The 568840-nt window shown below is 46.2% G+C and overlaps 15 protein-coding genes and 2 long non-coding RNA genes across 47 annotated transcripts; 4 read left to right on the top strand and 13 right to left on the bottom strand.

Annotated features, from left to right (window-relative positions):
- Nucleotides 1-12421: 12421 nt before the first annotated feature.
- Nucleotides 12422-48121, bottom strand: UBOX5 (U-box domain containing 5). 2 transcript variants are annotated; one of them, XM_082744557.1, is made up of 5 exons: nucleotides 48024-48121; nucleotides 20669-20763; nucleotides 17770-18970; nucleotides 15695-15856; nucleotides 12422-13185 (listed from the first exon to the last, which is right to left on the bottom strand). In XM_082744557.1, the coding sequence occupies exons 2-5, from the start codon at nucleotides 20720-20722 to the stop codon at nucleotides 12977-12979; spliced, it is 1626 nt and encodes a 541-aa protein (XP_082600683.1). In that variant the 5' UTR covers nucleotides 20723-20763; nucleotides 48024-48121; the 3' UTR covers nucleotides 12422-12976. The 2 variants fall into 2 exon arrangements, with proteins under 2 accessions (XP_082600683.1, XP_082600684.1); XM_082744558.1 differs by having other exon boundaries at nucleotides 12422-13180.
- FASTKD5 (FAST kinase domains 5) lies at nucleotides 36914-48112 on the bottom strand. Its single transcript, XM_082744551.1, has 2 exons — nucleotides 48024-48112; nucleotides 36914-39639 (listed from the first exon to the last, which is right to left on the bottom strand). The coding sequence occupies exon 2, from the start codon at nucleotides 39600-39602 to the stop codon at nucleotides 37158-37160; it is 2445 nt and encodes an 814-aa protein (XP_082600677.1). The 5' UTR covers nucleotides 39603-39639; nucleotides 48024-48112; the 3' UTR covers nucleotides 36914-37157.
- Nucleotides 48122-49943: 1822 nt separating the features above from the next.
- LZTS3 (leucine zipper tumor suppressor family member 3) lies at nucleotides 49944-55588 on the bottom strand. The gene is given in 6 exon segments (XM_082744556.1): nucleotides 49944-52459; nucleotides 52796-53659; nucleotides 53950-54426; nucleotides 54972-55013; nucleotides 55015-55159; nucleotides 55428-55588. Coding segments are annotated over 5 exon segments (2136 nt in total). The 5' UTR covers nucleotides 55069-55159; nucleotides 55428-55588; the 3' UTR covers nucleotides 49944-51760.
- An 18014-nt stretch (nucleotides 55589-73602) lies between these two features.
- DDRGK1 (DDRGK domain containing 1) lies at nucleotides 73603-84370 on the bottom strand. The gene is made up of 9 exons (XM_082744548.1): nucleotides 84191-84370; nucleotides 82796-83002; nucleotides 81212-81324; nucleotides 80887-80988; nucleotides 77786-77908; nucleotides 77480-77518; nucleotides 74844-74900; nucleotides 74282-74330; nucleotides 73603-73903 (listed from the first exon to the last, which is right to left on the bottom strand). Exons 1-9 carry the CDS (start codon nucleotides 84279-84281, stop codon nucleotides 73737-73739), a joined length of 948 nt encoding a protein of 315 aa, XP_082600674.1. The 5' UTR covers nucleotides 84282-84370; the 3' UTR covers nucleotides 73603-73736.
- Nucleotides 84371-86978: 2608 nt separating this feature from the next.
- On the top strand, nucleotides 86979-97548 carry ITPA (inosine triphosphatase). Of its 2 annotated transcripts, none has more exons than XM_082744549.1 (8): nucleotides 86979-87566; nucleotides 89561-89618; nucleotides 89715-89779; nucleotides 90401-90474; nucleotides 91549-91580; nucleotides 92233-92348; nucleotides 95841-95917; nucleotides 97074-97548. In XM_082744549.1, the coding sequence occupies exons 1-8, from the start codon at nucleotides 87501-87503 to the stop codon at nucleotides 97213-97215; spliced, it is 630 nt and encodes a 209-aa protein (XP_082600675.1). In that variant the 5' UTR covers nucleotides 86979-87500; the 3' UTR covers nucleotides 97216-97548. The 2 variants fall into 2 exon arrangements, with proteins under 2 accessions (XP_082600675.1, XP_082600676.1); XM_082744550.1 differs by having other exon boundaries at nucleotides 92233-92392.
- A 2674-nt stretch (nucleotides 97549-100222) lies between these two features.
- Nucleotides 100223-111240, bottom strand: SLC4A11 (solute carrier family 4 member 11). Of its 12 annotated transcripts, none has more exons than XM_082744546.1 (20): nucleotides 110996-111202; nucleotides 109112-109159; nucleotides 106692-106844; nucleotides 106507-106556; nucleotides 106013-106244; nucleotides 105856-105937; nucleotides 105557-105680; nucleotides 103987-104202; nucleotides 103809-103902; nucleotides 103557-103682; nucleotides 103359-103472; nucleotides 103137-103269; nucleotides 102766-102839; nucleotides 102107-102431; nucleotides 101922-102028; nucleotides 101666-101834; nucleotides 101398-101571; nucleotides 101057-101252; nucleotides 100805-100974; nucleotides 100223-100673 (listed from the first exon to the last, which is right to left on the bottom strand). In XM_082744546.1, exons 2-20 carry the CDS (start codon nucleotides 109140-109142, stop codon nucleotides 100610-100612), a joined length of 2634 nt encoding a protein of 877 aa, XP_082600672.1. In that variant the 5' UTR covers nucleotides 109143-109159; nucleotides 110996-111202; the 3' UTR covers nucleotides 100223-100609. The 12 variants fall into 12 exon arrangements, with proteins under 12 accessions (XP_082600672.1, XP_082600673.1, XP_082600667.1 ...); XM_082744547.1 differs by having other exon boundaries at nucleotides 102107-102368; nucleotides 110738-111052; XM_082744541.1 differs by having other exon boundaries at nucleotides 102107-102368; nucleotides 110996-111037.
- A 5830-nt stretch (nucleotides 111241-117070) lies between these two features.
- On the bottom strand, nucleotides 117071-245629 carry DNAAF9 (dynein axonemal assembly factor 9). Of its 2 annotated transcripts, none has more exons than XM_082744534.1 (37): nucleotides 245180-245629; nucleotides 223714-223793; nucleotides 219564-219683; nucleotides 215951-216075; nucleotides 215054-215150; nucleotides 213587-213693; nucleotides 208867-208944; nucleotides 202529-202627; nucleotides 199000-199055; nucleotides 195425-195560; nucleotides 192744-192825; nucleotides 191733-191769; nucleotides 186922-187009; nucleotides 185653-185729; nucleotides 183868-183912; nucleotides 183448-183493; nucleotides 180767-180878; nucleotides 180073-180143; nucleotides 179102-179152; nucleotides 178464-178551; nucleotides 167327-167430; nucleotides 163360-163506; nucleotides 162219-162307; nucleotides 161698-161799; nucleotides 161314-161431; nucleotides 159335-159423; nucleotides 157817-157975; nucleotides 152195-152320; nucleotides 140400-140437; nucleotides 132557-132692; nucleotides 130127-130213; nucleotides 126039-126145; nucleotides 125648-125722; nucleotides 123757-123962; nucleotides 122575-122640; nucleotides 121371-121464; nucleotides 117071-120569 (listed from the first exon to the last, which is right to left on the bottom strand). In XM_082744534.1, exons 1-37 carry the CDS (start codon nucleotides 245260-245262, stop codon nucleotides 120457-120459), a joined length of 3534 nt encoding a protein of 1177 aa, XP_082600660.1. In that variant the 5' UTR covers nucleotides 245263-245629; the 3' UTR covers nucleotides 117071-120456. The 2 variants fall into 2 exon arrangements, with proteins under 2 accessions (XP_082600660.1, XP_082600661.1); XM_082744535.1 differs by having other exon boundaries at nucleotides 186922-187006; nucleotides 245180-245374.
- Nucleotides 245630-280951: 35322 nt separating this feature from the next.
- On the bottom strand, nucleotides 280952-290112 carry LOC309871483. The gene is made up of 4 exons (XR_014315308.1): nucleotides 289977-290112; nucleotides 289035-289241; nucleotides 288305-288387; nucleotides 280952-281183 (listed from the first exon to the last, which is right to left on the bottom strand). It is a non-coding gene; the product is annotated as an uncharacterized lncRNA (long non-coding RNA).
- Nucleotides 290113-290166: 54 nt separating this feature from the next.
- Nucleotides 290167-438811, top strand: ATRN (attractin). Of its 3 annotated transcripts, none has more exons than XM_082744531.1 (29): nucleotides 290167-290680; nucleotides 326882-326965; nucleotides 331112-331225; nucleotides 337191-337319; nucleotides 342332-342537; nucleotides 343613-343781; nucleotides 355907-355997; nucleotides 356919-357162; nucleotides 357909-358092; nucleotides 359105-359259; nucleotides 362024-362108; nucleotides 368875-369095; nucleotides 371289-371410; nucleotides 372238-372376; nucleotides 374213-374403; nucleotides 374681-374900; nucleotides 376108-376293; nucleotides 377591-377824; nucleotides 383067-383204; nucleotides 385413-385506; nucleotides 387625-387677; nucleotides 389930-390024; nucleotides 392355-392433; nucleotides 393093-393250; nucleotides 410269-410330; nucleotides 422230-422308; nucleotides 426273-426380; nucleotides 431695-431809; nucleotides 434333-438811. In XM_082744531.1, the coding sequence occupies exons 1-29, from the start codon at nucleotides 290298-290300 to the stop codon at nucleotides 434455-434457; spliced, it is 4263 nt and encodes a 1420-aa protein (XP_082600657.1). In that variant the 5' UTR covers nucleotides 290167-290297; the 3' UTR covers nucleotides 434458-438811. The 3 variants fall into 3 exon arrangements, with proteins under 3 accessions (XP_082600657.1, XP_082600659.1, XP_082600658.1); XM_082744533.1 differs by having other exon boundaries at nucleotides 290179-290680; nucleotides 431695-431813; XM_082744532.1 differs by lacking the exons at nucleotides 422230-422308; nucleotides 426273-426380; nucleotides 431695-431809; nucleotides 434333-438811 and adding an exon at nucleotides 410809-411667 and having other exon boundaries at nucleotides 290179-290680.
- Nucleotides 438812-446965: 8154 nt separating this feature from the next.
- GFRA4 (GDNF family receptor alpha 4) lies at nucleotides 446966-451582 on the bottom strand. Its single transcript, XM_082744530.1, is given in 6 exon segments — nucleotides 446966-447765; nucleotides 447938-448029; nucleotides 448653-448851; nucleotides 448853-448991; nucleotides 449146-449491; nucleotides 451342-451582. Coding segments are annotated over 6 exon segments (1026 nt in total). The 5' UTR covers nucleotides 451511-451582; the 3' UTR covers nucleotides 446966-447684.
- Nucleotides 451583-454709: 3127 nt separating this feature from the next.
- Nucleotides 454710-469289, bottom strand: ADAM33 (ADAM metallopeptidase domain 33). Of its 6 annotated transcripts, none has more exons than XM_082744525.1 (21): nucleotides 468418-469281; nucleotides 466326-466405; nucleotides 464025-464101; nucleotides 462231-462309; nucleotides 461942-462018; nucleotides 461674-461857; nucleotides 461377-461442; nucleotides 461223-461294; nucleotides 460791-460957; nucleotides 460620-460704; nucleotides 460342-460484; nucleotides 459645-459822; nucleotides 459425-459514; nucleotides 459013-459208; nucleotides 458785-458893; nucleotides 458494-458692; nucleotides 458328-458405; nucleotides 458128-458236; nucleotides 457901-458048; nucleotides 456535-456626; nucleotides 454710-456440 (listed from the first exon to the last, which is right to left on the bottom strand). In XM_082744525.1, the coding sequence occupies exons 1-21, from the start codon at nucleotides 468857-468859 to the stop codon at nucleotides 456220-456222; spliced, it is 2892 nt and encodes a 963-aa protein (XP_082600651.1). In that variant the 5' UTR covers nucleotides 468860-469281; the 3' UTR covers nucleotides 454710-456219. The 6 variants fall into 6 exon arrangements, with proteins under 6 accessions (XP_082600651.1, XP_082600650.1, XP_082600649.1 ...); XM_082744524.1 differs by having other exon boundaries at nucleotides 461668-461857; nucleotides 462231-462306; nucleotides 468418-469279; XM_082744523.1 differs by having other exon boundaries at nucleotides 461668-461857; nucleotides 468418-469278.
- LOC309871481 lies at nucleotides 468616-478894 on the top strand. Its single transcript, XR_014315307.1, has 3 exons — nucleotides 468616-468719; nucleotides 477295-477437; nucleotides 478813-478894. It is a non-coding gene; the product is annotated as an uncharacterized lncRNA (long non-coding RNA).
- On the bottom strand, nucleotides 474870-497055 carry SIGLEC1 (sialic acid binding Ig like lectin 1). 6 transcript variants are annotated; one of them, XM_082744517.1, is made up of 22 exons: nucleotides 496827-497055; nucleotides 491653-491727; nucleotides 491051-491410; nucleotides 490475-490771; nucleotides 489112-489378; nucleotides 488541-488795; nucleotides 486510-486809; nucleotides 485593-485850; nucleotides 484549-484869; nucleotides 484029-484283; nucleotides 483539-483841; nucleotides 482669-482929; nucleotides 482217-482528; nucleotides 481491-481742; nucleotides 480931-481200; nucleotides 480586-480837; nucleotides 479979-480281; nucleotides 478880-479140; nucleotides 477885-478187; nucleotides 477518-477620; nucleotides 477061-477130; nucleotides 474870-476357 (listed from the first exon to the last, which is right to left on the bottom strand). In XM_082744517.1, the coding sequence occupies exons 2-22, from the start codon at nucleotides 491699-491701 to the stop codon at nucleotides 476250-476252; spliced, it is 5160 nt and encodes a 1719-aa protein (XP_082600643.1). In that variant the 5' UTR covers nucleotides 491702-491727; nucleotides 496827-497055; the 3' UTR covers nucleotides 474870-476249. The 6 variants fall into 6 exon arrangements, with proteins under 6 accessions (XP_082600643.1, XP_082600644.1, XP_082600646.1 ...); XM_082744518.1 differs by lacking the exon at nucleotides 496827-497055 and adding an exon at nucleotides 491959-492067; XM_082744520.1 differs by lacking the exon at nucleotides 479979-480281 and having other exon boundaries at nucleotides 496827-497050.
- Nucleotides 497056-511614: 14559 nt separating this feature from the next.
- On the top strand, nucleotides 511615-530796 carry HSPA12B (heat shock protein family A (Hsp70) member 12B). Its single transcript, XM_082744511.1, has 13 exons — nucleotides 511615-511742; nucleotides 517571-517629; nucleotides 519410-519507; nucleotides 520494-520618; nucleotides 523900-524086; nucleotides 524419-524523; nucleotides 524817-524933; nucleotides 526722-526896; nucleotides 527811-527897; nucleotides 528340-528444; nucleotides 528557-528815; nucleotides 529319-529422; nucleotides 530021-530796. Exons 2-13 carry the CDS (start codon nucleotides 517587-517589, stop codon nucleotides 530659-530661), a joined length of 2046 nt encoding a protein of 681 aa, XP_082600637.1. The 5' UTR covers nucleotides 511615-511742; nucleotides 517571-517586; the 3' UTR covers nucleotides 530662-530796.
- Nucleotides 530797-532004: 1208 nt separating this feature from the next.
- Nucleotides 532005-545218, bottom strand: ADISSP (adipose secreted signaling protein). 4 transcript variants are annotated; one of them, XM_082744512.1, is made up of 6 exons: nucleotides 545067-545218; nucleotides 538130-538246; nucleotides 536631-536773; nucleotides 533872-534010; nucleotides 532878-533000; nucleotides 532005-532656 (listed from the first exon to the last, which is right to left on the bottom strand). In XM_082744512.1, exons 2-6 carry the CDS (start codon nucleotides 538146-538148, stop codon nucleotides 532556-532558), a joined length of 525 nt encoding a protein of 174 aa, XP_082600638.1. In that variant the 5' UTR covers nucleotides 538149-538246; nucleotides 545067-545218; the 3' UTR covers nucleotides 532005-532555. The 4 variants fall into 4 exon arrangements, with proteins under 4 accessions (XP_082600638.1, XP_082600639.1, XP_082600641.1 ...); XM_082744513.1 differs by lacking the exon at nucleotides 545067-545218 and adding an exon at nucleotides 544638-544715; XM_082744515.1 differs by lacking the exons at nucleotides 538130-538246; nucleotides 545067-545218 and adding exons at nucleotides 537048-537214; nucleotides 537709-537746.
- A 7554-nt stretch (nucleotides 545219-552772) lies between these two features.
- On the bottom strand, nucleotides 552773-558737 carry SPEF1 (sperm flagellar 1). 2 transcript variants are annotated; one of them, XM_082744502.1, is made up of 8 exons: nucleotides 556291-558737; nucleotides 554963-555074; nucleotides 554467-554623; nucleotides 554246-554285; nucleotides 554051-554111; nucleotides 553719-553845; nucleotides 553500-553603; nucleotides 552773-553242 (listed from the first exon to the last, which is right to left on the bottom strand). In XM_082744502.1, the coding sequence occupies exons 1-8, from the start codon at nucleotides 556397-556399 to the stop codon at nucleotides 552918-552920; spliced, it is 1035 nt and encodes a 344-aa protein (XP_082600628.1). In that variant the 5' UTR covers nucleotides 556400-558737; the 3' UTR covers nucleotides 552773-552917. The 2 variants fall into 2 exon arrangements, with proteins under 2 accessions (XP_082600628.1, XP_082600629.1); XM_082744503.1 differs by having other exon boundaries at nucleotides 552773-553603; nucleotides 556291-558729.
- A 135-nt stretch (nucleotides 558738-558872) lies between these two features.
- CENPB (centromere protein B) lies at nucleotides 558873-561759 on the bottom strand. The gene has a single exon (XM_082744493.1). The coding sequence runs from the start codon at nucleotides 561512-561514 to the stop codon at nucleotides 559694-559696; it is 1821 nt and encodes a 606-aa protein (XP_082600619.1). The 5' UTR covers nucleotides 561515-561759; the 3' UTR covers nucleotides 558873-559693.
- Nucleotides 561760-568840: the final 7081 nt, after the last annotated feature.

Raw genomic sequence — 568840 nt, 5'->3', positions numbered from 1 at the left:
GATGCCCAGACATTTTTACGTCATCCATCCTCAACCCCCCAAGATTATGCTTCTCCCAGCCAGGACTGCAGGGTGTCTTCTCTTAGCACCTTTTATTCGATTTTTCCAAGAATCAACCTTGGCTTTTATTGAATCTCTGATTTGTTTCATTAATTTATGCTGTTATCTTCATTAATTTCATTTTTATCTTCTGTCTTTGAGTTAATTCTGTACTTCTTTTCTGACTGTATTGAGTGCTTGGCTCATACATTTTCAATCTTTCTCCTTTTTATTTTGTAAACGTTTTATCTATTCAAGTAGTCTCTACACCCAATGTGGGACGCAAAATCACAACCCTGAGATCAAGGGTCACAAGCTTCACCAACTGAGCCAGCCAGGCACCCTCCTCCTCCTCCTCCTCCTCCTCCTCCTCCTTCTTCTTTTTTATTTATTTGACAGAGAGAGATCACAAGTAGGCAGAGAGGTGGGCACAGAGAGATGGGGAAGCAGACTCCCTGCTGAGCAGAGAACCCGATTCGGAGCTCGATCCCAGAACCCTGGCATCATGACCTGAGCCAAAGGTAGAGGCTTAACCCACCGAGCCACCCAGGCGCCCCCTTCTTCTTTTTAGACAATATATTTTAAGGTTGTAAAACTTCCTTTGTTAAATGAATTTTTATTTGTAACCCCCTTATTGTCATTGGGTTCTATACATTTCGTGATGTCGTCACTGATTTGTCCTTTTGCTTTCTAGTTATTTCCAAGTGTGCCACGTTTTTGTTTTGTTTTGTTGTTGTTTTCATTTTCCATAAGTATGGCAAATGCGTTATTTTATCATTGATTTTTACTGTTTCTGTAGTCAGATAATGTAGCCTGTGTTCCATTGATTATCTGGAATGTGTGGAGACTCGACGCGTTGTGGAGACTTGACGCGTTGTGGCAAAGCGGACGGTCCTGATGGACTATCTTAAGCGTCTGGTAATGTTACACAAATCCGTGAAAAGTAATTGTATTGATGCAGCCGTCGGGTGAGCAAGATTGTGATGCCAGTGGCTCCTAGCTTCTCTGCCTTCCCAGACGCGTGTGTGCCTAGCTGTCCTCCCAAGGACAGGTCCACCGACACCTCTCTGCAATCCTGGCTTGCCCACCTCTCCCGCGTTGAGGATATGCTGTTCGGTGCACACAGGTTTCCGGCTGCTGTGTGTTCTCGATGGATTATTTCTGTTATCCTTAAACACAGTCTCCTTATCCTTATTGGTATTTTTGCTTTAAATTCTATTTGCCTCACATTACTGTTGCGACATTCTCCTTTTTTTCCCTCTCCTTTCCCATCCCACTTCTGTGCTTTAGTGATGTCTGCTGAAACAGTACATGGCAGGATTTGATTTACTGAGTGTTCCTGTGTTTTTTTTTTTTTTTTTTCACAAGGGGGGCTTAATCTGTTGACATCCGTGGTGATTGCTCAGGCTCATTTGCGCACCTTTCGCTTCTGTTTTCTATTTATTATGACATCTGCTCGCTTCTTTTCCTTTCTTTCTTGTCTTCTAAAAGATTGGCTAACCTTTTTTTTTTTTTAAGATCTTGTGCTTGGAGGAGCACCTGGATGGCTCAGTGGGTTAAGCCTCTGCCTTCAGCTCAGGTCATGATCTCAGGGTCCTGGAATCAAGCCCCATTCAGGCTCTCTGCTCTGCAGGGAGCCTGCTCCTCCCCACTCTCTGCTTGTCTCTCTGCCTACTTGTGATCTTTCTGTCAAATAAATAAAAATCTTTAAAAAGTAAAAAATAAAGATCTTATGTTTAAGTAATCTCTACACCCGGGTGTAATCTCTACACCCTGGGTGGCTCAGTCGGTTGGGCATCTGACTTTCGGATGGCTCAGGCTGTGATCTCAGGGTTGCAGGATTGAAAAGAAAAATCTCTATGTCCAAAATGGGTAGGGGTTGAACTCACAATCCCGAGATCAAGAGTTGCAGGCCAGGGGCACCCTAATAGATTGGCTACCTTAATTTATTTTTTTTTAAGTAGGCTCCACACCCAGTATGGAGCCCAATGCAGGGCTTGAACTCATGACCCTGAGACCAAGACCTAAGCTGAGATCAAAAGTTGGATGCTTGACTGACTGGGCCACCCAAGTGCCCCAGATTGGTTATCTTTAAATTTTATTTCTATTCTTTTAGTAGCTGACCTAAACAATGCCTGAGGCTGTCCATCTCCCTCTTGTCCTCCCGAGCAAGATGAATTCCCCAGAATGTTTAACCAGGAATTCCTTCATTCTCATCATCCTTTACATTGTTGTCAATATGTTAGGGTCACCTTGATTTTAAGACTCCTCATTACTCATTATTTTTAAAAATGATATTGATGGAAACTCCACTCACCATTCCTCTAAGAGGAATCTCTGCTAGAGATTCTGTACCTCCCTCCCACAGTGAAGAGAAGAAAAAGACTGTTTCCCAGATGGAGAGGGGCATAGGCAGCTTGGGGCTGTGCTGATATACTCCCTGGGGGCAGATTATATTTGGAGCTGGTCTCCTGGAGATGTGTCCGGATTCAATTCTGAAAAATCCCCTCATTTTCCTAGACCTAACTGTCTTCTGCACCAAACGGCACATGGAATGATCTAGAATTAGCTAACATTTACTGCATACTCATAGTGAGTTCTCAGCTCATACACTATAAACCTTATGTCTTGAGCTATGACAAGACAGCCATCACCATTTTGTTGGTGAGGAAACTGAGGCACCCAGGGGTTAAGCAACTGTCCTGAAGAGCCACAGCAGGCAAGGAGAGGGGACAGGATCCCAACTAGTCCCAAGCTTCCAGAGCAGCCCCAAGAGGGCTCACCACCTGCCAGCTTCCGAGGCTCTGTTGGGTTCACCCAGCTTCCGATCTGCCGTTTCGATGAGAAGAGAGGACTCCAGGAGCTCCCACCATCGTGTCCTCAACTTGTTCATCTGGTGCCACCCTAACTTGCTGCAAAATAATCTGAGAAGGTCGAGATGGGCGAGGGTAAGTGTGGAAGAAACGAGACTAGCCGTGAGGTGAGTGCTGATTCAGTGCTGAGGGGCACACAGAGTTGATTATACTAACCCAGATTTCTGTGTCAGTGTGAACGTTTCATAGTAAAAAGCTGGTCTGTTTTTTGCTTTTGTTTTAGTTTTTTTAAGTCTCAGCCCCACCTTTTGTGGGGCCTGCGGTAAAATATGATCAAATACTTAGAAGTTTTTAGGCCAAGCTAACAAAACGTTAAATGAAATATGTTCTATCCTCTTACCTTCACAAATACGTGCTCAACATGACAAGCCCAGAGGCGCCTGGGTGGCTCAGTGGGTTAAAGCCTCTGCCTTCGGCTCAGGTAATGATCCCAGGGTCCTGGGATTGAGCCCCACATCGGGCTCTCTGCTCCGCGGGGAGCCTGCTTTCTCCTCTCTCTCTCTGCCTGCCTCTCTGCCTACTTGTGATCTGTCAAATAAATAAATAAAATCTTAAAAAAAAATGACAAGCCTGGGTTCATATCGGGAATCTGGGGCTTTTCGGAGTTCTACAGTGGAGCCTGGCAGCGGGGGGTGGGGGGTGAGGGTCTGTAGGGAGCTGGCCTCTCCCTGCAGCCTCGTTCAGTCCCACATCCCAAGGGACACGCATGCAAGTGGGTGCCCCAAGCTGCAGGCTTGGGATCTGTCCGTGCACCTCACACTCGGCCTCCCCCTTCCCCCATGCAGGTACGTGTGCACACTTCAGGTGGTCTCACCTGGGCACAGACCCAGACAAGAGGCCCCCTCCCACCCTAGAAACGGTCATGGGAATGTTAGGCAGAGTGTTCCAGGCCACAGCCAGCAGGGTCCCCGTTAGGGGTGGCATAGTCCCTGGTCTCACCCAGAGGAGACCTCTTAGGCATTACTGGCCCTTGAAGCCCTCAACACCTAAAATCCAGAGCCAGCAGACCAGAATGTGCCAGAACCTTGCTCTCAGGAGACACAGAACTCCAAGGGCTCAGCTGCTTCATCCCAACATGCCACAGAACATGGGGGTCCAAACCAGAATGTGAATGTCAGTTTCACTATCTTCTGGCCCTTTCTAGACAATCCTACATTCCCCTTATGTTCTTGAATGTCTGTTGCCAGCCCTCTACTCCTGGTTCTGTGTTCTGTAACAAGGTTGGGAAAATTTGAACCAAAGGAATTTACTGGAAGGCTATTAATAGCTCATAATTTAGGGGCACCTGGGTGGCTCAGTCAGTTAAGCGTCTGCCTTCAGCTCAGGTTGTGATCCTGGGGTCTTGGGTTCGAGTCCCATGTCAGGCTCCCTGCTCAGTGAGGAGTCTGCTTCTCCCTCTTCTCTCCGTGTTCTCTGTTGCTATCTCTGTCTCTCTCAGCTAAATAAATAAAATCTTAAAGAAGAAATAAAGAGTTCATAATTTAGGGGAAAAGCTAGAGACCAGGGCAGGAGAAGAAGGCAGGCAAAAATGCTGTGTCAGCTGGAGTCTAGGCTCGACCTGATCCCACAGGGGCTCTGAGTGCGAGTGACACCAGAGTTGCCCTGGTGTCCTCAACTTGGGCAAGGGGGTTGGTTTCTGTTCTACCTCTGGGCATGAGGTGTTGGTCAAGGCGGTTGGCGGGGAGGAGATGGCCTAGGCATTTTCTTGGTGAGGTGGCTCCCGTTGGCTGAGGGCCAGCCTTGGGAGACGGGTCCACTGTAGGCATATTCATGGCATCTGGGCAACGAATGGGCCTTGCGGCAACGACACCCCCTGTAGGATGATCGCCTTCAGCTTTCTTCCTCCGCTCAGGGTCACGCTCCAGGGAGGCGTGTCTATTTGGGGTAGTTGGTCTCCTATGCCCACCCCCTTAGGGATCTCCGGAAAGCTCCCTTGACCTGTATCTGATGGAGAAAGAAACTGAAGCTTGAGAGAAGTCCAGGGTGATATTATGAAGAGTCAGTGGGTGCTATAGTGTTAACCCCCTCAAAACTCCACTGAGGTATTTTTCTGAAATCAGAACCAGAGTCCAGTCTTTAATGCCCACATCACCATCCTCAGCACAACAGACCTCTCCCACCTCCAAGTGGACTTGTATCCCAAAGAATGCTTGAGTCACATGTTTCCCTAGCTCTCTGAACCTTCAGACAGTGTTCTTTTCTTCAGTGGGTCTCCGGGCCCTGAGGGGGCTCTTGAGGAAATGCCTGAGCTAGTGGCCAGCCCCGGTGCGCACATGCGCAGGTCACAATGTGAGGGCTCAGCAGAGGAACATCTTTGGGCCTTCCCCTCCCCCTCTGTGCTGAGGACGACTCCGGCTTTGCCTTCCTGGCTTCCCTCCACCCCCACCCCCAGCTCTCTCCATAGCAGCTGTCTCGGATCTTGCCCTTGTTCCCATTACTACCACCGTGCAACAAACCTCTCCAAAAGGCGGCGACACGGAACCACCACCATCTTATGATCCTAGATTCTGAAGGTCAGGAGTCCAAACAGGGCACAGCAAGGACAGTTTTCTCTGCTGCACAGTGATCGGGGCCTCTGCTGGAAAGTGTGAACAGCTAGGGGCTAGAATCATCTGGAGAATTCTACACTCACTTGCGTGGGCACCTGGACAGGGATGACCCACAGGCCGAGCTCAGCTGGGACTGCCATCTGGAGCACCTATTGCCCTGTGGCCTCTCTGTGTGGCTTTTCACAGCTTGGTGGCTTCGGGATAGCTGGACCTCTTGGACATTCCAGCTCCTGGAATGCTTCAGGAGTGGTCTAGCGAACAAGGGCTTTAAGAGTGTTCCAGAAGTGAGGCATCTGGCCCTCTCAGTTGGAAAGCCATACAACTCTTGATCTCAGAGTTGTGAGTTTGAGCTCTACCCTGGGAGTAGAGATCACTTAAATATAAATAAACATTTTAAAAAAGAAGTAAAAATAAAATAGTCATAGTGACATGAAGTCAGGAGGAAAGGACATAGACTAAGGTTTGAGATTGATTTTTCCAAGGAGTCTGGGAAAGGAGGAGATGGATCAGCTGCAGAGAGGTGGCGTGGGAGGTACACGGAGGAAGTGGGGCTGTTTAGGAAGTGTTACTGAGTAACAGCCTGGGGTGAAATGGCATTTGGGTTGCTGGATCTGTTTCTTTTGCCCCGGAGCGCCTGGCCCTAAGACTGAACTGCAGTGGTCACAGCTTTGCAGGTGTTAAGCAGACCCAGCACGGCCAGATCCAGCCAGCCACACCCAGCCTGCCCCCAGAAACCTTCAGGGTGGAGGCGCCTACTGTCATTTCCGTCATCTCATTACCTAGGGTCAATGTACAAGGCCATCTCATGCATAAACGCGTGCCCCAGCATCTCATTTCCCCTGGTGTTCATGCTCCCTTGCCCCTCCTTGTTCCCAGGGGCCAGATCCCCCCAAGCCTGATCTCATCCTTTGGGTAGGAGGGAGAGGAAGGCAGGAGAGAGGGGTTCTCTCTGGAGGCTCCTGGTTCCTGAGACGGGCTAATTACAGGCTTCCTAATTAATGAGCCATGGGGTTGCATTTCATCAGCTGAGTCACAGTTGATGTCTGGGCCCTGGACCCAAGGGGAGGGTATCAGGAACCATGGGAGGGGAGGCCAGCCTGTCTCTGCCTCCCCCAACCCTGATTCTCTACCCACCTCTTCTTCCTTCCTTCCTTCCTTCCTTCCTTCCTTCCTTCCTTCCTTCCTTTCTTTCCTTTCTTTCTTTTAAGAAATCTCTACACCCAACATGTGGCTCGAACCCACAACCCCAAGATCAAGAGTCAGATGCTCCCCCTGCCCCACCCCCGACTGAGGCAGCAGGGCGGGGGGTGCCCTACCCACTCTCTTTTCAAACCCAGTTCTCTCCACTGGTTTAGAGGCTATCAGACTGCCCACCTTCCTCCCTACTCCTGTCTTCTTCCCAGTGTTGACCTGCCTGCGACAGTCCCCCGGTCTGTCTGCCCTTCATGCCTTCCCACCCCACCAGGACCACGCAGGGCTCACTGGGTTACTGTTTCCCACTCTTCCAGTTTCTCTTTCTGACAGCGTCTCGCTAAGCCACACGCATCACACATCTGGGGTTGCCCTCTGCAGGGCGGCAAGCCCAGTGCAGGGGTGGGGTGGGTGAGTGGGAAGGACAGTCCTCCGCTGCAGTGACCACAACCTGCCACAGACCATTCTGGGGCCGCTCTGCACCTGCTCCTTCCCTGTCTGGCTCCTTGCTCCTTCCCACATCCTCCCCCTTAGCAGCCACATATGACGGGTACTTTTCCACTCACATTTCAACCAGATCTCTCCATTTACGTGAAGTGAACTGTGCTGAGTCTTTGTTGGGGGTGTGGGGGGGGGAACAGCTTTTATTTTTGTGCTTAGAGGTGTAATATTCTTTAGTGTTCGAAAGCTGTGCTGTAGCTTGGTCGTGAGTTGTTATTCCATAATTAGACTTTTTGGGGAGCCTCTGGTTCTAGTTTGCATGGTAGACTTGGGCCGGAGCAGAAAGGCTCCTGTAGGTCGAGGAGTTGCTTGGCCCCACCAGACCAGTGCTAGCGGTGGTGCCTCTGTGCCCTGCCTGGGGTGCCAGTTCACTGGAGGCATCCTTAGAGGCCGTGTGGTGACGACATCCAGGCCACCCCTATAGAGGGGACTTGAGTCTGCTCTTTGGCAGCGCCTGCCACCAGTAGAGCATCCCAGGGGTTAGGAGTGGCCTTGGAGTCAGTCAGTTGAGCTCTCCATGGACCTGAGCCTCAGTTTCCTCCTTCAGGAGTTAAGGATTGGGGGTGTGGTGCTGGCTCAGTCTGCAGAGTATGTGATCCTAGTTCTCAGGGTCGCGAGTTCAAGGACCCCCTCCACCCCCTGCCTTGGCTGGAGAGCTTACTTTAAAAAAAAAGGAGCTGCAAAGATTAAATGAGGTCATACAAATAAATCACTCAGCAGAATGCCCCCTGCCCCCCACACCAGAGTGTACTCAGTACTAGAAACTTTAAAAGAATTTTTTTGAGGGGGATCCTGCGTGGCTCAGTGGGTTAAGCCTCTGCCTTCGGCTCGGGTCATGATCTCAGGGTCCTGTGATCAAGCCCCGCATGGAGTTCTCTGCTCAGCAGGGAGCCTGCTTCCCCCTCTCTCTCTGCCTGTCTCTCTGCCTACTTGTGATCTCTCTCTGTGAAATAAATAAGTAAAATCTTTAAAAAAAAAAAAAAAAAACTTTTGAGGGAGGCCTAGGTGGCTCAGTGGGTTAAGCATCTGCCTTCGGCTCAGGTCATGGTTCCAGGGTCCTGGGATCCAGTCCTGCATCAGGCTCTCTGCTCAGCAGGGAGCCTGTTTCTCTCTCTGCCACTCTGCTTGCTTGTGCTCTGACAAATAAATAATAAGATTTTTTTTTAAATGTGTATGTAAATGCCTCTTCAAAAGCCATTAAAAAAACTTTTGAATTCAAAGTTTGTGGGTGTTTTTTCTTTTTCTTAAACACACATAGGTGGCCTTCAGAGTCTCCATAACTTCCTTGATGAGAACATTCGCAGGATCACGTGCGTGTAAACCACTTGTTCCTTGGCCCGCCGCAAGGGGGCGACACGGCTCCGTAGGCCCCGCGGGAGACCAGCGCGGGCGGCTCAGGTTGCGGGCCGCTTCCGGTGGCGCCAGAACTGTTCTCCGAGTTTTGCCGGACAATCTTTGGGCTAGAATCCTAGGGGCGGGATGGCGGGGTCAGAGGGTCCACGAACATGTGATTTTGCTAGAAACTGTCACTTGCCCTCCGCTGAGCTCGGACTCCTCGCATTGCCACCCGCGGGGCGCCGCAGCACCTGCTGGCCCACAGCCCCAGCGGGGGCGGCAGGAATTCGAGATGAGTGCCGACCTGCGACCTGCGAGCCAAGAGATGGTGATTCACGGTTGCTTTATCATATTGTGAGCAAGGCTGAGCATCTTTTGACATGTTTAAGAGACCGCGTGCACTTCTTTATGAATCTTTATTTTTAGAAGTTCTATGCGAACCATTGTAATACGCTTTACAAATATATCTTCCCAGCTTGTAATTTACATTCTCACTTTGCTAATGGTAGCTTTCTTTTTCGATGCACAAGGTTGTTTAGTTTTTTAATTTCAGTGTAGTCAGATTTGTTAGTCTTCTCCCTCACTGTATCTAGATTTTGAAAGAGGAGGGCCTTCCTCACTCCTGGGCTCCCAGGCATCCCCTCATTTAACAGTTTCTTCCAGTTCTCGGATGGTTTCCTTCTTCTGGCAGCTCCAGCACCACTTCGGGAAAGATCCATCTTTCCCTGTTGGTCTGCTGGACTTTTAATTGTTTGATTGGTCTGTGTAGTCAAGGGTTAGTTCTCCCCACCCAACCCAAACTGTTCTTCATTTTCAGGGTTTTCCTGGTTATTCTGGCTTGTTTTCCCAAATGATTTTGATAATAAGAATAGTGTCTAAGACAAGGGCAAATGTCCATAAAAAAAAAAAAAAATACGGTAAGGAAGGGGCGCCTGGGTGGCTCAGTGGGTTAAAGCCTCTGCCTTTGGCTCAGGTCATGATCCCAGGGTCCTGGGATGGAGCCCTGCATCAGGCTCTCTGCTCAGCAGGGAACCTGCTTCCCTTCCTTTCTCTGCCTGCCTCTCTGCCTACTTGTGATCTCTGTCAAATAAATAAATAAAATTTAAAAAAAGAATGCGGTAAGGGAAAGAGTAAGCAACAGACCCACACAGCATGTATACACATTTTCCCCCTTATAGGAAGATATTGTAAGGAGGTTTAAGAAACCCAGAATGTTCGTGTGGTCCTGTCTCAATAATATAGTTGTGGGTAGCATTGTCGTGCTATTGGCGCAAACCTTGGAGAAAACTTGCCGAAGGCCTCCAGTCTGCCTCTTCTTCCTTCATACCCTGCCACTCTGGAGATCTTGGCACCGGTCTAGACTGTGGCACTTCTTTGTAAGAGAGGGAGTGTGTTACTGCGGGGTGGGGCCCCGGGCTGTGGCCTCCACAGGTGGCCAGACAGGGCATCTTTGGCTGATTCCCAACCCAGCCAGCCCCCTTCAGCCTAGAACTGGAAGGAAAGATCTGCCGGAGCAAGCGGGCCAGAGGCCAGGTGGGCCAGCACAGGCTGCAGAGGGGCTGGGGGGCAGCTGGGAGAGGGCAGGGGGCGGAGGGGGGCACCTGCAAGGGAGGGGACAGCACCGAGGCACCCCGCCCGCAGCCCTCACAATGGCATTGGGCCCAGTATCACAACCCCACAGGCAGGAGGCAAGCAGCCAAACAGCGCCTGGAAGCCCAGCAGGCAGCAGCTTCCTCCAGGGGCAGGTCTCTTTGTCTGCAGACCTACTTACAGCAACCCCTGAGGCAGAAGGCTGGTTTCCTGGGGGATGGAAAAGCTCCTGGTGGCGGAGCGGCCTCAGACTGGAGACCCACAGGCCACCGTGCAGCTGGGAGCTCGGGGCCCCAGGTGCTGCAGGGAGCTGCGGCCCAGCTGCCAGGAGATGGAGTTCTCCTTGAGTACCGAACAGATGCTCATCTTCTTCCTAGCTGTCTGGTTCTTCTACTTCTTCTTCCTTCAAGACTTGTTCTGAGCAGGCTTCCCTCCCACTGTCCCGGGGCTGGCGGGCCAGAGCCCCGAGCGAGCTGGCCCAGTCCCTGAACAGAGGCACAGAGCGGCCAAGGACCGAAGCCTTCCTTAGATCCGCAGGGAGGATGGCCAGGACGTCAGGTGGCCCTGCTCCTCGGAGATGCAGATTCGGGGCCCAGCCTCTTGCTCGTGGACGGCTCCACACCCCACACAGGCTTGGTGTCGAGTACATGACAGGGGAAAGCGGAAGACGTGCCTCCGTGCGACCTGTGGCCGGTAGACAGAGCAGCGGGCCACATCAAGGCTTGATGCTCCAGAGTCTTCCCAGAGTCAGTGGGGCCCAACTCCGTGCTCCCTGTGGAGCTGTTCTGTGCCTGGCCCGGGGCGCTGCTGAGAAATAAACTGCCCTCTGAGCCTCGCTGGCAGCAAGAGAACTATTATTCCCATTTTCTAGGGGAGAGAATCAGCCCAGCAGCGCTTAGTGCTATTTCGGGCAAGGGCGGAAAAGACCACATCCTTTGGGGGGACTCTTCAGAATAAGATAAAGGGGCACCTGGCTGGCTCAGTCAGTAGAGCATGTGACTCCTGATCTTGGGGTTGTGAGTTCAACCCCCACATTGGGTGTAGAGCTTAAAAAACAGTAAGATAAAAAGGGATGCATGTCCAAGGATGTGCGTGTGGCTCCACCTGGGCACAGGACAGCAATTGTCCTCCCCAGTGGCTCCCCAAGCCTGGTTTCCCACCAGGGCCATCTGGAAATAAAAGCTGGTTTGAAATGCAGATCACCAGGCCCCTCCACAGGTGGGGAGGCAGCTCGGCCCTAACCTGGGCATGCCTGCTGCAGGAACCACGTTGGGGGTGGGGGGGAGCAGCGGCCTCTGGCCCCCTGGGGTGAAGCAGACAGGATGCCCCCCTGCCAGGGGGATTCCTGAGTGGTGAACCGGCTCCAGAGGGCTGAGTGGGCTGCTACCCTGCCTGAGGCCACCGCTGGCTAAGGACGTGAATGGCCCCACCCCTAGCACAGCTTCTGCTACAAATGCTGGGTGGGGCTTTTCTTACAATACAAGGAGGCAAAGAGGGTAAGACAAGAATCTGGAATAGCTTAGACCTTTAATGTCAAAGAGCACCCAGGAGCCTCGCTAGCTAAGAGGAAAGCCCACCCGCGCAGACCTTGAAGTCTCAGGTGAGGCTGTGTGAAGGGAACGGCCGCAAGACGGCAGAGGGAAGGAATTTCTTCTGGGGACACGCAAATCCCCTAGGAATCTCTAGCCCCTACCCCAGATCTCTAAATTCCTGGCTCTGGACTTGAGTCCAAGAATCAGAATTTTTAATTAGCTGCCAGTGTAAGACTATAGCTCTGCCTCCTTCCCTGTCTCCGCCCTGGGACAGAAGCGGCAGCAGGCCTGTGGGGGGGGCGGGCAGAGAGCAGGCAGCTGGGATTTCGGGGCAGCTTGAGGCCCCTTAGCCTGCCCACGGACTCACAGGGGAGTGGGGAAGTGCCTGGTGCACTTTCACACAGATGTTCTTGCAGGGACTAGAACCTTCCACGCAGTCAACAGTTGTAAGAGTACAGATTACCCTCGGACTCCACAAACTAAACTCTGCATGAAAAGAACGCAGCTTACTTGTTCAAGTACTTCTCCTGACAAGGGCCCTGTGTGGCAAAGCTCCGTCGGCCTCAGAGGGCAGAACTGCCAGCTGGGCTGAATGCAGCTCAGTGGGTGCCCAGCCTCCCCACTCGCTCCCACACCCATGTGCAAACCCTCACACGTCAGATGCATCTGGAAACGTGACTTCTCATCCCTTCAGGCTACGGACCTGAATTGCAGCCTGACTGGGTTGCCATGACGGCTTGAGGCTGCCCTGTGACAGCCTCACTTTGTGTGGGTGCCGGTGGGGGACAGACGTATGACAATAGATAGGCACTTTGTCAGGAGGAAGCCCACAGTGGACAGACGTCAACCATCACTTTATTAAGGCTCGGAGTGGTCTGCCAGTCGGGGGCTGAGTCATTCACTGAGACCCCCGCCACCGAGCACTCCCGGGTGACACCGAAAGCAGAGGCTATCTTCGAGATCCTGAGCCACGGTCTGTTGTGCTCCACTCACACCCACCCTGCAGGGCCGGGGTGTGTGTGCGGGCAATGTGGGGGGCCCCGGCTGACTCTCACAGCCCCTGGGCTCTGGCGGGGGTGGGGGGGGTGACAGGGAGGCTCAGGAAGGCAGGGATAGGTCCCCCATCCCTCCCAGCCCAAACTATGGCTTTGTTATCCTATTGCCACTTGAGCAGGAGAAGAGTGCCCCCTCCTTCCCTGCACTCTGGCCCTGGCCTGGGTGCTACACTGTGGAAGGAGACAAAGGGAAAGCCCCTGGGGAAGAAAGGGCCCCTCTGTGCTTAGGACCTGGCCAGACCTCAGGGATTCTTGACCCCATTCCCTCAGTGACTCCCCTTGGTGGGTCTTCTCAGGCTGAGGCTGATCACTCAGAAGTGGACCCGCAGCACGTCCTGGCTGGCAAACGGTTGCTGGCAGGCTGTGCAGGCCATGGGCAGGGAGCGCTGCTTCTCACCCAGGCATGGCCGGCATAGGAGGTGGCCACAGGGAAGCTGGTACACTGGCTCCTTTTTGAAGTAGGGAGAAAACACTCTTTTGCAGGAGGCGCACTCGGGGCCTGGGACGCTCCCAGGCTGCTCTGGTAAATTAGGGAGGAAAAGAGGCCAAGGTTAGGGAAAGGCGCCCCCTGCCCCCTGGGTCAGGCTCCATCCCAATGGCCAGGCAGATGCCTGGAGTGGGACAAGAAGCTTCCTCACCCTCCACCCCTGCCGCAGCATAGGCTTTATCCCTCCCGCGGCCACTTCGAACTGATCTGGGAGGACAGGGTCTTGGGGAGCCTGGGAACCTGGGAGGCCTCCCCTCAATGATTAAATCTTGGTGCTCCAATAAGTGCTCAAGAAAGAACTGGCTTCTGAGGGCAGGCAGGTCACACCGAGCCCTCCCTCCCGGTCTCTGAGCAGGATTTACTTTCCACTGGGACAGGCTGCCAAGGTCAGAGTGGGGCACAGCTCATCTTGACAACAAAACTAAGAGGCAAGAGGCCGCAAGACAAGTAAAAAGCAGAAAGGGGTCAGGTACAGCAAGGCCACCCAGGTCCCGGGAGGAAGGGGGGAACCAGAGGGGTAGGGCTGAGGTCTGTCTGCAGCGGAACTGCCCGCTGGGCCTGGCATCTGCTTCTCTTCAGCCTGGCAGTTCCCCTCTGAGCTGCCAATCCCCTTCCTGCGCTGCAGGCGCTCTCTTTCCCAGCTTCCCTCAGGAGGGTGCCTCAGTCCACACCCCTCTAGAGAAGGCCAGGGGGGCCTCTTGGGGGAAGAAAAGGGACTAGCCATGCAGAGAAATTGATAGGAAGTACAAAGAATGGCTGGTCCAGAACCAAACCAAACCAAGAGAATAGCTGGTCCACAAAAGAAAGACAAGACCCAGAGGTGTGATGTATGAGACTGGCTTCAGGCGAGACTGCAGTGGGGGGCAGGCTGGGGCACACAGGACTTCACAGGCAGCAGGATGATTCCAGACTCAACTGGTTGCCCTGAGAGACGTCTAAGAAGTACAGTGCCACAAGCTGGCTGACAGCACACGAAGACCCCTCTGCCCCCTGGGAGCAACAGGCAAGGGTGGCTGCCAGGGAGCCGCAGGGCTGCTGCAGGGCGTGGGGGGGCACAGCACAGGCGCCGGGGCCAGGGGGCAGCAGAGAACAGGGCTCTGAGGCTCACCCGGAGGAGTACCAACAAGACTTGAGGATGAATGAGTATCAAGAATGTTGAAGGAAACCAATGATGATGTCCGTATTACAGACCTGACCAAAGGGCAGAAGAATCTGCTCTTTTTTTTTTTTAAGATTTTATTTATTTGACAGAGAGAGATCACAAGCAGGCAGAGAGGCAGGCAGAGAGAGAGGAGGAAGTAGGCTCCCTGCCGAGCAGAGAATCTGACGCGGGGCTGGATCCCAGGACCTGAGATCACGACCTGAGCTGAAGGCAGAGGCCTTAACCCACTGAGCCACCCAGGCACCCCGAGGCTGCTCTTTATCAGCACTGGGGTTATGGCAGGTGCAGGGAGAGCTCTGGAGGGTGTTTGCAGTTCTGAGTTAGAATTTCACCCAAGAAATATCCATGAGTTTCTCATGGGGAGGGGCCAGGCAGCTGTCAGGGAGGCTGGGGTTTGAGCTCCAAGGAGAAGGGGCTACAGGTGAGCAAGGGCAGTCACCGGCCGATGGGCTCATGCTGTGATGACAGAGAGGACAGAGAAGAGGGTCCAGGACCAAAGTCTGGAAGAGGAGGAAGAACCAGCAGTGGAAACTTCAAAGGGATGGTGGAAAAGGGAGAAAAAGAGTGTACCATCTGAAGGCCAAGAGAGAAGGAGTTTTGGGAAGGCGGGGCTGGCTGGCCACATTAGACACTGCTGAGAGGGTGAGCGACCACTGGGTCTGAAGTTCATGGAAACCACTCGTCACCTGGACAAGAAGGTTCTGGGGCCCAGCCAGGATGGAAACATAATCAGAGAGATAAGAGGGGTGGGGATGAGAAGCAGAAGAGGTAAGATGGCCCAGGATCCAGACAAGAGAATGGCCCAGCTCTGGATGGGCAACAGGAACTGAGCGTCCACCTTATCATGAGCTTCTTCAGCCTTCATCCCATAAAAACTGTCCCAGCATTCCAGCAGATTCTCTCACTTTATATCCTAGCTGAATCTATCTAATGTGGTCCCAGATTCAGGGTAGGCAAAAACTGGCTCAGTAAGCCGCCCAAGTTCTTTGCCGAAACACCAGGGAAAATGTTGACAGGAAGGGACGAAGAGGACAGTCCCAAACTCCCCCCACAGTTACATGAAATAATCCACCCAGGTATCAGATGGGAGACAGACTAGATATGAAAACTAAACAAAGAAGGACAAACGTGAAACACCACAGAGCTGCCAAGCCCTAAGACCATAGAATTACTAAGACTTAACCAAAGAAAGCCTTTCTTGTGAAGAGTTACACTTCACAGGAACCCCTCAACTCCCCCTGGAAAAGGAAGGAGACCAGAGTCTCCGTGAGCCCAGGTGCCAGGGTTGAGGAGGCCAGGCATGGCGGTTGGCAGAGACCCAGAGGCAAGGCCCAGCCTCCCGTCCCAGGGCTCCCAGGAGATAGATGGGGCCTTGGTTACCCGAGCAGGAGCCTGGCCTCCAGGAGGTGCTGCTTTCTCTTGTGCCCAGGTGCTGGAGCTGCCCCCTGGTCAGCCGAGCTGTGAAGGAGGGCATGGAGCCAAGGGTCGACGTCAAGGCAACTTCCAAGCTTTGTGACAGCTTCTGCTCATGGGACACTGGACCTGACAAGAGATGCACAGACCACAATATCCAAAGAGAGGTTCAGCAAAAGAGAAGAGCAACCATAAGTCCGTGAAGGACTGACTACTCAAACGGCACTTCCAGCTTCAAATGGACACAAATGTGAAGCACTTCCCCTCTTCCCCCAGCAATGTCCGCTAGTGGACTGTGATGACCGAATACCAGCAGGTAAAGCCCCACCCAGCTTTCCATGGTTCCTGGGCTCTGCTCTAGCTTTCCTCTTCCCAGACAAACTGCAGGCCAAGCCCGGGCCACCTGGTGGCTCCCCTGTGGAACTGCACCCTACTTTCTGTAGGTCTTGCAGGCCAAGGAAATGACAGGGCAAAGGCCCAGCTTTGTGCCCCTGCTCCCTGTCCACTCCTTCACCAGCAGCCTTTCCTCGTCTCCTCCCTTCTGAGGCCCCCGCCACTCCGCAGGGTCATTGGCTTGCACCTCTGGGCACTCGTGTTCTCTCCCTCCTGCTGAGTAAAGCAAAGTGGTCATTACCAAGCGGAATAACAGAGACCTCACTCTGCCCACACCCTCTCGGTGTGGTCCACAGAAAGCCCACCAGTGGGTTGAGGGTGAAGACACCGGGGGAGGGGCACAGCTGTCCAAGAAAGAACCCAGAGACCCACCTGGTAGCAGGGTTCACAACACCACCCTACAGCAGGGAGTAGAAGACTGTCTACAGTTTGTAGGACTTGCTTGGGGCCCTAAAGCATGGGTTTGCACTGTCCTATGTCACCAACAAATCTGTCAAGGCCAACACCACCAGAGACCTCAGAGACATCAGGGTCTAAGGATCTTTCCTTGTCTTACCCTGCTGTACCTCAAATTCTTCCAGGAGTTTCTGAGAGTCATGTTAACTAAAACTTATACTCAAAACCAGATATAACCTTTTAAGCATGCTATTTACCTAGTGTTTTTATAATAGAGGAAATTAGAAGAACGATAAAATCTAAACAGACTAATTTTCATAAGGAAAAAGAAAGTGTCAAAGAGCTACTACCTTAAAAAGCAGGTGGCATGGACAGTCACGGGCCAACTCTACCAGATATACATAAGAGTAAATGATCCTGATACTATTATAGTGTTCTAAAGTTTAGTAAAGGAAAATTTCTTAATTCTTCATATGGAGCAAATAAATCTTTTATAACAAAACACAACCAAAGTTGGCATGTGCCCATGCATACATACACACATACACGAGAGTCCAAATTATCCAAAATAAAAAACACTAGCAAACAGATCCAAGCTGAACATGAAAAGAAGCATGACCAAATGGAGTCTCTTCCAGGAATGTAATACTGGCTCAATATTCAGAAGCCTATTAATGTATTTTTTCACATTAAAAGAGCTCAGGATGAAAAATCGTAGCATTCTCTCCATTGACACTGAAAAGGCAGTAGACAAAATTCTACCACAAATCTTCAGTTACAAACATTGAATAAAAACAAACAAATAAACAAAAAAACCACCACTGAACAAAACTGGAACCAGTGGTGTGGGAGAGTGTCTGAAATGGTTCCCAATGAGACCCGCCTCCAGATACTCCTGCCTTGGGTACCCCGGTACCCCCTCCACTGCAGTGTGGGCTGGCCTTTATGACTCGTCTCTAACAGAATATAGCAAACATGATAGGATGTCGACTGGGTTATACAAGACTGTGACTTCCATCTTGTTTGCACACACTATGACCGTGGCTGCGGAAGACCCTGAAGCAGGTGTCCCTGCCAAACCACGCCCGGACTCCTGACCAGAGAAGCTATGAGGTCACACATGCGCGGTGCTTTACGTCAGTATGTGTGGGGCGAATTTAAGGTGGCAAAGCAGAAAGCACAGGGTGACGGTGCCAAGCGTCACCTGGGAAGCACGGGGATGACCATGGACATGGATGTAGAATGCGGAGTACCTGTGGAGCAGTCCATGTGTGTCAGGCCCAGCTCACTGGCAGCTTTCATTTTCTTAGCAGTGTGCTCTGAGGTAGTGGGTGAGACCAGAAGGCTTGTGGTAGAAAAACAGGAAGTGTTGATACCGAGGCTCCCGTCTGGGGTGCGTTCGGCCTGCTCCATCCTCCTCTTCCGAGAGGGCAGAGCAATGGAAGACGGTGTCACCGCCAATGCAGTCTGTGCTCTCCCGAGCAGATGGCAGCCAGGGATGGAGTGCTGGAGCAGAAAATGGTCGATCCGGGCCTTCAGGGAGGGATGAGGCAGGGGCTGAGAATGTGGGGTAAAGGCTACCCCTGTGAAAGGGTCGCTGGGCACGCGGCCCCACACGGCTTCGCTGCGATTACATTTCTCCAGCGTGCTCTGGTCAATGACCTTGCCTGAGGGCAGCAGCATGGGGCAAGGCATGATCTCCAGGGTGATGGGATCCAGGAACTCCTCGGGCACATCCCGGATCACCTCAGCGAGCTCCTGCAGGCTAGAGGGGGCCTGCTGGCCCTCAGACAGGCCTCCAGGATCACAGTCACTCTCCATGGGCAAGGCTGGGGCCTGCAGAGCCAGGTCCTGAGGGAGACTCTCAGAGGCCAGCAGCATGATGCTGTCTATCACCTCCTGAGAGCAGGTTTTGGCCGGCTGGCCCCACACTTCTAATCGTCTAATGCAAGGGATACCGCTGCCTGTCACGTGGGTGATACAGATCTTGAGATGGGCCACGTGGCTAAGAGAAAGGCCCCCTTTATTCCAGAGCTCCTGTGTCACGACAGCAGGAGAGGGGAGTGTGGCTTCCATTGGGCCAAAAGGTGGCCTGGCCTTGAAGCCCCTGTGGCTAAACACCACTTGGCTCTGGTTTTTCAGTAAGACTTTGCCTACCAAGGTGAATGCCTCCTTGTCTGGGATGGATGGCTCGGCCAGGCCCGGGGTCCGGCACTCGGGGGCATTCCAGGATGCTCTGCCGGACGAGGCAGATGTGTACATTTCCAGGCCTGTGACATTCTGGCCTCCCCCCACCGCGAGGTCTATGTTAATCCTACAGATTTCCACACTGAAGGGAAAGGAAACTGTCACATAGACTGGTGGCTTAATGAAATATTCTGTCCTAAAACCACGACTTCTCTTTGTGAGGTCTTCAGAGATGAGATTTTCTACTTCGTAACCATCAGCTGATATCTAGAGTTAATGACAAACATGAAATGCATTCATTTGATGCAATCCAAACAAAGACAACTAGTTTTCAAGAACTTACCACTTCTAAGAAAATTATTTAAAGAAAATATTAAGTTCCTCATTTAAAATGGCCTCTATTACACCAAATTCTCCTGTTTTTTGGGGGGTGGAGGAGGAGGCATTCAAAGTCAGGTCAAAGGCCAAGGGCAATTTGTTCCCAAGTACAGCCCATCCTTAAAAAATACGAACAACTGGAATGCCTGGGTGGCTTAGTCGTTAAGCCTCTGCCTTTGGGTTGGGTCATGAACCCACTGGCCTGGGATCAAGACCTGCATTGGGCTCCCTGCTCTGTGGGAAGCCTGCTTCTTCCTCTCCTACTTCCCCTGCTTGTGTTCCCTCTCTGTCTCTGTCAAATAAATAGGAGGAATCTTAAAAAAACAAACAAACAAAAAAAACCCCCCAAGCAACAGAACTGTTCAACCCAACCAAAAATCCCTTCAAAATAAAAGAGCAGATAAACTAGTGGGGTTTTTTTTTTCTTTTTAATTTAAGAGGATGAAACCATAGTGTCTTATGGGAAAACAAAGATATTCATTAAAGTTCTTAATTTTGTATTTGGACTCTACCAATTATAACAGTTTCCCTAGCAAGACACAATAAACAATCTTCTGGTACATCTGTGATTGTTGGAACTTGGTTAAAAAAATGTGTGTTCAGAAATAAGGACCACAATACTGTGGGAAATCCAGAAAAGTGAATATGCTATGGGGGTGGGAGTATGGGTAACTTTCTCCCATCTTAAATTTCTAGTATTTGTTATAACTGGTAAAGATTTTAAGATACAGATACCCCACCCCCAACCCTGGGCATCTGAAAGTTCACATCACACCACTTTGCTTTTATAAAGACCTACATTAATACCTGTTTTTGCTAACCAAAAGAAATCCAAAATTCAGAGACTTTTTGCTTTTACAAAAAAAAAGTCATTATTATACTAACATAGGTCTTTTGTAAAATCAAAGTGGCCTAAAGTGAACTTCTGGAAAGCAGGGGATACTCTTCATCTTATGCCATTTCAGCTTATGAAAGGTTTCATAGGAATGTTCTTTTCAGATAGCAGAGAAGGGCGGGGGCGGGGGTGGGGGGGACCTGTATCTCTGTTGGAAGAAATCAGTTTCACAGTCTGGGAACCTGAAATAGTACGCTGTGTGCAGAAGGTCCAAATTAAGGGAGGGTTCAAATTTCCCCTTGCAGTATCCTTACACCTTGTTCTGGGCTGTGGAAAGATACTGCCTTTGTACAAAAGGGGAAGCAGCTTAATTCAGGTAATAAAGAAGGAATCCAAATAACAAATACAAGCCATTATTTCTCGTGTGAGAATTAACTGGGAAGAACGGCAGGGGAGAGACAGTAGCTCTCTACCTTCACTAGGACTTTGAGCAGGATTAAAATTTATCATCAGAGGGAGGAGCACAATGAACATGACCCTCCAGAAAAATGACCCACAGCTCACCTTCTAACAGTGTTGTATGACTCTAGAGGGGCAGCCTGACCCATGCTTACCTAAGTATCACCTGGTGGGATCTGAAACAGAGAAGGTTGCCACGACGCCTAAATCAAGTCCACGTATACAAGGTAGGAGTGGGGAAAAACAAGAAAAGCAGCCCATCTTATACTTATGTGCATACTTGTTTTGTTTACCTTGTTGCAATAAATTCTTGGTCTGAACTGTGGGAGGCAAAGATTGATGACCATCTTTGTGGCTGAAAGGGTAGCTTCCAAGCATCAGAAACAACCTTCAATAAAAAACAAAACTTGGTATTAGACAAGTTAAAGTTCAATTCTAAACTTTAAGGAGTTGATTCCTAAAGGAAGAGAACCAAAAAGGGTAACAAGGACTTCCACGCACACAATCATGGTCTCATCACATCATACATATGATGCTAGGGAAGAATGAGTCACCGAAAAATTGCAGAGGAGCCTTTTTTTCTTTTTTTTTTTTTTAGGTTTTATTTATCTAAGTAATCTCTACCCCAGGGTTCGAACTCACAACCCCGAGATCAAGAGTCCCACGCTCCACCGACTGAGCCGGCCAGGGTACCCCAGAGAGGAGCCATCTCTTGCAGCCTGTGCAGCTTGGCCAAGACTGACAGCTGGACCCTGTGGAGGCAAGGGACTGTCAGCTCTGCAAGGGGCTCCCCACAGGAAAGAGAGGGTCAAAAGTGGCAGAGCAAAGAGAACAGAACTACTCAGCCAGAGGGTTCCAAACGGAACAGGTCACAGAAAATAGTCATAGTGGTAGGCATCTTTGTCATTTAACACCTGTTACTGTACTTTTATCTTCTTATTAAAATGAAAACAATTAGAAGAGTCTGAAACACCACCACTGAGAAACAGAAAATCTTAGACTTGGAAAGCACCTTAAAAGCACATCTCACCCGGAGCACCTGGGTGGCTCAATGGGTTAAGCCTCTGCCTTCGGCTCAGGTCCTGATCCCAGGGTCCTGGGATCGAGCCCCGCACTGGGCTCTCTGCTCAGCAGGGAGCCTGCTTCCCCTTCTCTCTACCTGCCTCTCTGCCTGCTTGTGATCTCTCTCTCTCTCTGTGTAGCAATCTTAAAAAAAAAAAAAAGTGGCAAAAAAGAAAAAAAAGGACATCTAACCCAAACAGCAATTTAATGACTAATGTCCAGGATAGGGGAGAATGGATGAAGGTGGTCAAAAAGTACTAACATGTTAGTTACAAGTTACAGGTTCTGAGGAGGAAATGTATAGCATGGTGACTATAGTTAACAACACTTCACTGTGTATTTGAAGGCGGCTGAGAGGAGACCTTAAAAGTTCTCATCAAAAGAACAAAAGTTAGGGCGCCTGGGTGGCTCAGTGGGTTAAGCCTCTGCCTTCAGCTCAGGTCATGATCTCGGGGTCTGGGATCGAGGCCCGTATCAGGCTCTCTGCTCAGTGGGGAGCCTGTTTCCCCCTCTCTCTCTGCCTGCCTCTTGGCCTACCTGTGACCTCTCTCTCTCTCTCAAATAAATAAATAAAATCTTAAAAAAAAAAAAAAAAAGAACAAAAGCTGTAACTTTTACCTGCATGAGGTAATGATTGTTAACTAAACTTACTATTGTATTTTGTATTATACACAAATACTGAAATCATTATGTGGTACATCTTTTTTTTTTTTTTTTTTTAAGATTTATTTATTTGACAGAGAGAAATCACAAGTAGACAGAGAGGCAGCCAGAGAGAGAGAGAGAGGGAAGCAAGCTCCCTGCCGAGCAGAGAGCTCGATGTGGGACCCGATCCCAGGACCCTGAGATCATGACCTGAGCAGAAGGCAGCGGCTTAATCCACTGAGCCACCCAGGCGCCCCCATTATGTGGTACATCTTAAACTTATTCAATGTAATATGTCAATAGCTCAATGAAACTGGAAGAAAAACAAAGATCAATGTCCAATAGCCTTTGGTACTCTTTGTGCAGAAGGAGGGAAGCCACTAGAAATAGCCCTTCTAGCGGCAGGCCTTGCCAATGGCTCTGAACTCCCTGGATGAGGCCAGCCAGGCATTCTATGTTTTTCTATCTGGCAGACAAGACAACAAAAACTGTTAGCCCAACAGGGACAGGGCCATCATCTGGGGTCTGTATTACCATGAACAGCACGTGCCTTTGACTCAGGTCATGATCTCAGGGTCCTAATATCAAGCCTCACTCCGGGTTCCCTGCTCAGCGGGAAATCTACATCTCCCTCTCTGTGATCTCTCTCACTCCCACTTTCTCTCAGATAAAACTAGAATCTGGCATGGAATCAACATGTTTATCAACATGGAATCAACTTGTTTACAGAATTCTTATTTTTCCCCAGGGAGGACTATGTTAACAATGTCTCCAGCTTCTGACACCTGTCTTGTTCTCCACAACTCAAAAATGAGTGTATGTGGAACTACGCCTGCAAATATTCTCAGAGTCCCTAAATGTGCCCCCACTTGGCCAGGAAACCAGAGTGCATTCAGAGTAGCACTGCCCTCAACTCTCCTGCCCTATTAGAGCAGTGGCTTCTTGTTAAGTTTTTCGGTTTTGTTTTCAATGTACAATTAATTCACTGACTTTAATTGAATATAGAAGTAGTAAAATGAATATAAAGCCCTGACCAAGGAAAGAAAACACTTCTGGAAAAGCCAGCCCAAAGGGCCAAAGGAAAAGATGATAGTGACACAGAAGGTGACATAACACATGTGCAAGTGCAGGGCTGGGCGGGCCCTGAGCAGATGGTGAGGTTAGCCACCGCTGTAGGTCATCCTCCTCCCAGCTTTGTCCTGATGGGACAGGGCTTTGCTAAGAACAAGCAAAGAGACAGAAACTGCATTATTACATCAAAATTCGGGGAGGTGGTTGAGATGAGCCCCTCGTCTATAATCACCACCACCCCACTGTCCACTTCTTAAGCCTTTTCTCTCTCCGACTTTCAGAGACAAAAACAAACCCAGAGAAACACTGTCAGCTCCCTGAAGTGTTGACCTGATTTTCCCAATGGGAGACAATGATTTCACTAACCTTTACCTTTCTTTTTTTTTTTTTTTTTTTAAAGATTTTATTTATTTATTTGACAGACAGAGATCACAAGTAGGCAGAGAGGCAGGCAGAGAGAGAGAGAGAGGGAAGCAGGCTCCCTGCTGAGCAGAGAGCCCGACGCGGGACTCGATCCCAGGACCCCGAGATCATGACCTGAGCCGAAGGCAGTGGCTTAACCCACTGAGCCACCCAGGCGCCCCTAACCTTTACCTTTCTTTCTATCTCCTTGTTATCTTCTTGGGACGCTTCATACTGTGGGCTTCTAATTTTCATTTATTCTACATATCATGAAATTCATTTCTCTGAGAACTTAAATGCCAGGACCAGAACAAGCCGGGCAGGGGGTGCTCTGGAAGCCATGACGAAGGGCTTATCTGTGAGTATGAAGGCAAATGGAAAAGTCTTCAAAACTATCCAAGGACCCAACTCAGTCGTAAATGGCACTGTGAAAGGAAGTTGCCGAGAAGTGACTACCCTCGGGACTACCCTGCCCTTTGCCTTTAACACTGGCTCAGCTATCACCCGATACTTGCTCCCGTGGTCGGACTGGAGAGGTGACCAGAATGAGGGCAAATAGGGCCTCCAAACCTCATAACTTAAAAAATCCCACTTCAGACACCTGAGAGGGGAGACTCTGACTGTCCCTACAATCTGTAGGACAATTTACAAGGTTTTTTCTGCACTGGGTCTCAGCCAACACAAACAACTCCTAGTGAGTCATGAGACAAGGATCCTCTAGTAGCAAAATACAATTCTGGCTAGAAAGGCACATACATAAAATGGCTTAGAGGACGCCCTCAGTTCTAACCTTACTAACTGGTTAGCCCTCAAGTGGATACTAATGTCCTTAGTTTGCAGATGAAAACACTGTGGCTTAAAGAGAGGTGAAGCCCAGCTTCTAAACCTTCCAAACCACGCTGGTTACTATCTACTTGGACATCATTTCCTAGAAGGATTTACCAGGAACTTTTTTTTTTTAATATTTTATTTATTTGACACAGAGAGAGAGACAGCGAGAGAAGGAACACAGGCAGGGAGAGTGGGAGAGGGAGAAGCAGGCCTCCCACTAAATAGGGAGCCTGATGCAGGGCCCAATCCCAGGACCCCGGGATCACGACCCAAGCCAAAGGCAGACACTTAACCACTGAGCCACCCAGGTGCCCCAGGAACTTTTTTTTTTTTTTTAAGATTTATTTATTTGAGAGAGAGAGAGTGTGTATGTATGCATGCAAGCAGAGGGACAGGCAGAGGGAGAGAATCTTCAAGCACACTCCCCACTGAGGGTGGACCACCCCTCCACCCTGAAGCATGGAGCCCGACATGGGGCTCAATCCAATGACCCATTAAGTCATGACTGGAGCCAAAAGCCAGAGTCGGATGCTTAACTGAACGATGCTTAACCCAAGAGCCCCTTACCAGGAACTTATATGGATACTTTGCAACTTTGGGGTTTTTTTTTTTTTTTCCCTCTTACTTAAGTCAGGCTTTCATACCATTAATTTCTTAAAAAATCAATTCTCCCAAAACCTAAATTAATGTGGCTATCCTCTACAATGTAGAAATTTGGAAACCTTGACCTTGACAGCCCCTTCCATGTACTGGATCAAGCCTCAACTTGTTTTTCTAGGAAAATCTTTAGACAAGCTAGCTCTCTATTCAAGCATCTTACCTCATGAGGCTTCTCAAACTAAGAGGCTGTTAATGCCATTAGCCAAATATTAAAGTGTATGGACCTACAGCTGACCATAGTTTACTTGTTCTCCACAGAACTTATCAAAATCTAATTTGAGAGAATATTTACAGAGACTGTTCAGTCCATCCACAGCAAATTCTCTGTAATGCTAGCCTAAGCAGCACCTCTCGTTTCCTGCCTGGCTCCCCCGTAGCTGGGGCATTCATATCCCACACCACCATCAGACAGACTGCTTAGCAGTGTGGACCCATAGCTGGAGCAAAAATAAATGTAATTTGCTGATAAAAATTTGGTGGCTTGTCTGTGAAAATTCACAGGACACCACATTAGCACAACACATCAACCAGGAATCATAACTATGGTCTCTATAATGTGCCCCCTCCCCAGCACCACCTCAGCGCAGTGTATGGGACCTTCCTCACGTCCATACACAACCATCACCACACTCCTCAACCCGCCACCAAAAGCCTGACCAACTATTCACTCCTGTGTGGCCCATGAGCAAGGAATTTCATAAGAAACACCTCTATGAAGCTGACTGCTGTTTTATTAGGTTGTCAAGATGATCCTTCTTTACTCTGCGTGGTATCCTCTCTTTGAGACCCATGAGAAAATTCTCTCTGGTGTCAGTACTAGGAAAAGTTGTTTTTTCCTATCAACTCAATATTTTATGATACAAACATGAAATATATATAATTGATCATGATCCTTTCTCTATTTTGGCTGCTGGAAAGCTCAGAATAAATCTGTGGCCCATCCCTCTAGATTTCCTTGCCTGAATCCTTCAGTTATTTTTAGGTCATCATGTATATATACTTTGAAAGTGAACTTAAAATCATTATGAAACAAGACAGAGTACAATTAAGAGAGTAAAATTAATAGAGTAAACCTGCCCCTATTCCCTGCCCCACCGTTCATGTTCTCTCAAATAAATAAAATCTTTTAAAAATCTTAAGTCAATTTTTGTCTTAGTATAATTTTGACTTTTTTTTTCTTTTTAAAAGATTTTATTTATTTGACAGAGAGACAGAGCTGGACAGCACAAGCAGAGGGAATGGCAGAGAGAGAGGGAGAAGCAGGCTCTGCACTGAGCAGGAAGCCTGACACAGGCCTCGATCCTAGGACTCTGGGATCAGCACCAGGGCGGAGGCAAATACTTAACCATCTGAGCCACCCAGGCACCCCTTGAATTTTTTTCTTAAGGGGTCCTCCATGTTTCTTGTTAAGGTGCCTATTTAGTAATAGAATTCTTTTATCTCATTAATTATTCTAACCAGTTCTGCTATATAGAGGAAACTTTTTCACTTGGATATCTATTATAAGTTCAGCTATCTTATTAAAACAATTGATTTTAACAGATTTTCAGTTTATTTCAGTTTATGTCAATAATAATGACAACCCCTTTCTCAAAACAGTGACCCTTTTGTCTCCCACCTTCATTAGTAAGAACTTCCAGAATTACATGAAATAATAACAGAGCTACCAGGCTTGTTTTGTCCCATTAGAAAATCCTTCTAGTGTATCAGCTTTGAAATAATGCTGATTGAAATATTCTTTTTATGTTAATAAAGCATTCTAATTTCCAGAGTTTTCTGAAAATCAGGGATAAGCTTTCAATTCTGATTTCCTCTATATACTGAGTTTTATTATTTTTATTATCTGACAGACTAATGAGAGATAGCACATTTTTCTAATTTTAAACCATCCTTTCATTCCTAGGATAGGCTCTATTTGGTTGCAGCAGATTGTTCTTTAAATGTTTTTCAAATTCTACTGAATTTGATTGCTCATATCTAATTTTAGATGAGATATCATTGCACATTCATATAACATTTATAAGCCCTGTGCTAGACACTGGAATACAGAGATAAAAGTGAAATGGTCAGGTGATGAAACTATTCTGTATGATACTGTAATGGCAGATACATGACATTAGGCATTTATCAAAATCCAGAGAACCACAGAACACAGTGACCCTTAATTTTCATGAAGTTTAGTTAATAATAATGTACAGATATTGGCTCACCAAATATAACAAATGTAACACACTAATGCAAGACGTTAGTAATAGAAGAAACAGTATACAAACAAGAGGAGGTACACAGGAACTCTACATATTATCTGCTGAACATTTTGTAAACCTAAAACCACTCTAAAAAAATAAATCCTATTTTTTTTTCATTTTAAATCTTTTTTTATAAAAAAGATTTTACTTAGGGGCGCCTGTGGCTCAGTGGGTTGAAGCCTCTGCCTTCAGCTCAGGTCATGATTCCAGGATCCTGGGATCGAGCCCCACATCGGGCTCTCTGCTCAGCAGGGAGCCTGCTTCCCTTCCTCTTTCTCTGCCTGCCTCTCTGCCTACTTGTGATCTCTGTCAAATAAATAAGTCAAATCTTTAAAAAAATAAATAAATAAAAGATTTGACTTATTTATTTGAGAGCGAGAAAGAGCACAACCATGGGGTGGGCCAGAGAGGGAAAAGCAGACTCTGCTCTGAGCAGGGAGCCCGATGTGGGGCTCGATCCCAGGACCTCAACACCACGACCTGAGCCAAAGGCAGTTGCTTAACCAACTGAGCTATCCAGGCATCCCTTAAATCCTTTTTCTTTTTTTTTAACCTTTTTTTTAAAGTAATCTCCATACCCAATGTGGGGCTCTAACTCACAACCCCAAGATCAAAAGTCACATGCTCTACCGACTAAGCCAGCCAGGCACCCCTAAAAACCTATTAATAAGAAGAAGAATGGTGGGGAAAGCAATGGAAACAACTTAAACAACTGGAAATCCAACTGGAACAAATGACTGTGCATGGAAGAAGAGTGGCAAAGCCTTCTGAAAACATCTTACAAAAGATAGTATCTGTTTCTTTGGCTAATCGTGATGTCCAAACTGCAGGATTCTACAGGAGGTTGGCTGCCATCGAGGTCTTCATGTGATCTTATCACCTCTCTAGTTCCAACACCCCTGATCTTTTAAGGTCAAGTGCCTCCTGCCTTGATGCTTAATCCAGAAAAAAAGAATGGCTCAGCTCCACATATGAAAATCTGAACAGCTTCACCCAGGAAGACTCTCCTCAGCCCTGCCTGGGAAACTGCCATGTTACCTGAACTCTTGCAAATACTTAAAGTATTTACTTATACATTTACTCCGTTAAATACTTACAAATGAGAGTCTCCTTTCCCAACGTTGGCATATAAGAACAAGAGAGACTGGGTCTGAGTATAAATTGAGGGCCACAGATCACGCCTCAATTGCTCTGCAGTTCAGAAAAGTAGCCTGGAGCCAGATAATGGAGGCATTCTAAGACAGCAAGATAATACAGGTTTATAAGCAGGTAACAAGTCAATTGTCTTTTTTTTTTTTTTAAGATTTTATTTATTTGACAGAGAGAGATCACAAGTAGGCAGAGGCAGGCAGAGAGAGAGGAAGGGAAGCAGGCTCCCCGCTGCAGAGAGCCCAACGTGGGGCTCGATCCCAGGACCCTGGGATCATGACCTGAGCCGAAAGCAGAGGCTTTAACCCACTGAGCCACTCAGGCGCCCCCAAGTCAATTTTCATTACAGAATTTTTTTTTTCCTTTCTTAAAGTATTTCAGATAAAAAGGTAAAGAATATAGGGGCGCCTGGGTGGCTCAGTGGGTTGAAGCCTCTGCCTTCGGCTCAGGTCACGATCCCAGGATCATGATCCCAAGGTCCTGGGATCGAGCCCCACATTGGGCTCTCTGCTCAGCAAGGAGCCTGCTTCCCCTTCTCTCTCTCTGCCTGCTTCTCTGCCTACCTGTGATCTCTGTCTGTCAAATAAATAAAATCTTAAAAAACAAAACAAAAAAAAGGTAAAGAATATAGTAAACACTCTTAATACCCACCATGTAGCTTTAGCAGATATAAACATTTTGCCATGCTGCTTCTCATTTCAGTGTTAAGAACAAAATTGAAAAGATACAAATAAAACCCAAAACTAATCCTATTTCTTTTCCTTTTTCACCAAGAGGCAAACTCTATCCGAAGTTGGTCTCTTATTTGAATCAGTATTGGTACAGGTGTATCTATAAACAGTATGCAGTGGTCTTACGTATTTTTAATGTACCTTAATGATATTATATTCTATGCACATCCATCTCACAACTGGCTTTTCCATTCAGCATTATTATTCTAAGGCTTTCCATGTTGAAATGTGGATATCTAGTTTATTCATTTTAACTTCTTCATAGTATTCAATTGCAGGACTAAAATAGTGTATTTTTCAATTGCCCTCGTATGTTGTTTGTAATTTTTTTACTGTGAAAAAAATGCTGTAATAAATATTCTCTATAAGTTTTCTTGTGGAAAGAAGAAAAAAAAAAAGAAAATATGGATGAAATGGTCCTGTCCTCGTCTTGAGGCACAATGGACTTCCTTCCAACAGTGACTACAGAATATAAAAGTTTGAAACAGAGCTTTCTGCAAATGACATTCAGAGTAGGGAAGGACAGCCTAGGTGAATGTTTTCAATCTGTAGTTTTGAAATCAAGTTATGGGTTGAAAAAAAGAAACATTAATTGAAAAAGAAGATAAAATGTCAAAATGCACATAATATGGACATTATTTCATGAAACTTTTTTTTAAGGATTTTATTCTAAGTAATCTATACACCCAACATGGGGCTTGAACTCACAACCCCAAGACTGAATTGCATGCTCCACTGACTGAACCAGCCAGGCACCTCTATTGTATGAAACTTTTGTTTGCTATACACAAATACATATAACAAGTTATATTCTAGGTCCAATATAAAATTTCTTATTTTGGCTCTTGGTGAAAAAAAAATGCAAAAACACTGACCAAAGGTATTTGGTCCCCAAAAATTCAGGGAAGAATTCACAGGAGTAATGTTTGAAAGGGAGACAATGAAGATGACATCATGGACAGCTCTGAAATGGGACAGAAACTTCCTAATAATGGTATGATGGACAGTATGTACTTGACTATGGGAGTAAGGAGGCAAGAACAGGAATAAGGAAGACACTAGGGATGCGGACCAGTAACAGTCAAGGCATAGAAATGGGACAGTGAGGCTGGTTTAGGAAATGCTGAATATACCACTTAGCTTCTTAGAACAGGATGACGCAGGGCTGGAAACAGATACAGATGGGGAGGGCCCTGGATGTTACGCCAAGGAGCTTAAGACTACCTGTGGTCTGAGGTAGTGTTTTTCTCCAAAATTGCAGATCAAGAATCAAGAACTCACATTACTGAGGCATAATCAGAGTGAGTCTGTTTGTTTTTTTAAATTAAGAACAGAGTCAGAGTGCACCATACATGAAGATGGGCAGTGTTTCATGAAACTTTTGAAATATATAATTGAAACTATATTTCTTCCTTCCTTCCTTCCTTTTTCTTTTCTTTTTTTTTCTTTTCTATCTATTATCTATCTATTATTCTGAGTTAAGTAATCTCTACGCCTGACATGGGGTTCAAACTCACAGCCCCAAAATCAAGAATCTCATGCTCCACCAACTGAGCCAGCATCATCAGTCTGGGTTTTGGTATAAAAGGCATTTCTTACAAAGGACTATGATTTTAAAAAAAAAAAGTTTGAAAGCTACTGGTCAGAAGGAAGTCATAGAAGTCTTCTAACCAGACAAAGAAATGACACTAATGAAAAACCTGCCATTAAGCTCCTAGATGACAAATCAATTCTGAACCACTTAGAGGCAATTCACCCTTCAAGGGGTTCCTGCTATCTTTTTTTGTACATGAGGGGCTATCTTTGCAAATGGCTTCCTGAAGGCATCAAAGTACAACTAATAAGAAATACACTAGCAATCTCAATTTCTCCCTGGGCTTTTTCTTCCTTTAATTTTTTTCTTTTTGAGGGAGAGGTATCCTTAAAGAGGAGGAAGGAGGAAAATGAACTACGTATAACATATTACTGTCTCACAAAAATTTCAAAGCTACCTTCAAGGAAGTAATTAAAAAAAAAAAAGGTGAGTTTTTTTTTGTTTTGTTTTATTCTGTTTTAAGTAAACTACACCCAGTGTGGGGCTCAAACTCATGACCCTGAGATCAAGAGTCGCATTCTTCAACAACCCAGCCAGCAAGGTGCCCTAAAAAAACCTTTTGCTTCTAAAGATTTTAATTAAACTTTTTATTTTAGGATCACAGCAGATTCACATGCAGTGTAAGACACAATACAGAGATCTCATGGACCCTTTAAGCAGTCTCCCCCAATGATAACACCCTGCACAGCTACTGTATAGTGTGTCACTGGCAGGAAGCTGGTAACAATACACTCCATGATTTTATTCAATTTCCCCAGTTTACATGTATTCATGCACACGTGTCTGTGGATTTGGTTCTATGTAATGTTATCACATGTATAGATTCATGTAATTAATCACTACCACAGCCAAAATGGAGAACAGTTCCATCACAAGAATCCCTGGTACTGCCCTCTAAGAAGCCTTTTATTTTAAAGATTTTAAAGTAATCTCTACACCCAATGTGGGGTTCAAACTTACAACCCCAATATTAAGAGTCACATACTCTACCCACTGACCCAGCCAAATCCAACTACTCTATTACCACAGAAGTCTTCAAGTTCTTTACCTAGATATAAGGCAAAAACTAGGCCCAGGGTCAACTCAAGGGTCCAGTGTATCTCACTACCCACACTGGAAGAAACACTTGAGTGACATGTTTATTCTTGGTGTACCTGCCACTTAAATGATAAATATGACTAGGTACAAAAACTGCAGAAGTATGTATGTGTATATACAGATAGATGGATAGATAGGCACAAAATATCAAAAGTATTATGATCACACACCTGTCAAAAATTTGTATTGGGGCACCTGTGTGGCTCAGTGGGTTAAAGCCTCTGCCTTCAGCTTAGGTCATGATCACAGGGTCCTGGGATCAAGTTCCACATTGGGCTCCCTGTTCAGCAGGGAGCCTGCTTCCCCCTCTCCCTCTCTGCCTGCCTCTCTGCCTACTTGTGATCTCTCTCTGCCAAATAAATAAATAAAATCTTAAAAAAAATTTTTTTTATATCTAAGGGGGTGGCATACCTAAGTACGCTCAGTCGGTTGGGCATCTGACTCTTGATTTCAGCTCAGGTCATGATCTCAGGGTCCTGGGATCAAGCCCCACGTGAGGCTCTATGCTCAGCTGGGAGTCTCCTTGAGACTCTCTCTCCCTCTCCCATTGCCCCTATCCCCCTTGCCCACACTCTCAAATAAACATAATAAACAAATCTTTTAAAAAAATCTTTATCTAGGAATATGTACACATGTTAAGTTTGGGAAGTAATGGTGGCTATGCAGAAACTCAAAATATGCAACATCAGAGTGGTGGGCTACCCGTTTTCCCCTTTTGTATGTTAAAAGTACATGTAAGTAGTTAAACAATTGGACTGGGTTCCTGGGGTTGCAGGATGACACCAGAGAGGACTGAAGGTGAGTAAGAGTATTTCTGGCAGCTGACAGTTCCTATAGGACTGGATGGCCAGATGGAGACAGACTTTTCTCCTCTGCTTCCCAGTATTCAGGCTGAATAAGGGAATGCAAGGGAAGGGCTGAGAAGGGATCCAGGAGTTGGGTGATTGACCACATGGTCAATCTAGGACCGACGGTTTTTCCAGAATGTGGAACTTTCTGTGTTAATACCAGAAAAGTTACAGGCAAACTGGGACAAGTTGGTCATCCTATCTGGAAGGTTTCTATCTGCACTTCCTTGGAGCTTGAAGCAGCTAAGTAAACCTTTTAGTGGTTAAGGACTCAGAACATGGGGGTAGGGAAGTACAGAGAGATGATGCAGAAGAGAATAAGGTGACCATGACACTTTCTGAACACCTGAGCATCCATCTTCCTTTGGCCTAAAAAGAAGATGCCATAGCTGAGTTACACAACCTGATCTTTGAGTCACACGAAAATGTAATGGAAAGTAATTCTGGCAGATACACATATTTTAAAGACTAGGCTCAAACAGGTTACAGGAGAAAAAAGGGAAGAAAGATTACCTGTCAAATAAGAGAAAAGCATTTAACCTCAAAGAGTGGGTGGAATACCAACGCACTGAGCAATTTTATAAATTGGGCACTTCAGCTTTTAAAGAAGTACAATACTTCTTATAATTTCTAAATTGAGTTACTTGTCCATCCATGAAAAAAATGTGACTTGTATTCATTTTTCTCAGAGCTGGTTAAAATGAAAGACAGCTGTCCAAGCACATCCCACACAGTGATCCACCAGTGAGAGGTGCACAGAAGACCAGGACACAGGGGTGCACCCAGAAAAAGCTTGCAGTCCTATATGCTTGGAGCAACCTTCAATGGCTTAATATGCGCAAGGCACTCTGCTAGGCACAGGCAGACACAACTTCTACTTTTAAGAAACTCACAGGCTCAAATCAAGGCACAGATGGGTCTCTTATGAACAAAGCATTCTAATACCATTTACTTATCACCTTAATAGCAGGGTCTGCAAAATTCTACCGGAACCCAAGCGAAGCAGCCATGTTCTTCATGTATAAACCCAACTACTGGACCTTACTGCATCTGATCTTGCCTCTCTCCTGAATGCTCTACTTATCTCTGACTACTAGACCCTTTCCTCAACATGTTAAGTCTCTTCTGCCCTAAACAGCCCACTCAAAAAATCTTGCCTTGCTACTGAATTTTTCTTATGTTGCCAATTTAGCAAATAAAAATAAAAACTGCACACTTAGATCTGAAAATCAGATAAACAATGGATTTTCTTCTTCTAGTGCAAGAATGTCCTGTGTACTATTTGTGACATATGCTAAAAAATTATTTATTGCACATCCAGCAAACTAAGAACAGAAAGGAACTTCCTTGACATGATAAAGGGTATTCATGAGAAACCCACAGCTAATATATTCAATGGTGAAAGACTGAAAGAATTCCCCCATACGATCGGGAACAAGAGAAGGATGCCTACTTTTACCACTTCTATTCAATTTCATATAAGAAGCTCTAGCCACAGCAAGTAGGCAAGAAAAAGGTCTCCAAAGTGGAAAGAAGGAGCAAAACTACCTTTATCTATAGATTATACGATCATATATACAGAAACTAGTACAGAATCAACACACACACACACACAAACCGTTACAGCCAATAAAAGAACTAGGCAAAAATGCAGGATAAAGCATCCATTTCTAAGCATTAGCAATGAGCAATTCATAAAAACGTTAAAATAAAAATTCCAGGGGCGCCTGGGTGGCTCAGTGGGTTGAGCCTCTGCCTTCGGCTCGGTCATGATCCCAGGATCCTGGGATAGAGCCCCACATCGGGCTCTCTGCTCAGCGGGGAGCCTGCTTCTCCCTCTCCCTCTGCCTGCCTCTCTGCCTGCTTGTGATCTCTTTCTCTGTCAAATAAATAAATAAAATCTTAAAAAAAAAAAAGATAAAAATTCCATTTATAATGGCATTAAAAAGAATAAAAATATTTAGGAATAAATGTGACTGGGGAGATGCAAGACGTATACACCAAAAACTACAAAGTATTGCTAAAAGTGAAAAAGATCTAAATAAATAAAGACATCTCCTATTCATGGTTTAAAGACTTGGTATTATTAAGACTGAAAGATGCTAGGGGTGCCTGGCTGTCTCCGTCGGTAAAGCATGTGACTCTTGATCTCAGGGTCATGAGTTCAAGCCCCACACTGGGCATGAAGCCCTTTTTTAAAAAAGAGAGAGAGAGAGAGAAGAAGAAAAGTAAGATGCTTAGCATCATTAGTCACTAGGGAAATACAAATCAAAACCACAATGAGATACCACTTCATACTCACTAAGATAGCTATTATTATGTAGCTCGCCCTGCTTGTGTTCTCTCTCTAATAAATAAATAAAATTTAAAAAATAATAAAAATAAAATCCTTATTCCCTAATCAACTGATCAGCTTCTCTTCTAAACATCTCTGAAACTCAGACCTTCCATTCCCATTCTGGCCCTCATCAGCTCTCACCTGGACTCTTGCACACATTTGTGAGATATTCTCCTTAATAGATTTCATACAGGGGCGCCTGGGTGGCTCAGTGGGTTAAAGCATGACCCTGGTCATGATCCCAGGGTCCTGGGATCGAGCCCCACATTGGGCTCTCTGCTCAACAGGGAGCCTGCTTCCTCCTCCTCTCTCTCTCTGCCTGCTTCTCTGCCTACTTGTGATCTCTATCTGTCAAATAAATAAATAAAATCTTAAAAAAAAAGACAACCAGATCTCATGTATCCCGACCCCCCCAATCTAGTTCTATCCTTTTTAACCTAACAGTCTAAACTCCTTTAGAGGCACTCCAGCCCCTATAGACTTGGGCTCTTTAGCAAGACCCTAAGTTGTGACCCAGATCCACTCTCTCTATCCCCACCCTCTGCCTTTCCACGCCAACTCTCCAGCAGTGCCCAACCACTCTAAATTCCCAGACCATACTCACTAAACATTATCATCTCTGTGCCACAACTCATTCTAGGCACTGTAGAGAAATTAGTTAAGTAGACAAAAAGGGCTATCTTAACTCAAAGGGCTTTCTTCCAACAGGGAAACCAGTAAGTAAACAGAATAATTTCTGATACTGCTGACTGCAGTGAGGAAAATGAAGCTGAAGATGACAGAGCATGATCAAAAGCCAACAGGGGTACTGTTTTGGCATGGGCAGGGAAGTGGACTTTGAGAGGAAACCTGAATATTGGTGGAAGGGATTCTTTTTAAAATTCTCAGACCCCAAATGTTTACAAAGGTTATTTGTATTAAGTAGCTTACATACATACAGGATCCATATACACAGAATCTATATATGCAATATCTTTAGCTTGTGGCTCTAATACGACAAACCCGAAGCCCACTAGACTTCCTAACATAATGCATTTCCTTCTTGTCTGAGCTACTTAACACAAAAAACATTCTACCTCATCATCAGATAGGGGAATCGCTGGCCCGAGAGGCATTCACTTAATTCTACTCCTCTCAGTCCAACTTTAGGGAGAAAATATTTGGAGGGAAGGGTAGGTCGACGGCTTATACAAGAGAAGTAGAAATGCAGAAGAGGTGGGGCTAGAAGAAGACATTAAGCTCACTAATTCTGAAATGGCTCTTGTAAATACAAAGAACAGTAACGAAGGACAATGAACAAAATCTAAATGAGAATGAGATTTTAATATTATTTATTTATTTATTATTAGATTTTATTCATTTATTTGACAGAGAGAGGTCACAAGTAGGCAGAGAGGCAGGCAGAGAAAGAGGGGGAAGCAGGCTCCCCGCTGAGCAGAGCCCAATGTGGGGCTCGATCCCAGGACCCTGAGATCATGACCTGACCCTAACACAGAGGTTCAACCCACTGAGCCACCCAGACGCCCCTGAGATTTTAATTTTAAAGGGAGAAGAAAACATGCATGGGAGAAAAAAAAACCTGAAATGTAAATGAAGTTGTAAACAATTCTCATTTTATTTTTTTTTAATTAGGCTCCACATCTAACGTGGGGCTTGAACCCTGAGATCAAGAGTCACATCCTCCACCAACTGAGCCAGTTACATGTCCACGAGTCTTACTTTAAAACAAAGTATATGAAAATCATTTAAAAAAAACTGGCTTTGACAATGTCTTGACTACACTTTTATCTTAAAAATTCAAAATCATCATGAGGTGAGGCCAGTCAAGAGAGTAAGAAAAATATGACAGGATTACTTGGAAACAGGGCACAGTAAGAGGTTTATTAGTCATATGCAAAAATTAGCAACAACTTGTCCAGCTGGGCCAGGTTACAATTAGTTCACAGTGATACTAACTTCATTCTGCCATAGACAAGAGCACAGCTACGTCTCCTCAACAGAGGATTTTATTACCAAACCCATATTCTGGCTTTTCGAATGGTCTCCCAACCTTATACAGTGTGCCTCCACAGCATCTGTGAGTAAGAACGTCCCTGAAAGCCCTTCAGAGAGCAGAGGAGAACACCTTCTCGTGGAGGAACATCAGCTTTTCTAAGCGAGTTCGTTTCAGGAGCGGGAGCCACTCCCAGTGGAATAACTCGACCACGCGGTACCCGAGCCGCTTCAACTGCCGCCTCTTCATATTGTGCAGCCCGAGCAGATCCCTGGAACCGTAGCAGTACTGGTTCTTGTTTGTCAACTGAATAGCCAGCTTCACTTGTGGGGCCTGCAGGCAGGCTGGGGGATGAGGGCCCGCCATCTCCCTGACCCCCAACCTGCCTGCCACACCGCCAGGGGAGCTCCCCAAATGTATGGCTGCCTTCGCTAATATCCCTGCCTGCTGCTCAGTCTTTGACTCAGTTTCTCTCTGGAAATGTACTCTTGATTTCCCTTTTAGTAGCTGAGTCATCAAATCATCTGTAAGGCTGACTCCCACATGCTTCAGCCTCAATTTGGCTTTATCTTCAAGTGGTACGGCTTCTTCGTTAAATGGTAATGGCTTCATGTTAATGTCAAGCTGGACCTCTAAGTCAGAAGACCGGGTATGAGGCAAAATCATATGGTGTTTGACGTACTGGGGCCCGCCCAACAGGTTTTCCAGTAAAAAGAGAGCCTCTCGGAATTCAGGCTTTGAGCACATATCCCTCCTTGCTAAATTCCACAGCATTTCCGACCCCTCTTGCTGAAGGTGAGCAGTAAGACGATTGCCTCTGTAATCTAGACACTCAACACCGACTGTACCATCAAGAGTATACAACTCCTTAGTGAGTTCGAACTTAGTTCTCTCCTGAGCTAACCTGATGAACTCTGGACTCAAAGCAAAGTTGATGAGCTCTAATGGAAAGTACTCAGAAAAGGCCAGGCCCAGCAGGCAGGTGAGCAGGTGTTCTGGGTATCGACTGAACTCAGGCATCTTTCTGTGAATCTCACTTATCAGACTAGAATAAAACTCTTCTGTATTGGGTGGCTTATAATTCAGAGTTCCAAATGACCACAGAATCTTGGCTATGTCTTTACTTCGACAGAATGCCACCCGAGGAGGCAAAGAAGCAGCCACAGCATTCATTAGCCCTTCATCCAGGATGCGTAAGGCTGAGCAAGCAAGAGTCAGGTGCATGACACCCTGAACTCCTAGAAAAGGAATTCGCTGAGGAGCGATCTGGCCAAATTGCTTCATGAAATTTACGTGATCCACATGAGTGAAACGGAACATTTTAAGAATATTCACTAGGGCATAATTACTCAGATGCTGCATGTCAGCACAGGCCAAGTCTCCAAGTTTCCTCATGACATATTCAGAGAGACCACTGCTTGATTTGAAGAACCCCAAACAGATTGTACCAATCTCCTCTAAATTGATCGAGTCTATATACTTGAGAATCAACGATTCTAGTTTTTGCATGAGGTCTTGGGGTACCTGGCGACTTTCACCTATAATATAAATTAGGTGAATCAGCTGGGACAAGGATAGATCTTTCCAATGCAAATTAAGGTAACTAAAAAAGATTTTCAAAAACCGAGGTACTTTGCGGCCCAAGTGCCGCCAGAGGTCAGCCACCAAGAGAAGCTGATCTAGACTCATCTCCCACACCTTCCTGCAAAATCTGATTTCATACACATCCAGCACTGAATGGGAGCAAGGGATTCCTAAACTGACAAAGGCTTTCAAAATCTTGATCAGATCTGGGACATCAAAGAGCTGTATGTTTTTCACACTCAGCTGGCAGAGCAAACCAAAGCTGGGACTGGACAGGACAGCAGGGTACCGCTCTGCAGGCAAAGAGCTCAGCTTACACAGATAATCAGCAATGACTTGAGGCTGGAGATTATCTTGATAAACTGTGATTTTGTGCAAAATTAATTCACCTTCTGAAACGGAAAGGGGCTGACAAGTCTCCGATCTGTTATAGCTGTGGAGCTGGTACTCTGGTCTTAGCTGTAGGAAACCTCGGGGGTCTTCAAAGGAATCAAACACTTCTACATTGTCTTCAACAAGGCCTGTGGACCCAGGGGAGCCCGGCTTCAACGTGCTGGCCTGTGAGGCAGAGACCCCGCTGGATTCCGAACCTGGAAGGGCACTGCTGGTTGTCAGGAGCCTCCGAGAAGAGGAAGCGCTAGGAATGTTCCCAGCTTTTTTGGCAGGCTCGCAGAGGCCGCTGTGTTCTGGAGCCTCCTGTCCCCTCTGCCGGGCGCTGCTTCCCACATTCCAGTATGTCACACTCTGGGTGGCACTGCAGGCAAAAGGACTGCAAAACGCTCGATATCCTAAAGGTTTTAATAACTTGAGGGTGGCTGCCGTTCTGGGGTCAGTACAGATCGTTCTGGCAGTCAGAACACAGTCCTCACAGGTTTGTCCAGGCAATTTCTTTACATGGTGCTGGATTAGAGCTGGACGCGGAGGCGTTCCACAGAAACTGCCTGGAAATCTTCGGCATATCGCAAGAGCCATGGGTCACAAATGACTGGGCCAGAATTGGTGCCAGATACTGAAAAAAGGGTAGATGAAGAATAAGTGGCTTCCACCTATCACAATACAAAAACGCACACATTTTAAGAAAGGGATTAAGCTACCCTGCTGTCCACTTGAATAAGTTCCATGCTAGTGAATGCCCAAACCACAAGCCAGCACACATCAAGGATAAACTCCTTCTCCTGGATACCAAGGCATAAGGGGCCCACTTGGAGAATAAGAACATTGGTAAAAGCTGCTGTGCTGACTCTGAAAGTAAAAAGTGGGATTTGGTATAAAGTTTAATTATGCCCACCATAACCCTCCTTGTCCCTAAGGTATGAAGACTTGATTATGGGATTGTGTTCTCATGCTGCTCCTACACCTGTTACAAGATGCTTATTCTCCTCCCCAGGAGGCTTACCAGATACTGAATCACTATCACAGAGAAGTCAGGCAATTGATACATATATTCAAAAAACTCCTTTTGGCAGGAGAAGGCAGAAGGCTGATGCCCCCTGCTCACTGTCACTTCACGGGTAGGAAGCAAAAAGCATCTCAGAGTTGGGCTGTAGATTCAGGGCACACCAGTTCACAGGCCTGCCCCACTGAAACACAAGGGAGCAGCACAGCTCTCCTCTGGAGGTGGCTATTAGCAATGTTGTCAGTGGTCAGGCATGGATTACCCTGTCTCTGAGCGGCGCAGTCCCCACTGTCCCCTGAGGTAGGAGCCATGAGGGGCTATAAAACGGATTCTGCGAAGCTCCTATTTTCGCTAAAGGCTTTTAGCTTTCCCTTCACTGGAGAAATGCCAAAGCCTGACAAGCAAAACCCAGTGAGCCCTGAACTGCCAAGATGTGGACCAGGTAGGGTTGTTGCGGCACATGAGCAAGTTCTGAGGGTGTCAGGGTGACTTTCTGAAATTCCTGCCCAGCTCTCCTGTCAGCCCTTCCCTCCAGAGCCCACAGCAGGAGAACCATGTGGCCACAGGGCATGCCCCATGGCTTTGTTCGGGCAGTCCAGCTAAGCAGGCTTCTCTGGATGGTAGGAATGTATGCTCTGATTTCTTTGTGAACCACAGCAGAATTTATCACACTAAATCCTTAGATACTTAGTTCTTTACCGTGGCCTGTGGACCATTCTCTCTACTATGTTTCAATCTCTGGGTCCAGATATTACAGACCAGGGGTCGGCAAACTATGGTCCACAGGTCCAAATCTACCCCTCTACATATTCTTTGGTAAAGTCTTATCTGAGCATAGCCAGGCCACATATTACGTATTGTTTATGCCTGCTTTCTCACTACAAGAGCAGAATTGAGCAACTGTAGCAGAAAATGTATGGCCTGCCTGCAAAGCATAAAATATTTAGTACATGGCCCTTTACAGAAAAAGTTTGCTATCTACCATTAGTTTATTCCTATGAATGCAGATGGCCAACTTTTTAAAAATTAGAAAATATTAGAAAAGTAGTACTGAAATAACTTTTCCTTTAATAGTTAGAGATAACTAAAGATTTATGCCTCAAAACAGTCACTACAAATCTCAACCAGTACTGCACTACAGGCATGGTAGGAACAAAACAGCAAGTAATAGAACTCTCTAGTTGACAGAATAGGGCTTTTTTTTTTTTTTTAAGATTTTTAATTTATTTTGCAGGGGGAGGGAGAGAGGAAGAAGGGAGAGAAGGGTTTAAAAGATTAAAAATTAAAGGTCTAATTAATTAATTAATTAATTAGAATTTTAACTGATTAAAACTAAGGTTTAAAAGATTTAAAAAATTAAAAGATTTTTAATTTGGGGCGCCTGGGTGGCTCTGTGGGTTAAAGCCTCTGCCTTCGGCTCAGGTCATGATCCCAGGGTCCTGGGATCAAGCCCCGCATCAGGCTCTCTGCTCCGTGGAGAGCCTGCTTCCTCCTCTCTCTCCGCCTGCCCCACAGCCTACTTGTCATCTCTGTCAAATAAATAAATAAAATCTTTAAAAAATATAAAAATAAAAGATTTTTAATTTATTTGGGGGGGAGAAGGGCAGGGGGAGAGGGAGACAAAGAGAATGTGAGCAGGGGAAAGGGCAGAGGGAGAGGGAGAGGTAGAGTATCTCAAGCAGAGTCTTCACTTAGTGCAGCGCCCCACCTCACAACCCTGAGATCATGACTTGAGCTGAAACCAAGAGTCCAACACTCAACTGACTGAGTCACCAGGGTGTCCTGACAGAACAGGGCTTTTAAGAAGACCTGCTTTACAACCTGGAATCCACATTTGGCTCAACATAATTTGCAACTAAAGCCATAAACAGTCAAATCTGTAGTCCTTCCTCTCATCTTGAGAACTAGTTTGAAATAACAACAACAAAAGACAAAACATTTTTTTTTTTTTACAAAATAACTGTGCCCCCCAAAAAACTGAGATGCCTGGTTGGCTCAGTTGGTAATGTGTGACTCCTGATCTCAGGGGTTTTAAGTTCAAGCCCCACACTGGGTGTAGATTACTTAAAAATTAAAAATCTTAAAACAGGGGCTTCTGGGTGGCTCAGTGGGTTAAAGCCTCTGCCTTCAGCTCAGGTCATGATCCCAGGATGCTGGAATCGAGCCCCACGTCAGGCTCTCTGCGGAGAGTCTGCTTCCCTTCCTCTCTCTCTGCCTGCCTCTCTGCCTACTTGTGATCTCTGTCTGTCAAATAAATAAATAAAATCTTAAAAAAAAAATCTTAAAACAAAACAAAACCTGAATACAATTCAAATGTCCACCCAGAAGTAGAGGGCTGATTTACAGGGGAAGTGTGTGGTAAGGATCAACATGAGAAAAAGCACATTCAAATATTCAGTGGAACAAACTGAACACGAATGAGTGCCAGCACCTAAAATATTTATATAAAAGGAAAGTAACTATATAGCGTTTTATAACCATATAACTTTTCCCCCTTTTTATTGGCATTGAAACTCTTAATACAAAAGAGTATATGAATTTAACAAATGCCTTTATAAATAATTTTAAAAGCACACTAAATAACTTAAATTACTTCAATAAATACTACCTAAGAGTACTTAATGAAATTATTGTGCATGGTCCTTACATGAACAAAAGAACCATTTCCTCGAACATCAATGTTTGAGTGCTATCAATTCTGTATTTCGAATTGATTCTGTACTTTGAATTAACGTGGCTCTTCTTGATTTGCAAAATATACAGACTAAGTCCCAAGATGGAAAAAACAACAGCCACAATCATTTTAGGGCTTCCTCTATGCCAAGCGTAGTATATGTTTTTTATTTATTTTTGTTGTTTTGTTTTTTACTTTTTTTTTTTTAAACAGATTTTATTTACTTATTTGAGAGAGACAGGGCAGGAGTGGTGAGGGGTGGTGGGAGGGAGAAGCAGACTCCCTGCTGAGCAGGGAGGCCTACACAGGCTTGATCCCAGGACTCTGGGATGATCACCTGAGCTGAAGGCAGACGCTTAATCAACTGAGCCACCCAGGAGGCCCCAGTATACACACTTTTTAAATTTGCATTAGTTCCAATCCTTACAACCTCTCTGTATGGTAGGTCTTATTATCTCTATATTGTGGACGAGGAAAGGGACACTTCACAAGATTAAGAAATAGCTAAGGGATGGAGTGGGGTTTGACATCAAAGATCATCTGATTCCAAAATTCACATTGTGGGTGTATTCTAGAAGAGAGGAGGAGTCAGATTCCATATAAAGAGGAGAGGAGGATCCTGAACAATCACAGGGTTTCCAGACGTAGGGGAGCTCGAGCGTTAGAACTGGGTGAACTCAAAAGCCCCTCACCTCTAATACGGGCAAACCTCGGAGGTAATGTTGTTTGGTTCCAGATCACTACAATAAAGTGAGTGTTGTGATAAAGTGAGTCAAAGGAATTTCCTGATTTCCCAGTGCACACAGTTATGCTTACACCATACCGCGGTCTGTCAAATGTGCAATATTATGTCTAAAAAACAGCAGACATATCTTAATTATAAAATACTACTAAAAAATGCTAACCATCACCTGAGCTTTCAGCAAGTCATAACCACAGATCACAAATCACCATAACAAATAAAAAATAATGAACATCTGAAATATTGCAAGAATTACCAAAATGTGACATGGAGATAGGAAGTGAGGAAATGCTGTTGGAAAAATGATACCAAGAGACTTGTTCGACCTTCATAAACCTTCAACTTGTCATACACCTTCAACTTGTAAAAAACGCTCTCTCTGTGAAATGCAATAAAGTGCAAAATGAGCTATGCCTGTGGTCTAGGATCCGTGCTATCACTATGGTTTGTTTATACCACTTATGAAAAGAACATAGAGAAGACCTCAAAGACCAAAATCTACAGAGAGGAATGGATTTACAAGATATCCCCTCATCTGAGGGAAGAAAAAGTAACACAACTGAAAACCTGAAAGTCAGCAGGAGAGATAAGGGATCCCGAATCTTAACATAGAGAGAAACAAAAGGAAACCCCAGGATAATGATGAAGATCCCAAAACTAGAACTGTGAGCAGACATAAAGCTCCTGCCAGAGGAAGTAAATATTACCAAGGAGAGGAGACTTATACTTCTGAGGAATAATCTGGGGATGGACAAGCAACTGGTAGACAGAAAACCAAGCCAGTAACAATAGTGACAAAAATTAACTCTGGGAAAACAAAAAAGTTGTGTAAGACAGAAAATTTTATATTATGCTTCCTACTCAGCTATGAATATTTACATAATCTTATTGATATAAACCCTGAAGATCAGCTTAACCAAAAACTATAAGCAAACTATATATGGAAGATACAAGGAGGGGAAGAAGAACAGGGACTGGGTAGTGAAGCCCAGAGCCACAAAGTCCATAATAAAGAAGCCGAAGATTTTATAGATATAGATACTTCCTAGAAATCAAGAAACAGCAACACATTATTTAGAAATATACTGATAAATGTCAAAAGAAACAGAGTAGAAAGTACCTCCACAGAACAAAAAAGGAGGGGGAAAGAAGGAATTAATATTTAGTGTTGTAAGTTCCATCAAACTATTGGACTGTGTAAACCATGTCCAATTTTGACAAAAATTAAATTTGTCAAATGCATGTACTAACAGGAAATTAAGGTATTTTTTCAAGAAGACAATCAGTGTTCGAAGAAAGTAACCTACGGTCCAAGGAAAATGCTGAAAGCTTTTCTAGTCCAAGCAATTCCTACTGTCTACAAAACTTCTTTAAGGATGCCCAGTAACAGAAATGATGACAAAATAAAGAATCATAGAAGCATGCAAAGCCAACAGCAAATGGCAAATAGGAGGTACTTACCTTTTCACCATGCAACTTTTAGCATAACTGTATAGACACTGTATTTACATATACAGGTCTGAAATATAATCACTTTAGAAGTCTGGTCTTGAGTACTGTGGAAGGAAAGGAAAGAAACGAAGGGAAGATACAGAACCAATAAAGCAGAACAGTAAGGAGAAAAGGCACTACAAAGGAGAGGTTCTCCTCTGCCCAAAGGAGAAGAGAAAACACAGCTGAGTGAGTTAGTTCCTCTTTCCTTAAAAACTCTCATAGAATCGGTAAGAAAGATGGAAAGGGAATACTGTGAGATTCCCCAATCAGTACCTACTGATGCCTTCTCTAGAGGTTCAAAGCCATGTGACATCAGCACAAAGCTCCTTTCTTACTTTAAATGTATAAATTTAACTATATGTACAACCTCCTCATCTCCTTTTTTTTTTTTTTAAGATTTTATTTATTTATTTGACAGAGATCACAAGTAGGCAGAGAGAAAGGAAGGGAAGCAGGCTCCCTGCTGAGCAGAGAACACGATGCGGGGCTTGATACCAGGACCCTGGGATCACGACCTGAGCCGAAAGCAAAGGCTTTAACCCACTGAACCATCCAGGCACCCCCTCCTCATCTCCTCTTTAGGGGTCCTAACAAACCAGAATAAAGCCTCAGAGACCCCTGGCACTGCCCAACCACCCTGAGCAATGGAATTTCATAGGAGTGAAGACTCTTTCTTACCTTTCTACCTTCCAGGTACACGTCTGAGCAAAGCCAAATAGCTTCATTTAAACTATAATCCTGAAGTTAGAGGAAGGGAGCCAGTCGGAGGAAGACAGCCATGCTAACTGTAGATTAAGTCTATGACACTCTTAGCGTATTCAATTCACCAGTTACAGGATCTCCTCTCTGAATTCTGATTTCTGTCCTTTTGCTACAAAGGTTTAACCCCTTATGTCCTCATAAAATTGCCACAAATAAATGGATACTTCAAATTCTAATCTTGTCTTAACAGAAAATTTGTTGAGTAACCGAGAATTAAAACTAAAAACTAAATTTCTCCAGGTGTTGAGAGCCTACCAAGCTTTAATGCCCCTGGTGAGGGCTTAGAGACTGACCTAAGGACCCTTAGCTGTTAATGCAAATGCTAACTGGGCTAAACTCTTCTGTGCTTCAGTTTCCACATAGGAGCAGAGACAAGACTAAAGTCTTGTACTATTACTACGAAGGTCAAACACTAGTGCTAAAGTGTTTAGGTCAAGATAAGTATCACCTAGAGTTAAGCCAAACCAAAACCAAGTCTAACAGCCCATCCCCTCCACTTCGTTCCAGCTTCCACTTTCTTTTCTTTTTTTTAAGAGAGGGAGAGAGAGAGAAGCTTAGGCAGGCTCCACACCCAGCACAAAGCTCCACTGAGGCTGGATCTCACAACCCTGAGATCAGGACCTGAGCAGATAGCAAGAGTTAGACACTTAACTGACTATGCCACCTAGGTACCCTCTAGTTTCCATTCTTATTGGAGAAAACAGCATGACACAATTAACTGTGAAAAAAAATTTTTCCCCCAGCTTATATAGCCCTCTCCTCTCCTTCTCTAAGTCTCTGCTATTCCTCTATCAGAATGGCAAAAAGCGCCTGGGTAGAAACAGTCTGACAAGACCCCACAGATGATTCTGTTAGAGCCACTGCTCTTAAAGGATTCACAATGCTTTATCTAGAAAATCTCTGGGTTTAAAAACAGAGAGCAGGCACCCATATCCTCTCAGACAGTGACAGTGGAGCTACCAAATCTTTGCAAGTAAAGAGAAATATCTGCATCCAAAGTCACGTCAACTGGCCAACTCAACACAGTACTTGGTTTTAATCTATTCTAGGTTTGCAAGGCTGAGCAGTACAGGTTTTCAGACAGCTGAAGGGGAAACTTCAGAATTCTCTAATATAAAAGTTGACTTATTTGCATAAGTCAAGGACCCTTATGCAAATGATGGGGTCATCTGGCTCTTGCAAATGATGAATGACAAGCCCCTGCTGGGAATCAGAAAAGTAACCCAATGAACGGCGAAGAAAATCATACAGTCAAATAAATTAGGCCTGCCCACTGCCAAAGGCCTCACTTTCTCCGCTGTAACACTGAGTCTTCAGATTTTTATTTTGGTTACTAGACAGTAGTGAACTCATCCCAGAGCTTGCTTGAGGCCATTCAGAGCAGTGAGTTGTAGAATCCAGTTCTGGAGAAGCCACTGTTCTTACTATCCACAAAATGTGAGCAAAGTGCAGAAAACGGGAATTAACATGCCAGCTGCAACAAATGACTAGAGCAGGGAACACCAGACACATTTAGGAACACCTAAAGCACTTGGCTACCAACTCCATAGGATGAAGCACTACTCAAGGTTTACAGTGAGGGAGCAATGAAGCCTGGTCTGACTGAGTGGATGAGTAACTGGTATAAAGAGGGCCCAAGGCTCCCTGAGTCAGGACAGAAGAGCTGTGTCATGATTTGCACTTAAAGAGAAAGGGCAATTATTTTTATCTCTGGAGAGAAAAGGGAGGAAGACATCAATAATACCCTTAGTTAGGTCTGGGCAACCAGAAACCGTCTGTTAAAAATGGGGAACAGGTATACATCGTATTGATATTTACTCAAGACTCAAGTTGACCCAGTGCTAAGCAAAATACTGTAGGATTTTGCGGCTCAAATTGTGGCCTGCGGAGCAGCGGCATCAGCCTCACCTGGAAGCTGGTCAAGAATGCATAACCTCAGACCCTACCACAGACCTACATCCTCAGATCTCCAGATCCCCAAGTGATTAGCACGCACGTGAAAGTGTGATAAGGAGTGCGGCAAAGCAGCTCGCAGCATTCCGCCAACAGCCCTGCGAGGCAGCCAGTTGTTATCTCCGTCTCCCAGAGGAAAAAGTCAAGGTTCACACGAACCGTCTGCCCAAGGTCACAGAACTCTGAAGTGGCGGGGTCGCCGAGATGCTGCCTAAAGCGGGCCTGCGAAAGGAGTCCGCAGCCGGGCCCAGAAGCGCGGAGTCCGGCCTCGACGTGCCCGGCCCTGCGCCGCCCAGGACGGGAGAGGCGGGCCAAGAGCCAGGTGGGTAAGGAGAGGCCGCCACGACCTCCTCCCCGGCCGCCGCCACTCACCTGAGCCTGGCGAACGCGGGCGCCGCAACACCAGACCCCGGATCCCCGCGCCACCACGACTACTCCAGCAACACCCGTACCTCAGAGCCTCACTTCCGGCCAACTGCCCGCTACTTCCGTCTTCTGCGCTAGTGACGGATGCCGCCGAGGCTCAAAAGACTCTGTCAGCGTTTTCCAAGGACGTTTTCCAGTGGAGGACCTTGCTAAGAGGACGCGGAAGTCTAGAACCTGCGGAGGGGGGAACAGCGCCGTGGATGGACCGCTCTGGAAGTCGCTAAATAGGTTAGACACTGGTTCGAATCCCAGACCGCCACTCAGGCTTTTATTGCCTTGGAGAAGTGACATTAACTATCTAAGCCTAGTTTCTCAACCCTATAGTGAGGATAATCATGCATCTATAATAGAGATGCATCTGTGAAGTGCTCTCAGGAGAAGAGTTAGTGATGGATAGCCGAGCCTGTTAGGAGAAATGCATGTGAGGAGTTGGAGCTGGAGGAAGCCTTTGCTATGGCTGCTGAGCTAGGGTCATCATTAATCTCCCTGAGTAGGCTATCAGCAACTAAGCAAGGGAGAGCTCCTCCAGGAGGGCTTTGTCCCAGACTGCTGTTCTGGGGGAAACTTGAGCACTGCCAGTTGGAGTTTGTCATACCTTGTCAGTGCCTTGGTTGCGGGTCCACCTACCCTAAGAGCTGCGAGGGAGACTTGAGAACTGACGCTCCTTCCAGGGCACCATCTTGTCAGGGAGACAAAAACCAATGCAGGGAGGACACTTCAAGGAGGGGCAAAGCTGGCATCCCAATTCCTGAGCTCTGCAGAGGGCAGTTTGTCTGAAAATCTCACTTGGGCCAGACCAGAGCAGACATTCCTAGTGGCTGATTATGACTCTCTTTGTGAGAAGAACCCAGAAGAAGCAGAGAGCTCATCCCCAGGATATGAACCGTATTGCTCCTAGGCAGCCATGACAATCCTTTTCTTTGCCAAATACTCAATTTCCCAGTCTTCCCCAAAATAAGAAGAGGATGCAACTCAGTTCTGGCCAACAACATTTAAGGAGAAATGGACGAGTAGGATTCTGGGAAAGCTTTTACCTTCATGATAAAGTAGTGTGACCTCCGTCTTTTGTGGAGCTGTGGCAGCCACCTTGTGGCACTGAGGGAACTACATGCTAAGGATGGGAGAGTAGAATGAAGTCTTATGTCCTTGAAGAACCAATACTTATGATGGGATGCTTGTGACCAGAATTGTCAGGTGAGAAAAAATAAACCACTATTTAGGATCTTGTAAATCCGGTTGTTACTTGTAGCGGGGTGCATTGCACTGCATTGCATTCTTGAGTTGGGGAGGGGGGCTTTGTGAAGATGACAGAGGCACTTACATAAAGGACAGCGCTTACGCACAAAGGACAATTCCCTGCTCACAGCATTCTTGGGCCCATTCTACCTTTGGGGCTTCACCACTAATAACAACCTTGTTCTCAACCTTTGTGTTTTTGTCTTCTGCCCTCAAATATTGGCCAATCACTGTAAGGTGGCTCAGGATACCACATCTAGCTGTCTTGCCTTCCAGCCAGCAGCCTGTTGTCCAGATGCTGAGTTAGAACGACCTTGAAACCCTTCAGGGTGACAATCTGAGCTGAAGAGAAAGCCCCATTGGGTAGAAACTTGGATCCACTCCTCCTGGGCAACATGGAAGAACTTGGGCTTTGGGCCAACCTTCTCGCATGGCCCAATGAGCACCTCCAGCCTCATACCTCTCCGGGAAATGTTTACTCCAGCTTTGACCCCCACACCCCCTTCACCTAGGCTTCACCTCCCCAACCTACAAAGACACAAGCAGGCCAAAGAATGCCACTCAAGAGGCTTTCTCCATTTTATTTCTTTGGGAAAAGAAAACGAAGTCTTTCCATCACATATGGTAGAGATATATATTTATATATATTTATATAGAATTTCTTTTGTGTTTGGAAGTCCCAAAGCTGAGTCTGTTCATATTTTTTTCTATATATTTTTTTCTTACTAATGCCTTCTCTTCCCCCTGCCCCTCTGGCCCAGGCCCAGGTTCTGGGGCAGGTACAGTGAGGGGTGAGTGGAATGGGCAGTGATTGCCAGATGCCCCCCCCCCAGCTCAGAGATCTGGTGAGGGTCACCTGGAAGGGGCTGTGCAGAGGGATAGAGGCCACACAGAGGGGCACTCTTGTTTTTGTGGGGGACGCACAGCTCATTAAACAGTCACCAGTCATGGGAGGAGGCTGGTCAGGGGTTGGGGAACTTGCTCACAGTAGTTGCCAGCTCTCTCCACCCTGCCCTCCAAACCGAGTCTTGGGGAGGAAGAGAGTGAAAAGAGAGAAATACAAGGGCTGAGGGCCAAGCCTCCTCTAATTTTTATTGCTGGTGAATTAGAAATTTGCCTTTCCCTTCCTTTCTTAGGGAGATAGACTCAGGATGCTAGGAGGAGGAGGGACATGACAGTGCTGTCCCAACCCCCACTGATGGCCATGCCAGGCCTACCTTGGGCAAACACTGGGCTACCTTGAGATCCTGGGAACTCAGGGGTCAGTGTTCTTCTCAGGTAGCCTTGTCCTTCAAGGGCAAGCACAACCATCCTCCCTCGCCACCCCCCCCCCCAAACAAAGGCCTCTGGCTCAGGCTTGGGCCCATTGGAGCTTGGAAGTGGGCAGTGCACCAAAAAATCAAGCAGAATTTTCTACTGGAAGAAAAGGTGAGGTTGGGGGAAGAGGTGGCCTAGGACAATGATGTTCTTAGCATGAAAGCAGAGGGAGGCTGGGGGGAATCGAGTGGGAAAAGACACAGGGAGACATCACAGACACTCATATGACCTCAGAAACCAGGTGAGGGGAGTGCCTGAGAGGCAGGTAGCACTTAATAGCTGTAGTTAGAGCCGGACAGTGGCCCTGGGTGTGGGGTAAGCCAAGCAGATGGGGCTATCACCCTGTGGGGTCCTGGCCAGAAGGGTAGGGTAGAGCTAAGAAGCCTCCAGGTGACCCTTCCCAAGAACAGGAGAGCAGATCTTCCCTGGGCACTGAGTCTTCACCCCCAGCCTTCCCTACGGCCGGCCCCTGATATGTACATAGGGACATATACTCAGGACCAGGCCAGGCACCAAGGCCTGAGCCCAAGAGACCTTGGGGGGGAGGGGCTGGGCAGGTAGCCCTCTCAACCACATACAGGCTATCTGCTCCCACTTGTCCTGTCAATCTGCCCAGGGAGGGATAATAGGACAGGAAGGACAGAGGCCAGGAGCCCAAGGTCTGTCAGCTTTGGCAGACCCCATGAAGACCTCCTCAGGCTACATGACCTCTGAGGTGACCACACAGAGCATCACCAGACACCGGGATGGCCAACGGTAGCCACCCAGACCTACCCAAGGGCTGAGGCACCTCATGGTGCTACAGGCCTGCCGCCTCCCATCTCCCAAAAAACAGCGCCAAGATGGGGAGCACGGGGCTCCCCTGCTGCCTGGGCCCCTCAATTTCCATACATGCCTCCCTCTCTCCCCTCCTTGGGAGGAGGGTCCAAAGGGGCTGCCCAGAGGGCCAGTGGTAGAGCCCCAAGGGCACCCCTTGGGGGGAGGGGAGGGACCTGGTCACAGCTGCTTTGAGAACCTCTTTGGTCTGGGGACATGGGAGACATAGGGAAGAGACATGGCAGGGAGGGGACACTGAGGACTCTGGCCTTTGACAGGGCACTTGTCAAAAGGCCACATGCCCAGGTAGGGGATCAGATTTCCGTGGACTCAATGCGTTCGAGGCGGGAGGGTGTCCAGGCTTTCTTCTCCTCGCCGTGTTGTGGGGTGGGTGTGCTGGCCCCCCCGGCTGACCCACGCTCCCGCAACCGCCGCTCCAGCTGCTGGTTGCGCTGGTACATCTCCACGTAACTCAGCTGCAGTTGCTTCTGGTACTCGATGACCTTCTCCTTCTCCTCCAGCCACACGCGGCGCTCCTCCGCGAAGCTGGCGCCCTGGCGCTCCCGGGCTCGCCGCTCCGCCGCCAGCTCGGCCTGCAACCGCCCCACCTCCCGCCGCAGGGCCCGCGTCCCGCTCTCCCCGCCAGCATCCACCTCCCCGTCCAAGGAAACCAACGAGGCGGCGGCGGCCACCCCGGCCTGCCGGCGCATCTTGGCCTCGTCGCTTTCGCACGTGGCCAGGGCATCCTGGGGCTCGGCAGGGTCCACCGGGGTCAGGGCGGGCTTGAGGCACGCCGCGGGCAGCTCCGCCTCACTCAGCTCCAGGCTGGCCTGCTTGCTGCCGAAGGAGTCCCTCAGGCTGAGCAGCTGTTCCTCCTTCTCTCGCAGCGAGGCCCGGCCCTCCCGCAGTTGCGAGCGCAGCCCCACGATCTCACTCAGCTTCTGGGACACGTCCGCCTGCGAGTCCTTCAGCTGCTGCTTCAGGAGGGAGATCTCCCCTGCCTTCTGGCACACCTGGGTAGGGGCAGGGACGAAGAGGACCAGGGTCAAGGCAGAGCCCCACAGGAGGGCACCCCAACTCCTGCATCCAGCCCCAGGCCCAGCATCCCCAGAGGCCAGGTTAACTCGTGGGTCACAAGGAAGGACCCAGAGGGCCCTCCTTGGACTCAGGACACATGTGGCTAATCTCACACAAACCCCTGGGCCACTCTGGTCCTCACAGACCCTCCTCATCTGTTCTGTCCCCCTCCCCTTCACTCCCCTTGTGACATTGGCCACAGCTCTGGGTTTCTCCAGAGTGACAGAAGGAGGGAGACTCAGAAAGAGAAAGCCCAAGCCCCCTGCCCGCACCTCCCACTTAGTTTCCTCCATCCGGGGCAGGAAGTCAGCCTGCTCCTTCTGGCAGGCGGCCACCTTGTCCTCAAGCTCTTCCCGCTGCCGCATCAGCCGGGCTGCCTCCTCCTGCAGCTGCTTCTTGTCCTGCTGCAGCCGCAGCACCTGCAGCTGGAGGCCCTGCTGGGCGCGCTGGGCGCGGCGGGCCACCTGCTGCAACTTCCCACTGCAACCCTGCCGCAGCTCAGCCAGCTCGCGCTCCCATGCCTTCTGCCGTTCCTCCAGCACCTGAGCCACCGCTGCCTCACTCTGCTCCAGGCTCCGCCGCAGGGCTGCCACCTCCTGTTCCTTTTCCCACAGCCGCTCCTCGAGCTCCTGGATCAGAGCACTGGGCGAAGGTGGTGAGCACGCCGCGAACGGCAGGCCTCCACCTCCGCCCTCCCCCGAGCCCAGGTGGCCTGGCCGCCCCATGGAGGAGGATGACCCACTCTTGCTGGAGGCCCGCCCACTGTCAGAGGTTCCTAGGTCCTGGTAGCCCGAGCCACCCCCGCCGCTGCCGCTGCTGCCGCTGCCGTAGGTGGCAGTGCCAATGCGGTTGATGTGGCTGGTGGAGGCACTGAGGGGCGCCAGGTGCTGGCTGTAGCTGGAGCTGTAGGTGGGCAGGCTTGTGAGTGAGTTCCGGCCGGAGTCGGAGAGGCCGCCCCCACCCCCGCCCGCTGGGGTCATGGTCCGAGACTTGTCCAGTCCACCCTTGAGACCACCAGGACCCTGTCGTCCCTCGGGAGTACCATTAGTCTGCGGGGGACACAGGTTCTGCATGGAGTGGAAGTTCTTGGGTACAACAGGCTTGAAGGCCGAAGGCCTAACTAGCGGCTCTGAGCACTGAGTAAAAAGCAAGCAAGGGGGAGCGGGTATCAGAATGTGGCCTTAACCCAGGCCCCACCTCTTCCCTATAGCTGAGAGAAGTTCAGCCTCACCCCCAATTAATCTCCATCTTGGAAGTCCCTCCCAGGTGGGTCTCCACCTCATGGCCAAGTCTCTACCCTGGAACCACCAGCTAGACTTGGCCCTCAGGACCCCACCCCGTGGCTCCCCAGCCCAACCTCCAGGGTCCACACTTTACCCTCCTCTCTGGAGGAGCCACCCCGCAGAGAAAGGCCCTAGGGACTGACCTGGTCTAGCTTGCCAGAGGTGGCCAAGAGCTTAGGTGGATGGCTGGGCTCACGATACTGTGGTGGGGCCTTGTCACTGCTGCCGCTGCTGCTACTGCCACCACTGCTGCCTACCACGTTGCCGCAGACATCAGTGTGGTCGCTGCCCCGCAGCTCGCCATTGAGGTAGAGGGAGTTGGCGAGAGCCTTGTCTTCTGAGGGGTAACGGCCTGGCCTCTCCCTGCCGGCCCCGCCACCGCTGCTGCGGGGGCCGGGGAAGCTGCCCTGGCTGCCCCCACCCCCCGTGCGGGTGCCCACGCTCTTCATGGCAAACTCCTGGGCGTGAGCCACCCCACTGCCCACACTGCCCATGGCCAGCCGAGGGTCTGGGGGTCCGAGCTCAGAGGGCCGAGGGGCAAAGGCCAGGAGAGGATCCCGCCCTGGGTCAGCGCGCACAGGCAGTGTCTCCAGCTTCGCCATGACTAAGCCAGGAGGGCACTGTGGGCACAGGGGGGAAGGCAAAGATAGGTCAGCCCCACCCCCACCACCCCAGACGAGTCAGCCCAAGCAGCACTTGCACCCAGCCCTTCAGTGTCCCTTCCTTATAATGGACACAAGAGTTCCCAGACACCCAGGATGGAGGAATGGGGCTGGGGTAAGAGTGACAGCCTGTAATAGGTTCCCTGTTGCCCACCTAATTGTGCCCAGACCCCAGGGCACCATGCACATACCCTCCCAGCTTTGCTCAGCTCAGCATTCCACCCCTCAGCTCCTGCCTCAACCCCACCTCCTCCATGAGCCCCAACTCTTCACTGCAACCCCCAAAACTTAGGCACTCTTTACCCTGGGTTTGAATCCCTATAATCCAACCTTATGGGCTGGAGAGACAGGGTTGGAAGGGTACAACAATACTTGAATTCAATAGGGAACCTCAGAAATTAAGGGAAGGAGAGAACCCACCCCTAACCAAATCTTCTGAGTAGGGGTCTTTCCCAGCCCCCTAACCTAGGGTGTTGCAGTCAAGGGCAGAAGTGGTGGCTCACTACCAGCGCAGGCTCCTCTCCTTGCCTTTCCAAGGGGGTGGGGGGCCGATGGGTCCTCAAGCCTGGGACCCTCCGAGGCCCGGTCTGCAGGGGCCATGTGCCTCACTCTCGCAGTCGGGGCTCGGCCCGAACCGGCTGGGCGACTTTGGACGGGCCGACTGAGCCATCCCGGACTGCAGTTTTCTCCTCTGCGAAATGGGAGGAATGAAGGACCTACCTCATGCAGCTGCCGAGCGCCAGGCGCCCCGAGGCGACAGGCGCGGGAGGGACGGGAGTCTTGTCGGGGGAGGGGGGTGGGTACCGCCGCGCGCCCCTGGGTCGCATGTGGGCGCCACCTCGGGCACGCCCCGCCCCCCACGGACGGCTGGGGACCGTGGCTGTAGCGCGTAGCGAGGGGACCTTCTGGAGGTCTTCCCAACTCTGCCGCACGAGGGGCCCCTTCCCCACGGTCAGTACCTCTGCAGAAGCCCGGGGGCTGGCTGAGGCTGGGGCAGAGGACGCTGTGTCACCAGCTGCGGCCGCTGGCAGTGCCTCCCTCTTGGTCCCGGTTTCCCACCGGTGGGCGGGGCGAGGGGCGGGGCTTCCGTCCCCAGCTGCGCCCGCAGGGGATTCCGCGCCTCCCATCCGCTCTAAGAATTCACTGCCACCGGGAAGACTTCCTGGGTTACCCCCTTTCCCCGTTCCCTTTGGACCTTGAACCGTGAAGTCCTCTGAACCCTTCCATGAGCGCGCTCCCCCCATCGCCCAAGGCCAGCCCACGAGAGCAGGGGGAGCAGCGCAGGCTTGCAGACAGGGCCTCGGGTTACCTGTGCTCATAGAGGCCCCACTTCCTGGTTCCTTTGTCTCAAATCCACACCGGGGAACACCTGCCCTAGAGATCTGCATAATCTGGCGGGGCCAAGGCACCAGGCAGTGCCAGTCGTGGAGGCAGGCCCTCGAACCGAATCCACTTTCCCCTAAGGAGCCCTCCTTCTCTACCAAGGTGAAGGGGTCTGGGCGGCACTCCATGGCCCTCCAGTGCCCCTCAGACTATCTTCTACCCAGGTGCCCATTCTGGTGCTGCATCCTTCCCATTAGACCCCAGACGCGGGGAACCTGACAAAACTCTTGTCCTTCAGGAGTCTTTTGGCCACCACACCTGGAATTACAGCCCTAAGTGGTTGGAAAGTTCACCACCAAGCCACGCCCCACTGCCTTTGTAAAATTCCATTCTCTCAGCATCTGTCCCCCCAGGGGTGGAGAACAGCACTCTACAACCTTCCTCCCGTGAGCCAGTCTATCCCCACATACACAGCTGAGTCCAGGCTGAGGCAAGAGAGGAACCTAGCGCAGAATTTTAGCGCAGTGTCACCAAGTGCAAGACCCTGAGAGTGAGTGCCTCTCAGGCCCCCCTCTAGACCCTGCTCTGCCTCTGTTCCCCACACACTCCAGCCCAGTTACCCCTCAATCCCTAAGTCCCCTTCCTACCCTTAAGCATGACCCCTTTCTCAGCATCCTTGGGTGCAATGTAGGGAAGAACTGAGGACTGTGAAGATGAAGGCTGAGTGGCCTAAGGCTTGAAACCAGTGCCAAGGCCTGGGCCAGGTCTGGGAGGAAGAACTGAAAAAACTTCACAGAGATGGGGTTCGGGGTGGGGGCAAGGAAGGAATCCAAGCTGGAGCACCAGGGTGGGTGTGACACCCTTAACAAAACAGGGGGAGATGTTTGGAGGAAACAGGTACTTTGGGAAAGACCATACAGAGATCTCTCTCTCTCACAGTGGGTGGAAAGAGACTGCGGTGATCAGCATTCGAGGGTGGTATGGGCGGGGCCCCACATGGAGGGAAGGTGGCAGGGCCCCAGAAGCCTGGGAGGCAGCGTGGATGCAAGAAGGAGGCCAGAAGAAGGCAGGCCTTGGAGAACAAGCTGGGGGGCTTCCAGAATGTTGGAGCAGCTTCCAGTGTGAGAAAGGGGCCAGGTAAAGTCGGGATTGGAGAGTGTATCCTGGATCTGGCAGGTGGAAACCTCACTGTAAGAAATGACTTCAGAAAAGGGGTGCATGGCCAAGCCAGGCTACAAGGGTGGTTGGGTCTGGAGGGAAAGGTGGGAGAGTTCCCTAGTGAAGGAGGAGGCCAGAGAAGGCAGTAACTTAAGGTCTTTGGGATCCAAAGGCGCTTTTTCTAATTTTAAATTAAGCATTCTAGAAACCTGAGTATGTTGCTATGCCAAAGGAAGGTGCCAACAGTGAGATGAGCTAGGCAAGAGGGCTCTGCCAGATGCCTGGATGTGATCCGAAGTGATCACGTTGATCACAAGAGTGACAGGGGACAGTGTTTGGGAGGGTGCTTTCCGAGATGTAGGGTGCAGTACAAACATGCGGTACTACCTTCTCTGATCCACAAAAGGAGGATCTGACCACAGGTTGAAGCTGGTCATAGGCTACTCTGTGCCACTGTTGCCCTGGGATGTGTGTGGTCCTCAGACAAGCTCAATGCCCAGAGTCCTAGATGGAAATGAGGTGTTCCCAAGAATGTCTCCTGGGACCGGCTCCTGCTCTACCTTGGGAGTCCTTGACTGTCAACCCACAGCAGCTCTCCCTGGAGCCTCATTCCCCAAAGATTGTCTTGCCATAATTCTAACCTGTCATGATCAATCCTGTGCAAGCGTTCCCTGCCCCTTGTTTCTTCGAGTCTGGGCCACTGCAGCTTCTTTTCTCAAAACCCCACCAGGGAGTTGGCAAGAGAAAGAGGGGCATTTGTTCCCTGATAGGCAGAAACTGAGCCCGGGGCCAGGGGGCGGATTTGAGCTTCATATATGGGCTGGGGTCCTGAACTGGCCCAGGGGGCTAAGCATGGTCCACACAGGCAGACTCAAAGCATCAGCCCAACACCTGAGATGACAGCCTGTTGCCCAACTCTGCCACTATCTCTGCACCATCAGCCTTCAGTGCCTGGGACATTATGCAGAGTACTGATGGTCATAAAGTGGTCAAATGAATTGTACCCGGGCTCTACATGGGCAGGTCCCTCCAACCCACAGTGACCACTCAACCCCTCCTTCCCTGTGTCCCTCCCACAGCTAAGAACACTCCACCCTTCTCTTGTGGTCTCAGAAGCCCTATACTAGTCCATTCACTCCCTAAAGCTTTCAGAGCCCCTCTTGCCAGCACCCTTACTGGAGGGTCCTCACTGGCCTTTCCCCCCCTGCACTCCCTCCCACACACAGCTGCTAGGGGACTCTTTCTAAAGGCAAAGCTGATCTTGTCCCTGCTTTGCCCAGATTCTTCCATGAGCAGCACCAAGAACAGTCGACACGAGTTCTGGAGGCATCAGCTCAAGTGCAAATCCCAGCTGAACTGATTAGGGGTGAATGCATGCAGGTTACTTCACCTCGGGTTCTCACACCTACCTTACAGGGATTTTAAGAGATAAATGTATTGTGGGTAAAAGGTCTGACATTCCTCTCAGTCTCCAGAACAAGAGCAGAGCTTGCAGTGGGCCTCCAAGGCATCTTCCGCTGCCCATCCTGTTTCTCCTGACCTGAGCTCCTCTCCGCTAAACACAAAATCTCTTCCCAGCTCTCTATGCCCACCTTGCATCCTTCAAGGACCAATCCAAATGCTGCCTCCCAGGAGAGCATCCCTGATAGCCCCTGGAGAGCAGGGGCCTGGGAGCACTTGGGTCAGGCTACTCCAGGGAGATTTCACTCTGAGGCTTCCCCAGGGGTTGGCCTGGAGGTGCCCTGGGGGCACAGATGGCAGAGTCCTGGGGGGGTTCTCTGGGCCCGGACCTTGAGGAGATGCAGAGAGAATGCTGTGGGAATGCTCGTTATGAGCAATGCAAAGAGGCAGTGAATCTAGACAGGAAAATCAGGAAGGGCTTCCCGGAAGAAGGGCTGAGGGAGAAAGGGGACTGAGGGCACTAGAGGGCTTTTGGGGTGCAGAGGTCTTCAGAACTTCTTGGTTGGGATGTGTGAGAGGAGATCCACCTTCTCTTGGTGTCAACGGGGGAAGGGAGCCATCTCCTAGATCCTGGCTCTGGTGAAGCTGGTGTTTAAGGACTGAGGGGGCTGACAGCGCCCCCCCTACCCCAGCACACACACGCGCGCACACACGAGCTTTCGCGCTGGGGAGTGGGGGTGTTCGCCATTCACCAGCAGTCCACGGCCCGCAGCGCCAGTAGATAGAGACCCTAGCCACAAGCTGTCCTGAGGAGGTGCCCAAGGGTCTCTGTGGTGCAGGAAATACCTCTCGCATCTTCCCTAGCTCCCTACCAGCGCGTGTGGCCCCGGGGGGCGGGGCGCAGAGGGAAGAGGTGACATAATCCGGGCCGCACCCCCTCCGGCCGCCACCTCCCCCCAGGCCTGGTGAAGCATCCATGACATCATCGGCCTTATCTCCACTCCCCTCCCCCGCCCCGGGACCCCAGCAGCGGGACGCACCCCCTCCCCAGCTCCGGGTCCGGCAGGACGAGCATCGCAGTGCAGCGGGCACGGCGACAGGTCGGAGCCGGGAGGGGTGCCGCGGTGGGCCGGCCTCACTTACTCGCTGCCTCAGGGTCCAGCGCGGGGTCCTCGGAGCGGGCACCACCGGCCCGGCTCGCTGGCGCAGCCCGAAGCCCGCCCGGCGGGGCGCGCGGCGCGGGCCCGGCTCGGCTCCGCGCCCCTCCCGCTCCCCGCCCGGGCCCCGCCCACCCGCGGCTGCGGCAAACGCGGGCCCGCCCTCCGGCCACGCCCCCCAGGGCCGCCAATCCCCAGGCTGGGGCGGGACGCAGCGCCTTAACCCTTTTGGAGCTGCGTCGGGGTTCGCGCGTGGGACCCCTCTATCTCACCCTCTCCAGGGCTGCGTAAGTCGGTCCGAGGCCCTCTGCTCGTTGCCTGTTACCCACCCCCAAACCCCTTGGGTTCAGCCCCCAGGCTCTGATCTCTAATAAATCCAGTGGGACAGCGCCCTCCGCCACTTCTTTGGCAATTGGGAGGAGCCTCTCCGGTTTGGGGAAGGGGCTCTCGCTGTGGACCCCGACCCCCATTCCTCTCCCGCTCCTGCTCTTCCGGACGCGGCCTCCCAGCGGACGCCGTGAGACTGCAAGTCTGCAAGGTGGGGGCGGGGCGAGCCCTCCCGGGGGATCCGACACCGCGGAGGGAAGACCCGCTTGGGCGCGGAGACCGCAGGCCGGCGTGTAAGGGGCTTTGAAGGGCCGTGACTCTGTCCGGCAGCAAACGGAGCCTGTTTGAAACTTGCTGCTGCGGAGGCAGTAGAAGAAGGGCAGCAAGGAAAAAGATACACATTACAATCCAGCAAGGTGTGAGTGCTTTCACCCAGTGCCCCACACCTGGCATGAGACCTGGCCCCGACGCCCACGCTGCATCCGGAGGCCAGTGGGAGTTAGATGAGGACTTAGTCCCTACCCGGAGTATCAGTTTCGCACGCGCCTGCTTCGTTCTGTACCGGGAGCGATCATTCAGCCCCGGCTGGCCCGGGAGGGCTGCCGGGAGGAAGCCGGCCGGGACTGGAGGTCTTAGCTTCGAATTCGACGAATATGGCGGGGAAGCAAACCAAGCGTAGGGTTCAGCATTAGTGAAAGCCTGGAGGCACAAACGGTCTGTCCGAAAAACTGCAGCGCCTCCACTCTAGGGGATTTAACCCGTAGTATATTCGTTGTTATTTGGTCATTGCTGATTTGTTTGGTTATCAGTCATCCCATTTTATAGTATATATTTCTTGCTATTACCTGTTTTCTGGATTTTTCCATATTTGCTTTTGTTTTCTATAGTGGTCTGCAAGATAGAAAGCCTGTGTTTAATTCTCCTGGTGGTTGCCTTTGAGTTTATCAAGTAAAAATACAGTTTTTTCACAAATCATTATAGTCAATGACAAATCATTCCTTTTTATATTCCTCTTTATGTAATGACAAATTTAATGTGCTTTTCCATCTCGAGGCCTGCTGCCCTCATACCTACTTATATCTGTCCCTTTAATCCAGGATGATAGACCCAGTTTTGTTTACACTTCTTTTTCAAGCCACAAAATCCTGTTTTTCATCATTGTCTTTGGCTTTTGCCAACTCTTTAATTGGTATCAATGTCACTGCCAGTTTTTATGCTCTAATTTTCCTATTCCTCAGTCAGACCCATCTCTCATTTTATTGGTGATTTCAGGGAAGACTCCTGAATGTATTTTTCCTATGCCTTTTCCCTAGGTAAAATGCCTTTCTACTGTCTTTACACACTAATATACCTTATGGCTTGACTGTTATAGAATATTTGCATCTCCAAGACTCTCTTGTCCTTATCCCATTGTCTTTTGGGTCGTAAAATGGTAGCAAGTACACCCAAAACTAACATAAAGTTAATATGTCAATTTTATCTCCAAACAAGGTACCAAAGCTGGTCAGTTCTGTGTTAAGTGAGCAATTTGCCCAGTGCTTCTTAGGATTTTTCTTTATCCTTAAAAGTTAAATATTTACCAGCAGAAGTCTATTAATTTTCCAGAAAAGAAGTGGTTTTTTCAGCTTAGAAAAGTTTTCTTCTAATACGTTCCTGTCCATTCTTTGAACAGGGTTGCTTTGGGCTTTTTTTTTTTCTCTCCTAAAATTATCACATTAGATTACCACTGTCAAATAAATCTCTTCATCCTTTTTCTCTGCATTCTGAAAGAGTTTTTCTTCACAAGCAAGGAGCCCACTGAACAGAGAGCCAGACAGGAGGCTCAATCCCAGGATCCCAGGATCATGACCCAAGCTGCCCAAGCCAGACACTCAACTGACTGAGCCACGCAGGTGTCCCCAATTCTGCTTGTTATATCTTCCTTTTTTCTTACCCAATTTCCAACCCACCTCTGTCTTTTTTTTTTTATTATTAAAAAAATTTTTTTTAAAGATTTTATTTATTTAGTCAGAGAGAGAGAGCGAGAGTGAGCACAGGCAGACAGAGTGGCAGGCAGAGTCAGAGGGAGAAGCAGGCTCCCCGCAGAGTAAGGAGCCCGATGTGGGACTCGATCCCAGGACGCCGGGATCATGACCTGAGCCGAAGGCAGCTGCTTAACCAACTGAGCCACCCAGGCGTCCCCCCACCTCTGTCTTGATCTCAGTTAATCTCTTTTTAGTTTTCTGTTCCTATTTTATAGAGAATGTGGTTTTGCATTTTAAGAAGAACAACAGGTTAATAAGGGAGCATCCTAGCTGATTCTGTTCTAATGTATATGAAAGTCTTGATAAAGTGGACCACTTTCGGGGAAATACAATTACAAAAATAAGAAGGATGTTGAAAACATTATCTAAGAAATGTGTCCAAAAAAGGCTCTGGGCTCAGATGGTTTAATGGAAGGATTGTCTCAAACTCTCAGTGAATCCTTACCCTGTAAATTTGTATTACAGCCCAGAAAAGTTAGAAAGCTATTTCATTTTATGAGACTATAATTCTCCTTATACCAATTCCTAATAAAGATAGCATAAAAGGGAAAACAGCAAACCAATTATACTTATCAATTCTGGGGGAGAAATTGCTAAAGACAACTCAAGGAAATAAAGTTAAGTATGACTGTATATGAAATTAGTGCATGAGTTTGTTAAGTGAGAAAAAGAAAAAACCAAACAGTTGTCATAATGTATACCAAAAAGTCATTCAAAAATCAGTGCCCAAAAAGAACCCTCCTGATTAACCAGAAACAGTTGAAGTTAAGATTCGCTATTTTGTGTCTTGACATCTGGTAAAATCAGGAGTGCCTCAAATAGCTGAACTGAACATTGCCTTTGTCAAATAATCCTCCTTATCAAATCAACCAGGTGCCGTTTCTGCTTATCTCTGAGAGCAGGTCTCAGTTCTTTGCCAGCCTGTGGAATCATTCAAACAAACCAATCACATTCCCTGCAGAAACAACAGGCACACCTCAGCCTCTTACTGCTACAAAGCTTGTCTGTCCTCTGGCTCTTCACTGCATTGGTGAGTGTGACACCTGGATGTCCCCATGTGGCTTGTGGGGTCCTCCTCCTTCCCTGAGCCATGAGGATAGGGGACTGACAACCCCTGTCGGTCCCACCTATCCAGTGTCAGGGGCTGTATTTAGCCCCCGTAACCCTAGGGTGGGAACTCCTTCCTCACCAATGGTAAAGAGGAGGCGATTAAAACAAAAGTCTATTATTACAATAAAGCTGGGAGGGGGAGAGTGTATAAGACTGACAAAACTTAAAAACTGATGATACTGCATGCTGGTGAGGCTGTAGGGAAACAGGAACTCACGGTGTTTTTGAGAGTATAAATTGGTACAACCTTTTGGGAGGACAGTTCGGTCATAGATATATAAAAATGTGCAAAGTGCATATCCTCAGACTTAGCAATTCCATTATGGGAAGAAATGCTGTCACAAATAATATGATAGATGTACAAAGAGAAGTCACTGACATACTGACTGTAATAGAAACATTTAAACGTAAGTACTATTAATGGAAGAATGAGTAAATGAATCACAATGCATCCAGTGCAATGTAACAATCGTGATGTAAAAGAATGGCATAGTTGTCTATTTGTTGACATAAATGACTATAGTAAGTGAAAATAAAGCAAGGAGCAGAATCATATGTATGCATGCTCTAACTCTTCTATTATTCTATTTATTTATTTATTAAATATTTCTTTATTTCCGGGAGCCTGGGTGGCTCAGTAGGTTAAGCATCTGACTCTTGATTTCACCTCAGGTCATGATCTCAGGATGGTGAGATCAAGCCCAGAGCTGGGCTCCGCACTCAGAAAGGAGTCAGCTTGCCCTTCTCCCTCTGCTCCTCCCCTCCCCCGCCCCTGCTTGTTCTGTCTCTCTATCTCTCAAATAAACACAATCTTTAAAAATATATTTATTTATTTAAGTAATCTCTATGCCCAATGTGGGGCTCAAACTCACAACCCCAAGATCAAGACTCACATAATCTTCCAACTGAGCCAGCCAGGCTCCCCATCTTATTTTAGTAAGAATGTATATGTACCTGCATAGAAAAGTGGAAAAAATGCACATCCAACTATTAGTAGTGACTACTTTGAGATGGTGGGATTACAGGAAGGAGGGCAGAAGAGAAGATTCTAGGCACTTCTGTAATGTTTGCATTTTTTTTTTTTTTTTACAACAAGCATGTATTACTTTTGTAAAAAAAAAAAATTGAAAAGATAATGCAATTTGCTTGGAAAAGTAAACAGGTGAAGAAGCTCTGAAAATTTGGAAATAGCAGGCTATTAATATATTAAATATCTGCTCAAAAAACCCTGCTCCAATAGGGGTTTGCAGTCTAGTGGGAAGAGACAGAAAGTAATATATAGTGGATTAGAAAGTGCCAACTACTAAGGAGAAATTGAGATTGCTGGGGGAATCCCAATTCGGAATAAGATGGAAGGCCTCCCTGCAGAAGTGGCATTCAAATTAAAGACTTGGAAGCGAGGGAGCAAGCCAAGTGTAAATCTGGAGGTTTGTAAAATGCAGTCATTTTCTGTATAATAAAATGAACTCTCTTTTCAGTGTTTTCTTGTTTTTATGCACCAACTAAAGCTTTCAAATAGAAAAAGCTACTTAAACCTAATTATAATTAGTTTTACAAGATCAATAACTACGTGAAGAATTAACAGTGTTCAAGGTTTACCCTTTTGAATGGCACTTGCCCTATACTATAGTTCTACCCAATCTATAAAGAGATCATTCTAAATCATAGGAAAAGATGAAATGCTCCCTAATTCATTTTATAAAGGTAGAATAGTCTTTTTTTTTTTTAAGATTTATTTATTTATTTGACAGAGAGAGAGAGAACACAAGTAGGCAGAGAGGCAGGCAGAGGGGTAAGAGGAAGAGGCTCTCGGCTGAGCAAAGAGCCCAAAGTGGGGCTCAATCCCAGGACTCTGAGATCATGACCTGAGCCAAAGGCAGACGCTCAAACAACTGAGCCACCCAAGCGACCCAAAGGTAGAATAATCTTAATACCAAAATATGAAAAATAATATAAAAGAAGAAAAATTGTGATTGATTAATCATCTGTCTTCCCCACTAACTTGTAGCATCTATATAGACAAGATACTTTAAAATTTCATATCTTGGGGCGCCTGGGTAGCTCAGCCTGACTCTTGATTTCGGCTCAGGCCATGATCTCGGAGTTGTGGGATGGAGCCCCAAGTCTGGCTCCACACTCAGCAGGGAGTCTACTGAAATTCTCTCCCTCTCCCTCTTCTCCCATCTCTCCACATGCTCTCCCTCTCAAATAAATAAAATCTATTTTAAAGATTTACTTATAATCTTTTTTAAAGATTATTTTTTAAAAATCTTTTAAAAAAGATTTTATGTGTTTATTTGAGAGAGAGAGAGAGAGCAAGAAAGAGAGGACAAGCACGGGGAATGGCAGGAGAAGCAGACTCCCCGCTGAGCAGGGAACCCACGGTGGGGCTGGAGCCCACTGCAGGGCTCGATCCCAGGACCCCGAGACCATAAGTGTAACCAACTGAGCTACCCAGGCACCCCTCAAATAAACAAAAAAATCTTTAAAAAAATTCCATATCCCCATCTTAATACTCTGGTAAATAGGGGGTTAAAGCCCTGCCTTTGGCTCAGGTCCTGATCTCAGGGTCCTGGGACTGAGCCCCGAGTTGGGCTCTCTGCTGGGCGGGAAGCCTGCTTCCCCCTTTCTCTCTCTCTGCCTGCCTCTCTGCCTACTTGTGATCTCTGTCAAATAAATAAATAAAATCTTAAAAATATATATTCTGGTAAATAGAATTAATGAACCCCCAAATATATCCAAGTCCTAATCCCCTGAACCTGTAAACATGTTAGGTTACATGGCAAAGGAGAATTAAGCTTGTAGACAGAATTAAGGTTTCTAATCAGCTAACCTTAAAATAGGGAGATTAGGGGTGATCAGTCAGTACAGCATGCAATCTTGATCTCCAGTTGTAAATTTGAGCCCCATGGTGGGTGTAGAAATTACTTAAAAATAAAAATCTTTATTAAAAAAGAGATTAGCCTGGATTATCCAGAGGGCCCAGTGTAGTCATAAGGATCCTTACAAGTGGATGAGGAAGGCAGAAGTCGGGGCGGGGGGCATATGACTAAGGAAGAATGGTTAGTGATACAGGGTAGCTGGCTTTACATATGGAGGAAAAGGACCACAGGCCAAGGGATGTGACTTGAAGATGGAGTAGAGCCTCCAGAAAGAAACAACTCTATGTTGATCTCAGCCTGGTAAGACCCATATCGGAATTGTACAGAACTAAAGATAGGAAATTGTGTTGTTCTATGTCGCTAAGTTTGTGGTAATTTGTTACAGCAGTACTAGAAACCTAATGCAAATGGGTAACAGACACTCGAATTCATTTGTTGAATGGTGAATGAAACTGCAAAAACCCTTGGGTCTACAGACAATTGGGTAAAAGGGAAATCATTCACAGAATACAAATGGCCAACCAGCCATGGAAAACATCTCTAGGCCTGCTGATATTGAAGAGATGCAAATGAAAACCTACCATTTAACAGACAACCTGATCTTTTGGGGTCCTACCCACCAAGTTATCCAGAAGTGAATGTGGGGCTTCTCTAGGATGACTAGGCAGTGACCTCCAAATGCCAAATGGGGGGCAGTGGGAGGGCAGACATGGCACTTTAATCCATGCTTAAGTTTGGGTGTTTGTACTAAAGCTTTTTAGAGCTGTGCTTGTTTTTTTTTTTGTTTGTTTGTTTGTTTGTTTTTAAGATTTTATTTATTTATTTGACAGAGATCATAAGTAGGCAGAGAGGCAAGCAGAGAGAGAAGAAGGGAAACAGGCTCCCTGCCAAGCAAAGAGCCCGATATGGGGCTCAATCCCAGGACTCTGGGATCATGACCTGAGCTGAAGGCAGAGGCTTTAACCCACTGAGCCACCCAGGTGCCCCAGAGCTGTGCTTGTTTTATGAGGAAATAAAAACCTCTAGAATTGGGCCAAAAATTCCTGGGCATGACTAGTAAAGGCCTTGGGGGTTATCCAGACCCATATAAAACTATAACTGAAACATTTATGATCCAAGTATGCTGGAGTGTTTTACATGGGGTTTTATAAGCTGATGAGCTGATGCTTGCACATACCCCCACAGGACCCTTGAGAAATAAAGGTTAAAGGGAAAAATACTAAAAACTTACTAGACTGTATACTCCTTTTAAACACTCTTCTTTACTAATTGCATGTTTTTCCCAATAGAAGATAGTTTTTGCTTTTCTGTTCTCAAGGATCCCTAAAATTTGTTTTTACGTAACTAATGCTTTGTTTATATAATACGAATGATAAAACTTATTTGTATCTATACGGTGTAAACCCCATCGCAAGATATTTAGAAATAAAGCATAAACAAATACAAGCCACCATCCTACCACCCACCTCTTATGTGAGTTTTATAAACTCACATCTATTTGTGAAGCATGTTGTTCTTCTTAAAGTCCTAAGCAGAATAATAAGGATTATTGCATCATGGAATTATGGTTATACCCAAATCTTTAATCAGTCTTACAGAAACATTCAGACTCCAAAAATATTGCCAGATTTAATTTTTGTAAAAGCTGGGATAAATCTGTCTAGCAGAAAGCCTTCTTTGTTAACTTTTTACATTGCAGATGATAATCACTCCAAACTAAATGAGATAGCTAGGTGAGATTTTTATTACCTGCCTTTGGGCGCTAAACTTCCCATGTGTCCTTATCATTTATTAACTTCTCTCTTGAGTTATCATAGTTAAGTGGTGATGGATTCTATGCTCAATAACTTCTCATCTATTCATATTTGTTATAACAGTCTATTTTTATATGAGGCAACAGGCACAAACTACAGGGTACATAAAGACAGCTGCCAAAGTAGTCATCAAGCCCGTGTCCACCCAGCTGTGCTATTCTATAAACCATAGGGTTTAGCTCAACTCCAAAGTGGCCAGACTAACCTCGTTGATGAGGAACAAAGAGAAATCAAGTAACTTAAGTATTAAATTTCAGGGACTCGGTGACAATACAGTTGGAGCATTACTAGTTTTAGTTCTTGTATTATTATTACTATAAAGGATGTGTTTTTATACCACTATGTTAGCAATGTAAGTCAAGAAAAGTTAAAATGACTAAAACCAGCCAGTAAATCTAACCTGTTATATGTAAAAGATCATATATAAACAAATTTAATGTTACCGTATTGATACCCGTTAGGTTCTAAGGTTGCCTTATGCATTTTGCTCTAGAGAGTAATCCGATAATGTATAATAAGCCAAAAATTATGTATGGTATCAGGATAAACCAAGTAAAACTATTTTTCAGTGTCACTACTGTAGTCTAAGTTGTTTTTGGTACAACCCTATGTCATATATTATACATGTTATATACGATACACAGCTCTGCATCCAGATACTGATCTTGTCCTCAATGTAAAAGGAACAGGCTTCTAGAATGCTGCTTTTTCAGACTGTAGGCTGAGTTCTGTGAGTGGGTAATGAAATCAATGTAGTCACCATCAGCTCTGGCACAGATCAGAGAAGCAAGTATCAACATGCATTAACCACACTAACAAAACGCTAGGACACCTTAGCTTTAATGATCTCTATGCATGGGCATACAAACGTGGACTAAGTCCATGCTTGTAAGTCCAAATAAAAAATGGATTTTTAAAAAGATTTTATTTATTTATTTGACAGAGAGAGAGAGAAGACACACACACAGCGAGAGAAGGAACACAAGCAGGGGGAGTGGGAGAGGGAGAACAGGCTTCCTGAAGAGCAGGGAGCCCCATGGGGGACTTGATCCCAGGACCCAGGGATCATGACCTGAGCCAAAGGCAGATGCTTACCAAAGAGCCATGCAGATAAATCCAAAATTGATTTCTTAATAAGAGATAATGTCAAGTAAGTTTGGAAAACACAGCCTCAGTGAATAATCTCCACTGGGGCTAGGGCTTGGGACAGCTGATGTCTGGGGCCAGCACTTGTGAAGACTTGCAGTGGTACCCTCTGATGACGGTACAAAGGGGCTGATGGAGTAATGAGGATTCGTGGGATATGAAGATTGCAAAGAAGGATTAAGAAATGAGTTCCTCCAGGTGCCTGGGTGTCTCAGGCAGTTAAGGATCTGCCTTCGGCTCTGGACATGATCCCAGGTTGCCAGATTGAGTACTCCATCCAGCTGCCTTGCCCCCTGCCCCTTCCCCTGCTTGTGCGCACTCTATCTCTAATGAATAAAATCTTTTTTTTTTTTAAAGATTTATTTATTTATTTGACAGAGAGAGATTACAAGTAGGCAGAGAGGCAGGCAGAGAGAGAGAGAGGGAAGCAGGCTCCCCGCCAAGCAGAGAGCCTGATGCAGGACTCGATCCCAGGACCCTGAGATCATGACCCGAGCCAAAGGCAGCGGCTTAACCCACTGAGCCACCCAGGCGCCCCTCTAATGAATAAAATCTTTAAAAAATAATGAGCTACTCATTCAGAACACTACTTAAAACACCACCCCCCCCCCCCACTTCACTGAATATCACCCATATTTCTGGGCTCAGCAATCCCTGCCCTTCCCAACCAGGCCCCAACCTCCCTTTTCACCTACTCTCTCCTTTGCCCCAGGCTTTCCTGTTCCTCTAGCCAACACTGCACATCCCCTCAGTGAATCATAAGCCTTTACATTCTCGCACCTATCCTCCCCTCAGTCCAGAAGGCCTTACACAGATCAGTGTTTGGCCACACACCTGCTGGCTGGTCGCCCTATCAGATTAGCACCACTGCCCTGGGTGGATTGGGTGGATTGGGTCTTGTTTTGGCCACTGCACTTCCCTGGGGTGCTTAGCATCCTGCCTTGCACCCAGTAGGCTCTCCATAGATTATAAATGGTTAGTTTTGCTTTTTTATTTTATTTATTTATTTTTAAAGACTTTATTTATTTATTTGACAGAGAGAGATCACAAGTAGGCAGAGAGGCAGGCAGAGAGAGAGAGAGAGGAGGAAGCAGGCCCCCCACTGAGCAGAGAGCCCGATGCGGGACTCGATCCCAGGACCCTGAGATCATGACCTGAGCCGAAGGCAGCGGCTTAACCCACTGAGCCACCCAGGTGCCCCAGTTTTGCTTTTTTAAACACACTTTGGATGTGTTAAATAACTTGTGTTACAAAAATCCAACGTGTATCCCACATCCTATCCCACGGTGCCACTGTGTAGCCTGGGGGGGGGTCACTCAATTGCCAGATGAATGGGGAGACTACTGGAGGCTTCAAAGGGCCCAGCTTTTTTAGCCCCTTTTCTGAAGCTTACCTTGAGCCAAGATCATGGGATCATCTAGAGCTCATTGTGTTTATTTATTTACTTTAAAGTGATTTATTTATTTTATTTTTAAAATATTTAATTTTATTTCAGAGAGAGAGAGAGAGATCACAAGCAAAGTAGAAGGAGAGGGAGAAGCAGACTCCCAGCTGAGCAGGGAGCGGTACATAAGGCTTGATCCCAGGACGTGGGGATCATGACCTGAGCTGAAGGCAGACACTCAACCAACTGAACCACCCAGGTGCCCCAGTTTTATTTATTTTAGAGAGAGAGCGCACGCACGCATGAGTGGGAGGGCCAGAAGGAGAGGGAGAAAGAATACCAAGCAGACCCCGCACTGAGCACAGAGGAGCCCAACACTGGGCTTGATCCCACAACCCCGAGCTCACAACCTGAGCTGAAATTAAGGTCAGACACTCAACCGAATGCACCACCCAGGTGCCCCTATTTATTTTTTAAAAATGTTTTATTTTTAAGCCCTTCAAATGATCTTCTCCATGAGGGGGAATGAAGAAAAGGACTACCCATTTTGTAGAAGGTGGAGATGCTGACAACAGGGAAGACTCCATCAACAGGCTTATTAGAAGGATGAACTAAAGCATCTACTGTGATTATTTTTGTAATTTTGTCAATTATTAAATGACTACTTTCAAATTGAAAAAATCTTTTTATTTTCAAGTAATTTCTATACCCAACATGGAGCTTGAAGTCACAACCCTGAGATCAAGAGCCACAAGCTTCACCAACTGAGCCAGCCAGGGCCCCTTGTGTGTGTTTATTTATTTTTAAAGATTTTATTTGAGATAGAAATAGAGCGAGAGCACAAGCTGGGGGTGAGGGGACAGAGGGAGAGGGAGAAGCAGGCTTCCCGCTGAGCAGGGAGCCTGATGCAGGGCTGGATCCTAGGACCATGAGATCATGACCTAAGTCAAAGGCAGATGTTTAACTGACTGAACCACCCAGGCACCCCCCTCCATGTTTAACTTTAAACTTTTTGTTATGAGAAACGTTCAGTATAAAAATAAAGGAGTGGGGCACCAGGGTAGCTTAGTTGGTGATGTACCGACTAAGGGGAAAAGGGGCTACACAACTAAAGGCCTCAGGGTCACAGTCAAGGTCAAGTCCAGGGTCCCTGATTCATTTTTCATATATATGTTCTCAGCCCCCTGAGATTACCCTGGGCTCCAGAAGAAGTGAAAACTGTGCCCTCAGGAAGAAAAATAAAATCAGAGCTAGTGAATAAGCAAATGTAAATCCATGGCACTGAGATGTTTATGATCAGTTTCAGTACTACACACACAGATCAGTAATGTCATTGTTCTACTACTAGTAGATGTGTCTAGTCTACTGTTTGAGATGTTAAAGCATTTATTTTTTAATTAATTAATTAATTAATTTGACAGACAGAGATCACAAGTAGGCAGAGAGGCAGGCAGAGAGAGAGAGAGGAGGAAGCAGGCTCTCTGCTGAGCAGAAAGCCCGATGTGGGGCTCCATCCCAGGACGCTGGAATCATGACCTGAGCCGAAGGCAGAGGCTTTAACCCACTGAGCCACCCAGGTGCCCCGAGATGTTAAAGCATTTAAAGTATACATTAAAGTATATATTAAATTTGGGAACCTGAAATGTGGAGAATATTGAAGTAATAATTGTTTAAATGCTTGAAAAATTACAAGTGGCTAAACCTGAAAGTTTTCATTTATTGTAAAAGAGGTTCTACATACTGAGAAAAATGTTAATCACCATTTCAAGAACAGCTCGTCTGATAAATTTCTTAGATTAGTGGGTTGATCGCTAAAAAATTCAAAGGGTCATAGATTTTCTCCTTCACTCTAAGCCCTTGGGACATGAGGGGTTTTAGAAGGCTTCCAGGACACAAGAAAGGGACGTGCCTCTTCTTCCCTCCAGGCCTGTGAATGGAGGGTGCAATGTCCTGACGGAATATGGAGCTGGAGCTGCTACAGTCCTCCTGCAGCCTGGATGGCCTTGGCCAAGAGTGGAGGGGAAGGGCAGAGGAGACTTGGAGCCCCTGTCTTGCTCTGGGAGAAGCCCTTTCCAGTGGGAATTTTCATTACTTCTAACTTGATGGCCTGTCTCTCCACCCCACCCCCACCACCTTCTCAACCTAGGCACATGCTGAAATCTCCCACTGATGCCGCTGGGGTCCCACCCCCGGAGAGTCTGATGGCACTGGTTCAGGATGCAGCCTGGCGTGAGACTGCTGACAACTCCCCAGGGGCTTCTAATGAGCAACCAGGGCTGAGAACCATCACTCAAACTGTACGCTTTCTTTTCCCTTTACAATTTTATGTTCCTTTCTCATATTGTCAATACCTCTCTCTGTTTCTTCCCTCTCCTACTGGACTGTGGGCTCCCAGATGGCGTTCCAAACACTGCACGTGGTCCTTTTTAGCTCCAGGTGACTCCAAGTGCCTATAGCTGACAGAAGCAGCAGTCACGCCTCACTTGGAATTTAGGCACTATAGTTATTATTTATGGCACCAAGTGAGTCAAAGTCATCCTTGATGACACTCAGGAAGGCTCTACCCTACAGCCTAATGTCCTGTCTCCATCACCATCACCACAGACCGGTTCCTCCAGGGTAGGAGCAAAAAGCTGTCTCTTCTACCAGCAGAGGAAGTAGGTGGTTTATGTTTAGGGGCAACTCTGCATAAAAAATACACTTAAACCCATGCCTCACCCTCGGCACAGCCGGATGCTCATCCCATGAGCAGCCCACAGCAACTAGAGTGACTGACCCTACAGGAGAGACACCTCTTCCATCTCACACCCACTCCTGAGCATATGGTCCTTACATCCACCAGTGGGTGGAATCACCCACACCGTCTAAACTTTCTGGCCAGGATAGAGAGCTAAATTCATGGGATGGACCGTAGGAAGCACATCTCTCCACTTCACAACTCTACCCAGCTCAAACAGGTTCCTCCCTTCCTTCCATCTGCCTAGCCTCTGACCCTCCCTGACCACCCTTCCCGCCCTCTGAAAGGCTGATGTTGCTTAGGATTCTATCCTTGGCACTTCCCTCTTCTCTTTAAGGGCTCTCAGCACTCTGTAGGGATCCTCAAACCATCCACATAACCAATAATGAGACCTCCCTCCCCAGTTAGGGGAGATGTTGCCCTAAGGTTGCTTAATTTTGCTCTGGGAAGTGGGGGAGGGAGAAAAAGACCTCATCTTTGTAGGGTACAAAGGAATACAGTAATTGCTCAATATTCTTTTTCAATGAATGAACGCATGGTAAGGATGAAACTTTCATCTGCCCCCACAGGGCTCCTCCCATCCACCCCACAGATATGTTCTGAGGACTAGACTTCACTTGCTCATCTGGACTCCCAGGCCAGGCCTTCTGTCACACCAAGCCACACGAAGCTCAGCAGTGCTCACAGGCCTTTAATCTGTAACTGCCTGGCCACATTCCATCTCTCCCCCAGGGTGGAGGGGAGGGATTAAGCTGTACGCCCGGGTAGGCTGTGCAAGCTGCCAGTCCAAAAGGGAAGGGCTGGGTCAGGCTGGGGACTGGACAGGGGGCTCCCGGCCCCAGGCAATGAGGGAGTTGCTGGCCTGGGCAAGCTCAGTGATGGACACCCGGCCCCGCTGTCGGATGAAGTTAGCCACGGCAGCCAGTTCCTCAGGGGTTATGTAGATGAACTTGCCCCGGTCGTCAATCACACCTGTGGGGACAGGAGGGTTGTGGGGCTGAACCTTCTAGGGTCTCCTCCCCACCACTGCATGAGAATGCCCACCCACCTACCCCTTCACAAGTGGCTCAGAGCCCTCCCAGCCTGCCCACCTGCCTGGGCTCCTCTGGCTGCACCCAGTCCTGACTATGCAAGTCAAATCCAAATCCAGCTTTCTTGCCTGTCCCAGTCACCCAGAGCTGCTCCCAGGCCTGGGCACCTCCCTCGGCTCAGCGGCCCTCCTGCACACCACTTCCCCACCTGGGGCCGAGACAGGGATCATCCGGCCTCCACAAAAAAGCCCTGCAGGCCCTCTGTGGCTAGACACACCCCAAGGCCAGGGCCTATGGTGACTGACTGTCATCCTCTCACCTGTCAGAGTCCCCTCAGCCAGCAGGTCCTGGATGCGGTTTATGGTATCCTATGAGAAGAACAAGTCTCAGAGTAGAGATGGGCACTGCCATCCCAAAAGACAGCTGCACTCTCCCTCCCACCACAATCAAATCTCCTCCTCTCCTTCTCTCGGCCACCCCCAATGTGACTCTCTGCTTCTCGTCTGGAGGGGTTCAAGGGAGATAGGGCCGTGGTCCCAGGGCACTGTAAGACCTCCGAGAGAGGCTTTCTTCAAGGCAGGAGAGGAGTGGTGGAGACATTTGGCGACGAAGGCTGGCACAGCCTGTTTGCAAGAGAGTTGTCAAGGTAACTGGGTTTGGGCTGCCTCGCTTACAGGGGTTGCTGGAGTGATGGGGTTTGGGCTCTTTTCTTTTTCCTCTGTCTAGTAGGAAGGCAAGATTCCTGGGGTGCCAAAAAATTCCTACAGTCTACTCTTGCTTGAGGGCATTAAGACTCCTATCTTTAAGGATAGGTCCCCCTCTGACAGCCATATAGACCCTTTGGCCACATTCCACGGAGCAGGCCACCTTCAAGGGCTTACCTGAGTCCGCAGGCCCACCTGGGAAGCCAAGTCTTCCAAGAGGACGACCTTGGACTGCTGCAAGGAGGGGGAAGGGAGAAAGCCTCTCAGCACCGGAGCCCTCTGAGGTTGGCACACTGGCCTGTTCTGCTCTGGGTGGCTGGCTAAGCAGGCTCCATGCTCCCATGGGAGAGCTTTGTTTCTCTCACACACTACTCACATGCTCTCCCAGCTGCCTGTACAAACACACACACACACTCATCGACTCTCATGCCCATGCTTACTGGAAGGGATCTGCTCAAACCAACACCTGCCCCACGAGTCACATCCTGGCCTGGGGACTACCCTGAGACAGACACCCATGGAGAGTCAAGCACAACTGCTACCTTTCTCCCCTGTATCCAGCTGTATCACTTTAACATTGTGAACAGGCCGGAAGGGGAAGCACCACAGAGATGAAGGGAGAGGCTGACAAATGCCAAGAGCTTATTAAAAAACTGTCGCTAGGACCTGCGTTTGCTGAAGACCTGCCAGGACCAGGAGCTGAGAAGGTGTGGGGGGTGCAGAGGTGAAGAAGACATAGCTCCTGCCCTTGAGCTCATAGCCGGCAAGACGACAGGCGAGAACGTGGACAAGAAGAGAGCAGATGGGAAGCCCTGATGAGCCAGGGTCTTGGTAGGAGCAGTACAGCTCATTCTTGTCTCACCTCTGTTCACTGCCCCCTTGGCCTGAGACCCCCACCACCCTGACGTGCCACACTGCTCCCCATCCTCTCTTCACTCTGCTGAGGCACTGTGTCCACCCTTAAAATTACTGTCACTAAATCTGCTCAGAGCTTTCCACGCATGGCCGTGCTCCATGTGCCTCCCTCACACCCTCAGTAGAAACTTCGGTTCCTGACGGAGGGCAGGGGTGTGACCGAGGGTCCACCGCTGGGTCCTACGCAGGCATCTGCCCTGCCTCCCCCATCCCCTCCCCAGACAGATAGCATGTGACTTGAGAGAAGGCGGTCTTCTGTGTGTCCAGGAATCTTCCATAGCAAATGAGCGGGGGGAGGAGTGACACAGTGACGCCTCCTCAGCTGCAGATGGCATGTGACTGTTCAAAATGCCAAAATGAATGTGCAAGCCGGGAGGCAAGTGAGTGGTGGCTGGGCCAGGGGGTGGCAAGCACAAGGTGACCTGGCCAGCTGGCCTCTACCTACAAAGCAGGGAGTAGGCCCTGGGTTCTCAGTGACAGCTCAGAATGTGACCACAGAGTCACCCCAGGGGTCCCTGAAGACCTGGCCTGAGAGAATCCTGGGGCCCAAAGTACATTTAGAAAAACAAACCAACCCACTTAGCCCTGCTCAAAAGGGAGAGAGGATCGGCAAGAGGAAGTTAGGCCTACGCTGCACATAAACTACACCTAGCACGAAAACATGCCTCCGGGTCTGAAATGCTAGCATTCAAGGGCCTGTTCCCCTGGAAGCCTGGAAGAAGGCAGGTGGGCTCAGTTTGGAAGTTGTCCTTCTCCCTGAGACAGCAGCTGTAGGAGGATCAGCCTGCGCAGGCTGGAAAGACCTCTGCGGTCCAGGAGAGTCTGGAGAACCCCCCAGAAAACGGCCTCTCTAGAGAGCCTCTGAAAGCAAGGGCCGGAATTGCCCCCGAGGCCTCTACTTGAGTCTCTGCAGAGGTGAGGGGGAGCTGAAACTGGTGGATGAGGGCTTCCTGGAGGATAGACTCAAGATCTGTCACTGCCCACTGGGTCGGTGGGGATGGTGAGTTCCAAACAGCAGCAGGAAAGTGTGAGAGATGTCCTGGCAGCCCTCGGGGGTTCCATCAGAGAGGAAAGAGCTCTCTCCCCACTAGGAATACCAGGCCCCCAGGCCATGAGTCCAGCCCCTTACTGCTGGGAGGAGTTTGAACCCTGCTCCCTTTGGAAGAAGTTGGGGTGGGGAGGATTATGCAAGGCCTGGCTCTTTGGCACCCCCTAGTAGCACCCCCTCCACCGCCTCCACTCCCTCTGCACTCCTTCCCTCAGCCGCCTCTGCACCTCTGAGTTGCACTTGAAAACCTCTCCCCTCGGAGCATCCTTCGTGGGAGAGAAGTTGCTTAGCAGCAAAGCAGAGCAGGACATGCTTATGCAACTCCAAGCAGCATCCAGCCCGGCTCCAGACGGACGGGGACACACATGCTGTCCCGCCCTAGATTCCAAAGGAAACATCATCCTGTTTCCCTGCAGACCCGAGTTCCTGGTCAGAAACACGTGGCCGGGGATGCTTGTTTCAACTCAACAGAGCTCAGTGTGACAGAACTGACAGAAAACACATGTGAAGAAACTTGAAAACACAGTGACTCACTGAGCGTGGGGTCTGAGGAGCAGGGAGACTGTCAAACCCTAAATGTGAGGAAGTGATTGAAGGCTCAGGCCTCCCACACAGACCAGGTCCCTCTCCACTGTCAAAGCAGAAGGGGCTCTTCTGGCCAGGACTGGGCAGCACTGACTCCCAGGGGTCCCCTGCCCACCCCTGCATGGGCTCAAGTTAGCCACCAACAGCCCCAGCTTGGGTCCACTCCTTCTACAGAGAGCACACGTGAAACGCACACACATGCACACACAACACACAAGCGTGAGGCAGGGAGCGGACGCCCAGGCTCCGTTCCGTGGCTTCTTACCTTAATGTAGTTGATGAACTCAGTCAGGAAGCTGTGGGACTAGAGGAACAGAGAAATCGGGGTGAGTGTCCCCCTTGCAGGGGCTACAGGGGTCTATGCCACCCGCTTGCCATCTGTGTGAGCAAAGCTTCCCACAGTAAGGGGTTCGGAGGCACCCCCTCTTCCAAACCTGAGCCTGCTGGGCCTAATGCCTACCCACCTTTCAGGGCATGACAAGGGCAGCAGGCAAGGAATGATGGGGTGTCTGGGAGTGGGTGGCAGGCTTGGTGGGCACAGAGATGGGCCTTCCAGGGGCTGCAGGCCTACCTGTTCCTCAGTCATGGTCTCGCCCACACCTTCCTCCTCCACCACGAAGGCTTCCTTCAGTTTCAGGTACTCCTCATGCTCCCGCTGGGCCTGCTCCTCCCGTGCCTTCCTCTCTTCCTCCTCCTGTGGACAAGAGGTAGGTATGTTGGGGCAGGTGCCCACCCCATCCCTGTTCTGGGCTCTGCTGCCCCCACAGGGCACCAGCACATACAGTCTGGCCCTTTCTCGGGGACAGAGTTCCTGTAAGACACTGCTCCCTCAACCCAAGGCTGAGCTACAGGCTGAGGCCCTTCTTCTTATCAGTTCCATCACCTCCCAGAAAAGTGCTGCTCAGCCCCCTCTCCTTTAAAATGCTGCCAATGATCCCCTCCTTGTCATGTCCACACTTCGTGTACAAACACCCAGGCTCCATTTCCTCATCATCCATTCACTCAATTCCATCATACTCAACTCCACCAAAACAAGTGCTATGGTCTTACCCATGCCCTTCATCCCACCCAATCCAAAGGGACAACATCAGTCTCATAACCCTGTCCTCTCAGTGGTGCTGGAGAGAGCTGACCATTTCGTCTTCCCTCGCTTGACTGGCAGATCCCACCTCTATTGGGCTTCCTCTTGCTCCTTGGGTCACTCTTCTCACCTCCTCCATTGCTCAGCCCTGTCCCTCCTCCCTCCTTCCCCTCCTCAGGCCACCTCGCCATGCCCACAGCATCAACAACCATGTCCTTGCCAGCGACTGCCACCGCTGTACCCTGCCCCAAATCTCTCCTCCCATATGACGCACTCACTGGGCCATCTCACAGGTACCTCAAGTTGAGTACATCCCAGAAAGACCCTGTGATCTACTCCCCACACGTCCAGTCCCTGGCTCAGTGCGTCACAGAGCCATCTGGCCAGCTGGTCAGAAATAAAGTTCTATCTACCGTTTCTGTCTTCAACTTCCGGAAAACTTCTCAGTCTGACCATGCCACTTCACCACCACCACCGCCCAGTGCCGTAGCGTCCCTCCAAGTCAGCCTATTTTCCAGAGCTCTCAAAAAGATTTTTTTTAAACATGTAGCTAAAGCTAGGACAGAGAATACACAAAATAAGCCTGGAGCATCTTGCAGTGCCAAAAAGGAAGCAAGTACTCAGAAAACAAAACAATGAGGTTACGTCAAAGGTACACAGGGCCAACTGCAAGAGCTCCTGCTGACCTAAGTGACAAGGTAAATGAGATGGTATCAGACCATAACGCAACACACAAAACATATCCAAGTCCATGTAGGTATAAACAACTAAATATATACACAGCAAAGAAAAGGTAAATCTTCCATATAGAAAAATCCCCAATACTTTGCATACTTTGCTCTAGAGAAGGTGGAGAATAACTTCCCACCCCTTAAGTGTGGGCTGTGCACAGTGACTTGTTTCCAAAGAACTACAGGAAGGAGGGCGTAACATCACAGCAGACAAATCTGGCAAAGAAAACCTGAGCCAAGCAATCCAGGTTAACATCAGTTGTGACACGCCAAGTTGACAGCAGGTATCCTTCATATGCGGCGTTGAGAACGGCCCTTCATCTCTGATCTTCTTCCCCAAAATCCATAACCCGGTCCAACCATGAGATAAAAAAATGAGTCCAGCAAACTGAGGAATATTCTATAAAGTATTTGCCCAATACCCCTCAAAACTATCAAGATCACTAAAAGCATGGAAAAATCTGAGAAAATGTCACAACCAGAGGAGCCTAGGGAGACATGATAAGTCAGTGTAATGTGGCATCCTAGAAGTGACCATTTAAAAGGATAGTGGAGGGGTGCCTGGGTGGCTCAGGGGGTTAAGCCTCTGACTTTGGCTTGGGTCACGGTCCCAGGGTCCTGGGATCAAGCCCCATGTCGGACTCTCTGCTCAGCAGGGAGCCTGCTTCCTCCTCTCTCTCTGCCTGCCTCTCTGCCTACTTGTCAACTCTGTATGTCAAATAAATAAATAAAATCTTTATAAAAAGAAAAAAAAATAAAAAAATAAAAGGATAGTGGAGGAAATTAATGAAATCCGAATAATGAATAATGTGTGGGGTTTAGTTAAAACAATATATTGGTACTGGCCGTGGGAAATATACCACAATAAGGTAAGGTGCAGGGGAGGAGAACCCCAGGACATTTAAGGTCCATCAGACAGGGTCATTATTCAGAAAGGTAAAAGTGCAACCTCCACTAACGCCTCCTCTCTCCTGTGCTCCGGCCCGCTTACTACAGTAGCCAAAGCCAGGCTTCCTGCCAGCAAGGGTCCCTGGACAGCAGGGCCAGGGAGAGGCCAAAGGCACCAGCGAGGTCTCCCTAACTGGGGCAGTCCTGGCTTTCATTCTGTATACACATTGCACTTTTGTGATGTTCCCTTTCTTGGGCACCAGTTCTCAGAAAGGAAGCATCTGGCAAACAAATGCTCACTAACCACCTCTACCATAGTGGTTTGCATTCTCTGAGCATCTATCTCCTCCAGGCCAGGCCCTCCACAGGACCTGACTCAGGCAGGATCCATCAGCTCTTACAATGACCTTTAACAACTTCAAGCGCTTTAGGATTCAGACCCTACTCCCTCTCTGACTTTTCTCCTTCTTGCTTAGCTTGTTTTAGCCACTCCAACCACCGCAATTTTCTTTAAATGCTTCAGACATGTTCAATAAATCACATGCACAAAAATCCCCATCACCGGCTCTGCTTTTCAGCAGCAGTTTTGTACAGGTTGTGTTTAGAGTCTGGGGACCAAATAAACCACGGCCTGTTCCTAAACGCAGTCCATGGGCCGTCTCCTAGGTTAGAAGTGTGAGGAGCTGCATAAGAAGCAAGGTGCCGGGGCACCTGGGTGGCTCAGTGGGTTAAGCCTCTGCCTTCGGCTCAGGTCATGATCTTGAGGTCCTGAGATCAGGCTCTCTGCTCAGCGGGGAGCCTGCCTACCCGCCCCCCCGCCTGCCTCTTTGCCTACTTGTGATCTCTGTCAAATAAATAAATAAAATCTTAAAAAAAAAAAGAAGAAGCAAGGTGCCTGCAGGTGTCAGATGTCAGGACTGCAGGTGGGGGGTGGGGTGGGGTGGGGTGGGGGGTGGTGTCTGTCTGTCTCACCTTTTGTTCCTCCTCCAGACGAAGCCGCTCCTCCTCTTTCTTCCACTCTGCCTCACGCTGGGACTCGAGGCGTTTCCGTTCCTCACGTTCAGCCTCCTCTGCCTGGAGAGAGGCCTTCATAGGGAGCACATCCCTACCCCCAACCAGACCTTGCCTACCTCACAAACAGGCCAGGGTGGCAAGGTGTGGGCCGGACCATGGACCCAAGCTGTAAGAGACAGTCAGGCAAGCAGCATGCAAAAAGCCTGAGGGGCCTGACATAGGGGACAAGGAAGGCAGGACCTTTCCACACTTCCCAGAGCTGCACCCCAACCCTCCTGCTTGCCTCACGCTGGGCTTTTCGAGCCTGTTTCTCCTCTAGCTTCCGTAGTTTCTTGGCTCCAATTTTCCCGGACAGGTGACTTTCCACCGGCTTCTCGATACCTTCTTCCTCCTGGCCTGAGTATGGTCAAAGAAAGACAGTTCAGGTCCTGTAGAGAGCTGATGAAGATGGATCCATCCTACCCCTTGTCCCTTTCTACATGGCAGCAAATCCTGTTCCTCTCACCTGCAGATGTCACTAGCCTAGCTCTGCCCTCCACAAACATCTACCAGGAACACAGAAATTAATGCTCTGAGTGTGTGTATGTGACAATGTGTGAGCCGAGTGTGTGTGTGTGTTGAGGGTAGAGGGTAAGGTAGGGGAAAGGTGAGGGAATCATGGGGCAAGGGAACAGATAGCAACTTTAGCCAGTGCATCACCATGAAAAGGGAGATGTCAGGTTCCAATATCCGAGCATCTGAAAATCACAGGCAGGGATGTTTGGGCTTGCGGACTTCTCTCGTTTGTCTCTGAGCCAAACCTCAGGGAAGGATGGCCTCATGGGGAAATGTATCCCTGTCTCGTATCTAAAATTGTCCTCACTCTGTTTAGGAACTGCTAAGGGTTCTGGGCTCAGCCCCTGGCCAAAAAGACAGCTCCAACCCCAAGACTACCTAAAGTTAGGGCCAGCTAAAAGTTAAAGATTTGTTGGGGCACCTGGGAGGCCCCTAAATCTTGATTTTGGCTCAGGTCATGATCTCAAGCCCTGCCTCTGGCTCTGCACTCAGTGTGGCATCTGTTTGAGATTCCCCTGTACTTTTCCCCTCTCTATCTGCTCCTCCCCCTGCTTGTGCTACAAGCATGCATATGTATGTGCATGTGTGCACTCTCTCTCTCAAATAAATGAAATTTAAAAACCAAAACCTGTTGATGCCCAAGCAGCAGAGATGTCTGATCCTAAGTCTGAGACAAGAGGAGTGGCACCACAGACTGCCTCTTTTTTGAGCTAACGGGCTAATTCCCAAAAGTACCAGGGCAAAAGTCCCAAGTGCCCCTTCTTCAGGCTCAAGCCAGGTTTGACCACTGCAGATGAGATATTTTTTCCCAAAATCTGAGGGCCTCTGTCGGTCTCCCAGGGATATGGAAGCTCCATCAAAAAAATGTCTCCAACCCTAAACCCTTCTAGGATTACAGGTGACCTCACCTCAGGAACTGCAGAGGCTCTTAGCTGGGTACTCTGGTCCTAGAGTGAGGTTCTCAGAAAATGACTGTGCCCATACCAGTAAGGTGCTGGGATATAAGAAGTGGGCTGAGGAACTATCTAGGTCAATCTAAAGACCCCTGTCCTCTTGCTTAGACACTGAAAGCCAAAATGAAGGAAGAGGGGGCTAGCCCAATGGAATAGGGATCAGGGTCCAGAATTGCTGGTCAGGGTCCAGAACCAGGACCAAAGGATGGGTCCCATGACTCCTCTCCCCCAACCCTATCCTTTGGCTCCCAGACATGTCTCCTACACTATAGCTTCACATCCCATTCTTCCACCCAGCTTTGGAGGTCCCTTCATGCCCTAAACCAGCCCCTTTCTCCTCTAGGCTGGGCCCTTCTCACCTGGGATGATGGCTTCCTCCTCATTCTCATCCACCTCTGCCCAGGTGACACGCTGGGCTCGGCGCTGGGCCTGCAGGCGGCTGCCCAAATCCCTCCGGCGCCGGGGCCTGCCCCCAGTTCTCTGCTCCTCAGGCTCCAGGGGCCGAGGCTGGGCCACTGAGCCTGCTACTACCGGCAGCTCCTCATTGTGCAATGGCTCCTGGCCGGCTGTAGGGAAGAGAGAAACCACACAACTGTCTAGCAGTCCAACCCACCTGATGGCAGGGGACCAGCACCCTGGAAGCCTCACCCTCCACTCAACTTCCTCCAGTTTATGGCAGCCTAAAGCACAAAGCCCCAGTTTCTCAGATCATAAGGGCCTTTATAACCCAGACCCACACCTTGGTCCTTTGCAGCAGGATCACCTGTTTCCTCCTGCCTTTGTCAATACCTTTCCAGCCAGCTGGCCAGAAGACTACCACCCTGGAGGAGGAGATGAAGGCCAACTTCCTCCAGGAAGCTCACCCTGACTTCTCCAGACTACATCTGAATGCCTACTGCAAGACTGCATTTATTTCTTGCCTGCCTAACACCACCTGCCATAGTTTTATAAGGCATGCCACCCGGGAGCACACCTGGGGAATGAGGCTTCCCTTCCAGGAAGATTTCCCGGCTATCTGCCTTACTTCAGCTCTCTCCACCTGCCCGACCCCTGCCCTTGGAGCATATAAGTGCTCTCCAATAGCCTGTGGGCCCAGAGAGGAGGAGAGACATATACACAAACCCACATACTGACAAGAAATGGGGGATGGAAGATGATATGCACATCTGTTCTGTACCCTAGCAGATGACCTGAGCTCCTGGTCGGGGTGCAGGAGAGAGAAGGGTGCACAGGTGCTCTCTTTGAGGCGTAAAGAGAGAGATTCAGGGAGTTACAGCTCGTAGGTAGGCACAGTATACTCAAGGGCCCCCTTCTTGGCACCTGCTCTGGAGCCAACCTGGGTGGGACGGAACAACCCTGCGGTCTCTCCTAGGGGCGCACAGGGGAGAGACCCAATGACGGATGGGGGAGCATGTTCACCAGGGGACCGGGCCCCTTTGAGTCTAGAGTGCCGGGGGGCGAGGACAGGGATAGAGTGAGACTATCTTTGAGACTGGGGGGGAAGGTGTAGAGGAGCTGCCATTCCGTCCGCGAGTAGAGTTGCTGCACTGCGGTTCACCGCCGCGTCCGCGACGCGCAGGTATGCGCAGGCGTGCAACGGGCCTGCAACAGGACAAGAGCGACCGGCGCGGAGCACTCGTCAGTCCAGCCGGGCAGCCCAGCGCATGCGCAGGAACCGCGGTGCGACGGCCTACAAAGGCTCAGGAGGCCAGAGAACGCGGCCCCACCGGCCCTGGAGCGGCGGCTTCTCCTACCTGCTGTCGTCCGGCCCCGGCTGTGAGTCAGGAAAAAGATAAGGCCGACAAGCAGAGCCGCCGCCACCAGGTACACCACGGGGGCCACCATGACAGCAGCTTCCAGGCGGAACCGGCGCGTCCACCCGGAGGCCCCGGATCTCCCGGGCCCCGCCCAACGGCTGTATGGCCCCACCCGTTTCAAACTCTAAACTCCGCCCACCAGCCGGGGCCCCGCCCAGGCCGCACACTCCCTAGAGACGCCTCAATTTTTCACTGTAAAAGGAATTTGGGGGGCATATGAATACTCATAACTGGAAATGGTCTCAAACGATTTTGTGCTGTGCCACATTTATATGTGTTTTAAAAGCATTAAGCAATATCGCAAAGCGTTTATAGAAACATACATATGTAGAAAAAGTACAAAAAAATGCTAAGGAATGATACCAATTTCAAGATAGATGTTGGGAGGAGGGAAAACGATGGATGAGATTTGGGGCAGAGCTTTGCCTATATCTGTGACATATGATTTCGTAAAAAAAAGAGAGGGGAGGAGAAGAGAACAAATCTTATATTTAAATGAGTTGTGATATTATTTTTGTACCCACACCTGCAACTTTATACCCATTTTAGTACAAAATTAGCTTTATTAGACTACTACGAGAATTTGTGACCCAGTTTTCCATAGTGAGCACTCAAAATTTAAGTACCCGTGGAATTTAATTTCCCTTTAATTCTTAAGAATTATTTAGAAAGGGTCTCCTGGGTAGCTCAGTTGGCTAAGCATTTGCCTGCAGCTGGGGTCATGATCACAGGGTCCTGCCCGGTTCCCTGCTCAGTGGGGAGCCTGCTTCTCCCTCTCCCTCAGCCGCTCCCCTTGTCCATGCTCTCAAATAAATAAATAAATAAATAAAATCTTAAAAAAAGAATTATTTAGAAACTAGGTAGTAATTATACCTCAATAAAATTGCGGAAAAAACCTGGGGACAGTATGTAAACTCAAGATTTTTGAAAAAGTAAAAATCTACTGGGGATTTGCTGTAACAGTAGTATGAAGCTCTTTGTGTGTGTGATAATACAAAGATCCAAGGAACAATGGTATGAAGTGTAAGATTTGAAAAAAGATGGCACCATGTGAACATTTTAACATTTGTTAAGCTGGAATAGTGGAACTTCTGCATCTATTTTATTATTTCCTGTAACTCTGGAATATGTCATAATTTACATTTTTAAATTTTAAGCAAGCAAATAGGCCAGAATAGGTGAAATAAAAATAGCAAATGTTGAAAATTATTAAAGTTGGGTAATGGGTATGTTTCCTCATTCTACTGCTCTTTTCTATTTTTTGTAAAGTTTGACATTTTTGTTTAAGTTTGAAATTTCCCATAATAAAATTTTTATTATAAAACTAAAAATTAGGGGCACCAGGTGGCTCAGTTGGTTAAGCATCTGCCTTTGGCTCAGGTCATGATCCTAGGGTCCTGGCACAGAGCTCCACATTGGGCTCCCTGCTCCGTGGGGAATATACTTCTCCTTCTCCCTCTGCTGCTCCCCTCCACTGCGCCCCCTTCTTGTGCACACATGCGTGCACACTGTCTCTCAAATAAATAAAATCTTAAAAAACCTAAAAATTTTGGGGCACTTGGCTGGCTTAGTTGGAAGGGCATGTGACTCAAACTCACCATCTCAGGGTCGTGGCTTTGAGCCCCACAATGGGTATAGTGATTTCTAAAAAGCAAACTTTAAAAAAAAAAAACTAAAAAGTAAGACTTTATACATTTTTGTGTGTAATTTGCACATGCACAGAAAGTTTCTGGGAAGTCAAAACAACAAACTGTCAATAGAAATAACTCTTCCTTGCTGCCTCAAACAGATAACCATTTTTACAGTTTTCATTTAGAGTTCTCAGGTTCTCAAAGTCCTGGACCCCAAGCATATTATTTAAGGTTTGTGGAGGGGGAGGAAGATGGCTGGGAGAACAACAGTGAAACAGCTGCTGCCCTGGTCCAGAGGAACCAAACAGGGCTGGGTTCAGACAGTTGTAGTGGGGATGGAGAGAAGGGACTGATCGGGGAACTCTTTTAGAGGTAGAATTCAGGATCCAAAGATCTGGCTAAGGGAGTGGGCATGGAGAAGGCATGATAGATGTGAGAGGCTGTAGGGATGAGGGAATGGAATTGAAATACTGAAGTCCCAAGCTTGGGAAATGTTGAGAAGAAGCTTTAGGCTATGCCAAATTTAAATTCAAAGGCAAGTAGTTGGATCTGAAAACAAAAAATAAGCTCAAATTTACAGAGAGCAGATCTGTAGTTGGGTTAGGGGAGAGTGGGTGAAGGGGGCTGAAAGGTATAAACTTCCTTATAAAATAATCCTGGAGATGTACAGCATGGTAAGTAATATGCTGACTACAGTTAACAATACCGTACTGCATATTTGAAAGTTGCTGAGAGTAAAGTCTAAAGGTTCTCCTCACAAGAAAAAAGAAAAAAAAAAAAAAAAAAAATATATATATATATATATATATATATATATATATATATATATTTAACTATGGAAGGTGATCCATGTTAACCAGACTCACTGAGGTGAATGTTCCCAAATGTATACAAATATCAAATCATTAGTTGTACACCTGAAACTAACATACTGTGACATGTTAATTATGCCTTAATTTAAAACAAGTCCTTTTTTAAATCCACAGTCAAGGTCATCAGAGCTGGCTGGCAAGGAAGAGAGGGTGGGTCTGGAGGTGAGGTGAGGCGAGGCGAGGTTTGCTGCCCTTGCCCAGAAGAAAAGCGCTCTCAGAGGCAGATTTGGAGGCGCTCACGGAGACGATGAACCGTCCCGAGCACAGGACTGCACCTCATTACCGTGCAGGTTCTTTGCCTCCCTCCGTGCCCCCTTCCCGCAGAGGAGAGAAAGCAGGGGTGGGGCCGAGGGCTGCAACGGTCCCTTCTCCTCTTCGAAGAGAGCGCCCCTTAGCCGGGGTCGGGGGGGGGGGGGGCTGATCTCAACGCAGTCGACTGCCAGTCCCGGGAAGACCCAGCAATTCTGGCCGCAGACGGGCCTCGCCATTTCCCTCCCTTGTAGCGCCCCGCGCCCCAGGCCGCTCGTCCGGAAAAGGGGCGCTCTGTTCTCCAGGATTTGAGCAAGGAAGCCGGACGCCCGGGACAGCCTCTTCTCCCGAAGGCAGCGAGACTGCGGGTAACACGAGAGGCGTTCGGTGGGAGCCCCGGCCCGAGTGTGCGCCGCCGGCCTCCGCGCCAGCCGGAAGTGCCTCCCCCTCGAAGCAAAGGACTTCCTTTGGGTCTGCAGGGTAGTCGGAGTCAGCATGGCGGTCTCCTTGGCCGGGAAAAAAATCGTGTTTGTCACGGGGAACGCCAAGAAGCTGGAGGAGGTGCTGGGAGGGCGCGGGAGCCCGGCCAGTGGGCGGCCGGGGGGTAGCGCGTGGTAGGGCCCGCGGGGGATCGGGCGGAGAAGCGGCCTCCGGGCCGAGGGGGCTGGAGAGGCCGACCCGGGCGTGTGGATTGGGTTGGGCCGCGCTGAGTGAAACGACCGTGTGTGCGGAATGGGGCTGGCCGGTAGTTGGCCTTAATAGAATTCGGGCGTTGACAGAACCAGGCTCGCGAGCTCGGGAGCTGCGGGAGCCAAAGGAGTGCGGGATCCTTAGTACCTCATCTATTGGGTTACACCCCAAACCGGGACTCTTGACCCCGCTGCCGACCTAGGAGGGGCAGGGGCCAGGCAGAGCGTGGGGCAGGCAAGCAAACAGCCCTCCACGCCCCACGGGGAAATGGGGATGATTTGGAAGGTCGGTTTCACACAACGCAATGGGGAGGAGAAGTGAAGAAGACATTAGATCCAAAGTTCCTGCCTCTGGGAATTTGTGGCTAGTTGTGAGAGTTCTGCAGGTGGATGGATAGCCTTTGGCTGCAAATAATAGAGACACACAGGGAGCTCATGTCAACCACCAGGAGGCTTTTCTGGGAATACAATGTTACGATATCTCACAAGACTTTCGAGGAGTCTCCCGAGGGCCTGTCTTGTCCTCGTAGTTCTCCGTGGATGCTCATCCCTTTCCTAGTAAACGTTTTTCTGCTTATTTCGCTCCTGGTGGAGGGAGCAGTGAGCCTTCTGACATACATTAGCTCTCATTAGCCTTGGGTCAAAGGTTTGCCCCCTGCTCAGTTAGCCATGGCCAAGGAGGTGGGTCATGGTACAGAATCAGGGTGACATCCACTAGATATGTTGAGGCTTAGAGGTGGGACCCAGTCATTAGGGGACGACTCTTCATTGTCCACAGCATAGGGAATGATGCACTTCTGTGCTAGTTAGTACAGGGTATCCTCAAGAGCAAGAGCCCTGTGCTGATAAAAAGTTTGGGATCCTAAGGCCAGGCCAGTCAAACAGACAAGTAGTGCCACCCTGGGGGATAGTGGGTGCCAGCTCCCAAGCCCATCTCTGTCTCTGGTTGAGAATGTGACTGCCTACGTTTTAAGAAGAGGCTAGAATGGCGAGAGGAGGCGCACTGGAGAAGATGGACTTGAAGTTGGCTTAGGACAGGGTGTCTTTTTTTAATGTTTTTTTCCCCTTTTCTTTTCTCCCCCACCCCCAGAACAGGGTGTCTTAACTCTTCATCCCATAGCACTCCCCTGGCAGGCTGATGAGGCCTATGGACCATTTTTCAAGAAAAGATTTTTAAATGTACAAAGTAAAATACATAGGATCACAAAGGAAATTGATTCTGTCAAAGTTTAATTCTCAGTATCAATATTTGTGATCTGTGATTAGCATACATTCTTTAATGCATTAAATAATTCAGTCTACCTGTGTGTGTAGATACCATAATTTTCAAATAGGATTGTAAATATTTTGAGATCTCTGCTACAGCTCTAATGGGATATGACAACATCTGTGATTTTAATAGGTTTAGAGGTCATAGGAACTGCTGATGCTGTTTTGATTTTCTATATTTACAATTGAAAGAGATGCTAAATTTTAGCTAGGGGTTAGTGAAAATAAAGGCATCGCCCCCACTCCCATCCTGGTTCACAGGCCTCTTGAATTCTGGGTAACCCCTGATGGAGGATTGCCAGAATAGGAGGTTCCATAGAGTTTTAGGGAGCAAGGAGAAGGGAAGAGGGCATTCTGGGTGGGGGGGATAGCATCAACAGAGAGACCTGAAGTAGGAGGGGTAGGAGACTGAGGGGATAGGGGAGCTGACCTGCTGGGAGTGGGACCCTGAAGTCTGGAGTGAGGCTCATGGGCCTGACTTACTAAGCTTTAGGGGGCTGGCAGAAGAGTTACCCGAAGAGAAAGGTGGGTGACAGCTTCTGTAGTAACCGGGAGTTTTTAACAAATGGTGATAAATATTCTTTGATTTTGAAACAGGTCATTCAGATTCTGGGCGATAAGTCTCCATGCACTTTGGTGGCACAGAAAATTGACCGTATGTCTGTTTCATTTTATTTTTTGAAAGATGGCTTGATTTTCCCTGTCTCCCTGTGACCTGTCTCTCTTTTTATGTATCTGTTTCTCCAATAAGTGCCGGAGTACCAGGGAGAGCCTGATGAGATTTCCATACAGAAGTGTCAGGAGGCAGCTCGCCAGGTGCTTGCCCCCCACGTGTCCCAAACTTGCTTCTCTGGTCCTGGGGGCTCCTGGGGGCTGTGCCTGCTGGGCTGAGGGAGAGAATAATAGGGTGGGCACAGCTGGTCATAACTTAAAGGACTTACCCAGGCCTAGCTAGACTGGGTAAGTTCATGTTAGTCCAGGAATACTACCTTTCTTTCTCAGCCTTTACTGCATAAACCAATACACACATAGGCACGCACACGCATACACATATGCACACACTTGTCTCCGATTTTCAAATGCCTACATTACATTGCCTGCTTTCTCCCCCCAAATATCTCCCCCTGCACTCACACATCTCTGTGGAATTGGAAAAGAACACTTTCTGGAGAGTCAGGCTGTCTGAGTGCGAATCGCACGTCTCTGGTTGCTGTGCCTGGAGTAAGCTTTACAACCTGCCAAATTTTTGGTATTCCTATCTCTCAAATGAAGATAAGAGATTAGCCAGGGGCTGTTTCCTATAGCTGTTAACTGCTGCAGCTGTAGATCTCAACTAGCTGAGGGCCTGGCTTCAGCCTGGGTGGCCTGGGAATTGGGGTTAGGGACAGGGTCTACTCCTGGTCACAGGTCTCGGGGCTTTGATTCCTTGTCTTGCAGGTACAGGGGCCTGTACTGGTGGAGGACACCTGTCTGTGCTTCAATGCCCTCGGGGGCCTCCCTGGCCCCTACATGTGAGTGCTCCCCCACCCCTTTGCGGGGCCCTGGCCACAGAATCACCTGAAATTCAAAATGATTGGTTACCTGATATTGTGGGTCATTCACTATCTTGGTGTCAATCCCAATATTTCACATTGTCCTGAGGAAGGATTAGGGATGGGGGAGAGGCATACCTTTCTTTCTTTTGTGAAGGGTGAGAATGTGGTTGTGTAAGAGGAGATGGGCCAGCGGAACCCCACCTGCTGGAGAGGTACATTCGTGGCAGATCAATTTCAGGAAAAAAGAAATAAGGAAGGTGAGATCTGAAAATGGATTTCCTTAAAACTATTCAGTGCCCTGGACACCCTCAGATGGCCTTTGTGTAGCTCCAGGGTACATGTACCCCACTTTGAATGCTCCTTGGAGGGGCTGGAGGGCATATGGACAGAGCTGCTTCTGCTGGGTGTCGAATCTGTTTTTCTTGAACTTCTGGATTGCCAATATGTTTCCTAAGGCACCAGCACCCGTATATGTTGCTCCATATCCTCACCAGCACTGAATATTAGGACTTTAATGTTTTGCAATGTAGGGAATGTGAAGTGTTACCACATTTGGATTGAATTTGCATTTTCCTTTTTTTTTTTTCTAAGTTTTTTTTTTTTTTTTTTTTATGTATTTGAGAAAGCTAGAGCACAAGCGGTGGAGTAGGGGGTAGGCAAAGGGAGAGGGAGAAGCAGACTTTCTGCCGAGCAAGAAGTGATGTGGGGCTTGATCCCAGGACCCTGAGACCATGACCTGAGCGGAAGGTAGCTGCTTAACTGATTGAGCCACCCAGGCACCCCTGAATTTGCATTTTTCTAATTACCAATGAGGTTGAGGCCTTCGTAGGTTTTATTGATGCTTCTGTGCGCTGCCTGTTTACCTCCATCCTTCCTATTGGATTAGTCTTTTTCATTTTGAGTCAAGACATTATTTATCATGCCCCCTGCCTGTCCTGGGGCTCTAATCCTGTGGGTGGGGTAAGAAGGGTGGGAAGGGCACAGCCCAGAGAAGATGTTAGGAAGATCCTTCTGTACCTGGTGTCTGACTCATCTTCATTTCTCTTGCAGAAAATGGTTTCTGGAGAAGTTAAAGCCTGAAGGTATTAATCTGTTTTATCTCTTAATCTGTTGGGAATTGAAAATCTGGAGGTGGTCAGGGGAAGGGTTCCAGCTAAGTAATCAGGAGTCTCCCCACCATGGAGCCCTTGTTCACCTCAATTTTTTCCAGTCTGGACCCTGTGGCTTGGACTTTCCCTGCACACCCGGCTCCAGGGAGTGCTAAGATGCGGGAAGAGTGGATGGGAAGGGTGGAAGGGACTGTGAGATTGAGAGACACGGGGGCTGCCATTGATTCCGGCTGAGAGGTTTGGCCCACCTGACTCCTGGCCTGTTCCTGCCTCAGCCAGGGCCTGGCCTGGAGGCTTGGGGGACCGGCTGCCTCTCTTGCGGCGCTGGCAGTGCATACCCTATCACAGTTGTGGGCCAGAATGTCCCCTCCTTAGGTCCTTCTATAAACACTTCCAATTATGGAGCATCTCAGACATGTACAGTAGTAGAATAAAATAACGAGCTCCATGTCCCCATCATCCAATTTCCAGGGTATTAACCTGGATAAGGTATAAACCTATGTGATGACATGTATAAGCTCCCCCAAATCTGGTGGCTCCCCCTCCAGGGCCTCAGGGCTGGGGAGTGAGGCTGGGAACTGAGCTGCGCAGAGATCACTGCACTCCCCCTTCCCTCCCACCACAGGTCTCTACCAGCTCCTGGCTGGTTTCGATGACAAGTCTGCCTATGCACTCTGCACTTTCGCACTCAGCACTGGGGACCCCAGCCAGCCAGTTCGCCTGTTCAGGGGCAGAACCTCGGTGCGTATTCACGCTACTTTCCCCGTGGGCCGCCAGAGGGCGCTGTAGCTCGAGCCAATGGCCCAGAGTCTAAGGCAGGAGGGTGGTGGGAAGGGCTCATGGCCAGTTAAGTTCCCACAGCTTTGCCCAGACATGCCTCTGGGTCTCACAACTAGGAGTGCTGTCAATCCTGAAATCTCTTTGACCTTTGAGGCTCGTGTTTTAGGGATACACAGGGGCTCATGGCCTTTGAGGCCTGCACGGAGTCCTCTCCTAAGAAGCAGAATGCGGAGGTGACGTGGACAGCCCAGATTTCTTCCAGCTCTGTCCCTTTCCAAGTGCTGAGGCTATGGCTTCCCTTGAACATCTCACATCCTTTCCAACTTCACATGTTCCTGTAAAATCTTACTTTTCCCAAGCTGCCCTTCAGCACAGCCACGCCAGCCTATCAGACCCTTGGGTTTAGCTGCTTCTTAAAGGGTACAGACCACCCTCGGAGCTGACCTGCTCCCCCACCAGCGCAGCCATTCCCTTCTTGTGTCGGGACGGTGCCTTCTGGCCCATCACTCCTCTGCCAATGCCTTCTGCTCGTGATAAAATCCAGAGTAGCCCACAGAGCCCTTCCCCAGAGGCTCCTTTGGGGGATGCCCACAGACATTTTGTGATGCCCTGCCTTGTTAATTTTTTTTAAATAGTGGTTTTAAAAAACCATAAAAATTGCCATCTCCACCGTTTTTAGGTATTTGGTACAGTGGTATTAACTCTGTGCATTGCTGTGCCATAGATCTTGAACTTCTCATCCTGCAAAATTGAAACTATACCCATTGAACAAACCCCCCCCTTCCCCCTCCCCACCAACCCCCCTGGCAAGTGCTGTTCCACTCTTGTTTCTAAGAGTTTGGCAACTTCAGACCCGTTATGTAAGTGGAATCCTGCATACAGTGTTTATCTTTTTGTGGCTGGCTTATTTCGTAGCATAATGCCCTCCAAGGATCATTTGTGTGGTGGCGAGTGACAGAATTCCCCCTTTATTTATTTAACATATAATGTATTATTTGCCCCAGGGGTACAGGTCTGAATTGTCAGGCTTACACATTCACAGCACTCACCATAGCACATACTCTCCCCCATGTCCATCACCTAGCTACCCTATCCCTCCCCTCCCACACCCCCCAACAACCCTCAGTTTCTTTTGTGAGATTAAGAGTCTCCTATGATTTGTCTCCCTCGAACCCATCTTGTTTCATTTTTCCTCCCCTACCCCCCCCAACCCCCCCCACCCTGCCTCTCAAATTCTTCATATCAGAGAGAACTCCTCCTTTTTACTATGGCTGAATAATATCCATTGTAGGTATTTGCACATTTGTTTTGTCCATTTATCTGTCGATGGGCACTTAAGATTTCTTCCACGTTTGGCTGCTATGAATAATGTTGCTACAAACACAGATGTTCCAATATCTGTTGAGATCTTGTGTTTGGTTCTTTGGGATATTTATGCAGAACCAGGATGGCTGGATTGTAATTGCCAGGTTACTTTTTTTTTTTTTTTTAAGATTTTATTTATTTATTTGACAGACAGAGATCACAAGTAGGCAGAGAGGCAGGCAGAGAGAGAGAGAGAGGAGGAAGCAGGCTCCCTGCCGAGCAGAGAGCCCGATGCGGGACTTGATCCCAGGACCCCGAGATCATGACCTGAGCCGAAGGCAGCGGCTTAACCCACTGAGCCACCCAGGCGCCCCCAGGTTACATTTTTAAAAATTAATTCTAGTTGTCTGCCCCTGTTACAGAAGTGTTCTCTAAAAAATCAGAATTGTGAACAAGCATAATCCCTGCTGATGGGGCACAGTCACTGGGGTGACCCATGATTGGGGTCCCCGCTATTCCCCATCGTTTCCCCCACTTCAAGCACCTTGTTGCTTGCCAGCCTCTATGTTAACCTGAGGTGGCTTTGTTTCTTCTTGTTTCGCTCTCACTCAAACTTTCCAGACCCAGTCATGTTGTCCTTTCAACAACGCATATGCCGAGCCCATCCCCATCTTGGGTCCCAACACCAGCTGTGTCCCCCACCTGGAATGTTTGTGCCCATCACTTTACATGGCCACATTGTCTGCTCCCTGAGCTCCCCATCTAGGCCCCTCCATCCTGTTATCCTTGAGCCCAGCTCCCTGTTTGTTCCTTCTAAGGCACTTTGCATTTTGTAATCATTCATTTGTTTACTGGTGTAAAGCCTGTTTTGCTTAAGACATCCATTTGAGGAGGGCAAGGCTGGGTCTGCTATGGCTCCAGGGCTGAAAACACTACCGGCCCCACTGTAAATGTTCAAAAACCATTTGTGCAAGGTTCACAGTGGCTCAGGAATGGGTCTTGGTCCTGTAGCTCCCCACCAGCACTGATGGAATCTGCCTTCGGTCTGAAAAACTTAGCCATTATGTGGCTAATCTCCATTTTCTACCATTTTCCTCATATTTTTTTTATTTCTCAAGAGATTTTATTATTTATTTGAGAGAGAGCAGCTGCACAGGAGCAGAGGGAGAGGGAAAAGCAGACTCCCTGTTGAGACATGGGGCTCAAGCTGCAACCCTAGGATCATGACCTGAGCTGAAGGCAGAAGCTTAACCAGCTGAGCCACCCAGGCCCCACTCCCTTGTATTTTTTAATTTACTAATTTTTAATCCTCATGGCAACATGACATGGTGCTGAATTAAATCGATTCTCTTTGTAACATTTTTCTATTGGAATTTGCCTATTGTAGTCAAGAGTAACTGAGCTCATTTATGTATTGAACAATGTGCAAAGTAATTTCTGTTTCTTCATTCAATTGATAGAGCCTCCTTTGTAGTTTGAGAAATGCAGCAATTTATTTCACTTAACATAATAAAAATGAGTAGCAGTCCTAGGGCTTGTCTGCCTAGTCCAGGATCTCATACCTTCCTATTCAGAGAAAATGTTTTCTGTCAGTTTTTCCATTGACTCTCTTCAGTGAGGTCACAGTTTGTCAGAGCTGTAGAGAGAGGGAGAGTGGCCCCAAAGGTATCAGTGGGCTGATAAGGTTTGTGGTTCCTGTGTGTGTGTGTGAAGGGAGAGTGGTCCTATATGTATTTATGGGATTCATAATACAAATTATGTATTCAGCAAACATTGGCAGGTACCACAGACTTCTCGAAGCCATATTTTTTTTTAATAAGTACTTTAAAAAAAAAAAGATTTTATTTATTTGACAGAGAGAGAGATCATAAGTAGGCAGAGAGGCAGGCAGAGAGAGAGGGGGAAACAGGCTCCCTGCTGAGCAGAGAGCCCAACACGGGGTCAATCCCAGGACCCTGAGACCATGACCTGAGCTGAAGGCAGAGGCTTAACCCACTGAGCCACCGAGGTGCCCTAAAGCCAATTATTTTGAATAAATGGGATTTAACCAAATACATAAACTAGTTAGACTCAAACTGGCTACCCTTCCCTTGCTAGGGCATCTCCTCTGTGCCCAGTGATACACCTATCCCCTCTTTTCCCTGGCAGGGCCAGATCGTGGCGCCCCGAGGCTGCCGAGACTTTGGCTGGGATCCCTGCTTTCAGCCTGATGGATATGAGCAGACGTAAGGAGCCTTATTTCCTTCCGGGGATGTAGGGTTGGAATGGCCACAGTCCGGGTTGGGCCTGCACCGTGCCCCAGTGCAGGCATGCAGACATGGGCGGGCCGGCTCTCAGCTGCTGCTCCAGCTGAAGGCAGTTCTGCTGGGGTGGACGCGAGGAATCTGAGTGGGCCGATCTCCAGGGTAGGAGGCAGCCAGGCGGCGCCGGGAGTTCTGGGCCCTCGGGCTGTAGCTCCCCGCAGAGCAGCTGTGTGACTTGAGTGCCTTTCCCCTCTACCCTTGGCTTGTCCTATATGAAGCTGACAGTTTGGTGGGATCATCTGACTTCCCCATGGAATTTGGAAAAATGTTAATATTTCCAGCCTTTGGGGTGGCATGAAACCCCCACAGCGCCAAGTGTTCTCATCAATTGCCCCTGACCCCTCATGCCCCCCACCATTTGCAGTGGACATGTTTACTGTTATTGGAATCAAGTGTGCTAGGCTAGAGGGGCCCTTAAAGGAGGGTGGCCTGAAGCCTCCCAGTAGCCAGAAAGGGCTGAGGATGATATGAAACAGCACCATCCAAGAATGCAAGATAGAGAAATGATCTTTCTCCACTGTTCAAGCCAACTTGTGGCTATCCAGTATGACTTCGGGACTGAAAATAGTCTTAGTTGATGACAGTTAATTTCCATGTACATGGCCACTTGCGGCTAGTGGCCACAGCATGGACAGCATGGATCTGCAACACCCAGGTGGGGTGTGGGTCCTCACTGGAGCCCTAACACGGAGGAGAGGCCACTAGCCAGCTGTCCCATGCCACCCCCACAGTACAAGAGAGGAGACTCTCGAGTTTGCTCTGTCAGGCCTCACTGCTTCCTGTCAACAGATGACAAAGCTGATCAAACACGCAGCTCATCCCCCTGTCTCCGGCTTCCCCTAGCGACTTTTGGACACACTCGGGCAAGTCTGACATCCTTCCACATTCGTTAATATGGGTTTCTATTTCCAGGGGAATTTAAAACTCTCCGGTTTTTTTAAAAATTAACTCTGGCTGCTGGGAGCTGGTGGCCCCATCACCCTTTCCTGGCGACTCCTTGATCTCTGGGCTCCAGGATGGGTGAGGGATGCGTACCCCCAAATCTGGGCTCCTCTGAGCTGCTGTTGTCACCCCTTAGGTATGCAGAGATGCCCAAAGCTGAGAAGAACACCATCTCCCATCGCTTCCGGGCCTTGCTTGAGCTGCAGAAATACCTCGGCAGCCTCGATGCCCCAGTAGTTGGTGATGATCGCCCTGGCCGGGGAACTGGGGAAGGCTAGCCTGCCGCCTCCAAGCCATCAGACAGGCAGCCCTCCAAGTACTGCCTTCTTGGTCTCTACTTTCTAGAGGGGGGTTAGACAGCCTCGCCAGCCCTGTTTGGAGGAGCAGCTGGCTCTGCTTGGAGGAACTTGGGGCCCTTGGGGATTCAGTGGTCCCTCCTACAGCCTCCTGGCCTGGGATCCTGAAAGGACTTGGATGTTAAAACTGGCCATGGTGGGTCCGAGGGCTTGGGCAGAAACAAATCGCCCTCGACATTTTTGAAGTGGCAGAAATAAAAATACTGGAAGGCACTTGCCCCCAGAATAAACTGGATATATCCGCTTTGAAACCTACCCCGGGCAGTTGTCTGTCCCCTAAATCTCTTTTGGCAGGAGCAGGAGACCTCGAAGCTCGGGGGGCGAGGGTGGGACGAGGGTAGCAGCTATAGGTGTTCATGTGACCGTGCTCACTGGAGTATCGCATCTTTCCTCTCGTTCTTCAAGTCTCAGCTTGTGAGCTGACCTTGTCCATGCCAGACCCATGCTGCCTACCACCCAGGGAGGGAGGCCACCCCCCAGCTGCCCTCCATGGTGTTTGCCAGGTTGGGGGGTGGGCAGTGCAGATGTTGAGTGCTTCAGCTGTATTTCAGTGTAACATCAGAGCAACTAAAGTGTTGAGGTGGGGTTTTGTTTTTGGGTTTTTCTTTTTTTTTTTTGAGAGACAGAATGAGTGGCAGGGAAAGATAGAGGGAGAGAAAGAATCTCAAGCAGGTGCCACACCCAATTCTGTGCTGGGTGTGGGGTTTGATCTCAGAACCCTGAGATCATGACCTGAGCCGAAAACAAGAGTTGGACGTCTAACCGACTGAGATTACAGGTGCCTCTAAAATGTTGGTTTTTTTTTTTTTTTTAAGATTTTATTTATTTATTTGACAGAGATCACAAGTAGGCAGAGAGGGAGGAAGGGAAGCAGGCTCTCTGCTGAGCAGGGAACCTGATGCAGGGCTCGATCCCAGGACCCCGGGAACCATGACCTGAGCCGAAGGCAGAGGCTTTAACCCACTGAGCCACCCAGGCGCTCCCCTAAAATGTTGGTTCTTAATGATGCCAGGTCCGTTTTTATGGCAGGGACAGGGCATGGAGTCTCCATTTGAGTTGAGAGGACACAGCATGGTTCAGCCTGGGACCTCCAGGCCCCACGCAGGAAGTCTGCCTCAGCTGCCCCAGGTCCTCACAGGCCCTAGGGAAGCCAGTCCTGGGAGGGACTTGAGGGCCCTGGGGCAGCTCCCTTTCCTTTCCCGCAGGTGTTTCTTTGGTAAGGAGGAGGGGCCCACCCCAAGGAAATTCGGAAAAGCCTGTTGTGTGCAATGGGAGTCGAGGGAGCGTAATGCTGGGGATTCACTCCCAGGCTTATTTCTGGACTGGTAGGCAGGTCTGGAGAATGTCCCTTCCTTTGCTGTTCCTCAGTCCTGGCAGCATGGCCCAGGGCCTGCATTTAACTGTTGTTTCCTCCCCTAAGGTGCATCAGTGTGTGGGGGCGTGGACAAAACATTGTTTCTGTGCTCCCCACTTGCCTGCGAGGCTTGGCTGGGTTGTTGCCCCAGGAAGGGACAGCAGCCCAGCCTCCTCTGAATTGTTGTCTCCTTGGTGCAGAGTACTGTCTGGCTGGGGCTCAGATGTGCAATGCTAGGGGCTTGTCTGCTCCCCGCCTGGTGATTCTGGATACGGCCCTACCTGGAGGGAACACGCAGGCCACTGGGGAGGGGACCCCAAAGGACCGCATGCCACCTGGATGGGGTGGGTGCATAGAGCTTCAGACTGCACAGCCCAGTTTGGATGATGGCCCAGGCCCACAGGACACCATCCCCCTTTGTTAACCTTTAGCTAGCCATCCCTCCAAACAATGAATGAGCTCGTACCCACGCAGGTTGCCCGGGAGCAGAGTCGCACAGCTGGTGGAGGAGGGGTTTTGGTTGTGCCCCGGTCTCTGCTCCCCGATCCATGCCCTGGTGTACATACCTCTTCTACCCAGCTGGTGGGCCGGCCGGCCTGTGTTGCCGGTTCCAAGGAGGGCGATGCCAGCTCCCCTTGGGGCTGCTTTTCCCAGATGACCAAGGGCATTGAGCATGTCCTGTGACTGTTGGGCCACTCCCCCACCCCAGGTTTGCCTCTTCTATTGGAGTTGGGAGTCATCAACTTTGTGGTGTTGCTGGTTAGCAGGAATCCTTCGCATATCTAGAGAGGAGGCCTTTTCAGTTGAGGTAGGTCTTCTCTCACCTGCTCCCTTGGTCTGTGGTTTACTCAGCAAGCCAAAGTGCTGTAAGGGAGGTCATGGGATGTCTGGGGGCCAGAGGCTCTACTACTGCTGGGGCTCCCAGGTAACACGCAGGGGGTGCTTCCGAGTCCCAGATCTGGATTCCCCACTGCGTGCCATGGGGCCTCTGTCCAGGTACCAAGTGACCAAGCCAGGAACACAGACCCTTCTCCCCTCCACCAGACCAATCCCCACATCGTGCCGTCGGGGTCTTCCACTGCTCTTCATGCCCACTATCAGTGTCTTGGTGCGGCATGCAGCCCCTGCCCCACCCCCCACCCCCACATACAGAATCAGTACCCACCCCCAGAGGGCATCCCTCACAACGGCAGCTCTGACCTCCATGAGCCTGGTTTTCAGTCTGCTGGGCTGCTCTGCAGCTGCCTCTGGGAGCCCAGGCCCAGGGCCACAAGGCCCACCCATCTCTCTTCCACCACTGTGGCTCACTACTGGCCCCAAGCCTTCTCCTCCAGGCCCTTGCATATGCCATGCCCTTGACAACACCTCCCCTGCAGTTGCCTGGCAACACAGCAGCGCCAGGGCCTCCTGGATCTTCCACAGGCCCCTGTTGGGCCAGCATCCGCTGTGTGGGGTTGGAGGTGACAGCCTGTGGCCCTCAGCAAACACGGGTCCCTTTTCCTTTCCCCTCCCCTTTACATCAAACTTTTTATTCTCCAGTGGCCCTGAGGCTGCAGCAGGGCGGGACAGCTGAGATGGAAGCTAGAAACAGGAGCTTTATTCTCTAGTGTGCATATAGCAAGTTCCTTACAAATCAAGGAAATGGTTTCTCTTTCAGACATCTGACTCTTTTATCAAAAGAAAATCCGTCCTGCTTAGTCCTACTCTGGACAGAAGTTGCCCTGAGCAGTGTCACTGACCCAAGCAAAAGGCTAATGGGGACAGGTATGGGCCCCCACCGTGGAACAACCCCCCCCCATGCCTAATGTCCTAGGCCTGATGGGACAGCAGGAAGGGGATGCAGCACAGAACCACGCCCCAAAAGACCCCATCCCTCTCCCCACGGGGCTGCAGACTCAGTCTGGAAAGAGCCAGAGGGACAGGGAAAGGGATATGGCGTGGGCCTGCTGGTCAGGGCCTCAGTCAGTGCTCGGCATCCATGGCATCCAGATACTTGGCTTCAATGATTCGGGGCAGCAGGTTGTAGCTGGGCAGGGGGATAAGAGACCTCAAGGTGAGCACTGGGTCAGAGAGCAAAAGTGGGGGGGCATCTGCCCCTGCCCCTCCCCAGGGGTAGACTGGGTGCCACCCCCAGCCCTCGGACCCGGCAGCCCTTACCGGATGGGGATCATGACAATCATGATGAGGGGGAAGATCATCTTCATGTAGGGCAGGTTGCTCATGCCGAAGGCACAGAGCAGCAGCAGCTGCAGGACCTGCAGGCCGGTGAAGTAGTGGATCTTCCTCTGGGGCACCCTCCGGATGTAGTGGGTGGGTGGGTACGAGGTCTGTGGGCGGCAGAGACCTGCTGTGGGCAGGCCTGGAGCCCGTATGCCCACCCTGCCCCTTGCCCTTGGGGCTGAGGCTCACCTGGTCCTTGAGCAGCAGGGCCACGCGCTCGAAGAGTTGGTTGCCATCGATGGAGGTAAGCGCGATGTAGAGGAAGAGGCCGTAAAGCACGGGCTTGGGGATCCACTGCAGCGGGAAGGGAAGCAGCAGGAGGGAGAAGCCCACCAGGATGCTGGCGCCCAGGGTGGTCAGCCGTGTCTCCTTCACGTTCACAATTCTGCACAGCCACAGGGTACCGGGTCACCTCTGGGCCCTAGTCCCCGGAGCCGCATCCCTCCCCAGGTCCCCATGGCTCAGGGTTACCCCCATTTCAGGGCCCATATGACAAGCCTCAGGTCTTAAGGGACCCGGCCCCCACTCACGTCTCATAAATGTGCCCGTTCTCCACACGCTCCTCCACCAAAGCCAGGGCCCGCACATGCAGTGGGGAGTGGGGGTAGGCGGCGTGGATCCAGGGCAGCCCGAACAATGACAGCCCGCTGTTGATGATGGCGATGAGCAGGAGGTCCCAGTGGTAGGCAGTGCCCTTCACCAGCCTGCAGCAGAGGGTGGGGGCACATGTGGCTGGATCTCTGTGACCCCAGGGAGGCTGGGGCACATGCTCAGCCCTCCCAGCCCCACCCCACAAACCTGTTCTCCGGGGCATTGGCTAAGGCAGCCACCAAGTTCTGCTCGATGAAGAAGAGCAAGGAGAGCAGGAAGCCCAGGCCCATGGCACTGGCGATGGCCCCCAGGGACAGGGAGTGCATCTCAGCCGCCTCAAAGACTCTCTTGTTAGGGTTGTAGCGGAACTGGCTCACTGCAGCAGATACAGGCCCCTGCTCAAGCCTGTGGCACCCAGGGACCAACCTCACCCCACTGCACCCCCTGCCAGACCCCAACTCACTTTTGATTTCCCGGAAGCCGTAGGAGCAGATGAGGGAGAAGGTGAGCACCGAGATGGGCAAGGCACAGTCTGACAGGATCTCCCGCATGTAGGGGTGTAGGTAGGGGCTGGGGACATGGGTGGGGAGTGTGAGTGCGGCCTGGGAGCTGGCGCCTTCTTTCCCTCACCCGCAGGGCCCCCCTCACCTCTTCTTGAACTGGTAGAGGGTGTAGCTCAGCCACAGCGTGCCCAGCATAATAAGGAGGCTGAGCACCGCGGTCTCCCGGCCCGGGGGGTCAGCCTGGTGGCTCCCGGGTGTCGGCTGTAGTGGGCTGGCCGGGAGGCTGCTGTTGAGAGCTGTGTGGAGGCTGGTGTTGAGGTCGGTGCTGAGACCCAGCAGGCTCACCAGGGAAGTGCTCTCTGTGTTGTAGGTCCCAAAGTCATGGTGGTAGTAGTACTTCTGAAAGACTGTGGATACAGGCCAGCAGGCTTCAGCGGTCTGAGCTCTGGAAGATGAGGCCCAGCTCTCTTCTGGATATGGGGGAGAAAGAGCTTCTGGGGGGATGGGGAAAGGGAGGGGCTGCCTTTCTCTGTCAGACAGGAGGACCCCACTGACTTGCTTGTCCCCCACCATCTCTGACACTGCCTCACACCTGGCCCTGTGCCTCTGATCCCGCCTGAGGCAGCCCTGTCGCCCTCCAGCACATGGCACTGTGGCTTCCTGCTGGTCACAGCTCCTGAGAGCGCCCTGGACCGGGGAAGGAGCCTTAGCTTGCATGCTGCTTGGTGGTCCTGGCCACAGCTCACAGTCCCCCAGCTCAACTCAGTTTCCCCTGCAGCAGGTGGCCACCGACTGGACACTCACTTTTGGCCATGCCCTTGACAGCGTCCAGCATGAATGTGATGGAAATGAACAGGGCAATGATCTCTTCTGTTGACCTGCCGGGGTGATGTAGGGGGAGGGGGATGTCATGCCTCATCAGATGGTGATGAAGTGTCAGGGCACCGGGGTGGGGATGGGGAGGCTTCCCTGAGCCTCTGCACAGTCTCGGACCTCTTCCTGCCACGAAGACCAGGGTCCCACACTTCTGTCTCAGGGCAGTGATGTGGAGGGGGCACCCCATCCACTCTAGGGTTATAGGGCCTCAGAGGCTGGCGTGGAGACTGCCCCAGGTCCCCAGCCTTGGTCTCCCCTCCTGGCTGAGGGTCCCAGAAGCTCGGGAAAGACCCTGTCACCTCTTGAAGAGACGCATGATGAGACTGAGGTTGAAGAGGGCATAAAGTGCGAGAAAGAAACTGTTCCACAGGCCCGTCCACGCATAGAAGGTGCTGAAGTCCAGATTGTAGTCGTCACAGATACCACAAATTACTGCAGGCAGCAGGACGAGGGGGGTGGTCAGAGCTGGGCAGGGGCTGGGGACCTTGGGAGCCACCTCCCCACCGCCAGTGCAAAGGCACCTTGGATGTAGAGGGCCAAGGGCGCAGTGGTCAAGAGCACCACCAGTGGCTGTCCAGAGAAGAGGGCATATAGGAGGCCTCCGATGCCCTGCCCTGCCATGGTCTTCTGCACATCTGAGGAAGTGGGGGACGTCAGGGGGGTGGGTCACTGCAGCCCTGGGCCTCCCGCCCCACCCCCACCCCACCTCCTCCCCTCACCGATAGCCCCGTTTGTGTTCTCATCGTTGAGGGACCCAAAAGCGATGGTGGGCAGGAGGCAGGCAAAGTAGAGGAACAGCGTGGTGGTGATGTATTTGCCCACAGCCTTGTTTTTCCCAATAATGCCTAGGGATGGGACCGGACAGGAAATTTGCTGGGATGCAGGACAGGCCCATGTGTTGTCCTGGGACCAAAGCCACAGGCTGAGCTGTGGCGGGGGGGTGGTGGTGGGGGAACCGTAGGGCCACGTACCGTCTGTGAAGTCCAGCGGGTACACGGGGAACCTGCGGGCAATGTCCTCCCGGATGCCCTTCCCCACAGGGAGAAAATCTTTGCGCTTCAGGGGCTGGGGAAGGGGACAGATGTCTGTCAGCTCTGGCCTGTGGCCCTTGCCCCACCAACCCCGCCCAGGTCTGCATCCCTGCTGTACCTTGGGGGGTCTGTGTATGTGGATGGAGGTCATGCTGTAGCCCTTGGCGCTGAGGGCTGGGCACTGGCTCACCATAGTGAGCAGCTGTCTCTGACGCACCAGCGCCTCCTTGAATTCCTCCTCTGTGCGTGTCTTCAGGAGCTCCTGGCGGAAGGTGATGTCCAAGAACATGGTGGCGAACGTGCGCGCCACCTCTGTGGCAGTCTTGGTACTTTTCTGGGGGCGGGAGACGGGAAGTCACACCTGCGGTTCCTGGCAAATGGAGGGGTCCCCGCCCCACCCTTGTCATCACTGATAGTCCTGAGCCTGTCGCAGGTGCCCCCAATGTGACTAGCAGCACGTTTTGTCCCCCAAAGTTCAGGCGTTAGTGGAATCAACCAGGATTCCTGCCTGGTCAGCAGATCACCAGAACCAGTGTCAAGTCTCCCAATTTCCTTCATAAACTCATGAGTTCTTAAAATCTGAGGTACTGATGCAGGAACACAGACCTGCATCATCACAGATAATGAGATCACAGTGACAGAGACAAGCCCTTACCCAGTTCCACTTTACTGGTATTATTCCCATCATCTGCTGGTTTATTTGATTTCCTGAGGGGCTCCAGGCCTCTCAAGCCTTCTCCCTGTTGCCTGACCAAAGCCAACTCATGTCCAGCCTCCCCCATGACAACCTGTCCTCTGGGAGCAGCATCTATCCCTTCATGCTGCCCAGGGCAGTCCCCCAGGCCTGTCCTGCCCACGCTTTGCTTTCCTGTTTGCTCCAGAACAGGCTCACTCTCCGGAGGAGGAGCCGGGTGTTGGGCTGGCTGGCCTGTCACAAGGCATGAGTCCAGCCACTTGACCCTCAGGATACAGCCCCTTCTTCCTCTCTGACCACCTCACCAGCTGTCACTCCCTCTGCCCCATGTGCTGCCCATGTTCCCTCTCCCCAGCACTGTAACCTCCCAGGGAGGGACATTCCCCTCAGCACCAGTTTGCCTAAGAGCAAGCCCATAGAGGAGGGCCATGCCAAGCTTTGAGTCTATCAGAGGCAGGGGCAGAATCATCAAGAAGCTAAAGGAAATTTAAGCATGAAGGCCCTTCTCAGGCCTGGCAAGGGGCCTTCCCCATTTTCCATTTATGATTTTGAAATCCGTTTCCTTCAGAAAAGACTCCCCAAACCATACTAGCTTCAGCCTCCCACACAAGTAGGATGTACCCCTGACCATGCAGAAGTGGGGATCCATGGCCAGCAAATCATAGAGCTGGCCAACTGGGAGAAAGATAGGTGTTGGGGCAGGCTGATGAAAAGCCCCCACATTTGAATAAAGCTAATTTTAACAAGTATCTTTCAGTCAAGAAGGAAATACAGCCTTATGGGTAACCTCAGGGGGAATTAGGGCTGGATGAGGACCTAGCAGGATGCTTCAGAGAGACTCAGTGGGGCAGACAGGAAGGACAGCATGAGCACGAGGCCCTCAAGGGCCCAGACTGTGGGGTCCCCCAGCACGCGGAGGAGTTGCCCCTGGAGAGAGGGCCAAGTAGTCTGGGACCTTCATTCACGAAACAGCCACCTCCAGAACCCTACTCACCGTCTTGGGAGGGGCCAGCACCAGGATAACGAACCGCACCTCACAGGAATTCTCCCCCCAGTTCTGAGGGCGAACCAGACGGCTGATGCACACGTGTCGCCTCAGCAGGGCCTTGGAGGTGCAGCTGCCAGGGGCGGGGAGGGCACACGGTTGCCACCCTGGGAGCTGGGCTTCCCCCCACACTCCACCCCTGACTTTGACCCCCAGCAACCTCTGACAGGAGTGCTCCCACCCTTTGTCCCAAAACTGGGTGAGCCCGCTTATTGCCAGGGAAGCCACCCTGCAGGCCTCCAACTCACATGATGCAGATCCAGGACTGCTGGTATTGCACCCCCGTGACCGTGGCAGTGACCCCCTGGATGGTATCAGACAGCAGGTGGGCTGAGGGCAGAGCGGACAGGGTCAGAGGGCCCACCTCCCTGAGCCCCTGGACCCCACCAGGGAGACGGGCCCCACCTTTCCCCTCCGTGGGGGCCCCGGCATCAGTGAAGAGCATGGCCATGAACAGGTCCAAGTTGCAGTCAGGCTCCGTGTTTTGGGGGTCGTGGGCTAAGCGGCACAGCATGGCCCGCAGCACGTCATCCAGCGAGGTAGCCGTCTCGTTCAGGATGATGCTGGCCCGGGCCAGGAAGCCGTCCAGGTCCCGGTGCGCCCGGATCTCCTCCTCAAAGTTCTTCAGCTTCAGGTACTGCGGGGACCGCGTGCACAGAGCCGCACAGAGCCACAGCAGCCGGTAAGGGAGATGCGCTCTGGCGACCTGGGCGCCTCCTCCGCGGCGGCCCCGCCCCCAGGACGGACACTCGCGCTCTGAGAGGGAAGGCCCCGCCCCCCAGACCCACCATAGCCAAGTGTGAGAGGTCTGTCCGCTGTGACAGGGAAGCAGGCACCTCCACCCCCCTAATGGGTGGCCCGGGACCACACGTCCTCTGTCCTGCCAGCGGGCCACTCACCTTGCGTGAGGTGTGAAGGAGCCCGCAGCCGCCAGGCGAGTCATTCTCGGCTAGGGAAAAGCGGGAGGGCTCAGTGGGCTGCCCCACCGCGTCAGGACTCTCTCCATGGAGTGCAGCTGTATCTGCCCAGCACCCAGGCCCCTGCCCGTCCCCCCCCCAGCCTGTCCCTGCTACAACCCCCATACCAGCCTGGGTGGGCTGCACCTCGAGGTTGACGTTGACAAAAAAACGGATGCTCTCGCCAGACACAATGGAGGAGTTGACCGTGTCGAAGGCCTCATCCCCCAGGCTCTCCTCACGGGTTTCAGAGGCATCATCCATGTCACACTTGAGGTAGCCTGGAGACCCAACCACCACCGAGAGAGAACCCCCCAAGAGGGCCCAGCCGTCAGTGCTACACACCAGAGGGAGGGACTCCAGGCCCAAGGAGCAGGGGCCCCCAGGCTGTCCCAGTCCGCACACTCTCAGCGAGTGGTGAGGGCGGCCTCTTGTAGGCCAGGAAGGAAGCCTCAGGCCCAGGTGGGCCGAATTGCTCATCCCGGCCTAGCCCCAATTAGAGAATGGACGCCAGCCGGCAACCCCCACCCAACAGCTTTCTCCAACATTCTTCAGCTGCAGGAACCAGGGCCCTGCACCGTTCTGACCCATGTGTATCCTTTTAGCTACAGAAAAACATGGTCATTCCACAGCTCTGGGCCCGGAAGGTGGTGCAGTGATGCAGTTAAGACTGGCCTCTGCCCTCCCCGAACCCCCAAATTACGGGACCCAGATCTGCCGGACTCCCTAGATGGGACCCAAGGGAAACTACTGCAGTGTCCAGCCGTCTCCCCACCGTACTGGTACAAAGTTTTAGAGGGCTTTCTTTCAGGGAGGGCATGCAGGCCAAAGCATCAAGGCTGAGAGACTTGGTCCAGACAGCAGATAAGGCCCAGAAAGTAGGGGAGCCAGAGACACAGGGACTAAGGGAGGGACCCCAGGAGACACCCAGTGGCGGGCAGGAGGAGTGCTCTGGCACCTTGGGACTCCCTGCCAGAGGGGAGCCTTTTCCTGGGTGGGCCATACTTCCAACAATGGCTCACAGCCCTGGTGCCCCTCCTCTAGAGGAAGCCTTCCTGGTGACACGCAAATGTTCCACCCTTGCTTGAGCTCCTCATGACCTCTGGGATGGCAGTTTGGCCCAGGCCTGCTACCCCTGTCAAGACCCCCCAGTCCTTCAGGCCCAGGGCCACTCCCGACCTCTGATCTGTCACTCCTCAGGCCAGGTGACCAACACCCCAGACATGCCAGTGCCTGCCCTCCGAGCAGAGGGCTTCCCTCCCTAGAGGGCCTTCCTCAAGGCTCCACAGAAGCTTCCTCTTCCGGCCAGCCCTCCCAGGGCCCTGCTGGCACCCCTTCCTGACTGTCCTGTGGGTCCCTAGGGTTCACCACCTGTGAATGCTCCCAGGAAAGGGGGTCTTAGAGCCCAGACCCCACCAAGGTCTGACAAACACCTGTGAAGGGACGGGGAAGGGTCAGCAGCACGTCCACACCTGCCAGGCAGTGACTCACCCTGACTCACTTCCACTCCAGCCCGCCGGTTTCCTCTGCACATCCCAGGCCCCGTCCCCCCGTGGCCTGTACTTAGCCTGGCCCCTTTTGGGCAGGAGGGCCTGGGTTTGCACTGTACTCAGAGTTCCGAGCTAAAAGATATCCTTCCCTTTTTTGCCAAGGAGCTCATGTCCACAAGAAACCCCCTTCTCCTCAGCCCCCACCTGCCCTAGCATCCCTTCCATCACACTCACCAGCACCCTTTATTCCTGGGCACTGCCCTTCACACTGTCCCTTTCTCCCCTACTCTGGGCTCGACCTAGGACCTGCCCAGCTGACATGACCAGGTCCCTGCAATGCTCCTAGGAGGCCATGTCCCCACGTCCATCCTATAAGCCCAACCACACACCTAATCCACCTGCCAGCAGCCTGGCCCCCACAGTCACCAGGCCCTAAGGACCCTGAGTCAGACGCTATCACCACTGTCCAAGCACCATCCCACTGAACACCCCTCGGATGGTCAGGCCAGCACCCCCATCTGGGTACAGGAGTCCCCTGAGACACAGAGATGGGGAGAGCTGGTCTGGAACAAGCAGGAGAGCTGAAGTGAGGAAAGGTTCGGTTCCATGGATTTAGAGGGACAATAGCAGCCCCTCCCTCACAAAGCTGGGCAGGGACTGAGGGACGAGGGCATATATGGCATGGCCTAAAGTCTGGCCCAGTAACCACAGCATTCTAACAGCGAACCAAGGGAGGTCACCAGATGGTCCTCAGAGCCCAGGAGAGGGAACTGCCTTCCCTCCCAGGACCACCGGAGTGACCTCTCAGTGTCGGAGGCGATTGTCAACTGTACCGTACCTAACCGTACCACCACCTCCTGGAGGGGAAGATCTAAAGGCTTCCCAGCAACAGCAGAGGCCACAGGTGGGGGCTCAATGCCATGAGTACCCTGCTGGAGGGACCAGGTCTCCTAGAGACCAAGCTCCTTGAGTCAATGCCATGAGTACCCTGCTGGAGGGACCAGGTCCCCTAGAGACCAAGGAGCTCTCTCTGTACATCCCCCCACAGAGGCACTCACCTACATCCTCAAGGTATCCATTCTGCGACATGATGGAAGAGGATTGCTCTGCAAGGGAAACCCAGGAATTGTTACCAGCTCCACGGACCAGCCGTGGACAGTCTCTCCTGTGCCCAGCCGCTCCCCACCCTACATCAACCCTGCCCATGCCTTCTTACCCTTCCCAGGTACCCAACACAGGCCAACCTGGGGTGCGGGGTGGGGGGAGCAGGGGCTTGCACTAGGCAGGGGCCCCCTAAGGAACCAGAGGAAGCCCAGCCCGGTACTCTTCAGCCAGTCTCCTAGGGTCTCCCCAAGTGGGAAAGGGCCAAGTAGGGTGGTGGGGAGCCATTCCCAGCCCCGTTTCCCCCAGGAGTTATTAACAGTACCCGGCACGGGTTTGTAGACGGTGTTATTCAGCACCGGCTGCGAGAGCTGGAGGGTGGGGGCCTGTCCTTCCACCCTCCACGTAGTGGCCGGCCTCCCTGTCTCGCTGTTTCGATGCCAAGCCCAGGACCTGGGCGGGGGACCTCTTGCCTCCACATACTTCCTCTCACTCTCACGTTGGTCCCAGGGGCCATCAACACCCATCACACGTGCAGTTGCCCCCAACCGCACGCGCCCGGGGTCACAGGGGGCCGACTTGGCAACGGCCTCCTCCCCTTAGTGCCACCCGCGTCCCGGGCCTCCTGGGAGGCGGAGCCGTTGGTCCTCCAGGGAGAAGGCGGGGCGGGGTGGGGGCGGGGAGCGCCGGGCACGCTCACCACGCCGGGGCCCCGGATGGTCGCAACTGTTTGTGGCGCTTGGTGCGAGGAAGGAAGCTAGAGGCGGGGCGCGTGCACGAGAGGAAAGCGCCTCCAGACTCCGAGACCCTGGGGGTCTGGGGGCAGGATGCGGAGGAACGCGCAGGACAGGAGCCCGGGCTGCATCTAGAAGGGAGGGGCGGGGGCGGTAAAGCCAGCATCTGAGGGATGGGCAGAGGACGAGGGCGACGAGGGTCTGGAAGAGTGCGGGTAGTGCACACCTTATTCTCATCCCGGACGCCCCACGTGCGTGTAAATAATGGTCGTACAAAGCCCTGGCTTGCCCTCAGGCGTCAGGGCCTTGAGGTAAAAACTGCAGCGGCCTCGCAGGGGACAGTCGGTGGCCCCGGGATCCCTAAGAGTGGGCAGGTTTCTCCGCAGCGCCGGGGGCGAGAAGGTGTCCGGGCAGAACGTAACGAGAGACGGCAGCGTACCGGCTGGAAAGGGTCCAGCTCGGGGTGCTAAGGACCCCATGGCTCTATCCCAATCACTTCCACGCCCCACCCCTTCACTGGCTACCGCACTGGTTCAAAGACTAAGAATTTCAAGTCGGCGATAGAGCATCGAATCAAGCACTCAATGTCCACGAGGCCTCCCTCCACCACTCGTGTACTCCCCGCCCCGTCTCCCCGTCCCTCTCGGCCGAACTTACACCTGACCCCAGGCCTAGGAAGCTTCCACGACCCCCTCGCCCACCGTGGCCCAGGGCCTCTGCAGGCCCAGGGCAGGCGCGTTCTCCCTGGTGCTCCGACGGCTCCGCGACCCCGCCGAACACCCGTTCGCCGCGGAGAACGGACGGCCCTCCCGCCGCCTCCCTGCCGCGCCTGCAGGCTCAGGTACCCACCGCATGGCTGGATATGGAACATGCGCCGGGCGGCCGCGGCCATGGCCCCGGCGATCGGCCGCCGGACGGCTGCACACACGCGCGCACGCTCGGGGTCCTCACCCCTGATCTCCGGGACCCCGAACTTGGTGATTCGGGCGGGCCAGCGGCTGGAGCCGGCGACACACCCCCGCGCCGCGCCTGGGTCCTAATGCCGCTCGATGCCCCGCCCCAGTGCCGCCCCGGGCGGGGTCCCGTTCGCCAGCCCGGCGCCCTCACCCGCGCTCCTGTCGGTCCCAAGCAGGCTGCTCCCGGGAGCCCAGGGCGACTCCTCCAGAACGTGTAGATCGGGCTCCTACGAGCCCGCGTGCCCGCCCAGGCGTCGCCGGATTAGGGGCTGGGTGGGGCCGGGAAGTTTCTGGGAAGAAGCTCGACGGGCCCAGGGACCCACGAAAATTGTGTCTCTGCGGCGGGTCGCGGGAGGACTCCTCCGGCGTCAGCTTTATGCGTGCTGCCGGCCCCCCGCCCCCGGCTCGGCAGGGGACCTCGGCCTGGCCCAGCCCGCCAGCTGCCCCGCCCCCTCCATTCATCCCAGTAGCTCGAGTGGTAAACCCTCCTTCTCCTCCTCCAGGAAGCGCGCCCCGACTAACTAGATGGGCCGGCAGGCTTCCCTGGGCTACGCCCTAGTTCGCCTAGCCAGCGACGCTCCTGGCTTGGCGGCGTCGGGTTTGCTCGCTGCGCGCCTCGAAGTTTTTTCTTCTGGCCTCCGCGCGCCCCGGCATTCTCTTGGGTCAAGGTCTTGGCTCGCGGCTTCTTTCCTTCCCAAAGTGGCCCCGCCGTCCGGTTTTCCTTCCCGACCGGCCGGCGGGGACGGGGTGGGGGGTTGGGGCGCCCGACTCGGGGACGTGCATTCGCCAGCGCCTGGTCTTCTGCGAATCTAGAGAGCGCGCGCGCGTTTGTAAGGGAGGCGGTGCTGCGGGCAGGCTGCTGGCTCCCGCTGCGACGGGTCAGGCAAATCCAGCCAGTGCGATGATACCCTGGCCTGACCTTGGGTGTCTTCTCGGGAAACGATTCCATGGCCCTTGAGCCCCAGTTGGACTCAGGAACTCTCCCCACCAGTGTTAACCCCCATCCCTCTACACACTGTCTGATGGCCGGAGGACTAGCAGCGACTCCCCGCCCTCCTCCCGAACCTCCTGCTGGGAGGGAGTCGTCGGCCACTGTCCCCTAGGCTTGGTACGGGCCAACAGGCTGGGCAAGCAGAGGGTGAGCCCACCTCCGCGTAGAGGTTGCCTTGCAGCCCCCAAGGGCTCCTGGTGCTTTGAGGAAGCCCTATGCACAGAGCGAGTGAGCCCAGCTACCCAGCTGTGAGTCCCTCGGCAGACAAATGGCCTGGGAGTCGGGAGGGCTCGGAGCACGCGGCTTCTTACTACCAGAGGGGATGCCGCAGAAGATATCTGCCGGGTTCTGCTCCCCTAGTTGCCCTGGAGGGAGCTGAGGAACCCCACAGTCCTCCCCCCAGCCCCCAACATGAGAAGGCGTTTCCTTTGGTCCTCCTACCCACCACCTGCCTTACAGGGGCCCCAGGTGTCTCTGCTTGTGCGCCATTGGGTCCATACATGGGCAGGCAGGGATCCAGACGTAGGTGCATGCCTTTCGTCTCATTCCCTTACTGGGCTGTGTAAGTCCCTTACAAGGCACTTAATGGCTTTCCAAAGGAGTTTCAACTCAGTTTCCCCTGTAAGCCTTTTAGGATTAGGGATTGTAGAATCTGGAGTGAGAAGTAACTCTATAGTATCTCACTCAAAAACACAGACTAGGGGACGCCTGGCTGGCTCAGCAGGTGGAGCATGGGACTCTTGATCTTGGGGTTGTAAGTTCCAGCCCCACATTGGGTGTAGAGATTACTAAAAATAGAAATCTTAAAAAACAACAACAACACTAAACTAAAAACACAAAAACAAGATCATTCCCCAGAACTCCCTTCCTCCTCCAGGAACCATGCAGTTCCTCAGCTGTGCTTTACAGAGCACGTCTCCAGAATTCTCTCTGCTCTGCTGTCTCCACACCCTCTGCTTACTTCTCTTTAGCCCCCTCATATGTCTTTTATCCCCGCTCCTGCAGGGAAACTGCCTCGGCTCTCTTGCCAGGCTCTCCCTCCTCCCGCAGCAGGGCCCAGCACCATCCTCCTCCTCCTCTGACCGAGCTCTCAGAGCTGTCCGCATGGGAGAGCTTCCCCTGGACCAGCCACAGCCAATGGTCAGATTTCATGACTCCTGTCACTGAGCTCCTGCCTTCAACACGCCACAACCCCTCCCCACCAGCCTAATAGGCTAATAGGCAATTTTCAGCAAATCCAGGCAAAACAGAGCTTCCTAGTCTGCCATTCCCCCCTCCCCCACCACTGCTCTGGACCTGGGAGTAGCCCCAGTGCATCCCCATAGGATCCATGAGCAAATTTTGTTGGGTTTACCCTCAGAACAGAGCACAGTTCTGCCCCCTTTCCCCTCCAGCCTGGTCCACCATCTGACTTACCTTCTGACTTGCCCCCGCCCCTATTCATTCTCCACCAACAATGCTTTTTGTGGCGTTTGGGAAAACTAACAAAAACAGCAAAGCAGTCTCCCTGCTGTCCTTACCACTGCTCACTTTGTCCTTCGGCTCTCAGTGGGGGGCCTTTGCTGCTCCCACCACCCACAGTAGTTGCTGTTTCCTTCCCTCACGGACCCCGTGGCCCTCACTGCAGCATAGCCTTCTTCATTCTGTTTGCTACCTGGGCCCCATCTCCCCGGCCAGACTGGGAGCTCCTGGAGAGCAAGGCTGTGTGTGTGTCTTTCCCCAGCACAGCCCCCAGTGTAGCAGGTGCTCGATAAACCTGTGATATGTGGAATGCACAACTGATGGCTCCACCTGTGGTTCCCAGAGGCTTTCAAGCCAGGGAAGCCCTCGATCCTCCACTGCCACTCTGGTTTTCCAGCTGCAATTAATGGGGGTCCAGCCAGAGACCCGATTCCCTCGGCTCCCTTCCTCTCACCTCAAACTCCTCCGGTGGGGCACCAAATCCTTTTATTTCTACTTCTGGTCGGCCCCATCCCTCTGCCTTCCCCTTGCTTGGACCCTTGGCAAGCATGGCTTCCCACACCTTGCAGCCCTCAAGCTTCCCTTGAGTCAGCTGAGGTTTTACAAGCCTCTTGAGGCTCCTGCTGCCTTGACCAGCCTTCCCAGCCCCTCTGGGAGGAGAGAAGCATCAGTGCTGCTGGTGGGCTGGGGGAGGGAACATGGCCTCCACTGACTCTCCTCTCCTCGGGGACATCTCCAAGCCCCATAGATGGGTTTTGGGGTAGGTAGAAGACTTTATGGTGCCCAACTGACACAGCATTAAGCCCTCTCCCAGTTGCTGTCTATCCATACTGAAAGATCCAGACTCCTAGGAGGGTAGGCAGGAGGGCAGGAAGCCCTACGGAGGGCCAACAAGGACCTGCTCCTCTTAGAAGAGCATCTCTCTGTGCCACCCCCTGCCCCCATCATCTCAGTCACAGTCTAGAGGTTGAAATGGAGTCTTTTTAGTTAGAAAATTCCATGAAGTTTTGATTATCAAATCATCTTTCCTCTTCCTGTTGTCCTTATTTTGCTATTATTTGTACATTCATCCGGGCATGAAACTTCTGAGTAAATATGTAAAGTTTCTTGAAAATTTGAAGCCATGTGAGGAAAAAAAATGAAACTTCTCTACTGGTACAGTAAACACAGTAGTAGTAACTGTAGGATAAAATGGACATATATTCGCATTTGATTAGAAGGTTTTAAGAACAGATTTATAGTCATTTATTAGTTTGACATAAAAGTGTATTGACCCTGATACAATTTTATTTTAAAAACCAGATTATTTTGGCTGGTCACTTGAGTAATTCAGAAACCTGGGAAAAATGGGAGTAATTTGTGGATAAATTTATTTTTCTCTAAATTTTTGGATAATGAAACAAAATGTTTTTGGAATTCTTTCACAACGTTGGGTTTTTTTCCACTTTGGTTTTTTTCCACTTCTACCTGGAGGTCACCCCCTCGCTCTTGTCTAATTAGTCATTTTGACTTGTCAATTGTTCCTTCAAAATCACTCTCCAGTTAGTCCTCTTCTCATCCCCAGCAATGTGGAGCAGCGGTCCACCCCCACATTACAGTCTATAAGATCTTTCCTATTTAGGGGAGGAAAAAAAAGATCCTCAAAACAGGCTGCCATGGAACAATGGTGTCCCTGAGCATGCTGAGGCACTAGAGAGCCAAATAATGGTGGTCTTTTCTCAGTCTGCAAGGGGAAATGGTCCTACTACATGGAATGTTTCGTATCAAATCGTTTTCCCCCTTAGTTAAAAATCACTACCACCACAACAGAACAACATTGTGTTATCACTTGTACTAGAAGAGACTTAGCAGAAAGCAAAACTAAAAAAAATCAAGTATATATTTGATTTTAACAGAAAAGCTCAGAAACAGTCTGCCATGCTGGTCTAGGGGAGCAAGTCCCCCCTTTTTTGGGGGACTGAGATTCTCCAGTGGGCCTAATTTTGGGGAGGCCCTTGGAAATGCACAGTGACCCTTGGCCAGGCCAGTCAGAATATTCCTGACCATTGTGACTGGGTCAGGGATGGCAATGTGACCTCAGACTTCGGTGCTGCCTTTGGAGAAGGAGGCTGGGTCTCCCCTTTGGGGTGTTAGGGCTGCTGGTAGCACAAAGGAAGTTCAGTGCCAGGGGAGAGGGAGGTCCCCAAGTATGGAGAGAGGGCTCGGATGACATCTGAGTACCTAGGTCCAGCTTGAGGCTGGCACCACCTTAGACTCTTTGTACAGCAACCAAGCCATTCCTTTTCTATCATGCGCTGGCAGCGGGGCAGATTCTCCTGTTTCCTTTGGGCTTGACTGTTTCCTAGATTGTATGATGGAAATGAACACATGACTATTTCTCCATGCTCCTGAGAGTGCTAGGATACTCAGCAGCTCTACCTGACCCCCTCTGCTCTGAGTCACTTCCCACCGATCAGCCAGGATCCCTCCATTCTGAGGCTCCTGCTCTGTCAAGCATGCCCTCAGCTTTCAGTAGTCCAGTGGCCCTACTGTGGGCTCCAGGTGGGGACAGGCCCCCTGCCCAGCCCCAGGCTTCCTGGCCTCGAAGTCCTCCTGGCTGTCAAGGATCATCCCCTCCAGGAGCCCTTCCACATATACCGTCTCTCCCATCTCCCCAACAACTGTGAGGCTAATCCCCAAATCCTGGTGGTCTTCCAGGAATTCAAGGCACAGGAGCTCCCTCAAGGTTCAAATCTGGTCCTGCAGGACTAGGAGGCGGGAGACTCTGGAGAAAAGGGTTGTGAGAAAGGGGATGCTTCTGCCACCTCCTCCCCCAATTCTCTGGGCCCCACACATGCAGTTTTGCCTTGGTTTGTACATGACTAATTGAGCACACAGAACCTCCAAACCGAAGATCACCTTTCCCACCATCTGAGGGAGGCTGCCTCCTCCCCTTTGAGCCAGCTCTCCATCTTCCCAGTGGGCACTTCCCTTGTCCAGAGGCCCCTGCCTTGAGAGCGGGACAGAAAGCACCATCTCTGTGGAAGCACGGCGCCTTGGCAATCAGCCCTTGCCCTGCATTGCCAGCGGGCCCCAGCCAGGCTCCCCTGCAATATGGGGAAAGGGGCGCTGGTGACCATTCTGCTATAGCTGCGGGCCTTTGGACGACCTCTCCCTTGGAGTGAATGGCTCCTAGGCGCCTGGGCAGGGCAGCACCAGGGGGGCGTCTTGGAGGGACATTGAGCCAGGGCAGTGGCTCTGACCCCCCAGGCCCTTCATTTTCAGTCGTTCCCATTTGTAAAGTGGGAACAGGGGCCCCATCATGGAGCTCTGGCTGGCCCAACCAGCTTGTCAACCACCGTGGAGTCAGGGTGAGGGGCTGCGAATGGACCAGTGCCCCGCCATCCAGGATGAGCACAAGGGCAGCAATGGATGCAGCTTCTCCCAGGGCCCCATGGGGGGCAGGCTGGCTTTTCTCTGGGGTCCCGGGGGGACCCCAGTAGCCACAAGCAGGCTTCCTCAAACCCCTCTTCAGGTTCTGGGAGTCCTGAGAGCACCTATCCGCACGCTGGGTGGTCTCATGAACCTTACACTCTGTGGGCCTTCTGGGGTCTGGGGAGGGGAATGTGCACGCCCCAAGGGTCTCTTCCCAGCTGCCCAGCAAAGCACTACCAACAGGAGGCTGAGGCTGAAGGAAGGGCCCAAGGCCCTGAGGGTGGGCCTTCCCAAGCCACATACATATTCTGCCCTCCCCCACACAGCTGAGTCCACAAGAACATGTAACTGCCCCAGGTCTTGCTTGTTCAGTGAGAGTTTATTGGTCCTTAGCATAACATCTCAGTTACCAAGGTAAATTCACATACACGACTGCAGGTAAAAACATGTAAAATAATATAAAAATAAATTGAAGGCTACTTTTATATATTTACTGAATTAAGTAGTGTAATAAATACTATAATAAGCAAAAAGCTTCAATCACACAATTCAGTTTCACTGAAGTTACAGTAGTGTTTGTAAATATGAGTTTTAAAATTTAAGTTACAAATATTAAAGCACTGAAAAACTAGTATAAAAGTGAATTTTGGCACGTAAGTGAGCTCTTCTGTCATTAGTATTTGACAACCTGGGACAAGGAAGCCTTTTCTCACCTACTTTTTGAGGTACAACTATCCAACTATGTCAGCAACACGCTGCAATACTTAATAGTTTACAATCTTTGAGTTAACTTTTCCCTTTTGAGAAGCCCAAAGAGCAACCCAGAGCTTATTACTGTGCAAAAATTCTCCAAAATCCTAATAGAATTTAGGAGGGAACTTCTTGCGACCCACAGGGCCCAGTGTCCTGGCCTCAGGTCAGAGAGCCCCCAGGGCTGGGATGGGACTAACTGGACTCCGTGCCAGCAGCCCCCTCCTAGGGTGATCCCTTTTCTCCAATTTCTGCCTCCTCCTCCCAATTAAAAAAAAAAAAGAAAATCCCACATCAAAACGTAAAATAACCCATAACTTCAGCGACTTCAACATTATCACACTCACTCTGGGTGATATAAAACTGAAGCTGCTAACAGGAAAGTTGGCAAAAAGCACGTAAGCCCCTGGAGGACTTCTGCCTGTCCCTAAGGAACCTACTACACCTGATATCTCTGCTGGGTCCCTGGTATCCACTCTGAAGGTCAAAATCTGCAACACAGTGTCATGGCCCTTCCTCTGAAGACAACCTAAGACCCTGTCTCTCCACCTGGAGCTCCCAGAGGAATCCAGTGGATATTAAACTTCACAGTCAGAACCCAGAGGCGCCTGGCAGGTTCCAGAAGGGGCAGTGCAGGGGGAGGAGTGTCCTCCCTGCCTCAGTCCTCAAAGAGCTCATACAGCTAGTGTGCCTCTTTACCGGGGGCACAGCAAGTGCGCCCCAAGGAATGCCCTTTCGCCAATGTGCCCCTTCACACCCCCGAGCAGGCTGAGGAGCGTCAACGGAGGCCTCAGCCAGTTCTGCCTTTTTGGCTTTGGAACTTCTTAACGTTTTGACTTTTTTCAATCACAGTTTCATATTCAAGTTGAGGTAATCACAGTTTTCCCTCTAACAGTAGAGGAATTGGGACAGTGGGGCAAGTTGGTGAGAGAGCATTTCTGTGGACCACGGTCAGAAACCAAGACCACCACGTAGTACAGCCCCACGCAGTGGGAAGACCCGCTTTTATACACGGGCTCTGAACCCTCTTTAAAAACTCATTTGTGCAGCAGCCAGGAAATGGCTCAAGCTTCTCAATCTAGAGCTTTCAATTAAAAGTTCACAGCAACCCACCTGGAGTAAATGGCCTATGGTTCCCCCCCACCCACCCACCCACCCCACTTCTCCCTTTTCTAAGGCTGCTCAAGTTTGAGTTTTTAAAAAGAGCTCAGTAGAGCTAAAAGAAGCTACAGTAACTCATTGCTTATTTCATCAATTGCACTTAAGATCTATGTTATTGATTCTGAAGCAGAGGCAGGCCCATTGTGGACCCCAGCCTCTGGCCAAACAGAAGTGAGGTGCTCCCAAACATGGGCTCCACACCTGGGCCCTTGTCATCACCAGCTTTGGGAGCTGGGACTGGAGCACATGGGCCTTTTCAGAAGGCTTTCTTCATGCAAGATTTCTTATTTAGTGGTATTTGGAGTTTTGTTCATTTGGCTTCAAATGCAGATTATTTTTTTCTAATATAAGTACATTTTACTGACAAGCTCTTAACACCTGCTTTGCTACTTGCATGGAGGCCTCTGAGTGACCAGGCACACACACCACATGTGCTCCATCCTTTCTCAGTCTCTCCTCTGTGCCAGGGGCTGTTCTCAAAAACCCCTCTACATTACTGGAAACTTTGCTGGTTTTGTCTATGTGCTTCTTCCTAAGGCATGCAAAAAAAAAAAAAAAAAAAAAAAAAAGTGAAATTCAGAAAGCATTTACAGTCTAGGCAGCTGAGGCGCTGAAGTCCTAACAGACATCATCCAAATATCAGTGCCTGTGACCTCCCCCTCCCCCATAATTCGAATTCTGGAAGTCAGGTACGGGATGCATTTGTAATTCTCCTCTGTTTTACAGTCCAGCTGAAAACAAAGACCCTGAAAGGAATTTTAAATTGGATATTGGAATTCTTTGAAATTCCCAGTTGACAGGAGCCAAACAAGTCCAGGGCCAGCAACAATGCTTGGGGACATAAGTTTCCTGAAGTTTGTGGCTGCAAACCAAGGCTTCCCTGGCAAGGCTCAAGGGAGGGCTGGGTGCTGGAGAGTGAGCCCCATTCCGGGATGCCCCACAAGTGATGACAGCCCTGGGCCCAAGACTAAACAGTTGCAGGTGTTCCCCTCAAAAGCAAGGGAAGGCATCACAGGGAGGCTGAAGCAGCAGGTTTGCTTTTGCCCCAGAATGAGGCAAACCACAGTGAGGCGACAAGGGGAGCTCAAAATCAACCTCCAAGGAGACCGCTTGTATCAATTCAAAAGCCACATGCTTCTGGAAAGCAACATGCCTTTCCCTTCAGTTTAGCCTATAAGGGACATCCCCTCATCTTAGCCCAAGCTGCTGGCCCTGTGGGTGGGGCTGGAGCAGGGCTTGGGTTGCTCCCCCTCAGGACTGGGCCCAAGGCCAGCAGGGCCTGCTCCTTCAATGCAAGGGGACTAAGCAGGAAGACAGGCACTGTCCACTGGGGACAGGGCTCTCCTGGGGCAATGTCTGGGGCAATGTCTGAGGCCAGTGCCTGTGGTGGCTTGGTCCCCGGGGCATGGCCACTGTTGAGGCAGCCAGGGTTCCTTCTGCATCCCAACAGCTCCCCTGTATAACAAATGCTTCTCCCCACCATCACAGTGCCTCAGCAGCCCAAAGGAGATACTGTTACCAGAGACCCAGAGGCTCTGGGCCGGAGACCAGAGACCAGAGGCTCCGGGCTGCCAGCCGCACAAACAGGGCAGTCCCTATTTGCTCATTGTTCATGAGGACCCCCCACCCCCATCCCCATCAGTGATGCAGGTGATGCTCTTCAGCGCTGTATAGAGAATAAAGACAACATGCACTCAAACCAGTACATAAAGGCCAAGAAGAACAAAGACAGCCCCTTTAGGGAGGGGCCTGGGAGAGCTGAGGTTCGGTTATCCCATATCTAAACGTCCCCCTCCAGGGTGGACGTTTTCCAGGACATATGGCCCAGCCTTCCCCTAGGGCTTCTGTTCAAAGAGATCGTGATACTCCTGCTGGTCCAGCTCTTGGTTATACTTCTCAATTTCCCGGTTGGCTTCTTCCACGTAGTCATTCATGAACTGGTCCATGACTGGCATCTCATTAAGGAAGAGAGCCCTGAGCTGGGGGGACAAGGGAGCCTGCCCAGGCCCAGAGGGATCTGTGGGCAGCTGAGGTGGGGGACACCGAAGGACTGAATGCCCAGCCCACACAAAGCCAACCTGCCGGGCTCTTTCCTATATACTGGCCGCACCCCAACTACAGAGAAGAGGCCAGGGTTGGCACAGGTTCCTTCATGAGGTCCTAGAGCTGAGCCCTCCAGCTTTCAAGAGCATAGACTTCTGTCTACCTTCCCCCAGATTAACTATTGCAATCACGTATAGTCTTTCCAACTTGTAGATTATGATCTCGATGACCAGAGAACGTAGGATGTTATGGCAGCTACACTGAAACTACAATGCACAGGGGCGCCTGGGTGGCCCAGTCGATTAAGCAGTTGCCTTCGGTTTGGGTCATGGTCTGAGGGTCCTGGGATAGATCCCTACATGGTGCTCCCTGCTCAGCAGGGAGTCTGCTTCTCCCTTTGTCCCTCACCCCGCTCTCATGCTCTCTCTCATTCTTTCTCTCTCTCAAATAAAATCTTAAAAAAAAAAAAAAAAGTAAAGAAAAAGAAACTACAACCCACAGGTGCTTCAGTGATCACTGAATGAAGGCAAAATTAACCTTAATGACGTTCAACGGCCCAAATGAAAAGTCTGCCTCTGTGGCTTGCTGTGCGCTCTTAGAACCCAGTATGCTCTAGGGGGTGGGCTGCAATGGCTCTAGCAGACACCCTCTTTACGTTCAGGCTTCCACACACACTCAACCTGGCCACCACAGATTCTAAGGATACGTGGATGAAAATCAGTCTTGTCACCAAAGAAGTTGACAAACTGGGTGCCATTGTAAAAGTAGCCTGCGGGCAGGGGGTCCAGATGGCGCTTCACCTGCAAGAAAATTCCTGTTAAAATTACCTGACCACTTCCTATCATTTACTCATTCATGAAAAACAGACAAGCCTATGCCTTAGCAAGACAGCACACACTGCCCCATGGAAGGCTAGATACACAAGGGAATATTCTCCCCGCAGCAGTTCTCAAGTAGTGACTGATGGAGGTTCTCGAGCTCTCATCTCAGGGAGGAACTCTGGGAGCTTCTCTGGGATTAAGCTCCACACATCTTCAGTGGTACTGGTTTAATAACACACCCTTTGTTAGCCGTCTCCCTTCTTTCTCTCCCTTACTCTCTCAATTCTCTGTTAGTGTCTCCTAGAATCACTTCCAAAATAAGTGATCTGCACTCAAATCCATGTTCAAGGTCTGCTCCTGAGGGAACACATACTACCATGACTGCCTTCTGAGGTACCCACAGTCTCCTCCCCAGGAGCACCGAGGGTTGCCCAGGACAGGAGCTGGATATGAAGGGACCTCCTCAAGTCCAAAGCAGGGGCTCCTGGGTCCCAGAGTCTCTCCTACCTGCTCATTACTGGGAGAAGTGGCACAGTCTGTGCTGGGGTCTGGACTCTGTGTCCCTTGTAGCCTTTGCCCCCAAGGCCCTCAGGAAAAGGTGCCAGTGGGGGCTGGGACTGGGGAAGAGGCTAGTAGTCAGCCTGAAGGCTGAGAGGCTCAGCAGAGAGCCTCTCGTGCTGGTCCTAGGAGTCTACCACCTGCTTATCAGCAGTTTCTGGATCTAGACAGTTTTTCCTGGGCTCTGTTGCTTTATCTGTGGTTTATCTAGCAAGGAAGGGTGGGAGGAGAAAGGACTTCTGTGGCTGCTTCAACAGTGTGTCAAAACAGGGCTCCACGTCACCCCTTCCTCCTACAGGCACTGCTTCTCCTCTATCTCATGCTCAGGTCATACCAGAGGTCATTCTACCCTCCTCCTCTCTTAGGCTACAAGGCTGGATGGTCTGAGGTTCCTCCTTACCCAGCTTTCCTTTGTGGCTTAAGAGACGGAAGATCCCCAGCCTGATCTACAAATAGCCCCCTCACTCGGGGACTTCTAAAGGATGGAGCTGTGCCAGCCCAGGATAGCCCTGGGGCTCTTAGGGGACTCACGTGGATGTTCCTGATCTCCTGCTGGGTCAGCATTCCCCTGGTCTTCAGGGCTTTCCTCTGAGGCTTCTGTGCAGAGATGGAGGAAGGGAGGGGTCAGATCCCGACAGAGCTGAGGGAGTACCTGGGCGGGGAGGGCTCAGGGTTCTGGGGGGTGACATGACTAAGATCCCAGCAGCAGGGAAAGCAAGCATAGGCAGCGTCGTGGTCTGAACACACATCCTGTCTGCCCCTCAGGGAGACCACTGACCACCACTTTACCCTGTGTGCCAGGGGAAACAAGCAGCAGAGGGAACACCAGCACTTCTGCAATAGCATGTTCCTGTATCTGCAGAGCCTCGACTCTAAGCCCCACCAGGGCCACGTATGCAGACAAAGGGACAACATGAGGTCCCCTAGTCAACCATTTAGGGGTTTATCCAGTTTATCTGGGAAAGATAGAGCCTACACACAGCCATCCCTCAGTATAAAAGACAGGTTCCAACTAAGGACCCAGGGCCCAGCCAATTCTGTTTCCAGAGTTCTAAGTCAAGCTAAACCCGTGAGGCTGTGCTAAGAGGCCTAGCACCCACAGCTTGTGTCATATGAGAGGATTTTACTCCAGTCTGGCTTTTACTTTTCTTTGCAGTATTGGGCTAAAGATGCTTATATGCCTCTATTGGCCAGCATCATCTTCCCTTGCGCCTGTTTCCAGCGCCCGGGCTCACTGTTATCAGTGCTTAAAGTCTTGGTTTACAAATAGCTGTAAGCGTATCTTTGTTGTTTCTCTTTTCTAGAGAGAGAACCCAAGTACAGAAGGATCCTGGGTTCAGAACACAGGACAGCCCCTGAATTAGGTTCAGCTAAGAAAAGACATTTTGAGTTTAGACTGCCAGGCTGACCCAGGATCCATGTGGAACCACCAGGTTTCAACCAGGTCCCAGTTAAGCCACCTAGTAACTGCAATTTGCCTTGGCGAAAGAATTAGAAATGGCTGTAAGCCCAGGTCTGCCTCGAGGTTACCCTCAAGGTTCCTCCCTTGAAGAGGTTCCTCCCACTTGCAGAGCATCCCTGAAAGTGCCAGCTGAGCCTGTGAAGCGTAGACCAGGAGAGGGCTCCTGGAGGGGTCTCTACCCGCAGGCCAGGAGCAGCTCTGAGCTTTGCTGGTCATATCTGTGCCAGAGGTGTCTGGGCTTTGAAAACCACCTGCTTAGCTGACTGCCGCAGCCAGTCCTTGACGCTTTCTTCCTTCAGGGAGCAGCCGATGAACACGAGGTAACACTCCTGCTGCCCGTTGCTGTCTTGAGGTGTGCTTCGGGAATCAGGTGGTGGTGAGGGTCCCTCCAAAACCGGGACAATGCTCAAGGAATTGGCCAGAGTGTTGTGGCAGACCTCCATGGCCCTCTCAGAGTCTGCAGGGAGAACACATGTAGTCCCTGAGTCACCGCTACACTAAGCCTGTAACGTGCAGATAGCTGGGGACAGATTCCTGTGACATATGCAGGAGGGAAAACTGCCATGATTCATGGCAAGTTAAAAAGGATGAACTAAGAGAGGGAGGAGCAATGTAAGTTTCTGGCTTGGCTGATTTGGTAATCAGGTGGACATCACTAACCCAGAAGGGGACTATAAGAGGAGAGCCCCTTCGGTCTCAGCAGAAGCCTGAGAGGCCAAGGGTAAAGGGAGTGTCAACATACAAGTGGTACAGGAGGGTCACATAATAGGAACAGGAAAGCTAGGACTGTTTTTTTTTGTTGTTGTTGTTGTTTTTTAGGTCCCCCTAAAAAGCAGGATGGGAAAGGGATCCAAAACAAAGAGAGCTTAACTGAGTAAGGTTAACTGAGAGGTCTAAATAAAAACGAAAACAAAGTGAGAGGGAAGGGGATGGCATGACGACCTTTGAAGCAAGGAGGAGGATGTCTGTTGGAGCCTGAGGGAAGAAGGCTGGAGTAAGGGGCCAAAGTTTCAGATTCAGTAACATAAATAAAGCCAAAGACATGGGTTAAGGACCTTGAGAGATCTTTACACAGGTGACATGGTCCCATGCTTACAACTCTCAGTGGCTCCCTATGGCAGACACTGATGGTTGCCTGTCCACCACCTGCTCTTTCTCTAGTATCAGTTCCCCAGAAAGCATGGCAGCTCAATCCTGGGCAATGAGAGAAGTCTGCTGAGGAAGAGGCAGGGGATGCCTCAGTAAAAGGCATCTGTATTGATAAAGCCACCCCCAAGAAAAGCCTCTCTATCAGCTGGATGTTGTGTTTGGAGGTGACACCAGATCTGCAGCACTACCTGGCAATGAGGGCTGGGAACCCGAAGACAAGCTGACATACCAAGAATGGAAGAACACACATTACCTGTGTCCTTGGTGGCAATGCTATGCTGCCTGACCTCCTGACTTCTTATGATGTAGCTAACACCAGCTAGTTGAGTTGGTGTTTTCTGTTAAAAAAGCTAAAATGCCTTAACAGACATATTCCCACTGGGCCTCAGCCACCGTGAACCCTTTCTGCTGCCTGCAATATGCCTTGTTTGCTTTGGTTCCAAAGCACGTGCAGTGCCTTTTCCCTTGAATATTCTCCCCTTCCTCAATGTTGAGTTGACTAATTCCTTGTTTTGAGGCCTTCCTTGACCTCCAGCCTGGGGTGAACAGACTTCAAGTCATGAGGGTTCCAGAGGTCTAAGGCTGATAAATAGGGAGAAGGAAAGTGGAAGGCTTGAAGACTTTGGCAGAAATGGATCTGGAGCTGGAGAGCTCATCACTGGGGGAGCTCCTGGTGATAGGTCTAGGAGGCCATGGATGGCTTGAAAGGGGTAGATTGAGAGTCTCTGGAATAAGAAGTCAAGGAGCTGTGCAGAGAGGCCCTGGGCAGGCCATCCAGGGGTAAGATAGGACACATCCTGCACTGTGGAGCAGGACCTGCAGAAAGGTGGGGGGACTAGAAGAGCCACTGGTGTTAAGCCCAGATGGGAGGGTTTTTGAGAGAGCCTGAGAGGTATCTGTGGTCTGCAGAGCACCAGTAGAAGCTATGAATCCACATCATGAGAATCTGAGCATTCTATAGTGCAGGACTCTTAAATCCAACTCCCCAGTTACCTGAAAACTTCACTTTGCCCAGGATGTGGTAGATGTTTCCAGAGAAGGGACTTGGCTTGATGGAAGATTGAATTGCTGGTGGAAGAAGAGGACAAAGCTGTCACCAACCTGGGGGCAGAGGCCAAGTTTGGGGCACACAGCTAGGAGGGTTAGGGAATGGGAAGGATCCCTACTCCATGGACCAGGGATTATATGCTATTCCTCCACCAGACCCTCCCAGTGGTTCTGCCACTGTTTCCAGGGGTAGGGCACTCCTGGACCCTCAAATCCCTCTGCCTGTTTTCAGACCCCAAGAGCAAGAAGAAAAAACAGCACACATGAACTAAAATGGTGCTGGGAAACAGGGACAACTCTGACATACTCTTTTATCAGGGTCCCAACCAAAGTTTACCTTTACATTTGGCGACAAAGCGAGTCTTCTCCAAGGGACGACCAAACCATACGCAGATCTGAACCATTAGTGGAAAGACTGATCCAGAATCAAATTTACCTTCATACCTTAAAAAGTTTAAGAAGTTGTAAGTACAAGTAATTGGGGCTTGGAATGTTATTATATACCACTCAGGGATGAACTACATATCATTCATCCTATAATATTTGAGTTCTTACTTATGTGACATTTTGCATATACAACATTTATTTTAAATATGTGTATGTCTCTTTCACCTTGACTGAGAAGCATGGTTGCCCCATTAGAGCAGGGAGGTCTGTAGACTAGCAGTTCCGTGAAACCAAAGACCCCATCTATGTTTGAAGCCTACTAGTGTGCCACCTGAGATTGGGGGTTCCTCCTGACACCCCTGGAGCTCTTCCTCAGAGCCTCAACTATATCCCACTTTTGAGGTCAGCTTAATAGACCATACATTTGGATGTGCACACTTTCCAAAAGGAACTAAAGAGCTGGAGCATCTCTTCTCTATTTTTTCAGTTTTGAACTCAGAAGATATAATGCCAAGCACAGGCTCATTAAGAAGATTCCATGTTGGGGTGCCTGGGGGGCTCAGTGGGTTAAGCCTCTGCCTTTGGCTCAGGTCATGATCCCAGGGTCCTGGGATCAAGTCCTGCATTGGGCTCTCTGCTCAGCAGGGAGCCTGCTTCCTCCTCTCTCTCTGCCTCCCTCTCTGCCTACTTGTGATCTCTGTCTGTCAAATAAATAGATAAGATCTTAAAAAAGAAAGAAAGAAAGTGGTCTGTGACTTAGGTGGGGAAAAAATTTTAAAAAAAAGAAAGAAGAAGATCCCATGTTCAGGGGCGCGGGGCTGGCTCAATTGGTGGAACATGTGACTCTTGATCTTGGGGTTGTGAGCTCAAGCCCCACGCTGGGTGTAGAGATTGCTTAAAAAAAATTTTTTTTTTAAAAACACATGCCATATTCAGAGTATCTAAAAAATTAAAGTTTTTATTATGGAAAATTTCAAACACATGTGAAGATAGACAGTGCAATGAACCCCCATCACCCAGCTGCCAAAATTATGGAATTGTCATTCCTTCTCTTGAATTATTTCCTTGAGATGAAACCCCATGACAGAATCAATCCAGGAAAGGATATAACCATCTCAGGGGTAATAGTTTACACCACTCCCAGCAGCAGAAGAGTGTTTCAGTTTCACAACAATTTCCCCCAACAATGGTTCTTACAGATATTTTTGGTTAAGTGTAATAGATGCCAAGCCAAACAACAGTGAGGCATCATTTTACATTTCTGAATATTATTAAAGTGGAATTCTGTTACCATGGCTGCCATTTATACTTGCTTTTAAGTGAATTGTGCCGGGCGCCTGGGTGCCTCTGTCAGTTAAGTGTCCAACTCATGATTTCAGCTCAGGTCATGATCTCAGGGTCATGGGATCAAGCCCTGCCCAGGCTCCGTGCTCAGCATGGAGTCTGCCTTAGATTCCCTCTCCCTCTCTCTGTCCCCCCAACTGTCATATACTCTAAAATAAATAAATAAAATCTTCAAAAAAAGTGAACTGTCCACATCTATATGGACTGCGTAAAGCTTCTCAAATATTATATTAACCCTTTGCCACATATGATGCACACATTTTCTTCCAGTCTATTATATTTTATTAATTTCCTTTGCTTTAAAATAGCTCTACAGATTTGAATTTTATATCACATGTATTGTTGAAAGTATCTTACTCATTATGCTTTATTTTTATTTTTTTTTAAGATTTTATTAATTTTATTTGACAGACAGATCACAAGTAGGCAGAGAGGCAGGCAGAGAGAGAGAGACAGAGAGGAGGAAGCAGGCTCCCCGCTGAGCAGAGAGCCCGATGCGGGACTCGATCCCAGGACCCTGAGATCATGACCTGAGCCGAAGGCAGCGGCTTAACCCACTGAGCCACCCAGGCACCCCTCATTATGCTTTCTTTAAAGTAAGGTGCTGGTATAACATTTTTGCAGTACTGATAAATTCTTCCTGCCCTCTCCCAAGATATGGAAGACCACTGGCCACTCTGGCTTCTTTGTTTAGAGCCTGAATCCTTAGGGAAATTGGGAGGGGCCAAGAAAAGAGTGAAGGTTTCCTGCTAGACTAGAAACAAGCCTTCTACCAGAGGAAAAGGGGGTGGGGTGGGGTAGAGGAGCACAGAGAGGGTTGTGGGAGGGGAATGGTTGAGAATATGCAGAGCACAGAGCAAGCACATCTAGAGCTAAACCCTATTCACTCTGAGTGGGCCCTGACTCAGTGAGGAAGGGGGGAAAATATATAGGGATGAGTAGGAGTCTGATGGCTGCCATCTTGTTAAAAGATGAAAATATCTGATTCCTAGGAAGGAACTCAGAAGGGAGAGGAGCCAAAGGGTGATTGTAAGGCCCCTCCAACTCCGATTCTCTACAAGAGCTGATCTTCCTGGTAAAGAGAAGGCTTCAGACTTTAGATTCACAGAGTCTTCTAATGAACACTTTATACCTGGCTCTCTCTAGGATCATTCTGCCTCCAGGATCTGTGCCCTGAGCTAAGTTCATGTGCACAGTGACCAGAATGAGTCACCATGGACTACAGAATGGGTGCTTCCCTAGGCACTAGGTGGAGACAGCAGGAATCTCCGCACCAGGCCCAGAGGTAGCCCCAGTCACGGGAGAGGAAGGTTTAACCCAGAAGCTCTACCATTTCTTTTTAGCTAAGATATAACTTTCTCGTTCAGGCGTAAGGGATGATCCACTCACCTATGGTTTAAGCAAGTATGATCTAACTCAGAGGTTCCTTCTAGAATATGCCTAAAAATCTTCAGTTTCACATATTGGACTTGTTTGTTTTATCAGCATAGTACAAATCAGTTCTTTGCTGGTATAAAATACTGGTGACATAAGGAGTGGTGTGGAGGACATAGAAAGGTGTCTGGGGAAATGAATGAGTAAGGAAAACAAAGATAATCCAAATCAACAGGAGAATACTTCTGGCCAAGCTTTGGTAATTGTCTTCCCTTGAACCTCGGAAACAGTTATCCATTCTATACAGGAACACGCGCAGCACGGCAGCTGAGCATACAGGCTCTGGAGCCACATGAGCTGGGTTAGATATGCAGCTCTTTCACTTATTAGCCGTATGAATTTGAAACAACATTTAACTCCTTGCTGCCTCACTTACATTATCCTTAAAAAGGAGGGAAATAATGGAGTCTACCTTGCAGGCTTGGGTTGAGGATTAATGAGGTAACACAAAACAGGTAGAGCTCTTCAGGTAGCACTGTCCAATAGAACTTTCTGTAATGATGGAAATGTTCTGGATCTGCACTGTCCAATGTGGTAGCTGCTGGCCACAGGTAACTAATGAGCACTTGGAGTGTAGCTTGTATGACTGAGAGACCAATTTTACTTAGTTTTTATTAATTTACATTTTATTAAATAGCCAAATACGGCTGGTGGCTACTGTCCTGGAGAGCTTAGAACAATGTGAAGCACAAAGTGGGTGCTCAAGTGATGCTGGCACTAATACGACTACAGTGCCCTTGGCACTGTCTTTCCTCCTCCACTCCCTTTTGGAGGAGAGGTTCACATGTTGTGAGGCTGCCAGGAGAGAATAAACATCCCCTGGGCCACAACAGCAGGGAACCTACCTTTCAGGTGGGACCCCCCCCCACCCAGAGGACTGACTGTATTCTCAGGAGCAACTCTCATCTGGGAAGGCTGTAACTACTTGGATCCATGCCAGCCACCTCACCCTCAATAGAGGCTAGAAGAAACAAAGAACATGGTGTGCTTGGTGCCTACAGGGCCACTCCCTAAGTCTCAACATCCAGCAAGGCTCCCAAGTTGGAGCCCAAGATGTATGGAGCACTGGGCTCCTAGCAAGACCAGCAGCTGCTGGGACATGGCAGGCCATCCAGCTGCCACTGTCACCCTTGCAGAACACCTGAAATTTCTTTTTTCTTCCTCCCTTCCTTCTCTCCTTTCTTTCTTCCTTTTTCTGTAAATGAATACATCATTGCATTTACAAAGAAATCTTAGCTACTTTTCAATGATGATACTTGCCAGCCAGGGTACATTAAGTATCGTGACCGTAGCATCTGAGGACTCGAAAAACTATTTTCTGAGAGAATCAGCTCAATGTCTTCATTCCTTTGAAAGCATACAGAAAAACCCAGGTTAATTAGGATGATCAATCTTAACCTGCCCAGTTTGCTTCCTACCCACCCCCACAGATGCACAAGCACATATGCATTTCTTTTTTCTGTTACTGCACACCTAAATCCTTCAGTATGCCTCCCTCTCCTAAGAACAAGGACATTCTCTTTTAGAACAATACTATTATTATACCCAAGGAACTTAATACTGTGGACCAGCAGTGCCGGTATCATCTAGAAGCTCATCAGAAACACAAAATCCCTGGCCCCACTCCACCTGCCGAATCAGAAGATCCCTAAGAGATCTATAGCACATTAGAGTTGGAGGAGTACTGATCTAATCCATTTTCAAGTTTTCCCTGTTTTGCCAGAGAGGGGACCCAGGATCCAATCAAGCACTGCTTACTGAGTTTATAATCTTTATTTTCCTTTAATGTAGAGTAATTCTTCCAAAATTTTTTTTACAGAGTTGACATTTTTAAAGAGTACATGCCAGCTGTCCTGTGTCCTACTACAATGTGGATCTGTCTGGTTGTTTCCTTATGATTAGATTCAGTTAGACATTATTGGTAAGATTAATACCCAGGTGATGTGTCCTTTCCCAGGTATCATACGAAGGAGGCACATGATGTCAGTTTGTCCACTTACTGGTCTAAGTTTAATCATTTGGTCGATGTCATGTCTACTAGATCTCTCTACTGTGAAGGTACTTTCCCCTCATCATAAGCAATAAGTAGGCCATGGAGTGATACTTTGTGACCAGTTAATGTCCTTTTCATTAACAATCTGTCACCTAGCTCTTAGTATCCACTGATGATTCTTGCCTAAATCAATTATTATATTATACTAACAGTTATAAAATAACTAGTTCAATAAATCCTTATTTATTAGTGTAAAGAGAGCTTTACTGTCCTGCCCCTCCTCATTTTTTTAGTATCACCATGGACTCATTTTTATTCCATGTGTTATATATAATTTGTTGTTACATTTGTTTTTCTCTTATGCTCAAGTTGTCCCAAATTTGTCTAGTGGGAGCTTTTGAGCTGGCTCTGGTATCCTTTTGACCAATCTCTACTAATCTTTGAGTACCCCCTCCTTGCTTTTTTAGCACAAAATGTACTAGGCTCACCTGTACTTTCCCTGCCCTAGACCTGCAATCAGCCAATTCTCCAAGGAGTCCTGATACCTTGTACTGGGGACGGGTATGTAGAAACCAGGATCTAGAGGTGAGAGTGTTTATTCTACTGTGGTATTAGTATTTCTGGTCCCTTTCCATGGGAAGAGCTAGGAAATAAACATTTTCTTGAAATAATAAATTTATGCTGACACCCACAATTCAAATCCACCATTCACAGGGTTTTTCTTCAATTTTCCCACTTCTTATTGATCATCTTTTTTATCTAACAATGATGTTGTTTGAATCAGGGCTCTGACAGAGGATTATGTTTAAAAGTTACTTAAATTAACTGCTGTGTGTGTGGTTGTTATTACTTTGATATAGAGATGGTTCACTTTTTTGTTTTATTTAGTTTTATCCCTCTTTGTTAATTTCTGAATATGTAAAATATTTACATTGCTCAAAGTGAAAATTATATAAAAAGCATATACATTTTGGTATATCTTTGTAGAGCAAATAAATGTGCTGTATGACCAGAAGTTTTCTCTTCATACAGGTCCATACACACAAAGTCATCAATTCTCTATTTTCTAGTTTAAAATTTGGACCCAAGTCCATGAAGTAAAAAAGTCATTTCTCTATGTTCTCTATGCCATTTCTTTCACATCTTAACACAGGAATATTGATAGAGTCTTGACTTCATCCTTTAATGCATGAAAATGTGATGCATCTACAGAAAATATCTTGAGGCACCTGGCTGGCTCTGTTGGTAGAGCATGCAACTCTTGATCTCAGGGTTGTTAAGTCTGAGCCCCATCTTGGGTGCAGAGGATACTTAAAAATAAAATCTTGGGGCAGCTGGGTGGCTCAGTCAGTTAAGCCTCTAACTCTTGATTTCAGATCAGGTTATGGTCTCATGGTCATGAGATAGCCCTATGTCAGGCTCCACAGTCAGCATGGAGTTGGCTTGGGATTCTCTCTCTCCCTCTGCTCGTGCTCTCTCTCTCTCAATAAGTAAAATCTTTTAAAAAATCTTAAACAAAACAAACATCTCAAAACATACAAGATACTGACACATGGGGTCCTCTTGCTGATTTTTACAGACCATCAAAAGCACATTTTTATAAATGTGCAAGAGAAAGATCCTGTGGGCCACAGTCAGAGTGCTGCATCTGAGGAAGTGGCTGGTCCTACTGGGTGAAGTAAACTTGGTAAGGTTACCTGGTAACAATCCCATTTTCTGCAAGAATGAAAGCTGCAATAGGATTGGCAGCCCTGATGAGACTCTGCAGCTGGACAAGGAGAGGGTGCCTCTGCTCCGTGGTGTGACTGGTGAACACGATGTTACTCACCAGGCCTGGGGAATAAAACCAAGAATCGTTCAGCCTTCAGAGTCCTGATCGGGGCTGAAAGCCCACACAGTGTGAGCCTTTGCTCCCTCCCTAGTCATCCCTTCCAGGAGCCCTCTTATGTTACCAGGATACCTCTGACCCCCAACACCTCCTCCCGAGCTGTCTGTCACTGCCACTCCTTGGAGTGAATGGCCTCAGGCCTGTAGCTGCCTCCCTTCTTAACCTCCTCTACTTTCTCAATTCTGCTCTCCAGGTAAAAGCTCTCCTTGGAGCTTCTTCATCAAAGCGCCCTTTCCACATCCCTTGTCCTTAACCTCTTCTGGAACTTGTGCCAGACAGCGTCACCAGTTTAGACCACAGACACTTACCAAGCACTAACCGTATGTCAGGCACTCACCATTAGATTCTCAAAGAGTGAGTGCACAGGCAAGGAGTCACTCACACGGACCTACAAGTCTAAGATAAGTGATAACACAGATATTCACATAGTCATACAGTAAGGAAGAGTAGTGCAGGCAATGAGGGGTTGTGGAGTAGGTAACAATCCCTCCCAAGCTTTCATGAAAATATATAAGGAAAATCTATGCTACAGAGAATTTGGAAATCAGGGAAGTTTTCACATCCTACCACACCAGAATAAATACAATACCTCCTCCATACTCATTCCTGTTTTGAGATAGTTACGATCAGAGCGTATACACCATTTCCACCATAAGATCACTTGCATTTTTGTTATTCAACCATTTTTATTCACTTATTAATACTGTAAAAATTTCAAACATATGCAAAAACTTTAAAAGTAGTACAATAACCTCCCATGTGCCCATCACCCTTAAAGAATTAACAACACTTGGCTAACTGCATTTCTTCCATATCATATGCCAGCCTTTTTCCCTTTCCCCTGGGTGATTTTGAAGTCAATAACAGACATCCTATTATTTCATCCAAAAATATGTCAGCATCTATCTCCATAAGATATGGATCCTTAAAAAAAGAATAATTAACAATAAATTCTTCAATATAAGAAATATAGTCTATGTTCTCTGTCTCACGAATGTTTTCTCAAATATTTCAAACTAGGAACCAAAATCCACACAATTTTTCTTTGATGTATCTCATAATTCTCTTTCAATCTGCAGTGTCTCCTCATTTCTTTGTAATTTATTTGCTGAAAAGCTGTACCCTGTAAATTTCTGTCAGTCTGGATTTTGTTAACTGTAACCCCGTGATTTCACTTTAACATACCAGCAGCTAGATCTCTTTTACAGATTCAATCTGTTTATTTATTTTTATTTTTTTTTTAAGATTTTATTTATTTGAGAGAGAGACAGTGAGAGAGAGCTTGAGTGAGGAGAAGGTCAGAGGGAGAAGCAGACTCCCCATGGAGCCGGGAGCCCAATGTGGGACTCGATCCCGGAACTCCGGGATCATGACCTGAGCCAAAGGCAGTTGTCCAACCAACTGAGCCACCCAGGCGTCCCTCAATCTTTTTAAATATAAACTATTTTTTAAAAAATCTCTTGTGCTTGGGGTGCCTGGGTGGCTCAATTGGTTAAGTGTCTGCCTTCAGCTCAGGTCATGATCCCAAGGTCCTGGGATCAAGCTCTGCATCGGGTTGCCTGCTCAGTGAGGAGCCTGCTTCTCCCTCTCCTGCTCCTCCGGCTTGTGCTCTTTCTCTCTCCCTCTCTCTGTCAAATACATACATAAAATCTTAAAAAAAAAAGATTAAAAAATTTGTTCTTTTTCTAATTTTTAAAGAAAATATGTATTTATTTATCTTAGAGAGTGTGAGTGAGTGAGCACAGGAGGTGGGGCAGAGGGAAGGAGAATTTTTTTTAAAAAGATTTAGTTATTCATTGAAGAGAGAGGGTGCATGCACAAGAGAAAGAGAGTAGCTGGAGAAGCAGAGGGAGAGAGAATCCTGAAGCAGATTCCTTGTTGAGTGTAGAGCCCAGTGGGTGGCTCAATCCCAGGACAGTGAGATCCTGACCTGAACTGAAACCTACAGTTGGCTGCTTAACCAAATGAGTAACCCAGAGAGAGAGAGAGAGAGAGAGAGTGTGTGTGTGTGTCTTAAGGAGACTCTGGGCTGAGTGCAGAGCCTGAAGCTGGGCTGGATCTCATTACCCTGAAATCAGGACCTGAGCCAAAATCAAGAATCAGTCACTTAACTGATTCAGCCATCCAGGCACCCCCTCGCCACCCCCGACCCTTATAGCTGTTTGGTAGATCTAAATCACTATTTCTTATAATATCACTTTTAGACAATGCCTATTGGCTTTTCTATATGACAGATGGGGAAACTGGCATATTTTGAAGTGTTCTTCCTACTTCGCCATCACATTCTGGTTGGTCAAGAGTAAGTAATTTTAGTCTCTCCCGTGTATATCTTTAAAACTAACTGTATACTAAGAGTATAACTTACTCTTTATAACTTGATTTTACAGCTCTAAACTTTATTAATGTCTCACTTTGGAAGATGTAGAGAATCTCCTGCTGCCTCCCAATTCTTTGTTAAATAGAACCTCATTTATAGGTTTTTAAGATTTTCAACATTTATATTCTATTTTATAACAGAATTCTTGTGGGTGTTATCATTTCTATATCTAAGATTAAAATATTTTTAGTAGTAGAGGCTAGCTTTTATAAATGATCAGTTCATAGGTGATTCTTTCTTTTTTTTTTTCCTAAGATTTTTTTTTTTATTTATGTATTTGACAGAGATCACAAGGAGGCAGAGAGAGAAGGAAGCAGGCTCCCCACTGAGCAGAGAGCCCGATGTGCGGTTCGATCCAAGGACTCTGGGATCATGACCAGAGCCGAAGGCAGAGGCTTTAACCCACTGAGCCACCCAGGCGCCCCATAGGTGATTATTTCTGAATCATAGAGAGACTTCAGCTGTCCTAAGTAACCTTGTAATTGTAGGATCCTGAATAATGAATATTTAGTATAGAGGACTCTGTATGAATACTATTTAATTCAGCTGAGTGTTTAGTTTGAAAAAAAAATCAGCTGTATTTAGTTTTCTTTTTTTTTTTTTAAGATTTTATTTATTTATTTGAGAGAGAGACAGTGAGAGAGAGCATGAGAAGTGAGAAGGTCAGAGGGAGAAGCAGACCCCCCATGGAGTTGGGAGCCTGATGCGGGACTTGATCCTGGGACTCAGGGACCGTGACATGAGCCAAAGGCAGTTGCTTAACCAACTGAGCCACCCAGGCACCCCAGCTGTATTTAGTTTTTGAGGGCAAAACACAAACAATGCAAAGAAGGATTCATAGGGGAAATAAATCCCTCCCTCCTCAGCCACCTACTTTCCCTCCCTGGAGGCAATTGCCATTATCAGATTCTCAGATCTTCTTCAAGGATAAGTTGTGCATCCACAAGTCAAAGTGTGTATATGGTTCTGAACCTTGGTTTTTTTTTTTTTTTTTTTTTTTTTTTTTTTTTTTGACTTAAGCTCTTTAACTTTTTAATTTTGGTAAAGCTTTCTTTTTCATTAAAATCTTCTCTATTACCTTACCATCTCAATCCTTCCCTCATGCAATCCTGTTCTCTCCCCTTCTCTAAATTATAAAAGCTCCAAAGAATAACACAGGTGGTATTTAAAATACAGGACTCACAGTCTTATTTACCTTCTTCATATATATAAAAGGATAACATAATGTAAAAACTAAAGCATGGGTTTTAGAGCCAGGCAGACCATTAGTTTAAATGTGGGGCTCTACTAATTACTAATGAATGATATCAGGGGCAATTGCTCATCCTTCTCTCTGAGCCAAATTTCTTCCTCTGTTAGATGGGAACAGTAACACAAACCTACAGGTTATCACTAAATATTTATCACAGGGCCTACAGATAGTAAGAGCTCATTAAATACAACTTATGGCCACTGCCATTACCATCACCTCATTGTCAGTGGAGCAACAGCCTAAGAATGAGACCTTTACATGGACATTGAGGGGCCTGGACTGAGCCATTTCTCAGACAGACAAGGGTGGCTGTGGCATCAGCAGGAAGCTAGGTCATGTGACTCCACCAGTAAAGGCTGCCTAGTTCATGGTTTAGATGAATGGCCATCACTAGATGGAAGGCAACTTTCAGAATCCTTGGCTCCTGCCTCTAGTCTGAGGCAGAAGTAAATGATACTTCCTTCCTTTCACCACTTATACTAATGGAAAAAAATGTTCCAAAAATGCTAAAAAGACTGAATCTAACCTCGCAAATTGTCTGGATGCATTCAATTCATGACCAGGGAGCAGGGATTAGGAGCTTCATGTTAATGGTCACATGTTACTATGGGAAAAGGATACATACGAAGGTTACACCATGTGACTGGGACCACAGACACTAGGACTTGCAACTCACCTGCTGAGCACAGAACCTCCTTCCTAAGTGTTTTTGGACAGTTTGGGGATGTATCAGTTCCTTGGTTCTGAGATATAGGTCCTATTCTCAGGTGTCTGTTAGTGCTCAGCTAGTAAGGTGACCTGAGGCCTCTGCACAGAGCTTGAGAGACCTCTCAGGATTCAAGGGTGAGTTTCCTCAACAGCCTTCCTTGACATCCAAGGGGTGAGTGCAGCTCTGCCTCCTCCTGTCACTCAGTGAAAGGCTGCCCAGTACCCCAGATGTGGGCTGTGGAGGCACCCAAGTTCTCCTCTAGGCCTGGTCAGGGCTAAACAGCTCCTGGACACATGATCCATTATCAGTTCTTGCTACCGTTGTCTAGTTCAGACTACCAGTATCCTTGCTAGGTCCCTGCTTAGTCTGTGCATTTCCAGGCTTCTCTTAATTATAATTCATGTCCTATAGCTGCACTTGGGCCGGACTGGGGCCTCTGGAAACACAGTGAGGCAAGGTCAGGAGGTCAGGCCCAGAATGTGGCAAAGCAGAGTTCTAGAAGGCTCAGCACATTCCAGAGGTGGCAAACATGGGAGCTGGATCCTGCAAGAGTTCCATGAGATTTCCAGGAGTAGAAGACAAGAACGGCTGTGATGGATCTCGCAGTGAGGAGTCAGCGAAAGCTGAATGAAGACCTATAATAAAGGCCCTAGGACTCTGTTTAGTATCTTCTTGGGCAAAAGAAACTGGAGAATCAGACTAGTGCAAAAGTGGCAACCTAAGTGCTGTGTGCCAGGGTCACAAGCATAGATCTGGCCTATTCAGGAAAAGGCTGGGTTCTGGATCTCTGATGGACACCTTGCCCAAAGTCCTGTCTGCCTCATGAATATCATGTAAATAAACCCTGCGGGGGTTGGGATACTAGGTCATGAATTGGACACAGAAAAGGGGCTTTGGTTTATAGGGAAACAAGCAAAAGGATTATCCTCAGCATTCCTTAGGCCAGCTATGCAAACTACCACCTGCCAAGAGGAAATGCCAGCTGGGAGGCAGGTATAGCAGTAATCTGGAGCACAGGGTGAAGAGGCCACTGTGGGTGGTTTCATCTTGCTTGGACCAGGAGCTTCCTTATGCTCTGTGTCAAAGAATGGATACCCACATTTGGCCACAGTCCTACCAGTCTGGGATGTGAGTGAGTGGAGAGCTGGCCTGCCCATTCCCCCGACTGGGGAAACAACCTCTAAAGTCTGACTGTCCCAGTCTGGGCTAAAGGCTTTCAGAAGCCCAGGAGAAAGCAAAGTTTGTTTTATCTACCTATAGATACCAAAGGCAGGACATGGTAGTAAAAAGTCTTTGTTCTTCTCTCCAATCAGCATTATACTGAGTCTTGTTTGCTGTTTAAACTCTTGAGATTATTTCTTAATCCTTGGATTTCTGTAACACACATCATCTTGGGGCTGTGATATAGTCCTTTTCTCATTGTAAAACAATCCTTTGTGTAAAAGCAATGAATCAGGGAGCTTGACCCATGAACAGGAGCAAAGGGAGGCAATATGCTCCCTCGGGACATGAAGTGTTTGTCTACTGGTGGCAGATCCCATTGCCAGGCTAGCCACCAAATCTCTGAGGATAAAAGAAATACTTGCCTTTTATTTCCTCCCTCCCCGGATAGCCCATGCCCGTGGTGAGCCAGGTCAGACCAGTTCATAGGGTCCTTTGGGCCAAGATGCAAGAGGAAGATAATTACTAAGATACTGTTACTCTATAAGTCCTTTGGAGTTCAGAAAAACATTATCTCTGGCTCCAAGGTCATCTGCCCACATCTGATCACATCCTTATCTGTACATATGCACAGAATCTGACACAAGTTGCCTTTGAACACTAAGTAAGGAAGTAGTGTTAATGAAATCTGTTTGCCAAGTGCCAGAGAGAATCCAGTCTGTCTTGGCCTAAATGGGCTTTCCTCCTGTAATACTGGCCCAGGTTCATGGACAATGAAGAGAGAGCACCTCCCAAGGCTCTCAGCCAGGGGAGTCTGACCAGCTATGCTTTGTGTGCAAAAAAACAAAGGAGCACGGAGGTAGAAAGTGCCAAGGAGCCAAGGTGCATTAGGATGGCAATAATCATGTGGTGGACAGGGGGTGACTATAACCCATACCCTTGGCTTTGACCATGACTTGCAAACATATATTCAAGGACCAGAGAGTGATCCTAGATGTTCCACATTTCACAGACCCAACCTCCATAAAATCTTCATCTACCTGGACTGGATACTGTGAGTGGACCCAGCCACCTCTATCCCACTCTGCTTCTGAGGTACAGTGCCTGGAAAGCAACAAAGGCCTCTAAAAGTTAGACTTGAGACTCCCTGGTGTGTCAGTCCAACACACACATTCCTCCCTCCAGTTACCTGGCCCCTGCCCTGCACAGCACCCAGTTCAGCTGTTTCCCAAGACAATAGCTCTGGTATACTCAGTTGTCTCCGCTCCCTGCGGACTGGCAATGGGATCAGCAGGGTAAAACTGTGCTGGGGACACCAAGTTATTTTCTTCTGTCTGATTTCTTCTTGCTGGGCTGGCTCAGGAAGCTCAGACCCCAGGTCTTCTGACAACAATGAGCATTTTATCATCACTGCAGGAAATTCAGAATTTATTCTGGGTCTCTAGGCACCATAGTTAATATGACTAAAAAGTGCTGCTTCCAGGGTTACCAGAACGGAGGACAATGCAAGGTCAAATGTAACCTACTGGATGGGTGGAATTTTCTAAATGCTACCAAGGAGGTGTGGAAAATTCCAGTGCATATAGGAGGGTATTAAAGGAGAAGGTCCTACTGGACTATACTGTGCACTGATGGGAGAGAAATGCATCAAAATCTTGTTGATCCAAAGGCTAGGAATACCTAGTACCTTTTCAATCCACTGATATTAAGATGGACTTAAGCTCCGCTCAGGAAAGCTATTGTCATGACAGCTTAACATCTTAAGAGAGAAACTCAGGAAGAAATCTGCCTATCAAATATGATAAAAGAAAAAGATGTCAGGGTGCCTGGGTGGCTCAGGTCATGATCCCAGGATCAAGCCCCACATCAGGCTCCCTGATCCATGGGGAGTCTGCTTCTCCCTCTCCCCTCTGTGTTCCCTCTCCCTTTCCCCCTAGTTGTGTTTCCCCTCATTCTCTTTCTGTCAAATAAATAAATAAAATCTTAAAAAAAAAGAAAGAAAGAAAGAAAGAAAAAGACATCAAAGATTTCCCCGGATGAATTTTGTTTGTTTCAGACTTTTGAATGGGAGGAAGGAGTATGAAGAAAAGTCTGTTGCATCTAAACAGAATTTGAAAGGCATGCAGAAGTAGGAAGTAAAACATACTGCTTACCTTGTGAACACTGGTCAAGACATTTAGGAAAGAGAAATCTAGAGGGAAAAAAAAGAAAGAAATATTTAAAAACCATTAATGTCAGAATTGTTATTTATTATTTTCCACAAAAATGTATCCAAGCTGACTTATTCAAAGGGACAAGTGGTAGGCAGTACTAAGCATCAAGAATTGGTTTTCAGAGACGCCTGGGTGGCTCAGTCGGTTAAGTGGCTCCCTTCTGCTCAGGTTATGATCCCAGCGTCCTGAGATCGAGTCCCAGACTGGGCTCCTTGCTCGGCAGGGAGCCTGCTTCTCCCTCTGCCTCCGCTGCCACTCTGCCTGCCTGTGCTCGCTTGCTCTCTCTCTCTCTCTCTCTGGCAAATAAATAAATACCAAAAAAAAAAAAAAAAAAAAAAAAAGAATTGGTTTTCGGGGTGCCTGGTATCTCAGATGGTTAAGTGTCTGCCTTTGGCTCAGCTCATAATCCCAGGATCCTAGAATTGATCCTAGAATTGGGCTCCTAGCTCAGCGAGGAGTCTGCTTCTCCTTCTCTCCCTGCCTCTCCCCCTGCTGTGTTCTCTCTCTAATAAATAAATAAAATCTTTATTAAAAAAATCATTTTTCATAGATTTGAACCAAAGCTCTCTAAGCCAGGACCTCACAGAAGTAGCCTTATGTGGCCAACTCTTGATGTAATGTTGAAGATGGGATACAGGCCTAAACTCTATAGGAAACAGAAAAGAAAGTTTTTTTTTTTTTTTTTTTTTTAAGAGACACTGTCCTGACTATAAAGGGGAAGTTTCAAGGGAAAATGAGAAATATTATATTCCCTTAACTCTGCCAAAGGTCTTCGGTACTAAAGTTACCATGCCTCTCTTTATGTGCATGCTAGATTCCCAGTTCCCCTTCCACCTCACTCTGAGCTCTAATGGTGAAAGGATAGCAGGAAACTAATTGGATCACAGATGAAGCAGGTGAGAGTGACTGATTCAAAGTGTGAGTTAATTAACTAAGAAAAACTTTTCAGAGAAAAACTCACACTCTCCAGTGCTTTTAAACTCCTGAAGCATCATAGTACCCTTCTCAGGAAAGACAGCTAATATGAATGAGAATAAATGCCTTTTACCAAGTTCTTCCTCTGGGCGGGGTACTGTGCGAGCGGTTTTCATGCTCGGTCTTGTTCTGTCCTCATGTCTACTCCATGCCTCAGATACTTACAAGCTGCGAAGAGTGGGTGGGTTTATGATAGCTAAGCAGTCTAAGCACTTTGCCCAAGGCCTCACACGAAGCTAAGAAGTGGGAGGGCTTACATAAGGACCCAGGTCTGTTTAGCACCACAGAGCTCCCATGTTTTCTTTCTCTACAAATGAGATGCTTGCTGAAGCCACACTTCTGAATTGTTGCTGGTCTAGGTGCAGATAGTATTGATGTTCAAATCACCACGGGGGAATTTCTCTCCTGCAATCTCCTTTGTGGTAGCAAGTTTTCATCCTTCTATTTGCTTTCTGAAAATACCATCTGGAACCAAATTTGGTGGGTAAGTGAGCTGGATGAATACCACTTTGGACTGCTGATGTAGTTGTCTTGCCTGAGTCCCTCATACTTTCTGAGGAATTCGACAGAGAAATCCCCATGTGCTCTGAGCAAGATCAAGAGCCCTGGAACAAGTAAGAGACATGTATTCTACACTGGAGTCTCCCAAGAACAGAACTCAAGGACTTCACTGCACTCAGTCTGACTGGCCTGACACATAGCAAATACATTCTTAGAAAGTGCTTGTCCCCATCAGTGCCTGTGACTTAAGAGTATATGCCCTTAAAGGCCCCTCTCAGCATCCTGCATGCTTCCTCACAGCAGTACTCAGCAATTCACACTACAGATGTCTTCAACAAGACAAGCAACGTTCTCTCTCAAGGCCTCTTATCCAATCACAGGCTGGAAGCTTACGCTTCAAACCTCTGACTGCTACACAGAACTGCGCATATTGATGACTCTCTACAAATGGAATGCAATTTCTCATATTTTGGCATCTTTGGCATCTCTGTCCTTCAAATTCATGTTGGCTTTCTTTCCTAATCCAACTAGGAGTTATCATTACTTCTTTATAATTCTTATAATATTGCATCAAATCTTTTGTTATGGCACTTCTTACCTCAATCATGATTAACTGGACACATGTCACTAGTGTTGCATTTGGAAAACTACTTAACTTTTCTGAGCATCAGCTCCTCATGGTAAAACATGGTAGTGATGCCTACCTTAAAGGGGTATATTGAGGATTAAGAGGGGTAAGTATCACAGTGCAAGACAAATAGCCCCAAATAAGTGTTGGCTCTTTGCTTTTCCTCTCTACATATAATCCTCCTTACTAAACTGTAGTTTTGTTTTGTTTTGTTTTTTTTAATTGTAGTATTTTTGAAGAATGCCTGGCACGGGACTCTTAAACAGAGAAGACAAGTTCATTAAAATATATATACAATGTATATACAGGTTATTGACCAGCTCTTCAACAGAAATGACCGTGATTGTAAGTCTCACATAGTATGATATCCTCCATTACGTAGTGCACCAACCAATTACCTGATTTATATAAAATTCTAGTAAATACTACTCCAATCTGCCCCCAAAACATAGGCCCCACAATTCCTACATGCATATCTATAAAACTGTAGCTACCACATGAGCATAGATCTGGGATGACTAGTTCTTTGGGGCCCCCTCAATTATCAGAATGGTCCCTGGCACACAGCAGACCCAACAGATACTCACTGAATGAAATCCACTAGAATAAAGACACCAGACCAATCTCACAAAGACCCACCCCGAATCCAAACTGAGCCCACCCTTAAATTAAAGAAGCCACACAAACCCCCACCTCACAGAATGGAAAAAGACATCCTACTGTGCTCCTACCTGTTTTTGTTTCTGTTTTAACCATGGTCTGGAAGCAATGATGTAAATTTTATTTTTGCTAAGGTAGACACTTTACAAAAAAACCCCCAAAAACTGAATTAAGTTTTAGAGTCTCAAAAAATCTTTTCCTGTTATAAAAGGAATATAAAGCCCACAGCTAACACCATACTTAATGGTTAAAAACTAGATGCTTTCCTTTTCAGATGAGGCACAAGACAGTATGTCTGCTCTTGCTACTTCTACTCATTATATTGGAGGTTCTAGTCAGGGGAATGAGGCCAAAAAACAAATAAAAGGCATCCAGATTGGAAAGAAAAAAGTAACACTATCTCTGTGTACTCATGACACGCTTTTGTATATAGAATATCCTAAACAGTACACACAAAACACTAACAGAACTAATATGTTCAGCCAAGAACATACGATATAAAATCAATATACAAAAATCAATTGCATGTCCATACACTAGCAATGAACGATCCAAAAATGGTATTTAGAAAACAATTCCATTTACAATAACATCACGAAGAACAAAATAGTTAGGAATAAATTAAACAAAGGAACCATAAGACTTGTACACTGAAAACTATAAAACATTGCTGAAAGAAATTTAAGACCTAAATAAATGGAAAGATGGATTGTAAGACAGTATTTTTAAGACGGCAATACTTCTCAGATCTATAAATTCACTGCAATCCCTACCAAAATCTCAGTTGTCTTTTCTTGCAAATTCACAAGCTGATCCTTAAATTTACATGGAAATGCAAGGAACTCAGAACAGTCAAAACGATCTTGAAAAAGAACAAAGTTGAAGGACTCTCACTTCTCAATTTCACAACTTACCACAAAGCTACAATAATCAGAACAACATGGTACTGGCATAAAGACAGACATGTCTATCAGTGGAATATAACTGAGAGCCCAGAAAAATAAGCCTTCACATTTATAGTCAGTTGGTTTTTGACAAGAGTGCCAAGACAATTCAACGGAAAAGTCTTTTCAAGAAATGGTGCTGGGACAGCTGGATATCGTCAACATGTTGAAATAATGAAGCTGAACCCCTACTTCATGCTGCATGTAAAAATTATTTCAAGATGGAAGATAGGTCGAAATCCAAGAGTTAAAACTATAAAACGCTTAGAAGAAAACACTGGGATAAATCTTTGTGACCTTGGATTCAGCAATGCTTTCTTAGATATAACACCATAAGCACAAGCAATGAAAGAAAAAATAAACTGGACTTCATTAAAATAGAAAACTTTTGTGATCTAGAGGATACCATCTAGAAAGTAAAAAGATAATCCATGGGAGAGAATTTTTGCAAATCAAATTACCTTATGAAGGACTTCGATTCAGAATATATGAAGCACTCTTGTAACTCAAAAAGAAACAACCCAAAGTGCATGGCTGGTTCAGTTGTTACATGCTGTTCAGAGCATGTAACAATTGATCTTGGGGTCATGAGTTCAAGCCCCATGTTGGGTATAGAGATTACTTAAAAAAAAAAAAAAAAAAAAAAGACAGCCCGATTTGAAAATGGGCAAATGATTTAATAGACTTTTCTACCATAAAAAAAAAAGTAGCCAATAAGCAATGAAAAGATGCTAAGTATCATTAGTATTAGGGAAATGCAAAGTAAAACCATAAGGAGCTACCACTCTACACAATACAGACAGAAAACAACAAGTATTGGTGAGGATGTGGAGAAACTGGAACCCTCATACACTGTGGTGGGAAAGTAAATGCTGTAGTGGGTTTAGATAACAGTTCCTAAAGGTTCAATGTACAATTACCATTATGACCCAGCAATTCTACTCCTAGGTAAATATCCAAGAGAATAAAAACATGACCACATGAAATCTCTCTTTTTTAAAGATTTTATTTATTTATTTGACAGAGAGAGATCATAAGTAGGCAGAGAGGCAGGGAGAGAGAGAGGAAAGGAAGCAGGCTTCCTGCCAAGCAGAGAGCCCTGGGATCATAACCTGAGCCGAAAGTAGAGGCTTTAACCCACTGAGCCACCCAGGCGCCCTGACCACATGAAATCTTGTACACAAATGCTTCTAGCAGCATTATTTGTAGTAGCCCCAAAATGAATAAATAAGATGTGGTATATTCATACAATGGAATATTATTTGGCTATTAAAAGGAATGAAGTTACTCACACATGCTAAAACATGGACCTTGAGGGGCACCTGGTTGGCTCAGTGGGTTAAGCATCTGCCTTCTGCTCAGGTCATGATCCCAGGGTCCTGGGATCGAGCCCTGCATCAGGCTCTCTGCTCAGCAGGGAGTCTGGTTCCTCCCCTCTCTCTGCCTGTCTTTCTGCCTACTTGTGATCTCTGTCAAATAAATAAATAAAATCTTAAAAAAAAAAAAAAACCATGAACCGTGAAAACATTTTGCTAAGTAAAAGAAGCCAGATACAAAGGGCTGCATGTTACATGATTACATTTATATGAAATGTCCGGAATAAGCAAATCCACAGAAAGTAGACTCACAGTTGCCAGGGGTAGGGTGGAGAAAGAAATGGGGACTGACTAAATGGTATATGTTTTCTTTGTTTTTCAGACAGAGAGAGCATGAGTGGAGATGGGGGAGGCACAGAGGGAGAGAGAGAGAATCTTAAGCAGGCTCCACACTCAGCATGGAGATGGATGTGGGGCAAGTTGTGGGGCTTGAGCTCATGACCCTGAGATCAAGAGCTGGCTGCTTAACCAACTGAGCCCCTGAACTGTATAGTTCACAAGAGTAAATTTTATGATATGTGAATTATACTTCAATAAAATTGTTTATATATATATATATATATATATATATATATATATATATTTTTTTTTTTTTTTTTTTTTTTTTAAACAAGCAGCACACATGCATACTACAAAAATCTCAAATGGTTTCCTCACTATCCAGAACTTGTCTCCAAGGAAGTGGCCATCTCCCAGAAGGAACCACTATTAGCAGTCTGGTATGTGTCCTCTTAGTTTCTATACAGATACAAATAAACATTTTAAAAATACATACTGTTTTGGCAATTTACTTTTCTCACCTCACAAAATATTGTGGATGTTATGTGTTAGTACATAGACATCTACTTCATTTTTAAAAAAATGCTTGCATAGTATTCCATTATATGACTATCTCCAAATTTAACCAGTCTAAGTCTTACTAATGAACATTTGGATTATTTCCAGTTCAATATAATAAACAGTTGTTTTTTTTGTTTTTTTTTGTTTTTAGATTTTACTTATTTATTTATTTAAGAGAGAGGTAAAGGGAGGAGCAGAGGGAGAGGGACCAGCAGACTCCATGCTGAGTGTGAAGTCTGATGCGTTCGATCTCACAACCCTGGAGATCATGACCTAAGCCAAAATCAAAAGTTGCACACTTAACCAACTGAGATACCCAGGCATGCCTAAACAGTGTTTTTTTTTTTTAAATAAAGATTAAAAAAAAATTTTTTATAAGACTATTTATTTGACAGACAGAGATCACAAGTAGGCAGAGAGGCAGGCAGCGGTGTGGGGTGGGCCAGAGTCCCCACTGAGCAGAGGCTTGATCCCAGAACCCTGTGATCATGACCTGAGCCGAGGGCAAGGGCTTATTAACCCACTGAGCCACCCAGGTGCCCCAATATTTTAATTTTTTTAAGTAACCTTTATACCCAATGTGGGCTTGAACTCGCAACCCCAAGATCAGGAGTCACATGCTCTACTAAGCCAGCCAGGTGCCCTGGTATTATAAATGGTGTTGTTTTGAACATTGCATAGCATATCTGTCATATTTCAGCCTGTTCAGGACTTCTAAACAACTTTCCTAGGCTTGAACTTAGGAAGTCCATCTCTTTTGTAAATAGCACAAAACTACTTTTCCAGTCTTTCTTGCAGTCTGGTGCATGCATGCGACCTATGTTCTACCAACCAGATTACTGTAAGACTCCCACTGGCAGTGAGCAAGGTGAGTGAGAGGATGTATGGTAAGCAGACCCCATTTTCTGGGGAAGGAAGCCCTGAGAGGATTGAGCATTGCTCCTGGCTGCCTAGCCAATACAGCCTGGCCACCCCGGAGACCTGGCAAGCTATAATGTCCTTATAGTAAATCCCTTTCCATAAAAACATACCAGAATAGACTCTACTGTTTAGAATGAAGAATTCTGTCTGAAACAAACTCCCCTACACATATATATCTTTTGAACATTTGTACAAATACAACTCTACAAAATTCTAGCAATGGAAGGAATGGCCAAATTTGTTCTTAAATACATTATATCACTTTATATTTCTATCAATACTATACGAATGTACCAATTTCCCTACACTGTTGCTATGTAATAAACCAGCCCAAAACTAAATTGGCTTGAAATAACAATGATGTATTTATTCCTCATAATTCTGTGGATTAGATGGGCAGTTGTTTTGGCTTGGGGTAGCTCAGCTGGGGAGATGGATGGCTAGGCCCATCTCTCCACGTGATCTCTCACCCTCTATCAACCTAGCCCAGGCTTCTTCATATGGTGGTCTCAGCTCTCAGAGGCAAGAGAGTGCAAGCCCCAATGTGTAAATTCTTTAAAAGCCTCTGCTTATTACTTGGTTCTTGATGTCCCAATGAGCAAAGCAAGTCACGTGCCCAAACCCAAATTCAAAGTGTAAGTAGATTCAACTCTTCAACTGTTGATGGAAAGGGCTGTGGCCATATTTTAAATTTTCCACAGCTGGCCATGTAAAAAATTTTGCTTTTTTAAAAAAATTTATGGGCTTTAACACTGGCCATTTAATTTAATTTTTTTTAACGGAATGGGTTTAACTTTATTTAATATCTTTCCATCCTTGATCATGGGTGCCACAATTCTCTTACTCTATTTCACGTGGACCTCTTGCACATGGAATATAATAGCCCATAGCCCATGTGCAGGGACTAATCATTAGTTTTCCAACAGAGCATTAGTAAAACCCCTATAGTAAATTACTTTCTGGAAGGAGTTCAAAGGTAAATTTGGAAATACCTCAATGATTTCTAAAAAGTGAATAAATCAGTAACTCTGAGTTACTGACTTAATACTTTTGATCTCTCAGTATGAAAAAAAATGAAGAAATTAGTATACTCATAGTTCTAACACCCATGATTTTGTTACTTATATTTTTATAATCCACAGCCCTAATTCATACAACATAGCCTTATTTCTATACTTAAATAGATTATATGCTCATCTTCAGTACTTTTATATACTTCTCACTTATTTATTTAAATTCTCTTAAGGACTTTCAATTCGTCAAATGTTGGCACACCCATTATTCAACGATATTTCATAAGCATTAAACAGAAATGGTTTCTGCACCCACAAAATCTAAGTCTGTATTCTACACTCCCTCTCTTTCCTCTAATGATCTTCATTTCTTTGTCTATTTTTCTTTTTCAAAGGCTTTTATTTATTTATTTATTTGAGAGAGAGAGAGAGAGAGAGATCATAAGTAGGCAGAGCAGCAGGCAGAGAGACAGGAGAAGCAGGCTCCCTGCTGAGCAGAAAGCCCAATGCGGAGCTCCATCCCAGGACCCTGAGATCATGACCTAAGCTGAAGGCAGATGCTTAACCCATTGAGCCACCCAGGCGCCCCTATTTTTCTCTTCATTTTGTTATTTTCTCAAGCTTGAGGTTCTCTGACAGACTTAAATTTTTACAGGGTCTATTCTACTTCTCAGTACTTTGATTGAGATTTTCAATGGTATAATGGTTTTATTATTGTCTGTTTTCTTTCTAGGGCTCTAGCAGTTCATTTTCCATCTGCTTCTGCTAGCTAAACTCTTTAGTCCCCCTGATCTTTTCTATTTAACAGCTTTATTGAGGTATAACTTACATATATCATAAAATTCACTCATTTTTAAGTGTATATAGTTCAATGATTTTAAAAATAAATTTACAGAATTGTGCAACTATCACCATAATTCAATTTTAGAATATTACATCATTCCAAGATCCCCCTTCCCCAGACCATTTATTTTCTTTGAACTGTTCCCACCTACCCTGTTAACTCTTCTCCTTAATTTTTTCTTTTTTTTTTTTTTTGTCTAGGCTAATTCTTCTAAAGTATAACCTCCATCTGTTGTTTGCTTATTACTATCTTTTCCAACTCTTTTTAAGTGGTAGTATCTAGTCACACATTATACCTCCTTCTGCTTTAGTTCATCTTTATTTTTTATTATTATTTTTTTAAGATTTTATTTATTTATTTGACAGAAAGAGAGAGAGAGAGTGCACAAGCAGGGGGAGTGGTGGAGGGAGAGCTGGGGAAGCAGGCTCCATACTGAGCAGGGAGCCCGACATGGGGATTGATCCTAGCACTCCAGGATCATGACCAGAGCTGAAGGCAACTGAGCCACCCAGGGGCCCCTGTTTTGTTTTGTTTTGTTTTGTTTTTTTTGAAAGATTTTATTTTTAAGTAATCGCTATACCCAGTATGGGGCTCGAACTCACAACCATGAGATCAAGAGTTGTATGCTCCTCCGACTGAGCCAGCCAGGTGCCCCTTTAGTTCATCTTTAAATAAAAGCTTGAGGAGAAGAAACAGGACTGGTAGGAAGGGTGACATGTAAGAGTCAATGTGGCAATCCAAAGTACGGGGTGATGCTCAGCATTCACTACAATAACCTAACCTCAGACAGAAGGAAAACAGAGCACCTTGGCTTTTTACAGGAAAGCAGAACCTAAGTCACAGCTAAAGAGATGAGAGATAGTAAAGATGTTTCTTGGTATCAGTCGAGGTGGTAAGGGAAGTAACCTCTAATGTAATTTTTAAAAATGATTTTATTTATTTATTTAATTGACAGAGTGACAGTGAGAAAGGGAACACAAGCAGGGGGAGTGGAAGAGGGAGAAGCAAACCTCCCACCGAGCAGGGAGCCCGATGTGAGACTCGATCCTAGGACCCAGGGATCATGACTGATCAAGGACTGAGGCACCAAGGCGCCCCTCTAATGTAATTTATATGAGAAATCTAAAGATATCAACTTGGGACTCAAACAGGAAAAGAGCTCTTTCAGATGAAGGTTTAAGGGTGCATCAATCAGTTCCCAGGGGATACCAGTAATATGAACTAGCCAGAAAGACCACATGACTACAGACCCAGGATATACTCCACTGGGCTACTAGACAAATAGCTCTGTGAAGGGACAAGGTAGTGCTGAACCTGTCCCTAGTAAGGAGTGCTCTGAGGATGAAACAGATACTTCTAGATACCACTGGGGCAGTGTAAACTGTGAAACCCACTCAGAAAGCAATTTTAAAATGTGAATAAAGAGTTATAAAACTGATCATTGAATTAACTATCTCTTTGAAGAAAATTTTCTAAGGAAATTACCTGAAATTAAAGAAATTTATATGGGTAAAGATGTTCTCACAGCATTATTTGTAACAGTGAAAAGTTGGAGGCAACCTATGTGACTAAAAGCAGGGAAACCGCTAAGATAAGCATGTCCATCCACACACAAAATGACTATATAATTAATCAAAATGCAATTACCACTGTGATATTGGAACATAAATACATTAACTTATATAATATGTAATTACATAATTTGTTATATGTTAATCTAAGAAGAAGAATATAAAATTGTATGTATTCCATAACTGTAAAAAGACACAGATAAAAAAACAAGGAATTCACAAAAATGATAATAGTTATATTGAATTAGTGAGATTATGGGTAAATTATTACCGAATTTTCTTTCTTTCCTTTTTAATTTCTTTTTCTTTTTTTTTTTTTTTTAGAGAGAGAGAGCACATGCATGTGGGTGTGGTGAGGAACTGAGGGAGAGAATCTTTTAAGCAGACTCCTCACTGAATGCAGAGCCCAAGCAGGGCTGGATCTCATGACCTTATTAAGATCATGACCTGAGCTGAAACCAAGGGGCAGACACTCAACCAACTTTGTCACCCAGGCACCCCAATTATTACCCAATTTTTTTTTTTAATTTTTAAAAAGACATTTATTTATTTATTTAAATATTTTTTTTATTTGACAGACAGAGATCACAGGTAGGAAGAGAGGCAGGCAGAGAGAGAGAGAAAGGGAAGCAGGCTCTCTGCTGAGCAGAGAGCCCAATGCAGGGCTCGATCCCAGGACCCTGGGATCATGACCTGAGCTGAAGGCAGAGGCTTTAACCCACTGAGCCACCCAGGTGCCCCTATTATCCAATTTTCATTGATGCTATTATATTACTTCCAAAGTTTAAAAAAAACAAAGTTCACCTATTAGTAGTGAGTATGAATGTCATTAACCGAGGTAAGACAGCTTTAAGATTGCTTAATCATAGGGGTTCCTGGGTGGCTCAGTCAGCTGAGTGGCCAACTCCTGATTTCAACTCAGGTCATGATCTCATGGGTTGTGGGATCAAGGCCTGCATTGGGCTCCCTGCTCAGCGGAGAGTCTGCTAGAGATTCTCTCTCTCCTTCTGCCCCTCCCCCTGCTAAGACACACATACTCTCTCTCTCAGATAAATAAATATGAGGGGGAAAAAAAAGGCTTAACCATAGGAAAAATTATCTATGAGATACTCTAAGTACTCTGGAAAAAAAGCTCTTCCCCTATAGTAAAGAGGAAAAGAAAAGGCTGTCATGGGCCTTCTTTCTTTCTGGGAGAAGCTGTTTCAAGTCCCACTGCCCTAGATGGACAACTTTTCAGTACACAAAGAAAAGTGGTGAGCGGCTCCGGTCTATAGGTGTCTTCTGAGAACCTAGTATTAATCAAGCAACAACTGAGCATTCATTATATATAAGGTAGACTAATGCATTCCAAAAGACAAACGCACATAAAGATGTGTCTCCTTCCGGTGGGTGGAAGAAAATCGCTTTCTGTGCATTTAAAGGCACCACATCCTGTGGGCTGCAGATGATCTGAAGTACATACCTGTGCTCCATGTAGCAGCTCAGGGGATCCACGCACACCGTGATGGCACCAATGGTGAAGGAGGACTTGACCTTTGAGTCTGGATGGGTCTGCAGGGCCTGGACGACATCAATAACATCTGTGTAGCTGGGGAGAAAAGAGAAAGATTAGCTTACTGACTGGGGTCGAAGAACGCTGAGGGGCTGAGTAAGCAAGGGTGGAAGGAAAACCACAAGGAGGAGCCTTCACTGGGTTCCTTGGGGTCACCCCGCTTTATAATTTAGAGCCCCTCCCTGCATTCCACAATGTTTCTGCATTCCCAAACCTCCTAACTATGTAAGAGTGAGTGGAAGAATCTCCCACCACTTCTAGGAGTAAAAGGGAAGGAAGCCTGCAAATGACCCTGGCGCTCTTAAGGGTGGGACTTGGTGTCCTTAAACCTGTTTTCCAATCATGTTAGGAGCTCCTGGGTAGTCTATCTCCTTTAATAGCTTCTTTCTCTCCTTCTGGAGAAATATGGAGAATCAGCTACCCCTGTAGGTCAGCGGACACATGTCAAACCCCACCCACATTCGTATGTCCTGCCTGCAACTCTCTTCAAACTGCAGACTTTCAGAGCCAATAAATATTTTCAGTTAGAACTTAGCATGTTCATGATTCAGTTTCCCATGCCTGCTCCTCCCAAGGCCTTGTTCTTCTCAGCAGAGGGGACTCCATTCTTTTAGCTCCATTCTTTTGTTTGGAGTCATCACTGACTCCATTTTTTCTCAATTTTCAAAATATAACTAGAGTGAGATTGCTGCTCACATTCTCCCACTACTACTGGATCCAAACTGTTATCATCTCTTGCATAGATTACCCCACAGCCTCCTCACGGGCCTCCCTGCTTCTGTCTCTGTCCCTGCCCAACCTGTTTTCAACAGAGAAGCCAGAAAGACTGTGCTAATCCCACCGTGCTAAGCCACTGAGTGAGTGGCTTCCATCCCACTCAGCGTCAAAGGTTGTTTTTTGTTGTTGTTTTTAATTTATTTGACAGAGAGAAAGAGAGAGCACAAGTAGGCAGAGACGCAGGCAGAGAGAGGGGGAAGCAGGCTCCCTGCTAAAGCAGAGAGCCCAATATGGGACCTGATCCTAGGACCCTGAGATCATGACCTGAGCCGAAGGCAGAGGCTTAACCCACTGAGCCACCCAGGCACCCGTGTCAAAGCTTTTAAAGCCCTTACCACAACCCCCCAAACTGTCTGTGATCTGACTCCCACACCACTAGGAGTTTCTTCTCCTCCTATTCCTTCCCTTACCTGAATCTACTCACTGTGACCTCCTGGCTCTTCCCTGAACATGCCAGGCACATCACACTGGCACTCTCTGTCCCCTCTCCTTGATACTCTTTTCCTCAAAATGTCTGCCGGGCTTGCTCCCTTCAGTTCTCTGCTCAAATGGCATCCTGAGAGAGGTATCCTCTGACTTCCTACAGCCTATATGACATAGCAACCCTCGTTCTGCACAACCTTCCCCTGCCCTAATTCTTCCCCATGGCACTGAACATTAGCTACATATACTGTTATTTTCTCATTTGTTTACAGTCTGTCTTTAAGTAGTAACGTAAAGTGGTTGATGAATGGTGTAATCTGTGATGCCTAAGCAGGACAGATGAATGAACTGGATGTTCAGTCTTGGGTAGACTCTTGGCCACTCCAAGGAGCCTCCATTCTTTACCTTGTAGAGAACATTTTCCCAACTGAACTAGCCTATCGCCAAAAGGTCAGTTCCTACGGAGGGAAGGCAAATCTGAAGGCAGCCTTATTGATCATATGGGCCTGCGCCCTTGGGAAACCAGGGATGGTGGCTAGGGGAATAGGTACAGCCTGCCTGAGCCACTTCCCGAGTTCCTACAAATGACTCATCTGCAAAACAGCACTTGGCTTTATCCCAAACTACAATATTCACCAGCCCCATAACGTCTGCCTCTGTCCTGACCAACTAGCAGTGTTTCAATCAAGAACAGGGTGTAACCAATTCTAGAGCTCCCCCATGAGGGCCTGACAGCCAGAGAGCTGTTAGAGTGAGCCCTCTCCTCCTGGTTTCTCCATCTGCCTGGGCATGTGTGTATATTGGCACATAGGGTTCTTTCTCCTGGTTCTGCAATGTCTGGTTAGGCGTGGATGCAGAAGAGTCCCCCACACTGCTGGGCCTTATGCACACCCGAAAGCAGGACTGACTGAAGCTTAGATACTGCCCCAATCTTTTTGTGGTCACGTTTACCAGATTTAACTCTTCTGGGTAAGTCCCCCAGCCTTGCTCCTAAGTATTAGTTTTCTCCCTCTTCTAAAAATAAATTTTAGGGGGCCCCTGGGTGGCTCAGTGGGTTAAAGCCTCTGCCTTCGGCTCAGGTCATGATCCCAGGGTCCTGGGATCGAGCCCCGAAGCTCTGGTGCTTCCTCTGTAGTAAGGGCTGCTTCCCCTCCGTTTGGAGGCTCTGGCCAGGATGATTACCAGGCAAGGGCTGGGGAGGGAGGGAGGGTCCAGCAGCCTCTCCGTCCCAGCAAGCACAGCGAGTGATACCAAGAACCTCTTCTCTTGCCACAGCAGTTCCCGGTTGTGGTGCCCAGATGCATCACTTAGGTACAGTGGTCTCACCAAGGACTTTGGGGCCTATTTTCATTCCAACCTTTTTCTGTTGCATGGAATGCTTTGAAAACCTGGGAATTCCCTAGCCACTGTCTCTAAAGGATAACCTGTGGTATTGAAATCACCAAAATCTATAGGATTGGTAAATCTTTCGGTTCTCTTCTGCCCTGAGAAATGAATCTCTGGACTCATACCAAACATGGAAAATAAAAAGCTTCCAAAATTAATTAATTAATTTATTTATTTATTTATTTATTTTAAGATTTTATTCATTTATTTGACAGACAGAGATCACAAGTAGGTAGAGAGGCAGGCAGAGAGAGAGAAGGAAGCAGGCCCCCTGCAGAGCAGAGAGCCCGATGTGAGGCTCGATCCCAGAACCCTCGGATCATGACCCAAGCCAAAGGCAGGGGCTTTAACCCACTTACCCACCCAGGCACCCCTAGTTCTCTCTTTATTAAAAATAAAAGCAAAACAAAAAAACAAAATAAAACCCCAGTAGGACTTTAACTTACTTTCTTCCTAAACAACAGATACCCTATTCAAGTGTCTTTTGGCCCGTTTTATGTTCACAATTTAAGCCTACAATTGAGCAAGTGTTTTAGATTAATTCAATTTTTATTTTGAGACAGACTTTATTTTTAAATATTTTAAATAATTTAAAGAATGACTTTACAGTATTCTGGAGTATGAAGAAATACAATCCCTTAAATTCCTTAAAGTTAGTATTTTAAAATTCAAATTTCCTCAGTTTTGTGTGTGTGTAAGTTCCAGACAATTCTGTCACAATTCTGTGTAGGTTCCTATATCCACCACCACAGTCAAGACACTGAATAGTTCCAACACCACCAGGATCCCTTGTGCTGCCTCTTTTACAACCATGCCCACCTTCCTCCCGCTTCACACTCCCATCCCTAACTCTGAGCAACCACCACTCACTCTGTCCTCTACTTCTAAAATTTTATCATTTCAAAATATATTGATTTTAAAAACAGCAACTCCCCTGGCTATCAAAGGTCAACACCACTGCCTCACGGCTGTAGTAAAGCCAAATGGAACCAGGCCACTCTAGGAGCAAAAGAAAACCCTGCCTTATACCACCACATTCCCCCAAGAATCCTATAAATGAAGATAAAAGCCACATTTAGAAAATACAATTCTCAATTTGAGAAGCCTCTGGAGTTTCCCTTTACTGGCAACCTCTCAATACTGGGCTCAAAGGTCCAGCCCCAAAGGAGATGGTCATGCAAAAAGGAGGCTGCCAAGAGCTCCCTGCCGAGCCACAAGAGAATGGGCCCTGTTTGTAATAGTGTCTTAGTGAGAGCCATAGCACTCAGCTGATATTTCCACTTGAGTCCTTCAGGAAGTCTGAGGTCCCTAGCATCCCAGGACTATGACTAGGCAAATGCTGGGTAAGAGCACCCGAGTAGGCTAGCTATACATGCTCACTGCCATCCAGAGCAGCTGGGCCAGCTGACACTTTTGCAGACGAGTATTGCCAGAGACAAGGGGTCAATGATGCTCTCTCAAGTGATGGAAGATTGCAATGCTATACAATGACTATACAATTGACACTGACTTCAGGTCCACACCCACGATGACCCTCAACTTTGGCAGGGGCTGATCCATTCCTTTGATCATTAGAAGCAATGGAAAACCAGAAGAAAACAAGTGGTTCTGCGGTGCCTGGGTGGCTCAGTCCATTGAGCATCTGACTTGATTTCAGGGTTGTGAGTTCAAGCCCTGCTTTGTGCTGGTCATGGAGCCCACTTAAAAATACACACACACACACACACACACACACACACACACACACACGTGGTTTCAAGCCTAGACTCTTGCTCTGCGTCTTCCATGACCTTAGCCTATAAGCTGGACAAAAGGTTTGATGGAAGGGAAGCCCAGGGCAAGTGTGAGAATAAGGCCTGAAGGAGAGGAAAGATGGCCTGGTAGGGTACACAGTCCTGCCCACCTCTGGCCTTAGGACCACCCGCCTGGCGTTTCTCTACTTCTTAATATCTACCCAGGAGACTCAATAGGGCTTTGGATCCAGGCCTACTCTTTACTGGAAACAATTAGCCAATTGCACATAGTAATTATTATGAGCACAGAAAATACAGCATAGCATAAAAGCACTTTGTGAGAACTGCTGAAAGCTTCTGTATTATCAGCCATCATGAAGACCACAGTCTGTGTTTTCCTGACCTGGCATGATCTCTTCTGGGTCTGAAGGGTAGTGGGCCTGCACAAGTCACCTCCTTGGAAGGCCTTAGAACACGTCAAGGCAAGCTCCTTGCAGCCAGGGTCCCTGAAGCAGTAGTACTCACTCTGTCAAATCTGTCCTCACCAGGGAGCTCCCTGCCCAGCTGGACTATTTATGCATCCCACTGAGGGTCCCAGGAAACCTTCCTGGACCAGCCATTCTGGGCATGGTGGGGCTCAAGACTGTAGAGTGTGGGGGTTGTCTCTGCAACTCCACATGAGGAAGGACTGAAATATACGACAAAGGAAGAGGCTTAGGGATTGGTATTGTTATAAGAATTATCAGGGAATCTTGCCCAGAAATCTCTTCCCTAATTCTCTACCTTTTGGGGATACCATGATACTGAAACCAAACCTAATTTTTAATTTTATTTAATTTAATGTTTTAGAGAGAGGGAGAGGGTTGAGGGAGAGGGAGAGAGAATCTCAAGCAGGTTCCATGCCCAGTGTGGAGCCTGATGCGGGACTCGATCTCACAAACCCTGAGATGAAATCAAGGGTTGCACGCTTAACTGAATGAACCACCCAGGTGCTCTGACACCAAACTGAAAACTAATGTGTAAGCTAATTGCAGCCATTCTGGGCCACTAGACAGCAACCAGAGGCCTTGTTTAAGGCCTCTCTGGGTAGAGCAGACTCTGCTCACGAACATGTGGAGGTCGTTCTGTGCCCCAGGCTAGCCACATAAAAAACAACAGAAATGGTAAGGTCAACACCATACCCCACTGTTCCCAGAAGACTTCTAGTACTCACCCTTGCAACACCACCAACAGTCGGGTCTTCTTACGGGTGTAGGCTGACTGGCGGGCAGAGCGGTTCTGCTGAGCCTCTAGGACGCTGGAAAGGTATCTTTGGAAGTGGGCAGCATGAAAACACTCAGAACTATCCATGATTTGGCGGTATACCATCCACCTGGAAATGGCAAGCATAATCTCAGTGTGGGGGTTAACTGATAGCCTGGCACCAGAGACTCAGCCTGTGGATCCACGTGTGACCAGTACTCCCACAGACATTTTGCCTGGTAACCCTGCACAGGAGAAAGCAACCCTGGCATCACAGAAGCAGGTGGAGAGCACTGGGTGGGGAGCTCCATGTCCTGAAACCACCATCACTGGAACTTCTGATAGGAAATGCCTTGCCATAAGGAAAAAGGTCAGGTTAGCATATGAGCATCAGTCAGACTTAGGAGTTGAGAAAGACTCCTTCTGAACACGCAGTCATTTCCTGAACGACCATCCAATAAAATGGTTTCAGTCTGGTACTCTTGCAAGGAAGTGAGCAGGGTAAAGAATTCAGACTATTTCCACAAGAAAAGCAATGGATATGAGGGAGGAACTGGCTAGCCATTTGGTACTTAAAAGAGGCCCAATATTTCCCTATCATGTCTCTAAAACTTATCCAACCCCCCATATCTCCCTGAACTCCCAAACTTCTAGGCAAGTTTCACCTTCTCCATTGCTTTACGGCCTCCTGCGGGATGCCTTACTTTGATGTACTGACTAGATACTAACTGTCTGTTCAGTTAGCCAGGGTTCTTTAGTAATCTGTTGGCCACAGAATGTGATGGATGAACGATTTCCCCAGTTTCCCCTAAGCCGACATGTCCCAGCTGTACTGGAACTGATGCAGTCCCCTGGTGGTCAGGGTTGGATCACACCCACCAGCTCCCAAGTTCTAACTCCCCTGGGTCCTGAATGGCCCTGCTGAACAGGGCATACTTCCAGGCCTTTGCCTGTGCTGGTTCTGCTGCTACACTACTCGTCCCAAGATTTCCAAAGGTTCACTCCTCATTTTCTCAGGCCTCTGCTCAAATGTCCCCTTCTCAGTGAGGTCTTCCTTGAGCACCCAATTTAAAGCTGTACTCCCTCCCCCAACTTAGCACTCTTCTACACCCTTCTCTACTTTGTTTTCTCCATAGCACTTTTCATAGCTAATATACTACCTTCCTTAACTGCTTAATCGTATTTCCAAACTAGAATGTAAGCTCCACAAGGGCAGAGACTTTCTAGCTCATTTCGAGTTGTTCATTTGTTTTTGTTCTAGAACTAGTTGTTCTAGTTCATTCACTTTCTAGTTGTTCATTTGTCACCCACACTTGGAACAGTGCCTGGCATATAGGAAGTGCTCAGTACAAACGTGTTAAATGGATGGATTATTACTGTGCTGATACCAATCACACCAAAGGCCAATACACGTTGAAGGTTTCCCAGTGCCTAGGGGGCCCAGGCACAGAATCCCTTTCCCCAAAGCAAAGGCAGCAGCTATACTAACCTGCCATATTCCTTATGCAGAGTGACCAGAAAAGCACAGAGCTCGCTAGCATGACAGCCTGGGAGGCCAGTTACAATGCTGACAATTACCTATATGAAAGAAAAGTCACATGAGTTCATCATTCAGCTGGGAGAGTGTGTTGTGTAAAAGGTTACGAGAACTGGGGTGCCTGGGTGGCTCAGTGGGTTAAGCCTCTGCCTTCTGCTCAGGTCATGATCTCAGGGTCCTGGGATCAAGCCCCACATCAGGCTCTTTGCTCAGCAGGGAGCCTGCTTCTCCCTCTCTCTCTGCCTACTTGTCATCTCTCTCTCTGTCGAATAAATAAAATCCTAAAAAAAAAAAAAAAAAAGGTTATGGGAACTGATTTCTGGAGCCAGGTTCTTTAGGTCTGAACCTCAGCACCAGCACTCATCTAGCTATGTGACCTTGGGCTCATAACAGAACCTATCTTGCAGAGTGGGTATGATGATTAACTGAGTTAATTTATATGAGTGTTAATATTTAAGTGCTTAGAACAGTCTGTGGCACATAGCAAATACCATATAAAATGTGGTGTTACTAATACAATTTTCATGGAGCAGGTTTGACTAGATCAGTTAAAATACAACAGAAAACACTGGGCAGAAAGGAAGTCTCAGACAAAATGTCACAGGCTAAACTGGTGTGGTAAGTAAGTAAGCTCAGTGAAGGAGAGGAGTGGCATGGGGTATTTCCGCCTGGCTGCCCAATCTGTCCAAGCTGCATGGACTGAGCTAAGGAAACAAACGGGGTGTAGGAAGCATTCCTGAGTCTTGACCAGAAGAGGAGCTGGACTGCCCTAGCCTTAGCATACAATCAAATGAAAACAGGGCCCTCCGCACGTATGAATTCCAAAACAACTTGAAGAAAGCCCCTGACAGAGCAGGAGTAAGCAGGGGAGGAAAGGAACCAGGTAATCGCTGAATGGTTATTGATTTAAATGACATAGCGAGTGTTTTCTGTCATAACATACAAGACTCACCGGAACGGGCCTGGTCACAGATAACTCAGACTAAAGCTCAGCTTGGTGGCACTCATTACTTGAGCCGGTCACATCAACAGAGAGAGGGAGCCCTCTTCTCTTCTGGGAACCAGGAGTTCTTCCTCTCCTCTGTCCAGACCCCTACTCTGTATCCCTTTCTGCTCCTGCAGGCAGTACTTCATGCAACTTTTTCATTATCCTCCTCCTCCTCTCCTTGGTTCCTATTCCTCAGCGCCCAGGCTCCTGCCTCTCAAATCACAGCACACGTGCTCATAGACAGATACCTCCTTACTTTAAGGCCAGTCCTATAGCACCCTTTTAATAAGATACAGCAGGCAGTCATTTTCATTTTTAAACTCTTGCCTAAGGGAAAATCAAGGCTCCTAATTGCTTGGTGCTCTTATTATCTTTTGCAACTGAGCATCTTCTAGGTTTGCATATAAATAATGCCCTCTCTGAGCATATTATGACATCTGGTTCTGAAGAAATGGTGGGAGGTATCAAGAAGAGGGGCATGTGAGATGGGAGCGGATTAAAATCTACTCTTGGGAAGACGATGTTTATAAAGTATCACCTTACCCTGGTAATGCCAGCAAGGCCCAAGTAACAAGTCCCTTCCTCTTATGAAGCTCAGTGTGTCACCAGCTGCCAGGTAAGTCCTTATTACAAACAGAAAGAGCTGATGGCACAGAGCACACTGAGCAAGAATTTGAAAGACACAGAGAAGCCAGGGGAGGCACAGCAAGGGGCGAGAGCTTTATGGCTGCTCCGGGCTTGGCTGGGGTCACTGTAGATGCCTATACACTCTCACGGTGCAGAGCAGGTTTCATGTGTATTATACTATCGGCATCCTAGGAGGTGGAGAGTCTTAGGAAGGGACTCTGCTTGAGCTCTTTTCGTTAACTGACAGAAGATTGAAGGGCAGCCTATTGGAATTATCTTCCTGTGACTTCCCAGCATACTTGCTGAGTTGCTGTACCTTGTCATTTTCTACTCGGTGAATGGGGTTGATTTCGGCTTGCTGCAGCAGGACAGGGAGATGGGTCCTCATCACAGGTTCCCGACTAATGCTGCTGATGGCGAAATGCTGAAGAAACCTAGAAAAATAAAGACAATGTTATTATGCTACATCACTAGCCTTGTCTAAATCTGCTCCTTCACATAGGAAACTTTAATTGCTAAAAAAGAAACTCAGAGAGATTCACTCTAGAGAATAAAATTGTTTATGGTATCACTACCACCTTATACACTGATCCCTAAGAAGCTACAAAGAAAAAGGAGCTTAGAAAGAACCAACATGGAGGTTCCTGACATTTCAAAAGCCAGAACATTGAACATTTACATACAGCAAACTGGAGCTCACCAGTCTAGCTCTGGAAGTTTGGCTGGAAGGACCTTTAGAGGACTCTGTTTCTCCCCAACAGAATGGCCTAGGACACTGAAGAGCTTCTGGGCACTGGAGTGTCTGGAATATCAAAAGTTCACAGATTAGAACTCCATCTCCCTACAGCACACATACTTTACATAACTTGTTCTGATGCTTTCAAGCCAGAGTCCCGTGACACAGTCAACACTTCCAAAACAAGCATCTCACTGACTTGAACACAATGTGGCATTACTGTGTGAGGACGGGTGTGCCCACAGAGGAAGGTTCACCTGAAACCCTTGGTAATATTATGGGTTTCTGATTCTTGTGGATTTCATCTCTCTTCACTTCTCTTTCCCCAAGGGCACTGGCTACCTGTAAGTGGCAGCGCTGGAATGACTGTGCTGGCCCTTTCGGCAGCCAAGCCCCCTGTGTTACGTAATGTAAGTCGCCCTGCAGAGACAGCAGACACACACAGCTTAGGGAAACAAGCATAAACGCTGAAGGCAGCCACTTACAATCTCTTTTGTTCCACAGATAATCCATCTTCCTGGATCACTTTTAAAGACAGCCCTGAGTTAGCCTGCTGTTGCCAGGGGGAGAAGACCTAAACAAAACAGAATTTGAGCAAAGAACACTTTAAACCCAACAACAGGATATGGAATCCACATGGGGATTTGATGGTTGTTGAAAATCGAGACTGACAGTACAGAGAAAAACCATCATAACAAACAAGTTTGTTTCAAAAATAGAGGCCTGTAGCAATTTTGTTCTGTATTTTTCAAAACTAGAATTTCTTTCTGGGTTCCTCTCCCAGGGATTCTGCTCCTTCAGAGGCCAGGAAGCACGGAAGAAGGCGTCAGGTAACACTGTTCTGGCAGCAGGGTCCTGTTCTTCCTTGAGGACAGGACCAGAAGAAGGAGTGATTCACCCTTGCCTAGAGGCAGAGGGATGGCTGAAGAGAATCGAAAAGGTTCTCTCTCGGGGACACACAAAGGGCATGGGTGGACCAGCAGGCAGTAAGAGGGAGACATGGACTAGCCTGAGATGCCACTCTGCGACCAGACCAGCTCTTCTCTCTTCTGTGTTTGGTCAGTCTCCCCTGAGAGAGGGACACGGTTTCTTCACAGGCTGTGGCAATCACACCTTTCTGAACATTGTCACCAGTCAAGAGGCTGGCCATGTGTTTGACTTTGGTTATTGCCTGGTCTCTAAGTGGGTTGTATAATTCTTGGTAAGCTCCCTCCTCACGCAATCTGTACCGAGTGCCTATAACATGGAGCCTGCCAGGTGGGACTTCACAAGGGAAGGGCCTGTGAACCATGGGAAGGGAGAGACTAAGGTAGAGTAGAGCTCTGATCCTTTAGGTAGGGTCAGATAATTCAATAAAGTAGCTAAAAGAAAAATGAGTTTAATTAGACCTAAAGGGACAAAGAAGATTTGTCTTAGCAGCTAAAAAGCCTTTCGTTCAGTTCCTTTAGGTTCTCCTCTCAATGGCAAAAGCACCACTCCAGGACCCAAGAGGATCAGAAGCAGCCCCCTCCACCAGGCCTCTCTCACCTTGCTGTTAGCCCTGAGATGTGGCCTTACCATCTAAGCTCCTAACGAAAAAAAAAAAAAAAAGTAGTATTTGTTTTGCTGACCAATGATTGGTGTTACCTCTGAGTAAAATGCTTGGTATATCTTTGATTTGGGGAACAGGGCAATCATCAGAAAATTGCTTGATCCATGGAAATGAACTGGGAGATAAGGAAGCAACGAGCTTTTGAAGTCTATCAGAAGGGCAGCAACAACACTCGTGGAGTCCTAAAGAGAACAAGGATGGAGCATCGGTGAAAAAAGCATCTGCATGACACTACCCCTCCCAATACTGTCTGGACACAAATGACAAATTTCCCTGCAATTGTTTTCACATTATGTGGTATACTGGGGTCCAATGATAGATGTGCTTTCCAATACCCAGTTGAGGGAGATAAAGGAAGTATAAGGGTCTTTTCCTCTAAACTGAAAATGTCATCTCAAACTTCTTTCTGGTATCAATCCCTAATCAGATATATGATTTTTTTAAAAAGTTTAATTATTTATTTTGGGGGGGGGAAGTGGGAGAGGGAGATGGAATCTCAAGCCAACTCCCCACCAAGCACAGAGACCAATGTGGGGCTCGATTTCACAACCCTGAGATCAAAACCTTAGCTGATATCAAGAGTTGGATGCCCAAATGACTCACCACCCAGGCGCCCCGATATGCAATTCTTTAAAAAAGTTACCTCTATACTCAACGTGGGGCTTGAACCCGAATTCAGAGTCATAACATCCTAAACCGAGCCAGCTAGGCTAACCATGATTTGTAAATATTTTCTCCCATTTTGTGGGTTGTTTTCACTTTCTTTCTTTTTTTTTTTCACTTTCTTGATACTGTATTTTGATGCACAGAAGTTTTCAATTTTGATGAAGTCCAATTTATATATTTCTTTTGTTGTCTGTGTTGTTGGTGTCATAATCCAAGAAATCACTGCCTACTCCAAGGTCATGAGGATTTTACTTCTATGTTTTTTTTTAAATTATTATTAACATATAATATATTGTTTCAGGGGTACAGGACTATGATTCATCAGTCTTACACAATATACAGCGCTCAGCACAACACATACCCTCCCCAATGTCCAACACCCAGCCACCTCATCCCCTCTAGCAACCCTCAGTTTGTTTCCTGCGATTAAGAGTCTCTTATGTCTCCCTCTATGATTTTGCCTTGTTTCATTTTTTCCTTTCTTCCGCTATATGATCCTCCACTTTGTTTTTTTAAATACCACATATCAGTAAGATTATGTAATTGTCTTTCTCTGACTTATTTCGCTTAGTTTCATACCCTCTAGTTCCATCCACATCACTGCAAATGGCTCCTATGTTTTCTTCTAAGTGTTTAACAGTGTTGGTTCTTAGACTTAATTTTTTTGTATACGGCATAAAGTCAGGATCTAACTTCATTCTTTGCATGTGGATGTCTAATTTTCCCAGCACCATTTGTTGAAAATACCTTTGAATGGTCTTGGCACCCTGTTAAAAATCATTTAGCTACATATGTGAAAGTTTATTTCTGAGCTACTTTATTTCTTTGGTCTATTTATCTGACTCTATGCCAATACCACCCTGTTGCTTAATTACTATAGCTTTGTAGTAAGTTTTGAAATCAGGAAATGTGAGTTCTCCACCTCTGTTCTTTTTTAAGATTATTTTGGCTACTTGGGGATACCCTGAGATTCCATATGAATTTCAGGATGGGTTTCTAGTTCTGTAAAAAATGCCATTGAATTTTGATAGGAATTGCACTGAATCTGTAGACTGCTTTGGTAAAATTGTGGTCTTAACAATGTTAAGTCTTCCTATCCATGAACATAGAGTATTGTTTCATTTATCTAGAACTTCTTTAATTTTTAGAGCTTCAAATTATAAATTAGTCTGATAAATTTTATGCTATACCCAAACAAGGAATACTATTCATGGATGAATCTAAAAACCATTATACTGGTTTTTACCTGGGGACTCAGTCAGTTAAGCGGCTGCCTTCAGCTCGGGTAATGATCCCAGGGTCCTGGGATCAAGCCCCACATCTGGCTCCCTGATGAGAGGAGAGCCTGCTTCTCCCTCTCCCTCTGCCTGCCTCTCTGCCTACTTGTGCTCCCTCTTTGTCAAAGAAAATGAAAATAAAATCTTTAAAAAAATAAAAAACAGGGACGCCTGGGTGGCTCAGTCGGTTGAGCCACTGCCTTCGGCTCAGGTCATGATCCCAGTGTCCTGGGATCGAGTCCCACATTGGGCTCCTTGCTCAGTGGGGAGCCTGCTTCTCTCTCTGCCTCTGCCTGCTTGTGCTCGCTCTTTCTCTCTCTGTCTCTGACAAATAAATAAATAAAATATTTTTAAAAAATAATAATAAAAATATAAAAAGTAAAAATGATTATACTGAGTGAAAAATGTCAAACTTAGAAGGATATAGAAGGTATGATATCCATTTATGCAACATTTTATTTTATTTAAAGATTTATTTATCTGAGAGAGAGTATGCTCCCAAGCAGGGGGAGGGGCAGACAGGGAGAGAGAAAAATCTGTAAGCAGACTCCCCACTGACTATGGAGCCTAGTAAGGGACTTCATCCCAGGACCCTAAGATTATAAGCTGACCCCAAATCAAGAATCAGATGCTTAACAGACTGAGCCACCCCAGGCAACCCCGTTTATATAACATTTTAGAACGGCATATTGATTTACAGTGACAGGAAGCCAGAAGTGGAGGGGAAGAGGAACTGCAAAAGGGCATTAGAAAACTTCAAGGGTGATGAAAGCTGTCTGTACCTTAACTCTGACAGTGGTTTCATGAGTATATACATCGGTATACATCTGTCAAAACTTTAAATGGTTAGTTAATTGTACTTACATTGTATTTAAAGTATATGTCAATAAATTAAATTATTAGCAAAAATATTTAAAATCCTTAAGTGGTCAAATCTGACAGACTTTTCCTTTGGAATTTCTTGTGTCATTACTAAGCTTACGAAGTCTTCCTGTCCCTGGAAGTTTTAATACTTATTCATTTTTATACTCTTCTTTCTTCTTGTGAAATTTTAAAATATTTAGTCTATCAGAAGTTTATTTTGATTTTTGATATGAGGTAAGAATCCATTCTGCCCTGCTCCAAGTTAGCTAAGTTATTGTCCCAGCACTTGAATGATTCACCTTTTCTTCTCTCATCAAAGTTTTCATCTAATAATGCCATCCATTCAATCTTGTTGGCCTGCTTGCACTTTTGAACACCCTTTAACACAACAAATTCTATGTGGAAGAAAGATATAATTTTCTCTGAATTGTTCACAGAACTTATTTTCTGAGCCATCTGACCATACCACCTCACCTAGTCTGTCTTGACTCCCATACAGGCTGGTTTTGAGGCTGAAACCAAACACAATAGAGGGCCTGCTCTCCACTCTGGTGTCATACTGAGAGATGAGCTGTACCTTGGCCAGGAGGAGAACAGCCTAGGGAGAACTCATAGTTGCCTACTTCCTTGCAAGGGGAGGGCAAAATGTTAAACAAACTGGTGAAGTTAAAGGGTGGCTCTGGGGGTAGAACTTTCACAAAGGTAGAGGGGAAGTCTGAGTTTGTCCAGGAATAGGGCTGAGCCCTCATGGGGAAAGTGAGTCATTTCTCTTCTCTCTGGATCACTTAAAATTCTTTCTCATACTAATGGGTGAGTTGAGCCCCATCAACTCAAAAACAGCTTCTTTCCAGTTCTTAAGTGAGTGAGCCTTTGTGTTCCTGGGCAGGAGAGGGCCATTTAAGGCCTTCTTCAGCCTACTTTCTGGTTCTCTTCGGGATAAGTTAAGTGGGCATGGGTGGCTGTTGGCTCTCCTGACCCAGAACTCTTTTCTAGCTAAGCCCTTTATGGTGCAGTGAGATTAACAAATGGACAGGCCTCTCCATGAACTCCCTGCCTGCCTGCCTCAAGGGCAATGCTGGTTCCTGACATCCTGACCCATGGTGGTGGAGCAGGAACAGGGAGTTATTTGGTTTTCGTCTCAGAAGTATTGAGTATCCTTCTGAACATCAAAGCCATGGACTAATAAAACACCTACCCCATCATAGAATGAAATGGAATTCATATGATCCTTGGAAAGGACGATACTCCCATGATGACGGTGAGAAAACAGAAGACCCGTAGAGAAGAAGTGCACCTTCCCTGGAAGGAAAAGAGAGCAGGTCAGAGCTGGAGGGCTGGATCCTGGGGGCCAGATCCCAATGTCCTTGCATGTATCAGGACACACCACACTGGTAACTAGAGACTAGTATCTGTAATGCTTTAGTTACTCAATTTTTATCCTGAGTCTTGTGTTCTGGGGAAGCCAATGCACACTCCTGGAGCTTCAGAGAGAAATGAAGCATCACAGACTTTCCATAAAATTAGAAAAAACAAGTGAATAAGTTATCTGCTGCTGGGAGAGAGGCAAAATTCACATTCACTTGTCGGCATCTTGCAGGGAAACACACTGAAAAAGACTCTGGGTATGTCTCCTCCACCACTGAGTTTACAGACTCTCCTTTCTCCTATTTTGGCCGAAGCTGATTTGGCTCTAAAGAGACCACATCACTCACTGAAAGTCCAGCAAAGAGCACCAGGGTCTCAGGTAAAGGACTGGTGAAGGGATCTAAAGGTCTCTGTGCCCAGCAAAAGAACATCTGAGTTAGTTAACAGGGGATACTATAGGCAGTAAAGGCCTGCTACTCTAGAGCTGTTCCCTCTCCCTCTGCCTGTTGCTCTGCCTACTTGTGCTGTGTATCTCTCTATCAAATAAGTAAATAAAATCTTAAAAAAAAAAAAAAAGAAGAAGATGGGTGGGATGTGGACAATGGATGTGGCTTTCTCAGTTCAAGGATTCAGGTCCAAAGACAGCTGCTGTTTCTAGGTGGCCAAGGTCATACAGAATAGCTCATTATGGGCCCTAGGGGGCAGACCAAAGAAGAACAGGCAGCTAAAATGACAAGTGTTAAGACAGGGCTTGCTTTGGAGACTTAAATGAAGCACCCAGAGTACCCATAAGACTCCTGCTCTCTGGAGTTGGTCCAAGCTGTGTGCTTTCTTTTCTTCTAACAGTCTTTCTTTCTTTGTTTTCATATCTGTAGAAGAAAGAAATTACTTCCTGGAGTTCAAGGCACAAGCTTGGGAATACTGTCATCAATATCTAACTGCTAAAGCAGAGGACAGAAGACAAAGAAGAGGGACTGATTCCTCGAGCTGTAGCTCTAGGAAGGTAGCCCCAAAGCTCTGGAGATTGTAAGGACAAGAAAAGCAAAGGCCAAGGTGAGGAACTTCGGGGACCTCAAGCTGAAGTCTTCCTGAGGAAGTGGGATTTCAGAAAGCAGAGAGGCCTAGTGAGTAGGTATGCTTGTGTGTGCATGTTAATGGGGCATGGGAAGAAGTGGGGGAGATGGAGGCAGTTTTTAGGCACAAGATGAAAGTCTGGAGCCTATCAATAGAAGAACTAGATGACCAGTCAGAGGGAAACAATGCTAACCACAGCACCTGGGGCAGCAGCCGCCCACTCCAAGGCATCGAGTGTAAGCCTCACAGCCTCTATCAAGTACAGTATGACCTCCTTTGCACATAGCCTTGCCCTATGGCCCTCTTGAGTAGAGGCAACCCATGACCCAGCCTCATCCTGCATCAAAGCCAAGGTTCCTCATGGCTGTTCCCAGACTATTACCTTCCATGCTGGCACAATACTTTCATTCCCTCAGAGACACAGCTATTTCTTCTCTTCACTGTTCACCTAAATGCCCTCCAAGTCATGCCACAACACTTCAAACAGCTTCTGAATGTGCTCAGTCTTTTCTTCCATAGCCAAGAAGGTCCGTCTCTTCTGAGAGATCGGGGAATGGCCCACGCCCCATTCTGGGCTCACTATTCCTCAATCCCAATGCCACAGCAGTAAAACAGCACCCAGAACATCTCTGAAATCTTCAGCTCCAGAACCTACTCTTGGACTACAGCATCCCATCAGCCTTTTAGTCATCTTACTCCCTGATCTCATCCACTGACGTCACTGAGCCTTTGAAGCCTCAGTCCCCTAGTTTCCCCTGATTGCTCAGAAACTGCTCAGATCTGCCCTGGATGTTTACTAGTTAACACCAACTGCACCAAGCACGTCATATACCTTACAGTTTTCTGCCTTCCTAACAATCTAAAGAGGCTATCTTCTTAAAGGGCTGATGGGGAGACACACCTCAGACAGGTTTCTCCCAAAGTCACAGGACTACTACTTCAGCAGAGCCGGGTACAGATTAGAAGTCCGTAGGGGACCAAGGCATTGCGGCATCTGACGTCCTTCAATTCTCACCCGGCTTCCTCCCCTCTACCCTCTCCAAATGGCTCATCTGACGACTTGTGCTCTCTGCTTCTTAGCCTTATGAGGCCCACAGTGTGGGGCTGTTTTAGCTCCTCCTCCAGCTCCCCCAGGGCCCAGCCAAGATTTTTAGCCCTCTCCTCATACTACGACCTCATCAATTCCGGCCACAAGATAACTCTATCTACTGTTTGCAGAAAAAACAGGGATCAACAGGTACTAGGAGGTAAGAATTGCTCTCCTACTGCTTACTATCTGTACCTTTCCAGGTCTGGGCTCACCCTCCACCTGTGTAGCTCTAACATGAAGCTTCTCAGAAGCAAGTCTAGTACCACTCAAAGGCTTCCTGGACAACATCTTCCAACGCTTCCAGAAAAAGAGCACAGATGAGAGAGATTATCTCTAGCATTTCCTCTCTCTATACTCTGAAGCCTCGAAACAAAATGGGAAAGAGGAAGACAGAAATTCACAAGGCAGTGCTGGAAAAGCACTCATATGGGGCCTGGCCTAGGGCAGGAACTCAGTAAATGGAAGCTGATTTTAGTACTGGCACAGAACAGCTACCTTGGGTCACAGCTACCCCTCACCCTGGCTCTGGAAGCAGTAACTTTCATTATCCTCAGAGCATACATGAAATAACTGAAGTGACTCAATGGGTGGTCCAATGCCTGTTATCTGGTCTCTCAGATCCTAATCCACTTGAAGTGATGACACTTCCAGTATCTGCTCTGGATTCATAACTGTCAGACTTCGGTCTGAAGGGATATGCTTTTGCAGGGGTTTCTCAGTGACCACAGTAACCAACTCCTGAGGAGATCTCCTTGTCTTTTTTTTTTTTTTAAGATTTTATTTATTTACCTGAGAGAGAGAAAGTGAGTGAGAGAGACCACAGTGGGAGGGAGAAGCTGACTCCCCATTGAGCAGGGAGCCTGACATGGGGCTTGGCCCCCTGTCTTATCCTTGGTGTCCTTACTGAAAGGCCACTGTCATTCCTTCTCCATTCTGTGAGTCCAAAAACCTAAGGTAAGAGGAAGTTCTCCCTGACTACTCAAGCAGCAGGGGACCAAGGGATGGTTCTGTCTTTGATTGACCTCTGCATCGCCAGTGACCTCTGCATCACCAGGAGTCCAAAAGAAGGATGAGCCCTCAGGGCAAACCAAGACACCAAATGTCAATGAAGAATTTGGCTTTCCTTCCTTCAGACACCTGGCTACACAAATAAAACTCCTCCAATGGTCCAGCCTGTATGAAGACGGAGTATTTATTTATCTCTGCTGGGGAGATAAGATGCAATGGCTGATAAGAGACTCAATCTCACAAAACAAACTGAGGGTTGCTGGGGAGGGAGTAGGTAGAGGATGGTGGTATTATGGACATTGGGGAGAGTATGTGCTATGGTGAGTGCTATGAAGTATGTAAACCTGGCAATTCACAGACCTATATCCCTCGGGCTAATAATACATTATACCATAATTTTAAAAAAAAGATGCAATGGCTGAATAATTTCCATTCTATGTGACAGCGTGTGAAATGTACACATATTGTTTAAAGAGAAACAATAACAACACAATTTCGGTGCCTGTACACTCGCCACTCAGCTAAAAAATCAAGCATTACTAGTACCATTAGCCTCCCAAATGCCCTTTCTCAGTGGCCATCTTTCTTCTACCCAAAGGAAACCAACATCCTAAATTCTGTACAGTTTTATCATACTTTAATGTATCTATAAACCATATATTATTTGGTTTCATCTGTTTTGTTTTCATATAAATATAATCTTAGTACATGTGTCCTTCTGTGACTTGCTTACTACTCTCGACATCCGTTCCTGAGTCACCCATGTTGTAGGTAATATGCAGCTGCATAATTCTTTCATATGCAGTGCTGCAGAGGACCTTTTCTTCTCAAGAGTCCCCAACTAGCTTCCTGTGGACACCAGGGAAAACACAAGAGGGTTTAGAATGAAGTCAGCAGATAGCAGATGACTGCTGCCTAGGCCTTCCCATCCTGAAAAGGCAGGACTTATTTTGGTTACCAAAGTCCTCAGGATGTGTCCACTGCCCTAGGTGTCAAGGGACCAGTGCCCCTGTTTCTCAATGCTGAACAATCTCTGCCCAATGGAAAAAAACCACTCTGCAATCTGTAAATCACTACAGGGACAATGAAGGAGCTGCCTGAGTGCCAACCATTCATGGAGGCCTGTAGGAAATAGTAAATATACAGTCAACTGATATTCAACAAAGGTGCACAGACAGATCAAAGAAAGAGGAGAGCCTTTTCAACAAACGGTACTAGAAAAACTGGATATTCCTATGTAAGACAATGAATATCAGACCATACCTTGAATAAGACTTTCTGCCTATTCCCATTGGCCAGAGTAGAAAACCTCACACTTCACAGGGATGTTAGATAGAATATTCAGAAGGATTCTGCCTCAGAAGTGGGGTAAAATTCACCCTAAATTAAATGCTGTTCTGTCTCCTGGCTAACAAAGCTTAAAAGCAAGGCCAGATGTGGAGCACGTGGGTGGCTCAGTGGGTTAAAGCCTCTGCCTTCGGCTCAGGTCATGATCCAGGGTCCTGGAATCCTGGGATCAAGCCCCACATCGGGCTCTCTGTTCAGCGGGGAGCCTGCTTCCCCTTCTCTCTCTCTGCCTACCTCTCTGCCTACTTGTGATCTCTGTCTGTCAAATAAATAAATAAAATTGATTTTTTAATTGATTTTATTTATTTATTTGACAGACAGAGATCACAAGTAGGCAGAGAGGCAGGCAGAGAGAGAGAAGGGGAAGCAGGCTCCCCGCTGAACAGAGAGCCCGATGCGGACCTCGATCCCTGGACCCAGGGATCATGACCTAAGCCGAAGGCAAAGGCCTTAACCTACTGAGCCACCCAGCTGCCCCAATAAATAAAATCTTTAAAAAAGAAAAAAAAAAAAAAAAAAGCAAGTCCAGATGATAGGACTAGAAGAAAAACATATTAGAACAATTATTATAACTGTATCCCGTATGTTCAAGAAGCTAGAAGACTGAAACATGTTAACTCGAGACATAAAAGACGTAAAAAATACCTAAATCAAACTTCCATAGATGAAAAATACAATGTCTGAGAAGAAAAATACACTGAATGAGATGAATGACATTAGACAGTTGTGGAAGTTTAGCTAAGCTACTCCAGGGTTTTGCTGCCCCCACACACATTTTTTTTGGCCAAGTGACCTGGTGGGGGGGCTGCTTAAAATGACACTGACCCCTCAAACAAGCCCTGTGTAGCAGCCTGCAAACTCACAAGAAAATATAAGTTTCTGACATGACTTCCCCAACAGCCCTTGTGATCAAGTCTCCACTGTCTTGTGCATTCCTTAGAGAAAACCCCTGTGGAGCTTACCAAAACCCTGCTCTTTTGGTTTGAATTGACCTACCTGGTCTCAACCTGGGAAACCCAAAGCACTCTACCCACAAACTCTAATAAAGGCATGTGCCCCAGGTCCTACCACTCTCTCTGTCTGCATTCTGTTTTGACCTTCCTGTGTGCCCTGAAGGCATGAGGCATGCCATCGCCCTGTACTTCCTCCAGGACTTGTGAGAAATAAAATTCCCTATTTCAATTTCTTTTGTGGTCTTTTGTTGAACTTGGCTCTCCATTCAGTACCCTGCGCTCCACTTCACAAATGTTAATTTAACATTAACAAACTCATAACAACAATGCAGAAGAGGTTAGTAAATCAGAATATATACAAGTAGAAACTATGCAAAATGAAACATGATGAGAAAAAGGACTGAAAATAATTGTACAGAGCAACAGGGGGCTGTGGGACAATTTCAGGAAGCAAAGTGGAGGCCCAGAATAGGAGGGGAAAAACTTAAAAAAGAGGCCAAAAATACTAATATGAGGAAAACTAAATCTATCCATTGAAGAAGCAAAATGAATTCTAAGCACAAAGAACATGAAAAAAGACATACCAACTCACAGAAAAATAAAACTGCTTAACATCTGTGATAGAAAGAAAATCGGGGTCCCTGGGTGGCTCAGTTGGTTAAGCATCTCTCTCTCTCTCTCTTTTTTAAAATATTTTACTTATCTATTTGTCAGAGAGAGAGAGGACAGGCAGCGGGAGCGTCAGGGAGAGGGAGAAGTGGGAGCCCAATGCTGGACTCAATTCCAGGATCCTGGGATTATGACCTTAGCCAAAGGCAGACGTTTAACTGACTGAGCCACCCAGGTGTCTCTTGAGTGTCCAACTCTTAATTTTGGCTCAGGTCATGAGATCAAGCCTTGTGTTGGGGCTCTCCACTTAGTGGAGTCTGAGAGTGCCTCTCCTTCTCCCTCTGCTCTCCCCAAACTCATGCATGGACATACACTCTCTCTTTCTCTGAAATAAATTTTTAAAAATCTTAAAAAAAGAAAAAAAGAAAAAAAAAGAAAATCTCAAAAGTAGCTGGAGTAAAAAAAAGACAACTTCTATAGAAGGAACAAAGGTAAGGATGGCAGTGGATTTCTGCTCAGGAATGGTGCAAGTGAGAAGACAGTGGAGTAGAGCAAGATCCTTCCGGAAAGAAGGAAACTGTTGGGGTGCCTGACTGGCTCAGTCAGTGACTCTTTACGCTGGGGTCATGAGTTTAAGCCCTACGATGGGATTGAGCTTACTGAAAAAAAGAAACAAACTATGACCTAGAATCTTTACCAAGTGAAAGTATCAAAACTCGACGAGTGGGACTTCTGAAATGGCTGTGAAGATTCTGGCAGATGCTCTCCCCAGAAAACAGCGATGAAACTGGTCTAATTGTTAAGACAACTACTTAAGGACTCTAGTAATGGCCCAAATTTATATAATAAAACTGAGAAGGATTTATTTGAGAAAAATCTATTGAAGCTTGATGAGATCGGTGGAAATGTGGTGTTTCAGCCAGGGGCTATTCACTTGACCTCCCCTCCAGTTCCATGGTATACAAAAATCTTACAAGGGAGAGGGGCTGACTTTGTTTGAGACAAAGCATAGAAAATTCTATAGGCATGGATGTCAAAAAAGACAGCAATCAAAGTGGCAAACATTCAGGGAATGCCAACATACTGACTAGCCAGAGATGACAGCAGTGGTTGGTTCGGCTAGCCAGAAGGCAACAGGGAAGTCAGGAGACTGAGACAACAGATGTCAATTACTATACAGCAAGAAGGCTGTGTTTTAAGGCATCCTCCTGGGGCCATGTGCACCAGGAGACAGGTACAGGAACATGACAGGACTGTCTGCAATAGCAAGAAAATTATGAACCTCAAATGTCCATCAACAGTCCAAAGAATAAATAGCACATTTTCATATAAAGGAATCCCACTGAGCAATGAAAGTGAATGAACTTCATGGCTATCCACAACAATCTGGATGAATCTTAGGAAAAGAATAGTGAGTAAAAAGAACAAGACCCAGAATACACAGAGTAAGATTCTATTTGTGCTATTCAAAACCAAGGCATTGTTTACGGATATAGGCATATGTGGTAAACCTATAAACCGGGCTCCTGAGGGTTAGCAGGTGGGCAGCCTGCCTGACCAAGGACCGCAGGGTGGGGAAGACGAGACACGTGAAGGACATAAAAGAACAGGAAGCTGTATAGCAAGAAGTCCTGTGATAGGAGAAGTCATTAACTGGGGAAGAAAAAGGTTTCAGTGGAAGCATTTCAAAGTAAAGGAGGTACTAGTATTATCTACATATAGTGGAAGGGCCAACCCTGGACTGAGAATCAGAAGACCCGGACTACCCTCCAGACCTACTGTGAACTTGCACTATAATCTCAGGTAAGTTTTCACCTATGAGGCTCAGGAGAGGAAGCTCAATTAAGATGACGCAGGCTGAAGAGCTTTTGTCAATGCCTTCAGGGAATAGGAATGGATGAGTTTCAAGCTCATCACAGTCTCAAGTAGAGACAGATTTACCAGGACACTAATGACACTTAAGCTTCAGACCCCCTCACCTGCCCAAGCTCCCTTCTAAGGCCGTCAGAAGAATCCTAACCGTTTTCTGTTATTTCTCCTTGAAAGAGCCTTAAGTGGTATAAACTTTAAGCCCCACTTGACCTGGGCTCCAAAGTGGCAAAAAGCTTAATAGACAGCTAGAGGAGATTCCTGTTTAAATTCACTATTCCTGGGCACCTGGGTGGCTCAGTGGGTTAAGCCGCTGCCTTCGGCTCAGGTCATGATCTCAGGGTCCTGGGATCGAGTCCCGCATCGGGCTCTCTGCTCAGCAGGGAGCCTGCTTCCTCCTCTCTCTCTCTGCCTGCCTCTCTGCCTACTTGTAACCTCTCTCTGTCAAATAAATAAATAAAAATCTTAAAAAAATAAAAAATAAAAAATAAATTCACTATTCCTATTTAATTTTCCTGCCTCAGAAAACCACCCCCTAATTCAAACTACATTTCCTTCAGAAACTAAGAGTGTGCTCTCAAAAGAGTGTGATGAATAAGGCTCCAGAAATCCCTGGCTGTGCCCTTTGTGTACAGACCTCAGGATATATTGAATCTTCCTGGATAACTCAATACAGCACAAGATTACTTTTCTAAGAAGGCCCTTTGCTAGGAAGGTGCAAACTAATTTTGGCAAATATCCTTGCTAAATATTGTAACTGGCTCAACTATGACAGAACCACCTCTGTGTTGCCTCTACAACCTGTTGTTTTTTTTTTTAAGATTTTATTTATTTATTTGACAGAGATCACAAGTAGGCAGAAAGGCAGGCAGAGAGAGAGAGAGAGAGAGAGGAGGAAGCAGGCTCCCCACCAAGCAGAGTGCCTGACACGGGGCCCGATCCCAGGACCCTGAGACCATGACCTGAGCTGAAGGCAGAGGCTTAACCCATTGAGCCACCCAGGCACCCTACAACCTGCTTTGGAAACACTATGCAATCTTGCCCCAAGGCTAGTAGCACTGTCACATACTCCCTGCCTTCAATAGGTGTTCCGGACTCTGGTCTTCTGTACCGGGATCTGGAGAGGCACAAATGTAGGCAGGGCTGGAGCACAGGCACAATAACGAACGCGATTACTTACTACCCGGCATTCTGTGGAGCCCCAAATCTCCTTGTGCTTTGTCTCTTCCATGAATGGAGGAGAAGCTGAACCACTGATCTGAGACCAGGGAGAAGAATCTGCCACCAGACAGACTACTTCCAAGAAGAACATATTATCCAGAAGGGGGAATTTGCTCAGTAGAGGCTGAGAAATTTGTGGAGTAAGTCACAACTCTTCCTCCGTTAAGACCGCTATATCAACAAGGGTAAGAATAGGACTCCTAAGAAAATGTTATTTTGAGGAAACCAAAAAGGAACATGGAATCCACGTGAAAGCAAGGTTTCTGAAAATCTTAGGTCAGCAGAAATACTGCCAGCTTGGACTGAAAGGGACAGGGAGAACATGAAATCAAAGGAGAGTAGCATTTGGACCCCCAAATGCTATTGGCAAGATGCAGGCTGATAAAAGTCACCTACAAAGTGCTACCTTTGTGAAAAAGGAAGGATGACCAAGGTGTAGCCACAAGCTTAGAGGAGAAAACTAAGAGTTTAGAGGATGAAACTAAGAGCCCAGGTGGCAGAGATAAGAGCCATGGTGGACTATTCCCAGGCCTTAAAACCTAACCCAGATCCTGGGGTGTACCCAGCCAGATTTCAAAGCTACCTGAGGCAGATGACTCTTTTTTATTTCCATTACTCCCCACCTTTCTGAAGCTGAATGTCTGTAACTGTTATCCTATGCCAGGGCCACCTTGGGTGTTGGGAGGGCAGAGCAGATATCTTCTCTCATTAGTTTCACAGGGCCACAGATGGAAAAGACATGTGTTCAGGAGTTGTATTTAATGGATTAAAAGCCAGAGCCTTATCTGTATCTGATTTAGATGATCTTGATGATGAGATTTTGGGTTTTTGAGCTAGTGAGATTTAGGACTTTGAACTGTTATATAATAAGGTGGGGCCCTTGAGAAGGGGTGACTGTATTTTGCATGTGGGAGGAACATGAATGGGAAGCCAGAGTATAGTCTGTGGTAGGCAGAAATTTAAGATGGCTCTCATGACCTTCATCTTCTGACGTTACTTCTGTGTTCATGTAATGTTATACTGCAAAAGGGACATTATTTGAGTGAGCTTCCTCTAATCACAAACAGCTCTTTACAAGCAGAGTTTTCTCTGGCTGGTATAGAAAAGAATTTAGATCCGAAGGATAAGAAAGATTCAACAACACAGGGGAGGTTTTCATTGCTGAGATGGCGAAGGGCTGTCACAGGGCATAGACCTCTGGGAGAAAGAGTTAAGCATGGTCCTGGCAGACATCTAGCAACAAGATGGGGATCTCAGTCCTACAATCCTAAAGAACTGAATTCTGCTGATAATCCTAAATGAGCTTGGGAGTGAATTCTTCCCCAGAATCTCCAGATATGAGCCTAGTCTGACTGGTGCCTTAACTTCAGAGAATTTAACATAAATACAGCCAAGTCTACTTGGACTTCTGACCTACAGAACTATGAAATAGTAACTGTGTGTTTTAAGCTACTAAATTTGTGGTAACTTTTTATATAGCAACAGAAAATGAATCCAGACTTGTTTAGGTCCACAAATTCTATCTCTGGACACAATACCACTCTAGCCTATTCTGAGAATAATCCTCAGGGAGCAAGAAGAGGACCAGACTGTGGTTCTGGAGCCATCCCTTCCTAGCACAAGTTTCCTCATCTCTAAAATGGGTGGATAAAAGGAGAAATGCTGTTTAAGGAAATACTTCTACACCAGCAAGTCTTTTCAAGTATCAGATGTATTGCTAATCACAACGCCAATGCCAATACCTGTAAAGAGGGACCCAGACACAGTCAAGAATAGAAAAGTAATAGCTGGCTCACCTTCCTCTGGCCAAGAATGTGGATTGCTGGAATAAAGATATGCTCCTTCTCCTCCTGTTAGAAAAGTACCCAGGAAACTGGCATCCCCCTTTAAAAACAATCACAAAGAGCAGACGATTTGTAGCATAAACTTTACAGAATCAAAAGTACTGCACGTTTGTCTGTCTACAAAAGCTGCTTAGTCAGCCTCACAGAAACCCAACTTTTTACATGCCTTTGGCATGTTATTGGCATTTTCAACTTGTACAGTCCTCTCTGAGTCCAGGCATCAAAGCCTGCTACTCTTGTTCATGCTCCAGTGGATTTCTAACAACTGGAGACAGCTCACCTTGCCTAAAACCTTGACCTCTAAGTTCTATATGTCTAGGCCAATCTGAGACCTGCTTCTAATAGTACTGGGAGATTTAAAAAAACACACCAAAGGCCAAATGGCAGAAAGAATCCCTCTAACTGTGTACCCCATTAAAGGGTTATTTCTAAAGCTTTGTTGGGAGGGGAAGGATGCAAATAGGAACTGAGACAAAGAGGAACATATTCTTTAGGTTAGCCCTAAAATGAAATATTCTAGGTTATCTTCATAAACTGTTTATATTTCATTTTGATACAATGTTAACATTGAGGATAAGAAGGCTGCTTACCTTCACTGCTTGCTGGGTTTTCTCAGACAATTTTACTTCATTATCTTCTACCTGTATGCAAAAGAAGTGCAAGTTTTCAGTTTCCTACTTCAAGGGCAAAACTCTCCTAGGTCTCCCCATGTTCAATATTTCTAGGACACTGACTGGGCAGTCCCTCCACCAAATCCAGTGCTCTCAGGCCCTGATGGCTGGCAGAGCTGGGCTGCCTACTTGCCATCAAGGCTCAGAGACCAAGGCCATGGTGGACTCTCCCTCTCCCTGGGATCTGAGGTCCAGCTAACGGAGCCTACAAGATGTGGAAATGATGTATTAGTCTCCACTTGTATTTCACTTCAGAAAAAAACAACTATTTGTAAGGATAAAGGGAAGAGAACATAGTAAAATATTTTGAACATGTTCTCATTTATATGTATTCATGTTACAATAGAGGGTGGTTCTTGTTCATCCTTATTTACATCAGAATTGATTTTCTAAAACAGGTACTTAGTCCATTACTAGACTCACTGCTCTCATACTTTCTGTGTCCCAAGGCACCAGAGTTTTAGACCAACTCCCACTGAAGATGGGACCCTTCTACACGGAGAGACTGCTGTTAAAAACTCAGCAGCAACCATTCTGACCAGAGAATCTACTCCTTACTATCTCTGTGACTTTGGACAGGCTGGTCAATTTCTGAGCCTTAGTACCTTCATCCGTAAAATGAAGGTTTAATTTCTTCTTTTCATAATTTAATAGGGACTCAAATCACTTAGTTCATTTCTTCTGGCACTTTCCCAAGATTAGGACAGAGTTAAAGAAACCAGATTCATTTGTATAAAGAAAAAGAGCTGAGATAAAAACTTCCATTTCTGAAAAGTAGCTAGCTTAGGCTCTGACATCCCACCAGGGACCCAATGAAGAGGCTCTTCCTCAAATGTTCTCTCCAATTTCTCCACATTTAAATCCACTTCCACCAGATGCATGACACTAACCAGCCAGGAGCAGAATCGGGGTATGGCCGCTGTCAGGACTATGAAGCTGGTTTCTGTGGTAACAGTGCCATCTGCAGGAAGACCACAGACATGCCAGTTACTGCCCACTACCTGAGCCCACCTTGTAGACCCCCAAACTAACACCCCTCCCCTTCTCAGGCTCCTCTTATTAGTATACAGTAAGTATAGTATGGTATAGTACACAGTAACTAATAATACAATATTAGTATACAAAATCTTGGGCTCTCAGAAATTGAAAACTTCCTCATCTGGGAACAGGGAGATTAATGAGGGGAGGGAGAAAGGTTTCCCCATGTGATTAACTATTATTTTTTTTCAACAAAGAGAAACACACACTTAAATGTAGAGTCCTGGGAATTAGTTTTCTTTTCATCTGTATTTCTAATTTTTATCAAGGTAGTGCAAAGGTTAAAAAAAAGATCGAATTATTATTTCAAATTGCTTCTTCCTGACTACCAGTAAGGCTGTACATATTCTCATAAGTGTGTGTGTGAAGATAATGTTATAATTAATAACATGTTATATATAATTATAATATACAATAATATAGACTTATTATATATTGTGATTTATACATACACAAGAACTATGACACTACATCTAGTAACTTATTTTGCTGAAACAAACAAAAACAACTCAAGTTTTGCTTTCTAAAGACCTTATAAACACTTACCCTTTTCTTTAACCAAGATCTGAGATGTCAAGAAGGATTCTGAGAAGACCACAGACCCTAAGCACCCCCTTCCTCCCAGTAAGTCAGGAATGTCATACACAGTCATACAAGCCTGTATCAAATGAGAAAACAGAGTCAGGCCAGTTGTCACTCTTAAACTTTCAGGGAGAGACCATTAAGAAACAGATCACAAAATACTGCTCTAAGGCACATTTTGACAGAATACTCCAGAGGGTTTTGTTGTTGTTGTTGTTTTTTTTAAGGAAAACTCAAGTTCTTCTGAACTACATCTCAGGACCGGGAGAGGACTTCAGCATCACCCATGCTCCCCTGCAACTGCTTCTGCATCAGAGACACATTTGGGCCATAGGAGTATTTCTATGTTTCTATAAATTCCCTCAAATTCCTTATCTTTCCTAAGATAACAGCTGTCCTTCTTAATTGTGATGAGGTCCTGGCCTCTCAAGAGTTAGAGATGTTTCTTTCAGGCTCTTGTACACTCATATACTCCTCGCATCCTGGCATATCCACATGCCTGCCAATTCCTTCTCTGGTTTGGGCTCAAGTTCTGAACAAGTCTGGGAAGGTGGGCATTCATTCATTACACATGTCTTCATGGATATTTCTGGATACATGTCAATACCTACAAATGCTTCTTACAGTACCAAGAAAATGAAAAGAAAACTACTTAAGCTTTTATGGCAAGACAAATAAAAATAGAGGCTTTAATAGGCTGGAAAAAAAAACAACAACACAGCGAGATCTCTTGAATGGCTGATAAACAAGAACTAAAGAAAACATAACAATTTCAGGGGGAATCTAGCAGAAGAAATGCAGAAAATGGTATGAGCCAGAGCCAGGGTCTGGAATGACAGAAGATCTGGTGAGGGACACGGGATAAGTAGCACAATGAGCACTCTCAGGTCCTGTCTCCTCCTGGCCTGATGTTGCTGAATGACCATGTGCAGAGTTCCTGAAACAGAGCCCATTTTCAATACACTGTGATCCTAGCCTGGGATCCCTATTCCAGGTTCAGGGCAGAGATAAAAGATGTGGGGTTCTTGAAGAGATTGCTAGATTCCCAAATACAAAAGGGAGGCAGAAGAGTTGAGGGAAAAAACTGCTAAAGCCAAAGTGGTTAGTTTTTCATGTTGTTATGAAAAAAGGATGTATAAAAGTGATAGGTAGGCTTTTATATTTTAGTTAACTTTCTGATTAGGCCTGACAACTGGGAGTTTTTGTTTTTGTTTCAAAATCTTAATCTGCTTCAAAGAATTTTGAACATGCGAAGACACGAAGCATTCTCCGGCTGCATGGTCTCTCTTAATTGATGGTGGGAACCCCACTTTTGTTTCCAGATCAAAGAGGAAGACAATCCAGTGAGTTATACTCAATACCTTACTTTTATACTTGCCTTCTAATATTGAGGAAGAGGAGAAAGAAAACCGAAAGGCAGAACTTCATTTCTATTTGAAAAGGAGGACAAGATTTATACAGAAAACAATTTTCTCTCTCTTCTTTCCTATTTCATTAGTGGCTGCTGAAAGTGTACTTAACACAATAGTATGATTCCACTGGGATCCTGATCACCTTCTACTGTGCAAAGGACCTTCCAGAGCACTGCAGAGGAGTCTAAATAGAGATATCAGGGCTTACGGTTTGGCAAGGAGATAAAGTACTAACACCTAATATCAGGAAGCATCTCCTAGCATCCTGATGATGTCACCATGAAGTCTCTTAGTTCTAAATGAGCATCAACACAAAATGCTGATGATACAGGGAGCAGACACTTTATAAAAGGAGAACTTACAACCTTAAGAAGTTACTCTTGTTGTACTACTCTGTAGATGAGATGACACTACTGCTTTCCCACTGGTGATAGTGGCAGGCATGCATTTGCACTGAGTCATCCAGACCTGCACACCAAGTTCCTGGTGACCCAAAGCTCACTGGAATTAAGGCTCAGGCAGTAGCCACAGAAGAGACTCAAGGTGTAATCCGTGCCCATGTATTCTGCAACCAGAATCTTGGCTGGATAACTACCATACTTTCATGCATTGCTTGCCAATCTTCTGCACATTAGAATGCACTGAGCTAAATGGAGAACTTGGCTTGTGACCAGGAGCAACTGGTCTAGAAATTCGGCTCCCCCAGGCCATGCCAGCCAGCTCACCTGGGGACCAATATTTATCTCCAAACCATGCCCCTGTCCCATCAGGGTGTCCCCAGAAAATGGGCTGGAAAGTTCTGCTCTGACTACCCACTTCACTGAAAACTTAGGCCCCCAGTTTTTTGTTTCTTTTATTTTCACAGACTGTCCAACTAAGGCCCTGGAACACAGAGAATCCACTGAAAACTCATCGGTCTGTGTTGAGACAGGTTTATCCTCAGCTCACATTTCCACATGAGGTCAGAGCAGTCTCAGTTAGTTGGAGGAAGCCTTCCTAACCTTAGGCAGAAGTGTCTCTCTCAGCCCCCAGATAAGACTCTGGGGTATGATGTGGACCTTGTACAGCCACCCGCTCACAGGCTTACTATGGCTACAGCTGGAATGCTCCTGAGAAAAGACCAGTTTCCTCAGGGACAAATTGCCCAAGACTCCCACCTACTCCTGTCTCACCCTTGCAGATGTCTCTATTTAAGCCACTCCCTGACAGCTGACTTGTAACAGCTCTGCTTACCGTCTTTACAAAGTATAAGCTATCTTCACTGTCCAGAGGCACAATCCTAGAAGAGGAAGAAACAGGAGAAACATATATCACAATTACAATGTTCTTTTCTCAACTTGGCAACAACCCACAGACCCAGATTTCTTTCAGGGCTTTTCAAAGCACTGGGTGACATGTAGGCAGAATTAGTATACAGGTCACTGGAAGGAATTAGGTCCACCACCTACTCCCATGCCTCGGTCTTTCAAAGGGAAGCACTCAGAGTACAGCGTCTCAGCTGAGTATAGCAAGTCCCAGGCCCAATCCTGGCACGATGTCATTGCCAGAACTCTAAAAAGACCACCCACATCAGCAGTTACAAGATAGCCTCTCTTCACTTCTTGTTCCTAAAAACATGCTCCAAAAGAGCATGCATCACAAACATACACTTACCTTCCCTGATTATTCACAGCATGGATGTGAAAAGCCATCTTGGAGCTATAGACCCAAAACAAAATAAAAAGTCAGTCTGCTCTTGCTAACCACTGTTGGCCACCACCCACCCCCCCAGACACCTGCTGCTGCAGTGCACATGTGCTGGGCCTTCATGGCACATTTGCCAAGTGTGGGGCCAGCGTTTGACTCCAGTCACAGCTCTGCCTCTGTGCAGATTCTCAGGGCCGGCTTGACTCTTGGATAGAGCAGGAGAGAACCATGTGCTGGAACTGTTGCCTACTGCAGACAGGGAAGACCCTCTACTGGCCCATAGCCTCCTGCCCCACACTTGTAACATATTGTCCTGATCCTCCTCTTCTTTACTACCTTTGGGTCAAGGTGCCATCCCTGCTCCAAGCTCAAGCAGAGACACCAAGTCCTGTGTTCCTCTCAGGAGATGATTTGCTAATCTGATGTAGTGTAAGGTACTCAGTCAAGTGACCTTGTGGAGAGAAGGGAGTGGGGCTCCAGATGGAACCCCCATTACCTGGATTTCTTTTCTTGTTCCTTCCTCCAGCTAGAGAAGTATGCCCAGGACTAAAAGGCTTTGCCTGCCCTGGTAGAAAGGTAGCCTGCCCTGGAAGGCTGAGTGGCCTACTCAGAGCTCCAAGGAAAGGAAGAAGGGAACGACTATGCCAGCCATGTCGACGGTGACACAGAAGCCCTCCCCCCACCCCCCAATGCGATAGCAGCTAACATCTACATGCTTAGACACTCTGCATGGTGGGAAGACAAGGAAACAGATGTACGGAGAGCTCCTTGTCTTACCCAAAGTCACACAACTAGAAAGCAAAAGTTTCCTCAAACTCAGGTCTGCCAGGAATAGATAATCCAGGCCAGCACAAGGTCTTAAGGAAACAAACTTCTATCCTTCTCATCTTATGGCCAGAGCTATAAGATCCAGAAGACCCAGAAGAAAGAGGCCTGAAGCCTTGCACCAGAAAGATCTGGCTCTTCCCTCTACTCCTGGAGCTGCAGCAATAAAATTCTTGTTAGATCAACTTTTTAAATGTTCTTTCTTATTACCCAGGGTTGTAGATGTAAGAAAAAGTGGGACATGGAGCTGAGGCACCACAGGGCACAACCCATAAGTATTCTAAGAAAATTCCCCAATGTCTCTGGTGTCTTTTGCCTCTTTTGCCAAAAAGTGCACCAAGTGGTCCTCATACAGGATGGGTGGAGGGTTAGATGGACTGGGTTCATGAAAGTTTGGCTATGGACACAGACCACACAGAGAACCCTGTGATGTGCCAGGAGATGTATAATGGCTGGACTGCTATAGCAAGCCTGAATCCCAGAGCTTCTAGCTCCTGAGACAAAGCCAGGCTCAGGATATCTATTCCCTGAGAGGCATCAGAGGCCCAAGGCCAGGGTCTCCTAAGCAGGAACTGTGTCTATATGCCCAGGGACCCTGACCCTAACAAACTTCACCCCTCATGTCCCTGCTTCACCTTTCTAATCTCTAAACCTGGGTCCTTCAGGTCTCTGATGCTTCTGCCATTGATCTGCCTCCCATTCTGGCATCAGGAAATGTGTCTGACTCTTTTTCATACAGTTCCTCCATCTTTGGCTCCCTGGCCTCTCAAAGCCCTGATCATGAATGTTTGCCTTTCAGATATCTTCATATTTTACTGGAACATTTCTCAGAGGAAAGACAGAATATCAAATACAAGACAGAAAAGGGTCTTTATTTAATAAAGCATTAAAAATAACTCCTTATAGAAAATAGCAGCCATTGCTTACCGTAGGGCTGCCTTAAACTGCATCAACTCAAAGAAATCTAACCCAGATCCCAGGGTCTGCTCCGCTACCTCCTTTGCCTATAAAAGCAATGACAAAACAGAGACAATTAGCTTTCATAGCAAGAAAGAGTACACATCACTGATAGGAAGTACCCTTCTAACATTTGGCCAGGAGAACATTGTGCCCCTCCCCTCTACATGATTGCTTTGTATATATCAATAGATCAAAGTGAAAATATTGTGTTAAGGGAAACAGGTGCCTGCTTTCTTTGGGTTGGGTTCACAGGAAACACTTCATTCAGGCAGGTGGGCACTGGAACCTGATCTACCGGGAACTGTAATCAGCCAGGATGATGCCATTGTGAGGTCTGGAAAAGGGTTTCCTCCTCCCCTCTCCCTTGGCCCTGGGGGAAAGACTACTGCCCTTGGAGTTTCTGCCAGATGCTAAGAACATTTAAATACCTAGATTTACAAAAGATCACTTAAAAAGAAAAAGTGTGAGAACTGATACTGCATAAGCCTTCAGCGAAAGGGCTGAGAAATTCCAAGTTGCCAGGGATCCAGTTCAAGTGAGGAGGGAAGATGGCAGGGAGCTGGTGACTACGGCTACAGTCTCTGTGATATCTACATCATACACAACCTTTCCAATATCAAATGGCTTCCTTCAGGAAAGGTCCTATTGGCATTGGGAGGCATCAAGCCGACTCTTCGCATCTCCTTACTGGGTCAGATATAGGAATCCAACTCAGCAGGGCAGGTTAACCGCAAAACAGCAAGGAAGAGAACGGTCAGAGAATGAGAACACATGTGCTTGTCTAGGAAAGGCAAATCAGATTTTCTAATTTTTGTGTTTTTTTTTTTTAAACACTGAAATCTCACTATGTAGCTCAAGACAAACTTAGCTAACTCTATTAAATTCACAGTAGAAAAATCTATATTTTTATTTTTTAACTTTTAAAGAGCTAGTTAAAAAAAAAAAAAAAAGGCTAGAAAGTAAAACAGTAGGCTACAGAATGACTTTTCTTTAACACGACCAGATATCTACAAAGAAGTGCTGATTAGCGGTCGGTCATTCCTAGGACAAGGGCAGTTCAGTCACAGGCAGCAGAAGCTCAGCGCTCTCCAGGCACCTTTGTCTGGCGCCAGCTCCACTGAGGCCCAGGCTCTCACAAAACTGACTACTACCAGGTGTCCAAAGACAAAACACATGGATAGGAAGGCTTACACTGAAATTACTACTAAGGAAAGAGAAACATGGTATTAAAATTACCTTTGTTAGACTGGAAGTTTTAGCATAACATGCAATGCCAGCCAAAACAGCCTCTATAACAGCAGCATACACCTGGGACAAGAGCCTACTTTAGAACAAAAAATATGGGTTAACTACAGCATCACAAGGTTTCAACAAAAGCTGCATGCACATAAATGACATTCCCTAAGTAACTGATTTTTAATAAGAATGAGAAAAGTGCAAAAACAGAACTCATTGATTTCTAAGCCTTTTATAAAGACTTACTTATTATGTCGAGAGAAAGTGTGTGCGTGCATGGGGAGCATGGCGAGGGGCAAAGGGAGAGAGACAGAATTTCAAGCCGACTCCCTGCTGAGCACAGAGCCTGACTCAGAGCTTGATCCTAGGACCCTGAGATGATGATGTGAGCTGAAACCAAGAGTTAGATGCTTAACCAACTGAGCCACCCAGGCACCCCTGATTTCTAAACCTTTTAAAAGTCATGTGCCCCACATGATTTATACTTTGCTCTTTTTTTTTTTAAGTTTTGTAGAGGTTTTTTTTTTTTTTTTTAATTATTCATTTTAGAGAGAGAGCAGGCAAGTGCAGAGGGAAAGAATCTCAAGGAGACTCCATGCTGAGCACAGAGCCCAGTTTGTGACTTTATCTCATGACCCTGAAATCATAACCTGAGCTGAAACCAAGAATGAGCTTCTTAACTAACTGTGCAACCCGGGTGTCCCTATACTTTGCTCTTATTAAACCATGATAAGAAAAGCCAACTCTGCTAAGAAGACCAACCCTTCCTGTTTGTGATCCAACTTAAGAGAACTCAGTGGGCTCCCTAGCCCATCTGTCAGGAGTCTGAATCCCTTCAGTATCTTGGTACAGATTTTCTGCTTTTTCGGGACCAACCACACCATACATTTATGTCATCTCCTCCCAGGCCTACGAACTGCTACTGGAACTTCAGGAGCAAAAGAGATTACCTCAGAGGAGAAGATGAGCTCCACTTAAATTTAAATTACCAGCTGCACACCATTTTTCAAGTAGCTTACCTGATCCAGAGAATAGAGTGTGCTCCTGAGGGCAAACATTCCCTTCCTAAAGCTCCCTGCTCTTCACTCACCAATCCTGCCCTTTTTCTTGGACTTCTCACTTCCCAAATTGATTTTAAGAAGGTTTCTTCCTTCTCAGCATTTTGGGCCAGATAAATTTTTTTTTTTTTTTTTTTAAGATTTTATTTATTTATTTGACAGAGAGAGATCAGAAGCAGGCAGAGAGGCAGGCAGAGAGAGAGAGAAAGAAGCAGGCTCCCGGCCGAGCAGAGAGCCCGATGCGGGGCTCGATCCCAGGACCCTGGGATCATGACTTGAGCCGAAGGCAGCGGCTTAACCCACTGAGCCACCCAGGCGCCCCTGGCCAGATAAATTTTTTGTCATGGTGTCTGTACTGTGCACTATAGGAAGTTCAGCAACACCCCTGGCCTCTATCCATTAGACGCCAGTAGTACCCCCAGTTGGGATAACAAAAATGTCTCCAGACACTGTCAAAGGTCGCTAGGGGTGGGGCTGGAGGAAGAGGAGCAGTAGAACTGCCCTTGGTTGAGAATCACTACCTTATGGGAGAGAGATTTAGGATCTTATCAGGATAATTATAGAGAGAAGGGGCTGGTTCATCCACAAGGCCCTAAAAGGCAGGGAAGATGCCTGGCAAGAAGATGATAAAGACTTGCCAAAGACTATGTCAATGTTTATGCCTGAGAATCTTTTAACAAGGAAGGTGACCAGAGTTAGAAAGCAGGAAGGAACCCAGAAATGATCTGGTCTAACTCTCATCATACAGAAGAAGCCAGGAGGGCTTCAGGAGGTGGAGTAAACTGTTCAAGGCACAGAAAATGAATGGCAGACTTGAATTCCGGTCTGCTGTCAGCCTGGTGCTTTTCTATTGTACCATGTCACATAGCCAATTCCTTTAATTTCCTCCTTGGCACCCACACCACATCTCTACATTTTAGGTAAGAGATTTGAGTTGGGTAGAAGAAAAAAAAAAAAAAGAAAAAGCATACGTAACAAAATGACAGCTCCGAAGATCAACATATCCTAAAGACTGTTGGCCAGGCCACAACAGAGGAGTATGTCTTGGTAGGAAGGGGCTTGGCAGGGGCACTGACAATGAGCATGGCCACTTCCAGGTAAGATCAGAATCTTCCACACCTTGGCACAAACACCTAAGACATATAAAGATGCCCTTCCTCCTTTCCCCACCCAGCTTGACTCACTCAGTACCAAAATGTTTTGGCCCCCTCACTGGTTGGCTTTCTCCTATACAACCTATACAAACCCCAGACAACAGCTGAATGCAAAGCCACGTGGCTATGGGCTTATAAAATGGCCTGAATGGGAGGCCTGAGACTCTTGCCTGGATGGCACTGCCACTGCCTTCACTAGGACTCCATAAGGCCCAAGTTCTACCAGCTCTGTGTTTCACCAAGTCTCCACATGTACTCTCAAGCACTGGTCAATACTAGTCCATGAAGCAGGGCACCAATGAATTTGGTTAGGAGCAATGTTTAGGTGTCCAGAATAAAGATCCAGTGGCTAAGCACAGCTGGCACATAAGTACCAGCAGGTACAGAGGTGCCTGTGTGGCTCAGTCAGTTAAGCATCTGACTCTTAATTTTGGCTCTGGTCATGATCTCAGGGTCATGAGATCGAGCCCCACACTGGGCTCCATGCTGGGTGTGGCTTCTGCTTAAGGTTCTCTATCTCCGGGGCACCTGGGTGGCTCAGTGGGTTAAAGCTTCTGCCTTCGGCTCAGGTCATGATCCCAGGGTCCTTGGATCAAGCCCCGCATGGGGCTCTCTGCTCAGCCGGGAGCCGGCTTCCTCCTCTCTCTCTGCCTGCCTCTCTGCCTACTTGCGATCTCTGTCAAATAAATAAATAAAATCTTGGTCAAATAAATAAATAAAATCTTTTAAAAAAAGAAAAAAGATTCTCTATCTCCCTCTCCCTCTGTCTCTTCCACATACACTCTTGCTCTCTTAAAAAAAAAAAAAAAAAAAGGTAGTACCAGCATGTACAAAGTGAGAATGTGGCTGACATGTTGCTAAAGGGCAGAAAACCCACACACTAAAAAACCGTATACACATTAATTACAGCTATACAAAACCTAAATGTGTAATTTTTAAAAACCCAGTAAGATACACAGTTAAGATACTAATGGGTAGAGCCAAAGAGAAGGAATTATGGCTGATCTTGTTTTTCCTCTTTTTCTTTTCTATTTCCCAATTTTTCTGTAGTATGATTATATTCCTTACATTGTATTTTTTTTCAGATACAGCTACATAGTTCCTACTCCAGAGATTCTGATTCAGTAATTCTGGGAACTACTATAGCCTGGGGATCATATGATTTATAAAAAGATGCTTAGATGATTCTTCGTGGTCTGTCACTATTGGCCTTTGGGAAGCACTTGTCTAGACCCCAGTAGTTTATACTAGAATATTTAATTAGGTAATAACAGAATTCTATTATGTTCATATTCTGATGGAAAATTCCTTTTTGGAATTCAGTAGTTCCAGCACTGTTATGGATTGAATTGAGCCCTTCTAAAACTCATAATGAAAGTCTAATCTTCAATGTAACTGTATTCGGAGATAGGACCTTTAAGAAGGTCACTGAAGCTAAACGAGGTCCTGAGTAGGGACCTAATCCAGTAGGACTGGTATCCTTACAAGAAGAGGAAGAGACACCAGAGATTTCTGTTTCTCCCCAGAGCTCAGAGGAAAGGCCAGATAAGGACACAATAAGAAGGTGGTGGTCTGCAACTCAAGGAACGAGACCAATCCTGCTGGTACCTGGAACTTGGACTTCAAGCCTCCAGAATTGTGAGAAAATAAATTTCTGCTGTTTAAGCAACCCAATCTGTGATATTTTGTTATGGTAGCCCAAACAGATTAACACAAACATTATTGAGTTTCTTTCTTTCTTTTTTAAAAATTAACATATAATGTATTATTGCTCCAAGGTACAGGTCTGTGAATCATCAGTCTTACATAATTCACAGTGCTCACCATAGCACAAACCCTCACCAATGTCCATAACCCAGCTACCCTATCCCTATCCCCCACCCCTAGCAACCCTCAGTTTGTTTTGTGAGATTAAGAGTAATAAGTTTATTTTTTATCTTTGGTTTCCTGTTATATGTAGGGGGAGCAAAGTCAACACTGGACCTTTTTAAAGTTGCACAGCTTTGGGGCGCCTGGTGGCTCAGTGGGTTAAAGCCTCTGACTTCAGCTTAGGTCATGATTGCAGGGTCCTGGGATCAAGCCCCAAGTTGGGCGCTCTCCTCAGCGGGGAGCCTGCTTCCCCCTCTCTCTCTGCCTACTTGTGATCTCTGTCTGTCAAATAAATAAAAATTTAAAAATAAATAAAAATAAATAAAGTTGCACAGCCTGAGTTCAGATCCCAGCACTATTCCCTAAGTCTAAGAGTCAAATCCAGAGGAAACACTGCTCAGACCAGAAGTGGTTTCAACATAGATTCTCACAATGTGTTTTAGGATGTTTTATTTCGGGGATTAAAAAATGTACTATGTAGAAGACATAGTAAGAAGAATCACACCATTGAAATGGGTTTGCAGAGGAAGTCTCTGAGTTCTGGAGAGAGGAGCACATGGCAAAGCTGGCAGGACTCCAAGCTGAGAGACAGGGCTAGGGAAACCACAGCTCTGCTCACCACTTCACCCAAATGTCCTATCCACTGCTGATCTCAAAGGAGTTAGAGCGACAGCCACAACTTCTGAGTAACTCAACTTTAAGAAAATATAAAATAGAAATGAAGACTTACATTTGTTCAGTTTTCTTGGGCAGCTTATTCTCATCACCTGTAACAAAGGACCATGAATTAAGTGTGACAAGATCATGTGTCCTGCAAACACTTCACAAGGAGGCTAGAATTTCTTAATTCAAAGGAGACATCAAGAACTACATTTTTTTTTTCTTTTGGGTTAAACACAGTACAATCACAACAGCTTTTCCCAGAATCCTCCTAGATCTTCACCCTTGACACTGATTTTGACCACCCACTCAGCATCACCTATGAACATCAGAGAAGACCTGGGGAATCTTAGGCTCTGGAATGTTTTCACCTTTATTTTTAATTTTTTAAAATTATGAGGTATAATTAAGTAGGCTCAGTTCTGACTCTTTTATCATCTCCTTAATTAGCTGACCTTTAATTATCATGCTTCTTTCAGAGTTTTCCAGCTTACACAGCAACACCCAGGTAAAAACCTGGTTTCTGCTGTAGTCTGTTCTGTGGAGCACTGCTGAGATCCTCATTTATTCTAGAGGTTCTTCTCTAGGTCTCTTTGGATATCTGCAACTTCTGGTTACCCTAGCAAGAAGGGAAGCTCCAGTGCACCTGATCTTTCTGGAGGGCCCCGCAGCATGGAACACTTCCTCCCTTCTACCTTCTAGAAGGGTAGAAGGTACTCTTCTACCACGGCCCTTCTTCACCAGAACAGCAGGCACCTGACTGACTCTGACTCTCACTGTAGCCTGTATCTCCTGCTATCCAACTGGGACTCACTTATCCTTGCCTTCCCTCTAACACTGAGCACATGGTCTCACACATGGTTAGACATGTTGAGCTGATGATTATTCCTCCAGAGATACATTCTTTGTGAAATGTGTTAGGTGTATCAACTCTCCACTGCACTGAGAGAGGGAGTTGGAGGCCTACTAAGTGGATATCATAAACTTCTGAGGAAAGCAGTTAATGATGACTCCATTTCTAATTCATGGGAGATATTATTCATTAGGAAAGCTGATGAGATGAGAACTTACAGGAACTTACCCAAGTAAGGAACGTAAGTAGCTCCAAAAAAGTACGTTCTTGAACAAGCAAGGGGTCCCTTTGGTGAGACACACTGTACTACCTGCATGTCAGAAAAAAAAGTAAAAAAAAAAAAAGAGTAGGGACTTAGGTATGTACTGCTGAAAAATAAAAATTATATCGTTCATGGAAATCAATTTTATCTCACCAACAGCTGATTTATTATTTTTTAAAGGCACAGAGGCAAAGATCACCTTTAATTATTATTTTTCCAAAAGTATTTTGTATTGTGTATTCTTTGTTAAGATTTTATTTATTTGAGAGAGAAAGTGAGAGAGAGAGAGACAGAGCACAAGCAGGGGAGGGGCAGGCAGAGGGAGAGGGAGAAGCAGGTTCCCAGTGGAGCCACCTAGGTGCCTCTTGTGTTGTGTTTTTAACCTTGGCGGTATTGTGAGATTGCTACTGGGTCAGCTCATGATGCTAATGAATTCACAACTTAGAAGGGAAAGAGAAAATGTGCTTGGGTTTTGACTGTCATTAATAGTCCAGAACTTTCACAGTGAGGACTTTGGCTGACATGACAGGGAAATGTATGGAAGCAGCTATAAATTCAGGAAAGGAGGGTGTGCCCCCATGTCCCCACTTCTATTTGTATTTCATCTCTGTACATAAGCCTTGGGAAGAGATTTAAAAATTCTTATTCTTCGGGGTGCCTAGGTGGCTCAGTTAGTTAAGCAGCTGCCTTCAGCTCAGGTCATGAACATAGGGTCCTGGGATTGAGCCCCGCATCGGGCTCCCTGCTCAGTGGGGAGCCTGCTTCTCCCTCTCCCTCTGCTTCTCTCCCCTGGCTTGTGCTCTCTCACTTGCACGCTCTCTTTCTCTCAAATAAGTAAATAGATAAATAAAATCCTTTAAAAAAATTCCTATTCTTCTTCCCTGTTTAGTTATTTATACAAAGATAGATACAGATGTCCTTTTCTTTTGAAAATCCAGCATCTCCTCAGGGTTCTCAGGCTATTAGTTATAAAAAACAAAATTGCTACCAAAAGAACTAAAGCAAAAGAAATTAGTGCAATATATTAAAAAAATAGCTAAATGTGACACAAATATTCATTCTACTCCAATCTTTGAGGAAGTCACAAGAGAATGCATGGCATTTTTCTGTAATATTGTGAACACTGTGAATCCAAGTTAAAGATGTATAATAAGGATTGTTTGGCCTACTCTATAATTCACCATAGTGCATATGATCAATATTGCCACAACCCTAAATAAAAACGCATGTGCATATTTCTATTTGTTGGTTAACTGGCATATTTCCTCAATAGAACATGTTTCTTGGATTTCCAAATTCCCCCCAATTGAAAGTTTCTTTTAAAGTGCCATTTGTATAAAGAAGATGTGGTATATATATACAATGGAAAACTATGCAGCCATCAAAAGAAATGAAATCTTGCCATCTGCAACAATATGGATGAAACTAGAGGGTATTATGTTGAGTGAAATAAGTCAATTAGAGAAAGACAATTATCATATGATCTCTCTGATATGAGGAATTTGAGAAGCAGGGCAGGGGGTTGTGAGGGTAGGGAAGGAAAAAGTGAAACAAGGCTTTTTATGTCTGTGCCTATTGGCATTTCTGGGTTGTCAGCTTCTCCAATATCCAGTCTGGGATATATAAGCAAAAAGGAACCCCAGAAAACTCACTGCCATTTTGTCCCTTTGGTTCTAAGCTCCTCAGCCAGCCTGACTTCTTCTACCTTCCAGAGTCTTTCCATTTTTATTTTATATAAATGTCCAGTGTTTTTAGTTGTACTCAGTAGAAGGATTTGGAAAAAAAAATATCTCTACTCCCTCTTCCCAGAAGCAGAACTCAGCTAAATTTCCTTTAGTTTTAACATATATAGTGAACATGTAAGATTACACTAAGAACCCTATGTCATTTGGCATTTCCTGTGTATTCCCAGGATCCTCTGGGGGGTTAAAACGAGGTCTGTGCTCTGCCATTAAAGGGCAGTAAGATCCTAACAGCATATCCATCCACTCAAGTAGCCCTATATTCCTGACCATCTTAGAGGCAGAAAAATTTAGTCCATGAGAAAGTCAATCCAGAGTGACTTAGCCTCATGTTCTCCAATCAAAACTAAAAAATAGTACCTACCTCACTAGCTTTCCTGAATGTCAGTAACATTTTGAAAATACTTAAGCTTCCACAGCCTTTTACAAGCACTAGAGTCTCATATTTCAGTCTAATGTTTCCTTTAAAAGAATGTAGCAGACAATTTACCACCAAATGAACAAGTCTTCTCCCTGGCACCCTCAATAAAAGAACAGTGATCCTCAAAGTTTATGTCCTGAAATGTAACAGTGAAGACATATCAAACCTAGTAGGCTTGGAATAAGTCTATTTGTAAGTTAATTTAAAAGTCTTATTCTAATGACAACATTACTATGACAATTTAAAGAGTTTGGTTTGATAAAGTATTTTTTTAAGCTTTTTCCTTCAAATATTTAAAAATTAACGAGGATGTTTTCAAATCACACCTAGTACTTATGCAAAAATACAGTGAGTTTACAATCACTTCTTTCACTCCAAAACAACTTCGAGCTTAAATCAATACACGAACTGGAACGGTTCCTCTTATCCTTCCCTCCTCCCTATTTATAAAACCAATTAAGCACCAGGTAGTCAAGCTACTCACCATGTGTTTGGCAAAGCTCCCATTGGGACCAGTGTTGCGTACCAGATGCCCTTCAGAAGGGAAGTTAAAGTTGCCAGCATTCAGATTTTCTCGTGTGGAGTGATTGCCAAAGAGAACGAATGGCTGCCTATTAGGGCTGGAGTGGCAAACCAAAAATGTGGTTAGAAAAGAGAGTCCTAGCTAGGGCAACTTCCCAGTAAGTGGGTTCTTAGGGTTTTCAGAGTGGGTTTTCAATCCTGCTTGGAGTTTTCAGTCTTGTAGTCTGAGGAAAGAGGTCAGTACAATCCCCCTAATACTCGCTTGCTGGGAAGTGATGCCAAATGTCTCCAACTCCTCCTACTGACCCACAGGGATCATTTAGGGACATAACTAAATTCAAGCCAGGTTTGTATTTTCAGCTTGTTCTAATTCTTAAGGACAAAGTTCCACAGGTCTGTCCATGACGCAGAGATGGAGCAAGGTTCCAGTTTCATGCAACAGCAATTTAATAGAAACAGAAATTTTAAAGGATGACACCAATTGTGATGCTCAGACTATAGGCAGACAACAGAGGCATTAACTATTCTGGAGCAGCTTTTAGGATGGGAGGAGAGTAGGGTTGCAAATATCTCACTGCCACACTTACCTGCCCTGCATGCATCCCCTTCTTCTTTCTCCTCTCTTGGTTAGACTTGTCTGTTTATTTTAGTTTTTTGCTGTCACTTTCTGCTCACTTCTCAGTCCACTTCAGTTGACCCCTCAGTCAGTTTACTCCAATTACTCTTGCAAAAGTCACCATGTGACTTTCACATAGCAAAGAGCAAATCCAAGGATAGGCTTCAGCCTGCCCTTCCTTGGTCTCTCAGAAGCACCTGACACCCTCTCCCTGAAAGAGCTGTTGCATCTCAGTTTCCCTTGTCAGCCATTCTCTTCCTCTATCTGCCTCTGAATATTCCCAGGGTTTTACTTTCAGCTGTCTGTCTCTCCTTTCCTCTTTCATCATCTATCCCCCGTTCCCCTTCAAGTTTTGCAATAAATAAATGGCATCATCATCCACCCCGGGACTGAGCCAGAACTGAGAAGCCTCCTTAGGCCTCCTTGAGTTCTCCTTCCCCTTACCTTCTAAATCCAACCAACCACCATGTTTCACTCCTATTTGTCCCATTTCCCTCAACCCACATGGTCACAGGCCTCATCCCTGATGCCATCATTTCTTCCCCAAACAACTGCACTGCCCCCTCACAGTGACTGTGCTTCCACTCTTGTTCTCCTATAATCTATTCTCCACAGTTCAGAGGGGACAACTTTCATACATGGAAAGCTTTTTAATGCCTTTATTTCATTTTCTAGGGAAGGACTGGAATCTTTCACATGGCCAAAGAAGACTTGTATGGTCTGGCCTGGCCAACTTCTTTGGCTCCATGGAAGGTCACTCTCCCCCAACTCTTATATTCCACCAAACCCATCTTCTTTTATGTTCCTTACACTCTCATCTCAAGGTGCTTTTCTCCTTTTTAAAAAAGGGCTCACTGATCACCTTTTAAAAAAAAAAAAAAGATTTGTAAGTAATCCCTATACCCAGTGTGGGGCTCGAACACAAAACCCTGAGATCAAGAATTGCACATTTCACTGATTGAGCCACCCAGGTGCTCATCTTACTACCTTTACTCATCATTCAGATCTCCCCTCAGAGAAGACCATGTTCTCCAGCTGTAGTCTTCACAATGCCAAGTTCTCTTTTCCTTCATGGCATCAATCAGAGTTTGTAATTATGTTATTTTGTGAGGTTGCTTGATTAATGTCTTATTTCTCTACCACACTACACACTCCATAACGGCAGACACCGTGACTGCTCGGTTTTTAAAAAAAGTTTTTTTAAGTAATCTCTATGTCCAACATGGCATTTAAACTGTGACCCAGAGATCAAGAATCAAATACTCTACTGACTGAGCCAGCTAGGCACCTCCATGACTGGTTTACTTTTTAATCATTTATTTCTTGCTTAGTATGTCGTATGTTCTCAACAAATAGTACCTAAAGGATATTTTTAAGATAGTTTCAGTTATGGACTGAATGTTTATATCCCCACAAAATTCATATGTTAAAATTCTAACCCCCAAAGTAATGGTATTAGGAGGTAGGGCCTTTGCGGGAGGTGATTAAGTCATTAGGGTAGATCACACATGAATGAGATTATAAAAAAGGCTCTTATAAAAGAGCCTCCTGAGAGATCCCTTGTCCTTTCTGCTATATAAGGTCATAGTGAAATGACTGCTTTCTAAGAGGAAGTGGGCCCTTATTAGACATTGGATGGGATAGTGTGATCTTGGGACTTACCAGTCTCCAGAACTTAGGGAAATAAATGTTTTTTTGTTTATAAGCAATCTAGTTTACGGTATTTTTGTCATGGCAGCTAAAATAGATTAAGATGGTTTCCTTTATTCCCTACACTTTCCTTAAATTGCCCTTAGTGTGTATCATGTGGAAAATTCTTTATATTTCTTGTATTATCCTTAAAAATATCTCCTTAAGTTTCAGGAAAATAGGGGCTCTTAAAAGTAAACATGACTCTGATTCTTCTTCTGAAGCTTAATTCGAGGTAAATGACTCTTTAGGCAGAAAAAGATGACCCTAAGTCCCAACCATGGCAATCTGTCTCACTTCAGATTGGACTGGATTTAGGGAAGAAAAGAGAGGAAAGATCTACTCTCATCTATCCATCAGAGGAACCATAACCAGCAGGGGCCCTGTCGATTACCACAATAAGAGAGATGCTAAAGGAAATACCTCAAGAAAACAAATGTAGCAACCCTAATGCTCCTTGTCTTTCTGGGGCTGGACATTTATGCCCAAACCTTTTTACTCCCCATAACATGCTATGGATCCCTGCCTACTAGCCCTTGGACATTCTGCTTCCTAGCTTCCCTGGGGGTAGGGATGGAATATAAAATTCCTTTCTTTAGATTTCAGTAAGTTACAATGTTTAAAAAGCTAGTTTACTATAAACCTGTATTTTAAAAATTTATTTTTTAAAAAGATTTTATTTATTATTTGAGACAGAGCAAGAGAGAGACAGCATGAGCGGGGCAGAAGGAGAAGCAGGCTCTCCACTGGGCAGGGAGCCTGATGTGGAACTTGATTCCAGGACTCCGGGATCATGACCTGAGTAGACGGCAGCCGCTTAACTGACTGAGCCACTCAGGTGCCCCTAAAACTGTATTTAAAAAAATATACGGATGGGGGCGCCTGGGTGGCTCGGGTCATGATCTTAGGGCCCTGAGACTGATTCCACACTGGGCCCCACATGGGCTCCCTGCTTAGTGAGAACTGCTTTTCCCTCTCTCCCTCTGCCTCTATCCCCCTCTTGGGCACTCTCTCTCTCAAATAAGTATTTCAAAATAAATATATATGTATATAAATAGAAAAGCAGTAAACGGACAATTTTGCAAGGTATGAATTTCTTACCCTGTGATGACTAAAGTCAATTTGTATTTTCCTGACTCTACCTTAGGGACTTAGATGCTCCCTCACAACCACCCTCCTGGTCAATCCCATTTTCTCTATTACCATTCACCTTTCTTCCCCAAGAAACTTACCTGTTTTCAGTTATATGGCTGGAGATCATTCCATGACTGAAATAACTTCTGAATGGCTAAAAAAGAAGCCAATATTGTCTATCTTAAGATCATAATTTTATAAAACAATCACAAAACCCCCTCATATATGTACATATGAATGTAGGTATTGTGTGTGTGTATTTGAGAGAGATGTTTACAGATTATTGTAAAAACATGGAATGACAAATGTAGTAGAAAGCAACATGAGTTTTTAGGGCAGGTAGCAAACAAAAAAACAGCAAAAGAAATAAAGAGGCTGCAAAAGAAAATGGAAGGTAAAGAAAATCACCACCTATGGTCCAAGTTACTAATCATGTAGGAATTTTCCCTTCTATTAAAAATTTGTTTTTCTACATTTCTAATAAAGGAATATATTTTAATTCTAACACACCAGTTTATTTTTATTTTTTTTATTAAAGATTTTATTTATTTATTTGAGAGAGCGAGAGCATGCAAAAGCAGGGGTAGGGGCAAAGTGAGAGAGAAGGAGACTTGCCACTGAGCAGGGAATCCAATGCAGGGCTTGAACCCAGGACCCAACATATTAATTTAAAATCAGCATTGAGGGGCGCCTGTGGCTAAATGGGTTAGATGGCTGCCTTAGGCTCAGGTCACAATCCCAGAGGCTTGGGATTAAGCCCCACGTGGGGCTCCCTGCTCAATGGAGAGCCTATTTTTCCTTCTCTCTTTGCCTGCTGCTCTACTTATGCTCTCTCTCTCTGTGTCAAATAAATAAATAAAATCTTTAAAAATAAGTGAAAAATAAAATCTCCTTTGAGAAAGAATCCACAGAACTTAGAAGTACACTGAAAGAAGTTTCCCAGGAAACCACAGAAGTATTTTTCAGCCTTGGTGTGTATAGTACTAGGCTAAACACTAATCTAAACTTGATATGCAGGGTCTGTGCTAAAAAGGTTCAAAAATTCCTTACTACCCACCAAAAGGCAATTTTAATCTACTTAAATAACATCTATTGTTCTTCCCACACACTGATTATGTAAGTAATATATGCTTATTTAAGAATTTAATAAAAACCACCTACAATCTCCAATAACTGTTAACATTTTGGTATATTCTCTTCCTATGATACATCCATAGTATATGGTTGTACCAAAGCCTACTAGTTTTCTATTCTTGGAAATTGTATTGCTACTAACTCTTATATCATGAATAATACTGTAATAAACAACTTTTCATAAATTTTATTTGCAGCTCTGATTATTTCCTTAAAGCAGATCTGGAAATGAAATTTTAGGGTAAATAGGCAGAACTATATTGCCAAACTGTTTTTTGAAGAACATCTGGGATGCCTGGGTGGCTCAGACGGTTAGGCATCTACCTTCAGCTCAGGTCATGATCCCAGGGTCCTGGGATTACGCCCTGCACTGGGCTCCCTGCTCAGCAGGAAGCCTGCTTCTCCCTCTCTCACTCCCCCTGCTTCTTTTCTCTCTCTTGTTCTCTCTCTAATAAATAAGTAAAATCTTTAAAAAAAAGAAAAGAAAAGAAAAATGGTATTTCATTGCTGTTTTATTATATGGTCCTTTGATTTCTAATGAAGGAGAGTATTTCAGATATAGTCAATGGCCATCTGGATTTCCCTTTGGTAATTAGCTGTTTACTTACATCCTCTGGATGTTCAATTGGAGTTTGGGGTTCACAGATCTCACTGATCTGTAAAAGCTCTTTCTATATATGTTAAAATAGCTAAATTTTACTGAGGGTTTACCATGCGAACTGTGATAAACACTTAAATGCATTATCTCAAGTAGCCCTAATAACCTATAAGGTTTATTCAATCACTCACCTGTCCAGTTAGTTAATAATACTGTACTAATACTAAAATGGGGGGAAAAATGAAAATAAAATATAAAGTTCAAACATGAAAACCTGTTCAACCTTACTCACAATTTCAAAAATTCCATTTCTTATCTATAAGACTGTGAAAAATTCGAAAGTGTGACAATACATCCTATTGGTGAGGCGGTGGTCAAACAGGCACTCTCATATATAGCTGGTGGGAATGCAAATTGGTCAACCCTCGTGAAGAGAAATTTGGCAATAGCTAACACAACTAAATATGCACTTACCTTTTGACAATCACATTATGAGGTATATAAACCTCCAACAATTTAAAAACAAGAAAAAAGAATCCAGAAAACTGAAAAGGACATCAGTGAGATGCGGAACTACTTCAAGTGGCCTAATACAGAGATAATTAGAGTCTCTGAGAAAAAAGGTGGACAGAAAAATACCTGGACAAATAATGGCCAAAAACTTTCTAAACTTGATGAAAACTGTAAATCCACAGATCCAAGAAGCTCAACAAAAGCCCAGCACAAGAAATTTGAGGAAACAACTCAAAACTAGTAATAAAAGAGAAAATCTTAAAAGAAGCTAGAGGGAAAAAAAAAAGACCAGTTATATACAGAGGAACAAAGATAAAGAATAAAAATTAAGATGAATATTAAAGATAAAGAGGAGAACATCACAAACAATGCAAGGGAGAAGATAGTGGAACAGCATCTTCCAGGTACTAAAAGGAAAAACACTGTCAACCAAGAATTCCATGCATGGAAAAAATGTCTTTCAAAAATGAAGGTGAAATCAAGATATTTTTTCAGACATATGAAAGTTGGAAGAACTCATCATCTGAAGATTTGCACCGTGAAAAATATTAATGGACACTCTTTACGGAAAAGGAAATCATACTGATGGAAATCTGGATCTACACAAAGGAATGAAGAACATCGAGAACAGTAACTACATACACAAATACATGAAATTTTAAAAAATTACTTAAATCTTTTAAAAAAGTATTAAAAAGGATTAAAACAAGATTAAAAAGAGAATTAAAAAAAGAGAACTGACTGCTTAAACAAAAATAATAGCAATGTATTAGTGAGGTTTATAAAATGTAAAAGTGAATGCACGACAACAAAGATCAACACCAACTCCAAAGGCTGAGGACTGGCAGTGCAAGCCCAAGGCAGAATCAAGTGTAAGCTCAAGACCACTCCTCTGATCCTCCCTGTGACTAACTCTGGGGACCGGCCTATGCCCTGGTTCTTGATTTAGATACCTTAGTTTACTCATAGAGTGGGTTTTACACTGAATCTAGTAATTTCACCATTGTTTGCCTGGAAAGAAAACTTACCTAGGGGTTCAACTGAGGAAAGGAGTGCTACTCACACGTGGAGAATTACTTTTAGGCCTAGTAACTAGCAACTAGCACCCAACAGAATTCCTTTCCGACAGAGGTACCACCAGACTCTAAAATGAGCATTCTTCTCATATAGAAGCTGGCACAGAAAAACAACTTCTTTATAGAGGTTGGTAGGTTGGTATGGAGGCTAAAAACTTCTTTACAGCACACAACAAAGCTTAAGGCAATAATAACCCAAACATATAAGGATTGGTACTGTTGAATTTTGAAAAAAATTAACAAAACTAAAACAGAAAAAATAAATAAGTTAATCAGTTTTTTCTCTTTGGCCCTTTCTTTACATACCTCACCCGCCTGAGATTCAGAAAGTTCCAGCAGGAAAGGAATTTCTGTATCAAAATTAGCAAAGAAGCTAGTCCACTGATGTTCAAAAGCCACCAAATCCTAGGAAGAAAATGAAAAGGATAATGCATTTGGTCACATTCAGAGGTACTTTAGAAAACCAGAATCATGAAACAGCATCAGCTATCAAAATACTGAATCACTTAAGTATATTTTAAAAGTTAATAGCAAACTACAGATACATGTTATCACATAGATAAACCTCAAAAACAACCAAAAGAGGCCAGATATAAATGACCACCTGGTGTATGCTTCATTTATATGAAATACCCAGAAAATGCACATCTATAAAGACAGAAAGTAGATTAGTGGTTTGAATGAGGCCAGGTAGAAACAGAGACTGATTACAAGTTAACACAAGGGAATTTGAGGGGTTGATGAAAATGTTTTAAAATTCGATTGTGGTGATGGCTGTACAACTCTAAATTTCACTAAAAATTCCTGAATTATACACTTTAAAATGGGTAAATTTTATGGTGTATAAATTATATTCTAAAAAAGTTATTTAAAAATAAGACAACAATGTGCACCCAGTGCCTTACTTCAGCAATCTTTATTAGAGAGAGGGACTTATTTATGAGGCACCTAAAAGATAGTATATCCAGTGACAAAAGGTGGTCACACCAGTGCAGCTTTGTTTAAGGACAAGTCAGATGACCTTAGTTAGAAGTTGGGTGGTGCCCTGGGTGGCCCATAGCCCTCTTATCCCTCACACCCTGCTCTAGTGGTGGTGGTGGTGGAGGGGGGGAATTGCAAAACTCTGTGCCTTTCCTAGTTGACTCTCGGTGCAACCTACCTACCTCCCCCATCCCAGCTGCTTTTCAGCCTCTCTCATTCCTGCTCCCAATTACCACATATTGTTTTGTGCTTCTGGCTTTCCTTTAAAACATCGTTAGTTAACCAGAATACATGAGTTAACCAAAACACACCAGTTGCTTAAGATACTCATAGATGCTCACTGGAGCATCTTTACTCATTCTGTTTTTACAGAGGTATCTTACACACACACACACACACACACACACACAAATAAGTGCATACTTATAACTGGTAACCTACGGTTATCTGGGTTAGACTGCTCTGTCATACCACCTCTGTCCCGTGGCCCAGTAAACTAGACCTTCTGAGTTTGGGCTCCTGACCTGCTGCTATTGGGTCCAATTGGTGGCCCTGATCCAGGATCCAAGAGAGTCTGTGCATTTTGGGGAATATATTAAAAAAGATGGGGCATTCTGTTTCAAAAAATTCCCTGAGGACTTGTCAGTACTAATTACAGAATAAGGTAGAATGAATCATTAAATACCGCTTTCAGTTCCATGCTATGAGTGAAATGAAAGATATGACGAACTCTCATACTTAAAATAGCATTATATCTGACATGTCCATATAAATACACACACACATGCAGATTCTTAAAACGTCCTAACAGCCTTGCATTTCTCTATGCCCACTTTATACATAAGGAGACTGAGGTACTGAAAAGTAAAGTGACCTGCCTGAGGATGGAATACTAAAGAGCAGAAGTGGAAATGTATCTAGGTAAGAGATACCCAGATCCTGTGTTTTTTCCACCAGACACACTATTCTCCACCTTTTCCCTAATACAAATGGTGCACTTGTGGAAACAGATACTGTGTATATAGGCAGAACTGGTCAGTTGCATCTGATGATGAAGAAAGGAAAGTTTATCTGCATAGACTCTTTGAGACCAAATCTAGAACACAGGCCCAGAGAGATATCAAGGTCAGATAAGCAGTAAAGGTCTGAAAATCCCAAGAACCATGACAGTGTGCCTTGGTTCTTGGCTGGTAGAGAAGGATACTGAACTTTAGACAGAATTTTTGGCCATAGGCTGACATCCAGCTTGCTAGTGGCTCGAAGTCCATATCATGGCACCACCAGTAAGTTGACCTGGCTTAAGGACTAGGCAAGGGGAAAGCACTCATGTCTGAAGAGTTCCTCACAATGTTCAAAAAGAGAGGATTCTGGGGCTTTCTGTGTATTTCAGGGGCTTTCAGACAGGTTCCTTCTCTGTGGCTAGAATGCTCATACCCCCTCCTCCTCTGTCTGGAAAAATCTCTGATCACCACACATGACTCCTTTGGGAAGCAATCCTGAGCAATTCCAGGCAGTTATTTTCCTTACTCTCTATGTTCCGCTGTGATAAGAGCAGTTACTAAAGAATACCACTATTATTGGTCTAAAAGCCCATTAAACAGTATGAGTGGGGGCCAGGTCTACCTATTTCTGTGTTTTAGCATAAGCACAGTATCCAAGAAATAGTAGGATCAAGTTATTATTTGCTTAATAAACCAAGAAGCAGGTGCGTGTGGGTAGCTCAGTCGGTTGAGCATCTGACTCTTAATCTCGGCTTAGGTCATGATTTCAGGATTGTGAGATCAAGCCCTGTGTCAGGCTCTGTGCTGAGCATGGAGCCTGCTCAAAGAGCTGTCAGCAGTGATTGGCCAGTGGGAATTAAAAGCCTAGATGCTGGGCACCTGGGTGGCTCAGTTGGTTAAGCGACTGCCTTCAGCTCAGGTCATGATCCTGGAGTCCAGGGATTGAGTCCCATGTTGGGCTCCCAGCTCCATGGGGAGTCTGCTTCTCCCTCTGACTTTCTCCCCTCTAATGCTCTACCACTTCTCTCTCTCTCTTAAATAATTTTTTTTAAAAAATCTTAAAAAAAAAAAAAGCCTAGATATCAATTCTGGCTTAAGATTACACGTCTTGACAAAGGGGAAATAGACGTGAGCAGAAAAAGTATTTGGATGGTGGACAGAAAAGAGGGTTTTATTTTTTATCTTTTTAGATTTTATTTATTTAGTTGACAAAAAGAGAGAGGGCACAAGTAGGGGGAGGAGCAGGCAGAGGGAGAGAGAAAAGCAGGCTCCCCACTGAGCAAGTAGCCTGATGCAGGACTTGATCTCAGGATTCCAGAATCATGACCTGAGCCAAAGGCAGCAGCTCAACCAACTGAGGCACCCAAGTGACCCAAAAAGAGGGTTTTAGAGAAGTTTGGAGGCTATGAAACAGCTCAGAGAAGGGAGAAGAAAATAAGGTAGATTTTTAAAAAGTGATATGGGTACAAACTGCTCCTTTTTCAGTAATTTTTCTAGAGACACAAAGACTAGAACTGCATTTTAAATACTTCTGGCTGTTGGATTTGAATTTTATTAATATTTGTAGACTCACCACAAGAGATCCCTGCACAAATTTATGGTTATACATGTGTATAGTATTTTTACCCCATGTGGGGTTCAATGAGCTATTTGGAGATCTACTTCATCAGCTTGGAGAGTTCTTGGACTTTATCAATTCAGATTTCCTGTTGCATTTTCTCTCTACTTTCCTTCTGTACTTCAACTACACTATGTAAGATCATTTGACATTGTTTGGCAGATACTGGACGCTTAGTCTTTTTTTCTTGGTCTTCCAGTTTAGAAACTTCCTTTGACCTATCTTAAAGTTCACAGAACTTTACTTCATTTGTATCTAACCTGTTATTAAGACAGTCTAATGAATTCTTCATTTCAGGTATAGTATTTTTCATTTCTAACATTTCCATTTGGTTCTTTTTTCAGTTTTCAGGTCTCTGCTGAAATTCTTTAGCATTTTTAATAGTAACTTGAAATTTTCCATTAGTTAATTCCATGATTTGGACTTAATTCTCTTGCCTGTTTCTTTTGTTTTTGGTTTTTTTTTTTAAGACTTTATTTTAAAGTAATCTCTGCGCTCAATGTGGGGCTTGAAGGGGCTTGAACTTACAACCCTGAGATCAAGAACCGCATGCTCTACCAACTATGCCAGCAAGGTGCCTCTCTACTGGCTGTTTCTTAACAATGAAATTTTCTTACTTTATACCTTCTAATTTTTTTATCATATGCCAGACATTTTGTTATTAAAGTTTTCACTGAGAAACTGAAGTACGTAATATTTACCTCTAGAAAAGTATACCCTTTCTTTTATCAGGACATTAAAGTAGGGATCTAGGTAATTTTGATCTATAATTGATCTGGGTCTGGGTCTTACCACATTCGTGCATTTATTAATCACTAAATTAAAATATTTTGAGGGTAGGATCTGAATTTCAGTTGATTTTGCTCGTGGGAAGTCAGAAAGCCAGGAAGGGCCTGGTCTACAGCCCACAGTGATTACCACTATTGCTTCTTCAGCTGTAAGATGTCATTGTTGGCTGAGGTGCAATTAAAAATGTCCTCCCAAGTGGTCCCTCTCAACTGACTCCAGAGATGTGTGCAATGTTCTTAAAAACACAGTGTCATGTTTGGCCTCCATGTGTGACGTATAGCATCCTCATATTCCAAGGACTGCATGCAAGTGCGGTATGGGTCTCAGACACTTGCAGAAACTCCTAAACTACTTATTTCTTGTCCTTCATTGTGATTAAATTTTCTTTTTAACTCTCTTTTTAAAGATCTTATTTATTTATTTGACAGAGAGGGAGAGGAGCACAAGCAATGAGGAGCAGCAGAGGGAGGGGGAGAAGCTGGTTCTTCAATAAGCAGGGAGCCCAATGTGGGGCTCAATCCGAGGACCTTGGGATCATGACCTAAGCTGAAGGCAGATGCTTAACCTACTGAGCCATTCAGGCATCCATGTGGTTAAATTTTCTTTATCATTTTTGCATTCTTATACTATAAATTTTTGCATGTTCACTTTTTTCATAATTAGACTAGCCATGGATGAATGATGATGATGATAATTAGGTCTTTTCAAAGTACAAAAAGTTCAGGTTTTATTTTTCTTTTATACTCCTATTTAATTAGAAATGTTTAAACAGAATGGATGCTCAATTTTATCAAATGCCTTTTAGGCATCTATGGAATGGTCACAAATGGTTTCAAGGAGAAAAATTAGTACAGTGATTACATTAATAGATTTCTTGGTACTAAACTAAATATTGGGACGCTTGGGTGGTTCAGTTGGTTGAGCAGCTGCCTTCAGCTCAGGTCATGATCCCAGTATCGGGAATCAAGTCCCACATGGGGCTCCTTGCTTGGCAGAGAGCCTGCTTCTCCCTCTGCCTGTCTACCTGCCACTGTGTCTGCCTGTGCTCACTCTCACTCCTCTCTCTCTGACAAATAAATAAATAAAATCTAAAATAAATAAATAAATAAGCTAAATATTGCACCCTTATTAACTCCACTTTGTCAGAGAATATTCTAACATGATACCACATTCTACTTGCTAATATTTTACTTAAAATACAGGCATTAAAGGGATGCCTGGGTGGCTCAGTCAATTAAGCATTGGCCTTCAGCTCAGATCATGATCCCAGGGTGCTGGCATCGAGCCCCACATTGGGCTCCCTGCTCAGTGGGAGTCTGCTTCTCCCTCTCTCGCTGCCCCTCTTCCCCTCTGCTGGTGCACTGTTTCTCACTTCCACTCTCTCAAATAAATAAGTAAATAAATATATAAATGATCTTTGGAAAAAAATACAGGTATTAACACTGACAAGTAAGACTAGTCTGCAATTTCCGTTTTTGTTACTTTTGTTGGGTTTTAGTATCATAACTAACTTCATTAAAAGGCTACACACTGTTCTTTTTCCATGCATACCTAGCTATGGTCACTGAGAGACACCACTGAGCTGCTTAATCACAGTACCTGTTCCGGTAGCCTCAGTTTTATCTGTTGCTCCTCACTGGAAATTGCTCCCCCCAACTTAATGCTTTCTTCCAAATTCAGACATTAAAGGTTGATCCTCTAATCCAGGAGTCAGCAAGTTCTGGCTTGTGGGCAGGCCACATATCTTTGTAAATAAAGCTTCCTTGGAACACAGACACACCCATGCATTTAAGCATTGTCCACCGTTGCTCTCCGGCTACAATGGCACCACGGAGTAGTTCTAACACAGTTCTAACAGAGGAGGGCACACAAAGCCTACGCTTGCTGACCTTTGCTCTAATTCTGTGATTGTTTTAAGCCAAACCCCATCTTTTTAATCATTTCATCTCAGGGAAAGAGTGCAAGAAGACACCATCTGTGTTGTTTTTTTGAAGCCCAGCCCAACCAAATGTTTTTAGGTGAAAATGTCAACCCTAGGAGGCAGCCTGGGTCTTGCCTCAGGTAAGGTTTCCTCAGAGTGAAAGAGGCACTATCACTTTTCCTCCTTCCACTTCCCCCTCCTCAGGAGTTCAAGATAACAATCGGGGAAGAAGTGTTCAAACAAAAACATATCTTGCATTTTTTCAAGTTAAATAGCGTTAGTAGATAACTGAGCTGGCTCTAACGTATACATTAAATACAATTTGGCTTCTTACTTCTGAAAGCAAACTCTCCAGAGACATAGGATCCATCTTGCTGTAGACATTCCATAGACTCAAACTCACATCCTGCAACTGCAACATAAGGGTAAAAACATTGAAATAAATGAGTCAATATCACTACGATAATCAGAAGTATCATAAATGACTATCTTGGTGAAAACTCAATGATTAGAATAATAAATCAAAATCTTATCAATTATATTAGAACCAATACATTTTAATAAATGCTGTCCCATTCAAGGAAACTATCTTTACAGAAACTTTGGTACATATTTTGAATATCCTTCTGAGGTCTCTACTCAATGCTCTTTGAATTATGTTTTTTCAATCTAACTGGTGGGAACAGGAACTGTTCTCAACCCTTAGCATGTATCAGGCACTGTTCCTGATTACTTTTCAGATTTTTTTTAAACTCTGCCCTTGGTAGTTACCTGACACATGAATGCACTGACACTTCTGCTGAATACTTAGGATGGGGGAGAGCAGGGGAATCTTGGCAGATCGTCAAGGTTCTCTCTGGGCACTTTCCTTTTTAGTACTCTGGCAGCCCTGCTCTCAACAGACTCCACTGCATCTTCTCCACTTAGAAAATACACTGGGATCCACCTGGGTATCCCTCCACCCCATGCTGTGGGCCTGGAAATTTTCTCAAAGTAGTAAGCTAGAGTAATCATAAGGCTGACCTTGGCTATTTCTCTCAGGGAATCACTATTTTTCATTGTCTGACGTCTACTGTCTTGAAAACCATTGCTTCACATATTTTGTTTTTTGTTTGTTCTTTTGGTTTGGCTACGTTGAGTTGTGGTGGGAAGGAGAGAAACCTGGTTCCTATTGTCTTATGTAGGTGACTTATTTTTTCTTCCTGGAAGCTTTTTGTGATCTTTCATCCTTACTGTTCGAAAAAGGCATAGGTAGACTTAAGGCTTTTTCCTTTCCTTTTATACTTGCTAAGTCATTTAATTTAAAAGTTTTTATTCTTTTTAATCACTCAAAATGTTTCTTTTTAAAAAATTTTCTCCCTTCTGATATTTCTGCTCTGTATTTCTGTAACTCTCACTTGCTGGCTATCAGACTTCTTGGATCAGTTCACTATGTCTTTTAACTTTTTTTCCTCATATTTTCTATCTCCTTGATTTTTTAATTTTATATTTTTAGAGAATTTCCTAACTTTACTTCCCAACCCCTCTATTAGTTTAATCAATTATAATTTCCCAGAGCTCTTATTTTCTTTATGTTAATTTATCACCACATAATGCTTGTTCTATAGTCATCCAATCTTCCTTGTCTGGGCTTCCTAATGAAAATTTTGTGCCTTAAGTTTTGCTCTATATCTTAATTACCTTTGGGTCTTATTCAATCCATCTTTTTTTTTTTTTAATCTTGATCTTTTCCTTTCAAGTTACAGGCATTTAATCAAATGTCTAGTGATCTTTGGTTGCTTGTTTTTATTTCCAAATATTGGAAGCTTTATGCTCTCAGCAAAGCTTGTCAACTACTAGAAATTATTTTAGGGAGAGCAGAAAGGCAGGAGGCAGTTATTCAGGATCTCTACTCCCTTATATTTAAAATTCCAGGGACGCCAGGGTGGCTCAGTTGGTTGGACGACTGCTTTGGGCTCAGGTCATGGTCCCGGAGTCCCGGGATCGAGTCCCGCATCGGGCTCCCAGCTCCACGGGGAGTCTGCTTCTCCCTCTGACCTTCTCCTCGCTCATGCTCTCTCTCACTTCCTCTCTCAAATAAATAAATAAAATCTTTAATAAAATAAAATAAAATTCCAAAAGACTGAGTTAATATATTTGGCTCCTTCCTCTGTATTCTGAAACAGCTTTTCAAGTATCAACTGATTTAATTTTTTGAAGGAATCTGATTTCTAATTTTATTATTTTTTTTATAATTTTTTTTTTTTTAATTTGACAGACAGAGATCACAAGCAGGCAGAGAGAGGAGGAAGCAGGCTCCCCACAGAGCAGAGAGCCCCATGCAGGGCTCGATCCCAGGACCCTGGGATCATGACCTGAGCCGAAGGCAGAGGCTTTAACCCAGAGCACCCAGGTGCCCCTGATTTCTAATTTTAAACATAAACCTTAATTTTACTAATAATTTTGAGACATAATATTTCCTTACGACATCTCCCTTTTTAATTTTGTGTGCTCTGCCTACCATATCTCATTTCTCTCTTTACAAACTCCATTCTTAAAAGGTATAAAAGAGACATTTCCTCATTTTTTATTCTATTTTTCTTAGAGAAAATCTTTTTAAAAAGCATAATGATCTATCTCTGCATCAAATATGCTATGGTCTCTTTCTTAAATCTTATTGAATATTTTCATAAGTCTTATTCCACCTTTCATTATAAAGAGCTTATGTTTGCACATAAAAAGGTAAATGAATGGTTACTCTCATTATTCAGAAGTTTGCATATAGAATCCTCTCCTTGAGAAGCTAGTTGATGTAAATTTACTAGGTGACAATTCCAGAAACTGGAGAGTTAAGGAGGAGGAAGCTGGAGGCAGGGTAAGCTCTATCAGAGGACCTTCCTTGTGCTGCTTCTCAGAAAGAATTCTCTATATGTGTAATTCAGTTTGGCTCAACCTAAATGCCAGGTAAAAGCTTATGTGGGTCTGGTTTCCTTTCTTGTGTTGGTACCGAGTACATCCAGGACAAAGCAGACTCTGGGTTAACGACTTTCTTCTGGGTATAGAAATACAATAAAACAGAATTTTTAAAATTTAAGTTTTAAGTGTCTGTAGTTCTTCTCTTGGCCTTCAAAAGACTCAAGAGTCTTTCTGGCTCAGAGTTATCAGGTCTCTGGTGTGTGACTCAGAGTGGAGTACTATTCCATACCCTAAAGGCTGGTAAGGAAGGGAACCAGGGTCTGGGGAGAATGAGAGGGAAACAAAAGGAAAGTATTTGAGAGAATGACAATTAGCAGCTACAAAGAAAAGCAGGATCTAGTGAAAGGGATCTTGAGAGAAGGCTTATAGTTCTCACTGTGTGAATTGTTAAGTTTCCTCCCCACTGCCCACTCGACCCCATTGAACACCACCCTACAGGAAAGATCTGTATTATCCTGTCAAGTTTTTTGGGAGGGATTTTGTTGGGCTACCTGGGTAGGTCAGTCAGTAGAACCTGAGATTCTAGACCCCAGGGTGATGAGTTCAAGGCCTATGCTAAGCATGGAGCCTACTCAAAGAAGGGAAAGGAATGTTGTTCCTTTTGGATGTGTCTGTACAGTGTAATGCACCTTAAGGCATGAGTCCGAAAGGCTGCCTCATTTGGTCTGTATGAACCCTGCAGCCCCCTTGTGTATTGCTTCCCCCCCCCCAAAGTAGCGCCCACACCCAGCACAGAGTCTAGTGTGGAGCCCAATGTGGGGCCTGAACTCAAGACCCTAAGATCAAGACCTGAGCTAAGATCAAGAGCCAAATGCTTAACTAAGCCACCCAGGTGCCCCAAGTCCCCTACTCTTCTAAATTAGAGAGCACTGAGGCATCTGGGTGGCTCAGTTTGCTGAATGTCTGATTCTTGGTTTTGGCTCAGGTTATGATCTCGTGGGTGGTGAGATGGAACCCTGTGTCAGACTCTGCATTCAGGAGGGAGTCTCCTCCTCTCCCCTCCCCCACTCGTGCTCACCCACACTCTCTCTCTTAAATAAATAAATCTTAAATAAATAAATAAATAAATAAGAGAGTATTACTTCCTAGCAGGGGCAGCTCTCACAGCCTTTTAAAGTTCTGTTACTTACAGTCAATGTGAGAATACTACAGTTTTGGAGCAGGAACAGTGGAGTCCAAGTGGTGTGCTTCTTTTCAACCCCACATCCCATGTTCCTTCCACATTACAGGGCTTACCAGGCAAGAATCCATTTACTTCCAAGGGACACTGCTACTTCTCGGAAGGAGGGGCAGTAATTAGCCCTGGGCAATCCTTCCTATTCTATGCCTAATAGTATGTTTCCATTTTGAGCATGTCGACGCTCATTCTCTGTACTGGGAGCAGGTCATCTCATTGGGAGATGCCTACGGTGATACTGCTAACCTACCAGGCCATCCTCCTTAATATGTACCCTCCTTAATATGTAAGTGAGAGGGTGACCCCCCTCTCCCAGACTCATTCATTAATTCACTCAACAAATATTTATGGGTCATCTCCTAGACAGAAGGAATACTGAGATAAAAGATACTGTTTGGAATGCAAAAGATAACCTTCTTATTCCTCTAGTATGCTGTACTTATACAAAATTCTGCACTGTGCTTTTCATTGCTCTTGAATAGTTCTCAAATTATATGAATTTCTGAGATACAAACAACAACAATGAAAAGGCTGTTTTTTGTTTTCAAGGAGCTTCCTATCCAGAGACCAGGGGTGGGCAGGAACACGAGTAGGGGTGTGTGAAAAATGTATAACATAGGACAAAGAAAGCTACAAGAGGAATCAGCTTAAGTAGACTGGAAGAACAATGGACTCAGAAGGGGGAAAAGAGAGAAAGGAAGACAGAGAGAAACTCCTAGAAGAAAGGACAAAGGAGTTTAGTTTAGGGACTAGCTTTGCATAGCATCTATTTTCCATTTCAAGTTTTTTAACTTGTTCCATGCTCTTGAGAGATCACTGCTAGCTTTTCAGTGTTATAATGATGCCCACTCACATTGTGGGGGCCCTTAATAAAAACAGCAGGTGGCAGACAAAAGCCAGGCATACTGCCTTTCATACATACCTCGTATTTCATGGTAAAAAATCCATCCCCTCCAATGCCCTCAAGTGCAAAGGCCTGTACAATTGGCCATTTCTCTACTACAAACATATCAAATATCTGCAAGTGACCTAGAGGAATCAAATAAAACAACATGTATCAAATACTATCCTGGATATAATAGTCTAAACCTGATCTAATGTGGTTAGACAGGCATCACCTCTCTCAAATTCACCCCAGCCACATTTAGCAAAATAAAAGTGAAACAGATAAAATGGTTAGATATTAAAACTAGAAATACAAAATGAGGGACGCCTGGGTGGCTCAGTTGGTTAAGCAGCTGCCTTCGGCTCAGGTCATGATCCCGGCGTCCTGGGATCGAGTCCCGCATCGGGCTCCTTGCTCGGCGGGGAGCCTGCTTCTCCCTCTGCCTCTGCCTGCCATTCTGTCTGCCTGTGCTCGCTCTCTCCCCCTCTCTCTCTCTGATAAATAAATAAAATCTTTAAAAAAAAAAAAAAAAAAAGAAATACAAAATGAAAGTCCAAGAAAATTCAAACCATAACAAGTTACAGAAATTCAGATTTCTCTATAGCATATTTTCACATTCTGGTTTCCTAAGTGAGAAGTTAAGTTAGTAAATAAATAGTGGCCTATTACATCTGACTTGTATCATTTAGTGGATATAATTATTAACAGACTCAAACTTGGCTCTCCCCCCTTAAGAAACACAGCCAATCAACTTCCTCAAGGGAAAATTACCAAATCAAAAACTTTTCTTTCTGTGCTTGCTTCAGCAGCACATATACTAAAATTAGAACAAAAATTTTTCTTTCTTATAGCAATAGCTCTAATGCACAAAGTTTTTAAAAAATAAGATATAGCACTGCTAAACTTGTTGATTATTTTCCTTTATTTTTACACATTTTTTAAAAAAAGATTTTATTTATTTATTTGAGAGAGAGAGAGAGAGAACATGAGAGGTGAGAGGTTAGTGGGAGAAGGAGACTTCCTGCTGAGCAGGGAGCCTGATGTGGGACTCGATCCTAGAACTCCAGGATCAGGACCTGAGCTGAAGGCACTTACTTTACCAACTGAGCCAGCCAGGCACCCCTACACATCATTTTTGAGCCTTACTGTCAGCATATTTTTAACAGCTGCCTGAATTACTATTTCTTATACCAGGAGCCTCCACAGCTATACTCTCCGTACAATTAAGTGGCACAGCTAGAAGGCAACTGTGGTAAATACCTTTATCAATTTTTCTATCTGACTAGATGGCCTGCTGTGTTGTCATAGAAATTTCAGTTATGAGTACCAGCTTGCACAGAAAAATCCCCAAATTTCATTGTGCTTGATTCTCTGCCTTTAATGAAAATAGATCAATGGGTTTCCCAGCTGAATGCCTCCAATGGAAGGAGGGAGCAGTAGAAATGCTGGGATTCACACATCATCCAAGCAAGGTTCTAATATGGCTTGCTGTCAGACACTGACCTTGGGAGCTGTAAGGAATGCCAATTCTACTACAATCTCGAACCATGTCCACAAAGCTGGCAATTTTAAATTCTTCTGCAGCTTCCTCATCTTCATACTGAAGAGGGAAATTGAGGGGAAAAATAGGTTCTGAGGAGACATCATACAAAATCCCCTATTTTCTTGATATTTTATCAATCAGAGTTATCTCAAATGACATTATTATAGAGGACTGCACCCAAGAGGGTGTTTCCAAAGCCCAAGTTTTGTGTTTCCTGGTCAGACACCTGAATGCAAGAGCTGAAATTTGCCTCAAAAATTCCCCAGAAGCTCACATGTTGTTCAAGGGGCAACTGTATATATATATATAATTTTACTTTATTTTTCTTATTTGATCATAAGTCTGTTGTGTTATGTTAGTGATCATTTAGGATTGAGAGTAAATACCCTGAACTTAAAAAAAAGAAAAGAAGGGTTTTTGACCCATATTAGGTCACCATTTCCATGAAATCCTAAATCTCAAGTCCTGATTTGATTTCCAGCCAAACCCTTGAAAAGAACCCAAAAGGAAACAAATACCAAATATAGAAATGTTACAAAAGCTTATCAAACTCTCCTGAGGCAGTCCATGGCACCAGTCCCCTAAGAGAATGGGTACAGACTGGTGATAAACAAGCAGGACAGGAAGCTACGACTAGGTCCCAATTGAAGAGTCCCTTTTGTCTGTCAGGCATATAATTTAACTATAAGGTAGCCTCATAATGAATTATGAAAATTTCCACTAAAACAAGTAACTTTTTTGTGTGATGACATCCTACAATTTGATCTTTTTAAGGGACCTCCTATTCTAGATCTATACTTTTCTGAAAGAGTATCCTCGGAATGTCTCTGAGTGCCTATTCTATCTTCCCTTCTTACCTCATTTTCCGTCATACAGTGGAAATGCAGATTTCTCCAATGTGCCACATAGGGTAAGAGATAGCGATAGTTGACAGGATTACAGTACAGATGGACACTATCTGATTTAATCAATATAATTACATCTGTAAGAAAAACAAAATTAAATCACAACACTGTCAAAGTCATCTCCTTTACACATTTACTGTTCACATCATTAATAATACCATTAAAACTATTTCAGAGACAATGTAAGAAAACTCCAAACTGAAAAGTTCTTTATAACTAGGCAACGTGACTCAAAGTGACTGTGTAACTCGTGTGGGCAGCAAGGACTTTCTAGTTCCTGTGCAATGCTCTCATCACTGTGGCCCTCTGGTTAGGACAATGAAGGCACAGAATAAGTCAAAAGAACAGCTTTCAGGATGTTCTGCTTTTGTAAAGTTCAACACCATCAAATCTGTGGTACCAGACTTGGGTGTGTACTTTGCTACAGAGATAAATACCAAATGAAAACTCCATAGCCTAAAGCCACTGAGGCAAGAAATAGCATGGAATACCACTGGTAACATTCTTCTGTAGGCATGTCTAAAGTTCTTGGCTGTTGACTCAATGTAATCATGGGCCTGAGGACATCACTATTCAGCTGTGGGAAGGGTTACTGTGTATGAGGGTGAACTCTTTCCTCCCAGGAAAGGCTGGGAGGAAGGAAGTAGAGGCAAGAGGACAGGCTTCTATAAATAGATCAGCAGCTCACAGACTCCAGAAAAAAACATGGATGTTGGTGGGTCAAATAAATAAAACAATCCCAAGTGTGCAAATAAACTTAGGTAAGTTAACAACAGTCCTGGCATGGGGCAGGAATACTAAAGCAGTTTGAGGATTGAGAAAGAAAGCAGTCATACTTCCAGAAAAAGAGCAGAGATCCACTGCCTAGCTTCTGAGAAAGCAGAGCCACCACAGGCAACTAACAAGAGAGTGCTAGGGAAGTTGCTAGAGGATGGCTGGAAGTGAGAGGAGCAAGGGGGCATCTGAAACAGCAGGTTTAGGGCAATGCCAACACAGTAATACAAAGTGACAGCCTATACTCTACAAAAACCTAGGCCCAATGAATACCGACAGCAGCTGACCACGCCTCTTGAAATAAAGCTCCATGATGCTGACCTTCAGTTTTTCAAAAATCACTCTGTGCCCCACACCTGGTCAGAACCAGGTGTTCTAGGGAACATGGTATAGGGCAGCCTATTCATTGATGACTCTCAGTTAATCACTAGAATCAAAAGGTGGCAAAGGATGGGACAGAGATCACCTCTCATCCTGCTGGTTTTCTTCATAAAGGCCTTCTAAGGGCCTTGCCCCGAATCACCTGTAGATTGCCTTCTGAGGAGTTAGAGTTTAAAGTCACATGGAGAGGCTGAGGGGGCTTCCTGTGTAGACTGTACTTTACGCTAATGTGTAATACTCCACAAAGAATTAGGGTTCAGTAAAAGAAATAATGCAACAACTACTGTTCTACTCTCAGAATCTCATAGGACTCTGATGTCATTGCTCTGAACAAAATTAACAGTAAAAGATAAAAGTGTAAGAAAACTGGATGAATATGCAAATTATTTTAAAAGTGTTTTTAAAAAATAAATTCTTCATGTTGGCCTCTTTTCCTCTCCTATAGAGATCAAAATGTAGATGCATAAATCCAGTGATCACAGTTTGCCAACTACTTGAATTTAAAAATATGAATTTACTAACTCATTTTTAATTCATTAATGATATATTAAATCAGTCAAAGAAAATGCTCATTTTATAAGTACCCATTGTGCCAGATGGCAGGATAAAGACAATTATAAGCATAAGCGAAAAAGGCACACCTTTGAGGATTTAAACTATTTCCTTAATTTCAGGACTACAATATCCTTAGCAACTTTGGCTGCAGTGAAATGTGTGGCTGGTATGAGCATCTGTCTTTTTATAATTCTAAATGGCTGCCAAGATGAATTCTTTTTTTTTTTTTTAAAGTAGGCTTCATGCCCAGCATGGAGACCAATGCAGGGCTCCAGCTTACAACTCTGAGATCAAACCTCGAGCTTAGATCAACAGTCTGACCCTTAACTGACTAAGGCACCCAAGCACCCCAAGATGAATTCTTTCTAAACCAGTAGGTGCTGTACAGCATAAAGAAGCATAAAATATATATATATATATATATATATATATATATATATATATATATACATTTTATTTATTTACTTGAGAGATAGAGCACAAACAAGCAGGGGGAATGGGAGAGGGAGGAGGAGGCTCCCTGCTGAGCAGGGAGGCCAATGCAGGACTTAATTCCCGGATGCTGGGGTCATGACCTGAGCCAAAGACTGATACTTAACTGACTCAGAGGCCCTGCATAAAGAAGCATTTTTAATAAAAACCAAAACCTGAAAGTAAATTTGAAATTGAAAGAAATGTAATGAAAGTTCTAACTGCAACCTACTCCTTCTGCATTTCCTAATAAAAAGAAAATCTTTAATCAATCTACAAGGATAACACTATTAAGGATTTTACCACAGAAGAATTTTCACATCCCAGCAGACCAGGGCTCCTTAAACTTAGAACTACTGGTAGTTTAGAAGACCAGCTCATTTTTTGTTGTGGGGGGCTGTCTGGATGCACTGTAGATGTCTAGTAGCCACTATGCCCAGTTGTGACAATCAAAAATGTCTTCAGATATTGCCAAATGCCCCTCAGGGAATAAAACTGCCCCCACTTTAAAACCATTGCACTACATCCACTGCAAGATGACTTCAATATCAGTATTCAATATCGGATGTTAGCCTTTATGCACTCCCTAGCTGCTTCACAAGAGCTGCCTGTCTCTTGTCCAGTTTGATTTGTCTATTCCTGTGTCTCCTGATCCATCTGGCAGACAAGTCATGATGCTCAGTAAGCGATATCAGAGACAGCTCCTGGGCATCAGCCCACAATAGCATCAACACAGGGAGAGTGTCTCAGAGCTAAAGAAAGGGGAATGTAAACAGAAAGCCTCCATTGTAATCGTGGGCATCGTCATGAATTAAAGTCACACAGAAAACAATTCCCAAAGACAGAACTGGACAAAGAGCCTTTGTTCCTAAGCTGAAGATCCACATGAAATCTTCCTTGTAGGAGTAGCCTGCAGGCTCATCCGTGACCCACAACTGAATGCGCTTTCACAGGACAACAGCACATAATCTGAACCTCCCAGCACGTAAAGGCAGTGGGCAATTCAGAGGAAACCTAGAACCTTGCCAAGAAGATATAAAGCCAAACTGATATGCACATTTCCCTCTAAAGCTGATTTAGCCAGTAAACATATTCTGAAAACTACTTGTCATTAGTCTTTTTTTTTTTTTAAGATTTTATTTATTTATTTGACAGAGAGAAATCACAAGTAGACGGAGAGGCAGGCAGAGAGAGAGAGAGGGAAGCAGGCTCCCCGCTGAGCAGAGAGCCCGATGCGGGACTCGATCCCAGGACCCTGAGATCATGACCCGAGCCGAAGGCAGAGGCTTAACCCACTGAGCCACCCAGGCGCCCCTGTCATTAGTCTTATATCAACCAGTAGGTTACTAACAGAAGCATACTACTTAATACTATATATACTTACCATCTAGAACTTCTTCAGAAAATCCCGTTTTCTCAAAATCACATGTATTCTGATTGTACAAACCAAAGAGAAGGTAATTTGCCAGCTCTCTGCAGCCTTCATTGTACCTGCTATCGATTCCTGCAAAGCAAAGAAGGCTCTGATCAGCTGTACTATGGGACACAAATGAGCCCCCATAAATTGCCCCTGCTCAGCAAAATCCACAGGGTTAGGCTAAAGGCAGAAGCTCACATCAATTTTGTGCCAGTAATCAAATTAGCAACTCTGTGAAAGAAGCATCAAGTACTCTTCCTTGGTTTTCAAGATCCATCTAGTTTAGACAATTAAATAGTACACATTATTGAAGCTATTAATTTCCAAAAAGCAAATTTTTCACTATAGAAAGAAGCAGAAAATATGGTCTGGGTCCTGCCACAGCTGGTTAAAGATTTTGGGATACTTTTCAGTTAGAATAGGAATACAGGATTAAAAATATTCACTTCTCAAAGAGAGATTTATCCAAACTTCAGGAATCAAATAAAGGCAATTTAAGGTAGTTTGAAAGAACTCAAAGTGAATAAGAGTACAAGTGAATGGAACTACACACACCCATCATTTCACAAATATTTATTAAGCTCAAGGACCATCATTGTGCTGGATGCTGGATTGTGTGATAAACATGCCTGCAAATGGCCCCCATAAAGTTTACAGTCTAGTGGAGCTGGGTCAGAGACAAAAAAAATTTAAACAATACACCTTCACTACTGCCTTTCAGTGGCATGGGCATTGGTACTACCTGGTTGCTGAGTATCTCCGAGCATGTCACGGGCAGATAGACAGTGGTAGCTGTCTACATGAGGCTGAGGAAGGAGTTGGAGCAGAAAGCACACCAAGAATAGAAATATGGCTAGAGCCTGGGAAAGAGGGCTGGCAATGGTCACTCAGACAAGTGAAAAAAAGTAATGGTCATTTAGACCAGAGGGGCCTAGGGATTACCTGTGACAGAGGACTTCTAATATAAAAGAACTCCCTTCTGAGCTGAGATCAAAGTAGCACAGCCCTGTTCTATCCCATTAAACACTTCAGTGAAGGGAGGGGTGAAAAAGAATCAAAAGCCAGAATGGACTGGCCTATCTAAGACCCAAAGTTTAAAGGGCTAGAGAGTTAAAAATAAACAGACTAGGCAGACCTAGCTTCAGCACGTCCACTTCTAAGGGTTCTGGCCACATAAACTGCTGACATGAAAAAGACTGACCAGGTCAAATTAAAGGCAAAAGAAACTCTATGTAGGCACGATGCTTTAGCTGACAAAGTTGTTTCTCATAAGGGTATTACAGGTTAACAATATACATGTATATTGGAATTAAACAAGTAAACTGGATGATGGGTGCCAAGTTCCCTAGTGGTGAAGTAGAAGTTTACAGATAAGCAAAAGGGGGAAATTAGAATAATCTATGTAGTAAGTGGGTAGGCTGGAGACATTAATCTGAATTCATGTATAGCTTAATATAGATACAGATGGTTACATAACAATTACAGGTAATGTACACACAAACTGTCAGCTGTCCGCTGCCCCCGAGTCTAGAAGCATTTGACATTCCAGTAGTAACAAGAGTGTATCCAATGCCCAGATCCTGGTTTCTTTTCTTTCTTTCTTTCTTTCTTTTTTTTAAGATTTGTTTATTTGACAGAGAGGGAGCGAGAGAAAGAAAGAGAGAGGGAGAGATTACAAATAGGCAGAGAGGCAGGCAGAGAGAGAGGGGGAAGCAGGCTCCCCTCCAAGCAGAGAGCCTGATATGGGGCTCAATCCCAGGACCCTGGAATCATGACCTAAACTGAAGGCAGAGGCTCAACCCACTGAGCCACCCAGACACCCCCAGATCCTAGTTTCTAATACCATTCTCCGGTTAAAGGAACCCCAGCACTCCTTGGCAAAATGGCTGATTCTAGGACTGGAGCAGGAAATATATAAAATAAGCCTAGGGGCGCCTGGGTGGCTCAGTGGGCTAAAGCCTCTGCCTTCAGCTCAGGTCATGATCCCAGGTTCTGGGAGTGAGCCCCTCATGGGGCTCTCTGCTCAGCAAAGAGTCTGCTTCCCTTTCTCCCTCTCTCTGCCTGCCTCTCTGCCTACTTGTGATCTCTGTCTGTCAAATAAATAAATAAAATCTTAAAATAAAATAAAATAAGCCTAGAGTATCTTATAGTGCCAGAAAGTACAGAAGTGCTAACTAAACAAGTGCTAAACTTTGATTGCAGTAGGTGGAGGGGGGAACATATGTCAAAGGGAGGGACACAGAAGCCAACTGAAATGACAGCATAAGTACAGTAATGAACAGGTGCTTTTATTCATAGGTAAATTCATGGCAAAGACAGCCTCCACTCTTCTGAGGGTTATAGCTAGAGAGATAATCCAATGAATGGATTCTTTAAATCCAGTTTAAACATTTGAAACCTTTGGTGGGAATTCCAGGTCCACCATAGCTGTGGTTTTGTTTGGTTCTGTTTTTAGGTAAAATACAACTTTATTTAACAAAAAAAAATGTAATTTCTACCATAAATCCATATTTCCTTCTAAAAGCAGAAAACTTGATCACATTTTCCCAAGTAAGCTCAGTAAAGTTATTGTTCAGTTTTTTAAATTTGAAACTTCGGCAATTTTTAAGGTTCTGCCCTTTATTTTCTCCCCTAACTACCATTTAAATTTCAAAGAGGGCTTCTGCAGGAGTGTGTGAGTGTGAGTGTGTGTGTGTGTTGAGTGTATATGGTCAAGATGCATTCTTCTCTGCTGGCATCAGCTGCTATTCATTTTAATTTTTATTTTAATCCAATTAATATATAGTGTATGAGTTTCAGAGGTAGAGTTCAGTGATTCATCAATCATTTATATAATACCCAGTGTTCATTATATCACATGCCCTCCTTAATGTCCATCATCTAGCATCCCTCAGTTTGTTTCCTATGATTAAGAGTCTCTTATGGTTTGTCTCCCTCTCTGATTTCATATCATTTTATATTTCCCTCACTTTCCCTATGATCCTGTTTTGTTTCTTAGATTCCACATATGAGTGAGATACGATAATTGTCTTTCTCTGATTGACTTATTTCACTTAGCATAATACCCTTTGGTTCTATCTGCATCGCTTCAAATGGCAAGATTTCATTTTTTAGGATGGCTGAGTTGTATTCCATTGGATATATATACCACATCTTCTTTATCCACTGTCGATGGACATCTGGGCTCTTTCCATAGTTTGGTTATTACACCATAACTGGGTTATTCTGGAGACCCACCAACCTCTGAGCTGAGTAGTGGAATCAGGATTCAAACCCAAAACCTGTCTAGCTCCAGAGCATATGTTAAAAACTCTGCACACTGCCTCTCACAAGCTTAAATGCAAGTGCTGTTAAGTGAAAACACAAAATCATGCATGGAATATGTGAGGAAAGACAAGTAAGAACCTAGCAGTGTTTTGTTTCTGGGAAGGAACTTGGGTGGTTGATGGACAAACCACCAGACTTAACAATTCCACTTCCATAACTCAATACTATGGGTATAAATGAAAATGAGATAAAGAACATCAATCTGAAATGACGTTCAGAAAAATCTCCAAGATACATTGTCAAATGAAAATTTAAAAATTAGGTTAATGACAGTATGAATAAAATGTTCCTATTTGTGTTAAAAAAAAGAAGATTCAATTGGCAATGCTATCTCTGGGGAGTGGAAACTGGTACCTGGGATGGTTAGGAAGCTCTGTTCATTATCATCTGCATACTGTCTTAATTTTTAAATTATATGATGCATTTTCATAATAAAAAAATTTAAAGAACAAATAAAGGCCCAGTTCTGCCACTCGCTGGTCCTGAGCAAGTCTGTTTCATGTTCTAGAGTTTCAGTCTCCCGCTCTGTAAAAAAGAGACAATGCTGTTCCCTTGCAAGGCTGCTGTGAGAAGAAATAAGGTAACATGTACAAAGTACCTACCCTGTGGTACTGCCTCCTGCCTCCTTATCCCACTGATAGGACACCTGACCTCATAGAAACAGCAACAGATTTCAAGAGAAAAAGAGCTGGGAGAAGGACGCTAACTCAAGCTTATCTCACAATGATACTATTATTAATATCTTCCTTGAACAGAAGCCAAGTTGCCCCACCTTGTTAAAAGCACTGACCTAGGATGCAGAGGATCCCATCAGGTTGAGACTTGCTGCTCTGGGTCAAGATGCTCTGAACCTTGCGGAGCCGGCTGCAGCTGCAACAAGAACAGAAATCAGCTCCTGAGTGTCAGTACATGAAGGCATGAGGATGAGGAATGATATTAGGGATGGAAAGTGGTCCTTGCCTGGTCTTGATATCAGAATATAAAATGAACTGGGAAGTACTCCCTTCTCTTCTATTATCTGGAAGAGATTATGCAGAATTTACCTGAAGCCTAAATCTGAACTGCTGATTATGAACTGGACAGTCTGTGGCTCAGTGGCTCAGTACAGAATGGAACCAAAGGCCCTCTCATGGTCAATGCTAGACAGGACTGGGACTCAGCAGCTGATCAGAAGTCTCTCCGGTGACTTCTCATTTTTGAGGATTATCAAAGAAGAGTTTCCACACTTATTTGCCCTAACTGTGATCTCCATCAGTTTGCCAAAAGCAAAAGTGAAAAATTAAAACCAAAAAATTGGTTTAAGGACCTAAGTGAAGTTCTGACTCATGATCACAACTACCCCCAGTTAGAGTATCAGCAAAGGGTATTTGTTCCCATTTCTGGGCAGGTTTATTCCTGTGGCCTTAGTGAATAGTCCCTCCTCCCAAAAAAGAATAAGGAAAGGCACTCCCAAACATTAATATCACTTCTAAGGATTCCATGCTCTTCATACCAACCCTTCCTCCTTCCCAGCAGTCCCAGAAAAAAGATGCTCAATTTCCTACTTAAGACTGATACTTCTGCTAGATCTCTTCCTGTCACCTCCACTATTCCCTCCCTAACACTCCTGTATTTAATTTTTTCCCTACAGTCAACATATACCCAGCCTTACCACAACAGTATTAACTAAGATCCTCCACAAACCGACTACACGAACTGTTCCATTTATGACAATCAGACTTCATCCCCATCCCTTGCTTGTAGTTGCTCAATTACACTGCCCTATACTCAACCAAACAACAGTGCTCAGCCAAACAACATTATTTCTCTCCCCTGAAATCTTCCCCCCAACCCTCACAGACTCTTTCTGATGTTTCCACTCCCCCAAATATCCATTTCATGACTTACCACTGTCTTCCCTTACAATGTTCATATATACCACCTAACATCAAAACCAGAAGACAGTATTCCCAGAAAAGAAAGCTGTAAACCAATATCCATCATGAATATAGCTCTAAAAACCTTAATAAAATATTAGTAAATAAAATTCAACAACACAGAAGAATAATTATACACCATGACCAAGAGGGGTTTACCCCAGTGATACAAGGCTGGTTCATTATTGGTAAATCAGTCAATGTAATCCATCATATTAATAGGCTCAAGAAGAAAATGACACAACCATATAATTGATGCAGAAAAATCATTCGATAAAATTCAACACTTGGTCACAATAAAAACACTCAGAAAACTAGGAATTAAGATATTTAACAGTGAAAGACTGAATGCTTTTGCCCTAAAAGGAGGAACAAGAAAAAAATGTCTGCTCTCATCACTCCTATTCAACATGATAACGGAAGTTCTAGCTAGTGCAATAAGGCAAGAAAAGGAAATAAAAGACATACATACTGAAAAGGAGGAAATAAAACCATCCTTATCTGTAGATGACACAACGAGCTATATAGAGAATCTCATGAGATCTACTAAAAAAATCCTAGAACTAGTAAGTGAGTTCAACAATGTTGCAAGGTCAACACATATAAATCAACTCTTTTTCCATATCAAAGCAATGAACACATGGAAACCAAATTAAAAACACAATGCCATTTAAATACAAATTTAACAAAACATACAGGATTTACATGCTAAAACTGTAAAACACTGATAAAGGAAATCAATGAAGGGGCACTGGGGTAGCTCAGACTCTTGATTTCGACTCCAGTCATGATCTCAGAGTGGTGAGATCAAGCCCCACATCAAACTCCATGCTCATTGTGCTGCAGCTTCTCTCCCTTTCCCTCCCCTCTGCCCCTCTCTCCCTGCTCAAATGTGCTCTTTCTCTCTCTCTAAATAAGTAAATAAAATCTTTTAAAAAAAAGGAAATCAAAGAAGATCTAAGTAAATGGAGAGACACTGTGTCCATGGATTGGAAGACTCAAGATAGTATGGATGTCAATTCTTCCTAAATTGATGTAAAGGTTTAACACAGTCCCTTCAAAATTCCAGCAAGATTTTCTATAGATATAGATAAGATTAACCCAAAGCTTACATGGAAAGGCAAAGGAACTAGAATAGTTAAACATTTTTGGAAGAAGAAAAAATAGGGAGAGGAATCACTCTCATGTCAAGACTTATTATACAGCTAAAAGTACTCAAGACTGAGTGGTACTGATCAAGAGACAGACACACATATCAATGGAACAAAACAACTGCCAGAAATAGACCTACACAAATACAGCTGATTAATTTCTTTCTTTCTTTTTTCTTTTTTTTTAAAGATTTTATTTATTTGACAGAGCTCACAAGTAGACAGAGGCAGGCAGAGAGAGAGGAGGAAGCAGGCTCCCTTCGAAGCAGAGAGCCCGATGTGGGGCTCGATCCCACGACCCTGGGATCATGACCCGAGCTGAAGGCAGAGGCCTAACCCACTGAGCCACCCAGGCGCCCCACAGCTGATTAATTTCTGATAAGGGTTCAAAAGCAATACAATGGAAGGTCAGCCTTTTCAATAAATGGTGTTGGAGCAAATGGTATCCACAGACAAAAACATGAACCTCAACCTAAATTTCGTTTTTATACAAAAATGAACTCAGGATAGATCACAAATTTAAAATTTTAAATATGAAAATAAAAAAGCTGTAGTTTTTGTTTTTTAAGATTTTATTTATTTATTTGACACAGAGAGAAAGATTACAAGTAGGCAGATGGGCAGGCAGAGGGAGAGGGAGAAGGAGGCTCCCTGCCGAGCAGAGAGCCGGATGATGCGGGGCTCGATTCCAGGACTCTGGGATCATGACCTGAGCTGAAGACAGATGCTCAACTGACTGAGCCACCCAGGTGTCCCAAAACTATAAAATCTTTAGAAGATAACAAAAGAAAATCTTCAGAACTTAACATTTAATGAAATTCTTAGACTTGGTACCAATAGTATAATCCATGAAAGAAAAAAAATCAATAAACTGGCTTTCATCAAAATTGTAAGCTTTTGCTTTGTTCACAGAATGAGAAGACAAGCTACAGACTGGGAGAACATATTTATATTACATATCTGACAAAGTAGAATATATAAAGAACCCTTAAAACAACAGTAAAAAAATTAAAATCCAATTAGAAAATGGGTAAAAGACATAAAGAAACATTTCTTCAAAGAGGATATAGAGATGGCAGATAAATACCTGAAAACATGTTCTACATCATTATCCATGGAAAATGCAAATTAAAACCACAATGAGATACCACTATACATCCATTAGAAAAGCTAAGGTAACAAACAAGGTGACAATACCAAAATGCTAGGGAGGATTCAGAGAAACTGGATCATTCATATATTTCTAAAGGAAATTAAAGAAGACACCAATAATGGAAATACATCCATGTTCATGTACTGGAAGCCTTCATATTATTAAACTGTCAATACTATAGGAAGTGATCTCCAGATTCAGCATAATCCCTATCAAAATACCAATGATTTTTTTTTTTGTAGAAATAGAAATATCCATTCTAAAATTCATAAGAAATCTCAAGGGACCCAGAATTCTCAAAACCATATTGAAAACGAAGGACAAAGCTGAAAGACACACTTCTTGATTACAACAGTAACTACAAAGCTATGGTAATCAAAACAGGGTGGTACTGGCACAAAGACAGACATTTTGACCAGTGGAATGGAATGGAGAGCTCAAAATAAACTCTTTTTGTGACTGGCTTATTTCACTCACTATAATATTCTCACAGTCAAATGATTTTTCATAAGGGCACCAAAACCATGCACTCAGAAAGGACAGTTGCTTTTTAAAATATTTTATTTATTTATTTGAAGAGAAAGAGAGCGAGAAAAGAGCACACAAGCAGGGGGAGGGGCAGGCAGAGGGAGAGGGAGAAGCAGGCTCCCCAATGAACAGAGAGAGCCCAACGTGGGGCTTGATTTCAGGACCCTGGTATCATGACCTGAGCTGAAGGCAGACACTTAACCAACTGCGCCACCCAGGCACCTGAGAGGACAATTTTTCAACAGATGGCTTTGGGAACACTGTATATCCAGATAAGGAAGAATAAACTTGGATCCTTAACTTTACAACCATATATAAAATTAAACTCAAAAGAGAAAAAAAACCTAAATGTAAATCTGAAAGCAAAAAGCTTTTAGAAGACATATGGGAAAAGTTTCATGAAATGGATTTGGCAATGATATATTGCTAGACACCAAAAGCACAGGTAACAGAATAAAAAATACACAACTTAGACTTTATCAAAATTAAAAACTTACATTCACAGAAGGACACGATCAACAAAGTGAAAAGGCAAACCAAAGAATGGAAGGAGATATTTGTAAATCATGTATCTGGTAAGAGACTAATATCCAGAATATATAAAGCACTCTTATAATTCCACCATACACACACACACCAAAAAAACCATTCAAAATAGGCAAAATATTAGAATACATATTTCTTTAAAGAAGATATATGAATGGGCAATAAGCGCATGAAAAGACATTTAACATCACTAATCATGAGGGAAATGCAAATCAAAACAACAAAGAAATACTAATCCCACACAAATTAGGATCGCTACTATTAAGAAAAGAGAAAAAAAAAAAGCAAGGATCGGGAGAAATAGGAATCTTTGAGCACTGCTGATGAGAATGTAAAACTGTAGCTGCTGTGGAAAACCGTATGGCAGTTCCTCAAAAAATTAAAAATAGAGGGATAAAGGGAGGGAAAACTTTTAAAATAGAATTATTTTTTTAATCCAGAACTTCTACTTCTGGGTATATATATATTAAAAAAAAAAAAAAACCTGAAAACAAGGATTTGAAGAGACATTTGTATACCCATGCTCACAGCAGCATTATTTGCTGTAGTCTAAAGGTAGAAACAAGTATCACTGACATGAATAAACAAAGAGTGGAATAAACATACAGTGGAAGATCATTCCATTTTTTTAAAGATTTTATTTATTTATTTGACAGAGATCACAAGTAGGCAGAGAGAGAGAGGAAGGGAAGCAGCCTCCTTGCTGAGCAGAGAGCCCCGATATGGGGCTTGATCCCAGGACCCTGGGATCATGACCTGAGCTGAAGGCAGAGGCTCTAAACCACTGAGCCACCCAGGCACCCCAAGATTATTCAATCTTAAAAGAAAGGAGATTCTGAAGCATGCTAAAAAAGATGGATGAACCTTGAAGACATTATAGTAAGTGAAAAATAAGCCATTAGCCAAAAGACAAATATCATATGATTCCATTTTTAGGAGATACCTACAATATTCAAATTTATAGAGACAGAAACTACAGTAGTGGTATTGGGCTGGGGGAAAGAAGTGGGGTTACTGTTTAATAGGTACAGAGTTTTGGGTGCCTGGGTGGCTCAGTGGTTAAAGCCTCTGCCTTCGGCTTAGGTCATGATCCCAGGGTCCTGGGATCGAGCCTCACATTGGGCTCTCTGCTCAGCAGGGAGCCTGCCTCCTCCTCTCTCTCTCTGCCTGCCTCTCTGCCTACTTGTGATCTGTCTGTCAAATAAATAAAAATCTTAAAAAAAAATAGGTACAGAGTTTTATAGGATGAAAACAGTTCTGTGGGTGAATAGTGGGATTATAGCATGACAGTATGAATGTATGTAAAAAATATATATATTTTAAAAATGGTTAAGATGGTAAATTTTGTTACAGGTATTTCACTACAAATAAAAATTTAGGTTAAAAAACTCAATGCCATGTTAAACAAAAAGAACAAAGAGGGAGAACTCTTCTAATGTGAGAGAGTAAATAATAAAATTAATGTAAAAACCTTAATTTGATTTAAAAAAAAAAAGGAAATATCCACAAGACATCTGGAAAAATCTGAGTATGAACTGGGTATTTGACATTAGTAGGGGAATTACTGTTAATTTTCTTAAGTGAGATGTTATTGTATTTATACCTAGAACGTTCTTTCTTTTTTAAAACAGATACAAGAGGAAGTACTTAGCAATGTCATGCTATCTGTAACTCACTTGGAAAGGGTTTAACAGAAAACCAGAATGAGGAAAAGAAAAGAAAGACAACACAAACGGCAAAACTGTTAAAAATTAAAAATTACTGACTCTAAGTGGTGGGTTATCAAGTATTCACCATACTACTCTCACCTTTTCTGTATTGTTTGAACATTTTATTTATTTTTTATTTTTTATAAACATATATTTTTATCCCCAGGGGTACAGGTCTGTGAATCGCCAGGTTTACACACTTCACAGCACTCACCATAGCTGAACATTTTCTTAATAAAAATCTGGGGTTGGGGTGCCTGGGTGGCTCAGTGGTTTGGGCCACTGCCTTCAGATCGGGTCATGATCTCAGGGTCCTGGGATCGAGCCCCGCATCGGGCTCTCTGCTCCGCAGGAAGCCTGCTTCCCTCTCTCTCTCTCTCTCTCTCTGCCTGCCTCTCTGCCTACTTGTGATCTCTGTCTGTCAAATAAATAAATAAAATCTTTAAAAAAAAAAAATCTGGGGTTGAAGGTAAGGGTGGAGCAATTTAGCGTTTTAGAAGTGGCAGAACAGAAATTGCAAGAAGATCAAGATTAAAGTAAGAAACCTTTCCCTGGGAAATGGTTATCTGCCCCTCTCCTCTCATGTTTACTACAAGATCAATCTTGCAATCGTTCTCTGCACTAGAAATATTTTATCGAGTTGGTCCTTTGGCTCATTTCCTAACCCATATGAACAGCAGACAGACTGACTGCCAAGGTCACCAAGAGCTCTTTGGTTTTCAAACTAACAACCAGCCAGTGACAAAAAGCATGACTATGTCATGTGACCAGGAAACAAACAGCTCCCTCAACTGCTGCTGTGGAAAGCCAAGACAATACTGAGAATAGGAGTGAAAAGCATTTCTTTTCCACAAGTATCTTTGCCAAATAAAGTGGAAGCGGATAAAATATAGAAAGACCTTCCTTTTCCCAGAGTAAAACATTATCTTAATTAGTATCTCATTTTCCAGTCAAATTAATAAAGGTAAATTCAGTTCTTTCCTTAAACATTTTCCTGCTTCCCAAATTTAATTCTTAACCAGAACATAACCTATTGTCACTGAACCATTAAACTTGTCACTTATTGAAATACTTACCTATTTAAAAAAAACAAAACCCACTAAGTATAGGGAAAACCACAATCACAGGTATTCCCAGCACCCAGAATCAGCCTCTATTAACATTTTGGCATACTTGCTTTTATTTTTTTTTATTATTTTTTTAAGATTTTATTTATTTATTTGACAGAGAGAGAGATCACAAGTAGGCAGAGAGGCAGGCAGAGAGAGAGAGAGGAGGAAGCAGGCTCCCTGCTGAGCAGAGAGCCCGATGCGGGACTCGATCCCAGGACCCTGAGATCATGACCTGAGCCGAAGGCAGCGGCTTAACCCACTGAGCCACCCAGGCGCCCTATACTTGCTTTTATTTACCTTGGTGCCACATGTAAAATATTATACTTTCTTTGATGAAAAAAATGGGATATTAAAATTGTCATTGTTCCTAACCCCCAGAGATCACCACTGAGTTTGCTGTATATCCACCAGTCTCTCTCTCTTTTTTTTTTAATAGAAACTTTCAAACATACACCATAACCAGCAAGGGCACTGCCCTCTATCTTCCAGGTTTACCTGGGCATGGCTAGCACATCCTAGGTAGACAGATGGCCTGAGTCACCATGGCTTTACAAAGTTCCTCTTTCAGAATACCTGTCGTCCAAGCAGACCCACTAATGTGGTTTATGTCAAATATGCCGCTTGTATACTATACTTTATTTCTGACTCTACTTGGGTTCAGATTCAGAATCTACATGTGATACATAATAAAGTGAAGAAGCCAAGACCTAAACAGAAGCAGTTTACCCAAAATCCTAAGGTTGAGCCAGGATTAGCAGCATCAAAATGTAAACTACCAGATACCTTAACTCTGAACTTTTCCTTTCTGCTACACCTCACTGATGTCCTGACAATAAAGTTTGCCACAGACACAGTATTTCCAAATCCTAAAAAGTCAGTCATCTCTATTTTTCCCCTCTTTGGTTTTATAGTAGTTAATTCACTCCTGACTGCTTTTATAAGTTATGATATACACAGCCAGGTATATTTCTTGTTTATATTTCATTATCCTGGTTCCCTGGAAATGAAGGACAAAAAACCTGAAAATTTTATTTTTACGAGTTTTTTTGTGTGTGACTTTGTTAACTTTTTTATTTTCAAAATTAAGTAAATATTGAATATATTGTCCTGTACACTTTATGTTTTGATTGTTCCACAAAGTGAATCCTCATACTAATCTGATTCACCCTATCATAGAAAACTCCTGTGAACAAACTGGTGTGAATCTCTCTGTAATGTTTAGTTTGGGTGAGTTTTCTGGGGGGTTGGATTATATTTACATAAAATCATAATCATGAGATAAATAAGTGCTCTGCAACATGTTTTCACTGAACGTTGTACCTTAAGACCTTTCCAAGTTAGTTCTTAGAACTCAACTGCATTTTTTAAAAGTGCCATACTGTATTCTTTTGTTTTTATTTAACCAGCCACTCTGAGTGAACATTCAGGATATTATTTTTGTAATAGCAAATAATGCTTCAAAGAATAACTATATCCATCTTTGGCACTGTAAAAATTTCTGCAAGGGAGGAACCTAAAAAGTAGCACTGCCCAGTTAAGAAGTACCTGCATTTTAAATTTTGATAAATGTTGCCTAATTGTTTTCTTAAGACAGTCACCTACAGTATACCAGAGTACCTGTTTCCCCACAACTTTTTAAACTATGTGTTATCACTCTTCACCTAATTCTCATTATCATACTTTTACATTTCTCCCTAATCACTAGGGAGACTGTCAAATGTTTATTGATCATCTATATTTCCTTTTCTGTGAATGCGTATTCTTGTTCTTGACTCATTTTCTATTTAGTCATAGAAGGGGGTGTTCTGAATAATTTACATATTCCATATTTTAAAAGCCATATGCTGCAAATATTTTCTTGAAACTGCTAGACTTTGTTTATGGTATCTTTTTCATGCAGGAGATGTCAAGTTTTATTTAACTAAATCTGCCTAACTCTATCTTTAGGCTTAGGAGTTTTAGGTCTTCCTTTTGTGTCTTTCCCACTCAGTATTATAAAAAAAAAAAAAAAAATGCCAATTATTTAATTGTGTGTGTGTCTGTGTGTGTGTTTTCAACATTTAGCTCTTTGCTCCTCTGGAACTTGCTTTTTTATTTTTGTGAAGCAGGAATATAACTATTATTTTATCAGAGAGAAAGCATGAGCTGGGGGAGGGGTAGAGACAGCAGGAGAAGCCGACTCCTTGCTGAGCAGGAAGCCTGAAGCTACTTGATTCCAGACCCAGAGATCATGACTTAAGCAGAACGCAGATACTTAACTGACTGGGCCACCCAGGTGACCTAATATAACTGTATTTTTCCTCCAAAATATAAATGTCCCAAACCACAATCCTTTTCATCCTCTGATGTAGAAAGCCACTTTTAACATATACTAAATTATTATATAAAGTGGGATCCATATATTTGATCCTTATTTGATCTAGTCTCTCAGAAATAGTATACTTAAAAAACAACCAAAATTACTTGAACTTTACAATAAATGGGTTATTTTTATATCTTAAAGGGCAAGTTCCAGTTCTATCACTGTTTCAAAGATCATGGTTTTTACTGAACATTTTCTTTTCTTTTTTTTTTTTTTTAAGATTTTATTTATTCATTAGAGAGGGACAGAGCACATGAGTGGAAGGAAGAGGCAAAGGAAAAGGGAGAAGCAGACTCCCCACTGAACAGGGATACCAACGTGGGCTCGACCTCATGACCTGAGCCAAAGGCAGACACTTAAACTACTGGAGCCACTCAGGCACCCCTGAACATTTTGTCTTTCTTTCTTTGATCTTAATTTATTTGTCAGAGAGAGAGTGCGCACGAGAAAGCACCAGCAGGGGGGGTGGCAGGCAGAGGGAGGAGCAGGCTCCCTGACAAGCAAGGAGGTTTATGAGGGACTTGGTCACAGGATCCTGGGATCATGATTAGAGCAGACGCTTAACCAACCGAGCCACCAGGGTTCTTGAACATTTTCTTTTTTCTTTTCTTTTTTTTTTTTTCATTTTAAGTTTTAATATATATATCCAATACATATGAAATATACAATATATATATATGCATCTTTTAAATTGATTTCAATCAAATAAAACTTCCCATTGAATTTCCATAGTGAATTAGTATAGAACATTTTCTTTTTAAGAAGAATTATAAAATCAGTTTGTCAAGTACAGACAAATTCCCGTTGAGAATTTGTATTATGGTCATACTGAATCTGGACAGTACTGAGCTTCCCACTCAGGAACATGATGCATCGCTCCTTCGTTCCTCTCCTGTTTATGTCCTTCTGTCAAGTTTTATATTTTTATTTATGTAAGTTTTACATATTTCTTTTTTTTTTAAGATTTTATTTATTTATTTGACAGAGAGAGATCACAAGTAGACAGAGAGGCAGGCAGAGAGAGAGAGGAGGAAGCAGGTTCCCCACTGAGCAGAGAGCCTGATGCGGGGCTCGATCCCAGGACCCTGAAATCATGACCTGAGCCGAAGGCAGCGGCTTAACCCACTGAGCCACCCAGGCGCCCCTACATATTTCTTATTAGATTGATTCCTAGGTATTTTACAGTTTTTGTTCCCGTTTTGAATGTCATCTTGAAACCATTATCTATTTTAAACAATTTGATAAACTCAGTTCTAAGACTTTTATCTATTATCATAGTTTTCCAAGTAGTAAAACATAGTGGTTTTATGTCTTCAACATTTACAACTTTTTTTTTATTAACATTTACAACTTTTATTCCAACGTATTAATTCATCACGTTTTTACTGAGGACCTACCATGTGTCAGGCACTGGTTACTCAAGAGCTGGGGGGAGGACTTAGCAATCAGTAAAAGGGCAAAAACCATTGCAATGAAAATAGAAGAATTTACATGTCATTTATTTTTTCATTTACATTTCTTTCTTACACAAAGCTTGAACTCACAACCCTGAGGTCAAGACCTGAGCTGAGGGGCGCCTAGGTAGCTCAGTAGGTTAAAGCCTCTGCCTTTGGCTCAGGTCATGATCCCAGCGTCCTGGGATCAGGATTAAGCCCCATCAGGCTCTCTGCTCAGCAGGGAGCCTGCTTCCTCCTCTCTGCCTGTCTCTCCGCCTACTTGTAATCTCTATCTGTCCAATAAATTAAAAAAAAAAAACCTGAGGCAGATGTTTAACCGACTGAGCCACTTAGGAGCCTCTAGGACTTACATTCTAATTGGGAAACGAGTGAGGGAGAAATAAAAATAAATAGGAAAAATACATTTATCATATGGTGATAAATGGCTTGAGAGTCCTAAGAGGAAGGTGGGCTGCCCTTTTAAAGAAAGGTAGAGGAAAGGTTTTGCCCTGAAGGATGCCAGAGAGCAAGCTGCACAGTAATTGCAAAGGTCCAGAAGCAGCAATGTTTACAGCAAGTGAGGAAGACAGCAATAATAGGAGATAAAGGGGGGGGGTCGTGGAAGCTGGATTAGAGTCTTGTCAAAGCTCATGATTTGAGATTTTTCTTGGAGTGTTTTGAAAATAAGGATGACTCATATGAGATGAGTTATATCATAAGATCACTTTATTTACTATACTGGAAACAGACCAAAGGGGGACAAGAGTAGAACCTCAGAGACCAATTAAGAGCCTACTGCAAGAAGCAGATGATCATTTCTTTTGCTTATTATCTTTTTTATTAAGTAGGGGCTTGAACTTATAACCCTGAATCAAGACCTGAGCTTAGATCAAGAGTCAAAAGCTTAACCAACTGAGGCACCCTGGCACCCCTCTTTTGTTTATCTTATTATATTAGCTGAAACCTTATTATGTTACTTGATTCAAATCAAGAACGAATATTAATTTTTTAAATAGTAGATTGGGGGCATCTACTAGTGTGTTAATTTCATTGGTACATTTTATTCATTTTTACTTAGTTAGTTAGTTATCAGAGAGACAGAGTGTGCACTCACAAGCACCGGAAGCAGTAGGCAGAGGGAGAAGGAAGCTGCCTGCTGAGCAAGGAGCCTGATGTGGGACTTGATCTCAGGACCCCTGGATCATGATCTGAGCCAAAGGCAGACATTTAACTGACATAGCCACCCAGGTACCCCTCATTGATAGATTTCCTGATGATAAACAACTTTTGCATTTCTGGGACAAATTCTACTTATTTATAAAGTTGTTTTCACCATACTTCTAGTTTCAATATACTATTGTTTTATTTAGAATTTTTGCACTTGTAGGGGCACCTGGGTGGCTCAGTGGGTTAAAGCCTCTGCTTTCAGCTCAGGTCACGATCCCACGGTCCTGGAATCAAGCCCCACATCGGGCTCTCTGCTCAGCAGGGAGCCTGCTTCCTCCTCTCTCTCCCTGCCTGCCTCTCTGACTACTTGTAATCTCTGTCAAATAAATAAATAAAATCTTAAAAAAAAAAAAAAAGAATTTTTGCACTTGTAGTTTTCCTTGTCAAGTACAGGGATTATGCCAACCTCAGAAGAAAGCAAGTGGCAAGTTTTCTGAGGTATGTACTTAACTCAGCATGCTTTCCACTTCTACCTCCCCTGATAACAAACACTGTGCTCCTTCTTTGCCACAGTTTCCAATTTTGACTTACCCAGGAACAAGCCATGCTAAGGGGAGTCCTTACCAGGGATTTCCTCATTTTAGACCTGGAAGAAATGGCCTCAAGGATCATAGTAATACACACAGAAAGAATGTGTATTTCGGGCTATATGGATAGAGGCAACTATTATGATAGAAGAGTTCTGGTTCCAGTTCTGGAGGCCCTAGTTTCTACACCTCTTCCTGTAGGAAGGCTATCTCCCTATTATTCCTTCCAGTCACCTAAGGCAATATATTCTTCTTACTTAAAACCTTTGAGTTGGGTTTCTGTCATTTGCAATAGAAAGCCTTCTTAATAGAAAATCAATTCCAGGAAACATATCTATAACTTACTTTAAAAAGCTGTAAAAAGGAAATATCACAATATAGGATGGATTCATTGATAGAGGAATGGATATATAAGGCAAATATAGCAAATATATTAAAAGTGTATAATCTAAAAAAAATAAATAAATAAAATAAAAAAGTGTATAATCTACGTATGGATACACATGAATGCCACTGAATAATTCTTTCAACTTTCCCGTACTTATGAGCACTTTCATAATAAAATGCTGGGGGGAAAGTCAACTGTATGAATAATACAAACAAGCCTCATAAACATTAATTTAGACTTCAGGTAATAATTAAAAGGAGCTACTGTAGGACTACTAGGGTTTAATAAACTTGGCCCTGAGTTAAAGTGGCAATTATTTACACCCCTTAGTGGGTGTCTGGCCACTCAGTCAGGGGAGTATGTGACTCTTGATCTCAGGTTTGTGAGTTCAAGCCCCACATTGGGTATAGAGATTACCTGCAAATAAAATCTTAAAAATAAAAAGACCAAAAAAAAAAAAAAAAAACAACCCACTAGAAAAAACCTAGAGACTTGGAAGAAAGGCAAAAGGGCAAGATGTGTAGCAAGGCAGTAAATGTCATTGCCCACCAATGTCTTTGCTGGGGCAACAACTTGCAACGGAAAAAGCAATCCCAATGTTAGAACATAGCTAACTACTGACTGTAACTGACTTAAACTGAAAGGACACATACATACACACACAAGATATGAATGAGAAATCACTAGCATCATTAAATACTTGATGACTTTCATTTTCTCCCAGCACTTTCTTTTTTTTTTTTTCCCCCTCCCAGCACTTTCATGTTTCTTGTAGCTCACCGGACCTATCAGTAATCTTAAGCAATATAACTTTCATTCCACAGGCAATCAGTTACCTAATCCATATCCATTCTCCCCTTCTTTTTCATTCACAGTACCCCAATTTTACTTGGGGCAGTAATGGCCCAGTTCCTCTGCTTCTAGAGCTGATCAATGAGACATGCAGGAGCCATCATGTGGAAGCTTCTGGAGAAACTCTCTGAAGCAAAGAGCCGACTTAACTAGGAGAACCGTCTCTTCTCCTTCCCCTTGCCTGACAGACATTATACCTGGAGTTCTTCCAGCCATTTTGTGACCATGAAGCCATGGAATCCACTTGCTAAGAGCACAAAAATAAGCAGAAGAGGCCCCGTTTCCTCCCTGATGACCTTACACCAGGACTAGACTGCTCTCCTTAGATGGACATCTTTTGCAAGAAAAAATAAACCCTTACATTAAGTCATTATTGTTAAGGATCTTTTACCAGCTGCCAAATGTAGCTATTAACCAATAGGCCACCTAACCTAAAATGGGTAAAACTGGTACCCAACTGCAGTTCAAGTCTACACATATTTCATTAACTGGAGTTAATAAGACACTCCACAAACTAAATTCAAGGACTTCAGAAAATGCTACCTATCACAAATGGAAATTGTTATCTGGAAGTCTATTTACAATACCCTGTGTAACATCTTACTTTCCATTTTCTTCCTTTTCTCTGGCTTTCTCTGAGCATTTCCTCACACAATCTGCTCTTTGTAAAGTCAGTTTCACAAGTCTTCATTCAGAAAGCATCCACAATTACTTTCCCTCACTTCTTTGACTATTAAGTGCATGCCAAATATAAATGCAATGTGGGATCCTTGATTGGATCTTAGAGTAGAAAAAAAGATGTTAGTGGGAAACTGTGGAAATACAAATAAATAGTCCAGAGTGCTAAAAGCCAAGTAAACAAAAGTTTACTTAATAAATTAAAGCACTACACCATTATTAATTTCTTAGTTTTAATAAATGTGCGTGGTTATATGTAAGATGTTAACATTAGAGTAAGCTAGATGAAGGCTACATAGAACACTCAACTTGGACGCCTGGGTGGCTCGGTGGGTTAAGCCACTGCCTTTGGCTCAGGTCATGATCTCAGGGTCCTGGGATCAAGTCCCGCGTCGGGCTCTCTGCTCAGCAGGGAGCCTGCTTCCTCCTCTCTCTCTGCCTGCCTCTCTGCCTACTTGTGATCTCTCTCTGTCAAATGAATAAATAAAAAAAACTCTTAAAAAAAAAAAACACTCAACAGCATATTAGCAATTCATCTATAAATCTAAAATTGTTTATTTCAAAATAAGAAGTTGAAAACAAAAACAAAAAGCATGCCAAATGAGCTGACTTTTCCTCAAACCAGGGCTCAAAATCACAGATAAAAGTTTTAAACACCCATAATGCAAAACCTTTTCCTTTTCCTAAACTTTCAGGGCAAAACAATAATTTAAGCTGTGTAATTCTCGAGTGGATCTGCATCTCATTCACTCCCTTCTCTAAAAATCAGAATATCACAGAAAAGCCCAGGAGCTTCATATGAAACATTTTTAAGATACTGTATATATAAATGCCACCATATTCAATAAATAAGAGTTCTCAGTACACAGTCATCTCAGACACAAGTGAAAAGGCAGATACTGAGACCTCTACTTCTGGGTCAGAAATAAGACTGTAAAAGCCTAACTAAGCAAACCCTCTTTGCTTCTACAGGCACCACACCAAGCTTCCCTGGCCAGTATCTAAGCAAGTATACTGGAGGTAAAACTTTGTATTTTCATATATACAATACTTTGCATTCTGAGTTTTCTTAAGGCAGAGACCATCTATACAACAGTAATTATTATTTCTGTAGATCTGTAAAGCCAAAAGAGTGCCATAGGTATTGGCCACTGGCCATTAAGTATCACCTGAAGAGATAACTTGCCTCTGTGAGGCTCTAATGAAGTGTTCCTGTAGATCATCATTGTCATGAACCACTTCTCACCAACTAGCTCACATTTTATTTTTCATTCTCTGAACACTTATGAAATTTAACATAGCCCACAGCTTCCCCTGTAGCTATTCTCTATTAATTCAATAAATAATGAGTGCAAGCAATATTTCATAATAGCTTACAACAGCAGTTCATATTTAGTGAATGCTGTCTATGTGCCAGACACTGATCTAAGTACCAGGGCAAGCAATGTGGGAAATGGCAATAAAAAATGGTCCCAGGCCTTTGGTAATTTCCAGGGATAACAAAGAAAGCCCTTTCTTACTAGTCCCTTATCAAGGAAGAAACTCCACCTGTACATGGTATAGAAGATCCCCAGCACAGGAACCCCTTAGTCAGACTGTTTTGCTAGAGCACATCCTTCAGTGGCTTCTTAATAAAGGGTGCACGTAAGGTCAAACTTGGAGAACTAGCATGTGTGAAATGTCTTTAACATCCCTCAAACCTGCTATGGCTGGATATTGAATTCTGGGAAAGAATCCATTTCCTTCAGAAGGCACTGTTTCTCCATTATCTTCTAGTTTCCAGTCTTGCTGCAATTCTATGATTCCTGACTCTATCTGATTTGTAGCTATTCTTTTGACTCTATAGCACTCAAAAATTTTATGACCTCCTACCTCGGCATGGATATTTTTAAACTAGTTGTGCTGGACTACTGAAATGTCCTTTTGATCTGGAAACTCATGTCCTCTGGTTTTGAGAAAAATCAATCAATCAACCATAATTAGTTTGTTTATTTAACTTCTTGCTTTATTTTATTTTGGGTGAAATCTTCATGCCATCAAACAATAACCACCTGCTAGCCCTTCTTGTTACAAATAGTACAAATCTCTGGGTCATTCAATTCTCCACATTCCTTAAAGATTTTTAGCTTCTCGATCACTATCCCTTTTGCTATTATTACTTCTATCTTCATTCATGATAATTTCAGTAAGCACTAAGACAGGCAATCCTCCCACTATCCTTACCTCTCAGTTCCTTTATTCCTGTTTTCCAATGATGTCCTCTACCCTACTTGAGCCACTCCCTTCCACAATATCCACCTCCAAACAGCTCAATAAAGCTGAAGGAAAAGCATACAACCATGCTAACTGGGTCTCACCTTAAATTTATGACAACAAAGAGCAAATGGGTACTTATAGCTGCCTGGCAATCCTAAAACATTTCTTTATTCAACTAATTTTCCCCAACTCTCTTGGATGGATTTTACACCTTCTTTCTTCTCAAACTTCTAACACCTTCTCTACTCTTCATTTTTAGCTGAAGATCTGCCTTCCTATTTAATGGCAAATACAGAAGTAAACAAAAGAGAATTTTCACTTTCCCCCACCACCAAGCTACCAATACACCAGCATTTGGGTCTATATACCCACCACAGATGAACTGTCCATGCACCTATATAGTCTGAGGCCAATATATCCATTTATGTCCTAGATTCAATTCCCTCTCAAACTGCTCAAGGACTTCACCCCTGCAATAGTCCCTTCCTTTCTTTTAATAATCAATTTTCCTCTCTGTACTCCATCATTCCCATCAACTTTGTTTTAGGAAGGCTATAATGTCTGTCCACCTAAAAACAAAAGAACTCTAACACTTCCAACCAGACCCCTGTTTCCCTGCTTTCTCTGATAGCCATAGCTGCATTATTCTCCTCTCTCTCATAGCTACAGCCTTATTGCTCTGCTCTTCAGTCCTTGAAACAACATCATTATGACTATCTATACTCACTGTCTTCAATTCTCCTCCTCCATTTTCTCTTGAACCCATTGCACCAAACCTGTTCTTGTCAAGGCCACCAATAACCTCTATGTTACCAAATCTAATAGACTATTCATATTCCTCATCAGCTCACCAATGGTACTTATTATTTGGCTTCCCATGACTGTCCTGGATTCTTCTCCCATTTCAGAAGTAGGAAGCTACTTTTCATTAGAATTTGGAACCACTGTTACACTGTCTTTCCTAGACGGGATATCCCAGGGTTTGCATGTTAGTCTTCTCTATCTAATTTGTTCTCAGGATCTCTACCCAGTCTCAAAGATCTAAATAAAAATGTGGGAGACATCAGCATAGCATTTCCAGTTCCAGTCTTTCTCCTGAACTCCAGATTAATATATCCAACTGCTTATCCAAGATCTCCATTTGGATATCTATTAGGCAACTCAAAATGAATAAGGCCAAATCTGAACTCCCTTTGCTCTAATTCCAGTGTTCCTGGTATCAGTAAATGGCAAATTCATTCTTCCAACAGTCAAATTCAAAATCAACTATACCTTCTTACATTATTATTACTTCAGCCCTATTTCTTCCTCAGTAGTTATTTCTCAACTCTGTATTATGATTTGCACTGTTCGTGTCTCTTTCCATTTATAAAGGAACTCTTTGAGGGCAATGGCCTACTTTATTTGTCTCACAACACCTAGCCCAGTGTATGTTGGATTATTTGTATAAAGAGGAGTAAAATGGCGGGCGCCTGGGTGGCTCAGTGGGTTAAGCCTCTGCCCTCCACTCAGGTCATGATCCCAGGGTCCTGGGATCGAGCCCCACATCAGGCTCTCTGCTCAGCAGGGAGCCTGCCTCCCTTCCTCTGAAGTAGGAAAACATAAGGGGTTGGTACTCTTTAGGGATGTCAAGGAGAAAGGCTCTAGAGGAGAACTACTGTAGGGGAGATTTAGTAGTCAAGATAGTTACCTGGTAATAATTCCAAAATCTCAGTGCCTTGAAACAATGAAGGTTTACTAATTGCTCTACATGTCAAACATAAGTCACCTTGAAGTTTGCTCTGAGTCCCAGACTGATGGACTTGCCACCACCTGAAGCACTAACAGACACCACAGTAGAGGGAAAGATAGTGGCAAATCATAGACTGGAAGCTTTTACCATGAAGGAATACACATCATTCCTGAACACACTGATGGACCAAAAGCAACCCATAATGCCATACCCAGCTTCAAGGGGGCAAGTATAATTGTACCACATGTCCAGGAGGCAAAAACCAAAAATAGCTGATGGGAAGCAGTAATGACTACCACATCCTGAAAAAGCAGCTTCTAGTTCTAAACAACAGCATTTTAACTCCTGATCTCTATTCCCCATCTGTGAAAATGAACTTCACTGCTAGAAGGGAAACACACACTTACAAAGTGCTATCTATGGGTCTTCAGGAATGCAACTTCACCAGTTACGCCTGCCTCTTTCATCACTCAGAGTCAGAGTGCTGCAAAGAATTCAAATATGGGTGACAGGAAAGTGCTGAGTCCATAACTGCCATTCAATGTCAAAAGTCAGGGGAAGGCTTGAATGGGTAAGAAAAGCATGTTTGGTTATGCAGAAGTAGGGTAAAGAAGGAGAACCTTGACTCAATTTCTTTTACCAAAGGTAAAACAGGCCTTGAGGTTCCATGCACTATCCCTTGTCTGAAGACCAACAAGTTTCACTCAACCACTTGTTTTAAGATTCAGAGTTTATGATTAATAAAGTTATCCATCATTAATCTAACAACAAAACACTATTTTAAAAATATGCTGTGCACTGCCATGTTCCTAGAAATAAGGATAGCAGCAGTTATTGCAGAGATGGAGTTCACTGGGAAGCTTTTTTCTCCTAAAAGTTTCAAAAACTCAAGATTCCTAAGCTCAAAATGATCTGGGATGAACCCCAAGTCTATACAGAGCTTAGATTTAAAGGATGGCTGCTCCAAATTCTAAATATCCTGTGCAAGGGTGCCTGGCTAGCTCAGACTGTTGAGCATGCAATTTTTGATATTAGGGTCCTGAGTAGGAGCCTACTTTAAAAGAAAAAAAAAAAAAAAAGGAAAGGAAAGAAAAGAAAAAAGAAGTACCCTGTGCAGTTTCTATTCTGTACAAAGTTCAAATACTTTCTAACAGTGAAAGTGGCTGCCAGAAATGTTAGGACAGATTGGAGAAGGTTACCATAAGGAGCTAAACATTTAGAACACAAGGAATTCCCCCTGAAGAGCAGAGCAGGAATTCAAACAATGTCACCTGCCAAATCAGAAGCAAATTAAGACTCCCAAATGCAACCAAGGGTATCTAGCTCTATCTCTCCCAACCTTTATTCATTCAACAAACAGGGGTGGGGGAAGGAATGTCAGGAAGTAAGCAAGGGACAGGATTTTAAGATTTAGTTCTCCTCTCCATGAATTTGTTCTCGTTAAAACAAAATAAAAACAAAACAAAAGAAAACAAAACAAAAAAACCAGACTGGCTAGCAAAAAATTAAAAATACAATTCCTTTAGTACCATAACAAGGATACAAGAAGAACCATTTTTCACATATAAATTAACAACCTCCTTTCAAGGGAAAAACATATTTATTTTGCTAAGCTACTAAAATAGAGAAAAAGCAAAACAAAACAAAAAAACCCTCTTCTGGTTTCATGACAGTTTAGCAGATCCCAAAGCCCATTTCTCTCTCTTCTTTCTTCTCTCTCAACGATCTCTGCCGCAAATGCTCCCTCATTCCAACCTCCACACTCTGCTGGCGGCCTCGTAACAGCTCCATCGCAAACAATGCCCAGACTATCAAGGTCAGCCCCAAAGGCACCGGGAGCAGAAATCGGAAACGGGTCTTCCTAGGGGGTAGAGACCCTCCCCATTATCACCCTCCCCATCCTTAGGCACCCAGGGGCTCTGTCTCTAGCCTCAGGGGCTTAGGGTCCGCCAATTCCTCACGGGCTTGGGGTCCGCCAATTGGGGGGGGGGGGGGTACTGGGCCTCTTTTTCCTATTCACCCAGTTAGTTTTCTCTCCTGCGCCTCCCCCAACCTGAGCTCCCTATTGTGGAATGAGGGAGCGTCGCGATGCAGGCTGGGGCACGGGGAGGTGGGGGAAGCCGCAATAGGGAAGATGCTGTCAGCGTGTATGTATGTAGGGGCGGGGGGGGGCACTCTTTAGGGATGCTGCTGTCAAGGAGAAAGGCTCTAGAGGAGAACTACTGTAGGGCAGATTTAGGTAAGCCGTTTCTGGGGAAACCCATTCAAGGGTTCTACCCAAGAGAGCTACTGTGTACGTTGCGGAGTGGGGGGGGGGGGTCTCCACAGACAGCCGTTTCTGGGGGAAATATTCTAAGAGGAAGGTAAGTGAGTTACACATAGAGAAACCACTGCAGAGGTTCTCCACAGGGGAACCTTTCCTGGGGGAAACCTACAGGAACGGGGATGTCATAGCAGGGGGTCTCCACCGAGGAGCCGCTGTGAGACTGTCTACAGGGGAGCCATTGTGGGAGCCGCTACAAAGGGCGCATTTCCTGGGAAAACGTCCCCAGGCAGCCGTTTAGGGAAAACCGTCTGCAAGGAAGCCATGTCGGACCACGCCCTGCGGCGGGAGGCGTCGCCGGACCCCCACAGCCCGCAACCCCCGGCCCGGCCGCTCCTCTGTGGCCTCGGCCCCGCGTACCTGACTGAGGGCGACCCGCGGCCAGGGCCGCCGGGGGACCGCGCGCGGGGCAGCCCCAGCCGGTGCGGGGGGTACACGTCCATGGCGGCGAGCGGCGGAGAAAGACGCTGCCGCTGCGAGGGTCGCTCAGGCCCGCCGGCTTGCTCCAGGCCCGCTGCGGCCGGGCGGGGCGGCGGGGCGTGCCGGGTGGGCGGGGGGCGCGGCGCGCGGGGGCACGTCGGGGGTGGGGGCGGGGCCGGACGCGCGCAAGGATCGCCGAGGGGGGCGTCGGCACGCGTTGGGATGGGAGTGGGCGCACCGCCGCAGGGCCGCGCCCTCCTTAAGCTGCGAGGCAGCCCAGCAGGACGTTGGGAGCGCGGGTCACCAGGATGGGGGCTTCCACGCCGCGGCTCTGCACTGTCCTCAGGCCCCGCATCATGGAGTGGGGATCTCTGCTGCGCCCCCAGCCACGCACGCGGACGCGCCCGGGGGCGGGGCCTGGGTTTGCCCCGCCCGGCTCTGCCGGCTTCGGCCTCCAGCAAAGGCTTCCGCTGCGGCACCCAGGTCCCGGAGCATCGCAGGAACTTGAGCACCTCCCACGTTCCGGGCTGGCTTCCCTAGGTCTCCCAGACGAGTGCCTCGCTGCTCTTTCTTCACCCACTGCTAATCAACTGCGCATCCTCCCTTCAAACATCCAGCTGATTGCTAGCCGACCTCAGGATAGCGGTACGCGCACACCCAAGCGCAGGGAATGGGCGTCAGGGGCCCATAGGTTCCCAGAGGATCCTTGCCCTTTACCGTTCAGATCCTGGCTGGACCTGTTTCATACTCCAGGGTCTTGTACAAGAAACCCAATCCCACCGAGACTGTGTAAAACGGGGGAAATCCTTAATTGTTAGGGTTATCAGGAGTTTCACTTACGCAGGACGCGTTTTTTGTCTTGTATCCCGTACTTTGTCAGGATGCCTTACATGCCTGTACTGATCTTTTTGCAATCCATTACAAAAATTTTGGAGTTCTTTTTCCGCCGAGGCAATGTGAGCTTAAATCATTTAAATGGCCACAGCTGAAATATCCTACCTCCGCAACTAAAAAGATCTGAATAATCCCTGTGTTCTTCCATAGGTTTAGCTGAGGGAAGACCAAAAGAAAGGACTAAAAATTAAAAGTACTTATTATTCATATTCCACAAAAGGACTTTTCTTGGCTCAAGTTACAAGCAGTGAACAAGTAACCACCATTGTTTAGAGATAACTTCGCATCAAAACACAGGCTCTGAAAATCAGCCAATCAGCGACAGCTTCACTCCAGTGGCTCTGCTTCTGAAAATCAGCCAGTCAACAACAGCTTCACTCCAGTAACTGCGCTTCTGAAAAGTTAGTAAATCAATGACAGCCCCCAAGGTTCTGAAAGTCAGCCAATCATTGACAGCTCCAGGCTTTTAGACAACAGCCAATCCGCAAGTGCCTCGCTCCGATGACGGGGCTTTCGAAGTTAGCCGGGTCTTCAGCTGCCTTGGTGACCACACTAACAGAGCTGGAAGTCGGTCGATAGGGACGTGGGTTCTCCCGTTTCTGAAATACCTTCAATCTCCCAACGCAAGACTTCCCAAAACATTATATATAAGATCAGCTCTGGTTTTGTTGAGGGTGGCTGTGGACTGCGACTTACAAATACAGCTCTTCTTTGCAGGCAGAGAAGTTCATCTTTTTTCTGCATCAGATATTGAGTTCAAAAAAATTTTTTTAATCCAAAGTTTGAAATCCTTTTAAGACTCAACTCCCAGCTACCATTAGTTATGAATTTGGACTTGTGACAACTCAGTCTCAGCCTGAAAATTTATAAATACAACCTCTTCCAGTCTTGCTATGATTGCTATTACCACTTTCTTTACTTTTCTTTTTGAAGATTTTATTTTTTAAAAATAATTTATTTGACAGACCGAGATCACAAGTAGGAGGAGAGGCAGGCACAGAGAGAGAGAGGGAAGCAGGCTCCCCCGCTGAGCAGAGAGCCCCATGCAGGCAGGGCTCAATCCCAGGACCTTGAGATCATGACCTGAGCCAAAGGCAGAGGCTTAACCCACTGAGCCACCCAGGTGCCCCTTGAAGGTTTTATTTTTAACTAATCTCCACACCCAACATGGGCCTGAACCCACAAACTGTAGATTAAGAGTCGCATGTGCCACTGACTGAGCCAGCCAGGTGCCTCCAGTTATTTATTTATTTATTTATTTATTTTGCAAATCTATAGGTATGTTCACAAAATTGTGTAGTCACAACAAACGACTTTAGAACATTTTCATCACCCCAACAAGAAAACCTACACCTTTTATGAAAGCAGCCATTCCCGTATTTCTCTCCAATGGTCCCAGACGTAGGCAACTCTTAATCTTTCTCTCTCTCTATGGATTTGCCCATTGTCAACATTTCCTGTAAGCTGAGTCATACAGAATATGGTCCTTTATGACTTGTTTTACTTAGCATAATGTTTGCAAGGTTCATCCATGTTGTAGCATGTATAAGAATTTTTTTAAAGATTTTATTTATTTATTTGACAGACAGAGATCACAAGTAGGCAGAGAGGCAGGCAGAGAGAGAGGAAAGGAAGCAGGCTCCCTGTTGAGCAGAGGAGCTCCAATAAGATGTACAAATGGCTAATAGATGAAAAGATGCTTAACATCATTAGCTATCATGGAAATGCAGACCAAAACCACAATGAGATATGACTTCACACCCACTAAGATGGTTATAATCAATCATAAAGATGGATAATAAGTTTTGGCAAGGATTTAAAGAAATAGGAACTCAGATATATTGCAGGTGAGAATGTAAATGGTGCACTGCTTTAAAAAATAGTTTGGGGGATCCTCAACAGGTTAAAGAATTACCATATGACCCAGTAATTTCATGCCTAGATAATATACCCAACAGAACTTTAAACATATGTCCACATTAGATCCTGTACACTCATGCTTATAGCAACATTAGCTATAAAATAGTAAAAATGTGGAAAAAACCCAAATGTACATCAACTGATAGGTGGATAAGAAAGGTGATTTATCCATGCAATAGAATGTTATTTGACTATAAAAATTCTTATACATGGGGGCACCTGGGTGGCTCAGTGGGTTAAAGCCTCTGCCTTTGGCTCAGGTCATGATCCCAGAATTCTGGGATCAAGCCCCCCGTCGGGGGGGCTTATTTATCCATCTTTTTGATTGATTATAACCATCTTAGTGGGTGTGAAGTCATATCTCATTGTGGTTTTGGTCTGCATTTCCATGATAGCTAATGATGTTAAGCATCTTTTCATCTATTAGCCATTTGTACATCTTATTGGAGAAATGTCTGTTCAGATCTGTTGCCCATTTTTTTCGAAGATTTTATTTATTTACTTGAGAGAGAGCACGAGTTGGGGGGCAGAAGCAGAGGGAGAAGCAGACTCCCCATTGAAAAGGGAGCCCCATGCAGGGCTAGATTTCAGGACTCTGGGATCATGTCCTCAGCCAAAGGCAGATGCTTAACCGAATGAGCTGCCCAGGTGCCCCCCTTTAGCCCATTTTTTATTTGGTTATTTCCCTTTTTCATTAAGTTGTAATGGTTTATATATTTTAGATTAAAGTCCCTTATCAGCTATATGATTTGAAAAATTTTTCTCCCATTCTGTGTATTGTCTTTACACATTCCTGACAGTGTCCTTTGAAGCACAGAATTTTTAATTTTGATGATACCCAATTTATATATTTCTTTCTTTCTTTTTTAAGTAGGCTCCATGCCCAATGTGGAATCCAGTGTGGGGCCTGAATCCCCATGACCCTGAGATCAAGACTTGAGCCGAGGAGCACTGGGTGGCTCAGTCAGTTAAGTGTCTGCCTTCAGCTCAGGTCATGATACCAGTGTCCTGGGATCGAGTTCTGTATCATGCTTCCTGCTCAGCAGAGTGTCTGCTTCTTCCTCTGCCTATCCCCCACACTTGTGCATGTGCTCACTCTCTCTCAAAAATAAATAAATAAAGTCTTACAAAAATAAAATCTTAGGGGTTCCTGGGTGGTGCAGTCAATTGAGCGTCCAACTACTGGTTTTGGTTCACGTCATGATCTCGGGGTCATAGGACTGAGCCCCAGGTAGGCCTCTGTACTCAGCTTGGAGTCTGCTTGAGATTCTCTCTTTCCCCTTTCCTCTGCCCCTCCCACTTGTGTGCACTCTCTCTCGTAAATAAATCTTTAAAATAAAATCAAATAAAATGTTAAGAAAAGAAAATGGTATAAAGTCAGATATAAACTAGCATATTCTAACAGCTAAGCATAAAAGATGTGATTCCTTCTGCCTGCCTCTCTGCCTACTTGTGATCTCTGTCTGTCAAATAAATAAATAAAATCCTTAAAAAAAATGTGATTCCTTTAACTTGTATCAAAGAAAGTGACAAAATAACATTTTAAAGTTTTAATTTACATTCCAATTAGTTAACATACAGTGTAATTCAGGTGTCCAATACAGCAATTCAACACTTCCATATAACAATTTTTTGACTACGAGAAATCCAGATGAACAAGATAAAATAATCATAGCAGAACTTCTTATGGCTTCCCACACTGTATACTGTCATCAGTTTCTTTCAGCTCAAATGACTATTTGAATGTACTGCTACCAGAAGTATTTTCTAATTCCAAACTATAAGCAAAATTTCAAATGCCAGGACAAAATCTACCACAATAGTTAAAAATGCAATAATTCCTTTTACTGCTGTAGTGATTATCAAAACTCTAAATGCTGCCCTCTGCCTGCCTCTTTGCCTACTTGTGATCTCCCTCTCTGTCAAATAAATAAATAAAATCTTTTTTTTTAAGATTTTTAAAAAATTTATTTGACAGACAGAGATCACAAGTAGGCAGAGTGGCAGGCAGAGAGAGAGGAGGAAGCAGGCTCCCTGCTGAGCGGAGAGCCCGATGCGGGGCTCGATCCCAGGACCCTGGGATCATGAAGGCAGAGCCAAAGGCAGAGGCTTTAACCCACTGAGCCACCCAGGTGCTTCACAAATAAATAAAATCTTTAAAAAAAAAAAAAAAACTCTAAATGCTTCATCTTTTCGCAGCATCATCACGAGTGCAAGTAATGACAATACAGGAAATTTTTCCCTTTGTGCAATACTCTTCTTGTGAAAAGGTTCACTTATAAGGCTCTTTTGAGTAAAATCTCTTCCAGATGAGACCTCAGAAACAAGAGCAAATTTTTGTAAACTCTCTGAGTTAGGAGTTAATAAGGAAAATTGTACTGCTTTTGGTGGAGATAATACAAATACAAATGTTGGTAGGTGTTTACATGAAGTGCAGACATTGTTTATTCAAAGTTGAAAGGAAAGCGTGGGGGTGCCAGGGTGGCTCAGTCATCAAGCATCTGCCTTCAGCTGAGTTCGTGATCCCAGGGTCCTGGGATCAAACCCTGCTGGGAAGGGAAGCCTGCTTTTCCCTCCCCCACTTCCCCTGCTTGTGTTCCCTCTCTTGCTGTCTCTGTCAAATAAATAAATCTTGAAAAAAAAAAAGAAGAAGGTAAAGCATGAACAAGTCTATGGGAGCTGTTGGCTGTCTTGCTCATATTGTACGTGAGGCCGCTCTAACGCCAGCTCTTATCCTTCCATTGCTTTGATGTAATTGTCATGAAATTGTTCTCTTCTGCCAGCGTTTATACAGTTCAAATTGAACAATTAATGCATTTTTGTGATTTTGCTGGCACTGAATGTTCTTTGTGTCTCTTGTTGGCTCTCTTTAATAAATGGAGTTGAGAGAATCCTCAATTTGTTTAAAGCACCGGAATCTTACTTTAATTCTTTTTTTAAAAAGCCCCCCAAATTCTTATCCACTTTAGGAATAATCCATTAAGGGAAACCAATTTATTTCTTGTTCATGGTACACAATATCTCCTTGGCAACAGAATCATGCAAACTGAAAGAAAAGTGTCATTGCAGCACCCCATTGCTTAAGGGAACTGTTGAATGTATTAAAGGAATGATTGATGAAGGAAAATGTATCCCTTTAAATATCAAGGCTGGGCTTAAGGAAAGGAAGAGAAATTCTGAATTGAAGTGGATAATTCTTTTTTTTAAATTAACATATAATGTATTATTAGCCCCAGGGGTACAGGTCTGTGAATTGCCAGGTTTACACTTCACAGCACTCACCATAGCACATACCTTCCCCAATGTTGAAGTGGATAATTCTTAAAGTACTTGTCATGGCTGCCTTTTGAAATGAATTTCATCTCATAGGGAATTTGATTCTTTTATAGGAATATTGCTAAATACTCCTATCTGACAGCATGGGAACAAGTAGAATCATCATGTGTCATATTGAAGAAGAAAGGAGCAAAAATTAATGACAATGTTGTTTTTTGTCAGTGGACAGTGTTTTAAAAAGTTATTGACTGGCGGGGTGCCTGGGTGGCTCAGCGGGTTAAAATCTCTGCCTTCAGCTCAGGTCACGATCTCAGGTCCTGAGATTGAGCCCCAAATCGGGTTCTCTGCTCAGCGGAAAGCCTGCTTCCTCCTCCCTCTCTCTCTCTCTGCCTGACTCTCTGCCTACTTGTGATCTCTGTCTGTCAAATGAATAAATAAAATCTTAAAAAAAAAGTTATTAACTGGGGCCCCTGGGTGGCTTAGTTAGTTAAGTGCTGGGCTCTTGGTTTTGGCTCAGGTTGTGATCTCAGGGTTGTGAGACTGAGACCTACATCTGGCTCTATGCACAACATGAAGTCTGCTTAAGACTCTCTCTCCCTCGGCCCCACCCCCCGCCCTCTCTGTCTTGAAATAAATAAGTAATAAGTAAATCTTTTTTAAAAAATTTACTGGGTAAAAGATGCAACATAATACTGAAGATTGGAAAAGCAAGTCATGCCGTGAAAGATGGTATCTGCTTCAACAAACCAAACTTGAAAAGCAATTTTCAAGGTCGTTAACTTTATCCTAGTACCTGTTCAGTGTACTGGCCCATAATGCTAATGTTGAGCAAGTTTTCTTATTAATGAATGGTCAATAGACAAAAGAACTAAAGAAGTTAGATGTGGCCATTGTAGAAGCTATGATACAAAGAAAATGAATATAGATTGCATCTGTAAGGAATTTCGCAAATTCCACAAAACAAGGAACTATTTTTTTTAATGATTTTTGTTTATTTATTTGACAGAGAGATCACAAGTAGGCAGAACGGCAGGCAGAAAGAGAAGGGGAAACAGGCTCCCTGCTGAGCAGAGAGCCCAACGTGGGGCTCGATCCCAGGACCCTGAGATCATGACCTGAGCTGAAGGCAGAGGCTTAACCCACTGAGCCACCCAGGCACCCTAAAACAAGGAACTATTAAAAAGAACCAAAAGGTCAGAAAAATACAATTAAAGGAAGAAGTATATAAGTTACTTACAATTTATTTCCTTTAAATAACAAGTACCTTTTAGTATATATCCTATGCAATAGTTTTCTTTTATATCAATATACATAGGTATAAACGATTAGCTGGCAACCCTCCTCATGGATGATCTGAGGTATTATATGTAATCCATTTAATTAGGGTCTTTTGAAAGGTTTATCCCCAATAATCTTTTTTTTTTTAAGATTTTATTTATTTACTTGACAGAGACCACAAGTAGGCAGAGAGGCAGGCAGAGGCAGCGGCGGGGGGGCGGCGGGGAGCAGGCTCCCTGCTGAGCAGAGAGCCCAATGCGGGCCTCAATCCCAGGATCACAACCAGAGCCGAAGGCAGAGGCTTTAACCTACTGAGCCACCCAGGTGCCCCAATAATCTTTTTTTCAATGGAGGTACAATTTCTTTAGAATAAAATGGGTAAGAGAATGTATAGTTCAGTTTTGACGAAGTATATAGTTGTAGGATCATTGCTTCCCGGTCAGGACTCAGAACGTTTCTATGACTATAGGAAGTTTCCTGGGGCCCCTTAGCAGTCAAATTCCCCACCCTGACCCCAGGCAACCATTGATTAGATCCTAATAGCCATAGATTAGTTTTGTCTTTTTTGAGATTTACGTAAACAGAATCAGCATCATGAGTTGACATTGATTTAACTTGTTGTATGTATTGGTGGACTATTCCTTTTTATTGATGGGTGGTATTCCATAGTTTGAACATAACAATTTATCCATTTACTAGTTGATTGACATTTGAGTTGTTTCCAGTTTGGAGAAATTACGTATAAACTCCTATAAACCTGTTAATTCTTCATGTGACCATATGTTTTAATTTTGCATGGGTAAATACTTGGGAGTGGAATTGCTGCATCTCAAGGTATGTGTATATTTATTTATCCTTTTTTTTTTAATTTGTCAGAGAGAGAGAGAGTGCAAGAACAGTCAGGGGAAGCACCAAGTAGAGGGAGAAGCAGGCTCCCCGCTGGGCCAGGAGCCCAGTGCGGGACTGATTCCAGGACCCCGTATTTATATATCTTTATAAAAAGCCATTGGAAAAAGAAAAAAAAAAGCCATTGGAATGCCTGGGTAGCCCAGGCGGTTAAGCATCTGTCTTCCTTGGGCTCCAGTCATGATTTCAGGGTCCTGAGATCAAGTCCCACATCAGGCTCCTTCCTCAGTGGGGAGTCTGCTCCTCCCTCTGTCTGTTGCTCCTCCTGCTTGTGCTCTTTCTCTGACAAATAAATCAATAATATCTTGAAAAAATAAATAAAAAACCAACAGTTTTCCAAGGTGGTTGTGCCATTTTACACTTGTAGTTGCTCCACATCCTCACTAACACTTACCAGAATCGATCTTTAATTTTAGCCATTCTCCTGGGTATGCAGTGGTTCCCACTGCGGTTTTAATTTCCATTTTTCCCTAGTAATTAATGATGTGGGGTACCTTTTCATGTTCTATTTACTAGCCGAGTTTCTTCAGCTGTGAAGTGACTTTCAAGTATTTTGTCCATTTTAAAAAATTGGGTTGTTTGTATTTTATTGCTGAGTTAAAGGAATTTTGTATATATTTTGGATATGTATCATTTCTTGGATATACGCATGAGGAAAAGACACTCTCTGGTGCTCCAGTGGTTAAGATTAAGATGCAATGGGAACATTTTCTCCCAGTTGGGGGTTGCATTTTCATTTTCTGAAGGGTGTCTTTTGTGGAGGAGAATGTTTTAATTTTCATGAAACTTAATTTTTTTCCCATTTATTTAAGAGGTAAATGTGGCTGGCTATGGTGTCTGGGAGTAGGGGAACAGCATGAGTTAACGAAGGCCTGGACCAGCTACGAGACCCTACCTGGATAAGGATTCCCCTTCCCTCAATACCTCAAATACTTCAGAATCCTGAAGATGCAAAGTAATGAAAGTTTGAACATATTAGATTTTGAATTTCTTTTAGCAAGGCTATTTCATAACTGCCTATGGCGGTCTGGAAGGCTACTGAGAAGCGACCTTTGTGCAGGGGGCCAGAGGATGAATGATAATAAAGAGCTATTATTTGAGAACAAAGTGGTCTAAGCACCTTTCATGAAAACTTTGTTGGTGAGCAACCTCCAAGATGGCCTCCAGTGATCCTCAGCTCCTTTATTCATACCTCGGTATGTAGTCTTCTCCAACACTGAATCATTTCTGGCCTGTGAGCACCAGAGTTTGGCAAAAGTCACACTGTATGACTTCCAAAGCTCAGTCATTAAGGATATATGCACTTGTCTAGAAAGAGGCAGCTGCCATTCTGTGAGGACACTCAAGAAGCTCTATTAAGAGGAACCTAGGTGGCTCAGTCAGTTAAGTGTCTGCCTTCTGCTCAGGTCACGAACTCAAGGTCCTGGGATTGAGCCCCAGGTCAGGAGGTCAGGCTCCTTGCTCAGCAAGGGGAGTCTACTTCTCCCTCTCCCTCTGCCCCCCTGCTTGTGCTCTCTCTCTCTCTCAAATAAATAAAATCTTAAAAAAAAATAAGCTATGTTAAGAGACCTACATGATGAGAAACTGAGGTCTCTTATCAAAACCCAACATCAACTTGCCAGTCACGTGACTGTGTTATCCTGGAAGCACATCTTTCAGCCCATGAAACCTTCAGATGACTACAGCCTCAGTTGACATCCTAACTGCAGCAGCTCAGAGACCCAGTGGTAGGAAACAATCTGCTCCTGAATTTCTTTTCTTTTTTTTTTTTTTTAAAGATTATGTATTTATTTATTTATTTGACAGAGAGAGATGACAAGCAGGCAGAGAGGCAGGCAGAGAGAGGGGAGGAAGCAGGCTCCCTGATGAGCAGAGAGCCCGATGCGGGGCTCGATCCCAGGACCCTGGGATCATGACCTGAGCCAAAGGCAGCGGCTTAACCCACTGAGCCACCCAGGCGCCCCTGCTCCTGAATTTCTGACCCACAAAAACTGCTTCAGGTAATAAAAGGGGTTTTGTTGTGGTGGTTATTATAAGTCACTGCAGTTAAAACAAAACAAAACAAAAAACAAGTCATTGCAGTTGGGGGTAATTTTTAATGCAGCAATAGATAACTAATATATCTCACTATAATTTTAAAAGATAGGAATTAGGGATATTTCCTATATACAAATAACAAAACTGAGCTTCAGAAAGATTAAGTGGCTTGCCCAAATAAGTACCAGAACAGGTTTTTCTCTTGACAAATAATTTAAATTTTTTCACAATTTCCATGGAGAAACAATAAAGAAAAACATCATAGCTCAGATAGCTCCCAAATCTCCTCAGCCCTCCTTGAACGTGTTTTTATTTTATTTTAAAAAAGATTTTATTTATTTATTTTTTTAAAGATTTTATTTATTTATTTGACAGACAGAGATCACAAGTAGGCAGAGAGGCAGGCAGAGAGAAAGGGAAGCAGGCTCCCTGCTGAGAAGAGAGCCCGATGCGGGGCTTAATCCCAGGACCCTGGGATCATGACCTGAGCTGAAGGCAGAGGCTTTAACCCACTGAGCCACCCAGACGCCCCTTAAAAGGTTTTATTTATTTGAGAGAGAGAGAGCATGGGGTGGGAGAGAGGGCCAGAGGGAGAGGGAGAAAGAATCTCAAGCAGACTCTGCACTGAGCACGGAGCCCTTACAGGCTCACAACCCTGAGACCATGACCTGAGCCAAAAAGAAGAGTCAGATGTTCAAACCGACTGAGCTACCCAGGTCCCTAAACCTCTTTTATTCTTCCCCAGTGTTTCCATCGTAATTTCTCACAAACCCTCAGGCCTGATCAACTTCATATCCCGTCATTTGGCAGTGTTCACTAAGCAAAGCAAATGCTGGCTACATTAGAACTGAGTTTTGATTCTAGCTCTGTCATTCCCCATTGCCCCTTTCCTAATCATTGCGTTCTAGAATCATTTTCTAGGAAGAGAATAAGGGAAGAGAATTAGAGGCAGAGAAAACAATGAATGCAAAGAAGTGAGGGTTTGACAGAAACCCGCTGCTTCTGAGGGAGCAGATGGACAGTGGTTCGATGTGGGTAGAGATAAGACTTCCTGGAAAAGGAGGTGGTGGGTGAGGCAGGAAAGAAGCTGGTAGTCAGTGTGGAGAAGCCTATAAGCCAGGCCAACAATTTTGGATTTTTCTACAGGAAAAGACTTTAGGTGGATGAAAGACATGTTTTTTTTCCTGAAGTTTTCAAAAGACCCTTTGGTGGTTTAGCAGACACTGTTGGTGCTCCTTGGCATGTACCACTTCCCTGCTTGTTGGCCCACCTTCCATATCAGCAGGCTGTTATAAATACCCTGAGTTCTTGCTCCCTACGTAGGATGACTCCAAGGCACATACTCCACAGTGTTTCTGAAGGCTCCTCAGTAGGACTGAACTTCTGTTGCCCACAGTGATTACTTGCTTGAGAATGGGCACTTCATTGGCTGCTTTCCTTGCCTGGAATCTCTTCCCCACTCTCCAGCTGGGTTTTCCTGGTATTATCTCCCAAAATAGGTACTTGTGCTCAAATTCTTATCTCAGGATTTCCTTCTGAGCAAGAGGAAAAGGAGGACTACAAAATGAAACAGATGTATTAGGAGGTAATATAGCCCACGTTTATTCAAATGCTCATGACAATGTTAATTTCTCCCAAATTACTCTATGAGCTAAATGCAATGTCCAACAAAATCCTAACAGGATATTTTTAATGGAACTTAACTGATCTCTACGGTCATTAACAACAAAGCTGGTTATGGAAGAGAAGAATGAGGAGAGGGACCTTGCCCTACCAACTAGTTGGATTTGTTATAAAGCTATTAGTAAAGATTTACTCTAAAGCTATCGTAATGGCACACAGAGGGGCAAACAGATCTAAACATATATTAGACCTTGCTGTGTAATAAACAGGGTATGACAAAGCATGGGGAAATCGGTGGACTATTCAATAAACAGTGCTGAATAACTGACTACCATTTGCAAAGAATTAAATCTTGATTTGACATAATTACAAAATAAACTGCAGATAATTTAAATATGAAAAACTGATACTTCAAATTATTAGAGAATATATAATTCAGGGAAAGGGAAGGACTTCTTGAAAAGGCAAAAAATGGAAATCTACAGATTTGATCAAATCAAAACTTAAAACATATGTACAAAAACACATGGTCACCATCCATGCTATAACATGGGTGTAACCTGAAAGGATTATACTAAGTGAAAGATGCCAGTTGCAAAACATTGCACATTGTAGGATTCCATTATTTTAAAATATTTATTTTTATTTTATTTTATTTATTTGAGAGAGAGAGAGAGAGAGAATGAGAGAGAAAGCATGAGCGGGGAGAGGTAGAAGCACACTTTCTGCCAAGCACGGAGCCCGATGCAGGGCCTGATCCCAGGATCCACCCCGACCCAAGGTGAAGGCAGATGCCCCATTGACTGAGCCACCCAGGCACCCCAAAATATTTATTTATTTATTTGAAAGCGAGAGAGAGAAAGAGCATAACTAGGATGGGGAGGGGCAGAGGGAGAGAGAGACAAGCAGACTCCCTCTTGAGAGGGAGTCCCATGCAGGGCTGAACCCCATGCAGCCCAGAACCCGAAGATCATCACCTGAGCTGAAAGCAAGACTCAGACACTTAACTGACTGAGCCACCCAGGCGCCTCTGTATTCCATTTTTATGAAAGTTTCAAAGTAAGCAAATCTATAGAGACAGAAGGGAGATTAGTAGTTGCCAGGGGCTGGGAGGAGAGGCAGAATGAACAGTGACTGCTAATAACTACAGGATTTCTTTTAGAGATGATAAACATCCTCTAAAATTAGACTGTGGTGATGGCTGCACCACTCTGTGACTCCAAAACCCAATGAATTGTACACTTTAAATGGGTGAATTCTATGGTATGTGAATTATTTCTCAATATAGCTTTTTTTTTTAAAGGCAAGACACACATTGGGAGGAGATATTTGCAATGAATATCACTGACAGATTGTATCAAAGAATTCTGTAAAGCAATAAAAATGACAAACCACCCAATATAAAAATGCACAAAGAGGTGGCAATTCAAAGATGCAGAAACTCAATAAACATACATAAATTTGCTCAACATCATTAGGAATGAGGGAAAAGAAAATTAAAATAATGAGATACTATCACACCCATTAATTTGGAAAATAATATTTTTGGGGGGGAGGGAGCAATATTTAAAAGCTTGACATTATTTTGTGTTGCCAGAATATGGAAAAATGGAAACTCTTACACACTTTTGGCGGGAGTATAAAATGATATAACCACCTTGGACAGCAACTTAATAATATTTACTAAAGTAGAAGATGTTTGCATGTCTTTATAAGCCAGCAACCCTACTTCTAAAGAACTCTTTTTTTTAGGTGTGGTGGTTTTGTTTTGTTTTGTTTTGTTTTTTATTTCTACACCCAATGTGGGGCTTGAACCCACAACCCCAAGATCAAGAATCACATGCTCTTCTGACTGAGCCAGCCAGGCACCCCTTAAGAAACTCATACGGGAACTAAGTCCAAAGATGTTTATAGCACATTGTTTGTAATAGTAAAATTTGGGACAGGGGATTTAATATCCATCAATAGGGGATCAAATGTGGAATATTCATTTACTGTTATTCAATTAAATGAATATGAATAAGTCTCAGAAATACAGAGTTCAATGAGCCACAAAAGAATATTTGCAATATGACACCTGTATTAGAATTTTCTTTTCTTTTTTTTTTTTAAGATTTTATTTATTTGTCAGAGACAGAGGGAGAGAGAGCGAGCAAGCACAGGCAGACAGAGAGGCAGGCAGAGGCAGAGGGAGAAGCAGGCTCCCTGCCGAGCAAGGAGCCCGATGTGGGACTCGATCCCAGGACCCTGGGATCATGACCTGAGCCGAAGGCAGCTGCTTAACCAACTGAGCCACCCAGGCGTCCCCGTATTAGAATTTTCTAGAGAAACCATACATACAAATGTATACTCATATATATGTATGTATATACATACACACACACACATAAATGAACTATTATGAGGAATTGGTTCATGCAGTTAATAGAGGCTAAGAATTCTCATGATCTGCTGTCTGCAAGTTGGAGACCCAGGAAACTTGGTGGCATAGTTCCAGCCTGAGTCTGAGGCCTGAGAATCGGGAGCGTTGATAGCTTAAAAATTCCAATCTCAGAGCAGAAGACTGATGTCCTAGCTCATTCAGCCAGGTAGAGTGAATTCTTCCTCCATCTTTTGTTCTGTTTGCACTCTCAATGGATTAGATGATGCCCACCCACATTGGGGAGGGCAATTTTCTTCCCTCTGTCTTCTGATTAAAATGTTAATCTAGTCTAGAAACATTCTCACGGACAAACCTAAAATTATTATGTAACCAAGTATCTGGGCAACCTGTAATCCAGTCTAGCTGAGACATAAAATTATCACAATGCCACTGAGGTAAATTAAAATAAACATACATGTGAAATGATACTTTGTATATTGCAGCAAAAGTATAAAAACATGACAGTTGCAGGGTGCCTGGCTGGCTCATTTGGGAAAGCATGCAACTCTTGATCACCTGGCCGTGAGTTCAGGGCCTACCTTGGGTACTGAGTCTACTGTAGACAAATAAGTCCTAATATTAAAACAAACAAACAAACAAAAAACATGATAGTTGCTGTTACTGAGACAGGGGAAGGCAAACTTGGTGTATACATCATCTACAGTGTTGTAGTTCTTTGAAAGAAGATTTGATTGAAATAGGACAAAATATCAGCATTTGTCCATTTAGGTGAGTGGTACCAGGTATTTATTATACAAACGTTTGTTTTCATCATACACTTCACTATGAAAATATAAACTCCCCCACAGAAAATAGACAAATGAGGGGCACCTGGGTGGCTCAGTGGGTTAAGTCTCTGCCTTCAGCTCAGGTCATGATCTCAGGGCCCCGAATCAGGCTATCTGCTCAGCAGGGAGCCTGCTTTCCTCTCTCTCTTTCTCTCTGCCTGCCTCTCTGCCTACTTGTGATCCCTTTCTGTTAAATAAATAAAATCTTAAAAAAAAAAAAGAAAGAAAATGGACAAATGATATATACAGGAAATTTACAAAGGAAGAAATACAAATGGCCAAAAAGAAAAAAAAAAAGATGAAAATATGTTCAGCCCGACCAGAAATCCAGGAAAGGAAAATTAAAACAACTATAAGATTGATTTTTGCTTATAAAATTAACTTATCCTAAAAAAAATAATAGCTAGTATAGAGAAATGAACTTTCTGATACCTGCTGAATAGAGTACAAATGGGCACAGTCTTGCTGGAGGGGGCTTTGGCAAAATATATATAACAGGTTTTCAAATCCATTTTTAGGGGCGCCTGGGTGGCTCAGTGGGTTAAGCCACTGCCTTCGGCTCAGGTCATGATCTCAGGGTCCTGGGATCGAGTCCCGCATCGGGCTCTCTTCTCAGCAGGGAGCCTGCTTCCCTGTCTCTCTCTCTGCCTGCCTCTCCATCTACTTGTGATTTCTCTCTGTCAAATAAATAAATAAAATTAAAAAAAAAACAAATCCATTTTTAATTTAGCTTGAATGTTAGACTGATTAGGGTTATACTATGTTGTGAGTAAGTGTACCCTTTAAAAATTAACCCTGTAAAAGTTAAAACCACTAAAACAGTAGTTTAACCTGGGTAGAAGATTGTATCTTCCTATATCTCATGGCAATCTGAGAAACCAGGGCCCCTTCTAACTTATGGTTCTGCCGGCCTGCATTTCCCAGGTCACCTCACAGCGCCTAATGGCTGTTCCTGTACCAGCCATCGAATATGCATTCAATCCAGCAGAGTAGGGGAAGGACAAAGAGGAAGGAGCAAAGGGTGACAATGGCTTTCTCCTCAGGAAGCTTCCGAATGATAGTTTGCCTTCCTGTGGTGTCCAGAACCTCATTAAAGGGCCATACCTCGTTAGAAGGGAGTCTGAGAAATTTAATTTTTATTCTGGATCAGCAAGATTATCTTGTCCGTTTCTCTTTTCGGTAAAGGAAGAGGGAAAATGGAAAGAAGTAGCAGTATTTGCTCTGTGGATACGAAGAAAACATTGTAATTTTATTTTCATATGGTCTCTCACGTACGCTTTGTTAGATGATGTTGGCATCCCTGCCAGATCCCATAACCTAGCTAGCACACCGAATCCTAGTTGGAGTTAGTTTTGATCTCGGATCATAGCTGCACCTTTCTTCAGAGAATTGCCTTTGGCCTAGAGTTGCCACCTCACAAAGAAATGCCTGGGAGCTTATACCCACCCCAGGGAAGAGGGAGACAACCAAGATTTACTGACACAGGGGTAAAAAAGCCTAGCTCTTGCCTCAAGGAGGATAACTCCGTGATAGGATTCTCACTTCAGAGCTCTCCTGTGGAATTAGGCTGAAACCAGGCTTGAGCTGAAATCCCATTCTTTACTCTCTCCCTGATACACATTTTTCACTCCTGATCTTCTTCCTTCCCTTCTTTCTTTCTTTTTTTTTTTTTTTTTTATCCTTGTCTTACCTCCTTCCTGACATGTTTCTCCTGAGAACACTTTCTCAGTAAATTAGGTACACAAGAATCCCCACCTTAAGCTCTGCTTTTAGGGGAACTTGACCCAAGACAAGTCTCATCTACTGGGTAATCGGAAAAAAATGAAGTTTGCCCTGTTGAGCAAACTTAATCTAATATAATTATTTGTACAGTTCTTTTAGGTTATGCCTAGTTCCTAGAATAGAATGGATTGTTATTCCTAGTCCTTTATTCCTTCCCCGACATACTTATTCATTCCTTCCCCGTGGACTTTGCACTTGGCTATGAGACTTATGTTGGTCAACCGATGTTATTAGATATGAGAAAACAGGCTTTAGAGATTTTATTTGAGAGAAAGTGGAGACAGAGAGAGTGCTAGCAGGGGTAGGGGTATAGAGAGAGGGAGAGAATGTCAGGCACATTCTGTGCTAAGCATGGATCCTGAGGCGGGGCTCAGTCTCACAACTCTGAGATCATGACCTGAGCCAAAAACCAAGAGTTGAACCCTTAATCGATGAGAATAGAGGCTTTATTTTATTTTTGTAAGACTGACTGATTGATTCGTTGATTGATTTGAAAGAGAGACAGAACACAAGCACGGGGAACAAGAGAGGGAGAAGCAGGCTTCCCACTGAGCAGGGAGCCCAAAGTGGGGCTCTATCTCAGGACCCTGGGATCATGACCTCAGCTGAGGTCAGACACTTAACTGACTGAGTCACCCAGGTGCCCTCTTTATACAGAATCCTAAACAGACTCTGAGCCAAGTGTGGAGTCCTGACATGGGGCTTCATCCCATGACCCTGAGATCATGACCTGAGCAGAAACCAAGGGTCAGACACTTAGGCAATTGTGCCACTCAGGTGCTCTGAGAAAATGGGCTTTAAATGTGAGCATGGTTTGGCTTGGCCTTTTGCGATCGTGTCTTCTGTCATGAAAAGAGCATATCATAGTAACTGCTGGTCCCAGAACGAGGAGACTTGTGGAACCGACTTGAACTGTACCCATGGCCTGGAGCCAAGTCCAGTTGATCCTAATTGAAACCAGTAGAGCTGCAACTGAACCTCAAACCTACAAATCTAAGATTGTTGTAAAAAGTCAATATATTTTGAGATTGTTTATTGTAGAGCAGAAGCATGACTAAAATAATCTTTTTAGGGATGAATGTTCGGATTCTTAAATTTTTACTTCCATCTTGTTCTCAAAGAAGATATCTGGATGACCAGGGGGAGGTGGACTTCTCTCCTACCTGCTGACATCCATAGCTGATAAAACCCATTTTGTTTCTCAGTTTGAGCTGGGTCTGGTGACTTAGTGTCTTGTTGACTTTTGCTTCCCCTTTGGATACTTCTGAGTCCCTGTCCTACCTCCTCTGCCCCTCTCCTTAGTGATCTTCTAGCCAGCAGCTCTTGTTGCCCCATGCAGACCCTCACCCCTCAAGCCCCCCATCCCCAGCTCTTAGCTAGCACTTGCTAGCTAATTCATGGGAATTACAAGAGCCCAGTAAAAACTGTATCCCTGCTTGGCCCCTCTGCCCATTTCTCTGAACCAGGTTCAAGCAAGTTCAAGCATCACTCTTCTACATGGCTTTCTCCTAGAACCCCAGTGTGGAATGGAGTGATTCCTCCTGCTTTGGGGGCCTCACTGAATTCTCAAACTGTCTCTTCCTCCAGACTGAAGTCTAGAATGAGAGACTAAGGCTCATGCATTCCACATTCTCTCTCTGTGGCCCTCTTCTTCTCCATAATACCTTCAGGCCAAGGGGTAGGTTTTGAAAGCATACTATGGAAGTAATGCTCCAATCTGGTAGTTCTTGATATGTCAAATGAAAGCTACGGAAATTTAGAAAATTATTTCCCTTTTGACAGTGCCTTCCTTTGAAGTCCATTGATTTGCAGCAAAACTCCCCTGGGTATGTCCAAAGATGAAAAAAAAAATCTTCTTTGCTTATTTCCTGCAATAAATCAAATCCTCACCACCACGCCAATCCAATGGAAGAATTGTGGTAGACTTGGCCAATTTTCTGCCCAGATCCCCCTTCAAGGAAGGACTTGCTGCCCAGCTGCAGACAGCATGGTCAGCAGCCAGCCATAGCTCCTTCAGGGTCTGCCTCGACCATAGACAGTTGATCCTTCCAAGGTCAGGCCCTTCCTAAGGCAGCCTACCTAGACTAGAGACTGAGTCCGATGGAGGGTACACAGGCCTGGCCTTTTTGGTTCAATGTGGGACACTCTGTAGGGAAAGGTAATTGAAAAGATATGATCACCAGTTGGCCCATGAACTGGACCTTGGCAAGGCTCCTCCCTCCTTCCCTAGTCCTTGGAATAGGTTCCACTTGCCTTTCGGGCTCCCAGAGATTATTCTAAGGGCATAGCCTTGAGATAGTGATGTGGTGTTGAGAATGCATGCATGGTACATGTGACTGAACCCACTTAAGTCCTCAGTATAAACTTAGAAAATTTGGTGAGCAGGTGTGGGGATCTATTTGTCTTGCTGCTGCTCAAGACAAACCTTGTAAGTTCCCTTTGCTTATTAAAACTGCCCCCTGTCAACTTGGAGTGGCCTGCCTCTTTCTGTGGTCTCTCTCTGCCCTCTGCATTTGGGGAACAGTTTCAGATTACAGCTGGGATGCTCCCAAGGTCATAAATCAACACACTCTACTGGGCAGTACTCATTCAGAAGTTCCCTACTGGTCTGGCTGAGGCTTCATTAGGCCTGCACCACAGTTTGACTTCTTCCTTTTCCCAGTCTGGCTTCTCTCCCCCTTTTTGTTTTTTTTAAAGACTTTATTTATTTTTTTGAGGGAGAGTGAGAGAGAACATGCACAGAGGGAGAAGAAGACTCCCCACTGAGCAGGGAGCCTGATCCGGGACTCAATCCCAGGACCCTGAGATCATGACCTGAGCCAAAGGCAGATGCTTAACTGACTAAGCCACCTAGGGACCCTTCTGTCTCCTTCTTTCCTATAATAAATACGCTGCACCCCAAATTCCATCTTAGAATCTAATTCCAACTTATGATATGGACACTTTGGGCTGCTCATAAAGATCCTGATACATACAAGGGAGTATTCTTTAGTCTCAAAAAGGAAATTCTGACACCTGTTACAGCATGATTGGATGTTGAGGACCTTATGTCAAGTGAAATAAGCCAGCCACAAAAAAACAAATACTGTATGATTCTACTTATATGGGGGACCCCAAGCAGTCATAGAGAAAGAAGGTCAAGTGATGGTTGCTAGGGTCAGGGGAGAGGGGGATATGGTGAGATACTGTTTAATAGGTATAGAGTTTTAGTTGGGTAAGATAAGAACCATTGTTGAGATGGCTTTTGTGATGGTTGTACAACAATGTGAGTGTAGTTAAGGCCACTGGACTACACACTTATAACTTGTAAATTTTATGTTATGTATATTTTATCACAACAAAAAACTGGCTTTAAAAAGTCAACTGTAAATCAAAGCACTACACACCAAAGGCAAGTTTATGAAATGTAAGAATGGCTAAATGTCAGGAAATCTTGGTGAGATGCTGAAAGTCTAAAGGACTTTCAGTCTAAAGGCCTTAATCTAAAGTCTTTAGGACTGGTTCTGTAAGAAAGTGCCCTCAAGGTGTATTTCAGCAGCTTTAGCCCAAAATGACTTTGGCACTGGAACACTTAACAAAAACATAAGAAATGGGGCAGAGATCATGCTTACTCTTTTCATACGACAGAGGCCTGGATGGTGACATTTCCAGGCGGAAAACTGAGGATGCTGAGGGACTGTACCAGTCTTCCCTGGTCCCTTTCAGAATACGGGGAGACTGTGGTAGAAGGGAACTGAAAGTTTCAAAGTGTTGATTGTGTCCATTAAATAAGCCATCATGTTTAAAATCACTATGACAGCATAATGCACAGGGCCCTGATTTTCCTAAAAATAAATCGGTGTTGGGGGCAACTGGGTGGCTCAATAAATTAAGCATCTGACTTTTGGTTTTGGCTCAGGTCATGATCTCAAGGTCGTGGGAATGAGCCCCATGTCAGTCTCTGCGTTCAGCGCAGAGTCTGCTTGTCCCTCTTCCTCCCCCTCTGCCACTCTCCTGTCCCCTCTCCCTCCCCATTTGCTCTCCTCCCCACTCATGGGCTCTCTCTCTCTCTCTCAAATAAAATAAATAAAATCTTAAAATAATAGATCTGGGTTCACATTTGTGGTAGAACTATTAAGTGACCTGTGTCTATCTCCATCCATGACATCTGTCAGTCAAGTTGGTAATGATGCTACGTGTAAGCCACTGGTCAAGATGGTGACCACCAAATCTCTCCATGGTAAAGGTACTTTTTCCTCTTTGCAATTACTAAGTATTCTTTGGGTAATACTTTTATTTATTTTTTTAAAGATTGTATTTATTTATTTGACAGACAGAGATCACAAGTAGGCAGAGAAGGCAGAGAGAGAGGAAGGGGAGCAGGCTCCCCGCTGAGCAGAGAGCCGGATACAGAGCTCGATCCCAGGACCCTGAGATCATGACCTGAGCCAAAGGCAGAGGCTTTATGGGTAATACTTTTAGATCTTTTGATTATCCTTTTTCTCAACCCCTTTCACTGCAATGGTTTTATCTTCCATTAATGAGTCCTGTCTGAATGGGAATTCTATTACTAGAGTGTATTTATAAAATGATCTTTGCATTTCTATCATTCCTTCTACATTGGTTAGTTGGCATTCTTCTATGAAGAACTTTCCTTTCTACATTTTCCCCCTAAAATGTTTTGTGTTAACATCAAGATAAATGAATAGATTTATTTTCGTTTAATACATTATAACCCATCTGGTGCATTATTCATTTGAGGCTGGTGTTGCTCCAAGTTTGACAAAAAATGTAGATTCCAAAGTACCTTCTCCATCTTCTGGGGGTGGAGTCTGGGATTATGCATTTATAACTGGCTCCCCCTAGTGCTACTTGTGCCCACTCAAGTTTGAAAAGTTGAGGTGAAGCCCTTCCAAAAGACCATCTGAGCAGTTTATTTTAACAGTGGCCTCACACCCACAAGGCAATGCACTTAAAACTTGAAAAGATTACTCTTCTGAGGGATGCCTGGGTGGCTCAGTTGGTTGGACGACTGCCTTCGGCTTAGGTCATGATCCCGGAATCGCAGGATCAAATCCCACATCAGGCTCCCAGCTCCATGGGGAGTCTGCTTCTCCCTCTGACCTTCTCCTCGCTCATGCTCTCTCTCACTGTCTCTCTCTCTCAAATAAATAAATAAAATCTTAAAAAAAAAAAAAAAAGACAGTGCTTCTCTTAAAAAAAAAAAAAAAAAAAAAAAAAGATTACTCTTCTGAGCCAAAAAGGCCAAACTACCAGCAAACCAAAGTCTGCCTTCCATGAATGGGAGGAACAAGTAAGAAGTGGGTGGAGAGGTTAGGAGACAAGATACCTAATTCTTGCAATGTTACAGTAGTTTTTCTGAATAATAGGAACCATTTGTTTCCATCCACAAAGGTGGGGAGCTTTTTGATATTTGAAACCGAATACTGATATAATCAGGAAAAGGCCTACATCATGCTGGCAAACAGAATATTTGAATACACACTGTTATTCCTGCTGAGAACACCCAACAAAACCCAGAAAAGATATGAAATAGGGAAAGTAGTAAGTCTACAGAAGCATCAGGTAGCTGAAAAACCAAAAGGCCAGGTGTTTCAAGAAAGTCTTGGAAGACAGAACAGAAAGAAATGTGTGGTCAAAAACAGGGGAATTGTGCTGAAGCATTTTTGCCTGCTTCCTTTCCAAGCCTCACTAAAATAACAGTAAATTAGGGGAAAGAAAGAAAGAAAGAAAGAAAGAAAGAAAGAAAGAAAGAAAGAAAGAAAAGAGCACAAACCCTACAGAGATAAAAAGAACAGGCGGCAAGACCAGGCTAGTGATGTCAATAATACATTAAATGTTCTTACCTGAAGTAGGGGAGAAAGAGAAATTGAATCTACACATGGGGGAGAGGCAAAGTTATGATTGACTGCTTCCCAGTACTTTGGAAAACACCTTCACAAATCCTGTTTAATCGAAGTAGAACCTCCTGTCCTGGGGGATGTAATTCATTACCACAATGTATCTAATGGATCCACAGCAAGAAGGAAGGGTCAGTTTTATGGTCCTATATAGTTACAATTTAACTTTAGAAACCAGTGGGTTCTGTGGTGTTATAGGCTGTTGCATGGGTAAACACTGAATTTTAATGCCCTGTTGAAAGTTAACTAGCCTTGAATCATACCTAGCAAATTGTCTTTGGAATTCCTTTCATTAACCTTATGTATGTTTGTACACACACACACACACACACACACACACACACACACTCTTCTGTTTTTCAAGCATTGGCAAACCACTTAAAAAAAAATTTTTTTTTTAACCTGCTGGTTCCTTCCTTAAGGAGTTAAATAAAATTTTGATATATGTTCACAATCTCTTGGTTTCAGAACGTTGCTGTTTCAGCATTGCTTTCAGTTTTCTCTGTTGTGCCAGGTAGATGGAAGGGAACCAACAAGAGGAAAACCAATTTGTACTTCAGTACCCCCAGAAAGGCTCAGAGACTAGAAACAGTACATAGCTCTGATGTCACAAGTGAGGGCTTGAGCTGGAACAGGAAGACATTGCTGAAAATCTTGGTCTTTCTCTCTCAGGCCAGAAAACTAGAATTTGCTGTTTGGAAAGGTTGGACCTCAAAGCTCTCACTTTAGGGAGATCAGGTACAGCAGAAAATGAAGCTGTTGGAGTGGACACCGGGGAATGGAGTGTAGTCTGCATGATGAATGGAGAGCCTGGCATTATCCCCCCACTTTGAGCCAGATAGATTCCACCACTCTCCATTCTTTCCCTTCCACTCACATAAAAGCTCCTTGCCAGCAGGCAGAAGATAAGAAGTGCCTTGGTTAGAGAAATTGACCAGTCCAGAGAAAAATACTTTGAGAAATTGGCATTTTGCAGGGATTCTTCCAAAGAAATATCTAGGTCTCCCCTAGTTTATGAAGCCACAATCAATAAACACCTACAAATGCAAGGCTCCAGTTCTTGTGCATATGAACAGAGGGCCAAAGGTCACCTAACATGGAAAGCTGTTAACGGGGAAATCAGAGACTTGAACAAACAGAAAAAAAAGGAACTCGAGGAAACAAAATGACAAGGAGCAGGAAAGAATTTGTAACAATCTACTATAATTAATATTCCCAGAGAGATTAGAGAAGATCTTATATCCATGAAACAAGATTAGGATGCTATATTTTTTTTCTAAAATCTTATTTATTTGACAGAGATAGACACAGCGAGTGAGGGAACAGAAGCAGGGGGAGTGGGACAGAGAGAAGGAGACCTCTCGTTGAGCATGGAGCCCAATGCGGGGCTCCATGCGGGGCTTGATCCCAGCGCCCTGGGATCATGACTTGAGCTGAAGGCAGATGCCTAACGACTGAGCCACCCAGGCGCCCCAGGATGCTATATATAAAAAAAGGAACATTTAACGAGCATAAAAAAAAGATTTTAGACATTAAAAGCTTATAGCAGAAACTTTTTTTAAAGACTGAAAGTTTAAAAGATGACATTGAAAAAAATCTCCCTTGGAGGTACCAAAAAGGAAAAGAAAAAAAAACCCAAAGAGATTAAACAGAAGAAAAATAATGTGATGATTAGAAGAATAGTTCAGGAAGTCCAATTCTTCTCTTCCCTTTGGATCAAAGTCCAGATAGGAAAATCGATCATAAGCAATGTAGTTCAATAGAAGAACATTAATTTAGGGTGCGTGGGTGGCTCAGTTGGTTAAGCAACTACCTTTGGCTCAGGTCATGATTCTGGAGTCCCAGGATCAAGCCCTGTATGGGGCTCCCTGCTCAGCAGGGAGTCTGCTTCTCCCTCTGACCCTCCCCGCTCTCATGCTCTCTCTCTCTCAAATAAATAAATAATCTTTTTTAAAAAAGAACATTAATTTAGAGAAATCAACACAATAGTGACAAAAGAGTCACAAGACCCAAATGAGATGCCCGGAGATGAGCTGCAGCATGAAGCTGCCATCATCCCCAGGACTGGAAGAGAGGTATGAAGTGATGTTACTAGAGGTGATGTTATTCCAGTAGCTGGAGTCTACCAGCAGGAAATGAAATCATGGCAGACGTAACCCAGCAGGAGATTCAACCCTTGCTAGAGACACCACCCAAAGCAGATAGAAACAGGGAGAAATACCCTGGTCTCCATTCTTTCTACCTTCCAGTTTCCTGCCACACCCTCCCATAGCTCAAAGGATGTAAGCATAGGAGGAGCAGGCAGGAAAGGGGTATGTGAGTCAATAAACACTTGCCCAGCACACCCTTGAAACACCAGCTAAATTCAGACTGAGGAAGAAAGACAGAGACAGTGTGATAGGGATAGAGACAGAGAGATAAGACAAAAACAGAAAGGCAGAAACAGAGAGATAGAGACAGAGACAGGAGAAGGACAGACACACTGAAAGACATACAGAGACAGAGATACAGAGAGAGAGAGATGAGATGAGAAAATCCGGGAGAGAAAATTGCCAAGAGGATAATCCAATTTCCCAGAATCAAAGGTCACAAAGTTCTAGTGGGAAAGATCTCACCAGGAACTAAGCACAACGAATAAATTTTAAAGTATAAATAGAGACAATTAACATGAACTCATGTTTTACATATATATATATGTATTATACACACACACACAAATTAGACGCATACACAGATAGAAAGATAGATATAGAGATAAATTTAGAAACAAATGTGTATCTACCCAAGTCAGTTATTCATACATATATTTCCCAACTGTCTGCTGAGAGCTCCTGGGAGCAGTGACACCCCAGGAGAAAGAAGGACTCTCAGTGCCCAGATCTTGGCTTCCTTCTTTTCTTTTTTTTTTTTTTTTTCAAAATTATTTGTCAGACAGAGCACATGAGCAGGCGGAGCAGCAGGCAAAGGGAGAAGGAGGCTTCCTGCTGAGTAAGGAGCCCAATATGGGGTTCGCTCCCAGTGCTCTGGGATGGTGACCTAAGCTGAAGGCAGATGCTTAATGGTTGAGCCACCCAGGTGTCCCACAGATCTTGGTTTCTAATACCATTCACCAGTAACAACCTGGGCTCTTTGGAGAAATGACTAAATTGAAGGCTCAGAAATGACTAAATTTAAGGCTCAAGATGTGCCCAGTGCATTTTGTAGTATTAGAAATTAAGGAAGTATTCAAAAACTATAAAAACAACAATAAAGGATGGGACATGTCAAAGGGATGGCAGAGCCAACTTGGAGGAGTTCCCAATGGCCAAAGCTGGAAAAAACCTGGGAAACAAAATAAATAAAGTGGTACTGAATTATAACTTAAAGTATAAAATAAATATACATGACTCCATACTTCTATAAATAAGATGGCTGAATAAATAAACAAATGGGGAGGAAGGGACAAATCTTCATAGAAGAATTTCAAATAATATAAGTAGACATGCTCCCTCTTTTGCAGAAGGTAGAGTTTAATTCCTTTCCATGTTCCCTTCGACTTTGTGACTCGCTTCCAAATAACAAAATATGGAAAGAAGAAAAACAGTAACTTTACAATAGAGAAACCTTATAAATAATACCTTGATCAAAGGATCGAGGCTAACATCATCAGTAATAGGTTGTGCTGATATTATGTAGTCCCCTGATGTCATGTGATCAGAAGGACACTTCCCCTCTGTGCTATTCTTTCCCCAAATAGAAAATATCAGGCAAACCCAAATTGAGGCGCAATTCTATAAAATACCTAGCTAGTATTCTCCATAAAGATAAGGGTCATGAAAACAAAGAAACACTGAGAAAAGCTGAATACGAAAGGCTAGGTCATACATACCATGCAAGAGCTAACCAAAAGAAAGCTAGTATAGTTGTAGGCATATCGGGCAAAACAGACTTGAAGGCAAACAGCATTCTAGAGACTTTTTATAATGGTCAAATGTTAAATTTACTGGGAAAATATAATTCTGAATTTCTAGGTACCTAATGTGGTCCTCAATATGAAAAGCTAAATAGGTAGAACTAGAAGGAAAAATAGAAATGTCCACAATCATAACGAGCCATTTTTAAAAAAGATTTTATTTATTTACTTGTGAGAGAGACAGGGAGAGAGAACATGAGAGAGGAGAAGGTCAGAGGGAGAAGCAGACTGCCTGTGGAGCTGGGAGTCCAATGCGGTACTCCAGGATCATGACCCAATGGGCATCCAATCCTGGTACTCCAGGATCATGACCTGAGCCAAAGGCAGTCACTTAACCAACTGAGACACTCAGGGACCCCCGCAATGTGGGGTTTGAACCCACAACCCTGAGATCAAGAGTCATGTGCTCCACTGACTAAGTCAGCCAAGTACCCCACAGATTTTTTTTTTTAAAGATTTTATTTATTTATTTGACAGACAGAGATCACAAGTAGGCAGAGAGGCAGGCAGAGAGAGACGGGGAAGCAGGCTACCTGCTGAGAAGAGAGCCCGATGCAGGACTGGATCCAAGGACCCGGGGATCATGACCTGAGCTGAAGGCAGAGTAGTTTTAACCCACTGAGCCACCCAGGAGCTCACCCCACAGATTATTTTAAAGTAAAAAATATGAGAGAATTAAAACACACACATACATATAAATATATATAAACATCATTTGGGGAGAAAAAGGTTTTCATAAACAAGACACAAGAGCCAGAGTTGATAGCTACTGTATGCTTATCAAGTTTGCCTTTTCCTTCATTCTCCCATGACAAAAATCTTCCAATTCATGTAGAGCACATTCTGAATAGTTTGACATGACTTATATAGTCATTAGATACAGGAATCGATATATAATATATATTGGCCAGAGTTCCCATAACAGGTTAATAGGCTCTCCTGCGATTCCTTTGCCTAAACCATCATACAGTCTTTCTCTCTTCCTTTGGAACCAACCAGTGTAAGAATATGGGCTATGTTTCCAACAAGGCAAAGGGAGCTTCAAAAGGAAAGAAGCCCAGAGAACTCATAGATGAAGAGAGAAATTATCCTAATGACATTGTTGGAATTATGATTCTAGTTGTGGCTCAGGACCAAATAATATAGAATTTCCAATTTTGTTAGCCAATAAACTGTCCTCTTATTTGAACTAAATTGAGTTGGGTTTCTTATACTTTCAACCAATTCTTATACTTTCAACCAAAAGAATCATGTCTAATACTCCAAAAATGATAAAGGTTAAACTTGTTGATCTAGACCCCATAAAATTATAATTTTCTAGCTAATGAGAAATATAATAAACAAAGTAAAGACTAGTAGTGGATTGGAATAAATAATTTACAGTAAATAACGGAGAAAAGGTCAATGTCTAAAACATATAAAGAGTGACTCTAACTCAATAAAAAAAATAAAATGACTCAAAGGAAAATTGAGAAAAAAGGTATGGTGTTAGTCAAAACTCTTTCCTTTGAAAGTAATAAAGCTTAACTGTTACTCCTTTAAGCAAAGGGAATTTATTGACTCAAATAACTGAGAACCCAAAGGAACAATATGCTTCAGGAATGGCAGGATCCCAGTGCTTAGATATGCCCACAACAACTGCTTGTTCTTGATCCCTCTCTTAGTTCTTTCTTTCTTTTTTTTTTTTTTTAAAGATTTTATTTATTTATTTGACAGAGAGAAATCACAAGTAGGTAGAGAGGCAGGCAGAGAGAGAGAGAGAGGAGGAAGCAGGCTCCCTGCCGAGCAGAGAGCCCGATGCGGGACTCGATCCCAGGACCCTGAGATCATGACCTGAGCCGAAGGCAGCGGCTTAACCACTGAGCCACCCAGGCGCCCTAGTTCTTTCTTTTTGAAAGAACTGTCATGCAGGGTCTCTGCATATGGTAGCAATATGTTTTCTTGTAGCTGTAGGCTTACCATCATTGAATCTGTCATAACTGCTTTGGTTTTAAGGGTTCTAAAAACCAACCCAAACTGGTTTAAACAAAATAGAGAAATTAGCCTGTAAAACCAAAGACGTATAATCTAAGGTCAGACTGTCCTTGAGTGGAGCTTGAACCAAAAGTTCCAACATTGTCCATGTAGTACTCATTTCGCCCTTCCACAACGTCCTTCCTTCTGCTGTGCTGGTTTAAAACTCGGGTTCCTCATGATGGCCTCTAGTAGCCCTAGATTCCCTTCATCCTTGAAGCTGTAATGGGGTAGGGGGGTAGTTTTTCTCTCTCTCAACCCATATTTCAGTGGCTCTGACTGGGTCATAGGACCATTCCAAATAATCTTTGTGGCCATTGAATATGATTGGCTACAGTGGGTCCTATGCCCACCTATGGACCCAAATAGAAGTCACCTTCACCCAAAGTAGAAGAACTGAGAATAAGAGAAAGAAGTAGTTCCTTCTCCCTTTCTTCAAAATCAATGTATTATTACCAGAAGTAGAGTGAAGTACATTTCAGGGAGTGAACATGTATCTACTACAGTGTTCTTATTATGTACAACTCATAACCTTAGAGAAGGACAGATCTGCTTTCTGAGATGCTCCCAGAGGCCCTAGCTATGCTGGAGACATGTGCCTTCCTTTGGGCCAATTCATCACTGTGTCCCACTGAATGGGTCCTAGCTGGGCATCCAAGAAGCAGAGCCTGAGACTTGTACCTGAGCAATTGAGGAGTGCTCTCAGGAAAATCCTATAAGGGAGCAAAAGAAGCAAGATAGGGTCAGGAAAGAAACTGTGCAAAGGAGATTCAGCTGATCTCTTGGGGGAGTTCTGATGCATAAATTGCACTGCAGAATTGTCTACCCCACCTTCCCATGAGGCAGAGGAGTGGTCTTCTGTATTTCCTTTTAGATGTGGAACACCCCCTGGTGGAAGGGGATAATATCCCAGTCAAATCGGCCCCCACCTCCTGAGGGCAATTCTCCGGAAGAAAAATGCAGCAGCAAGCCTCTAGTGGCAGCACTCACCTGAACTGCAGGATGGGTGCCCTGCCCAGTAAAAGGGAATCTGACTGGGGAACCTACAGTGTCTACTGCAATGACTAAAATGACCGGGTCTTCTGGGGTCATTCGTATGCCTTGTGACAGGGGAGAGAGACCTTTTGGGGGAGAGTCCCCCCAGAATCTTATGGAATGGGAGAAGGGTGATTCTGAAAAGCAGAACCAGATACTGTCGGTATTTTACTTCTTTAACTGGCCAGCACTCACACACATGTCCCTACAGTTTAGTGAAAGTCCCCATTTAAGGTAATGTGACCAGATAAGTGACCAGAGGCCTTCTGAGTTCTTGCAGCAGATGCTGTCACTGCCTTGCCCATATCCTCCTGTCCTTACCACTCTCATGCATACTGGCCTGGTTTCCAGAGGCCAGCACGCACGCTTCTCTGTATAATGGCTTTCTCAGAGTCATCCCTTCTTTGTCACTTACACAAGAAGGCCAGGAGTACAGAGGAATTAATGTATCTTCTTCCCTGGGAGCTCCTCTCAACCGAGGACTGATGGGGCTTGATGTATGGACGCCCTAGTTCCCTTACTCCTTGTAGTGGACTAACACTTCTGTGCATGTTCTACACTGGTTCCCAGTTTCCCATGGGATTAAGCCCTAAGTGTACATAATGGTAACTGGCTTGATAATGCCCACTATATTGGTTGCATAAGTTTCTCTCACTTTCCCACTCTTCTACCAGTGTTTTTTTAAAAAGATTTTATTTATTTATTTGAGAGAGAATGAGCGAGAGCATAGGAGCAGGGGCATAGACAAAAGGAGAAGGAGACCCCGCTGAGCAAGGGGCCCGATGCGGGACTCGATCCCAGGACGCAAAGATCATGATTTGAGCCAAAGGCAGACACTGAACTGACTGAGCCACCCAGGTGCCCCCCTACTAGTATTTTTTTTTTTTTAAATCTCCCAAATTAACTATTTGCAGTCAAGTCTTTGTCTCAGGATAGGCTTCTGGGGGCACAGAAATTGAAACGTCTCCTCCCCAAACAGAAACAGCTTGAGTCATGCCTTGTCTGCTGCAATAAGATCTGTGTGTTTGGGGGGGAGGGCCCACATGTGACTCCCCATAGTCCAGCAACAAACAAGTAACACTCACAAACAAATTACTGGAAGAGGGATGAAAGAACCTCACTAAATAAAAACTCACATTTGGAACAGGTGAGAGAACAGAAGTAGCCACCAGTTCACAGTGCAGCCTACCCCTCTCCAAGGCAGGAGCAGCGAGTGCTCTTGGCTTTGGCAGCAGACAACATCCTTGTTCAGTCCATCTCACTGTCTCCGGGCTATTCTCTGTGCTCATCTCTCTTGTTCATTGTCCTCCATGGCCATTTCTAAAGGGTTTCTGGCATGGATTCCTCTTCCGAATTCTGTACAACATGAGCAGCTCATTTCCTGTCCATGTGAAATCTGAAGCCTGAAGAAGCTGTAAGGTCATATCAGCCATCCTAGTCTGATTATAAGACTCACCTGGAATTCTTATTAAATACATAAATTCCCAGCACTGCTTTTTTACCTTTCTGAAGGAGAAGAACCTGGAAAGTTTTCTTGTCTGGATTTCCTAGAGAACAGAACAAGAGGCAAAGGTTTCATGGTAGGGTCTTAATGGGAAGTGCTATCCCAAAGCAAAAGTTAGAGACAAAAGGGAAGGAAGGAAAACAACTGAAAGGTGGTCTATTTTTTAGCTCACTGTAGTTGCTTAGTTACAAGGGAGTCTTCTTAAAAAGTTATGCAAATGCACCATATTTTGAAATGGTCCACTGTGCGGTGAAGGGGAAAGATTATTTGCTGGTTCCTTCCTCTTACCTTGCACTGGCCGACGTTCACCCGTGGGGTGTTAACTCCCTCACGGCCTGGGATTCTTTCCCACTCTCCCCGAAGGGGAGGCCAAGTTCCTTGACGGACAGGTTCATGAAATCATGGTTGGTGCGAGAACAGCAACTTCCTCAAGTGAGGAAATGCAGGCAGAGAACAATTAATTCACAGGATTTGGAGGTTAAGGGATGATAGTCAAGATATTTGACAAATAATACATGCACACCGTTGAATGAGAAATTATTATAGGACAAAGAAAATGAATACTTATATTGATGATATCAAAAACCAAGATTCTCAGACCAGGAGAAAGGAAATATGAACATAAACTCCAAGAAGTTAAGTACTACTCTGTAGTCCTTTTGTTCTTTAATTTTAATTTTTTTAAAGGTTTTATTTATTTGAGAGAGAGAGAGAGAGAATGAGAGAGAGAGAAAGAACAAGCATAGCAGGGGGAGGGTCGGAGGGAGAAGCAGATTCCCTGAAGAGCAGGGAGCCTGATGTGGGACTCAGTCCTGGGACTCCAGGATCATGAACTGAGCCGAAGTCAGTCGCTTAAGCAACTGAGCCACCCAGATGCCCCTACTCCATAGTCTTTTAAAAAAATATATTTAATTAATCTCTACCCCACAATGTGAAGTTTGAATTCATGACCCCAAGACCAAGAGTTGCATGCTCTTCTTACTGAGCCAGCCAGGTGCTCCACAACTCTGTAGTCTCAAATTTAAATTTGGGTATGAACCTTCAGTATAAACCTAAGTTATATTTTCTTTTAAAAACAAAAAAGATTATTTTCTAGCTCCATATACTTAAGATTTTATTTGTTTATTTGAGAGAGAATGAGAGAGAGATATCCTTAGCAGGGGTAAGGGTAGAGGGAGAAGCAGACTCCCCACTGAGTAGGGAACCCTTGATCCCAGGACTCTGGGACCATGACCTGAGCCAGAGGCAGATGCTTAACTGACTGAGCCACTCAGGCACCCTTGCTCTGAATACTTAAAAAAAAAAAAAAAAAAAAACCCAAGCCACCAAGTCACTGGGAATGAGTACCCATAGCATCCAGATTGTGGTCTCTAAATAGTATTTTTCTCTAAAAGGAACCAAGGATACTTGAAGAAATGTCTGAGTTCTTATCTGGAGCAGAGAATGTACAAGAAGAGCCTGAAACATCTTGTATTTGAAATAAAAAAATGAAACAGACAAACCTACAGAATATTACTGTAGGAAACAACCTTTAGCACATAGGAAAAGTTGAACATCAAAAATGAATTGTCTTCCAGTGAACTGAAAGACATCAAATATGTTGTTTGTGAGTTCATGATGATATCCAAAACAATAAAAATTACAAAATGCTTTGGTCAAGTTTGGAGGATGCCAGGCAATCATTTCATTATCCTGAATACTGCTACATAAAGGAAATAAGCACTTGTGCTTCTATTCCATGAATTATATCTCAGAGCAACTAAAGAGTCGACAAGGGAATGTATTCTTTATAGAACAATTACAGCTGATAAACCTATAAAGGATGAGAGATTAAAATGAAATACTAGAAAAGAATAAAATGAAATACTAGAAATAATAAATATTAGAATTAAAATGAAATAACGGTTCCAGGCTAGTTCTCTCAAATACAATATCCTGTGATAAAGGAAAAATTCTGTATTTGCTTTGTTCAATGGCGTAGGCATTGTAGCTGTTGAGTACTTAAAATGTGGCTAGTGTGACTAAGGAATTAGATTTCTAATTTTGTTCAATTTTCATTGCATTTAAATAGCTGCATGTGGCTAGTTGCTATTGTATTGAACATTACAGTTCTAGGGCATGATTATCTTTGGCTGCTGAAATCACTGGATGAAAGACTGGTGGGGAATTTACAATGCATAGATTAGAATTACTATCCCCGAATTTACTGATCCATCCTAAAATTCACAAAAAGAGACAAACAGACATCATGTCATCTGAGGTGATACAACGGGAAATATGTAACACCTCCCATGAAATATTCTTGCCAAAAATATCAAACCTAAATCTGATTCAGCTTCTAGATCTAACTACTAGTTTTGGAAATACACAGAATAGGAGCACATGATATACACCATAGCAAAAGAGATCAGCAAAACCTAGAATGTGGTAAACTCCTCAAGACAAACAATATGATTTTGTATGATAATCAAATAATTGTAGGGGTACCTGAGTGGCTCAGTCTGTTAAGCATTTGCCTTAGACTCAAGTCATGATCTTAGGATCCTGGGATGGAGGCCCACACTGGACTCAGTGCTCACTGGGGAGCCTACTTTTATCTCTGCCCCCTCCAACTGCTCATACTCTTTCTCTCTTTCCTATATAAATAAATAAAATCTTAAAAAAAAAACAATTTTAAGGGAAAAGAAGTGGGAGGGGATGAAACCTATGGCTCAGAGAGACTTTGTTTAGAATCAACTGTGTGGGGTCGCCTGGGTGGCTCAGTGGGTTAAGCCGCTGCCTTTGGCTGGGGTCATGATCTCAGGGTCCTGGGATCCAGTCCCACGTCGGGCTCTCTGCTCAGCGGGGAGCTTGCTTCCTCCTCTCTCTCTCTCTCTCAGCCTGCCTCTCTGCCTACTTGTGATCTCTCTGTCAAATAAATAAATAAAATCTTTAAAAAAAAAAAAAAAGAATCAACTGTGTCTTCTCCTGGGGCCCCCAGAAAGCAGAATCTGTAGTAAAGCTATGTGCAAATACTTTATTGAAGAGACAGGAATGAGGGACAATAAGCGAAACAGAGGAGCACCAGAAGGCACGATCAAGTTGACCACCATGAAGAGTGATTCCTTAATCCCACAACTTTGTGAGAAGTTACATATGCTGTGTCTTCAGACTGTTGATCTGCGCATGAAAGGGAAAGCGGTTGTCCATTGGTTCTCATCTTGGTTGGTTAAAGTTTGCTTCAGAGAGGTTTTTTTTTGTTTGTTTTTTTAAGATTTTGTTCATTTATTTGACACAGAGAGAGGGATCACAAGCAGGCAGAGAGGCAGGCAGAGACATGGGGAGGAAGCAGGCTCCCTGCTGAGCCAACCCCAGGACCCTTCGATCATGACCTGAGCCAAAGGCAGAGGCTTAACCCACTGAGTCACCCAGGTGCCCCTGCTTCAGAGAGTTTTAAGTCCCTGGCACTTTTGGGTTGTACATGTCAAGCAGATTTCTACAGTGTTCCACACTGCAGCATTAAACAGAAGCCCTGAAGAAAGGCCAGGCTACACCTGCGTGTAGCTGGTTGGAGCCTGTGCAGGACTGATCTGGGAAGCAATGGCTAAATTAAGTGATGTGAGCCCAAGAGGATCTGGAGTTATGCACAGAGATGTTTGATATAAACTACTTAAAAAAGAGAGAGAGGGCGAGCAGGAGAGGGAATGAATTGGGGGAACTTGAATGCTACTGTATTTTGACTGGATATATCTGGTGACATTAAGGAATTATTGTTACATTGTTAACTTTTTGTATGCCTATGGTACAGTGCTTATGACATTTCTTCAAGGCTTATCTTTTAGAAATCCATACTAGAGTATTTACACATGAAACAATAAGGTGTCTGGAATTTTCTTCAAAATAACGCAGTTTCTAAGGGAGAGTGGATGGAGGCACAGCTGAAAAAGACCGGCTGTGAGTTACGGGCTGGTTTTAAAAACATCCGCTAACGCTAATATTCCTCCCTTCCAAAAGCAGAATCTAATTTCTCTCAACTTGAATGTGGATGGGACTTAGTGACTTAATGAATACAGTGTGGTGGAGGTGATCTTGTACGTCTTCCAAGACTGTTATAAAAGTCACTGCAACTTCCACCTTCCTCTCTTTTGGCTCACTTGCTTTGGGGGAAGCCAGCTACCATGCTGTGAGGATGCATCAGCTGCTCTGCAAAAGGGCCAAGTGGCAAGAAACAGATGATTCCTGGCAACACCTTCCCAGCCAGAGGTGAGGGTCACCTTGGAACAGATCCTTTAGCCCCAGCTAAGGCTGCAGATGTCTGCAGGCCAGGCCAACAACATGACTGCAACCTCATGACCAATCCTTAGCCAGAACAACTCTAAAGGCCTAAAATCCTGACTCTCAGAAACTGTGCAACATCATCAATGTTTATTACTGTTTCAATTTGCTAAGTTTGGGGTAATTTGTTATACAGCAGTGGTCAAATGAAATAAGTTAATAATTGTTGAAGCTGGGTGTTGAGCTCATCGTACTCTTCTTATTTTGGTATATGTTTGAGATTTTCCATGATAAAAATTAAATACTGAATTCCTGTATTATATTTTCATATAAATCCTTTCCAAGTGGATCAAAGACTCTCTGTAAGAAAGCAAAAATTCCTAGCAAATTATCATCTTCGTTACCTCAAGGTAGGGAAGGATTTCTTAGGCCAGACATGAAAAGCATAGACTATCAAGAAAACACTGATAAGTTCATACATTGAAGATAAGAGCTACTTATTGGATGATACTATAAAGAAAGTGAAAAGATAAGCCACAATCTGGAAGGAGATACTTGTTACATATACAATAAAAAAGATCTGGTTATATATGTGACTCCTACAAATCCGTAAGAAAAAGATAGGCAATCCAATAGAAAAATGGGCAAAGGATATGAATACTCAGTTCACAGAAGGGGAGACCTAAAGGCCAATGAACAAATAAAAAACGGATCCACTGATCAGTAGTATCTGCTTCTCTGTGTTTGTCCCCACACTAATTAACACTCCCTCTCCTAGCAGCCCTCAGAAATGGCTGACTGGAGTTGCTATATAAATACCCTCAAATACTCTAGCCTTCTTGCCTCTCTGAGGCATGTGTCCTATTCCACTTCCCAGTTTCCCCTATGGAATTCCCCTGGAATTGTTCACACTAGTCCCTGGCTTGGTAACACAACTCTGTATTATTGACTGCCTTCCCTTCCCTGTCTCACTTCTGTACTCCGCTCCCTGTTTCCTGGGATTACATCCCACATTAATCTTGAATTCTTGCCTCGGGGCTTTCTTCTGGGGGAACCTAAACTAATATAAGAGTGTTCAAGCTTCCTTGCCAGTATCACACTGGGTCTGAGCCCTGGCAATTCTGTGGGAACTTTACACATGAAAAAAAGCTATAGCCTTGAAATGCATAGAGGAGAAAGGGGCCTGATGGCTTTAAGCCAGCCCTAAGGGTGGGGGGCCCACACCATGGCCATAGGTACACTCTTCAAAGCTGCCCCAAGCCCAGAACTCTGCAGGTCTGCTTTCTTTCTGCCCTCGTTGAACCTTGTCCATCAATGTCCTTGGCCCTGACTTGCTGAGGTTCATAGCTAAACTCTCTCTGTTGCTTGAGTCATTTTTGATATGCTGATCTGGCTTTAGACTGTTTAACTTGGTAAACACTGCAATCTGGGTCACAGGCCAGGTTTTTTTGGTGAGCTGGTTCTGTACACATGGTTATCTGCCACCCATCCCCCACACTGGGGTTCTGGCCATGGTCATAGTACAAGTGAACATAAGAACCATTTCCCTGTAATGAAGCCTGCATTGCTGCCAGTGGCTTCTCAGATGATGGGGGTTGGTGCCAGTGGCTTGGCAGCAACATGAGATGGGGACCTCTGTGTGGGCATAAGAAATCTTGATCACAACAGTCTGTATCAGTGCCTTGGGTGAGCCCTAGGAATAGAGATGATGCTTCTGGCTGTACCAGGACAGTGAGCTTTGATGGGAATCAGCTTAGAGAGGAGTTGGCTTCACTGAGCCAAGGCAGGAAACAAGGCAATGGATATCCTCCATGGGTTTGCCATATTGTCTCGGTTGTAATATCTTCTGTTATGGTGTTGGGTATGTGTGTGGAGACTTCCAAATTCTTGTGGCCTATATTAATTACCTATTGCTGTGAGACAAATTGCCCCCAAATTTAGTAGCCTACAACAATTTATTATTCTCACAGTTTTTGTGGGTCAGAAATTCAAGAACAGCTTGACTAGGCAATTCTGGCTCAGGGTCTTTTGTGAGGTCTCAGTTAAAATGTTGGCGAGGACTGCCGTCACTTGAAGCCCTGATGGGCGAAAGGATCCATTTTCAGGTTGACTTTCACATGTTTGGTAAGTATGTGCTAGTTCTTGGTGGCAGGCCCTAGTTCCTCCCCACCTGTGCCTCTCCATGGGCTGTTCAAGTGTCCTCCTGACGTGATGGTTGGTTTCCTCCAAAGCAAGTGGAGAGGGACAGGGAGGAGAGGGACAGGGGGAGGGAGAGGGAGAAGAAGGAGGAGCTATCCTGTGTATGACCTAGCCTCAGAAGTCAAGTAGCATAATTCTACCACATCATTATTTGTTAGAAGACAGTCACGAAGTCTGACCTCTATTTTACAGAGAGGAATTAAACTCTAAATTTTAATGAGAATATTAAAGAATTTGTAGCCTTTTTTTTAAAGCACCATATTGCTTCTACTTTATAGCTAACTATAACTTGGATTATAAGGTCTTTTCCAGCTTCTATTTCTGACTAACTTCATTTTTCTATTCTTTCCTTATGGAAGCAGTAAGATTTAAATCATCAGTTGGGGATATAGTATGGTCAACTTCTATTTCTTTAATTAATAACTAGAATGCTTGTCTGTTCCTCAATCCCTCTCTCCTTTCTAGTGAATTACCTAGGAAACCTGGGGCTTATTCAATCTAAAGTGGCCATTCCAATTTCCAAGTCGGCTGAGCCAGCGCTGTACAGTTAACCTGTGAAAAGGAAGATATTTGGAGACGACCCTGGTTGACAGACTGTCCTGCTCATCTCCAGGGTTGTGGTGAGAAGAAATACTGCCAGTTCATGGTGGTCATGAAAATGCTTGGCTCAGCTCTCCTGTTGGGGGGACTGTCATTGACTAGAAACCCAGCCACTACCCCTCTGGTTCTGCCACTGCTTCTGTGCTGGCTGTGTAGGCCCATTCCTGAGACATGCACGGCTACTCCAGCTAGCAACTCTGGCCCCAGTAATCCCCTTTGGCCTGGACAAGCCTTTTTCAGAACTGCACCACAGTCTTAGACTCTTCGTAACCAGTCTGTCCTTCCCACTTCCCCTCACAGCTGTCGGATTTTTCTTTCAGTCTGAATCTTCTACTTGCTTTTTCCTCTTTCCTTCCCCCCCCCCTTTTTTTTTTTAAGATTTCATTTATTTATTTGACAGGCAGAGATCACAAGTAGGCGGAGAGGCAGGCAGAGAGAGAGGAGGAAGTAGGCTCCCCGCTGAGCGGAGAGCCCAATGCAGGGCTCGATCCCAGGACCCTGGGATCATGACCTGAGCCAAAGGCAGAGGCTTTAACCCACTGAGCCACCCAGGCACCCCCTTCTTATCCCTCTCAGATATTTCTCCTAGTAAGTCTCTTGCAGGTCTGTTTGGACATTTCTTGATCTCCCAGGCATACACAGTGCTGGAGTTGGTTCCCACTGGCTTGGGAGAGCAGGTCTGTATATCTTCCTGATTCTATATTCAGTGACATCACGTTGGTAGCAGAAATAGGCCATGGTGGGAGTATTTACACACAGAAATCAACAAATGCTACCTGTGAGGGTGTTTTCCTCCAAGGGAGCTGACTGATAAACATTTATCAGTATATCTCTGGTATATACCCAACAGAAATGTATATGTATGCTCACCTAGAGACTTGTACTGGATTCTTAGGCTGTTCATAGCATCATTAATCATAGTTGCCTCAAACTGGAAACTGCCCAAATGTCCATCAGCAGTAGGACAGATAAATAAACTTTCAGATTATGGCATATATACGTTTAACTAGTAGACTATAAAAATAAAAACAAGGGGCACCTGGGTGGCTCAGGCAGTTAAGCGTCTTCTTTCAGCTCAGGTCATGATCTCAGGGTCCTGGGATTGAGCCCCATGTCAGGCTCTATGCTCAGTGCGAAATCTGCTTCTCCCACTCCCTCTGCCCCCTGGCTTGTGCTCTCTCTCTATCTCAAATAAATGAATAAAATCTTTGAAAAAAGTAAAATTAAAAAAGATTCAAATTATTTATACAACAATATGGATGAATTTCACAAACATAATGCTGAATGAAAGAGTCTAGACACAAAAGACTCCATACTATAGTATTGCATTTATATAAAGTGAAAAACTGGCAAAAAGAGTCCATAATGTAAGAGGTTATCAGAGTGGCTCCTGCATGGACATAGTGACTAGGAGGGTCCAAGAGGGATCCTATGAATTAGTCTTTGACCAAGACCCTAGTCATATGTTTACTTAAAAAAATTCATTGAGCTATATATGAATGATCTCTTCACTTTTCTGTATACATGTTATACTTCAACAGAGAGTTTATAAAAAAATTATATATAATTAGATATTCCATAAAGGCAGTGATTTAAAAAAAATAAAAAATTTTAAGGGCACTTGGGTGGCTCAGTTGGCTAAGTGTCTGATTCCTGATTTCAGCTCAGGCCATCTTTGGATGGAACCCTGCATCAGGCTCTGTGCTGGGTGTAGAGCCTGCTTAAGATTCTCTCTCTCGGGCGCCTGGGTGGCTCAGTGGGTTAAGCCGCTGCCTTCGGCTCAGGTCATGATCTCAGGGTCCTGGGATCGAGTCCCGCATTGGGCTCTTTGCTCAGCAGGGAGCCTGCTTCGTTCTCTCTCTCTCTCTCTGCCTGCCTCTCAGTGTACTTGTAATTTCTCTCTGTCAAATAAATAAATAAAATCTTTAAAAAAAAAAAAAAGATTCTCTCTCTCCTTCTCCATCTGCCCCTCCCACATTCAATGTGGGGTTTGAACTTACAACCCTAAGATTTAAGAGTTGCATGCTCCACTGACTGAGCTGGCCAGGTGCCCCTGAGTAATATTATATGTAAATATTAGATATATGTATCTAATATCCATATATATATAATAAATATATACATATATAGATATATATCATGTTTTGTCTATCTGTTCATCTGTTGATGGACATTTAGGTTGCTTCCATCTCTTGGCTATTGTGAACAACGCTATAGTGAATATGTGTGTACCAATATCTCTTCAAGATCCTGCTTTCAATTATTTTGGATATATATCCACAAGTGACATTGCCGGGTTATATGATAATTTTTTTTTTTTTTTTTTTTTTACAGTGGGCTCCACACCCAATGTGGAGCTTGAACTCACAACCCTGAGATCAATAGTTGCATGCTCTACCAACTGAGTCAGCCAGGCACCCCATGATAATTCTTTTTTTTAATGTTCGGAACTGTCGAACTGTTTTCCACAGTGCACTACCATTCCCACTAATACACAACAGTTCCAATTTCTCCATATTCTTGCCATTTGTTATTTTCTATTTTGTTTTGATAGTAGTCATCCTAATGAGTGTGAAGAAAGGAAGAGATTTTTATATGCTTTTTTACTGTTGCCTCCACAGAGCCTAGATCAGTCTCTGGTATATAGTAGCCACTCAATAAATATTAGTTGTAGAAGTGAATGAACTGAATGAGTTGAGATCCTGTATAGGGCTGTGTAGTGGGCTGAATAGTGGTTCTCCTAAAGATGTGTCCATATCCTAATCCCCAGAACCTATGATTATTACCATATTTGGGAAAAGGGTCTTTGTAGATGTAATTAATTAAGGATCTTGAGATGAGACGATCATCCTAAATTATTGAGATGGGCCCTAAATCCAATGACAAGTGTCCTTATAAGAGACACACACAGGAGAAGACAATATAGAAGAGAGGGCAATGTGATGACAAAGGCAGACATTGGAGTGGAGTGATGTGGCCACAAGCTAAGAAGGCCAAAGAATGCCAACTTCCATCAGAAGCTGGAACAGGAGGGATTCTCCCCTAGAGTTTCCAGAGGTAATGAGCCCTGCTGACACTCTGATTTTAGACTTCTTGTCTCCAGAAGCATGACAGAATAAATTTCCGTCAGTTTTTGTTTTTGCCACTGAGTTTATGTTAATTTGTTACAGCAGTTACAGGAAACTTAGGAAGGTCAGTTGTCTTTTAACTCTATTACTGTTTTTTTTTCTTTTTTAAAAAGATTCTATTTATTTATTTGTTATCTGTGTTTTTTTAAAAGATTTTACTTATTTATTTGACAGAGATCACAAGATTTTATTTATTTGTTTTTATTTTTTAAATATTTTATTTATTTATTTGACAGACAGAGATCACAAGTAGGCAGAGAGGCAGGTAGAGAGGGGGAAGCAGGCTCCCCGCTGAGCAGAGAGCCCCGATCATGACCTGAGCAGAAGGCAGAGACTTTAAACCACTGAGCCACCCAGGCGCCCCTCTATTACTCTTCTCATAATATCTTATCTATGCACAGGAGAAAACTTTTGTTTCTCTACTGTAGAAATCTGAGAGCTAGGGCACCCATCCAACTCATCTAACAGAAAGTTCAAGTTCTCTGCCTTTAAATTGGTGATCTCCTCTCAAGATTGGGTCTTGTCCTTCATGTTGATATCAAGGCCATTTCCTATATTCGTGGGGCTTGCATATGGAGGCCACCAGGAGCTCAGCCAACAGCTAAGGTGGCTAACCCTGTGCTCCTAGATCAAGGATCCCTAAACATTTTCCTGTAGAGCCTGCCAAGGAGTGTTGGCATTTTTATATTTGTAAGTTGACCTATCCCTCACAAGGAAGTTGCTACCCTGTGGAGCTTCCTTCTTACCTAAAACCCTCCCACTTGTGTTTATTCCAAACCCTCAAGATCAACCTTCTTCACAGGCCATATAGTACCTTATATGTTAGGTAAGATCCTGATATCTATAATCAGGGAATTGTTTTGTTCCACGCAGACTGAAAGTGTAAGAAGATCTCTGACATATGAAAAAATGATGATGTGTCAAATAGCGCAGACGAGGTCCTGTGATACTCAGGGAAGGTCAGACAGCTGATAAGATAGATCTTACTGGGGCAGCCTTCATCCTTGCAACTGAGTGCTCATAGATATCCACTGTATATGGTAGACTGATGCCTCCCCTAAGCTTCCTTTATTGGATCCTTTTTACAGCTGTGCATGCTAGCTAGCAGCTAAATGAGATATATATACAAAACATGTCTCTCTGGCCTCAAGGTGGAATCAGCTCTATGATATAATCCATGTCCCAAGGCTCTCCATAGGATCAGGCTGAAGCTTAACTCCAGATAAGACCACATCCTGGCTTAGCTCCCTTCCCTGTTTTGTTCTGCTTCCTTTATTGCCTTTCTCCAGAAAGCATTCTCATAAAAAATTATGTACTCAAATTACACTTCAGTCTCTGCTTGTCAGAAACTGACCTAAGACAACACATGAGTAAAAGCTAAAAAACTATAGAACCATCCATGTCCCTGTGGAGATTAAAGCAAAGATATAGAAAATGAGGACATGAAATCAGAGAGAGCAAAGGGCCACACAAACAGAGAGAATGCCTTTCTTGAGTGGAAAAAAAAAAAAAAAAGAGCAGAGGTAACGTCAAACTATCCTAGTGAATACAAACCTCCTTAGGCACGTAATTAGAGCAGTTCCAGGAATTCTTTGCTACAGACATTAAAATTTCCAGGTGGTAGTGGTTCAGTTTTGCTGTGGGGAATAAAGGAAAAGGTTAGTTCCACATCTGGCCTAGAGGAGTAGGGCGAGCAGTATCTCCTGTAGCCAGGTCATGGTTTCATGTGAACCACCTCCATCTGACTGGGTCCTTGCCAGACAGCAGGGCCATGTCTTCCATTTCCCTACCTCATCCTACACAGTCCTTGTAGGATTCTGTAGCCAAAACCACCTGCAAATCAGAAAGCCAGTGGTAAGGCCTAGACCAAACAATACATTTCATACAGGAATAGGAAGGATGTGTGGGTGTAGAACTGGGGTGAGGCTGGAGGCTGGGGTGCTGCTAAGCTTCATGAGGCTTGATGTGATTGCCTAGGAAGGTAGGTCAGGACCTGGGCATGAGGGTAGGGGTATATTCTAGAATCAGAATTCTGTGTTCTGTGGTAAAGCTGAAAGTCACCACAGGTATATGAGGGGATTTCTTTGTTTTCCAGGGAGTGTAGAGTGCTCAAACTCTGAGGCGGCTGCCACAGGAATATTCCTCACAACACAAGGATTGTGCCAGACAATGTTCTGGTTATCTGTTGCTGGGTGGCAAACTGCTCTAAAACTTAGAGGCTTAAACCAGCACCCAAGTTACCATTTCTTAGGATTTTGGAAAAGGCACAGTAGGAAACACTTACCTCTGTTTTAGGTAATGAGGAACAGCTCAGATGGCTTCTCCCCTCCATGACTGGTCCCTCAGCAGGGACTCATCAGGGTTCATCTGGGTTCATCAGGGTTCATGTGTCTGGGACATCAGTTCTTGGTGATAACTGGGTCCTTACTTTTCCTCCATGTAGTCTCAGGGTTTTTGCCTCTTCATGTGGTGGTCTCTGTGTGCCATCTTTCTACAGCAAGGTGGAAGAGGGGGAGCAGCTCAGAATTATAATGAGCTTGAAATCAAGGTTACCAGGTATTCCCTAAGCTCATCTCTGTAATTGGCACAGTCACTTCTGCACATTCTTCCATTGGTTAAATCAAGTCACAGGTCCAGTCCAGGTTCCAGGGTCGACGACCACATAAGGTTATACTGTGAGGAGGCAAGTTTCAGGGGGGCCACCAAAGTAACAAACTCCCTGAAAAGAACGGCTCTAGGAGCAGACGCGTGTGGGCTGAGGGTGCTCCAATTCCTAATTTTATGCTGGCTTCTCTTCAGAGAGGTTTGAGAACAAAGAGTGGGGTTGTAAGGTAGCCCCGCACTTCCTCCACATTATTAAAGGTGGGGGGTCTGGTCGGCCACTGGATCAGCCTGAATCAAGAAAGGCTGGGCTCTGTGTGTCTTCACTCTGCCTAGAGGCATTTATGGCGCATAGCCTATGCACTGGTTTCTTAACACACGTGTTACTTCGTTATCCCTACTTTACGGAGGGGAAAGCGAAGGCTGGAACACAGCACTCCTTCAACAGTAGGGCACACCCACCGTACACACCACGACGAAGACTCCTAGGCCCTTTCTGCCCCGCAGGTAGAGTCGGGGCAGAGCCGGGGGTTCCGGGAGGGCAGTGCTCATCACGGTCGCCCACCAAGCAGAGCGGATGGCTCCCAGGCAGTCAACGGGAAGAGGACGCCTCAGGGATGCTAACCTGTCACCGCCGGGCCGCGCGAAGGGCAAAACTGGAGCGCTAATGCGCCTTGAACCCGAGGCGGGAGGGTTCTCAACAACCTGCACACCCGGGGCCCGAGACCCGCCTCCAAGGCCCCGGGTGCAGGAGGAGGGGCCGCGTGCTGCGCCCCGCCCCCGCACGCACGCTTCGCCCGCCTGCTGCGCAGCTCTGGCCCCGCCCTCAGGATTGACCGCCCGAGCCACCGTCCGCACGGCCCCGCCCCGCACGGCCAGGCAAAGCGGAGCCGGCCGTGCGGTGTGTGTGTATGTGTTCGCGGGGCGCCGTCTCAGCCCCGGGAAGATGGTGGCGGTGGCGGCGGCGACTCAGGCGAGGCTGAGGAGGAGAACGGCGGCGACGACAGCGCCTGCGGGCAGGAACGGCGGGCAGCACCGGGACTGGGACGCGACCGGGGCTGGGAGGCCGGGGCTGGGGGCCGGGCTGCGCCTCCCGCGGCGGCGGCTGCTGCTGCTGCTGCTGCTGCTGCTCCCGCCGCTGCTGCTGCTGCCCTGGGCGGCCGAGGCCGCGGCGGCGGCGGCGGCGGTGTCGGGCTCAGCCGCAGCCGAGGCCAAGGAATGTGACCGACCCTGTGTCAACGGCGGCCGCTGCAACCCTGGCACCGGCCAGTGCGTCTGCCCCGCTGGCTGGGTGGGCGAGCAGTGCCAGCACTGCGGGGGCCGCTTCAGGTGAGTGGGGGGTAGTGTTGGAGGGTCGGGCCCAGAGGGAGGCTGAGGCTATGGGGCGCGCGAGATGGTTCCAGGCCGGAGGCAGATGCCGGACAGAAAGTGGGGAGGATAGGGCCGCCCCACGGTGTTTGAGGACCATTTGCTCCCGAGGAGATCATTGTCTCTGGCCAAGGGTCCTCTTGTACCGGAAGATGAACAGATTCAAGGCAAGGGTGGAGGCACCCCAGAGAGGTTTGGGTGCGGCGGGTACAGGAGAAGAAAGCTCAGGGTCCCAAAGAGTATCAAAGCCAGTCCCTAAAACTGGGCCTCTTTCGGATAAAAGAGGTATACAGGAAAAGATGAGAGAGCTAGTCTTACTTAAACACTTCCTTTTAACATCGCCTTGTTCCCTAGGGCTTGATGAATTACCCAACTCATTGGAGATTTAGGGTACTCAGAAGGAACAGGGCCCTGGAAGTGATTTGTTGGCTCAAGATAGAGGGGAGAGGTTAGGTTAGGATTGTGAGATATCAGAGATAGAAGAAGGAGTGGTTGTTGGATAGAGGAAAGTGAGAAAACTAGCCTTTTGAAGCTCACTAGAGGCAGCTGATTGGAACTGGGTGGAGAGGGCATAGAAGGAGGTTCTTGTTTGCCCTGGTTTCTGGAGAATATGGAGTTCTGAGTTGGCCTGGTTTGGGACAGTACCTCCTGGAGAGATCATTAAATCATTCATTAGTAGTCATCTATTATTTGCTTTAATTGTGGAAGGATTTCCAGGTAATACAAATGAACAAATAGATTAGCCAGACTTTGGCCTAGTCTACATGGAGTTTGGAATACAGCAAGAGAAAGACAGGTACACAGATGACTCTAGTCATAAGAACTACAGAGTCATTCATGCCTTTGGCAGATTTTACGAAAGACTTTTGATGTTAGCTGTGGAGGAGTGGGGAAATACCGAGACTCAGACAGACAGGGTCCCTTCTCTTAGGGGTTTTACATTCTAGGAGGGGGGACACAGGCAGTTAATTGGTAAATAAGCAAATAAATAAAGAAATAAATGAACAAGATAATTTCAGATAACAATGCTGTCAAGAAAATAAAACAGGACAGCCTGATAGAGAATTATAACTAGTGAGTTTCTCCTAAAGTTTTAGGAGAAACCTCTCATTTGAAGTGACATTTGATCTAACCTGAATGAGACCTTGGAGAACCTGTGGGAATTCAGGGAGGGAGGTTGTGACTAGCTGTGGGAATGCAAGGAAGACTTCCAGGAGAAAGTGACATCGGATTTGAGCATTTGAAGCAAGTAGGCTTTGGAACTATGTAGCTGGAGAAAAAATTCCAGATGGGAGGAAGGTTGCAAACAAAATTGTGGAGGTTTGGAATGGTAGAATTATAGACGCATATAATGTCAGTTTTTCAGGGCAAGAACTCAGAGAACATTGAGGAGCTGAGCACTTTATTGTTATGGAGAAACCAGGTGCTTTCAAGACCAGTGTGTAGTGCATCTTGGGATGTAACTTACTTAGGGTATTGTGATTTATGAATTACATTAGCCTACGTATATTTGTCGAGGGCTGTTCTGGAGTAAATTGTGAGATACAGTGGCAAACAAGACCGACACAGTCCTTCTCTTGTGGAGCTTGTATTCTAGCTTGGGAGTAAGAAATCTAATAATCAATTTATTAGTATTTTGCTTGAGTCTGTGGAGGCAAAGGACGGGGCAAGCAGAGGACTTGACTTAGTTTAAAATGTTAAGACTAGTGGCTGAGTAAGTGACCTTCAAGTTGGGATCTGAGGGGTGGGATAGCACTACCTACGTGAGGGGTGGGGTGCTAAGGGGCCAGCATGTACAGAGGCTTGGGGATGAGGGGCATCATGGCAAGCTGAAGGGAAGGCTGGATAGCTGAGGCAGGGAGCAAACGAGAGCATGGCAAGACTGAAGAGATGGGGGGGGGGCAGGCCATGTGAAGCCCTGTAGGTTGGGTTGAGAATTTTGACCTTTAGCTCTTGAGCAGTAGAATGGCACAGTTAACTTGCATTTTCATGACATTACAGGCTTTTAGATGGGAGCCAGAGCAGGAACGGCCTTGAAGTTAAGGCCGCCAGAACCTTTTGAATTTGAGGTGCTTCTAGAAGCAAGTGAATAGTTGGTTGTGTCAGATGAGAACCCTTTAAGTTCTGATGAGGCAGTGGGGGCCCAGAGGGTGTAGAGGGACATGCTAGCAAGATCAGTCTTTACTACCCAGAGTAGGTGGACTTATTGTAAGCATGAGAGATGGTGGGCAACTGGGTGGGAGGTGTTGGGCAGGGTCCGGACGGCAGTAATGAGAACCTAGGATAGGCTGTGGGGATGGAGGCAGGGTGCGTCCTAGCTGGTATTGCAGAGGTAAAAGACAGGTCTTGCTTTGAAACTAGTTTGTTCTTGGAAGGGAGAGGGTTGGTGAGGGAAAGAAAACTAGATCCTATCTTGGGTGGCTGAGGGGATAGTAATACCATTAACAGACACAGGGACACAGGAGAAGCAGGTTTTCTACACTGAGATTAGGTGCTTTCAGGGTATCCACTTGGCAGGACAGGCGTAAGTGTTGGAGGTCATCTTGATATAGAGGGACACAGCCAGGGAGAAAGAGCAGGTCTCTCTCATCCAGAAGATCGGAGAAGAGCCACTTGTTGTGGGGAATAAGCAGTCCTGACACTGGCTGTCTCAGATGGAGTCATGCGTGAGTGGAGGGGCTCCCCTGGTTATCGTGGATGCTCCATTTAAGCGGGTTCAAGCTGGTGGCGGTGCTGTCTCCGGGGCAAAGAGTTATGACTTTGGTTCCGATGACTCTGGTATATTTTGTGGGCTTCTGGAATTTGCATTTTTTAAAATGAATGTAAGAGGAATTTAACGTCTCTGGCTTTTTAAAAAACTTTCATTAAATTGTTAGTGGAAGGATTATTTTAGGGAAAGACTGAAATGTTGGTTTTGATTATAGTGGTACGTATCTTCATTTAACTCACAGACCTCTTTGTTATTAAACGAAGAGACATTCAAATGAATACCTTTCTGTTACGGAATGGCATCAAGGCAATGTGTTTTTAAATCTTTTTAGTTCCATAAATTTTGTGTTATAATTGTTGTTAGAAGGTCTTTCCTAGTAATTGAAAGGAATGTAGGATAAGAGGATTAGATCTCCCCCAAGTTATCACTGAATGCATAGCATATGCCGGGGATCTGGTCATACATTTTCATATACATTATACCATTTAATCTTCTGAGTGACTCTGGGGGGTGTTGTATGAAATTTGTATTAGTATATGGTTGCAGGTAGAAAATCACTTAACTTTTTTTCCAAATGAAAGGTACTCCAGAAATGATTACCACATGGGACAATATTATTGGTGTCAGTTTAGTAAAAATAACTGTGGAATCTTTGGAAGACGATTTCTAAAGCAGCCAGTTTCATTCAGTTTTATGTTACCGTTCATAATTCAGTGATCATTCTTTTCTACTTGTGACATCACCATGCAAATTTTTCTTCAGATGATAAATACATCCCATCAAATTAGAAATAAAGATATTAAGTCCACTTATGAAATTAATATGCATTTAATTCTTCTGCGTTCCTGAAGTATGGAGAGGATAGACTGGAATAGCCTAGTGAATGGGAGCCTTATAATTACCCAGGATGTTAAGAACTTACCTTCTCTAGAATAAGGAAAGAAGTAGGCATTTACTGAGCATCTATTTTGTTCCCGGCATATGGAGTAATGGTAGTAATAGTCCCAACACTAGCTGCCACCAACAGTTCTCCATTTTCTCCTAGGTGTTGTGTCAAGTGCCTTTTAGAAATTACTCCTTTTATTCCTTAGAGTGAAGTTATTCCCATTTCACAGGTGGGTGAACTGAAGCTTGGAGATACTGAGTAACTTGGACCAGCTCACACAACTTGTGAAAAACTGGTCTGGGATTTGAATTCAGGCCTTGTTAATTCCCACTCTCTTGCTTTCCATTGTGCCATTCGGCCTCTCATTTTCTCTCTTTCTTTATTTCTTAAAGATTTATTTATTTATTTATTTGACGGAGAGACAGCGAGAGAGGGAATACACACTGGGGGAGTGGGAGAGGGAGAAGCAGGCTTCCTGCCTAGTAGGGAGCTGGCTGCAGAGCTCCATCCTAGGACCCTGGGATCATAACCTGAGCCAAAGGCAGCTGCTTAACCGGCTGAGCCTCCCAGGCACCCCTAGCCTCTCATTTTCTGAGTCCAGTCACCCTACATGAAATTCTTTGGAAGGGCTGCCTAATGCCATTGAGAAACAGAGACAAAGAAGGAAAAATAGGTTTATTACAACAGTAAAGCCAGGATTAAAAAAAAAGAAAAACAAAACAAAACTTAACTCACTGGAACCTGTTTGGCTACTGGTCAAGGACATAAGTACCTATAACTAGTGAAATGAAAATTCTGGAAAATAAAATTTGAAAGAAGAAAAAGGTTAAAAGAAACCCAAACAAACAGAGGGTGTTTATAGTTACAGTAAGAAGTATTTACCTAAAGCCCTAAATTTATGTTCATGAGTCAACTAGGCTTTTCTGTTTTCTCTAGTAGAATATAAGCTCCATGAGGACAGGGATTTCTGTTAGTTTTGCTTGTTGTTCTATTCCCAGAGCCTAGAACAGTGCCTAGGACATGGTGTGCCATAAATATTTGTTGGATGAAGGAATGAAAAAAGTCATCTTTACCCATATAACTGCCATATCTAGAATAAGGAAAATCTGCCATACCATAAATCTCATGTACTGCATTGTCTTCTGTTTGCTGGGCATCTTTTTGGGGGATGTTTTACTGTCACCTCATAGTAAGCCATCTGAAACGAACTTTTATTCTCCTCAAAAAGAGTAGTCTTTCCCTTTATCCTCCCTTATTTCAGTAGTAAATCCTATATGAGATAACCAAAGGTCAACCATTGGAGTAATCCTTCGCTCTTTGTGTTTATTCTTTGTTTCCGTAAGTCTTAAAATTATGTTCCTTTCCACTCTTGCTCCTGCTATCCTAGAGCACCTGGCCCTTTACCTCCTTGCTGAGCTTCCTCTCTTTTGCCCTGTCTGATCTCTTTGCACCTCTGGAGTCCATCCTACACTTTGTCATAGAAATCCCCTGAAAACATGGTGTCACTGTCTTGCTGAGAAACCTTTTTTTCCCTACTCCTCTTATTACCTGTAAAATGATTCTGAGCAGAAGGCTCCCACTGCCTCACACACATTCCTTTCTCTCTACCCAAATTCTTCTACATTGTAGTTTTTCCTGCATATTTGCTAAATTTAACAGCTTTCCTCATCCCTGCCCCCAGATTCTTTCTTTTCTACTTATCTAGTTCTACCTCAAGGTCCATCTTCAGTTCTCTATATCCATAACAGCCAATTCTCCGTAATCATACCCATTATCTTTTTTCTGAGATGAGTCATCAGTCTGTTCAATTCATAGATAGCTTTTGAGTGATTATTATGTGTTAGGTACCATGCACTGCCTTGAGGGTATGAAGGTGGGTAAGAATCGGGCCTTGGTTTCCCATTGGAGAGCTCATAAAAATATGGGCAGTATTGTGTGCTAGACCAAGATGTGGTGGAGAGACTAACTCTTTTTGAGGGCCGTGGTGGAAGGCATCCCAAAGAAGAGACCATTTGGGCAGATCTGAGGTTTAATTGTGAATAGACCGTCTGGGAGAGATGGGCATTCCAGGAGAAAAGAGAGTGTATGTACAAAGGCAAAGAATTGTGGGCTGTTGTGCTTACTTAAGTGTATTAGTTTCCTAGGTTGGTTGTAACAAAGTCCCACAAACTGGATGGCTTAAACCAACAGAAATGTAATCTCTTACTGTTCTGGAGGTCACAAGCCTGTAATAGTGTCCGCAGGGCCATGTGCTCTCTGAAAGTTCTGAGCGAGAATCTGTTCCATGTCTTTCTCTTAGCTGCTGGAATTGCCAGCAGTCCTTAGCATTCCTTGGCTTGTACATGCATCACTTCAGTCTCTGCCTCCATTGCTTCAGACTCAAGCCGACCTCTCCCCGTGTGCCTCTTCTTTTGTGAGGATGCCAGTCATGTTGGACGTATGAGTATGACTTCATTCTTAGTTTGATCATCTGCAAAGACTGTTTCCAAATAAGGTCACATTTCCAGGTGTTGAGGCCTAAGGCTTCAGCATAACATTTTGTGGGACACAATTCAAACCACAGCCCTTAGAGAACTGAATATAGATGGATGTTGTCGGAGCATAACTTGTGAGGAATGCCTTGGAAAGGTGTGAGACTGGAAGATGTTAATGACCTTCTCTCTTGCTTTCCCATCACCCTTCAACCTCAGGATGCATCTTTGACCTGGGCTAAGCCATCAGGGCATTCCAGCCTCTGGTGGTAATGATTGTTTGGAGGTAGGCATGTGATCCAACCTGACTCAGTCTAAGTGAATCTCAGGGCTTGCTGGAGGACTCTCTCCTCTGGATGCTCATGAAGGAGATGCTTTGTCGTCTTCTGCTTTGTGTGCTGAGGAAATAAAACCGCGAGTTATTATAGCTAGTATTGTTGTGAGAGGAGCCCACCTGTGGTCAGAGTAACTTCTAGAAGTGGGAGGATGTCAGAGAAACGGAGCTGGAGACCTGATGACTTTTCTGGATCTCTGGATCAAATGTTGCCCGAAGGTATACTTTTCAGTTTTGGTGAGGTGCTGCAGTCCGGGTTTCTCTTTTTTTTTTTTTTTTTTTATTAAGATTTTATTTATTTATTTGACAGAGAGAGATCACAAGTAGGCAGAGAGACAGGCAGACAGAGAGAGGAGGAAGCAGGCTCCCCGCTGAGCAGAGAGCCCGATGCGGGACTCGATCCCAGGACCCTGAGATCATGACCTGAGCCGAAGGCAGCAGCTTAACCCACTGAGCCACCCAGGCGCCCCAAGTCCAGGTTTCTCTTAAGGCAGTTACAGTGGGATTTCTGTTCCTTACACTATAGAGCAGTTCCTAACATGCAGACGAACATAGGGCTGGATCATGAAAGTCTTCATATTAGGCACTGAGGAGTTTGAGCCATATTCTCTTAGAACCATGATAGACCGTGGTCTAAATTTGTGACATTTTCTTGCCAAATCTTTTAGTTTTTTAGTGTTGATGGGCACATGATCGGAACCGTGAGTTACCACAGGCAGTGGTTTTAGTTTGTTTCTTTGATACTGCGCAACTCAGTTTGCCAGCTTCCGCCTGGGAATGAGGCTGTTCTCACTGCCCTGTACCTCCCCTCTATTTAGCCAATTTCCTATGTGAGGGCTCATTAATTTGTATTTCTAAATTGTATTGGGTACAATTCCTGTCAAGTTTCTTTTTTTTTTTTTTTTAACATTTTATTTATTTATTTGACAGACAGAGATTACAAGTAGGCAGAGAGGCAGGCAGAGAGAGAGGAAGGGAAGTAGGCTCCCTGCCGAGCAGAGAGCCTGATGCGGGACTCCATCCCAGGACCCTGGGATGATGACCTGAGCCTGAGACAGAGGCTTTAAACCACTGAGCCACCCAGGTGCCCTTCAAGGTTCTTTTAGTAACAGATACCCAACTCAGACAAGCTTAAGAGAAAAAATATGGGAGAGATTTATTGGTTCATGTGACAGAAAAGTCAAGGGGATTTTGTTGGGTTTGTGTGTGTCTGGATCCAGGGGACCACTTGGTCTCTCTCCCTCCATCTCTTAGCTTTGATCTGCCTTCTGCTGGCCTCATTTTCAGGCAGGCTGTCTTCAGGTGGTGTCTCCAGAAGTTAAATCAAACTGGCTTAGCATCCTCCACTGGAGAAGAATGACCCTTTCTTAGAAGCTTGTTGCAAATAAGCAGTGCTGAGAATCTCACTGGTCCCTTGTCCTTTACTGAAGCAATCTTTGGGGTCATGGGGAATGTCCTGATTCATCAGACCTGACTTGCATACCTGCTGTGGAACTGGAATGTGAGGTCCAGTTCTATTAGATGGAGTAAGTGGCACAGACTGAGAAGAGGGGAGCAGGAAAAGGGAAGGGAACACATACTGTACCGGAAAAGTGGGGCCCATGCTGGGGAGGGAAAAACAGTGACACCCCTGCATATTCCTAGAACCTCCCATTTGGTGAATACTCAATAGGTGCCTGTGAGAAAAATTGGGAATGCTCTGGAAAATACTGTATCAAGTAATGAAATGCCAGCCCCCTAGTTTACAAGGAATTCACTCAGTCATTACTAGGGGTTGTGAGGGTCCCACTATGTGGAATGCATTATGCTGGCTCTTTGACATTGTCGCAGTGAGGATTGTGCCATACTGAGTTTTAGTTTGGCACTCAAGTTAAGTCACTGAACGGCCGTAATTCGTTCCCTGGTTTTTCAATGGGGGTGGGGGGGGATAGAAAATGGGAGGAATCAACAAAATACATGCTTATATGGTATAAAATTATGTTATGTTGGATGAAAACTTAAGTATGTAAAATACTATATAATAAACATTTGAGGCTTTTTTGCTGATTCCTAGAGGATAGTATATGTGCTGCCGAAGCGAGCACTGATTCCTAGAGGATAGAATTTACTTATTTGGAAAGGTAAAAATAAGTTTACTAAGTAAACAGAAAAGTTGAGCCTGATGTCTTAATATAATTGCACAAGGTATATGTTTGAAAGCAGATATCTGACATTTAAGCTTTACTTCTGTGAAAGGTTCCCAAGATAGGCTTTTTATTTACTACAGTGTAGAGGACGGATAAATATATAGGAGAAAAACAGAGTATGTATGATCAAAACAGTCTTTCTAATATGATGAACTGACTTAATAAACTTATAGGTTATGTTTATCTTGAGTATTAAATACAGAAGTAGATATCTGGTACTGTGGCTGAACAGAAATCATACTGGCTTTTCCCTTTAACACAGTCTGATTTCTAAAACTGAAATGAAAACCACTGTTGTACTTTTCAGAGTATTTGTGTTGGGAAATTTATCAGCTGCTGGCCTATGTTTCTCACTTACACTCTTTATCACTTTGTGATTTCTTCAGTGCATTGTGGCAAAAGTGAGTGCCATCCATATATTGTATACTAATCTCATTCTTCAGTTCCTGACTCTCTTCCTTCCATTTCCTCCTTCTCCCTGTACTTTCAAACTAGCCCTTTATAATCAGCCAGATGTTGTCTCATTTCCCCTTTTGAGGATGGCTTTCTCCTATTTGTCTTGGCATTTTTCTTTCTTACCATTTTGTGGATGTCCTCTTCCTTTGGATGCTTTTCTTTTAGCACTTGGGACCCTGGTTCTATTTTATTCTCTCAATTTTTAAAAAGATTTATTTATATATATATATTTATTTTATTTTATTTATTTATTTGACAGAGAGAAATTACAAGTACACTGAGAGGCAGGCAGAGAGAGAGAGAAGGAAGCAGGCTCCCTGCTGAGCAGAGAGCCCGATGCGGGACTCGATCCCAGGACCCTGAGATCATGACCTGAGCCGAAGGCAGCGGCTTAACCCACTGAGCCACCCAGGCGCCCCAAAAAGATTTATTTATATATTAGAGAGAGAGAATGAGCATGCACATGTGAGCAGTGGGGAGGGCAGAGGGAGAGTATCTCCAGTGGACTCCCAGCTGAGCATGGAGCCCAAATTGGGACTCTATCTCTTGACTCTGAGCTCATGATCTGAGCTGAAACCAAGAGTCCAGCACTCAACCAGCTGAGCCACCTAGGTGCCCCTTGGTCTCTCAATTTTTAATTCTCTTAAGTTTTCTGTTTTTTCACGTTAACTGTGAGTAAACTTTAGTTCTAGCTATTTGTTTACATGTTTACTCATCTAGAATTCTCTTGCACTTATAGAAGTTAATTTTAGTCATGGCTGACTTGCCTGTTTATCTTTTTAGAATTTGACATTAATAGTATACAGTTATAAGTTGAATGAGTTTTCCAGTTAATTCCTCTTGGTCCTTTGTGCAGTCTAATTAAGAATTTTCTATTTTGTTTACTCGCAAGCCTATAAGCATTAGGGGCTGGGACTGTATCAGGTGCTCTTAAGAGACATGTAAGTCACCTTTCTTGACCAGTATTTCCTGTATTTTTTGATCACACATTCCTTCACAAAAATGTATAATCTTGGGGCGTGGTGGCTCAGTGGGTTTTGAGCCTCTGCCTTTGGCTCAGGTCATGGTCTTGGGGTTTTGGGATTGAGCCCCTCGTCAGGCTTTCTGCTCAGCAGGGAGCCTGCTTCCCCCTGTCTCTCTGTTTGCCTCTCTGCCTGTTTGTGATCTCTGTCTATCAAATAAATAAATAAAATCTTAGAAAAAAATATGCTCTTGTGGACTCTTAGGAATTAAAGAATAATCTTTTTCAAAAAAGTATCCTGTTTTTGATATGATGATTTTAAATAGATTAAAAAGTAATTTCTTAATAAAGACTATAACATACATTTTAAATATAATTTGTAATGGTGTTCACAATATTAAAAGAAAAATTTCATCTTTTCCCTGCTTAACATGTAGAACATGTTGTTTAATGTATTTTAAATTAATTTTTTAAGGGAAAGCAAGATTTATAGACAGAAAAATGACACTTAATTTTGGATTGAATTTATATTACAATGCAGATTCTGTGCTAGAAAAGTAGACTTTTCTGTCCTCATGTTTGGTATTTATGCATTTGTGCTTTAAAAATTATGTCTTAGAAATATATTTTGGTGTTTTTTTTCTAAATCATAAAATGATAGTGGTTTCCAGCTATTTGTAAGCATTTTCTGTGTAAATGGTTTTGTTCAAAATTGAGCAGAAAGGCCAGATTGACTATAATTGTCACTTAATTTTCCCCTTTTAACATTTTTTTTTGAAGTACTAGAGACATCTTGCAAAGCTATACAAGGATTTTGATCAGAAGGTTTGGCAAGATGATCTTGAGGCAAATTTTCAGAATTAGATTTCTTTTATGCCCTTCTGTAATGTGTATTTAAATATCATGTCCTATGCTTCTCTTTTAGTAGATGCTAGTACTGTCTTTTATTCAGAACATCTTTTGGACCACTGGTTGACAAATATTGACCAACCATGACAGTTGCTTTAAAGTAACTAAATTGTTGGTTTATTTTTTATCATTAATATTATTTTTAAAAGATTTTATTTATTTGTCAGGAAGAGAGACAGAGAGAGCACAAGCAGGGGGAGTGGTAGGCAGAGGCAGAGGGAGAAGCAGGCCCCCTTCTGATCAAGGAGCCCAGTGTGAGACTCAGTCCCAGGACTCTGGGATCATGACCTGAGCCGAAAGCAGACACTGAACTGACTGAGCCACACAGGTGCCCCTAAATGGTTGCTTTAAAGGAATTATGTTTGGTGCTGGCTCAGTTTCTGGCTAACTTTAACTTCCTTATAATATGAAACATTTCAAACTTATGGAAGAGATACAAAGAGTAATGAAATGAACATCTTTGTACCTGCAACCTTACAACCTACCTTTGCTGAATTTCCTTCATATTATTTTTATGATATAATAACATTAAGTTATATAATATAACATGTTACAGATACCAACCAAAGTCCCCATGTTATTCCTTGCTAATCCTGTTCCCCTTAGAGCTCTTCGCAGAGGTAACTAGCATGGTGAAGTTGATGTTTATTATTTCCTTGCATATTTCTACTTTTATTACAGACACATACATACACACAAACACACAGTCTTATTTCCAAAAACAAGATCATGTTTTCAGACGTCATAAAAAGTAACTATTCTATACATGTTTTTTTTTTCACCAAAGCCCCATTTTTAAATGCTTTTGAGATTTGTTTGTATTGATAACTGTAGTTCTAGTTGATTCATAGCTATATTCAGTATAGAACTCCAACTTATTTACCCATTCTCCTGCTGACGGGCATTTAGATTTTTCCAACTTGTCCTGTTATCAAAACAGCTACAATTAACATTCTTTACATATTTCTTCGTGTACCTGTGTATGATTTTTATATCAGGTAGTTATCTTTAAACTTCTGAAGCACCTCCAAAATAATTTTAAGATTCTTTTTAATTCCTTGCATACTTTTAGGTTGACAGACTGTTGACATATATCATTTTTTAAAAAGGGATTTATATAGTTGCAAAGAATAGTTACTAAAAAAATTATGTTATTTTAAAAAATTTATTGGATAGAAACCAAAGTCCATAGCAATTTGATAACCATCCCCTTTCATTAAAAAAAAAAATACATGTATAGGGGCACCTGGGTGGCTCAGTTGGTTAAGCTTCTGTCTTCGGCTCAGGTCATGATCTCAGGGTCCTGGGATTGAGTCCCGCTTTGGACTCCCTGCTCAGAGGGGAGTCTGCTTCTTCCTCTGCCCTCTGCCTCCTCCCCATTGCTCATGCTCTCTGTCTGTCTCTCCTTCTCTCTCAAATAAATAAATAAAATCTTTAAAAAAAATACGTGTACAGTCTTCTTTAAGTCAATTTTTGTACTGTTCCTTTTTTTTTTTTTTTTGCTTAAATTCTTATTTTCACTCAAATAACCCGATATAATTTTATAATTCTTTTCTGGCTTATGAATTCTGCACACTGATTTAGATGTCACATGTCATAAAGCTCACCACTTTAAAGTGCACAGTTCAGTGACTTTTAGTATATTCATAAAGTTGTGCAACCATCATCATGATCTAAATTCAAGAATATTTTCATTATGCCAGGTGAAAACACTGTACCTGTTAGCATCCACTTCCCATTCCTCATTCCTCCCAACCCCTGACAGTCAGCTTTCTGTCTATGGATTTGTCTATTCTATATATCACATGTAAATGTTATCATACAATATGTGATTGTTTTGACTGACTTCTACTTACCATGTTTGAAAGATTTCATCTTTGCGTCATGGATCAGTACTTCATTCCTTTTTGTGGCTGAATAATATTCCATTGTATGTGTAAGCCATATCTTATTTATCCATTCCTCAGTCGATGAACATTTAGGTAGTTTTCATCTTTTGGCTATTGAGAATAATGCTGCTATGAACGTTCATGTACAAGTTTTTGTGTGGACGTCTGAGTATGTCTCTTGGATGTACACCTAGGAATGAAATTGCTGGGTCATGTGGTAACTCAGTGTTTTACTTTTTTCTTTTCTTTTCTCTCTCTTTTTTTTTTTTTGAAAGAGGGAGGGACCGGGAGGGGCAGAAAGAGAATCCCAAGCAGTCTTCATGCCCAGCACAGGACTGATACGGGGCTTGATCTCATGACCTTGAGACCTGAGCCGAAATACAGAGTACGATGCCTACTGACTGAGCCACTTAGGTGCCCTTCAGTGTTTTACTTTTTGAAGAAATGCAAGCCTTTTTCACAGAGACCACACCAGTTACATTCTTACCAGGAATTTATGAGGGTTCCATTTTCTCTACATTCTCACCAGTACTTACCTTCTGTGATTTTATGCCGTCCTAGTGAGTATAGCTTATATCCACAATGGCTTTGATTTGCATTTTCTTAATATCTATTGATTTTGAGTGCATTTTCACGTGTTCATTGGGCATTTATACATCTTTGGGGAAATGTCTACTCTGATCCTTTGCCCATTTAAAAAATAATTTTATTTATTTATTTATTATTATTTTTTAAAGATTTTATTTATTTGTCAGAGAGAGTGAGCGAGAGCGAGCACAGGCAGACAGAGTGGAAGGCAGAGTCAGACGGAGAAGCAGGCTCCTTGCGGAGCAAGGAGCCCGATGTGGGACTCGATCCCAGGACGCTGGGATCATGACCCGAGCCGAAGGCAGCTGCTTAACCAACTGAGCCACCCAGGCGTCCCCAAAATTTTTTATTTATTTTTAAAAATTTCTTTCCAGTGTTCCAGAATTCATTGTTTATGCACCACACCCAGTGCTCCATGCAATATGTGCCCTCCATAATACCCACCACCAGGTTCACCCAGCCTCCTACCCCTCTCCCCTCCAAAACCCTCAGTTTGATTCTCAGAGTCCACAGTCTCTCATGGTTCATCTCCCCCTCCAGTTTCCCTGAACTCACTTCTCCTCTCCATCTCCCCATGTCCTCCATGTTATTCCTTATGCTCCACAAATAAGCAAAACCATATGATAATTGACTCTGCTTGACTTATTTCACTCAGCATTATCTCTTCCGTCCTTTCTTTGCCCATTTTTAAATTAGGTCCTATTGGGTTTTTATACAGGTTTTCATTGTTGAGTTGCAAGTTGAAAGTGTTCTTTATATGTTCTGGATATTCTAATATCAGACGTGATTTGCAATCAATTTCTGTTAATTTTTTGGTTGTTTTTCACAAAAGAAGACAACCTTGAGAGTGTCTTTTGACATACAAAAGTTTTTAATTTTGGTGAAGTCTTATTTATATATTTTTTTCTTTGGTTGTTTGTGGTTTAACTGTCTTATCTGAGAAACCATTTACTAATCCAAGATCATGAAGATTTACATCTGTTTTATTTTTAATAGTTTTACGGGTTTGGTTCTTACATTTTGGTCTTTGATCTGTTTTGAATTAATTTTTGTACATGCTGTGAGGTAGGGACTATATATTCTTTTGTATGCGGATATCCAGTTGTTCTAGTGACATTTATTGAAGAGACTATTTTTTTCTCTATTGACTGGTCCTGGGTCCTTTGTCAGTTAACTCTAGATGTATGGGCCTTTTTCTAGACTGTCAGTTATATTCTGTTGACTTGTTTATCTTGATTACTTTGTAATATGTTTCCAAATCCTCCTATATAATTTTTTTAATGTTTTATTTTGAGATAATTGCAGATTCACATAAGGTTGTAAGAAATAGTACAGAGATCTCCTGTTCTCTCACCTGTTTCTCTTAATGGTAACAATTTGCATAGTGTATGAGCACAACCAGAAAATTGGCATTGATATAATTTCATCAGTCTTATTCATATTTTACCAGTTTTCATGCACTAATTTGTGTATGTGTATTTCTGCCTTAGGATTTTATTCTAATATATTTCTATATTGAAGATAGTTGAGTATGTTGTATTTCTTCAAAACGAGGATTAGTATATAAATGATTTTTTTTTCAGTTTAAAAAAATTTTTTTAAAAGATTTTATTTATTTATTTGACAGACAGAGATCACAGGTAGGCAGGCAGAGAGAGGGAGGAAGCAGGCTCCCTGCTGAGCAGAGAGCCCCGAGCATCATGACCTGAGCCGAAGGTAGAGGCTTTAACCCACTGAGCCACTCAGGTGCCCCCTTTTTTTCAGTTTTATGTTACCGTGAGACCTTACATGAAGATTTTTTTCTGAATTAACTGATCATTATGATTATTTTTAGTGCATCTTTGAACAAACCATATAAATGTAATGGACATTTTAGAAATAATATTTAAACATATTAGGTAGATTTTTGTTGGAAAAACATGTCTTATGGAGATGGCTAGTACTTAAAAATCTATGGATAATATAACTTACTGCTAGAATGAGACAAAGTTCAGTATAAATCTTATCCCCCCCCCCTTTGGTAAACGTAAACCTGAGTAGTCTTGTCTGTGCAGTCATTGTATACACTTGAAAAGGGTAGTAACGTGGTGACATCGGTGCTCTAGGAATGTTGTTTTGGCTGTGGGGTGCTTAGTAGACTTTGTGGGCAGGTCTCTGAAGCTGTGAAGATAGCCAAGGTCTTTGGCAGTAAGATTACTATGAATTATTTTGGTCTTAGGGTAGAGCATAGCAGTGGGAATGGAGATGAAGGGAAGAATCTTAGGAAGGCTTTCATGGCAGTTGTATCATGAATTGGTTATACACTTGATGAAGGGGGTAAAATAGAGGGAGATGCTAACAAATATCACACCAACATTTTGAGCTTAGCAGAATGGAGCTGTTTTATCATTTCAGATGGACTATAGTTGAGTAGAAAGAGATATCCCTCCCACAAGATTAACATTTCAAATTATTAGCTAATAATGTATCTAGAAAACTGTAAGAAATAAGGGTCCACACAAAGCAGAGTCAAATATAGCTTGTGTCAGAGTCTTATTTTTTGGCTCCTGGTTTCTTTGCAGGGTTGAGTTTTATTGATTCTGGAACTCTTCAGTTTTTGCTCTTGTACTACCCTGTTAGGCTCTGAGTTTTCATTTCTATTTTTTTTTTTAAAGATTTATATACTTATTTGAAAGAGCAAGGGAGCATGGGAATGGGGAGGGGCAGACGGAGAGGGATAGAGAGTCTTAAGCAGATTCTGCACTGAGCGCAGAGCCCGAGTCGGGGCTCGATCTCATGAGCTTGAGATCAAGACCTGAGCCAAAACGAAGAGTCAGACACTTAGCTGACTCTGCCAGCTAGGCACCCCTTCATTTCTATTTGTATTTAAGAAACAATACAAATAATCTTCATATGGATGTTTAAGGAAATGCTTAACGTAAACTCTCAGACTTTCCTAGTTCTTGAGCCAAACTAGGCATCTACAAGGCACCTCCTTATCTGAGGAAATAGAGCCAAGTCAGTGTTTAGATGTCTTTGAACAAAGGCTCTATCTTTAGTCTTTTAGCTTCTGAAATGCTCTTCTCTCTAGAATATCATAGATTCATATAGGAGTTCATCCTGGACTTTCTTTGTAGTAAGCTGCTGGTGGTAGTAAGAACTTGAATTTTTGTTGTTGTGAACTTTGCTGGTATTGGTATTGTTACCCATTAGGCAGCAAATGTTACATGAACACCTGTGATATTTTAGGCACTGGAGAAAAAGAAGTGAATGAGATAATGTCTTTGAGAAAATCATAGTTGCCGAGTGGGCAGAGATGTTTCTCTGTATCAATAACCACATGAGAAGTCTGAAGACAGAGAAGGGATCACTCAACTAGCATCAGAAACAGTGGGCACAGTTTCCAGAGTTACCGTGGACATTTGAACTGAGATCTGAAAGGGTGTTTAGTAGTAGTTTACTGGTGGGGAAGCAAGAGGGAGGGAAGATATAGGGATAGTCAGGATGTGCTAAGTCATGGGAACTTCAGGACAGGTGTGTTGAGGGAGAAGAGTGACATTCAGTATTGTGGCAGTTTGGGCTGCTCAGTCTAGGGAGCAGGGCTAGAGATGCGGCAGGAGAGGTAAGGTGGGGTTGGATTGTGATGGACTTTGTATATAGTGCTAAGGCGGGCAAAGGTTTCCGGGTAAGTTTGACACAATCAGATTGGCCTTTGAGGAAGATGACGGATTGTTATGTGGAGAACTGGCCAGAGCAGGGAGCTTGGCTGAGCTATTGCAGGAGATTAAACTTAGACTAGGGGAATTTGAAAAAGGGCATTGGCAGTGGCAGTGGGGATAGAAGAAGGCCAAAATGGCAGTGGTTTTGTAGCTGGATGAATGGGGTAAAGCAAAGGAACAGTTGATAAGTTTTGAAAGATAGGGTGCATGATGACAAAATGTTGGGGAAAATGAAGAGAGTTTCTTTTACTTTAATTTTTTGACATAGGAAGTATTTGTTTGAAACATGGGTCTAGCTTTGTGCTGGAAATGTAGCTCAAGTAGTTACCAGCATAGATGGTAGGTGAAGCCATGAATGCAGATGTGATTACCTGTAAGGGGAATCATGGAGAATTGCTTCCAGGAAAACTCCTAGGACAGAGCCCAGGATTTGACCAAAGCAGTTGTCCCTTAATTTTATTGAGTCTTTCTTTTTTTTTTTCTCTTAAGTTACTTACTTAATTTTTTATTTAAATTCATTTAGCTAACATATGGTACATCATTTGCTTCAGATGTAGTATTCAGTAATTCATCAGTTGTGTATAATACCCAGTGCTCATCATATCACATGCCCTCTTAATGCCCATCACCCAGTTAGCCCATCTCCTCACCTGCCTCCCCTCCAATAACTCCCAGTTTATTTCCTACTGTTAAGAGTCTCATGGTTTTTCTCCCTCTCTGATGCCTTCCCATTCAGTTTTCCCTCCCTTTCTCTATGGTCCTCTGTGCTGTTTCTTATGTTCAGCATATGGGTGAAACCTATGATAATGGTCTTTCTCTGATTGTCTTATTTCGCTCAGCATAATATCCTCCAGTTCCATCCACATCTGTGTAAATAGTAAGTATTCATCCTTTCTGATGGCTCAGTAATACTCTGTTATGTGTGTATGTGTATGTGAGTGTGTATACACACACACATTATATATATATACACAGCACATCTTCTTTATCCATTCATCTGTTGATAGACATCTTGGCTCTTTCCACAATTGGGCTGTGTGAACATTGCTGCTATAAACATTGGGGTGCAGGTGCCCCTTTGGACCACTACATTTGTTTCTTTGGGATAAATACCTAGTAGTGCAATTGCTGGGTTGTAGGGTAGCTCAATTTTTAACTTCTTGACAAATCTCCATACTGTTTTCCAGAGTGGCTGTACCAGCTTGCATTCCTACCAACAGTGAAAGAGGGTTCCTTTGTCTACATCCTTGCCACAATTAGTTGTTTCCTGTCTTGTTAATTTTAGCTCTTCTGACTGATAGGCGGTGGTATTTCATTGTGGTTTTGATTTGTATTTCCCTGATGCTGAGTGACGTTGAACATTTTTTCAATGTGTCTGTTGGACATTTGTATGTCTTCTTTGGAGAACCGTTTGCTCATTGAGTCTTTCAAGATAGATGATTATTTTTTTAAAAATATAAGAGAGCCATATTATTTTGTGGTAGTTTTAATTATCATCATGGCTGAGTATGGTAGGATATCCTAAACATTTAAGCATATAGCACTCGTTTGTTGTGTTATATGACTTATTATAGTTGTAGATTTATTTATAACTAATTAGGACAAATTCTTAATTCATTACATGTTAGGGTCATTACTATGAATAAATTTTCATGATGAACTTTTCTCATTGTATTTTAAAAAAATATTTATTTAAGTAATCTCCACACCCAGTGTGGAGCTCAAACTCACAACCCCAAGATCAAGAGTCACAGGCTCCACCAACTGAGCCAACCAGGTGCCCCTCATTGTATTTTGATTTTAAGGAATTAGATAAAACTTTTTTTTTTAAAAGATTTTATTTATTTATTTGACAGAGATCACAAGTAGGCAGAGAGGCAGGTGGAGAGAGAGAGAGGAAGCAGGCTCCCCGCTGAGCAGAGAGCCCGATGCAGGGCTCGATCCCAGGACCCTGAGATCATGACCTGAGTTGAAGGCAGAGGCTTTAACCCACTGAGCCGTCCAGGTGCCCCTAGATAAAACATTTTTGACTGAAGATGAAACTTTGGAATGTGGAAATGTTTTCAGTATTTCAGTTCTAAGAATTCAGCTACTTTAATATCTAGAAATTCTAAGACCATATATGGAAGATTTATTCTTAATTTGTCATATGTATTAGAATCATTGGGGTGCCTGGGTGGCTCAGTCAATTAAGTGCTTGTTTTTGGCTTAGGTTGTGATCCTGGGATCTAGCCCCGCATCTCGCTTCCTGCTAAGCAGGGAATCTGCTTCTCCCTCTCCTCCCCACTTGTGCATATGCACACTCTCACTCTCTTTTCCTCAAATAAATAAATAAATAAATCTTAAAAAAATCATTTGTGGAGCTTTTAAAGACACTAATGCAATGCTAGATCCCAGGTGAGAGGGGCCTCATCATTTGTGTTTTTTAAAGATCTGTGGCTGATTCTTATGTGTATTCTAGTTGAAATCTCTATCAGGGGTTTGAGTAGGGGCTTTGTTCATGCCTTTGACTTTTTGCTTATGTGGTTAGCTTTTTTGCTAAAGCTGTGATAGCAAAGGCCAGAATCCCAGCAGCGAATTAGTTCATCTGGCCATCGCAGTAAGACCATTTGAATTTTTATGTGAATTTAAATCATGAAGCAAAATTGAATAGCAGTTTAGTCAGGGCTCAGATCATTTAGGTAAAATACAACATATCCACACAATGGAGTACTATAAAGGGAGTAGCTGTAAAAAGGAACAAGGACTATCTCTGTATATGCTATGTGGTCATCTTGAGGATATATTGTTAAATGAAAAAAGCAAAGAGCAGAACAGTGGTATAGTATGCTACCAGTTTTCAAAGAAAGGGGCCTATAAACATGTAAATCTATATTGTGGTATATCTACATAGACCCACCAAAGGAATGGTAAACCAGAAACTAACAAGAATGGTTACTCTAAGGAGGAGGAGGGAGTTGGGTAGATGAAATAGGTACAGAATCTAGACTTAGAGTATACTTTGTGTTTTGTGGGTTAGACTTTAGAGTCATGTAAATGCCTTACCATATTATAAAACAAGAATAAATTAAAATGAGAGGAAAAGAGCAATTCAAAAAAATCAAATGCAAAATGAAATAAGTGAGCTGAAGCTCTGGGCAGAAGCATAGAGTATTTCAAGAGACTGAAACATAGTAATTTGACTGTAAGTTTGTAATAGTATATGCCCCTAAAGACAACTGCAAAGATATTATAAGCTGGTTTTAGTAATCAGATTATTATAGTAATTGGTAATAATATTGATATTGTTATTGTATTGTAATATGTGTTATATGTTTGTAAGCAAGTAGATAGTGACATTGAATGGAGGCCATAGATTTTGGTGTGGAAAAGAGATACAATCAGAGAAGTTGAGTAAGAATTCTGGGATCCTAAATTTGACTCAGAATTATCAGTATGAACTCATGATGTATTTTCTTTTCTATTCTATTTATTTATTTTTTTAAGTAACCTTCATCCTCAGAGTGGGGCTTGAACTTACAGCCCTGAGATCAAGAGTCATGTGTTCTGCCAAGTGAGCTAATCAGGCACCCCTGTATTTTCTTTTTAAAAAATATATTTCCTAGTTCTCTCTACTAAGAAAAGTCTCAGAAACCCACCTGGACAGCATTAAGCATTTCTAATTCCAGACTCTGTTCTCTAAATAATAATTACCACTAGAAGGAACGTAAGGTACCTTGGAAAAAGGGAGCCAGGAAGTCTATAAAATGAGCTTGAAACATCTTTCTTTATCACAAAACTACTGGGGAAATTTCTATTCATATCGGTGGTAGAATACCTTTTTCTAAGCTGACACTCCCAACTGAGAACAACTGGAAAAACTGGAAAATATTTTTTAAAAGAAACCTGTTTAAAGACTTTGGAAAGTAAGCACGGCAGATAGCAAGGAGTTGAGGTATACATATTTTGGAGAAGGAAAGCTCAGAGGGGTGAGGCCAAATTTCAGTATAGCTTTTCCCTTGGAGTGATTGACTGATTTGAAATGTGCATGTAAGAGGTTGAACAAAGTGGTGGCAGAGAGGCTGAGATTCTAAGTAGAGTTTTTGGTAGTTATACAGAGTTGGGGGATGAAATTAGGGTTCAGGGCCTGCAGAGAAGGAAAGGCACTGGAAACCAGCCCTGGCTGTTAGTTGGGAACTCTGAAGGATAGGATGCACTTTAAGGATTAGCTTTCACAAAGGCTGAAGTCAGCTTTCAGATCACCTCAGTCCTTGATTGGATTAAGGAGACCTGCTCCTAGCTTTATTGCTTCCTAGAAGTAGAAAAAAGTTTGCTCTGGAGAAAGACACCATCAACCATTGATTCAAGTTATCTGTATGATTTTTATATATTCTTGAGAATATGTAATATGTATTTACATGTAACTATATTATATGTATGTTTATAACTTAGTGTATTATAAAATAGTCTGGCATTAAATAAAAAATAACCAGATATTTAATAAAGACAAAAGAATTGGCTAAAAATCAAGAGAGAAAACGTAATTGAAGCAGAGTCATAGGGAGATTTCCAGTACAGATGAGATAGTGTAGATGCATTTTCTCTGCTAAGTCTAGCTATAAATCCTGAAACAGGTGCAGAAGACAATCAAAGGACAACTCTGAAAGGTTATAAGAAGAAGCTGGTTTGAGACCACAGGACTAGAAGAACAGTTTAGCTATAGCACGTCTTGCATCCTCCCACCCAACTGAAGAAGTCCTCCCAGACCCAGTGCTTCCTGACCCTCTGACTTAGCAATGGAATGCAGTCCAGGTAGGCTCATTTCTTCCATGAATCAAATGGAATTCCCTCCAAAAACATCAGGCGAGCTTATCAACAAGAGGGGTCAGTTAGGAATCCCACTGAATATATAGTTGTGGAGACAAAGCACTCTTTTTCTCACCTGTCTTGAGACTTTCCTTTTCCACTGAGAGCTATCAAGGCAAATGGGCAGAACTAGGGAGAGAGACTCAGCTGCAGCGAGGATTCTAGTCTGAGAAGCATCTTTGTGCTTGAGGACTTCAGGATCTCCTCCCCCACCTAAAGATACCAGGGTGAATACTACTGGCAAAAAGGACACAGCTGCAAGTAGCCTAGTGCAGGGTAGTCTCTTTGGTTATGTGGGCCCGAGTTTTTTCTCCTCTAGCCAGAGATATACAGGGGCAGGTGGGTGGAACTGGCAAGAGGGACCCAGCTATGAGAAGCAGCTTGTTCTGGGAGGCCTCTTTTTTTCTGTGGCCTCAAGAGTTGCCTTTACTGCTCAGAGATGCTGGGAAGCAGGAGGTTGTTGGGCAGGGGGGAACCTAGGGCTATCACACCCCTCCCCCATGAAGAGGCACTTGGCAGCCTGGCTTGGGGAAACTCCTTTCATCCCCTCTGGCAGCACTGGCAGGGATGCCTGGGAGCACAGTAGTACCAGATAAGCAGTGTGGGGCAGATAACAACACAGAGACTCTGAAAATTAATCTGCCATTGGAATAATAGCCCAGAAAACTGGGTCAAGATCCATATGCTAAAGCTAAACAGGGTGACTACCTGCTAAAATAAAATCTTTTATGAGACCATATGTTAGTGTCTTCTAACATAATAAACAACATATTCAACATATTCAAGATACAAAATGACTTGTCATACCAAGAACAAAGTAAATTGAATTGAATTAGAAAAGGCAATCAACATACCAAACCAAGATGATTTAAATCAGATATTAGAATTTTTTCACAAAAATCTTAAATCAACTGTCATAAAAATGCTTTAAAATCAATTAAAAATGGTCTTGAAAGAAATAAAAGTACAAAATCTCATCAAAGACCTAAGTAAAATTAATTAGAACCAAATTACAAATGAAATTAGAAAGAAGCAAATGGAAATTTTAGAATTGGATAACACAATAACAACAACGCCCCCTCCCCAACTTGTTAGATGGGTTCAATTAGTAGAATGACAGTAATAGAGGATAAAATCAGTAAACTTGAGAACTGAACAATAGAGATCACCCAGTCTAAACAATAGAGAGGAAATAGACTTGACAAAATGATCTGTGGGGCAAAAGATCTAACATTTGTATAACTGGAGTCCCAGAAAGGAATGAGAGTGGGGTTGAGAGTTTTAAAGAAGTAATGGCTGAAAATGTACCAAGTTTGGCAAAAGAAACCTGCAAATCCAAGAAATTGTGAGCCCCATACAAGAAAAGCTCAAATTCCCACCAAGATGCATCATAATTGGACTCTTGAAATCTAAATGTGTGAGATAGATACAAGGTTAATACACAGAATTCAGTTGCTTTCCAATATACCAGGAATGAAGAAGTGGAATTTGGAATTAAAAACACAATACCATTTATATTAGCGCCGCCAAAAGTGAAATACTTAGGCATAGGTCTAGCAAAATGTGTAGAAGATCTATATGAGGAAAGCTATCAAAGAACTAAGTACATGGAGATATATTCCCTGCTCATGGGTGAGAAGGCTCAATATTGTCAAGATATCAGTTCTTCCCTTTTTCCCAACTTGATATATACAATCAAAATCCCAGTAAGTGATTTTGTCGATATTGACAAACTGATTGTAACATTTATATGGAGAGGAAAAAAGAAAAAAACCCAGAGTAGTCAGCACAATATTGAAGGAGAACAAAGTTGGAGGACCAACACTACCTGACTTCAAGACTTACTATAAAGCTACAGTAATCAAGATTGTTGGTATTGGTGAAAGAATAGACAAATAGATCAAGTATATACTTACAAATAGAGAAGTATATACTTACCTAAATATGTATAGTATGTGTAATATGTATAAATATATACAGTATAAGTATATACTTAGGTTAAGTATATACGTATAATATGTAAGTATATACTTATGTAAATATATACAGTATAAAAGCCTAGAAACCTAAGGGCCAAGAAGAAGTCTTGAAAGCCAGAGCGAAATGTTGGGGAACACCCATGCAGATAACAGATTTCTCATCTGAAGCACACTATTTCTCAGGTGTTAAAATTATACAACTGTCATTTGTGAATTCTGTATTCAGCAAAACTGTCCCTCAGGAATTAAAGGGAAATAAACATTATCAGATGGTAGAAAATGAAAAGAATTTGTTGCTAGCAGATCTTTCATTAAAGATTGGCTAAAGGAAGTTCTTTGAGCAGGAGAGAAATGATAAGAGTCAATTGTGTAGCATTAAGAAAAAAGAAGGAACAATGGAGAGTCCTCCTGAGTGTTAGCAATCATATTTGATGACTGAATAAAAAATATAAAACTGGGGATGCCTGGGTGGCTCAGTTGGTTAAGCATTCGACTCTTGATTTCAGTTGAGGTCATGATCCTGGGGTCATATGATTGAGCCCCATGTTGGGTTCCTTGCTCAGTGGGGTGTCTGCTTAAGATTCTCTTTCTCCCTCGCCCTTCTCTCTCTCAAAGTTTTTTAAATAAAGTTTTTTAAAACAATCTAATACTAAATATGATGATATTTTAAGTGGTGAAGATAGGGGCTCCTGCGTGGATCAGTCAGGTGAGCATCCAGTTTTGGCTGGGTTTGTCATCTTGGGGCTGTGGGGTCGAGCCCCACATCAATCTCTAGGCTGGGCAGGAAGTTTGCTTGAGATTTACCCATGCGCCGCTCCCCCCTCCTCCCAGTTCATGCATGTACTCTCTCTCAAATAAATAAATAAGATCTTTAAAAAAATAAAATGGTGAAGATAAAGGACCTAAATGGAAGTAGTAGAACATTATTACCAGTAGATTTTTCTAAGTCACATGTGTGTATTCTGGTGCCAATAGTAACTACGAAGAAAATACACAAAAAGATAAAAACAATATAAGTAAATCAAGATGGAATCTTAAAAAATGTTCCGATGACCCACAGAAAGACAAAAAGAGAGAAACAGAATGAGAACCAGAGAAAACAATATAAGGCAAATAATAGAGTGGCTGACTTAAGCCTTAACATATCTGTAATTACTATAAATGTAATAATTACCTAAAATGGAAATGCAAATTGGATGAAAAAATGTGATCCAAATACATGCTGCTTGTAGGAAAGTCACTTCAAATTCAACAACATTTGTAGGTAGAAAGTAAAAGAATGAAAAACATATACCATGCTAGAATTAATTGAAAAAAAGAAAGGGTAGGAATGGTTATGCTAATAACTGACAGATTATGCTTTAGAGCAAAGAAAATTATAGAGATAAAAAGGAACATTGCCTAAAGATAAAATGACAGATTAAATGTTGCCAGGGGTTAAGAATGTAAAGTGGTTGTTGGGTGGGGGGAGTATGTGGGAGGGAGCTGTATGGTTACATTGGGGCAGTATGAGGAATCCTTGTGCTGGGTCCATTTAGTATTTTGACTGGTGGTAGATGCATGAACCTACACAGGTAAAAGAATTGGGCAAAACTTAAACACGCATGTGAGTATAAGTAAAAATGTGGACATTTGAATAAGATTGACTTATCAACGTCAGTATTTTAGTTGTGATATTTTACTGTAGTTTTAAAAAAAATGTTACCATTTAGGAAACTTGGTCAACGTATGTAAGGAATCACTCTGTATTATTTCTTATAACTGCATGCTTTCTTATATTGTGAATCTATTATCTCAACTAAAATTTAAACTGTTAAAAAGAAACAGGTTCAGGGAGGCATGAAGACATGACAGCTAACTGCAGTGTTGGGTTCTGGCTTGGACAGAAAAAGGATATTAGTGGAGAGACAGAAGAGTCAGCCATTAGAATGATTAGAAACAGACTTTGAAATAAATGATGGCTTTAAGAGTTTAAACAATTTCAGTAAAGAGAAAGTATAAAAAAGAATTAACAGAAACTGAAGATACCAGTAACTGATTTTAGGAATCTTAGATGCAGATGGAAAGAGAATTAACGAATAAGGTATGCTGGGAAAACATTCCTCTGCAGAAGCACTGAGAGACAGAGGGCTGAAAAATAGTCTGTCATTTGTGAACTTTCTTGTGCTCTCTCTTTTTCACACACACATACAGTGGTTTTCCTTGAACCATTTGAGAGACATCTATCTCATGGCTCTTGACCCTTTAAAATACTTTAGTGTGTATTTTCTAAAGGTAGTGATCATTGTAAGAGACTTAAGAGACTTAAGTCTTAAGGTGGTATAGTTTTTTGCCTTCAGTATGCTTAACATTGATATAGTACCTTTATCTAGTATATTGTTTGTACTACATTTTGTCAGTTGACCTAGTAATGTCCTTTTATATTATTTGCTTCCGCCCCTTCCATTACCAGATCCAGTCTAGGTTTGGGTACTGCAACTAATTGTTATGTCTCTGTAGCCTGCTTTAATGTAGAACATGGGTCAGCAAATCTTTTCTGTAAAGAACTAGATAGTAAATATTTTCTGCTTTGTCTCTGTACAGTTACTTCTGCTCTTGTAATATGAAGTAGCCATTAACAATAAGTAAGCAAAAGGGCTTGGCTGTGTTCCAAAAAAATTTATTTACATGAACAATCAGCAGGCAGGATTTAGCCTAAGGACTGTAATTTGCTGACTCCTGATGTAGAACATTTCTACTGCCTTTCTTCCTTTTTAAAGAAAAATTATATTCACACTCTTTCATGGATAGATTCCCCCCCCCCGCCCCCGTTTTAATCCAGTTCTTTATTTTGCTTTTGTTTTGTATTTCCTCATGGTTAGATTCAAATTATACATCCTTGGTCAGAATATTGCATAGGTGAAGGTTGGCCCTTCTCAGGATCTCATACCTGGAGGTGTATGATACCTCTATTTCCCTTATTTTTTATATTAATTTTATTCTCCTGTTTGAGGTGTTGTCTGTCCCCCCCCTCCAACTACCTATTTTATTCCTCCTTGCAACTTATAAGCAATATGAGGGAAACACCTTAAAACCGTGCATATAAACTGCTCCTCATTAGGTTTTCCTCCTGCTTTTTTAACATCCATGGATGTTAAAAATATCTTAACACTCCTCTCAGTAATTAATAGAATAAAGATTTTATTTTATTATTATTATTTTTAAAGATTTTATTTATTTATCAGAGAGGGCGGGGGGAGAGAGCGAGCACAGGCAGACAGAATGGCAGGCAGAGGCAGAGGGAGAAGCAGGCTCCCTGCTGAGCAAGAAGCCCGATGTGGGAATCGATCCCAGGATGCTGGGATCATGACTTGAGCCGAAGGCAGCTGCTCAACCAACTGAGCCACCCAAAACACTTGTCCTAATTGACATACAGAGGATACTATATCATACAGTTACTGTGCTCTTCGAAATAATCATAAATCAAAAAGGAAATCACCCTGGGAATTTGAAATTTTGAGCTGAAAGATAATGAAAGTATTAAATATGAGAACTATGGGTACAACTAATGCAATGGTGAGAATGAAAGGGTTTTAAATGTATATACTAAATAAGAAGAAAGGGTGGAAGTCAGTGATCTGTTTCAACTCAGGAAAATACAAAAACTGCAAAAATATACTCAAAGTCATTAGAACAGAAAAAGCAAAATTGAGGGGAGCCTGGATGGCTGTAGAGATTATTTAAATAAAATATATATGTATGAAAGAATAGACAAAATTGATAAGCTGCTGGAGAAATTGATAAAAAAACAAATTACCGATCAATAATAAGGAGGACATCACTATAGATCCTACATGCATTGGAAAAATCGGAGGATATTAGTTAATAAGTTTATTCCAATAAATTTGAAAAATTTAGATGAAATGGCAAACTCTAGTAAGACCAACTTGCATAAAAGAGATCTCCAGGCCCAGGTTTTACAAGTGAATTCTTCCAAACGTTTACAAGAGAAATGTCACCAATCTTAGACTCTCCTACAGATAGGAAAATAGGTGAAATTCCTTTCCTGTTCCAGATAATTTTGTTATCAAAACTTAACAAATAAAAAGCAGGTCAGTTTAACTTACGAAGCTGTAAAACAGATTTAAAATATTTGCAAACTGTATCCAGCAAAATATAAAAAGAATCATGATCAACTTGGGTTTATTTGAGAAATTCAGTGTCAATTTAATATTTGAAAATCAATATCATTCACAGCATTAATAGAATAAGGGAGAAAAAGCAAATGATCATTAGATACACAGTTTAAAAAAAAAACTAGAATTCGACACTCACTAATGTTAAAAATCTTTAGTAAACTAGGAATAGAAAGGTACTTCCTTAATCTGGTTTAAGTAAGGGTTTTACAAAGAACATATGGTGAAATACTGAAAGTTTTCCCCTGAGGTTGAGAACAAGACCTCACCAGTTTTTGCCAGTCACCAGTTCTTTTCCATGTCATAACAGATCTTAACTAATTACAATAAGGCCAGAAAAATAATAAAGTCATAAATACTGGAAAGGAAAAAAATGAAAGTTTTTTTTTTTTTTTTTTTTTTTGAACAGAGGATATGCTTGTATTATTCATAGTTTTTGCCTGGGATAACCAGGAGAATGGTGGTGCTATCACAGAGATGAAAATTCCATTATTAAAAATATATATAGGTAGTATTTAATGTTTTTCAATAGTATGAGATCAGTATGACTTTGTGCAGAGAAGCAGATTCAGGTGGAGCCCTGGGGCATTCCTATAACTAGAGGCTGACTGGGACAAGAAGGTGGGCTTGTCAGAGGGGACTGAGAAGAAGCTGTGAATTGAGAACAGGGGGGTTTTGGAAACCAAGTGAAGAAAGTATTTTATTTATTTATCTATTTATTTATTTAGTTCAGAGATTTTATCTATTTATTTATTTTAGAGATTTTATTTATTTATTTGACAGAGATCACAGGTAGGCAGAGAGGCAGGCAGAGAGAGATAGGAAGGGAAGCAGGCTCTCCCTGCTGAGCAGAGAGCCCAATATGGGGCTCCATCCCAGGACCCTGAGATCATGACCTGAGCCGAAGGCAGAGGCTTAACCTACTGAGCCACCCAGGCGCCCCAAGAAAGTATTTTAAGAAAGTGGGAGGCATGGGGTGCTGGGGTGGCTCACTCGGTTAAGTGTCTGCCTTCTGTTCCTGTCATGGTCCCCAGTCCTGGGATCAAGCTTTATGCTCAGTGGGGAGCCTGCCTCTGCCTGCCATACACCCCTGCCCCCTGCTGCTTGTGCTCCCTCTCTCTCCCTAGCAAAAATAAAATATTTTTCTTTTCTTTCTTTCTTTCTTTTCTTTTTTTTCTTTTTTTTTTTTTTTTTAAAGAAAGAGGTATCAACTATTTCAAAGGCTCATATACCTTAACTAAGGGATTTTGGAGGGCTGGGGAAGTTAGGATTAAAGCTAACTAGCTGAAATGGGGTAAGAAATTAGTAGGTTAGAGAGTTGTCAGTGAGAGTAGATTATTCTCAAGACTTGCTTTAAAAGCACAGAAGTGATAATAGCACAAGTGGAACCTAAGGTGAAGGAAGTTTATTATTATTTTTTTTTTTTTAAAGATTTTATTTATTTATTTGACAGAGAGAAATTACAAGTACACCGAGAGGCAGGCAGAGAGAGAGAGAAGGAAGCAGGCTCCCTGCTGAGCAGAGAGCCCGATGCGGGACTCGATCCCAGGACCCTGAGATCATGACCTGAGCTGAAGGCAGCGGCTTAACCCACTGAGCCACCCAGGCGCCCCTATTATTTTATTTTTTAAAAAAGATTTTATTTATTAGGCAGAGAGGCAGGCAGAGAGAGAGGGGGAAGCAGGCTCCCTGCTGAGCAGAGATTTCCCCCTCGGGGCTTGATCCCAGGATCCTGGGATTATGACCTGAGTTTAAGGCAGAGGCTTTAACCCACTGAGCCACTCAGGCGCCCCAAAAGTTTATTTTTTAAGAAGGAAATCTGAAAGCTCATCTCATGCTGATCCAGTAGAGAGAAGTGTGGGGTTGGGGTTGGAATCAGGTTTGTTCTGCTGGTACCCTTGATTGAGTAGAGAATTCTGGACCCAGGTAGAGGATTTAACCCTAGATGAATTTAGATAGTTTATCCATTGTAACCAGGGGAAAGCACATGCATTTAGTAATGGGAAGAAAATGTAGTTCTCCTAATTTATTTCTTCTTCTACCACTATCCACTTAGTGTCATTAAGATGCCAGGCACGCTTCTAGGCACTGGAAATAGAGAACAAAAGAGACAAAAATCTTTACCATTATAAAGTTTACATTCCACTGGGGGAAAATACACATGAAATGAGTAAAGGAATCCACTGATCAGCAGTTGAAATTGGAAAGAGGGAAGAGGATTTGGGAAGTTGAAAGATAATAAGGCATAAAAGTGAGCTGGCCAGGAAAATGGAAGGATTGTTGTCTTATAGTGCTGAGAACCTATTTGAGATGTGTGTTTATAAATGTGAAGTGAGACCAGTCAGCACAACGTTGTGTCTCTAGTTTTAGCCAGCTACTTGGTTGCACATACAGAGTAAGCAGAGTTGGGTTCAACCAGGTTTAGAGTTTTGCTGTATGTGTAACTTCAACTTGCTAAGATGCCACTGAATGTAAAGTACACCTTTATCTTGCGTACCACTAAGAAAGAAAAACCACTTCCTTTAAACTGTGACATGCCATTGACTTTAATAGTATATCCTGATTTCTGAACTATTAGGGGAAGAGGCTCCATCACACAATTGGCAAAATTTGTGGTTGGTGTGGTTTTACTTGAAAGCAACAGAAAATCCAAACATAAATGGATTTTAGCCAAGAGGGATATGAGGAACATGGTAGCCTCATAAGAACATGGCAGCCTCGGTGAGTCTTGCTTCCCTGGCTCTCACAACTGCAAGCACTTTGCTTTTCTTGAACCAGCTTGCTGGGGGGACCTATAGGAAACTCTAGGATCTAGGATCTGTTGTGATCCTCCCAGACAGAGAACTGGTGTATAGCCGGGCCAGTGTAGCAAGGGACAGAGACCGTAAAGCTTCAGATCCTGGATGGTGTGATATAGTAGATCTATCTTCCTGACCGCCACAAGGTCAATATGTTGCTAAGTCGATGGGGAGAATCTCACCAGAGCTTGAGACAAGGGAATTACTGGGAGAACCTGGAAGCAGCAAAGATTCATTCCTTGATGATGGAAGTAGAAGATGGTGTAACCACTTAGGAAACAATTATGGCAGTTTCCTTAAATCTGATATATCAATTTTGATCCAGTGATTTCACTTTTACTTATTTATCCAAGAGGAGTGTCCACACACATCCACACAAAGGCTTGTACACTAGTGTTCTTAGCAGCTTTATTCATGTAACTATGTAATCCAAGTGTCCATCAGCAGGAGAATGAATAAACAAGCTGTGGTATCTTCATGCAGTAGAATGCTACTCAGCAATGGGACGGAACCAACTACTGATACACATCATACTGAGAAGCATCAGGCTGATCAAAAGAAGCAAGGCACAAGAGTGTCTCTGTACGCTTTTATTAAATCATATTGTATAAAACTGGTCTGTAGTGATGGAAATAAGATCAGTGTTGGGAGAGATTAACTGCAAAGTGGTATGAAGGAACTTTTGGGGGTTACAGACCTGTCTTATGTGCTGTTTGGGAGGGTTCCACATGTATATACACTTGTCACAACTTAAATTGTACATTTGTATATAAATTGCTCCTCTCTAAGATTGATTTAAAATTTTGGTTGGAAGGAGGCAAATCGGTATAGCAGTCACACGAAATGTGAAAAATTATATTATGCTGGTAAAACTGTCAGGCTAGGTTAAGAAACAAAACCTAACCATGTCCTGTTTAGAAAAAAGAAACTTTTGAAAATTTGATGAGGAAATATGAAAAATAAAGAATTGAATAAAGATCAGTGGCCCAGGAAGACAACAACAAAAAATCAGTAATTATAATAATAGACAAGATGAAACCTGAACATCAAACTATATAAATGGTTATTATCATGATAAAGGGGACAGTTTATGACAGTCTAAAAGTTACAAACTTATTTGGCTAAATAGCTAAATAAGGCAAAAATAACATCGTAAATGTGTCATGGTGTGGGATTTCAGTACACCTTTCTCAGAAATAGGTCTGGTAGGTAATGGGAGAATATGAGGGAGTTGAATAGTGCATTCAATAAACTGAATTACACATGAATCAGTACTGGTTCACATTCCTACGATAGATTGTCTTTTTTTTGTTTTTTTTTAATGTCTGAGGAACTTTGATCAAAGTTTATTGATGTCCAACACACTTGACCACAAAGAAAATCTAAACAGGTGAGAAAAGTTGAGGTTTGTGGGTTTTTTTTTTAAATAGGCCACTTTGCTTGGTAATAATACCAATGTACTTTAATAATAATTAAAAAGAAAAAGAAATAATAATAAGGTGGCTCCTTTGAAACCTGCCTCCTATGGAGGGTTCCCCTATTTTTTCCCTGTATGTTTGTAGTGCAGAATCACCCCCAGTGTATTCTTGAATTGGAAACTTGGTAGAAGCAAGGAGTTACTAATTATCTGTATCTGGTTTCCTATTGTTGAAGAGTCTTCCTGTTTCAATCAGATGCCTTTGTGTGACTGCTGGTGAAGTGAGCACAGGCAGTACCAGAGTGTGTACCTGCATCACCAGTGATAATATAAAACTTGACCTGAAAGTGTAGTTGATACTCCTGACCTTCCCCTTTCAATAAACACTCTACTGGCCATTCACTAGAACACAGAGAATTTCACGTTAACAATGTAAAAGAAACAAGAATATCTAATATGGGGGTAGGGAGGGGACATGGAGAAGAGCATGCTCTCACGTCCTGCTCGTGCAAATGTAAATTGTTACAGCCATTTTGGAAGTAATTTGGCAGCTTGGCTAACAATTAAAATTCATCTTCCTTTGGCCCAGTAATCCTCCTCCTAAGATTCTATTCTTAGAAATTAAAGCACAAGTAAGGCCATATGTATAGAGATATTTATTGCAGCAATGTGCATAATGCCAGCTGACTGAAAACAAAATGAATGTTATTAGGAGAAAGGCAGAAAAAAATGCTATCCCAGTAGGTTAGAAGATAATGCTCCATGGAAAAAATGAATGGAGACTCATACCTGTTTTGTTGAAGAGATTCTCCCAGAGTTTTGTTGGCGTGAGAAAAAGGAAGATGCAGAAAAGTGTGCATAATTGTGTAGCCAAACATTAATTGAAGAGAGCTATGCATATATCATGGGCTCATAAGTATGAAGAAAACTAGTTAAGAATGCTTACGAGGTGGTTAAATGTTTATCTTAGTGTAGGGTGGTTGGGAGTACTTGGGGAGAGAAGTTACAAAGGGAGAATTGTCCTTCAGTTGACAAAAGGCTATCTGTGATCGTAACTATTCGTTATTTGTAAAATTATATAAATGCTAGATTTAAAGATACTCAGTGAATATTTAAAATTAAAACGATCTATTTCTTTTCTAAAAGTGGTGCTGATTTGCCAAGGCCTGAGTATGTCTATGTATATGAAATACATAGAAACTCTTGGGAGCAAAACAAGCATAGTAAAAAACCAGGAAACTTTCTGAGCTAGAAGGGCCTAAATTGTGTCCACACACACATACACAATGAACCAGTCACCAGTGGGAACTGTATTAGCCCATAAACCTGGAGAGGCCTCTGTGGTTGGTTGGTTGGTACTGCTCTTCATGGACTTTTGCATTTCTTTGGTTTATCATTCTTGGTGTTGGCTTTGTGTTCAACCCCGTAGCATGATGGCTGTGTTGCTGAGATGGAGTTTTGGGCATGAATTGCACCTATGAGAGGCACCTATGGGGCACCTATGAGAGGAAGGGGCAGGAAGCAGAATTGGGTAAAGGAAGAAGTTGAACTTCAATTCAGGCCTGACAAAGGGGAGCTTATAGAGCAAAGGATTGTGTATCAGAGTTGTTTAGTGTTGGATTGAAATGTTCCAGCCTTTCTACCCTCTCTGGTTTGAGCTGCCCTGGGCAAGGCATGACTTGGGGCAAGGCAGCTCCTGAAGAAACTGACACTGGGAGGCTGCCTGTTGAGGAGACAGTAAATCCTTCTTCAAAAGGGAGATTCATGTGATATATCTCCCTGTCTACCACAGTGTCTTTCTTAAGAATGAAAAAATAGTGCCTGGAAGCTCTCCATCAAGACTTGCCCTCACATCCAAGTATTAGATTACATGCTGTGACAGAGACTAGCAGTGACCTTTTTGGCCTCTGTCCCCTTTGCTATTAAAGGCAATCCTGATTTTTCATTGAGTACACGGTCATCTGGAATAATGGCTACATTTCCCAGCCTCCCTCTCCATTTAGATATGTCAGTAACTTTTGGCTGAGGGGATGTAAGTTGAATTGTCCTATTTGACTTAGAGAGAGGGGATGTGCATCTTGTTTTCTTTTCCTTCCTGCTGGGTAGAATGTGGGAATAAAAGCTGGAGTGGAGCAGCTGTCTTGGATTATTAGGTGGAAGCCACATGTTGAGGATGTGTAGAAGAGCATTAGGTCCCTTTCTATAACCTATTGGTTATAGAATTCCCTTATGTGCTCTGTATTTCTTTGGACTTTATATCTTGGTTAAGCCATTACAATTTACATTTTTCCTGTCAGTTGGGCTAGAACCTAATCTTAACTGATACACATTTCTAGTCAGTTGTTGGCAGGGAACACACAACACCATGATTGGCTCGGACTAACAATTTGGGGGTAAAATGGATATTGGGAATAAGTCATGGAGATATCAATATCCAGGTAAGTATGGCAGAGGGAGAGAAGGGGAAAGAAGCCAAGGGATTTGCAGGTGATGATAATTGTGATGGATCATGGAATCTTAACTAGGTAAGGGGAAAGTCAAGTGTGTGGGTTGTGAGTGATGAACAGGAAGAAATCAGTGGATTGGAGTTCCCCATAGGGCTGATGACTTCCTGGAAAAGGGGAAATGAATTTGAGACAAAAGATATGGTGGTCATAGCATAGGATGCCTAAAATGAAGATTTTGGTGCTTTTGCTCTCACAAATAAAGGCGGGGCCCAGAGGAGTGGATGGCTTATGTGGAGTGGAGGAAAAGACCGTTAATGGTGAAGTTAAGAAATGGAGAGCTGGAGTTCTGATTGAAACATCTTGAATGTTGATGTAGTTGAATGGAAGGCAGTGAGCTAGATGCTAGTATCAGTGGGTGAGAAGGAGTAACTGGGATGCCAGTAGTTAACTCAGAAAGTAGGGGAGGCAGATCCAGAGGAGAACATCTATTTCAGAAAGGCTGACACTGGTGATGGAAGAGGGAGGAAAAATCATCTAGAAACAGCAGTGAGGAAGGAAATAGCATCCTTCTTAAATATTAAAAAGTTATATATAGCAAAAGATAACAGACACAAAAATATAAAGAAAAAAGTAAACTGAGAAAATATATTTATAGTGTATTTAAAATGCAGATGGGAGCTCCTTAATATAAAAAGAGCTCCTAAACATTAATTTGAAAAAGACAACTTGGTGGCAGAGTGGGCGCAGAATATGGAATTTTAATTCACAAAGGAGGAAATGCAAATGACCAAAACATATGAGAAGATATTCAAGCTTCAGGGTTAGTAGCAGTCCAAACATTAATGAGATATGAGGATATGCCTATCATATTGGCAAGACCTAAAAATACCGACAAACTTTAGACTTGGCAGGAGTGAGGGAAGACGGGTTCTGGAGGACACTGCTCATGGTGTGTGGTAGATTGCTTTCAGAAGAAGATGAGTGTGATGGGTCCATTGTGTGTTGTAGCTTGATGTGCTTGCCCATCTCAGTTGTGTTCCCCACAGTGTTACTGTATTAGATACAGTTGTACCTGTAACTGTGTGATCTTACTTTTTAAAAACCAACTGATATTTATAAGTAAGTTCTTGTAGCCATTTTCATGGTACAAAGTATGGATTTCTTGTTGCAGCTAGAAAGATTTAGGTAGGTTTTTGCTTATTCCTGTTAGTTTTAGTGTATTTGTACCCCCTTTTCTTAAGTTTATGGCAAGTATTCTTTTCACCCAGATTAGTATACTCTAACTATCCAGTGATTCTCTTCTGGTTATGCATTAATATACCACTATGTTTAACTTTTAAGAAAGATATTGATATGTGAAATTTTGATGGACCTAAGTGTGTTTTTTTTTTTTTTTTATAATTTGCCTTACAGACTAACTGGATCTTCTGGGTTTGTGACAGATGGACCTGGAAATTATAAATATAAAACGAAGTGCACATGGCTCATTGAAGGACAGTAAGTAGTAATGCCTGTTTTATTTTCCAAGCTCAGTGTGGCATTACTTTTTTTTATAAGCAAAATTAACAATCTGTAAAATAAAGTATTTAAAATGTATTTTATTTGATAACTTTTCATCTGACAAGTGAATTTATTTTTCTTAATCTTCATTGTTAATCTGAAAAAAAGTTTTGTGTCAATTTAAAGCTGTGAATGAATTGTTCATACCAGAAATTTGTATATTCAATTATAATCGTTAAAACTTGAATATTTGAAATGGTTTGCTTAAAGCAGTAGACAATTACAGTATTATAACATTTTTGTAAGTGCCTATTTTTATTGTGGGCAGGAAAATAAAAATAACTGTTACTGTTCAAATGGCTTCTTCTCTGGGCCTCCTATACCCTCCAGCTCTTGCCTTTTCCTTCTTCTCTTGTGGCTTTTTTTTTTTTTTTAAAGTAGGATCCATGCTGGACATGGAGCCCAGTGTGCGGCTTGAGCTCGTGACTCAGATCAAGACCTGAGCCAGAATCAAGAATCAGTTACTTATTTGTCTGAGCCACCCAGGCACCTCTCTTTGTGGCAGATTTTTAAAGCAACGTTTCTCAAACTTTGTGGTCTTAGGACCCCTTTACGTTCTTAAATTTTGAGATTTCCAAATAATTTTTGTTTGTATGGATTATATCTATGTTTATTATTATTATTATAAATTAATATCAAAGAAATTCTTCATTAAATCATTTAAAAACCTACTACATGTCAGCCCATGTGACATTTCTATGAAAAAATAAACCCTATATTTTTTAAAAAATCAGTGAAAAGAATGGTATTGTTTTACATTTTTATAAATTTCTTCTGTGGCTCGATAGAAGATAGCTAGATTATTATATTTTCTTCTGCATTCACTTTGTTTCAGTAAGTTATTGTGGGTGAAGTATGTGAAGAAAATTAGTCTTGAATATGTAGTAGAAAAAGGAAGGAGATTTTGATAACCCTTTTAAATAATTTTGAATGGTCTCTTGATACACCATCAAACATCAAAGCTTGACAAGTGGTAATTTCTTTAAAGTGAATTGCAGTGTGGAATCTGAAACAGTGTTCAATGTTCATGAACTTCGGGAACTTAAGTTAAAATCTGTTGGTTTTCTTATGCTCTGGAATGGCTCTTTAACCCTTGGATGGTTCTGTAACAGAACATATGGGTTATTTGGAAACTCGTAGTTTTCTGAATTATGCAGATCGTTTAAATTTTGATATATTTCATGACATAACATGAAAAGAAATCACTTGGTTAACGTCACCATTAATCTCATTGGAAAGTTCGAAGCACCGGGAAGTTGCATCTGGGTGGCAGATGCAAATTTTCCATAACTCTAATTATTGCTTGAGAGCTTACATTTTATCTTTGGCACCAAATACTGTCAGTTGTTTTCTTTGAAGTGACAGACTTGCTTTGTTCATTTTTTTTCAAAAAGTATCTAGCAGATATACAAGTCTGAGTAACCATAGTTTGTTAGTTCTTTTTTTTTTAAGATTTTATTTATTTATTTGACAGAGATCACAAGTAGGCAGAGAGGTAGGTAGAAAGAGAGGTAGAAGCAGGCTCCCTGCTGAGCAGAGATCCTGATATGGGGCTGGATCCCAGGACCCTGGGATCATGACCTGAGCTGAAGGCAGAGGCTTTAAACCACTGAACCACCCAGGTACCCTGTTAGTTGTTCTTCTAAGTAAAAATGATAGATGGCATTCTGGGAAAAAGAGCAATTGGTTCAGCTCTTTTGATTGCAAAGAGTGATTTTCCTTGAGACCACTGTCCTGTGCTGGGCTGTAGAAGTGCTTTGTTCGTACTTCCTGTCCTGTCCTGTTAAATATTCAAAAGTTGTATACTCGTGGTTCAAGACAATGACATTAATCATTTTTACCGCTTAATATAGATACCCTTACACAAAACCCATTTTTCCTTTTTCTGTGAGCGTGTAGTGGTGAAGAATAACAGGGATTACTGGTCCAGTTTGGTGCTTCTGCCTCGCTCTGTCCCAAGGTGCTGGCAGTATCTTTCTCCCCACATCGCTCCGCACCTAGTAAATACCAACATACTGATAAAGGCACGTGATATTTTAGGATTATCCTGAACCTAGATTTGACCTCCTAGACCGCCTCAAAGAGTCTCAGGGCCCCTCCCAGCATCGCGAGGCCCACAGCTCCAGAACTGCTGCTTTAAGGAGTTGTTTGCCCCTATGCTTTCTGTCAGTTCATTCCAATCTGACGTCCTTCTGTAGCAGTCCTCTGAAGGTGCTCCTGGTTGGTCCTCCTCAGCCCAAGGGGTGCTCCTGTTTGGTCCTCCTCAGCCTAAGGAAAACCTTTAACTCCTCTTTCCCCTTATCCCCATATTCAGCCTGTCAGTAAGTTCTGCCCGTTTTCCCTCTAGAATGCCTTCCCAGTCCATCTACCTTCTCCTTTTCATCTTCATCTCTGCCATTGCAAGACACCAACCATCCTGTCTTTCCTGGGCCACCGTGATAGCCTTGAAATTGGCCTCCTGGCTTTTGCTGTTGCACCTTGCCCATCTCTCACTTCTCATCTCGTGTGGTCCTCTGTTTTCTATGTTGCAGACACACTGATTTTTTTCATGTTGCTTGGACACATCAACCTCTTTCTCACTCGGATTTAAGACTGTACTGTTCCCTGTGTCCGAAACATGGTTCCCTATCTGTCTCACATGGCTTATCTCTTGTTCTCAAATCTTCTAGAGGTTTCTGGGGGTAATTCCCTACCACCTGTTGTACACATCACATTCCTTTCATGTCTTCACAAGAGCCATCATCAGCTGAGTTAACTTGTTTATGAACTTACTTAGTTGTTTGCTTAGAGATGTTAGCTAGATGAGTGTGGAGTAGAGGGAAGGCCTAAGGCTGGAGACATATAATTGGGCATCGCCAGGATATAAACAGTGTTGATATTACCAAGAGGTTTTTGAGTGGAGTGTTTGGGTGGAAGCCAGGTTTGAGAGCAAAGAGGGTGAGTGGGATGTGAGGAAACAGAGAAAGCAAAGTCTTGTGTGGAGCTTCACTGTCTTCAGCAGAGAGAGATAATAGCTGGAAGGAGAGTTGAGATTTGACATTTTTATGTTTTGTTATTTTTGGTAAAATACGTGATACTTAAAGAGATTAAAATGAGGATGTGGAAAGTTCCAGATGAGAGGGAGATGTGGGGTGTTTGAAAGATGGACAGAGGAGTGGGTGGGTGTATCTGTTTTGGAAAATGGGGAATTGGGAGATTTTTGTCTGGGTGCTGAGCTTAAGCAGGGAGGTGGCACCAAATGGTTTGAAATAGTAATTGGGAGTGAGCAGCAGTTGTGGAGAAGGAGAGAGAGAATGAGTAGTGGCATTGCTGGCAGAATTGAAGTACCAGTTGGAAGTTGGTAAGCTGTGACCTGTCCTGAAACCAGCCTACCTAGTGGTCTTGAGGACCTCTAGAGGACCAGTGATAGGCTTAGTTTTCTTGGCATTTAATCTCAGTCAAAGAGGATAACTGGTGTCCTCTAGACCAGGCCTTGGCCAGGTAGTTGTATGGAAAGGCAGAAGGGTAGGCAAGTATAGAGAACTGGCAGTTGTGTTTGTGAAATGATGTGGTGTGGAATCTGAAGTTGGGTAAGGAAGGAAGTGCAGAAACGGAAGGACTAATGGGTTGGTTCACGACCTGTTTAAAAACAGCCACTGTAGGGGCACCTGGATGGCTCACTGGGTTAAGCCTCTGCCTTTGGCTTGGGGTCCTGAGATTGAGCCCTACGTCCAGCTCTCTGCTCAGTTGGGAGCCTGCTTCCTCCTCTCTCTCTGCTTGCCTCTCTGCCTGCTTGTGATCTCTGTCAAATAAATAAATAAATAAATATCTTAAAAAACAAACAAACAAAAAACAGCCACTGTACAGACTGTAAGGCCCAGAGAGGCATAGGTCAGGGTGATTTTGTTTACCATCGTGTGCTTCGTGGTCTCTTGCATACAGTAAGTAGGAAATAAATCTTCGACATATGAAGGAATGTCATTTATCTACTATTCATTTCTTCTCTCCCTGTAAGTTCTTTAAAAATCGATCTTTCTCCAGTTTCTTCTCAAATGTTTTATAGTTATGATGATTATTATAAACTGCCTCTCTTGTTCTTTTCAGGCCAAATAGAATAATGAGACTCCGTTTCAATCATTTTGCTACAGAGTGTAGTTGGGACCATTTATATGTTTATGATGGAGACTCAATTTATGCACCACTAGTTGCTGCATTTAGGTAAGTTTCGTCACATAAGTAATAGTTAATCATTATTTGATTTCTAAATTCAGACTTACCTCCTAGATTGCAAACTCTTATGGTCACTTACCACCTTTATTTCATGGAGAAGGTGCTAGTTCTGGAGTCCTCTGTCACTTGTGCTCTAGGCCTGACTTGGTTTCCTGTAGCCACTGGGTAAGTTTCGGGGCTGAGTATTGGACCTCTTGTTTCAGTTTCCTCATCTATAAAATTATGGCAGTCGTATCAAGTTTACTCACTTCTTGTGATTTAAAAATGTTTACATTTAAAAAATGTTACATTTAAAAAATGTTTTGTGAGTAATATATTGGATATTGTTCTGTGAAAAATTTGGATCATGAACCAGTCACCTTGATCCTTGGGGTCCTCATCACGTAGGCCTTTCAGGAATTATTTGTTGAATTCGATCAAGTGTGTGTGTGTGTGTATTTATGTATATGCATTAATAGGGCTGAGGAGGACTTTTTGGAAGAATACACAGAAAATGAAGAGTAACCTGTGGGAAGAGAGGAAAATGCCGATTATGGTTTTTTTTTTGGACAAGTGTATTCTTGATTAGTAGTTAAATGAAACAGCTTAACAATAACTATGTGGAGTGTTCTCTGTTGTTTTGGCATTTTTGTTTTTATTAACAGTAAGTAGCTTTGTTGTTTATTATGTTTTTGACTACATGGGAATTCCAAACCATCCATTTTTCTTCCTTTTACTTGATAGAGAATTTATAAAATGTATTTTTCTATATATAGCTATAGAGAGCCATAGCTGTCATTTTTTTCATCTGCAGCTGACTTTCTGGATTTCTTCTGACATTTTATTTCCCTGACGTTAAAAAGATATCAATTCAACAAATATATTTTGTATTCCTCACGTGGGGTTAGTCTTGACGTTTCATATCAGTGAGGAGGTAACAGAGAATAAACAGTACACAGCGGCCCAAGGACACAGGAAATCAGGGGACTAATGTGCCTTGATATTTCCTCCACTTCCTTCGGCTTAGAATTCTCTCCATCGTATCTTTAAACTAAGAACCAAGGTCATTTTCTGGGTTTCAGAGGTTCACCAATAGAGCCAAAGAATAGGGTAGATAGGCCATGCTAAGCAGTAAAATGTCATCATCCAAGTGTGGGGAGTACATACTTTTATGCCAGAATTTGAGGCATACCTTGGGTTATGTCAAGAGGCACCCCAAACTTCAATAAGCATGAAAACTGTCTATAATAGGATGTTTCCATGATAACACTTGCTAGGAGTTCTGGGGGTTCACTCAACACTGAGTTCATGACTCAGAATTCCTGGAGTCCCTATTATGTGCCGGGCACTCTGACTCAGCTTGCCAGTGGCCCTTGTGGGAACTTCAGCCAAGCAGGTGCATCGCCTTGTGGCTCCCCTGGACTGTATAGCTGATGAGCACACATGTGAAGCAACAGCAGCAACAAAGCAAGCAGGAGGCTGTAATTTTTCAGGTCAGTGACTTCTGAGAGAAGGCAAAGTATATGTACAAATAGCTGGAAGGGTTTTATGGTTCTCTATAAAAGCTCATTAACTAATAATATAAATTAACACATGGATTATGTTAAAATTTAAACTAATAACATATTTAGTTTGAAGTTTCTGAAATAACAGTGAACAAATATGTGTTTGAAAATTGAAATTTGCCTGCAACATGAAACCCCTAGAAGCAGTGATGTGCAGAACACCTTGAAAACCACTGTTGAAGCCATGAGGGCACTGGCACAAGATGGGGGCTGAGGAGGGCTATTGGGTCAGGAGAGCTTTGGGAGGAAGAATCAACCCCATGGTGACCTGCAGGCAGAGGAAGAGGCCGAATGGTGGGAGCCTGTGGGCACAAGGCCCAGCTAATGAGAACCCGTGGGATTCCGAAGGTGGGGACTGTGGGTATCATTTCTGCCCAAGTCTCTCTGTCAACTCGGAGCAAATCAACGTGCTCTAGTTCTCAGTTTCTGCTGCCTCAGGTCCCAGTGCTCTACTGTGCTTTCTCTGAACTCCAAAGTCCCATTTGATTCTGAACTGGCTGATGGCCTTTATCTTTGACATATTGAAGTTCTGAATAAAATTTGTGTATCAGACCAGGTTCCGTTAGCAGACAGATCTGAGAGCCGCGGGGGCGGCAGGATTCTTCCAGCTCTACCACATTCTGTCTGTGGGACACCGACTTTCACAGATGTGTCAACAGAGCACCTCTGTGAACAGCCCTTCTGCTAGGGGCTGTCGCAGAGTGGGGAGTGGTGGTGGAGCGGGGAGAAGAGATTTCTCTTCTGAGAACTTTCTTCATCAGCACATTATTCTTTGGAGAGTTGGTGGTTTTTTCTGGCCGGGGGGAGGCATCTATTGATAGGGCAATTGTTGAGACTGTGACAGAGAGCTATTAGAAGAGCTTCATGAGAACAGGAATCCATCAGTTGTCCGGCACTCTGCTGACCCAGCCGTGGTCAGACCATGGCACACAGAGAAGCCGTCAAAGGCAGGTAGGTACCTCGCAGGTTCGTGGATCTTTCCACCAGGACCTAACCCTAACCCCAGCCCCGTCGCCAGACTCTGAGCTTGAACTTGAAGAATCTGGCTTCCCTTCCCCATCTCCCTGCCCCCGGGGGGCATCTCATCTTGCAAGGAGACAGGTGTGTCAAATCTAGGGTTACCAGGAAGCTCGACTGGTGTAGTTGGTGAAGGCAGGGTGTGCCCCAGGTGTGTTCAGAGAACCCAATTCTGCCTGGCACCATTCTACTGAATTAAGAAAATATCTTTGAACGGTGGTTTTCAAAAATTGTTCTGAACAGTGGTTTAAAATATAAGATTATACTGAACCCCAGGGCAGGCAGTTCTTGATTGGCTCAAGCTGAACATGTGACTGCCCCCTAAGCCTTGGTTGAGTGTATTTATCTACCTGGGGGTAGGAGAGGAGGAGGGAGGTGGGAGGCGGCTCGTGGTGACAGTTGAATGGCACGCCTGCAGCATCGCTTTCTCACCCACGCACTTTCCATTGCCTTGTGTGCTGGGCCAAGGCTGTTTGTATTTATTTACCCTGTAGAAGTTTATTTTTGTCATAAACGTGTTGTTTTATTTTCACTGGGAGAAAGTGGCACATTCCAAAGCTGTCACAATGTCAGGTTTTTCAAAGTGAAAAGAAGCCAGTGCCTGAGTTTCTCTGACAGTGAGGAAGCTGACCCCCTTTCTCCAGCATCACGTTTATCTGGTGCACGCAGCCCTCCACCCCTGCCGTGTGACTCTGCCCTTCCTCCCTCCGCCCAGCCTACTGTTCTGTCCCGCACACTTAAATGTCCCCACCAGATGAGTAATAAACACCATGAGCCATCACTTACTGAGCACCTGCTAGTGTGAGGCGGTGTTTCAGGACTTATGTGCTGTAATAGTTTGTTATATCGCTGCGAGGCAGGCAGGATTTCCTCCTGTGCACTTTGAGGACACTGAGGTTCCCAGATGTCTGTGACATGCCCAGGCATGTGGATTGAGGATTGGTGTTCCCATCTCTGGTCCTGACGCTCATGCTAGGAGAAGAGTGTGGGTTTTCTGCATGTGATGAAGCCCCCAGTCATTCCTGAGGCAGTATTTCTTCTGGGAAGATTACTTCCAACATACCTATTTCGAGGTGGCCCTCTAACAGGTACGTCCCTGCTCAGCATTTCAAGGGATTTTGGTACATGAAATTGATGAAAGCATGATCACAGTTGAAACCTTCATGTAGGTCTCTAACAAAGGCTACCTTTCCCGAGAGACCTTCTCTAGCTGCCCCTTTCTAAAGTAGCACCTTTGTTCTTTCACTGTTTTATTCTTAGCATTTATCTCTGCCTGGTGTTACATACAAACACCTGTGTGTCGGGGCGGGGGTGGGGGTATATCTAGGCTCACTTGTCATTTCCCTGATGTGAATTTCATGGAGGCAGGGAGTTCTTCACTGCCATGTTTCTGGTACCTAGAACTGTGGCTCACATGCAGCATCAGTAAATATTGGTTAGCTGACTACACAGTGCAAAATACTTCTCTGTTTTGTAAACTTGGAGCACCTTCGGAGTTCTCGAGTTCCTAGAATTCTGTCTTTATATTTAAAATCTTACTGAATGAAAATCCCATCCCTTCCTCCTCATTTCCTGCTTCTATATTCTTCCAATTAATTATTTTTATATGCAGTTACCTAAATATGTGTAAATGTACACATATGCTAGGCCCATTGTTTTGCAGCTTGTTTTTTCCTCTACTTACTGGAATGCCTTGTCGAGCTCCTTGTTAGTTCTACAGACTTCCAGATACGGAATGATTCGTCATCTGACTCCCTGCAGATTCATATTTAGGTGGTTGTCTTCTTCCTCTTTTTTTTTTTTTTTTTTGAAGATTTTATTTATTTATTTGACACGAAGAGACACAGTGAGAGAGGGAACACAAGCAGGGAGAGTGGGAGAGGGAGAAGCAGGCTTCCCGCTGAGTAGGGAGCCCAATCCGGGGCTCAATCCCAGGACCCTGGGATCATGACCTGAGCTGAAGGCAGATGCTTAACGACTGAGCCACCCATGCACCCCCCCTCCTCCTTTTTTATTAAGTAATCACTATGCTCAACGTGGAGCTTAACTCATGACCCCTAGATCAAGAGTCACATGCCCTACCAGCTGAGCCAGCCAGGTGCCCCTAGGTGATTTTCAAGCTTTTGCCAGTCTGAATAGTGCTACAGTGAGGACTGTTGTATATTTGTGTTTGTGTACATGAACAGGTATTAGTTCTACAAAGAACTTAGAATTGCTAGGTCACAGTGAATGACTGTCGAAGACTGTCATAGGGCCTGATGGGGAGTTTATGTGGTGTGTGCTATAGGAAAGCAAGGAGACTAGTGTGGCTGGGGTTGAGTGAGTGAAGGGAAGAGAGTAATAGATGAGATGTTTGTTCGTTGGATGGGGCTGTGTGTGTGGAGCAGATTGCATAGGACCTGGTAAGGATTCAGGTTTACACTGAACGTAGTGGTGGTGATAGTGCATTGATAATCGGGCAGAAGATGTGCACATTGAAGAAATGCAGAAGGCAAGTAAACATACAATAAATGATTAACTTCAGGAGTGTAAAAGAAACTCAAAACCACAATATAAAACAATTACTTTTTACTTATTTAATTACCAAAGCTAATATAGGACTGGTAATCCTTCCTATTGGCAAGTGAGGTAGGCTGGACCTTTCCATTCTCATATTGATGAGATTTCAAGTTGACATATTGCTTCTGGAAAGCAAGTTGGTTTTATGGATCAAGAGGTTTAAAGCCATCCTTTAGACCCTTTGATTTGATAATTTTTAATGCTCTCTAGACACCCAGCAAATATCTTGTGTGTTGGACGCTGAATGAGAGGGGGATTGCTTATGATGTATTACTTATAAAATAGAATATAAGATGTTATATGGTATTGATTAGGCAAAGAAAGTACATCAGAATAATAGTGTTAAGATTGTGATTCTGACAAATAAAGCAATACAAATATTAAAAAAAAAGATTGTGGGTGTTTATCAAGTTCATTTATAATTTTACTCTTCATACTTTCCAGTAGTTTATATTTGACATTTATCAACTCATAAAGTTTGTTACTGTGATTTTGAAGGTTTACTGAGTTTTTTGAAGAGGAATTAGAAATAGTTTTATATACCAAAAAAAAAAAAAAAAAAAGAATAGGGTCATTGATTGCAAATCTTTTTAGAAATATAAGCCAGGATAAAGGAGGGCCTGGTGAAAGATTCAGATCTGTTCCTCAGAGAGTTCAGAACTGGATCCAGACTGATCGGGTGGCAGTATGTGTTTACCACAAGAATTTGCCCCTCTTCCTCAAAGTGTTTTTAAAAAAATTCTAAGATGAATTCCAGGTTTGAATTTGTGTGCCGCCATGTGATGTGCCTGGTGACCATGCTTCCCTTTGTAAGAAATGTGTTTTTGTTTCAGTGGCCTCATCGTCCCGGAGAGAGATGGCAACGAGACTGTCCCTGAGGTGGTTACCACATCAGGTTATGCCCTGCTGCATTTTTTTAGTGATGCTGCTTATAATTTGACTGGATTTAATATCACTTACAAGTAAGATATTTAAGTCTAATCGTTGTGATTTTATTCAGACACTGTATTTAACAGTAATAACAACTAACATGTATCGAGGGCTGACAGTGTGCCAGACATTGCACTAAGCGGTATGCGTGGATTTTCTCGTCTAAAGTTCTTTTAAAAACTCAGTGAAATACGGCACTGTGTTTTTCACTCATTCTATAATGGAGGAAACTGGTGGGAAGCTGTGAAATACATTGTCAAAAAGATCTGGGACCACAGTTGCAACCCAGGTCTTGCCTTTGAGCTTCTTCTGGAAAAGAGGGGCATTTTTCTGCTGCTGGATGAAAACACTGGGGCTTCTTGCTAAGTGCAGTTTAACAGATATTAGTCATTCTTATGTGCTCAGTTGTTGGCCCACTGATGAAGACTTAGCTGAGATTACAGAGGAAGTGTAGACAAACAGATCTAGACAGCTTTGGGAATTTGTCATGATAGGAGAGAGGCTGACTTTTGTCTTTTCATATTTTACTCTTAAGAAATGTTTGTTTTCCTAAGTCTTTAAACCCATAAAGCTCCCTAAGCAAGGGCTCTGTAATAGAGAGTGTCTTTGGCGCAAGGAGCCCAAGATACTATGTGTTGTTTTTTTTTTAACTTAAAAAAAATTTTTTTTTATTCATTTATTGGACAGAGATCACAAGTAGGCAGAGAGGCAGGCAGAGAGAGAGGAAGGGAAGCAGGCTCCCTGCTGAGCAGAGAGCCTGATGTGGGGCTTGATCCTAGGACTCTGGGATCATGACCTGAGCCAAAGGCAGATGCTTTAACCCACTGAGCCACCCAGGCGCCCCTGCTATGTGATTTTTTTTACAGAATAAGTTTGCCAACTCCTGGCAGCGGCAGGAAGCTCCATGTATATATAACCTTTATGCTGGATTTTTTATCTGCCTGTTTTCTCAGGGTCTCCGGATTCTTTCAGACCTCTTTAGACTGATCTCTGTCTTGCTTGGTACACTCATTTAGCTTTTCAGGTGCCCAAGGTTTGTGACTTGGCAGCCTGGCCAGTGTATCACAGTACTAGCAAGCTGATTTTTCATGAGCCAGGCAGACATAAAGGCTGGGTAAAGAGGAAAGACTGATGAGTCTGGTTGGGTACATGTGAGATGTCTAAGCAGGACATTGATATTCAGATCCAGGGCCCAGAAGAGCCAGGGGTTTCATCTGGGAATCACTGGCACATGGACAGTAACTGGCTTATGGAGCATGTACACAGTGAGGAGAAAGGCAGTAGAGGCAGCTAAGGGGTAGAGGAATGCCTGTGGGCTGTGTTGTTACAGAAGCTCAGAAAAGAAAGTTTTAAGGAGGGAACTGACAGCTATGAGGTTGAGTAAGCAGAGGGGGCCCTAGGTGACCCTAGCTGGGGAGGGTGGAGTCAGGGGCCTGGGAGAGGCACAGTTCAGAATGGAAGGTTAGAGAGTCACAGCATTGAGAGTGGGACACTCTGGGAGGAAGGAAGTTCAGATCTGAAGGGAAGAGTAAAGGCTTAGGCTGGTACTTTTCGAACTTCACATGCACAGGGATCTTCTGGAGGGGCTTGTTAAGACATGCATCCCTGGCCCTTCTTCAGAGACCAGAGTTCAACAGAGCTGGAGCCTGAGAATCCAGATTTCTGCTAAGCTCCTGGGTGATGCTGCCTCCTCCTGTCCATGGTCCACACTCTGAGGAGCATTGCTCTAGCCATCCATCCAGGCCCCATTCCAGGTTCCCTACAGGTTCTTAGGTACAGTCTTTGCTCTTCCAAGTCTCATAGTAGCAGCCTTGGGGAAGAAGAGAAACTCCAGGGAGGGAGCATCCCTAGAGAGAAGGCAATTCAAATATCCCTTGACACCGGAAACCCTTTGCCCCATCACTGGAGAGCTCTGTTAGCTCTGTGGTCACTATCTTCCCAAGAAATGCATGTTTTTCTTACCCTCATTGGTGTAGGGGAAGCCTTGATCTCTCGTGGAGACCAGAATTAGTATTTATTTATTAAGTGAAGGAATGTTAAGGTTATCCTAAATTTTACTAGCTTCTTGGTTCCAAGATCTCTCTTCTTTAAAAAGGAGCCCTAAACCATTCTGGGGCTTCTAGACCCTTTGAAAAGCCAAATTAAACAATGTTCTTTATTCCCAGAAGAATGCCCAGAAGGACACACATAAAACATTGTTACTCATTTTCTAGGTGTCCTCAGGTTGCACTGAATCGTACCGTTGGACCTGCCTCAACTGGGGACCCTTGAGTCTAGTACCTACAGCTACTTTGGTGTTGCCTAATTTTCTTCTCAAAGAAGAGAAAAATAGTTATATTTTATTTTCACACGAATTGGCATTTCATCTTATTTCTGAGTCACATTTTAAGCACAAATAATTAGACTAATTTTCTCATTACTCCAATTTAGATATATGCGCAGATGTTTCAATGTATTACCTGCCACTTTCATTTTTCTGAGATTCAAAAATGATTTTTGTGTTTTGAGATTTTATGTAACTGTAATAAGTGATCATAATTAATTTTTGGCACATGAAGTCCATGAATGCCTGAGGGCACTGGAGTGGAGAAGTTGAGGCACAGGGGAAGTTGTGATATTTGTCCTCCTTTAGTTTAGTAGGTGCTAAGGGTTACTCCCTCCTTTTTTCTTTTCAGTAACATGAAGTTTTGGTTGTATGCCATTCCCTGGTATACGGTTAATAAGTGTGTCAGTAGGAAATGATAATTTAACATATTTTTGGTGTGAGACATAAGGATGAGCACATCGTGGCAATGCTTTACTACAGTTTTATCCTAGACCCTTTGTAAAAACAAAGTGTGATTATTGTAGCCATTTTACCTTAACAAGTCCAATCTGAGATTTAAAGTTTAGTTTTTATAAACCATTGTCTTACAAAGGCCTTTTTCTTAAAAAGATGAAATTGAAGCTTTACTTCTGTGTTTATATTATTATAGAGATGGTAGATACCACTTTCTAGAGGCTGATAAGAATGTCATTCAGCTTTTTTTTTTTTTTTTTAAGATTTTATTCCTTTATTTGACAGACAGAGATCACAAGTAGGCAGAGAGGCAGGCAGGGGGTGGGGGGAGAAGCAGGCTCCCTGCTGAGCAGAGAGCCCGATGCGGGGCTGGATCCCAGGACCCCGGGATCATGACCTGAGCCGAAGGCAGAGGCTTTAACCCACTGAACCACCCAGGCGCCCCTCATTCAGCTTTTTTTTTTTTTTTAAGATTTTATTTATTTATTTGACAGACAGAGATCACAAGTAGGCAGAGAGGCAGGCAGAGAGAGAGAGAGGAGGAAACAGGCTCCCCACTGAGCAGAGAGCCCGATGCGGGACTCGATCCCAGGACCCTGAGATCATGACCCAAGCCGAAGGCAGCAGCTCAACCCACTGAGCCACCCAGGTGCCCCCTCATTCAGCTTTTTTAACCAAATACTTTATGTACTTATTCTGCTTACTGGGTCTTGAGAAGTAGATATACATATTTCTTACATTGTAATTACATAGATTATAAAAATACTGTTTATAAATATTTACAGAATTATAGAATATATTATAAATATGTCATAAACTGATATTTGGGTACAGGTGTAAACATTAATTAGCTTGTTTTTAATAATTGATTCCTGATTTTTTATCAAGCTTTGCTACAAAATTTCTTTTTAGTTTTCTTTGTAGGTCTTAGAAGAAATCTACATTCTTTAAAAGTATCCTGATAGTTCCATTATTGCTTCCCCCTTTGAAATGTGAATTATGTCTTCTTAGAGTGCTGTCAATACAGTTATCTTTCTTTTTAAATATTATTATTTGAGGGAGGGAGAGAGCATGAGTGAAGGGGGAGGGGGAGCAGCAGACAGAGGGAGAGAGAGAAGCAGACTCCCCACTGAGCAGGGAGCCTGATGTGGGGCTGGATTGCAGGACTCCAGGATCATGACCTGAGCCAAAGGCAGATGCTTAACGGACTAAACCATCCAGGTGCTCCTCAATATAGTTACCTTTTTATTTTTTAAGATTTTATTTATTTGACAGACAGAGATCACAAGTAGGCAGAGAAGCAAGCAGGAGTGGGGGAGACAGGAAGCAGGTTCCCTGCTAAGCAGAGAGCCTAATGCCGGGCTTGATCCCAGGACCCTGGGATCATGATCTGAGCTGAAGACAGAGGCTCTAACCCACTGAGCCACCCAGGCGTCCCTCAATACAGTTATGTTAAGTTGTGTTATTATGAGATGCATTATAGTTAAACTGTTGAATTAAACTGGTCCTCCCTTTTCTTCCATCTGATATGAGTAGATGACTTATTGAGGAATTTTAAATATACCACCCTGGGCAATAATCTTTAACTTTCTGAACTTTTAGAAACTGTCCAGAGGTATACACACCATGAGGATGGGTAATTTATTGTTAGTCCTTTGTTTTATCCCCTTCCTCCAAACTTGGAAGCTTGTATTTGACAGTTTTCTTTTTTTATTATTATTAGATTTTACTTATTTGAGAGAGAGACTGAGACAGAGCAAGCATGAGCAGGAGGAGGGGCAGAGGGCGAGGGAGAAGCAGACTCCCCACTGAGCAGGGAGTCTGATGCTGGACTCCATCATATTCCAGGACCCTGGGATCATGACCTGAGCTGAAGGCAGAGACTTTAAACCACTGAGCCACCCAGATGTCCCGTATTTGACAGTTTTCTAATGCCCATCACTAGGGGGGCCACCAAGAACAGCATAGTCATCCCACCTTTGAGAAGCTAAGCCCGCACATTTTGCAAGAATTTCTTCTCCCTTTAAGTTTTTTAACTTGCCTTGCCCTGTGAGAATCCAGCAGGGTTGGATTTGATTTCATTACCTGTCCTAGCTATGCAGTGTTGACTGACCCTACTTAGGCCAACTGGTAAGTGCCGCCATTATGCTTGTGGATGAACTGGAGAGCCCATGAGAGTCTTAAACCTTGTGTAGGTAAAAATTCTGCTAAATTAATTGAAGTGTTGCTTTGTGTTGATTTCATTCTCCCCCACTGTTTTTATAGTTTTGACATGTGTCCGAACAACTGCTCAGGCCGAGGAGAATGTAAGAGCAGTAATAGCAGCAACACTGTCCAATGTGAATGTTCGGAAAACTGGAAAGGGGAAGCATGCGATATTCCTCACTGTGTCCATGACTGTGGTTTTCCTTATCGAGGCGTTTGCAATTCAAGCGATGTCAGAGGATGCTCCTGCTTCCCCGAGTGGCAGGGTAGGGGCTGCTTTTCTCTTGGTTTTTCTTCCCTTTTACAGCATCTTCCTAGTTGAGTAAATTATACATTGACCTCATTCCTTGCACATATTCCACTTATGTTAATGAGGTATCAGGGAGCATTGAAGTCTTTGCATTTTGTTATTCAGATTCTTAAAAATCTTTCAATTTCATAGATGTATGGTTGTAGTCTCTTTAGAATTATGGAGGGGTTTCAACATTCTTCGCAATTCATTCATGAAAATTGGAGGACTTGGTCTCAACCTCAAGAAAATACAGCAGAGAACCAAGCCTAGGAGGTGGGACAAGAACTATCAGTGATAGTATCTCTCAGATAGTATCTCTCAGAAACTTTCAATAAATTCAGAAAAAATTGGGGTCGATTATACAATATCATTCTAAAACAGCAAGTGGAATTACCTGCAGATAGAGAGGTTATCGGAGAAGCTTTAGCAAATTCTTTAAGGTTTGTGTGAGAAGACCTGTTACTGATTTAGTGTTTTTCTTTATACATGCATCTTTTCTTCAGAGTACTTTTATTTTGAAAGGAAATGTGTTTAAATGCTCTCGCTTATGTGCTTGGGCCGAAATCAATGAGCTAAGGAATTGAAGTGTTTGAGTACCTATCTCTGTGGAAAGGTAGCAGCAGGCGGCACAGCCCCCAAGAATGGAGTTTCTTGATTTTCCAGGAATTGGATGGGTTGTATTATTACTCCCAGGACTAGTCTTTCTTTACCTTTTAACCCTAAAGTTTTTTCATTTGAATCAATAATTTCTTTGTCTACTCTTTCTTCTGAGAGCTGCTGAAGCAAGTATTTCATTACTAAAAAATCCTAACCTGACTGTGGTCAAGTCATCATAAGAAAGTACATGATTTTGAATTATACTGGAGATGACCCTTGGTCACCAGCTTTGAGTGAATCGAAAGAATGAATTAAAGGGCTTTGTCTGACATTTTGATGCTAAAGGAACAACTAAGTATTCTTTAGATAGTTGTTACATTTATATGATTAAAACTTGAAATCAGTAATTTTAAAGCTGCATTTTGTGAAGCTAATTTATTCTATTTTATTAGGTCCCGGATGTTCGATTCCTGTGCCAGCTAACCAGTCATTTTGGACTCGAGAGGAATATTCTAACCTAAAGCTTCCCAGGGCCTCTCACAAAGCTGTGGTCAATGGAAATATAATGTGGGTTGTTGGAGGATATATGTTCAACCACTCAGATTACAACATAGTTCTAGCGTAAGTTGTTTTAAACATTTTTGTAAGAAGCTTACTAGTTTCCCATTTTGAAAATTTAGAGATAAATGAAATCGTCAGTGATTCCATTACCAGAGGAAACTCCCTGTTAGTATTTTAGTAGTACTGTTCCAGAATTTTTTTGACATGTTCTTAGTTTTTGAAGTTGGGAGGTATAAGGAATGCATTGTTATAATAAGCAATAATTAATCTTTTCTAGGTACTATCTCTTAAATTTTACCTTAGGCTCTATATAAATTGGGGGTTACTTTACCTATAAATTTAATTAGCATTTTTGTAGGTCAGATGGTTTGAATTTATAGTTTGCTAGAGAAAATTATGCCATGGTCTAACACTCGACCCAGAGTTTGATGGTCCTATGTTACTTATCTTGAAGGGAGAATATATGTTATCACAGTGGAGTTATGAAGTTAGTTATGAAGATTGATTTTAGGAAGAAATTTATGAACACGTACTCATGCCAGTTTTGTACCCTGGACATTTTTTCTAGGCATTTTTTATTAATGAATATTGTAAAAATCCAGAATCTGTTCTGTAAGGGATTCTGGAACTATGGCAGTAAAGGCATGGTTTCTGAATCTCAAGTAGTCATTAAAGCATATAGATAACTAGCATAGCAAAATGAAAAAAACACATGGGTAACAAAACAAAACTTGGTCAGAAAACAAAACAAAACAAAACAAAACTTGGTCAGAAGGTGTCTGCACAGATGAGGGGGGCTAACTATTGACAGCTACAAAGCCTTTGTGGTATTAGAATCTGAGCAGGAGTAAGCAAAGGAGAGCAGGTGGCCAACTGATAGGCTCCAGCATACCTAGAAGAAGTTGCTTTTGAGAATGGCAGTTGGAACTGGAAAGATTTGTATATTTTGGTAGGGGGTAAGCACAAGGGATCTGTAGTAGGGTCTGAAGGGGCTAGAGCAGTTTATGCCTTTTTAGCTCCCCAAATGAACTAGCCAGTCTCTTCATGAGAGAAATTTCCACACCAAGAAGAAACTGCTGGGAATAAAATTCAAATTGAAGAGAATAGGGACCATAGAGGAAAAATTAAGAGTGTCCAGGTAACAGTCAGGGAGGGACAGAGCCAGATATCTCAACAAGTAAGCTGCTGTCTTTTGAACACCACACTGTTGACAATAGAAGAGTAAACTAGAGAGCTGAGAAACTAGGAAGATGGTCCTAACCCCCCAGGCCTCTCCTGTAGAAGTTCAGAAAAAAGTAGTTTTACTTAAAATTGAGCAACAGATAAGTATCAAGTTTTAATGACATAGAAAATTAAAAGTTAAAGTAACATAGAAAGGAAAAAGAGACTACCTGGTAGAATAACCCACCACTGTACATGAAAGGATAGTAGAAAAATACACTTATAAAACTGATGAAAGTGAGAACTTACTGTTCCCAAGCAAGCTAAAATACAGGAAGAAAATGATGCAAGACATGAAAGAACAATAGAATCAGAAGTAGAAAAATCCAGAAATGAGATGGTAGAAGTTAGGAAAGAATTTTTTTAAATTTAATTTTATCTTTTCAGTGTTCCAAGATTCATTGTTTATGCACCACACCCAGTGCTCCGTGCAATATGTACCCTCCTTAATACCTTCCGCCAGGCTTACTTAACCCCCCACCCCCACCCCTCCAAAACCCTCAGTTTGTTTCTCAAGAGTCCACAGTCTCTTACGGCTCATCTCCCCCTCTGATTTCCCCCAATTCACTTTTCCTTTCCTTCTCCTAATGTCCTCCGTGTTATTCCTTAAGCGCCACAAGTAATTGAAACCATATGATAATTGACTCTGCTTGACTTATTTCATTCAGCATAATCTCCTCCAGTCCTGTGTCAGTATAAAAGTTGGGTATTCGTCCTTTCAGATGGAGGTATAATACTCCATTGTATATATGGACCATATCCTCTATAAACAACTCCTCAAACTCAACACTCAAAAAACAGATAATCATGTCAAAAAATGGGCAGAAGATATGAACATACACTTCTCCAAAGAAGACGTACAAATGGCTAACAGACTCATGAAAAAATGTTCATCATTATTAGCCATCAGGGAGATTCAAATCAAAACCACATTGAGAGACTACCTTACACCAGTTAGAATGGCCAAAATTAAGAAGACAATAAACAACAAGTGTTGGAGAGGATGTGGAGAAAGGGGAACCCTCTTACACTGTTGGTGGGAACGCAAGTTGGTGCAGCCACTTTGGAAAACAGCGTGGAGATTCCTTAAGAAATTATAAGTAGAGCTACCTATGACCCTGCAATTGCACTACTGGGTATTTACCCCAAAGATACAGATGTAGTGAAAAGAAGGGCCATCTGTACCCCAGTGTTCATAGCAGCAATGGCCATGGTCGCCAAACTGTGGAAAGAGCCAAGATGTCTTCAACAGATGAATGGAAAAAGAATTTAAAAATGATTTCAGAATTGAAGACAAACCCAGGAGAAACACAAAGTAAATAAGATACTCCTTTCTTTCTTTCTTTTTTTTTTTTTTTAAGATTTATTTCTTTATTTTAGAGGGAGAGCATGGGTGCACACAAACATGAGCAGGGCGAGGGGCAAAGGGAGAGGGAGAGAAGCAGACTCCCTACTAAGTGCGGAGCCTGATATGGGGCTCAACCTCACGACCCCAAGATCATGACATGAGCTGAAACCAAGAGTCAAATATTTAACAGATTAAGCCACCCAGGTGCCCCAATTCTCCTTTAGTAATAGAATATGAAAAAGGAAATTATTAAAAGTCACAAAGAAATGAAGGTCACTTTCCCCTATTCTTTATGGTAAATACAGCTAAAAATCCTGGATTATATGTAATGCAAACATGGGAAAACTCTAAAAGGTAGAAAGAAGGCAGTCTGGCTAGAGACCTCGGGACCCAGGGAAAGAGGTAACGGCAAATTCCAGGGGTTTTCTTTTTGTCTCATGTATCTCAGATTTGTGGTTGGAAAAAGCAGCAATCTGGAAATACCAGTAGGCACAAGCCAAAAAATCCCCAAGAACAAGCCCGTCTGTTCTCTCTAGCCAAAGGACTAGGAAGGGGGCAGCTTAGCAAGACAGAAAACTTTTAGACACAAATAGCTGCTCTACTATAGCCAAACACTACAGAAAGAACCGTGGCCTTGCCTTCATTGCTGTCAGCAAAGTCCAAGTATAGAGTCTAGATTTTCACTTGCCAGGATCTGGTGAGGTACTCCAACCACTCTCCAACTGCCAGTGTTAGAAAAGGCCTATTAGGGAGCTGGGACTTTCTCAGCAATCTAGTGTTAATGTAACCTAGTTAATGTTTAGCCTTTTGGTTTTTGTTTTTGCATGTTATTTGCCTATAGTCTTAATCTCTGAAAGCCAGTTAGAGAACTGGGACTTTCTTCTCCACCAGGCAGTAATGAGGCCTCCCCCACCCCTGTGATATCAGTGGAGCCCCTGTAGGGAGCCTGGATTCTACCCCACCTGGCAGTAACAGCTGGAATGAGTTGGCCTTCCCCCTTCCCTACTGGAGTGTCAGAGGAGGCCTGCTGTAACGGTAGATTTAAATTAAATCCAGTCTCCGGCCATGATACCCAAAATGTTCAGATTTCAACTGAAGATCATTTCTCATGTGAGGAGCTGGGAAAATCTCAACTTGAGGGAAAAAAAGGCAGTTGAGATGCTGACAGCAAGATGACATAGATATTAGAATTATCTGACAAGATTTTAAAGCAGCCATTATAAAAATGCCTCTGTGTGCAATTATAGACCTACTTGAAATGAATAATGGAGCCTCATTAAAGAAAGAGAAGATGTAAGGAAGAATCAGATGGAAATTTTAGAACTGAAAAATACAGTAACCACAACAAATATGTCACTGGATAGGGTCGGCAGCAGAATGGAGAGGACAGAAGAAAGAGTCAGTGAACTTGAAGATAGAATAATAAAATATAAAATCCTCAATCTGAACCAGAGATAAAATAGAATGCTTAAAAAAATGAACAGAACTTCAGAGATCTGGGGACCATAACAAAAATTTTTAACATTTCTGTCACTGGAGGAGTCCTGGAAGGAGAGGAGCAAGAGAGAGTGTCTGAAAAAGTATTTGAAGAAATAATGGCTGAGAATTGTCCAAATTTGGCAGAAGACATCCATGTACATGCAAGAATTTGGGTGACCTCCAGCAATCCTTGGCTCCTACAGGGGTTCACGATCCACTGGTTTTGTCTCAGTCTTGCTCTCATTTTCCTGCTCAGCCACCATATTTCTTTTCATTCTTCAAATTCCTACCACATTTTCTCCTGTTTTCATTTTCAGCTATTGGCCTTGCTTCCTGTTTCTATTTTGAAGGGGAGCTGTTATCTGAAGAGGACTTAACACAAACTCCCACCACCATATTTAGCTGTTACCTATATCTGTGCTCATTTATCCTGCCTTCTGTTTCTGTGCATCAGCACTGTCCAGTGGGGCACTTTCATGTCACTAGCCACATGTGGTCACTGAGCTTGAAATGTGGCTAATGTGACCAAGGAGCTGAACTTTAAAATTTCAATTCTTAGTCCTTGTCATACTTGATCTTATACCAACATTTGATATAATTAGTCCCTCCTTTACTTTTCTTTTTTCTTCTTTTTTTTTACTTTTCTTTTTTTAAAAAAAGATTTATTTATTCATTTGGGAGAGAGCATGCACTTGCTTGAGTGTGCACTCAAGTACACACTTAAGTGCGGTGAGGGAGGAGTAGGGGGAGGGAGAGAATCCCCAAGCCAACTCTCCACTGAGTGCAGAACCTGATGCAGGACTTGATCCCAGGAACCTGAGATCATGTCCTGAGCTGAAATCAAGGGGTGGATGCTCAATCGACTGAGCCACCAAGGCACCCCCTCCCTTCACTTCTAAACACTTTCTTCAGTTGGCTCCCAGGTTTCTGTATTCTCTTGATATTTGTTTCAACTGCTTATTACTTTCTCAGCCTCTTTATCTGGTTCCTCTGGTTCCACTGACTTCTGAATGATGATGTGTCCCCGGGCTCAGCTCTTGGTCCTCTTCTGTGAGGGTTTATATTCGCTCTCTGGTGATCTCATGTAATATCTTGGCCTCTATGTTCATGATTCCCAGATTTATATCTGCATCCTAGACTTTTCACCTGAACCCATATTGCCATTTCTTTATTTCACATCTCAATCTTTTGCCTGTCTAAGAGGTATCTTAAACTCTCTGCTTCCAAAACTGATCTTTCCTCCAGGCCAGTACTTGCCCCAGATGTCCCTATCTCAGTTAATGATTATTTCATACTTCTGTTTGCTTAATCCCAACATTGGAGCCATCCTTGACTTCTTGTTTTTTCACTTGCCATATCAGTGTGTAGATTAGCTATCCCTTGCTGCATAACAAATGACCACGAACCTAGCAGCTCAAGACAGCATACATTTATTCCCTCATAGTTTCTTCTGGTCAGGAGTCTGGGCATGTCTTAACTGGGTGCTCTTCAGTCAGGGTGTCACCTGGCCTGTGTTCTCATCTAGAGTAGAGTCTACTTCCAAGCTCACTAGAGTTTTTGGCATAATCCATTTCCTTGAGGGCCCCAACTTCTTGCTGGCTGTCAAGTAGAGGTTGCCCTTAACTCCTGAAGGCTGCCCGCATTTCCTTATCACTTTGACTTCCCTAGTGTGCCTGCTTGCTTCATTAGGTCACCAGAAGAGTCTCTCTCTAGATGGAGTCTCCTGGCAGGACAGATGACATGGAAATGACATCTCATCATCTTTGCCATGTTCACTTTGATTAGAAGCAAGTCATAGACCCTGCTCACACTTGAGGGGAGGGTATTATATATGGGTATGAATACCCAGAAGTGGAGGTCATGAGGATCACCACCCCGGTGGCTGTCTGCTACAGAATGTCAGCAGGTCTTGGAGGTCTTGTTAGCTTGACCTTTTAAAAAATCTCTCCTCACTCTAACCATTTTTCACTACTTCTCATGCCACCACCCTGAGAAGTAAGGTAAAATTAAAGGTGTGAAAGTGCTTGTCCCTTTGGCTATTGTACAGATATTATGAGAGTCAAGTATTCTACCATTTATGTGATTTTTACACTTGTATTTGGCATCATCTTCTCTCAAAGCAAAAAAAATCTTGATCCTCTCCTTCACCTCCTCATATGCTAATCTCATCAAGCCCACTGGATACATGTCATATTCATTCCTTTCCCTCTGCGACCAGCCTGCCATTATTGCTCACCTAGACTTCAGCAGTAGATTCCTAGCAGTCTGTGTGTTTCTATGCACCTCCCCCTTTTAAAAAGATTTTATTAGAGAGAGAGAGAAAGAAGGTGCACACTATTAGGGGGAACAGGAGAGGGAGAAGCAGGCTCCCCACCAAGTAGGGAGCTGGATGTGGGGCTTGATCCCAGGACCCTGGGATTATGATCTGAGCCAAAAGCAGACACTCAGCTGAGCCACTCAGGTGCCCCTCCATGCATCCCTTTTAATCCATTTTTAAAATATCAACTGGGGTGATTTTTTTAAAAGTGTGACTTGTATCATTTACTATTTTCTTAAAACCCATCATTGGCTTTTCCTATTGGACCTAATGGGCCTACCTGATCTGACTCCGCTCACCTTCCCAGACTCCTGCCTCCTCAACCTTCTAGCTTTACCTAATACTCTCTATGTGTGTCCTTACTCTAAAGGTCTTTGTGCTTACCCCTCCCTTTGGTCCAGACTCCTCTGGTGTTGTAGCACAGGGCTGTTTTCTTCTCACCTGTTAGATCTCAGTTAACTGTACCTTAAGAGATCTTCCCTGATCATCCAGTTCTGGCAGGTTCTCCCTGTTCTTTTTCTTTGTTCTCATTTCCTTTAGAGCAGTGGGCATCATTTTTAATGTTGTGTATGCCCCTTGTTGCATTTGCTCATTTTTTGCCTTTTCCACTATATGTTCTCTGAGGTTAGAGAGCTTGTTTGCTCACTCAGCTCAGAGCTCAGCTCATAGAATGTGCTCAAATAAGTGTTTATCAGGGGAATAAGAGAGTAAATGAATTATTTATTTCCTTCACACATACTTGTTCCTGGAAATATTAATGTTATCTCTTGCTTTTATGTGACTGGTACACCTCACAGGCCACATTTGTTTGTAATATTTTTTCTGCTTGTACTTGGTCAAAACATGATTTTTACAACTTTACGTGTTTCATGTAAAAAATTCATATAGTTTCAAATAAATTTTTACTAACTCATGCAAAGTAAAAACACAGTGATTCCTTTTAGAGGAACTATTTCTGGAACTGAGATTATAAATTTTATCATCATTTATATTCTTATGCAAACATATTTCAGCAGTTGAGCTTACTGTTTTTTCCACAACCCTGTTAACCCAAAACTTTTAAGTTGCATTAAAAAGCAGTCCCCATTTTATGTCACCCAAGAGTCTTCTTAGACAAATGATCCTGGTCTTCTGGGTTAAAATTTTCTTTTTATAAAGATTTTTATCTGTTCATTTGACAGACAGATCACAAGTAGGCAGAAAGTCAGGCAGAGAGAGAGAGAGGAGGAAGGAGGCTCCCCGCTCAGCAGAGAGCCCAATGCGGGGCTTGATCCCAGGACCCCAGGATCATGACCAGAGCCGAAGGCACAGGCTTCAACCCACTGAGCCACCCAGGCATCCTGGATTATGATTTTCAATTGAAACTTCATCACTGAATTTCCTTCCTTTAAGCAAAAAAGTGTTTTAAAAAAATGTCTAAAAAGAAAAAGTAAGGAGGCACCTAGGTGGCTTAGTTGGTTAATCATCCAACTCTTGATTTCAGCTCAGGTCATAATCTCAGGGTTGTGGGATTCGAGCCACACATTGGGCTCTATGTTGAGTGTGGAGCCTGCATAAGATTCTCTCTCTCTCTCTCTGCCCCTCCCCACCCCACTCAGACTCTCTCTCTCTTTAAAAAAAATAAATAAATAAATAAAATTAAAGATTGAGCAGCAAGTAACCAAACGAGGAAGGAGTATCACCTAATCCAGTAAACTTTAAAACAGACTCACAGGAACCATACAACTGACCCCTTTTTTGCCCCCGCAGAAATCATATGGCTGAGATTCTGAGAGCTCTTACACCAGTCTTACACCAGTCTAACACAAATCTGAAAGTTGCAAACTGAGTGGGGATCATTGTTATTTCACTCTCTTAATTGAAGAGTAGAAGACATTGTTGCTGGGCAGCACTGGGTGAAAAGAGGGAAAAACCTCTCTCTGCCCAAAAGTCAGGGTCGCTTCTAATTTGGGCTATGCCTTGACCCAGGACACTCCAAGGAGAGCAGAGTCTGGGTGATTTATTCTAATAGACTGTATGCTCCTCCATCTGAGCCCCAGTACATCCTCAGATTTCAGAACAGTGGTTAGAACATAAAATATCAGCTCTCACACTACAGCTAGGATAGAAGGCTAAAGTTTTCTTAGACATTGCAGAAAAAGAATTAAGAAATCATCCACGCTTTGCAGATGTCTGGAGAGCAGACCACAAGCATGACGAAAGAAATAACATTGTAGTTAACACAAATATCCTATGATGGGAAAATAAAGAGGAAGGAAACAGCATGTAAATGCTGACAGCTGATCATAGAGGAAAAATAAGAGAGAGATTGCTTCCAACTGCTTGATGCTGCACATCACCTTAATGAGAATTCAAATTTAAAAAAATAGACATGAAAATGATAATAATGCAATGAAATGGAAGATTATACATCCAAGGAAATGTAAATAAATTACGTATAGCAGAAACTGGAATGAAGGGGCGCCTGGGTGGCTCAGTGGGTTAAGCCGCTGCCTTTGGCTCAGGTCATGATCTCGGGGTCCTGGGATCGAGTCCCGCATCAGGCTCTCTGCTCAGCAGGGAGCCTGCTTCCCTCTCTCTCTCTCTGCCTGCCTCTCCATCTACTTGTGATTTCTCTCTGTCAAATAAATAAATAAAATCTTAAAAAAAAAAAACTGGAATGAAAATCGAATCACTGACAGCTTTATAGACATTCCAACGAATACTGATTGAAATAATTAGAAAGCAAAGACACACAGAAGACTGGACATCCAATATAAAGGTAGTTGCTGTCACTGAAGAAAAGAACCAAACAAATAGGACAGATGGATTGAAATAGCACAAGAGGTTTCAGGAAAAGTATATAGCTGTTCCACAAGACTGGATTTGATCAAGTTATTGAACTTTTGGCATAAAGGACAAATTCTTGGGTGGGAAGCCTCAGGGAGTTCTGTGCCTCCTCTGGCTGGGGTCACAGTCAATCTGCAGAGAGCCTTCACTGTGGTCTTAGATGGTCAGACACTGTGATTGGAATACCAGGCCATTGTGGGTGGTGGAGTGTGTGCCCTGTGTCATCATGGTCATCATGAGACCGACCAGCAAGGAGGTGTGTGAGAGAGAGATGGCTGCAGCTCTGGAAGACACCTGTTACTGAATTCCTGAAGTTTGTCTTTGCTTATCTGCTTGTCCACGTCTTAGAACTAGTTCAGTATTCTGAACAATTTCTTATGTTTTATTGCATCAATATTTATCTTAACTTGTGTTTGCTTCTGTGGGTTGTGAAAAGAGTCACAACCTGTTATGTAAGATCTTTTGGCAGTTCATCTGTGCCGGGTTATTGAACCTGCCAGTGCCTTAGTGTCTCTGACAAGCTCTTGAGCTAAACTGTCATTGACTAGGAGGAGCAAAATGCATTAAGAAACAGATTGAGCACCCTCTGTGTCACTTGAAAGAGAGGGAGATTAAGTCATCTAGAGATTTGGGCTCCCTCTGTTTCTTTTCTCTCTTTCAACTTTATAGAGACTGGCCTCTGGCTTGACCATTAGGTGTATTATGTGTTTTCAGAAGCCATGCTAGTCCTCAGGAGAGCCATTCCACAGCCAGAGGTCCATAAAAGTATTATAGTGCTACGTAGCCCATTTTGTAAAGACATTAGCCTGTTTGGATTTTAGTTATTTCTACCTAAGTAAAATATAATATTGTGACTTTCAAAGGTAGTGAGAGAGAGAGAGAAGAAGGGAGGGAGAGAAAGGGAGGAGGAGAGAGAATGGGAGTGACAGAGTTCTTCAGGCTCCCAAACAGAAAAACAGACCACAGAAAAACAGGAAAGATCAGAATGGCCTTGGGTTTCTCCATCACAGCATTCACTACCAGTATTATTTCAAGGGAACTGCATCTGCAAAGTTCTGACAGCAAGAAAGGATGACCCAAGATATTATACCCAGCCAAGATGTCATTCAGCTCTAAAGTGAGCAAGCAGATATTCTTAAACACCAGAGAATTTAGAGAAAGAAGCACATAGGAGCTCCTCTAGAAAATAACCACTTGGCAACAAAATCTGGCCAAGTAAGAATTAAAGACTCAAGGAGAAGTTGTGGTAAGAGGATAGTGAGGAGATTGCTTCACCTAAAAGAAAGGCCTGGTACTAAAGAAGTATGAAATCACAGTTATCGAGTGGGATGTGAGTATGCAAACCTGGACAGTCTAAAAATTATTTGACAAAAATTGGGAGAAGAAATGAGGGGAAATGTGAGTGCTAAAGTTTTCAACTTTCAAGGCTAGAAGTTAATGGATTCTGTCCAAAATTAACTTAATTTTGTATGTAACTTAAAAACCAAAGTTAATCCAACTTCTAAATAATTATTCATGTGTTTTTAAAAATGTGGAATATTGAAATAATACATCAAATCATAGCTGGTATTAATGTAGCATTCATATTCAGTAAATGTCGCCATTTTGTTTTAGATCATGCATAAAATCTTTAAGTCAAAAGGAAAGGTTCAGAGAATAATAATGAATACTAATGCATATACCACCTAAGTTTGGAAATAAGACATTGCTAATATAATTAAAGACCCTTGCATGTTCCACCCCAATCTCAAAGATAACCAATGTCCAGATTTTTTGGTGTTTATTCATATTCATATCTTTACACTTTTAGTATATATGAACAATATATAGAATTAATAAATTAACTGTTTTTAGTCATTAAAGAAACAGTATTCTGCAGTTTGATTTTTTTTAGCTTACCATTGTTTTGAGACTTATGTTGAGAAGGTGTTCAGGTGTATTTATTTTTCACTCTATAATTCTATTAGATAGATATACCACAATTTATTAATCCATTTTCTATTGATGGACATTTATTTGTATTCTTTTTTGCTTATTATGTTGATAATAAGACTTTCTTATATCTTCTTGTTCACATAATAATGTTTTTCATGATAAAACAAACTTGGATTATTCAGGAAAACTTAGAAAAAATAACATTCAGAGTAGAATAATAGCATTGGTTTCCCTTTGATTTCTCTTTTCTATTAAATTATATAAAATTAACACTGTTTATTAAAAGTATCTAGAGGATGATCCCCTTTGTATAAATGTATATTGTCAATGTATTCTATTTGTTATATATACATGGAAAAATGTCTGGAATGATGTTAACTTAATGTTTAATGCCATGGTAGCCTAGTTTTCTTGAAAATATGACTTTAAAAAAATCAGTTAGGAGTGCTTGGGTGGCTCAGTGGGTTAAGCCTCTGCCTTTGGCTCAGGTCATGGTCTCAGGGTCCTGGGATCAAGCCCCACATCAGGCTCTCTGCTCAGCAGGGAGCCTGCTTTCCCCCGCCCCCGCCCGCCTGCCTCTTTGCCTACTTGTGATCTCTCTCTCTGTCAAATAAATAAAATCTTAAAAAAAAAAATCAGTTAGATAAAGAAAAAGAAAAGTTAGGAATTTTCTTTTACTTAATCATCATTCCTTTTTCAGTACCTGTCTTCAATTTCACATGACTAAATGAAAGAGAAGTTACAGCAGTAAATGCCCCTTCTGTGTAACGCAACTTGCAAGTGATTTAGACTGTGTGTAGAAGAGGTTTTCAGGAAGTGTTAGAAGCTTCGAGTAGCTTTGTTTTCCCTTGTCCCCAGGTTGTGCAGCCCAGCCCCCCTTCTCAAGTTCTGACTTGCCTTGCGGACTCAGCTGTTAGGTTGGTTTGTTTGGAGAGGTTCCTCACGGGCATGGCATATTTAATGAGCATCTCCAAACTGCATGATTATCACAAGTAGAAGAGCATAAGATACTCTGCTTTGTCATTTGGGTAAAAATATAATCTGTTTGTTTTGTAGGTATGACCTTGCTTCTAGGGAGTGGCTTACCCTGAATCGTTCGGTGAACAATGTGGTTGTCAGATATGGCCATTCTTTAGCATTATACAAGGTAAGGTGTCTCCCCTCTGTACAAGCTAGAAATTCTGATCTTCCACACTTGCCTTATTATATCATGTAATCAAAAAGCTACATAGTGTTGGGGTTTTGTTGCTAATCTTCTTTGCTGTGGTAAAATACACATAATATAAAATTTACTGTCTTAACCATTTTTAAGTGTACAGTTCAGTGTTGTTAAAGACATCCCTAATGTGTAACTATCACCACCATCCAGCTCTGTGACTCTTCATCTTGTAAAACTACACCACTGAGCCTGTGAAATGATAACTTCCTACATCCCTCCTCGCCTCCAGCCCCTAGCAACCGCCATTCTCTTCTCTGTCTCTCTCATTTCTACTTCAGTTTTGGTTTTTAGTTAGGGGGAATCTTTCTGGGTTTTTTTTGGGGGGGGGCGGTGTATATAATTGGCCAAGTTGTAAGTGGAAATTAAAGTTGAAACCAGTTTAATGTGAGAGATTTTAATGGATTCAAGTTGTACTGGGATATTCCAGTTGTTGTACTAAATGGCTAAAAATTAATACTGTGTCGGTTAGCTTTCATTTTAATTAGGAAGTTTAGCCAAGAATAGCCATATTGCAATATAACTGAATAATCACTTTCATTTCCTTGTTTTTGTGGCTTATGGGAGGATGAGGGAACTCTTCAACTTTATTTTTCCAAGCCATTTTATACCATAAGAGATCTCCTATGAGGAAGTTCAAGAACAGTGGCAAAGTGTTGGACATACAGGATATGATGTTTTATTTTATGTTGTTCCTTTCATTCCTTTCCTAATAATTCACGAAAAGGTGCATTTCACTAGTACTTCTTCAGCTAAGAATAACAATGAGGTTTTGAACTTCTTTTCTTTCTCGGATTTGATGCTTTTGATGTTTTTTTTTTTTAGAATTTTGTTTGCATTTTTTCCCCGTAGGATAAAATTTACATGTATGGAGGAAAAATTGATTCAACAGGGAACGTGACCAATGAGTTGAGAGTGTTCCATATTCATAATGAGTCATGGGTGTTGTTGACCCCGAAAGCCAAGGAGCAGTATGCAGTGGTTGGGCACTCGGCACACATCGTCAAATTGAAAACTGGCCGAGTGGTCATGCTTGTCATCTTTGGTCATTGCCCTCTCTATGGATATATAAGCAATGTACAGGAATATGACTTGGGTAGGTATTTTTTCCAGTGGATCTTTTTGGAATGTCAAATTAAAAATCTCTACCCTTATTATTATGACGTTTGAACAAGATTCCACCTAACTTTGACCCTAGTTCTTTATCCTGAAATACAGTTAATGTGGCTGTGTTCCCAGTAAAATTCAGATTATTGCTGCTATTATGTCATCTATGTTCCTTGTCATCAGTTTGGTGAGGAGCCAAAGATGACACTAAATGCTTTCGGTGTTGAAAATAGTTAAATAAAAGTGGTTTGGAACAACCAATATTCTGAAGAAAAAAAATTAGACGACCCTTTAGAGATTGGTTTAATGGACTGTGGTTTCCCCTTAATGTGTAATCTTTCCGTTGGTTAAATTTTATTATATCTGTTGTGGTGGTATGGGAGCACCACCTGTAATTGATAGTTTGGGAAAATAGGTCCATAAAGCACATCTGCGTATTGGTCACTGAAGGTTGCGGGGTATTAAGTGTTCAATTGAGGGAAATCTGACTCTTTTAAATTTAATGTAATTATTTTCCAACATGATATAGTAGAACACCAGAACATTTAACAGATTGATGTTTGGCCACCTGGCTTTGTTACAAGTTTTAGATGGCCTTCCTTTAAAAACAAAAAGATTAAAGAAATTTATACATATCAAGCTTGCTGAAATCTCTTATTTTAAACTAGTTGGTCATTTTAAGTACTAGAGAGGAGGAGCCTGCAATGTTTGTCTTTAACTGTTTTCCTCTTCCAGCTAAGAACACGTGGAGTATATTACAAACGAATGGTGCCCTTGTCCAAGGGGGCTATGGTCATAGCAGTGTCTATGACCATAGGACCAAGGCCCTTTATGTTCATGGGGGCTATAAGGCTTTCAGTGCCAATAAGTACCGCCTCGCAGATGATCTCTACAGATACGATGTGGACACCCAGATGTGGTGGGTGCTTTTTCTTGAGCTTTTACTCTAAGGTGTGAATTCTAGCAATTGTTGGGAAAATACTGGGCTCTATTTTTGTTCTAGGTCTAGCAGATAATTCTCTTCAGCATTGTAGATAGAGAAATTGGGAAGGAAGCAGAAAGTAATAATATACCTAGTATTTATTTCATAGCATTATTCTAAAATTTTGTAGGAGATTGATTAGAAAACACTTGACGTTTTTTGACTGTTCTTTCAATTTTCATATCCTCAATACCTCTATAAAATTTTTGCTCTTCAAAATCCTGAGGAATAGATTGTTCTGCAAAGCTGTAATGTATGCACATTGCTGTAATTAAGTAAAATATATCCATTTTTTAACCTTGATGACTAAAGTGTCATCTTTGGGCTTAGTTACTGGTATCATTGCATGAAATAATCAAATAGAGGGGTTTCAGGACCTGAGTTAGAACTCTCCTCCGTTATAAATTGAACTATATATAAAGTGTGCTAATTTTAATAAATGTACAGCAAATTGAGTTATAAAATAGAGTCATTATATAAAGCACTGGTTTCTCTTCTTTCTTTTTGTCTTTGAGACCAGCTATGGATACTCATTTACATTCTATCGTTAAAATGTCTGTCATTTTTAGTGGCTGTGTAATTGCTGTCATGTGGGTGTACTAAGACTGAGCTGTTGGAATTTTTGGTTTCTAGTTGTTGTCTTATTATTAAGGCATTATATGTAAGCTTTCATCTGTATTTGATGTGATTTCTACCCAGAAGCTGCAATTATAGGGTCATAAGGTAGGAACAGTTTTAAGATTCTTAATATGTTTTGTCAAAATTTTCATAGGCCTTTAAGATTTTGTATTTATTTATTGTTGGCGAAGTAACATATATAGGGGAAAATCTAGAAGTATTTGCACATTTGAATCTGAAGTTAAGAAAATGGTTGTGTTTGCAAGCAAATAGATGATAAATATTCTAAAAAACTAACCTTGTATTTATTATTTTTAAATAAACTCAAAAGGACCATTCTTAAGGACAGCCGATTTTTCCGTTACTTACACACAGCTGTGATAGTGAGTGGAACCATGCTGGTGTTTGGAGGAAACACACACAACGACACATCCATGAGCCATGGTGCCAAATGCTTCTCTTCAGATTTTATGGCTTATGACATTGGTAAGTTTCCCAAAGCCATTTTAGTTTCAAGAATCTTTTTTATCTATGAGCAACATTTTCCTTTTTTTTTTTTTTAGAGACAGAGAAGGAGTGGGGGATGGTAGGGAAAGAAAGAGTATCTTAAGCAGGCTCCACACCCAGCGCAGAGTCAGTGCACAGCTTGATCTTATGACCCTGTGATCATGACCATTTTCAAAATTAAGAGTCGGATGCTTAACCATCTGTACCATCCAGGTGCCCCTGTAAGGAGCATTTTAAAAGAAACTGAAAATATCGCCAGTTAAAATTGGGCTGTTTGAAAGAGTCCAAATGGTATTTTTTGTATTCATGTGACAAATATTATACATGTATTTTAAAAAAGCACTACTTATATTAAGTTCTTTTTTATATTGCTTATTTAAGTTTTAAATTTATTTTTCTATATTAAGTTCTATTACGTGAAACATTCCCATTAATTGATTGAATGTTAATTTTTGAAGGTGAGTTGGAGTGACCAGCCTCTTCTGTGTTACAAACGAATGCCTTATATAATAGTCTTATGTAGTTGTGACCATCAGCATTGCGTTAAGTTGGTCTGACTAATAGCTTTATCACATTTCCTAAAAAATTGGTTTTACACATTCTTGAAGTCATTACTTTGACATGGAATTTAAACGTTTTTTGGTGTGGCAATATACTTGACCAGAAGAGGGCAGTATTTGTTCACGCAAAACAAATACTAGTCGTTCTCTTGTTTAAGTAATCATCAGATGTTCTTTTTTAACAGATGTTTATGTGCCCGCTACTGAGCTCGGGGACTGTAAGATGAGTAAATTACAGTGCTTGGCCTCACAGTGGGGGAGGCCGAAAACTGAGCAGACAATATAATTGCAATTCAGGGTGTTACTTGCTTTGAGAGGAATATGTGAGAGCATCTCTGGGCATGCCTTAACTCAGGAGGAAATGGGTTATGATCAGGGAAGGCCTTCTTAAGGAGGGTCTGGGTCCGGAGGAAGTCAGCTAAGTGAAGTTACGCAACAACCCACGTACAGAGACACAGCGGCAAAAAGACACTCTGCCACATACCTGGGGCCTCTGAGTATCAGAGTTTGGGCTCTATCAGCTGCACATCAAGGTGGAACGGCTTCCGGCAGAACTAGAGAAGCCAGCAGCCAGCAGATTAGTCAGATCTTGAGAGACTTGTTATGCCATGCTAAGGAATTTGGGCTTTTTGAAGAATCTTACATAAGAGCTGATGGAATCGTATTTGTGTCTTAAGAAGATCTCTTTGTGGCATTGTGGTGAGTAGTTGGGAAGGGACAAGAGAGGAGTTAGGAGGCTGTTGCAAAATCCTGAGGAGGGTTGGAGCCAAGGCTGTTGAAGTGGCAGTGAGGTTCGAGAGAGATGGGTTTGAGAACTGCTGGGAACTTGAGGATTGTTTGGATGTGTTTTAAGAGAGGCAAACGCATCCTTATTGCCAGGTACCTGGTGTGGCCGTGGTAGACGGTGCTTTTTACCAGGTTGGAAGCAGAAGGAGAGGGGGCTGGGTTGCAAGGAAGGGAATACAATGGGTTTGGAGGCATGTTCATCTGGAGATGACCGTGGGACTGACCCATACAGAGATTAGGCAGGGACGAGCCTCTAGGGAGCATGTGTCATCAGAATGGATGGACGCCTGTTAGAGAAGCAGGAGGGTCACGAGGCAAGATGGATGACCTGTGAGGGAGCTGTTAACAGTGGCTACAGAGGACTCAAGGAAGACAAGGACTGAAGAGCCTTTTGGATTTCGCAACAAAAGATGTTGTTTGTTAGCTTCTAGACAGGGAGGAGTAATCCAGATTGCAGTCATGTAAGGTGTATACCATGAATGTTGACTAGAGTAAAAAAAAGAAAAAGCCCCACTTCTCTGTAGGAAGAGAAGGTGTAGTTGAGTGCCTCCTTGTGCACAATTAAATGTTGTGGTAAAAGCCAGGTGAGACAGGAAGAAAGAGTCCCTGTCACCGTGTGGTTTTTGAGAAGCAAGGTGGGTAGGCAGGAAGCTTTGAGGACTGATGGCCTCTTCTCTGTGTGAAGAAGACCACCACAGAGTCTAGGCTGGGGAGAAGGAAGCAAAAACTGTTGTTGGTAAGGTTGAATGAAGGTCTGGATCGAGTAGAAGAGCACTTGCTTAGTGAGCATGAAAATAAGATTGTTTCAGAGAGGGAGTGTGAGTGAGGTTGGCAGGGTTCTGCCATGCCAGTTGGATGAAAAAAGGTCCAGAGAAGAATTGCTGTCATGGGTCAGGACAAAGGAAAATCAGTAGATGCTAGGGGTTCTAGGAAAGGACTTGAAGTTTGAATTTTTTATATATTTATCTATTTATTTAGTTTTCAGTCTCCACCTGTATTTTCCTATTTTAGCTACTGAGTTTGGGCAAATCAATATGGAGTGGAAAATAATTATGGAGGGCACATGTTTTACTTACATAAATTTTGAAAAATACAAAATTTACCCAAGTTAGGAAGCGTTCTGGTGGGTAAACTTGATGGGCAACAGAATGAGTGAGCATCATGGATATTGGATGCATTGATGAATTAGAATTGCCGTATTATCCTACACCCTTCATCCATGCCATGCTTTTCCACTGTTGCCCCATTTAACCTCAGCAATAATGACTTGATTAAGAAAAACCGAGAAATATATTTTACGAGGTTGTACTTATTGCAGTCTTCTTCCAAAAGAAGATGACAGTTCCTACTGATTATGAAGAGCAGTTCCTTCTGAAATGTGTTTTTCTTGCTCTTAGCTTGTGACCGCTGGTCAGTGCTTCCCAGACCTGATCTCCACCATGATGTCAACAGATTTGGCCATTCTGCAGTCTTACACAACAGGTAATTAATTGAAGAAGTGCTTGTTCCTTTTCTCTTGTGTTTAATGTTTATGTGTGGTGTAGCGATGGAAATGGAGTTGAACATGAGAAAGTGGACTCGGACTTACATATTATTTTCGGGATTCCCTCAGCCCATTAGTTTGTTGCAGAGCTATGTAGGTCTGAATTTCCTGATTTATATTTAAGATGTCTGATGTGGATTTTAATTACTTCTGATGCCCTGTTTGTTAGCATGCGGGAGAATGCTCTGTTTGGTGCGGTCTGCATGCATGGGACAACAGGAGGTCTTGTGGTATGGTCTCATGCCCCCCGCTGTTCACTGTTGTTGTGGTGCTTGGGTTGTTAGGTTTCTCTTTGTCAGATCAAGTAGGAAGGAGGGATTAAAAAAAAGAGAGAGGGCATTTCAGATGGATAGGATGGAAGAACAGAGATGGGGAAGTTATAAAGCTTCCTGCAGATAAATGTGCAATCATTGATATTCTGAAGTCTCTACTACATTTTGTTGTGTTGCTCAAAAATGCCTGGCCTGAGTTAACTATATCTGCCCCTGGAGAAGGGGAATCTAGAATGGCCACTCTGCCCGTTCCTCACAGTGTGCCTTAAAGATCTGTGATCTGTTGGGGCACCAAGCCGGCTCAGTCGGCAGAGCATGTAAAAATTCTTGATCCCAGGGTTGTGATCTTGGGTCCTATATTGGGTGTAGAGGTTACTTAAAAGTAAAATCCTAAAAAGAAAGAAAGAAAGAGAAAGAAAGAAAGATTTGTGATTTGTTAAACCTAGTCATATTCTAAAGCCTAGTCATATTCTTAATTTTCCCCATTTTGTTTCAGCTGTTAGGAGTGTTGTCTATTTGACCTAAAATTCTGAGCCTTAGCAATCCTGAAACTTCTGAAATGCGACAATGCCTACATTATGTTAGGACTCCCCTGGCTTTCAGAATTTCTGTTGTTATGATGCAAGATGATATGGAGATGTGGGATTAGAAAAGCTGAGAAGGCAGCATGTCTTGATGATGTCATGAAGGAAGAATGGGCAAAATCCAGTTACTTCGATACTGGGGAAAGGTGACAACTTCTTAAAGGAATCACTCAGCTGCAGTTTAGTGATAAACATGATTTTTCTGTGAGAACATGTGATAGTATAGGCTGACACCCATATTGATTTTAAGTGTCCCCTTAAATTGTAGGCTGATACTTCCTCAGTGAGGAAAACCCTGAGGTTTTCTAGTGAGTCCCTCTTGATGCTTTCATCTGAAAAGCAGTGGGGCTGTTTTGTCATACCTTGCTAGTGGGTGCCTGGCCTCTGCTTCATTCATCTTTATGCCCCTGCTTCTCCCAGCACAGTATTTGGCAGATAATAGACATTCGCTAAATTGTAGCAGCTCCTAGTCTGGTGATAGTAACTAGCAGATAAATGGATCATCTATTAAAATATTCTAAGGTTCTATTCAGACTCAGAGAAGATGACACTTTACCAGACGACACACTTGAGCCATGAATCAAAATTAGGAATGGCTTGCCTGACTTACCATGATGTTTTCATTTCTGTGTAATTCCAGTGGTGTGTTGGGGCCTCTCTGCGAATCATCTGGGTGTACAGGGCAGGGCTGGAGGGGGCAGCAGATGACGAGAGAGGCCTTGTCTAGTTTCATTTTGTGGAAGAATTTACTGAGAGAGAACGTGGAAATCATTTCTTCGTATCCCAAGTGGTGGTTTTCTTAGTCTGCCAGCAGCTTTGGGTCTGCTGTCAGGTCACTTACCTACTGTCCTCTTGGGTTTTATAAGGCGGTGGGCTGAGGAGCTGGCCGCGAGGCCCTGGGGCTGCGTAGAGGTGTCTGTTCCTTTCAGTTGCCTGCTCCAGGCGTTTTTGAAGGACTCTGCGTACCTCATATAGCCAGCGTGTGACCAGATGGATTCAGAATTGCTGAAAACACCAGCTGTACTGGGAGAGGGTGGAGCTTCTTTGGTTTAAGCAGCAGATTGACTAGTTGAATCCAGACTGCTTAATGTGATAATAAACCCATCGTGAGATTAAAAATTAAACATCGGCTTCATTTTTGGTCATTGAAATGTGTCCATTTCTAGATATAGTATATAGCAGATACTTAGCCACAAAAATCTTTATGCTTTCATAAGTTAGTCTTGTGTTAATTTGAAGGCAGTTGAGGCAAGTGGGAGTGAATGACTTGATGCCTCATTGTGGGTTCGTTCTAAACTTCCTGGCAGATCAGAGGATCTCAGAGTTGGAAGAGATCCTAAAGTCATCTGCTCAAAACTTCTACTCCATGCCGTCATCTCCTTTAAAAGGTCCAGGGATGGAAAACTGACTTAAGAAGGAAGCCCCTTCCTTTTCCAGAGACAACAGTGATTAGCAGGTTCTCCTTTATATGATCTGGAGTCCACTTCTCTGTCTCTTCTGCCCAGTGATCTTGTTTCTGTTCTTAGATTTTGCAAGAGATTATTATGGCAGGCAGAGGTGGAGAAAGAAGCAGGCTCCCTGCAGAGCAAGGAGCCGGGTTCGGGACTCGATCCCAGGACCCTGGGATCATGACCTGAGCAGAAGGCAGTGACTTAACTGACTGAGCCACCCAGGTGTCCCAAGAGATGATTATGTTTAAGGATGGTGTTGTGTCTCCTGTCTGTATAGCGCCTAGCCTCTTTCTTCAGGTTCTAATCTGGCACAGTGGTTGGCAGGGTTGAGGATGTCCCAGCAAATGGCACACAAGAGGCATAGAGGTACCGTGTATGTGGTAGATAGATAGATACCTGTGAGACAAAGCCTATCATTTGCTGGCGTTGGCCTCCCACCATAGCGGTTTTTTTGTTTTGTTTTAAAGATTTTAAAAATTTATTTCACACACAGAGAGATCACAAGCAGGCAGAGAGGCAGGCAGAGAGAGAGGGAAGCAGGCTCCCTGCTGAGCAGAGAGCCCAACGTGGGGCTCGATCCCAGGACCCTGAGATCATGACCTGAGCCGAAAGCAGAGGCTTTAACCCACTGAGCCACCCAGGCACCCCCATCTTAACTGTTTTTAAAGTGTGTGGACTAGTGGCACACATTGTGAGCAACCATCACTGCCATTCATCTCCCGAACATTTTTTATCACACAAACTGAAGCTCTCTACCCACTGAACAACAGCTTCCTGTTCTGCCCTGCCCCTGCCTTCGGCAACCAGCACACTAGCTTCTGTCTTTGTGAATCTGACTACCTCGGGTATCTTACCTGGAATCATACAGTATTTGTCCTCTTGTGGCTAGTTTATTTCACTTAGCATAATTGCGTTAAGATTCATTCATCCATGTTTTAGCAGGTGTCAGAATTTCTTTCCTTTTTAAGGCTGAATAATACTCTCATATATGTATACCATGTTTATCCATTCTTCTGTTGGTAGATACTTGGTTTGCTTACACCTTTTGCCTTTTGCAACATAATGCTGCTATAAACATGGATGTACAAATATCTGTGTCCTAGCTTTCAGTTCTTTTGGTTATATACCCAGAAGTGGAATTTCTAGATCATATTGTAGTTCTATTTTTAAATTTTTTGAGAAACTAGATAGTTTTGATAATCAGTCTTGCCAGGAGTTTGTTTCATTTAAGTTGTTTAATTTGTTGGTATAAAAGTTCATAGTATTTCTTTCTAGGCTTTTTAATTTCTTGAAGGTCAATAATGTCCATTCTTCATTCCTGATTTTGTTCATTAATCTTCTGTCTTTGCTCTTTGTCAGTCTAGCTAAAGGGTTGTCAGTTTTATTGATCTTGTCAAAGAACAAATTTCTATTTTCATTTTTCTCTATTTATTTTATTGTTTCTTCTTGATATCATTTCCTCCATTCTGATTGCTTTGGGTTTAGTTTGCTTTTCTTTACTAAAGGTGGAAGCTTCGGTTACTGATTTTAGATTCTTTTTTTTTTTTTTCCTAATATATGTCTTTAAAGCTATAAGTTTGTCTCTAAGTACTACTTTAATCCCATCCCATAAATTTTGAAATGGCGTATTTTTTTTTTTAAAGATTTTATTTATTTATTTGACAGAGAGAGACCACAACTAGGCAGAGAGGCAGGCAGAGAGAGGAGGAAGCAGGCTCCTTGCCGAGCAGAGAGCCCGATGCGGCACTCGATCCCAGGACCCTGAGATCATGACCTGAGCCGAAGGCAGCAGCCCAACCCACTGAGCCACCCAGGCGCCCCTGAAATGTCGTATTTTTGTTTTCATTTAGTTAAAAATATTTTCTAAGTTCCCTTGTGATTTCTTCTTTGACCCATAGGTTATTCAGAATATTTTCTTTATTTTTCAAATAATTGTGGAGTTCAAAGATTTTTCTGCCTGTTTATTTATGATTTAATTCCATTTTGATGATCAGAGAACATACTTCGAAGATTTCCTTCCCTAAAAATACAAAGACAAAAAACACTGCATTCTTGTTTTTGTTTGTAATGGCCTAGCATATATGGTCTCTCTGGGAGATTGTTCCATGTGCCCTTGAAAAGAATATGTGTGCTCCTTTATTTAGGTGGTGGTGTTGCACAGACGCCAGCAGGTCATATTGGTTGTAATGTTCAAGTTTTGTGTATCCTTGTTAATTTTATTCCTAGTTGTTCTCTCATTATTAAGAGTGAGATATTAAAGTCTTTAATTATAATTGTTACTTTACTATTTTTCATAAGGCCTGACAGCAAAGAATTTTCTTAGTCTTTGTTTCTCTCGGGAGGTCTTTATTTTAGTTTAATTTTTGAAGAATAGTTTTGTTGGGTAGAGAATTCTTATTTTACTTTTTTTTTTCCTTTCCATTACTTCAGTATCTTCTTTCTCTGCCTTCTGGCCTCCATTGTGTCTTAGCCATTAATATTAATGTGATTCTCTTCTATGAGTTACCCTATGCAGTTTTTTTATTATAATGTGTGTAAATGGATCTTTTTTTGATTGTTCTTGTTGGAGTTTGGTGAGCTTTATGGATGGGTGTGTAAAGTAATCATTTTTACCAAATTTGGGGAGTTTTCAGCTATTACTTCTTTAAGTGTGTTTTCTGTTCTCTCTCACTTCTTTCCTTCTGAGACTCCCATTATGTTTATGTTGGATTCTTGACAGTGTCCTGCAAGTCTCTGAAGCATTTTCTCTTTTCATTTTCTTTGATATTTTTTCATTTCTTTTCTTCAGATTATACAATTATTATTTATTTATTTATTTTTAAGATTTTATTTATTTGACAGAGATCACAAGTAGCAGAGAGGCAGGCAGAGAGAGAGATGGGGAAGCAGGCTCTCTGCTGAGCAGAGAGCCCGATGTGGGGCTTGATCCCAGGACCCTGGGATCATGACCTGAGCTGAAGGCAGAGGCTTAACCTACTGAGCCACTCAGGCACCCCTGTTTGTTTGTTTTTAAGATTTTATATATTTACTTATTTGAGAGAGAGAGAGAGAGACAGAGACAGAGCACAAGCCAGGGAACAGGAGAGGTAGCAGGAGAAGCAGGCTCCCCACTGAGCAGGTACCCCAGTGTGGGACTTGATTCCAGGACCCTGGGATCATGACCTGAGCTGAAAGCAGACACTTAATCCACTGAGCCATGCAGGTGACCCTGTATGTATGTACTGTAACATTTTGTTGAAAACCAAATCTTTTAGGTAATATCAGGCGTGGATTCTGATTCTCCCACCATCACCACTGCCCGTTGTTGTTACTGTTTGTTTAGTGTCTTGCCTTGACTAATTCTATAGAGCCTGTCTCCCTAATGTACCACTGCTGATTTTTTCTCCCTAGTTGTTTTTTCTTGTTTGGGTTTAAAAAAAAAAAAAAATTATTTATTTATTTATTTGATACACACACACACACACACACACACACACACAGAGCGCGAGAGAGGGAACAAGCAGGGGGAGAGGGAGGGAGGGAGATGCAGGTTCCTGCAAAGCAGGGAGCCCTATGTGGGGCTTGATCCCAGGACCCCAGGATCATGACCTGAGCCAAAGGCAGACACTTTATGAGGTGCCACCGAGGTGCCCCTGTTTTTTCTTGTTTTTGTTTTTAAATCTGACTTCCTAGAGGTTGCCTTTAAAGAGTCCTATGTGGTTTTTTCCTGAGGGTTAGGGGAAAGAATGGTTTTTAGATATTGCAATCTAAGTACTAGTCATATTTACCGCTACTTACCGCTACTAGGTTGGTCACTGTTTCTAGCCCTTTTAAGAAGAGAAGTTAAAGAGAAACTTTGTTGTTTCCTTGTTTTTATATTTGTAATTTTTAAAGATTTATTTATTTGAGGGGGGAGGAGGGACAGAGGGAAAGGGAGAAAGAGTCCCAACCAGACACCGTGCTAAGTGCAGAGCCTGACGTGGAGCTTGATCTCACAACCCTGAGATCATGACCTGGGCTGAAACCAAGAGTTGGATGCTTAACCGACTGTACCACCCAGGCATCCTGTTGTTACAGTTTTTAAAATGAAAAATGATATTTTGTGTGTGTGTGTTTTCCTTCTTCCCTCACTAGATAAATGGTTGCATCCAATATATACTTTTCTCTGCGTTTTATTTTTTTTCCCACATAGCAGTGTATCCTAAAGATCACCACATAGCAGAATGTAGATATTGTCCTCATTCCTTTTTACATCTGCCAACTGCCATTTGCATTGTGTGGCTATACCAGAGTTTACTTATATCACATCCTGAATTGATGGACCTTTGGGGACATTTTATCTGAAGATTATAAAAAGCATATGTGCATTTATATATAGAAACCTTCAGTAAACTACTCTCCTTTTTTCCCCCCTTTTAGCACCATGTATGTATTTGGTGGCTTCAATAGTCTCCTCCTCAGTGACATCCTCGTATTTACCTCAGAACAATGTGGAGCACACAGAAGTGAAGCTGCTTGTCTGGCAGCAGGACCTGGCATCCGGTGTGTGTGGGATACGGAGTCATCTCAGTGTATCTCCTGGGAATTGGCCACTGAAGCACAAGAAGAAAAGTTAAAATCGGAATGTTTTTCCAAAAGAAGTATGTTTTTTTCCTTTTCTCAAAATTTAATTAATTTGAAATCTCACTTTATCTGAATTATGAAGGTATCTAGCACATGTGCATTTTTTATGTTCATTTTATTATCTAAAATGACTTGGTAATGACTGGTGCACAGGCTTTATGGGTGTTTGAAAATAGTTTTGTAAACCTCTTTACAGTGGATGGGAACATGCCATGTGGCTCCTCGAAGCTGTCTGTGAATGATGGAGACAAAACCTCCTTGGCATTGCATCGATTTTGTATACCAGCTCCTAAGCCTGGCAGTTGGTCTTGGCGATACAATACAATAGGACCTTTTTGTGATAATGGAAATGTACTATTATGCGTTGTCTCAGTATGGGAGCTACTAGCCAGAGACACTTGAGACCGATGAATTTTAAACTTTCATTAATTTAAATCCAGAATTACATGAGACTGGTGGCTACCTTACTGGATTCTGCAATTCTAAGGCTAAGGGTGAGATTAAGAGGGCCAACCTGGAAAAGCTATTTTAGAGTAGATAAAGAATAGAGGTAGAGTTGCTGTCTTTGCAAAGTATTCTTTTCTAGCTTCTCTAATTGGGCACAGTGGTAATAGCAAGACAGAGAGTTGCTAAGTGTGACCAGTGCTCCTGGCCTCTAGAACCACCCCTTATGTTTTCTAAGCTTTTTTCATCTTGCCTATTTAGCTCCTTATGCTTTTGCTGTGACATGTAGCACTGTGTAATACAGTGATGTAAGAAGTAAGAAATCCTTTTTTAAAAAAGTCTCTGCAAAATATTTGTTCACTTCAATTATTTTAAAGAATGTTGACTAAATTTCTTAACTGTTAGAGTTGGTATGTAGCAAGTTACCTTGAGGGTTATGGTAGATAAAGTCAGCTTTCACTCTGCTGGAGTGCTCCAAAGTAAAATGATCATAGATCCCCAAAGGGGCATCCAGACACTTTCCAGTGAGTGGTGGAGAACTGAGAGGACCAGAACCTAGTAGGGATAGACAGTATTTACACTGTCTCTTCAAATGAATAAAATTCGTGAAATTTTTTTTTTCTTTTTAAACCAAATTTTAAAAGTTCAAATTAAATGTGCATGAGTATAGGAAGCAATGTTTGATTACCGTAGGTGGTTCGATGTCAACCTCTTTGCTATGAACTCATCTCAAATGTTGCATCTCTGGTCACTCTGCTTTCTCTGTGAGCCCAGTCCTTGGGGTGGTGACAGGGGAGGTAGAATAACCTAAAGAGCATGCTTTGTGTGTGTGGCAGAGCAGGGGGCTGGCTGTCTGGTCTTTGGGTTCCTCCATGTGCCATGTCCGTAAGTGGATCAGTAGATCAAGCAGCATGGTTGTGCAGCCTCTCTCTTTTTGCTGACCTTGACCTCTCTAGGTCAGTAGGAGACATAAAAGGTCTGCAGTAGCCCAGAAGTTCTCACATTTGCACTCTTAGACTTACATACATGTATAAATTGTAGCTCAGCCTAGTGTCTCTTTTGGGGTTCTGTGGTGCTGCCTGCTACCTCCTCCAGATTAGCTTTGTATTTGTAGCTAGAGCAATGGCTTGGTCTTCTGCATTACTTTGTTTGCCTCTTGGGAAGCTCTTGGTGTTCATTAGAACACTAATTGCTTTCTTTCCTTGGAAAGAGAAGTAATCAAAGAACCAGACCTACTTCTCTTATATCTCATTGTTGTTGAATTAAATTAATCTATCTTTCTTTTTCCCTCTAGTGTACTCTTGGTGGGGGCATGGAAGTTTACAAAATACTTTTCTCTCTCTCTTTTTTTTTTTTTTAATTTTTACTTATTTATCTGACAGTGAGAGGGAACACAAGCTGGGGGAGTGGGAGAGGGAGAGGCAGACTTCCTGTTGAGTCTGGGAGCCCAAAGCGGTGCTCGATCCCAGGACCTTGGGATCATGACCTGAGCCAAAGGCAGATGTTTAATGACTAAGCCACCCAGGCTTCTCACAAAATAGTGTTTTTTCAAAATGTTTATTTATTTCCAAATACTATTTTAACCTGAACACACTGATATATTTTCCTGCCAGTTTTTCTTCTTTTTTTACTTCTCAACCCTTGTTACATTGTTTTTTTTTTTTTTTTCAAACCTTAGTCTCAGGTTGTGCTCAATAGCAGCTATTGGCCTGTGACTTTTCTAAGGCGAAACTGTCACAGTTGATGAGTTCTTCTTTTTTTCATAGCTCTTGACCACGACAGATGTGACCAGCACACGGATTGTTACAGCTGCACAGCCAACACCAATGACTGTCACTGGTGCAGTGACCATTGTGTCCCCGTGAACCAGAGCTGCACGGAAGGCCAGGTCAGGGGCCGCTTCTCAAGGGTTACAGGGGATGAAGAAACCCCAGGGCAGGTTAGGGGTGAGATTATGGTGTGTGTCACACAAATACTGGCCCAGAGGTATTTTTCAAAACCTCCAGTGTAGTTACAGGCTTTCTTTTTGGAAGGGATGCTATATACTTCCTAATTTCGAAGGTCTTGCTAGCCACAGGATTGGTGTGTCATGTCTTAAAAGAAGGCAGGACTGTTACTCTGTGTACTCCCCACTCCCTAGGCATGGCTCTAGCTAGGTCCTCTATTCTTGGTGTGAGGCTTGTCATGGTGAGCTCACTCTACCCGTGCAAGCTTTGGGGAGCAAGTTAGGACTTGAGACTGAAGGTGAGTCAGGCAACTTAACGAAATCTCCTTGTCTTATGTTATACCATGGCTCAGTATAATTTATGCTCACCATTTATGATTTTTTTACTTGGGTGATAGGACAGAAAAAGATACAGTGACTCCACCTCTGTAGTTTTTGACAGTTTATTCTGTAAAGCAGTTCATAAAGTATGAGAGTTTTAGACTGTTCAGGAGGCATTTGAAAAGCGGCAGGTTGAACACCCCCATTTCACAGCTGAGCAGGTAAAAGCATGGTGTTTAAAAGAGTGCCTTGCCTCCTTGCTGGAACAGGACATGTCCTGTGTGAAAGATTTCAGCACAGTCTTTCCACTGCAGGGCCGCCTCACCTGCATCTTATGTCTTTATTTGCAGTTTGCTTCCTCAATTAGATTTTGTTGATTTTAGTATTCTGTCCTTACCATGAGTTCTGTCCATGGATTAAGGGAAAAGCTTTTGTCTGCTGTGTTCTAGACCTCCATTTCCAAATACGAGAATTGTCCCAAGGATAACCCCATGTACTACTGTAACAAGAAGACCAGCTGCAGGAGCTGTGCCCTGGACCAGAACTGCCAGTGGGAGCCCCGCAATCAGGAGTGCATCGCTCTGCCTGGTAGGCCTCGTAGGGGCATCTGGGTGTGTGTGGGTCCAGAGACTTCACACACAAACACACACCCCCGCCCCCAATACTGTGCAGCCTAGACTGCACCCAAGAGAGGGAACAGACTTTTTATCCATTCATTCCCCCATTCCACTATTGTGGTTATTTTCTTAAAATGAAAGTACAATTCTTAAGCATTTGCTGCTTCTGTCCTTTGAAATAAAGTGAAATGTTATCTTCTGCTCTGGAGAATGGAATGACAACTTGGCTCCATGTCATCGAGCCTGCTCCACTGTCCCTGATCACCTCTGCTCTGGTCACCTAGCAATCGAAAGCAGCAGTCTTGGCCGCCGGTCTGTGGGCCACTTGGTGGACACTTCTTGCCACTGGGATCAGGCTGTCAGCACCTTCTGACAAGAAGGAGGGGAGATGGTTTTCTCACCAGCAACCTCCTGAGGTGCTCTCCAGTCCTGAACACCTCAGTTTATAGTAGCTGAGGTTGAGGACGAAGAGTTGAGGGCCTCAGGCCAGCCAGCCACAGCAGAAATTCTGTGATATATTTGCTTACCCGGGATTTCCAAGAAGGGGGGCATCGATGGTTCTGCACAGCTTCCGAAGCACGCACACAGCAGCAGGCTCTGCCAGGCCCCTTCTCAGTGTCCTTTGAGAGTACTGGATTCGTCTTGCTCGAGTGTGAGCTGCGTGTTCTTTACCTCATTGTAGCAGACTTCAGTGTACTACAGAGTACCAGAGGGTCTTGTCAGGACTCAGGTTCTGGTGCACATTGGGGGTGGGGCCCCAGAATCTGCATTTTAATGAGTAGTGACACTGATGCCACACTTGAAAGAGCACACCTTGTTTGCTCTTAAATGACCCCTTTTCTGGGGCATGTTCCACTTGCCTCACTGACCAGTCACGGGCATCGTTGGTGTGCCCAGGTTACTCAGTTCTGGCAAAGTTGCCTTGCTTGTTCCCTGTCTTCCAGGAAGCATACAGAACTTCTGTGCAGCTCAGGACACAGAGCTGAGCTGGTTGGGTGCAGGGTGAACACAGGAGCAGATTACAGTCTTAACCCTGTTTGCTGCACCTGTATCACTTAGGATTTTTTGGTTTTTGTCTTTTTTTCTTTTTCTTTTTCTTTTTTTTTTTTTTTTTAAAGATTTTATTTATTTGAGAGAGAGAGACAGTGAGAGAGAGCATGAGCGAGGAGAAGGTCAGAGGGAGAAGCAGACTCCCCATGGAGCTGGGAGCCCGATGCGGGACACGATCCCGGGACTCCAGGATCATGATCTGAGCCGAAGGCAGTCGTCCAACCAACTGAGCCACCCAAGGCCTCCCTGTTTTTTTTTCTAAAAACGATCTTTCCACCTCACTTTCAGGAAGTTTTGTACCCTTGATTTTACATTCCACTTGATGTGAAACAATGTACCTTTGAAGATCATCATCTTGTTCACTTACCGACTCATTTCCATCCTCTAGTTTTCTTCCCCACCCTTCCAATCTGCATATTCATTTCTCTGTTCTTAGGATTTTGGTCTTGTTTCTAATTGTTCTTCAAAAGGGGGCTTAAAAATCTAGCACTGGCACCAAAGATTTTTTTCCCCCCAAGTTATAGAGCATGGACCTTAGAAAATTGAGATCCAGGAAGCAGGACTGGTGAAGTCTAACATTCTTGTATTCTGCATCGGTCCTTAGTAGTGTGTTGGATGCCCTCACAACATCCTAGTGAGGTACTGCGGAATTCAAATCACTGAAACCTTTTAGGTTTCTGGTCATTTGAACTGGTAATATGGTAGTTTTGTGTGATTTCTAAAACTCTATTTTTTTCCCCTCCTCCCTTCACAAAAGAAAATATCTGTGGCATCAGCTGGCATTTGGTTGGAAACTCCTGTTTGAAAATTACTACTGCCAAGGAGAATTATGACAATGCTAAATTGTCCTGTAGGAACCACAATGCCTTTTTGGCTTCTCTTACAACCCCGAAGAAGGTAGAATTCGTCCTTAAGCAGCTGCGGATAATGCAGTCATCACAGAGCATGGTGAGTTCACATCCTTAAAACCGAAGCTTCTGGTACCCACCCTTGTACTGAGTGCACCCAAGCAGCTTCCCCGTGGTATGCCCGGCAGGCGTAGTACCTAGTGCATGAGTGTAGTTGAGGGAGTAAGAAGACAGTCTGTCCTAATCTGCTGTGGTTGAATTGGATGGGGAGGTTTTCCTTTATCTGTTGGGGCATATGTGACTTGGTGGTTTTTACCTAGAAGGTTTTTTTGGTCAAGACAATGCTGTATTCAAAGCTACATCTCTTCTGCCTGTAGTCCAAGCTCACCTTAACCCCATGGGTTGGCCTTCGGAAGATCAACGTCTCCTACTGGTGCTGGGAAGATATGTCCCCATTCACAAATACTTTGCTACAGTGGATGCCGTCTGAGCCCAGTGATGCTGGATTCTGTGGGATCTTGTCAGAGCCCAGTACTCGGGGCTTGAAGGCTGCAACCTGCATCAACCCACTCAATGGCAGTGTTTGTGAGAGGCCTGGTGAGTCTGTGGGCGAATGACGTGTCAGTGGAAGTTCACTGAGAGACCGTAGGAGGCGTGTGCGATATTCAGAGGTGTGAGATAGTCACGAAAAACAGATGGAGTATTGATTCCAAGCATATGAAGCGGAGTATAGCGCAAAACTTAGAAGTGGAAGGAAACAGTCTCTGGCTGTGAATAGTATGAGCCAGAAGCATAAACAAAAATAACTAACACTACTCTAAGAACTTAACATTCTAATTAACGTGAGATTGTTGGGTTTGCTGACCATACGAAGTACTGAGAATTGCTCTGAAAGGCAGATGTCTTAAGGTTGGCAGAGAAACGCTGTGGAAGCAGGAATGAAAAATGCAAAGAAAAGGTCAGAAAAGCAAGCAGGTCACTGCAAGGGACAGTAGACAGAAAGCGTCAATGGGGAGAGCAGTCATAGGACAGAAAAGAGAAGCTGCCCTGAAGGGCGCTAGCGCTGAGGGAGGGTCTGAGGAGCAGGCGCTGAGTCGCTTCTCAGGTTCACAGCTCCCCTGTGGGCTGCCTTCAGGCCTTCCGTGGGCAGGCACAGGCAGCATCTGCAGCACACAGACGAGCCGAGACAAGCATTGTAGCCTACAGAGGAACTCACTTGCAGTAGGCGGAATTTTGTGCGCACTTCTTGGGAGGCTGGACGCCATTGACATCGTGTCTCATTTTAGGAAGGTATTCCAAGTCATCCGAGGAGTACAAGGGTGGAGAAAAGAATTCATAGCCCTGAAAGAGTCCTCTTAAAATATGGTTTCTAAGCTTCCTGTCGGGGAGCGTTTCAGCCATTTTGGGTCCTGAATGCTTTGGTGCATTTAATGCGCGCTGTGGTCCCTCTTGCCCCCAAAGATACAAGTTTTCATGTTCAGTTGGGTTGTAAAACCCCTGAAGGTTATCTTGAGTCCCATATACTGCAAGGAGCTTTAGAACTGCTACGCTTCTGGAAAGATTTGCTTGTTGCCTCATGTCTGTCCTTAATGCTCTTTGAAAAGAAAGAGAAAGGGTTTTTTCTCCTATGTGGATACACTTGACCAGCCCAGTACCTGGGTTTTCGATTTTCTCCTACCTTAACTGTAGCCCCCTGATTTGATTTCATGACCTATTAGTGGGTCACAACCCATCCCAAAAAGCCTTTGACCTTTTGGCCAGCGTAGCAGGAGCACTAAGTGTCTGTGTTGGATTTGTTTCCCAGCAAACCACAGTGCCAAGCAGTGCCGGACGCCGTGTGCCCTGCGGACTGCGTGCGGGGAATGCACCAGCGGCAGCTCTGAGTGCATGTGGTGCAGCAACATGAAGCAGTGCGTGGACTCCAACGCCTACGTGGCCTCCTTCCCTTTCGGCCAGTGCATGGAGTGGTACACCATGAGCAGCTGCCCCCGTAAGTGGAAGCATGCAGCTCCTGCTGGGGGGTCGTGTCGTCAGCCTCTCAGACTTCTAGGGACAAGACCAGAGACTGCCTGAGGAGAGGAGAACCTTCGCACACAGTCCAGCACTGGTGGGGCGCCAGCCCCCCCGCCCCCGTTGGTTAAGCATCCGGCTCTTGATTTCAGATGAGGGCATGATTTCAGAGTCGTGAGATGGCGCCCCATGTCGGCCTCCATGATCAGTAGGGAGCCTGCTTGAGATTCTCTCCCTCTGCCCCTCCCCCAACTCGTTCTCTCTTTCTTTCACTCTGTCTCAAATAAATAAATATATTTTACGAGACCAGTGCTCTAACCCCTGAGCTACGGAGCCCCGCTTTTTTTTTTTTAAGATTTTATTTATTTATCAGAGAGAGGGGTGGGGAGAGAGCGAGCACAGGCAGACAGAATGGCAGGCAGAGGCAGAGGGAGAAGCAGGTTCCCTGCTGAGCAAGGAGCTCGATGTGGGACTCGATCCCAGGACACTGGGATCATGACCTGAGCCGAAGGCAGCTGCTTAACCAACTGAGCCACCCAGGCGTCCCTAATAAATATATTTTAAAAAAAGAAAAAGAATCAAGCCCTGTGGGACAGGGCATGGAGTACAGAAACAGCTTGTCCACCTTCAGCATCGAATTGCTCAAGCCATGTAATGTCTCCACATCTTCCTCTCCTGATTCGTGAAATAAGTGCTTTCTGGTAGATGACTGCTAAGGTCCCTTCTGCCTCCACATCATGGGATTGACAGAGGAGGGGAGGAGCCCCTGTTCTATGTTGGGCAAGCTCTTGGGCTCTTTAAATTTTTTGTGTCATTTAAGAAATCCCCTTAGAATAGGAATTTTTGACAGAATAGTCTGTTTAAATAAAAGGTAATTTAGGGGTTCCTGGGTGTCCCAGTCAGAAGAGCCTGCATCTCTTGATCTCAAGATTGTGAGCTCAAGCCCCACGTTGGGTGTAGAGAGTACTTAAATTAATTAGTTAATTATAAAAAGCTTTTTTTTTTTTAAAGATTTTTAAAATTTATTTATCAGAGAGAGCGAGCACAGGCAGACAGAGTGGCAGCAGAGGCAGAGGGAGAAGCAGGCTCCCTGCTGAGCAAGGAGCCCGATGTGGGACTCCATCCCAGGACGCTGGGATCATGACCTGAGCTGAAGGCAGCTGCTTAACCAAGTGAGCCACCCAGGCGTCCCTAAAAAGCTTTTTAAAAAGGTAATTTAGATACAATGAATTCAAAGCTGCATGCTGTAGTGGACTGTAACTTGTGTTCTTTTACAGCTGAAAATTGTTCAGGCTATTGTACCTGCAGCCATTGTCTGGAGCAGCCAGGCTGCGGCTGGTGCACTGATCCCAGCAACACTGGCAAAGGCAAATGCATAGAGGGCTCATATAAAGGACCAGTGAAGATGCCTTCTCAGGCCCCTGCCGGGAATTCCTACCCACAGCCCCTTCTCAATGCCAGCATGTGCCTGGAGGACAGCAGATACAACTGGTCTTTCATTCATTGTCCAGGTAAGATGCCTTGTGTATCCAAAATCAAGTGTTCTGCTACTTATTTACAAAGACTAAAACTTTGAAAGCTACATTATTTATATGAATTTCCTTTAGGGAAAAAAAAGTAACAGACCATTTTAGAAGAAATAGTTTTGCATGAAAATTTACACATTTTTTTTCATGAAAAATATTTTTAATGTCAGTTCATGAAAACACAGAAGTTCAAGTGAGGTGTTTTGGTTTCACTGTGAAAGTATTGAGGTATGTTCGTTATGAACAAATATTGCAGATGTAGATAAAATAAAAACTGGAATTCTTCTCCAGTTCTTCAGAGAAGTAAAAACTTCTAATGGTTCAATATAGACACTGTCTATTTTAAAAATAGAAAATACTGTGGTGTATAGGATTAATATATATTGTTCTGTAGTTTGCTTTTTAATGAAAAATACGTTATGGCATCTGTTTGGGGAAAATGAAAAACAAAACTACCAACCCAGAAGTTCCTCTCCACAAATGTAGAAAAAAAGGAAAACAGTTTTATTTTGAATAAGCATCAAACCAGACTGTTATGCACCCTATAGGCAACCCACTAATGATACTGCAAAAACAGAGAGAAATCTCACCCTTTTAAATAGCCAGGCATATACAATCCGTTACATAAATGTTTTGAAGGTGAATGATAACTTGTCCTCATATGAGAGGATTTGACAGCACTGTTTGCTGTACCGTCATTCATAGTGTATCCTGAATTTACTTGGTAATTGGGGTGGCCATCTGTGTTAGTTAATTGCCTTTATCCAAAAAAAAAGATCCTGTATCTTTATGGCAAGCAGGTGGTAAAACTTTGGCATGAAGGCACCCAGACTGTATTCCCAAAGGGACAGGAATGTAGAGCGCTGCCTTCCTTGATGATTATATTTCAAAGCGATGGCTCCCAGGCCCTTAAGGAAAAAATTCCTGGATTGTTGTGCTGACAAGAGGTTGATTGAGGTATTTTTTTAAAAAAGATTTATATAATATACATATCAAAGAAACAGACAAGATTTGTAAATACAGGTTTTTCTTGAAAAACTCTAAGAATAGGGAGAGGGGAAAAGGTCCCTATCGCGTTTGGCAAGAGGAAAATTAAGCCTGTCTGCCTCCTCTAACCTCCTTCCCTCATCCTACTCTCCCTCTGCTCCCTTCTATTCCTTTCTTCCAGTGGTTGGTGCCAGAAGGAATAGACCATGAGTTGGTCTAAAGCCTGACTCTATCCCTGCTGGGGATGCTGCCCTGAGAGATTGGCCTTTGATTCAGACTTTCAGTAAATATTCAGGAATATGCTGAAGGGTCTCCGGAATACCAGGGAGAGGGGGATTAGGCAGGTGCAAAGACCCCCAGGAGGTTAGTGAGTAGGAACATCTCCAGGAGTCTGAAGTGCCACTGACAATAAGGCTCTTTGTGAGGACTTCTGTAAGGGAAAGACCATGGGGAGTGATGGTAAAAGGCAAGAGACAGGCTGGGGGAACATATTTGTAGAGTGTATAATAAGTGATTATCATCCTGAGTATGCAAACCTCTACCCTCCAGAAGAAATCACTGTCAGCTCAATAGAAAAAGTGGGTAAAGAATATAAAGAAATCTTTCTCAGAAATGGAAGCAGAGCAAGGAAATGTAAAATAAGAAACTAGTCTTTTCCCTCCAAACAATTAAGTTTTCTGTGTTCTCTTTTTTCCTCTCTAAGATGTCAACGGATCTATCATTCTGTTTCTAATCTACTAGTTTAATGCATGAAGTATTTAAGTCTTTGCATTTTTATTAATATCAAGACTATATGAGGTGAAATGGCAACCCACAGAGTGGGAGAAAATATTTGCAAATCATATTTAGTATCTGGTAAGAGTCTAATGTCCAGAATATGTAAACAACTCTTAAAACTCAACAGTAAAAAGACAACCCAATTAAGAAGTGGGTAAAAGACTGAAATAGACATTTCTGCAAAAAAGATACACAAATGGCCAATAAGCACAAGAAAAGATGCTCAACAACATTCGAGAAATTGGAACCCTCACATTGCTGGAAGGAAAGTAAGCTGGTGTGGCCACTTTGGAAAACAGTTTGGCAGTTTCTCAAAAAGTTAAACATAGAGTTCTCATATGGCCCAGTATATGCCCAGGAGAATTGAAAACATATGTCCACGCAGAAACTTGCAGTGAATGCTTATAGCAGCATTATTCATAATAGACAAAAATGGAAACAACCCAGTGCCTGTCAAGTGGCGAATGGATAAACATGATGTGATACGTTCATATGATAGACACTGCTAAGTGATAAAAGGGGTGAATGGAGTAGTGTAGTCTGCGACACAGATGAGCCTCAAAAACCTGCTATGTAAAGGCAGTCCCATGCAAAGACTGCATGTTGTATGATACCATTTATGTGAGACGTCCGAAAAAGAGCAAACACACAAAAGAGCAAATACACGGAGACAAAAAGGAGCTCAGCGATCGTCTAGGCCAGGGGATAGACATGAGCAGTAATGGGCACGGGGTTTTCTGAAGTAGCGGTGCCATGTCTCACCCTCCCTGGCCAGCCTGAAAAGATTGAGACTTCTCCATGTGCTCATCAGTACTTGTATCTGTTATTTTTTTGGTTTGGGGGACTTTGTTTTTGTTTTTGTTTTTTAATAGATGTAGTGTGTGAGAAGTGGTATCTCTGGTTTTGATTTGCATTTCTTTAATGACTGATGAAGTCGAGCATCTGAAGGCCATCTGCGTCTTCTCTGGAGAAATGTCTCTTTGAATTCTTTGCCCTTTTTTTAAAAAAAGATTTTATTTATGTATTTGACAGAGAGAGATCACAAGCAGGCAGAGAGACAGGGAGAGGGGGAAGCAGGCTCCCTGCTGAGCAGAGAGCCCGATGGGGGGCTCATTCCCGGGACCCTGGGATCATGACCTGAGTTGAAGGCAGAGGCTTACACTGAGCCACCCACGCACCCCTCTTTGCCCATTTTAAAATTGTGTATTTGTCTGTTAATTATTGATTCATAGAATTCTTTTTTTTAAACAAAATTTTTAAAAGATGTTATTTACTTATTTGACACACAGTGATCATAAGTAGGCAGAAAGGCAGGCAGAGAGGGGTGAGGAAGCAGGCTCCCCAATGAGCAGAGAGTCCGATGCAGGGCTTGATTGCATGACCCTGGGATCATGACCCGAGCTGAGGGCAGAGGCCTTAACCCACTGAGCCCGACTCATAGAATTCTTTATGAAGTCTAGATACAAGTTCTTATTGACTACATGATTTCCAAATATTTTTTCCCATTCTGAGGGTTTCTTTTTACTTTTTTGGTTGTATCTTTTGAAATATAAAAATGAAATAAAAAATTGAAATAAAAAAGTTCTAAATTTTCTAAATCTGGGGCATTGGTGTTTTCTTTTACCCCATGTGTTTTTGGTATTCTATCTAAGAAATGAGTGCGTAGCCAACTCAAGATCACAAAGATTTACTTCTATCTCTTCTTTTTAAAGTTTCATAGATTTTTCTCTTATATTTAGGTCCATCAGCCCTTTGGAGTTTATTTTTGTATGGGGTGGGAGGTTGAACAGACACGTAACTGGTCAGGAGGCACTTCCTGCTGTCTGCCACTCTCCCGAGGCCTGCTCTGTCTCCCAGCCCCAAATGGATTTTTCAGGTGTCCATTGGTAACGAGCATCTAGTCACTTTAGCTGTCCCCTCCTTCTGCACTAGAAGACAGATGTCTCAACTCCCTTTTTGTCAGATTGATACCATCTGTTTTATAATTTCTAGAAATTGCTCAGTAATTGAGAAGTATTTCTCAATACATCTGATAGCACCTTTTCACTTATCCCATATTGCTATGGGTTCATCCTTGTTTTTACTTTTTTTTTTTTTTTTCAGTAATTTCAGTGGGATTTTGAAGGGGTAAGGAGGGAGAAGCATGTTCCTAGTCTTTTTATCTAGGATATGGATTTTATTGGTAAATAATTTTAGGTGTTGCTTTTTTGTGTGTGTGCTGTGCTTTGCCTTTTATATATATAGTTATTCATCTTCACAGGAACAATGTGCATATCCCGCACCTCTTAAGTATTTTTGGTGCAATAATAATTGCTATGTAGACTTACAGTCTACATAGAACAAATCAAAACGTTAGTCAAAGCTAATGCTATGGGTACATTATGCTCCTCACACAATATTACGTGTCAGTAGTATCTCAGTAAAGCTGGGGGACAAAGATTTACAGAGTCAGATCTTGTGCCTGCAGTGTAGATTGTGTGCTCTGGTTTTACTGGAGTCCACAGTGCACAGCCTAACCAGCTGTCCTGAGCAGTCCTGAGAGGTCCACCTTTCATATGCCTTTCTGGTTGTAAGGTCCTATGTGCGTTAAGAATCTTAATAATTCCACTTGTGGGACTGTTTTTATATATAAAGATGGTAATTTTTCTAAAAAAAGAAAAATTGAGGGGCACCTGGGTGACTCAGTGGGTTAAAGCCTCTGCCTTTGGCTCAGGTCATGATCCCGGGGTTCAGGGATGGAGCCCTGCGTTGGGCTCTCTGCTCAGCAGGGAGCCTGCTTCCCCGCCTCTCTCTCTCTCTCTCTGCCTGCCTCTCTACCTACCTGTGATCTCTGTCTGTCAAATAAATAAATAAAATCTTTAAGAAAAAAGAAAAATTGAAGGCAAACTAAATATCAGAATATAAGGGAATGGTTAAGTAACTATTAGGATCATACACATCATTCTGCCATTTAAAGTTTTATTTATGATAGATGAAATAACGTGCTAAAGTAATTGTACTGTAAGTACAAAAAAATCAAAGTTGAGTATTAAGATAAGCACAACTGTGTAAAACTATATAGTAAAAATAAATTTCTTGAACTAAAAATCCCAAATATGCGCAGTGATCTCTGTATGGTGCAATTGAAAATGATTTTCCCCTCTTCCTTATATTTTTTAAATTTACTATCATGAACATGCATTATTTTTATGAACAGCAACAAATTTTTTTTTAAGGGCTATAGATTTTCACCCTGTTGTGGTGTATTTCTGATTTTCCTGGACTAGTCCTGTATGGATATTTTTATCTTATTTTTCCAACTTGTTTTTAGTGGGCCAGTTTTAATGATTTTATCTTTAGAGGTAATAAAGAACTTAAATAGATAGTTGCAGATAAATCTCATGGAATTTACTCTACTCTGTTCTACCACGGTACAGTCCCCTTAAAATGCCTTTTTTTTTTTTTTTAACTCTTGCTTTTCCAGCATGCCAGTGCAATGGCCACAGCAAATGCGTTAATCAGAGTATCTGTGAGAAGTGTGAGAACCTGACCACCGGCAAGCACTGCGAGACCTGCATATCTGGCTTCTATGGTGACCCCACCAACGGGGGAAGGTGTCAGCGTAAGTAAATCCCTCAGGGTTACTCATTTCAGACCAGCTGGAACGCAGTGCCTCTGTTTGACTTGAATATCTAGGAGGACAGAAGCCACTTGGTTTGGGATACTGCCTTTGTTGTCATGCTTGTCAGGAGCTCAGCTAAGCCTGTGAGAGAGTGAGCAGAGCTGCCAAGTATCAGAGTAGCCAGTTAATGCCAGCAAGCTGAAAATGGAAGAGTTAAGCCTTTAATCGCTTACTGTGGTGGTAAAGCCAGAGGCTTAAGCTTAAACCCAAGAAAGCTCTGAGTCCCCACGTTTCCTTTCCCTCCAGGACTGGATGTTGGTTGAGCGTCAGGTGGATTAGCACAGAGGTGGGGAGAGCCCTGGACAGAAAGCTCCAGCAAAAACCTGTCATGGGCCCTGGAGAGGGGAGGGAGAGGGAGGGTGCTGGGGACTGAGGGTGGGGACGATGTCTTCAGGGCTCCCCCACCCCTCCATCCATCCTGAGGAGGCTCAGCAAGGCTCCCAAAGAGGGTCTGCCCAAGGCCCAGATAAAGAGACTCAGGAACAAAGATACCTGCGCTAGGAATGCAAATATGTGACGGAACATGGCTGACGTGGGGAGTGGGTTGCCCTGGGACTGTGACTGCAGCTTTCCCTCAGAGACCGCCCTCAGGAACAGGAGATCTGCTGGCTAAGCCTGGGTTTTGGCTTGTGGTCAGATCCAAAACACCACACATGGGGTTTTAACCAGGAGCTGGATTCCTCAATACATGTAGAGAGAGAGAGAGAGAGAGAGTGTGTGTGTGTGTGTGTGTTTATATTATAAAAATTTATATATATATATGTATATATATATAATTTTTTAGTTTATTCAACAGAGGGAGAGAGCTCACAAGCAAGGGGAAGGGGCAGAGGAAGAGGGGGAGGGAGAAGCAGGCTCCCCACTGAGCAGAGAGCCCAACGTAGGACTCGATCTTGGGACCCGAGGATCATGACCTGAGCTGAAGGCAGATGCTTAGCTGACTGAGCCACCCAGGCGCCCCACTTCTAGTATATTTTGAAGATTTAAATAGTTCTCTGTTTCTGTATGCATGTCAAATAGATTGCTATAAGCAAGGACTTTTTTGGGTTAGATCATAAAGTAATACCTTTTAAAAAAATGATCAGTGAGACTGGCAAGCTGCTTTTTGGCTTGTTCTTACTTCCAGTGGGAAGACCCTTCAGGTTCTGAGTAGGAAAATAAATAAGGAAGTAAAATCTCTACCTCCTCCCCACATGCCACCTCCAGACTCCTTAGCCTGGCCCTTGAGAATTGATCTCAGAGCAACCAAGAGAGAGCTGGCATCTTAGCAGTGTATCCCTTAACCTCTCTGGGATTCAGTTTCCTCATCCATAAAATGGGGATAAAAGGATGGTGGTTGAGACGGAAGCGGTCAGAGCAGTGAATGACACGTAGTGAGTGCTTAGGCAGTGTGTGGTAGTTACTAGTACTCTTCTGCTGCCATTGCCCCCCACTCTTCAAGAACATTTCTGGCTCAGATTGAAAGGTCTTGAGTAAAAATATTTTCCCCACACTTTGTGATTGGACTTCATCCATTTGACAGTGATCACACGACCCCATGCCTGTGGCCCCCAACACATGGGTGCCTGTTTCTGCAGAGGCTACAGAGAAGGCCAGGTGCAAGTCCTGCAGGGCCTCTGAAACACTGACCTGCCACTGAGATCTCACCTCACTTCTGAGCCCTGCTGGGATTTGAAACTTGGTCTCTGTGGGGCAGGCACCTCATCGGAGGCTGAGTGCAGCCAGACCAAGCCTCCCCCTGAGGGGCAGTTATTGCTCAGAGCATCTCCTTGGGGGCAGGGACTAAGTCAGTGCCCCCGTACCCAGCGCCTGGCACCCGAGAGATGCTTCATAAATATTTACCAAGTGAATGAGTCATAATAGTGAAAAACAGCCTATTGAGAAGATCAAAATAGATCCAAATGGTTGCTTCAGATAGCAGTAGAAGCCAGCGCTCTCTTTCCTCCTGTCCTTGGACTCTGGTTCTTTTCATGTTGCCTTTACATTGTTTGAGATAAATCGTTAGTTGAAAAACTTGAATCTTAGCCTTTAAATGCTTTCATTCTAATGTCTTTCCGATCAAATCCAATTCAGTGTTTCAGGAAAAGTCTGTGATAGTGGTGATCTTTCAAGCCAGTTGTGACTTCCATTCCTTTTCCTTCTCCCCAGCCTGCAAGTGCAACGGGCACGCATCGCTGTGTAACACCAACACGGGCAAGTGCTTCTGCACCACCAAGGGCGTCAAGGGGGACGAGTGCCAGCTGTGAGTACCACGCTCCTGCCACAGGCCACATGTGGGCTTAGTGACTGACAGCCAGGGTAGCTGGGTCTGAACACCAGGGAGGCCAAGGAACTATGATGCTGCTGGACCACAAGAGCCACCCCTTCACTGTGCCCTTTTGTTATGGGCTCTAGGGGGGATCCCCAGGTCGATGAGTTTGGAATTCTACCTTTTCTACTTCAGGCAGATCTAATTCGGTCAGCCTCCATACTGAGGAGGTTCAGCAGCAATTCCTTGATGGCCCCTTAGGTCACATTTTTATGTTTGAGTGGCACTGACTGCATTGCTGACTTGGATCAGTCTTACCTTCAACCACTGTTCAGTTTTTGTCACATCAGGAGATTGTACCCTTTCCTGAGAAAGAGCTGGAAGACTTGGTATTCCAGGACAGTGTTTTATTTAGCATTTTGGTTGTCTGACGGTGGAGTTGATCCCCTGGCCTTTAACACATCCCTCCTCTTCTAGCATTTTCCTTGGTGAAGTCTGCTAGACTAGTCTGCTAGGAAGAATCTGGGGCTCCCACCCATGAGGAGGCCAACAGCATCAGACAGACATGGAGCTTTAGCCCTGGCTCTGCCTCCAAGAAGCAGAGCACTCTTGAGACAAATCACTTAACTGCTCTGAACCTCAGTTTCCCTGTCCATTAATAGCAGTACTAGCAATAATTGTTTTTAGTGCCCTGGTGAGTTGGAACAAGAGATTGTTCCCCAATGAATATATACCAGTTTGCCTCACTAGGAAACCTCATAAAACACAAGCTTTACTTATTCTCTCAAGAAGAAACTTGAGAGAGAGGTCATAGTAGTATCACAACATTAAGCTAAGACAAGCAGATACATCATTGGTAAACTTTTTCTCAAAAAACACTAGTAGTAAGGTCACCAGTGACTTTGATAGTGATGTTCAAGGAAGGAATTGCTCTGTTTGCATTTTAAAGTTGAAACCACTGGGCACGTTTACTGATTTAATGATGCCTTAAAGTCAATACATGAAGAAATGTCTAATCAAAGATTAAGTTTAGCTTTTGGACCTGGGTTCCTTTAAACAGAACCATATAATAGAGCAGAATTAATCACTCCTGCCCTCAATTAGGCATGCAGTAACGAAATGAGGTGGAGGTCCAGTGAAAGACTTTCTTTTCAAGAGATTTTATTTTATTTTATTTTTTTATTTTTTTTTTTTCCTAAAGATTTTATTTATTTATTTGACAGAGAGAGATCACAGGTAGGCAGAGAGGCTGGCAGAGAGAGAGAGAGAAGCAGGCTCCCCTCTGAGCAGAGAGCCCGATGTGGGACTCGATCCCAGGACCCTGAGATCATGACCTGAGCCGAAGGCAGTGGCTTAACCCCCTGAGCCACCCAGGCGCCCCTCAAGAGATTTTAGATAGAAACAAGTGCTAAGAATCACCCTGGATCCAAGGACACAATATCGTGTATTATTTATCCAGGAAAAGTGCTTGGCCCAAGCTTTCCCCACCTTCCTAATAGCTCTTAGCTCCTGGGCCTGCCAGTATAAATGGCCTTGTGAAGTGGGAGACTGCGTTTTGCTGATGTTCACAGATAATATTTGTGGGGGAAAGTAATGATTCTTTTTAAATAGAACTTGTTTTTTTCTCCAGACTGGTGAACCATGTTCAAGGACTTTTTTTTTAAAAAAGTGAAAGTGATTCTTGATATTTAGCCTTTTCTTATTTTTAAAGAATGGCTCAGTTTTATCCAGGGAGAACAGGAAGGAAGTGAGAAAAGGATATTTGAAAAATGTTTTAACTTCACTTTTAGAGGAGTATTTAGTCCACACAAAAGTTGAAATGTGTTTTTCATGAAAATAAGTAGGATCTAGATTTATTACATTTGGATTTGTCTCCTGTGCTTTGGCAAACGTTTGTCAGTTGGAAGGGTATGAAGTGCTGGGTGGTCGGTACTCAGCATGAACGCAGGCCTCTCAGCCTGCCTGATCTGAGTGACCGTGAAGAATGTGATTATCATGACTCACACTTGTTTGTAATGTAGTTTTATAGGAAAGGAGCTGTGTGGTTTTAAGGTGAATGTAGATTTTGTTTTAACCATCGATAGAAAATAATCCTTATTTTTATTCCTCTAGATGCGAGGTAGAAAATCGATATCAGGGAAACCCTCTCAAAGGAACGTGTTATTGTAAGTGTTTTCACAATTCATATTTGTCTAGAAGCAAAGTAGTTCAATAAAACTTTGTTATTTACTTTAACGAGGTTTGAGAGTGGTAAGTGCTATGAGATGATAGCCCTTCTTGGAAGTGTGTCCTAATTTGATGTGTTTCCATTCTGTTACACTTATGCATATAGGAACACCATTTGAAGCTGGGTTAATTATGGTTGTGGTTTATGTTAATATGTCCATAGCAGATATCAGGGGAGATTACAGAAATACATACCTCTGGCTTTCCTCATTTATGTTCTCTTGAAACCTAATTTCATTTGCCATTACCTGGTTGGAGTCAACATATTGCACATTCAGGATATAGGTCAGAAACCATTTTTTTTTTTTTTAGGTTTTATTTATTTAGAGAGAGAGAGCACGAGCAGGGGGAGGGGCAGAGGGAGAGAAAGAATCTCCAGCAGACTCCGTGCTACGTGTGGAGCTGGACGTGGGACTTGATCCCACCACCTGAGATTACAATCTGAGCTGAAATCAAGAGTTGGTACTCAACCAGCTGAGCCACCAGGTGCCCCCAGAAACAATTCTTTTTTTTTTTTTCCAAGATTGATTTATTTATTTTAGAGAGAGTGAGAGAGAGATAGCCAGGGGGAGCAGAGGGAGAGGGAGAAGCTGCTGAGCCCAAGGGAGGGCTCAGTGTCATGACCCTGAAATCACGAGTTGAAACCAAGAGTCAGATGCTTAACCAGCTGAGCCACCCAGCCATCAGGTGCCCCACTATATCAGTTAATTTTTTGTAATCTGGTACGCTGTAACTCATCTGTCTTGAAAAAATAAAGCCGAAAGCAAATACCAGGTTTTAGCAGTGATATGGGAAACTAGAACCTTTATGTACAACCTTCATCTGTCTTTGTGGAAGTATTAAACGGTGTAGGCATTTTGGCAGAACTATTTGGCAGTTTCTTAAATAGTTAAAAATAAACTTACCATCAGCTCTCCATTTCCCTCTTCCTCTAGCCCCTGGCAGACACCCTTCTATTTTCTGTTTCTATAATGTTGACTACTCTAGGTACCTCATGTAAGTACTGTCATTTAGTACAGGTCTTCTGTCACTGACTTATTTCTTTTGTCATCGTGTCTTCAAGGTTGTTCCCGGTTGTACTGTATGTCAGAGTTTCCTTCCTTTTGAATATTCCACTTTATGTATACTACTGATGGACCATTGGGTTGCTTCTGTCTTTTAGCTGTTGTGGCTAATAGCTATGAGGTTTGGCTGCTATGAACACGGTGTACAAGTATCTCTTTCAGTTCTTTGAATATGTACTGCAAAGTGGAATTGCTGGATCATTTGATAATTCTCTCTTTAATTTTTTGAGAAACTATGATACTGTTTTCCACATTAGTCGAACCATTTCATGTTCCTACTAGCAGTGCACAAAGTTTCCGGTTTCTCCACTTGCTCACCAACACTTATTATCTTCTGTTTATTTGGTAGTAGCCATCCCACCATGCATGAGGTGGTATCTCATTGTGGTTTTTTAACTGATTTGTATTTTCCTAATGATTAATGATGTTGAGCATCTTTTCATGTGCTTATTGGCTATTTGTGTATCTTCTTGGGAGAAATATCTATTCAACTCCTCTGTCCCATTCTTAAGTCAGGTTGTCAAGTTTTACAATGAACTTTTTAGAATTAAATTATACCATCTTTAGGCAGCTCTTTCTGCTTACAGGTCCTGTTCCTGTGCTTGAATAAAACCACCTTTTTTGTACCGAAAAAAAAAATTATAGCATCTTTGTCCAATAGGCTCTCTTTAAAGCTATTTTCTTTGGCTACATCACTTTAGTCTTTGAATGCTTTGTTGCTTTTGAGAACAAGATAATCAAGGCTCATATTCCTTGCTACAGACCTGGGATCAACCATTTTTCCATGGGGTCTTGGTTTCTTCTTTACCATTAATTTGTAACTTTGTATCCTTAAGCAAAACCCAATGTGTTATAGAGCACAATAAGCAGTTAATATTTGTAGGTGAGTTAGATTGGAGCTGAAAATCTTAACCGGCATCTTGATGTAAGAAGAGTTTGATAGGTTAGTCCAAATAAAAAGATTCTGCCCACTTGACTGCCTTTGAAAAGCTTTCCACTTCCCAGGTGTAAGTGAGCTAAAAGTGTGTTTCCTGGCATTGAATATTTTGAAGGAAATCAATCTGTATGTCTAGAGACCTATTCTGTTTTGTTTTCATTTTTAAATACACATTTCTTTCTTTCCGTAGATACTCTTCTCATTGACTATCAGTTCACCTTTAGCCTATCCCAGGAAGATGACCGCTACTACACAGCCATCAATTTTGTGGCTACCCCTGATGAAGTAAGATTTTAAGTTTTCTTGCTTTGTTTTGAATTCATGTGCATCTTTTTCTTGATATTTGTGGGCAGAAACATTAGCAGTAATCTCCAGAGTGGAGTACACAGAACTGTTTCGAGGTGCAGGAAAGAAATGTCAGAAGCTACCCTTTATCTCCTATCCACCTCCAAGGCAAGAATGATGGTGTTCGGGTTTACCAGGATCTGACACCCAGGCTGACTGACTCTACACATAAACTTGGTTTGCCCATGAGCGCATCACAGCCCTCACAGAAAAGGAGAGAAGACGGCAGGGGGATGTCCCTGATTAGAGGGGCACATGGCAGGGCCCAGATTTACTCTCTCAGAATGGACCAGAGGCTTACCAAGTACCTTCAAAAAAACTGCAGATTGAAGTTATTGTCACTGATGCCTGGGAGCCCACAGAGGATATTCTTCTCTGCCTATAGGAGGTTGTTGGCCTTACTGGGAGGTAAAAACAGTGAAGGTATAGCCAGGTCCAACAAGAAGTTAACCAGAAACAATTGGAATTAGTAGGACAACTGTTTGAAATGTGGGTTTATATCTATTTTCATTAATGATGACCACCAGCCTGACGTAAGGTACTGCCTGGTGGTAGAAGGGACCCAACATAGCATGACAAATAAAAGTGAAGTGTCCAGAACATGAAGACACACCTATACGATATCTTTGACAAAATATAGTCTATTCAATGGCCACTCCAGTACATAATGAAATTTTACTAAACTTGATGATAAATTATTTAGTAACCTCCTTGAAGGTTTATTTCTCATCAACATAACACAAAGCCACTTAACATTACAAAATTCCTGTCATCATAAACATGATGAAAAATACATGGAAAATAATATGACAGTAAGCCAGGTTGTGTTCCTTTTTAACAAATGTTATTGTTAACAAACATTGCTAAATCTAAAAAATAAATGAATTAGTAGTATAACAAAATCCAGAGTATGGGATGTTTACAATCAAATGGAAGTAAGATTTGTTTTTTTATTCCATTTTAATGATAAAATTAAGAAGAAATGTACTAGAGAGTGAATTAAAAATAATAGATGACCTTAAATGAAAATACTATGTGGACACACTGTATATCATATCATTTGAATGGCTATGTTGACTGGAATTAATAAAAAAGAGTTTGGAATAAAATTATAGCAAAAATTCCACACGTGAAATTTATTTAATATCTTATTCATAAGCAATTGGTTGAAGTACTCAGTCTTGCAGGATGTAATTGATGTTGTTAACTCTTTTTTGAATAAACATAATAGACTCTTGGTAATACTTCTTAATGAGGTGAGTGACCATGAAAATCTTTTGACCTCTCTGGAGTTCCTTGTTTATCTTATGACAGAATATTTAATGGAGTTATCTAAAGTGTATGTTCTGTCTTTTATAAAAGGACTAGGATTTCAAGTTTGTTGATCCTTTCTTTGGAAAGACATAATGGTTAATAGTATTCTTCCACAGAATATTAAAAATAAACACTTGAGCTGTCCCTTTAAGAGGAAGGTGAGGTTATATCAATAAGCAAGAAGGTAACTAACTGCTTTGGGAGAGAAACTCCTGGTTTGGAGATCACATTTTGAAAATGGCTATTTGGAAATCTGTCCATTGTTAAGGTTTTGTGCTGTAATTACCATCAAAACAACACCCTTAAAAATCTTATTGTTCTGACTTGTTTTCTGGCCTTTGAAGAAAAAGAATTCCAGCAGGATTGGATCCATTTGTAAAATATAAAAATACAACATCTGATTCATTTGCAAAAATAATTCTTTGAAGACAAGAAAGATTTATTAGTCAAGTCTCAGTGAAAACTGAAAATTCATATTACAATTTACCTAGTGTAGCCAGTAGTGCACGTCTACCTGTTGGCTCAATGCATTTCTGAGATATCTTTCTCAGTCATTAAAACCAAGAATCAAAATAAATTAGACGAGATCTTCCAATTGTGGTATCTTTAATTTTCCCAGAGGATCCTTAGGAAGCTGATTCCCCTAACATAGGTCATAGAATTTAAGTCGTTGTTCTCTGGTCAGAGGCTTTCTAAAGCCTACTTTCTTATGGAGTTAGGCATTTGATAAAGCATTAAATCACATGCATGTTTATGAGAGAGAAATGAAACTTACTTGGAATATATTGCTTATATTGGGTAGAAATGTTACCGTTATAAGCATGAGTTCCTTTTAAGACACTGTAAAATACCTGTTTTGTAGTTAAAATCAAGAGTAGTAAATTTTAATTACTTCTTTATTTTAACATCTGGAAACTGTTGTAATTACTTTTCTAACTATTTGCACTGCTTATCAGCAAAACAGGGATTTGGACATGTTCATCAATGCCTCCAAAAACTTTAACCTCAACATCACCTGGGCCGCCAGCTTCTCAGGTAAAGACAAACCTAGAGAAGACCTTCCAAGTGGAGTAGATTGGTAGTAGATTGAGAAATTCCTGTGGTTGTTGAGAAATGGGGCTCTGGAGTCAGACAGATGGGTTTGAAACCCACCTTTGCCTCTTGTGACCTGGGAGACTCAAACAGGTGTCTGAAACCCTCTCTGGACCTTAGGGTTATTTGTCATGAAGAGTAGACAGCAGTACTTATCTCCTAGAATTGTGTCAATGACATCAGTTATACATGCCCTTGCCTCCTGTGGGGACAGGCTGAGTGAGCCACCCAGGTACCCCAGGTATCTGTATGTTCACAGCTAGGTGTCTGGTTGTTTAAGTGGAGAGAAGCCGCAGTGACTCCTGGAGGAGCTATTCTGGTTAAGGGCACAGCCTTGCGTATCAGCCTTCCTGCTGCAAATCTCAGCTCTGCTTCTTGCTTGGCTATGTGACCTGAACTAAGTTACTTAATTTCTCTGAACGTCAGTTTCCTGATCTGTAAATGAGAATAAGGAAAATTGTTAGAATTAGATGAGATTGTGCTCTTAGAGGCTATTCCTGGAACGTAGTAAGTGTTGAGTAAGTGCTGACTGTTGTTATTAATGAGGGCAGATTCTGTCCAAAAAAATAGACTCTTGTATTTCTTTCTTTTCTTCCTGACAGCTGGAACCCAGGCTGGAGAAGAGATGCCCGTTGTTTCAAAAACCAACATTAAGGAGTACAAAGATAGCTTCTCTAATGAGAAGTTTGATTTTCGCAACCACCCAAATATTACTTTCTTCGTTTATGTCAGTAATTTCACCTGGCCCATCAAAATTCAGGTAAGAAGTGGTCTCAACCTGCAGACAGTGAAAACTTTTCAGTGGAGACTAAATCCACTAATTTAAAACTTGAGGTAAATGGGGTGTACGATACTGTTTTGCCTTTGTAGTGTCTGTGGCAAAGGAGTGCTGAGCACATCACCACCATAAGGAAGGCAGTGGTGGGGATGGCTTAAATCACTTAAGAAAGAGAACGATAAGCCCTTCTGAAAGTCAGTCGGCATGTTCCAAGTTTGGTAATTACAGCTGTATTCATTTCTTCACTGAGCACTTCCCATGTAAAAAGCCTGCAGAGCTTCAGTTCTGGAATGAATCAAGTAGGGCTAAATGAAACACACCGAAAACCAGTGAGAGCCAGAGTGTGGAGTGTGGAAGTGTCCAATGGAAGGATGCCACAACTGCTGTCAGAGTTTAAAGAAGATAGATTGGGGTGGACTGGGCGGCAGCATCGGGTTGCGTGGGGAAGAGCACGGCCCGTGTGAGTCCTGGCCTCACCTTCACAGGTCACGTAGCTCTCCACATGACAGGGGTTTTGTATGTGTGACCTGAAGGCGTGTTACCTGCTGCTGCCACTGATGCTATCAACCTCGAGCCTTTTCTCAGTTCTCAGGGTTTCAGTGGACTCTCTTACCCAAGACCCATGGCCCATTTCTACTCTTTGTCATCTGCCGCTGTGTCCTCCAGGCCTTGCCTCCGTACTTTTCGCTTTTATACCCCCTCTCTTTGGGGGTGAAAATGGAATCCAGGGTGGGGTGAATTTCAGGGACAGGGCCAGTGTTAGCCACAGAAGCATGGTCATGGGCCTGGTCTGTGGCTGTCTGCCGACTCTCAGAAACAAGGCGTCACTGATCAGTTAGGATGGGTTTGAAACCAAGTCCTGGTGATTTTGTGTTCATGCCTTGGGACTGTGACTAAAGAAGAATCTTTCTGTTCCTGCAATGTGGGGATAGGCTTTGTATTGTGTTTTTTTCTCACCAACTGCTTCCCTTTCTCTGTCTAGCTGGTCACCCATGTGTTCATCCTCTAGTCTGCTTTCCCTTTGATCTTACACACTCTCTGCTTCCCTCCTCAGCCGGCGTTCTCTGGTGTTGGCTCCCTGTTTGTGCTTCGTCTTACCCACTCATTCCTCAGCCTGCAGCCTTGCCTCCTTTCCTCACCACATCCTGAAAACGGTCCTGTCTTAGCAGAAGCCAGTCACCCAACCAATTCTCCAGTCCCCTCTCCTTCTCACTGAGTCATTGGAGTCACTGTCTTTCTTGTCTTCCTGGTCCTTCTTTCCTTGACTCTCTGGCCAGGCTCTTGAGGGAATCTCCTCCCTTAATCATTGAGATTATCTGGGAATCCTACGTTGGTTCTCGTTTCTCTTCATCCCACAGTTTCCCTGGGTAATTCCATCCCACTTACAGGATTTCTGGTGCTCTTTCTGTACTGGTGATTCTCAGTTCTGTCTCCAGCCCAGCTTTGCTTGCGCTCCATACCAGTATTCTTAGTTGCTGCCTAGACATCTCCAACTGGACAATCACGAGCTCCTGCCATCGGCACGTAGTCATTCTTGTGACCTTAGCCCCAAACCCCATGCTTCCTTTCTCAGTGAATGATACCACTGTTCCAGTTTTCTTTTGCTGTCCTTGTTCTGTTTTTTTATCAAGGTTAAACTAACCTTTAATAATTAGTAATTATAAATTGAGGAGTTTTCTTTTCATTTCTGGAAGAGATTATATAAGATTAGAATCTCCCTTGTAGGAACGCCTAGGTGGCTTAGTGCGTTAAAGCCTCTGCCTTCAGCTCAGGTCATGATCCCAGGGTTCTGGGATCGAGCCCCACATCGGGCTCTCTGCTCAGCAGGGAGCCTGCTTCCTCCTCTCTCTCTCTCTCTGCCTGCCTGTCTGCCTACTTGTGATCTCTGTCAAATAAGCAAATAAATAAGTCTTTAAAAAAAAAAAGAATCTCCCTTGTAAAATCATTAGTATTTTTTTGTTTGTAGAAATTTTTTTTTAACTGTTGATTCAACTTCTTTAAAAGTTGTAGGATATTTTGGATTTTCTGTTTCAGTCATTTAAAATAATTATTTTTAGGCATTAATTTATTTCATTTTTTCAGATGTATCAACACAAAGGTATTCACACTATCCTCTAATCTTTGCAGCAGCATCTGTGCTTGAGAGTACTGAATCGTACACTTAAAAATGCTTAAAACAGTAAATTTTTTTTTTTAAAGATTTTATTTAAATCTTGGGAGCCACGCAGGCGCCCAAAAACAGTAAATTTTATCTTAAATATTTTTAACCCAATTATAAAAAAAAACTTTATTTTTTTAAGATTTTATTTATCCATTTTTCAGAAAGAGCATGTATGCAAGCAGGGGGAGAACAGGCAGAGGGAGAAGCAGGCTCCCCACTGAGCAAGGAGCCCAAGGTGGGACTCAGTCCCAGGACCCTGGGATCATGACCTCAGTCGAAGACAGGCACTTAACTGACTGAGCCATCCAGGTGACCCCAATTATAAAAAATTTTAAATATGACAGTAAGATTTTTCTTTGTAGCTATAAACAGCTTATTCTAAAATTTATACAAAAAGGCAGAGATTCTAGAATAGCTGTAACAGGTGTGAAAAAAGTAGAATATTGTGGAAAGAATCACAGTCCACAATGTTGAGGCTTACTGTTTAGCTATAGCAATCAAGACTTTGTGGTTATTGGTGGAGGGATAGACAAAGATCAAGGAATAGAATACAGAACCCTGAAACAGAACCACATAAATGTGTCCAACTGACTTTTGATGAAGGAACAAAGACAATTAATTCAATGGAAGAAAGATAGCCTTTCAAATAACTAGTGCTGGAACAAGTGGACAACCATCGACAAATAAATGAACTTCAACCTAATCCTCACATCTTACACTAAATCAACTCAGTAAGGATCACAGCCCTTTTCTTTTAAAGTGAAATATTTATTTAGCTTCTTGTCAAGCCAAAATATTTTGTGTGTATACCAGTTTAATTAGCATGCCCTCTGTAACAGGCAAAATTGTACATCAAATTATATTTCATGTTACCTGATTATATAAAAATATAAAGTAAAAATTATTTATCAGTTCCATTTAACATTACTAGTAAACAATTCAGCAGGAGATATGATGTACAAAATTTTAGTAAAATACGACGCAGGAAGAACTTAATCTAATTCTCGCTTGTCATAATTTGTTATGAATATAGAAAGAACTTTTTTTTTTTTTAAGATTTTATTTATTTGTCAGAGAGAGAGAGGGAGAGAGAGCAAGCACAGGCAGACAGAATGGCAGGCAGAGGCAGAGGGAGAAGCAGGCTCCCTGACGAGCAAGGAGCCCGATATGGGACTGGATCCCAGGACGCCGGGATCATGACCCGAGCCGAAGGCAGCTGCTTAACCAACTGAGCCACCCAGGCGTCCCTAGAAAGAACTTTTTAAAATGTTGTGTTTACTAAGATTCTGGCAGTAGCTTTTTGTAACAAGGCATAGCATACTAGGACTGCCACTCAACTTGTTTATGGTAGGTCGCAGCTTCAATATGCTGTTTTAAAAAAAAACCACCTGTTTTTTAAAAAGGTTTTATCTATTTATTTCAGAGAGAGAGAGAACACACAAGCAGGGGGAGGGGCAGATGGAGAAAAGCAGACTCCCCACTGAGCAGAGAGCCCAATGTGGGACTCAATCCCAAGACCCTGGGATCATGACCTGAGTTGAAGGCAGAGATGCTTAATGACTGAGGCACCTAGGTGTCCCTACCTGATCATTTCTGATTACACCTTAATGATGCATCTAGATTCAACTTCTGTTGGCTTATCATGAGATACTTCTAGTCAGAAATATGAACTTTATCCCCAAGTATCTTAATCGCTAGCACAACTGCAGTGTATTATCTCCCAGAGTCATTAAACACTGGAAGGGATAAAAACAGATGTTCCAGCAGGCAACAGTTACGGGCCTGCTGGCTAATGGATAGTCCAGGACTAATTCTAAAAATGGGAACTTTTATGCATTTTAGTAATTATGCCCTAATTCTCACGGCTGAAATTTCCTTAGACATTGTACTTTCTTTATAAGGGAATCCTGATTTTTCTTAAATTGTTATGGCCAGTCAGGACTTGCAGCTTTCTTTTTCTCCTTATCCTATTTTGCATACTTCTCTTTCTTTTTTGATTTTTCTTACTGTTACTTTTTCTCATTCTTCACTGCTTTTCTTTTTGTCCATTCAGCCCTTATAGCCACAGTATAATCTGATTCTGATAAGGACTCCGGTAATAAGGGTTTAATCTTCAGGATACTTTTTTTTTTTTTAACTGAGTCCTTTTATGTGCTTTTCTTTCTCAGTTGCATCCTTTGACTGCTTTTTTTTTTTTTTTTTTAAACAGCTTTTAAGATTTTACCTATTTTATATCATGGAGTAATTCTCAGCAACAAGAAGAAATAAACTGTTGATACAACAATTTAGATGAATCCCAAGAAAATTTTACTGAGTTGGGAGGGTGTTGGGGGAATCCTAGAAATTTACATACTGTTTGATTCCATTTCTATAACATTTGAAAGTTAAAATTTTAGACCAAAATTACAGGTATATCTACTGAAGTTTCAACTTTTTCTGACTTATCCTGATTGACCCAAAGGCCCTTCCCCCCGCCCTCCCCTACCCCACAAAGACCCTTTTAAAAGCAGTCATCTGGGGGCCTGGGTGGCTAAGTCGGTTAGGTGTCTTGACTCTTAATCTTGGCTCAGGTGTTGATGTCAGGTCATGGGTTCAGGCCCCGTGTTTAAAAACAAACAAACAAATAAATAATTAAATACACTGACCTGATTAGGTTAGGCCCGCCCACACTTAAGGGGAGGGATTAGAGTGTACACACCAACAAGGTAAAGGGAATATTAGGCGCCAACCAGGTTTTTAGGTTGTTTGACCCTATTGAGGTTGAACTCTAGGCTCCAGCCAGACAATTTCAATGTGGCAACATGTAACACTATCCAATTATAGATTAGATATAAAATATTTGATTTGGGGTATAGTAAATATTATTTCTTGGCTTGTTTTAACTTGGGATTATTTTCATACTGACATACCTTCTTATTTCTGAGTCAATTAAACTTCGGGCTTTGTTGTGTATAGTTGAAAAATAATTAACATTTTTAAGATTCTTAGTGAAAATTTTAACTTACACTGCTGACATTTTTCCCATTTGGAAAGAGGGTTCCGTGCATATAAACAGGCTCTTGTGCTGGAGATAGTCGTGCTGTTGCCAATGCTGAGTTCTAGTTTTTTTCCTCCCAGTGCCCTGTTGCTCCACCCTCTGAAAGCCACTGAAATGGTTTTAGAGCATTTCCTTCCAGAGGGATCTCTTCCCCACACTTAATTTTTTAAAGTACTAATCTTAAGTTTAAGAGTCAAAGAGATGTTGATTTGCTGCCTGATTTTGGGGGGGCTCTTTACCTGGGCTAGATGACTTACTTGAATAAGAGCCACTTAAGAAAGCTGTATTCAGGAGAACTTTCGAAAATAAACTATGGCAAGCTCACCACTTAGCTTGCCAGGCTCTCCTTGAACAAGCAGGTAAGTTCTGTTGGAATTGTGTCTTTTCGCTCTTTGGTACCACTAACTGTAGTATTTGCGGGCACTAGACCTATGGCATTGTGTGCTCTTAGTGTCTTCACACGGCACCGGGTCTCTGCCCTCGGGACCGTGTGTGGGTGTGTGCATGTCTTCCTGGGCACGTGAAGGGTGTGCTGTGCTCAACAGAGGGATCTTTGCCTTTCCGTACTTTCTAATCTCCTCAGAGCCTGAGCTTTCCTACATGTAGTTCACTCTTAAACACATCCATGCACCTTAGAGACGATCCAGATTCAGTAAAAATGCAGAGACTTGTTGAAGGAAGAGAACAGGGTGCAGCGTAGGCCATTCAGTTAAATTTTAGTATGGCTTTCAGTGCAGGCAAAAGCCTTTTTGTCTCTGACTCTCATTTTTTAAAGCAAAATAACCGAGGAAATCCAGTTCTCTACTCAGAATTCACATAAACCTTGGTGCTTTAAAAATGGTAATGTTAAACTCAAGTTCCTTCCCTCTGAACCAATCCCAGGATTCTTTTCCATAATTAGGAACAGATCAAAACCTATAACTGCTCACTGAGGGAATTTGAAACCAACTAGAAAAATCTTTATAGATGCAGTTTAAAATTTAAAAAAAACAAAACAAAACAAAAGCCACCCAGATTGAGAAGGCCTTGTGTGCAGGAGGGTGATGGGTCTGTTGGGGCCGGTTGTGCCTGTTTTCTTGTGAGTTGCTCCTGTGGGTGAGCGCCCCTCCCTCAGCCTCTGCTTTCTGAAGGCGATCCTGGGTGTCCTCGCCAGTAAGCAGGGACTCAGCTGGCATACCCTTGCCCAGGGTTTGGGACGGGAGTTATTCAAGATAGAGAATGGACAGACAGACGTTTTATGTGAGGTAGGAAAGTGGGTGGTGAAGCTGGGGTTCTGGGTTGTTACTGGCTCTGCAACAGAGGTTTTTACTATAATGTGGAACTAATATTAAAGCCCTCTCCATGCTGGTTGTTTCATCTGCTGGTTTATGTAAGAGGCTAGTGTTCCTAAGCAAAGGCAACACAGAATTTGTATTGAGAACTGAGCCTTCATTTAGACTTTAGAGTTATGTTTATGGGTGCTAACAGGATTGCTTTCCTAAGCAAAGGAAGTATGAAACTTTTATTGACTCAGAGATACTTTTTTTGGTAACTGCATTACTGAGATACAATCCACATACCGTACAGTTCACCCATTTAAAGCACACAATTTAGTAGTTTTTAGTATATTCAGAATTGTGTAACCGTGACCACAATCAATTTTAGAGTATTTTCATCATCCCCAAAAGAAATCTCGTACTCACTAGCAGTCACTGCCCGTTCCTTCCTCCCTCTAGACCCTGGCAACCACCAGCCCACTTTCTAGTGCTATAGAATTTGCTTATTCTGGCATTTCATATTAATTGCATTACATAACATATGGTCCTTTGTGACTGGCTTCTTTCACTTAGCATAATGTTTTCAAGATTCATCCATATTTAGTATGTTTGGATTCTTAACTCCTTCCTCTTAGGGATTGAGTGATATTTTATTGTCTGGATATACCACATTTTGTTTATTCATTCATCTGGTGATGGATACTTGGGTTGTTTTCACTCTTCGGCTGTTATGAACAATGTCAGGTACACTTTTAATGTTTGTATGTATTGTGTAATGATGATGATGATGCATGTTTACACCTGGTGTTAGGGATCTGTGCCATCAGAGTTTTAAAGAATCATAAAGCTATGAAATACATTTAGAACTAAACTACTCAAAGTATAAATCTTTCTTTGTTTCAGAGTGGCATTTGAGGTTCTCTACTACCTTGTGGTTTTCATTAGGATCATTGTTTATTATTCCTTCTTGAAAGCCTCTTCTCTTCCACTTTTCACCCATGACTTTGGCTGTGTTTTCTTAATTCTTCAGTACCACTGCTCCCTTGAATTTTTTCTGGATCCTTTCTCCCTGGACAGTCTCGTCCATGCCGTCTGTGAATACCACCTGTGGCTGGGACAGGTAAATCTCCATCTCTAGCAGATCTCTCCCCTGTGATCTCCATAGCCGGGAGGCTTCCTTTAACATCTCCTTGCGCAGCAAACTCTGTGCCCCCGAGCAGCAGCCTTGAATGGACAGGAGGGGCTGTCTGATGCTGGGTGGCAGGCTGTGCCCCCCTGCTTCTGGGAGTCCTGGGCAGAGAGGGGAGTGTCCCATGCTGCCTGAGTCTAAGTGAGGATGGGCAGTAGCAGAGCTGAATCTCAGGAGAGTGAGGTTGGGGAGTAGGGGTGTTCGGGGTGGGAAACCGGCATATGCAATCACCTTCAAGAACTACTGGGAGTTTCACAGAGGTGAAGTGGCAGCGCTGGACACCTAGGCGAAGGCTGTTGGGAAGAAACTGGAGGTTTCGGCCGAGGGCCTGGAACTATAGCCTGAAAACCACTGGGAATTGTTGAAATGTTTTAAGCCAAGAAGTGATGAAGATTGGTGTTTTCAAAAGATCCTTCTGGCAGCAGTTGGGAGAATGGAAGGAAGGAGCTGGACCTGAGTTGGGGAGTCCAGGTAGAATTCTTGTTTAGAAACCCAGGAGAGGGGTCCATCAAGTGACCCTCAGGCACATTCCATTGCAACTTGCTTTCCTCATCTGTGCCTCCACAGCTGTAGACTCATCTGGCGTTTCACCCAACAAAGATTTCCTTAAGGGCAAGGACAGTGTCTTAGATTTCTGTGTCCTCAGTGTCACAGCATAGAGCTGATCAGCAGTAGACACGTCACAAATGAGCACTAGATGGATGAGTAGTTGTACATATGGGAGCTTTGGGGTTGGTATTGGAACTTTGTTCTGTTTTTTTTGCAACTTTTGCATCTTTTCTAAAGGTGCTGACAGCTTTTTCTGATCTTGACAGAATGACTGCCTACCAGAGGCAGAAATTTGTCATCCCACTCGGCATAGTCTGATATTAGAAGATTGAATTGTTCTAGCATGGTGTCAGAAGAGTTGAGAGGTAGAAGAAAAGAAAGGGATGAGGACACAAGTATCCTAATTTTATAAAGAGGTAGTTAAGAGGTACTGCATAGATTGAAATATTTTAGAATGAAATGATAGGAAACCTGGGATTTGCTTCAAAATAATATGGTTGTGGGGGAAGTGGGGAAGCATATGGATGAAACAAGACTGGCCTTGAGCTGGTAATTATTACATGTGGGTGATGAGCACATTGGGTTCATGATACTGTTCTCTCTACTTTTTAAAAAGTTTTAAATTTTCTATAATAAAAAAAATTTTTTAAAGATAATACAAGTAATAGAAAACAACATTAAAGCCCCACTTTATTATTTAACCTCCTGAAGGTAGCCTCAGCTAGGCCTGTGGCCTAGACTGGCTGGGACCATTGTAGGCCAGCTGCGATGTATCTGGAACTGGCCTTCTGTTTCACTTTGCAGGAAGGACACAGCATTTTACTAGGCTTTTACCAGTCATTGACTGCTGTTGGACAGTCTCTAGGACAGTCAAGAGTCAGGGACAAAACCCTGTCTAACACACCTCTCCCTGTGAAATGGCAAAGGGAGCAAGCAGGGGTGCATCAGAGGCCTGAGGGCTCCTCCCCATGGGCTGTGTGCCTTGCAGGGGGCCTCACCACATTGTCTCCTGCTCCTGCGGCTGCCTGTGGCTAACAGGCACATCCCTTCCCTGCATCCAGCGGTGTTCTAGCCATTGCCTGTCTCTGCTGGCATCCTTCCCAACACCATCACCCTCAGAATAATGCCACAGAAACCAAGAGAGGCACTAAAAACAATGATGTAACTTGACTGGAAGGGCAGGTGGGGATGGTGGCCTCAGTCACCTTCCGTTAGAGCAGGAAGTCAGTAAGTGATGCCTAACATGGTTAAGTCAAGAAATAGCAAATAAAATAAAACTTATTAGTGATAAAAAAAAAAAAGGTAACCGTAAAAGAACAAAAAAGAAACCTAAAAAAAGGCGGAGGCCAAAGAGAGAAACCTTAAGGAGAGGATTAAAGAACGATTGCTTTGCGTGATTAGCTATGGTCTTTGTAGATAGTCCAACCAAGTGTATGCAGTTCTAAATGATTTTTAAATTATTAATGATCATGGTAAGATGGAATAGGAATTCTAGAGTGGTGAAAGGAATGGCTGCAAGGACACGTGGGGAAGCAAGCACAGAGCAGTATTGAGGTGGGAGGTTGGGCGTGCACAGACGGTGAGTGTTAGCTTGGTGTCAGGAACGAGTGGAATTAACTAGCCTTGAGGCTCTGACCAGAGCCTGTGTATACAGTTTCTGTGCCAGCACAAACCAGCATTAGATGGGTAATGTGTGCAACTGGGTGATGGGCATTGGGATCCAGTCCAGGGCCTGTGGTCTCAACAGAGAGCTCCACATAGAACTTCGGTTTGTTTTTGTTTTGTTTTAAAGAATATTATTTTGGTTTGGTTTTTGTTTGTGTTCGTGTTCTTTTATTCTTTATTCTTTTTTTTTTAATTCCAATATAGTTAACGTGCAGTCTTAATATTAGTTCCAGGTGTACAATTCCAGACATCACCCTGTGCTCATCACAAGTACACTCCCTAATCCCTGTCACCTCTTTCCTCCATCCCCCCATCCCTCTCCCCTCTGGTAACCATCAGTACTCTGTAGTTAAGAGTCTCGTTTCTGCGGGGCACCTGGGTGACTCAGTTGGTTAAGTGTCTGCCTTTGGCTCAGGTCATGATCCCAGAGTGCTGGGATCAAGCCCCATATGGGCTCCCTGCTCAGCAGGGAGCCTGCTTCTCTCTCTCTCTAGCTCCCCTGGGTTGGTGTTCCCTCTCTCTATCTCTCTCTGTCGTAAATAAATAAAATCTTCAATAAATAAATAAGTAAATAAAAATAAAGCCTCACCTTGTTAGGTCAGTCCCCCTCCCTCAAGAATCTGTTTTTTGGTTTGTTTCCTTTTTTTCTTTCTTTTGTTTCTTAATTTCCACATATGAGAGAAATCATATGGTATTTGTCTTTCTCTGACTGACTTATTTCACTTAGCGTTATACCTTCTAGATCTGTCCATGTGGTTGCAAATGGCAAGATTTCTTACAAGAAAGTTTTTGGGGGTCACAGCAAAACTCAAGGAGGCAGCGGCAGTAGACCCAGGTTAAAGTGGTCACAGAGTCTTCCATCTTTGACACAGCTGAGGCCTGAGTGGAAAGCTCTTTGTAGACAGGCCCGAGTTCTTATGGGAGGAATCATTTCTCTCCTGGCTTCCAGCCTTGCAGCCCAGAGCTATGGGCAAGGTTGGTGTGGTGAAGCCAGAAGCCCAGAGGCAGCCAAAGCTTCGGGTCCTGAAGTGAGATCTTCTGCGTCTGCAGAGCCTCATCTCTCAGGGAGAGTCAAAGAGCGGAGGGGCCCTGGTCTGGACAGGCTCCCAGACCAGGCGGAGTTGAGCCCTGATGAAGCTGTTGGCCTCAGGAGCAGCCCCCAAGGAGTCTGTCAGGTACACACAGACTTTGGGTTTTCTCAGAGCCTAACAGGTTCTGCCACAAGCTGGCCATCTTTACTTCTCAGGGGAGCCAGCCATCCCTTCCTGTCCTCTGCCTGTGTTGCGTGTTCATAATAGTGAAGATCATTCTTGGTGGAAAAGATAAAGGCAAACTAGAGGTCCTTCCCTCTCTCATTTCAAACCTTCTGTATTAAACAGTGGTCTTTCCCTATCAGTTCAGCATCATTTATCCATTGCTCACTGATTTCTAAATACCTATTTTGTGGATTGCACAAATGTTAGAAATGTTAGAAATACAATATTAGAAATACAGATGTTAGAAAAAGAAATTGTTCTGTGATAGTTGAATATAAGAAATGTCTTAATTTTTTTTTTTTTAAAGAGCACTCTTCCTACCATAGTTGATAAGAAATTCATTCTCCGAGAACCCCATCCCCTTCTCAGGAACCGTAGAAACCTCAGGGCTTACCTGAGCCCAGAGATCTAGGGAAGGTGTCTGGCTTTCTCATTCATTTGACTGCTGCTCCAGGTACCCTGGTTTATGGCCATGAGGTTTGTTTGAAGGCAGCTGTCCCCATTCCCATGTGTGATGGGCTTGGTCATTTGGACACAGAATAACCAGTGAGGCCGGAGAGCCTCTCTAGGCCTACCATGCAGTCCTCCCATATTCCTTGGCACTTTCAAAACTCTAGAACATCTTCTCCATTCCCTCCCTTTCCCAAGGTTTGGGCCATGCCTCTCTGTTTGTTTCAAAGCACTACCCTCTCTTTCTCCACCCTGGTCTCCCCCCATCCCCATGACACCACCCTGCAAGATCCAGGTTAATTTCTTTGGGAACCAAACCTTCCAAGTAAAAATGGCACTGGCATCAGAATCACCTGGGGAGTTTAAAGCTTTAGGAGCAGGAATAGACCCCAGGATTTGCCCTTTCTTGTAAGCTCTCCAGAGTTTGAGAACCATGGCCTAGTTCTTGGAATATGATGGTGTTACTTGCTCTCTGGAGGTAGGTGTATCAGCCTCTGTGGGAGGTGGGGAATTGCCTTTCCATTCTTTCTCCCACAACAATTAGAAAGTCAGAAATTGATACCTTTGCAGACAGAAGAGCATAGAAGTCTTTTTTTTTTTTTTTCCAGGACATCTCTGCATACATAGCCATAATATAAGGTGGAATATGACTGTCCCATGCCCTGAGAGGGAAGTGGGTCAGGAACTGGGAGTATAGAGAAGAGAGAGCCAATTCCCAGCAACTGAATGAGGAAGGGAGTGTTTGGGCTGGGCAGCAAGAGGCAGGGGGGCCCCCCACTGCAGATGGGTGGACAGGGCGCTCTGGTGATGCAAGGACCAAGTGCAATAGTAGAGCAACCTGAAAACACTTGTTTGGCTGAAGCACAGAATTAGTGCTTGGGAAATGCAGACCCACCATATCCTATCCTCAGTCCTGGGGCTGGCTGGGCTTCTGAGTTGAGTTTCTCACATTTATTTAGCACACCCAGAGGGTCTCTGGGCAAGCACGCTTTATTTATTTATGGCTCAAGGTATGTTTAATGTAACAATGATTATAGTAGAAGAAGAAAAAAAGTCCAGAGTAAATTAAATATGCAAAGTTAGATTGAGTTGTTTGTGGCACAGGTATATCTTGACATAAAAATATATTCTTTTTTTTTCTGAATAAAAAAAGAAAAGAAGATATGAATCTGTATGATCACATTTCTGAAAAAAATCTGAGAAGGATTTCAGTGAAATAGTAAAATGTTAATAAATATTTCTCAGAAGCTTCCTAAGGTTCATTTTTGTTTTCCTTCCTCTTTTTCATCCCTGCTTTTAGATTATTCTGTAATGATACATGTATTGTAGTCTTTCATAATAGAAGTAAATAGAATATAATGGGCCTGGTGGGCTCAATACTGTAAATGAGGCATGATCATGGTCACATGTATCCTACAGAGTCTGTTTCTCAGTGCAGTGAAATTGCGCACATACTTTGTAGGGGTAGCAATAGGACACTGAAAAAAAAAATGGGGACTAGTCAAGATAAATATAAGAGCAACTGAATTCAACCCATATCTATTTAAATTCAGCTTTTTTAACACCGAAGTTATTCAATGGCATAAAGTCAAGTAGCCTGTTAAAGCCTTACTAGGAAAAAAAACAAAACAAAACAATATATCTTTCCCCTCCCTTTTCCTATTTCCAGGCAAGCACACTTTAATCAAACTTACTGCTGAAAGTAAGGCAGCAGCAGGTTGTAGAAATGTAAGGGGACATAAATTCTAGGCTTGCTGGAGTGTGGGGAGTGATATCTGCTGTCTGGAAAGGGAGAAGAATGACACTGTGAGTTTTATTTATAAATTGTAATGACATGTTCTAATTGGCAATAAGTATATCTTACTATAAGAAGTCCCCATTATCTTCAGTGTCAGAAAAGTCACAGACACTTCAGTGTCTGTTTCAATGTTTATTTTATAATAAATCATAAAAGAAAGGGCTGATTAAAATTTATTGTCTTGAAAAATGAAAATTCAAAAGCACACACAAAAATTTTTTTTTTTTTAAATTTTACAGTTAACAAAATTTAAGTTAATGTTTGCAACCATGAGCCGATTCTTAGAAGAAAGAAAACTCAGGGGCGCCTGGGTGGCTCAGTGGGTTAAAGCCTCTACCTTCCGCTCAGGTCGTGATCCCAGGGTCCTGGGATCAAGTTCCGAGTCGGGCTCTCTGCTTGGTGGGGAGCCTGCTTCCCTTCCTCTCTCTCTCGCTGCCCGCCTCTCTGCCTACTTGTGATCTCTGCCTGTCAAAGAAATAAATAAAAAATTTTAAAAATTAAAAAAAAAAAAAATGAAAACTCAGTCAGGTCTCACTAAGTTTGGGGGGAGGGTGGAGATGGGGTCAACATTTTTCCCATTACCCTATTCCTTTATTCAACACATGTTTAATAAACACCTCTTCCATGCCAGTCACTACTTTAGGCACTGGAGACACAGTAGTCAGCAGCAAGGTCCCAGTCCTCCTGGCTCTTATTTTCTAATGAAAGAGAAGGACCAGAAATAAATGGACATGGAAGGGCTATGAAGCAAGGTAAGTAGAGGTATGGCTTCAGTTGTGCAGACAGTGCTCAGAGCCTGGCCCGCATGAATGGATGGAGTCCTTCACTTCCTATGTGATTGCGCAGTGTGCTTTGGTAGTCAAGGGCCTCATCGGGTTTTCCCAAGGTCCTCCCTTAATCCCCTTTGGAGTATCTTGAAGGACAGACGTCTTTACCTTCAACCCTGCCAGGTCTCCATATCCCTGTGGTTTTGTGGGATCAGTTCTCCAACAGCACTTTCAGTAAAATCTCATTGTTCACAAGATTGCTTTTGTGGTTGGTTTGCATGTGTGACGGGCTGAGGAGGGTCAGCCCAATTCGTGCTTGTTGTCCCAGTGTACTTTTTTTTAAAAGATTTTATTTATTTGACAGACAGATCATAAGTAGGCAGAGAGGCAGGCAGAGAGAGAGGAGGAAGCAGGCTCCCTGCTGAGCAGAGAGCCCACGGGGGCTCCATCCCAGGACCCTGCGATCATGACCTGAGCTGAAGGCAGAGGCTTAACCCACTGAGCCCCCCGGGCTCCCCCTACAGTGTACTTTTTAATAGCGTTCCTCTTCTCTCTCAGAAACTCTCAGTTTGGGTACGCCTGAGTGACTCAGTCGGTTAAGCCTCGACTTGGACTCGGGTCATGATCCCAGGGTCCTAGGATAGCCCCCAATTTCCACATCAGACTCCCTGCTCAGTAGGGAGCCTGCTTCTCCCTTTCCCTCTGCCTGCCACTCCCCTTGCTTGTGCGTGCGCGCTCTCTCTCTCTCTCTCTCTCTGTGTCAAATGAATAAATCAAATCTTTAAAAAAAAGAAAAAAGTTCTCAGTTTGGACAGTAAAACTCACCAGCCTGTCAATCAAGGATTAACCACTGATGTGGTGGGTGGGGTGTTGAACAAGAGTAGATGTTTCTAAGTAGTCTTTTCATAAACATTTTTCTGTTAGGCCTTTTGCTTCCCTACAAAACCTTGTAACTGTGGAGACTTGGATGAATAACATTTAACAAAAGAGATCCCCTTTTGGAGTAATGTGAATCTTGGGTAGCAGCCACCCTGGCAGCCAGTTTATATTGGTTCATTGTGGTTTTGAATTAGACGTGAACATGGTGGTGGCCCTGCGTCAGCAAGAAGTCAGGCTTGTGGTGGTGATCCCAGCCCTGCAGAGTGTTACGTGGCACAGGGTGCACAGACCCTGGGAGTCCTCAGAGGGCGCTGTTAGCTTCCATACATCCCGGCACCCGACACAGAAAAAGCATCTCAGATCTGTTGAAGTCTAAACACTGAGGACACACTGACAATTTAGAAGATTAAAATCTATAAACAGATGTGGATTGACTAGAACTTGTTTCCTTCTCGCTCTTTATGTGTTGTAACCTGGAATCTTCATGCCTCAAGATTGAATAACCTTGTTTAAATAATTGTCCTTCTCCAGTACTAAAAAGCTCTATGCAAGGATGGTGGCCGTCTTCTCAAGGGGTCTTCTTATTTGTGACTAGTTACTGTAGAAAATTAAGGAAAAGGAAAGAATGTGGGTTTCTCCTTATGTATGGCATAAAGTCTGTGTATCTTTGTATTTCTAACTATAAATGGTTGCTAGAGAGACAGAGAGACTGCAAATTCTGTACCCCATAATGTCTTATGACTTGAATAGGTAGCACTGGGACTTTATTTATGGAATGTCAAAAAGAAAATAAGGCCATCAGAAAAGGCAAACACTGGAAACCTCTTGCTGCCTCTTTTGAGTCTGGCCATAAAAAGAACACGAAGCATTGAATTGTCCCAGTGCTGGGGCCTGGGTCTAGCACTTTCTTGCATTACGTTAGGATAGGAGCCGCTGTCTGATAAAGATAGGGAGTTGGGTGAGATTGGAAAAAGAAGCTGCTAATCATTTACTTCTCTGATTTTTGTCGTACTTACTGTCTGTACTGGAGCAATTATCACCTTATTCAATAATTGCTTTATTTATGGTACTGTTGTCCCTCCAAGGAGGGCTATGTTCCCTTTAAAAAAGCAGGGAATATGCCATAACATCTGGCTAGTACTATGAGTATTATAGATTATAATAAAAAGGACACAGATATCCTACTTAGCAATAAATCCTGACATGTTCATTTTTTTTTCATGTTCTGATATCTCTGAAATCGTGATGCATCTTACAGTCAGTGGTTTTTAAAGTATTTTGCGATAGTGTAGTGGGCAGCATTTTTTCTTGGTAATGTACAAAATAATGCCTGTTCCACTCAGTGGTAACTTAGATGAGCTCCTTAAGGGACTTTTTATATTCTTGGTATAAAAACTATTAACCATATGATAAAATTACCTAGGTTCCAACTGGTGTTATATTAACTGTCAGATGATATTCAGTGTATTAAATTTTGAGATATGGTTTTTTAAAAAAAGTTTCCTGAAGTGAGTATTCACTGAGCACGTAAGTATCAAAGGGATGAAGGTCACAGATGAGGCTCCCCAACTCCAGGGAGGTCCCAGAACTCCAACTTGAAGCAGACAGGGAGAGCATTTTGTCCAGGGCAAGGCCGAGTTGGCCTTGCCTTGGCCTACCAAGGAGGTAGCAAGCCAACTGGCTTGCCTGGCATTGCGGTTTTCACGGAGGGAATCTGAGACGTCTTCAGAGTCACACTAAAAGAACTTAAATCTGATATCAAGAACAGAGGGGTAGGCACTCTAGGAATTTGTGTGGAAGCCTCACTATATTACACTGGGGTTGGTGGTTAAGCCAGAAAAGAAACTAAAGGGATGAGCCACTTTCCCTTAAGAAAAACAATTTCATTAATTTCTCCTTGAACATTTCATGTGTGTTTCTTGAACTAAAAGGCCAAGTTTGCCAGCGCTCCTGTGTAGCCTCCCTCCTCACACTACCTGTTTCTCCCTCACAGATCGCCTTCTCCCAGCACAGCAATTTTATGGACCTGGTACAGTTCTTCGTGACTTTCTTCAGGTAATTTCCCTTCTACAAACCTTATCTTCTCTTTTGATTCAGGTACTTAATCCCATTAATTATCAACTCCTAGAAGATAATCGAGTAATCCTGTGTTGGCACAAGAGATCAGACTAACTTCCTAGACCTTTCTGAAAAGTTATGAGTCAGTCGCAATCGTGTAAATCCATCCTAACCTGATAAATGAAAACATTTGCTTTGTACGTTCTGATCTTGGGGGGCCGTTTTTCACGTACTCACTACTAAAATGTAGCTATTTTGGTTCTTCATATGGGGAGAATTCGGGGTTGAAACAATAATTAATAATGATTACTGATATGTGCTACAGATACACTTCCTTCTAATCAGGGATGATCCCGGTGATTATCCAGAGTTTGAAAGATTAAAGTGACTTGTTAGGCTCTTGGGATTCTTTTATTTTTATACTTTTTAGCTATTTTTCACGTCTCTGTGCTTGCACTGTTTCTTGATTTTTCAGTTTCTCTTCGGATGTCCCACTTGTAGATGAGGATATTCATCTCATGTAACCTCACCCGCAACTCCCCACGCACCACCAATGCAAACAGAAATCCCTTCCTTCCCCTTTGTGTCACGTAGTTACATCACGGTGCTTGCCTAACGCAGTGCTCCCTGTTTATGTTGTTATAACTGTAAAACCCCCGTTCACAGCAGGGGAACTGTGATTGTACTTCCCCATTGTTTGGTTGGAGCAATCACTCTCTAATTTTGTTTTTTTAATTGTTTGGTTTTCTAAGAGGCTACCCCTGATTTTTCCCTGTACTCTGACAGAATTGAGTAAAATCTGTCTGTGGTCAAACACAAGCAGGCACTTTCTGTTTTAGTTTCTCTTGGAGATGTCTGTGTCTAGAACCCTCCAGCCCACCACTCCCAGGTGCACTAGTTTTTGAGGCCTGCGGCAGGATTGTTCTCTTGGGAATTTCTCTTGCCTTCCTCTAATATTGAAATATAAGATACTAAATAGAAGATCTTGTGTCTTCATCTCCCTGTTTATTTTCTCTTTTTAAGGACTCCAGGACTTTTTTGAGAAAAGGGGTGGGGAGGTAAATTTTCCGCAACCTCTGTCTGAAAATGTTTTGATTTTTACCTTCCCATTTGATCAAAAAGTTGCATACAGAATTCTAGGCTGGAAATCGTTTTCCATTAGAATTGAGATGGCATTATGCTGTTCCTTCTAGCTTCTAGTATTAATATTGAGAAGGACCAATATATAAAGACAGTTATTGCCTTTATAATTCCTACTCCTTGTATGAGATCTGTTTCTCTCTTTAAAAAATTATATTAAAGCTTACAATAAAATTACAGAGACACGTATAAAATGTGTCTGGCTCAATGAGTTAATCACACATTGAATGTGCACTTTAGAAGCTCCCCTGTGTTTCATCAGTCACAACACCGTTCTATCTCCAAAGTAACTATTTAACTTCTAAAACCATATATTGGATTTGCCCATTTAAAAAATTTACATAATATCACTGCAGAACTTTTAAACCAGTTTGAATGAGCAAGAAGAATTAAAAACTTATTGGATACAATTGAAGTTGTACTTAGAGGGTATGGCTCTAAATCTGTGGTTCTTAACTGTAGCAGCACAGTAGAAAGCTTTTGATGCCCACGCCACATCCCGGACCAGTCACATCAGAATCTCTGCAGATGGGACTCAAGCATTTGAAACCTCTGCAGGTGACTGTGATATGCAGCTAAGGTCAAGAATCACTGCTTTATAAAAGCAAAATTGGAAAAGAAAAAAAAAACACATTTCTCAATAAGTCAGAAAAAAGAACTACCAAATAAGTCTAAAGAAAATAGAGGGAAGCCACAGACATAGAGTGAAATTAATCATATAGGGGGAGAAGTACAGTAGAGAGAATTAAAAGAACCACAAAGTTGGATCTTTGAAAAGAATAAGAGTAATATTGATAAACCCTGGCAAGACTGACCAAGGAAAAAAGAGAGAAGGTATAAATAATACCAGAAATGTAAAAGAAGGCATTACTCCAAATCCTGCAGATAACTTTTTCCTCCATAAGAGTATTTTATGAGCAATTTTCTGCAAATAAGTTTGAAAATGGGACAGATGGAATGGACAATTAGAAAAACAAAGAATATATACTACTTACTGATGCAGAATAGGAACATGAACATTGAATAGGGCTATATCTGTTTAAAAACAATACATAACTTAAAATTTTCCCACAAAGATTACTCTAGGCCCAGGTGGCCTCATTGGTAACTTACAACCTTTTAAGAAAGAAATAACATCCTTAGTAACAACATCTTCTAGAGAACAGAAAAAAATACATCCCAGTATGTTTTAATGAGGTTAGTACAACCTGACAAGAGTATTATGAGGGAGGAATTTACAAGTTAGTCTCCCTCATGAATGAAGAAGCAAAAATCCACCAGTAATTTAAAAAGCCAACAATATCATGACTCAGTTGGGTTCATTCCAGGAATTGCAAAGTTGATTTAGCATCAGAAAATTGATCTGTGTAATTAACATGAATTGCATAATAAGAGAAGAGAATAATATGATCATCTTAAGCAGTGAAGAAAAGCATTTGATAAAATTTGATCTCTCGGGGCGCCTGGGTGGCTCAGTGGGTTAAAGCCTCTGCCTTCGGCTCAGGTCATGATCGCAGGGTCCTGGGATCGAGCCCCGCATTGGGCTCTCTGCTTGGCAGGGAGCGTGCTTCCCCTTCTCTCTCTGCCTGCCTATCTGCCTACTTATGATCTCTGTCTGTGAAATAAATAAATAAAATCTTAAAAAAAAAAATTTGATCTCTCATTCATTAAAAAACTCCTAGGAAACTCAGAATAGAAAGAAACTTCTGATAAAAGAAAAATCTGATAAAGGACCAATATATAAAGCCAACAGCAAACCACTTTCTTAATGGTGAAATTGAGTTTAAGAACAAGCAAAGACTGGCTGGCTCAGTCACTTGAGCCTGTGACTCTTGATATCAAGGTCATGACTGGAAGCCCCAGGGGGCATGGAGCCTACTTAAAAAAAGAAAAAGAAAAAAAAAAAAGATTCTATCAGTCACTTCATTCAACATTGTGACAAAAGTTCCAGCCAATATAGTAAGATAAGAAAAATTACATAAGAATTAGAAAAGAAAAAAAATCATCACCTTAAAATATGATTGTATTTATAGGAATTCAAAAGAATGCAGAAAAAAAATTAGAATTGGTAGGTGAATTCAGCAAAGTTGCTAGATACAAGGACAATATTAAAAAATTAGTTCTATGTCATTCAGAGACATACATCTTTTGCAGCTCTTATTGGTAAAGGCAGATGATGGCATGAAAACCATATAATTAATTGTATTTCCCATAGTGAGCCATTAGGTGCCTCCCCCTTTTGACCATGAAAGAAATCCCTTCCTGAGTGATGCTGGGGAGCAGATGGCCTCTCTTCAAGAGATTCAGCCACGTCCTGATGGGCCCATTTCTGCCTGCTGTGAACTGTAGCCTTTAGTTTCTGGATGATGATGACACCTCCACCAGGAAGTAACTGTTGCATCCCTCCAGTCTTGCAGAGAGAGAAAATCTGATCAAAGCATTCAGTGTTTCGGGGTGGGGGGGTGGATCGATTACATTTCTATACTTCACTAACAAAAATGAAATTTACATGTTGCCGTTACTTTAGTAAGTAAAATTATTCAAAATTACAGCATAACAGATCAAGAAAGAATTACCAAGAAAAAATGGAGAGGGTGGGAAGACAGTCTACTGCCCCCCTCCCCCGACAGTAAACACTTTGTCAAGCTACAAGTGATCATTGTGGCACTGGGCACAAAATCAGATTAATCAGTGGAATATGTACATAACCAAGGAAACAGATAAAGTTTAAAGGTCTCAGATTTGTTTGAAGTGACGAAAAACTAAATAGAATTAAACAGTAGACAGTTATAAACAAGAAGCTAGAAGATCAGTATAGACTTAATAGCCACTAGTCACATGCAACTCGTGAGCACTTGAAATGTAACTAGTGTGACCGAGAAACTGAATTTTTCGTTTTATCTAATTTTAACTAATTTAAAATATTTAAATATATTTAATTTAAATATAATTTAAAAACTACTTGATTCAGTTACCAGAGAACTTGTGTGTTTAGAACAACCTGGATATGTGAATCTGCTTTTTCAAATGTGAATTTTATGAAATTTAAATACAGATCAGTTATTTTCTGATAAAAACTTATTGTTCACATTGAGATGTGCTTATTAGTATAAAACGCACACTGGATTTTGAAGACTTAGTAGAATATTAGAACATAAGATACCTCAATTTCTATATTGGTCACATCTTCAAATGATGTTTTAGCAATCTTGGGTTAAATAAAACTAATTTTATTAAAATTAATTTCACCTGTGTGTGGTTTTTTTTTTTTTTTTTGGCTACTAGAACTTCTAAAATTACATGCGTGGCTAACATTAAATTTCTGTTGAACAACAATGACCTAGATAAAGGGAAAATTTTGTAGGGGTGACATAAACAGATATGATAAAATAATGTTAAATTAATCCCAAGTATTTGAAAACAAAATAGTAAGTCCTCATTCAGACTTTTTAAGGTAGAAAATCAACATAAAGCTAATTCTCTTACTATAAATTTAAAAAGTTGTTTATTTTCATAGTAAAACTTCAGACAACGTAAAAACTAAAACTCAAACTTCCCCTAATCCTACTCTTTAAATATTACCACTGTTAATATTTTCATGTTTGTGTTTCCAGAGTTTTTTCTGTGTGTATATACACTGTGCATGCAAGTTGTGGTTTTTCTGATTCTTTGGTTTATAAAATGGGTTTCCTCCTTACATGTTGTTCTAGAACTTGTTTTTTCACTCAGTGTTCTGCGGTTAACTTTTCCCATGTGCGGTTTCACTCCATTTTTAAACAGCTTTTTCCATAGTAGGAGTACCATATTTTATTTAACCATTCCTCTTTTGACTGACTCTTAGATTGTTCTCAGTTTTTGTTACATATGCTTTTACATTTAAATGCAAAAACACTGCCGTGGCCTCTCAGAACAGTTGCATCAATTTATACTCCTACAGCAGGAATATAATTTCTTTTATTGTTTCTGCCTGTTGCTCTTATTGGTTCTTAGCAACAGTAGATATTGTTATTATTTTTCATTTCGTCAGTCTGGGAGGTATCACTGGTATCTTAAATTTGGATTTCTTTAATTATGACTGATACTTACTAATGTGTTTCAGTTCCTGTTTTGAATGATTGGTCCCTATCCTGTGTTTATATTTCTCTTGGGATATTTGCCTTTTTCTTGCTGAAACTTAGGACTTTGTTTCATTTTGCAACTATTAACAGGTGTGTGTGTTCCCTTGTTTGTCTTAGGCCCCATTTATGGTATTGAACCCTGCATCCTGCTCCCTACGCAGCAGAGAGCCTGCTTCTCCCTCTACCTCTGCCTGCTGCTCTTGCCTACTTGTGCTCTTTATCTCTATATTCCTGTCAAATAAAGAAATAAAATCTTAAAAAAAAAAAAAAAATTGAGAGGGGCGCCTGTGTGGCTCAGGGGATTAAAGCCTCTGCCTTCGGCTGAGGCATGATCTCAGGGTTCTGGAATCAAGCCCCTCATCGGGCTCTCTGCTCAGCGGGGAGCCTGTTCCTCCCCCTCCTCACCTGCCGCTCTGACTGCTTGTGCTCTGTCTTTCTTCTCACTATCAGATAAACAAGTAAAATCTTAAAAAAAAAAAAAAATTAGGAACTCTATACCAGGAACTCGGGAAAAAGAGCAAACATACATTTTTTTAATTATACCACACTCATCCTTCAGGTCCTGGCCCAGTGTTCCTTCCTCCAAGACCACATCCCAGAACCCCAAACTAAATGGTCTTCCCTTGTTCTCTCCCAGAGAACCGTATTAGTTTTCATCATGGTACTTCCCACAGTTTTTTCCTTGCGACATATCTGTGCTCACAGTTAGACTCAAAGCTTAAGAGAACAGGTGCACTGTCTCTTTTAGGCACACACTCACACACATACACACACACACACACACACCTCTCCAGCCCCTAGCACACAGTCACGTGCAAATACATGTATGTAAACTAGAGCTTCAGGAGAAGTGCTGAGTCTCAAGGAACCGGAGGCACCAGCCTCTCTGAGGGAAAGAAGTTGGTGGAGCCCGTTGATGGCGTGCTCTCAAGGGCGCGTAGGGGCCACATGCTAATTCGGTAGCTCATGAGCAGGTCTTACGTATATTCTTGGAACATGCGTACAGATTGAGGTGACCCTGCTGCCAGGTACCAGCCTAGTAAGGAGTCGTCCCTTCTGGTGGAAGACTGTGAAACCATCAGAATTGGCTGGGACCATGGAATCTTGTGTAGCAAACAAAGACAAATGGCGCTCTTGTCATTTCTTCTTTTGAAGGTGGAACCTTTGGACAAGAATCCAGTGCTCCCCACCCCCGGAGTTTGTTTAAGAACTCAGAATGATGATGATCTTTTAACTTAGAAAAGAGTCCTTTTTATGAACACAAGGAATGAAATATTTTCCCCAAGCAAGTTAACCAGGTCCCAGAGGATCTAAGTGACAATAAGGGGAGAAGAAAGATATCCAGAGAATCCTAAGCAGCACTCTGAAGAACAGCTCAGATAACACAGAAAAGAGAATGGGGGGTGGGAGGGGGCAGGGCACTCAGGGATTCAAGTGAGAAAATCATCGTGAGGGAAGTCAGTAAGAATACTTCAAGACTCGGGCACAGTGAAGTAAACTCTAGATTCTGACAAATCCATTAAGCCCTCTTTATATCTTAATGAGATGCTACTCGAGACTCCAGTAGTAGCCTTGTGAATGAAGAGGGAAATAATAAGACCCCACTGCTTGCTTGCCGTGAGAATCAGATGAAGTCATGTATGTGAAAGGGCTTTGTGTCTGGGAGCATGGTGCCAGGGTGGTTAGGACAACTGGTAGTAGTAAGAGGGACCAACACTCTGTGGACATCTTTGTGGCTGGGGTCACAGATGCCTTAGAGGCCAATGTCTGAGTGAGGATAAAAAAGGAAAAATAGGTGATGTCACACATCACTTGGCCCAAAAGAGGGCATGTAATGGGAATTTCAGTTAGAGGCCAGATAACAGTGTTCTTGTAAAACTTAATTACCTGAACTTCTGCTAGACCCTTGCCACACTGACAACAGACATTCTGTCAAGTCCATTTCACATTCCAGAAGATAGACGTGAGTGTGGGTTCCTCCCTCTCTGGATCTAATGCTGACCAGAATGGTGAAATGCAAGTCACAGCAGCTCAGTAAGAAGCAGTGTGTCTCTGTGTTCAAGCTGGGTTAGAGGTCAAGGCCAGGCCAAGAAAATGAATACGTAGTTTTAGAAAAGCCAGATTTGTGAGAGCAGGAAATAACCATTAGTTAATAGTCTTGCACTCTGGAGAGAATGTTCAGGATGCTCTCAAAAATATCATTCTAGGGGCGCCTGGGTGGGTCAGTGGGTTAAAGCCTTGCCTTCAGCTCAGGTCATGATTCCAAGGTCTTGGGATCGAGCCCCGCATCAGGCTCTCTGCTCAGTGGGGAGCCTGCTTCCTCTTCTTTCTCTCTCTGCCTCTCTGCCTACCTGTGATCTCTGTCTGCCAAATAAGTAAATAAAATCTTTAAAAAAAAATCATTCTAACTGCACAATGAATTAAGCTGGTGAGAAACAGAGCTCCCAAACACGGAGCTCTCACACAAATTATGAGTTTGCAAAAGACATAGACTAAAGGGGGTGCCTGGGTGGCTCAGTGGTTAAGCCGCTGCCTTCGGCTCAGGTCATGATCTCAGGGTTCTGGGATCGAGTCCCGCATCGGGCTCTCTGCTCAGCAGGGAGCCTGCTTCCTCCTCTCTCTCTCTCTCTCTCTCTGCCTGCCTCTCTGCCTACTTGTGATTTCTCTCTGTTAAATAAATAAATAAATAAATAAAATTCTTAAAAAAAAAAAAAAAGACATAGACTAAAGGTAGAAAGAGAAACTTAGAATCAAAGCATGGATTTTTTTGAGAATAGTCTCAGGGAAGTATAAGCCTTTGAAAGCAAGAACAGGTTTAAGACAAAAAGGTGAAATGTTTCTTGTTTTCTCCTTGAGCTGACAGGAAGTGAGAGGCCCTTAGCCTGGAGCTAGTGTCCTAGTTTTGAAAGAGAAATGCATGTCTTTGATGATCTCTGAATGACATTGACAAAATGTTAATAATTGCCAAGGCTAAGTGATGGACATAGGAATTCATTGATCATTTCCTCTACTTGAGTGTATATGTTTGAAAATTTTTCACGGTTTAATGTTTCTTTAAATTTCATTTACATGGGAAAATCTAGAAAACAGTTGACAAGAGGGACTGCAGTAGGGTGAACACTGAGTTACAGCACTACCTATACCCATACTGTGGTAGGAAGGAAAGAAGGGAGGTAAATCAGTGAGTGCTACCTTTTTTGAAACAACTAGAATGTTCTTTGTTGTTGTATTACCCTAGGAGAAATCTCATACACATAACAGCTTTGAAGAACAATCACTGTGTGTTAGTATGCTGTTTGTGTCACTTCTTAGAAAAGCTGGAGGACACCTGGGTGACTCAGTGGGTTAAGCCTCTGCCTTCGGCTCAGTTCATGATTTTAGGGTCCTGGGATCGAGCCCCGCATCAGGCTGTCTGGTCAGCAGGGAGCCTGCTCCCCCACCACCACCACCTGCCTCTCTGCGTACTTGTGATCTCTCTCTCTATCAAATAAATAAAATCTCAAAAAAAAAAAAAAAAAAAGCTGGAATCAGTAGAAGAAACTGGGTTGCTGTTGTTTTTAACAAGTCTGTGTTAAAGATGGAAGCCCCTAGGCCAGGAGGTGGTGGAGGGGAAGAGGACACAGACCTGAGCTGTACTGTCTACACCTCTGGATTGAGGGTAGTCTAGGAGAGGCTTCTGAGTGGCACTAAGGTGCTCGCCTCCGAGGACAGTCCTGTGTTCAACTATATTGGTGGCATCTTGACCAACTTGGAAGCGATTCTCATTCGCTCCTTGCCCCTCCATGTGGATTTGCTGCCTCCTTGTGTTCTTTCAGAATAAAAATAACAAAAAAGTCGGAAACCAAGAAAGACAGATTACTCTTCTCAGACTCCTTTACTGCTTCTTCCTGTTCTCCCCAACTTCTCCTGGGTGAGGTGTGCCCCCCAGAACATTCTTCTATATTTGTAATTCACTCCCTGGGTGACGGCATCCAGATTTATTACTTCAAATACACCACTGCCCCTCGAACATCACAGGTTTTTTCCTGCAGGTCCGCTTATACATGGATTTTCTTCAATAAATACAGTACAGTAAATGTACTTTCTTTTCCTTATGATTTCCCCTTTTCTTAAGATCTATTTATTTATTTGCACGAGAGCACAAGCAGAAGGGGCAGAGAGAATTTCAAGCCGACTTGGCACTGAGATCGTGACCTGAGCTGAAACCAAAAGTCAGATGCTTGACCAAGTGGGCCACCCACGCACTGCTTTATGATTTTTTTTTACTAACGTTTGCTTTTCTCTACCTTTGCTTTATTGTAAGAATACAACCTATAATACATATAACATATAAAATATGAGTTAATCAGCTGTTTATATTGTCAGTAAGGCTTCCTGTCAACAGTGGACTACTAGTAGTTAAGTTTTGGGGGAGTCAGAAGTTATATGTGATTTTCTACTGTGTGGAGGTTCAGCACCCCTAACTCTCCCATTGTCCAAGTGTTAACTGTGTATGCTTATGACTCCCAAACGCCACCTCCAAGCCCGACCTGGCACCCAGCCTCCATGCTCATGTGTCTGTTCATGGACACACCCTTTGGTGTCCATGTCCTCTCCCTTTGGCGCTTAGGAGGAGATCTCAGAATTCGGTGTGTCTCACACTGTCTGCTGTCCTGCACCCGCTCCACCTAGAGCCTTCCTTATCTAGGTTGATGGCAAGTTCCTCGGGCCAGAACTTCTCTGTTCCATCCCCTCCCTCCAGCACATCAGGAAATTCTGTGGTCTCAGCCTTCACATTGTGTCCAGATTCCAAAGTGCTTGAGCCACATCATGTCTCCTAGACTACTGGTCTCCCTGTTCCTGCCATTGCTACCCTAAAAGTCTCCTCAGCATCGGTTAAATTATGTTACTTCTCTGCTTCAATACTAAGTTAGCTCCTCATCTCAGTCAGTAAAATCCAGTACCCTTAGCGTGCCTGCAGGCTTCCCAAGGTCTACTGCTGCTTACCCCTCTGCCTTTCCCTGTGACCCATCTCCCCCCCAACTCCAGCCATGCCAGCCTCCTGAGGTTCCTCCTTGCCTCTGGCTGTGCACATTCCCCAGGTGTGTGTCTGTAGACCACCCCTGGGCCACCTCCCACACCCCCTCCAAGTGTTGCTCAGATGTCACCTTCTCGAGAAATAAGACTCACCCACTCTGACCGTTCTGCTTTAGAGTGAGAGTGGCACTCCCGGACCCCCTTTTCCTTACCATCTTTTTATTTCCGTGGCATTTACTACCTTCTGACTTGCTCTATAAGTTGCTTGTTTATTTTGTTTATTTTTTATCTCCACCTGATAGAATGTCAACTCCATGAAAATAGCGATCTTTTGTCCAGTTCATCGGTGGATTGTATGGGCCTAGAACAGGACCTGCCTCAATAAAGTATTGATTAAAAGGACAATTGAGACCATCAGGGAGGCACAAGGACCAGGAGAGTCAGGACAGTTGAGAGGCCCAGTAAGACAGGAACCAGGAGGCTCTCCCTCGAGTGATGACCCTGGCAAGCCCCTTCTCTTTCACGTCAGGGAATTCACTGGAGATGTCTTTCCCTCATTGATGTCAGGGCAGCGGGGGGCTGTGGGAGCCTTAAGAGGGTGGGAGTTCAGTCATCCTCACACTTCAGCGTGCCCCCTGCAGCCGGCTTCAGGGCCTGCCTCCAGCCAGCAGCTGGGTGCACTGGGGCTGCAGTTCTGGAAGCAGACCTATGCGGCAAATGCCTAGTGTCTGTGGTAACAGAAGTCCGTCATTCTGTCTGCTGTCGAGGTTGCTTTTCAAACCATCCACACCTGGTTTACAGACGAGAGAACATTAAAGCATTTAGTTATAAAACCAGTGGCGAGTTATTCTCTCCTAATACTTTTAACAAAGTTATTTGGCTTGAGGTTGATCATTTTATTTTATAAAAATTATATGAATTTTTTTTATAAAACTATGATTGACTATATATTATTATATATACATTTATTTCTTCTTGTGTTTCCCTCTTCCATATGCCATATGAAAAACTGGTTGTTAGGTTAATAACGAACTTTTCTCATTTTTTTAGTTTTATCAGTAAAGGTTTGCTAAGTCAATTAAATAGCATGCGTGTCATTCATTATTATTATCCTAGGTTTTATTTCTCTTCTTTGGGATAAGCCTTGAGGGGCCATTCTTTTTTTTTTTTTTTTTTTTTAAAGATTTTATTTATTTATTTGACAGTAGATGGAGAGGCAAGCAGAGAGAGAGAGAGAAGCAGGCTCCCTGCTGAGCAGAGAGCCCGCCCCAATGCGGGACTCGATCCCAGGACCCTGAGATCATGACCTGAGCCGAAGGCAGCGGCTTAACCCACTGGGCCACCCAGGCGCCCTTGAGGGGCCATTCTGATAAAAGGCCCAGTGGGCGGTTGGAGCTCTTAGCCAGTGCCTTTGGGGACAGTACATGTAGTCCGGAAGCTCAGCTCTTCACAGCCTTCTCCCACTTGCTTCCCATGAGCTGGGACTTGGTTGTGATGAGTTGTGAAAAAAGTGCTCGGAGTTGGGCTTTGGGGTGACCCTTCCTGCCTGGCCGAGGCGTGGGTGGGTGATAGTGCTGATTCTGGGGGCTGGGATAATAACTCAGTACTTTCCTTTCTCACAGTTGTTTCCTCTCTTTGCTCCTGGTGGCTGCTGTGGTTTGGAAGATCAAACAAAGTTGCTGGGCCTCCAGGCGGAGAGAGGTAAGCCTCAGGGGATGAAGGTTCATGAATGCCTGTGAGAGCTGCTTCCTTTCTGTTTCTCTAAAGCAAGTCAGTTCAGTGATTTAGTGATAATTGATAGACATCTCACAGGGGGACTCGGGCTGCCCTGTCTGCAGAATGTGGTCTGTAGATTTTGATTAGTGTATATAAAGTAAAATTAGTTCTGCACCACATGCCTTTAACTTTCTAAAAGGAATCTTTAGTATTTTTAGTCTTTAGTATTGACTTACAGCTGCTGATTCTACTCATTCTACCAGCAGTCTGTCCTTAACTCAGGCAGGAGATCTGGGGGCTCAGTAGTAGGGCTTTTCATGAGAAGGAGGGTAAAATCAACCAGCTAAGCATCTCAGAAATGTCTCATCACTCAAAGATAAATCAGTGTCTAGTTAAGTTTTTGCTTGAATTTCATTTTTTTAATGAGTCTTGATATATATCCAGAACTCTGTTCCAAAAGTAATAACGAAATGCAGTAAGATGAAACCAGAGAGGGACACAAACCATAAGAAACTCTTAATCTCAGGAAACAAACTGAGGGTTGCTGGAGAGGGGAGGGGTGGAAGGATGGGGTGACTGGTTGATGGACATTGAGGACAGTACGTGTTGTGGTGAGCACTATGTGTTGTATAAGACTGATGAATCACAGACCTGTACCCCTGAAACTAATAATACATTATATGTTAATTTTAAAAAATACTAAGTCTCTCAAGTATTTACAATTGTGACCAGTCAAATAAATAAACTTGGTTAAAAGTGACAGCATAAACTCTTCGTTTACCGCACCTTTCACCGATGTTATTACTCTGCCTTCTAGCAGTCCTGTCTCCTGTTGTATTGTTGATAATGGAAGGGCACTGAGGTCTAGGCTGACCACACTCCTCCGTCTTCTGTATTCTATTCATGCCCTTTTCTATATAAAAATCGATCTACAGACAAGATTTAGAAGAGAACGGAAATATCCCAAGTCAAAACTCAGAGGCCCACAGCACTGTTACCAGAACATTAATGTCTGTAATGAGGGCCTCCTCCTGGGGGCCGTGACCCCTTTTCTGACCCACATAAAGGTGATGTTAGCATAGAGGTAATGTTGCATCCTTTTTATTATCATTCTTAAAATTCAGTGGGTAACATATTCAGAGGAATTTATTTTTTAATAGCCTCATTACTAATACATTTTAATACCCAATGAATTGTACCATTTTTTAAAATTGTATGGTGTTCTTTAAAAAAAAAAAAGAAATACATGTTATCCAAACAGAGTAAGAAAGAAGTGGGAATCCTCAATAAACCAGTAGCCAGAGAAGGAATTAAAAAGGTGTCAAAATATTACTCTCTCCATGAAGGGCATTACCCTAGGAGTTTCCATTTGAGATGAGCTTATGGAAATAATAATAATGGTCTATTTCTCCTTGAGTGTTTAGGAGAATTATTTCCAAAATACCTAAACTGTTCCAGATAAAGGGAAAAGATGGAAAGCTTAAAGAGTCCTCATTCATTGTATGCATAGAAACTTAGAAACCGAAACAAAGGCCAGTCACACAGTGACTGTATGTGGAACAGTCTAATTTACCAGTGTAATAAAAGGATCATTTGCTCCCAGAAACCCTGTCAGAATACCTTATATCAGTGGGTCAAAATAGTACCTAAATGTTTAATAGTGGCCAAGTAATCACTTAATCATTTATTGAAATTCAACACTGGTTCCTGCTTTAAAAACTAAACTCTTAGTAAACTCAAAAATAATACCCCCTTTTAACACCATAAAGAATATCCCGATCACTCAAGATATAAAAATACTAGAGGTTGTACCAACAAAATCTAGACAAGTTTGTCATAAGAAGAGCTAGCATTTGAGCATTTCTAAATTCCAGGCACTGTTCTAAGAGGTTTTATATAGATTAACTGATTAACTCTTCATAACAAGCCTGTGAAATACTTACTGACCCTGTTTCACAGATGAGGAAACTGAGGCTCGGGGAGGCAGAAAAATAAATTACTCTGTGCCTCATTGCACAGTTACTATGAGACCAAACTGGGCTTTAAACTTGGGACTTCAGTCCTCACAGGCCACGTGCCTAGTCCTATAGGCCCCATTGTCACTTAATTCTGTTCTGGACATTCTAAGCTGTGCACTCTGAGAAAGAGAAATAAATTTTATTACTATTAGGGGGCAAAGTTACTATTTTCAGATAAGATGATAGAAACACAGTAGAGTAGCGATTTGCCTGCATAAAAAGTAATAAAGTGTATCAAGAATAAATCAGTGAAGACAAACAGCCCTCTAGAAAATGTTTGCAACATACTTGAAAGAAAATATGGAGAGGATGAACACCTTGTAGAAAAAGGTTTTTAAAAAGTATGCTTGTGACTCTAAATAAAATTTTAAAAAGATATTTCACCATTCTGTAGGAATGATGAATGTCTGATGAAGAAGAGGTTTTCTTTTCTTCAGCCACACCAGAGAACATGCTTTATCAAGGAGGAAGGAAGAATTAGAAGATTCCTACCTTGCAGGGTTAGGATAGGCTTTATTTAGGGTCCGTAAGAATAATAGTTTCTTCAGCATATTATTTTTTTTTAAAGATTTTGTTTATTTATTTGACAGAGATCACAAGTAGCAGAGAGGCAGGCAGAGAGAAGAAGGGAAGCAGGCTCCCCGGTGAGCAGAGAGCCTGATGCGGGGCTCGATCCCAGGACCCCAGGATCACGACCTGAGCCAAAGGCAGAAGCCTTAACCCCCTGAACCACCCAGACTCCCCCAGCATATTGTTTTTTAAATCATTTAAATTTCTTTAGAAGTCCCAGATTAAACTTCTTTAAGAATTCCCCCACCCCTAAAAAAGTATGCTTATGACAACAGTGTTTATCAACAAACTAACTAAGCTTTTCCCCTTGCCATTTAAAATTTCTCTGTAACTGTGAACCCGGCTGTTGAGAATATATTTCGGCATTTCCCCAGCTTCAGTCATGGCTTATCCCTCTTAGATTTGTAGAATGACTTACTGGGATTTATTACAGAAGTCATAACAGTTGACACTCCTGAAGTGCTCACTAGACGCCTACACACATTACCTCCTGCACTCTTCCCAAAGGAGCTTGCAAACCGGAGGAGCGTGGGCGCTCTGTCCTGCTGTGACTCCAGCTCCAGGAATAGCACAGAACCCAAAGTAGGGCTGCCACTTGTATTTGTTGAGTAAGTGGACCAACAGCTTGACGAGATGTAGAATGTTAGTGTTTTAAGAAAATGTTTAAGATAAAAATATCCTTCTAAAACAGAGCCCTGATCTATCCAGACTAAGATTCTGTCTCCTACCATAGTTCCAAGTGGGCGATTTGAAGGCAGGCCTGGTTGTCTTCCATGGCATGACCGATCTCCAGGCTTCAGTGATGTGCCCAAAGTGCTAATACCCTCAATGATACATGATTGATATATATTGATCCCACCATGTGCAAGGCGCTGAGCTGGGTTTTGGAGTGTTAACTGTGCCAGACTTCACATGTTTTTGTTTTCAACTTATACCCACCCTGGGAACAGAGAGCTCTTTCCATTCCTATCTGTGGTCTAAGTACAAGTTTCAGTAGGAAGCAAAAAAGCCTGGCTTTAGTAATAAAAACACGAGGAGACAGGGCTACGTCATTTATTTCTTGTACTTAACAAGCAGGCATCACAGCACTCTGTCCATCAGTACTTATCCTATATCTCTAACCAGTAAGGACCTTTTTTTCTTTAATATACGATAATAGTACTGTCATCACATTAACAAAATTTAGCAAATCCCGATGATACCTGGTCTGTGTCCAGTTTTCTCCAGCTGTCTAAAAAATATCGTTTTGGACTTGATTTGTTTGAAGTGGGAAGGATGAGGTACTTTTAATATGTTGCATCCCTTATTAAATTCCCCTCAGCACTTGGTCTGCTAACACTTGCCACAATATTACTTCGTAGCAACTTCTAAGAGAGATGCAGCAGATGGCCAGTCGCCCCTTTGCCTCCGTAAATGTTGCCTTGGAAACAGATGAAGAGCCTCCTGATCTTATTGGGGGGAGTATAAAGGTGAGAACATGATTCAAAAGTCCCGAAAACTTGCAGAGAACAAGAGCCTTATTCTATTGCCTCATAATGGTATGTTCCTCTCTTTCTCTCTCTTTAGCCATCAGACAGCACGCTGATGTTGTCAGATACTCTTTTGCTTTCATTTTTCAGTCTTTCATTCATGTTGTTAAGCATTCTTGTGGTCAAAGAATTTGAAAATATAAATGGTTTGTCTCAAATTCTTTTTAAGTATTCTGTGACATAATAATTTCAAATTTATATTGGAAAAGAGCTAAATTGCAACATTGCTTTTTATAAGGAATTTAGGGAATTTTCTTAAAGGGGCAAAAATTATGAGTCACTATGCATTCCATGGAATATAAATATTTCTGACTCCTCCAAAAGGAAATGAGGAAGAAAGTGAGAAAAGTTTCTCTTTTGGCAAAATGATGAAATATTTCAGATAATCTGGGGAAACAACTATAGATCCTGAATTTTAAAATACTTATTAAAACATTACTGAGCTCAGAGGAAGTAGGTGAAATTCCCAGGGAATACTCTCTTGTCCCTCCCTGCAAAAAAGAACAAATCATGAACCCAAGCCAGAACGATGTGTGGCCTGAAGTGGTTCCTACTTGGTAACACACCATGCTGACGTAGGTGCAGATCCTCTCTGTGGGAAAGCACCCCCAATCCAGCCATGTAGGATCCCCACAGATCAAGATCAAGCCATCAGAGCTTACCAAGGACAAGAGAGACAACTCACTGGGAATAAGAGTTAGCAGACGCCATGGACAGTGGTTTAGACAGAACTTCCCGTGTCAGAGTGGCATCTCAAGCACATAATATAGCTCTGTCTGAAATGTTTAAAGATGGGAAGATGGAGTTGTAAAGATGAGGAGACCATAAATCAAAAAGAACCGGATCTTAAAAAGAACCAAATGGAACTATTAGAAATGGAACATACGAAGACGCCTGGCTGGCTCAGTTGGTAGAGCATGTGACTCTTGATCTCGGGGTTGTGAGTTCCAGCCCCATATGGGGTATAAAGATCACTTAAATAAATAAATAAACTTAAAAAAAAAACATGGACTATATAGGGGTTGAGATTTTTTAAATAACTCAGTTTACACGTTAAACAGCATGTGAGACACAAGTGAAGACAGAATTTTTGAACTGGAAGATGAATCTGAAGAAATTACATAGAATGCAGAACAGAGAGACAAGAAGATGGAAACTGTGACAAATGATAAGAATATGGAGGATAAAAGGAGAAGACCTAACGTGGCTTTTATACCGATACTGTGGGATTGCCACAGTGTGAAGAAATCAGAATGCTTGAGCACTGTTAGTGGGAATGTGAAATGAGGTAGCTGCTGTGGAAAACAGTATTGGTCTCCCTTAAAAAAAAAAAAAAATAGAATTGCCATGTAATCTGGCAGTTCCTCTTCTGGATATACCTGCTGGAATGAACCCATGTTCATAGCAGCATTATTCACAATAGCTAAAAGATGGGCGCAACCCTAATGTCCATCAGTAGGTGAATGGGTATGCAAAATGTGGCCTATACACGCAAAGGAATATTAGTCAGTCTTAAAAGGGGAGGAAATGCTGATGTGTGCTACATGGGTGAATCTTGAGGACATTATACTAAGTGAAATAAGCCAGTCACAAAACAAATACTGTATGATTCCACTTTTCTGAGTTATCTAGAGTATTTGAATCCCTAGTGAGAAAGTATAATGGAGGTTGGGGGGTGGGGTTGGGAAAGAGGGACCTAGGGAGTCAGTAGGGGTGTAGGGTTTCAGTTCTGTGAGAGAAGAAGAGTTCTGGAGATGGATTGTGGTAATGGTTACATAACAACATGATACTTAATACCTCTGAAGTGTAAACGTAAAAAGGGTTAGGATGGAAGAAAAGTGGGGGGAGCGCCTGCATGGCTCAGTTGGTTAAGAGTCTGTCTTCAGCTCAGGTCATGATCCCTGGATCCTGGGGTCGAGCCCCATATGAGGCTCCCAGCTCAGCAAGGAGTCTGCTTCTCCCTCTCCCTGCCATTCCCCCTGCTTGTGCTCCCTCTCACCCTCCCCGCCCCCACCCCACCAAATAAATAAATAAATAAAAATAAGAGGGTTAGGATGGGGGGGGTGCCTGGGTGGCTCAGTCAGTTAAGCGTCTGTCTTCGAGGATCCTGGGATTGAGCCCTGTGTTGGGCTCCCTGCTTAGCGGGGGGTCTGGTTCTCCCTCACCTCCCCACGTGTGTGCTCTTTGCTATCTCTGTCTCTGTCTCTTTCTCTCTCAAATAAAAGAAGTCTTAAAAAATAAAAGAGGTTAAGATGGTATATGTTATCTGATTTATTATATTAAAAAATAACTGGGGGGGGGGGGGGAGATCACCAAAAGGAAATGACAGAGCAAAGCTGACTTCTCATTAGTAACACCAGAAGCCAAGCGAGTGTGGAAGAATGTCTCCAAATGACATGAGGAGGAGAACTGCCAGTCTAGGATAGCGTGCCCCTGAAACCACCTTCCAAGAATGAGGACAGAAGGAAGATTTCTTCCGATGAGAAGGAAATCAGAGTTGAGCACCACAGACCTGTACAAAAGAAATGTCTGCAGGATGTGCTGGGAGAAAGTTAAACTACCCAGAAGGATGGACTGAGGAATAAGAAGGAAGAGTGAGAAAATGAAATGGTAAGCATATACACATCTAAGCAAATATGATAAAATAACAATTTGTGGGATTAAAAAATAAATAGACAAATTGCAAGTACTGAGAGGCACCATACATCATATGTCAACCGCCTATGACCCAGTTGGTTACTCCATCAAATGCTGTACTGACTCTCTTTCCAGGACACATACACTCTCACCCTCTGGCTGCTCTGGCTCAGTGTTCTCTATTCAACGCTCTCCATTTCCCCACACCTCTAAGAGCTGTGCAGGTCCGCCTCGGTCTTTGGGTCTCCTCTCACGCCTTCTACACTCACTCCTTTGATGTCCATCTTAGTCTTTTTGAGCTGCATACAAAGCAGCAGAGACTGGGTGTCCTAGAAATGACAGAAATTTCTCAGAATCTTCAAGGCTAGGAAGTCCAAGATTAAGGTGCCGGCAGATTCAGTGTCTGGTGAGAGCCCCCTTCCTGGTTCGTAGATGGTGCCTTCTCACTCTGACTTTATGTGGTGGAAGAGGCTAGGGAGCTCTCTGGGGTCCCTCTAATGAGGACTCCAGTCACCTCTCAGAGGCCCTACCTCCAAATACTGTTTTAGGCATTAAGATTTAACATATGGATTTTAGAAGGACACATTCAGACCACAGCAGTGATCTTTTCCATCGTGGGTTCATCTTAACACCATGATCTCAGAGCTCTCCTGGGAGCCACCAACTCCTGTATCCAGTTGGTTGCTTACACGGCATCCCCACTTGTCTTAGCAGCAGTCTCAGAGCTGACCTATCCAAAGCTGAGCTGTGGATATTATCCCACCAATACCTCTCCTTGGCATATCGCCCCCAACTCCGTACATCATCTGAGCCGCTCCAGGCCAAACTCCTGGAATTGTGCTTGGTCCGTGCTTGCTCTCATTCTCATCGGACAGTCAGTCCATCAGCACATGTCTTTGGTTCTGTCTTCCACCCCCGCACACCCCTGCACCGCTGTCACCACACTGATCTAAACCACTGTCCTCTCACCTCCCCCATCCTTCCCTGTGCTGCAGCCACAGCGGTTCCAGAAGTCATTTTCTCAACCAAATTGAAAGAAATGAATGACACATTTGGGGGTATGGAGACAGAATTCTAAAGATGGCCACCACGATTCCCCACTCATGGTTTTTCAGTCCATCACTATTCTAAGTGCTGCTCTGAAGGGATTGGGCAGAAGTCATACAAATCCCAAGGTCGTTGAGACCTTAAGACACTGAGGGGCTTTTCTCTGTGTGGTGGCAGAAGAGGAAACATGCAGAGGACTTGGCACGCCAGCACTGATTTGAAGCTGGAGGGACTGGTGGGAGGAAGCCTCTGGAAGAGAGTGGCCCCTTGCAGCAAGGAAGTGGGAACCTCAGACCTATAGTTGCAAGGAATTGGATTCTGCTGGCCACCTGAGGGCACCTGAAAGAGCTTTGAACAGATCCTTCCCTAGAGCCTGCAGAAAAGAGCCAGCCCAGATGCTAACTTGACTTCTGCCTGTGAAGATAAGAGCTGAGATCCTGGAGACCTTTGAGAGATAAGAGCTGGGAATTTCCCAGAACTGATGGAAGGGATGAACAGATCTATATCTGTAAGCAGGAACTCTACTGGACTTCTGACCTGCCCAGCCAAGCTCGATAATAAATAAGTGCTGCTACAATGTCCACAATAGCCAAACTATAGAAGGAACCTGGATGTCGATCAACAGATGAATGGATAAAGAGGATGTGGTATATATACACAATGGAATACTCTGCAACCATCAAAAGAAATGAAATCTTGCCGTTTGTGATGACACAGATGGAACTAGAGGGTATTATGCTTAGCGAAATAAGTCAATCAGAAAAAGACAACTATCATATGATCTCCCTGATATGAGGAAGTGGACTTGGGGGGCAGGAAAAGAATAAATGAAACAAGATGGGATCGGGAGGAAGAGAAACCATAAGAGATACTTAATCTCATAAAACAAACTGAGGGTTGCCAGGGGGAGGGTCGTGGGGTCATGGACATTGGGGAGGGTGTGTGCTGTGGTGAGCACTGTGAAGTGTTTAAACCTGGCAATTCACAGACCTGTACCCCTGGGGCTAATAATACATTATATGTTCATAAAAAGATTTTTTTTTAAAGATTTTATTTATTTATCAGAGAGAGGGAGAGAGCAAGCACAGGCAGACAGAATGGCAGGCAGAGGCAGAGGGAGAAGCAGGCTCCCTGCTGAGCAAGGAGCCCGATGTGGGACTCGATCCCAGGATGCTGGGATCATGACCTGAGCTGAAGGCAACTGCTTAACCAACTGAGCCACCCAGGCGTCCCACATAAAAAGATTTTAAAAGCTATAAAAAAAAAAAAAAGTGCTGCTGTAAGCAACCAAGATTACACAGCAATAGAAACTAATAGAGGGCATCTTTAAAAATCACAAGGGGGATGGGGTAGCTGGGTGATGGACATGTAGTGAGCACTGGGTTTTATATAAGACTGGTAAAAGACGGATGAATCACTGACTTCTACCTCAGAGGCCAATAATACATTATATGTTAATTAATTGAATTTAAATTTTTATTAAAAATGAAAAAAAAATTCAGAAATGAAGGCTGTATCATTAACATGTGAGAAACCCTGGTTTAGGTAGTTCTTTGTTATCTCCCACCAGACTGTTCCCAAACCCATCGCCCTGGAGCCGTGTTTTGGCAACAGAGCTGCTGTCCTCTCTGTGTTTGTGAGGCTCCCTCGAGGCCTTGGTGGAATCCCTCCTCCTGGGCAGTCAGGTGAGTGGATGAGGGCCGGTGACGAACAGGACGGGAACATGGGTGTTCCGGAGGCCTGTGCCTACCTCCCGTCATTGTGAGGATCCGGGGAGATGATCCCATTGTCCCTGGTGTTCCCTGCACTGTCTGCCCTGAGGTCATGGTTCCTTCCCAGGGATGAGCCGGGAGCACCGCGCTCCCTCGGCCTCCCAATGGTGGTGACGCTCCCGGCCACACCTTCCCTTGCTGCGCTTTTGCTGGCTCTGGCTTTTCTCCCGTGCTCAGCCCTGACTGGAGGCCTTCTGCCCTCCAGCCATATGCTCATCCACAGTCGTCTTACCTACTCTAGTGGCCCCAGCTAACTCCTCCAAGCTGGCCACCCTCAACTTGGTATTTACAGCGCTGCTCCATTTCTTTCATCTTTCACTCTGTTTTAGACAGAAGGCACAAACAGCAGTTTTAACAACCTATACGACGACTTAGAAATGTACTCACAATCCACCAGTGTTCATTGTTCTCTTTCCTTGCCAGCCCTGGCCAGCTTTGTTGAAATAATTGTATAGATCTCATTTTTATTCTTCTTTTTTCATGTAACTATCATAAATATTTTAATACTTTACTGCCCCACGTTTTTACCAGTTTCTTTTATGCAATTCCATCAAGTACACAGATCATGATTTCAATAGACATCCTCTTATCAAAGGCTAAGGAGATATGGAATACAGTTTTGGAAATATCCTGATTCATTGTGGAATTCTCTGAGGGATGCCTCAGACAAGATGCACCATACGTTTTAGACAGCTTTCAGTTGAACTGATTTTGAGGGTCAGGGTTGCCTTAGCCAGAGAAAGTCTCGTGTCTGTGATAAAGTATGTCCTGGAATCCTTGCCCAGCCCAGAGCTCCGCAGCAAGTGCAGCCCTCAGATCCAGAGCCTCCTCCGGCTGAGCTCTTGAAATGGTTTCTGGGTCCTCAGGAGTGAGACCTTTAGGCTCAGCCAGGCCAGGCTTTATTGTCTTCATTTCATAGGGGAACTGCTTGATTTGCTCTCACCTGGGAATATGAGTTCAGCTCCTAAATCAGCCTTACCCATGTCAAGGTCAGAATGACGCATTGACCTGAACTCCGGAGCATTGTCTCCTGTCACTTCCCAGCTCAGCAAACTTGGCCCCTGCTCCCTGAGAGCAAGGCCCTGGCTAGAGTAGGGAAGTGACAGGCTTGCCATACTGTGGCCTTTCCTGCCCAGCCCATCTCCCTCAATTCCTGATGAAGGCCTATTCACTGCTTGAGATTCTTCCCAAGTAAGACACCCCCCCCATTTTAGATGGTTTCTTCTCTACACCCTATTTTATTTTATTTTATTTTTTTTTTTAAAGATTTTATTTATTTATTTGACAGAGAGAAATCACAAGTAGTCGGAGAGGCAGGCAGAGAGAGAGAGAGAAGCAGGCTCCCTGCTGAGCCGAGAGCCCGATGCGGGACTCGATCCCAGGACCCTGAGATCATGACCTGAGCCGAAGGCAGCGGCTTAACCCACTGAGCCACCCAGGTGCCCCTCTACACCCTATTTTAGATGGTCCTTCCTCTGGACTCCCAGAGCACCTGGCTCTGCCTTTGCTCAAAACAGTGTCTCCGAACAGTGGATTCCCCACTGCACACCAGGCACTTTACATAAAATCTATCCCCACTGCCCCCAATTCCTCCATTTTATAGGTGAAGTAACAGGCGGCCCTAACATGGCCTCTGAGAACCTCAGCAGGGCTCTGAGCCTCCACTGGCTGGTTCCCATGCATTGAGAATCCAGCTCTCCACACCTGTGCCTTCCCCACCGAACATCAGGTGAATCAGTTCCTAGTACAAAATGAAGAATGGAACCACTAGTCCCTAAAGCAAAGGTGGTGGAGGCGGTGAGGTGACGAGCCAGGTACCATTCTCACATGTTCTTGTGGGTTCACTCACTGACTCCTCACACATACCCTGTACGTTATTGTCCCCATTTTACAAATGAGGCATGGGATGGTTAAAGATCCTTAGGTATTCCAGATTCTGGCCCCAGAGTCTGTCCTAACCTGTGCCATAGGATAGATAACGAAAATAACTAGTGCTGGCTGGGTGATGTGGAATGAATCGAATTTGCTGCTTTCTCTTGGCACCCTTCTGGAGGCCTGCAGGAAAAATGTAGCACTTAGAGCGTGACTGTATTCTTGTCTTAGTGCTCCAACTGCCCGGCAGAGCTCTTTGCTTCGTTGATCTGCCGAACAGCAAGCTACATCTGTTGTGTAAAAAGTCGGGGGATGGGGGGGGGGAAGTATATGCATTTGTGTTTGCATCAGTAAACCCTGAAAGAATATATAAAAACTATTGAAAGCAATGCGGGGGTGGAGGGAAGCACAGTGTGGAACGAAGGAAGGTTTTTTTCCCTCTGTACTTATTTATTTGCTCATTGCACCCCAGGAATGTAAAAAAACAAAAAACTGTCTTCTGAAATTATGTTTAAAAACAAAGCAAACTGCTCCTCACCGTGTGTTCCCCGTGGCTCCCCCCAGGTCTCGCGGTGGCCAGCGCCCTGGTGGACATTTCTCAGCAGATGCCAATAGTGTACAAAGAGAAGTCAGGAGCCGTGAGAAACCGGAAGCAGCAGCCCCCCGCGCAGCCCGGGACCTGCATCTGAGGCTGGGCTGGGGACTCTCCGTGAGCGAGCCTGGGGGGGCGGCGTGCCGGCGCCGTCTGCAGGGAGGGGGCAGGCGGGGAGACGCTGCGTGGAGCGGGCCGAAGACTGGAAACCCTCGACACATCCGACTCCTCTGCATGTTCACAAGCTTTCTTTGCCGGTTTCTCCCATCTGTGCTCCAGCATCTAACCTTTTACTTTTGCATAGGAAATAATGGATTGAATAGCAGGTCCAGGGGGGATCCAGTTGTTGCTGGAGGAGGCCGGGGCAGAGCCAGTGAGAGAGCTGGGAGCGACACTCAGGTTCACTTGCGGAAAACTGTTCTTGGGGCCGTCTCAACTTGCAAAAAAAAACAAAAGATGTAGTGTTTACAAGTAGACATTCACCAACAGTCGTTCTTGAACCATGGTCTTTTAAAAACTAGTCAGATGAATGAATTTGTTCTCATCTGAAGCCTGCTATCTTTTTTAAAAGATGTGCTTCTTATTCTCGCACGACGTAGGCAGTTCTCTCTCTTGCAGGGAGTAGCTTTTTTCTAGTTGAGAATTCACAATGGTCCATCTCTTTTGAATCATATCAAACAAAGATAGAAGGGGGCTATTTTAAATGTCAAGGTCAGCAGTGTTACCTAGAATGTAAACTGATGTAATAGGTAGTTTTCTATAGCAACTTGATTAATTTAGTCTTAATCCATTTGAAATCCTCTCCCTCTGTCTCTCTCTCTCCCTCTCTCTTGTCTCTCTTTCTCACTCACACACACACACTTACACACACACACTAAGTGCCTAGACTTGAAATAGATCTAGCAATTGGAGAGTTAGTAAGCCTAAGTTTTTCCATAATTGCATTCCTGCATTCTTACAAAATTTAAATAGCTACCATTGGCAATCTGCTCTTTTTCTAAAATCTACTTTGCAGCCAGGAAAGAATTTTCTCACCCCAGGGAACGTTTAACCTAGCAGCAGGGACTGAGAGGAAAGCAGAAATGACCAAACTGTGAAAGCTCCTGCTGATGTTGCTGTCAAAAGACACCAGCACTAAATAAGGTGTGGTCCTCTTGTGCCCCCTGCCCCCCGCCCTCCACTCTAGGCCTGACATTGGCTCCAGTCCTTCTGGCCGCTCCTGCCAGGACACCACTGAGGAAGGGACTCGTCCATGTCACGTGTCTCTCTTGGGCAGAAAAGAGCATGCCAGCGCTTGGGATCCCTGCGTCAGAGCAGCAGTGTGCCCTGTAGCCTGCCCTGAGTTGCTGGGTCATCCTCAGGCTGCGGGTGGAACTGCATGGCCAGAGCCTGGACAAGGACCTGGAACGGTTTGGTTTGCCCGCTCTCCTCCAGGAGAGGCTCAGCTTGGCACCCGCATCCACCTTCCCAGCCCTGGGTGCTGGCTGTGGGCAGGGCAGTGACCACCGAGAAGGATGAAAAGCACATGGAGAAAATGGATGAGGCGGAATAACCATGCCATGTGGGAAGTGACCACACTGAAGTCGGGCAGGGCGGTCTTGCTCTTCTCCGCAGCCCACTGCCTGCGGGTTGTGGGGTCCCTGTGTATGGTGCTCTGGATTCTGGCATTATGCGGCAGCCTCCCCAGGTCTCCCTTTCGCTTCAAAACTTGGGTTCTCTGGCATTATCCCATAGGGATGGATCTCTAGATGACCACGCTCGTTTGTGAGTTTGGAGAAATTAATACCTCGAAAGAGCAAAGACTGCAGCATTTCACCTTTAAATGCAGTGCCTAGAGTAGGAGTGCTGTCTCTTTCCCAGCACCAACCCTTCACCCATGAAGAGTTTCCTGGAAAGATGTTTCCATGGAAGTTGAACCCTAAAACACTATCTGATGCACAAAACACCTCTACTTGGAGACTCTCCTCTCAAAAAGCTGCTTTTACACATCATTGGCAAAGAGCAGACAATTCTAGATAAGACCCCTTCTCTTCCAAGCTTCCCACACCCCTGCTCCACATCACGGCACCCACAGAGAGCCTGTCGCAGACTGGCGCCTTCCCCCTGTAATTGCCATGAGGCCTCTTGGCAGAGAGAGGGAGGCCGCTGGAGAAGGAACGCCCGCAAGGAAAAATCCTTGTTTGTTCAAAGGACCAGTATTTCTTTGGCCAAAGAAGTCTCTTCCCCATGGGTTCCCAGGCCTTGAAATAACATGCACCGTGTCCCATAGCCACCTGGTTTGTTGTTGTTTTTTTCCTAAAAGATAGTTTATTTTTAAAAAGGAAGGAAAATGGAGCAAGTGATGTTTACTTATGCTCCAACAGTGGAGAAACAGCTGAATCCACCTGCTTATCCTCTGCAGCCAATGGCAAACAGCTTCCTCGGGGCTCAGGCCAGAGGAAGGGAGTGGCAGGAGAAGGAGGCCCTCGGCTTAGGAGCCAGTTACCCAGAGGGAATCATCTGGAACTTCAGAGAGATGGCTGCGTGTTACAGGAGAGCCTGTATATAAGTTAAAATAGTCATGAAAACATTGATGTTGCACTTGTACATAATTATACAGTAGTGTCCAGAATGTTCAGACTTTCAGAGTGTACATAAAACAGAAAACTATGTTAATGTTATTTTTATTAAATGTAACGGTGTCTGAGTTTTACCTGATATGTTTTTGTGCCACATACCGATATCCAGGTCTGAAGAAGTCCTCTCGTTGGGCCCGGATACATTGATAACAAAACCGGGGCGGGGGGGGGGAGGCATCCCCATCATGCTAGTGTGTCCAGATGCATCTGGTACGAATCGGTTGATTCTAAAACAGAAATCATCCGTCAGTACATAAAGGAGAAATCAGGCCTGGAGCCCATTCAAACAGCGTTATGTGAGGAGCATCAAAGGCGGTGGGCCTGTTGCTGTCAACCGCTGCTAGCTCTGCAAGGGAGTCATGAATCTGTTAGCCTCTTGGTGCTGTGTCTGGCCAGGGATGACCAGTCTTGTCCTGAGAAGCGTTTCTCTCAGTCTCTCAGTTCAACGACCCTATCAGATTTTCTAGAAAGGGATTTTCCAGGCTGCCTTTTGTTCCGTTAGGTCCACAATTTGAACGACCGTTTCCTAGGAGGGTGATTCCCAGTGCTGAAAACCGGGGGTGGGAGGAGGGTGGCTAGTTCGCTGATGGATCGCTCCGTTTCCTCCCGGAGAAGCGCGCCCAGCCTGGCCGCCTGGCCATCTCCCACTCGTCCTCTTAGAGTTTGCGGAGAAGTCTGCGCTCCCTGTGAGATCACCTCTAAGAGTTGGGAGGAGATGTAGCGAGAAGGCAAACCATAGGTACTCCCCGAGCCAACCTGGAGGGAGAACCGCCCTGGGCAGGAAACAGCAGAACCTCGGGCCTGAAGCTCCCGATGGGATACTCACTGGGAGGTCTGGGGCGAGCTTACAAGAAGAAAAAAGACATGGGACCTTTTCAGTGCACCTCACTCCTTCGGTTCAACGGAGTGTATCTGGGGAGCGGTTGGGGGTTCACTTCCTTGGGTGCTGGTATCATTTTTCGAGAACACCCTGGATCCTTTAGTTTCTTTCAACCATCCACACCCTCAATGAATACTCACTAAGCACTTACTAACGACCTAAGCTAACGCGAAGGGCAGTGACCAAGATGGAAAGCTCTTTGGAATGACAGCAAAACCCAACTCGGCGCCTCTCATCCCAGGAGAACTTTTCTCTTGGTGGTTTCTGTGAGAACTGGCCGCCCTGAGGACAGACCGAGGAAGGCAGAAGTTCTGTCCTCGGGCCAAGCGCCGGTTCTCAGTCTGAAATGTGAGCCCAATTTACCAAACTTGGCTCCAATCATAAAAATCACCGTGACGGCCGGCCTGCCAAGAGACATTTTCCCGGAATCATCCAAACTCCTAAACACCCTTACCTGCAGGGAGATGGTCTGGAGTGGAGAGAACTGGCGCCTTCTCTTTCAAAGGCAATAATGGAATTGACTTTCAGTAACTGAAATTTGTGCACAAAACATTCTAAACACTAGTGAAGCCTGTTTCGTTGAATTAATTCTGGCTCTGGAAATGTTTTTGTTTTATAGGTATTTACGGTTTTTGTTTTTGTTTTTACTTTTGGTTTGGATTCAAGCTTAGTTTGTTAATATGTATAATTTAGCATCTCTTGCACTCATGTAAATATGGAGTAAGTATTGTAAACTATTTCATTGCTGGGGACTGTGGGTGTTATACATACATTTAGGACTGCAATTTTTTGGTATTTTTTGTATTGTAAAATAACAGCTAATTTAAGCAGGAACAAGAGAATTAAGGGAGGTCTGTGCATTTTAAACACAAATGTGAAGAACTTGTATATAAACAAAAGTAAATACTATAATACAAACTTCCTTCTGAAAATAAAAGTAGATCTGGTAAAAATGTGGTTGTTGCTCCGAGCGTTGAATTTTGATTTTTTGTTTTGCTTTCTCTTCCTTTATTTTTACAGTTTGATCATTAAAACCTTACAAAAAGGGGGGAAATGCTTAAAATGCTGGGGAGAGAGAGCCGTGTAAGAGCAGCTCTGCCCTGGTGTGGGGAGGGTTCCCAGAGTGGGGGCCGACAGGGGTGGGGAACAGTCCAGGCCGAGGCCCAAGCCACCGCAGCTGCCCTTGGTCTTTGACTTTCTCGTTCTCTCACAGGTTCCTGAATGTTTAGGTTTTCCAGACTGCTCAATCTCAGGTGTGCTGACAGGTCAAGTACTCCACGGCCATGGCGTGTCCTGGGATGTTTCCAATGTTCTTCCCACCCAGAGAGCTGTGTCCGGGGGTGTAGCTCCTGTGCGTGGAACAGGGTCAGAACAGTACACTTGGGCACCCTGGTATGGAGGGCAGGAGTCCTAGAAGGAAGATCAGCTTGAGAGGAATTGAGAACTGAAGAGGAAACACAAGGAAATGCTATGGTTCCTGTAGGGGAGGGAGATTGAGGCATTAAGTCCCTCTGGCCCACCAGCGCATGGGATTGGGCTGGGGAGGTAAATGGTTGGACTGGTGGCCACTGCTAGGGTGGAGAAGACCATGAAACTGTTCAGGGGAAAGGGCCGTGGGAGCCACCAATTGCTTAGGACAGGATGAAGATCTGTGAGTGTGTGGTTTGTAGCAGAGACAACGCCCTGTGTTCACCAAACCTGTTAGAATTTGCCATTGGGAATATTTATAGCAGCAATGTCCACGATAGCCAAACTATGGAAAGAACCTAGATGTCCATCAACAGGTGAATGGATAAAGAAGATGTGGGGTGTGTATGTGTATATATATATACACACACACAATGGAATGCTATGCAGCCATCAAAAGAAATGAAATCTTGCCATTTGCAATGATGTGGATGGAACCAGAGGGCGTTATGCTGAGCGAAAGACAATTATCATATGATTTCCCGGACATGAGGAATTTGAGAGGCAGGGCGGAGAGTTGTAGGGGGTAGGGAGGGAAAAAATGAAAGAAGATGGGATCAGGAGGGAGACAAACCATAGGAGACTCTTAATCTCAAAAAACAAACTCCGGGATATGGTGGCTGGATCCCTAACGCCAGGGACAGGCAGAGATAGGGTGACTGGGTTATGGACATTGGGGAGGGTATGTGCTATGGTGAGTGCTGTGAAGTGTGTAAGCCTGATGACTCACAGACCTGTACCCCTGGAGCAAATAATACATTATATGTTAATAAAAATTTAAAAAAAGAAAAGAATTTGCCGTTGAACCCACAGGTTAGGTGGGGGGCCATAAAGTGAGCTGTGGCTAAAGAAATGTTGGAAGAAGTGATGGACACCAGTTCCAAACTTGGCCCATGCAGTGCTCCCACGGGGGGCTCCCTGGAGGTCAGGTGCCAAAGAGGTTGGAAAGCCTGTGGGTCCCTGAGTCACCAATTAGAGGTTAGTCACCCGCTCAGCAAGAGCTGTATGCCGATCTTTGCAGCACTGAAAGGAAACTTCTACTCTAATCGACTCACTGAGATTTGGGATTTCGGGCTTTGTTACAAGAAGTGGCTTTTCTTACTCCCGCTATACAGATTGGTGCCCTGAAGCTCAGCACAACCATCACGGAAACCTACAACGCAGGGCTTTGCCCTCGGTTGTGGCCAGGTGGTAGGCAGGGAGCAAACAGATGGCAGCAGCAGAGCAGCTGGGATCCCTGACAGGCAGGGGCAAAACATCTGGTAGGCTGTTCCAGCTCGACAACTTGGAAAGCAACCTATGTGTCTGCTGACTTTTTAGCTCAGAGGGAAGACGGTCTAAAAAGATTTAAAAAAAGAAGAAGAAAAGAAAAGAAAAGAAAGAAAGAAAGGAAAAGAAAAGAAACAACCCCAGAATGTGGCATGCATTGATCATTATCGGCTGTTCTCGGCAAGGCGCCACAAGGAGGAGTTGACTTCCAGAAGGAATTAGCCACTCTGAAATCCAGGGTCCCGCAGAGCTGGAAAAAGCCAACTCCTCTTGCTTCTGGTCTCCAAACACTAAGAGGCGCTCACGATCCACCAAGATCCAATAAGCCTTGTCCTCCCAGGGTGAGAAGGTGAAGGGTGTAGTCTTCCTGCCTGGGACTCAGAACCTCAAAGCCAGCATCTTGAGGGAGAGACCAGAAGGAAGCAAAGCTATAAAGCCAATTTCAGAATGGCGTCCAGGAAAGAATCAGGAATGTCATCACTGACCCTAGACCTGCCTGGGAAATAAATAAAAAAGGGTGTGGGGGGGCGGGTGGTGAGAGGCTGAATGGCTCAATCGTTAAGCATCTGCCTTCGGCTCAGGTCATGATCCCAGGATCCTGAGATGGGGGCCTGCATTGGGCTCCCCACTCAAGCCTGCTTCTCCCTCTCCCACTCCCCCTGCTTGTGTTCCCTCTCTCGCTGTCTCTGGCAAATAAATGAAGTCTTTTTTTTTTTTTTAAAGTGTAGGTTTGGGGGACTCCTGGATGGCTCAGTCAGTTAAGTATCTATCTGACTCTTGATTTCAGCTCAGCTTATGATCTCAGGATAGTGAGATCAAGGCCCGAGTCAGGCTCTGTGCTCAGCCAGGAGTCTGTTTCTCTCTCTCTCTCTCTTTCTCCTCTCTGCCCCTCCCCCTGCTTGCTTTCTCTAAAATAAATCTTAAAAAAAAAAAAAAAAGTATAGGTTTTGGAGGGAATGATGTTGCCAAAGAAACCATTAGTCTGACCTTTAAAAAGGTAACCAACCAACGCTGTGCCTGCTGAGGAAGCCTCCATTAGAACCACGCGCAGGCTAGAGATGGTTGTACAGGCTGTGTCTAAGGGCGCACGACGCAGGGCCCCAAAGGAGTTCCGAATCGCTGCATGTCTTCTGTCCTCCTCCTTCCTGCATGAGCGTGTCCTTCAGGACCAGGGAATTCAGTGAACAAAACAGACAAAAATCCCTGTCCTCATGGAGTCTACAAGGCAGTTAGGGAGACAGGTAATGGGTACGAGGTCAGATGGTAAGTTCTGTGAAAGTACAGATGCAGTAGGGGGCAGAAGATGTGGGGGGCCAGAAAATGCGGGAAGGGTGGCTCCTTTACTCAGTGGGGCAGGGGAGGGCCATCCTGACAGGTGACAGCTGAATAGAGGTAGGAGCCGGCACAGGGATGTTCGGAACAAGGGCAATCAGAAATGGAGGGGCAGCAGGTGCAAAGGCCTAGAGGTAGGGCATGCCTGCTGGTCTGAGTTGGTCCAAAGCGGCCAGAGTGGCTAAAACAAAGTGGGTTACCCTAGCAGTGTCGGGAGTTGGGCCGGGCCCAGGCCTGTAGGGCATAGTTCTTTAGTGCCCCATCTTGGGACAACTGGGGAACAGGTAGGGGCCATTTGGTTATTGCATTGCATGGGGAGGAGCTGCTGCGATTTAGTGGGTGAGCCTGAAGATGGTCATTCTGTGACACCCACGATTGTCCCACCCAACCAAGAACTGACCTACCTCCCACTCGATTTTAAAACATCTTGCTGGGTATTTGTATAGATGAGAACATCGGTTCCTAATTATTTAAGTGTGGAACCCAACCCCATTTCAAACACAAGGATCTGAGAGCTGGAGTGAGAGCCAGTTTTCCAGAAAGGCAGCTATGGTGTAAATCGGAGGAAGGCCAAATTTTTTCTTCAGAACTACACCCAGAACTGGTCATCATTTTGGAAAATGCTGTCACCATTGGCACTGTCCTTCCTGGTGTCTGATTCCCCAGCCCCACACACACACACGGGCAAGTTGGGTATGAGCAGACACACCCTGCTGTCCCACGTGAGTGATGGGAATTCTGTCCCATCCTGTGTCACCAACACAAGAAAGGGACCAGACCGGAAGACCTGCTGACCATATGCAACGTTCTGACATCCCATACGGAGAGCTGGGGACAGCCATTTGCACACCTCAGGGTCCATTTGCACACCCAGTAGGCCCTTCCTCGTTTGCTTAATCCTGACCCCTTGAGGGCTCAACTTCTGAGGTTGTGTATTTTGCTCTGGTGTATACTCATCTTAATTGTTCTCTCTGGATCGTCTGCCTCGGACTGGAGGCTCCTTTGAGGGTGGCGTGACATGTTCTTGGCAGAGCAGCTTCCCAAGACACTCTTCAACTCGGGCCTTCCAGGGCCTATGGGCCAGCAGGATGGCCTTGGCTCTGTCTCCTGTCACACACATGCCGGGCTCATTGGCAAGTTGCCGTGCAGCTGGGGGATGTCTCCTGAAACCCCACATGGCCCCCGTCCTCCCGCCACTCTGGAAATCTAAGCTAACAATGTCCACACGTCCTCTAAAAGTGAGCTGCTGATGGGAGTTTGGCCCTGCCTGACAGCCAGGGGGCTGAGAGGGCAGGACGGGGACAACAAACAGATTCCCTATCATCCTTGCACTTAGAAAACGGGCCCCAAGCCAGAGTGGACATTCATGAGCCGTGAAGTTTCCACCAATAAATCCATGAATGCTTCTAGCACCTGCCCTTCTGCCTGACCCCCTCCCCCAGTCACCTGCCAGCTAGAGGCTCAGTGTCGACAGCAGCTAGCAGAGGCCCAGTCACGGGGATGACGCCAGGGCCACAGTCTCCCCGAGGGCACGCGCGAGAGACTGCCAGTGGGCTATCTGGAAGGACACGGAGGCCAACGCTCAGATGTGGACCAACAGAACAGGAGCCATTCCTGGTCACGAGGGCCACAGCGGAACTCAGCCTTGAGGCGTCTGGCCAGATTGAACACCGTGTATAAGGCAGACCTCTTCAGGTAGAAGTGATGGAAAATGAACTCCGACGACTCTTGGTTTCCTGGGGGCTGCTGTAACAAATTCTCCAACCTTTGGGAACCTTGGGGGCTTAAAACATAATTTCATTCTCACAGTTCTGGAGGCCAAAAGTCTGGGATCTCAGTGTTGACAGGTCCCCAGCCCCTCCAGGAACTCTGGGGAGAACCCATTCCCAGCCCCTTCTACTTCTGGTGGCTGCTGGCTCTCCTAGCTCTGCTCTGTCTTCACATCGTCTATCCAGTCTCCCCCTGCCTCTCTTATAAGGATGCATGTGACTGCATTTAGGGTCCACTCAGATAATCCAAGCCCCTCCTGTCCAGATTCTTAATCACATGTTTTTTTTTTAAGATTTTTATTTATTTATTTGATAGAGAAGATCACAGTAGGCAGAGAGACAGGCAGAGAGAGAGGGGGAAGCAGACTCCCCGCTGAGCAGAGAGCCCGATGTGGGGCTCGATCCCAGGACCCTGAGATCATGACCTGAGCTGAAGGCAGAGGCTTAAACCACTGAGCCACCCAGGTGCCCCCTTAATCACATCTTTTGCTGTATTAGTTAATGTTTACTCTTTTGCGGGCATCTAAGGTAACAGTCCTGGGTTCCCGGGCTTAGGATGTGGACATAGCTTTGGGGCCCCATTCAGCCCATTCCAGTAACAAAACCCCTGGAAATTCAGGGGGTCCAGGGGTGGCCAGATGGTGGCCTCTGTACATCATGGTGCCTGGTCCCCCCTCCTCTTGGCTTCTGTCTTCAAAGCTGCCCGGGTCCTCACCCCGAATAGCCCTAAGTCTCCCACGTGGGAATGTTCACGTGGGAGAAGAACAGAGAGCCAGGCAGCAGGAGTCCTGAGACCGTTCCTTTTCCCCTGCTCCCAACAAGGAAGCCTCCTTCCCACGACACACTGTTTGATGATAAAGCGACGCCATTTCGTTAAAGCCCGAGCCCGAGTTGGAGAGAACTACCGAAGGGAGACCACCAGCTGCTGTTGGAAGAGGGCCACTGATTTCTACAAGGTTCTGCTCTTTTTTCATGTTCATAATCTTTCAAAAGGTATAATTTACTCTAATTATTGGAGTAAGAAAAATGAAGTGATGGGAGCGCCTGGCTGGCTCAGTGGGTAGAGCACGCAACCCTTGATCTTGGGGTTGTGAGTTTGAGCCCCACTTGGGGTATAGAGATTCCTTAAATAAGTAAACAACTTTTTAAAAATGTAGTGCTAGAATTAAACACACTCATACACGTGGCCCGTCATTTAGAAGATATGGAATTCATCTGGGCCACTGCGCCATCATGGTGGGCAGCTTTCCACGTTGCAGCTCCCAGCACACATAAACAGTCTATTTCTCCCCAGCCCACACACAGGTGTCCATTCCCATGCAGGTGAAGAGAGTCAAGAACATTCCTTCTTCGTGAAGTGAGAGGAGGCTGGACTCTGAGCTTCCCCCTGCCCAGCACGCCTCCTTCTCTTCCTCTGGAGAACTGCCCTTCCCATTCCGTGTGATCTTTGCGGGCTGCCTGGAAAAGGCTTAAAACCCGCAGTGGGCCTCCCCGGGTCCTGCCTCTGTTCGTGGATGATGGGAACGAGAGGAGCCTTTCTCTGCAGAGATCCCTAAAAGGACAGACCACAGTCTGCAGCTGCAGATGACACTCTAACGCATCCTGCAGGGAGAGCCTTCATGGCCACGGAGGGAAGCCATGGATAGGCCAAAGGGGCACCATCACTTGAACCCTGAACACAGCTGTGCCGGAAGCCCGGGCTGCCCAGGGGCATATCACAGCAGGTCGGATTGGGGCTGGGTTCCGAGGCGATTACTGGCTGCAGTTGCAAGGCTGGTGGATTGCCGCCGTATGTGGTGTCTGTGGGTTTGCTCTGAGTGCTAAATACAGAGTCTCAGAGCCAGTGGCTCTTGTTCTGGTCAGGACAGCCCCAGGCCTGGGCTTGGGTGTGATCTGCATTGAAGCCTTGGTCTAAGGTCAGGTTCTCCAGAAATTGAGCCCAAGACAGGAATTCACAGGCCATGGTTTAGGAGAGGGAGTGCCCTCAGGGGAACCTCTGAGGGAGGCAGGAGCAGGCAGGGGAAGGTGTGCTAGGTGAGGCTGTGGTCTCAGCTGGGATCTAGCTTTAGCCCAATCCCACAAGGAGCTCAGGAGCACAAACAGTGTAGAGGAGCGTCCCTCTGCCCCATGACTGCAGTCTACCTCAGGAGCAGAGAACTTTACAGGCATTTCTTCTAGAGTGGGGGGCAGCTCTGAGCTGTGTCAGCACCCAACCTCCCGAGCACCCAACCTGGTGTGGTGGGCACCCAACCTGCCCAGATTGGTCTCTGAGCAAGGTACCAACAACACGGCCCACATGGGTTTCACGGCCCCTGACAGCCTCAACCAGCTTTGAGACGCAGCGACTCAGAGACTCTTTAACCCTTCAGTCATCAGTGTCTCCAAGCTCTTGAGAAAGAAGGAAGCGGGCAGAAGACTTCATACGTGGCCCCCACCATTCTGCCTTCTCCTCCCCGAACACTTTCGCAGGACCGCAGATCAACACAATGCCCCTGGCACACCCTCACCCACACTGGCCACACACAAGTGCTTGTGAAAACCTTATGAGACACTTCCTTGGACTCGAGGAAAGAGTTCAACTCTCCACATGGACAGAAGCAGGCAGAATGTACGGAAATAAACAACAACAACAACAATGACAAAATGACCACCACTCTAAAGTGTCTGTCAGGCCTGGGCTCTGTGTACACTGATCCTAAGTGATCCCAGGGCTCACTGGCACCCTGGAAGTGATTGTGGAACAATCAGAAACTGTATTTAGCTGCAAATGACAGATGTTTTGGAGAAACTGGCTTCAACAAACTAAAGGTATTATTTCTCTCATACAATGAAGAGTCCAGTGGGAGGCAGATGGGGGCTGGGACAGTGGCTCCACAATATCATGTGATTCCGTTTTCAAAATGGCTCCCACATGCCCAGACATGGCCACCAAGTTCTGGGCAAGAAGAAGGGAGAGAAGGCTAAAGCCTGAGGGGTCCAGTCAACAAGTCTGCTCCTGTTTCAAGAACTCTCCTGGAAGCCTCATCTGTGACTTCCACTTATGACCAGGACTGTGTTCCATAACCACCTCCTGGCTGCAAGGGAGGCTGGGAAGCGTAGTTCCTGAATCCGAGTACTAGCAGAGAAGACAAAGCAACAGAAATCTCTGCCACTAGAATCTAATAGTGGTTCTGATACCATCTGAGGTCTCATAGGCCCGCAAAGGGACAGCAGTCTGTAGCAGACTTGGTCTCCGGGATCCCAGGACAGATCACAGGAAAGCAAGGCCAGTCTCAGTGCATACAGGTTTATTGAGCTATGGTTGCCATTCATACTGCTAGGTTAAACCACAGGGAAGATGGCGACATGACCAGTGCAATGCAGGGGACTGGAATCTCACTCCAGGTGGTGCCCACCAAGCAGCATATTGTGGTTGGGAAGAACCTTAATAACATTAGTCGATGGGGCCTAGGTGGATACCAGGACAGGTGGTGCCTCCCTAGGAAGGTGCCATGAAAGGCTGCAGTGTTAAAAAAAAAAAAAAAAGTTTTACCTGTAAGTCTGTCCAGATGTACTCCTTAGGGTATGTTCTCTTCAGGGAAGCAGGTAAAAATCTCTTAAAATTCTTGGAATTTGGATGGTTTCTGACTTGTAGGTGATCTGGGGCCCCACTGAGGCCTTAGCTAAAAAAAGGTGACCACCTCCCATCCCTACCCTGTAGGAGAAGCTGACTGTTCCAAGGTCAGTGGACAGAAGGACCTACAACCAAGAAACCCACTGAAAGGGAAACTAGGGGCTTTGCATCGGGCCCTCAGCCCCAAATCCCTCACTCTAGGGGACAGGCACACAGGGTGTCCAGACCTAAAAAGAACAGCAGTGCAAGAGCACTGGAGTCAGCTTGGGAGGCAAGCCAGTCCACTTTCAGGGGGCAAGAGGGTGCAGATGGGGCCCTATATCCCAGGCAGTATGGCTGTCAGTATGATGTTGTTGTCCAAGGTTGGCTGTCCTAGTCAGAGCAGGGGCTGCAGAGCCAAGACAAACAGCATGGAAAGCAGAGATTCCCCCACCAGGAGCCCATCTGCGGAGGACACCTTAGGGGTGGGACCAGAATGTGCACTTGAGGTAGAAGCTGGGTTCTGCTCTATGCCTCCACCACCTCCAGCCCAGGCCATTCATGCCTCCATCCAAGCCCACCTGGATTGGAAGTGTGTGGAAGGAGCCAGGCCAGGGGCTGGCAGCTTACCATCCCCTCTCTACACCTACTTGCAGGAGGCTGTGCTCAGGGTCCTGGCGGACATCTGGCTGGTTCTTCAGGATTGGAGACCACCCACTGTCAAAGGCCTGTATGGCACCATCTATGGAGGAAGGGGGCCAGGATGGGCTAGGCTGGGAAACCCCAGCACCAGGCCCAGGTCCTCTGAGACAAACAGAGACCTCTGGTTTCCTGCAGTGGGTTGGGAAGATAGGAGATCTGCAAGGATTGGCTTCTGGAATGGAAGGTGCATGACAAGGCCTTCCAAATTGTCATCCTCACAGGGAAGGGTGACGATTACCACCCCCATACTACAGATGGGCACAAAAAGGCTTAGAGGAGTTGGCTAACTCTGGGCGGGTGAGTGGCAGAATCAGACCCAAAAAGCAAGATCACCTGGGCGTGGGACCACGTCAGAAGTGGCGCTGGCAGGAATTTCACCTGGTTCCATTCCAGGAACTCGGAAACTTGTTTTGACTGTTTCCTCCCACCCCTACCCGCCTGCAGGGTCACCAGCCTAGACATCCCTAAGATCCTGCTTTGGTCTGTGACCTGGTCTCTGGGGATAACTGGGCGCGGATTTCTTGCGGGGCAGGTCGACAGCACAGACGGTGTGCACTTGCATGGCTGCAGCAAACAGCCTCAGTTTCCTCACCGCTAAAATAAGCTCCCGCCAGCCCGAAACTGGGAAGGAGCGGTCATGGCCGCCCCGCCCGGGCCCCTCACCCAAGCAGCGGTTCCTGGTGAAGAGCCCCCGGAAGGCTTCGCACTCCTCACGCCGGTTTCCGCTGGCTCCGCAGTCGCACCAAGGCGCCACGCGCGCGCTCGCGTTGTCCACATAGTTGGGAGTGACGGCGGTGCCTGCTGGGACCTCCAGGACTGAGTAATCGGCCCACCCAGGCAGAGGCATCTTCGGGAGAACCCCAGTCGGCGCCCGGATCCCGGCAGTGCGTACCCACGAGGCCTGCGTAGGCACGCAGGCAGCTGGGGGCCTCATCCAGCAGGCAGCCGTCGGGGGCGCTGGGGGCGGGCGAGCAGGAGGCCTGGAAGGCCAGGAGGCGGGGCCTGCGCGGTGCGACGGCGGGAGGGTGAGCGGGAGGCCCCGCCCAGTCCCTCCCACCCAGTCTCCTCCCGGCCAGCCCCCACAGCCCGTTCACACCTGCCCCACCGCCCCGCCTCGCCTCCGCCCCATCCCACGTAGCCCCACCCCCCTCCTCACCGGCAGATCCGGCTGTGTTCGCAGGCGTCTAAGGGTGCGAGGCAGGAGGGCGGCGCCGGCCCGGGCCCCGCGAAGGCGCAGGCTGGCACGAAGGTCTGGCGCCGGCGCTCGGCGCACGCGGCGGTGGCGCACGGGCAGAAGAGCAGCGCGTGGGTGAGCGCGGGAGGCCCGCGGGCGAAGAAGCGGCGCAGGGCGCGGCGGCAGCGGGCGCGGGGGCAGCCTCCGGCCCCGACCCGACCCAAGCACTGAGCCACGTACTCGGTGCGCAGCCGCTCGCACCGCGCGTCCGCCGTACACGCCTCGGCCGCGTCCAGGCATCGGTTCCGTCCGGCCGAGCCAGGTGACCCTGAGGGAGCGGCGGGCAGCTGCAGTTGTCGGGCAGCCTTACCAGGGCGCTTCCCCCGCGTCCCCCGGCCACGCCCTCTGAAGGCGCGGGGCGCGCGGAATTGGAGGAGCGCAGAGTGTGGCTCCAAGGCGTGACCGGCTGGCACTGACCGCCCCTCTGTCGCGGGGACGGGCGGCCCCTGGCTCTGGGGAGTCCTGCAACACGTCACGGGTGGGTCGGGCGCACCGAGACTCGGCCCGGCCTCCCCCAGACGGTGAAGCCTACCCTCCCCAGGCACCACTCATTCCGCAGAACGGCCACACCCGTTCAAAGAGGGGTCCGCGGGGCTCCTGCCACTCTCCTAGGCCCCAGCTGACGTGGGAAACAGAGCAAGGCTTCTGGGAACTTGGCTAATGGGCATTTATCAGAAATGGGTTGAGGACAGTGGCTCCTCCTCTTTCTCTTTTGACACGCAGGGACAGCTGAGCTTTCTTCCTTTCTTCTCCTCCCTATTGGTTTCTGGGTCTCCCACCTTCCATACCTTCTCAGGTGCCTCCTTCTGCCCCTTACCGTCTTGCCCTTCCATTCCCTTCTGATGCTCCCTTCTCATCCATCTCCCATGTGGCCCATCTCTGGTGTCTCCTGGACCCTCCACTCTCCACCAGCCAAGCAAAAGAGGGATTCCCTGAAAGGGTTCTGGGCTGCAGAGGGCCCATTTAGACTAGGCTGCCAGGTTGTGAATTCCAGGGAAGACCCTCTGGTCAGGCCACAGGTCTCTGACCTTAGCCACAAGGCCCAATAGTCCATGACAGGTGGCAGTCTTCTGGGGCCCAGGCGAGGGTCTCATAGGAAGGGACTTGGCAGCCCCTTCCTAGGACCTGGGTCACCAAAACCAGACTTCCGCTGCCCCTCTCTGTACTCTCAGCCCCTGGAAGCGCTACACTCATGGGCAAGTTTTCCAGTCTGGCCCCCCATCCTTCTCACTGAGTGTGTGCAGGGAGGTGACTCCTGCTTCAGGTCTGGGAGCAGGGTCCCCATCTGGCCCTGGCCCCCTCTTTCAGGATCCATGGATTGGATGGCAGGAGCCACAGTGACTCTCCGTGTGGCTGCAGCATGTCTATTCCGCAGGTAGGATGAACAGATACCAAGGGCTTAGAATGAGTAGGTATGTGGAGAGGGTAGGCAGGAGAGAAGGGTACCCTCCCCTCCCCTCCCCTCCCTCCGCTCCCCCTCCAGGACTCCAGGAGCAGCAAACTCTACCCTTCTGTCCCAGCCAAACCCCTCACATGCCCAGCTTCAGCCACACACAGCAGCACTTAGTGTCACCTAAGGTCTTGGTCCCACCTCTGCTCCTTTGCTTACAGATTTCCCCTCTGCTAGGAGTACCCTTGCCTCATCTTTACCCTCAGAACAGCGCATCTCAGCTCCAGTATCTCCTTGGCCTTATACCATTGTCAGATTCTATTCTCCCCACCCGGCTCCACCCGGTCAAGTGACGGCTCCCTTCGGGATGCCCCAGCTGGGAAAGGGGAAGTCAAGCAGGTAGAATAGCAGATGCGTGGCACCAAGGAATGAGTGTAAAGCTCCAAGACTGAAGATGGGAGAAGGGTAAGAGAGGTGGGAGAAGGGACCCAAGAAGAAAAAGAAAGTCTCTGGGACCAGGTACCAAGATGGGACTTGGAGGTGGGGAGTGGCAGGTGGCACAGCGTAGGCACATCCCATATGCAGGTCTCCTGCCCGTGCCCTGCACTACGGTTGTGGTTTTTTTTTCCAGACCTCTTTTTCCAGTCCTCTTGCCCCCTTACTCTGTCCCTGAAGATCAAGCAGAGAGGCCAGAGGAGAGGGGTCTTCGGGAGGAGGCAACCACTCACCCAGCAGCTGCAGCAGCAGCAGCAGCAGCAGCGCAGGCGCCAAGCAGAGGCCCATGCCAGGCAGCAAACAGATGGGAAGGACGACTGAAAGCAGAACCCCAGCGGGACAGGTGTCTGCTTCCCAGCAGCGGCCTGAGCCCAGCGTGGGAACCCAAGCGGCAAGCTGCATTGGTGCTGAGGCGCGGACACTCCCATGGGGAGGAGCCTTGTAGTGGGAATGACATCCTGCCCCACTGAGTGTGTCTCCCCCTACCCCCTCCTCCGCTTTGCCTGCAGGTAGGTCCCGGAGGTACACAGCCTAGGTGGAAACACACACACACATACATTCTCTCTCTCTCTCTCTCTCTCTCTCTCCACCACCACTACCACCCCCCACCCCCAGGAGACCTTGTCTCTCCCATGCCAAACTGTCAACTTTGTAAAACATCATTGTTCTTCCCCTTCTTTTATAATTTTAACTTTTCATTGTTAACTAACCTTAGACTTGAAGAAAAGTTGCTAACAAAAATGTTAGTGTTCCCTTATATCTATCCTTCTCAGGATGGCTTTGACCATTCAGGATCTTTTTGGTCCCATACACATTATAGGGTGATCTTTTCTATTCCTGTGAAAAATGCCATGGAATTTTGATAGGGCTTGCACTGAATCCATAGATGGCTCTGGGTAGGATAGACTCTATACAGCTCTGATTCTTCCTGTTCATAACCACAGAATATCTAGTCATTTATCTGTGTCTTGTTCAGTTTCTGTCATCAAAGTCTTGTAGTTTGCAGCGTACAGGTCTCTTATCTCCTTTGTTGAACTTATTCCTTGATTTTTTTATGCAATTGCAAATGCAGTTTTATTTCCGTTAAAGATCATTTGTCAGTGAGGAGAAACTCACCTAATTTCTGTATGTTGATTTTGTATGCTCTAACTATCAAATTTGGGGATTAGTTCTAATCGTTTTTTGGTGGAGTTGTTAGCATTTTCTGTATATAAAATCACGTCATTGGAGCACCTGGCTGGCTCAGTTGAAGCACGTGACTCCTGATCTTGCAGTTGTAAGTTCAAGCCCCACATTGGGTGTAGAGATTGGTTAAAAATAAAATCTTTGGGGAGGTATGTGCTGTGGTGCATGCTGTGACGTGTGTAAGCCTGACGATTCACAGACCTGTACCCCGGGGCAAATAATACACTTATGTTAATTAAAAAAAAAAACAGAAAAAAATAAAATCTTTGAAAAAATAAGGTAAAAATAAGAAATAAAATAAAAACATGTCACCTGCAAACAAAGATAAATTTACTTCCCCCATCTGATTTGAAGGCCTTTTATTCTTTTTTCTTTTTTCCTAAGGGCTCTGCTCTCATTTAGGCTTCATGGGAGTGGTTGGAGTGGGCATCCTTATCTTGTTCCTGATCTTAGAGGAAAAGTTTTCAATCTTTCACCATTGAGTATGAAGTCAGCTGTGGGTTTGCAATTATCTGACCTTTGTTATGTTGAGTTATAGTCCTGTGCCTAGTTTTATTTTTTTTGTCTTTATCATGAAAGGATGTGGTATTTTGTCAAATGCTTGTCCTGCATCTATTGAGATGCTCATATGATTTTTATCTTTCTATTAATGTGGTATGTCATGTTTATTGATTTGCATATGTTAAACCATCCTGGCATCTCAGGGGTAAATCCCACTGGATCATGGTGTATGATCCCTTTAATGAGCTATTGAATTTGGTTGAGAATTTTTGCATCTGTATTCATCAGGGATATTGGCCTGTAGTTTTCGTGTATCATCCTTAGCTGACTTTGGTATCAGGGCAATGCTGGTTTCCTAAAATGAATTTGGGAGTGTTCCCTCCTCTTTTAATTTTTTGGAAGAGTTTGAAAAGGACTGGTATTAGTTCTTCTTTAAATGTTTGGTAGAATTAATCAGCAAAATATCTGGCCTGGGGCTTCTAGCTTTTTAAATGTGGACCTTTGTCCCCTGACTTTCAGCTCTCTTTGAATAAAAATTACTGTAGCTATACATTTTCCTCAAAGGACTGCTCTCATGGCCCCCAATATTTGATCATTCAGTTTTTAATCATGCAATGTTTTTCTCTTTATCATGCAATTTTAAGTATTTTGAGACATGCAATATAAGTGGGAATCTCATGGGATCCAGACATCACCCCCCGCCAAAGGGTGAGAATGTGGGGTGATGTATTCATTATGTTCTCTGTTTCCTGTATTTGATGATGGTTTAACATCTTGACTTAGAGGGAGTGGAGGAGAGGGAGCTTGGGAGAGACTGCCTCTAACCCTAATTCCTAGAGCTCATGAAAATTTGCCTATGAATATGTCTCTCATATGCAGACCAACCAATCTGGTGTCTTTTTCCTAACCCTTACAAAATCTATATTTGCCTTGCCCTAAATCATCCCAGGGCCAGGTACCAGACCATTAGAGACACCCCTATACCTCACAGCTAGTCAGTTGCCCTGCCTTGCCTTTCCTGCAGAAACCTTAGTATAGGCTCTGCCCTCACTCCTGCTTCTGCCTCCCCACTGAACGTCGTGCTTCCCCACGCGGCCCTGTGTGACACCCTTCTCTTGGGAATTATAAGTAATAAAAACTTTCAGTGGCATTAACCTCTCCATGTCAGTACTCAGGTCATCATTGTAAATCAAAAACCTCATGGGTACAATCAAGACAGAAGGCAGATTGGGCCGCTGGGGTGGCTGGGTTAGTTGAATGTCTGCCTCTTGGTTTCAGCTCAGGTCATGATCTCTGCGTCCTGAGATAGAGCCCCGCATCATTGGGCTCTAAGCTCAGTGGGGAGTCTGTTTGAGATTCTCTCTCCCTCTCCCGCTGCCCCTTCCCCTGCTTGCTCTCTCTCAAATAAATTAGAAAAAAAAAAAAAAAGACATAAGGCAGCTGTAGAAAACTGCCTCATTCAATCTCTGGGGCTGATGGAGCGGAAGCCAGCCCAAGCCCGAGGCTACCTCTTCTCTGCTGCTTGTGGCAGGAATGGTTGGTTGCCAAAATTCCCCCAAGCCTTTGTGCCCCTGAAACATGATTCTGCCGCTCTTCCCATCAAGAAGTAGAGTTTCTCTCCCAATCCCTGGAACTTGGGCTGGCCCTGTGACTTGCTTGTGCCGATAGGGCATTATGGAGTTTAATGTGCCAGTCGTAGAACCTTCCAGAGGCCTTGTAAGCTTCCATTTACTTTCTGGCACGGCTGGGCCTGGGGTGAGAAATGATCACTATTACGAATTTTTCCTTCTGCCTCAGGTTCCAAAGTGGCTTGGCATGACACTGTCACTGATCCGGTCTTCCGTTAAAATTCTGATATTTTGTTCACCATTGATTTTTTTTTTTGGGCATTAATTTTGATCTTTTGACTTTTGCATCTTTTGCATTAAGATTATCTTGATCGCCTTTATTTATTTTATTTTATTTTATTTTTTTTGGTGCTCAAGGTAAGTGTATCATCTGCCTTGCCCTACTCCTGCTCCTGCTCTCTCGAACCCTCCGCAGCTGTCATGTGAGCAAGTCTGAGCTAGTCTGTTGGAAAATGGGTGCTTAGCCTGCTCATCCTCATCACTCTCGCCAACAGCCAGCCAAACCCAGAAGTAGACTGGCCCAGCTGAGCAGCAGCTGAATTACACCTAATTTGCCAATTCACAGAATTAGTTGTTTCCAGCTACTACTAAGTTTTGGGAGTGGTTTTGTTCTATAGCAACAGCTGACTGATACAGAAGATCACCCAGCAATTCTTCCATGAGTAAGTGGCTTCTCAGAATCTCCAAGGGAGGCAAAAGAGGTGGGGCAAAGGGATGGTTTATGCTAGGGAACAGCATCCTATGCCCAGGTACATCTGGGGCCCTGGCTGCCATCTGAGGCCCCACCCACCAGCTACCACCCCTTAGGACTCATAGGGAGCCCCCTGGGGTTGAATCGATATACAGAGAAAGATTCACAGAGTCTCAAAGGCAGCTTGTCTCTCTTTTGATTTCTACTTGGGTGTCCTTTTTAAAACAGCTCCCATTGTTTTTAAAACAGCTCCTGGAGGAGAGGGTGAGTAGTGTCCACAGCAGACCGCACACTCCTCTGAAACCTCAAGTGCAGGACCAAGAACAGGGGTGAGGCTGAGAAAGTGCCTGAGAGACAAGATAAGGCAGGAAAAGCAAAGGAGGAAGGTCCCAAGGATTATTTTTGTTTTGTTTCATTTTGTTTGTTTGCTGGGGCCAAGCTCCAGGGAAGTGGACTCTGTCTGAACTGTAGGGCCCTGAGGGCTATCTTCTGGCCCAGCAGTCACCAGTCTCTGCAGACCTGGGTCTGGGTAAAGAACGTGGAACAGAGACCCCCGGGCTCCCTGGATAGAGGCTGGGTCATGCCCTCCTGCTGACGGGAGGTCAGTGACTACATGACCTTCTCTCCTTGGACTGATAGATTTTAGGGCTGCAGTATGTACCCTACCAGGATTCCCTAGCCCTAAGGAATGGGGACAGCACTGCACACCTTCTGATAAAGCTCTGGGGTCCTGGAGTAGGTGGGCAAGCTCAACTTAGGGAAGCAATTTGTAGGCTGCCAAAGTGCAGACGGTCTGACTCTGTGGCTCTGCGCCTGGGAGACCTAGTCCCTGGAGAGGCTGCCAGCGGTCCATGGTAAGTATCCTCATCTCAGAAGCTCCCTCTCACCAGCGACAGGATCTCAGCTTCTGGACTTGACCGCTGAAAATGAAGAGGAACGGTTGCCCCTGAGGGCCAAGACCCCCTTTCCTCCCTCACTGAGGATCAGTGACCCAAGAAGAGATACGACTTCTCTCTCTCCCACCCTAAGGCCTTCCAGCGTCAGGTCTCCGTGACCAATGCTCTTCCACAAGGTCACGTCTCACTTGCATAATAACCCAAGATCAGCTACCTCCGAGTTGGGACAACAGAGGTGGTGGGTGATGTGCGGAGGGCGCCGCCTACCTTGGGGTTGCAGGCAGGGCACCCAGCCAGAGGCTCCTCAAGGTGGCTCCTGGGCTCTGGCAGAGTTCTCAAGGTCTGCAGCAATGGGTGGAGGCCACATATTGTGACCACTGGCAGGAGTCCCTGGGGCAGGGTGGGGACTGGGGCCTCAGGGTGTCTGGGTGCTACATGGAAAGGACGGGGGTCCATCTGGAAGGAGGTGGAAGGCAAGAGCGCATCCTTCACTGCCCTCCCCATCTCCTTCTGTGCCTCACTCACCCAAGGGCTGGGGCTCTCCAATGACTGTCGGGCCCAATTCCATGGAGTGAACACCGCTGGGGGGGCAGTCCCTGTTTGGGCCATCTTTGGGCCTGAGCAGTGGGATAAGAGAGCAGGAGGCTGGCACAGTGGTCCTGAGCAGACACACCTGACCTGAGTTCTGCCTTTAATGCGCCTCTACCCTTCTGGTTCATGTTCCTGCCTCCAGTTCCCCTCCTGCTCCCTCCTGGGAGAGGCCCTGGGGTTCTAGGCTCCAGGTCCGGCTCCTGCCCTCCCAGGGCCACAGGCACTTCTCTCTAGCCCTGACATTTTTCACAAGCTCTGCCATCACCCCAATATCCTGGCACCCTTCAGATACTGGCATCACTCAGGCTCCAAAGACAGGTGTCTGTGCTCCCCAATATCAGGTATTCCTGTGCCCCTTGCCATTGGGTGGCCCTGCCACCCTTAATGACTCAGAGCCATGCCTGGGTGCCCACGTCCCATCTCCCAGAGCCTTGCCTTGTCCTTTGCTCTCTCTCTGAAACAGTATCCACTGCGCTCGAGACTCTGCCTTAATGATGATATGTGGGTGCCCCTACCGCACCTGGCCTCTAGGCCCCCTGATGTGACACACCAAACTCTGAGCACCTTGCTTGTCCCCCATAGACCTGCAATCACTGCTCATCGTGTCAAAGCCCTCTCGGGACCTGGGACCTGGCTGGTGCTCTGCCCCTGTCCGGGCTGCCTTCAGCCCCAGTCTCTAGCCCAAACCCTGCCCTTGCCCAAAACTTGTCCAGAGCACTCCCAAGGTCAAGCTGTGTCAGATGTGCCCTAGGAGGCCTCCCCTGCCCAGCACCCAGTGATCAACCCTGCTTAGGTGTTATGTGACCTCCTCCCAGGCCACGGAAAACTGGGTGAGGAGCAGGCCCTGGGCACAAGGGCAGCCAGCCCCCTAGCTAAGCAGTGGTGTGGAGTGAAAGGAGGTGCCAGGCCCAGCATTTGTGAACTTGAAAGATGTACAGAAGAGATTTAGGCAGAGGAAATGGAAAAAGGCAGATGAGTCATGAGAGGCTAGGAAAGTCCTGAAGGGCACAGTGGAGACCTGCAGGATGAGCTTGTAGAACAAAGGGTGAGGCAGTTCCCTGGTGGGAGAGACAGAAGAGGGGGTCAAGGGGGCTGAACCACGGTAACTGGGAGGGCTTAGGGGCCCCATGGGGATCCACACCCACCCACTGTGGCCTCCTGCTCAAGGCTCCTTTCCACCGCCTCTGCCCACCCCCTCCTCTGTGTAGCCAGGGGCAAGGTCTAAGCACCCCACCCTAGCTTCCCCAGTCCCAGCTGGGTTCTGCAGAGCAGGGAGTGCTTGAGTGGGCTCAGAGCCTACCCTCGGCTTAGGGCATCCCTCCTCAAGCCCCAGAGGCATGGCAGGAGACGGGATCCTGGGCACCTGAAGCAGCACCAGGCCAGGCCAGCCCCCAGGAGCAACGGCAACACAAAGCTAAGCATCACTGCCAGCAGGAAGGCCTTGTGGTCTGTGGACAACAGGGTAAGTCTGAGTACTTAGCAGGGGCACCTCCCCAGCCTCTCCCCACTTGTCCACCATGGACCCACCTTCAGGCTGCATGGGGCCACTGTCCACACTGCCACCAAACCCTCGCTTGTCGCAGAAGGGCGGAGCCCACCCCGGAGCACAGTGGCAGTTTTGGTTACTGTTGCAAACCTACAGAGGAGAGGAAAGGAGGAGGATCCCACAGGGTCAGGAACTCCAAGGTCATCACCCCCGCCCCCGCAATCACATTCTGGTCACTCACCCCACGGCCATGGCAGGCTGCCAGGCATTGCTCCAGCTGCCAGAAGGTAGTATTTCGGCAGCGCCTGTCCTGGCACACCTAGGGGCAGTGTGTGCACTGGGCAGTTAGGGGGAGTGATTATCCCAAAGGCAGGACTTCAGCACTGGGGGAAGGGTGCAGGGCTCACCATGCTAGGTCCACACTGGGTGCCTGGCTCTACCAGGCCCAAGTCGAGCACATCCAGCTGGACACCGGGCATCACAAAGACTCCCCTGCAGGTCAACTCATCGCTGCCTAGTCCAATGGTGGAGTCCACAGGCACAGTGTGCGATGGGCGTGGCCTCTGCTCCCCACCAAGGCACTGCAGCTTCCCGCACTGAGCATCCCTGGGGAGGAAAGTGCAGGGCGATCAAACAGTAACATGTGTCCTTGCCCCAGCGCACTACCCAGCTTCCCCGCCCTCCCCTATACTCCCCACCTCTGCGCACAAGGCACAAAGCCACCCTTGCTGTCCTCCCCGCAGTTCCCGTGGGCGTCTCCCGCGGAGTTCACGATCTGGAAACAGGCCTCTGGTGCTGGGCTGGAGGCTGAGGAAGCATGGGCAAAACCGCACTGGCTTCCGTCCCCCTAGCAATCCCCCCAATCTTCCCTAGAGTAGAAAACAGTGCACACCCGAGGATGGGCCGGAGTGCTCCGGTAGTCTCACCAGGCCCCCAGAGCTGCTGGCACTGCTGCTCCAGTGTAGGACATGCGCCATCCCAGCAGTAGCCCCGGCCGCCGGCACAGGGCGAGCCATCCAGGAGGTAAAAGTCCGGGGGGCAGTAAGGGGAGGCGCCCGTGCAAAACTCTGGGAGGTCACAGTCACCCACAGCTCCGCGGCACGGCACGCCGGCCGACTTCAGCTACGCAGGTAGAGGGAGGTTGGCCGAGGCACAGAGGGACAACAGACCGTGAGATCCAGACGGAGAGCGCAGCGCAGAGGCTGGAGGGCCAGGCAGGCCCCTGCTCGAATACAGCCGGCACCCGCCGGGGGACCCGAGCGCGCCAATCAGCTAAGACCAACAGGCCGGCTCGCAAGCGCCCCCTAACCCCTCACCCTGAGCCTCCCACGCCCTCACCAGGCAGCGAGCGCAGCAGTCCCCGTGGGTGCACTGGGCCCCCGCGCGCAGCGAGCAGTTGTGGGCGAAGCAGCAGGCGTCCGGGCACTCCTGGAGCCGAAAAGGGGATGTGGGGACCGGTCGGTAAGGATGCCGCACCGCAGACCTCGGAGGGGCGTTGGGGAAGGGGAGGGTGGGGCGCCAGCCTCGGGTCGCCAGGGGCCGGGAGCGCGGACCTGACCTGGCTGGCGCCGCAGTCGCACTCCTCGCCGTCCTCCACGAGGCCGTTCCCGCAGCGCGCCCGGGGCACGAGGAGCCCCGAGTCGGGCGCGTTGGAAAGGCACGCACCGCCCCCCTTGCGGAAGAAGGCGCGCAGCTGGCGCCGGCTGCAGGCGCTGAACACCCGCGGGAATGGGCGCCTACGGGCGGGGAAGGGCATCCCGCGTGCTGGCACCGCCGCCCTCGGCCCCCTGCTCTTCTCCCATCCCCTCCCACCAGTACCCCTGTACTTGGCCACACAGACCCCGGGCGCAGTCACACTGCCTAAGCGACCAGCGGCCCGGAGCCTCTAAAAGCCGGGCCCAAAGAGGGCAAGGAACCTGCACAAGGTCACGCTGTGAGCCTGAGGCTGGAAGGCGTCACACCAGGACCAGGCAGCCCAGGACTCGAGGTCGGATCGCGACCTCGAGCTGTTCCTCCCGGGGTTGGAGAATCCTTGCTAGAATGTTCTGAAAATAATCTTCATACTTTTGACAATCCACTTTTTCTGCCTTTTCTCCCTTCAAGCGTCATAAAGAACTCTCGGGGCGGTGCTATGATCATATCCCCATTTTACGAAAGAGAAAATGGAATCGTAATCATTTCTCACAAAGAAAAGGAAAGGGCCCTGGTCCCGCGGGGCCTCCCCTACAGCCCCTGCCTGACCGCAGCGTTCGTACCCGGTGGCCGCGGCCATGACACAGCCGCCTTGCTCGTCCGCCGCCTCCACACAGCAGCCGTCAGGGTCGTGGCTGAGGCCAAGGCTGTGACCTATCTCGTGGGCCATGGTGGCTGCTGCGCCAATGGGAAGCTCCGAGTGGTCCTGAGAGGGAGTGGGGACAGTCGGGGCAGGCCGCGGGGATGCCACCTCCTCCCCCAGCCCTTCCTTGCCCCCCTGCATCCTGCCCCCTGCTCCCCACTGCTGTCCCGGCGGTGGGGGGGAGGGGGTGGAGCTCACCGTGCTCACGCCTCCGGAGCTCTCCGCGCAACACATGCCCTCGATGGGCGCCAGGCCCACGGTGTCGCCCTGGAAGGCGCGGCCCCTGAAGGCAGAATGCAGCATGACCTGGAGGAGCCAGGATTCTGGGCTGCCAGGTCGGGGCCCCGCGTGGGCGTGGGGGGCACCCACGTGAGCAGCTGCGCGGAGTCGTGTGGCCGCCGTGCCCTCAGTCCTCGGCGCCAGTGCAGGAAGGCCCAGAGCGTGGCATTGGCGTCTGGCGTGACGCGGCTCTGATCCTGCTCCGTCCACACTTCCAGGCCCGTCAGGGCCACCTGAATGTCCAGAGTCCTGAGAATCTGTGGACAAGACGGGGGGGTGAGGACAGGAAGACAGGGGTGGGGGGGTGAGGGAGGATGGCGTGGGGAGAGTGAGGACAGGACAGGCCACAGTGCGGGTCCTCCTCCCTGGGGTGCCTGTAGGCTCAGTTCCCTGGCCTCATCTCCAAGCCTGCCACACCACAACACCCCCCCCCATCTCCCAGCCCCTCCACCTCCTGCCCCAGGACTTGCCAGCCTATGTGGCAGTCACCCCCACCAGGGCTGTCTTTCCACCAAAGCCAACCTGGTCCACATAGTTGGCCACCTCCAGGAGACGCTGTTTGGTGTGGTTCAGGTTCCGGTGCTGGGTCAAAAACTGGAAAGGCAGACATAAGAGGGTGTCACAGGCTGAACCGGTCCCATCCCACCCTGCCAGCCCCCTGGGGCCTCTGGCTCACCAGCGTGTGGTCAGCCACAATGTACAACTCCAAGAACTTTGGGCTCCTGCCGACCTCCCGCCTCTCCTAGGGAGAGACAATGGTGACCTTCAGTGGCAGGCTGCCAGGCTTGAGTCCTGACCGCTAACATCAATTCCCAGGAAGCACAAATTTAATTTTAAAGATTGCTAGAACTTGTTTATTCACCCTCCAGTTAGAAATGTTAGAATTGGAGGCCCTGAACTGGGACTGTGTATTCCTATATGCAGTGGTTACTGCATTCCCATTCCCACTCCTGTCGGTGCCCCTGACCTTGACCTGAGTGGCACGAGAAAGGCTAGCCATGTCCCCTTTGTTCCTGGCATCCCTGTGGCCACATGCCCCTTTCCAGCCAAGCAGCTGCCCGATCTGGAACATCTTGTGAGTGACGAAGGTCTCAGAGTCTCTGGCTGACCAAGGATGCACATAGTAACTGGCATTCCTGTCCAGTGTGATCAGGCCCCTAGGGTGCGAGGAGTGCAGAGAAGGGTGAGAAGGGACTGTTTCCCCAGCCCCAGGCCCAGGCCCCTCCCCCAGAATGCCTCACCTCATCCCCGAGCAGGTGCTGAAGACCACCCAGGAGTCAGGGAAGCCCCTCACGTGCCCATGGTAGAGGCAGTGGTCCTGGAGAGCAAAGGACCCAGCCCCAAAGCTCAGCCAGGGCTGAACTGGGAGGCGTAAGAGAGAGAGAGCATGGTGGGGGGCTGGCTGCAGGCTCTCCTTAAGAAGAGGTGGAGAATGGGGAAGGAATGGTGGAGAGGTCCTCAGGGAGTGCACCTTCCCCCCCGCCCCCCAGCACCCTTACCCTGTCCTCAGAGCCCATGGAAGTATCTCACCGTGTGGTTGGGGACCAGCACCACTGGGTGCCCATCTGGGCTATAGTGGGTTTCTGTGTATCCTGGGGCCAGCAGCCTGCTGGGAAGGGGATGTTGTAGGAGTCACATAATTCAGCCTGGCCTCTTCCAGGATGCCCTCCCAGCCTTCCTCCCTGAACGCTAGCACTGAGGAAGCACCCACGTGGATGTTCGGGAACAGACAGGAACCACTTTGCGTTGCTCAGATCAGAAAAACCCTGGGCTAGAGGGAGAAAGGTGGAGGGCAGGAAGGAGCCTTGGCAATGGCTGAGGTGTGGAAAGTGGGGGTGTGGGAGGCACCAGGAAGGAGCAGGAATGGGGAAAGAGTTTGTGGTCCCTGTGGGACCTGTGGCAGGCATCTGGGTCTTTTGGTCTGGGGAGGGGCAGGAGGGAGGATTCAGGAGACACTGATGAGGAAGTGGGACCCAGAGCCAAGGAAGTGCAGCGACCTCCCTTGGTGGCCCTGCCTGCTGCTCAGCCTTGTTGGGCATCTGGTCAACCCTCTCTTGTCTTCTTCCCTGCCCCCCAAATCCTTCAGATCTTCTCTGGCCCCTAGACTGTACATATCTCCCCACCTGTCCATCAGTGATGCTCACCCCATACTTCCAGAGAAAAAGAGAATCCCCACCTGCTCACAGCTGCTCGTGCCTGCCCAGCAGAGCAGGAATCCCATCCCCACCTTCTTCAGACCCCACTCCAGTAACAATACCACCATTCTTCTCCATCTCTCCAGGGTCCTTCTCACCAAGGTGAATGAACCATGAGTCAGTTTCTCTTCTGTAAAGAAAATCCTCAACCCCCATCTCGCCTTGACGTCTTTACTCCCAGACCACTGCAAAGACCTGTGATACCTGCTTCTCCACCTCATAGTCTTTCCTCCCCCTTCTCCAGTTTGGCTCCCCCAACACACACAACACACTCAACCTGAGGAGTAGGTGATGTGGTCACCCCCTTTCCTGTGTGGGGATGTTGAACCCCAGAAGAACTGTGCTGAGCTGTGTGGAACTAGAATGTGTTCCTGGTGCGTCTGGCTCCATGGGGGAAGAAGTCAGCATGTGTAGAGTGCTTGCAACATTGCGTCCGATGAAGCAAGCACTCAGTGAATGAAAGCTGTTGGTAATTCCGTCTGGGTGGTTTCCAGACCCCATGCTCCACCTTCGACACCCATCCCACCTGGCCCAGCTCTGCCTCCTCATTCACCAGCTCAGAATCTTTGCCTTTGCCTCATCCTGGACACTCAGCCTTAAAATGGCCTCTGTGATCTGGCCCTAACGGGTCTCCCCAGTTTCATTTCCCACTGCTCCCTTCCCTGCAGATGGAGACCCTCCAGGCAAGCCAGACAAATTGCCTCCCTCTGAAAGCGCCTTGATTTGCTAGCTACTGCACTTTTGTCCCTGCTGTCCCTCAGCCCTGAGCACCTACCCAACTATGGAATCCATCTCGGAGTCTCTTCGGACTCAGCACACCCTTTGAGCACCCACAGGGTGATGCTCACTCATTTCTGGCAGGAAACTAACAAGGTGCTCCTGGGGCTGGAGTGGGGTGTGTGCCCCACAGCTGGCCTGACCCAGCCTCAGCAGCCTATTTCTGCCTTGAGGGACCCGGTCATGGACTGGCGTGCCTTTTTCTATCACGTGTACCCCTGCCTCTGGGGCCCTCCCTCCAGCCAGCCTCCCTCATGTGTTCCCCTCAGTCCCTGCCCCCCACAGATTCCCTCCCCCCAGAGAGTGGGGGGCTGTCCTTGGTTGCTAGCCTCCTCCCCAGCCTGGTACTCACTGGCTCTTCTCCAGCTCCAGCAGGAGCTCCTGCCCTTCAGCCTTCAAGGACACCAGCCCCGAGTCTAGCTTCGAGACCTGGGCAAGACGGAGAGCAGGGATGGGGAGCAGGCTGGTGAGGGAGAGTCGGGGGGCAGGGGGCAGCAAGCTCCCCACTTGCCACGGTAGGTATGGATGGGTGTGGAGGTGAGAATATGCAAGCATATATGTTCCCAAACTCGGGGTGCTTTTGGTTCTGACAACAGGCATTTGACACAGCCCGCTAAGTGAATGTCCTCCGGAGAGATGAGACAAGGCATCCCAGAAAGGTGTGCTGCCTTACACAGGGTGACTGGGCTTTTCCTCTGGCTCTCCCTCCTGCTTCACAGCCAGAAGCCTTGCTCTAAGTGGGGAGGACGGTGGGGTCCTGAGGACATTGGGTGGAGGACTCAGACATCCTTACAACCTCTTTTTTCTGTATCTTGCTGCTCCCCACTCCGTGTAGAATTCAGACTTTACTCCCTCCTTGTCCAATTCTGACAAATCAAAAATTTCCCTGGCCTCCTGAAGGCCTGCCCCACACCTGCTTCACTGAGCCTGTGGAGTAAACATTAACCCCACCCCCCAATTCCAGGCCGAGAGGAAATCTTCTCAGCTAGATGTCAGGAGACCGAGCCTGGGCCAGCCTCTCCTTCCCCACAGCTTCTTTGCCTCTCCCACCCTGTGGGAATACCCCCCTCTGCCCCGCCTTGTCCACTCTGCCTGGCTGGGGGCCCAGAGTTGGAGCGGGCCCAGGAGCATCGTGGAGAACTGTTGTGTCTTCGGAATGTGGGCCCCCACCCTTGCTGGCCCTTCCCTTTTAATCCCACCATGCATTGGGCTGGGCCTCAGGCCAAGGGGCTCAGATTCTTCTGGGGGCCTTTTCTCTGCAGGTGGGGAGCAGACAAGATCCCCCACCCCAGCCAAGAGACCTCTCCAGGGCTCTAAGCATGAGCCCACGTGACCAGAATGCCACTTACTTCGTTGGAGAAATGTTGGCACCAAGCACAGACAGCTGCCCCAGATGGAAAGCCTCCTCCTACCTCAACACCAGCCCTGGGCTCCCCTCTCTCTGTCCTAAAGCCCCTGATGTCCTTGCTTCCTGTCCTCCTGGTGACCCTGCTATTCACTACGCACCCCACCCCTAACCTGAAATGTGGGTATTTGCTGCCTCTTAGACGGGACTCCCTACCTCAACTCTGCCTGCTGTCCTCATCTTGGCAGGCTTCCCGGAGGCAAGGGAAAGCAATGCCTTCTGGGATACCCAGCCTCATCACAGCCCAGGCTGGACTGGGAGGGAGGACCAAGTCACTGTGACCCCAGCATGTGCCTAGACTTCCCTTCTGGCAGTGGTGTCCAGGACAACCAACTCAAAGCTTGGGCCAGCTTGAATGGGGGCCCCCGAGGGTCTCAGAGACCCAGGGAAGGTCTTCAGTTAAAAGCTGTAGGGCCTATGGGGCCCTCCTAGCCTTAATGACAGTGTCCACCTGCCTTCCTCCTTGCTGGCTTAGACAGTGGGTTGTCTTCTCTTGCCTGAAATTCAGGATGAAGGGGACTCTCTAGATCTAGGGGAGCCACTGGTCAATGGTTACAAGTGTTTCAGACTTTAGTGGGCCTCAGGGTTCTGGTCTCAGATTGTGTGACCTTAGACACTTTCTCAACCTCTCTGGGCTTCAGTTTGCCCCTCTGTGAAATGGGGATACCAAGGGCACTGGCCTCCTGGTTTGTAGCACAGCTGTGTGATCAATACAGAGGGGGACACAGTTATTCTGGAAGTGATGGGTGGGCGTTGGCAGGAAGCTAGGGCGGAGCGTCCTGGAGAAACAAAGTCAGGTGCCCTTGGACAACACTAGGAGAGTGACCAGTGTCCCCTGTCCAGAAGTGGATTCTGAGTGAGCCAGGAAGGCTGAAGTTTTCCCAGAGGGAACAACAATGTGTCCACAGGGTAACTTGTTCTAGTAAACTTGGCAAAAGGAAGATATTTGGGTGTTTTCTTAAAGAGGTCCCTGAAAAGTTTCAGGCCCCACAAATTCTGGCTCCACCTCTGCTGGGGGATGGGGATGGTCTGGATAATTCTGGGAGGGAGGGAGCCAGGGGGAGGAAGCCTGAAAATGACTTCCATGTGTGAAGGCTCATGTGAGTCAGCTATCTCCCCACCCCCACCTACCAACCCTCTGGGAAGGGGCCAAAAGGCCCCCAGCCAAACTGCCAGGCTGAATGAGGAGGGGCAGAGGGACTGGAAGACCCTGGGCCCCTGTGAGGGGAAGTACGAGCTGGCACTAACCGGCTCCTCCAGGGGGACCACGCGCCTGACTCTTCCATCTGGGACCCAGTGCAAGGTGACTGGTTTTCCAGGGTGGTTTCCTGGGGGGAGGACAGAGAAAAAGATGAGGGGGAGTATAGGGGGTGTGGGGACGGCAGAGGGATGAGGTTATAGGACCTCAGCCAGGTGGAACAGGAGACTCCATCTTCAACATTCAAAGCCCGGGAAAGGATGGCCACCCATGGAACTGGGAGCCAAGGAGCCACCAGGCAGAAGAAAGCCTGGGAAGGATAACACAGCTGGGGAGGTAGGAGCCCCATTGACCTGGGGGAGAATTGGGGGTCAGAGGCCACAAGGAAGAGATCAAGGCCCCCAGTGCAGAAGGGAAGGGAAAGGGGAGGCAGCCTGGGGTATTTTTAGACTGGGCAGCAGATGCCTTTGGGGTGAGAGATCTGTGAAGAGAGGATGCCTGTGTCTTCACCATCTGGGAAAAACAACAGCCAGATGTCTGCGGAGGCCCACCTTGTCCAGAGCTCCCCTTGGGGGGCCTCATGCTGGAAGCAGGATTTCCAGGGACCCTAGCTCAGAAGCCTGATTCTAGGATCTTTCAAGGTGGGGCGGCCTGGGGGGACACAGCCTGAGTCCTCCCAGGCCGGGTGTGCTTAAGGGGGCTCTGGAGGAATACTAGAGCCAAGCATTACTCAGAAGGCTCTGGAATGCTCCCCTGGAATGCTCCCAGCCCCGCACCCCACAGTGGGTCCCAGCAGCTCTTGCCACAACCGCCCTCCAGGAGTCAGGCCCCAGGCAGCCCAGAGCCTGTAGGCAGCCCTCCCTGTCCTCTGACACAATCCCTGGGGAAGCAAGCCCAGCTCCCAAAACTGACAGCTACCCAGCACCCAGCCAGCCCTGACGCCACATTCAGACAGCGGACTGTGAAAGTGTTCCAGCTCCTGCCAGGCCACCCCAATTCCTTTCTCTTCCTCCATCCTCTCCCCCAGCCCTCATCATCAGAGACCCAGAACAGCAGCAGCTATAGGAGTCCCCTTCTCCCAGGAAGCCCTCCTGGCTTGGATGAGCCAGTTGCCACGATGGGGGAGGGATCGGAGTAAATCTAGGAGGAGGCATAAGTGGGGGGCAGCCCATCCCAGAAAGGACTAACTGGGTATGGAGAACTTCCTCTTGCTGGCCCTGGGCCTCCCAGGTAAAGAGGAGAGGGTGTGTCTGTGTGCATGTGTGCATGTGGGTTGGGGATTCTCTTCATGGCACCCCTGAGGAAGAAGGGGAGGCAGAGATGGAGCTGTGGTGATGAGGGTTAGGGAGCCAGTGTGATGTTGAGGAGCACAAAGCCCTTCTCCACTCACTTCAGGGGTCACCCCCTCTCCCAACCACCCCCCACCCCAGGCTGAGGAGGAGTAGCCATCCAAAGGCATGAGGGCTGTCATCCTACCCTCCTGGGACCCCAGGACAGAACAGGACCCTATCCCTATTGGGTACTCCCCAACAGTGCTCTGGAACCCAGTGCCCCCAGGCTGCCCAGCCCAGCTGGCCATTCCTGCCCCCTGCCAGGTGTGCTCCAGTCCCTGCACAGGGTGCTTCCATAGAGGAAACAGGACACAGTCAGTCCTGCACACAGGGGTTGTGGAGGTTATCTTCCAGGGCCCCTTCTGTCTGAAGTACCTTTCTCTATCTCATCAAACAAGGCAACAATATCAACAACACACACATACTGCCCCCCAGGCCCTGGGATGCCGGCTGCATGAGTCTGAGGGCACAGCAGGGGCTCTGGGCAACCAGTGCACTGGGCCTCAGAGAGGGAGATGCAGGAAAGTCCACACCTGTGGGTGGGGTCTGGGGGTGGTCAAGGCAGAAGAACCTGGCAGAGGAATTTGGGAATTTGGGCAGATGCTCAGAGGGGACCCCCCCATCCCCCACCCCCCACCCCGCCAATGCTTTGTTATTGGCACTGTGGCATCTGGGCAGAGTGTGTCAGTCTGGGCCACAAGGCCAGCCCAAGTACAGCTGAGAGTCCCCTGCGGAGACCCTCTCTTGTCCTCCCAGCCACCGCGGTGGCTGACAGCAACATCGCCTGCCCGGCGGGGCACGTCGCACTCACCTTGAAACTCTTCGACCCCCCACAACGGCAAAGGTAGCCTCAAGAGCAGCAGCAGCAGCAGCCACGCCCGCGACCCTCCAGCTCTCCGAGACCCCCAGCCCATCGCTGAGAGCGCCCCGGCCTCCACGACGCGGCTCACGGCTCTCGGCTCCGCCCCGACTGGATCCAGGCCGACCCACGCCCAGAGCAGCCGGCCGGCCGCCTCCCGCGCCACCCCGCACGGAACCCCGCAGCCCATTCGCCCGACCCTGGCTCCCGGCCAGACCCCGTGCGCCCTCGGGGAACCGGAGCGGCTGTCTAAGGTTAGGAGCAGGGCCTGCGGAATCCGTGCGGCCCCCCGGGGATCAGCCAGCGCCAAGCCGCGGGGTAGGTCTCCGCCAGGGCGGAGCGGGTGTGGAGTGGGGATGGGGCGGGGCCCCTCGGAAGGGCCTTTGAGGGCCATCGGGGGCTGGTGGAGGAGAGAGCAGGGCTGGAGGCCACCTGCTGCTGCTCGGGTCGCCCCCCTCCATGGTCCCCTGGGCGGACCTCTGTCTCCGCCTGCTCACCGACCCTGCCCAGAGGGGCCCTGGCCCGAACCCGGCGTTGGGGCCCTTTGGAGAAGGGAGGCGGGAGCCCTCGAGAGGTGCCCGGGCGGCTCCGAACGCTCCTGGGCGTCGGGGTGGCCGCCAGCCCCAGAGCGCGGGTCGGGGGAGCGGGTGGAGCCGCGGTGCTGCGGGCTTGGTGCCCGGCAAAGGCGAGGCGGGCGCGGGCAGCCCCTCTCCCTAGGGTGGCCGCCGGGAACAACTGCGCAAAGCCACAGACTCCAAGACACAGGGGATCCTTCCTGCTTTGACAACATCTGTTTCTTTCTTTAAAGGTTTGTGTACTGAGTAGTAAATCCGGAGAACGAGTAGCCAATATTCTGATAGCTAGAGGTGTTAACTTTTCTTTTCTAAGATTTTGTTTATTTATTTGACAGACGGAGATCACAGGTAGGCAGAGAGGCAGGTAGAGAGGAGGAAGCAGGCTCCCTGCTGAGCAGAGATCCCGATGCGGGGGCTCCATCCCAGGACACCGGGATCATGACTAGAGCTGAAGGCAGAGGCTTTAACCCACTGAGCCACCCAGGCGCCCCTAACTTTCTTTTTTAAATATATTTTTTAATATTCTGTTTGTTTGAGGGGTGGTCCGAGGAGGAGAGAGACAGAGAGAGAATCCTCGCTGAGTGGGGGTAGGGGGGCAGTGTAGCTGGGGCTCAATCTCACCAAGGAACATCATGACCCGAGTTGAAACCAAGAGTTCATCGCTCAACCTACTGAATCACCCAGGTGCCCAGGAGGGGTGCGAACTCTTGTGCAAATCTATTTGTTATTGGGAACAAATGCGGACGTTCCCTTAGGAAGAGTTGCAGCAGATATAGGGAAACCTGTGTAGGTCTGATTCAAACAACAAAATATAGTAAGATGTACAGGAATCACACCTCCCTTTTCTTCCCACCCTCTGAGCCCACATCCCCCACCCAATGCAAAGCCGCTATCCTTAGCTCCTTGTGTAGGTTTTGGATTAGTTTATGCACATCCAAGACAATACAGATCTCTTTTTTCTTTTATTAACATTTCTCTACACCATTCCCCCCCCCACTTACTACACACGGAGGTGCTTCTTATCAGTGCATGTAAAGTGGTCTTATGATTATTACTAGTATCCTATTATCATTACTTCAGGTTTTCAAGTCAACTTTATTAAGATAATTTACACACAGTAAAGTGGACCTGGGGCACCTGGGTGGCTCAGCTGGTTGAGCTTCTGCCTTCAGCTCAGGTCATGATCTCAGGAGTCCTGGGATCCAGCCCTGAGTCAGGCTTCCTCCTCAGTGGAGAGCCTGTTTCTCCCTCTCCCTCTGCCCCTCCTCCCCACCCATGTATTCGCACGCGCACGCGCGCGCGCGCGCTCTCTCTCTCTATCTACCTATCTATCTCAAAGAAATGCATAAAATCTTTTTAAAAATATGGGGCACCTGGGTGGCTCAGTGGGTTGAGGCCTCTGCCTTTGGCTCGGGTCGTGATCTCAGGGTCCTGGGATCGAGCCCTGCATCGGGCTCTCTGCTTGATGGGAGGCCTGCTTCCTCCTCTCTCTCTCTGCCTGCCTCTCTGCCTACTTGTAATCTCTGTCTGTCAAATAAATAAATAAAATCTTAAAAAAAAAAGAATTTTAAAAAGTGCACATGTTCTAAGTGTCCATTTAGATGAACTTGATAAATTCATGAGCCTCTGTAATCACCACCCTAATCCAGATAGAATGTTCTGTAACCAAACCAAGTAGGAGAGTTTGTCCACCCTGTGGGCAGCAGGCAAGTAAAAGTGGCACAGATCTTTCGCAGTGAAGAAAGATGAGCTATTTACTGGTATGGCACCACCCAGGAGAATGGGAAAGTAATGCTCTAAAGTCCCAGTCTCCCCAGTGGCTTCTTAGTGAAAGGCTTTAAGGGCAAAATTGGGGGCAGGACTGTCCTGAGAAAGTGGGTGTCCTTGACTGGAGGCTCAGGAGGTCGCGTGAACAGGTGCCCTGGTGCCACTTTGTCTGGTTCCCTGGGAGGTCTTCTTCACCTCAAGAGACTTGGAATCTGAAAAGTATATTTGTTCTTTTCGGTAGAGGTTTCATTAGGCACATCCGGTAATAATATCCTTAAAGGGGGCGCCTGGGTGGCTCAGTGGGTTAAGCCACTGCCTTCAGCTCAGGTCATGATCCCAGGGTCCTGGGATCGACATCGGGCTCTCTGCTCAGCGGGGAGCCTGCTTCCTCCTCTCTCTCTCTGTCTGCCTCTCTGCCTACTTGTGATCTCTCTCTGTCAAATAAATAAATAAATTATTTTAAAAAAAAATATCCTTAAAGTAGTACTGATTAACTACTTGTAAGCTAGTGGGGTTGCATTCCTGGAGGTTCCTTGGCCAGACCAGTCCAGCCGTGCCGGGAGCTGATAGACCTATTTCCATCGTCCCCAGGACGTTCCCTTCTGCCCCCTCCCCCGTCCCTCTCTCCCACTTCCAGCCGCAGGCAGTCATTGATCTGCTTTGTGTCTATACATAAATTTTGCCTATTCCAGAACTTCGTATTAATGTAATTACAAAGCTTGTACTCTTTGTGTCTGGCTTTCTTCCTTCTATGTTTTTGAAATTCATTGACATTGTTTGCTTTTGTAGTGCCGAGTATGTTCCATGGGCAGAGGGAACCACGCTTTCTCTGTTCTCCAGTGAGGCATTTGGGTTCTTTTCCAGCGTGAGACTCTCCTACAGGTAGCCACTACACACTGCTGTGAAGTTTTATATGAGTCTATGTTTTCATTTCTCATTTCTCATCTGTGAAGACCCAGAAGTAGAAGGCAGGGTCCTATGGCAAGGGCATATTTAAGTTTGAAAGAAACTCATTTCCAAAGCAACTGTACCATCTTACATGCCTACCAGCAGTGGAGGAGAGTTTGGGTTCCTCTCCATCCTTGCCAGCACTTAGTGTTGCTCATTGTTTTAATTTTAGTTATTCCAGTGGCTGTGTATCCCTGCCATTCTTTTATAGTTGAATGCTGCCTCTCATTCATATAGTCCCCTCTTGGCCATGTAAATGGTTTCCAGGCCTTCTGCTATTGCAATCCAGGCTGTGATGGATAATTTTATATACAAACTCATCTGTGAGATGATTTCCTAAAATGGGCTTCCTGGGTCAAAAGATTTGTGTTTTTATGACTTGGGAGGATACACTTAAATTGTCCTTCAATTTGTGCAGATGTACAATTGCAGCAGCAGTATCTCAAGGTCCCCTTGGCCTGCAACCTTACCGACGCAGTTCTCAAACTGTGATACGCTTGTCTGAAGGTGTGAGTACAGCCTTAATTTGCATTTCTCCTAGCAGTGAACTTGAATAACTGTTCAAACACTTACGTGCCATTTATATTTCCTGTTCCCTGAATCATGTTTCTAGTGAGATATTGGTCTTTCTCGTAACAACTGGAAGGAACTCTTTAAATAGAAGGGAGATTCATCTTTTGACTGGAGTGTGAGTTTCAGATCTTTTTCAGTTTGTCAAATGCATTCAGCCTTTGTGTGTGGCTGTAGTTCAGCTATTTCCTTGCGAACTAGCATCCAATGGTGTGACTATCACATTTTTCCCATTGATTCTACTGTTGCCGGACCTGAGGGTGGTTCCTAGTTTTGAGATGTTACCAAAAATGCTGCTGTGGACGTTTATGTGTGTGTGTGTGTCCCTTCCTGCCTTTGCCTGTCTTGCTCCCTTCAGCCCTTTACTGATATCCCCCTTGGAGCACAGCCTGACATTGCTTGCACATGAAACGTCGTCTTTGGGAACCAGACCTAAAATAGACCTAGATGGCTTTGGTCATGCTGGGGTTTCCAATGTGGGCAGGCTGGAGAGACATCAACTCTTCCCTCTGTGGATGAGTAAATGGGGTTCCCACGAGTGCCCCCAGCTGCAGAGGCCACCCTCAAAGCACAGAATTCCCTAATCCTCCCTGGACATGAGCTGGTGGGGGTGGGGTGATGCAGGGAGCTGAAAGCAAGGCATCCCGTCTCCTCTTAGGGAGGATTTGGGGAAGAATTGGGGTGGACAGGGGTATCTAGGCTTCCATCTTGAACCAGGAGCACAATGAGAGATTCCAGAGCAAAATATGGATCCCGAGGATGGGGAAATTACAGACACACAGTCCTAACTGTGGTAAAGGAGTCCTGAATAGGAAGAAGAGAGAGACAGCTAAGAAAGCCCCAGAGATCACAGACATTGGACAATACCAAATGTGCAGCCTAGCAGGGCCTGGGGAGGACTTGGAGGTGGCTTGAGCTCTAAATGAGCTGGGGGCCTAGACAGCAGAGCAGACTCCCGAGAGCAGGCAGACTCTGAACACAGAGCAGAGGCTTCACTGTGGACAGCAGGGTCCTCTCGGACAAGAAAAGAGCAAACTGGTGAGCTCCTCTTCTCGCTGCAAACCTAGGCTTGGGTGCCTCTTTGTCAAGGGGTTCTTGCTGACCCAAAGCCTTGTTCCCACCCTCTGCATATGCTTCTCCCTGGCCATTTCCTTGTCTCTCTCCCCCCAGACCCTGAGCTCCACAGAGTCTGGGGCTATCTTTGTTTACTGCCTGGCACAGGGCTGGGCACACAGTCAGTGCTAAGAAAACAAGGTGAACTTGTAGCCTAAGAGCTATGTGTGGGCGTTGGAATCATCCTTGCAACATGGACGCCTTCCCAACCCGGATGAGATATGTCTAAGTATATCCGAGGAATTTTCTGCAGAAATCTCCAAGCAACTATTTATTTGGAGGCTGCAGAGGAGGGGATGGGACCACTAGACCAAAGTTGAGGAAGCTGGATCCCACGAGTAGCCGCTGTGGGAAAGATGATGTCTCCAGTGTCTTGCTGGAGTCACTCTCCAGGGAGACACTGGGGAGTGTCCTGGGCAGAAGGCAAACCACGGAGAGTTAAATCTCCAAAGTGCTTACGTAATGGGTGACATTCACCATCTGTAAACAAGACGCATTCTGAAGAATGACCCAGAACAGGGTGACTATAAACATTCCTCTATAAGCCTCACGGTGGACAGAGCCCTTCTTTTGGCATAACTACCCAGGGTGGAATTTCAGGGTCAGAGGGCTAGACAGTTTTAGCTTTAAAAGATAATGTCAGACAATTTTCCAAAGTCATCATTCTATACTATTCCATTTATATAAAATTCAAAAACAAGCCAATCAAATCCCTGGTGTTAGATAGCAAGCTTGAAGTTCACTTCAGGGGGCTTGCAATTGGGAGGGGGCTCGAGGGAGACTCTGGAGTGCTGGTGCTGGTCTGTTTCTTGATCTGGGTGCCAGTGGCACTGGCTTGATCACTTTTTGGAAAGTCATCAACCTGTGTGCTTATAGTGTGTGCAGTTTTCTGTTTGTGTGTCACACCTGAAGTATGAGTTTATTTCAGAAGTCTTGAGGCTCCTCAGACCTCCAGAGGTAGACACAGCTAACCCCTCTGAGAACCTTCCATTCCCAGGTGGACCTACGCCCCCTTGGAGATGCACAGAAGGAATTCTCCCCTCACCCTCTCTTCCCTGGACAACCTAAGAACATCTGGCCACATTCGGCTTGTTCTGTCTCTGTCCCACCTCTGGATTTAGTGCACACTTTCCACCCCCACCCCTCCCCCCAGACAACAATATGGAAAAAACCAGTGCTTACTAAGTGCTCACATACTGCGTGCCAAGCGAGGTGCTGATCATGTGGACCGAGAAGGTGAGCAGGACCTAGAGCCTCAAGGAGCAGGAGAGAGCGCTCATCTCTTGAACATAAGGCAGTTTGTGGCAAACGTCTTGTAATTTGCACTTGCCTGCCACCTCCAACAAGCAGTCTCCTAGAAGGAGCTGCATTCACATTCAGATCTGTGTTGCGGTGCAGCCGTTTGGGTTGCAAGAAAGAGACTCACTCTGGTATCGTCACAGGATGGGTGTTTATTGGGAGGACACACCAGACAGGCTCCCCCAGGAAGAGTCTGGCAATCAGGCACTGCAAGGAATGAAACCTGGGACCAGGAAGCTTCCGGCCACAGTTCCATGGAGCTTACTCAGCCTCCAATTTCTTTCCAACCTGTTAGCCCCTAGGACATCTCCCCACTGCTCTCCCAGTTTCTCAACCCAAATCCCAGGCAGGGTCTTTGCATCCCGTACCATCTGCCACCAGGCTGTGAGGGGAGACACTAGCCCACCCAAGAACCAGCCCCTCTCAGGCACTGACTTCCTGGGAGCAAGTTATTCCTTCTTTGTGACCCTCATTCCGCTTAACAGCCCCTGGCACACAAGCCCCCAGGAAGACCGAGCGAGCCCACTTGATCACAGAGAGGGATGTACCTGGAGCAGAAATAAGGATGCTCTCCATACTCCCTGGGAGTAGAAATGGGGGCCCCTCTTTTTCCAAGGGCGTGATAAAATGCCTGCTCAGGCAACCCCATTGCCTGGCATGCCTTTTCCCTAGGGAACACCAAACCATCTTAATTTCCTCAGTCTTAATGTGTGAGAGGGACTCCCTCTTCTGGGAAGCCCATGAACAGAATGACCAGGGACACATCCTGGCCTTCAGTAGACGGGCACTGCAAACGTGGCCTGCCGGCAGCATTCTCACCAATGTCAGAAGTCTCGGGCATGAGTCTGTGGTTGAGGAATCCTATGGAAACAGAACCAAAACTATATTTCTCAGAATCTTTTGCAGCTTGAGGTGGCTGCTTGACTCAACTCCAGCCAATGGAGAGTGAGTAAAAATGACCTGCAACTTCTGTCCACAATGGGAATGGGTGTGCCTTCAATCTCCTCTTCTTGCTGGAGGGAATGTCAACACAGTGGGGCCACCATGAACCTCACAGTCAAAGGTACCATTTCAGGGATGGAGAAAAAGAAGATAGAATGCTCCCGAATTCTGACATCTTAAACTACCAAAGCATATCCAGATTAGTATGGGAGAGAGAAGTAACATGTCCTCATACTGAAGTTACTGTATTTGGTCTCTTGTTAGTGCAGCCTAACTTCTAGTCCAGCTCCTATGGAGTACTCTGGTCGGCCTGGGAGGATGTAGGAAGCTCCTCTTCTTTTCTAATCCATCCCAAAAAGTCCAGGGTGGGCTTGGAAGGAAAAGATGTGAGGGGCCATCCATTGGAAGATAAAGGGAGAGATGAGATCCAGAGAAAAGGAAAAGACAAGTAGACAACATGGGCACTCGTTTATCCTCAGAGTCCCCCAGGGCCAGCACCCTCCTGGGTAGATTAAGGTTCACCTCTACTTCTCCGCGCCCATTTTTCTTGGCAAGAGATTTGGATCCGGGTCATAGAAAGTCAGATGCTGTAGAGTTGTTTTCACAGAGGGAGTCAGGACTCAGTGCTGCCTTGTTCACGAGGCCCAGGTTGTCACAGTTTCTGGTGACCTCCTCCTCCTGAGGGTAGACAGTGCCACAGATCAGCTCAGTGGCAGAGCACAGGACTAGGGCCCACCTGCAGCTGCATCAGGATCAGGATCAGTGAGCTTCCCGCAGAGAAAATCCTGGTGACAAGGAGGGCTCTGGGAGTGGTCATCCCATGGCCTCTAACTCTGGAGAGCAGTTCCCCAGACCTCAAACCTTAGGTGAGGGTCCCCAGGGGACTGGGGAGCTTGTGCCTGGCTGGCAATGAAGCTGTGAGCCCAGCCCCACCCCCGCAAAACCGGAAGATCTGCAGAAGGGGACACGTCACTGGGAAGGGAAAACAGACCTTCACCCCTGCCCAGGGACATAGGCAGATTGCGGAGTAGGGAAGAGAGAACCCAGCTGGGGTTCTGTGTTCCAGGATGCATCTTGAAAGTCAAGGAGAAGCTGCTATGTCAGAATGTCTACCCCAGTCACCTTACCAGCAGCTCCCACAGAGAACTCGACCTACAGTATACCCATCATGCCTGGCGAGCAAACACGTGGCTGTTGTGTGCCCCATTTAAAATGGGGCTTCCCTGTCTCTCCGGAGGTCCCTGGTTCTCTGTATTCTCTCCCCAGTCTCCCCCTAGTCCCAGGGCCCGTCCTACATACGAGAGCTGTCTCTGTGCACCAGCCCTGCCCAGTGGGTTAGCCAGGCATCGTGTCTGCCTGGGCCCACGTGACAGATGGATACCTGCATGGTCTGCTTCTGAGAAGTCATCTCCACCAAATTCTCACCCATGCTCAGCTTACAAAATTGTTTCCTGCAACAGCAAGAGCGGACTCAGAGGGTCTCTTCACTTCCCCTGCGTATCCCCATTTCCTCCCTGGACCCCAAGCGCTTACTTAGCCCCAGATAGCTCACTGAACAGAGCAGTGGGAGCATTGTGGGGAGTGGGGGACCTTATCTTTCTTCCTTCCCTCCCAGCCCTTTCTTTACACAGATGGGCTCCAGATGAAGAAAGAAAACTACAGCAAGAGGGCTTGAAAGACGATTCTAGAAGCAATTCCCAAATTTGGAGCAGTGGGAAGAAGAGGGACAGGCTAGAAAGTACAGAGCCCATGCATCTGGTAAGAGAGACATGAGGGAAGGTTGAGGGGAAGTGGGGGATGACAAGGTGACCTCATCCCCCCCCCAGCCCTGAACCCACCTCCAGACGTAGAAGGCCCCCAGGCCCAACAACAGGAAGAGGAGGCCCAGCAGCAGCCCCAGGACCCAGAGTAGCTTCTGGAACAGACTCAGATGGTGCAAGGCTGGAATGCAGGGGTGAGGCTCAGACGGCGGCTCCAGGCCTCCAGGGCTCCCTCCCAAGGGGACTCCCCCAAGATGAAAATCATTCTAGCTCTCACTTTATCTCAGAAGCTTTCCCTTGCAACCGAGCATTAAGTTAGACTAGTTAGACAAACCGATCACAGCAGAAAGGATTCAGCGAAGACCTCAGAAGGAAGCCTATGGACCCAAGAGCTGGGCCTTCCTACAGAGGGGCCTGGGAGACAGACCCTCCCCCCACCCCCCACCTCTGGTTCCGAAGTAGGTAGAAGCGGACGCAGAGCCCAAGGCATTGGAGGCAGAGCACACGTATTCCCCCTGGTCGCTGGGCCTCAGCTCCTCCATGTCCACCCTCAGGGCGTTGGCGGTGGCTGTGACGCGGATGTGGGGCTCGGCGGGAGCCCTGCCAGGCTGGCTGGAGGCCACCAGCCTCCTGCCGAGGTGGAGACTCAGACTGGCTAGGGGCTCGCTGTCCACTCGGCAGTCCAGGATGCCCCGGAGGCCGCCCTCAGGCTCCATGAAGACCGTCATGGAGGGCATCTCAGGAGGGTCTGTGGGAACACAGAGAGGCATAATAGTTGCAGAACACCAGCGCCAACCCAGGCAAGATGACTGCAGCTCGCCACATGACGGGGTAGAACCCCTTGCCCCTCTCCTTGGTCTGTGCCTTGCTCTGACCACTAGGAAGCAGAAGTGATATTATGTGGCTTCAGGACTAGACCTCAAGGGGCCTCACAGCTTCTGGCCTCCTGCAAACACAACCCGGGAGGAAGGTCAGGCCAGCCCCAGCTGCCGGCCGTGAGGATGCAGCCATCCTCAATCAGCTAGCAACGAGACAATGACAGAGACCAGCCGAAGCCCTGCCCAGCTCCGCTCCACCTGAATTTCTGACCCCCAGCATTAGGAGCAAAACAACAGCTGTCATCTGAAGCTCTGTATTTTGGGGGGCTTGTGACTGCAGCCACAACTGGCTGATCCTGCATGGGGGCCTGGATGAGGGATGGAGCGGGGACCCAGGCACTCTGCATGCAGTATTCCCTAGGCTCCTCACTGGGTGAGGGGGCTGATATTTTGCACATGAGAAAAGCCAGGCAGGGATGTACAATGTCACACAAGCAGGCAGCGGGAGTCCTCCAACCCAGGACTCCATCCCTACAAAGTCTTGGCTCTTTGCAGACAGAAGAGGAGGAGGACCCGAGGCAGGCAAGTGAGATGTGGACAGGGGGTGGGGGGTTGTACTCACACAGCACCCGGAGCATGACTGGAGCAGAGGTGGTGGCCCCACTGGGGAGCTCAGCCCAGCAGTGGTACGCCCCAGCTTGGGCGCGGGCCACGTGGGTGAAGGCAAGGGTGGGCACAGGCTCCACATGTAGTCGCTGGCCATTCCAGAACCAAGCGAAGGTGGAGTTGCCCATGGGTCCGGGACCACCAGAGAGGCGACAGCTCAGGTTCAGCGGTGCCCCCTCAGCCACGTCCAGCCCCGGCTCGGCCACCACACGCACCCCTGCAGGCCAAGGACCAGGAGGAGGTCAGGGAGCCTGTGGATGGGATCTGGGCATCGCAGAGGCCTCAGTGTATTATGGGAACCTCTGTTCTGATTTGGGGCCCACAGAGGTAAGATTGTGGCTCTCTCAAAAGACTGAGATCTCTTGGGGCACCTGGGTGGCTCAGTCGGTTAAGCACCTGCCTTTGGCTCAGCTCATGATCCTGGGGTCCTGGGATCGAGCCCTGCATCGGGCTCCCTGCTCAGCGGGAAGCCTGCTTCTCTCTCTCTCCCACTCCCCCTTGTTTGTGTTCCCTCTCTCGCTGTCTCTCTGTCTCTCTCTCTCTCTCTTTCAAATAAATGAATAAAAATCTTAAAAAAAGACTGAGATCTCTTGCACCGGGGACCTCTGGGACAGGGTGGTTTGTCTCTACAAACCAGGCTTTCTAACGGATGAGGCTGTGTCTTGCTCGGAGATGGGACTCCTCAAACGTGGGGCTCTATCTCATCCCTCACACTGAGCCCCCTAAAGGTGGGGTTGGGTCTCTCTTCCCACCCCAGCCTTCCCCAGAGCAGGTCTGTGCTTCCACCCCAGATTGGGTTCTGTGAGGGCAGGGCTCTGTCTCTCCTGCCTCCAAGGGGCCCTCCACACGGCTGCAGAGTTCTTGCAGAGAACTTGCAGAGTTCTGCAAGGGCAAGGCTGCTTCTTCCCCTCAGGCTGGGCAACGGCCTCCAGGGAGAGAGTTCCTCCTCCATCAGATGGGGCAGGGCTCTAGCTATCCATTCTGGTCAGCCCGCCCCTCGTATACACAAGGCCCCGCTGTGCCTGAGTCCTTCTCCTCCCCCTTGGCCCACTCACCTTCCCCCTGCAGCTGCCCTGTGGTGCTGACTGAGCCCAGGAAGTTGTGGGCTGTGCATATGTAAGTGTCCTTGTCACCGGACGGTATGTCTCGCACCTGCAGTCGCAGGGCATTTCGGGCCGCCTGCACGGCGCCTGTCCCGGATGCCAAGCCGTGGACCCCCGGGCTGGTGGCCAGCACCTTGCCGTCACGGGACAGGGCCAGCTCAGCAGGGGGCTCGCTGTCCACGGTACACTGCAACACGGCCATGGAGCCGACTCTGGAGTCCCGAAAGGACGACAGGATGACATCCCGAGGGGCATCTGGGAGCACGACAGCACATAGTTGGAGGCCTTGTTTGGATACCCTGGACCGTCCATGGCCCACCCGCCTGGCATTGGTGAGGCTGAAGCCTCTGGATGAAAGCTCACTTCCTCAAAGTGACACCTCATGGACAGAGTCCCCCAGGTGGGGTTTGCAGGACTCTTTTCTCATCACCAATGTTCTTCTTTGCCCAAGTGCCCCTTCCAAGATCTGCTACGGTCCTGCATCCACCCCCACAAAGGCCCAGAAGTGCCCTCTGCCGGCTCTCAGCCTCAGCACCCCCAGCCAAGGGCCCTGGCTCACAGTGGACTTGCAGGGCGGTGGGCCGGGAGCTGCGGGTGCCCTGGGCGTCCTGGACCTGGCAGGAGTAGGCCCCCGCATGAGCCCGTGTGGCCGCTGGGATCGAGAGGGCGGCAGCTGGTCCCTCCTGCAGCCAACGGCTGTTGTGGTACCAGGCATAGAGAACGGGTGGGCGGGCGGCGGGGTCTTCACAGGACACTGTGACGGGAGTCCCCTCAGGCACAGCGGCGGATGGAGCCAGGGTCACCTGCACACCTGGACCAGGGAGACCAGGGTCAGCAAGGCCCAGCCAGAGACCACAGCTGGTCCCTCTCCCCCCGCTGGGCTCGGCCTCCAGCCCTGCCTCACCCTCTAGCCGCAACTCCAGGGAGACATTGGCCTGGCCCAGAGGATTGTGGGCGGAGCAGCTGTAGAGCCCCTCATCGCTGGGTCCGGGCTCCCACAACTCCAGGCGCAGAGTGTTGGGGACAGAGGCTGTGCTCGAAGACATCAGGAGGTGGCCAGCATGGCTGAGGGCTAGCTGGGCGGGTGGGCGGCTATCCACCGTACACAGTACCTGAGCCAGCCGTCCGCCCCGGCTTTCCAGGAGGTAGGTCAGGCGCAGGCTGCGGGGAGCGTCTATAGGGACACCGAAGGAAACAGTTCAGAGACCACACCCAGGAGGCCAGTTGAGAGGCAGCATTCAAAGCCGGAGAGTCCTGGCTCCCTATCACAAGGGCCCCTAGTTGCCCAACTGAGGCTCCTCTGCCCAGAAAGAAGCTATCCACTCTGACCCTGACTCAACGCTCCTTGTCCTGGGCTTCTTCAGATTGATGGGGTCAGACATCTGTGGGGCTCTGGCCACGCCCTTGATCCCTGTGGGCTGCCGTCATTCTTTTTTGTCCCATCCTGCATCCAACCAAACTCACAGAGGACATCCAGAGTGACAGGTCTGGAGAGGTGGGGTGCCTGGCCAGGAGTCACCACACCACAGCGGTAGGAGGCAGCGTCCGTGACTGTGACATTGGGCAGAAGGATGGAGTGGGCACCTGGGCGCTGCTGCCCATCCTGGTACCACGTGTAGGTGAGCTGGGTCAGGTTCGAGGTCCACACCAGGCAGGTCAGGTTCACCAGCTGCCCCTCTTGCACAACGGCCCTAGGCTGCACCTGCACACTCACAGCTGGGGAGGGAAGAGGGCCGGGGACACGGGTTAGACTGTGAAGCTGTGTAAAGCAAGTCTCTTGTCTCCCTGAGGAAGAGAAACATGTACAGGGGGCTCAAGATTGAACATGGGAAACAGCTCACCATCTCTCAGGTGGCCCCAACCAGGGTTCTGCAGGGCTCCGGGGTACCCTAAGCCCTCCCTGACTCTGATGGGCACATGGAAGAAGAACACAAGCCTGCCTGGGCTGCAGTATTTTCTCCTTGAACACCCCACCCTCCCTTTTCTGATTTATCCACTGGACATCCAGGCAAACATCTGTTTCTAAAAAAGGCTCTTCTGTGAAAGCCAAGTCTGGAGTCATTTGTCCTGAAAGGAGGCTGTCCTATGTTCAGCCCACCTGCCTGTCCCTCAGGCTTCCAGAACCTTCTCCAGCCTCCTCTCTTCTCTTAAAGGAGCCCCCCATGCACACACTCACGCCCTCACACTGACCCTGGGCATCGAAGAGGGCAGAGGCTGAGGCCTGGCCCAGTGTGTTGTTGGCCTGGCAGGTGTAGGCGCCTTCATCCTCCAGCACCGCCCTGTGGATCTCCAGGCGTAGTGTGTTGGGAGCGACAGCCACCTGCAGCCGGGGAGAGCGGCTGGCCAGCTCCCCCACACCCTGTAGGGTGGAGGCCACGAGGTGGTCCCCGTGGAGCAGTCGTAGGTGGGCTGGAGGGTCACTGTTCACACGGCACAGGAGGAGGCCCAGTCGTCCAGGGCCCGTGTCCATCAAGGTGGTGAGTGTGGCCTGGCGAGGGGCATCTACGGGAGGTAGGGAGTGGTCAGGAACCCCCGTCCCTTCTCTAGCACTCTCGCATGGAGGCAGGGCTTGCCCAGCCCCTCCTCTATCTGTCCCTTGTGTCCCTCACCCCCCAAGAAACATGGACAGGATGAAAGCTTACAGGACACGTGGAGGCTGATGGGTGCGGCCAGGCTCGTGGTGGCCGAACCTGGGGCCTGGGCTTGGCAATGGTAGGCCCCAGCTTGGCTCAGAGTAATGGCCGTGAAGCGGAGCGTAGCTGAGTTTGACTCTGGGAGGGGATGGCCATCCTGGTACCAGAGGTATGAGGTCCCCTCCTGGACCCCTGCGGGCACCTGGCAGCTCAAGACCACGGCCTGGCCCTCCTGGAGCTCAGGTGACGGAGACACCTGGACCCAGGCTCCTGCAGGGGGAAACCAAGGGCAGGTGAGGGCCCTCTCCCATGCCCTCTCCCCCAGCCTGGGACTATGTGTATGTCCACACGAGGACCCCAATCCTATGTCCTGGAGCCACAGGCCCCCTATGAGACCACCACCAAAAGGCCCCACTTCAGCTCCATGCCTCCCCCTGTCCTACTCCCAACTCCCCTGCCCTGGTCTGTCCTGGCTTTTACCACTCACTACCTGGAGCTACAGTTTCACTCTGTCGGTCATATCTCACCTACCAGAAGGTCCAGCTAACGGGACTTCCAACCCCGTGGCAGGTGCAGTGCCTGCACAAGTTAGCTCAGGACAGATGCTGGCTTGACCCCATAGAACACTGAAATCAGAGGGGTTTAGATCATGCCAAGGTCCGTTGTCCCAAGAGTGAGCTGGACCCAGCATGGATGACCCAAGTAATTATAGGGAAAGGTATCCAGCTGGAGACCAAAGGAGGCCTGCTGATTGGCTAGAAACTCCCCTGACCGTCACTGAAAAAGGCTCACATTTCTACCCCGAATCCACATGACACAGCCCAAAGCCTGGCCAGAGCAGCTCCCAGGGCACGTGGGCCCTAGGGACCAGACACTCACCTCGGACCTGAAAGAAGAGGGAGGTATTGGTGGATCCGAGGACATTGGTGGCCTCGCACCGATAGCTTCCAGAGTCCCCAAGGCTCAAGTCTCGGACCTCCAAGTGCAGGGAGTTGGCTGTGGCTTTGACCTGGAGGCGGCCATGGAGTGGGAGCAAGGGCCCCAGGCTGGTGGCCAGGAGGTGCTCCTCGTGGAAGAGGGCCAGCTGGGCCACAGGGTGACTGTCCACAGTGCAGACGAACACAGCCACGTGGCCCTGGCCCACGTCCAGGAATGCTGACAGCTTTGGAGGGTCTGGGGGATCTGCAGACAGGAAGGAGCTCAGGCCATGCCCCGTCCTGCTCACCACAGCACACCGCCCCTCTGCACACGCAGTCCAGGCCTGCCCTTGCTCACGCCCAAGCCGTGCTCTGCCCCTCACGACCGTTCCCCCGCACTGCGCACCCCCCCACCCTCCGAGCACCCAACCCTGCCCTTGCCCGTCACCCACAGAGCACACTCAGGAGCACCGGGGCGGAGAGCTGGGCCCCAAGCTCGGCGAGGATGCGGCAGGCATAGAGGCCAGCGTCCGTTCTGGCCACAGGCAGCAACGTCATGGTTTCCAGGGGGCCCTGGGCCCACAGCGCCCTGTTCCGGAACCAGGAGAAGTTGGCAGGGCCGCCGGCTTCCCGGCTCACACTGCAGGTCAGGTTGGCTCCGGTGCCCTCCAGCAGCGTGTGGGATGGGGTGATGACCAGGCTGGTGGCTGGAGGGCGAGCAGCACAGGCCACCTGAGACAGGCCTCCCCTTGACTGCCTCCCCCCTGGGGTGGGGGCCCAGCCTCCCAGCATGGAGAAGGCAGGAAGGAGACCCCTCCCCGGTGTGCCCATGGGGTTGGGGAGAAAAACGAGTTTCCATGGCCAAACAGATGTGGTTTCACCCAATAGACCTGCCCTGGACGGCAGAGAGATTTGGAGTGTCCAGCATACCAGCCCCTGACCCTGAACCACCCATTCCCTGCACTGACTCACCCTGGGCATCGAAGTTTGTGGAAGCAGAGGCGTTGCCCAGGGCATTGCTGGCTTCACACAGGTACACACCCTCATCCTCCAGCACCGGGTCACCGATCTCCACACGCAGCAGGTTGGGGGCTCTGGTGACCTTTAGGCGCTGGGAACAGCCCCCAGAGCCCAATGGCAGGGAAGAGGCCACGACATGGTCCCTGTGGAGCAACCGCAGCTGGGCTGGGGGGTTGCTGTCCACACGGCACAAGAGGAGCCCTTGACGTCTCGCCGCAACCCCTGCAGCATCGGGGTCCAGCTGGGCAGTGAACATGGGCTGGCGTGGAGCATCTGTAGGGAGGAAGAGCATAGGCATTCATCTCGTGGCCTCCACAGGGTTCTCCACGTCCACTCCCGCAACACACCAAACAAAGGCATGTGCTCAGAATTGCCATGAACAGTTGTGTAGGTTGTTCACTGCACAAGGACAACCAAACAAAAGGAGGAGGAATTCGGCCCATGGCCTTCATGCTCAGCTGTGCTCTAGTGCTGTACTGAGTCTTCCCAGAGGAAGGAATATCATTTTCTAGCTTGGACAAGGGTGTCGTATGGGCTAGCATAACATTGTGTGCTTCTGATTGCCCCCCCCCAGGTTAATATTGAAGCATCCACCCTTGATAGGCCACAGTCCCTGTGCTGAGAGGTTCTGCTGTCAAGGCTATGGGAGCTTGTGAGAGCACAGCCGAAGGTGTGTGCACATATATGGAATTATGGTGTCCTAGGGACCAGCTCAGGACAAAACTTGGACAAGGTACCCATGGTGCCTTTGAGGCTAAAAGTAGAGGGCCCTAAAGAGGCTGGGATTGAGGGACAGGATATGGGGAGGCAGAGCAAGCCCCAGGCTCGTTCTCCACATTTCAGCCCTGGGCGGGCAGCTCTGTGGTGCCCATGCCCGTGGCTGCCTTCCTGATCTAGACCCCGGGGCGGGCGGGCCTGAAGGAGGTGAGGGGGCTGGCGGGCTCCTGTGGGCTGACCCTCCCCAGGTAGGCAGGGGCTGGTGGGAAGACTGCTTACAGAGCACAGTGAGGATGGCAGGTGAGGAGGGTCCGCTGTCCCTGTGGCCATCATTGGCCTGACAGTAGTAAGATCCGGCATCGGTGCTGGAGGCCGCAGAGAGGTGAAGGCTGCTGCTGGAACCTTCAAGAAGCAGGGCTCCATTCCGGTACCAGGAGAAGCGGATGTCAGGCGATGGGCTCAGACCACTCCTGCAGTTCAGGGTCACTCCTTGGCCTTCTACCACCTCTGCTGCGGGGCTGATGAGGAGGTGCGCCACTGGCAGAGGAGGGAGTAAGGAAGGCTCAGGTCCCCTGCATCCAGCTGCACCCATGCCACCGGCTGCAGGAAGACCTCCAGGGTTCTCCTCTCCCCACATGACTGTAGGTAGGTCTGGACTCCGTGGCATTAGCTCCATGAACATCTTGATATCAGGAGAGTTTGTCCTTCAATGCCAATTCTAATCTATTGGCTGCAGCTTGATGGAGAAGGATTGTGAGCCAGAGCCCAGGCTTCCATCAAAAACCTGGCACAATTGATTAGCTCTGTCCTCCACAGCCTCAGAAGGAGGGAATGGTAATGCATGCATGAAGGTGTGGACGACCGTGCTTTTCTATTTTTCCTCCTGCCTCGGACTCCTAGCAGAGCCTGCCCCAGACGTTTGATAAATAAAAAAACCAATGGATGTGAAGGGCCCTTCAAGTTCAGAGTCAAAATGTGTACAAAAGGAATAATGCAACCTGCCACGTTTCCCCTTTGCCTTGACTTCAGGAACCTCCCAGGTGGTTATAGCCCAGATCTTTGATGTGATTTTTTTTTTAAAACCAACCAGCTTGTTCGTCCCCTCAGCTAAGTCCCCTGGACTCCTGGGACAAAGACCAGAGCAGGCCTCCTCCTTGGTGTCCCTTCACCAGCCCCCCTCCCCATGCCTGTCTTACCTTTGGCCTGGAAGTTCAAGGTGGACGATGACTTCCCCAGGGAGTTAGTAGCTGAGCACGTGTACTCCCCAGTGTCATCCAGCCCCAGGTCTCGGATCTCCAGGTTCAGGGAGTTGGGGGTGGAGAAGACACTGAAGCGTGAGCTGTGGTTTCCCTCCCCTGGCGTGGAGGCCAGGATGAGGCCATTGTGCGACAGCGTCAGGGTGGCCAGAGGCTCGCTGATCACGGAGCAGTGGAGGATACCCACCAGCCCCTCCCGTGTCTCCAGGAAAGCCGTTAGGTCCGGGGCAAGGGGCGAGTCTGCGTGGAGATGAGGGGGTGCTGGTCACCCTCAGATGGGGGCAATCCCGGATCCCACTTTATAGGCTATGACCCTGCAATACCCCTTGAAGGGAGCAACCCCAGAGCTTCTGAGGACCAGTCAAATACACTTGCGCCTGAGTGGAGCCAGTCACTTTGTTTTCTCAGTCAACAGCTGTGGCAACTCTGTGAGTTGGGGGGTCGGGGGCCCACTATGAAGTTGGGAAAACTGCCAGGCGGCAGCGGGTAGCACCTCGTCCAAGGAGCCAGGGTGAGGAACTACCAGCAATGGGACAGACTGTCATCACATGCCCCCTGACGTGACACAGCAGGACGGACCCAGAGTCACACCCACGCTGTTGCTGCCCGGGTATGCAGGCTCACTCTACACAAACCACACAAACACAAACAGGGACACTCACACAACTAGCTTATACTCTTCAAGTCTCAATGGCAAGAAAGGCAAGAAAAGGGGCGCCTGGGTGGTTCCATCTATTAAGCGTCTGCCTTCACTCAGGTCATGATCCCAGGGTCCTGGGATCAAGTCCCACATCGGGCTCCCTGCTCAGTGGGGGGTCTGTTTCTCCCTCTCCCTCTCCCCTTCCCCCTGCTTGTGCACATGTGCGCGCTCTCTCTCTGTCTCAAATGAATAAATAAAATCTTTTAAAAAGAGAGGGAGAGAGAGGGACTACCTTCTGTATGATTCCAACTATTTGACATTCTGAAAAAGGCAAAATTGTTTATGCCTGTGGTTGTCAGGCATTCAACAGATAAATAAATGGAGAACGGGGGATGTTTATGGCAGTGAAACTCTTCTGTATGACACTGTAAGATGAGTACATGATATTATTCAAAACCTGTAATGTACAACACAAAGAGTGAACCTTACTATAAACTACAGACTTTAGTTAACAATGTATCAGTGTTGGTTCAGTAATTATAACAAATACACAACACTAATCCAGAATGTGATAGGGGAAACTGTGCCAGGAAAGATACATCGGACCTCTGTACTATCTGCTCAATATTTTTGTAAATTTAAAACTATTGTTAAAAAATAAAATCTATTAGGTAGCTCGGTCAGTTAAGCATCCAACTCTTGATTTCAGCTCAAGTCATGATTAAGGGTGGTGAGGCCAAGCCCAAGAAGACTCACACACTAGGCGTGGAGCCTACTTAAGATCTTCTCTCCCCATCCCCTCTGCGCCTCCCCGCACCATGCACCCATGCTCTCTCTTTCCCACTCTTTTTTTTTTTTTTGACAGAGAGGAATATCACAGCAGGCAGAGAGGCAGGCTGGAGGGTGGGGAGGTGGGGAGCAAGCTCCCTGCTGAGCAGAGAACCCGATGAGGGGCTCCATCCCAGGACCCTAAGATCATGACCTGAGCTGAAGGCAGAGGCTTAACCCACTGAGCCACCCAGGCACCCCCTAATCCCACTCTTTAAAAAAAAAATTAATAAATAAAGACAGAGAACAAATGTACCACACTGTTAATAAATGGAGAATCTAAGTTAAAAGTGTATGGTAATTCTTTGTATTCTTCTTGCAACTTTCTGTAAGCTTAACTCATTCAAAATGAAAACTGGTTTAAAACAGGAGGACACCCAGGCCCAGGGAGGTGAAAGCTTGCCCCGAGTTGCAGAGCTGGGGTGTGAGCTCAGAGCCGACCAGGCCCAGGCTCTTCACCCTCCTGTGGGGACCCTGTCCGCAGCTCCACCCTGGCCACTTACGGCTGACCACCACGCTGACGGGGCCGGAGCGCTCTCTGCCGTAGGTGTTCTGCACCTCGCAGACGTAGAAGCCGGTGTTGGCCCTGGAGGCCGAGGGCAGCAGGAGCGTGTGGCTGTGGGCATCCTCCAGCACGACATGGTTCTTATACCAGCTGTAACGCAGCTCGCTGGGGGCTGTTTGGGGCGTGTTGCAGGTCAGTGTCACCGTCTGGTTCTCTAGGATGCGGCCTGCCGGGCTCACCTGGACCTCAGCCACTGTGGGGGCAGCAGAGGGCATGCTGGGGGACACTCAGAGATCTTCCAGCATCCTGGGGTTGTAGTCAATCAGCCCGAATCCTGCATGCTCGGTACCAGGCCCCTTCTGGATGGGCACCGCATCTCTTTGTCCTGTTTACTGGGATTCTTGCAACCGCCCACCCCGTTGGGGATGTTTGTCATCTATCTGGGGCAGGGCTAGGACTCCACACCTGTGTCCCAGAAGGCACTTTGGCCTAGCTCCCTTGAACAACAGTGGCCTGTTGGGGACCCCGCCCCACCCTCCAGTCAAGACCCGGGCTCCTCCAGGACTTACTGAAGATGTGGACCCTGATGGGGGGCGAGACCGAAGAGCCCACGCCATTCCCAGCTTGGCAGGTGTAGACACCAGCATCGCCCCAGGTTGCCCGGGACAACCTCAGTGTACGCCCCTCGACCTGGAGCGGTGCCCCGTCCTTGATCCAGCGAATAGAACTCACGTCGGGGTAGCTGCTGTTCACCCGGCAGGTGAGTATGACCAGATCACCTGGCAGGATGTTCCGCCCTGAGGGGCTGAGAAGGATCTCCACGCCCCTGGGGGCATCTGCAAGGCATAGGGTGGTGGTGGGCAGGGCGTCAGAGGAAGGGCCCAGGGAAGACAGTGGTGCCACTCTTCTTTCAGGAAGCCCCGCCAGGCACTGCCCCCACCTCGTGAGGAGGTTCTGATTCCTTCCTTCTCCACCGAGGGCTAATAATGCAGGCCTAGCGTCCAGCCTGCACTGCCTTCTAAGGCTTTCTGCCACGTGACACTGGCCATCACCCTCTCTTCTATCTAGGGATCATGAGCACCATCGTTCCTGCTTAGGTGGCTTTTGGTAGCTGTTGGCAAGGAATCAAACACTTCATGAAGGGGGCCAAAGGCAGAGGATGGTTAACCCGCTTGGAAGGAAGGAGCCAACCATACAGCACATCTGCATTTCTAGAAATCTTGTTCCAAATCCTCTGGCTATGGAAATAGGCTTATAAAAGCTATTATTTTCAAATGCTTTATCTAGGGAAATATGAAAATAGCAGAAGCTAATATCTTAGAGTGCTCGGTATGTGCTAAGCACTCCTTCAATTTCCATAACAGTTCCTTGAGAACAACTCCTCTCCTTCACAGAGGTAGACATGGAGGCCCCAAAGGTCAAGTAACTCGCCCAGTTTCCTCAGCTAGTGGTGGACCCAGCCAGCCTGATGATGCCTGTGAACAGCCCCTGTTCTAGAATAGGCCGCCATGTTTTACCATGATGGGAAGTTGCATAATCAAGTAGAAACTCAGGTTTCCTCCCACCTCCTCTTTGTTGAGTAGCCTTAGACAAGAAAAGGGTGAACCTTCCTCCCCCCAACACACAGCAGCCTCCAGAGCTGGGTTGAATCCCCAAGTCCTCCCTCCCCGGGCCCCAGTTCTCTGGCTCTTCGTGTCTCCCCTCCTCTGCCCAACCCGGCCTCAGGGACACGAGGTACTAGGGAGTCATTCAATGTGACTTTTAAGGTTTTGCAGCGTCTCTCCCCCCTGGCTGAGCCTAGAGGTCCAAGTGCACCTGGCTCTGCCTCAGGGGCGAGGGTTCTCTTTCTACAGGCTGCAGAAGAGACTAGTTTCCTCTGGGGAGCCACAGAAGTGCGCTCAGTCCCAAGGGTGGGGCCCCCAGCACACTCACATTGCACTTGGAGGTGAATCTCGCCCCGAGCCTTTTGCTTGGCCACCGAGACTTCGCAGTGCAGGGTCCGGCCGTGGTCCTGCCACGACAGGGCCATGTGGAGGGTCTCCAGGTGGCTGATGCCTGTGGGCCTGAGATTCTGGAGGTTGGAGGTGACCGAGCGCTCGGGGTCTTGGCCTTCCCACTGCAGGCTGATGTGCTCCTCTGGGCACGCATAGGGAGTAGAGCAGTTGAAGTAGGCCTCCATGCCCTCATGGAGCTCCGCCAGGGAGGAAATGGAGGGCTTCTCAGGCGTCTCTGAAGACAAAGACCAGAGGCTCAGGACTCCCCTTCACCACACAGGAGGCCTCCTGCCCTAGAAAGCCCAGCTGAGGGGCGAGACCTGGGCAGGGTCCTTCAAGAGGAAGGAGAGACTACTTTCGACCCCCAGCCCCACTTAGGGTGAATGCAAAGGAGATGCAGGGCTGGGAGAGGCCGGGGATGGGCTTACACTGAGGGTTGGGGCTGTGAGTCAATGGGGCCAGTAGCAGCTTGGGACACACTTCCAGGCCATAGCCAGCTCACCCTGCCCCTCACCTGTCACAGTGACCACAGTGCCTTTGACATCTGACCAGCGGTTGCCTTCACTGATCTCAAAACGGAAGTTGTAGGAGCCTGAATCCTCAGGCCGCAGGTCCTTCAACAGCAGGCTGCACATCTTGTGCTCTGTGCGCCCCAAGAACTGGGCACGGTTACGAAAGCGTGCCTCCACCAGCTTGGGGTTCTCCGAGTGGCTTACCACCTGCCGCTGGCCCGCATAGTCGTAGTACCAGATGGCCGTGATGCCACGGGTCACTTCCACATTAGCTGGGAAGCTGAAGACGCAGGGGATGATGAGACAGGACCCCCTCACGCCCTTCACAGCCTGGGGACTGGAGACACCCCATGAGGACAGGCCTGAGGGTGGGGCGAGACAGAGAGGAGAATGATGAAGACCTGGTATCATGCAGAGCCCCCAGACCTGTCCCCAGATGAGCCCCCAGCCGGGCACCCCTGGAGCAGCCTCTTAGCGTGGGGGTGCTCCAAGCCACTGCCTCCCTGAGCCCTCCTTTGACCTCAGCAGACAAACCTGTGACCAGGCCCAGTGCGGTCTGCCCGGGGCCAGGCCCTGCGAGCTGGGCGAGACCAGCACAGCTTACCTGTTGAGATGGATGAGAACAGCTGGAGAAGCCAGAACAGGGAGTCCATAGCAGGCTTCACACTGGTTCTGGTGCCTAAGAGGCGATACATACCTTGTGTGCTGGTTGGGTACACAAGGGCCTCCTAGGGCACCTCAGGGCACCTCAGCCTCAGAGTCTGCTGAGAGTCCAGCCCTCAGTCCCCACATGCTCTGCTGCCCGCCCTCAAACCCCCAGTGAGAGGTCCGGGTGGCCAAGGACCCTCGCACAGCCAGCAGCAGGGAGCCGGGATCCCACGTTCCTGGCGCGGACCACACCCAGGAATACCTTCACTTGGTGTCGTGCCCCAGAAAGCCCTCTGTGTGCCCCTCAGCCCCACCCCAAGTTCTGCTTTCCCAACCCCTCAAGGACACTCCTCCAGAGCAGATGAACATCTGTTTCTCTTTCTTCCCACTTCCCCACCTCTTCCCCACCACCCAGCCCAACAGGAACTGGAGCCCAGAGAGGCCCAGGAACTCACTCCAAGGCACCCAGCAAGGATGATGGCTTGAAACTTGTGTCCTTACCACCAGCCTTACCAGCTGTAGGCCTTAATGGGGATCGACTGAGCACTGACCAAAGTGCTGCCTTTGAGAGCTTCTTACATCCCTGAAAGGTTCTCAGGGTTCCCACTCCCAGTTCTGCCCCCATTCCCTGCTGGTCACACACACGGTCTGTGGCCAAGTCCCATCTACACATGGGCTCTCCAGTTAACCAGCTCTGCCCCACCACAAATGATCTTTGCCTGCTGAAACCTTATTCAGTCGTCAAGGTGCAGCTTGAAGGAGGTGGCTTCTAGCCGGAACTTCCCTTGTGGGGTCCCTGGAGCCACCCCACAGCCATCTCCATGCTTGCCTCGTTCTTGGCAGCTTGTGACCCCCATTTCTCAGGAGCTGGGACTGAGGACATGCACCCTGAAGCAGAGCAGAGCCCCCAGGCCTTGCAGTAGTGAGCAAGAGAGGGGTGTGATCCTTGGGCGTCTAGAGTTGGTAGCAGGGCAAGTCTGGGCAGGGGACACAAGCCCCGCACAACACATATCCCTACTATTTACCATGTACAAGAAGGTGGGCTCTCTGCCAGCGGGGGGCCCTGCTGGAGATGAGGCTCTAAGGGGGTGCCACAGAGAAGAATCTGAGGGGCAAGAAAGCTGTGAGAAGAAAGCAGGTGAAAATCTCCACGACCTGGGATCAGGCAATGACTTCTCACGTATGACACCAGAAGCACAAACAACAAAAGAAAAAATAGATAAATTGGACTTGATCAAAACTTGCAACTTTTGTACACATTGAAGGACACTATCAAGAGAGTGAAAAGACAACCCAGAGAATGGGAGAAAGTATCTGCAAATCATCTAGCTGACTAGGGGCTGATATCTAGAATATATAAGGAACTCCTGCAACCCAACAAGAACAGTAACAAGCAAACGAAAAACCCCAAACCACCCAAAATTAAAAAATGGGGTAAGAACTTCAATACACGCTTCTCCGAAGATGATATATGTGGCCAAAAAGTTCATAAAAAGTTGTTCAACATCATGAATCATTTGGGAAATGTAAACTGAACCCACAATCAGCTACCACTTCATACCCATCAAAATGGCTATTAACAAACAAAACCAGGAAATAATAAATGTTGATGAGGACGTGGAGAAATGGGAAACCCCATGCACTGCTTCCCCACTTTACATTCTGGTGGGAATGTAAGATGGCACAGTCCCCGTGGAAAATAGTTTGGGAGTTCCTCAAAAGTCAGACATAGGGGTGCATAGGTGGCTCAGTCGGTTAAGCATTTGCCTTTAGCTAAGCTCATGGTCTTGGGATGGAGCCCCACATCAGGCTCCTTGCTTAGGGGGGAGCCTGCTTCTCTCTCTGCCTGCTTGTGTTCTTTCTCTCTCTGATAAATAAATAAATATCTTTAAAAAAAAGTCAGACATAGATTACTGTAGCATCCAGCAATTCCGCTTCCAGGTATCAAAACCAGAAGATTTTTTTTTAAGATTTTAATTAATTTATTTATTTGACAGACAGATCACAAGTAGGCAGAGAGGCAGGCAGAGAGAGAGAAAAGGAAGCAGGCTCCCCACTGAGCAGAGCGCCCAATGTGGGGCTTGATCCCAGGACCCTGGGATCATGACCTGAGCCAAAGCCAAAGGCTTTAACCCACTGAGCCACCCAGGTGACCCTCAACAGAAAGATTTGAAAACAGGGACTCAAACAGATACTTGAACACTTGTGTTCATAGCAGCGTTAGTCACAATAGCCAAAAGGTGGAAACAACCCAAGCGCCCATCACAGATGAATGGATGAAAGAGAGGTGGTCCATCCATAAAAAGAATATTATTCAGCCATAAGAAGGATCGAAATTCTCCCATTCTGACACGTGTGACAAGGGCAAACCCTGAAACCATTATTCTAAGTCAAACCAGCCATATACATAAGGGCAAATATTGCATGATTCTACTTATATGAGGTACCTAGAGTATGCAAGTTCAAAGACACAGAAAGCAGACTAGAGGTTACAGGGACAAGGAAGGGGCATGGAGGAGTGAGTGGAGAGGTCATATTTAATGAGAGCAGAGTCCCTCTTTTGGATGATGAGAAATTCCTGAAAATTGACGGTGGTGATGGTTACACAATATCATGAATGTATTTAATGCTGCTAAACTGAACACTTAAAAAATGGTTAAAACAGTAAGTTTTATGTTAAGTGTATTTTACAACATGCATACAAAAACCCATGTTGCTAGGCTGCCTGGGTGGCTCAGTCGGAGAAGCATCTGCCTTCAGCTCAGGTCATGATATCAGGGACCTGGGATCGAGCCCCACCTTAGAGTCCCTGCTCAGCAGGAAGCCCGCTTCTCCCACTCCCTCTGCCCCACCCCCCACCATTCACGTGCTCTCTCTCTCAAATTAAAAAAAAAAAAAAAATCTTTAAAACAACAACAAACAAACAAAAACCCATGTTGCCAACTTTGCAATCCTCCCTGGTCCGAAACGCTGACTTGGCAGAGTGAGGGGGTGAGCCTGAGGAGGCTGGGAGCCGGGACAGGAAACTCATAACATCTCCCAGCCCCCAGCCCATCAGCCGCAGGATGGGGCCCAGCTGATTCTGGAGGCTACCAGGGTACACTCCTGGGGAGGGGCTGAGCAGACACCCAGGGCCTAAATGGGATCTGAATTGTCCATCAGGATGACGATACTTGGCCAGGTGTGAAGGGGGGAGGGCTGTCTTTGCAGGGAGTGGGGCAAAGGTGAAGGCATGGGAAGGCCGGGAAGAGCACTGTTCCTCAGGCAACCTAGCTGACAGCGCTGGTCATTGGCTGAGGCCCAGCGGCTCGTCCCCAGTTCTTTCGGTGGCTCTAGGCCTGCTCCTCTCCCAGGAGAATGGAGAAGCCACAGGAGAGGTTCATGCTGGCCCAGGCTGGAGCTAAGGCCCAGATGCTGGGCTGAAAGGCAGCTCAGGGCATGTTTGGGGTGGGTGGGGAACAAGGTCAGCTCTGCTACAGAAGGGGCATGAGGAAGAGGGGGCATGTCGGCCCCAGGGCCCCTGCTCTTCCCATTTGGAGCCATGGAAGGGACAATGGTGAAACTACAGGATGGTGGGATTTTAGACCTACTGACCCCAGAACAGAGCAGAGATTATTGAAACATGCAAGAGGACCCCTTCTAGAACCACCCACATCATGTAGGTGTCACCTACACTTAGCCCAGCCCCAACACCCAAGAGGTAAGTCCCACCGGAGTCCAATTCATTGACTCATCCTGTTTCACCCCTCATCCTAAGACCTCGTCTAAGACCACCCTCGTCCTAGAGAACTTTCCTGGGAAAAGAAGAGGCAAAACAGACCCCCGAAAGGAAGACCCTGTCCCTATTTGGAAACCTCAGGGCTAGGGGGTAGGTGCTCCTAGGGCTTGGATTGAGCTGGGTGTACTGGTGGGCGTCCTGCGCCCCCTGGTGGTAAAGGGGTGATTGCCAGTCCTAGGAAAGGGGGTGGGTGTCCTGGGGACCAGACCCCGCAAGCCTGAAACAACCTCATCCTTAGGCAATGATCACCAGACCTCAGAAAGCTCAGGGCTCTGAGATTCATCTTTGTAGCTTCAAGTCTTGGGTGCTCCGAACATGGGCTTTAATCCCCACTCTCAAAATTGGTGTATGTTGCATCAGGGTGGGACTGGGATGGCCTGGAAGGTGGGTGCCCGAGTCTGCTGCTGCCTGTGCGAGAACGAGTGGGCGGGTGGGTAGAGTCTATGTGAGACCAAGTGTCCCATGATAAGTGGGGAGGGCTGGCTGAACCCTGACCTCTGAGCCCAGAGCCGAGTCTGGCCTGGGGAAGGAAGGGCAGACGGAGTTTCACTACAGACAGCTATGTAGGGCTCAGTTTCTGTTTCCTAGTACCAGGGCTCCCCCCTCAACTTCCCTATCAGGCTGCAGAAGGAGGAAAATGAGGGGATACAGACATCTGGAGTGTCCTTCCCCACAGATAAGAAATCAGGGTACAGGAGGGAGACTCCAGAGTATATGATCTTCCTAAGAGTGGAAAGCCCCAAACCTAAGCCAAACGTTTTGCGTGAAAAGCCCTAAACCTAAGCCAAACGTTTTGCGTGAAAAGCCCTATTGCCCATAAATGAAGTCGCCTGGCTTTGAAATGGGCAGTAGAGATTTCACATCTCCTTTTTTCAATCCGGCCCAAGCTCCTGCGCCCCAGGCTGTGCTAGGCAGTGCTGGGGGTCCTGCTGGGAGGAAGAAGTGGTGATGAGGGCAGTGAGTGGGACTGGGCTCCTGTGAGGCCAAGATGAATGGTGGGTGGCCCCAGGGCAGGTGTGAAGATGAATTTCGGCTGCAGTGTGGGATGGAATTGGGTGGACGTGGAGGGGAGAGTGATGGGTCAGGAGAGGATGAAGGTCAGGGTTGAGGCTGCATGGAGATGATGGAAATGTTGCGGGTGTCGCTGAGGGTGAAGGAGGGCTAACAGGTGTGAGGACTGGGACCGGGGTATGGGTTGGAGAAGATTTGGGGGTTCTGGTAATGGCTGCAGCCTTGATTAGTGTCTCGGGCTTGAGTTGGTCTGGGGCCCAGCACCCACCCCCAATGCCCCCCAGCAAATCTCAGCCCAACCCCTCTCCCAGCCCTCCTCTCGCACTCCGGAGATGGGGTACCTGCTCCGCAGGGGGAAGGGGCTGCAAGGCTGGTGAACCACAGGAAGAAGAACAGGAACGAGAGCCAGATGCTCGTGGTGCTGGTGGCTTCCCAGGGCTCTGCCACCCCAAGAGAGGAGTTCCAGGCTCAGAGGCTGCTTCCTCTTTTCCCAAAGCCTCAGGCCAGAGGCTGGTCAGGGAGGCAGCTGGAGGCCTTGCGTAATACCAAGACAGGAAAGTCCTCCTAGGCAGGGGAAGGGCCCTGGGAAGGCCCTTAAGGACTTGAGGAAGCAGAAGTGGGATCTGGGGCCACACTGGGTGTACTCTCAGACAAAATGAAATGGGGGGGGGGTCCTGTTTACCAGCCACGTTCATTCTCCTCTTCTTTGCGGCCACTGGCCTTTTTAGGGAGTCCGAGAGAAGAGGAAGGGAACTTTCTACCCATGGTCCTCCTGACAACTGAGAAGGAGACAAGCCCAACCTGGGGTGAGGGAGCATGACAGAGTGCCCCGATGCAAGAATTGCTTCTCCAAGCCCTTTGGGAACCTCTTAGTATCCCAATGCTACCAGGACACTCTGAGAACACCCCCCCACACCCGGCCAAGAAGCAGGCCCCAGTCATGGGAGACACAGGGCCCTCAACCTCCAGGATACTCCTTAGGCTGGAAGGGTGTCTCTGGTTTCCCCTCCCTTCCCCACTCTCTCTCCTACCCACTATACCCACATGTGATTTCAGCATCCCCCAACCCCTGCTGAGGCAGAAAAAGAAACCCTCCACCATGGCTAGAAATGGCTTTTTTTTTTTTTTAATTGGAGCCCATTTCATTGATGGCCTACTATGTGCCAGACACATAGCATATGGAGAAGGGAGTTCATTGCTCCAAATAATGGCCACCACAAGTGACAACACAGTTCTCATTTCACGGCTCAAACTTAATTCAACTCAGCCCCTACATATTTATGGCAGTGGAGAGCCCAACCATGGCAGATCAGGCCCCCTGGACCCTGGGGGCAAACCCACAGGTACAGATCAAATAGGACATGAAACCCTGAATCAGGATGAACCCAGGATCCCAAGTCACAGTGGCCCAAAGCAACTGTCTCCTGACATTCTGCCCTGAAGTCCTCAAGTCCCACAAAAATGAGCGCTCTGTCACTTACTCTGGCCTCTCTGCAGCCCCGCGTATCTCTCCTAACCTTGAGTCATTTCCTCTTTTGACCAAAACACAATGGGTTAATCCATGGTTTCCCCCTCCAACCCCAAAATGAGACTGGCTGGTTCAGTTTGAGGTCTGTGCAGCTGATTCCGACTATATGACATTCTGGATAAGGCCAAACTAGGAAGACAGCATAAAGGTCGTTGTTACCAGAGGTTAGTGGGGAAGGAAGTATGACTAGGTGGAGCACAGGGGATTTTTTAGGGCAGTGAAACTGTTCTGTATAGTACCATGACGTACGCATGTCCTTAAACACCTGCCCAGATCCACAGACTGTACAGAACTGAGTGAACCCGAATGTGAACTGCGGACTTCAGGTGATTAGGATGTGTCAATGCAGGTTCATCAGCGACGACAAATTGGCAGGGGTTATTGATAACGGGGGGAAGCTATGCATGTGGTGGGGGTAAGAGGATGGGAAATTTGTGTGCCTTCTTCTCGTTTTGATGCGACCCTAAAACAGTTCAAAAGAATGGAAGGGAGGGAAGGAGGAAGGAAGGAAAAAGGAAAGGGAAAGAAAAAAGAAAAAGGAAAAGAAGAAGAAAAAGGAAAAGGAAAAGAAAATACTAGAAAGGACAAAGCTCATTCCATTCGCTCCAGCCACTGGAGTGAGAGCTCAGAAATTCTCTCAAGGGGCACCTGGGTGGCTCAGTCATTAAGTGTCTGCCTTTGGCTCAGGTCATGATCTCAGGGTCCTGGGAACAAGCCCCACATCGGGCTCTCTGCTTGGTGGGGAGCCTGCTTCTCCCGCTCCCTCTGCCGCTCCCCCAATTGTGTTCCCTCTCTGTCAAATAAATAAATATCTTTTTTTTTAAAAGTGTGTTCCTTAAAAAAAAAAAAAAAAGAAAAGAAAGAAAGAAAGAAAAGAAAAGAAAAAGAAAGAAATTCTCTCAAGACTTTGGCTGTAACTTGTAGGCCCACAGCTTTGGCATCCACCTTCCAGCCCCTGAAGCCAAGGCCAACTCAGGCCCTTGACTCGGGCAGCTGACGTTTCAGCCTCAGGCAGGTGGCTGAAGGCGGCATGCAAAGCCACTTTTATATCCCTATTGTTTGGAGATTGTAAAATAAAAGGAGTAATGGTTGGTGAAAAGAAACTCTCTTAACAATTCTCAGGCTTTTGTATCCTGAAATTCCATCTCTTTGCGATTAAATCTATCAGATCAAAATCTGTCCTAGGAATAACAGATCTTAAAATAATAGAACCTTGCAGGATTAGGAAAGAGAATGAGCAGAGATGTCACATATTGTGTTTTTAGTGACAATGCGTGACATGGGAAATCTTGAATATGAAATTAAATCTTGTTAATAAATGAATTTATTTCATGGTTTCACGGTGCTACTCTTAGTAAAATGTGGATAATGTGTTTTACTTTTGTTCTGGAATAAATAAGTATAATTTTTTAAAAGATTTATTTATTTATTTATTTATTTATTTATTTATTTATTTATCAGAGAGAGAGAGAGAGAGAACACTCAAGCCCAGGCAGGGGGAGGTAGAAGGAGAGGCAGAGGAAGAAGCAGGCTCCCTGCCAAGCAGGGAGCCCCATGTGGGACTCAATCCCAGAACCCTGAGGATCCTGGCTGAGCCATCCAGGTGCCCCAAGCACATTTTTTTTTTTTTTAATGAAGAGTAATTTAGGCTAAAATACAGAAAATTACAATTAATAGGTATTTAAATAAAATAGTAAGGGTTGGCATCAAGGCTGATGTGGCAACTGCCCAAGTGTCACGAAGCTAGAACCCTTTGTGTGTGTGTGTGTGTGTGTGTGTGTGTGTGTGTTCTGCCATCTTCAATGGGCCGCTTCCACTCATGGTCTAAGATGGCTACTAGAAAACCAGCCATCATATCTGCGTTCCAGAAAGCAAGATAGAGGAAGGAACAAAGCAGGCCATGCCCCCGTCTTTTAAGGATAATTCCTTAAATTGCATATTTCATTTCTGCTTACATCACACTAGCCAGAAGTTAGTCACATGGTCTTATGTCTTTGTTCCAATAGATGATGTGCCCAGATAAATACTAGGGGTTCATTATTAAGAAGTGGGCGGTGGAGGGATGAAGCCCTGCTTTTTTATGGAGCAACCAGGGTCCTAATTAAATCTCTCATTCTTTGCAACGGTTGGGATCTCAGCCGCAGGCCCCAGCTCAACTATGACAGCATCTCTGTAGAGCCTCCTGTCTCCCATAGAGGGCGCCAGAGCCCTCTGCTTCCTCACCTTTGTCCTTTTGGATCCAGCAGCAATATCCGAGGCCTATGACCAGCTCAGCCCACAGTGACCCAAAGAAGATCCTCAGGGCCTGCTGTGGTCAGCTTGGGGACAGATGCGAGTCACATAGCTCAGTGGTTAGGAGCCTGGGCCTTCCACAGAGCTGAGTTCAAATTCAGACATATCATTCACCAGCTGTATGACCAGGGGAAGTCTCTCAACCACTCTGAACTTGGAGACTTCCAGACAGCTTGTGTGAGTGTGAAGAGCCTGCCACAAAGCCTGGAATGTCAGAATAGCTCTGTGGGTGCCGTGAGAGTAGCCGAAGACTGCTCCCACTTCCCCACGAAGGTGACTGCTCCTATAACCACCCCTTGGCTTTCCTTCAATCACCCCAGAGCCTGTGGTCTGTCCCTCTGGCTCTCCTCCCCTGCTCATGCACTCATTTCTGCTCCCTGAGTGTGAAGGCATATGGACTTCTCCATCTCCCCCTGCTAACGCTCCAGGGCAGAGAAAATCCCTCCATCCATACCAATACCAGCCAGCCCTGCCCTCCCTTCCTAAAGACGAACTGGCCACAAGGTATTACCGGCCAGTTGAGAAAACCCAACAAAAGCAAGATTCAGAAAAGCAGAGCAAACCCCAACTGAGTGATGATGTGCGCCTGGCCGTGGTCTAAGCCTCACCGTTCAGTAACCATGTAACGATGCCCTGAGCTAGATGCTCTTGTGACCTCCACTTTGCAGGAAACTGAGTCACAGAACAGTACATTAGCTTGGTCAAGATTGAAACAGCTCGTGAGGGGCAGTGACACAGAATCTGAACCCAGGCAGCCTGTTTACTGCACTGCAACCTGAACTACTCAACTCTACTGCTTCTTTCTTATTATTATTAATCTTTTCATTTTAATTCCAATCCAGTGGACATATAGTTAAATAAGTTTCAGATGTACAATACAGTGAGTCAACAATTCTATACATTCCTCAGTGCTCATCATGATGTGTCAATCCCCTTCACCTGTTTGCCCCATGTCCTCCTCCCATCAGTTTGCTCTCTAGAGTTAGGAGTCTGATTCTTGGTTTCTCTCTCTCTCTCTCTCTCTCACTCTCCTTGTTTGTTTTGTTTCTCCAATCCCACATATGAGTGAAATCACATGAATTTTCTTTGGCTAACTCGTTCCACTTAGCCCTCTGGCTCCATCTAAGCCGCTGCAAATAGCAAGATTTCGTTCTTTTTTATAACTGAATAATATTCCATCATGTACATATACTACGTTTTCTTTATCCATTCATTTTTTTATGACACTTGGGCTGCTTCCAAGGATACTCCCTCTTTAATAAACCCCCCCAAAAAGTGACTTACTGATCCCAGAGGAAACAGATAATTCAAACAGAAGATAACTTAATAAGAGTCTCATTCTATTATATTCATAAAACAAATAGAGGAAGCTATGAAAAAAAGCAAGAAATAATTCTTAGAAATTTAAAATAGAATCACTAAGAAAAACCAAACTCAGGGACGCCTGGGTGGCTCAGTTGGTTAAGCAGCTGCCTTCGGCTCAGGTCATGATCCCAGCGTCCTGGGATCGAGTCCCATATCGGGCTCCTTGCTCCGCAGGGAGCCTGCTTCTCCGTCTGACTCTGCCTTCCACTCTGTCTGCCTGTGCTCGCTCTCGCTCACTCTCTCTGACAAATAAATAAAATCTTTAAAAAAAAAAAAAAAAACCAAACTCAATAGAAAGGAGGGTGAGCATCTGTGGTTTGGGTGTCCAAAATGAATTCACCCTTCTTTTGGTAGAATAATAATAATAATAATAATAATAATAATAATAAAATTTTAAAATGCTCTGATGTCCCTCTGATTTCTGAAGCCTGTGGATTGGGTGGAATTGACCACCCCTCCTCCATTTTATACACAAGAGAAACATGTTGCTGCTGACAGACCATTCTGAGGAGCCAGGGATGGAGACAACACTGAGGGCTGAGGAAAGATGTATAGTGACCCTGGGTCCTTGATGACATGGCAGTCCTTGGATCCAGACTTACCTGAAGCTAAAGGAGTGAGTGCTTCTCTTTCCCAATATCCACTTATCAAATCCTATAGAAAGGGCTCCTGGGTGGCTCAGTGGGTTAAGCCGCTGCCTTCGGCTCAGGTCATGATCTCAGAGTCCTGAGATCGAGTCCCACATCGGGCTCCCTGCTCAGCAGGGAGCCTGCTTACTCCTCTCTCTCTCTGCCTGCCTCTCCATCTACTTGTGATTTCTCTCTGTCAAATAAATAAATAAAATCTTAAAAAAAAAATCCTATAGAAAGACTCCACTTATCCTTGCCTCAGTTGTGTTTCCAGCCCTCAGATGAGTCTCCATCAAGGTAAACTCCCTGGCCTGGTGTACAAGCCCACCCCTGAAGGCACAACAATTGGAAACAAAACCAAAAACAAATCAAATCACAAAACTGGACGGGGGAAGCAGCAGTTCACTGAAAGAAAGGGGTGGCAAAAGGAGAGCTGGATAAACACAACAGCAGTTATCACTCTCACTACACAGACAAAAGGCCCAGGCATGCGAAGGTGTGCATGGCAAGTCGATTTTGTGGTAACATAATGGAAACAACATCTGTTTCTTCTCTCAGGAAGAAAAAAGAAAGGCAATTAGAAAACCAGAAACAACAAAATCTATTCCAGGCACTGAATATGAAGCAAACACATGTGAGGCATGATTTTGAACAATTAGTGAAGTATAAGAAAAGAAAATCTGCTTGACCTTGATGTTGGAGACACCAAATGCTCTTCGGGCAGCAGAGGGTGGAGAGAATGGCTTTACGTTTCCTTCTCAATGGAGCTATCCCATTACTTGGTTCTGTAGGAAATGATGTTTATATAATCATAAAATTGGCTGATTTTCAGTTTTCTGGATCAACTTGAAGATAAAGAATGGGAGATTTAGTTATAATTACAAAACAAAATGTAAATGTTGTAAACTTTGGCCATGGAAATGTGAAAGTAAAACCAATAGAAATTAGATGGGGGGGGGGGCGCCTGGGTGGCTCAGTGGGTTAAAGCCTCTGCTTTCGGCTCAGGTCATGATCCCAGGGTCCTGGGATCGAGCCCCACATCGGGCTCTCTGCTCAGCAGGGAGCCTGCTTCCTTCTCTCTCTCCCTGCCTCTCTGCCTACTTGTGATCTCTGTCTGTCAAATAAATAAAGATCTTAAAAAAAAAAAAAAAGAAATTAGATGGGGGTAGGGAAGGAGCATGGCAGGTGGACTAGAGACATTAATTATCTTTACGTATTGATGGGACTCAAGAAGTTGTCTAGGTTTTAAATATAGATCGTTCAGGGGCACCTGGTGGCATAGTCATAGGTTAAGCCGCCAACTCTTGATCTCGGCTCCGGTCACAATCTCAGGGTCCTGGGATCAAGCCCCATGGCAGGGAGTCTGCTGGAAGATTTCAAGTCAAGGGAGTCTCCTTGAAGATTTCTCTCTCTCTCCCTGTGCCCCTCCTCCTGCACATGTGTGCACATTCTCTCCCTCAAATAAATCAATCTTAAATATAGATTGATCAGAACTATAAATAACAGCAAATGAGACTGTGATAATAATATAGCCAACAAAATTGAAAAAGTGGGCTTGGGGGGAGATGGGAGCTAGTGTGATTTAAATTCTTGCATTAACAATGAGGTATCATTAGATGCTCTCGAGTTACTAAATTGAGAAACAGAGGTAGTTGTTTGGGGTTGTTTTGGTTTTGTTTTTTTGTTTTGTTTTGTTTTGAGAGAGAGAAAGCACATGTGAGGGAGAGAGAGAATCCCAAGTAGACTTCCCCCAGAGAGTGGAACCCGACACGGGGCTCCATCCCAGGACCCTAAGTTCATGACCTGAGCTGAAATTATGCTTAATCGACTGAGTCGCTCAGGCACCCCAAGAAACAGAGGTAAAGCATATTCTTTAGAACTATAATGTTAAAACTCTGGAATATCTAAAAATAGAAAAAGTTTTGAGGAGTGAAATGGGTGTAGGCAATTTTGTCTTCCATTTTGTCCCATCCTGTACTGGTTGAATTTCTTTATCTACACAGACTATGCCATATTAGAACCCCACCACCCACCTCACGCTACCTCCTGTGTCTCTATGGAGGGTTGGCACTAGGCACCATTCCCACCTCCTTCTAGTTTGTCTGCCTGTACTGAAGGGGGTGGAAAACCACATTTGCATTTCCCAGACTCCTTTCCAGCTGCCTTAATGCCACCACACGACCGTTCAGCCAAAATTAATTTCCCACTTCACCAGACTGTCAAATAATAGTGTCTCTCAAAACTCTGGAACTAGAACAAAGTGACACGATTAGGCCTCTGCTTATAGCTGAAAGGAGGGCAGATAAATTCAGGAATGCTCATATGCATGAAGAAGAAAAACATAAATAACAGGCAATCTGTTAAGGGAATGAAAAGACAAGCCACAGCCTGGGAGAAAATATTTGCAAACACTTATCTGATAAAGGACTTGTATCCAAAATATATGAGGAAGTTTACAACTCAACAATAATTAAACAAACAACCTCAGAAAAACATGCACAAAGGGGTGAGGTGTCTGGCTGGCTCAGTCAGTGGAGCATGCAACTCATGATCTCAGGGTTGGTGAGTTCGAGCCCCACGTTGGGTGAAGAGATTACCTTAGATTTAAAAAGTCATTTTAAAATGCACAACAGATCTGAACAGATATGTCACCAAAGATCCACAGCTGGCAAGTAACCATTTGAAAAGACTCTCAACACCCTAAGTCATTGGGAAATTGCAAGTTAAAACAACAATGAAATGTCACTACATACCTATCAGAATGGCAAAATCCAGAACACTGACAACACCAAATGCTGATGAGGATACAGAGCAACAGGAACCTCCATTCTTTTCTGGTGGGAATGCAAAAGGGTACAGCTACTTGGGAAGACAGTTGGTAGGTTTCTTACAAAGTTAAACCTAGTCTTACCATATGATCCAGCAGTCACACTCCTAGATATTTACCCAAATGAGCTGAAAACTCAAGTCTACACAAAACTCTGTCTACAAATGTTTATAGCAGCTTAACTTATCATTGCCAAAAACTGGAAGCAACCAAGATATACTTCAGTGAGTAAATGGATAAATAAACTGTTCCACGCATACAAGGAAATGTAATTTAGTGACAAAAAGAAATGGAGGAAGTTAAATGCATATGACCAAATGAAAGAAGCTAGTCTGGAAAGGCCACCTTCTGAGGGCTCCTGGGTGGCTCAGTCAGTTGAGTGTCTGACTCTCATTTTCGGTTCAGGTCATGATCTCACAGTTGTGGGATCGAGCCCGGTGTCAGCTGCACTCAGTGTGGAGTTTGCTTCAGATTCTTTCTACCTTCCCCTCTGCCCCTCTTCCCTCTCTGAAATGAATAAATGAAATTTGGGGGGAAGGGCGCCTGGGTGGCTCAGTGGGTTAAGCCTCTGCCTTCGGCTCAGGTCATGATCTCAGGGGCCTCCAACCCGCATCAGGCTCTCTGATCAGCAGGGAGCCAGCTTCCCCCTCTCTCTTTGCCTGCCTCTCTGCCTACTTGTGATCTCTGTCTGTCAAATAAATAAATAAAAATCTTTTTAAAAAAAATATATTGGGGGATGCCTGGGTGGCTCAATTGGTTGGACGACTGCCGTCAGCTCAGGTCATGATCCCGGAGTCCCGGGATCGAGTCCCGCATCAGGCTCCCAGCTCCACGGGGAGTCTGCTTCGCTCTCTGAACTTCTCCTCACTCATGCTCTCTCTCACTGTCTCTCTCTCAAATAAATAAATAAAATCTTTAAAATATATGGCGGCACCTGAGTGGAGTGGTTAAGCCTCCAACTCTTGATTTTGGCTCAGGTCGTCATCTCAGGATCATGAGATGGAGACCTGTGTCAGGTTCTGGGCTGGGCATAGAGCCTGCTTAAGTTTATCTCTCCCCGTCTCCCTCTGTCCCTTCCCTCCCCAAATAAATAAATAAAATCTATTGGGTGGGGGATGGGCAAAATGGAGTCAAGGGGAGTAGGAGGCACAGGCTTCAAGTTATGGAATGAACAAGTCACAGGGATGAAAGCTACAGCATAGGGACTATAGTCAGTGGTATAGTAACAGCCTTGTGTGATGACCAGTGGCAGCTACACTTGTGAAGAAAAGTTATAAGGTACAGACCTGCCAAATCACTGTGGTGCATGTAACACTGTGTGTCAACATACTTCAATTAAAATGTCACTCGGGTGGTCACTTGGGTGGTTCAGATGGTTCAGTGTCTGCGTTCAGCTCAAGTCATGATCTCCAGGTACAGGGATCAAGCCCCACATCAGGCTCCCAGATCCCACCCAGCTCAGCGAGGAGTCTGTTGCACCCTCTGCCCTTCTTTCTGCTCGTGCTTTCTCTCTCTTTCTCTTAAATGAATACATAAAGTATTTTTAAAAAAGCTATATAAATAAATAATAAAATAAACTACATAAATAATAAAACTGAACTATATACATAAATAATAAAAAATAAAACTAGCTAAAATCTATTAATTATTTTTTAAAAGGCAATCTGTAACAAGAGAAGAATCTAGCAGATATGCAGAGAGCAGCAGAGAGGAGAGTCCCTGTGGCCAGGTGACAGCTCGATGGCTACTGAGATATTTCCAGTTCCTTGTTCCAGGCCCTCATGAGGCCCCGGTGCACCCTTTTCTGTCCCTGGATTCTATAACCTACAAACTCTGTGTCCTTGGCCCAAGCTTCTCCTTCACCTACACTGCTCTAATGGCTTTCGATACTCTTGTAACCCTTCTAAAGCCATTATCCAAATGGACCAGTCTCTGGGTGATGCTATGACAGAAGAAGTCCAGTCTGGGAACCAAAAAATCATTTCAACAACAAATTTCAAGTTCTGTGTGGTTTCTTGAATACCATGAAAGGGATACTTAGATTATAACAACACATTATAAAACCCTTTCGTCTTCCACCCACTTTGCCACACACTAGCAAAAACTTGAAAAACTCAAATTTCAAATTTCTCCCAACCCCATCCATACACATCTTTCTGCTAGCGCCCTTCCATCCTGACTCTGCCTCACAAAAAAAATAAACAAATAAAAATAAAAAAATAAAAAAGTCTTCTGGGAAGCAGAACCTTCCTCATGTGATGTTGGGAAGGGGGTGGATGACACTGAGACACACAGCCAGGGTCATCTTTTGTGGGCAAAAGGGTGGGGTGGGCTGCCTCCTGGGAAGCCTTCTACCCTTCTCTTTCACACTGCATACCCTGCCTGGGTGATCTCATCCACTCTCGTGGCTTCAATTACCATCTCCATGAGGGCGACTGCCAAATTTCTACCCGCAACCCAAAACTCGGCTCTGAGCTCCAGATCTATACACCAACTGCCTAGTCAACATTTCTCTTTGGGGGCGAATCAGATAGTATTACATCCTGCTGTGGGTAACAGAGCCTGAAAACACAGCGTCCTCCACAAAAGGGTTTCTTTCTTCCGCATTAAACATCTGCAGTCATATGCTCTACCACGCATTAAACATCTGGATATGCACAGTCTGAGGCTGTCATGGGAATACTGCTCAAGTGCCTATCTCTCTGCAGGGCACTATTCTGTTACACCAGAAACTTATGTTCCAAAATGGTGGTTTGCACTCCAGTCATCCCATCAATATTCCAGGCAGTGGGATAGAGAAAAGCAGAACAAGGAACAAGGAACAACAGGCACCCACCAGCATTTAAAGCCTGGAAGACACCATATAACCTTCTTCTTCTGTCTCATGATCCAGAACTTAGTCACGTGACTATGCCTAGCCCCAAGGAAGGCTGGGATATCTCTTCTTTAGGCTGAGTGGCCATGTGCATGGCTAAAAAGAAAAGATTGTTTAGTTAAGAACAAGAAAATAGATATCCGGGGAGGAGGCAGCTTCACAGTCTCCTCCAGCTTAACATGGCTGACATGGAGGTATTATCTTCCCCCCAGCATGTCCTGGTCCCTTCGAGTCTTGGTCCTTTTCTGTTCCCTCACAGAACCCTGCCCTCTTTGCCTTTAGTTGCACCATTTCCTCCTCCTGGAATGTCCTTCCCACTTTTCCTAATGGATAACTCTCAGTCATCCTTCAGGGCTCAGATCAGAGGTCACCTCCTCTAAGAAGTCTTCCTGATGTTCCTGCTGGGAACCCTAATAACATCACACTGGAGAAGGGGCTGCAAGTGGGACAGTGTTAGTGCAGAGTTCCAGAAGAGGGGCCGATTCTGGTCCTTTGGGTGTCCTTTGGGGGCAGGATGCTGGAGAGGCTCAGCAGGAAGCTGCGACCCCAGGGCTTTCTTTTTATGAAAAAAGAGGTGCCATCTGCCCATATGACAGTGGAGGTAGGGCGCTACCAAGGCTGGCCACAGGCCGGGCCTCCCACACTCCTATCTAGGATAAGGAAAGTGATGTGGCTGTGGGCCACAGAGAGGAAGTGCAGCTGGGTGGGAGCAGGCGGAGTAATTCCTGGAAGGAAGCTCGCACCTCAGGAATCTGGTAGAGGAACACTCGAGAGGCCTCTGTCCCAGGAGCCCTCCTGTGCCCAGGAAGGGGCAGGCAGGTCCGGACAACCGTCAGGGAGCCGCCTCTGGGTGCCTAGGTACCATCCTCCCCTGCCAGCCTCCTGCAGCATGGGACACGGCAAAAGACATAGGTCCCCTGAGACCATTGCTGGGTCCGAATGGGGCAGTGCCCAGTTCTCCCAGAAGCCTCAGTTTCATTTCTGTACAATGAGGATGGAGGGCCCTATTGCCACGTGTTTGGTGGCAGGGTAAGCTAGCCAGCTAGGCACCAGCACACTGTGGGGTTCAGTCAACAAAGTCTACTGGTGAATAAGTCTACAGGCACCTGCCCTCCCTACAGGTGTGTATTTGTGCATGGTGGGGGGAGGGGGGCGGTGTGAGCTGGGGCAGAGCAAGTAGCCGGGCCTGGGCAGGAGGGAGGGGAGACTGAGACGCCCTGGGCTGAAACTTCCTGCTGGTCTGCCACATTGGGCCAGGATGTGGGCACTGGGAAAGGAGAGCCCTGCTTCTGCCTTCTCAACCCCGCATTTTCCTGAGAGACCCCTAGTGATCACCAGGGCTGGGGCCTCTCCCAACTGACACAGCACCTACAGCAGCGTCCAAGGGGCCAGTTTCTTTCCGAGGGCTCAAGGGAAAGGAGAATGTTGCTGAGCAGGTCAGGGCTAGGGGCCTGGTCCAGGGGGAACAGAGCTCTGGAGCTTGTGTTCAAAGGCCTGGAGAGGAGGCTGGAAGTTAGGTCTGGGAAGGAGAGCTTGAGAGGTCAACCAAGGGCCGTCCACACCTTGGATCACTTGGATCTTCTCCTGTAGGTAATAGGGAGCCCCAGAGAACTTTGCACTTTGGAGAACAACCTTCACTTGCACCATAGAAATGAGCTGGAAGGGCAGGGCATCCTCGAGAGAGTGGATGCGCCAAGGTCAGAGTGGGAAAGCCTGGCCTGGAGACAGGCTGCTCCTGGGAGGATACTCTCAGAGGCTGAGCCTTCCTCCAGCTTCCCCACCCCGGGAGAAGCAGAAAGTCGGTGAGGTCAGTGGGTGGGACCACAGTGGCCCTGGGAGGGGAGAGGAGGGTGTTGCAAGGGCACAGAGAGAGGGTGGTAAAGGCAGGGGCTCTGCAGGATCCTTGTGCATGACCTCCTGGGCCCAAACCTGCTGGCAACTGAGTCGAACATTCTCGAATTTGAGGATTCACTGGGATTATTTGCTGTCCTTCTCTTCTGTTAGACTGGAAGCTGCCCAAGGGTGGGGCCTGTGAGTCCCAAGTCAGACTGAGAGGGCCTAAAATGGGGGGTGGGGTGGGGACAGAAGGCTGCCAAGTGGGAGGATGCTGAGGGTTGAGAACCCCTTACCATGAGTCTTCTTACTCCTGCTCAGAGTGAAGCCCTCAGAGATGAGCCAATAGGTAGAGCTCCAGGTCGGGAGGGAATGAAAGCACAGTGGAAGGGCAAAGGAAAAGGAGAGACAGGCTGCGTTGGCGGGGCCAGACCCTTTGCCTTGTCCCCATATACTCCCCTGCAGCCACGTCGGCCCTCCCAGGCTTTGTTTAACCTCTGGAATGACATGAAGGGCTGACAGCCCCCGTCACACACCCGTCACAGACCCAGACAAGTCCAAACACATGCACAAAGACACACATCTATCATATACACAGACACAAAGACACAGTCACACAGACGTCCCAAGAGACGCACTTAACACATGAACATGGAGTTACTGGCATCCAGAGCCGCACTCACACTCGCAGACGCACACACTCCCCGGAGCAGCCAGTGGAGGCTGCTGATTGGATGCTTTGCTGGCTTACTGACTAGCTACAGACGACCGGAGCCCTCTGGTGCAGCACACCCCAACCCCGGCCTTGCTGCAGGGGTGCTCCAGGGCAGTGCCCTGGATCAGAAGGGCAACAAGCCCAGGAAATGTGGCACTTTAGCTGATGAGCTTTTAAAGATGGGCAGTGGGCCGGGCCTAGGCCCTCCAGAACCAGGAGGTGATGGAGGGCAAGGTAAGTTAGCTGCCTTAGAGGGGCTTAGCTGAGAGGGGTCTCCATCTGGCAAACCCCTGTTTGGAGCCATGTCTGAGCATCTCCCCACCCACCCCCACCCCCACCCCCACCCAGGGCCTGGTTAGGACAGGAAGGCTGTGAGCGCTCTAAGGAAAGGGGCTGGGTGCTCTTTGAGGAGGCTGGGTGAGTTCCCAGTGAGCCCCCTGCCAGAAATGGGGCCCCAGCCTTCGAGAACCCTTCCTCAATGCCCCAAGCTTCATCAAGGACAGAGCTAGGCCCCAGCCTGGGGCCCAAGGGGCTGACCTCACCTTGGATTCCGCCTTTTCTGTCTGACCCTTGGAGACCTGGCTAGGGCTGGGGGGAGGAGGGGCGGTGAGGAGAGTAGGATGGGCTGGGGACTGAAAGGAGTCTGGGCCAGGGGACGGGAGGGGTCTGGGGCCAGGACCCTCCCTCACCAGCGGCTAGGCTCGGGAGTTTCGAGCTGCGCTGGCCTGAGCTGAGCCCCGAGGTGGGCCCTTTGGGGAGGGGAGGGGGAGCCCCTCCGCCGCCTGCCGGCAGCAGGAGGCCGACGAGGGGTCTGGAATTCCTCTTCCCTCCCTCCACCTCCCCTCCTCACCCTTCCCTCCCACCCCCGGGGCTGCGGGCTGGGCGGAGTGGGGAGGCGCAGCGGCGGGGCGCTGGAGGGGCGCAGGGAGGGGCCGCGACGCGGGGCCGGGGTGGGCCCCTCGGAGAGGCCCGCGCAGGCAGGCCCCGCCCCGGCCTCGCACATCTGGGCAGGGAGCGCGCGGCCATCCGGCCTGGGGGAGGGGGCGGCGGCCGGGGTGGGCGGCGCGGGGCGAGCGGGAGGCGCGGGCTGGGCGCACGTCGAGGGCAGCGGCCGCCGCGGCGGGGCACAACCACGGGCTGCGGGCCCGGGATCGAGGCGGCTGGACGGAGGTCGAGCTGTCGGGAGGGCGGAGGTGAGTTCTGAGCGGGGGAGGGGGGGCTCCCAGAGGAGAACGGCGGCTTGGTGTGTGCCGTCCTGGGGGTCCTGGGCTGTCGGCTGAGGGCCCCCCGCCCCCCGAAAGACTTCCTAACCCTGGGCAGCCAGGCTGGGGACAGATCCTTCAAGCCGTTCTCTCCAGTGGGGCTGCGGGTTCAGAATAGCAGTTGGAGCGGCGATGGTGGGCTCCCACCCTGGCGTCGGGACCCCACACCGGCTCTGCGGAGTTTGGGGGACTGAGTAGACCCCTGTGCCCCGGTAGGGGTGGGGTTTGGGAGCTGGGAGGTCTGCTCCAGTAAGCCAGTTTGTGGAGGATACAATGCCTACACCAGAGGTGGAGACCTGGGGTTGAGTGGGGGGGGGGGGGCACCTGGTCGAGGAAGGGGGTTCCTAGGGCCTATGGTCCGGGAAGCTCGAGAGTGGCACAGTGGCCAGGATGCTGCAGTTCCTGACTGTGGGCAGGCCTCCGCACACAGGGACCTCTGGTTTCTTTCTGTGAGGCCGGCTGGGGGGCCCAGGTGGCCAGGCGTCTGGGCTCCATGTCTGGGCAGTGGACACAGTTTGTAAAGCAAGCTCCTGCGGGGCAGAGAGACTGGGAAGGAGTGAGCTCTAAAATATGGTCTCCCTGTGAGACCAAGTGCAGCACTGGAGCCCTAGAAGGGAAGGGAGGTGAGGGGGTACTGGTGGGCAGAGGATGGGAGGGGCTTCAGTGGGCTCTGCCGGACAGAGGTTGTTTGTGAACCGATTTGTGAACTGACTGCTGCGGTGATGAGGACCCAACGGGGGTGGGGCAGGATGTATGGGGGGAAAAAAGCTGAGGACAGGGAGGGGCCCCTACGAGGCCATTTATGCCTCCCCCTGCCCCAGCCCAGGAGGCAGCCCCCCTACCCCACAGGCTCCTCATGGTCCCTCTCCTTGAGGGTTCCTTTCCACAGACAGACTGGGGCAGCCCTTTGGGTGCCATTTCTCATTTGTCGGTTCTTGGCCCTGGTTGGTCTAGTCTGTGGCTTGGGAGAAATGCCTGTGGCCTCGCTGCCTCCTGACAGGGTCCTGTTCCGTTAAAGAGCTGGCAGGATATTGAGCAGAAAACAGTGGACGGGAGAGGCAGGGTCCAGTGAAGAGAAGCGTGCAGGGGAGAGAGGGGTACTGTAAAGATCTGGGTGGGCTCTTTGTCCTCATGGGCAGAGGACAGGTATGTGTGGAGAGGTGAAATCCAACAACACCATGTACCCTCAGTGCTCTTTGGGGACATAAGTATCCAGCCTTAATTTCCCCTCTCCAGGAAGAGATTCTTGGAGAATATTCTCCATCAGGCCCAAAGTCCTTCCCTTTTGTGAGTCTGGGAAGCATTCTGGAATGGGAGTCTCAGTTTCCGAGTTCTTGGACTGAGCCACACCCTGTCCTGGCCCCGGGTGAAAGATAGGTCATACCTATTGGGTAGAAGTCAGGGCCAGGCGTCAATATGAAGCTTGAGATGAGAGAGCAATATGAAGCCAGGGGCTAGGGATCAGTCCATAGGAGGGTGAAGGGGGTGTCTGTGAGCAGGGTAGGGGTCAGGCTAGGGCCAGAGTTTAGTCTGTGCTTGTTGCCAGGAAATGAAGTTACTTTCTGTGTAAATCAAACTGCCCTACCCAGTTATGCTCAAACCCCTAAGCATCACCAGTCTGAAATTAGTGGGCCCCTGGGGTGGGGGTCTACTTTGCCCCATCTCCAGCTATGGCTACTGCCCAGTCCTAGCTTTGGGGAACGAGTGTTGTCCTGATTAGCACTCATGATTAGAGTGCCTCTCCGAGTCCCACTCAGAGTGCCTCATGATTAGCACTGTCCTTAAATGTTTCTGGGTGTGTATGCATGGTGGGGAGGTGTCCCAAAGACACATAAGGCTGCCGCCCCCTTCTACCACCATCTCTCAAAGAATCATCAGGATCCTCCTCTAACACAGAGGGATTCAAGTCCTCCCTCCCTCGCTAAAGAACTCAGAATGATTAGAATAAGTCTCAATAAGACCAAAATTTCTGGGGCACCTGGGTGGCTTCATCAGGTAAGTGTTAAGTGTCTGCCTTGGGCTCGGATCATGATTCCCAGGGTGCTGGGATCAAGCCCTGTGTCAGGTTCCCTGCTCCACGAGTCTGCTAATCCTGCTTCTCCGTCTCCCTGTCACCCGCCCCCATCCCACCATGCTCTCTCTCATTATCTCTCTCTCTCAAATAAATAAATAAAATCTTTTTTTTTAAAGACCAAAACTTATAACAAGAGAAAATTTAGAATCTATACTATGAAGGAAAAGAACAACTGCTCTCATCTGTCCCAAGTCCTGCATTTATCAACCACCTTCCTTACCTGGACTTGTCACTTTTTTTTTTTCTAAGATTTTATTAACTGATTGACAGAGAGAGGGCATGCACAAGCAGGAGAGCAGCAGAGGGAGAGAGAGAAGCAGGGTCTCCGCTGAGCAGGGAGCCAGATGCGGGGCTCGATCCCACAACCCCAGAATCATGACCTGCACTGAAGGCAGACGCTTAACCGACGGAGCTACTCAGTGCCCCAGAACTTGTCAGTCTTAACAAGCCCTTGTGTGACCCATTTTATAGGATAGACACTGAAGCACAGAGAGGTGACATGATGTACTCTGACCAGATGCCGTAATAGGCCCTTGCCTACCCTGAGACCCCCGAGGAGGGGCACTCTGTGTTCACATACTCAGAGATGGGAGATAATTGGAACAGGCAGCTTCAGATAGCTGGAGGATTGTAGCACACAGTTTGGACATGGAATCCAGCTTAGAGTGATGACTCCAGAGTCTTTTTTTCCTGGTGGTTCTAGATTGATTCTCCTCCAAAAACAATAGCATTGGTCCAGAAAAGCCATTCATTCATTCAGCCACTTAGCACAGAGCCTGACACAAACAAAGAAATGCTTAGTATTTGCTGAAGAATTGAGACAAGCATACATAGGGCTTCTCCCTTGTGGCCTTGATCTAGCCACGTGTGCGCTGGTGAATGTTTTACTGTCAACTCTCTCAGAGGAAGAAAAACCTGATATATAGTGTTTGCCAATTTCAGTGGTGTAAATGCTTCCATCATGGCTGGTTTTAAGTTTCCCAGGTGCTGTCAATCAGTGCAGAGTTGGGAAGACACCCACAATCAGCTGCTAGGGCTGGGGAGAACCTCCTCCCGCACGTCACTCCCTTCCCCTGAGCTGAGCCTGTGTCTGGCTCTCAGGGCTCATACCCATGCCCACTATTTGCTCTCCCTTTTCTGAGCACCACCCTGCAACTCTGAGTGCCCACAAACAGGCATTCCTGGGCCTCCAACATGTGCCGCAACAGTGTGGCAGCACGACTGTAGGTGTCTGGAAATTTCTATGGTGCTGGCCATGGGGGAATATTCTGGATATGCCTGAGTGTCCATCTGCCCTGGGGCTGGGCTGTGTCAACTGTGTGTGAGCAAGGGCGTGCACATGCATGTTCATGTGTGTGCTTACATGTCATGGCATCCAGATCTGTGTCTGCCTGTGTTCTATTAGCAAATCTCCTGATCAGGCCACTGACTACAGAGAGGGAGTGGGCTCTGAGCAGCCTTACCTTAATCTGGGGGGACTGCCAGGTCCACAGGTGAGGATAGTGGCATGGGTGATGACTGGCCCAGGGACACATCAAGGGGCACCTCTCAAACTCAAATGTGCCCAGAACCACGGAGGATCTTGTTAAAATGCAAGTTCTGACTCGTTAGTTCTTGGGCAGAACCTGAGGTTCTGCATTTCTGATTGCAATGCAGGGGCTGCAATGCTGCTGCCTCTAGCCCAGCCCCTAGAACTTCACAGACACAAACTCAGGTTCCTCCCATCTTAGAAAGGAAAATGAAAACCCATCCCCCCCTCCTCGAGCTTTCTGTTGCTCTAGCTACTGTCCTCCCACCAGCTCCTGATCTCAGCCAAGTTTCTTGTAAGTGCCCACTGTGTTCTCCTTAGCTCTGCTTGCTTCTTGCCTAGGCTCCCTTGACTTGTACCTCATTTCCATCGTTCTGCCAAAATGCTGGCCCTGGGCCATTAAAACAGGTGTTTCGAGACTCATCAAATAACCTCTAAAGGCATCTAATTTCATGCACATCTCTTAGATCTGAGATCTTCCTGAAACCATAGCAGGCATCTGGACTCCTCGGGCAGCCCGCCTTCCCCCAGCCAGCCTTCTGTGCTGGTGCTCCCTTCTCTTCCCGCACGACTCCTCACCAGGCACCCCCGGGAACCAAGACTCCCAAAGGCGCCTCTCCATCTCAGCTTTCTCTGAGCTTGCATCATACACCAGCCGGCCCCTTAGGCTATTCTCTCCACGGTTGCAAAACTGCACCCAGAACTCTGCCCCTGGCCCCTGCCAGCCCCACCTTCTCCAGTATTCTCCACCTCACTGTCCACCTCCGAGCTCCAGTCGGACAACGTCACCCTTGACACCTGCTTCTTCGCAAAACCCCCATATCCAGTCTGGCCATCTGCTGTCAGCCCTGTTGGGTTTTTTGTTTTTTTTTTTTTTTTAGGTTTTTATTTATTTATTTGACACAGAGAGAGAGAGAGATCACTAGTAGGCAGAGAGGCAAGCAGAGATAGAGGAGGGGAAGCAGGCTCCCGCCGAGCAAAGAGCGTGATGCGGAGCTCGATCCCAGGACCCGGAGACCACAACCCGAACAAAGGCAGAAGCTTAACCCACTGAGCCACCCAGGCACCCAGCCCTGTTGATTTTACCCTCTAACTTAACCTTAACCTCTAACTTTTAACCTCTATCTTCAGAACTCCACCTCTGTCTCAAGACACACGGCCACCACCATCTTCTGTTACCTGGAGCCCTGATGGGGCTTCTGCTTCCCTGCCAGCTGCTGTGATCTGCACCCTCCCTATAGCCTGGGAGGTTTTGTAAAATGCAGGTCACACCCCCATCTCTACTCTGCTACTTCAGACCTTTCCAGATTTGCTGTTGTCCTTCATATAAAACCAGATCTAAAATAGGGAGCCCAAGAGCTTCCTGGATGGCTCAGCTGTCTGTCTGCCTTTGGCTCAGGTCATGATCTCAGGGTCCTGGGATGGAGCTCAGCTCCTTGGGCTCCCTGCTCGGCAGGGGTGTCTGCTTCTCCCTCTCCCTCTGCCCCTTCCCCCTGCTCACACGTGCTCTCTCTCTCTCTTTTTCTCAAATAAATAAATAAAATCTTCAAAAATAAAAGTAAATAAATAAATGAAATAGGGTCCCCAAGGGCCTGCCCACAGGATTAGCCCAGCCCGGCCTAGCCCAGCCTCTCTCTCCAGCCTTACCAAGCCTTTCTGCCTGGTTTGTATCCAGCTGTGGACCTTGACAGCATCGTTTGTAAACTCAAATGCACTTGGGTGATTCTCTAACCCTTATCATTCTCCCCACCAGGCTGTGGGCCTCTGGGGCAGCAGCAGTGTCTCTCTGGGTCGCAGATGTCCGCCAGCACCTGGCACAGAGTGGGCACTTGAAAACATGCAGGAACAACCTGATTCCAACAAAGCCGCTGTTGAGATGTTTTCTGAGACAAGTGGGGACTGTGGGACTGAACGTTAGATAAGCCTGAGAAATTACTGTTCATACTATTAAACGTGAGGTCGGTGTGGTGACCCTGTTTTTAAAAATCTTTCTCTGTTGGAGAGACATATTAAAGAATTTATAGGTGAAACAACACGATGCCTGGGACTCGCTTCAAAGAACTTCAGCCAAAAGCAAGCAAAGAAAATAAATAAGCATTCAGGGAGGAAACAAGGGAACAAATAAATGCCATTCTGTTTGTCTGTTCCTGCTCACAGTCCCAGGCCTGCAAAGATGCTGGCGGTCCCAGACATGGGTCTGCAGGGGCTGTACATCGGTAAGTCTCCCCTCCCCCCGGCCCAACCCTGGCCCTGACCCACCACTGCACTCACCTTGGCACTGAAACCCACCCCTAGTCTGCCCATGGGTGCCTCTCCCAGAAGAGATTGCTGAGCAAATGTGTGTGTGCAGAAAGGTTGGTGCACACAGGGCTGTGTACGTAAGTGTGTGTCTTTGAGTGTGTGTGTGCACGGTGGGGGGGTTCTTCCCAGGACTATATGAATGTGGGTGTCTTGAGGAGGGTCTGTGTACCCGGGACCTGGTATGAGTGTGTGTGTCTGTGTCTGTGTCTTCCTGCCGGCAGGTCTCTGTGTGCAGGGCCTCGTGTGAGAGCGTGTGTATTGGCAGGTGGCTTTGCACGCATGGAATTCTGTGTGTATATGCCTGCAGTGGCCTGCGGCCTGGCCTGGGAGCAGGCTCTACATTCTCTGCAGGGGTGGGAGGCCAGGAGGCAGGAGGGACACTCCTCAGGAAGTCCATTAACAAAGACCTGGCGGGCTGGGCCTTCCTTCCTGCCTCCCTTCCCAGGCTCAAGCCACAGCAGCTCAGCCCCTCAAGCTGGGGCTGCTGGCAGGGCCCAAGCCCGGACCTGCCACTTAGAAAAAAGGAGCCCTGGGAGAACCCTCCGGCACCTCAAGACAGACTCTGGCCCTGGCCAGGCACTTCGAGTCCCCTCATGCCTCACATATGTTCCTGGGGTACCCCAACACCAGGGAGAGTGGGGACCTAGTAGGGCACAAGGCAGGACAGCTGCTGAAGAAACATAGGCCCCAGGCCTGGCTCAGCCTGAAGCCTGCCAGACCAGTTCAACATGTCCACAGGTCTTCACACCAGACCCTGTCAGCCTCCCGGGCCAGCCTTCCTGTCCCCACACCCGAATCTCAGGGCGCCCCAGTACCCGGGGCAGGGGCCTTCTCAGGGCCCAGTGTGGTGATGAGGCACCACCAGCCCACACCTAGGGAATAACCAGCCAGGCAGGCCCTTAAGCTGCCTGATCCTCCAAGCCAAGCTCTGGGCTGCCTTCTGGAGCTTCTCTGCTCCCTCCCAGCAAAGATCCAGCTTGGTCCTGAGCCTGTGAGAGGGTTTCAGTGGGGCCTCCTTCCCCCAAATGCCGGCTCCACGTTCCTGTGTGTCATGGGGAAGGGAGGCTCAGAATCCAACTTCCTAGTGTTGTGGACACCCCCCAGCTCAGGGCTGGGCCACGGGAAGTACCATTCCCCTTCTCGATCTTGACCAAGCAGCCAGCTGGGCCTATGCTTGGCCCTTAGTGGAGGGAGGGAGGGTGGAAGGGAGGGAGGCAGATTCCCTCGGGTCCTGATCAGGACCATTTGGCCAAACTCTATTGGGGAGCGGAGGAGCCCCACCTTGGCCTCAGTTCCATCTGCAGTTCCCCACCTTTTCTGGTTTCTCTACCCTCCACCCCAGGATTCCACCCACCCCATCTCTCCTGCCCTTCTGTCTCTGGACTCAGGTGCCCCCCCCACCATCCCCCATAGTGCTTTTCTGTCTCTTCCCTCCCCTGCTGTGTCTGAGGGATGCTGGGGAAGACACTAGGTGAGGTATGGGTTACCCTGCAGGGGAAGGTCACCTCAGATGGATAACAAACTGTTAGTCTGCCCCTGCCTCAGTCTTGTCCTTCCTCCCCTCCCCCACTAGTCCCCCTTCTCCTGCAGGGTGTCTCTTGCCTCAGTCCAGTAAGGACTGATGGAGAACCTCCCAGGGCCTGGCCACCCGCCCCTACCCTGATTGTGCTAGAGTGACTTGCCCTCTCTTTGCAGGCTCCAGCCCTGAGCGGTCCCCTGTGCCTAGCCCGCCCGGCTCCCCAAGGACCCAGGAAAGCTGTGGCATTGCCCCACTCACACCCTCGCAGTCTCCAGTAAGCTTGGGAGCAGGGCTCCCGGTGGTGGGTGGCCTGGGTGCTATGGAGATGGGCGTGCTCCAGAGAACAAGGCCTGGTGTTTGGCAGAGGCCTGGCAGGGCCCGGGCTGGGCTGGAGGTGGCACCATGCCTCTTACCCCTGCACACTCCATTCATATCCCCCCCAGAAGAGTTAGCCTCTGGTGACCTAGGACTATAGGGGTAACAGTTCTATTCCGGTGAGCCCCACGTAACTTCCACCCAAACAGCCCTGCTCCAGAATGCCATCCGTGGACCAGAGCCTGCCTAGGGCTGGGGGACTTCTGAGCCTCTAGTGACTTCAGGTCCTTAGAGCACTCGGCCTCCTAGAGTTGCTCCCCCTCCTGTCGACCACAGCCCTCCCTGAATACAAGTTATATCTGGGAGAGACAAGACACATTGCTAAAAATTAGTTTGGAAACTACTAGCTTGAAGTATCCAGGATGTAACCCTCCCTCGAACTCCCTGGGTCACCCCACCCAGGATGGCCTCCGCCTAATGATCCAGCCTGGGGATTGCCTTGTTCTCCGGAGCCCAGGCCTGGCCTGGGAGAGGGAAGGAACCGCAGTGGGCCTGTGCACTGGCCTTTCTCCTCTGCCATAAACCCGACAGAGTCTGGTTGTCTCACTGTGGCCACAGACATCTGGGGGGTCAAATATACACAGGTCCGTGTGTTACTGGAGCTGCCCTGAGAAGATGTGAGCTGGGGGTGGGGTCAGGCCGGCCAGGCAGAGGGCAGGCGGGAACCCAAAGAGGAAAGCAGGAGCTTAAGCCCTGGCTACAGAGGGCGACCGGAGAGGCCTTGGGATTCTGCGTAGTTGGCAGCTCAGCCTGGAGCCTGGGGAGGGGAGTGGAGCCCGGGCAGGTAACTGGAGGCAGCGCCAGTTGGGAATACAGCCAGAAAAGAGGAGGGGCTCGGGCACGCAGCCCTTGGCTGCTGCCTGACTCTGGGTCTTGCCCTCACAGAAGCCCGAGACCCGGGCCCCCCAGCACGCTCCCTTCTCCGTGGTGGTGGCCATCGACTTTGGCACCACCTCCAGTGGCTATGCTTTCAGCTTCGCCAGTGATCCTGAAGCCATCCACATGATGAGGTGAGGGTGGCTGGGCTGGGAGATGGGGTCAGGGGTCCTCAGTCCCGGGGCTGGGCCTGGTCTCAGAAGGACTGTCACTGAGGATCACATAGAGTCTGCCCAGAGCTCCCTCCATCCCTAGTACACACGCATATATACATATACATGTATTTTTTTAAATAAAAGTGGGAGGGGCACCTGGGTGGCTCAGTGGGTTAAGCCTCTGCCTTCACCTCAGGTCATGATCTCAGATCCTGGGATCGAGCCCCACATCGGGCTCTCTGCTCAGCAGAAGGCCTGCCTCCCCCTCTCTCTCTGCCTGCCTCTCTGCCTACTTGTGGTCTCTCTCTCTCTGTGTCTAATAAATAAATAAAACCTTAAATAAATAAATAAAAGTGGGATATCCTACAACTTGCCTTACTTTAAACTTCCAACATTATTTTGTAGATGTTTGTGTCAACACATAAAGCCACAATTTCATTTCATTTCTCTTTTCTTTTCTTTTCTTTTCCTTTCCTTTCCCTCTTTCTTTTTTTCTTTCTTTTGCTTTCAAATCCACCTGCATTATTTTTTCATTAAAAAGGAAGAAGAAAAGGCACCAAGCAAACAACACAAACAAGGCAGCCACCTTGGGCTCAAGCTCCCTTGGGCTCTGAGCATGCATCTTGGTTGACATGCCTGTTCTCTGTATCAGCTTCTGTTGAAGGCACAATTTCTTTTAATAGTTGCCTAGTATCCCACAGTACGGGTGTGTCATAATTCGCCCATTTTTCTGTTGATGGTTTTAAGAGGCTTCTTCCCCCTGATCGTTCACTATTACAAAAAGTGCTGTGATGACTAGCCTTCCTCAAACACCTGTGCTGGGATGTGTGTGCGGGAGACACGCAGATTGCTAGGGTGAGCCCCTCAGTGGAGGTCAAAGACGTGAAGGATCAGAGGGGTCACTAAGGTAACAGGTCACACAGTTGTTGGGAAGGAGATGTGCAAAGAACCCATTCTGATGTAGCCGAGCTTTATTTGAGCAATACATTTTTAAAAAGATTTTATTTATTTGAGAGAGAGAGAGAGACATAGTTAGAGAGGGAACACAAGCAGGGGGAGTGCGAGAGGGAGAAGCAGGCTTCCCTCCAGCAGGGAGTCCGATGTGGAGCTCTATCCCAGGACCTTGGGATCATGACCTGAGCCAAAGGTAGACGCTTAATGACTGAGCCACCCAGGTGCCCCCAAACGCTCCATTTTTTGACACTCCCCTCCAGGCCTCAAAACCCTGATCCTTTGAATGTGTCTTAGTGTAGCTGCAGCCAATAGGTGGAAGAGCTTTCTAGAAGACCCCAAAGCTCTAACCCACACTGGGACAGGGGAGTGAGGGGCTTCGCCTGGACCAGGGAGGGTAGATGGCAGGGTGGATGGAGAGACAAACGTAAGGGTCGCTTCCTCACAGATACAGCCGACCTGTGTTGTATGCACAGGAACCGTCCTCCCCTTTCTCTGCTCCATCCACCTCCACACAAGGCCACACAGGTTCCGGGCACGTACAGCCCTCTAGGAGCTGCAGGGCATCCCGTAAGTGACTGAGGCCATGCTGGATTCCATGCTGGGGCTGAGGACCAAGCAAGGACACTGTCCCTCTGTCTTGTGGAGAGGACAATCACTGGAAGTAACTGGAGGACATCTTGGCTTGCCTCTCCACCCCTACCAGCCACCGAGACCTGTAATCTCTATCTTCCTAATATCTCTGGGACACCCAGTCACTTCTTTCCATGGCCACCAACCCTAAGTTCAGCCTCACCTTCTCTCACCTGGATGGGAGCAATAAATATCCTTCTCTCTGGTATTCCTTCTCCATTTTTCCTCCCCTCCAAGCTGTTGCCACCTGGGGACTGTGACCTTCCTTTTTCTTCTTTCTCTCTCTCTTTGACTGGCTAAGTGGCTTTATTAGCGAAAGCCAGGATTAAGGACTTAAGAGTTGGCACTGGGGCCCTTCTTCTGGTCAAAGGTGGGCAAAGCATTAACAAAGCAGCAGTTCTACACCCACTGCTTGGCCTGTCCTGTCTTCTTTTTCTCCTGTTTGGCCACTTTGGGTCTTCCCTCCTACTCTCCCAGCACAGCCCAGGGAACCACAGAATTTCCCTCCAAGCATATGGATCGTTCCTTCCATCCATCACTTCTTCTCCAGAGTGGTCAGAGCCTCCACCCGACACTGGCCCTGGAAGCTTCATCTTCTGAGTTGTGCCTGCCAGGAACAGGACTTGATCTCCTTGGAGGTGCCCTCCAACAAGTCTGCTTGAGCCTTGATCTGGGCTATCATGCCCTGGCCAGTCTCTGCAAGGGTGTGTAGGCCCTGGGCATGATCAAAAAGCTGTGTACCAGCAGCTGAACAGTGGTCACCACTGCTCCCACCACAAAGATCAACCAGGGACCTTTCTAATGGCAGATGAATCTAAGAATCTAAGAATCTTCATTCTTCTACTTAAGAACCATCAAGACAGAATTCAGACATGGCATTTGACTCTTTTCCTTAGCTGACTTTAACATTCCTGGATTTTCTTTGACTGCATAGAACCTATAGCTGATTCTCCCAGATCATTCACACCTCTAAACTTTTGCACATACTGTTCCTTCTGCCTGGATTCCCAGTTCCTTCCCTTAAAGCCTGCAGGGATAAGCTTGGCCTAGAAGTGTCAGGGCCTCTGAGAAGGCAGAGGAAGGGGAGAAAGAAGTTGCCAGGCCAATGAACTAGACAGGGAGTTCTGGGTGGAGATCCAGATGGCACCTGCAGATGGGTAGGTTTGGAATCTGTTTCAGGTTTTAGGGTACTGCTGGAGGTACAGTCAGCTGGGGTGTAGCTGCCGAGGTGGGTCAGCTAGGAATGATTAATGCCTTGAAGGAGCTTGGCCGCGGAACACAGCCTGGAGGAGGGCGAATAGTCTGGCTGGGAGAAAGCCTCGGCGGGGGTCCTCTAGGGGTCCATGAGGAGGCCAGACCTAGGCAGGTAGATGATGGCTTGCTTCTGCTTAAGAGTACGGGGAGGCGAAGTCCAAAGGTGTACCTCATGGGAGGAAGCAGGATAGGGCGGATCCCATGAACACCATTTATGGAGATTTAACTGGATGCCCAGCACCATCTTCACAAGAATCCTAAGAGGTAGGTACTATTATTATTTCCATATTACGTGTAAGAAGACTGAACCTTAGGAAGGCTAGGTGGCCTGCCCAAGGTCGCATAGCTCATCCCCAAGCCAGTACCCAACCCCACGAAGGGAGGGTTTCTCTGACCACACTGACAGCCCTGTGCCTCCACAGAAAATGGGAGGGCGGGGACCCAGGAGTGGCCCACCAGAAGACCCCCACGTGCCTGCTTTTGACCCCGGAGGGCGCCTTTCACAGTTTTGGCTACACCGCCCGCGATTACTACCACGATCTGGACCCTGAGGAGGCACGAGACTGGCTCTACTTCGAGAAGTTCAAGATGAAGATCCACAGCGCTACTGTAAGGCACATCCTGGCTCCGGGCCGCCCCAGCCAGGGAGGCGGGGCCAAGTGTGGAAAGGGAGGGGCTTACGGAAGGGGAGCAAGGTAAAAGAAGAGGCGAGGATGAGGGGGCGGAGCTTGGGAGCCAGTGGGGGCGGGGCAGGGGGTGGGGCTAGGATTAGAGGAGAGGCGGTGCTGACGAGAGGGGCTGGAGACAGAACTAATGTGTGATTAGCGGGGACGCTCTAGGGGCGAAGCAGCAGGAAATGGGGGTGATTTTCAGAGAGAGAGGTCGTCAGGAAGTGGGGGCAGAGCTATGGCCTTCTGCCGAATTGCCGGTGTCCCTGCCAGGATCTCACCCTGAAGACCCAGCTAGAGGCTGTGAATGGAAAGAAAATGCCTGCCCTGGAGGTGTTCGCCCACGCCCTGCGCTTCTTCAAGGAGCATGCCCTTCAGGTGCGCTGCGACCCCATCCCTCCCCACCGGGGCACGGACCCCTAGGTCCATTGTCTCCTCTTAGCCTATCCATCAGGGCTCAGAAGCCATCTTCTCCAGCCCCTGCCTTTCCGTCTGATGGAGACTGCATGGGATGTACAGGTGTTGGGGAGGGGCGCGTTAGGAATTCTTCCAGTTCAGCTGGGAAGTCCTTCCTGAGGCATGATTAGCTCCTCCAGATCCCATACAAAGAAGTCTGAAGAAACCCCCTTAACCCAAGCCAGCGCACCCCTCACTGCCCCCTTCTACTCCAGGAGCTGAGGGAGCAGTGCCCATCGCTGCCAGAGAAGGACACTGTGCGTTGGGTGTTGACAGTCCCCGCCATCTGGAAACAGCCCGCCAAGCAGTTCATGCGTGAGGCTGCCTACCTGGTGAGCATGGGCAGGCAGAGCAGAGGGCAGTCACTCGGGAGGGGTCCAGGGAGGCCCCCAAGACCGTCCTTTACACACAACCCTGAACCAGTCATTGCATAAAGACCCCTGGCCTTCCCCTGCTGGGCATTTTGGAGGCTTGTTGCTACCAGAGAGGGTGTGAGCCTGCAGGAACAGAGAGCAGAGGGACGAGAGGCACAGCCCAGGCTGGCTTAACCTGTGTCTTAAGTCAGGTTTCCTAGAAGCAGAGCCCAAGATAGGGGTTCTTGTGCATGGGGTGTATTGGAAAAGAGCTCTCAGGAGCAAGAGTGAGGGAAATGGACAGGAGAAAGAGTTGAGCAGGAATGTGGTCTCAACCGGAGTCTAGCCTCCGCCTGATCCCATGGAGAGCACTGGAGGAAGAACTGTACCCATCAGCTGACCACAGTGAGGCAAGGTGGCGCTTTTCATGCATCCCTATCAGCCTGTCATTGGTTCCTTGGGGTGTGGGAGAAAGTTCTCCAAGGGACGTGGTTTCCATTCAGCTGAGGGCAGTTCTCCAGAGAAGAGGGCAGCTGGGACACAGAAGCCGCCAGCTATGGAGGGAAGTGATTTGCACCAATGCTCGCTGGGCTTCCTACCATAAGAAGCCCAAAGGTCTGGAGAATGGGAGGTGGTGTACAATTCAAGTCCCCCCACCTCCAGTGAGATGGGGTGGGGAAGAAGGGGAGCACAGCCTCCCAGAGCAAGACTTATTGCTTGATCCTCCCCCTGGGCCCTCAGGAAGATGCCCTAGGTCCTCTAAAAGGCCTGTTGGTACACCCCCTGGAAAATACCAGAACCCTCAACCCTCACACACCTGTTGGCCAGGCATGCCCAGGCACCAGGTCTGTCACCGGAAGGAGCTAACCCTGAGGCAGTGGGCATCCCCCCTGCAGAGACCAGGATGAAAGCAAAGCTGTGCCCAGCCAGAATAAACACCCCCCACCCTCGTGCCCTCTGCCAGTTTATCCACCCTGCTTCCTCCCACACCGTTCCCTGGCTGCCAGTTCAGGAAGGGCTGACCCTGGGCAGGAAGTCTCTACACCCACCCATCCCCAACCCCCACCTCATCAGAATCCAGGGAATCCCACAAAACCCTAAAGTACTTCCCAGAGGGATCCCCTGTCCTGATACAGGAAATAACAGATCCCAAGTGTTTTTCTCCCCTCAGCAGGCCCGTCCGGGTGCCTGCAATTTCACTGTTTGATTGTCTCCTGGTGCCTAGATCAGAGTTCTCCTGGGAGTGGGGAGTCCTGTGGCTACTGTCTGGCACCAGCCTGGTGAAGGAAAATGGTTCAGTGAGCCAAAGGGGAACCACCCCACACACACACACACCGTCTGGTCGTTACACCCCCATACACATACCCACTGTGCTGGGGTCTGAGCTAACACCCTCAGCCAGTGCTCAGCTGGCTAAGCCTGCACCTGTGAGGGGGACCTTGCTGCAGCCTGGGCCACCTTGGGCAGCTTGGAGAGGCAGATCCCAGGTGCTCTAGGTTTTCACTGTCTAGGGTCTCTTCCTGATGGGCAACGCCATGGTATTCTTGGCTGTGGCTGTGCCCCTCCCCAGGCTGGTCACAGGGTAGCTGTGAGGCAGCTCCAAGTTTGAGTGGCATGGAGGGGCCTGAGAGGCCTACCATGGGTTGGATGTGATGGGGAGGAACTGGGAGATCCACAGGCTCTGGCTGCTGCCCAGAGGTGCCATCTTATGTGTGACACCTGGCCCACGGTATTCCCTGGCCCTGCCCGCCCCCCACCAATCCCCAGGCTGGCCTGGTGTCCAGGGAGGACGCAGAGCAACTACTCATCGCCCTGGAGCCAGAGGCTGCCTCTGTCTACTGCCGCAAGCTGCGTCTACACCAGCTCTTGGACCTAAGCAGCCGGGCTCCAGGCAGTGGACGCCTGGGTGAACGCCGCTCCATCGATTCCAGCTTCCGGCAGGGTGAGCTGCCCCCAGGGGCACTGACCAATGGTATGACATTTGCCCTGGGAGGGTCAGAGGGACACTGAGGCCAAAGGCTCAGCCATGTCTGACATGAAGAAGAGACAACCTTCCCTCCCACCCCCCTGCCCCAACCCTCTCCAGCCCAGTCCGAGAGGACAGAAACATCTCTGATGGAATTCAGTCTGAGGGAGGAGGCACAGCCTTGACCTGGGGGAGTCCAATCTGAGGACAGAGATTTCACCTTGCCCTAGGAGATCATTGTCTGAGGAGGGTAGGACTCAGCCCCAGTCCTGAATCTGAAGGTAGGGGAAACCACCTGTCCTGAGGGGTGCTCAGGTACTAACAAAGGAAAAAGCCAGCCCCCACTCTGATCCAAGGTGGTCTTCAAGAGTTTCAACAGCCCCTGAACCAGTCACCTTTCCCATCCTAGTACATCAACTGTCATCCCCCTTCCCCCCACAAAAGCCCTGAGCTCCTGCTACTATGCTCAGGCTCCAGTGCCTGCACTGGGCACTGAGATAGCTATGATCAATCTTAGTCACTTTCCCAGATGCCATCTCCCATGACCCCCCTGGACCCCTCAGGACCTCCTCCCCTGGCCACACAAGATCCTCCAAACTGTCCTAACCCCAATCTTGCACTGCTGTGAGCCAGCCTGCATTAAGGGAATGTCCTGCAGCCAGAAATACTTCCCCTCAGCTATTGGTCACAGCACCTGAGTTTACCCCATAGGGTTTTTCTGGACCCTTCAAGGTTCAGCATTGCCTTCCCCTAGTTAGGAGTAGAGCAGGAGTTTCAGAACTGGCTGGTCCAGATGCTCGTGGAGGGTGCTGGTGAGAGGACGGGGGCCAAGCATGGTAGCTGAGGCACCTCCTTCTAACTCCACCGTCCTGCTGTACCTTGACCCCCAGCCCGTGAGCAGCTGCGCCGTTCCCGCCACAGCCGCACCTTCCTGGTGGAGTCTGGCGTTGGAGAGCTGTGGGCAGAGATGCAAGCAGGTGGGGAAGGAAGGACCAAGGGACGTTTCTTGGTTCCTGCGGGGAACATATACTGATAGGGGGCAAGGGAACATTCGCAAGGTGGGTGTCAGACCTTAAAAATCCCACCCCTCCTCCTCCATCAGCTGCATCTAACCTGGCCGTCTACTGTCACCTGCAGCCCCACCCCACTCAGCCACCCCCTAACTCCCACTTCTTGGCATTTTCCGCGGATGGTTGCAGAGTCCTGGAAACACTTTTCCCCAAAACCTGGTGCCCCTACCTGGTGGCCTAAGGTTCAAGCACCTGAAGTCCCTTACAGCCACCGCCCCCCCATCCTCCCTGCAGGCAAGGCTCCGGGCTGGGGCAGGGCTGGGGGCTGGGTGCTGGGTGAATCTGGAAGAGAGGCAGAGTTGAGGGTGCAAAGCAGGCCGGGAGTGTATGCTCACGCTCAGCGCCGCAGGAGACCGCTACGTGGTGGCAGACTGTGGAGGAGGCACGGTGGACCTGACCGTGCACCAGCTGGAGCAGCCACATGGCACCCTCAAGGAGCTGTACAAGGCATCTGGTGAGTAGCCAGCCAGCAGCACCCTTCATACCCTGTGTGCCCAGGCCCCCCTGCGCCCCCTGGACGGTGGAGTCTGCGCTGATGCCCCCCTCTTTACCCCTGCCGACGCCAGGCGGTCCCTATGGCGCGGTGGGCGTCGATCTGGCCTTTGAGCAGCTGCTGGGCCGCATCTTCGGGGAGGACTTCATCACCACCTTCAAAAGGCAACGGCCAGCAGCCTGGGTGGATCTAACCATTGCCTTCGAAGCCCGCAAACGCACTGCAGGCCCGCACCGCGCAGGGGCGCTCAACATCTCGCTGCCTTTCTCCTTCATCGACTTCTACCGCAAACAGCGAGGCCATAACGTGGAGACAGCCCTGCGCCGGAGCAGGTGGGTTTGGGGACCACAGACTCAAGCAGGGTTTGCCGGTGGGGTAGGCCCCCAGAAGGGAGGACGTGGGCCCCAGAGGACAGTGGGAGTGTGCCCCCACTGCCCAGCACGCATTTCTTGCCAGTGGACAGCAGGAGAGGGGCATGAACATCCCAGCTAGAATCCATGGCGGGAACTGGGACAGGAATCTTGAGCCCCGGCAGAAGGGCTGACATCTTTCTCCTCCCCGCACCACAGGGGACACAGGCGCCACACACACACACACACACACACACACACACACGGTGCCAGCCAGTGTGCCTTAGTTCTTCTGCCTAGAGACAAAGGGAGGCTCCTCTCCTGGGACTTCATGCCTGGAACTGGACCAGGCAGGCGGCTAAAGCCCCTGGGGTAGTGGGGCTGGGAGGACACACACTATGCAGTCAGCACCCAGGCACATTGGCCTGGAGCAGGGGTAGAACTCCAGACCCCCACCGATAAGCCTGTGCCCCCTTCACCAACAGCGTGAACTTCGTGAAATGGTCCTCACAGGGGATGCTCAGGATGTCTTGCGAGGCCATGAACGAGCTCTTTCAGCCCACGGTCAGTGGGATCATCCAGCATATAGGTGAGTGCCTGCCTGAGTCTTCCACTAACCCTGACATTCACGCTCAGATGCAGGAATGAGTGCAGTTCGTGATAATGCCTGGAAGCCTCCACACACCCGTACACTGAAATGAGACCCAGAATCATCTGAAACACCTGGAGGACACAGTGTAGTGGGTATTAAGAACTAGGTGGGATGATGTGTGTAGTCTCTTCTCTGACCGAGGTCAGGTGCCTCGGTTTCCTTGTTTATAAAATGGGGTAATAGTACCGGGTTCCCAAAAGTGTCATCCCAGGGATTTAAATGACCTCAAGTATCTAGAGACGTGCACAGTCGGCAGGAGCACTTAGTACACGCAAATGCACATCCTTGTCGCCCTCCACGAAGTGATGGGAGAAGCAGAGCCCGTGACGACTGCCCAAAGCACTCAATGAAAACGCTCCATGTTTCCCAGAACGCGGCTACCGTTTGAGGGTGTAGGAGCTAGTGTCTAGTTGTCATCCGGGTATGGGATGGCGGAGGGGAGGTGCCTGTGGCCACCGCGGCGGCCTCCGAGGCTGGGGCTCGCTCTCACCCCGCGTTCCCTCTTCTCTGTACCCCACCCTGCCCCCTCCCGCAGAGGCGCTGCTGGCGCGGCCAGAGGTGCAGGGCGTGAAGCTGCTGTTCCTGGTGGGCGGCTTCGCGGAGTCGGCTGTGCTGCAGCACGCGGTGCAGACGGCGCTGGGCGCCCGCGGGCTGCGCGTGGTGGTCCCGCATGACGTGGGCCTCACCATCCTCAAGGGCGCGGTGCTGTTCGGGCAGGCGCCGGGCGTGGTGCGCGTGCGCCGCTCGCCGCTCACCTACGGCGTGGGCGTGCTCAACCGCTTTGTGGCCGGGCGCCACCCGCCCGAAAAACTGCTGGTCCGCGACGGCCGCCGCTGGTGCACCGACGTCTTCGAGCGCTTCGTGGCCGCCGAGCAGTCGGTAGCCCTGGGCGAGGAGGTGCGGCGCAGCTACTGTCCCGCGCGGCCGGGCCAGCGGCGCGTGCTCATCAACCTGTACTGCTGCGCCGCCGAGGACGCGCGCTTCATCACCGACCCAGGCGTGCGCAAGTGTGGCGCGCTCAGCCTCGAGCTGGAGCCCGCCGCCGACGGCACGTCCTCCGGCCGCCGCGAGATCCGCGCCGCCATGCAGTTTGGCGATACAGAGATCAAGGTCACCGCCGTCGACGTCAGCACCAACCGCTCCGTGCGTGCCGCCATCGACTTTCTCTCCAACTGAGGGCGTGGTGCCAGCCCGACCCCATGCCAGGCCCCGCCCTCTTGCGATTGGGGGTCTGGGGTGTCGGTTTGCGGCGGACAGAGCTGCTGGTTCTGAAGTCAGCGCCTGCCCCCCACCCCGCCCTCCTGTCTGGGGAGCTGAGGTCGCAGGATGGGTGGGGACAGACTCTCGCTTTGGATTTGGGCCCGGGGCGGCTGACTGGAAGGCTTTAGAGCCCTGCCAAGCAAGGGCTGAGATCAAGGAGTCAGAAGAGGTTTGTAAGATGGTGCGCCCATAAGGGGTGATCCCGAAGGCAGAATGCACCAGAAGACCAAGTCCTGGCCTGAACTGGGGATGGGGGGGGGGGGGCGGTGAGGGTAGAGGGGTGGGAGGTGGAGGCAGCTGGGAGAGGCGGAGCAGGGCCGCTGTAGGACGGGAGCAGGAGGATGGAGGATATGCAGGGCTTGGGCCTGAAGGGCCCAGTGCATGGACTGATAAGCTCAGCCAGCACAGGGCGCTGGGTGGAGAACCTCTATGGGGCAGAAAAATGGCTGGAGACTGGCACAAGTAACACAGGGATAGAGGACCTTCCTGGGTGTGGTACTGACCAAGTGTGACTGTTATTTTTTAAACTTTCTCAATTAACAGGCTAAAGAGGATGTAGGATGAAGGCACTCATGAGAGGATGTGGGGATGCTGGCTGGGGGGAACCTTCCTTCAGGACAGATTAATTCATCTAAGAAGGCCCCAAGGGCAGCCCATGAATGACCCAGTTGCACCCTGTCCCAGTCATCAAAGGGCAGTAGGGGTTGGGGGGCTGTAGGGAGACAGAAGGAGAAATAAGGGCTGATCCTGGCTCTGCCATCAACTCAATGTGCCATTGGGACATTCCCTGCCCCCCCCATGACATGCATCTGCCCCACCTGCCTCAGAACCCTAGGTGACAATAAAGCGTTTATGCTTAAGATGAAGGTATAGCCTGTTGGTACCTCACAAGAGGGGACCTCAACAGCATAGTGGAGAGGGGCTGGGTTCAAAAAGGGGAGAGTGCTTTCTGCTCTGCGCTGCTCTGGGAACTGACCAGAAGGGGGTGCTGTTGTCTCTGTCGCAAACATCCCAAACAGAACTCCCTCCCTAAGACTTCTGTCTGGCCTAGGGAGAAGTCCCCATCCCCATCTGAAGCCTAGTGAGTTATACCCAGGCTTAAAATACCTAGCTTGCATACTTCTTTTGGGGCTAGGTGCTAGAATACCATGGAGTGCCCTCGTCTCCTAAAAGAATAATACAGCCAAAATTGTTCTTTAGCCCATCTGTAGAGGACTGGGTGTTCTCAGAGCCCTGGAGAACAAACACTGGTGAGCCTCTGGTATCCACTGAAAGTTTTATTTCTTTAGGGTTTTATCCCAATCAGTCCTTTAAAAACCAAGTAACAGACCTGGGGGTTAGGACATGGGGGCTGTGCCTCCCTCCGACTGAGCTCGGCCAGCAGTAGGAAAGAGGGAGGGGGCACAGGACGGCAGAAGCCAGACAGCAGCAGCAATAACGGGAGTGACCACGGCGTCACAGAGCCAGCTCCCTCCTCTCCCAAGCCCTGGCTACAGCCCCTATGGCTTGGGGTGGGGGGAGGGCAGAACCCACCCCAGGCCCCTCCTTCCCCTCCTCAGATAGCCTCCCTGGGGGCTCAACCCAATTCATCCAGCAGGAGACTGAGGCACACGGAGAGGAGGAAGTGGGAGAGGAGGACACAGGAGAGGCAGGGAGGTGGCACAATGAAGGCAGAGGTGAGAGGCCCCTGGACACCCCACCCCCGCCCCCACCCCGGGGAGGGGTGAGGAAGCCACACCATCACACAGCATTGGGGAGATGAGGTGGGGTTTAAGGCTGTGGGGCCCCAAGGCGCGCAGGGCCATAGGCCTCAGTCGAAGCCATGCCAGTCGCTGTGCTCGGAGTCGTATTCTAGCTCAGCACCCACGCACTTGACCCCATCAAGCAGCATGGGTGTGCCATGGTGTCGGTCTGCAAGGCAGGTGACAGATCAGAATGCCGGGCTGGCCGCTGGCCCCACCCACTCTTAGGAGACCCCCCACCCTTTCCTCTAGGCTCTGCTAGGAGAGTCAGGAGAAAGGCCAGGGTAAGGCCAGGGTAAGGACACCTTTTTCAGACAGGGAGAGCGGAAAGCCCTTGCAGCCAAGCTGGCACCCCCCTCCCATAGCCAGACCCAAGGCTCGCTAGCTCACCCATGACGCGCGCCTGCACTGTCACTCGCACGCAGGTGCCGGTGCCTCCTTCACAGGCTAGCAGCATCTCCTCCTTGAGGACACCCTCCTTGTGTGCCGAGTACTCACACTTGACGCTGTAACCTGCCCAGGTCATCAGCACCTCCATGGTCTCCCCCCCACCCCACCCCACCCTACTGGCCTCAACCTGCCAACAAGACTGGCCACCTCCTCCAAAGGAGCGAGGACAGCCCAGGACCTATCCCCCGCCATCCCCAGGGCTGTGCAAACAGGCCTTGGAAACTTCCCACTCTTCACTGAGCTCTATATGCCTCCAACCTGTGGACAACCCCATTAGGGCTCCAAGGGTCAAACTCAGGTTTCCAGGAGGAGGGCCGGCTGATTCCCCAAAAAGGCAGACAGGGAGAGGGGGTGATGGGGAAGAGGCACAGGGCAAGCCCTCAGCAGATCAGGTGGCAAGAGGTAAAGGCCTGAGGGAGCTCGCCAAATCCCCGCAGGGGCAAGGTCTTGAAGAGGAAGTCAGGGAACGTGAAACTGAAGCTGGGGTTTTAGCATACTATGAAACTGACACCCTAGCCTTTGGGGGAGGGGCAGAGGAGGGTGAAGCATCCCCAAGTCCAAAGCCTGTGACTGACAGGTGCTAGGATGTAGCTGCCCAAGATTCCTGGGGCTCTGGCAGATTTTTCTTGAGGGGCAGGCAGGAGAGAGAGCTGGAGGCCCAGAGCCCATCCTTACTGAGGGAACTACCATGTGATGCACAGGCACAGGCCGGTAGTGTGAGCCCATGGACTTCTGTCCAGGAACAAGGCCTGGGGTATGGGACCTGCCAAGATGCAACACTCCAAATCTGTAAAAAGGCCTCATGTCCCCCAACTTCTGAACTGCCCATCCACCCTGGAAGGAGGAGAGGACGCACCCCATGCACTCACCCCCACTCCCACCCAGGCCCTGCTGGAGGACAGCAGGCCTCCAGCACCCTGAGCAGGGGACACACCTTCTGGGATGGGCAGGACGCTGAGGAGCTTGAGGTGTAGGCTGGGGACTGGAGCTTCTCGGACATCCTTGCTCAGCCTGAGCACTGGGGGCAGAGTGAAGGTAATCTCATACCTGTGCAGGATCTTCAGGAAGCCAACCTATAGCAAGAAGACAGGGGAAGAGAGGGAAGCACCTTCACTCTCAGCCTTCCCCAGGGCCTGGCAGCTCCTTCCACCTAGGATCCTGTGAGCCCCTGTACCTGCTGCTTTAGGGATCCCAGAGGGGGAACTAACTCCCTCCAGCACTCCAGCCTGGCCACACCCCAAGCCCAGTGGCTCCAAGCCCTTTGCCTGAGGACCTCATCCCTCCAACTTGCTACTCAACATCTATTTCATGGGCCCCACAGTATATGGTGGCCCATTTTATAGATGAGGACATGGAAGCCAGACAATGACTGGTGGGGACACCACACAGTGTGGCCTGGGTAAAGCCCTCCCGAGGTCTCTTAGCCACTCCTGCCACCTGTGGCACATAGCAAGCACCTGGCATTGCCCATAAGGGGAAGTTCAAAGTCCCACAAGATGGCCATTCACCTGGCCCCACCCCTGCCAGCACCTGCCAAGAACCAACAGCCTGGGGTCAGGGACACTGGTCCTCTCATCACTCACATGGAGATAATGGGCAACACAGATTGCACGGGAAGGAGGAGGAGACAGAATTAGAAAAACAGACACAAGGGCGCCTGGGTGGCTCAGTGGGTTAAGCCTCTGCCTTCAGCTCAGGTCATGATCTCAGGGTCCTGGGATAGAGTCCCGCATCGGGCTCTCTGCTCAGCAGGGAGCCTGCTTCCTCCTCTCTCTCTCTCTGCCTGCCTCTCTGCCTACTTGTGATCTCTGTCTGTCAAATAAATAAATAAAATCTTTAAAAAAAAAAAAAAGAAAGAAAGAAAGAAAAACAGACACAAGACCATCTGTGTCAGTTTCCAGCTGGCCCACCGGCACCTGAACGTGGATGTCTGCCTACCACTCAAAGGCTCAGTGTGCCCAGAGCCCCAACTCTGGGCCCAAGCCATTTCCGTTGTTCATACACAGTGACTGGCAAGCAGTGCCCCCTGAAACAGATGCCAACCTTGCTAAGTCCAGTCGCGTACCGAGACACAAGCTGGGGTGGCTGCTGAACAGGCAGGCTAGCCAGAGTGCAGTCTGTGGGGTGCGGAGGTGCATGTGCTCACAGTGGCAAGGGTCGGACAGTCCAGGCCTCGGGGGCTTGTTAGGACTCGATGCGGGAAGCACTTAGCTCAGCGGGACAGACATCACCACATGATAAAGGTCAGCCCAGGGGCTCCCACACTCTGCAGGTGGAGGACACATTTCTCAAGAGGCCTTTTTGGCTGTCCTGCCAATGGTGACCCTGTGGTCCAGCTGCACCAACTACAGAATCTTCCAGAGGAACTCTTAGAAATGTTCAAAAAACACTCGTTGCTGCTCCATTTAAGTAAAAAATAGAAACGTTCATAATACCAGGAATAGGGAACCAGCTAAATCAATGATTATATACTTAATGGAATTATCAGGCAGTTTGAAAATCTCGTAGAAAATTATTTACTGACCTAGACAGGAGATGGTTCACAAGCAAGAAACAGCATGTCTGTTGTGATACCAGCTTTTTGGTTTTGGAAATGAAGCAAAAAAAAAAAAAAAAAAAAAGAGTCCTGGAATGGCACACATCAAAATATTAACTATTAACTGTGGTTGTTGTCTGGACAGTATGATTGTGTGCACTCTTAAATTTCTTTACAGTTTTCCCTAGCTTCCAGATTTTCCCTAGTGGACGTCAATGGATTTTGCAAGGCGGGGGGCAGGGGGAGAGGGAGCTATTCTTTCAAGTTTTGGTTCCTTCCGTTAATTCCTTGGACGAAGGTGCTAGCTGTAGGAAAAGAGTGAGGATTTTACAGTTGGGCAGAAATGATGAATCTGGGCCCCTCCTCAGGGAGGCCCCGAAGGACCAGATGCCCTCCCCTTGGCTGGGGCATTCCCACTCATCTCCAGAGCTCTGGCTTACTGTCCAACCTAAGGGCCTCATTCCCTGTTTTGCCACCAATCTGTCCCCTTCAGACACTTCCTCCTGCCCCTCCCAAGTGGATATGGTATCTGCCGGTGCCCCACACTCAGAGAAGCCATGATGGAAGGTGTGTGAGACGGGACTCCCACCAGGAGACCACAGGGTGATAAGAAGACACTAAAACCGCAGAGAGCCTAAAGCCACCAGAGGTTTGGCAAAGGGGGGTGACGGAAGTCACACCCTGTCATCAGCAAAATTATGTGTCACACCTGTATGTGAGATGTGTGTACGTGTATGTCACACACATTCTTTCACCTCATGCTTGCACCAACTCAGTGGGGTGTGAACGGTCTTCATCTCAGAGAAGAGGAAACTAAGGTGACCTGCCCGAGGTCCCAGTGCCAGAACAGCAGGCCTGGACCTGAACCCAGGCCTTGGGCACCTCAGGCTTGAACACCACCTTCCACCACTGCTCTTGGGGTGACACTGATGACAACAGCTCTGTCCCACTTTGTTGGAGTAACGTCCTAAAGGCACTCATTTCGTTGCAGTCTTGCCACCTCCCACTTTACAGACAGGGAAACCAAGGCCCAGGGAGGGACCAAGATGTGCCTCGGAAGCCCACTTAAAGGAAATGAAACAAACAGGCCCAGGAAGCCAGGCAAGGCTAGGCAAAGGCCGAGGAAGCAAGGCAGATGGTGGGGGGAGGGCACATACCTTGACCAGAAAGCTGCTGTCACTCTCCTGGGTGACCATGACCACAGAGTCATGCAGCTTCTCATCAAAGTGGACATGGCTCTGGGAGCCTTCTGCATCATGGCCTGCTGCAAAGCGGATACTCCGGACTCTGGGCTTGTTGCCTGGGAAGAGAAAGAGGAGAGGGCTCCAGGGGCTGCTGGCTTCCTCTACCCCCAGGAGACGACTCCCCCATGTCACCCCATGCCTCCCCCACCCCCTACAACTGCCCTTGACATCACTCAGCAGCCACTGGGTGGGCTCCTTTCAGGGCTAAGCCACATCCTAGTGGATATTGGAGGTCATGAGGCTTAAGGCCCTCTACCTTTCCAGTCCTCCCACAAAATATAAGCACCCTGAGGATGGGTGTGTCAGGGATTAGCTAGTATGACCCCTTACTTAGAGGAGATGAGGCAGTCCTGCAGACTCTCAGCAAGCCCCAGCAGACTCAGCCCCAGGCCTTGGGTTCCAGGTCTATCAGTGCCAAGGCCCCTGCCTGCCCCTCCTGATGACCCCAACCTGAGAGAGGAGGGGGCAGGGACTGGAGCAGGCTCTATGAGACCTTTCTGGAGGTGGAAGAAACAAAGGGGGCCAAAAAACACACTGAGCCCACCGAGAAGAGGCTCTAAACCTCATCCCTGATCACCAGCAAGGAAGACGGAGTTACCCAGGGGAGCCTTCCAGACCCCTCCCAGAGACACCCTACCCTCCTCTACTTAACCACCACCCCCCAAACACACACACACACACACACAAGGCCATCAGCTGTTCCTAGCTGGGTCCGGTTCTCCGAGGCCTGGAGGCAGGGAGTTGAGACAGGCAAAGCAGTTGGAGCTGGGGGGAGGGCATGGGCTGGGGGAGGCGCATGTTCCCATAAACAGGACCCCAATCCTCTCTGGCCCACAGCCACAGCCTTTGGGCCTCCCAAGACCTCTGCCCAGAGCCCTTTTGGTGGGACTAGGCCAGGCCTGGCTTTGTCTGGGGAGGAAGGAGGGGGCAGCCTGACCCCTCCCCACATTCCCTGCTGAGCCCCCACCCAGAACTGACCCTCAAATTTTACCTGGCCTCCCTTGCCTAAAACGCTTGAAGAGCCTTTCTGGACCCTGAAAGAAACCCAAATTCCCTTCTGGGGCCTCCTGGGGCCCTACCTACCCCGTCAGCCTCAGGGCTCACCCCAAGGCTCTAATGCCCTCCAGTCCCCACAGCAGAACAGGGAAGCTGGAACATGGGGACTGGACGGCAGACACCCCCATAAACCCGCACACCAGGGAGCCAGCTGGAGTCTCTGGTTCCCTGCTAAGGCTTGGGTGAGCGCCGGGACCCAGCACAAACACTGGTATAATTACACTGATGTAATGTAATTCACTCAGACATGCGCACACACACACACAGCCGATGCAGGCCCCACATGCAACAAGAGCCCTCCCGCCAGGGCCCACTGGAAGACTGGTGCAAACTCTGCCCAGCAGGGAGGCACTCACCCTTGTTGGCTGCAGCCATGGATGCCCTCCCTGCCACGGGGTAAGAGATGCAGCTCCTGCCAGGCACCGCCGCTCAAGCGCAGCAGCCTCCCATGCTCCGGGGACACCAGCAGGAGCCTGAAGGGTGGGGAGTCAGGAGGGCAAGGGTCAAGGCCACCCAGGGGCCCATGGTTGGTGGAAAGCAAAGCAGAGACCTCCCTTCAGGGGAAGACACTAAGACCCAACCCCCTGCTTTCAACAGCCAAGGGCTGCCTATACCCTCTCGCATGGGGGGGGGCTTCTGCCCCCACTCCCCACAATCCCCAAGAGCCCTCATGCCTGCCTGATGCCCTACTGACCCAGAGCCTTGCCAGCATGTGCCGAACTGCAACTTCTGGGTGCCAAAGCGCCACTACACAACCCACCCAAAGCTGGCAGGAAGGATAGCTTGGAAAGGAAAGGGACATGACTGGCACTTTTCAGAGGCCACTTCTCATGCTGCTAATCTCAGGGGCTCTCCCCTCCAGCAGCCAGACACCACATTATTCAGGTTACACACCCAGTGCAGCTGGGTCAGGATGCTTGATCCAGAGTAAGAATGGGGGCCCCCCCGCATAAGATGGGCTCTTGGAGCTTCCCTCCAGGTGATGGCTCAGGGCCGGGGGAAGGGGCTGCCCCATGGCAATGCAACATTTGGCCTCTGGCCTGATTCTCTGGGCTGGCTTAGCTCCCCCTGGGCAGCCACAGGGCAGGGGCAGCAGGAGGCATCTCCAGGAACCCTGTGTGAGCAGTCTGGCCCTTGATGGTCCATCTAATAAGCATCAAGAAAAAGAATGAGTCCAACTAATGGAAACAGATGGAATACATAAAATTGGAACATTCACAGAGATTACAGAAAGAGAAACCAAAATAAACAAACCCAAACCCTCATTTGTCACCACTGACAGTAGCAATACCCTAAGTCTTCACTCCGAAAATTTGGTAATAAGGATGGGTGGCTGGGTCATGCCGTCAGGGTAAACACCCAACTCTTGCTTGCTTACTGCTCAGGGTGGGATCTCAGGGTCGTGAGATCAGAGTCCTGAGTCAGACTCTGCATTCAGTGCAGAGTCTGCTGGTGTCCCTCTCCCTTCCCCTCTGCCCTCCCCGCCCCCACATGCCCCCACACGCAGGAGCTCTCTCTCTCTAAAATAAACACATAAATAAAATCTTAAAAAAGAAAGAAAGAAAATTGGCAACAAAGGGAAATCATTCAGCCTGCCTCTTAGCCTTTCAGGTAACTAAATCATCCAACGGTTAAAGGAAAACCCTTCTTTACAGAAGAATTCTCACTATTCAACAACAAAAGAAAAAACAAATGCTAAACAATTCTGCAACCACCAAAGAAACAAAAGCTGGAGGCAGGGAGGCAGGGGAATCTCGACCCTGAGGGCAAAGGTCGACAGAAGCAGGTACTCACAGATGCCCAGTGCCCCTCGGACACATCAGGGGACCGAAACAAGTGTGCAACAGAGGATGTGGTGACACGCACTCGTCAATCTCCTGTCACTCCCAGTGGGACAACCTAACACACAGAGGCTTCCTGAGGGGAGGGGGCATGAAGTCACAGCATCACCGAGGAGGGGGTCCTACCTGAAATGTCTGACCTGGATCTAAGGAAACCCCTAGCTTCTGGCTTATTGAAAACGCTGAGGTGAGTGACATCTCTGAGGAGATGACTCCTGGGGAAAGCAACAAAACAAACCCAGAAGGCCAGAATGTTCTACAGGGCAACTGACCCATCATTTTGGTTTTTCCCCCAAACTGCAAGAAAAATAAAGGAGCAGCAGTTGGTCTAGATAGGGGCTGGCCGAGCTGCAGCCTGAGGCGGCCGCCTGTTTTCTGTAATATTACTGGAACACAACTGCACTCCTTTGTTTACGTGGTGTCTAAAACTGCTTTTGCACTAAAGCAAAGCTACTTTGAGTAGTTACAGAGACCACATGGCCTGCAAAATCTAAAATATTTACTGTCTGGCCCTTGACAGAAAAAGTTTGCCAACCACTGCTCTAAATTAACACACAAAGAGACCAAGAAGCAAGGGGACTCAATGGGACCGCTGACCTGGTTTTTTCCACCACATCAGCTACAAGAGGAAAAATAAATGCGGGGGGGGGGGGGTGGAGGGGAGGTCTTAAAAAAAAAAAGAAAGAAAGAAAAAGGATGTTTAGGGGATGTTTGGGAATGGGAAATGTGAATAGGACATTCACATGGATCTTAGATGGTGACATTAAGAAATAAAAGCAGGGGTGCCTGGGTGGCTCAGTTGTTAAGCATTTGCCTTAGGCTCAGGTCATGATCTCAAGGTCCCAGGATCGAGCCCCACATTGGGCTCCCTGCTCAGCGGGAAGACTGCTTCTCCCTCTCCCACTCCTTCTGCTTGTGTTCCCTCTCTTGCTGGGTCTCTCTCTGTCAAATAAATAAATAAGATCTTTTAAAAAAAGAAAGAAAAGCTAATCTTGTTAGGTGAAATAATGGAATTGTATGGTATAGACACATATGCCCTTATTTTCCAGAGATGTCCACTGAAGTATTTAGAGATGAATAACCCATGAATGACTTTGGCTAATTCAGGGAAAGAAAAGAAACCACATGGTGGCCTCACAGTTGGGGGCTGGGCCTGTAAAGGACATGACCTCGAGGTCTCTTAGGTACCAAGCTGCCCTGGGAGCAGGTCTCAACTTCCTTTTCACTTCCCAGTGTGAGATAAGCCCACCCAGCCCCAAATGCCTCATGGGCAGGGTAAACACCTCAGGTACCAAGAGTCCCCAGGTAGGAGGCCTAGGAAGGTACAGAGAAAGGCAAGGTTTGGGTCTCAGGTCCCAGGCCAGCACCTGCTCCACCATCCTCCACCCCAACTGTTGAAAACTAGCTCCAGGCCACAGTCCAGGGAAGGGAACTGTGCCCTGATTTATCTCTGCTCAGGGCCAATCTGGGGTCAGTCCCAGAAGGGCACCCCCTTAGCCCTGGAATGCTCAGCTTATCCCCAGAGAGCCTGGCCCTTGAAGAGAAGCCTCTCCCAACCCTCCCACTCCAGCCATCCCCTGAAGCAGTGGATTCAGGACAAGTGAAAAATGACCAAACACAGGGAGCAGAGGCTGCCCCAGCCACATGGGAATGAAAGACCAATGTCCACAAGGTCCCTGCCACTGCAGCACCCAAGATACTACCTGAGGCCCAGGTGAAACTCTTAACCTGTGGCTGGTGGGCAAAGGCTCCAGGGCACTCCTTCCCCAAATATTCTGACCCAGGACTTGCAGGACCCCCTCTCTGTCTTTGCCACCAAGCCACTGCCTATTGGCTGCCTGTGTCATTCAGGCCCTCCCTTTAACCAGGAATAATCTCCTGTCCCCCACCCTATACCTTAGCCTCAGTCCCCCTCCTATCCCAAGACAGACCTGAAAATCTTTAAAAGGATCCCCCCTTTGCCACCTCTGGGATCACTTCATGTTCCCCACCTTACCAGGACAGTGACTATGTTTTTGCCAAACTCTGTGTCCCCAGGACCCGGACCAGCACCTGGCAGGGAGCAGCTGTGTCTGGTTTATATTTGTTCAATGAATGAATGACCAAACTAAGGGGAACCCAAGGATGCCCCTTGGCTGGCACTCTAGGTAGGTATGACATGTCAAAGCCAGTGACTCGACACAGGAAGCTCTCAAAAAGAGGAACTCCCCACCCCACTCTCTTAGCCAGCTCTTGCCCCAAGAGGGTACCCCCTCCCCCCATCTCACAGAATGCAGCCTCCCGCTGGGCATTATTCTGGCCTTGCCACAATCTGTTACTCCCCTTGAGATGGAATGCCCACTGAGGGCAAGACCAGCCTCAGCGTCTCACACACTGCCCGGAGCTCAGTACAGAGCAGGCATTCAGGCATGCCCGTAACCCTTGGGCAGTGAGAACACTGAGATGGAAGGCAAGTGACTTAAAGGGCCCAGAGGAGGCTGGAAAAAACAAGCTTCCTTTCTCAGCAGAGAGCCCTGTCAGTCGCCATCCCCTGGGAGCCAGACTCTCATCCAAACACAATTCCTCATCAGAGGCAAGAAGAGAGGGTATCCACTTTCCCCTGCTGCAGCCATGTCCACAGGAACTCCCCTGGAGACCCCAGGCCTCCTGCCATGCCAGCCAAGTCCTGAATGCAGCCCAAGCTGCACAGCCCCCCAGAGACAGCAGGGCCATGGTCAGGAGCATGGGCTCCAGAGCCCGGCAGTCTTGGTTCACATTCAGGCAGCATGGGAAGTTACTTCGAATCTCTGTGCCTCAGTTTCCTCCTCTGTGCCACAAGAATAAGCCATGACCTCTTCCTCTGAGGGTTTGGTGTAGCTAACACCTAAAGCTCTGACACCACTCTCCATTCCGCCCTCATCTTTGCAAAAGCAAACCCCAAAGGCCCGGTTTCTGAAGCAACAGCAATTTCAGGGCAGCACTGGTAAAGAGGCTCTTCAGGCTAATCCTGGAACAGTCACGAATGGCCCTCAGAGGGGAGCCCCAGGGACTTCAGGCTTCTCAGAAAACAGCTCAAGGATTCAGGGGCTGCCCTCCCCCTTCACTTTTCCTGCCTTCCTCCTCCCCCACTCCCAGGCCAGCAGGGTCCCCCAGGGATTGCCCGAGAGCAGACTGCTGAGAGTCTGTCCCCTTCAAACAGAGAAAGAGGTAAAAGGAGCATATATTGTGAGAAATGCCCCCACCCCAACAACAAAAACGAAAGGAACCCCCTCCCCAGCATAGCTGGACTATCAACAGATCACCTGTGATACCACGGACAGTCACAGGATGCGGACAGTCACAGGATGCGGAGGGCTGGAAAGCTGGAACAAGGGCCCTGGGGGCTTCTCTGGCTCTCAGCTACTCTCAGAAAAATTGAAAGAACCTTCTCTCTGGGAGACAGAGAGCTGAGGTCCCTCGAAGCTTCAGAGAGAAAGACTGTTTCAAGGTTACCCTATCCAGGGCAGGGCTCAGCCAGGCCCAGAGAACTTCTGGCATGAGAAGGCCCAAGAATATGGCAAGTGAACAAACAGATGGACCAATGGAGTTACACAGAAACCCAGGGTTCTCAGCGCCCTAGACTCTGGCCCCAAGGCTCCAGACTGGAGGGAGGGCCAAGACAGTCTGTCTGTGGTGAAGTGCAGCTCCAGAACATGCCACCTTGGCCCCCCATCCCACAGCTGCACCCCTATACCACCTCCCTGCCCCGTAAGCAGCCCCCAGATCCCAGATCACAGGCACCACAGGGCCAGCCCCAGCTCGTCCTCTGCTTTGTGGCTGGGGGCACGGCCCCAAACCCTTGAGGCCTCATTTCTCATTCAATCCTCCAGCTCCATTCTCAACCTGTTCAAGGACTTCCTGAGCCACAAAACTCCATAACCTTCCACTCTCTCTGACTCTGCTGTCCACCTCCCCATAGCCCAGGGCTAAATCCTGGCTTAAGCACTCAGTCCAGCAGCACTGTCCAGTCTCCCATTAAAGCTCAAGCTTGTAGGGGCACCTGGGTGGCTCCATGGGTTAAGTGTCTGCCTTGAGCTCCCGTCATGATCTCAGGGTCCTGGGATCAAGCCCCCTATCGTGCTCCCTGCTCTGCAGGGAGTGTTTCTCCCTCTCCTTCTGTCTCTCTCAAAATAAATACGTAAAATCTTAAAAAAAAAAAAAAAATCCAGCTTATAAACAGGGTTCCCACTGAGACCACACTGACCTGCTGACCCCAGAACCTGACATAGGTCTGGGCACAGAGTGAGGGGACTGCATACCTAGAACAAGGCCTGAAAAGGCAAAACTGGATGTCAGGTTTGTTTGTGGCAGTTTTACATCTACTCTCTCTGGATGTGACTCCAATTCCTCCTCCCTCCACAGGCCCAAAGTGCAAGGATAAGTACGGTGTTCTCTTTGTCACAAGCAGGGGTCAACTGGGGAAGAGACTCCCACTATCCCACACCCTGGTGTCTCCCCAAAATGTCCATTCCCTCCTCAAAACCTCCCATCCTCCATGCCTCAGCTTGAGGTAAGTCCTTAGACCCCTCCAGCCTCCAGATTGCCTGTCCCACCCTGGTCTTGCCCTCAGCCCGTCACCTGAAGGCCCCAAGAAGTAGAGGCCAGGCCAGGTCTAGGGGATGGCACCTGCCCCTGACCCTCTTCAGCTCCCTGGGAAGAGAAATGCCCTACCCCCACTTGCCAGAGAGAAGATTCAAGAGGAAAGGCAACCCAAGGATTCTCTTCTCAGTCTAGCAGGGTTCCAAGTCCAGAATCTAAATAAAACCCCTTATGCTGTGGTGATGGGGAGGCGCTGGCCAAGTCCCCAAAGGCATCAAGGGCCCAGATTTAGGACCCTGTCCTCTCATGCCTCCATTCCTGTGGGTGTGGTGCCTCATCACCGCCCCTTTCTCATCTTCTAGGGGAACAGATGCAGGTAGACGCTCCCCCTCCATCACACCCCTCCTGGGCTTCTAGGCTGCAGCTCTGTCCCCTAGAGATAATCCTGTGCCCTCCCCACCTTCACCTCGGCTGACGCAGGAGTCTCAGGAGCCCGCACTCCCCGACATCACCGACCTCCTCCCCGAAGGCGTCCAGGCAGGAGAGGCTCAGAGGCTATTTGTCCAAGGTCACACGTTGAGGCGGTGACAATAGCGGGGGTGGGGAGGGGAATGCTGACGGTGCTGACCCCATTACGCCCCCGCCCTAACTGTGTCACACGTGCCCCCGACAGTGCGCCGCGGAAAATATCCCCGCTCCACCACCTAACGGTCACCCGCGGCTTCCGGGCTGACATTTCCCCAGCTCAGATGCCACGGAGCACTCCCGGGTGCTGCTCCAGTGCGGAGCCACCTCCCCAGCTCCGTGGGCTCCCAGTTAGCAACTGCCTAGGACCGGAGGGGACCTCAGCGAATGGGGCGGAACCGGGAGATGTCTGGAGGAGAAGCAGTCTCACCGTGCAGGGCGCACCCCGGGGCCGCTCGGGCAGGGTCCACCGCGGCGGCAGCCGTAGCGGTCGCGGCGGCTGCGGGGGTTCAACGCCGAGCACGAGGAAAGATCCCGGAGCCGCCACCGCCGCCTCCCGCCTCACGGGCACGCCCCCACCCCCGCCCATTGGCCGGCCGAGGGGGTGGGGCGAGAACGCTTCCGACCAATAAGCGGGCGCCAGAGAACCGCCAACAGGCGTTGCGCCACTGTGTCATATGCAAGGGGCCCGCGGCTGCGCCAGGCCAGCCCACACCCACCCACGGCTCGGCGAGTTCTCGCGATGAAGGCAGCCGGGCCGCCCGCTGTGGCCCGCCGCCAGTGTGGGCCAGAAAGGGGAGAGGGAAGGAGGAGCGTCTAGAGTAGTCCCCGCCTGCGTTCCAACTTCAGCTGTGGAGTTTGCCCTCCCGCCTGGGCCCCAATTCGGAAGGGGGCTCTCCTGGCTTTTGTTTCCTAGAGCGGCCGTAAGTCCGAACTCCGAGATAGTGGGGCACCTAAAGGTCGCCTTTCTCCTTTCTCCCTAGGCTTCCAAGCCCGCATCGACAAGCCCATCGATATGGGCATCACTAGGTCCTGTTTCGCAGCTGAGGAACCCGCCACCGGGTTTCAGCGACCCCCGGGTTTCAGCCTCTTCCCCTTCCACCCATCCCCCCTCCTTGGAGGAAGCGCTCTCTCGCTGACTCGAAACGCGTCCTGGGAGCCCGGCCGGCCAGAATAAGCATCAGAACAAAGAAGGCAAGCGGGATGAACCTCGGGGGACCACATCTTCTGCTTCTGGTCTCCATGGAGGCGGTCGCCATGACAGCGGGAGGCGCCCCGCTCAGCGCAGCGGCGTGGTGTGTGGGCACCCGCACAAGAGCCCCGGAGCGAGAGGCGTGGCCCTAGGGTCTTTAAGAGTTACAGCCGCGGCTCCGCCAGGCGCCTGGCTGTCCTTGAACAACAGTCCCCCTCCCCCATTTCGCAGTCTGTTACAGGGTCCCTAAACTGCGTGCGGGGAACTGTCCGTTGCACGAGGTTCCCGTCTCCCAATCGGTGTAACCGTGGGAGAGATGGTATGGCAGGGCTGAGGGTCGAGAAGGACCTCCAATGTCGCCGCCTTTTGGGGAACCGCCAAGGCTCGTATCCTCTCCGCTGGATCCCTATGGTCCCTAACCTATCCCATGGTGTCTGGTCTCCTCACTGTTGACAAATTAATCTTTCTAAGCTATTGTTTCCATCACACTTTCCTCTGCTCCAAAGCCTCCGTGTGCTGGGACTGTGTCCAGCAGAGCTTCACAAACTTTTTAGAAGCATTTTTGGGTGATTGGTGCACTCTCTGGCATTTGAGATGCTGCCCTCCAGCGTGGGCACTGAGAGATTTCCACATTCTGATCCCAGACCATCCGCTTCTGTCAGATGCTTTCTAACTACCCAAACACACAATTCCATGTGCCCCACTATCCTCTCCCCCCCCCCAAAAAAAGTGCATTCCCATGTCTATTCTATTCTTCAGCCTCTGAAATTGGCAGACAGTCGGGCCCAAAGCAGGCTGCAGATCTATCTTGTTTAGCCCACACGGGGCTTTTTTAAAGATTCTAATTCTTCCTCGTCTCCTCTTTTTCTTCCTCCTCTCCCTTTTTCTCCTCTCCTCTTTCTCTTTTTCCTCTTCCCCCTCTTTCCCTTCTTATTCCCTTTTGAAATATCAGAAGCTCTAACTGCGTGGGCTCACATTATAGCCTGGGACCAGAGACTGGCACATTCACCTTGTTGTTGTGCCCGCCAATCCCTATTTTCTCACATTGATTTTACCTTCTGGGTCTGTGTAGGCATTGATTTCCTGATGCCCTCCTTATGCTATCTTTCTACGTCAAATGTCCTTCCCACTCTCCTCTCATAGGCAAAATTCACCCTCCCTTCAAGACCAAGTGAAGGCCTGCCTTTATTATGTCTTTCTAGACAACTCTCCTCAAAACTCACTCCAGGGTTGGCTCTTTAAAACATAGAGACTAGGGGCGCCTGGGTGGCTCAGTCGGTTAAAGCCTCTGCCTTCGGCTCAGGTCATGATCCCAAGGTCCTGGGATCGAGCCCCGCATCCGGCTCTCTGCTCAGCAGGGAGTCTGCTTCCTCCTCTCTCTCTCTCTGCCTGCCTCTCTGCCTACTTGTGATCTCTGTCTGTCAAAAAAATAAATAAAATCTTAAAAATAAATAAATAAATAAAACAGAAACTAGCTGCTAACTGGGCATTGCCTGGGGTCATTTCCTAATGGTCAATTCCTTTATTTTTTAAATAAGATTTTATTTATTTATTTATTTGACTGAGAGAGAGACAGGGAGAGAGGGAACACAAGCAGGGGGAGGGGCAGAGGGAGAAGAAGGCTTCCCTCTGAGAGGGAGCCGGATGCGGGCTTGATGCGGGGCTCAATTCGGGATTCGATCCCAGGACCCTGGGATCATGACCTGAGCTGAAGACAGACGCTTAACATCTGAACCACCCAGGTGCCCCTGTCAACTCCTTTAAACAAATATTTACTAAGTGTGTATGATGATCAAGTTGCTGTGCTAGGCTCTGGAATCACAGGTACTCGCAGTTCAGGATAGGAAGTACACCACGAAAAAAGAGCTGTGGTTTCTTGTCCCTGCCAAACACTCATACTCCTAGGTGCTGGACAGTCTCACTGACTAGCCAATTGGAAGGACCTGCAATACAGAGCTGTCCATGCCTGGGGAGACTACAGGTTCCCAGGGAAGGCCCCAAAGCCACAGTAATTGCAGATGGTTCTGGAAAGTTTCCAAGAGAAAATGTGATTCTTTGTGGCAGGAGGAAGCTAGATTAGATGGTATGTGGCTGCCCCATTGCAGTTCAGTGTGTCTGTGTACCAAGAAGAGATGCTAAACATCAGAGTGGTGCCCAGGCCTTTCTGGGCCTTTCTCTGCAGAGGGGCTTAACAGAGCTTTGAGGGAAGCCACATATTGTGGCAGTACCGGAAGGAATTAAGAACAACTCCAGTTTAGGAGAACAGACTGAACACCTGTAAAACATCTATTCCAGCTCCAAACATGTGGTATTATGGACTCTATTCTTTTTAATAAAAATTGGACAACAGTAACCTTGTTGGAAAACTTCCAGACAGTATCTAATAAAGCTGAAAATGCCAACGCTTTGACCCAGCAATCCACAGGTTTGGTTACATACCAAAAGATAGGTATACAAATATTCATGCTGGCACCATCGGTAAGAACCCCAAACTGAAGCTGACCCAAGTGTCCATCAACAATAGAATGAATTTTTTAAAATACTGTGGCTTATATATAAGCAATAGGATGGCTTATTATATAGCAATGACGAAGAACAGCCTCTACTGATACATGCAACAACTTGAATGATTCTCACAGACAATATTGAGCAAAAGAAGCCCTGGCCCATAATAGTATAAACTGTATTGTATATTCTAGTACCTGTCTTCATAAGCATCCATATGTATTTCTCCCAAGTATATACTGAGGAATGAAATTGCTGGAACATAGCTGGGGCTATAATGTACAACTTTCTTGTATAATGTGTCAACTTAGCTATGGTGAACTACATTTCCCAGAATTCCTTTCCAAGCAGAGTGGGCCACAACAGACATTTTTACAGGAGATTTGGAGGGTGGAAGAAAAGCAGCGGCTGTATCCGTACACTTGCAAAATCTGGACAGGAGGTTTGCAACCCAGGAACTTTGTTGCTGATTGCTGGCACACATCGTTGACCTGGGATAACAGGCTGGCACCTACTCCCCCTTTCTCCAGATCCTCCTTCAGCTTCTTTGACTCCTGGGCCAGATAACAGAGGGCACCCTCCTCTCCTACAGGACACACACATCATCAAGTTTGGAGGTAGTGGGAACCAACACGAGTTCTAGTGTGCCATCAAAGGTTCCAGCTTATGCTCATGGATTCCAGCTTGTCCTTTCTCTCCCCCACTTTATATCCATCTTTCCTTCCCAATGGCCTGACTTGGGGACTTATAAGCTCCACCATCATATGTAAAACAACAGTATTACAGAGACTGTTTAATAGTTACCCAAAGCCAAATTCCTGTAACAAATGCTTTTTGCTTCTCCATTTAAACCCAAACTAATACAATAGCATAGGCATATGTTTAATTTCATATGAAACTGCCAAACTGTTTCCTGAAATGGTTGTACTCATACTCCATCAGCAGAGTAAAAGAGTTCCAGTTGCCTCACATCCTCATCAATATAAAAATTAGCAGTTTTGTAAAAATATGACACTGTGCAGACCAAAGCAGGGCAATGGGCCATCACTCTTCAGCCTCTGCTCTGAACCATGCCCTTGTAGAAGAAATTTTGCAATATCAAGATCACAAATGCACATATTCTTCATCCTAACAAACCCAGTTCTGGCATTGGTCATGCAGATATGCTTGCAAAGAATACCGAACTATGAATGTATGAGGTTTTTCACTTTTACATTATTGCTACTAATAACAGAAGGTTAGAAACAACTTTAATGTCCAAATAGAGGACTGATTAATTACATTTTGTACAGACAATAGAATTTTATATGGATTTAAAAACAGGAAGTTTTCAATGTATTAGTATAGAAAAATCTTGTATTAGTTGAGATTCTCTGGAGAAACTAAGGGGAGATGATATAGAGACAGATGGTATAGGTGATACAGATAGAGATTTATAAGAAGTAATTAGCTCATGTGATGAGTGAGGCTGCCAGGTTGCAAGATCTACAGAATGAGTCAGCAAACTGGAAACTAGGAGAGTCATATCCAAAGGCTGACAGACTCAGGACACAGGAAGAATTGATATCTCAGAGTCTAAAGGCAGGGGAAAAAGGCAAATCCTAGTTCAAAGGCCATCAAGAAGAAGAAATTTTCTCTTACTCAGGGAAGAGACATCCTTTTTATTATTTTCAGGTCTTCAACTGATTGAATGAGGCCCACCCACATGAAGATGAGCAATCTGCTTTACTCAGTCTATTTTTCAATTTAAACGTCAACCTCATCTGAAAACACCCTCACGGAATGTTTGACTAAATTATGGGCATCCTGTGGCCCAATTAAGTTGGCATATAACACTGGCTATCACATATCTATAAGAGATCATATTGAATGGAAATCAAGACACAGAACAGCATGGGTAATATGCTTCCCCTTTATGGTAAGAAAAAAAAAAAAAGGAGGATGCAGAATAACAATAAATATGCATATTTGCTTGTATTCACAAAAAGACATTCTGGCAGAATGTACAAAAACTAAAGATAAAAAAGTTAAGCCTATTGAAGTTGTGTGGGCACCAAGGAGACATTTTACTTTTTATGTGTGTCTTAATTATGTGTATTTTATCTGTTTAAAACATTGAGTAACAAAAAATTTTAAGTACCACTTTGCATGCATTCTTCTCTTCTAGGATTGTGAACACCAGGGGAGACAAATCATGTTTTATATTCATCTTTGTGTTCCTGGCATTTAGTATATCATATGCACTAAATAAACATTAGAGGAATGAATGAATTAATGAATGATCCAGAAGAGATCAGATTTCATGTGGGTCAGAAAGTGAAGAAGAGTGTGAGGATCAGTGGGGGAGAAATATGACAATGGCTGTCAGAGGGGAAGTTTGGGGAACAAGAGGGATGTTTCAAGAAGAGTTATAGGATTATAATGTGTGATATAACCCACTTTCATATTTATTCCCAACAAACATTCAATAAAATTCTCCATTGTTTTGGAAACTTAATTTGTAGGGTGTCAAATATGATTTTAGACTCAGGCATATGTGGATACTAGGAATAGCTGGGGTCAGGGGAGGAACTCAGGGAAGAGGAACCTCCAGGACTTGGCCCAGCCTCTGCCATGGAGGGAGCTAGCAGACTCTTGAGAGGGTCACTCCTGCCACAAAACCTGTATTCTGGGCCCACTGTGTCCCTGTCAGGCAGATCCCCATGCCCTACCCCACTTCCTGGTCCCCAAGCCCCTCTACACACCATTCCTACCAGCTCCACACACAGGAGTCTACAGGTGTGCTCCATGACAATGGATTCAGAGAACAAAACTCTGGAGACTCCAGACAAACTATAGAAGAATAATAGTGCTAGAGCTGGGGTCAACATGTGTGAGGGCTGGTGGTTAATTTGGGGAAGGTAGAAGATCAGGCTGAAGACAGTGTTAACCTAAGACCAAGCTGAGTGCAGGGAAGAGGCTCAGATCAAGGTCAGGAGTGGTTCTCAATTTTTATGTTTATTATTTTAGGAACTCAGGTGAACAGAATTGGACTGCACATACTCCTTAGTTCATGACACTCTCTCCTGCTTGTCTTTAAACAGCCCACTATGAACACCTATAAATCCACCACCTGCCCAAGGACTAAAACATTACAAATAACTCATGTGCATGCTTCTCGCCTCTCTGCCCTCTGCTTCCTCTCAAAGGTAACTGCTGTCCTAGCTTTTATCCTTTTATTGCTTTTTCCTCCTTGTGGTAGACAGCTTCTAAAATGGCTCCCAATTATCCCTGTCTCCTGGGATTCACACCCACGTGTACCTCTCCCCTTGAAGGTGGCCTAGAGCTCATGACTTACTTCTAATAAATAGGATACAACAAGTATGATAGCTGTCACTTCCATGATGACATTAGAGAAGACTGTAACAGCCATCATGCTAGCAGACTCTGTTAACTCTCTCCTTTGTTGGCTTTGGTGAAGTAAGCTAGCATACTCACGGGACATGACCATAGGGGAAGGAAAGGAGGGCAGCACCACCCAACAACTAGCAAGAAAGTGAAACCTTCAGCCCAACAGCTTACAAGGAGCTGAACCCTGTCGACAACCAAGTAAACTTGGAAATGAATCCTTCCCCAGTCAAGACTTCAGATGAAACCACAGCTCTAGCTAACACTTCAGTTGCAGTCTTAGGAGAAATTCTGAAGCAGAGAACCCAGCTCAGCCACACCTAGACTCTTGACCCACAGAAGATATGAGATAATACATGTATGCCCTTTCAAGCCACTAAGTTTATGGTAATTTCTTACATATGATAGACACTCATACAAGTTCTTTTCAATTATTTTCTATTACGGAGAATTTCACTATGAACATTGCTATACAGGTGTCACAGAATACAGAACACAAGACCTTAAGTTTCCCCTAGGTATATGCTGAGTATATGTGTAGGAATAGAATCGTGGGGTCTCAGAATGTTACCAGTAGTTGGTAAATTATTAGATTTAGGGTCACATCATGGCCAGACCATCTTGGTCAGGTTTGAGAGTCATAGAACCGTAGAACCATAGAATTAGGGGTCAGGCTGTGAGAGGAGCTGGGAGTCATAGGGAGGATAGATTTGGGGGTCTGTAAATGGTCAGGGTTGGAGGTGAGGGTGTGGCTACATTTGGAGAGAATGTGAAGACTCAGCTTGGATTTGGGTTTGGACAGTGTTGGGAGATACTGTGAGGGTGGGTTTGGTGGTCAGTCTGAAGCCAGAGTTAGAAGTCAGGCTGTTCAAGTGCACATGATCTAACCCCTGTGCTGTCATCAACCTTCAGGCAGTGGCCACCCAGGGTCCAGGTGCCCACAAGGTGAGACCCATTCTGGGCTTACAAGGCTCTTTCACTCAAAAGGGTGGTGGTGATGGTGGAACACAGCATTAAGAGGGGCAAGAAATCTGGGCAGAGAGAGAAGGTGGTCACAGGAAAGATAGCACAACTTCTTTAATGGGGGTAATGTGATCCCATAACTTCCAAGCATTCTCAAAGGTCCCCCCACAGGAGGGGAGGGTGATTGGGACAGACACAGTCCATGTCTTCCCCACTCCTGGCTGAACCCATTCCTCACCCCTTCTTCTCCATCTGCTGTGTTCTCCATCCTCGACTTGGGTCCCAGGTGAGCTCCCAGGAGAGGCAAGGATCTCCCTTGGCTGCCTGGGGCAACTTCCTCCCCAGCCCAGAGCACAGACAACTAGCCTGGATGGAGATGCCACTGTCTTCAGAGCTGGGCTGGGACCTGTTTCTAAGGATGTGGACCCAACCGGGGCACCGCCCCCCAAGGCCCACAGCAGGGAGCACCAAAGCGGAGCCCGTGGTTCTGGGCACTGCTTTGGGGAGCATTCGAGGTCTCTGCACGTGGCTTCTGGGTTCTGGAAAGCGGTCCATTCTCCTGACCCGGGTGGAGTGGAAGGAGGTGGCTCAGTCCAGGGGCTCTGCTCTGAAGGTGCCTGCCTCACTGACCCTCCCTCCCATACTCGCCCCCATCCCAAGGGAGGGGCGCGCCGGCTCCCTAGGAGACTCATTGGAGCTGCTGGCTCCGCCCGCCCATTGGTCAGTCAGTCAGTGGGTCGGTGGGTGCGTCGGTTCGCGGCGTCTGGGCTCTGGCCGGTACTAGGGCGTCCCAGCGTGGCCCGCGCCACGGCTCACCGCTGCTTACGCTCTGCCTGCTGGAGCCGCCGGGAGAGGTCGTCGATGCGCACGTTCTTGAGCTGAAGCAAGTGCTCCAAACGCCTCACCTTCATCTGCAGGACCTGGGCCGCGAGGCACAGAGGTGAAGTCAGCTGCCTGCTGCCCTCTGTCCCCACCACTGCAGTCCCTAAGCACCCAATGCCCCACCACCGCCCACGCCTTCCCAGTCACCGTCACCTGCACTGTCTCCTGCGAGGCCAACAACTCCTGCTCTTTTTCAGCGATCTGGAGGACGAAGCTTGGGTCGCCGCCCTGCACTGCCTGGCCATATCCCGGAGGCCGGGGCGCGGGCGGCCGGCCCCCCCTGGGGTGGGAAGCAGTTTAGCGGAGGCCTGGAGCTGGGGCCCCACTCTTACCCTTCTGATGCTCTTTGGCCAGACTCTCCTTCCCCCATCCCCTCCCGCCAACCCCGTTCCTGCTTCCCAGGAACAGTCTGTCCCCACCCTTATCTGCCAGCGCTGCGTTGGGGGATTACCAGACCTGGTGAGATAGGAACTCGGCTTTCTTACCTGACCTGCCCCCCTCCCTGGGGGTCTGGGGCACCTTCCCCTCGGGCCTTCTGGGACAAACCTGAGAAGAGGCAAGTGGAGGAGTTAGTCAAGCTGGAGTCCCTTTTTCCTGACTTCTCTCTCCCTCCCCTCCCCCATAGGTAGGACAGAAAGAAAGCTGCTCTTGGGAGGGAAGAAAAGTAAAGACCACTTTACCCACATCCATGTATCCAGTGCCATCCTGGGGAGCCAGCTCCTGAAATAACACCCCCCCACCCCGGGGGTTTACTGTGAGTTCAGGCTCGCTCTTCCGCAAGGAGCCCCATGTCTCTTCCGTGGTCCCCAAGGCCAGCCTCTGTTTGCCAAACACCCTCTCCCACATCTGTCGGCAAGGCGGGGCTTCCTGCTGACTGGAAGATACTCGGATGGGGCGGCACCTGTAAGGAGCTCGTGCGCTGCTTCCTGAGCCTCTGCCGCTCCTCCAGGCGCTGCCTCAACGGAATGAGCACTAACTCCACCACGCCCGGCGCGCATTGCGCGATTTTGCGCATCACATCCTCTGGTACGGAGAAGTTCAGTTTGTTCAGCACCTTCCTGGGAGACAGGCACAGGGATGGCGGACTAGGTCCCCAGGGAATGAACTGAGGGGCGCGGAGTAGAAGGAAGTGTTGCAACCCTGGGGGAATGAACCCGATTCTTGGCTTCCCCTTTCCTTGCCTCCTCCCCAATAAAGGAGTCCCTTGATTTTGTTACCAGATCCTGACTGTGTTGTCCCTCCCTACTCTGCCACAAACAGAATCCCAGCCTGGGCTTTGGAGGCCATGGGAGGTGTGTGTCGGGGATGGGGGGAGGCATGGTAGGGCAGCCCTTCCTGGGATCCCGGGGTCTGGGTAGGGGATGGAGATTCCAGTAGCGCACCAGGCATTTTGCTACCTGTTTAGGTGACCCCAGTTGCTGAGCTTCTGTTGGAGAGAGTTGGCAGGGACATAATTGTGCATCTCCACCATCTTGGGGAAGTAAAACTTGATGACTTCTGCGACCAGGACTGAGGGAATGGGAGCAGACATGGAAGGGAATAAGGAGGTAAGGGAAAAAGAGTAGGGAGAAGATGTGGATGGGATGGGAGAATCATGGATTGCAGAGTGGTGGGGCCAAGCAAAGAGGTGATGTGGAAAGGGAAAGGATGATAGGGAGGCAGGGGTGGTGGAAGAGAGGGAAAGGGGTTCAAGAAAGCAAGACCAGAAATCAGTAATCATCCTCCAGCATACCCCAGAGGAGAGGCATCCCATTCCCCTCAGCTCAGGCATATGAAAACTAGGGTCTCTGGTCCTCTAGTAGAGAATGAGTCTCCAAGAGAGCGCGTCAGGAGCCTGGCATCCCATCCTAGTCATTTACATGGAAACACACACACACTCCCACCACCAAAATCCCAGGAAAGAGTCACAGAGTCACACAAGCAGACACATATGATAAGATCCCCCTAGAGATATGCACAAAGTGTGTAGACACACAGGACACACACATGCCCATACATACACAGGCCCACATATAGCACACACATATACAACACACAGAGATTCACAAACACATACACAGATACATATTTCCGTCATTGAAGTTCAAGAGAGTCACACACAAGCACACAAACACAAGCACAGTAAGTCACATAGGCACCAATGTACTAATGTACCAGAGATACATACTTCTGTCATTAAATCTCAAGAGACACCCTTAGACACAGAGACACCTAAAAATCACAAAGAAACACATATGCACACAAGACCCCCTACCTGCATACAGGACAGAACCCATCAACAAACATATGAACATACACATGCGCAGACTCCCACAAGACAGATATATGGAATACAGCAAAGAACAAGTACACACACAAAGAAGCACAAAAACATACACAAACACACGTCTTATTAAGGTGTCAGGAGGGAGTCACAGACTCACACTGTTAGACACACACCATCATCACCACCACACATGCATAAAGCACAGAACAAGGGGACATACATATGGATACACACATGTTCCTATTCCCACAGACACACACAGAAACACACACACATATACACAATTAAAGTTCTAAGAGGTAGTCAGGCACCCCCAATACACACATACCCACACGCACAGAAGCACAAAGAGACATATGCATACAGACCCCCTACACATGTACTACAGGACAGAACGTGTCAACAAACACGGGCACACGGGGCATACACACAGGAGCGCACACATACTGAGGTGCACACCTCCATCACTGAAGTCCCTGGAGAGATTTCGCTTGGGCCGGGACAGAGGGATGTTGTCTACCCACAGGTACAGCTGGTGCAGCGCCTCCTCATCCACACTGCTCGCCATTGGCACCCTCGGCAAGGCAAGACCAGGCCGTTCCAGCCGTGCAGAGTCCAGCCCCAACTTCACGATCCCTCAGGCGCCTCTTCTCTCGCCACTGACAGCGACCAGACCTGCCTCTGCCTCTCTAACCCGAAGACTCTTCTCCCAGCTGGGAGCAGCCATATTGTTTTCTGAAACCATAGCAACTGTCCCCAGCTGGGCGGGGAGCAGGGGTTTCTGGGAGTTGTAGTTTTCTCCCTCTACTTACTCCCAGGCCCCAGCTTTGAAAAGGTGATTAAGTGGCCTTGTCTTCCCAGCATCTGCGCCAAGCGCCACCTGATCAGCCAAACTGGCCCACTCTGAAACCTGTCAGTGCCAACCAGGCCCTCAGTATCCCTGCACCAGCCTCCCCAGGGCTTGGATTCCCCTTCCCCATCCTTTAGTGATTAGTCCCAAGTGAAGGCGGCATCCCAATGTTTGTCAGCTTCATCTGGGCGTCCACTGCTAATCATCTGCTGCTTCCCAGCTGGATTGTGTGATAGGCTGTGTGACTGTGTCTTCTGGCTGGTTCCCTCCTCAGAGCTCTGTGCTATTAGGGCCATCAACACTAGTGCCCTTCCCAGCAGTGTCCTGGTAGGGCATTTAATATGTCCCCCAGATTCCCAGGGAGAATACTAGGGTTCAGGGCCAGTGCCTTGGGCAGGTTATTTAGCTCCTTAATCGTATTTCTCCTTTCTCGAAATGGGAATGGTTCTCGCCTATTTGTCCCAATAGGGTAATAGGGAGGAAAATGGGAAGGGTATTTATGGAAGATCTGCATTTGTATGGGGACTGGGGATATGGGAGTAAAAGCTGCAAGAGCTCCAGTAGACACTTCCACAGCCCCTCACCTCCTTCCCAGAGCTATCTTCCATGGGTTAGAAATGGATTTAGTAGCCAGTTCCATTTCAAAAGAGCACTGTTTGTAGTAAGGTTAGGGATATGGGTCCTTCCTTAGCGAAGGGACAAGAGTAGCAGGAAAAGAGGCACTTCTAGGATCAGCCAGAGAAGAAAGCTTGCTTCCACCAAAGACTAGCAGTGTAGCTTTGGCCACATTACTGGACCTTTCTGTGCCTGTTTTCACATGGTTTTACCTACCTCATAGGGATTCGTGAGCATTGAAAATGCTTAGCACAGCACCTGGCACACAGCAAGGGCCCTATTAACATCAGTTGGTGCTATCATTAATGAGATGACCTCAGTTCCAGCAGAAGAGGAGACACACGGAAATGATTTGCCTTGTTGGTATTTGAGGGAGGGGCCATGTTCAACAGGGAGAAGACTATTGCTCCAGCCCCCCTTACTCTGGAGCAGGCCAGCGGCGGGGGGTGGGGGGGGGCACTGGGCTTCCTTTAAGGCCTTCTGGTTTCCTCCTCCACAGCTCAGATGGGGTGGGGGAATGATGGTAAGGGGAATCCCAACTACGTTTTGCAGTCCCTTAGTCCTTTAGTTTCGTTGTCCTCAAGGACTACAGGGGAAATCTGAGTGCCAGAAGTCTGGAAGACCAAGTGTGGAATTGTCACTCGACCTTTTTGATTTAAAGTCATACATAGTGACCTTGCCTTTCTAGAAAAGACCACACCCAGGGCAGGGAGGGGACAAAAGACGACTTAGATATACCCCCCTTAACATTCCAGGGTGGAGAGAGGAAGAACTGAAAGGAAGTGGTGGGGAGGGAACCACAGCAGCAACGTGCCAGCCCCAGTGGAGGTGGGAAAACCGGTTTGGCCCAGAGCTGAGCGGCCTCCTCAGGCCCAGGCCTCCCCCTGGCTGGAACCACTGGGGCCTGAGGGCCTCAATGAGGGAGGGGCTGGGCCATGAAAGGAGAAAAGGGGTAGGATCAGCAGAGACACGAGGCTTCACCTTTGGACTGGGGTGTCCCCAGCCTCTTGGGGGTGCAGTCTGTCCCAGGAATTTTATCTTCCTCCTGCCCCTGTCCCCAGGATGGCCACCAGGCTTGGAGATGCTAATCACTGAGGTCTAAAGGGCTCCCTCTTACGGCATTAAAGGTAGACCAAGGGATGCTCTGTATGTCCCTCCAGACTCTAACCTGGACCACAGAAGTTGCCCCAGCACCCCTTTTGCTCTGTCCTCTGGGCCCACTCCTGCAAGGACCTTCTTTAATGGGCTTAACAGGCCTAGTTCCCAGTTTAACTTTGTCCAACAGGGATAGTTGGCTCCCTCCCTCCTCTCCTAGCTAACTGACCCCAACTTCTAACCCCAAAGCAGTGCAAGGCCCAGCTTTCCTCAAACCCAAACAGGTACACTAAAGATCCCTTCCTCCCCAAGCCTAGATAACATTTAGATATGGAGGTGGCCCCTCGCCCCAGTCAGGACTTGAATTGTGGCTACCCTCTCAACACTTGGTTCCATGTCCCGCGAGAAAAAGGACCAAAAGGAACCAAGAAAGGACGTGTTCCCAAGACAGACGCAAGCCCAGACCATGAAGGATGCACCCTTGGCTGTTAAAACGTTCACCCCCACAAAAGGGGAGTGGACGGATTTATTGAATTCAGACTGGGAAAGGAGTAGCTGGATGGCTGGACTACGGGCCCAGCCCCAGGCCCCCTGCCCAGGATAGGGCCCTGCCAGAGAGGGAGGAGAGGCATGGGGCCTGCAGCTAGCCACAAGGAAGTGCCCACCATCACTCCCCTGAAGGGCCTCTTGGGAATCTCCAATCTGGAAAGAAAACCAAGGGCCAAAGTAACCTGGACTGGGCCAGAGAAAGGGATTGGGAAGATGGGGAAGCAGGCAGAGGCAGGCTCAGGAGCCTGCGGTGAGTTAGACTGTGCTTCTCAAGGCGGCCCAGGGGCAGGGGTAGGGGGCTGCCAGCCTTGTGGGGGCCTAGGCTGGACCTTCCTCTGGAGCCCTTCCCAGAATGGCTTTGGGGTCCCCCCCACCAAAGACCTGGTGTGGACGGCAGAGGGGAGAGGCACTCTCCGGCCGGGAGCTTCCAGGGCCCACCCCTGGCTGCTCCTGGGGCCTAGTCCACGGATGGCACGGTGTGGTAGCACCGGACAGCTCCCCACCTGGTCCCCCAAGCCCGGGGGGCAAATGGGGAGGAAGGAGGACTCTGAGAAAGAGGCAATAAGCAGGCAGTGAGGCTGACCCCAGCCCTGGGCCCTACCGAGGTGGCTGGGCCCGTCACAGGGCCCGAGGAACATCACTAAAGAATCTGGAGCTCCCCACTCTGGCTCCATCCATAGCGGCTGCCCGGAGAGTCCTCTGCCCTGGGCTGGTGCTGCCACATCCGGGTCGGGCACGACTAGGCCCAGTGGCTCAGCTTTGATGTCCAAGACCCCGAACTCCCGCCTGCCTGGCGTGGTTCTTCCTGGTCACATGGACCAGATCATGTTCCAAGTGAAGGATGTGGCTCTGCACTCGGTCGTCAATGGGGAAGGAAGTCAGGTACCTCTTGACCATAGCGAAGTAGGCCATGGCTTCCCCAAAGCTGGGCACAGGCACCTCATCACCATCCTCCTCATCGTCTTCATCATCTTCATCCTCCTCATCATCCTCATCTTCCTCCTCTTCCTCACTGTCAGACTCAGAGTCCTCTTCACCCTCCAAAAAATGGAGGGTAGGGCACTGGGCCTCCTCTTGGGCACTGTAGCCCCCGAAGCTGCCACCGGCTTCCACTACCCCCTGGGCCCAGTCCTCAGCCTCCAGCCCCTCAGAGGAGCTCTCTTCCTCCTCCTCCTCCTCCTCCTCCTCACTGTCATCCACATCACCCTCCTCTTCCACCTCCTCTTCCTCCCCCAACTCCTCTCCTTCCGCCCCTTCCTCCTCCTCGCCTTCTTCTTCCTCTTCCTCCTCCTCCCCTTCACCCTCCTCCTCCTCTTCCTCCTCTTCTTCTTCCTCCTCTTCCTCCTCCTCCTCTTCCTCCCCCTCACTCTTGAGGGCAGTGGTGATGGTGGCATTTGGGCCACCCCCGAAGCCAGCCTCCCGGAAGCAGGCAGCTATGTCCGAGGGCTCCACTGCCTGCCAGGCGGCAGCCACAAAGTGCAGGGCCTCCATCAAACCTAGCTGCAGGCCTGAGCGATCCTGGCCCTCCAGCGCGGCCATGGCCTTGAGTAGCATAGCCTGGCGGTAGTGGCCCTTCACCTGTTGGACCACTCCCCGCTCCAGAGGCTGCACCGTGCCCGGAGGGAAAAAGGCCAGCTGTACGTGTCGCAGGCCCGAGGTATCCAGGGACTGGGCAGCCAGGCGACCTGCCAGCAGCAGGACTCGGCGAGATTCTGCGGCCATGCGAGTGTCCAGGGCCTTCAGGTACTTGGCCAGGGCCTGGGTGGTGACTCCACCCTTGGAGTTAGCGGTGTAGTCGCAGGGCAGGCCGGCTTGGCCTGCGCGGGGCTTGGCCGACTTGCCGGCCACGAGTGGGGGCAGCTTCTCGCTGCCATCTGCGTTGGCGCACAGCAGGACACTGAGGCGCTGGGTGGCCCTGCGCGCCCGTCCATCGCTGCCGCATAGCCCCGCAGCCTGGTCGGGGAGGAAGTCGTACCATAGACTCGTCTCGATGGCGCTGAACACGTCCTGGGAGGCGTAACCCTCGGCCACAGACGGCGGCTGCTCCTCCCGAGCGCGCCAGCCCGTCGAACCCCCGCCACTCCCCTCCGAGGGCACCGCAGGCGGGCTGGCGGGAGCCGCTGGGGGCCGGGGGGCGGCACTGCGTGACCGGGCGCGGGCCACACCGCTGCAGGACACCACTCCGTGGCGCCGGCGGAAGCGGTCCAGCCAACCGTTGGAGGCGGTGAAGTCGTCCATGCCCAGCTCCTCGGCTATACGCAGCGCCTTCTCCTTGAGGATGATGCCCTTGACGGGTAGGCCAGCGGCGCGGATCTGCTGGAACCAGGCGATGAGCAAGCCCTCGAGCTTGTCGTAGGGGGACAGCTTGTTGGTTTTGCGGCAGGTGGAGGCCACACCGTACTTGCGCTCCGACGCCAGGATGGCGCGCTTGTTCTTCAGGATGGTGCTCAGCGTGGACGGCGGGATGTTGAAACGCCGCGCGATCTCGCCCTTGCGCAGGTCCGGGTTCTCCTCCACCTCCTGGATAATCCGCGACTTCTCCCGGAACGTCAGCTGCCGCCGCTTGGGGCCCATCCCGGCGCGCCCCCCGCCCCGGGGCCCGGCGCCACCGCCGCCGCCCCGGGGCGGGGGGCCCGGGCCCGCGGCGGGGGGCACCTGGCGGCCTCTCCCGCGCGCCCCGCCCGAGACAAAGCGGCTCGCGGAGCGGCGGGCGGGGCGGCGACCCGGCCGGGCCGGGGGCACCTTCGGGGACGCCGGCGGGCGCGGCGCCGGGCGGCGGGCGGCAGGCGGCGGGCGCGGGCGAGGGCGGGTGGCGCGGGCGCGGAAGGCAGGAAGTGCCGCGGCGCGGGGAGCAGGGAGCGCGGCGAGCGGGGCGGAGCGGGCGGAGCGGGATCTCGCGGGAAGCGCGGGGACGCCCGGCGCCGCCTCCCCGCCCTCCGCGCCCACCCCTCCTCCCCGCTGCCCCGGGCCGACCGCGGGGGGGCGCTGCGGCCTGCTGGACCGGCCGGTGCCGGCGCGTCCGGCGACCTGCGGGCAGGGGCGCGGCTCCTGGCCTCCGCGCCGGGTGGGCGGCGATTTGCTGCACGTAAAGAATAACAGCTGTGGTTTGTGGTTTTTGTTTTGTTATAGCAAAAATAGCTCACGCTCTTTGATGATACTGAAAAATACAGGAAACTAAAAATCACCTTTCACCCCAGCACCTGGTGAGATGAGCAGGTAACATTTTGATACGTTTCCTTCCAGTCTTTTCTCTAGGTGCAAGCAGTTTTCTTTTTAAAAAATCGATTGCATAAAACCGGCATCGGATGTATAATCTGTATATCTGGCATCTTCTGCTGTTTTACCTGGCAAAGAGTGATGAGAATTTTGCCACATCGATAAAATATTGCCAACACGCTTTTTAATGGTTGTATATTGTTCCAATTAGGGATGAACACTAATCTATGTAGCCTGTTGTTACACATTTAGATTACTTTTATAAGCAACGTTAGGCTTTTAAATCTATTTGATGATAATCCCACAATCCATAGATTAACGCTCACTTTCTGGGCTTTTCCATGCATACAGGCATAAATGTTTGTGATTTCAACTATAGAAATAATGTCATGTATATAAATACATAAACATATATACACGTGAATCCCTGAAACCTCTTTCTCCACCGCACATGTAAAAATGACATATTCTTAAAACAATAAATGCATTGCTGTGTTTTGAAAAAATCTCTTAGAGTGGAGTGAGGTGTAGTCAAGAGAAAGGCTGTGACCCAGAGCACTGGGCTTTCCAAGGTTAAGGGTTTAAGAAAGGACTGACAAGAAACTCATGAAAAACAGCTGAAGAGGTAGGAGGAACACCAAGCCTGCATGGTGTTTCTGGAGGCCAAGGGAAGAAAATGTAACTCACTGCTGTGTTAGTGTGTGTTGACAATTTGAATCCTGTGAATTTTCTAGTCATACTCTTTGCCCATTTTTCTCTGGTATTAGTCTTTTAGTGGACTTACAGGAGCACTTCATAGGCTCTGAACACAAAATCTTTGTTAAATATATTACAAATATGTTCTTCCAGCCTGCCAGCTGTCCTTTAATTTAACCTAGGGAATCTTAGTATGAGAAGTTTGTAACCTTTTTTTTTTTTCAAGATTTTATTTGCTTATTTGACACAGAGAGAGAGATCACAAGTAGGCAGAGAGGCAGGCAGAGAGTGAGTGGGAAGCAGGCTCCCCACTGCGCAGAGAGCCCCATGCGGGGCTGGATCCCAGGACCCTGAGATCATGACCTGAGCCAAAGGCAGAGGCTTAACCCACTGAGCCACCCAGGCACCCCAACATTATTTTTCTTTTTAAGATTTTATTTATTTGAGAGAAAGAGAACACAAGTAGAGGGAGGGGCAGAGGAAGAAGGAGAAACAGACTCCCTGTTGAGCAGGGAAATGGACACACGGACTCACACATGCGGTTCCATCCCACGACTGCGGGATCATGACCAGAGCCCAAGGCAGAGGCTTAACTGACTGAGCCACCCAGATCCCCCAGTTTGTAACCTTTAAGTAGGCAGATCTGTCATTTTTTTTCCTTTACTGCTTTTGGGTTTTTTGTCTTACTTAGGCCTTTCCCACTCCTGAGACATAAAAAAATAGTTTTTTTTCCTAATCACAAGGTCTAGGAGAAAACATGGGAGACTTTCCCTATAGGAGCCAGATCAGTTCTTGGTCTGTAATGGGTATATGGTCCCTGTGCAAAGGTGAGTATAGAGCTACCTATCTGAGACTCCCTACCATATATTTTCAGGAAACCATGTCAACATTTCTGTGATTTCATCCATGTGCATATATGTCCTTCCTGCCTCTTCACCCATCCTGACTTATAATCAATGTGTGTTTGGGTGAATGTCATGTAGGTGGGTTTATTTTTCCTACTTCACTGAATTTTCCAAGTATTTTTCAATAAGCAAGTACAACAGGCCCTTTAAAATGAAGAGGAGAATGGAAAGTTTGCTGAGGGACATGAAAAATAATGATTAGGTAAGAGGAATGGGTATTAGGCCCAGTGGGCAACTTTGGACAGTCTGGGCCAAAAGAAGAGAAGGTGGACTTTGCACTTCCCTTGCCTTGGAAGGATGAGGCTTACAGAGAGAAGTGGGGGGCCCCAATCCTAGGGTTCCGGATGGATTGGCAAGGGAATTCCTCACTTTAGAGGGAGTGGAAATGGGACCTATGCCTTGGTACAGACAGGCAGGCCAGATGTCTAGAAATGGCTGCGTCATCAGCATATGTGTATGGCTTCTTTTTTGTCCTGGAAATGGCCATACTGGTATCTTTCATGTGGCACGAAGGATGGACCTGGAAGTAGAAGACAATGTGGGTCTGTTGATGGAGGTGGATATAGTTAGCAGGAAAGAGGCTGTCCAGCCATTTGAGGACGTCTCTGCAGTTCCTAGAGCCAAGAGTCCCAAGAGAAATACCTCATCTCTCCCCAAGTCCTCCATAATTCTATTCATGCTTTCATTTTTAACAGCTTTATTGAGATGTATTTCAGTTATCATACAACTTACCTATTTAGCATATACAATTCACAGACACATACAACTATCACTGCAGTCAATTTTAGAACATTTTTGTCACCTTAGAAAGAAATCCCATATTCTTTAGTAGTATCGCCCTATCCACTCCCTGCCCCTTCCTCAGCCCTGAGCAACCACTGATCTACTTTCTGTCTATAGATTTCCCTGGTCTGGACATTTCATATGAATGAAATCATATAATATGTGTCTTTAATGACAGGCTTCTTTCACTTAGCCTTATGTTTTCAACATTCACGCATGATGAAGCCCTATCAGTGCTTTATTTTTTCTTACAGCTGAATAATATTCTTTTTTTTTTTTTTTAAAGATTTTATTTATTGGAAGAGAGAGCACAGAGGGAGAGTGAGAGGGAGAAGCAGGCTCCCTGCGGAGCAAGGAGCCCGATGTGGGACTCGATCCCAGGACGCTGGGATCACGACCTGAGCCAAAGGCAGCTGCTTAACCAACTGAGCCACCCAGGCGTCCCTGAATAATATTCTATTATATAGATATATGATATTTTTAAATAAGATTTTATTTATTTATTTGACAGAGATCACAAGTACGCAGAGAGGCAGGCAGAGAGAGAGGAAGGGAAGTAGGCTCCCAGCTGAGCAGAGAGCCCGATTCGGGGCTCAATCCCAGAACCCTGGGATCATGACCTAAGCCAAAGGCAAAGGCTTTAACCCACTGAGCCACACAGGCACCCCGATATATGACCTTTTTATCCAATTGTCATTTGATGGACATCTATTAATGATGGAGATTATTATTTCTGTGTTTTGGCAATTAAGAATGATGCTGCAATAAACACTTGTTTGCAAGTTTTTGTGTGGACATACATTTTCATTTTTTCTTGGATATATACCTAGGAGGGGAATTGCTGGGTCATATGGTAACTCTATGTTTAATTGTTTGAGGAACTGCCAATTTGAGGTCATGGTCTTTTAATTAACTTAAAAATTATGCCTGTTCTAGGGCATCTGGGTGGCAGTGGGTTAAAGCCTCTGCTTTTGGTTCAGGTCATGATTCCAGGGTCCTGGGATCGAGCCCCGCATCAGGCTCTCTGCTCAGTGGGAAACCTGCTTTCTCCTCTCTCTGCCTGCCTCTCTTGCCTACTTGTAATCTCTGTCAAATAAATAAACAAAATCTTTAAGAGAAATTATGCCTGTTCCTTGGAAAATATTTTAAAATACCAACAATTTTTTAAAAATATTTTATTTATTCTTTTGAGAGAGAGAGAGCGTACAAGCAGGGGGAGAGGCGGAGGGAAAGAGAGAAGCAGACTCTCCACTGAGCAGGGAGCCTGACATGGGGCTTGACCCCAGGACCTGGGGGTCATGACCTGAGCTGAAGGCAGACTCCCAACCATCTGAGCCACCTCAGTGCCCCCAAAATACTGAAAATTTTGAGGATAGAGACATTTAACTCCACTACTCAGAGAATATCCTTGTGGGATACTTTTCTGTGCATAGTTTTTAATGATACACTTGGCATGATATTTTGTAGCCCATATTGTGAACATCTTTTCATGTCAATAATTATCTCCATCAGGGAGTTACAAACTTATTTTACTCTTGGAACCCTTTCTTCAAAAGACCATTTTCTGGAAGCCCAATATGTCATCATTCAAACATCAACAATTACTCATTGAGCCCTTGCCTGGTGCCAAGCATCCCCACCTGTCCCCATGCCTGTTTTCTTTAAAAGTCACAGGTATTACGAACTATAGAGGAGTCACCACATTAGCTGCTCCCCTATAAGAACACTCAGCTTGCTCTCTGTGCTCAATGAACATACATTTGTGTGTACTTTTATCATCTTTTTTTTTTAAGATTTTATTTATTTATTTGACAGACAGAGATCACAAGCAGGCAGAGAGGCAGGCAGAGAGAGAGGAGGAAGCAGGCTCCCCGCTGAGCAGAGAGCCCGATGCGGGACTCGATCCCAGGACCCCGAGATCATGACCTGAGCCGAAGGCAGTGGCTTAACCCACTGAGCGACCCAGGCGCCCCTACTTTTATCATCTTTTTAAGAGAAATCCCTAGGTGTCTGGGTGGCTCAGTCAGTTAAGCATCTGCCTTTGGCTCAGGTCATGATCCCAGGGTCCTGACTCAGCGGGGAGTCTGCTTCTCCCTTTCCCTCTGCCCCTCCCCTGCCCATGTGCATGCGCTCTTTCTCTCTCTCTCTCAAACAAATAAATATTTTAAAAAAGAGAGAGAAAGAGAGAAATCCCTAGAAGTGGGATATTGGGTCAGGGGCCAACCTTGGACTTGGGCCTATATGAGGTACTGGGAGACTGGAGGAGAGACAAGTGACTTGGTCCCTGTTCTTCAATAGCTCAGTCGGCTTGAGGAAATGAAATCAGAAAAGGGAAAAGGAGATTTCAATAAATAGAGCCACACCTTCCAATAATTCCCTTTTATTTTTTTTTATAGATTTTTATTTATTTGAGAGGGAGCGAGAGAGAATGATGGGGGAGAGTCAGAGGGAGAAGCAGACTCCCCGCTGAGCAGGGAGCCCCGACAAGGAACTCAATCCTGGGACTCCAGGATCATGACCTGAATAGAAGGCAGTCGCTTAACCAACTGAGCCACCCAGGTGCCTTTTTTTTTTTTTTTTCTTTTTAAAGTCTCCCAGCATGGAGCCTAGCGTGGCTTAACTCACAGCTTTGAGAGATCAAGACCTGAGCTGAGATCAAGAGTCAGTGTTTAACCGACTGAGCCACCCGGGCACCCCCAAATCTTCCCTTTTTGGAATGAACACTATATACCTGCTGCATCAGTGTGAAAGCTAATAACCTAAATGTTCAGCATTAGGGAAATGAATAAATACATGGCATTATGGTAATTTCGCTCCACCTTCAAGTAAAATGAAGAAAGCAAGGGTAAAACAATGTTTCACACAGTTTGTTATATTTGTAAAAATGTGGACATACATGTGCTTATACATATATAAACCTGCACTGTGGACTATGGTAGCCACTAATCCCATGTGGCTATCGAGCCCTTGAAATGTAGCAAATCTGGGGCGCCTGGGTGGCTCAGTGGTTAAGCCGCTGCCTTCGGCTCAGGTCATGATCCCAGGGTCCTGGGATCGAGCCCCACATCGGGCTCTCTGCTCAGCAGGGAGCCTGCTTCCTCCTCTCTCTCTCTGCCTGCCTCTCTGCCTACTTACATCTCTGTCTGTCAAATAAATAAATAAAATCTTTAAAAAAAAAAAAAGAAATGTAGCAAATCTAAGCTGAGATGTGCTGTGATTATCAAATGCACCAAATAAATAAATAAATAAAAGTATCTAGTGCGCCTGGGTGGCTCAGTCAGTTAAGCAGCTGCCTTCTGCTCAGGTCCCAATCCCAGGGTTCTGGGATTGAGCCCCACATCGGGACCCTTGCTCAGCGGGAGCCTGCTTGCCCCTCTCCTTCCCACTTGTGCTCTCTTTTGCTATCTCTGTCACTATCTCTCTCTCTCAAATAAATCAAATCTTTTAAAAAAGTATCTAAAATATCTAATAATTCCTATATTGATAATATGTGGAAATGATAATATTTTGAATATTTAAAGTTTAATAAAATATTAAAATGTCAGGTGTTTCTTTTCCCTTTTTTTTTTTGACAGAGAGAGATCAGAAGTAGACAGAGAGGCAGGCAGAGAGAGAGAGAGAGGGAAGCAGGCTCCCCGCTGAGCAGAGAGCCCAATGCGGGCCTCGATCCCAGGACCCTGAGATCATGACCTGAGCCGAAGGCAGCGGCTTAACCCACTGAGCCACCCAGGCGCCCTCTTTTCCTATTTTTTAATGTGGCTACTAGGAAATTTTAAATTAGGTATGTGGCTCATATCTGTGCCTCCCCATTATGTTTCAGTTGCCCAGGACTGTCTCCAGACTATCTCCAGAATATCCAAGAGACTCATATTGGTGGCTGCCTCTAGGCAGGGGTCCTGAAGGTTTGTGTAGAGTGGGAGACTAGACTTTTCAATGCTGTTTTGCACCATTTGAATTTTCTCCTTTGTTTGAATTTTTGGTACCATGACCCAATTTTTAAAAACCACTTAACATGTCACAAAGCATGACAGAAAAGGCACTAGAAAAGTGAGTCCCACAAAGAAGATGCTGTGCAGCAATAGGCTTAGAGAAGCAGAAGGATTTTGCAAACATGTGATAATTTTCTCTTCTTTTCTGCCAGGGCACTGGGGTCACACCAGACACGGTTAAGCAAGCCCAGAGCTTGATATGTACAATCCAGAGCCCGGGTATTCCTTTTATGGGGAGTGGAGCTTTCCCCAGCCCAGAACTATCATTGTAACCAAGACCTGGCTGGATGGGAGGAGTCAATCCTCTTATG

This window comes from Mustela nivalis, assembly GCF_964662115.1.
Source record: "Mustela nivalis genome assembly, chromosome: 8".
Lineage (NCBI taxonomy): Eukaryota > Metazoa > Chordata > Mammalia > Carnivora > Mustelidae > Mustela > Mustela nivalis.
The sequence above is the reverse complement of the archived record's forward strand: the minus strand, read 5'-3'. Positions and strand labels throughout refer to the sequence as shown.

Excerpts from the sequence above, each read along its gene's own strand:
- ADAM33 (XM_082744522.1), bottom strand. The coding sequence starts at position 468,859 with ATGGCCCTCAAAGGCCCTTCCGAGGGGCCCCGCCCCATCCCCACTCCA. Across the intron at positions 461,443-461,667 it reads CTCGTGCCACTCAGGTCAAG|GAGAGGCGGGAGGTCGGCAG; the intron begins GTCAGGGGCACC and ends GTCTCTCCCTAG. Across the intron at positions 461,295-461,376 it reads TTGTGGCTGACCACACGCTG|TTTTTGACCCAGCACCGGAA; the intron begins GTGAGCCAGAGG and ends CTGCCTTTCCAG.
- SLC4A11 (XM_082744536.1), bottom strand. The coding sequence starts at position 109,681 with ATGGGTGTTGATGGCCCCTGGGACCAACGTGAGAGTGAGAGGAAGTAT. Across the intron at positions 101,253-101,397 it reads AACGGGCACATTTATGAGAC|AATTGTGAACGTGAAGGAGA; the intron begins GTGAGTGGGGGC and ends GTGGCTGTGCAG. Across the intron at positions 100,674-100,804 it reads ATTGTCATGATCCCCATCCG|CTACAACCTGCTGCCCCGAA; the intron begins GTAAGGGCTGCC and ends CCCCCTGCCCAG.
- SIGLEC1 (XM_082744516.1), bottom strand. The coding sequence starts at position 491,743 with ATGTATCGCCTCTTAGGCACCAGAACCAGTGTGAAGCCTGCTATGGAC. Across the intron at positions 484,284-484,548 it reads CACAAACTTCGATGCCCAGG|CCACCAGCCTGGTCATCACC; the intron begins GTGAGTCAGTGC and ends CTCGCCCTCCAG. Across the intron at positions 481,743-482,216 it reads TGCCCTCTTCGATGCCCAGG|CTGTGAGTGTGCAGGTGCAG; the intron begins GTCAGTGTGAGG and ends TTCCCTCCCCAG.
- DDRGK1 (XM_082744548.1), bottom strand. The coding sequence starts at position 84,281 with ATGGTGGCCCCCGTGGTGTACCTGGTGGCGGCGGCTCTGCTTGTCGGC. Across the intron at positions 83,003-84,190 it reads CCGGGGCCGGACGACAGCAG|CCGGCCAGGAGCCATTGCAC; the intron begins GTAGGAGAAGCC and ends TCTTCCCTACAG. Across the intron at positions 77,909-80,886 it reads GTCTGGAGGAGGAACAAAAG|GAGGAGGAAGAGAGGAAGGC; the intron begins GTGAGACAGACA and ends TCTTGTCCACAG.
- HSPA12B (XM_082744511.1), top strand. The coding sequence starts at position 517,587 with ATGCTGGCGGTCCCAGACATGGGTCTGCAGGGGCTGTACATCG. Across the intron at positions 524,524-524,816 it reads TCAAGGAGCATGCCCTTCAG|GAGCTGAGGGAGCAGTGCCC; the intron begins GTGCGCTGCGAC and ends CTTCTACTCCAG. Across the intron at positions 524,934-526,721 it reads TGCGTGAGGCTGCCTACCTG|GCTGGCCTGGTGTCCAGGGA; the intron begins GTGAGCATGGGC and ends ACCAATCCCCAG.
- ITPA (XM_082744550.1), top strand. The coding sequence starts at position 87,501 with ATGGCGGTCTCCTTGGCCGGGAAAAAAATCGTGTTTGTCACGGGGAAC. Across the intron at positions 87,567-89,560 it reads ACGCCAAGAAGCTGGAGGAG|GTCATTCAGATTCTGGGCGA; the intron begins GTGCTGGGAGGG and ends ATTTTGAAACAG. Across the intron at positions 91,581-92,232 it reads GGAGAAGTTAAAGCCTGAAG|GTCTCTACCAGCTCCTGGCT; the intron begins GTATTAATCTGT and ends CTCCCACCACAG.
- DNAAF9 (XM_082744534.1), bottom strand. The coding sequence starts at position 245,262 with ATGGACGTGTACCCCCCGCACCGGCTGGGGCTGCCCCGCGCGCGGTCC. Across the intron at positions 178,552-179,101 it reads AAACCCAGCAAGCAGTGAAG|GGGGATGCCAGTTTCCTGGG; the intron begins GTAAGCAGCCTT and ends TTGTTTTTAAAG. Across the intron at positions 140,438-152,194 it reads AGCTGCTACATGGAGCACAG|ATTTCTCTTTCCTAAATGTC; the intron begins GTATGTACTTCA and ends TTTTCCCTCTAG.
- ADISSP (XM_082744512.1), bottom strand. Across the intron at positions 534,011-536,630 it reads ACAGCAGCTTTCTGGTCAAG|GTTGGCTTCCTGAAGATCCT; the intron begins GTATGTGCCCTC and ends TTCTTGCTATAG. Across the intron at positions 532,657-532,877 it reads AGTGCAGGCGCGCGTCATGG|ACCGACACCATGGCACACCC; the intron begins GTGAGCTAGCGA and ends CCTGCCTTGCAG.
- FASTKD5 (XM_082744551.1), bottom strand. The coding sequence starts at position 39,602 with ATGGCTCTTGCGATATGCCGAAGATTTCCAGGCAGTTTCTGTGGAACG.
- SPEF1 (XM_082744502.1), bottom strand. The coding sequence starts at position 556,399 with ATGGCGAGCAGTGTGGATGAGGAGGCGCTGCACCAGCTGTACCTGTGG. Across the intron at positions 554,112-554,245 it reads CACTGGATACATGGATGTGG|GTTTGTCCCAGAAGGCCCGA; the intron begins GTAAAGTGGTCT and ends GCCTCTTCTCAG. Across the intron at positions 553,243-553,499 it reads CAGGCAGAGCGTAAGCAGCG|GAGAATGGACCGCTTTCCAG; the intron begins GTGAGCCGTGGC and ends CACCCGGGTCAG.
- CENPB (XM_082744493.1), bottom strand. The coding sequence starts at position 561,514 with ATGGGCCCCAAGCGGCGGCAGCTGACGTTCCGGGAGAAGTCGCGGATT.
- ATRN (XM_082744533.1), top strand. The coding sequence starts at position 290,298 with ATGGTGGCGGTGGCGGCGGCGACTCAGGCGAGGCTGAGGAGGAGAACG. Across the intron at positions 355,998-356,918 it reads ATTCTTTAGCATTATACAAG|GATAAAATTTACATGTATGG; the intron begins GTAAGGTGTCTC and ends TTTTCCCCGTAG. Across the intron at positions 377,825-383,066 it reads GTCTTTCATTCATTGTCCAG|CATGCCAGTGCAATGGCCAC; the intron begins GTAAGATGCCTT and ends TTGCTTTTCCAG.
- UBOX5 (XM_082744557.1), bottom strand. The coding sequence starts at position 20,722 with ATGGTCATCAATCTTTGCCTCCCACAGTTCAGACCAAGAATTTATTGC. Across the intron at positions 18,971-20,668 it reads CAAGAATTTATTGCAACAAG|ATATCAGCTGATGGTTACGA; the intron begins GTAAACAAAACA and ends CATTAACTCTAG. Across the intron at positions 13,186-15,694 it reads GAGGCCAGGCTCCTGCTCGG|AGCAGCCTGGGAGCGTCCCA; the intron begins GTAACCAAGGCC and ends CTAATTTACCAG.